At 43.0% G+C, this 514558-nt stretch overlaps 10 protein-coding genes and 2 pseudogenes across 25 annotated transcripts; 5 read left to right on the top strand and 7 right to left on the bottom strand.

Moving 5' to 3' along the window:
- Nucleotides 1-7183: 7183 nt before the first annotated feature.
- On the bottom strand, nucleotides 7184-12384 carry LOC129814040 (cytochrome c oxidase assembly factor 1 homolog). The gene is made up of 5 exons (XM_055866799.1): nucleotides 12296-12384; nucleotides 9084-9237; nucleotides 8793-8944; nucleotides 8605-8681; nucleotides 7184-8476 (listed from the first exon to the last, which is right to left on the bottom strand). The coding sequence occupies exons 2-5, from the start codon at nucleotides 9175-9177 to the stop codon at nucleotides 8359-8361; spliced, it is 441 nt and encodes a 146-aa protein (XP_055722774.1). The 5' UTR covers nucleotides 9178-9237; nucleotides 12296-12384; the 3' UTR covers nucleotides 7184-8358.
- LOC129814039 (biliverdin reductase A-like) lies at nucleotides 12093-22645 on the top strand. Of its 2 annotated transcripts, none has more exons than XM_055866797.1 (7): nucleotides 12093-12533; nucleotides 14989-15109; nucleotides 17803-17922; nucleotides 19138-19235; nucleotides 19401-19508; nucleotides 20492-20660; nucleotides 20850-22645. In XM_055866797.1, exons 2-7 carry the CDS (start codon nucleotides 14991-14993, stop codon nucleotides 21127-21129), a joined length of 894 nt encoding a protein of 297 aa, XP_055722772.1. In that variant the 5' UTR covers nucleotides 12093-12533; nucleotides 14989-14990; the 3' UTR covers nucleotides 21130-22645. The 2 variants fall into 2 exon arrangements, with proteins under 2 accessions (XP_055722772.1, XP_055722771.1); XM_055866796.1 differs by having other exon boundaries at nucleotides 12097-12537.
- Nucleotides 22646-30265: 7620 nt separating this feature from the next.
- Nucleotides 30266-50197, top strand: LOC129814038 (vesicular, overexpressed in cancer, prosurvival protein 1-like). Of its 2 annotated transcripts, XM_055866795.1 has the most exons (6): nucleotides 30680-30696; nucleotides 33640-33698; nucleotides 33907-33971; nucleotides 37515-37592; nucleotides 47870-48000; nucleotides 48969-50197. In XM_055866795.1, the coding sequence occupies exons 3-6, from the start codon at nucleotides 33943-33945 to the stop codon at nucleotides 49166-49168; spliced, it is 438 nt and encodes a 145-aa protein (XP_055722770.1). In that variant the 5' UTR covers nucleotides 30680-30696; nucleotides 33640-33698; nucleotides 33907-33942; the 3' UTR covers nucleotides 49169-50197. The 2 variants fall into 2 exon arrangements, with proteins under 2 accessions (XP_055722769.1, XP_055722770.1); XM_055866794.1 differs by lacking the exon at nucleotides 33907-33971 and having other exon boundaries at nucleotides 30266-30696.
- Nucleotides 50198-58686: 8489 nt separating this feature from the next.
- On the bottom strand, nucleotides 58687-124548 carry LOC129814036 (TGF-beta receptor type-1-like). Of its 2 annotated transcripts, XR_008753225.1 has the most exons (10): nucleotides 124388-124548; nucleotides 82695-82949; nucleotides 81047-81283; nucleotides 79269-79499; nucleotides 78677-78844; nucleotides 78332-78488; nucleotides 74826-74950; nucleotides 74384-74514; nucleotides 63768-64009; nucleotides 58687-61906 (listed from the first exon to the last, which is right to left on the bottom strand). XR_008753225.1 is itself a non-coding variant. In XM_055866792.1 (9 exons), the coding sequence occupies exons 1-9, from the start codon at nucleotides 124461-124463 to the stop codon at nucleotides 63884-63886; spliced, it is 1506 nt and encodes a 501-aa protein (XP_055722767.1). In that variant the 5' UTR covers nucleotides 124464-124548; the 3' UTR covers nucleotides 58687-63883. The 2 variants fall into 2 exon arrangements, 1 of the variants encoding a protein (XP_055722767.1); XM_055866792.1 differs by having other exon boundaries at nucleotides 58687-64009.
- Nucleotides 124549-134467: 9919 nt separating this feature from the next.
- Nucleotides 134468-257529, bottom strand: LOC129814035 (collagen alpha-1(XVIII) chain-like). 6 transcript variants are annotated; one of them, XM_055866791.1, is made up of 44 exons: nucleotides 257359-257529; nucleotides 257194-257267; nucleotides 159452-160005; nucleotides 156599-156673; nucleotides 155629-155724; nucleotides 154738-154861; nucleotides 154198-154238; nucleotides 153881-154069; nucleotides 153724-153750; nucleotides 153561-153623; nucleotides 153371-153448; nucleotides 153218-153277; nucleotides 147474-147623; nucleotides 147167-147250; nucleotides 146343-146396; nucleotides 146184-146219; nucleotides 145875-146003; nucleotides 145708-145767; nucleotides 145561-145596; nucleotides 145424-145465; nucleotides 145272-145334; nucleotides 145107-145142; nucleotides 144816-144899; nucleotides 144486-144551; nucleotides 143870-143905; nucleotides 142661-142723; nucleotides 142423-142512; nucleotides 142291-142326; nucleotides 142084-142137; nucleotides 141925-141981; nucleotides 141745-141804; nucleotides 141285-141326; nucleotides 140388-140415; nucleotides 138588-138662; nucleotides 138401-138426; nucleotides 138155-138253; nucleotides 137841-137985; nucleotides 137625-137689; nucleotides 137311-137439; nucleotides 137068-137172; nucleotides 136893-136961; nucleotides 136579-136776; nucleotides 135953-136068; nucleotides 134468-135785 (listed from the first exon to the last, which is right to left on the bottom strand). In XM_055866791.1, exons 1-44 carry the CDS (start codon nucleotides 257367-257369, stop codon nucleotides 135569-135571), a joined length of 3942 nt encoding a protein of 1313 aa, XP_055722766.1. In that variant the 5' UTR covers nucleotides 257370-257529; the 3' UTR covers nucleotides 134468-135568. The 6 variants fall into 6 exon arrangements, with proteins under 6 accessions (XP_055722766.1, XP_055722761.1, XP_055722762.1 ...); XM_055866786.1 differs by lacking the exons at nucleotides 257194-257267; nucleotides 257359-257529 and adding an exon at nucleotides 166047-166483; XM_055866787.1 differs by lacking the exons at nucleotides 257194-257267; nucleotides 257359-257529 and adding an exon at nucleotides 166047-166482 and having other exon boundaries at nucleotides 154747-154861.
- Nucleotides 257530-267202: 9673 nt separating this feature from the next.
- LOC129814034 (solute carrier family 12 member 7-like) lies at nucleotides 267203-307583 on the bottom strand. Of its 4 annotated transcripts, none has more exons than XM_055866782.1 (26): nucleotides 307346-307583; nucleotides 286276-286370; nucleotides 285931-286062; nucleotides 282766-282912; nucleotides 282464-282518; nucleotides 282164-282294; nucleotides 281701-281942; nucleotides 281231-281442; nucleotides 280438-280605; nucleotides 280092-280190; nucleotides 279875-279932; nucleotides 278383-278557; nucleotides 278133-278251; nucleotides 277856-277954; nucleotides 276478-276597; nucleotides 274915-275019; nucleotides 274394-274562; nucleotides 273226-273421; nucleotides 271528-271697; nucleotides 271105-271236; nucleotides 270870-270977; nucleotides 270413-270547; nucleotides 269401-269576; nucleotides 269021-269035; nucleotides 268008-268141; nucleotides 267203-267708 (listed from the first exon to the last, which is right to left on the bottom strand). In XM_055866782.1, the coding sequence occupies exons 1-26, from the start codon at nucleotides 307461-307463 to the stop codon at nucleotides 267617-267619; spliced, it is 3402 nt and encodes a 1133-aa protein (XP_055722757.1). In that variant the 5' UTR covers nucleotides 307464-307583; the 3' UTR covers nucleotides 267203-267616. The 4 variants fall into 4 exon arrangements, with proteins under 4 accessions (XP_055722757.1, XP_055722758.1, XP_055722759.1 ...); XM_055866783.1 differs by having other exon boundaries at nucleotides 286276-286367; XM_055866784.1 differs by lacking the exon at nucleotides 307346-307583 and adding an exon at nucleotides 291063-291371.
- Nucleotides 307584-312705: 5122 nt separating this feature from the next.
- LOC129814033 (potassium voltage-gated channel subfamily H member 6-like) lies at nucleotides 312706-382214 on the top strand. The gene is made up of 16 exons (XM_055866781.1): nucleotides 312706-313227; nucleotides 316372-316602; nucleotides 336017-336175; nucleotides 337553-337774; nucleotides 337926-338183; nucleotides 338478-338689; nucleotides 374591-375010; nucleotides 375251-375647; nucleotides 375972-376171; nucleotides 376341-376593; nucleotides 377219-377412; nucleotides 377575-377680; nucleotides 377931-378212; nucleotides 378925-379123; nucleotides 379443-379638; nucleotides 380493-382214. The coding sequence occupies exons 1-16, from the start codon at nucleotides 313152-313154 to the stop codon at nucleotides 380865-380867; spliced, it is 3780 nt and encodes a 1259-aa protein (XP_055722756.1). The 5' UTR covers nucleotides 312706-313151; the 3' UTR covers nucleotides 380868-382214.
- Nucleotides 382215-383112: 898 nt separating this feature from the next.
- Nucleotides 383113-454627, top strand: LOC129814032 (microtubule-associated protein 4-like). 5 transcript variants are annotated; one of them, XM_055866778.1, is made up of 17 exons: nucleotides 383113-383522; nucleotides 398097-398275; nucleotides 411177-411296; nucleotides 411955-412047; nucleotides 412181-412405; nucleotides 414647-415936; nucleotides 440314-440717; nucleotides 442213-442422; nucleotides 442883-443030; nucleotides 443183-443245; nucleotides 443779-444023; nucleotides 445709-445753; nucleotides 448156-448248; nucleotides 448751-448832; nucleotides 449031-449134; nucleotides 449526-449712; nucleotides 450044-454627. In XM_055866778.1, the coding sequence occupies exons 2-17, from the start codon at nucleotides 398101-398103 to the stop codon at nucleotides 450049-450051; spliced, it is 3492 nt and encodes a 1163-aa protein (XP_055722753.1). In that variant the 5' UTR covers nucleotides 383113-383522; nucleotides 398097-398100; the 3' UTR covers nucleotides 450052-454627. The 5 variants fall into 5 exon arrangements, with proteins under 5 accessions (XP_055722753.1, XP_055722752.1, XP_055722751.1 ...); XM_055866777.1 differs by having other exon boundaries at nucleotides 449016-449134; nucleotides 450047-454627; XM_055866776.1 differs by having other exon boundaries at nucleotides 449016-449134.
- A 4960-nt stretch (nucleotides 454628-459587) lies between these two features.
- On the bottom strand, nucleotides 459588-476574 carry LOC129813482 (myosin-7-like; annotated as a pseudogene).
- A 12558-nt stretch (nucleotides 476575-489132) lies between these two features.
- On the bottom strand, nucleotides 489133-498132 carry LOC129814031 (tRNA selenocysteine 1-associated protein 1-like). The gene is made up of 9 exons (XM_055866775.1): nucleotides 497930-498132; nucleotides 496472-496569; nucleotides 495482-495581; nucleotides 494969-495021; nucleotides 494629-494760; nucleotides 494038-494157; nucleotides 493639-493876; nucleotides 493447-493492; nucleotides 489133-490313 (listed from the first exon to the last, which is right to left on the bottom strand). The coding sequence occupies exons 1-9, from the start codon at nucleotides 497963-497965 to the stop codon at nucleotides 490171-490173; spliced, it is 966 nt and encodes a 321-aa protein (XP_055722750.1). The 5' UTR covers nucleotides 497966-498132; the 3' UTR covers nucleotides 489133-490170.
- Nucleotides 498133-506658: 8526 nt separating this feature from the next.
- On the top strand, nucleotides 506659-510343 carry LOC129814030 (cell division cycle protein 20 homolog; annotated as a pseudogene).
- A 36-nt stretch (nucleotides 510344-510379) lies between these two features.
- Nucleotides 510380-513095, bottom strand: LOC129814029 (elongation of very long chain fatty acids protein 1-like). The gene is made up of 7 exons (XM_055866774.1): nucleotides 512971-513095; nucleotides 512658-512848; nucleotides 512443-512523; nucleotides 512256-512312; nucleotides 511967-512072; nucleotides 511580-511719; nucleotides 510380-511422 (listed from the first exon to the last, which is right to left on the bottom strand). Exons 1-7 carry the CDS (start codon nucleotides 513029-513031, stop codon nucleotides 511105-511107), a joined length of 954 nt encoding a protein of 317 aa, XP_055722749.1. The 5' UTR covers nucleotides 513032-513095; the 3' UTR covers nucleotides 510380-511104.
- Nucleotides 513096-514558: the final 1463 nt, after the last annotated feature.

The raw sequence follows: 514558 nt of genomic DNA, 5'->3' as shown, positions 1-514558 counted from the left end.
TCTATCAAATAGGCTATACATTAGGCTACCATTTTTGTAGTTTTCCTTGGGAAGGCAGGTAAAGCGATATACGTTTTAATAAAAAGCAAACCCTTATGCATGTGAAAACAGTGAATATTAACTCATTACTCCATGTGCTTGACATACCTCACTTTTGTTTTCAGCCGACTTCACCGTCTTTGACAGGGGCACCCGGCTCACTTGCGGGAGGCAGCCCTGTTTCAAAATGAATACAATCAATGCTAACCCCGTTCACAAGGGGCATGCCTGGGACATCGAATTCCTTCAATTTCAAGACCCCGCTCTGCCCTTTAACTCGGAAATGTTTCGTTTTCCAAGATTGCCCAAGGTGGGTGGAGATTTTATTTTACGACCAATGGAATGGTCTAAAATGAGCAAGCCCCGTCCAACCGGGGCACCGGGCGATGCAAAAATTATTCGCCCATTGTGCGTTCTGGTGAGCTATTATCAGCCACTGCCTCAGAGCTATAGTGACTTTTGTCAAGGGGGTTATCAGAGCAGCCTGTCAAACTGTTTCTCTGCCTGACTGCTTTAGAACTGCGGATAACATGTGGGTATGTTCTTATAGACAGGGTGATTGGCTAGAATTACATTTGTAAATTTGGTGCCCTAACTGGAAAACTTCTCCAAAACGCAGTAAAAGAAAGGACACGTTGTTACGCTCACAGCAGCGCGCATTTCTGTTGACAGAGTATTCATCAAGTTAACCAAGAATGATTCCACCAGCCAGTCCACGGATCATCAACGAGAGAAGCCGCCCTCAGGTCGAGACGAACCGGGGAGCCACTGCGCTTCTTCTGGATAGCATCAAAACCCCAATCAGGACAGAGCCATTTCAGGACGTGTACAACGTTATACCTGGCAAAGAGGTTCCTAACTTGGGATGCTTTCAATCATAGTGCATGGTTGTCCTTTTCAATCAATGTTCAATGTGGTAACAACTTCAGGCACCATCCATTGGATGTATGTCCATCTAATAATTTAGTATAGATCAAGGACTATTTTGTTTTTAACATAGATTCAGGTATTTGACATTGCACCAGACAGCAAACCAAATTCTCAGCTGTAGTCCCTGGTTTCAATTGAAAGATTTCAGGATGACAAAGAAATACAATTATAGATCCCCATTGACTAGTCACTTTCCCCAGCTGTGAGTGCAAGACTGGCAAGTGAATCTAGCCATTGACATACCAAAAATAAAGAGAACTGAAGTCACAGGAGATTTGTCATGCAAAAGCATGGACAAAAGCATGTAATCTATTCCAAAACCATGGACACTCTTTGATTAGCACTGTTATCGATTTATCTTTTTTCATGGTTTATCTGGACAGCTGAGACAAGTTACAGTATTACAATATTTTCCAGTGCATAACTTTTTGAATTGTAAACTAAAGTTGGCCAGGTTCAGTACTAGTGTGAGTTAATTCCCTTAAATAATGTAATTAGTCAGCATGGTATCACTAACAGAGAGCCATCACTAACACAGAGAGGCTGCTTCCTACATACAGACTCAAATCATTGGCCACTTTAATAAATGGATCACTAGTCACTTTAAATAATGCCACTTTAACAATGTTTACATATCTTACATTACTCAACTCATATGCAAATACTGTATTTTATACCATCTATTGCATCTTGCCTATGCTGCTCGGTCATCGCTCATCGTGTGTGTGTGTGTGTGGGAGTGACCATGTATGTGTGTGTGTCTGTGTGTATGAGTGGCCATGTGTGTATGAGTGGCCATGTGTAAAATAGCTTGTGGGAGTTTCATTTTTATAAGTTACAAGTCACACAGGCTTTATAACATGAGTTTGAGTGCTGAAATCAGGCCTCTTCGGAATGAGCTGAATTTAGTCCCTCATGGAACTTTCTGCCTGGGCCAATTTTGTCCAGGTAGTCGTGTAAACACTTAGTCAGGTAAATATATATTAAGTTATTGTTTTTTTTCAAGATCATTAATTTGTGGTGAGAGTGATCCTGTTTGGGCTGAGTATCTTCTCACCTTAACCCACTTACCCTGTGCTTTATAATCACTTTCTCATATGCACACAGCAGAGAGCCCATGCACCTGGTCCTCAGTGTGACTGAGGACATGAATGGGTTTATCAGCGTCAGGGTTTACAACGTCAGCCAGGGCTAAAGGCTAGAGACATACCTCTGTGAATAACTGGATCGAGACATGGATGGCACTACTCGGAACCTACTACTACTAACACACTTATTTACAACAGTTGGAAAACATCTTGTAATTAAGTTAAAGTATGGGGCATGGCCTTATGCTAGATAGTTTAGATAAATGTTATAGTCCTTATGTATGAAGACTTGATTTGCTGACTCCTGAATCTCACTGCACGTGATAAACTCTGAGGGTAGAGACAGTCTTTGGAGCCTTAAGCCGGGAGCCACAATGTGACAGCTAGCTAGCCAATAATACTGCATGAGGTCATAGATGAACCCAGGCTCTCTTTCTGGGCATTAAAGTGGGTAATTAAAATGAATGGTTGAGTGAGCTTGAAGGTTGCATTGGTTTAATAATGATTTAATCAAGAAGGAATGCAGGAAGACAAAGACCTATTCAGTGACCATGACAACAATTGATGGTCTGTGCCACCTTATTGTCCATTTCCCAATCATTCAATTTCACTATACATTTCAAATCAAGGGAAGACAGACCAGTTGGATGTAAATTACAATCTTGATTATCCACCAAAATGCATAATCATCATCAACAATCACTATCATCACTATAGTTAGCCTTCTCTAAGACCTATTAATAAATTGTAACGGCATCCTTCCCTCTCTTTACTAGAAGAGGGGGTGTAACAGGGATCAGACCAACACGCAGCGTAGCCAGTGCTCAACATGTTTAATTAAACGAATGAACAGTGAACACTACAAATACAAAATAACAAAATGTGGCAAACCGATACAGTCCTAGCTGGTGCATAGAAAACACAAAGACAGGAAACAACCATCCACAATCCCCAACACAAAACAAGCCACCTATATATGATTCCCAATCAGAGACAACACAAAACATCTGCCTCTGATTGAGAACCATATTAGGCCAAACATAGAAACGGACAAACAAGACACACAACATAGAATGCCCACCCAGCTCACGTTCTGACCAACACTAAAACAAGCAAAACACATAAGAACTATGGTCAGAACGTGACAGTACCCCCCTCCTGAGGTGCGGACTCCGAACGCACCCCCTAAAACTCAAGGGGAGGGTCTGGGTGGGTATCTGTCCGCGGTGGCGGCTCCGGCACAGGACGAGGCCACCACTCCACCATTGTATTTGTCCCCCTCCTTAGCGTCCTTTGAGTGGCGAACCTCGCCCCCGACCTTGGCCTAGGAACCTTCACAAAGGTCCCCCCTAGATTGAGGAGACAGCTCAGGACAGAGAGCTAGCTCAGGACAGAGAGGTAGCTCAGGACAGAGAGGTAGCTCAGGACAGAGAGGTAGCTCAGGTCAGAGAGGTAGCTCCGGACAGAGGGGCAACTCCGGACTGAAGGGCAGCTCCGGACTAATGGCAGCTCATGACTGGAGGGCAGCTCATGACTGGAGGGCAACGTGGAACTACCTTTTATCACATGCGCCAAATACAACAGTTGTATACTTTCACTGTGAAATGCTTACTTACGAGCTGTTTCCCAACAATGCAGTTATTGACACAATTGATATCAATAACAAGGCTATATACAAGCCGTACCGGTACCGAGTCAATGTACAGTGTAAAAGTGTGTGTGTGTTTTTGTTTCATTATCCTTGTGGGTACCAGAAGTCCTCAAAGGAAAATTCTGAGAAGTAGGGTCATTTCGCCAGTCCCCATGAGGAAAAATTATATTTTAGGCTCAGGTTCGTAAAACAAATGTGACCAATAAATTTGATTTGATTTAGGGTTACAATTAGGGTTAATGTTGGGGTTAGGTTTAGAAGTTAGGGTTAGGTATAGTGTTAGGCTTAGGGAAAATAGGATTTTGAAAGGGAATACATTTTTTGGTCGCCACAAGGATAGAAAAACAAAACTGTGTGTGAGTGGCGTCAATATGCATGTGTGTGTGTTGGAGAGTCAGTGTAAGTATTGTGAGTGTGTGGGTTGCAATAATCATTTAGACAGGTTACCTTGGCGTCCTTGGGCACAGGGACTATGGTGGTCTGCTTGAAACATGTAGGTATTACAGACTGGGTCAGGGAGAGGTTGAAAATGTCAGTGAAGACACTTGCCAGTTGGTCAGCGCATGCTCCGAGTACGTGTCCTGGTAATCCGTCTGGCCCACAGCCTTGTGAAGGTTAACCTGTTTGAAGCTCTTACTGACATCGGCTACTGAGAGCGAGATCACAGTCATCCGGGACAGCTGGTGCTCTCATGCATGGTTCATAGGTGCATGCCTCGAAGCGGGAATAGAAGGTATTTATCTTGTCTGGGCAGCTTTGTAATCCGTGATAGTTTGCAGCGCTGCCAAATCCGACGAGTGTCAGAGCCGGCGTAGTAGGATTCAATCTTAGTCTTATATCGACGCTTTGCCCGTTCGATGGCTCGTCGGAGATCGTAGCGGAATTTCTAATAAGCATCCAAATTAGTGTCCCGCTCCTTGAAAGCGGCAGCTCTAGCCTTTAGATCAGTGCGGATATTGCCTGTAATCCATGGCTTCTGGATGGGATACAGTGCATTCGGAAAGTATTCAGACCCCTTCCCCTTTTCCACATTTTGTTACATTACAGCCTTATTCTAAAATTGATTAAATAAATGTTTCCCTCAATCTACACATAATACCCCATAACGACAAAGCGAAAACAGGAGTTTGCAAATGTAGTACATTTAAAAAAATTGAAATGCCTTATTTACATAAGTATTCAGGCCCTTTGCTATGGGACTCGAAATTGAGCCCAGGTGCATCCTTTTTCCATTGATCATCTTTGAGTTGTTTCTACAACTTGATTGGAGTCCACTTGTGGTAAATTCAATTGATTAGACATTATTTGGAAAGGCACACACTTGTCAGTAAAAGGTACATGAAAGGCCGCTTAGAATTTGACAAAAGGTACCTAAAGGACTCTCAGACCTCTCAGACCAGTCTCCCGGGTGGCGCAGTGGTCTAGGGCACTGCATCGCAGTGCTAGCTGCGCCACCAGAGTCTCTGGGTTCACGCCCAGGCTCTGTCGCAGCCGGCCGCAAACGGGAGGTCCGTGGGGCGACGCACAATTGGCATAGCGTCGTCCGGGTTAGGGGTTAGGGAGGGATTGGCCGGTAGGGATATGTAAAAAATGTAATAAAATGTATGCACTCTACTGTAAGTCGCTCTGGATAAGAGCGTCTGCTAAATGACTAAAATGTCAAATGTAATGAGAAAATATATTCTATGGTCTGATGAAACCAAGATTGAACTCTTTGGCCTGAATGCCAACCATCACGTCTGGAGGAAACCTGGCACCATCCCTACGGTGAAGCATGGTGGTGGCAGCATCATGCTATGGAGATGTTTTTCAGCGGCAGGGACTGGGAGACTAGTCAGGATTGAGAGAAAAATGAACAGAGCAAAGTACAGAGAGATCCTTGATGAAAACCTGCTCCAGAGCACTCAGGACCTCAGACTGGGGTGAAGGTTCACCTTCCAATAGGACAACGACCCTAAGCACACAGCCAAGACAATGCAGGAGAGGCTTCAGGACAAGTCTCTGAATGTCCTTGAGTGGCCCAGCCAGAGCCCAGACTTGAACCCGATTGAACATCTCTGGAGACCTGAAAATAGCTGTGCAGATACGCTCCCCATCCAACCTGACAGAGCTTGAGAGAATCTGCAGTGAAGAATGGGAGAAACTCCCCAAATACAGGTGTGCCACGCTTGTAGCATCATACCCAAGAAGACTCAAGGCTGTAAACGCTGCCAAAGGTGCTTCAACAAAGTATTGAGTATATGGTCTGAATACTTATGTAAATGTGATATTCCATTCTTCCATTCTTTTATTCCATTATTCCATATTCCATTCTTTTATACACTTGCAAAAATGTCTAAACTGTTTTTGCTTTGTCATTATGGGGTATTGTGTGTAGATTCAGGCTGTAACGTAAAAAATGTGGAAAAAGTCAACGGGTCTGAATACTTTCCGAATGCACTGTATATGTACGTTCACTGTGGGAATGACGTCATTGATGCAGTTATTAATGAAGCCGGTAACTGATGTGGTAAAGTGCTCAATGTTATCGGATGAATTTGGAACATATTCAAGTCTTTTCTAGCAAAACAGTCCGGTAGCTTAGCATCTGCTTTATCGGACCACTTCTGTACCACACGGGTACTTCCTGCTTGTTGGAGTTTTTGCTTGTAAGCAGGAATCAGGAGGATAGAGTTATGGTCAGAAGGAAGGGCAGGGGAGAGCTTTGTATGCATTTCTGTGGCTGGAGTAAAACTGGTCCAGAGTTTTGTCGCCTCTGGTTGCACAGGTGACATGCTGGTAGAAATGGGGTAAAACTGATTTCAGTTTCCCTTCATTAAAATTAATGGCCACTAGGAACACAGCCTCTGGATGTGCATTTTCTTGTTTGTTTATGAGTTGATAGTAGTGGCTGCCTACACCATAGGATAATGCAAAACGACGATGCCCGACCCCGAGACTGTCTCAGGATGCGAAGGCCGTCTCCAAGCGGTTCAGGTTCCCTTCTGATAGATGGGTATGAGCACTCCTATTGTAGATGGACTCTTTACTGATTGTATATTGTTTACCACATGTAACGGATGTGAAATGGCTAGCTAGTTAGCGGGTGCGCGCTAGTAGCATTTCAATCAGTTACGTCACTTGCTCTGAGACATTAAGTAGGGTTGCCCCTTGCACTGCAAGGGCCGCGGCTTTTGTGGAGCGATGGGTAACGACCGTGCTTCGTGGGTGACTGTTGTCGATGTGTGCAGAGGGTCCCTGGTTCGCGCCCGTGTCGGGGCGAGGGGACGGTTTAAAGTTATACTGTTACACACACACCACACTGTTTCTACTCTACAAGCCAAACTATATCTCTGTTTGCCTGCATTGCCTTTTAATGCATTAAACTCCTGACGTTGTTTGTTTGGTGCCATTCTTTCACTTTCTGTTTAATATTGTGGTTCATGTTTAGCTTGTTTGCCATTCTTTTCCTAATGTTCATACAGTATGTTCAGAATTCACAAGTACAATTTATTTTGCTATCATAACTTGTATAAAGCCATATGACTGTTTATTTCCAGTTTATTTTCCATGTTTTACAGATCTCATTTTCACTGTAAAATGTCACATCCAAATAAATAAATCTGAAAACATAGAACAATACCTCCTTTTGAGAGTTGGGAGACAACATTTCTGGTTGTTCAGATACTGTACAGTACAACTGGAACCATTACCTAAATGTTTCTCAAGTGCTGGATATTATGATATGGCTTTGGACTAAGCAATTACCAGTGTTGGGGTGTACTGAACTAAATGTGGTTCAGTTAGTAATTAAACTACATTTTGCACATTGTGGTAGTTCAACTAAATTCAAATAGTTGTAGTGTTTTCAGTAGTTAATTACTTTATTGCCACCTAGTGGTGTAGGTAACTAATAGAACGAAACACTACATTTTTTGCAAAAATAAAATATGGGTGAAGTAGGCAAGAATTTCCTTAATTTTCAGACCTGGCTAATTCTCACCTGAAACAACATTTTCTTTGTGATTAATAGGACAAATTGCACGTTCTGTTAACATCTTATTACAGAGTTATCTGTTCTTGCTATTTGTATTCTGTGACATTGCAGATTGAGTAATATAGTTTACTTAACATCTTCCAGTGTGAAGTAATTGGTGGCTGGTAAACTCTTTTCAGAGTAGCTTCCCCAACACTGCCAATTTACATTGTTAATCTGGAGAAATGTTTATAAGATGCATTGTATTATACTAGGAATTTGTTTTTGTTTTTTACCACTGCATATGACACAATTGCTGCGCTGTTATTGTCCTTTCATTCTCCCAAGTAGGATGAACATTTTGCTCAGGACAGCACTGAGCAAAATGAATATGCATGATATTATGGACATAGCACTTTTTTCATTTTCCCTGTATGTAAATGTTATGTACACAGTAGCATCAATAAACATTGGTCAAATCATCAACATTACTGTGGTTATTCCAAACCAAGAGGCAGCTTGTGTATGCCCTTTTGCCTAAATAAGTGTCCAGCACTGCACTCTGGTGCTTTTTTCAAATATGACTATCTACACTTCAATTCATAAAGCTATGGCGACACCATGCCTGATGACATGGGGACAATTGCAGGAGTTCTACCTTCATCACACTGTAGTTTTGGTGACTGGTGAGTAGATCAGGAGGACCAGTTGCCTGTCTCAAGTCCTTCTGTCTTATTTGGTGGTGGTGTGAAGGTGAGAAGGTCAATACGCTGACCCTCTCTAAGCTGCAGCACTGCCTGCGTTAAATTCCACCTAGTGGCGCCAGGGAAAGAGAAAAGGGTACTGTATGAAGAACAACAGCATTCAATTGCATTATATAGATCAATCCATTTCCTCTAAGAGTGTATTTATATAGAATAATATTGATGAAGAGTACCTACCCAAGTGTTTGGGGGTCTCTTACTGAAGATGTGTAGAGGTAGCCACCATCTTTAGATCCTGTCACTGGGATTTTGATCTGAAACATAAAAAGTAATATTAATATCTTGCAAACAGTGATGGATAATGGTACTGCTGGTGATGCTTCTAGTTGGTTCCCATACAGGAGGAATGACCCCCAGAGAGCTACCTCAGCAGTGTAAGGTTCCACCCGGTTGTGTCGGTCAGACAGGTGGATGTTGTGGACCTTCAGGGGTGGTGCTCCCAGACTGTCCATGGCTGTCTGGTTGGCTTTCAGCTGCTCCAGGGCTAGACGGTGGTAGTCCGACCGCGAGAAGTTCTCTAGCAAAGAAAACAAAGAGTGGCAGGCAGAAATACTTACATGAGCACATTTTGCTTTCATTCACTTTCTTACATTCACTCTCTAACATTAAAGAACAATGAATGATCCATGGCAACACCTACACTGAGTGATACTTACTTTGCAGAAGGTAATACATTGTGCCGCAGCCAGCACCAGTCAACAAGGTGGTGTAGATGGCCATCTGCTGAAGTTTGCTTGTGGAGACCCTCATGATTGTTGCTTAGAGTAGCAAACTCACAGTACCAGTGACAAGAATACCCTGGGGAGTGGACTGTTTAATGACAGATATACAAGTTATAAAGACGTTCTCCAAAATTTACAAATTCCACAAAACACATATATTTTTTAACCAAAAACCATCTCACATTTCATCTGAATCTTTGAGTCAAAAGGAGCATACATTCAGATAATTTGCACAATTGATCATCCAACTCATAAAATAATCATATTTCTATTGGATCTGTTACTCTTTATTGTCGTCGTTATTAAATCTGTTTTGTTAAAGGGATAGTTCACCCAAATTACATTGGTTTCCTTACCTTGTAAGCTGTCTACGGACAGCAGTCCATGCTTTGGTTTTGTTTACTTGGCCACTGTTTACTTGGCCGCTTTTTAGCATTTTTTTTGGCATCAATATCACCTATATTAACATTTCCGTGCTTCATGTCCACATCAACTGTAAGTAACTTCATTGAGTTACACAATACATTTTTGTTGATACTTTAGGATGATTTTGACACGAAGCACAGATTAAATCAAAGCATGGATTTGTGTCCTACCTTGTCCATAGACTGCTTACAGGGCAAGGAAACAAATATATATCTTTCTAATTAGGGTGAACTATCCCTTTAAAGCTAAGATCTTTAGTTGAAACAATAACAAAGGGTCGCCCCGCCTGTGTTTTAGTAAAAAGCTGAGTGATGGGCCTGGAGAAATGTAACCACTCTCAAATGTATAGACATAGCTATGGATGCAAAGACTGACAATCCATGATAAACATAATTATAGATTTAACAATGTTTTGAAGCTATACAGTGTTGACATTTACATTGTTTACAATCATTTGGCCTAAAACAAGCTTATATTTTGAGTTCTGATGGGGTACGACCATTGAACTAAGCTCATGAGGTATTTATAAGTCATATTCCTCAATAATCAATAGCCTTATTAACTGATAAGTCCAAAAATGGATGTAGCAACTAAGGATTCTAATTTTAAGGGTAGGTCAGACATTAAAATGACAATTTCCTCTTTTACTGACCACATTCTGTGTGACTGGGTGCAGTAGGCCTATAATTGTACAATGAAAGAATGAGGTTTGGGTAGGGCATTATTTATATATATTTTAAAAAGTAGACAGGGAGAGAGTAACATTCCAGTGTCTAGGAGCAGAGAAAGACAAGACTACTTAAAACACAAGACTACCCTGAGAACCCACTTAAGACCTCACACAGGTACAAATTTGCACATTACAGGGCCTATAGAAAGTCTACACCCCATTGAACTGTTTTCACATTTTTCTGCCTTTAATGAAATCTAAAAAGGGATTACATTAGATCTTTTTCCTACAGGTCTACACAACCTGCTCCACATTTTCAAAGTAAAAGAAAGTTATGAAAAATGTTCCCCAGTTCCTGCCTGTGACAAGCATACCCACAACAATACTTAAAAATACATAGGGATCAACAACTTTGCATTATCTCCATATTACTGGCCTGTATGACAAAATGAAAAGAAAGACGCCTGTGCATCTTACATTATTATTGGCTTTCCAATAGGTGTTGAGTGTTCCTGGGTGGTCTAGTCTCAGTACTGACTTAAATTTGCTTGAAAATAAAGAACAAGGTTTGAATATCGCCGTCCATCAATGATTCCCCAAAAAATTGAATGAGCTTCAGCAATTTTGACAAAAACAATGGATATATGTCGCCCTGTTGTGCAAAGTTGGTGGAATTTTTATAAAAATGATTCACAGCTGCAACAGCTACCAAAGGTGCTTCCACCAAGTACTAAGTTAGGGGGGTAGAGACTTATCCAATTTGGAAAATGTTCTATGACTTTCTATCACTTTGAAAATGTGGAGTAGAGTAGGTTGTGTAGATCTGTATGAAAACAAATGTAATGTAATCCTTTTTAGATGTAATTTTCGGACAGCAAAACGTAAACAGTTCAAGGGAGTGTCGACTTTCTATAGGCACTGTATTTCTTAAAATGATCCCCTACAGTATATTCATATTAGTGTCAATCTATACTGATCAAAAATAGAAATGCAACTTATAAAGTGTTGGTTCCATGTTTCATGAGTTTACATCCTGTTAGTGAGCATTTCTCCTTTGCCAAGATAATCCATCCACCTGACAGGTGTGGCATATCAAGAAGCTTATTGAAACATGATTATTACACAGGCTCACCTTGTGCTGGAGACCATAAAAGGCCACTCAACACAATGCCACAGATGTCTCAAGTTTTGAGGGAGTGTGCAATTGGCATGCTGACTGCATGAATGTCCACCAGAGCTGTTGCCAGACAATTTCATGTTAATTACTCTACCAAACGTCATTTTAGAGAATATGGCAGTACGCCCAACCGGGCCTCATAACCGCAGACCACGTGTAAGCAGGCCAGCCCAGGACCTCCACATCCAGCGATCACCTAACGCCTACGGGATTGTCTGAGAACAGCCACCTGGACAGCTGATGAAACTGATGAGTATTTCTGTAATAAAGCCCTTTTGTGTGGAAAAACTCATTCTGATTGGATGGGCCTGGCTCCCAAGTGGGTGGGCCTATGCCCTCCCATGGCTGCGCCCCTACCATGGATTAGGGCATAATGCATTTCAATTGATTGATTTCCTTATATGAACTGTAACTCGGTAAAATCTTTGAAATTGTTGCGTTACAATTTTTTGTTCAGTAACGTTATAGGTTAGGCTTCTTGTGACATCGCCATCTAGGGTATTCAAAGTGCAATTAGTATTTTGGGGGTAAGCGCAACCAAGGATTGCACAGTAGCGCAGCCTTGGAAATTAATTCAAGCAAAACGTTCTTGTAGTCTGGTGTAGGAATTTCGTTCGAAGACTTTTACAACCAAATTAAATTTAGAGGAAAATGCAATACTCTAAAAATATATTTCAGACTGTCATCTACAACAACAGTTCAAGAAGAGACTGAACTGAGGACATTAATGCTGTATTTATGGGAGTCGCCATATTGCTACCTAAATCTAACCTAAAGCTGGCTTGGGCTGAAACCAGTCATTGGCTGAAACACATCCATACATTTTAAAATACATATAAACGTTATGTAAATGAACGAAAATATAATAATTACCTAGTGTCGTAATTTGTTTTTATAACAAAAAATGCAACCACATAAGAGGCGAGACGTCCATATCACGTGATGAGACTTCACGTTCTATGTACACGTCACACGCAAGCTGTCTAGAAAAAAAAACTGTTATGAAAGTTGTTACACAGTTATATCACCGAGACAAGAGCTCGACAGAAGCATTTTATTCACATAACCGAGTCATCTGCGTCAACTGTCGTCGAGGACAATACATAAAAGAGTAGGTAAGGACATCAAGCTTGTATGTAAACCAGTTTTAATTAGTGCTGATTGCGGAACTAATTCAACAAGGACAGCATTGCTGCCAGGAAATTCGTGAAGTTGTACGTGTGTTCCTGTATTTGTGCTTGATGTCATGCAGAACATAGACTTACCATTTATGTCAATTATGAAATTCCTTGTCTAGTTTAAGTTACTTGTGTAAATCAATGGATACCTCGAATGTTCCTATTATTTGTAATGGTTTGCATTTGTAATGATCAGCACCCCACTCTAGTTCTAGTTTATATCGCGGGGTTGAATTTACTAAGCTACACCTTATCCATAACAGTGCATCCCACCATGATAGCTAACGTTAGTGGACTCATTATTACACTGCACCATTTTAGGTCTGATAGGAAGGAAGCCTTTATCAACTGTGCACATTGCACAAAGACCCAAGATAAATCCTGGACATACAGTGCATTCGGAAAGTTTTCGGCCCCTTGACTTTTTCTACATTTTGTTAAATTACATCCTTATTCTAAAATGGATTAAATACTTTCCCCCCTCATCAATCTACACACAATACCCCATACTGACAAAGTGAAAACAGGTTTTTAGAAATGTTTGCAAATGTATTCACACTAAAAAACATACCTTATTTACATAGGTATTTAGACCGTTTGCTATGAGACTCAATTGAGCTCAGGTGCATCCCTTTACATTGATCATCCTTGAGATGTTTCTACAACTTGATTGGAGTCCACCTGTGGTAAATTCATTTGATTGGACATGATTTCGAAAGGCACACACCTGTCTATATAAGGTCCCACAGTTGACCGTGCATGCCAGAGAAAAACCCAAGCCATGAGGTTAAAGGAATTGTCCGTAGAGCTCTGAGACAGGATTGTGTCGAGATACAGATCTAGGGAACGGTACCAAAACATGTATTCCGCATTGAAGAACACAGTGGCCTCCATCATTCTTAAAGGGAAGAAGTTTGGAACCACCAAGACTTCCTAGAGCTGAACAAACTGAGCAATTGGCGACGAAGGACCTTGGTCAAGGAGATGACCAAGAACCCGATAGTCACTCTGACAGAGCTCCAGAGTTCCTCTGTGGCGATGGGAGAACCTTCCAGGAGGACAACCATCTCTGCTGCACTCTACCAATCAGGCCTTTATGGTAGAGTGGCCAGACGGAAGCCACTCCTCAGTAAAAGGCACATGACAGTGCACTTGGAGTTTGCCAAAAGGCACCTAAAGGACTCTCGTACCATGAGAAACAAGATTCTCTGGTCTCATGAAACCAAGATTGAACTATTTGGCCTGAATGCCAAGCGTCATGTCTGGAGGAAACCTGGCACCATCCCTATGGTGAAGCATGGTGGTGGCAGCATCATGCTCTGGGAATGGTTTTCAGCGGCAGGCACTGGGAGACTAGTCTGGATCAAGCGAAAGATGAACGGCGCAAAGTACAGAGAGATCCTTGATCCCTGCTCCAGAGTGCTCAGGACCTCAGACTGGGACGAAGATTCATCTTCCAACAGGACAATGACCCTAAGCACACGGCCAAGACAACGCAGGAGCGGATTCGGGACAAGTCCCTGACTTGAACCAGATTGAACATCTCTGGAGAACCTGAAAATAGCTGTGCAGTGATGCTCCCCATCCAACCTGACAGCTTGAGAGGATCTGCAGAGAAGATGGGGAGAAACTCCCCAAATACAGGTGTGCCAAGTTTGTAGCGTCATACGCAAGAAGACTCGAGGCTGTAATCGCTGCCAAAGGTGCTTTAACATAATACTGCGTACAGGGTCTGAATACTTATGTAAATGTGATATTTCAGTTTTGTATTTAATACATTTGCTGAAATTTCTAAACATGTTTTCACTTTATCATTATGGGGCCACTGTGTTCTTGGGGACCTTCAATGCTGCAGAAATGTTTTGACATTACACAATCCTGCCTCAGGGTTCTACGGACAATTCCTTCGACCTCATGGCTTGGTTTTTACACATACGTGCACTGTCAACTGTGGGACTTTATATAGACAGGTGTGTGCCTTTCCAAAGGTGGCCTTCGTCTGCACTGAAACCGCTGCGCATGAGGAAATCAGGTAAAACTCTCTCACTGACCCCATGTCTCTGACAGTCCTCCAATCAATAGAATTTACCACAGGTGGACTCCAAGTTCTAGAAACATCTCAAGGATGATCAATGGAAACAGGATTGAGCTCAATTTCGAGTCTCATAGCAAAGGGTCTGAATACTTATGTAAATAAGGTATCTTTTTACATTTTTAATACATTTGCAAACATTTCTAAACACCTGTAATGTAACAAAATTAGGAAAAAGTAAAGGGGTCTGAATTCCGAATGCATTGTAAGTTGGATTTGACAGAATTGAAAGGAGCAAAACACCGGTTTCTTTCTCACCATTTCCTTCACAACTCCCTGTTCCTCTCTGCTGTCAGACATGTTTGGTTCAGTAGTGGTGGGCATCGGGACGGCAGGGTTTGTGAGGATCAGGGACATGCTAGCCCCTCTGCCTTCCAGTGCAGCTGAGAAGCTCAGTGTCAAAGGATTCATTTCCAGGTGAGGCACCAAGACATCTCATTGTTTGCTGACAGTAAAAAAAAAAAAACGAAAATAACAATGGTTGCAATATACGAAATAAATAGAAACCTTGTGCACAGCAGTGTGTCCAGTTGCTGGTTTTGGCAGGAACAACTAGTATTAAAAACAATAGTAAAAAGCGCACGCTGAAAAAAAGAGATGGCCGACCTTGATTTTAGTGCTTATTTATTTTATACACTGAGTGTACAAAACATGAACAACATCTTCCTAATATTGAGTTGCACCCCCTCCTTTTGCCCTCAGAACAGCCTCAATTCATCTGTGCATGGACTCTACAAGGTGTCAAGTGTTCCACAGGGATGCTGGCCCATGTTGACTCCAATGCTTCCCATAGTTGTCAAGTTGGCTGGATGTCCTTTGGGAGGTGGAACACTCTGATACACACACAAACCTGTTCGGTGTGAAAAATCCAGCAGTGTTGCAGTTCTTGACACAAACCAGTGCGCCTGGCACCTACTACCATACCCTGTTCAAAGGCACTTAAGTATTATGTCTAGCCCATTCACCCTCTGATTGTCACACATACACAATCCATGTCTCAAGGCTTAAAAATCCTTATTTAACGGGTCTTCCCCCACTTTCATCTAAACTGATTGAAGTGGTATTAACAAGTGACATGAATAAGGGATCATAGCTAGCTTTCTCCTGCATTCATCTGGTCAGTCTGTCATGGAAAGAGCAGGGGTTCTTAATGTTTTGTACACTCAGTGTATATTTGCAGTGCAATGACCTTTTGTTGCACTGAAAATAGGAAATAGATAAGCACTAAAGTCAAGGTCAGTCGCCTGTCATTTTTCACTGGGCGCTTTTTAACTTCTGTAATACTTCAATATTGTAGAGTGAAGCTCCAGACGATCATATTACGTGATCTTGTTTAATGGTGACATATACACTGCTCAAAAAAATAAAGGGAACACTTAGACAACACAATGTAACTCCAAGTCAATCACACTTCTGTGAAATCAAACTGTCTAATTAGGAAGCAACACTGATTGACAATAAATTTCACATGCTGTTGTGCAAATGGAATAGACAAAAGGTGGAAATTATAGGCAAGTAGCAAGACACCCCCAATAAAGGAGTGATTCTGCAGGTGGTGACCACAGACCACTTCTCAGTTCCTATGCTTCCTGGCTGATGTTTTGGTCACTTTTGAATGCTGGCGGTGCTCTCACTCTAGTGGTAGCATGAGACGGAGTCTACAACCCACACAAGTGGCTCAGGTAGTGCAGTTCATCCAGGATGGCACATCAATGCGAGCTGTGGCAAAAAGGTTTGCTGTGTCTGTCAGCGTAGTGTCCAGAGCATGGAGGCGCTACCAGGAGACAGGCCAGTACATCAGGAGACGTGGAGGAGGCCGTAGGAGGGCAACAACCCAGCAGCAGGACCGCTACCTCCGCCTTTGTGCAAGGAGGTGCACTGCCAGCGCCCTGCAAAATGACCTCCAGCAGGCCACAAATGTGCATGTTTCTGCTCAAACGGTCAGAAACAGACTCCATGAGGGTGGTATGAGGGCCCGACGTCCACAGGTGGGGGTTGTGCTTACAGCCCAACACCGTGCAGGACGTTTGGCATTTGCCAGAGAACACCAAGATTGGCAAATTCGTCACTGGCGCCCTGTGTTCTTCACAGATGAAAGCAGGTTCACACTGAGCACATGTGACAGACGTGACAGAGTCTGGAGACGCCGTGGAGAACGTTCTGCTGCCTGCAACATCCTCCAGCATGACCGGTTTGGCGATGGGTCAGTCATGGTGTGGGGTGGCATTTCTTTGGGGGGCTGCACAGCCCTCCATGTGCTCGCGAGAGGTAGCCTGTCTGCCATTAGGGACCGAGATGAGATCCTCAGACCCCTTGTGAGACCATATGCTGACACATGCACATTTGTGGCCTGCTGGAGGTCATTTTGCAGGGCTCTGGCAGTGCTCCTCCTTGCACAAAGGCGGAGGTAGCGGTCCTGCTGCTGGGTTGTTGCCCTCCTACGGCCTCCTCCACGTCTCCTGATGTACTGGCCTGTCTCCTGGTAGCGCCTCCATGCTCTGGACACTACGCTGACAGACACAGCAAACCTTTTTGCCACAGCTCGCATTGATGCGCTATCCTGGATGAACTGCACTACCTGAGCCACTTGTGTGGGTTGTAGACTCCGTCTCATGCTACCACTAGAGTGAGAGCACCGCCAGCATTCAAAAGTGACCAAAACATCAGCCAGGAAGCATAGGAACTGAGAAGTGGTCTGTGGTCACCACCTGCAGAATCACTCCTTTTTTGGGGGTGTCTTGCTAATTGCCTATAATTTCCACCTTTTGTCTATTCCATTTGCACAACAGCATGTGAAATTTATTGTCAATCAGTGTTGCTTCCTAAGTGGACAGTTTGATTTCACAGAAGTGTGATTGACTTGGAGTTACATTGTGTTGTTTAAGTGTTCCCTTTATTTTTTTGAGCAGTGTATAATCACTGACCTGTCCTGTACTCGATCACAGAGGCAGCAGCTGGGATGTGTGGATGACTTTGTTGCGTGCACACTGTAGCAAACCTTTACGCAACGGGAACAATTCAACTGTGCTCTTGACAAGTTCATGTAGTCTGTGTTTCACTCCATTTCAAATCAATTTTCCGCTACTGAATACAACTCTGTCTTCCCATAGGAGGATCCTAGAGGAGCAGCAGGGAGTGAAACAGATCACTATCGAGGATGCCCTGAGGAGAGATGACATAAAGGTGGCCTTCGTCTGCACTGAAAACGCTGCGCATGAGGAAAACATCAGGTAAAACTCTCTCACTGACCCCATGTCTCTGACGGTCCTCTGTGGTAGTTGTTTAGTTATCCCTTCATCAGTTTTGTTTCTGTCTGAAGTGCTCTTACACAACAGAGCTATAGTTTCACCATGTTACAAATCACCACTAGGAGTCAGCACTGGAACACGTGTCAAGCTTCAGTACACTGTTGCTTTTCTTTCTCAGTCCACTGAGGCTCAGTCTGTCGGTTAATTAACCATTCATTGACCCTGGCCCATTTACCAGGCCCTCAGACAAACTGTCTAACAGTTGTAGTTCATAAGCTATGTATTATACAACGTTGGGACACTGAGCCACACAGTAACACAACAGTTTAGCAAGTTGTTCAAGATATCGTCCATGACCCTCATAGGTGCTTCTTTGTAAATCGATCAGGTAACATCTGAGGAGGTTCTGGAGCTGTATCAACAAATGTTGCCCGGGGGGCTCCTCTGGCATTCACATTATCCTGAGCAGTCTCCTCCCTCTCCCACAGCTGATTACAATATGTGTAGCTGTTTGATGTCCACCTCTCAAACCCTGGAGAGCATGACCAAGGCTACTGCTCTCTAATGGCCCTCATTATGACTGCAAACTGTAGTGAAAACACACTCTTAAATTATGCTTTCTACTCTCCCTCTCACTGCTAAATGTTAGGAGTGTACAGAGAGGCATAGACAGGCTGTTAAATAATGGAGACTTATTTTAGGCTGGTTAATGAGGGGTATTGAGAACATAGTCATCATGTTTCACTGCTAGACAGTTCCAGGCTAACTGTCTAAATGGAACAGCAGGTACTGCCCTTCATACTATAAAGGAAATGAAAAGTAAAGGGGGAAAAAAGGCCTGAAATGTTCTTGAACTACTTTTTCATATAGGATACTTCATTATCTTCTTTTGTTGTCAATTTAATTGGAAGCAATGTTTTTGAGAAAGTTACAAGGAGTTTAAGAGTGGTCAATGTGAAGTTTTCCAAACTCTGAACACCCTGGGTTATTGAAACATTGACCGACGGCTCTTACTGAGAAGTTTGGGATATTAAGTTACATTTGAGTTGTGCATCTCCCTAGTACAGAAGTCTTTTTAAATCTTCTTCATAATTTCTACTAGTGTTCTGTTGAAGCAAGATCTCTTTGACACCCTTCTTGGCTACTCAAACAAACTAAATTACCCTATACTATTTTGCATGTTCTAACGGAGCACAGGGCATTTCTGGAAGCTGGGAAGCATGTCTGTGTGGAATATCCTATGGCCATGACACACAAGACTGCCGTGGACCTCTGGGACCTGGCTCAGGAAAAAGGTGAGCTGGACATAATCATTGGGAGAGATGTATTTTGGTTAATTCAAAGTGTAGAGAAGACATGGTGAAGTATTGATGACATTATGGGGATGATGTAGTAGACGCGTATCTTAACTAGTACTGATCACCTATGTATTTAATGTTCTATGTCTACTATGTACCTAGGAGTGGTCCTGCATGAGGAGCACATAGAACTCTTGACAGCTGACTTTAAGCAGCTGAAGAAGGACATAGCAGGGAAAAAGCTGGAGGAAGGATCCCTTCACTTCACAGGTGAGAGACAGACTGGAACAGGGAGTAAAGCACAAATACACAAATATCCCAGCACCACTGATGCATCACCTCAAATACAACACTGATACATCACCTAAAATACAATACTTGCTACAGAAAATAACTGCATAACATGTATCAATTTGATGTACATCGTCCAGGTCACAGGGTTCGGAATGAATATTTCATTCCAGAGCTTTTGATATAGTATAGCTCCCATCAAAGTGACTTGTAAAATGTTTTCTCAGTCTCCACAGTACACCCATTGGGGTTGATGTGAAAGAGAGCCAGCCTGTGGAGAGAGGCAGGCAGACAGGTCTCTGGTGTGAAATACAGCAGGGTGTTATTGATGAAGTCTAGAGGTGCATGTCAAACAGCACCCTATTCCCTACATGGTGCACTATTGTCATTGGTAGTGTACTACATAGTGAATGGGGTGCCATTTGGGATGCGGAATAGCTCTGTTCTATTTCATCAGAGCACTGCTGGGGAACAAGTTAGTTAATGCATATGAATGGGCTTCTCCTAAAGCAGCCGTGACTGAATAATAAATCATAGTTATCAACTTGAAACGCTCCACACAACCTCAGATGACAGACAATATTTTATAGCGGCTGACTTTTGACTAAGAATCGTAGCGGAGAGCGAGTGGAGGAGCCAGAGGGAGTAGTTTCTGACATTTGAGTCAGGGCAGTTTTAGGAGTTAGACTGTAGGAGGCAGCAAGCACCAAATGAAATATAACTGTATCTGTTGGGAAATTCACTTCAATGGTTCATATTCATTTTATGCTTTATGGTGTGATATAACAGCACCACAACAGTGTATGTACTGTAATGTGATGAGTACAAAATCAATACAAAAGGCAAAATGTGTGCTAACCAGTCCTAAACATGACCAGATGATGATTGACAATGAGCCATTGGATTACATGTCCCTTTACAACTACTTCTGACTGTAGTTTTCCTATGTGTCGTCTTGATAGGAGGTCCTCTGAAGCCGGGCTTTGGGTTTCCAGCTTTCAGTGGCATCGCCCGGCTTACCTGGCTGGTGGATCTGTTTGGAGAGCTGTCTGTCACCGCTGCCAGCATGGAGGAAGACCAGGAGAACAAGTACATGAAGATGACCACTCAACTCATGACTAAAGAGCAGAAGTATGTACTGTACATTAGAATCAAGTAATAATATCAGATAACGTGTCCTTCACAACACCTCAAACCTAGCTATTCGGCCAGCACCAAACATAATTGCCTTTATTACATCTAAAGAAAATACTGGTAGTCCAGCCCTGAAACTTTGGGTTAACTATAACCTCCTTGTAACATCTTATGGTTTTAATACAGGCCTCTCATGTGGATTGAGGAAAGGGGTCCTGGCCTGCCCAGAGTGAAGAATATCAACTTCCGCTTTGACTCATGCACCATGACCCAGCTTCCCCCGGGTACCAGGGAGCCGGTGGGTCTCTTCATGCAGGACCTGGTGCTCTTCAGTCAGAAGCTGCTGGGCCAGGTGCCCCGTGACCAGCTCCATGCCGAGCGCCACAGGGTCCTCCACTGTCTGGAGCTGGCCGACCGCATCCAGCAGCTGAGCCAGCAAGGCCAGGGATCAGCCCAGAACGCCTAGAGACACAGTGGGATCCCAGCCTACCGGGGGGCCCCAGCAAAATTACAGTAACTTTTCCAAAATTCCCAGGTTTTCCCAAACCTAAGCAACCCTAAGCCTACTGGTAGATGTCCAAGCGCACAAGATCCGGACATAAATAAGCCTTCTACAGTACAGCTACTGTAACCTGCTGTACTACTGACAGACGCACTCGCAACGTCTTTGAAATGTTAAGGGATTTTATTCATAAATGAGGGAAAGGAGATGTGCAATGCCTTTCAGAAACACATAGGTCTCTAAGGCATGTCACCTTTATTATATTAGGGTTAGGCTGTTACTCACAACCAACCTCATATGTACAACATCTTCACATTGATGAAAGGTCTGTTAATAGTTTGATGTTTGCATTGTGTTACTTATTCAAGTTAATCTACATTACATGTACTATAACTTTCTGGTGGTTGAACACAGCTCATGATGCTTTAGCTGGTGGTGCTTTTATGTTAATTATTTCTTAAATGACATTTATTGACTTATGTTGTTTAGCTACCGTGCACTCAGAAGTGGAAAGCAAAACAGTGTCATACTGATCCTTGCATGTTCAAATCATTCACTCTCTACAATAGGTGTTTGCCTGATACCTCAGGTAAATATTGCACTGATGAATATTTAGATAGCTCTGGCAGGTGAAAGTGTGTCATTTACACTGCAACTTCAAAGTTGTCAAAATGTTGTTAGACTGCAATTGGCACATCTGTTTTAAAGTATTATTTGATTAATGTTCATTCCTTGGAGAGGGAGTGTATTATCATGTGTTGACAAATTGACAGTGTTGCTTTATTCTATTTATTCAACCATAAAGCGCCGTTTTTATTTACAAAGACGTGAAGGCACGGCTGAAACCACTGCCCTGGTGTTAGCACTAAATAAATCACTCTTGTGATTGTTCTTGCAACGCACTTCCCTTCCCCTCTGTTTCAAAACTACTTCTACATGGCTGATGGTGATGAAACTTAAAAGACAAAATATTCTTTGTGTATGTGAACTTTGAACTGTACACTCCAAAAAGGTTGCAATTCGATGGTAGAACAAGTCCTCCTTTTCTTTGTCTCCCCAGTGACTATCCCTCTGAATGGGGCCACAACAGAAACCAGTATTTCAATGGTCTCCAAATTAGTGTTGCATTTAATTCCGGGATGCTGACAGACTAAATTTGTGCCTTATTGGCCTGCTCAGTTCCCTCCATCGTTAACATCCATGTCAGTCCCATCTAATGATGTCTATGGTTCCATCCCGTGTCACACAAGTACACACTACCCAGTGCGGTTTGGACACTTAACTGGGTGTCACTGTAGTGTTATTAGCAATTTATAGGGAGATAAAATTTCTTCATCAGTTGAAGAAGGAGAATTGTACTGTTATATTGGATTATAATGCCTGAATGTTTACATGTTGAGTGTATTGTAACTGTATAGTTTGCTATAAGATTCATAATTTGCTGGTATCCATATTAATAAAGTGTGCCTGATTGATCATCTTCCTGTATGGTTCTGGATTTTCATCCTTGATGAAATAGTCACAGGGTGTCATAATAGTACATGGTACTTATAGAGCACTTTTTCAAGGACCCAAAGTCACTACAAAAACAAACAAATAAACAGGAGTCAAAACATCAGACTAAACAAGAACATGAGTAAAGAGAGGGATGGGCTCAAGGAAGGGAAAGAGTGTGGTGTGGGGTTGGGATTTGGATACGAACACGGTTTGGGGTAAGGCTTTGGGTTAGGTGCTGCTCAGTATGGTGAAGAGAGGAGTGTTTTTGTAGTGTATTTCTTTGTATGGGGGGGGGGGGGGATTATGGGTAGGCTTTGTCAAAGCGGTGGGGCTTCGGGATGGACTGAAAGATGGTGATGGACTTAGAGCCACAGATTGCTGGAGGGAGGAGCAACCCTGGAGAAGGCCCTGCCGCCCAAGCTCTGGAGCTTTGCCCTGGGGATGACAAGGTGGCCTGCTGTAATTCACACAGGAGTGCATGTGTAGGTTGGTAGGGGAGAATCAAATAAAATGTTATTTGTCACATGCAGATGTTAATGCGAGTGTAGCGAAATGCTTGTGCTTCTAGTTCTGACCATGCAGTAATATCTAACAAGTAATCTAACCTAACAATTTCACAACTACCTTATACACTTAAAGGAATGAATACGAATATCTACATAAAAATATATGAATAATTGATGGCCGAACGGCAAAGGCAAGATGCAGTAAATGGTATAGAGTACAGTATATACATATGAGATGAGTAATGTAGAGTATGAAAACCAGTAAAGTGGCATTGTTTAAAGTGGCTAGTGATACATTTAAATACATCAAGATGGCAAGATGCAGTAGATGGTATAGCGTACAGTATATACATATGAGATGAGTAATGTAGGGTATGTAAACATTAAAGTGGCATTGTTTGAAGTGGCTAGTGCTAAATTTATTACATCAATTTTTCCATTATTAAAGTGGCTAGAGTTGAATCAGTATGTTGGCAGCAGCCACTCAATGTTAGTGATGGCTGTTTAACATTCTGATGGCCTTGAGATAAAACAGCTTCTTCAGTCTCTCGGTCCCTGCTTTGATGCACCTGTACTGACCTCGCCTTCTGGATGATAGCGGGGTGAACAGGCAGTGGCTCGGTTGGTTGTTGTCCTTGATGATCTTTTTGGCCTTCCTGTGACATCGGGTGGTGTAGGTGTCCTGGAGGGCAGGTAGTTTGCACCCGGTGATGCGTTGTGCAGACCTCACTACCCTCTGGAGAGCCTTACGGTTGTAGGCGGAGCAGCTGCCTGTACCAGGCGGTGATACAGCCCGACAGGATGCTCTCGATTGTGCATCTGTAAAGGTTTGTGAGTGTTTTTGGTGACAAGCCGAATTTCTTCAGCCTCCTGAGGTTGAAGAGGCGCTGCTGCGCCTTCTTCACCACGCTATCTGTGTGGGTGGACCATTTCAGTTTGTCCGTGATGTATACACCTAGGAACATAAAACTTTCCACCCTCTCCACTACTGTCCTGTCGATGTGGATAGGGGGCTGCTCCCTCTGCTGTTTCCTAAAGTCCACAATCATCTCCTTTGTTTTGTTGACATTGAGTGTGAGTTTTTTTTTTCCTGACACCACACTCCGAGGGCCCTCACCTCCTCCCTGTAGGCCGTCTCATCGTTGTTGGTAATCAAGCCTACCACTGTAGTGTCGTCTGCAAACTTGATGATTGAGTTGGAGGCGTGCATGACCACGCAGTTGTGGGTGAACAGGGAGTACAGGAGAGGGCTGAGAACGCACCCTTGTGGGGCCCCAGTGTTGAGTATCAGCGGGGTGGAGATGTTACCTACCCTCACCACCTGGGGGCGGCCCATCAGGAAGTCTAGGAACCAGTTGCACAGGGCGGGGTCGAGACCCAGGGTCTCGAGCTTAATGACGAGTTTGGAGGGTACTATGGTGTTAAATGCTGAGCTGTAATCGATGAACAATATTCTTACATAGGTATTCCTCTTGTTCAGATGGGTTAGGGCAGTGTGCAGTGTGATGGCGAATGCATCGTCAGTAGACCTGTTGGGGCGGTAAGCAAATTGGAGTGGGTCTAGGGTGTCAGGTAGGGTGGAGGTGATATGGTCCTTGACTAGTCTCTCAGCACTTCATGATGACGGAAGTGAGTGCTACAGGGCGGTAGTCATTTAGCTCAGTTACCTTAGCTTTCTTGGGAACATGAACAATGGTGGCCCTCTTGAGGCATGTGGGAACAGCAGACTGGGATAAGGATTGATTGAATATGTCCGTAAACACACCAGCCAGCTGGTCTGCGCACGGTCTGAGGACGCGGCCGGGGATGCCGTCTGGGCCTGCAGCCTTGCGAGGGTTAGAAGGTCTGAGAAGGTTTTGTATTTATTATGGATCTCCATTAGCCATGGCAGCAGCTATTCCTGGGGTCCAGCAAAATGAAGGCAGTTATATACTACTCTACTACCACATATCTTCAACACAAAATCCATGTGTATGTGTGTGTATAGTGCGTATGTTCTGTTGTGTGTCTCTTCACAGTCCCTGCTGTTCATATAAGGTGTCTTTTTATGTTTTTTAAATCTGATTTTGCTGCTTGCATTAGTTACTTGATTTGGAATAGAGTTCCAAGTGGTCATAGCTCTATGTAGTACTGTGCACCTCACATAGTCTGTTCTGGACTTGGAGATTGTGAAGAGACCTCTGGTGGCATGTCTTGTGGGGTATGGGTGTCTGAGCTGTGTGCTAGTAGTTTAAACAGACAGTTCGGTGCATTCAACATGTCAATACTTCCCACAACAAAAAATGGTGATGAAGTCAATCTCTCCTCTATTTTGAGTCAGGAGAGATTGACATATATATTATTCATGTTAGCTCTCCATGTACATTTAAGGGCCAGCCGTGCTGCCCTGTTCTGGGCCATTTGTAATTTTCCTAAATACCTCTTTGTGGCACCTGACCACACGACTGGACAATAGTCCAGTTGCAACAAAACTAGGGCCTGTAGGACCTGCCTTGTGGATAGCGTTGATTAGAAGGCAGAGCTGCGCTTTATTATGGACAGACCTGTCCCCGTCTTAGCTACTGTTGCATCAATATGTTTTGACCATGACCGTTTACAATCCAGGGTTCAGTCTCAACTTGCTCAATTTACACATTATTCATTACAAGATTTTGTTGAAGTTTAGGGTTTAGTGAATGATTTGTCCCAAATATAATGCTTTTAGTTTTTGAAACTAACATATTTCTAACTTATTTCTTTCCACCCATTCTGAAACTGACTGCAGCTTGAGTGTTGCAGTGATTTCACTTGGTGTGGATTACAACAGCGTGTTCCAGTTCCCACCAATATTCAGCAACTTCTCACAGCCACTGAAGAAGAGTAGGACAACTTCTACAGGCCAGAATCAACAGTCTGATCAACTCTACGTGAAGGAGATGTGTCACGCTGCATGAGGCAAATGGTGGTCACACCAGATACTGACTGGTTTTCTGATCCACAACCCTATTGTACCTTTTTTAATTTTTTTCCCCAATTTTGTGATTACGATCTTGTCTCATCGCTGCAACTCCTCACTGGGCTCAGAAGATGCGAGGGTCAAGACTTGACAAGATCGCAATTGGATATCACAAAATTTGGGAGACTGTCAGCTTTAATTTGAGGGTATCCATATCGGGTGAATCGTTTAGCAATTACAGCACTTTTGTACATAGTCTCCCCATTTTAAGGCAGCAAAAGTATTGGGACAAATTCACTTATATGTGTATTAAAGTAGTAAAAAGTTAAGTATTTGGTCCTATATTCATAGCATGCAATGACTATACAAATTTGTTGGATTAATTTGCTGTTTGTCTTAGTTGTGTTTCAGATTAGTTTGTGCCCAATAGAAATTAATGGTAAATCATGTATTGTGTCATTTTAGAGTCACTTTTATTGTAAATAAGAAAATAAAAAAATCCAAACACTTCCACATTAATGTGAATGCTACCATGATTACAGAAAGCCCTGACTGAATCATGAATAATGATGAGTGAGAAAGTTAGACGCACAAATATCATACCCCCCAAAAATGCTAACTTCCCCTGTTATTGTAATGGTGAGAGGTTAGCATGTCTTGGGAGTGCGTCTAACTTTCTCACTCATTCCCAATTAATTCAGGATTATCCGTAATCATGATAGCATCCACATTAGTGAAGAAATATTTAGAAACATATTCTTATATACAATAAAAATGGACTCCAAAATGACAGGTGAGACTCAAGAACACGTACGTGTTTGTTGTTTTGCTGTAGGATGCTCACAGGCCTCACAAGACTGGTCTGAAGGGCCCACAGTACCGGTTGAAAACATGAATGGAAGTATATATATATATATATATATATATATATATATATATATAGAGAGAGAGAGAGAGAGAGAGAGAGAGAGAGAGAGAGAGAGAGAGAGAGAGAGAGAGAGAGAGAGAGAGAGAGAGAGAGAGAGAGAGAGAGAGAGAGAGAGAGAGAGAGAGAGAGAGAGAGAGAGAGAGAGAGAGAGAGAGAGAGAGAGAGAGAGAGAGAGAGAGAGAGAGAGAGAGAGAGAGAGAGAGAGAGAGAGAGAGACTGTTTAGTGCCAAAAATAAGGGGTTAAATACATGTAAAAAAATGTGTTTCCTGATCTTTCTTATTTCTCTCAGATATAGAACAGACTCTTCCAAACAAACTTCCTTTCGATTTTTGGGGGGAACTATCTGTTGTTCCATGTAGTGAATCTCCTATTCAATGCGTTGGCATGGGCTAATAGAAGGCCAAAAATAATTTGGAATCAAACTTTTTTTTTTATACAGTACATATATATTTCTTAAAACAATTCCATATAGCTATGTAGTACCACCCACCCATCCTTACAAACTCTTGCTCCTACAAGCCAAGATTATCACCACCTCCCATCCTTGCCCTCTCTTACCCACCCAGGCCTAGTTTATCCCAACCTCCGTCTCAGAAACATTTACACCCCTCTATACATTTACTTACTGATCCATTCCCTTTCAATCACACACAACATACACCCTATACCTCAGCACACCCATTCTCTCCCGCCCGCCCTCCTACACATATTCATATTTACTCTCCTTCTCTCCCATTCATATGCACATACACCACCTACACATACACCCACTCACACACTCACACACACAACCATAGGACAATTATTTACAATTATTGACTTCCTCTTTTATATTGTCTTTTCGTGTCCATGTATCTCATTGGCAACGGCTAATTCTATCATTACCTCCTAGAGAAGAATAGTTACTTGGGGTGTAGATTGTATTGTCTCAATTTATGATAAACTGGTCTTGGGCATCACTGTATGCAGCCTAGTATACATATCGCTTTTTATGTGTTCCCTTTCATACCCATAGTACTGTCGTGAATCGGAGTTGAGACTTGATACCTTTTTTTCCTCCAGTGACTGTCTGATCGGAATGAATCTCTTGTGTTTTTTCCTCAGCTTGGCAGACAGGTCCTGGAAGAATCTAATGGACTGACCATGGATTTTGACTTCCTTTCCACCCTGTGCCTTCAGAATGTTGACTTTGGTCTTATAGTTCCACAGCTTAAAGATGACCATGCAAGGATTTTTAGCGTTCTTCTGTTTCACGCTGATCCGATGGCATCACTCCAGATCCTACGTTGATATATCGATGTCAAGCTCCTCCGATATCAGCATGATCACGTAGATGGAAAGGTCTCATTTTTCCTCATCTTCCAGTAGGAGCAATATTCTCATATTATTTTGTATCATTCTGGTTTTAGAGAATTTGAAGTTAGGATAACCTGAACGTGTCACGGTTTACTAGGAGTGGTGGTAGGAGTCAGGCGCAAAGAGCAGAGGGTTCAGTGATTTGTAGATGTATTTCTCCGGCACAAAACGGTCACGCCAAATACAGGGCGCATAAACACTGACCAGCCCAAACACAGGGCAAACGATCCGGAGAACAATGAAACCACATCCACATCCACATCCACATCCACATCCACATCCACATCCACATCCACATCCACATCCACATCCACAACCGACAGAGAACACAAATAATCCCGCACAAACCTAAACGGGCCTAACAGGCTTAAATAGCCCAAAAATCAAGAAACAAACAGGGACTGGTGCAACTAATAAGACTAAACTAACAGAAAAGGAAAAAGGGATCGGTGGCGGCTAGTAGACCGGCGACGACGACCGCCTAGCACCGCCCGAACAGGCAGGGGAACCATCTTCGGTGGGAGTCGTGACAGAACGTTTTAAAGTTGGCCCTGTAGCTTGTAGGGGCAGGGCCATTTAGAATAGCAACCACTGTATTCCTATGGTTCTCATTCGAACCCATGTTAATTTATGCAAATTAAAAATTTATAGTTCCAAAGGTATACATAGTATCATATATCCTTTGACAAGAAATCTAAGTTGGGCCAGTCTGAACATCTCAATGTTGGTTTGTTGTTGATAGCTTAAACGTGTATGAGAAAGGTCTAGAATTGTAGCTTTTTTTTGACCATTCAAGTCTATAGGCCTTTTTTTTTGCCATTAAAATGCATTGGGAGATAATTTAAATATTGTTATAGTTCAAAAAGTATAAATTTGGGGCAGTCTTAAATCTTTAAACTCCAGAGATTTAAGCTCTAGAGCTGGCTAAAGAAATCTAATAATAATATGACTATGTAAGAAATATAGAGTTGTGCTTTGCCTTCAGCAAGCACATCTAAATATGACTTTGTAAGAAATCAAGAGTTGTGCTTTGTGTTCAACAAGCACACCTAATGAGTAAATACTGTTACTAAACAGATACCAGGGAGAAGTGTCAGTCAAGCATGATGCCAGCAGACACTCTTGCCCGGAAAGGACTTTGCGCTAATTGCCAGTGACAATCTCAACTGTGAAGAACAGATCAGCTCCAATAGCTTGACTGTCTGAAGCCGCACCGATTGACAGCATATGACTTTAAGCAGGCAACCACCAATAATAAAGCATTGTAGAGGCCTGCATGAGGACTATTCTGTATTGATGTTTCACAAGCACACAAGCTGTTGCAACCCGGACCCAGGGGCATGATACTGGTCTGATCTGAAGGATATATGGTTGCCAGGCGATGGACATGAGTGTTGCTCCTGCCTGTGCCATCTACTTCTGTTGTGAGACTCACAGAGAGTAACTGATGGTGATCAGAGAGAACACTATGGGTTACTCATGAAACATTTAGACAAGGTAGATACACACCCACACCAATAAGATCAGAAAATATATTAATGTATTAAATCCTTCATTCATTACTCATTACTCTTACAAATGACAAAACCTCTATAGCAGGGGTATTCAACTCTTACCCTACAAGGTCCCGAGCCTGCTGGTTTTCTGTCCCAGGTCTAAATCAGTCCCTGATAAGAAGGGAACAAAGAAAAAGCCCAGTGGAACTGGCTTTGAGGTCCAGAGTTGATTTTGAGGGCTCTATAGCATTGCGTTGCATACTGCATATGATTTGTGTGATCTAAATGTTGTGACACAGAAGTTGTGACAGTGTGGAGTCATAACCTGTCATGGGTTAAAAAAAAAAAATCTGAACGATGGTCTGCGAGCGCTTTCGAGCAGTGCTTCTGCGTCCTTGAGTGCAGTGTTCCTAGGGATACTGTAGGGGCGTGTCGTGTGGATCATGATCATCGCGTATGTGTACAGAGGGAAAACACGTACGTTTGTAAAAATAATATGTACAATAAGATTTGATGCTAAAGCTAATTGCCAGTGACAAACTCAACTGTGAAGAACAGATCAGCTCAGATTGCTTGACTGTTTGAAGCCGCACCAACCAATGGCACCGATTGACAGCGCGAAATAAACAGTCGTGGCCCGTGGCTCGCCAAACTGCAAACGCACTATGCGACGAGATGGACAAAGAATGATTTCTGATGAATTTTGGATTGTCACGGTGTTTAGGTGAACAAGGCTACTGTCCGGTGTTGACATCTCGACAATTATGGCAGTTCTGTGTGGAATCATATTTCTGTTTTGGTTAGTGGATGAGGTGAGTATCTGATATTTATAGTCATAAATTCAACCAATGTGAAAGTGAAGAATTATTGCCCTCTTTTTGCTTCTGACTCGTTGGTCTCTCAAATATGAATTAAAGCCCTGGGGTTTATTGAATGTCAAGATAACAATGTGCCTTGCTGCTGCAGAAATGGTAGGCTATTGAAAACTATTAAGGCCTATGAAAGTTAGGCAGTTATGTAAGGTTACATAAGTCAGTGGTATATCGAAGGCTATTCTGTAGTAATGTATTAAGATCTATTTTATGTTCTTGACATGAAACATTCTTTTGAAAAATTCAGCATTTGTAACAATCTTACTGGGCTCATATTTACATCAGCCTGGATCATATCTTACCACAATATGAATTAGTTTGGCCTTGTCTTGCAGCTGATCATTTAGTTCCATCAAATAAGAGACAACATACACCAGTGGTGGTTGGTGACGTTTAAGATGAGGAAGGTTGATTTTTGTTTTATGAACATGTCTTATTACAGCACATTGGATGACTGTCATTCATATTCCATTCACCCAGCTCAATGTAACATCGATAGGTTTAGGCTACTACATGATATTCAAATTTTCATGAGGTTGCTACAACCTAGCCTATGAATAAAGGTTTACAGCGTAGGTGATTCGGGTCGAGAGAATTTTGAGTAATCAAGGTGATAGACAGTGCCACATTCAATACCGCCTTGCACACTCTTGCGTGCATCTAGCTGATCTAGTGTGTAATCAATAGTCCAACATCTGCAAACAAGAGTTTTGAGTGGAAAAATTCAGATATGGTTATACATGTTTCGTTCCGTTTGCTTCCGTTTAAGAAAGGTTTTTCAACAGAAAAGGCACAATGAAAACACCCCTGATCACGCACAAATGCAATTAATTTTCATAGCAACCACATACAAACAGCTTCTTGTATATATAATTCCATCTATCTAGGTGAAAAAACCTTCCCAAGCCAAACCTTCATATCATGACCACTAACCGCTACACACAGCCTACATCATTGTCACGTCATAGTCAACATAGCTACTAGAACTAACACTTTAGTAAACCACTACAATCATGCAGTACAGTGTACAGTCAGCAGCAAGCACTTTAGCAGTTACACCGGTGGGCCCCGGTGGTAATAAATTAATACAACAAAACGTACCTTAACTTGGAAGAGTTTCAGTGTTGGATACCCATAGCCAGCTAGCTAACATAGCATCTGACCCTGTTTGAGCCGGGTGTTTGAGTAGGCTAAATTAGCTAGCTGCATTCCACGCTAGCTAAGTAAGTGAAAGTGAAAAAAATATAAACTGTGAAATATAGTTAACTCTCTTTCTCTCTCTTGCATCTCCTTAATTTTGAAATTAATTAATTTGTTCAAAACTGTTCAACTATTGTCTTTCTCTCTCTTTGAGTCAACAACAATTTACCACATTTTATACACTGCAGTGCTATCTAGCTGTAGCTTATGCTTTCAGAACTAGATTAATTCTCTGATCCTTTGATTGGGTGGACATGTCAGCTCATGCTGCAAGAGCTCTGATAGGTTGGAGGACGCCCTCCGGAAGTTGTCATAATGACTGTGTAAGTCTATGGAAGGGGTTGAGAACCATGAGCCTCCTAGGTTGTATTGAAGTCAATGTACCCAGAGGAGAACAGAAGCTAGCTGTCCCCTGGCTACACCATTGTGCTAGCCTAAAGAGTGCTGCTGAGACTACTGTAGACCGTTATTGCAAAACAGTGTGTTTTAATCAATTATTTGGTGATGTAAATATATTTTGTATAGTTTTATCTAAAAAGGATCACCTTTTTTAATGTTTCACTATTTTTATTTTTATGAAATTTGCTGAGTAGGATGGTCTTCCCTTTCCTCCTCTGAGGAGCCTCCACACACACACACACACACACACACACACACACACACACACACACACACACACACACACACACACACACACACACACACACACACACACACACACACACACACACACACACACACACACACACACACACACACACACACACACACACGAGGCAGCTCTTCCTCTGCTAACCATTGTTAATTGTCACTGAGCTGAAGCAGTGACAAACAGCTCTTTGTGGTCCTTTCCGTGCCCACAAAGGCAGGCTCCAGTCCTGCTCAGGGGCTGCCTTTGTGTCCCCCTGCCTTGACTGTATTTGGAAGGGACACCCTGCTAGCTGCAATTGACCGTGGACACAAACATCCACCTGGCAGGCTGGTGTGGAAAAAAAGGCTGGAGTGTTTCCCACAATTACTCCCATTAAACAAGGGCCAATGCTAGCTGGCTTGCCTCACAGGTCACACATGCCTTAAATGGTGATGGAAGGACATCAAACAAAGTGGACGTCTTATCGTCATACAAACCAGAGCCTCAGAAAAGAACACAGTGGAATAGTTTGTGATTATGCCCAGTGAGGGCAGTAATAGTGAGTCCACAGCCTGTTTTTCTCCAGTACTTCATTTAGAGGCTTGTTATACACAAAGCCCTGGGCCTGGTCTGACAGAGGCTGCATTGTATGTGTGCAGAGTGGGTTCTGGTCTCGTCTGGACTTTGCAGTCAGCGGTTCACAATCATCTTGAGTTGGCCTCTGAACATAGAGCATGAAATAGAAGTTTGGTTCATGAAATATGAACTTTACTTACAGTAAGTGATATTTATAATACCAATGTTAATGACAAGACAACCAAGTCCTGTTTGGTGGTCACATTTGGCACATCACAGAGAAATTTAACTACAAGGAATTCACATGGGTGACATGTTTACATGCCCAACACAATGCCATTCAACATGTTCTCTCATTTCTTATCTGCCTTTCAAGATGATTTTATAATGATGCTTCATTTTCCCTCTGAGATTGCTCTTTGATTTCATACCAGCAACTATAAATCAATGACCAGTTTTCCTCTTCTCATATACAGTGCACAGCTTCCAAGAAGTACTGCTGGTATTTTGAAGGAGGCTACCCGATCTATTTCATGTAAGTATACTGTACATACACATGGGTAACATAATTCATCTGGACACAGACACAATTACATTGCAGCATACTGTATATTATTTGTTAATAGTAAGACATTAATATTTTACAAGACATATTTATTAGTTTTCAACCTTCTGCCATTCGGATTAAACTGTTTGTGAATTTAAAGAGTGCAGTCTATTGATTCCCTCTGGCTTGTTTAAAGGCCGGGTGGTGTTTGGTTAAAGAAAATGGTCCCTGGATGTGGATGAATACAGAGAAATCACCCAGGTTGGTAACGTTATTATGAGTCAATACCAGCCTTTGACTCACTCCACTATCACAGCAGACTCATTTTGGCAGTCATTCAAAAAGCATGCCGTCGAAGCGGCGAGGGGAAATAATGAATAAGCTGTAGCTTTTCCAAATCCAAACACCAAATCCAACACAGCATCTAGTCTCGAGGACCAGACCCTAGGCATCACAGTGATTAGGGTCTGGTTTCTATGATGGACTCTTTTGTCATAGAATAACTACGTCACTGCCTACATTGATAAGGTGAAAAGAATCTGGGGACTCCCAACAAATCACGAGGCAGACATGCCAGAAGGTCGGGATTCAGAACCAAAGTTTGCAGGCAAAACCTTTGCAGTGGTTTTAGTTAAGGTAGTTGATGCAAACTAGCCACTTGCGAAATGCAATCATTAAAAATAACCTCTGATCTCCATCTTGCTAGCTACTATTTAGTATTTTATTTAAGTGGAAAGGTAGTGACGTAGGCTGTGACGTAGTTCCTCTATGCCCAAAAACTCCATCAATGAAACCAGACCATAGTCACTGTGTTGCCGAGGGTCGGGTTTTTGAGACTACACAGCATCCACTGGGTTGAGAAATCACATTGGAGAAGCTCTTTGACTTCTATCTAAATCATTGAACTAATGGGCAAATAATTAGTCTTCAGACCGAGTCTTTGCAATTCTAAAAACATGTTAGCCACTAGGCTGGCTGCAGAATTCTACCACTTGCTTTTAGAAAGGCCTCATTTTCAATGTATGAGGAGCTTTTAAAAATGCACTACAGTGGTGGTGTATCAGTACGAGTTATAAAAAATGTAAAGCCTAAGGATGGAGTTGGAGTTATGGTAGGAGAGAGAGGAGAGCATTACTGGGAGTTAGCATGCTGCAGTGACTGGGGGATTTGGATCGAATTGCCTCTGTAAAATAGTGCACACACAGATCTAATGAAATACAGTATATTGCAGGGCGACTGTGGAATTGAAAGAGTGCACTATTAAGAGAATGCTGGCTCAGCTCTATGCCCTCTCCTAGCGTTGTGCTGCTAATAACTTCTGTAATGGATGGCCTTAATGCTGAAAGCCGGAAATGCAGCTCTCACACTTATAGTACTGCTGGTGTTAAAATACAGTATAAAATACTGACAGAAGGAGAGGGAGTATTTCAAATGCTGAGGAGGATTTGTCATGGAAGTGGATTGCCGTCTATTTAGCCAGAGGATTTGTCATGGAAGTGGATTGCCGTCTATTTAGCCAGAGGATTTGGATGTTCAGTGCAGATCAGTGGATGGTGAACATTTCTCTGAAATCTGTAATGATGCCATAGATCATCTCTCTTCTATGTTTAAAACTGAAGCTGCTATCTGCCCTTGAAAACATCAGATACCGCAGCTCTCTGTGCATTGCAGATCTGAAGCCTGGAACTGCCAAATCACATCTCTGCCTCACACAATAAGCACTGCCCCATCGACATAGAAAAAAACTATTAAAGTAATTTGTTAAAATGAATGAGTTTCTACTTACTTCAATGACTAAGTATGATTCATTCTTACCTAAAAGTTCCTATATTTGACATATAAAACAGTGTGTGTGTGTGTGTGTGTGTGTGTGTGTGTGTGTGTGTGTGTGTGTGTGTGTGTGTGTGTGTGTGTGTGTGTGTGTGTGTGTGTGTGTGCGCGCACAGAGTAGTCAAGTCACAATGAGAGCCTATAGGGAAAAAAAGGAAGGGAAGTGCTGCTAGGGTTAACAATAGTAGGTCTTTGTAGATAGGTGTTATTTGGTAAAAGGGGTAAAAAATCATCAAAAAGAAAGGAGGACCAAGGCACTCTTCATATCATTAATTCAAATGCCTTTATTTACATGGCATGTTCAATGGAAACAAGACTTGAAAACTCTTGGTTCCGTTGAACCTACCATACAATTAAAGGCATTTGTATGCCTCCTTGCTCGCACAAGCTTTTTCAGTTCTGCCCACAAATCTTCTATGGGATTGAGGTCAGGGCTTTGTGATGGCCACTCCAATACCTTGACTTTGTTGTCCTTAAGCCATTTTGCCACAACTTTGGAAGTATGCTTGGGGTCATTGTCAGTTTGGAAGACCCATTTGCGACCAAGCTTTAACTTCCTGACTGATGTCTTGAGATGTTGCTTCAATATATCCATGTAATTTTCCTGCCTCATGATGCCATCTAATTTGTGAATTGCACCAGTCCCACCTGCAGCAAAGCACCCCCACAACATGATGCTGCCACCCTCGTGCTTCACGGTTGGGATGGTGTTCTTCGGCTTGCAAGCTTCCCCCTTTTTCCTCCAAACATAACGATGGTCAATCTGGCCAAACAGTTATATTTTTGTTTCATCAGACCAGAGGACATTTCTCCAAAAGTACGATATTTGTCTCCATGTGCAGTTGCATACCATAGTCTGGCTTTTTTTTTATGGCGGATGAACCAGACTTGTGGAGGTCTACAATTTTTTTTCTGAGGTCTTGACTGATTTCTTTTGATTTTTCCATGATGTCAAGCAAAGAGGCACTGAGTTTGAAGGTAGGCCTTGAAATACATCCACAGGTACACCTCCGATTGACTCAAATGATGTCAAATAGCCTATCAGAAGCTTCTAAAGCCATGACATCTTCTCTGGAATTTTCCAAGCTGTTTAAAGGTACAGTCAACTTAGTGTATGTAGACACTAAGAATTGTGATACAGTGGAATTGTGATACAGTGAATTATAAATAAAAAAATCTGCCTGTAAACAATTGTTGGAAAATTACTTGTGTCATGCACAAAGTAGATGTCCTAACCGACTTGCCAAAACTATAGTTTGTTAACAAGGAATTTGTGGAGTGGTTGAAAAACTAGTTTTAATGACTCCAACCTAAGTGTATGTAAACTTCCGACTTCAACTGTAAATATCCAACTTCAGCTCAGGGACTCAAGACAAACTGAAATTAAAATGGAACTAATCCTAGTGCTCCCTCAATAGTTTACTTAATATTCATCTTAGACTGCAGAGCGTTTGTCATCTGCTTCATATGTCTATTCTCCTGGGCCTCTTGGTATTTGTCTCAGACTTTTATCTCAGTACTGTGCATATGAGAACTTCCATTTTCTGAATGTGTTTTGAGAGGGTTATTGGAGGACTGTACTGTTTGTACAAAAGCCTTCTCTCTCAGTATTCTAGATGCTGGTGATTGTAATTAAAGCTCTCTCTCTCTCTCTCTCTCTCTCTCTCTCTCTCTCTCTCTCTCCTCTCTCTCTCTCTCTCTCTCTCTCTCTCTCTCTCTCTCTCTCTCTCTCTCTCTCTCTCTCTCTCTCTCTCTCTCTCTCTCTCTCTCTCTCTCTCCTCTCTCTCTCTCTCTCTCTCTCTCTCTCTCTCTCTCTCTCTCTCTCTCTCTCTCTCTCTCTCTCTCTCTCTCTCTCTCTCTCTCTCTCTCTCTCTCTCTCTCTCTCTCTCTCTCTCTCTCTCTCTCCTCTCTCTCTCTCTCTCTCTCTCTCTCTCTCTCTCTCTCTCTCTCTGTGTGTTTGTTTGTTTGTTGTAGATGCCGGTCGTATGAGGACTGTTGTGGGACGCGGTGCTGTGTCCGAGCTCTCTCCATCCAGAGACTATGGTACTTCTGGTGAGTTCCCCCAAGACTAGCCTGCCAGTCTAGCTTCTCATCCTACTCTATTTAATATACTCCCTCCTTCCTCATACTCCCCTCCATGCTCTATCTCTCTCTTTTCTCTTTGTCTCTCTCGCTTTCTCTCTCTTACTCTCTCACTCGCACTCTCTCTCTCGCCCCTCTTCTCTCTCTGTCTCTACCCAACTTAGCCCCTGTATGTACTTGTGTGCATTTATGCATAAGCCACTGGTTTGTTCATGGAGTTTATGGTCCTATGGGAGCACCTTTGTTTTTGCTTAGACCATGCCCCTCACGTGAGGGTTTCTTGCTTCAGCTTAGAATAGCTACGCTGGCTCACAGTGAAATGCTTCCCACTGGGCACAGACGTCAATTCAACATCGTTGGGTCAATGTAATTTCATTGTGGAAACAACATTGATTGATCAGCGTGTGCCAAGTGGGTTGATTGTTATGACATGATCTTAATATGCAATTCAGTCATTGTAGAAACTGCTCTGTGCATGCATTAGGGCTGTCCCGACTAAAACAAAGCTTGGTCGACCAAGAATCGTCTGTTCTTTCACCAATCGATTGGTCGACATTTTAAACGTATATTTTCCATATATTGACACATCCTATGTGTTTTAATCAAATCAACAATATTCACTGCGCTTGTCTGATGATTTAAGCACACAGTTTGATTAAATAATGAAGACACACAAATGACTAGCAATTGATTTGATAGTGCTGGGCCAGGCTAAGACTTGCTGCGCTGTGTTAAAAAAAAAAACATGGAGTGACTCTGACTAGCATCCAGTTGTCTCTTTCTCCTCCCTCCTGCAGCGAACACCACAGAACATCAAAGTGTTTATTGCCCTGTCCATGTTGCTGAAGGTGCAACATAATTAAAGCTATTTCTGAGTGAAAAGTTATGTTTCCGAAATCCCTAATTTGTTTAGGAAAAACATTCCCTATTCCCTCAACCCTTGCTCTCTTTAGACCAAAGACCTATTCGCACAGAACTAGTATTACTAGAGAACGTTGGTTATATAATTATTAATCCAGAATGTCAGTTATTCCAGAGGATGATTCAGACAGGATTCGTTTTTTTCAAACTGCTCCCTGTAATTCTTTATTTTTTCCCAATAAATTGGCAGTTAGGACGCAAGCCTGGAGGTTTTTATTCTAGGCGTGAATATATAGTATTTCAACGTGAAGGGTGAAAGGTATTTTCTGTATGTTCAAATGTATATTTTCTAGGATGCTGAAAAGGCATCTTTTCCAGACGTTGAGGGGGGGGGGGGGGGGGGGGGTTGAAATCAGGCTCATATTTGGTTCTGAATGAAAGTTGAAAATATGTAATTTATAGATGTCAAAAACCAATGTCAGTGGATGTGGAAATCAAGGCCGGTCTGGAACTGCACCAAGAAAAGATGTCCAAAAGGCGTCGGTGTTGGTCCATGTTTACTGAGGCGTAGCCTACAGTGTTGCCTGAAATTGAATTTCATGAATGCCCATCTATGTGGTAAGCCTACCATTTGTAAAACACCAAAAAACTAAAACTGGGCAATACCAAAAAAAAACATCCAAAAGATGTCTGCTTGTGCTTACTAGGTTGTAGCCTACCATGTCGGCCCAAGGGCATTTTATGGATGCCCATCCATGTGGTAGGCCCACCGTTTGTAAAACAGGCCATTGCGCTGGCTTTATTTGTCCTGATTCCTGTGACTAATCAATTTTACTGTTTATGCACTGAGTATCAGTTACCCAACTTTATCAGGATTTATCGTGAGCCTATTCGCAATGTCTTTACACAGGGGGTAATGCAGAAGCAAATTCTTCTCGCTGTAATCAGCTTGTCAAAAAAATGTACAGAAACAAACTTGAAACCACTGATCATGACAATAGGGTGAAACACCTAGACAACAGTGATTGTCCATTCCATAATGTCCATTTTACTTTGGCCTGTTCTGATTTTAGGATATGTTGTTTGTTAACATGACAGTTCACATTTTATTTGATTATGCCCACATAGGTTAGGCTGTTTGATCTGAGAAACCTGCATGATGTAAAAAGTGTCCCTTCTCATTACATTGTCATACATTTTATCTCCAGCCTGTAGGCTTCAGAAAAGACCACACTCTTTATACCATATCCAATATCTGATACATTTTTTAAATATTTTTTTTTCACCTTTATTTAACCAGGTATGCCAGTTGAGAACAAGTTCTCATTTACAACTGCGACTTGGCCAAGATAAACCAAAGCAGTGCGACAAAAACAAAAACACAGACTTACACATGGGATAAACAAACATACAGTCACAACACAATAGAAAAATCCGTATACAGTGTGTGCAAATTAAGTAAGGAGGTAAGGCAATAAATAAGTAATTACAATTGAGCAATTAACACTGGAGTGATAGATGTGCAGATAAGGATGTGCAAGTAGAAATACCGGTGTGCAAAAGAACAGAAAAACAAAATCAAATAAGGGGATGAGGTAGGTAGTTGGATGGGCTATTTACAGATTGTCTGTGTACAGCTGCAGCGATCAGTAAGATGCTCTGACAGCTGACGCTTAAAGTTAGTGATGGAGATATAAGTCTCCAACTTCAGCGATTTTTGCAATTCGTTGCAGTCATTGGCAGCAGAGAACTGGAAGGAAAGGCGGCCAAATGAGGTGTTTACTTTGGGGGTGACCAGTGAAATATACCTGCTGGAGCGCTTGCTACGGGTGGGTGTTGCTATGGTGACCAGTGAGCTGATATAAGGCGGAGCTTTACCTAGCAAAGACTTATAGATGACCTGGATACAGTGGGTGTGGCTACGAATATGTAGCGAGGACCAGCCAACGAGAGCATACAGGTCGCAGTGGTGGGTAGTATATGGAGATTTGGTGACAAAACGGATGGCACTGTGAGAGACTGCATCCAATTTACTGAGTAGAGTGTTGGAGGATATTTTGTAAATGACATCCCCGAAGTCAAGGATCGGTAGCATAGTCAGTTTTACGGGGGTATGTTTGGCAGCATGAGTGAAGGAGGCTTTGTTGCGAAATAGGAAGCCGATTCTAGATTTAATTGTGCATCGGAGATGCTTAATATGAGTCTGAAAGGAGAGTTTACAGTCTAGCCAGACACCTAGGTATTTGTAGTTGTCCACATATTCTAAGTCCGAGCCGTCCAGAGTAGTGATGCTAGTTGGGCGGGCGGGTGTGGGCAGTGATCGGTTGAAGAGCATGCATTTCGTTTTTACTAGCATTTAAGAGCAGTTGGTGGCCACGGAAGTAGTGTTAGTAGTCTCATCGCGCACTAGTGACTCCTGTGGCGGGCCGGGCACAGTGCATGCTGACACGGTCGCCAGGTGTACGGTGTTTCCTCTGACACATTGGTGCGGCTGGCTTCCGGGTTGGATGGGCAATGTGTCAAGAAGCAGTGTGGCTTGGTTGGGTTGTGTTTCGGAGGACGCATGGCTCTCGACCTTCGTCTCTCCCGAGTCCGTACAGGAGTTGCAGCGATGAGACAAGACTGTAACTACTACCAATTGGATTCCACGAAATTGGGGAGAAAAAAAGGGTAAAAAAAAAAAGAAATTCACAATTATCGTGGATTTATCGTTTCCTAGCCTCAGTGCAGTGGGCAGCTGGGAGGAGGTGCTCTCATTCTCCATGGGCTTTACAGTGTCCCAAAACTTTTTGGAATTAGTGCTGCAGGATGCAAATTTCTGTTTGAAAAGCTAGCCTTTGCTTTTCTAAGCGACTGTGTATATTGGTTCCTGACTTTCCTGAAAAGTTGCATATCACGGGGACTATTCGATGCTAGTGCAGTCCGCCACAGGATGTTTTTGTGCTGGTCAAGGGCAGTCAAGTCTGGAGTGAACCAAGGGCTATATCTGTTAAAAAAATTTAAAGGGGCATGCTTATTTAAGATGGTGAGGAAAGCATTTTTAAAGAACAACCAGGCATCCTCTACAGACGGGATGAGATCAATATCCTTCCAGGATATCTGGGCCAGGTTGTTTGACCATGGACCCATAACGGACGCAGGCAATGAGGCAGTGATCACTGAGATCCTGGTTGAAAACAGCAGAGGTGTATTTAGAGGGCAAGTTGGTCAGGGTCTAAAACAAGCGGAAACAGTGAGAGACTTATTTCTGGAGAGATGGATTTTTAAAAGTAGAAGCTCGAACTGTTTGGGCATATACCTGGATAGTATGACAGAACTCTGCAGGCTATCTCTGCAGTAGATTGCAACTCCGCCCTCTTTAGCAGTTCTATCTTCAAACCGGTCAAACTGATGTCAGTTGGACATTTTGCACAGAAAATCGTTCCATTTTTTTTGGTAGAGTTATTGCATTCTCTCCCCGGTCCCTAAACGTCTTTGCTCCGCGAAAGTAGAGATTAGAGAGAAAAACTTTACTGATGTCAACTATATATCCTGAACAAAAATATAAACGCAACATGTAAAGTGTTGATCCCATGTTTCATGAGCAGAAATTAAAGATCCCAGAAATGTGAGCATTTTTAATTGGCAAACATAATCCATCCACCGGTGTAGCATATCAAGGTGTAGCATATCAAGGTGTAGCATATCAAGGTGTAGCATATCAAGGTGTAGCATATCAAGAAGCTGATTAAACAGCATGATCATTATACAAGTGCTCTTATGTTGGGGACAATAAAAGGCCACTCTAAAATGTGCAGTTTTGTCACGGAACACAATTCCACAGATGTCTCAAGTTTTGAGGGAGTAGGCAATTGGCATACTGACTGCAGGAATGTCCACCAGAGCTGTTGCCAGAGAATTTATGTTAATTTCTCTACCATAAACCGCCTCCAACGTCGTCTAAGAGAATTTGGCAGTACGTCCAACCGGACAAAAATTCACAGACCACGTGTAACCAGGCCAGGCCAGGACCTCCAAACCGGCTTCTTCACCTGCGGGATCGTCTGAGACCAGCCGCCCGAACAGCTGATGAAACTGAGGATTATTTCTATATGTAAAAAAGCCCATTAGTGTGGAAAAACACATTCTGATTAGCTGGACCTGGCTCCCCTCACAGGCCCACCCATGGCTTCCCTCCTGCCCAGCCATTTGAAATCCATAGATAACCATGGATTAGGGCCTAATGAATTTATTGCAATTGACTGATTTCTTTATATGAACTGTAATGAGTTACAGTAAAATGAGTTACAGTAAAATCTTGAAATGTTTGCATGTTTCGTTTATATTTTTGTTCATCCTAGATTGAAGCATTCATTCTATTGATTTATGATATTTGTAATGAACACGAGGGGAGACAGACAGCTGGTGTTTTATTTGTAAAGGACCACAGGAGGAGGCAGGTAGCTGGGTCCAGGGGCAGACAGATGGTCATACACAGGGGGTCCAAAAAGGCAACAGTACAGGCAGGGAAAAGGCTAGTAACGTCATCCGGGAGATCAGGCAATAGGTTGATAACAGGAAATCCAATAAGCTAAGGTACAGGCAGGGAATAGGCAAAAGGCATCATTAGTGATGTATGCAAAAACTATCATACACGGGAGGTTTGAATTACAGGAAAAACAGAGCGCCAACTAGAAGTGTGTCACAAAACAAACAATACCTCACAATGATGCATACAGGTGTGTGAACAGGTGATCAGAATTCAGGTTATTGGGATCTGGAGTGAGCTGCGTTCAGGGGATCTATGTGTTTGAGAGTGTGAGCTGGAGAGTGAGCTGCGTTCAGGGGATCTACGTGTTTGAGATTGTTAGTGGGAAGCAGACGTACCAATATTCTGGTGAGCTAGGGTTTATTTAGTCTTCTATGGAAACATATAATGACAAGAGAAGCTACATGTATCTAATTATAGACAAGTTGACTAAGAAATAGCCTACCAAAATGTCTGATTTTATAAACAGAGACTTATACTGATTGTACAAAACATTAGGAACATCTTCCTAATATTGAGTTGCACCCCCTTTTGCCCTCAGAACAGTCTCAATTTTTGGGCCATGGACTACAAGGTGTTGAAAGCATGCTGGCTCATGTTGACTCTAATGCTTCCCACAGTTGTGTCAAGTTCGCTGGATGTCCTTTGGGTGGTGGACCATTCTTAATACACACGGGAAACTGTTGAGCATGAAAAACCCAGCAGAATTGTAGTTCTTGACATACTCAAACTGGTGCGCCTGGCACCTACTACCATACCCCGTTCAAAGGCACTTAAATCTATTGTCTTGCCCATTCATGGAGGGGTTATTAGCAATTACAAGCGGGTGCGGGTGAACAAACTAGTGCATGACTGTTCATGCTTCAGCGTAGAGGTTCATATTGACTTTAGTTTGTTCTTTAGTTCAGTACACCTGTTTGAGAGGAAGGTCCTTATACTATATTTTTAACATCAAATCCTTCACCTCAAATCAAATGTTGTTATCACATGCTTTGTAAAACAACAGGTGTAAACTAACAATGAAATGCTTACTTATGTTACCTTCCCAACAATGCAGAGAGAAATAATAGAACAATTATAGCATGAGAACTAAATACACAATGAGTGGGCTAACGATGACTTGTCTTTATACACTGAGGACCAGTACCGAGTCGATGTGCAGGGGTATGAGGTAATTGAGGTAGATATAGTACCTTTAGAAAGTATTCACACATTTTGTTGTTACAAATTGGGATTAAAATGGATTGACTTGTCATTTTTGATCAACCAAAAATACTATAACGTCAAAGTTGAAGAGATTTCTAACATTTATATGGGGTAGTCATTAAAAAATCATGTTAACCAATATTATTGAACACAGAATGAGTTCATGCAACTTATGGGATTTTTTTAAGCACATTTATTCCCCTGAACTTGTTTAGGCTTGCCATAACAAAGGGTTTGAATACTTATAATAATAATACTTAAGACATTTCATATTTAAATTTTTTATGAATTTCCCTAAAATTCTACAAACAAAATTCCACTTTGACATTATGGGGTATTGTGTGTAGATAAGTGACACAAAATCTAAATGTAATCCATTTTAAATTCAGGCTGTACCCCAACAAAATCTGGAAAAGTAAAGGGGTGTGAATACTTTCTGAAGGCACTGTATGTACATATATAGTGGATACAGAAAGTCACCACCCCCTTTCAAAATGTTCACCTTTTGTTGCCTTACAGCCTGAAATGAAACACATCAAATCTTTATTTACACACAGTAACCCACAATATCCTGGTAAATATTTTTTTATATTTTTTTATCTGAAAATTAATTAAAATTAAAACAACAAAATACCCTATTTGGATAAGTGAACACGACCCTGAGATAATACTTGGTCGAACCACATTTTGCTTGAATACCAGCCATGAGTCTCTTTGTATACGTCTCTACTAACTTTGCACACATAGACTGTGCAATATTTGTCCATTCTTCCTTGCAGAATTGTTCAAGCTCAGTCAAATTGCATGGTGACTGCTCATGGACTGCACTCTTTAAGTCATTTATGTCGGGGCTCTGACTAGGCCACTCAAGGACATTCAAGGCTGCAGGTTCTCCTCAAGAATCTGTCGGTATTTTGCACTGTTCATTTTCCTTTCTATCCTGACAAGTGCTCCAGCCCCTGCTGAAGAGAAACAACCCCACAACAGGATGCTGCCACCGCTTTGCCTTTACTGTAGGCATGGTGTTCTTTGGGTGTAAAGATGTATTGGGTTTTCATCAGACATATCGTTTCGCGTTCAGGCCAAAAAGTTACATTTTGGTCTCATCTGACAACAGCACCTTTTGCCACTTGGCCTTGGAATCTACAAAGTGCTTTTTGGCAAAGCTCAAACAAGACCTAATGTGACTTTTTTTGAGTAGTGTTTTTTTTCTTGCCACCCTCTCATAGAAGCCAGATTTGTGGAGCGCTTGTGATATTGTGGTCATATGCACACATTGACCAGTCTTTGCCAAATAGGCCTGAAGCTCCTTCAAAGTCGCCATTGGCTTCTTGGCAGCCTCTCTGATCAGTCTCCTCCTTGCCCGGTCATCCAGTTTGTAGGGACGGACTGAAAAAGTCAAATTTGATGTGTTTTCATTTCAGGCTGTAAGGCAACAAAAGGTGAACATTTTGAAAGGGGGTGGTGACTTTCTATACCCACTGTAGGTAGGGGTAAAGTGACTAGGCAATAGGATAGATAATAAGCAGTAGCAGCAGCGTATGTGATGACTTAAAGTTGGTTCAAAAGAGGATCAATGCAGATAGTCCGGGTAGCTATTTGGGATTGTATGGTTGTAGTGTGCTCGGCCCTACATTTCCTGTAGTCAACGATCAGCTCCTTTGTCTTGCTGACGTTGAGGGAAAGGTTGTTGTCCTGGCACCACACTGCCAGGTCACTAACCTCCTCCCTATAGGTTGTCTCATCGTTGTCGGTGATCAGGCCTACCACCGTCTTGTCGTCAGCAAACTTAATGATGGTGTTGGAGTTGTGCGCGACCACGCAGTCATGGGTGAACAGGGAGTACAGGAAGGGACTAAGCACACACCCGAGGGGCCACCGTGTTGATGACCAGCGTAGCGGATGTGTTGTTGCCCACCTTCACCACCTGGAGGAGGCGGTCAGGAAGTCCAAGATTCAGTTGCAGAGGGAGGTGTTCAGTCCCAGGGTCCTGAGCTTATTGATGAGCTTGGAGGGCACTATGGTGTTGAACGCTGAGCTGTAGTCAATCAACAGCAATCTCACATAGGTGTTCCTCTTATCCAGGTGGGAGAGGGCGGTCTGGAGTGCAATAGAGATTGCGTCATCTGTGGATCTGTTTGGGCAGTATGCGAATTTGAGTGTGTTCGGGGTGTCTGGGATAATGGTGTTGATGTGAGCCTTGACCAGCCTTTCAAAGAATTTCATGGCTACAGATGTTAGTACTCTGTGGCAATAATCATTTAGACAAGTTACCTTGGTGTTCTTGGGCACACCACAGGGACTATGGTGGTCTGCTTGAAACATGTAGGTATTACAGACTGGGTCCAGATTAGTGTTCCATTCCTTGAAAGTGGCAGCTCTAGCCTTTAGCTCAGTGCGGATGTTGCCTGTAATCCATGGCTTTGGGTTGAGACATGTACGATCACTGTGGGGACAATGTCGTTAATGCACTTATTAATGAAACCGGTGACTGATGTAGTAAACTCCTCAATGTTATCGGATGAATCCCGGACTATATTCCAGTCTGCTTGCGAAACAGTCCTACGGCTTAGCATCCGCTTCATCGGACCACTTCTGTATTGAGCTGGTAATTCCTGTTTGAGTTTTTGCTTGTCAGCAGGAATCAGGAGGATAGAGTTATGGTCAGATTTGACATATGGAGGGCGAGGGAGATAGTTGTACGCATTTTGTTTGTGGTGTAATGGTGATCTAGAGTTTTGTCGCCTCTAGTTGCACAAGTTACATGCTGGTAAAAATGAGGTCAAATGGATTTCAGTTTCCCTGCGTTAAAATCACCAGTCACAAGAAGCTGCATATGCATTTTCAAGTTTGCTTATGGCACGTTGAGTATGGACTTACTGCCAGCATCAGTTTGTGGTGGTAAATAGACAGCTCCGAAAGATATAGATTAAAACTCTCTTGGTAAATACTATGGTCTGCAGCTTATAAGGAGGTATTCTCAGGTGAGCAAAAACTTGAGACTTCCTTAACATTAGAGATCATGAATCAGCTGTTGTTAACAAAGAGACACACACCTCCTCCCTTCGCTTTACCCAAAGCTGCCGTCCGGTCTAGACGATGCGTAGAAAAGCCAGCAAGATGTATATTATCCATGTCCCGTCTTTTCAATAGATTCAATAACACTATTCAATAACACTATTATAAGGACGTTTTGGAGACACAGAGCTGCTTTGAAATATACAGTACCAGTCAAAAGTTTGGACACACCTACTCATTCAAGGGTTTTTCTTTATTTTGACTATTTTCTACATTTAAGAATAATAGTGAAGACATCAAAAAAGACTGGTACTGTACACGATTGTCCAATTTATATCGATACTGGGCTATTGGGATATTATTTTACTTGTGTAATAAGAGTCCAGACTGTCAAGGATGAACTCTCTAACGCCATTAAATTGAGCATATAAGGTCTTTCAAAGACTACCATTGATGTCAGAGGACTCGATGCATGGAGGTCTCTTTTCCTCGTAAGGTCAGAAAATCTTCCAGCTCTCTCTTTCTTTCATATATCTCATTCTGGCTGTAAGGCTATGTACATATTGCATTGGAGTTGACGGAGCTCGTATAAAGTTCTGAATAAACGTTCAAGTTTTGCTGTCTGTGTTTGCAGGCTACTGCTGATGATGGGCGTGTTGTTCTGCTGTGGGGCAGGATTTTTCATCCGCAGACGCCTGAACCCCTCCCCACTTCCTGAGGACACCTTCAATGTGTCATTCACCAGACACCCAATGACAGCTTCAGGTGAGTCACAGTCACACCAACCGCCTTGTGTCATGTTCTCTTCCTCCACTTCATCCTCTTCATATCATACTTATACATCCAATCCCTCTCCCATTCTCCCTGCCCTCACTATATATCCTATTTCTTTCCAAGTACACCTCCTTCATTTTCTCGTTCAACTCCCCACTCCCACATCCTCTCTCCAAATCTCCTTCAATTTATCTCCCACTCCCCCCCCCCATCTACTCATGTCCTTGTCTCCTTCTCATTTAATTGCTAACTATTCCACAGTAATTTATACACAGCAGTACAAAGGAACTTTTCTCAGTTTGCTCCAGTCCTCAGTAACTTCTGATATCGTAACAGATGGGACCTGTGTCTCTGATCTCATACAGTACAGTGATTGACTCTACTATTGATTCTGGATCTGCGTTCCAAATGGCACCCTATTCCCTTCTCCTCTTTCTCTCATACACACACACTCTCCTCCAAGCCCCTGCAGTCACTGACCTGGAAATATTGGCATTAATATTTAATGTTCTGGCTCTGGAGGGAATTGGAGTGAAACATAATAGTGCTAATATTCCATATGTTATGTGTTGAGGTGTAAAATGTAATATGTTCTAGTTCAGTGCTGCACCATGGTCCATCCTTGTCCCTGAGTGGACCAATGGAGACTGAGCTGTTGGAGAGAAATGCTGCTTATTCATATTCATGCCTGTAACACATACTCTCTAAACCCAAACAGCACTCATCATCACTCAAACATCACTCATGAACATCATCAGTTCAGCTTTCACAATAGCAGTCAGGAAATGTAGCAGTCACAATGCAGAAGTCTATAGGATAGTGGTATTGTGTGTGTTGTGATCTGCCCTGTATTGCTGGCCCCGTTATTTACGTCAACATTACGAAACAAAATATGACAATACACCGTGCATAGATGGTGACCATGGTAAATTCCATTAATTTCTCTCTTTGTCCTCTAGGACTGCAGCAGCCCGGCATGCAAAACTATGGAGCCTCAGGAGGGATGATCCTCACCCCTACATACCCCATACAGGCCCATCCCCACCCGGTCCACCCCTCCCACATGGCAGCACCCTACCCACACCCTCCCCCTCCCGCCTACTGCAACCTCCCTCCTCCACCCTACGAACAGGTGCTGCAGGCCTCAGAAAAGAGGTAACCAGGAGGGAAAAGACATTGGAATTAATTAAATGATTTCAAACCCTTTAGAGTTCTCAACCCTGCCACAACTGACAGCAGAGATGGGTCACTGGCCCACGTTCGAGTAGAAAGCGAGTCTGGTATGGTAATGGAATAGCATCTCGATGGTAAAAACATCCATGCTCATTAAGGGCTGGTTTCCTGGACACAGATTAATCCTGATCCTGGACTAAAACGCATGCATTGAAACATGTATTATAATAGCTTTTAGTCCGGGACTAGGCTTAATCTGTGTCTGAGAGCAGCCTCAGTTTGAATCACAATGGATCGGTCTCAGTGTTTGTTTTCATGTCACCTCTCTAAGATGTCAACCAGAGGTGAGACCCAATGGTATAAAACAGACATGGATCCAGACAGTTTGTCTATTAACAACTAGCATGTCTGCCTGCATGGTGCTCTGTCAACAACACTGGGTCAGCTGGAAGAGCAGCATCTATCTGAGCATAACTCAGATCACCCACTCAGGATATAGGTATTATTGCCCACTATCTGTTATGTTTTTAATATCACTGCTGTCGGAGCATTTAGTATCACTAGTACAGATCAGCAGCCTAGTACAGATCAGTAGATTAGATCAGATCAGTAACCTGTAATACTGTGGACATACTGTAGAAATACCAACTCTGTCTCCCTTTGTGGCCCTCAAAATGCATTTTGTGTATGTCTTCCAGTGGAGGCTGCGGAGGGGAGAACGGAGCAAATGGAATGGCATCAAACACATGGAAACCATGTTTGATGTATTTGATACCATTCCACTCAAGTCATTACCACGAGCCCGTTCTCCCCCGTTCGCCACCAACCTCCTGTGATATCTTCTATATTTTATTAAAGTAGTGTAGCCAATAATCTATGCAATTTGCTAATGAATTCAGATGTAGATTGTGGTTGTTGTTTCTCACAATGTTTTCACGGTATCCTGAATTAGCATAGTACACAGTTAACATGTATCACCAGCTTGCCTAATAAAGTTTGGCTCTGGGGGAAGTGATTCATCTGGAAATGTATTGTGTTCCTTCCAAATGGTTCAAGATGATGTCACTACAATGCTCTGTACACAGATTCCAAATCTAATATTTCTCATCACAAGTTTCTAGTGTTCACTTTTCTCATTCAACAATAATACTAATACATTACTTTAAACCATCAGGTGTCAGTCAACATCTGTGTAACATGTCTGATTTTCAAGCATGATCCAGCTCTTTTATTCTGTACTCTGGAGGCAAGCTGTTGGGCTGTACCGATATAGAACACAAACCATTGATTTCAGTATCACATTAGTCCACTCTTTTCCAATGGATTTTCAATTTAAGTGGATGCCACACATCAAATCCTATAAATGGGTGTTTTGTACGCATCCTGCAGAGCTTTTTTAATAAATTATTTAAAAAGCTTAAAACATGTTAAATTAACCCTTTGTTTATTTCCAACAACTGTTAATACAGAACTAAATTAAATTACTGTAAGCCACACTCTTTACTGAAAACGGTTCTCTGAATGGAGAACTACAGTGAGTGTACACTATAGACATTGCAAGCACTGACAGGCTGACTTTCTAGAGATGTATTTTCCTAGTGTGCAGCAGCAGCACAGCAACAGTCAGTGGCTCACAGGATTACTCTCTTCCCTGAATACAAAACCCTGAGGATATTAGCATAATGCCACCAATTGCTTAATGACGTGATTACATGCTATTTATCCAACATCCTGAATGTAATCCACCGACTCAAAATATTTGTTCACAGTAAGAGCTCTCTGTATCACAAGACACTGTTACACAATGATGCTCAGTAGTCCATACAACTTGTGTGTGTGTGTGCGCACTACATGATTCACCTCATCCACTTTTAAACCTTACCTGAAAAATGTACTCTGACTGAGGCACCTTCAATCTAGATATACTGGTTTGATGCGAGTGCAATTTGCTCCGGGTCAATTCTCAGTTTTCTGAGAAAGCTATCGCTTCTGTATAATACAGACTAGAGTATAAAACGTGTATTTACTCATGCCTCAGGACAGCTGGCAGTGCAGTTGTGGGATGGCTATGTGTTTATTCACGTGTCGTCCTGCATCCTCCAGTACGCATAATATTGCCCAGGTTAAAAAGGGAGTGATAATATTTTACATGGCTTATATTTTTCACTCTTGATGTACTCATGCCTTTTGGTGAGTTGATCCACTGTTACATGATTGAACAGAGATGGGCAGTATTTCTGTTACCGTACATGTTTTTGAAATACAAAATACTCAAGAGCAATTGAAATGTGTATTTCACTGGCCTGAACTACAGTGCAATGTATTTTGTAATTAGTTACAATTTAAATAAAACATACATTACTTTTCTATAATTTTTTTTATAGCGTCTCACAATTTTGTGGCCCCCTATCACCCCAAATTTACTGCATTGGTATCGGAAGTGTGATGCCACTATAGTGTGATAAAAATATCTGCTAAATGACAAATGTTGTGTGAAAATGAACATTTGCAAAGCACACTGGGTATTGTTCTAATGATCTCCATCCCCAAAACAATATAACTGATACTGAACAAAAATATTAACACAACATGCAACAATTAATGATTTTACTGGAGTTACAATTCATATAAGCAAATAGTAAATTGAAATAAATAAATTAGGCCCTAATCTATGGATTTCACATGACTGGGCAGGGGCTCAGCCATGGGTGGGCCTGGGAGGGCATAGGCCCACCCACTGTGGAGCTAGGCCCAGCCAATCAGAAGGGCTTTATTACAGACAGAAATACTCATCTGTGGCATTGTCTTGTGACAAAACTGAACATTTTAGAGTAGCCTTTTATCATGCAGTTTAATCAGCTTCTTGATATGTCAGGTGGATATATTATCTTGGCAAAGAAGAAATGCGAACTTACAGGGATGTAAACAAATGTGTACAACATTTGAGAAATAAGCTTTTTGTGCATGTGGAAAATTTCAGGGATCTTTTATTTCAGCTCATGAAACATGGGAGCAACATTTTACATGTTGCGTTGATATTTTTGTTTTTTGTGCCAATTTTGATTGAAATTGGTTCAGTGGGGACTGAGGGAGCATAGGGCCCAGGGAACATAGGGTGGACCTCGCTGAGGAAGAGCACATGATGTGACAGAATTGACTTGCAGTCGATCAATTTGTCAAGGAGAACAGTTTGGCTTTTTTTTTTTTAAACAAGGAATCTTGTCGCACAAAGTCTTATGAAAATTAATTACATTTGTGGTATACAGTGCCGGAAAGTATTCAGACCCCTTGACTTTTTCCACTTTGTTACGTTACAGCCTTATTCTAAAATTGATTAAATAAAAAAATCCTCAGCAATCTATACACAATACCCAATAATGACAAAGCGAAAACAGGTTGAGATGTAGTACAAATAAAAAACAGATACCTTATTTACATAAGTATTCAGACCCTTGAGCTCAGGTGCATCCCGTTTTCATTGATCATCCTTGAGATGTTTTTACAACTTGGAGTCCACCTATGGTAAATTCAATTGATTGGACATGATTTGGAAAGGCACACACCTGTCTATATAAAATGTCCCACAGTTGGCAGTGCATGTCAGAGCAAAAACCAAGCCATGAGGTCGAGGGAATTGTCCGTAGAGCTCCGAGACAGGATTGTTTTGAGACACAGGTCTGGGGAAGGGTACCAAAACATGTCTGCAGCATTGAAGGTCCTAAAGAACACAGTGGCCTCCATCATTCTTAAATGGAACCACCAAGACTCTTCCTAGAGCTTGACACCAGGCCAAATTGAGCAATGAGAGATGTCAGAGATGTGACCAAGAACCCAATGATCCCACTGACAGAGATCCAGAGTTCCTCTGTGATGGGAGAAACCTCCAGAAGGACAACCATCTCTGCAGCACTCCACCAATCAGGCATTTATGGTCGAGTGACCAGATGGATGATGGATGGATGCTCCTTGTTAAAAGGCACACGGCAGCCCGCTTGGAGTTTGCCAAAAGGTACCTAAAGAATCTCAGACCATGAGAAACAAGATTCTCTGGTCTGATGAAACCAAGACTGAACTCTTTGGCCTGAATGCCAAGCATCATGTCTGGAGGAAATGGTGGTGGCAGCATCATGCTAAAAACCTGCATGAAAACCTGCTCCAGAGTGCTCAGGACCTCAGACTGGGGTGATGGTTCACCTGCCAACAGGACAATGACCCTAAATAAACAGCCAAGGCAACACAGCCGTGGCTTTGGGACGAGTCTCTGAATGTCCTTGAGAGCCCAGCCAGCAGTGGTGGAAAAAGTACCCAATTGTCATACTTGAGTAAAAGTATAGATACCCTGATAGAAAGTTACTCAAGTAAAAGTGAAAGTCACTCAGTAAAATAGAAGTAAAAGTCTCAAATGATTTGGTTTTAAATATACTTAAGTATCAAAAGTAAATGTACTTGCTAAAATATACTTGAGTATCAAAAGTAGAAGTAAAAGTGTAAATCATTTCAAATTCCTTATATTAAGAAAAGCAGACAGCAACATTTTCTTGTTTTTTTTAAATTTACAGATAGCCAGGGGCACACCAACACAGACACTATTTACAAAAGCAAATGCATGTGTGTTAAGTGAGTCTACCAGACCATAGGTAGTAGGGATGACCACGTGTTCTCTTGATAAGTGGTCTAGGCTGTATCACAACTGGCTGTGATTGGGAGTCCCATAGAGCGGAGCACAATTGGCCCAGCGTAGTCCGGGTTTGGCCGGTGTAGGCCGTCATTGTAAATAAGAATTTGTTCTTAACTGACTTGCCTAGTTAAATAAAGGTTAAATAAAAAAATAAAAGATATATATAAAGATATATATATATAATAAGTGCGTCAATTTCACAATTTCCCTGTCCTGCTAAGCATTCAAAATGTAATGAGTACTTTGGGTTGTCAGGGAAAATGAAAAGTGAAAGTGAAAAGTACAATATTTTCTTTAGGAATGTGGTAAGGTAAAAGTTGTCAAAAATATAAATTGTAAAGTACAGATACCCCCAAAAACTGCTTAAATAGTAGTACTTTATTTTTGACTTAAGTACTTTACACCACTGTCAGCCAGAGCCCGGACTTGAACCTGATCGAACATCTCTGTAGAGACCTGAAAATATTTGTGCAGCGACGCTCCCCATCCAACCTGACAGAGCTTGAGAGGATCTGCAGAGAAGAATGGGAGAAACTCCTCAAATACAGGTGTGCCAAACTTGTAGCATCATACCCAAGAAGAATCAAACGTGTAATCGCTGCCAAAGGTGCTTCAACAAAGTACTGAGTAAAAGGGTCTGAATTAGAGGTCGACCGATTATGATTTTTCAACGCCGATACCGATTATTGGAGGACCAAAAAAAGCCGATACAGATTAATCAGCCGATTTTTTTATTTTTATTTGTAATAATGACAGTTACAACAATACTGAATGAACACTTATTTTAACTTAATATAATACATCAATAAAATCAATTTAGCCTCAAATAAATAATGAAACCTATTCAATTTGGTTTAAATAATGCAAAAACAAAGTGTTAGAGAAGAAAGTAAAAGTGCAATATGTGCCATGTAAGAAAGCTAACGTTTAAGTTCCTTGCTCAGAACATGAGAACACATGAAATCTGGTGGTTCTTTTTAACATGAGTCTTCAATATTCCCAGGTAAGAAGTTTTAGGTTGTAGTTATTATGGGAATTATAGGACTATTTCTCTCTATACCATTTGTATTTCATATACCTTTGACTATTGGATGTTCTTATAGGCACTTTAGTTTTGCCAGTGTAACAGTTTAGCTTCCGTCCCTCTCCTCGCCGCTACCTGGGCTCGAACCAGGAACACATCGACAACAGCCACCCTCGAAGTAGCGTTACCCATGCAGAGCAAGGAGAACAACTACTCCAAGTCCCAGAGCAAGTGACGTTTGAAACGCTATTAGCGCGCACCCCGCTAACTAGCTAGCCATTTCACATCGGTTACACCAGCCTAATCTCGGGAGTTGATAGGCTTGAAGTCATAAACAGCGCAATGCTTGAAACATTGCTGGAAAACGCACGAAAGTGCTGTTTGAATGAATGCTTACGAGCCTGCTGGTGCCTAGCATCGCTCAGTCAGACTGCTCTATCAAATCATAGACTTAATTATAAAATAATAACACACAGAAATACGATCCTTAGGTCATTAATATGGTCGAATCCGGAAACTATCATCTCGAAAACAAAACATTTATTATTTCCGTGAAATACTGAACCGTTCTGTATTTTATCTAACGGGTGGCATCCATACGTCTAAATATTCCTGTTACATTGCACAACCTTCAATGTTATGTCATAATTACGTAAAATTCTGGCAAATTAGTTCGCAATGAGCCAGGCGGCCCAAACTGTTGCATATACCCTGACTCTGCGTGCAATGAACGCAAGAGAAGTGACACAATTTCACCTGGTTAATATTGCCTGCTAACCTGGATTTCTTTTAGCTAAATATGCAGGTATAAAAATATATACTTCTGTGTATTGATTTTAAGAAAGGCATTGATGTTTATGGTTAGGTACACGTTGGAGCAACGACAGTCCTTTTTCGCGAATGCGCACTGCATCGATTATATGCAACGCAGGACACGCTAGATAAACTAGTAACTAGTAATATCATCAACCATGTGTAGTTATAACTAGTGATTATGATTGATTGATTGTTTTTTATAAGATAAGTTTAATGCTAGCTAGCAACTTACCTTGGCTTCTTAATGCATTCGCGTAAAAGGCGGGCTCCTCGTGAGGCAGGTGGTTAGAGCGTTGGACTAGTTGACCGTAAGGTTGCAAGATTGAATCCTTGAGCTGACAAGGTAAAAATCTGCCTTTCTGCCCCTGAACAAGGCAGTTAACCCACCGTTCCTAGGCCGTCATTGAAAATAAGAATGTGTTCTTAACTGACTTGCCTAGTTAAAGGTGTAAAAAAAACAACTTGAAATCGGCCCTAATTCCGATTAATCGCCATTCCGATTAATCGGTCAACCTCTAGTCTGAATACTTATGTAAATATGATATTTCAGTTTTTTTTTTCTCATAAATTTGCTAACATTTTCTAAAATTGTTTTTTTGCTTTGTCATAAAGGGTTATTGTGTGTACATATATTTCTTTTCATTTTTCCCTTATCAATTTCAGAATATGGCTGTAACATGACTTTTTCCAAATGTTAAGGGGTCTAAAAACTTCCCGAATGCACTGTATGTTGTTATAAAATCAGCGGAAGCAGGCCAAGCCAAGGCATGGAGAACTAGAACAAACCGGAAGGGAAATCAGACCAACTGTCAGAACATAACTTTCCGCAGAATGGAAATAAAGCAGAAAATTGAATCCCAGAAGTGAATTACCTCTGAGAACGATCATATCACCAGAGCGTGTATCAGCACACATTTTTCAGATGGTAAATGGGTCTCCCTGCTCTCACTGTATTCCCACTGACAACCATTATCAAGCTTTCTAGAAATATAGCAATGTGGAAATGATGAAGTCAGGACAGAAGAGGGATAAAGAGATTAACTTGCCCAAATCCAGAAGGGTGATTTTATTTCATTCCAGACTTGATTTATTCTCTCCCGGTTATGAAAATGTTCTTCCCTTTCAAATAGCATGCAGTCATTGTTAAATCTAACTGTTACAATTAAAATATTCAGCACCTATAGAAACACATCATGCTCATGTCTTCCCCCTTCAAGAGTCCAATTACTGATTTTTCAAGTTTCACACTATAGAATTCCAGAACTCACCACCTTGGAACCCTCAAATTGGATTTGACAAATTAAGGAACTTGATGTCTGGATGAATTGTCAAGAGGTAAGAGATGGCTTGATGTTCTCAGTCTGGCTACAATGGGTCAGAACAGAGGGATCTGCTACAGCCAGACAGGGTCTGCAGGGAATGTCTAGACTCTATAGACAGTCAGACCCTTCCTTATTTCCCCCTGAACACATTACTTATTTACATCCCAGACGTCATAAAAGTTTGAACACCTGATGGGTCACATTGAGAAATAAAGAAACCCAACTCCTAATGGCATGGAAACTCAAATCCCTAATGGCATGGAAACCCAACCCCCAATGGCATGGAAACCCAACCCCCTAATGGCATGGAAACCCAACCCCCCAATGGCATGGAAACCCAACCCCCAATGGCATGGAAACCCAACCCCCAATGGCATGGAAACCCAACCCCAATGGCATGGAAACCCAAACCCCTAATGGCATGGAAACCCAACCCCAATGGCATGGAAACCCAAACCCCTAATGGCATGGAAACCCAAACCCCTAATGGCATGGAAACCCAACCCCAATGGCATGGAAACCCAAACCCCTAATGGCATGGAAACCCAACCCCAATGGCATGGAAACCCAAACCCCTAATGGCATGGAAACCCAACCCCAATGGCATGGAAACCCAACCCCAATGGCATGGAAACCCAAACCCCTAATGGCATGGAAACCCAACCATAATGGCATGGAAACCCAACCCCCTAATGGCATGGAAACCCAACCCCAATGGCATGGAAACCCAAACCCCTAATGGCATGGAAACCCAACCCCCAATGGCATGGAAACCCAAACCCCTAATGACATGGAAACCCAACCCCAATGGCATGGAAACCCAACCCCAATGGCATGGAAACCCAACCCCCAATGGCATGGAAACCCAAACCCCTAATGACATGGAAACCCAACCCCAATGGCATGGAAACCCAAACCCCTAATGGCATGGAAACCCAACCCCCAATGGCATGGAAACCCAACCCCAATGGCATGGAAACCCAAACCCCTAATGGCATGGAAACCCAAACCCCTAATAGCATACCAAATGTTAGGAAATCAAAGTCAAATGGATGCATTTACAGTACTAGAATCTTTGAATGTGGAAACCGGTATGGAAGTAGTGTAAAGCTGGCAACTCATCACACTAGATGCAATAATCCCTGTGGCCATGTACTTTTAGGTAACACCACCATCTGTTGGTGGGAGGAGCATGGAAGGGGCAAATGTGGTCGACGTTACAATAATTTCATAACACACCCCACTTATATTAAAGCATGTATATTCAAAGTGCCTTATGAATTCACCAACAATAGAGCACCTTTGAAAGAGAGGGGGGAAAGTCAGTAGGTAATAAAATGTGTATATATTTATTCACAAAACATCTTACTTCACTATACATGAACTTGAACTAATAGTCAATGTCCTCTGAATTCCTATGTCAAGCGCTCATTCTTTTAAACAATTTGTAAATGGTAAATACAACATACTGTATCTTGAGGAGAGAATGCCGACCTCAGAAGTGGTGCAACATAACCCTCCTTCACACAACTGGCACAATTCATAGATACTGACTTTCTATACAACTCTGCAGAATACTAAAGAGAAAACATTCTCAGATTCTGGTTCAGTCAATAGGATTACTTCTTACACATATGGGACAAACAGAACACCGACTACCACTGTCAAATAAAGAAATATACTTTTTATTAGACATTTCATAAAAAATAAAATGTAAAACGTGGTAGATAAAGTATTATGTACATTGAGGTAAATTATAATAAAAAAAAAACATTGGTCTGTTGAGGAGGTATAGTTAACATCTTTAGATTGTGTTTTTACTTTTTAGTCAAACGTCACATTGTTTCATTTCCTCCCTTTTCAGCAGAATCATGGGAGCACATATGGTAGACTTTGAATATGGTTCCATATAATATTCTTGAGAAGTCAAAAGTAGGCATTGGGAGAAATAAGAAGGCTCTTTTGTACTGGAGCCACATACTGCAGCTACTTGACACTGAAAAGCTACTGTAGAACATGTGATAAAGATGTCAAGGGAACTGTAGTGGAAATTCTAACCATAAGGGACGAGAGACTAAATTCTTCAAACAACAATTTTATTATGAGATTTGCAAAAATGGAGCGGTCAACAATCCACTCAACAGTGCAGTTAAAAGCCCAACGAACAGTGGCTCTCAGCTTTTAGAGAAAAGTCCATCCACTTTGTCTATGTGGCAGTTAGCAGATGTGTGCAAACAGGGGTGGGGAACATGGTGTATAAGAGGCGTTTAGCTTGTCTGTGCAGATTAAGATAGCTGACGTCGCCACCATTGTCTGTTACTTCCTGCAAGTTTACACACAGAGGAGTTCCTGCAGATAGTACAAACGGGATGTCACATACTGCGGTTGCACCCAGCTCTTATCTGTACGCCCAGACTTATGACTAAGTCAGACAAGACGAGGCTACATCAGCAAGAAAAACAATAGCATATAACACATGGACAATTCTCCAAGTAAAACACAGGATAGCATGACTGATTTTGTAATTTTCCACGACAGAACTTTCAGGTTGGATCCCAATTATCAAACACTGTACGTTTCACAATGGTTTGCTTACCAGAAACATTTTTTAAATTCTGTTTCACAATCTGTACTACACAGCAGAGCTTAAATATCAATTCCAATTTTGCGGTTGCATCAGAAGCCCACTACTAAATATGAATGCCTTGCTGCCTGCCTCACTGGTCTTTTTCCCCTTCTGCTAATCAGAGCATCTCATTCAGTACACAACTGCAGGCCACTTCCTCGTTTAGTGCTTGAGTTCAGGTCAGTGACAGCAGTAATCATGCCTGTATAATGATGGCTACATACTGTATCACTGGCAGAATGGGGAATTCAGTTACACACACTAGTTAAACTAAACGGGGAATGGTACAGTATACAGCTATAAAGCACCATACATGACATACAGAACACACCACATTTGTAGATTATAGAACAATTGGGAAAGGAAATATCGTAAAACATTGACATTGGAGGGGGTAAATACAAGGTTCCTGGTGAAGACTAGACTAGCAGATAGTGAGCATAGTTAGTGGAGTCCTGCTGATAGGGACTCAGAGGCTGTTGATGTTGCTGAGAGGAATACCTGGATGTTTCTAGCTTCAGAAAGTGAAAGGCTGCTGGTGATTTGAGACAGAAGAATGTGGTAGAAAGTAACATGTTTGGATGAGTAAATGACAACGGTTGCATCTTGTGTTCCACTGTAAAATAATACTTTTTTGGTTCAACATAAACAGTATATTATAGCAGCAATATTCTTCACCTCAAGTCTGATGAATGTGACCAAAAAACACAATCTATTGTTTTTCATCCACATGATGACTGGTTGACCAATTCTGCATTCTATGTATGGCACAACATTTAAAGGGTGTTTTGGTTGGTTAAAGCAGGTTATGCTGTAAACCTGCTGAAAGACAAAAGCCAAACCAGTAGCAGATCTGAATACATGTGCCTTTGTCAAAAAATATATATAAAAAAATAACACTACTCGTCAAACAAAATGCCATGGCACTTATTGACGACATCCATCTGAACTCTCCTCATCGTACTGTAGTCATCGTACTGTACTCCTATTATTTGGGATTAGGATTTTTTTATTTATTATCATGTAAGGCAACAATGCCCTAAAGTGCATTCCTTACTGCTGAAGCGATACGAAACAATGTCTACAGAATTTCCTTTACTCACTTAAATTCATGTTTACTGTGTTTTGTCCTATTGGAAAATAAGAAGTGAGGTCACATGATCAAATCTATAAGTTTAAAAGCATAAGGATATTACCAACTAATAAAGTAACATTTCGTTTTTTCTTTCATGCCAACAATGAAAGATCAACTACAGGACCTGAATAGGTCTCAATGGGCTTTCTCACTGTCAAGGTAGAGCTGTACACATCTCTAAGATATACAAATGTACATTCTTGTTTGAAATGTTATGCCCGTAGATATGTGAAAACTCATTGACATAAAACCAATACAAGTATACAGGAAATAAAAAAGCCTACATAATGTAGCTCCATCAATGCTTTCCCTTAAAACTGTACAGGATGCATTACTGCTGAGAAGAGTGACCGGTAAACTGGTATCATGGTGTTGCTTAGGCCTAATGGCAACCCTGGGTTGTATTCATTAGTGCACACCTTAGCAAAATGTTTAAAAACATGTATCTTATTAGATACATGTATCTTATTAGATACATTTAGTCCAGGTAGACCCACCCTGTTTCAGTCTATTTTCTTCCGTTTGATGCCTAATGAATATGACCCTGATCTCCACTGCATCATTCCCTATGGCAGTGGGAGGAGCCATTTGTTCAGAGAACCTCCTACTACTACATTAACATATGATTGGATGACTGATTCAGAGAACTTCCTGGTTATGGTTGAAATAACAAAAGAGCAGTTTGTATAAAATAGAGGTACATGTATATCTATCAGCGTAGATGTACTGCATGTACACATACATACAGAATGTACACTTGTATACACACACACACACACACACCAAATGCATTGGAATAGAGTACACCCATATTCAACCACTCATATAAAGTGCATTCAGCATTCAGACCCCTTGACTTTTCCCACATCTTGTTACGTTACAGCCTTATTCTAAAATGGATTAAATACATTTTCCACTAATCAATCTACACATAATACCCTATAACAACAAAGCGAACACAGCTTTTTCGAACGTTTTGCACATTTATTAAAAATAAAAAACAGAAAAACCTTACTTACATAAGTATTCAGACCCTTTGCTATGAGAGTCGAAATTGAGCTCCGGTGCATCCTGGTTCCATTGATCATCCTTGAGATGTTTCTACAACTTGAACGGAGTCCACCTGCGGTAAATTAAATGGATTGGAAATTTTATGGAAAGACACACACCTGTCTATATAAGATGACAGTGCACGTCAGAGCAAAAATGAGGTTGAAGAAATTGTCCCTAGAGCTCTGAGACAGGATTGTGTAGAGGCACAGATCTGGGGAAGGGTAAAAAAAAGAATGTCTGCAGCATTGAAGGTCTTCATCATTCTTATAATGAAAGAAGTTTGGAACCAACAATACTCTTCCTAGAGCTGGCCACCCGGCTAAACTGAGCAATCGGGAGAGAAGGGCCTTGGTCATGGATGTGGCCAAGAACCCAATGGTCACTCTGACAGAGCTCCCAAGTGGTGCAGTGGTCTAAGGCTAGCTGTGCCACTAGAGATCCTGGTTCGAGTCCAGGCTCTGTCGCAGCCGGCCGCGACCGGGAGACCCATGGGGTGGCGCACAATTTGCCCAGCGTCGTCAGGGTTAGGGAAGGGTTTGACTGGCAGGGATGTTCTTGTCCCATGAGCCCTCTAGTGACTCCTGTGGCGGTCCGGGCGCATTGCACGCTGACACGGTCGCCAGGTGTATGGTGTTTCCTCCGACACATTGGTGTGGCTGGCTTCCGGGTTACGTGGGCATTGTGTCAAGAAGAAGGGCGGCTTGGCTGGGTTGTGTTTCGGAGGACGCACGGCTCTCAACCTTCACCTCTCCCGAGTCTGTATGGGAATTGCAGCGATGAGACAAGACTAACTACCAATTAGATACCATGAAAATTGGGGAGAAAAAGGTTGTAAACTTTTAAATTATAAAAAAATATATATATCTTTGCAGGACTCCACCAAATCAGGCCTTTATGGTAGAGTGGCCAGATGAAACCAAGATTGCGTCACATCTGGCGGAAACCTGGCGCCATCCCTACGGTGAAGCATGGTGGTGGCAGTATCATGCTCTGGGGATGTTTTTCAGTGGCAAGGACTGGGAGACTTGTCACGATCGAGGTAAAGATGAACAGAGCAAAGTACAGACAGATCCTTGATGAAAACCTGCTCCAGAGTGCTCAGGACCTCAGACCTCAGTTGGGGTGAAGGTTCACCTTCCAACCGAACAAGGACCTTAAGCACACAGCCAAGACAATGCAGGAGTGGCTTCGCGAAAAGTCTGTGAATGTCCTTGAGTGGCCCAGCCAGAGCCCGGACTTGAACCCGATCGAACAATTCTGGAGAGACCTGAAAATAGCTGTCCAGCAACATTCCTCATCCAACCTGATAGAGGTTGAGTATTTTTTATACATTTGCAAACATTTATACAAAAAAATTGCTTCGTCATTATGGGTAGTGTGTAGATTGATCAGTGGGGAAAAAAACAATTTAATCAAATTTAGAATAAGGCTGTAACGTAACAAATGTGAAATAAGTCAATGGGTCTGATTACTTTTTGAATGCACTGTATACACTTTAAGGAACATATATACATAGCAATGAACAAGATATTGCATATTTCACTGCATATTTGACAAAGCTTAATGAGGTCATGTCCTGTTTGCTTGACAAAACACATACAAAAATATGGATCTGGCATCTGTAAAATAAACGTTTTAAGGTGAAAGATATTAAGTGAAATGAAGAAATTCATATAAGTAACACTTAATCATGTTTAAACAAAACACTTAAATAGACACCGACCTTGGTACTTTGAGAAATTAAAAGAGAGAGGTATATCAAAATTTTGAATTTCTTTCAATGCATATTTTCTTTGATTCAGAATATTTGCAATGGAATTCCTACAGGAGGTCCCAATAAAGTCCAGCGTCAGTTCTTCAGAGAAGAACAGAGAAGCAATCTCTCCAATCAGCCTTGAAGGAATGAGACATTGAAAGGTACACACACCCACCTGAATTGTACTATTCCCTCCCTCCCTCTTCAGAGAAAGAGATGTCGAAGAGAACAGCACATAGCGATGGGGACAGAAAGAAAGTCCAGACAGGCAGGCAGTCTTGACCCTCTAGTCTACATCTTGATGCCCTCTTGCTGGCTGAGCTGGGACAGGGACTTCTTGATGCGCAGCGCGGTGAGGCGGGCCGCCCCGTTGGAGTACCAGCACTCCCTCATGATCTTAGCCATCACCCGCAGCACCTGGGGAGGGGACAGAGGCAGGGGCGACAGTGGGTCAACATCACAGGCAGCAATTCATTTTTTTATTTCACCTTTATTTAACCAGGTAGGCTAGTTGAGAACAAGTTCTCATTTGCAACTGCGACCTGGCCAAGATGAAGCATAGCAATTCGACACATACAACAACACAGAGTTACACATGGAATAAACAAAACATACAGTCAATAATACAGTAGAGAAATAAGTCTATATACAATGTGAGCAAATGAGGTGAGATAAGGGAGGTAAAGGCAAAAAAAAAGGCCATGGTGGCGAGGTAAATACACTGCTCAAAAAAATAAAGGGAACACTAAAATAACACATCCTAGATCTGAATGAATTAAATATTCTTATTAAATACTTTTTTCTTTACATAGTTGAATGTGCTGACAACAAAATCACACAAAAATTATCAATGGAAATCAAATGTATTAACCCATGGAGGTCTGGATTTGGAATCACACTCAAAATTAAAGTGGAAAACCACACTACAGGCTGATCCAACTTTGATGTAATGTCCTTAAAACAAGTCAAAATGAGGCTCAGTAGTGTGTGTGGCCTCCACGTGCCTGTATGACCTCCCTACAACGCCTGGGCATGCTCCTGATGAGGTGGCGGATGGTCTCCTGAGGGATCTCCTCCCAGACCTGGACTAAAGCATCCGCCAACTCCTGGACAGTCTGTGGTTTAACGTGGCGTTGGTGGATGGAGCGAGACATGTCCCAGATGTGCTCAATTGGATTCAGGTCTGGGGAACGGGCGGGCCAGTCCATAGCATCAATGCCTTCCTCTTGCAGGAACTGCTGACACACTCCAGCCACATGAGGTCTAGCATTGTCTTGCATTAGGAGGAAACCAGGGCAAACCGCACCAGCATATGGTCTCACAAGGGGTCTGAGGATCTCATCTCGGTACCTAATGGCAGATAGGCTACCTCTGGTGAGCACATGGAGGGCTGTGCGGCCCCCCAAAGAAATGCCACCCCACACCATGACTGACCCACCGCCAAACCGGTGATGCTGGAGGATGTTTCAGGCAGCAGAACGTTCTCCACGGCATCTCCAGACTGTCACGTCTGTCACATGTGCTCAGTGTGAACCTGCTTTCATCTGTGAAGAGCACAGGGCGCCAGTGGCGAATTTGCCAATCTTGGTGTTCTCTGGCAAATGCCAAACGTCCTGCACGGTGTTGGGCTGTAAGCACAACCCCCACCTGTGGACGTCGGGCCCTCATACCACCCTCATGGAGTCTGTTTCTGACCGTTTGAGCAGACACATGCACATTTGTGGCCTACTGGAGGTCATTTTGCAGGTCTCTGGCAGTGCTCCTCCTGCTCCTCCTTGCACAAAGGCGGAGGTAGCGGTCCTGCTGCTGGGTTGTTGCCCTCCTACGACCTCCTCCACGTCTCCTGATGTACTGGCCTGTCTCCTGGTAGCGCTTCCATGCTCTGGACACTACGCTGACAGACACAGCAAACCTTCTTGCCACAGCTCGCATTGATGTGCCATCCTGGATGAGCTGCACTACCTGAGCCACTTGTGTGGGTTGTAGACTCCGTCTCATGCTACCACTAGAGTGAAAGCACCGCCAGCATTCAAAAGTGACCAAAACATCAGCCAGGAAGCATAGGAACTGAGAAGTGGTCTGTGGTCACCACCTGCAGAACCACTCCTTTATTGGGGGTGTCTTGCTAATTGCCTATAATTTCCACCTGTTGTCTATTCCATTTGCACAACAGCATGTGAAATTTATTGTCAATCAGTGTTGCTTCCTAAGTGGACAGTTTGATTTCACAGAAGTGTGATTGACTTGGAGTTACATTGTGTTGTTTAAGTGTTCCCTTTATTTTTTTGAGCAGTGTACAATATAGCAAGTAACACACTGGAATGGTAGATTTGCAGTGGAAGAATGTGCAAAATAGAAATAATGGGGTGCAAAGGAGCAAAATAAATAAATAAATACAGTAGGGGAAGAGGGTAGTTGTTTGGGCTAAATTATAGATAGGCTATGTACAGGTGCAGTAATATGTGAGCTGCTCTGACAGCTGGTGCTTAAAGCTAGTGAGGGAGATAAGTGTTTCCAGCTTTAGATATTTTTGCAGTTTGTTCCAGTCATTGGCAGCAGAGAACTGTAAGGAAAGACGACCAAAGGAGGAATTGGATTTGGAGGTGACCAGTGAGATATACCTGCTGGAGCGTGTGCTGCTATGGTGACCAGTGAGCTGAGATAAGGTGGGGCTTTACCTAGCAGAGACTTGTAGATAACCTGTAGCCAGTGGGTTTGGCGACGAGTATGAAGCGAGGGCCAACCAACGAGAGCGTACAGGTCGCAATGGTCGTACAGGTCGTGTATGGGGCTTTGGTGACAAAACGGATGGCACTGTGATAGACCTCATCCAGTTTGCCGAGTAGAGTGTTGGAGGCTATTTTATAGATGACATCACCGAAGTCAAGGATCGGTAGGATGGTCAGTTTTACGAGGGTATGTTTGGCAGCATGAGTGAAGGATGCTTTGTTGCGATATAGGAAGCCGATTCTAGATTTAATTTTGGATTGGAGATGCTTAATGTGAGTCTGGAAGGAGAGTTTACAGTCTAACCAGACACCTAGGTATTTGTAGTTGTCAACGTATTCTAAGTCAGAGCCGTCCAGAGTAGTGATGCTGGACGGGCGAGTGGGTGCGGGCAATGATCGGTTGAATAGCATGCATTTGGTTTTAGTTGTGGGATGCTGTGCAATAACACACCCATATTTTGTTTTGTAAGTTGTTGAGCACTGAGATAGTAGCTGCCCCCACCAATCGTTGAGTATACACCATGTCTGTAGCAATGTCACAATTAGAGTTGCAAAGCTACTGGTAATTTACCACAATCTTCAGTATTTTTGGTAATTAACAGAAGTTCTATGGCAATCTATCATAACTTTGGTAATTTGTAATTGAATAATAAAAATAAAAATATATATATATATATATATATATTCATATTTGGTGTTCATTTTTTATATCTGTGTCCACATCGACCATGAATTTCTAGTAGATAGCCCATATGATTCCATAGAAAATAGCCTAATTAATGAAGAAAAAAACATCTAATTATAAATGGGATTATTTTCAATTACCTCTGAAACTTGTCCAACTATTTTATTTTTTCATAACTGCCACCAGTTTGAAACCAAAACATTGACAAATACATAGACAACGTCAAATTAATAAGTGTCTAAAAATATTAAGCATATTTCATGCGGAATCTATCATATTAAACATAAATGGTATTCACTAAATTTATAGTTTTACAGCTTTTCAATTTTAATCATCTTATTTAATTATTTCATATATTTTACCTGTGATAAAGCCACAGAGGGCCAGATATAATTACCTGTGATAATCTAAAAGTACAACAAACGACCACTAGATGTCTTGTGATAGATTACATAAAATCCTTGGAAGATACCAAAATGCTGGTAGTTTACTGGTAAACTTCTGAATATATACCCAGTAATATACCCTCCCTTTGCAACCCAAGTCACAATGTCATTCTTTGAAGTAGAATGACTGTTGTTGTGAAAGAACTCATGAGCGTGAGAGAGAAACAGTGAGAGACTCAGAGGCATGGTGTTGAACCTGCAGCAGAAGTCTGAACTAAGACTTCAACCCATAGTTCGAAACGTCTCAGCAAAGACAACGTTACCCTGTAAGCAATGGAGACACAATGGAGCTCTGACGTGAAGAGGCTGGTCAGACTTCCAGGCCACAGCCACAAGCCTGAATACCAATCCACAGCATCCCTATTTATCAATCCCCCATCGCAGCCAAAGGTCCTGGCGGTCCTGTTGATGTGTCAGTGATTCTACGGTTTTGAATGCAGGGCTGTAATCAGCAGTATGAACACTGAACGCCTACTGTGAAGCATGAGCCGAGGCAGCGGATCGGACAGTGACGACAGTGCAGGACAAATTGGCCAATAGACTTTTGTGCAAAAAATAACAGACAGGACGTTGACATAACGACTTGGATAAATCAAAGATATTCTCAGTAGCTAATAGACAGAGTTGATGCCTGAAAAGTTTATAACAAAACTTCGGTATGGCTCTACTATTGCCAACCTGGTACCTGCCCAACCTGCTCTCTCTCGGGAAAAGGCCAAATAAGCACCTAGGTAGGCCTAAGCAATAGCCCAAAATACATTTCAACCATAAACACATAATTTTCCATGGAAATATCAATGCATCATAAACCACACTCCCATCAACCAATACATATTCATTGAAGACTCGCACATGACGCAAATTATTCTGCAACGGCACGTCAACAGGGATACAGTGCAGAGTTTCAAACAAACACATCTTTAGGTTAAATAAATGCTATAATTATTCTTCACCCAACACTTTGATTGTTCTTCTAATAACATATTTCACATTGCTAGAGCATGTACTATTAAATGGGCAGCTTTAAACACAGTAGAAACATGGTTTAATTACTGCCCTGTGCAACAAACAACTTTGGCGAGTTTATGTCAAAGCATTTTCGGCACAGGGAATGCACAACTAACCAGAATGTTCTCTTTTGTTTCAGGATTCTTGAAGATACGTGGCCGCATAGATGCGGTAAAGAAGTCAATGGAACTCATCCCAAAAACTTCCATGGAAACGTGAGGGGGAAAGATCCAGAAACTCCTCATTGTCCCACAGAAAAATGTGCCTACATTTAGGCTGTTTATTTCACACCGTTGTGGTTAAAATCAGAGTACACCGCTTGTATGGATGTCAACCGCAATACATGTTCATGTCATCGTCATCAATCAACTGCATTGCAGTTAAAACGAATGACCACCACCGGGGTCCACCCAATGTTTCCCGGGCCCCATGTTCCCACTGAAATTATTTCAATCAATCAAAATTGGCACAAATGCTTATGTCCAAATTATTTGTATTGTAATAAAATGTGGCCTTGTTTGGGACAGAGATCATTAGAATAATACCCAGTGTGGTTTGCAAGTGTTCATTTTCACCTAACATTTTGTTAATTTAGCAGAAGCTTTTATCACATCATAGTGCCATCACACTTCTGACACCAAAGCAGTAAATTTGGGGTGAGGGGGGGCCACAAAATTGTGAGCCACTATATAAAAAAAAAAGGTATAGAAAAGCATTTTGTATTTTGAAAGTGCGCAAAGATTTTCTGAATATATTATATTGTAGTTCAGGCCAGTAAAATACAAATGACAAAATACTCAGAAGTAACTGAAAAACACATTTCAAAAACGTAATGGAAATACTGCCCATCTCTGTTCAATCATGCAACAGTGGATCAAAATCACCAAAATACACGTTTACATCAAGGGTATGAAAGATAAGCTATGTAAAATATTTGTTATCACATTTGCTCTCTACGCTAGCTATGCTACCAGCTTACAGTGCCTTCAGGAAGTATTCAGACCCCTTGACTTTATCCACATTTTGTTTTGCTACAGCCTTATTCTAAAAATGTATTAAATCGTCCCCCCCCCCCCATCAATCTACACAAAATACCCCATAATGACAAAGCAAAAACAGGTTTAGAAATGTTTGCAAACACAATTGAAATATTACATTTACATATTACATTTTTACATTATTACAGTATTACATTTACAAGTATTCATACCCTTTACTCTGTACTTTGTTGAAGCAACTTTGGCAGTGATTACAGCATCGAGTCGTCTTTGGTATGACGCTACCAGCTTGGCGACCTGAATTTGGAGATTTTCTACCATTCTTCTCTGTAGAACCTCTCAAGCTCTGTCAGGTTGGGTAGGGAACATTGCTGCACAGCTATTTTCAGGTCTCTCCAGAGATGTTTGATCGGGTTCAAGTCCGGGCTCTGGCTGGGCCACTCAAGGACATTCAGAGACTTGTCCCGAAGCCGCTCCTGCGTTGTCTTGGCTCTGTGCTTAGGGTTATTGTCCTGTTGGAAGGTGAACCGTCACCCCAGTTTGAGGTCTTGAGCACTCTGGAGCAGGTTTTTAATCAAGGATATCTCTGTACTTTGCTCCCTTCATCTTTGCCTCAATCCTGACTAGTCTCCCTGCCGCTGAAAAACATCCCCAGAGCATGATGTTGCCACCACCATGCTTCACTGAGGGATGGTGACATGTTTCCTCCAGACATGACGCTAGGCATTCAGGCCAAAGAGTTCAATCTTGGTTTCAACAGACCAGAGAATCTTGTTTATCATGGTCTGTGAGTCTTTCAGCGCCTTTTGGCAAACTCCAAGCCGGCTGTTGTGTGCCTTTTACTGAGGAGAGGCGTCCGTCTGGCCACTACCATAAAGGCCTGATTGGTGGAGTGCGGCAGAGATGGTTATCCTTCTGCAAGGTTCTCCTATCTAAACAGAAGAACTACCGAGCTCTGTCAGAGTGTGACAGTCAGGTTCTTGGTCACCTCCCTGACCAAGGCCCTTCTCCCCCGCTTGCTCAGTTTAGCTGGGAGGCCAGCTCTTGGAAGAGTCTTGGTGGTTCCAAACTTCTTCCCTTTAAGAATGATGGGAGTGTTCTTGGGGACCTTCAATGCTGCAGAATATTTTTGGTTCCCTTTCCCAGATCTGTGTCTTGACACAATCCTGACTCGGAGCTCTACAGAGAATTCCTTCGATCTCATGGCTTGGTTTTTGCTCTGACATGCACTGTCAACTGTGGGACCTTATAGAAGGTGTGTGGCTTTCCAAATCATGTCCAATCAATTGAATTTACCACAGATGGACTCCAATCAAGTTGTAGAAACATCTTAAGGATGATCAATGGAAACAGGATGCACCGAAGCTCAATTTCGAGTCTCATAGCAAAGGGTCTGAATACTTATGTTAATAAGGTATCTGTTTTCTATTTTTAATACACTGCTCAAAAAAATAAAGGGAACACTTAAACAACACAATGTAACTCCAAGTCAATCACACTTCTGTGAAATCAAACTGTCCACTTAGGAAGCAACCCTGATTGACAATAAATTGCACATGCTGTTGTGCAAATGGAATAGACAAAAGGTGGAAATTATAGGCAATTAGCAAGACACCCCCAAAAAACGAGTGATTCTGCAGGTGGTGACCACAGACCACTTCTCACTTCCTATGCTTCCTGGCTGATGTTTTGGTCACTTTTGAATGCTGGCGGTGCTTTCACTCTAGTGGTAGCATGAGCCGGAGTCTACAACCCACACAAGTGGCTCAGGTAGTGCAGTTCATCCAGGATGGCACATCAATGCGAGCTGTGGCAAAAAGGTTTGCTGTGTCTGTCAGCGTAGTGACCAGAGCATGGAGGCGCTACCAGGAGACAGGCCAGTACATCAGGAGACGTGGAGGAGGCCGTAGGAGGGCAACAACCCAGCAGCAGGACCGCTACCTCCGCCTTTGTGCAAGGAGAAGCACTGCCAGAGCCCTGCAAAATGACCTCAAGCAGGCCACAAATGTGCATGTGTCAGCATATGGTCTCACAAGGGGTCTGAGGATCTCATCTCGGTACCTATTGGCAGTCAGGCTACCTCTGGCGAGCACATGGAGGGCTGTGCGGCCCCACAAAGAAATGCCACCCCACACCATGACTGACCCATCGCCAAACCGGTCATGCTGGAGGATGTTGCAGGCAGCAGAACGTTCTCCACGGCGTCTCCAGACTCTGTTACGTCTGTCACATGTGCTCATGTGCTCAGTGTGAACCTGCTTTCATCTGTGAAGAGCACAGGGCGCCAGTGGCAAATTTGCCAATCTTGGTGTTCTCTGGCAAATGCCAAACGTCCTGCACGGTGTTGGGCTGTAAGCACAACCCCCACCTGTGGACGTCGGGCCCTCATACCACCCTCATGGAGTCTGTTTCTGACCGTTTGAGCAGACACATGCACATTTGTGGCCTGCTGGAGGTCATTTTGCAGGGTGCTGGCAGTGCACCTCCTTGCACAAAGGCGGAGGTAGCGGTCCTGCTGCTGGGTTGTTGCCCTCCTACGGCCTCCTCCACGTCTCCTGATGAACTGGCCTGTCTCCTGGTAGCGCCTCCATGCTCTGGACACTACGCTGACAGACACAGCAAACCTTTTTGCCACAGCTCGCATTGATGTGCCGTCCTGGATGAACTGCACTACCTGAGCCACTTGTGTGGGTTGTAGACTCCGTCTCATGCTACCACTAGAGTGAGAGCACCGCCAGCATTCAAAAGTGACCAAAACATCAGTCAGGAAGCATAGGAACTGAGAAGTGGTCTGTGATCACCACCTGCAGAATCAGTCCTTTTTTGGGGGTGTCTTGCTAATTGCCTATCATTTCCACCTTTTGTCTATTCCATTTGCACAACAGCATGTGCAATTTATTGTCAATCAGTGTTGCTTCCTAAGTGGACAGTTTGATTTCACAGAAGTGTGATTGACTTGGACTTACATTGTGTTGTTTAAGTGTTCCCTTTATTTTTTTGAGCAGTGTACATTTGCAAAAATGTCATAAAAAGTCTGTTTTGGCTTTGTCATATTGTGTCTAGATTGCTGTGGAAAAACATTTATTCAAATCAACTTTATAACGTAACAAAATGTGGAAGAAGTGAAAGTGTCTGAATATTTTCCGAAGCCACTGTTTATGAACGGGAGCCAGCATTTAGCATTCAGCTTCTTCTAAAACTTGAAAAGGGACTACTTCTAAATGTTATGTAGCAAAAACAGCCAAATATCAAAATCTAACATTAGTAACCACATTATGGTCCTGTTACAATACATCAACGATGATGGATGACCAATATCCAGTGGTGTAAAGTACTTCAGTAAAAATACTTTAAAGTACTACTTAAGTCGTTTTTTGGGGTATCTGTACTTTACTATTTATAAATTATTGACAACTTTTACTTCACTACATTCCTAAAGAAAATAATGTACTTTTTACTACATACATTTTCCTTGACACCCAATGGTACTCGTTACATTTTAAATGCTTAGCAGGACAGGAAAATCGTCCATTCACACACTTATCAAGAGAACATGTGGTCATCCCTACTGCCTCTGATCTGGCGACTCACTAAACACACATGATTCGTTTGTAAATGATGGCTGAGTGTTCGAGTGTGCCGCTGGCTATCCGTACATTATAAAAACCAAGAAAATGGTTCCGTCTAGTTTGCTTAATATAAGGAATTTGAAATTATTAATACTTTTACTTTTGACACTTAAATATATTTTAGCAATTACATTAACTTTTGATATTTAAGTATATTTTACTCAAGTAGTATTTTACTGGGTGACTTTCACTTGAATCATTTTCTATTAAGGTATCTTTACTTTGTACTCAAGTATGAAAATTGGACACTTTTTCCACCACTGCCAATGTCCCATTTGTTGAATGTGCACCAATCTGGCGTCTTTCTATCCACCACGGTCTGCGTTCCATTGACGTCTTTACCGCATCTTATAATATACATAGTTCCTGAACCAACACTGCATTTTGTCGAGAAGTCACGGACATGCGCTCCGCTTCAGAACCAGCTGACTGTGTGAATGCTTTGCTTATTGGAGGAGACAGCTAAACAACATGACCCTGGCTGGAACAGACCTGTCTAGACATCCAGATAAACTCATTCTCTTAACTAAAGGCTGCTGCTACGTGTATGTATGTATGCCGGCGGCTCACACCCACGCAGCCGAGCTGTGGAAATGTTTATGACTTTTAACATTGGCAACATTATAGAGACAGAGAGAGAAAGCTCAGCACTGCTGAAATAACACCAGCCCATCTCCAGATTTAAAGTGAGGAGCAGCATAGACAAGGGCAGAGAGATGAGTCTTCTATTCATCTCTTTGAATGTGTCCCTGATGTGCTCTTCAGGTCAATTTAGCATATCAGCTTTGAGGGATTTAAAACCGCTAATTTCTGCCTTGTTTCTCCAACCGCAGACAGAGTGAACAGAACAGACTGATGGGCCAGTTAGACTGATGGGCCATTTAATATTCACAAGCTTGGCCATCAATCCAGTGGTTTGCTTTACAGCTGACCTGGAATGCTGATGCTCTGGCAGCAGCCATTGTAACCTTGCAGGGGATGATGATTCGATTAGGAAGCTTTATTACTGCAAATTGGATGTCATCTAATTGTCTGTCCTCCAGCAATACAAAGTGCATCAATAAAAACAGAGGAGAGGGAGAGTGGATCGAGTGATGATGAAGTGGGAAGGCTGTTTGCAGGAGACCGAAAGGAGAGTAGAGACAAAACAATGGAGAAAGATAGAGAGGGGGAGAAAGCAAGAGACGGAGGCAGAGGTAGACAGACCAACCGAGAAACAGAGAGAAGGAGCGAGAAACAAAATGGATGATATTCCTAAGGGCAGTGCCCAAAGGCAAGAAGTGCATGGTGTCATACCTCGCAGCTCTGCCACCTGTTGGGGATGTTGGCCCGTAGTTTCTGGTCACACACCACCCTCCTCATCTCCTCCACCGAGGGGTCTGGCTGGACCAGGTCATAGTAGGGCAGCTGGTAGTCCTCGTGGATACCTGGGGGCAACAGACACAGGATTGGATTAGACAAACGATTACACAGAATAAAGGCCAATGCCAATCTAAGAACACAGGCCAATGGCAATCTACGATACATTTCTGACAGAAAGTGTTGAAAATATCAGAGAATGACAAATATGATGACAACAAGCCTTAAAGGGACAGATGAGAGAAGAGTCAGAGTCCCACAGATCCAAAGCCTTGTGTCAGTGGCTGGCTGCACTGTGTAATGGACTTGATGCTTCAGAATCAGCCAACGTCCTTGGCTAAAACAACTCAGAGCTAAAAGGAGCATAGTGTTAGCTCACCTCCTATTGAGCATCTCCGTGCGATCTCCCAAAACACCAGGCCCATGGCGTAGATATCTGCCCGCTTGAATGACTCAAAATGCTTCATGTTTATGGAATCATCCAGGACTTCAGGGGCCATGTACCTGAGGAGACATTCACCAGACAGTTCCCGTTAGCCTCTCAGACAGAGTGACAACATGATCTCTTTATTCTCAGAGTATCTTGAGTGACCCTGTACACTCTCAAGGCTATTGTCCAATCCTTCACTACGTGATGATCTGATCAAGGTGAGCCTTGCATTGTTGTCAGGAGTGGGGAAGCGGGAGAGAGAGAGCGGGAGAGCAAAGAAGAGCACGAGAGAGATAGAGCGCGCGCGAGCAAGACCGAGCGAGAGAGGGGCTGTAGTAGGTTAGAGTTCACGGTCCATCACAGTGTACATGAACGGACAGGAAGGGCAGAGTGTGGCAAGAATACAAAGCCAGGCGACACATTAGCACACTGTCACAGACTGCAGCGCCGCCTGGTGGGGGGAACATGTCGTTGGAGGCCCCAGGGGACAGTGGTGGTGAGATGGGGGGTGAAGGGACAGTGTGTCTGTGTGTGGGTTGGTTCTTCCTTGTTTTACTATCCTTGTGGGGACGTTTGAGGATTTTAGGTCCCCACAAGGATAGTAAAACAAGGAACATTTCCATGTCCCCATGAGGACAAAGGCTATTTTAAGCTAAGAGGTTAGGTTTAGATTATGGGTTGTTAGGGTTAGGTTTGGGGTTCATTTTGGGGTTAGGGGAAATAGGATTTTGAACGGAAATTTAATTTTAGGTCTCCACAAGGACAGAAGAACATGTCAGTGTGAGTGTGCATGTGTGTGTGTGTGTGTGTGTGTGTGTGTGTGTGTGTGTGTGTGCGTGTGTGTGTTGAAGTGGGGTTGACAGCACACACAGAAAGACTGCATCAGTGAAACAGATTAGCTGGTGCCTGCTGGTGACTGCTGTGACCAGCCAAGCCCCCCAGCACTGCTCTACATGCCCCGCGCTGCAACACTTCAGCTTCAACCTTCCTCCCTCTCCTTCACACAACAGTCTTCCTTTCACACTTCCCCTCACACCCCCTTCCATCCCTCTGTATAGCATTAGCCTGATACATTGTTGTACACGTAACCATTTTCACATCCTCATCTACTCTTTTACACATCCTTGTCCATTCCTTATATCATTGTGGGAACGACACTGGACACTGCCCTCTTAATTAGGATACCTACAGTTGAAGTCGGAGGTTTACATGCACCTTACACAAATACAGTTAAACTCAGTTTCACAATTCCTGACATTTACTCCCAGTAACAAATTCCTCTTTCATCACATTCCCAGTGGGTCAGAAGTTTACATACACTCAATTAGTATTTGGTAGCGTTGCCTTTAAATTGTTTAACTTGGGTCAAACGTGTCGGGTAGCCTTCCACAAGCTTCCCAAACCTTACACAAGCTTCCCAAAATAAGTTGGGTGAATTTTGCCCATTCCTCCTGACAGAGCTGGTGTAACTGAGTCAGGTTTGTAGGCCTCCTTGCTCGCACAAGCTTTTTCAGTTCTGCCATCAAATTTTCTATGGGATTGAGGTCAGGGCTTTGTGATGGCCAATCCAATACCTTGACTTTGTTGTCCTTAAGCCATTTTGCCACAACTTTGGAAGTATGCTTGGGGTCATTGTCCATTTCGAAGACCCATTTGTGACCAAGCTTTAACTTCCTGATTGATGTCTTGAGATGTTGCTTCAATAAATCCACATCATTTTCCTCTCGCATGATGCCATCTATTTTGTGAAGTGCACCAAAACACTGGGGGTCCAGCAAAGGACCCCCAAAACATGATGCTGCCACCCCCGTACTTCACGGTTGGGATGGTGTTCTTCGGCTTGCAAGCTTCCCCATTTTTCCTCCTAACATAACAATGGTCATTATGGCCAAACAGTTCTATTTTTGTTTCATCAGACCAGAGAAAATTTTTCCAAAAAGTATGATCTTTGTCCCCATGTGCAGTTGCAAACCGTAGTCTGGCTTTTTTTTATGGCGGTTTTGAAGCAGTGGCTTCTTGCTTGTTGAGCGGTAGTTCAGGTTGTGTCGATATAGGACTCGTTTTACTGTGGATATAGATACTTTTGTACCTGTTTCCTCCAGCATCTTCACAGGGTCATTTGCTGTTGTTCTGGGATTGATTTGCACTTTTCGCATCAAAGTACATTCATTTCTAGGAGACAGAACGCGTGTCCTTCCCGAGCGGTATGACGGCTGCTTGGTCCCATGGTGTTTATACTTGCATACTATTTTTTGTACAGATGAACGTGGTACCTTCAGGCATTTGGAAATTGCTCCCAAGGAAAACCAGACTTATGGAGGTCTACAATTTGTTTTCTGAGGTCTTGGTTGATTTCTTTTGATTTTCCCATGATGTCACACAGAGGCACTGGGTTTGAAGGTAGGCCTTGAAATACACCCACAGGTACACCTCCAATTGACTCAAATGATGTCAGAAGCTTGTAAAGCCATGACATCATTTTGTGGAATTTTCCAAGCTGTTTAAAGGCGCACAGTCAACTTAGTGTATACAAACTTCTGACTCACTGGATTTGTGATACAGTGAATTATAAGTTAAATAACCTGTCTTAACAATTGTTGAAAAAATGACTTTTGTCATGCACAAAGTAGATGTCCTAACTGACTTGCCAAAACTATAGTTTGTTAACAATAAATTTGTGGAGTGGTTGAAAAACGTGTTTTAATGACTCCAACCTAAGTGTATGTAAACTTCCGACTTAAACTGTAAACAATGAACATTAGTGATAAATGGCGTTACTAACGCAAATAAAAGTAATGCCGGCAATACCTTAAAGCGGTAAACAGCAGTAGAAACAATAACAAAGGGTCCGTCTCACCCCTGGTTCAGTAAACAGCTGAGGGATGGGGCTGGAGAAATTGAATCACTCTCAAATTCATAGACCGAGCTATGGATGCAAGAATTCACCATTCATGATATCAAAATGATCGTTTTAACCATGTTTTACACTGTTACCCGAGAAGTGTAATGGACCAATCGGATCAGATAGCGATGCTTTGCCAACACGCTCCTTCCACTGAGCGGTTTAAGATTTCAGAGATAACGCTGTATCCACTCAGCAATCTCTCTCGTCATCACTCCTCTATCACTCACAGGCATCCAATGTCAACAGGCCCAATGACTCAGATGTCATTTTCCCTGAGCCTCAGCCCAAGACAGACTCAATACTGACAGCACACCAATGAGGGCATACACAGCCGTGTGGATTAAGGGACCCGAGCAAAATAATGTAACCTAATTGAGTTCTACCTAATCATAAGTAGTTGTCACATTAAGTAGTTGTCGCATTACGTGAGGTTTCTCTCTTTATCTGTCTGTGTGTGTATGTGTCCATTTCTGTGTGTTTTCAGTGTATGTGTGTTTCTCCCTCTGTGTGTATCGCAGACACTTGTTTCTCTGGCCGTGCAGGCAGTCACCTCTTGGTTCCAACTCTGTGATTGGGGGCGATGTCGATGGTGTCAGTGGCAGAGTCATGGCGGACAGCCAATCCCAGGTCAGCGATGCAGCAAGTACCATTCTTCTTCACCAGGATGTTCTTAGACTTCAGGTCGCGGTGGGCGATGGCAGGTTTACCTGTGGGGAGGAGAACAGGGGGAAGTGGGTAAATGGAGAGAGAGAAGAGGAAAAGGAAGAGAGATGCAGAGAAATAAATATCTGAGTGCAGAGTAAAACCACTACATTTCATAACTATGTACATGTTATGTGGATACACATGCTATACGAAGTACATTAAGAGCCACATTTTGATTGGTCCTCCTCACCTTGCGTGCCAACAATCTCCATGTGCAGGTGAGCCAAGCCGCTGGAGGTGGACAGGGACAGCTTGATCATGCCCTCCACTGTCACCGTGTACCTGTTCAGGTAGTCAAAAAGGGAGCCGTGCTCATGGTAATCTGATACCAGCCACAATTGGGTCCACGTGCCGTTATCTGAGAGGAAAGGAGAGAGAGAACAGTGAGGGAGAGAACAGTGAGAGAGAGAACAGTGTGTGAGTGAGTGAGTGAGTGAGTGAGTGAGTGAGTGAGTGAGAGAGAGAGAGCAGTTAGGTGAGCTACACTTTACACAATGCCTGCATTTACAACAGATCATCAGAGAAACTCAATGAAACGCTGCCTGCTAGCATCCTGACTATACTATCTTGGTCCCAAATACACAGTTCCAACTGCTTGTCAAATTAAGAGCATCATAGGTCATAGAAAATAGGATCAATACAGAGTCATGTTCAGTACGGCACACTATCAAAACATTTTCCTACAGAAAATGAAAATCTGGGCTCTTATTGAACAAGTACCTCCCTGTCTCAAAAATGTTTCTCCCTACTGAACACTAGCCTGTTCCAATATTCCCTCGGACCTTTGTTGTCAGCGGCAATGAAGCCCAGGATGTTTTCGTGGCGAAGCATGACTGTCTGGTAGATCTCGGCCTCACGGAACCACGAGCGCTCCTCCCGGGATGAGAAGATCTTGACGGCCACCTCCTCTCCTCGCCAGCGGCCCCGCCACACCTCGCCGAACCTCCCCTTTCCGATGCTCTCCTGCAGGATGATGGTCCTGGCTATGGTCCTCTGCACCAATAGGGGCAGACCTGTAGGGGGAGGGGTGTATGGAGAGGGAGTCCAGTTATTATGAGGCCAGGGTTTTAGGAGAAGTTTGAAAGCAGTTCTATACAGCAAGGTGAGAGGAACTTGCAACTGTGATAGTGGTTGTGTGCAAGAGACACTGAACACACGGATTAAAAGCAGGCCATTGGATCCAAAAATGGAATGACTCTTTCTGTTGACAAATCCAATGTGTGCACAAGGCCAGAAGAACACTGAGGGAGACAGAGGTACAGTAGGAAGACATCAACAGTCAGACCTGCAGCTACTCTCTGTTTCAAAGATGTCAAACAAAATATCTTCTGAAAATAGAACAAATTAAACACTGTCTGTTTTGACAGCATCCTCTCATTCTGTACCTTGGAGGTCCTCTGTGTCTGGTTTCACCTGGTATACTGTACATGTACATAAAACAGTCTAGAGCCCTCAAACTCAACTCTGCTGTGAAGCCAGGACAGTTTGGGTTTTCCCCCTAGTATTACACAGATTATTTAAATAACCAACTCATCATCAAGCTTTGATTATTTGAATCAACAGTGTATTGCTAAGGCAAAAAAACAAAAGGTGCACCTGGGGGAAAGGCATGAGAGGTGTTTGGGAAACCCTGTTCTAGAGCGTGCTTCTGCCCACGTTCCAGCTGCATGGGTGGTCTGCATTATTTTACCTTCTCTTCAACCTGGACATTAAACTCAATGAGCAGAGAGAATAACCAGTAAGTTGGTGCCAGGGCAGAGAAAAACAAATACTGTCACAACCTCGCTATCAATAGAAGGCTGATATCAAGTTTCTGAATAACTTTATCTCCAGTTCTATGGACAGTTCATGTTAAAGCCATTATGGAATGATGGCCACAATTCTATTTTTCTGATTGAATTAGATTCATACGATTCTGTTTCCATGATTGAACGATGGTCCTTGGCTGGTAGCTGTACGTCACAGTCTCACCGGCTGCTAAACGGATGTATTACTGATGAAACACTCAGGTCTCTTAATCATTCGCTGAAACATTCATAGCCAAGAACATTTCCAGCAGCTTATTGGCTCTCATTTACATCTTGCGGACCGCTCCATAGAAAACCACAGTATTGAAGAACTTCTTTAATACAACCCATTTAGTATGAGAAACTGTAAGCGTTCCCAAGGTCAGTATTGCAGCTCTATAGAAACAACTTCTAGGCATTTTCAGAACAACTTACATAACCCTGTCAGTAAATGCCATTTGAAAGTGCCTACAGTCAGACTGTGCATTGGGCTGATATAGCATCCCACCTTAAAATAGATGGAATACGTAAATCTATCCTAAGGGAGATTCTAGCACCCCGAGGTGCGAAAACTGCATTGGTAGGGAGATGGGACACCATTATGTGAACTTTAGGAACATATTTACGAAGATTAAACCGGACATATTGTACAAAGCTTTATAGGTACCATAGTAGAGCATGCTACACCTCCTCCATTAAACTCAATCTGTTTAAAACGTATCTCCCAAAGGGTGTGATGAATGTACAGTAGTACATAGAACTACAAAACCCACCTGATCCGGAGCCTGAGGTGGTCATGTCGTAGATGAGGTTTTTGAGGGTGTGTCCGTCGGCCAGGAAGGGGTGGTCCATGGCAGGGTCTTCCTCATTGGGCACGCGGTGGTGGATGATCGAGCGGCTGTGGCACACATAGAACACCAGCAGCAGCACGAAACACAGCACACACACCGGCCCTGCGATGACGGCCGCCAGGGTCACTGGGCTCAGTGGAGGGGTACGGGCTGTGGGGACTGGAGGGGGGCGGAGACTGGGGTTAGTGTTGTGCCATACTAACACACATGCATGGGACAGTGATTAAAAAAAGCAGGACCTGATAGAGTTCCTTTGAAAACATTGCAACGCCCCGGTTTAAAATCAAATGCATTTCCTGATACTGGCTAGACTTTCTCTAATTGACTTGCTGAGAATCAGAGGAGTGTGATCTGAGACGTGAGGGTGATCAAATATTAATGGAACTTTAAGTCAGAGACTTTCAGCTCTCAGAATAAGAGCTGTCGTGGGATTCCATTATGAAGCATCAAAAGTTGCTTCTGGAGCTTTTCAATCATCCAACTGCCTGGCGACTGCAGCCTGTCAAATCTTTCCAATAGTCACAGCTACACACAGAGGAAGGCTTACGAACGGCCCTGCTATTACTGAATGACAGTATGGTGAGAGAGGATATCTGCTGACTATCATACTGAGAAGTACAGCATGGAGGCAGTTTCAGACCCATGATCAAGAATAGGAGCAGTGAGGTGCTTCTTTCTGACCACAAGAGCAGAACCCGACAGCGTGTCCAAGCAGAGACATTGCTTCAGATATATTCAGTGACATATAGTGCCAGTTTCCTGAACACAGATTAAGACGGTCTTAAACTAAAAAGCTTGTTCAATGGAATGTGCGTCCGTGTCCAGGATACTGAGTTTAAAAATTGTAATTGTGACTCTCCCGCATGAGTGAGAGTGCTATAAAAAAAAAACAGGTAGAGCCTTGCGGGGAGAAAGCAAATAACTCATGAAGAAACATGGGTTGTTGCTGGGAGAATAGTATCACTAACAATCACCTCCTGTTCTTATAAAAAATGACCTAACATCCAATAAATCAGAGCTGGAAAATGACTTGGGCCTGTGGCCTGTACGTATGGGTCCATATTTCACAAAGCAGGCGACAGAAACTGAAAGAGGAGCAGAATAGGGGAAAGATTCAATTGTACTTATGCAGAGCGCGAACACACACAGTAACACAGACAATTCTGCAACATATTTTCAAGGTCCATGGCACAAAAAAGTACAGGGAATGCTTCGTGCAGGAGACATACCCTTATTCTATTGTAGAATAGTGAATGGAGGATCAAACATGCTTTAGAAATATATTGTCTCGCCATCAGTTCTCTGCTTCACTGTTTAGATTGAGTCACCCAATACCACATACATAACTAGCACCTACCACCAAAACATTTTTTGTACATCTGAAATGATTAGGAAAGTGGTAATATGATGGGCAACATTTTCATATTATGACTTCCTCCTTTCAGATCAACACAGATCCACTGCACATTAGGTAGTTGCCTATGAGCTAGTAGCCAATTTAGGACATGGCATGCATGTGAAAGATGGCATGTGAAAGATGATAGAGACCCGAGACATATCAGACACTTACATGTCTCTGAGTAGTCTTCTGGGTTGAGGTCTTTGTTACACATGTCTCTGTTGCAGCAGACAGGGACAACACCGGTGTTCTCCTTCTTGGAAGGGGCGCAGAAGAACGGCCTGTCTTTAGGGATGAGGTCTGCCTCCAGTAAACACCTGCTCCCCTGTGCCACCATCTTACTGCCCGACTTGACGAAGGACACAAAGCACAGGCCATCCGTGTAGCAGGTACTGTTACTACACCACTGGCAGTCGCACTGCAACGCTGAGAGAGGACAAAGGGGATGGGTTTTAGTGAATATACAGAATATAGAAACAGAATCTGGTAAAAAGAAAGAAGCGCTTATTCTGATAAAAGGAAGAAGTACATCTGGTAAAAAAGAAACGCATAGCCAAGTCAACACCTTAACATGTTTCAATATGTCTGGAATATACACCAGTTCTGTAATATGAAAATTGTCACTGTATAACAGAACTCATATGGCAGGCAAAAACCTGACAAAAACCTGAGAAAAAATCCAACCAGGAAGTGGGAAATCTGAGGTTGGTCGTTTTTCAACTCATTCCCTATTGAAGACACAGTGGGATATGGGTCATGTTGCACTTCCCAAGGCTTCCACTAGATGTCAACAGTCTTTAGAACCTTGTCTGATGCTTCTACTGTGAAGTGGGGCCGAATGAGAGGGGAATGAGTCAGAGGTCTGACAGAATGCTTTGAGCTTGTGACGCTCGTTCACGTGAGAGCGAGCTCTGTTCCATTTGCTTTCCTGAAGACAAAGGAATTCTCCAGGTTGGAACATTATTGAAGATTTATGTTAAAAACATCCTAAAGATTGCTTCTATACTTCGTTTGACATGTTTCTACGGACTGTAATATGACTTTTCGTCTGAACTTTTGCCTGGACCTGCCCGCGAGTCTAGATTGTGTACTGAACGCGCGAAAAAAACTGAGTTATTTGGACATAAATGATGGACATTATCAAACAAAACAAACATTTATTGTGGAACTGGGATTCCTGGGAGTGCATTCTGATGAAGATCATCAAAGGTAAGTGAATGTTTATAATGTTATTTCTAACTTCTGTTGACTGCACAATATGGCGGATATCTTTTTGTCTTGATTGGGCTCTGAGCGCCGTACTCAGATTATTGCATGGTTTTGCTTTTTCCGTAAAGCTTTTTTGAATTCTGACACAGCGGTTGCATTAAGGAGAAGTATATCTTTAAATCTGTGAATAACACTTGTATCGTTTATCAATGTTTATTATGAGTATTTCTGTGATTTGATGTGGAAATTCACGGGATGTTTTGGAGGCAAAGCCAAATGTAAACTGAGGTTTTTGGATATAAATATGAACTTGATCGAACAAAACATACATGTATTGTGTAACATGTTGTCCCGGGAGTGTCATCTGATGAAGAATATCAAAGGTTAGTGATTCATTTGATCTCTATTTCTGCTTTTTGTGACTCCTCTCTTTGGTTGGAAAATGGCTGTATGCTTTCTGTGACTAGTTGCTGACCTAACATAATGATATGTTCTGCTTTCGCCGAAAAGCCTTTTTGAAATCGGACACTGTGGTTGGATTAATGAGAAGTTTATCTTTAAAATGGTGTTTAATACTTGTATGTTTGAGAAATTTGAATTATGAGATTTCTGTTGATTGAATTTGGCACCCTGCAATTTCATTGGCTGTTGGCGAGGGGTTCCAGCTAGCAGATCCCCGTTCCCAGACAGGTTAAGTAGAAGGAAAGACTTGCTAATGCCTTCACAGCAACAGGAGAATCCAGACTAGAGAGTTGTTATTGGTCAGCCTTTGGCCCCATAGCTCAGGTTACACAGGGATGGCTGGGGGGAGGGGTGTGTATATCATGCAGAGCTGCAGCCAACACAAGCCAGATGTAGTGGGCCTTGCACTACACCCAGCCTGCAGCAAGTGACTCAGCTCCTGTGATCTTACATACACAGCAAATTTGAGATCAGGATCTTAACACCCACAGTGTTAAAATGTAATACTTTCTTAGAAATGATTTATGAACCACCAAAATAGTGTTAAACTAACACTTTACAAAGTGTTGACAAACTAACAACCCTACTATAGTGTTGGTCCCTAACACCATGGCTATTAAAGTTGATGCTGGTACACTTGTTACACAGTGTTAGGCAATAACACATTTAGTGTTAGTTTCTTTTTTGTGGAGGGTAAAGCCTTATTTGCATATTTCCCAGCATGCCTTTTGAATGAATGTGAGTGATACCCACCCATAACTATGTTTGTTAGTGACAGAGACATGGTGGTGGTTGTATTCAATACATTTTGCCCAAGTTAATGTGTTTGAATGGGCCACAGACCTGCAAGTCACAATACGCTGGCTATAATTAAAGGTCTTTTCAAATGTATAATATATATAGTCAAAGAGTTAACGGTAATGAACTCAACACAGTTGAGTAACACCACCACGCAGAGGTGATTCCACTGGGATTCAAATAACGTGTCAATTCAATCTCACTGGTGTTAACCCCACTAGAATCACTCAGAACACTTACTGTATCTCAAAACCAAGACTGACACTTGCAAATTTACTGTGTAGGCTAGACACACACCGCAAAGGCACGCACAAAATACACAGAGACACACACACACTGGATACCCAACCGAAAACGGCCTCTCACCAAACCACAGGCTACAATTAAAGCAGTGTGGGACAGCAGGCCGTCTAGACGGACCTCTAGACCTCTGGCTTGAAAATAGCCCAGGGAGGGAGAGAGAGGGCGGCCATTAAAGGAATACTATCCGTAAATGAACTCTGCTGCATTCCTAGAGAGAGAATCTGGGGTAGGGACTTGAGAGGGAGTTGTAATGGCAGCAGTACTGCAGAGAGAGTCAGGAGAGGAGAGTTGTTTTGTGAGAGAAAATTGGCAGGGGCAGAGTGGCAGTCTGATAATTTATCCTGTAGCACTGACTGAAGCATCCATCTATCTACCGCTCTCTCCATCTGCTTGGCAGAGACTGCTGAAAACATAAAAACAGAAGTGACCTAAATCTCCAAGCTCAAAAGAGAAAAGTTAGGATAAGTATTTTTTTTCTTCAAAATTGCTTTTTTAGAACCATTCATCAAATGCTTAACATTGTGTCATTATATGAAAGAGATTCACAGGGGAGGTGGGTTTCAATAAATATTGGATTCTGTACTAGACCTTCAACTATTTAACAAAGGAGCTTTCTGAGGATCACGCATAGCCTTCAACATCTAATTGAAACACAGGCCTAGACCATGCAACAGAATTGATCCAGCACAGCCAACTCCGCTTGATTTGGCCTGCATGCATGTCCTACACATGCCATGTAGCCTCTAAATTGGTATGATCATCATCACACATCCAGGGCGGTGTGAGGAATGAGGATGAACCCTGCATGGCTCGCTGAGTCCCACTTCATCCTAAAATGGCACGATATTCCCTCATACGGGCCCTGGTCAAAAGTAGTGGACTATGGAGAAATATGGTACCATTTGGGATGCAACCAGCCCACTGGAACAGGCAGGCACCCAGGAGACCGATAAGAGGTGGCAGGTACTCCGAGTCGCTCAAAGTATCGCTGCCTAGAGTGCTTGCCTAATTCGTTCGTGAATGGCCTGGCCTGGCCTCTCCACATACCATAATTTACTGTAATCACCAGCCAGCTTCTCCTCCCTTCCTCGGACTCCTTCCTTCCACTCTGCACTGCTTGCCTTGGTTCTTTCACTCCCCCACACCCATCTTACTTACCCAATCTCTAGGGGTTATTAGACAAATCAGTCAAAAACTCCTTATTCTCTCCCACAGTTTGTCCTCTATCTGTATTTCTGGCCAATCAATTCTCTATCGGCAGTGACAGGAGCTTAAACCTGGCTGGCCAATCAATAGATGGAAAGGCACCGCTAATGTTTTGATACCCCTGATGTCAGCACTGATCAAAACGAGTTACACTTCAAAGCAAGCAGCTGAAAAGCACCAAAGGATCTGAAAAAGGTGACTAGCATCAAAATATCTTTACGTAGCTGCTTTCTAGCTTCAAAGTAGCCCATCTTTCCTACTGTTTCCGAAAAGGTAGCTGGTATTGGAGATTCACATATGTAACAGTCAGCCAGTGGGCTTGACAGACAGAGTGAGTTGCTCCACATAACCGAATGGGATAGAACTGAAGCCCCCACTGTGCCATCCAATCATCATAGAAACCATAGAATAAGAACACCCTATTTATATCTCAATGGTGGAATGAAAAGAAACCCAAGGTAGAACTAGACTTTTACAATCTAGAGACCAGCAGACAGAGAGAAAACATCTACTGGACACACTGTACATGGGGCTGTGTACAGGTTACAGGGGAGGCTACAGCAGAATAGAGCCAGGACAACAAATAAAGAACAGGAGGACAAAGAAGCAACAGTTCTCTAGGAGGTGTTCTCATAGGACTCAGAGCATTGGAAAAGCTCATCAGTATGGTCACTGTAATACTGTGACCATCAGAAGAAACCGGAGAGAGATCAGAGCTAAAGGGAATGAGAGGAGTGGATGATTGCCTGTTCCTTTCCCCTCAGGCACCTGCAGCCTTGATGGTCTTACATCGCTCTCCTGCTCCCCTCATATTCTGGAGGCATACCTGAGGCTGTGGGTGGCGTGACATGGCTTGGGAGCAGGATGACAGACAGACAGACAGCCATAAGCCCTAACAGTATCAGACTGTCAGCACCACTGGAAACGCCCGGCACCCACTACCCTGCCCCAAGCCAGAGAGAGCAAGGCCTGCCAGGAGGCGGGAACAGAATCTTCCAAAATCTATAGAGAAGGATGATTGACAGCCCCACTGGAACAGGATAATCACTACAACCCAGTTACAGCAGTACTAAAAATACTTTAACTCCAAAACACACAATGAACAAAACCTAGTACCAGCAGGATTCCTCAAAAAATGACAACCCAATTCATCCACTGCCTGCTTTTATACCAGGGTCAAAAGTCTGGCACTCACTAAAGAGTAATTCCATACAAAACCAGGACACTTTTTTCCCCCACAAAATTGGATCCATAGAATGGTCCTTAGGAGGAAGAATTGTTGACATACCTAAAATCATAATAGAGAAATAATTCATCAAAGATGGCATATTTATGACACTTTGGCCTTACCCAGGCCTCCTGTAAGACTCCATAATGCTTCATCTGCAGGTGCTAAAAAGCTCAAATGTGTCATATGAAGCTTTACTGCATGCTCCGTTTGATATCAGTAGAACAAAATACTTTACATTAAATGATATATATATATGCACATTATCGAACAAAACATAAATGTATTGTGTAACATGATGTCATATGACTCATCTGATGAACATGTGCAAAGGTTAGTGATTAATTTTATCTCTATTTGTGGGTTTTGTGAAAGCTATCTTTGCTGTGAAAAAATGTCTGGATTTGGTGGTGAGCTAACATAAATATATGTTGTGTTTTCGCTGTAAAACAGTTTTTTAAAATCGGACATGTTGGCTGGATTCACAAGATTTTTATATTTCATTTGCTGTATTGGACTTGTTAATGTATGAAAGATAAATATTTCTGAACATCCCGCGCTGCCTTTTCAGTGGAATGTTGGGGGGGGGGGGGGTTCCGCTAGCGTAACGTCTGTCCTAGACTTAATATACCTCCACAGTCATATCAAAGTTCCAGGTTGAAATATCTGCAATTTTTTTTGTTACATCCCATTTTATACATAAACAATGTGTGTATGTGTGCAGAAATCGCTCTGCCATTTCCTTGTTGCTAAAATTCTAACAGTTTGCTTAATTTCAGTTTGTGACAAAACAAGCAAGTATAGTGTAAAGAACAATTGTAAAACACATTTTCCATAAGCGAAAATATTGAGCTTTCAGCTGTTTTTTTATTTTTTATTTTTTTTTAGGGGAGGATCAGCTTAGTATTGCGGAAAGAATGTTGCTTCCAATGTAATTGTCTGCATCATTTCCATTCCCCCATATTTTTTTGGGTAAATATATATATCCATACACGTATGCATACATATACACATATATACATACACATACCTATATAGACATACATACTTTTTTAAAGAATATGCCTTTATTATTATTCCCCGCGACCCTACCACCAATCCCCCAATTGGAGTAAACTTATAAACACTTCTGCTTTTACCTTCAATTTCTACATCTTATACCTATCTTACAGACACAGTCCACTTTACAATAGTTCTCTCTTATTTGTTCTTAGTCCTTCCTCTATTTCTGTTGTCCATCCAATTTTATTTCCACTTGTAACTGTGCTATTTCACAAAAGCTCCGCACCTATACACATTTCACAGATCCCGTATGCCCTATATTGTTTATCTTGTTATTAGTCCCACCCTTCAGGTCCACCCAACCCCTCCCATCTATCTTCCAACATCATCCATTTCGGATTTCTATTTGCCATACATTTCTCAACTGTGCTGTGATGCTTCACAAAAGACCTGAACCTTCCTATTCTCATAGCTTCTACAGATTGTAAATTAAAAATAAACATCTTTGCCAAAATAATTATTATATTATTGATTGATTGACTATGGCTTTTCAAATCCCCCAGTATTGCTATCTGTAGCGTTAGTTTTAGGCAAATGTTGCAATTCTTCAGCCATTCCTGGACCTGTGACCAAAAACGAGCTACATATGGACAATACCAAAATAAATGATCTAATGACTCTGCCTCCTCACAACAGAATCTGCAGAGCTGGGAAGATTGTATACCCCATATATATAACATTCTATTAGTTGCAAGAATTTTGTACAGTAATTTATATTGAAAAATTCGAAGTTTTGAATCCGGCGTTGTTTTGCGTATCAATTCATAAACCATGTGCCATGGAATGGGTACATCGAAAATCTCTTCCCAACTATTTTGCAATTTGTATGGCACAGCTGTTAGTTTTTTGGTCCTTAAATGAAATTGGTATATGTTTTTATTTATCACACTTTTCTTTAACCATTTTTGTTCTTTAATACAGGGCCGACATACAAGTTCCTTACTTTTTTCCCCTTCTACTTGCCTCTTCCATTTTTGTGGTAATGCTGCAATTAATTGGTTGTAATTTTGGGTAGAGCAGACTTTTCCATATGTCTGTGTTAGCTGCATGTGTGACATAACTCCACCAGTCCTATTTATGATATCATTCACAAAAATTATACCTTTTTTAAACATTTCTTCGATAAATACAGTTTTTTTATCAATTATTATATTTGAATTTAACCACAATATTTGTTGTACTATTTGTTCCGTCCCTTCAGGTGGATTAAACTGAAATTGCAACCAACTTTCTAAGGCTTGTTTAAAGAATAAGGATATTTTGGAGATCATTTCCTTTTCAAACAACCGAAAATGAGCAGGTGTAATCTGAATAAAGGGAAAAAGGCCCTTCTTGAACATAGGATGAGACATTCGTACCAGTTTACTAGAGAACCAGTTTGGATTTAAGTATAACTTTTGTATGACCGATGCCTTTAGTGAGAGGTCTAATGCTTTAATATTTAATAATTTCTGCCCTCCGAATTCATATTCGTTATATAAATAGGCCCTTTTAATTTTATCTGGCTTGCCGTTCCAAATAAAATTGAATATTTTTTGTTCATATAATTTAAAAAACAGGTCACTAGGAGTAGGCAAAACCATAAGCAAATAGGTAAACTGTGATATGACTAAAGAGTTAATTAGGGTGATTTTTCCACAAATAGACAGGTATTTTCCTTTCCATGGTAGCAAGATCTTATCTATTTTTGCTAACTTTCTATAAAAATTTATTGGAGTGAGATCATTTCTTTCTTTTGGGATTTTTATACCGAGTATGTCCACATCTCCGTCAGACCATTTAATTGGTAAACTACATGGCAATATAAAATGTGTATTTTTTAGTGATCCAATACGTAATATGGTACATTTATCATAATTTGGTTTTAATCCAGAGAGGATAGCAAAGGTATCTAGATCCTCTATGAGGCCCTGGAGAGACTCTAGTTGTGGTTTTAAAATAAAACATGAATCATCAGCGTACAATGACACCTTAGTTTTTAAGCCATGGATTTCTAATCCTTTAATATTAATGTTTGATCTAGTTTTAACAGCTAACATTTCGATGGCAATAATAAATAGATATGCCGATAGTGGACAACCTTGTTTTACTCCTCTAGATAGTTTAAAACTTTCTGAGATGTAGCCATTATTTACTATTTTACACCTAGGGTTACTATACATAATTTTAACCCATTTTATAAGAGATTCCCCAAAATTGAAATATTCTAGGCATTTATATATAAACTCCAGTCGTACTTTATCAAAAGCCTTTTCAAAATCAGCTATGAAAACCAGGCCTGGTGTCCCCGATATCTCATAGTGTTCTATTGTTTCCAGTACTTGCCTTATATTATCTCCAATGTATCGTCCATGTAAAAAACCTGTCTGATTAGGATGAATAATATCTGACAAAACTTTTTTTATTCTATGCGCCAAGCATTTTGCTAGGATTTTTGCATCACAACACTGAAGTGTAAGAGGTCTCCAATTTTTTAATTGGACTGGATCTTTATATATACCACTTGGGTCCTGTTTCAGTAATAACGATATCAGACCTTCTTGTTGTGTGTCTGATAATCTACCATTTATATAGGAGTGGTTAAAACAAGTTAATAATGGTCCTTTGAGTATATCAAAAAACGTTTTGTATACTTCCACTGGTATGCCATCCAGCCCTGGAGTTTTCCCATCTTTAAAGGCCCCAATTGCAACAAGCAGTTCCTCCTCTGTAATTTGGCCTTCACATGAGTCTTTCTGTTCAGATGTTAATTTTACATTATTAATAGGAAAAAAATCCATACAATTAGTTTCAGTTAGTGGAGATGGAGGAGCCTGAAACGAAAACATATTCTTAAAGTACTTTACTTCCTCTTTCAAAATATCATTTGGTGAATCATGCGTGACTCCATCATTTGTCACAAGTTTTAATACATTTTTTTTGGTAGCATTTCTATATTGAAGATTGAAAAAGAATTTGGTGCATTTTTCCCCATATTCCATCCAGTTCGCTTTATTTTTATAATATATTACACTGGATCTTTCTTGAATAAGTTCCTCCATTTCTTTTTGTTTTTCCTCTAAATTATTCTGTGCCTCTATGGTACCGTTTTTATTGCTATCTAACTGTACTGTTAGTCCTTCAATTTCCTTTGTTAATATGGACTCTTTTGATCTAAATTGCTTTTGTTTTATAGATGAGTACTGAATTGCATGGCCTCTAAAGGCACACTTAAAAGTGTCCCATACAATAAGGGGATCTGCTGTACCTATGTTATGTCTGAAAAAGTCAGTTATAAAATCTTCTGTCCTAGTTCTAAACAATTTATCATCTAGTAGACTTTGATTAAATTTCCAATATCCTCGCCCACGTGGAAATTCTGTAAGAGAAATATATATGCCAATTATGTGATGATCCGACCGCATTCTATCCCCTATCAACACTTTTTTAACTTTTGGTGCCAGAGAGAATGGAATAAGAAAGTAGTCAAGACGACTAGCTTGATTCAGCCTCCGCCATGTATATCTCACTAAATCAGGGTATTTAAGTCTCCATATATCCACTAATTCCAATATATCCATGACATTCATTATTTCCTTAAGTGCCCGAGGGTGATAATTTGTAGTGTGATTTCCTTTCCGGTCTATAGAGCTATTTAAGACCGTATTAAAATCTCCCATTATAATAATAGAGTCTAGTGTTGCTTGTAGAGTTGATAAGTTCTTATATATATTTTCAAAGAAGCTTGGATCATCATTATTCGGACCGTATAGGTTAACAAGCCATATTTGTTTATTGTCCAATAACATATTTAAAATAATCCATCTACCTTGAGGATCTGTTTGGACAATTTGCACATTTGGATCAAAATTATTGTTAATTAAGATCATCACCCCTTTTGAATTTCTTTGCCCATGGGAGAAATATATTTTGCCCACCCAGTTCTTTTTCCACAAAACTTCATCTAAAACTGTTGAATGGGTTTCCTGTAAACAATAAATATTATAATCCTTCTCTTTTAGCCAGGTAAATACTGATCGTCTTTTCTTATTATCTGCTAAGCCATTACAATTGTAACTGGCTATACTTATTTCACCACTTACCATGAGACACACCTTTCATTCTTTTAATCAGAATATATTTTTGTAAACGTACTATTAAAAAGTAACATAATGATTGAGTGTCTATATAGGTGTACCATGATATTTGCATTTCTACTAAGTAAACCTCCAATTGGTCCCTACTATTCCACCCGCTAAAAGGCCTCATCTCGAGATGGCTTGTCATCCCAATGCCCGGCAGACCACCCTCGACCCCCTGTATCCCATAGCCCTGAACCGACTGGGATCCATTCTTTGAAAAGAGCATACAGTTCCATTTACCGAATTGAAGTAAATCAATTGCCATATGCATTTCCATTGCCGTCACCTCGATTTGTATTATATATAGCTGTGGATCATCCTCTATTGTACCTTACATCTTTTACTTCTTCTTTCGCAACAGTTGTGGGATACACACATACACACTCAGCCCTTACCCCCACACAACCATAAGCTCACTTTCTCAACAGTTGCACCATCCCAGAGCCCAACTCAAGATGGGTCATGATTTCCAAATGCCATTGCAGTTGCAGCTGCATGAGAAGGCCTGCAAGACCGCGCAAAAAAATAAGCAAAAATTGAAATGTATTTACCATTGTCATATCCTAGATAATGGCCATCAAATGTACACCCTATTCCTGAAAGAAACACCCACAATACGGCCACCAGTCATGACCATGTCCCCACGCATCTCCATGCAGTCCGACCTTGATTCTGTGCCACCAGGGCCACAATAATATACCCCCTCTCTGAATGTCCGAGTGTGACCCCCTCCCCATGGGTTACTGCAGCTAGTGTTGCCAGCACTGCCACTGCCTGGGTGGGGGTACCCCACCGGAATCCCCACCGGCTAGGTACAAGGTCGTCAAGGTTCTCATTAGCAGCTTTGAGAAATTCCTTGTATATTTTCCTCTCCCTTTAGGGGGCTTTGGCTTTGCAGGACCAACCCTGCCAAGCAGGCTCAGAATCTTGAGGGGGCAGTGCTGCTCTTGGTCTCTGACCTCATTTTAGCTGCATATAGACCGCTTACAGCGAGCACATAAAACAGTTAGGGACTTCTCCTTAATATCTGGGTCATTCAGGTGGGTGTCTAGGGTATAGGGCCATAGACAGTACCATTAAAATAGGATAATAATTAGATATAATTTATTAAGATAAAAAAAATGTAGTTTTCCATGATAGGACAATAAATAAATAAGACGTATAATTCATTATAAAAGTATATCCATCATCTGAACAACATTGAAAGCCCTCTCATACCCGGCTCACAGCAATACATTGGCTCTGGGATATGCAACCATTTCATTACTCACTCACTCAACTTTCCAAACATAACAAATAAGATAAAAAATAAAATAAACACAAACCATACCATCCACACATACTGTGCCTTCTGTTTACTTAGTTTTTATCTTCACTGTGTAAAAATAGTGCTTGTGTGTTCAATTAGTTATATGTGAAGATTTATAAAAAAGCTATATTTTTTTGTTGTATTGTTACAATCAGTAACCGGGCTTGAATTGTGTTTATTTTCCTCGTCTATGAGAATTTTGTAAATTTTAAAATAACCATGGAGTAGTCTTTGTGTCTCTGAACAACTGGTTATCAATATATAGTTTATCAACGACGAGAGCTACTCGTTTCGCTTTTAATCTGTTTTCTTTGAAAATTGGATACAGAACTTTGCGCCGTTCTGCAATTTCTTTCGGAAACTGATCATTCATGCCAATTTTGGTCCCAGCAAGTCTTTTACCTAGGCTTTTAACCATTATTTAGCTTTCAGCTGTTTTAAGCTGGTGTACAAAACAGAAAGTAAAAGATGCAAAAACTAAAATTCAGCAATGTAAGTGTAGAAATAAATATTGCACTTAGAACAGATCTACAACTTCTTAGAGTTGCTTTCAATGAGAATGACAGATCTATAATTAACATTTCTAAGCGAATTTGGTCAGGTCACCCTAAAAGTTATATATTGCAGCTTTAAAAATGAAGCCTGGGTAAGGCCAAAAATATAAATATGCCAAATATAAATATGCCAAATTTGATAACTATTTCCATCCTATGGATACAATTTTGTGAAAATTCTCAAAATCATAGTATTGTTTTTGTCCTAGTTTCATATGGAATCACTAAAAGGCTTTAAGAGAGAAAATAACATTGATTGCGAGCAGCAGCAGGTTGGAGCACAGACAGACAGATGGAAATGCCTGGGTCTAAGCACACAGCCAGAGGAAATGATGGAGTGGGGCGCGGTAGAGAGCGGGAGTGAAAGGAAAGGTATGCGAGACGTCTCCACCACTGGCTCCAGGTCATCTATAAGTCTATGCTAGGTGAAGCTCCACCTTATCTCAGTTCACTGGTCACGATAACAACACCCACCCGTAGCACGCGCTCCAGCAGGTATATCTCACTGGTCATCCCCAACACCTCCTTTTGCCGCCTTTCCTTCCAGTTCTCTGCTGCCGATGACTGGAACAAATTGCAAAAATCGCTGAAGCTGGAGACTTATATTTCCCTCACTAACTTTAAACATCAGCTATCTGAGCAGCTAATCGATCGCTGCAGCTGTACATAGCCCATCTGTAAATAGCCCATCCAATCTACCTACCTCGTCCACATATTGTTTTTATTTACTTTTATGCTCTTTTGCACGCCAGTATTTCTACTTGCACATCATCATCTGCACATCTATCACTCCAGTGTTAATTTGCTAAATTGTAATTACTTTGCTACTATGGCCTATTTATTGCCTTAGCTCCTCACGCCATTTGCACACACTGTATATAGACTTTCTTTTGTGTTATTGACTGTACGCTTGTTTATTCCATGTGTAACTCTGTGTTGTTTGTGTCGCACTGCTTTGCTTTATCTTGGCCAGGTTGCAGTTGTAAATGAGAACTTGTTCTCAACTGGCCTACCTGGTTAAATAAAGGTGGAAAAAATAAAAATTAATTGGGGGTGGGAATGTTGTGGTGAATTCCATGTGTGGCAGAGAAATAACAGGTAGGCCAACGACTGACAGCTGTCAGTGTAACTAGCAGGCATGCTAACCTTAGCCAGCTAATGAAAGTTATGGGAGCACCAATTCAGTTAAAAAAACTTGTTAGGGCTAGGGTCCTTTTTTCTCAATTTCCGCCTGACTGACGTACCCAAAGTAAACTGCCTGTTGCGCAGGCCCTGAAGCGAGAATATGCATATAATTGGTACCATTGGAAAGAAGACACTTTCAAGTTTGTAGAAATATTAAAATAATGTAGGAGACTATAACACAAGATATGGTAGGAGAAATTCCAAAGAAAAACCAACCAGATTTTTTTTTGAGAGAGAGCCCATGCTCTTACAATGGAAAGTATAAGGGCATTCTGAAATCTAGCTCTCAGGATGCAATTCCTATGGCTTACACTGGGTGTCAGTACTCAATGTTCAAGGTTTCAGGCTACTTTCTTCCAAAGGAGGAAGAATATTGAGTTATAGTACAGGGACACAGACTTGGAAATTTGTGTATGAGCGCACGAGGACACGCACCTGCTAATATCGTTTTCCTATTGAACATACTTCTTTCCGTATAAAATATTATAGTTTAATTACATTTTAGAGTATCTGAGGATTTAATAGAAAGGTATTTTGACTTGTTGAAACAAAGTTTAGGGGAAGATTTTCAGATTCCTATCTTGGCATGTTGAACGAGTGGATTACTCAAATCGATTGCGCCACCTAAAACAGACTTTTTGGGATGTAAAATGGATTTTATCAAACAAAATGACACTACATGGTATAGCTGGTACCCTTTGGATGACAAATCGGAGGAAGATTTTCAAAAAGTAAGTGAATATCTAATCGCTATTTGTAAATTTATGAAACCTGTGCCGGTGGAATAATATTTTGAAGTTGGGTAGCCGTCCTCAAACAATCGCATGGCATGCTTTCGCTGTAAATTGGAGAGTGCAGTTAGATTAACAATAATTTAATCTTTTAATCTATATAAGACACTTGTATCTTCCTAAATGTTTAATATCCATAATTGTAATGATTATTTATTTGAATTGCGCGCCCTCCAGTTTCACCGGAAGTTGTCCCGCTAGCGGGACGCCTAGCCTAAACTTTTAGAGTGTACAATAGCGTGCCCAGAGTGAACTGCCTCCTACTCAGTCCCAGATGTTAATATATGCATATTATTATTAGTATTGGATAGAAAACACTCTGAAGTCTAAAACTGTTTGAATGATGTCTGTGAGTATAACAGAACTCATATGACAGGCAAAAACCTGAGAAGAAATCCAAACAGGAAGTGGGAAATCTGAGGTTTGTAGTTTTTGAACACCCCTATCGAATACACAGTGAGATATGGGTTATTTTTCACTTCCTAAGGCTTCCACTAGATGTCAACCGTCTTTAGAACGTGGTTTCAGGCTTCTCATGTGAAGGGGGGCCGGATGGGAGTTGTTTTACTAAGGGGTCTGCCTACAGCCTCGTTCTCAGTCACGCGCTTTCACTTGAGGTTGCTCTCGTTCCAGTGCATTTCTACAGACAATGGAATTCTCCGGTTGGAACATTATTGAACTTTTATGATAAAAACATCCTAAAGATTGATTCTATACTTAGTTTGACAAGTTTCTTCGACCTGTAATATAACTTTTTGAACGTTTTGTCCGAATGGACCAGATCGCGCTTTTGGATTATTTACCAAACGCCCTAATAAAAGAAGCTATTGGACATAAATGGACATAAATGATGGACATTATCGAACAAAACAAGCATTTATTGCGGAACTGCGATTCCTGGGAGTGCATTCTGATGAAGATCATCAAAGGTAAGTGAACATTTCTAATGCTATTTTTGAATAATGTTGACGACCCATAATGGCGGAGATTTCTCTGGCTGGTTTGGGCTCTGAGCGCCGTTCTCAGATTATGCTTTTTTCCGTAAAGTTTTTTTGAAATCTGACACAGCGGTTGCATTAAGGAGAAGTGTATCTAAAGTTTCATGTATAATAGCTGTATTTTCATCAACATTTATTATGAGTATTTCGGTGAATTCATGTGGCTCTTTGCAATATAACTGCATGTTTTGGAACTACTGAATCTAACACGCCAATGTAAAATAAGATTTTTGGATATAAATATGAACTTTACTGAACAAAATATACATGTATTGTGTAACATGAAGTCCTATGAATGTCATCTGATGAAGATCAAAGGTTAGTGATTAATTTGATCTCTATTTGTGCTTTTTGTGACTCCTCTCTTTGGCAGGAAAAATGGCTGGGGTTTTCTGTGACTTGGTGGTGACCTAACATAATCGTTTGTGGAGCTTTCGCTGTAAAGCATTTTTGAAATCAGACACTGTGGCTGGGTTAACGAGAATTTTATCTTTAAAATGGTGCCTAATACTTGTATGTTTGGGAAATTAGATTTTTGAGATTTGTTGATTTGTATTTGGCGCCCTGCAATTTTATTGGCTGTTGGCGAGGGGTTCCGCACTTTTTTGGTTACTATATGAATCCATATGTGTTATTTCATAGTTTATGTCTTCACTATTATTCTACAATGTAGAAAATAGTAAAAATAAGGAAATATTAATGGATTATCAAAATTGCGCAGCTAAATTTCTTTGCATTATCAAAATTGTGGCCGCAAATCTGCCATAGAAATAAAAATAATATAAGCTCCGGTAATATGGATAGTATAACCACTGAACGGTTTGGAGCATGTATTGAAATAATGGGCGAGTTCGTTTTGCATGGACCGGTTCCCCGGATGGGTGGAGATTTTTCTTTAAGATCAATGGATTGAGCCGGCCATGCAAAGGGAATTTGCCTAAAACATTATTGGTCAAAACCATTCATCTTGGGGCGACAGGGGGAGCGGAGTTCTAAAATGCAGTCAGATCACGCAATTTTACCATTTATAAAAATAAAAATATGCAGACTAACTAAAAACAAATAAGTGAAATTTGATGGATCATGAATTATGATAATTTGCATGTAAAAAAGGAGAGGTGCCAAAAGTTTGCACACCCTATTTTAATTGGCTCCATGGGAAGGCGACCAAGTGTAGGGTCGTCACTACTTAACACAGCCACAAAGTAATACAACTTCGAATCCAAGATGGCGTAGCAGTCAGATGTCCTTTGTCCTCGTCTTGTCCCGTGTATATATATTATATATTATATATTTTTCTATATTTTTCTTTTTATATATATTTTTTTTCTTCTTAAAAACTCAACTTCAAAACACTCTCCTGCAAGCCACCTCACCAAATGTGGTGCGGATCTGTTTTTTTCCCTCAAAAGTATTATTCACCTCGTATCCGAAATCTACAACAGAAGCTAGCCAGAAGTTAGCCAGCTCACAAGCTAACATTAGTAGTTCAGCTAACCACAGCTAGCGCTCATCAGCTATCCTTTAGCTCGGAAAACTATTGCCAGTTTTGTACAACGCGACTCAGACCAGAGCATACCAGACCTATTTTCTCTCCATATCCCCGGATTTTTACCGCAAGCTCTGGACATTTACACCTGGATCTTGCAGCTAACTAGCTGCTATCCGAGTGACTATCGGCTAACATCAATTCCGGAGCAAACACCAATTATCCCGGAGCTAGCCAGCTGAAGAGTTCCATCAGCCACTCCTGGGCTACAATCACCTATCCGGACCCGTTTTACTGCCGATGCGGAGCCCCACCGGGCCTTCACGACTGGGATACCGACGTTATCTGCCCGAGGGAGTATTTCAACTGGCCCCTCCATCGCGACGTAACCTGAACGTCCATATGCTAACTGCGGCCCGCTAATCGTTAGCTGTCTTGAGCATATCGGCTGCTATCTGAACAGGTCTATCGAACAATCTTCTTAGGCCACTATAACTATTTTGACAATTGGATTGGTCCCCTCTACCACACGGAACCCCACTAATCTACCGACGGAATTGCACGGCGTGGCTAAAAACAGACCTCCATCTTCTGCTAGCTTGCTACCCATGACTAGCTGTCTGAATCACGAAGCTAGCACCAGTTAGCAAACACAATTCTACAACTCACAACCTCTCTTTCGCCACCGCCATCCGGCTTGGATTCTCTGTCGACACGACCACGTCTGGTCTGCAGACAAATACCCCATCCGCTGTGCCCTCAACCGGCCTCCGTCTGAGCAGACCCCCTCCGTCTGAGCAGACCACCCCCCCGGGCTACTAACTTTAAACGCCGCGGGCTAGCTTAGTGGAGGCCTCACTGCTCCATCTACGGCTGCCCCCTGGACACTATGATCACTCGGCTACATAGCTGATGCCTGCTTGACTGTCCATTAATTCACGGTACTCCATTCCGTTTATTTGTGTTTTATCTGTCGGCTCTGTCTTTAACGCAGGATCTGTGTGTAGTTAATCCGACCCTGTCTGCCTGGTCGTCGCCATTTTTACCTGCTGTTGCTGTGTTAACAGCAGCTAGTCAGCTATCTCACCTGTTTTAGCTAGCTCTCCCAATCAAGACCTGCAATCACTTTATGCCTTATTGTATGTCTCTCTCAAATATCAATATGCCTTGCATACTGTTGTTCAGGCTAGTTATCATTGTTTTGGTTTGCAATGGACCCCGTAGTTCCACTCTCCGTACCTCTGATACCTCCTTTGTCCCACCCCCCACACATGCGGTGACCTCACCCATTGAGACCAGCATGTCCAGAGATACAACCTCTCTTATCATCACCCAGTGCCTGGGCTTGCCTCCGCTGTACCCGTGCCCCACCATACCCTGGTCTGCACATTATGCCCAGAATCTATTCTACCACGCCCATAAATCTGCTCCTTTTATTCCTTGTCCCCAACGCTCTAGGCGACCAGTTTTGATAGCCTTTAGCCGCACCCTCATCCTACTGCTCCTCTGTTCCTCGGGTGATGTGGAGGTAAACCCAGGCCCTGCATGTCCCCAGTCACCCTCATTTGTTGACTTCTGTGATCGAAAAAGCCTTGGCCTTATGCATGTCAACATCAGAAGCCTCCTCCCTAAGTTTGCCTTACTCACCGCTTTAGCACACTCTGCCAACCCTGATGTCCTTGCCGTTTCCGAATCCTGGCTTAGGAAGGCCACCAAAATTTCTGAGATTTCCATACCCAACTATAACACTTTCCGTCAAGATAGAACTGCCAAAGGGGGAGGAGTTGAAATCTACTGCAGAGATAGCCTGCAAAGTTCTGTCATACTTTCCAGGTCTATGCCCAAACAGTTCGAACTTCTAATTTAAAAAATTAATCTCTCCAGAAATATGTCTCTCACTGTTGCCGCCTGCTACCGACCCCCCTCAGCTCCCAGCTGTGCCCTGGACACCATCTGTGAATTGATCGCTCCCCACCTAGCTTCAGAGTTTGTTCTGTTAGGTGACCTAAACTGGGATATGCTTAACACCCCGGCAGTCCTACAATCTAAGCTTGATGCCCTCAATCTCACTCAAATCATCAAGGAACCCACCAGGTACAACCCTAAATCCGTAAACATGGGCACCCTAATAGACATTATCCTGACCAACTTGTCCTCCAAATACACCTCTGCTGTCTTCAATCAAGATCTCAGCGATCACTGCCTCATTGCCTGTATCCGCCACGGGTCTGCGGCCAAACGACCACCCCTCATCACTGTCAAACGCTCCCTAAAACACTTCTGCGAGCAGGCCTTTCTAATCGACCTGGCCCGGATACCCTGGAAGGATATTGACCTCATCCCGTCAGTTGAGGATGCCTGGTCATTCTTTAAAAGTTACTTCCTCACCATATTAGACAAGCATGCTCCGTTCAAAAAATGCAGAACCAAGAACAGATATAGCCCTTGGTTCACTCCAGACCTGACTGCCCTCGACCAGCACAAAAACATCCTGTGGCGAACTGCAATAGCATCGAAGAGCCCCCGCGATATGCAACTGTTCAGGGAAGTCAGGAACCAATACACGCAGTCAGTCAGGAAAGCAAAGGCCAGCTTTTTCAAGCAGAAATTTGCATCCTGTAGCTCTAACTCCAAAAAGTTCTGGGATACTGTAAAGTCCATGGAAAACAAGAGCACCTCCTCCCAGCTGCCCACTTCACTGAGGCTAGGTAACACGGTCACCACTGATAAGTCCGTGATAATCGAAAACTTCAACAAACATTTCTCAGTGGCTGGCCATGCCTTCCTCCTGGCGACTCCAACCTTGGCCAACAGCCCCGCCCCCCCCGCTGCTACTCGCCCAAGCCTCCCCAGCTTCTCCTTTACCCATATCCAGATAGCAGATGTTCTGAAAGAGCTGGAAAACCTGGACCCATACAAATCAGCTGGGCTTGACAATCTGGACCCCCTATTTCTGAAACTGTCCGCCGCCATTGTCGCACCCCCTATTACCAGCATGTTCAACCTCTCCTTCGTATCATCTGAGATCCCCAAGGATTGGAAAGCTGCCGCGTTCATCCCCCTCTTCAAAGGGGGAGACACCCTGGACCCAAACTGTTACAGACCTATATCCATCCTGCCCTGCCTATCTAAGGTCTTCGAAAGCCAAGTCAACAAACAGATCACTGACCATCTCGAATCCCACCGTACCTTCTCCGCTGTGCAATCCGGTTTCCGAGCCGGTCACGGGTGCACCTCAGCCACGCTCAAGGTACTAAACGATGTCATAACCGCCATCGATAAAAGACATTACTGTGCAGCAGTCTTCATCGACCTGGCCAAGGCTTTCGACTCTGTCAATCACCATATTCTTATCGGCAGACTCAGTAGCCTCGGTTTTTCTAATGACTGCCTTGCCTGGTTCACCAACTACTTTGCAGACAGAGTTCAGTGTGTCAAATCGGAGGGCATGTTGTCCGGTCCTCTGGCAGTCTCTATGGGGGTACCACAGGGTTCAATTCTCGGGCCGACTCTTTTCTCTGTATACATCAATGATGTTGCTCTTGCTGCGGGCGATTCCCTGATCCCCCTCTATGCAGACGACACCATTCTGTATACTTCCGGCCCTTCCTTGGACACTGTGCTATCTAACCTCCAAACGAGCTTCAATGCCATACAACACTCCTTCCGTGGCCTCCAACTGCTCTTAAACACTAGTAAAACCAAATGCATGCTTTTCAACCGTTCGCTGCCTGCACCCGCACGCCCGACTAGCATCACCACCCTGGACGGTTCCACCTAGAATATGTGGACATCTATAAGTACCTAGGTGTCTGGCTAGACTGCAAACTCTCCTTCCAGACTCATATCAAACATCTCCAATCCAAAATCAAATCTAGAGTCGGCTTTCTATTCCGCAACAAAGCCTCCTTCACTCACGCCGCCAAACTTACCCTAGTAAAACTGACTATCCTACCGATCCTCGACTTCGGCGATGTCATCTACAAAATAGCTTCAAAAACTCTACTCAGCAAACTGGATGCAGTTTATCACAGTGCCATCCGTTTTGTTACTAAAGCACCTTATACGACCCACCACTGCGACCTGTATGCCCTAGTCGGCTGGCCCTCGCTACATGTTCGTCGTCAGACCCACTGGCTCCAGGTCATCTACAAGGCTATGCTAGGTAAAGTGCCGCCTTATCTCAGTTCACTGGTCACGATGGCTACACCCACCCGTAGCACGCGCTCCAGCAGGTGTATCTCACTGATCATCCCTAAAGCCAAAACCTCATTTAGACGCCTTTCCTTCCAGTTCTCTGCTGCCTGCGACTGGAACGAATTGCAAAAATCTCTGAAGTTGGAGACTTTTATCTCCCTCAACAACTTTAAAAATCTGCTATCCGAGCAGCTAACCGATCGCTGCAGCTGTACATAGTCCATCTGTAAACTACCCACCCAATTTACCTACCTCACCCCCCATACTGCTTTTATTTATTTACTTTTCTGCTCTTTTGCACACCAGTATCTCTTCTTGCACATGATCATCTGATGATTTATCACTCCAGTGTTAATCTGCTAAATTGTAATTACTCGATTTATTGCCTACCTCATGCCTTTTGCACACATTGTATATAGATTCTCTTTTTTTTTCTACCATGTTATTGACTTGTTTATTGTTTACTCCATGTGTAACTCTGTGTTGTTGTCTGTTCACACTGCTATGCTTTATCTTGGCCAGGTCGCAGTTGCAAATGAGAACTTGTTCTCAACTAGCCTACCTGGTTAAATAAAGGTGAAAAAAAAAAAATAATAATAATAAAAAAAAAAAATACATTTCTATATTTCTTTTAAAAATTGGATTTTAAACCTAACTCAACCGCACTGCTAACCTTAGAATAACCTTTTTATTTTCATAAAATTTGTATGATATAGCAAATTTTGACTTTGTGGTTGTTTTAGCTAGTGTGAACTAAGGCTACAGATGACTTGCGAATAGGAAGAACTTTGCAGCAGGTGTATCTGATTAATATATAAAACCCATCCCTGAAAAGTAGGCTGAAAATAATTTGCACATCTCATAGAAAAAGACAGGCAAGACTCCCGGAAACATCCGAAGTCACACATTTGGATTTGGGACTTCAAGCCTGAATATATCACACTTTTACTAAAACTATGACTTACTGAATTACATCGTTGTGCAACATTATGGGTAAGCTCTGGCCATCGTCTTTCAGCTCGAAAAAGTTGATTTCTACTGGTGTGGACATTTAAAATGTAATTGAGAACGTTTTTGGGAAAGCCTTTCCATCTACCAGAAGGTAGAGCATCGCAATAGCATGACTCTGCCACCACTATGCTTTACGGTAGAGATGGTGTTAGGACAGGTGATGAGCTGTGCCTGCTTCTCCAAACATAGCACTTTGCATTTAGGCCAGATCTCAATTTGTCTTAGACCACAGAATCTTTTGCCTTATGCTCAGAGGCTTTCATCTGCCTTTTTGTAAACTCCAGGCGTGCTATCATGTGCCTTTTTCCCCAGGAGTGGCTTCCGTCTGGTCACTCTCCCATAAAGCCCAGATTGGTGAAGTGCTGTAGAGACTGTTGTCCTTCTGGCAGGTTCTCCCATCTCAGCCAAGGAACTCTGTAGTTCTGTCAGTGGTTATTGGGTGCTTGGACACCTCCCTGACTAAGGTGCTTCTTGCCCAGTTTGGTCGGACAGCCAACTCTTGGCAGTCTGGGCAGTTCCATATTTTTTTCCATTTTCCAATGGAGACCACTGTGCTCTTGGAAACTTTCAACACTAGAAATTGTTTTATAGCCTTCCCCAAATATACGCCTCATCCTGATTTTATCTCTGAGATCGACGGAGAGTTCCTTGGACTTCGGGGTATAGTTTCTCCTTTGACATGCACTGTCAACTGTGGAACCTTATCTAGACAGGTGCTTATTTTAGGACTGTCCCTGAACATTTTTTTTTATTGTTTAACCAAAAGTCACCTGCTCTTTCGACCAATTGTTTGGTAGAAAAAAATGGTGTGTGTATTTTTTCATATATTGACACACCTTATGTGTTTTAATAAAATCAACTATATGCATTGAGCTTATCTGATGCCGTAGGCTTACTGTTTGATGAAATAAGATGAGCCAGAGATCTATATAACCAGAAGAAAAAGAAGACAAAAAACTTCACTTGACCATAACAAACATTCTCCTCCCTCTCTTGCTGGCTTTCGCAGATTCTGTAACTACTCTCCTGAAGTTGCCGGTAATAGGATACACGAGGAGTCTGCAAGCTTTCTCATGTGGGAATGGCAATTTATGTTACCATTTCTACCGATCTGCGTGCCAGATATGGTTTTCATATGCACATTTTCCGTGGAACAGTTTAATTTCATTTATAATAGTCTTCATATCTCAAAATCATTGTCATGTGGTTAATCAAAATTCTATCTAAATTAAAATGATAAACCTAAAAAGTAACTTCTATTGCCAAATGTGTAAAAATAGCCTACATAAAGCCAACAAATAAAAACAGCAGCCTGCAGGTATCCTATAAATCACATTGGCTTTGCATGGCCTGAACTTGAAACATTGTATCAACTATTAACTTGAGTCCCTGTATCTTGCAAGAATTTGCAACATTGTATAAAATATTGCTGAACTTGCAACATTGTATAAAATATTCTGGGCCCTCAGTTTCCCACACCAGTGAGCTTGGGACAGACACAGCTGTAGGCTATTTGCGCAAGGGATAAGAAGCAGTGCTTGACTTGGACAGGAGCTCACCGGAGCAGAGTACCAACACCTCAAATGTTCTACTGTTTGAACTCCAGTTCCTCTTATACAATATTAGCTTAAAAGTATTGTGGAGTTCCTGCACCTAAATACAAACTTTACCAGCACCCAAAATGAGTACCAGAACCTATTTCTCTCCAAGTTAAGCACTAATAAGAAATAATCAGGTAGGCTTATTTTATTAAATTTCCACTGGATCAGAGCATGACATTTTTCCCTTTCACACTGAGTGGTTATCGAAAGGGAGAGAGCTGGAAAGATTTTACAACTACATTGAGGAACTATTGTCAATCTCAATGGATGTAAAAACAGACTTAGTTTGTTTGCCGTTTGAGATGAAGAAAACATTTCCTTGAGAAGCTCCACAGGTCATTAGTGGTGGTGTGTTAATCAGAAATATTATCAGATCCCCAAATGGGCACACTTATATGCCTACAATGGCATGCATGCCAGGTAGCCTATAGGCCTAGACAAACAAAGGAAAATGACTAAATTGACAAAACTCGTAAAATGAAATGAAATAAACCAAACCTGTGTTGTATAGGTTGTGTCGCTCTGCAAACAATGTGTCCACTCTGATAATGAGAACAGTTAAAGGAATAATAATATATATTGAATGCATTAACAGAAATTACCATAACCAAACTCCATTACCTTTGATTCACAGAAGTGACAATCAAGAATACCTATCCACACTGATGCTTCTGGCATCTCATGGACAATAGACATTGAGGTAATTGTGACACACGAGAGGGAGTGCGTGAAGGGAGTGTGTGATGAGTGAGGCAGGAGCCACCACTGCAACTAGTCCCTTCAAATTTAAACGGCGAGGACTTGGACGAAATAACAGGATTTTATTGCACTTATTATTATTTTGAAATGTACAGTAGTACATTAATCTTAATCTGACGCTGTTGTTGTGTTGGTCACACTGATCAGCTGCTGCTCCCTCCCTGTGTCTGACTCTGCTGAGCTGACAGCTCTAAATTCATTTCCATAGTCAGGTCACAGCCCTGCTGCTCTGCTCCTGATTGAAGCTCTTTTGTCCTCACCAGTGTGTGTGTGTGTGTGTGTGTCAAGGCCTGATTTCAGCAGATGTCTGGTCGTGGCCTGTTCCTTGGCCATTCATGACTTTAGGGACCTCAGAGTAATTCAGTAAGTGTTGAGCCTATTCAGACTAGCTGATGCTAGTACACTGAAATTACCTAATTTAAACACAAACCTAGATAGATTTTAGAGCTGGAACACAAAGCCAAGTGTATATCTTTTGACTTGATGTACTTTAATGGAATCTGTTGGGCTTCTGCTGAATGTGTTTTCTGCTGAAGCATTATTCAATACGCCTGCTCTGTCTGTAGAGGAAGTGACAGACAGCAAAGTCTGGAGAAAAAAAAAAGTCAGCCTAGTACAGACACTGGTCTTCTCCAAATCCACCCTGTGAGTCACACTGAACTGGAAGACAGCCACACATATGGAGAAGCCACTCCAAAACAAGATTTCAAAAACACATGTTCCTCCATACGCCCTCTAGACAGTGGTTTGGGGAGAAAACATCGTCTTTATAAGTATTATTGGGTGTTTGTCAATATGCATACTACCATGCTCCGAGTGCATTCATCGAGGATGTTCTCGAGTATGTTCTTGTGAGGACAAGAGTGTGGAGAACGCATAAAACATTACATTTGAGAACAGTGGAGGCTGCTGAGGGGAGCACGCCTCATAGTAATGGCTGAAATGGAGTTAATGAAATGGTATCAACCACATGGAAACCACATCTTTGATACCATTCCATTGACGCCATTCCAGCCATTACTATGAGCCGTCCTCCACTCAGCAGCCTCCACTGTTTGAGCAGCACCTACTATATTACCTCACACTGCACCTCCCCATTTACTGAACCTTCTTCTAGCCAAGACAATGGCAACAATAGAGATGAAACAAGATATATGCAAAACAAAAGTTATACTTCATAATTATCAGCTAGCTATATGTGAATCATAATCTAGCTATCTAAAACGACCTAAAGCTAAGGTTATGCAAGGTAGATGTACATTGTTCGTAGGTAGCTAGCTAACCAGCTAGTTAGCACTGTTGACTTACTACGGACTTATTCATTCACTGAACCTTCTTCCAGCCAGGAAAATAGCAATAAAGACTAAACATGATATACAGTACACAAAGCAAACATTTTACTTCATAACTATCAGTTAGCTACAATATTACGATTAAAATATAGCTAACCAGATAGTTCAACACGCAAAAATGACCTAAAACTAATGTTATGCAAGTTAGGCTTGTCAAATCTTTGTGGGTAGCTAGCTAAGAATTATTCATGGTCATCTGGCTAGCTAACAGTAGGAGCTAGCCAGTTAGCCCTATAGACTTACTATGATTTGGACTCATACTCCGACCCTGCTATACTCCAATTTGCGTGCTCGGAACGGTAGTATGCATTTCGACAATGTTTTGCCTTTAGCTTAGTGACTTTGTGTTGTTAGTCTCTAAAGAGCAGTCTTTGCTCCTCTATAATTATTTTATATGAATCGATAATTCATATAAAATTGCTTTGCTCAAGGGTAAAAGGATATTTGAATACTGCAGAATCCTACAATGCTAACAATGTACTTCTGAGATCACATTTGTGTTTCCACTTTCCCCTGTCCTGGCAAACCATATTGTCCTTATAGCACACCAACCAACACAACCAATTTCAGAGGAAACATTATTTCCCGAGTTGGTCCAAGTACAATAAAAACCCTAACCTGCTTAGTTTAATTCATTTTTTTGCGAGTGGAGAAATGCTGAGCTGTAAGGCACTTGTACACTTGTTTGGAAATGTGAAACTAAATAACATTTGTCAGTTTAACTTGTTATAGTTGTTGGCAGTGCACAGACGGACGGTCTCGATTCACAGGCACCACTTATGAATAAATCTGGAATAACATGATTAAATATTTATCCAGCTGACAAACTATGGCTACATCCCACGCCCAAATGGCACCATATTTCCTATCAGGAATAGGGTGCAATTTGGGATCTGCCTGCACACAGGTGAGCATTTCAACTGAGAACAAGAACAGGTCTTTGTAGATCAAAACACTATTACTGAGCTCAACGTAGTTCTACACACAGAGAATTACCCTGAATATGGAATGTCCTGACAGCTTGTCTTCTTCCTCAACAGACAAAAGCTATTGAACAGAGAGAAACTAGATGAAAAGTAACACCAGGCTGGGAGCAGTGTCAAACGCTCCTGTCCTTCTCTCTATTTGAATATTTAGAGACAGGGAGAGTAAATGTAAAGTTTTATCCAGAACAGGGATAGAGTATTAAAATTTCATGATGTGGAAAGCGAATGTTGAGTTGTGAACACAAGAGTTCTTCTCAGCCCACCGTTCTCTCCCCCGCTTTCTCATTTGCTTAACAATAAACATTCCTGGCAGCTCAGTTCTCCATGACCTGCGTCATGTTTGAAAACACAATTCTTGAAAACAAAAAGCAAGTGAGAAAATCTAACTTGAGAATCACAATTCTGTGTCTAAAGCCATATACGGCAGTGACTGGATCACTTAGCGATGGATATGTGAATGGTGGCTTCAAGAAACAGCGCATTGTATCCATTGTCATACCAAATTACCCTGGGCAATCAATCACGCTCAACTTCTGTAGTCTTTGCGTTGAGGAAAAAAGAAAAAAATTGTCAGATTGGCCAACAACACAAATATACCCCACCCACATGGAACACCCCTAACCGCTCAGTCATACCCAACCCCTTCTCACTCACACTGGGTGTGTTCAAGCGGGCTGATTGTAGTTGAAAGTCGGTTAATATAGTCAGGGGAAGGGCATCTGCGACAGCCGAAAGTGAGACACTGTAGTGGTTTTCCAACAGCAAGGCTCAGATCAACATATACTACATGATCAAAAGTATGTGAAAACCTGCTTGTTTAACATCTCATTCCAAAATCATGGGCATTAATATAGAGTTGGTCCCCCCTTTGCAGCCATAAAAGCCTCCACTCTTCTGGGAAGGTTTTCCACTAGATGTTGGAACATTGCAGGGGAGACTTCCTTCCATTCAGCCACAAGAAAATTAGTAAGGTCGGGCACTGATGTTGGGCGATTAGGCCTGGCTCACAGTCCGTGTTCCAATTCATCCCAAAAAGTGTTCAAGTTCTTACACACTGATCTCGACAAACTATTTCTGTCTGGACCTCGCTTTGTGCACGGGGACATTGCCATGCTGAAACAGGAAAGGGCCTTCCCCAAACTTTTGCCACAAAGTTGGAAACACAGAATCTTCTAGAATGTCACTGCATGCTGTAGCGTTAAGATTTCCCTTCAATGAAACTAAGGGTTTAACCCAATCCATGAAAAACAGCCCCAGACCATTATTCCTCCTCGTCCACCAAACTTTACAGTTGGCATTATGCATTGGGGTGGATAGCGTTCTCCTGGCATCCGCCAAACTCAGATTCTTCCTTCAAGATGGTGAAGCGTGATTCATCACATTTCCACTGGTCCAGAGTCCAATGGCAGCGAGCATTACACTACTCCAGCCGACTCTTGGCATTGTGCATGGTGATCTTAGGCTTGTGTGCGACTGCTCGGCCACAGAAACCCATTTTATGAAGCGCCTGACGAACAGTTATTGTGCTAACGTTGCTTCCAGAAGCAGTTTGGAACTTGGTAGTGAGTGTTGCAACCGAGGACAGAAGATTTTCAGCACTTGTCCTGTTCTGTGAGCGTGTGTGGCCTACCACTTCGCTGCTGAGCTGTTATTGCTCCTAGACGTTTCCACTTCACAATAACAACACTTACAGTTGACCGGGGCAGCTTAGCAGGGCAGAAATATGACAAACTGAAAGGTGGCATCCTATGACGTTGCCACTTTAAAAGTCTCTGAGCTCTTCAGTAAGGCCATTCTACTGCCAATGTTTGTCTACGAAGATTGCATGGCCGTGTGCTCGATTTTATACACCCGTCAGCAACGGTGTGGCTGAAATAGCCGAATTGCCGAACACACTGTAGTGTATCTAGCAACAATGACAAGAAGCTGCCACCTGGGGAATGTAGGTGGCTCTTTTCAGCTAGTTTCATCTTGTTCTTGTCCATATCTTGTTTTGACTGATGTCACATCTATGGTAATATGGCTCAAATTCGCTGGCCAGCGAACCAAAAACTAACAATGTATTTGAGAGACAAGTGCTCATTGTGCAAATGTATTTATGTTTTCAAGAAACATTAGAGACTAAATATTGTCTACATGTTGTCAACACTAAGCCAACCCAGTCAGTTTTGCCCCATAGTTGAGCATGCGTCTGTTTTGTTGCTAAACAAACAACCCGTCTATAGCCTGTCATGAAAATGATAAGCACTACAGAGTAATCCAAACCTAGCCATGAACACACCCAACAGAAACCAAGGCTTCAAGTGTTTCTGCCAACAGTTAGACCCAACAACCTAATTCTGTCAGATAGTGGGATATGCTTTTTATGTGGTCTGTCTGCATATGCCTAGTGCCTGTGCAGAATCCGAAGGCTTTACCCAGTCATATAGAATATCCATCTAGCCTATGGCTCTTGCTTTACCCATTGCCTGTCACCAAGGACATTGAACACTTACATAATGAATGTAGAGGTTAGCAGCACTCACAAATATAGTGCAGTGGCTATTTCTTATTTTTAGGCTATTTCATAACAGCAGTGTCAAGGATAGAACAGCCCAGACAATTCACAAAAAAAGTATGGTAAATGCTTTGTTGGCTGAAATATTCTAGCTTTGTGGACAGCTAACAAAGCCTTTGTGAGACCAAAATATGTGTCCTTGAGGCTGATGTTACGAAATAAAAATGTAAGAAATTCTATCAATTTGAAATGGCCCGACCAGCTTTATTCAATATGTGGAGCAGAAGCATTCACTAACAAAGCCTTTGTTGATGAGAAATATTGGTTGACAAAGTACCTAAACGATGGTTGTGTCAATTGATGTGAAATCTGTGTCGTTTCATCTGAAAAAACACAAGAAACGATTGACACCCACCATCTCATAGTTTATTATTTTGTAGACATTTACTGTATTGATTGAAAATAAGCATTTCGCTGCACCCGCCACAAAACCTGCTAAATTGTGTACACAACCAATACAATTGTATTTGGGCTCAGATTGTCCTGAAATAATTTCTGCAAGAAACATAAGACTAGCATTTTTGCAACATTATTTTGTTGAAATAGAATTTTCTCTGGTAAATTAAGCTAAATGATTGCACCCAAATTGGCCATTTTAAATTAAAGGATTCATATAATATTCAATAAATATTAAAGTACATAATATCTGATTTGGATCAACAAAAATGTCTAACAATAGATATGTTTCCATCCAGTTGACGACAGATTTATGTGAAAATTCGAAATCCGTATAAAAGAAAATTTGCACATTTTCCTACCAGTGGTGCATTTCCACCAAACGCGCTTGTTCTGGATAAAAAACAGTGCGTGATGACATGGTGTACACAATGTACTTTTCACTTAGATTCATGTACCTAATAAAAGTTAAGTGTTTCCATTGTATTTTCAACTCTAATGTTTGTGTTAAATACTGTAGCAGGTGCTCTCTAGCCAACAGCTTGCATATACAGCAAGTAGGCTAGTTTACATGGATGAGATTACTATGGATAAGAGCAAGAATATTTTTGTCATACGGCATTCAAGCATCGATCATCATGTCTCCAGAATAAGACCCTCAATATTTATAGGAAAGGAGTTTTAAGCTCATCACCGTGCACTTTCACCACCCTGTGAAGTTCATCATAACTTATTTCATCTGTAGCCTAATAAACAGCACGCTTTCCCGAGTCGTAGTGGGAGGACCACACACCATATCACGTGACTCCAAAGTTACTTCCATATGATGGTTATTATATGGCGTTTCCACCGTCATTTTACTGACACAAAAATATCTCACCATGTAGAATCTGTCTACATTACCGAAAATTCCTGTTTCCATCACAGCTGTTGTGATTTTATTAATACAGTATGATGTGGATGGAAACGTGGTTAATCAAATCAAACTTTGTCACATGCGCAAAATACAACAAGCATGGACCTAACCGTGAAATGCTTACTTACAAGCCCTTTACCAATAGTGCAGTTCAAGAAGAGTTAATAAAATATTTACCAAATAAAGCAAAAAAATATAAAACACAATAACATAACAATAACGAGGCTATATACAGGGGGTACCGGTACCGAGTCAGTGTACAGGTACAGGTTAGAGGTAATTTGTACATGTAAGTAGGGGTGAAGTGACTATGTACAAAACAAATGGAAGGGGGGAGGTGTCAATGTAATAGTCCGATGGCCATTTGATTAGTTGTTCAGCAGTCTTATGGCTTGGGGGTAGAAGCTGTTAAGGAGCCTTTTGGTCCTAGACTTGGCGCTCCGGTACCGCTTGCCGTGCGGGTGACTGGACTTTTATGGGCTTTCCTCTGACACCGCCTATTATATAGGTCCTGGATTACTGGAAGCTTGGCCCCAGTGATGTACTGGGCCGTATGTACTACCCTGGCATGGATCTGTTGATCCATGCCAAATCTTTTGTCTCCTGAGTGGGAAAAAGTTTTGTCGTGCCCTCTTCACGACTGTCTTGATGTGTTTGGACCATGATAGATCATTGGTGATGTGGACACCAAGGAACTTGAAACTCTCGACCAGCTCACTCGACCAGCTCACTACAGCCCGTTGATGTTAATGGGGGCCTGTTCGGACCACCTTTTCCTGTAGTCCACGATTAGTTTCTTTGTCTTGTTCACATTGAGGGAGAGGTTGTTGTCCTGGCACCACACTGCCAGTTCTCTGACCTCATCCTTATAGGATGTCTCGTCGTTGTTGGTGATCAGGCCTACCACTGTTGTGTCGTCAGCAAACTTAATGGTGTTGGAGTCATGTTTGGTCGTGGGAGAACAGAGAGTACAGAAGTGAACTAAGTACACACCCCTGAGGTGTTGAGTAATGAGTAAGACATGAGGATTCCAAAGAAATGGATTCCCCAATCCCAACAAGTATACAGAATCAGTTCTGTTTGCGTGCTAATATAAGTACCATTGACTTTTGGGCTGCCCCCCTCCAACATTTTTTTAAAGCTTGGTCGGCCAAGAGTGGTCTATTTTTTTTCGACCAATTGATTGGTAAAAAATGGAAACCGTGGATTTGTCAATATATAGACAAACCCTATGTTTGAATAAAATGTAGGCTACTTTATCTGATGCTGTAAGCGCAGCAATTAAAAAAGACACAAATTACTGAAGAGGGAGTCAGAGATTTATTTTTATTTAATTAGGCAAGCCAGTTAAGAACAAATTCTTATTTACAATGATGGCCTACCCCGGCCAAACCCTAAAGACGCTGGGCCAATTGTGCGCCGCCCTATGGGACTCCCAATCATGGCCGGCTGAAAAGAAATCAGTTCCCGACCCCACGGTACTCCTCCTCCTCCCCCTGCGGCTGGCCTTCGCAAATTCAGCCATTACGCTTTTGGAGTGCCAAGTTATCACGATTCAAATCTAAAAGTAACTTCTAGTGCCATTGCCAAGAAGTACAAGTAGCCTACATAAAGCCAACAAATAAAAACATTGCAGCCCCCAAGTAAAAAAAATCCTGGTAAAAATAAATATCCTATAAATCGCATTGGCTAGGATTGGCCAGTCTGCAAGGAACTTGAAATGTTGTATCAACTATTAACTTGTGCCTGGCCTGAAGCTTGCACGAGCAAACTTGCAACATTGTATAAAGTATTCTGGGCCCTCAGTTTCCCATGCCAGTGAGCTCCTGACAAACAGACACAGTTTTAGGTTATTTGCGCAAGTGATAAGAAGTAATCAGGTAGGCCTTTTTTATTACATTTCCACTGGATCGGAGCATGACATTTTTCCCCCTTTCATGCTGAGTGGTTATCGAAAGGGAGAGAGCTGGAAAGATTTTTCAAATTGACAATAATTCCTCAGCCTTTTATAATGGATTTACTTGCTTTTTGAAGCAAATAAAAAATTACTTGGTCTTAACTCACCATCACTGTGGAGCTTCTCAATCAGAAATAGTGTCAGATACCCAAATGGGCACATTTATGAGCCTACATTTGCATGCAAGCCAGGTAGCCACGCTCTAGTTCTAAGTGTAATCAGAGGTGAGTGTCCTTACTCAAGATTGACAGGAGTGCTCCAAACAAAAGACAATGAATAAATGGAATGAAATAATACCAAAACTTTTTCCTCACAAGTGTAGCCTAGTTTGTGCCCTCTGCTTCACAACGTGTCCACTCCTACAAGAGTGGAGAGTGTAGTAATAATAATAATAATACATTTAATGGATTAAAAGAAGTTACAGGAAACAAACAAACATTGTAGATTAGAAATTATGTACTACTGCTGATACTGGTGTGCCACCCTCATGGCCTCCGCAATGGATTAGTCCACTCAGAAAGGTGGAATTCAAACAGGTGTCTCGTGTGCCATCATTTTTTTTACATATATATTTGCCACTGCTCTACAAAACAAAATTATCCTGGTCGACCAACAGCCTATCGATCAAACAATCGACCAGTGGACTAAATCGGGTAAGCCTTAATTGACCTGCATTGGATGTGTGACAAATGCTAAAAAGTTAGCATTTGAAACAATGGCCAGGTAAACAATACCAAAGCATGGGTTGCTGTTGTACCTTGTCCATAGACTACTTACAGGGTAAGAAAACCAATGTCATTTTGTAATTTACATCTCCCCGCAAACCCCCCCCACCTAATAACAGGAACACCACCATCTAGTGGTCAGAACCTGGTAATATCAGGAACTAGGATGGAACATAAACCTACCTTCATTGACTAATTTCTCTGAACATGGGGAAAAAAACATCAAATTCCCTAAGAATGCATTACATAGGATGAATAGAAACAATACTACGAGCCGCAGCTCCATACTACTTGTCAGACAGAGAGCTGATACTGTATGCTCGTTGATGGGCTGATACGGTATACAAATCAGATGTGTACTAGATTGATATTATTTTTTTATTTAACCTTTATTTTATCTGGGAATCTTACTGAGACCAAGGTCTAACAGATGAGCCCTGAATTACATAAATTGCAGAAAATACCCAAATCAAAATAATACACACAAAACACATTCCTTGGTAATAAGGTCCTCAATCAGCTTTCTGAACTGCCCTAGAAACACCAAAACATTGTTTGTGGAACAAACCAAAAGCTGATTTACCTAATTCAGTAGACGTGTGGTAACTCATATGTCTAAAGCAGGGTTCCCCAACTGGCGGCCTGTGGGCCAAATTGTGGTTTTATTTGGCCTCCTAAGTTTTCTGGGCAATGAAAAACACACCACACACAGTGCATTCGGAAAGTATTCAGACCCCTTCCCTTTTTCCACATTTTGTTATGTTACAGCCTTATTTGAAGAATGGCGCCGGAGGGGATGGCTGCCATTTTACGTGCTCCTAACCAACTGTGCTATTTTGTTAATTTTTCTGCATTGTGTGTAACTAATTTTGTACATATTGTTGCTGCTACTGTCACTTATGACCAAAAATAACTTCTGGACATGAGAACAGCGATTACCCACCTCAAACTGGACAAATACGATTTTTTTCTTTAACGAGTCCGACGCAAATTATATACTTATTTCTTAGGAACGGGCCCAAATCCCCGTAATTTGGAGAAAAAGGGAGTGGAGTTCGGGCTGAGAATTCGGAGGCGAGTGATTGAACCCCCTCTACCAACAGTCCTATTAGCCAACGTGCAATCATTGGATAACAAAATGGATGAGCTCCGATCAAGGACATCCTACCAATGGGACAACTCTAATATCTTATGTTTTACTGAGTCGTGGCTGAATAACGACATGGATAACATACAGATGGCAGGGTTTTCGGTCCATCGGCAAGACAGAACAGCTGCCTTTGGTAAGACAAGGGTTGGTGGTGTGTGTCTATTTGTAAATAACAGCTGGTGCACAAAATCTCGAGGTTTTGCTCACCTGAAGTAGAGTATACCATGATAGGCTGTGAAGCACACTATATACCAAGAGTTTATCTACAGTTGAAGTCGGAAGTTTACATACACTTAGGTTGGAGTCATTAAAACTCGTTTTTCAACCACTCCACCAATTTCTTGTTAACAAACTATAGTTTTGTTGGTTCAGTTGGTTAGGACATATACTTTGTGCATGACAAGTCATTTTCCAACAATTGCTTACAGACAGATTATTTCACTGTATCACAATTCCACTGGGTCAAAAGTTTACATACACTAAGTTGACTGTGCCAGCTTGGAAATTCCAGAAAATAATGTCATGGCTTTATAAGCTTCTGATAGGCTAATTGACATAATTTAAGTAAATTGGAGGTGTACCTGTGGATGTATTTCAAGGTCTACCTTCAAACTCAGTGCCTCTTTTCTTGACATCATGGAAAAATCTAAAGAAATCAGCCAAGACCTTGGAAATCAAAATTGTAGACCTCCACAAGTCTGGTTCATGCTTGGGAGCAATTTCCAAACGCTTGAAGGTACCACGTTCATCTGTACAAACAATAGTACGCAAGTATAAACACCATGGGACCGCGCAGCCGTCATACCGCTCAGGAAGGAGACTGCCTCCTAGAGATGAACGTACTTTTGTGTGAAAAGTGCAAATCAATCCCAGAACAACAGCAAAAGGACCTTGTTTCCTCCAGCATCTTCACAGATACAAAAGTATCTATATCCACAGTAAAACGAGTCCTATATCGACATAACCTGAAAGGCCGCTCAGGAAGGAAGAAGCCACTGCTCCAAAACCACCAAGACTGACTACGGTTTGCAACTGCACATGGGGACAAAGATCGTACTTTTTGGAGAAATGTCCTCTGGTCTGATGAATGAAATAGAACTGTTTGGCCATAATGACCATCATTATGTTTGTAGGAAAAGGGGGGACGCTTGCAAGCCGAAGAACACCATCCCAACCGTGAAGCACGGGGGTGGCAGCATCATGTTGTGGGGGTGCTTTGCTGCAGGAGGGACTGGTGCACTTCACTAAAATAGATGGCATCATGAGATAGGAAAATTATGTGGCTATATTGAAGCAACATCTCAAGACATCAGTCAGGAAGTTAAAGCTTGGTAGCAAATGGGTCTTCCAAATTGACAATGACCCCAAGCATACTTCCAAAGTTGTGGCAAAATGGCTTAAGGACAACAAAGTCCAGGTATTGGAGTTGCCATCACAAAGCCCTGACCTCAATCCCATAAAAAAAATGTGTGGGCAAAACTGAAAAAGCATGTGCGAGCAAGGAGGCCTACAAACCTGACTCAGTTACCCCAGCTCTGTCAGGAGGAATGGGCCAAAATTCACCCAACTTATTGTAGAAAGCTTGTGGAAGGCTACCCGACACGTTTGACCCAAGTTAAAGAATTTAAAGGCAATGCTACCAAATACTAATTGAGTGTATGTAAACTTCTGACCCACTGGGAATGTGATGAAAGAAATAAAAGCTGAAAAAAATTATTCCCTCTACTATTATTCTGACATTTCACATTCTTAAAATAAAGTGGTGATTCTAACTGACCTAAGACAGGGCATTTTTACTAGGATTAAATGTCAGGAATTGTGAAAAACTGAGTTTAAATGTATTTGGCTAAGGTGTACGTAAGACTTCTGACTTCAACAGAATATTTTTCGTAGCTGTCTATATACCACCACAAACCAATGCTGGCACTAAGACAGCACTCAACGAGCTGTATAGGGCCCTAAGAAATCAGAAAAATTATCACCCAGAGGCGGCGCTCCTAGAAGCCGAGGACTTTAATGCAGGGAAACTGAAATCTATTTCACCTCATTTCTGCCAGCATGTATAATGTGCAACCAGAGGGGGAAAAAACAAAACTGGACCACCTTTACTCCACACACAGACAGCTACAAAGCTCTACCTCGCCCTCCATTTGGCAAATCTGACCAGAACAAATCTGATTCCTGCTTATGGGGCGGCAGGTAGCCTAGTGGTTAGAGCGTTGGACTAGTAACCGTAAAGGTTGCGAGATCAAATCCCCGAGCTGACAAGGTAAAAATCTGTCGTTCTGCCCCCGAACAAGGCAGTTAACAAACTATTTCTAGGCCATCATTGAAAATAAGAATGTGTTCTTAACTGACTTGCCTAGTTAAATAAAGGTAAAATTACAAGCAAAAACTAAAGCAGGAAGTACCAGTGATTCACTCAATAAGGAAGTGGTCAGAGGACACAGATGCTCAGCTAAAAGACTGTTTTGTTAGCACAGACTGGAATATGTTCTGGGGTTCTTCCAATGGCATTGGAGTACATAAGTCCCTGGCTTCATCAATAAGTGCATCGATGACGTCGTCCCCACAGTGACCGTACGTACATACTCCAACCAGAAGCTATGGATTACAGGCAACATCCTCACTGAGCTAAAGGGTAGAGCTGCCGGTTTCAAGGAGCGGGACACTAACCAGGACACTTATAAGAAATCCCGCTATACCCTCCAACGAACCGTCAAAGCATCAATACAGGACTAAGATTGAATCGTACTACACCGGCTCCGACGCTTGTCAGATGCGGCAGGGCTGTTGGGCGGTATGATCCACAGATGATGCAATCTCTATTGCACTCCACACTGCCCTTTCCCACCTGGACAAAAGGAACACCTACATGAGAATGCTATTTATTGACTACAGCTCAGCGTTCAAAACCATAGTGCCCTCAAAGCTTATCACTAAGCTAAGGATCCTGGGACTAAACACCTCCCTCTGCAACTGGATCCTGGACCTGGACTTCCAGACAGGACCGCCCATGGGTGGTAAGGGTAGGTAACAACACATCTGCCATGCTGATCCTCAACACAGGAACCCCTCAGGGGTGCGTGCTCTGTACCCTCCTGTACTCCCTGTTCACCCAGGACTGCATGGCCAAGTACGACTCCAACACAATCATTAATTAAGCTTGCTGACGACACAACAGTGGTAGGCCTGATCACTGACAATGATGAGACTGACCTCCTCCCTATAGGCTGAGACCTGGCAGTGTGGTGCCAGGATAACAACCTCTCCCTCAACGTGATCAAGACAAAGGAGATGATTGTGGACTACAGAAAAAGGAGGGCCGAGCACACCCCCATTCTCATTGACAGGGCTGTGGTGGAGTAGGTTGAGAGATTCAAGTTCCTTGGTGTCCACATCACCAACAAACCATCATGGTCCAAACACACCAAGATAGTTGTGAAGAGGGCACGATAACGCCTATTCCCCCTTCCGAAGACTGAAAAGACTTGGCACAGGTCCTCACATGCTCAAAAAGTTCTACAGCTGCACCATCGAGAGCATCCTGACTGGTTGCATCACCGCCTGGTACTGCAACTGCTCGGCCTCTGACCGAAAGGCACTACAGAGGGTAGTGTGTACGGCCCAGTACACCAAGCTTCCTGCCATCCAGGACCTCTATACCAGTCGGTGTCATAGGAAAGCCCAAAAAATTGCCAAGGACTCCAGCCACCCTAGTCATAGATTGTTCTCTCTACTACTGCACGGCAAGCGGTACCGGAGCGCCTAGTTTAGGTCAAAAAGTCTTCTTAACCTCTCTGGGATATTCGGGACGCTAGCGTCCCACCTCAACAGCCAGTGAAATTGCAGGTCGCCAAATTCAAAACAGAAATCCCATAATTAAAATTCCTCAAACATACAAGTATTTTACACCATTTTAAAAGATAAACTTGTTGTAAATCCAGCCACAGTGTCCAATTTCAAAAAGGCTTTACAACGAAAGCACACCAAATGATTATGTTAGGTCAGCACCTAGTCACAGAAAAACACAGCCATTTTTCCAGCCAAAGAGAGGAGTCACAAAAAGCAGAAATAGAGATAAAATTAATCACTAACCTTTGATGATCTTCCTTAGATGACACTCATAGGACTTCCTGTTACACAATACATGCATGTTTTGTTCGATAAAGTTCATATTTATATCCAAAAATCTTAGTTTACATTGGCGCGATGTTCAGTAATGTTTTGCCTCCAAAACATCTGGTGACTTTGCAGAGAGCCACATCAATTTACAGAAATACTCATAATAAACATTGCTAAGAGAGACAGTTGTTATGCATGGAATTATAGATAAACTTCTCCTTCATGCAACCGCTGTGTCAGATTTTTTATTTTATTTTTTTTTAAATCGGAAAAAGCACACCATGCAATAATCTGAGTACGGCGCTCAGACACAAAAACAAAGCATACAGGTACCCGCCATGTTGTGGAGTCAACAGAAGTCAGAAATATCATTATAAATATTCCCTTACCTTTGATGATCTTCATCAGAATGCACTCCCAGGAATCCCAGTTCAACAATAAATGTTTGTTTTGTTCGATAAAGTCCATAATTTATGTCCAAATACCTCCTTTTTGTTCGCGCGTTTAGTACACAAATCCAAACTCAGGAGGCGCGGGCAAGTCCAGGCGAAAGTTCAGACGAAAAGTCATATTACAGTTCGTAGAAACATGTCAAACGAAGTATAGAATCAATCTTTAGGATGTTTTTATCATAAATCTTCAATAATGTTTCAACTGGAGAATTCCTTTGTCTGTAGAAATGCAATGGAACGCAGCTAACGCTCACGGGAGCGCACGAGACTGAGCTCGTGGCACTCTGCCAGACCCCTGACTCAATCAGCTCTTATTCCCCCATCCTTCACAGTAGAAGTATCAAACAAGGTTCTAAAGACTGTTGACATGTTGTGGAAGCCTTAGGGAGTGCAATATGACCCCATAGACACTGTATATTCGATAGGCAAAGACTTGAAAAACTACAAACCTCAGATTTCCCACTTCCTGGTTGAAGTTTTTCTCAGGTTTTTGCCTGCCATATGAGTTCTGTTATACCCACAGACATCATTCAAACAGTTTTAGAAACTTCAGAGTGTTTCCTATCCAAATCTACTAATTATATGCATATTCTAGCTTTTAGGACTGAGTAGCAGGCAGTTTACTCTGGGCACCTTTTTATCCAAGCTACTCAACACTGCCCCCCAGTCCCAAAGAAGTTAACAGCTTCAACCCCCAAGCCATAAGACTCTTGAACAGTTAATCAAATGGCTACCCTGACTATTTGCATTGTCCCCACACCCCATTTTTACGCTGCTGCTACTCTGTTTATTATCCATGCATAGTCACTTTACCTCTACCTACATGTACATATTATCTCAATTACCTCAACTAACCCGTGCCCCTACACATTGACTCTGTACCGGTACTCCCTGTATATTAGCCTCGCTACTGTTAGTTTATTGTTGCTCATTAATTATTTGTTATATTTCTATTTTTCTTAACTGCATTGTTGGTTAAGAGTTTGTAAGTAAGCATTTCACTGTAAGGTCCACACCTGCTGTATTTGGCGCATGTGACATCAAATTGATTTATTCTAAAGTGGATTAAATATTAGGTCTGGTCTGGGCCAATTGAGGAAAGTCTCTGAATTAGCATATGAATCCTATAATTAAAAAATGGCCAATTTGTGTGGAATCAATTACCCTAATTTATCAGAGATCAAATTATATTTCAACAAAATTTTGCAGGAATGCTAATCTTGTCTCTTTCTAACTACAGATACAATCTGAGATGGTGGGCGTCGTGGATGGCTGAAATGACATGGAAAACCCATCTTCAATTGGTTCACAGAACTCCATCCCTCTGTGCACATTGTGGAATGGCTCTGAGGAGGGTTTATCCCTATGGTAGACTATAGGTTTGTAAGTGACATTATGGAAATTACGTATAGACCTATTCACATCTCAGCACAGTACACTGATAGGCATGGACCAGATGAGATCTACCCATGCAAAATAACATTACTCATTTATGAACCTATGACATATTACAGCAGAAAACGAGATCCTGTTTCTGATCATGTCCCTGCTTTCCTCTCCTCTAGTCATCCATTACAAGACACCCTACACAGGGATGCTTGTGCTGGAGAATTTGTGCTCTCTGTACATTGAAGGTATGTGTGGATGAGCCGTTCTCAGGTCTGCCCATCAGTGGACAAATGGAGCCCATCACCATTCCTCATACAGATGGGATGCTTTGTTTCCACGAGCCTACTCCGTAAATTGGATCGCGATTAAGATTAAACACGTTATGGCTTCATTAACTATAACCTTCTCATCTCTAGACTACATCTCCTATCCATCCGTTATAAAAAAAAACTCCCTGCACAATTTTAGATTTGGAAATCGAGATAATGACTATACTGTAACAAGGTAATTTTGCTGTTGCAAAGCTTCAATTGAGAAGCTGAAAAATATATAAAATGATGCCTCGGGCAACAACTCGTGGGTTACAATAGGCTACATGCGCCTCCAGCATCCATGGATGCATCAGCAGGCACGTAGAGTATGTTTGGTAGGCTAAGTAATCATTCCTTGTTAGTCAATTATCAGAAACACCACGTCTTGAATCGATACGTCTCCAATATTCTGTATCAAAGCATACAATTTGTATCTGGTAAACGGGTCACTCTGTAGTCAGTTATTTGCAACAGTGTATCTAACGTTAAATAGCCTAAATGGGCTTAGCCTAGGCTACATATTGATCTACCTACGTGAGTCCTTATCAATAATCGACTATTTCGACATTTTAGATGATAATGTGCTCTTTGGACTAATGTCTTCAGATAACTTATTTCGTTGTATTCGACAAGTGCTATGACGAGCTTTTTAGATCTCTATAGAGACACTACACATCCTCAGCAAATAAGCGGATGCATTGTATGATCCAATAGACTACAATGTCGCCTATCACGCTTCCATGATAATTATCTGGAAATTGTATCACATTGTATCAAGTATAAAACTGTCACGTTTTCAACAGCTCACATGTGCCGATCCTATTCATTCGGTTCGCTTTGCTCGTCCTATGACTCAAACAACTATGTTGACAAAAAATATATACTGGACAAATCGACTTCACCGCGCGCGATGTCACAAATGGACCAAGTACCGAAAGAGAGCAATTGTCGAGTCTCTCTTTGGCTAGACAACATATCAGCCACTACAACATAACTGGATATAAATATCTGGCCATGGCACCCCCTAGTCCTAAACTATAGGCAACTGAGGCCATTTTCGTGCAAGTGACTTTTTATTCGTTCTCTCACTCGCTTTCTCGCCTGGTCATTTGCTTAACAATAAACATTCCTGGCAGCTCGGTTCCCATGACCTGCGCCATGTTTGAAAACACAATTCTTGAAAACAAAAACCAAGTGTGAAAATCTAACTTGAGAATCATCATTCTGTGTCTAAAGCCATATACGGCTGTGTCTGCATCACTTACCGATGGACAAGTGAATTCCTGCTCCAAGAAACATGACCAAAAATATGAAATAATAGCGTATTGTATCCATTGTCATAACAAATTACCCTGGGCAATTCCTCACCAACTTCTGTATTCTTTGCTTGGAGGAAAAAATGGTCTGATTGCCAACAACGCGAAAATACCCCGCCCACATGGAACACCCCCAACCGCCCTTAACCCCTCTCTCATACCCAACCCCTTCTCACACTGGGCGTGTTCAAACTTGCAGACGGTAGTCGAAAATCGGTGAATGAAGTCAGGGAAGGTGCATCTGCGACAGCCGAAAGTCGGACACTGTAGTGGTTTCCCAACAGCAAGGCTCAGATTAACATGGCAGTGTCAACATACGCTACATGACCAAAAGTATGTGGACACCTGCTCATCTAACATATCATTCCAAAATCATGGGCATTAATATGGAGTTGGTCCCCCCTTTGCTGCTATAATATAATACACTATTCTGGGAAGGCTTTCCACTAGAATGTTCCACTGGAACAGTGTGGGGATTTGCCTCCATTCAGCCACAAGAGCATTAGTGAGGTCGGGCACTGATGTTGGGCGATTAGGCCTGGCTCGCAGTCGGTGTTCCAATTCATCCCAAAGGTGTTCGATGGAGTTGAGGTCAGGGCTCTATGCAGGCCAGTCAAGTTCTTCCACACCGATCTCGACTAAAGCATTTCTGTATGGCTCTCGCTTTGTGTACAGGCACCACTTCTAAATTAATCATCTGGAAATAACATGATGAAATATTTATCCAGCTGACAAAATATGGCTGCATCCCACTCCTAAATGAAACCCTATTTCCTATATAGTGCAAGTCCTTTGACCAGGGCCCATAGGGCTCAGGCAGTAAATCTGCCTGCACACCCAGGTGAGCAATTCAGCTGAGAACAAGAATAGAAGGTCTTTGTAAATCAAAACACTATTACTGAGCTCAATGTAGTTCTACACACAGAGAATAAAACTTGAATATGGAATGTCCTGACAGCTTGTCTTTTTCCTCAAGAGACAAAAAATTTTGAACAGAGAGAAACTAGAGTACAGAGCCTGATGAAAAGTAACACCAGGCAGGGAGCAGTCAAACTATTCTGTCCTTCACTCTATTTTAATATTTAGAGACAAGGAAAGTTATTCTCAGCCCACCATTGAAGTGAAGGGGGAGAAGGCCAGATACATTACATAACCAGAGGTATGTGGACACCAGCTTGTCGTGTTCAATGGGGTTCAGGTCAGGGCTCTTTGCAGGCCAGTCAAGTTATTCCTCACCGATCTTGACAAACCATTTCTGTATGGAGCTCGCGTGGTGCACGGGGGCAGTGTAATGCTGAAACAGGAAAGGGCTTCCCAAACTGTTGCCACAAAGTTGGAAGCACAGAATCGTCTAGAATGTCATTGTATGCTGTAGTGTTAAGATTTCCTTTAAATGGAACTAAGGGTTTTAGCCCAAACCATGAAAAACAGCCCCAGACAATTATTAGTCATCCACCAAACTTTACAGCTGGCACTATGCCTTGGGACAGGTAATGTCATCCTGGCATCCGCCAAACCCAGATTTGTCCGTTGGACTGCCAGATGGTGAAGCGTGATTCATGCCTCCAGAGAACACATTTCCACTGCTCCAGAGTCCAATGGCGGCGAGCTTTACTCCCCTCCAGCCAACACTTGGCATTGCGCACAGCTCTAAAGAAATTTGAAGACCTGACTTGTTGGAAGTCACTGAGAAAGTCACGGAGCTCTTCAGTAAGGCCATTCTACTGCCAATGTTTGTCTATGGAGGTTGAATGGCGTGTGCTCGATTTTATACACCTGTAAGCAACGAGTTTGGCTGAAATAGCTGAATCCACTAGTTCAAAGGGGTGTCCAAATACTTTTGTATATCAAGTTTATTTTATATAGCCCTTCGTACATCAGCTAATATCTCGAAGTGCTGTACAGAAACCCAGCCTAAAACCCCAAACAGCAAGCAATGCAGGTGTAGAAGCACAGGCTAGGAAAAACTCCCTAGAAAGGCCAAAACCTAGGAAGAAACCTAGAGAGGAACCAGGCTATGAGGGGTGGCCAGTCCTCTTCTGGCTGTGCCGGGTGGAGATTATAACAGAACATGGCCAAGATGTTCAAAATGTTCATAAGTGACAAGCATGGTCAAATAATAATCAGGAATAAATGTCAGTTGGCTTTTCATAGCTGATCATTAAGAGTTGAAAACAGCAGGTCTGGGGCAGGTAGGGGTTCCATAACCGCAGGCAGATAGTGTAGCTGCTATTGTTTGTAAAAGTTTCTGTATAAATGTCTAAATAAACTTTTCTATACCCCATATCACAAACTAACAAACCGACAACATAATATGTGCACAATTAATTGGTTAGAGAGAGGTCTCAAATATAATTTTCAATTCTATCCCAATCATGTTGGTTCCTGTTTCAGTCCCGTTTATGTTCATGTTCGAGTGGGTCAAACAAAAACACCCTAATGATTGGTTGACAAATATTGCCTCCAACAATGCAAGTGAGGGCTGCATTCATGGTGCAGTTAGTGAGAATAGAGAGGAAGAGGTGAAGCGAGAGGGATAACTGGGCCCAAAATCTGTCTTCTCCAGCAGGTGGCGATTTTCCATATTTTTTTTATGGAGGTCAACGAGAGAGTGTCTAATTTGGTTAAAGGGGAATTTCAATCTGGGGGAATCTGGGATTGTTTTCATCATGTCTGAGGCGTATCTACGTCATTGAGATAGATGTGTTTCACACATAATTGCCCAGAAGAAATTAAGTTCTGGGCTTCGCGCGCTGAATGATACACCCTATGACGGCTTCTAGTCTATTGATATGGGGGTGTGATCTGAAAATAAATGTAGTCCTGCTTTGTGGCATTGCGCAAAGCCTGAGACAACCAAGTGTGGGTAGGTCAAATCAAATTTTATTGGTCACATACACATATTTTGCAGATGCTAGTGTGGGTGTAGCAAAATTAATGACTAATTAGTGACCTTAAGTCATCAATCAAGGACAAGGGAGGAGTGAAAACCGCAGACACACTGCCCTCCGTAGAATGAATTTGACACCTGTGCTCTATGTGATATTGATAAACTATACGTTTTAGTGTGAGTAGATAGGTTGTCCTAGTTCAGTAGAGCCATTGGACGTCTTTCAGCGATGTTCCTATCCGTGAATTCATTGCTAAATATACAAGCTGACACATTATTTCTAGTCTCTGAAAGACTACAACTCGTGTGGGGCGGTGCTTGGTGCTCTGGCCACATCCTCCCCCAAGGCAGGCTTTTTAAAAAGGGAGGCGGACACTAACAACACAATCCTTTGGCCATAACTGGAAGAACTGACCAGACAGCAATGGCGTCAAGTGATTCCACTCAACGAATTTGGCGTTCGACCATTTTTTGATATTCTATTAGCTACATGGTGACATTCAACCATTGATGTTTCAACCGGAATATAGGAAAGAGGATTAGAAAGAAATACTTGAATTTAGCTATATCCGATGCCAGCACCAAGAGGGCAGATGACAAATACGGAGGCTAAGTAAGTTATTTGTACTGCAAGCCACCTAGCTACTTAGTTCACTTTAGTTTTTCTACTGAAACCTATTTTGTGTATAGCTGGCTAACATACTGTGTTTCAGTGGAGAAAAAAAGTGTTTGCTAACTTAGATAGCTAGCTAGGTAGCTTGCTAGTCAAGCTAGCTAAGTTAGCTAAACAACTACAGGTAACTATATCTATAACTAAAAATAGAAGAGGTTGTACAATCTGAGCTCTATTGTATTTCGATAGTAAACTTATTTTTAGCCGTAGATATGGCTATTAAACAGCAAGCTACAACGTTACAACCAGCTACCTAAAGCTAGGTTTACCAACAAACATTAGCTCATGACTGGAGTTGGCTGGTTAGTTAGCCTGGCGCCTGCTAACTTCTGTGCCATGCCTCACGTTTAACTTGTTAGCAATCGTTTAACATCAGCAACTGTAAATCTACTAGCTAGTTATGTAACATAATTGCCGAGTTTTGTTAATATTGTTCTAAATTAAATCCCTGTGCCTGTTTAACTTGTCTACTCTAATGTTGAGGGTTATGCTGGTACAGTTCAACGGTTGTTCAAACTGAACACTTGAGTATTCTATCTTTTTGGTGGTGGCAGCATCATGCAGTGGGGATGTTTTTCAGTGGTAGGGACTGGGAGACTAGTCAGGATTGAGGGAAAAGATGAACGGAGCAAGGTACTGAGAGATACTTGAAGAAAACCTACTCCAGAGCGCTCAGGACATCAAACTGTGGCGAAGGTTCACCTTCCAACAGGACAATGACCCTAAGCACACAGCCAAGACAACGCAGGAGTGGCTTCGGGACAAGTCTCTGAATATCCCTGAGTGGCCCAGCCAGAACCAGATTGAACATCTCTGGAGAGACCTGAAAATAGCTGTGCAATGACGCTCTCCATCCAACCTTAGCGCTTGAGAGGATCTGCCCGATGAGAAAAGTTTGGTGGGGTGGGGGGGGCTTTGGATCACTACTGGCTGTATGCGAATGATTGATGCGCTTTTGGAGCAATACTGGCTGTATCCAAGGCTCAGCCAATCGTTCGCATAACAGAATGCAGCACTCGACTGGAGAGAGAAGAGACAACCAATGTGCTAGTTACAGCAACAGCGCGCACTGAGAGAGCAGAGAGTTGAATGGCAGTTTACCAGCTACAGCAACGTGTCCCCAGAACGATAACGATGAGGTAGGTGAGAAGCCTAACCACAGAGACAGGGGTGATGAAGCGTACTTCATGAGCTGTAACGGAAAAACAACTGCCATTTGGGAAGGTTGAGGTGCGGGAGAAAGTGTGGTGGAACAAGTATTGTTAGCATTGTTAAGTATTGTAACGACCCTGGGTTTATAAGTGCGGCTATCGACTCTGCCGCTCAAGCATGCTTTTGGGGCACATTCGATAGCGCACTGGACTTCGGGCTAGAAGGTTGAGGGTTCGAGACCTGCTCCCTGCCTGTTTCATTACAGTGTCTTGCTACAATAGCTGGATCGAATTCTCCGTTAGCTAGCCAGAGAAATGTAGAGCAACATTAGCCAATTTAACTGATCAAATACTTGACTTTATGGTGTGAAAATCAGCTGGCTCAGTCAGCTAAGGTCAGATGGCTAACGTTACAACATCAGGTTAACTAACATTAGTAACCTAACCATTTGCTATAGTATTAACTGTTATACGACTCCTTGCCATTCCTCAAGTTATAACGCGTTAGTTGATTACAGGACCCTTGCAATCTGTGTGAAATGTTAACTAGAGTACTATCTGTGAACTGATGTTTTCCCTCTACAGTATGTGGTTAATTTTTTGAATTAAAGAATTAGGTGAAAATTAGGCGTTGCTTGTTAAACAAGTGGATTCAGGGATCAAGTGTAGTTGGAGCTGTGCCTGGCTTAAACTGGAAGCCACTATAGAGTTGGAAGGAATACCACACTTTCCTGCTCTCACTTTTTCATTAGTGGATAAAAAGGGGTATGCCAGGTGTACTCTGCCTGAAAGAGATCAATCATGCCAACAAAGGGTATCATGCTGTGCTGGCACATTGTAGAATAGATGTCCACAGGCAGAAAGTGTACGATGTAATAATGTGCAGTGGAGCCCAAATATATTGTTTTTGGTGTGTTGAACTTGACAGTAACACGTGAGTGAGAAGGGATTATTACATTTTTATTAATGTTATTTTTGCACACATGTAGCCTTGTGCACTTGATCGACGTCTACTATAGTGGCCACTATAATAGAGCAAAAATAGAATGCCTGTTTGTTTCATTCTATTTCTACTTTAAGATGTGAAAAAAACAAGTGCAATATTTAGATGTGTGTGTTCACACGCGTTCTATTATAAACTTTATAGCAGAGTTGTGCATGCTACATCTACCAATGCTAAAGTCATAAACCCCCACAATTTCTCTTCATAAAATGTGATTTTAAACCTAACCTAAAGCACACTGCTTATGCCTAACCCTAACCTTAAATTAAGTCCATAAAACACATTCTTGTTTTCATGAGTTTTTACGATATAGCCAATTTTAACCTTGTGTCTGTGGTAACTAGTGACAACCAGGAAAGGGTTAATTGAAAAATACTGTTGGCTGTTAAACCCGGTTAAAAACAATGTACTGTAAGTGTATATTTTGCATTAGTGAAATTATTTTATGTAATATGAAAGTAAAGGGCTTTATGTTTCTAGAACCGTATTCCACTTGATTATCAATTAACTTTTTAGATGGAGTATTTGGCTGCTTTGGCTGCCAAGGCCAGTCCTCAGACAATGGTAGGCTTGCCTAGACTCCGTAACAGTAGGCTACATTCTTGGGCTAATGTAGCCTATTTAAAGGACATCACGCTGCTTGCTAAGCAAGTACCACTTCTTCCTGATTCAGCTCACCCAAAGGCTCAAACCCAGGACCTCTGCCTTGCTAGCACACGTGACCGCCCTCCTGAAGCGTCTTCGCAGTCATCGCCACCACTTCAGGCTGAGGAGTAAGTGTCACACATCCCCATGTGCTACACCTATGTGGCATACATATTGTAGCGAGATGCAGGGAAGCGAACCCGGGTCGCTGGTGTGAAATGCAAAAACCCTATTCATCGCACCAATCGGGTTAACCCATTTGGTGGGAATTGTAAAGTGGGTCAAATAGCAGGATCGCTACACTGCCCCCTCCGAACCCCGTGCTTTGACTACTCAGCTCCCTTACACGACGGGTCATGCGTTCTGATGGCCATTCCATTTCTGACACCAGTGTATCAAACGACAGGGCAGGGAAGCAAACCCAGGTTGGTGGCGTGAAATGCAAACACCGTATGCATGGCACCAATAGGGTTAACACACTTGCTGGGAATTGTAATGTGGATATTGTGAGTATTGCTACAATATAATCAATATTAAGACTTCAACATTGAATTATGATTTGTCCCACCTACCACTGGGTGTATGGGTCCACATACAAAGATAGATAGCTAGCAATCTGACGTTCAGTCCCCCTCAACCCTTCCCTGTGGCAGAATAGATTGATGACAGGACATTCTCTCTGGTCTATTTGTCAACAGGCCTTGTCCTTGCTGTCTAGCCTAGCCTGTGTGTTGTAGTGGATTGGACGCACTACACCAAATTCCCCCCTGGCCCTGCCGCCCCAAAAACGGGGATCAATTTGGAATGCTGCCCTTTTGAGTTGGGCTACACGGGTTCCTGTTTATTTGACTGCTGAGTAGACTGAGCCTTTAGAGAGGTGACAAACTCATTCCATGGAGGGCCAAGTGTCTGCAGGTTTTCGCTCCTCCATTGTACTTGATTTATTACTTAAGGTCACTGATTGGAACTCCCCTCACCTGGTTGTTTAGGTCTTAATTGAAAGGAAAACCCCAAAAAACAGCAGACACTACCCACTGGGCACAGACGTCAATTCAACATCTATTCTACAGTAATTTCATTAAATGATGGAGAAAACACACACTGCCGCATGAGAAACTGGCCTCCTCTGTCACAGGTGAAATAAGGTAAGCTGCCCCTGACTCCCAAGTCAATGCACTTCTTGAACCGGATATGACTACTATGGATGCTATTGATTTTATGAGGGATGAAAGATCCAATTTGAGAAACACGGCATCGGGTCTAACGGTTGTCTCGCGCCGAACTGCGCATGTGCAAAATAAAGGCACTCCTTTGATATAAAGTTGTTTTTGACATGAAAACGTTTCAGTTTGCCACTTTCACAAGGTTGGAGTATAACATGTTCAACTACTTAAGACATTGGCTGAAATCTAAGTTGTGCCTTTACATTTACAGAAGATTAACAACCTATGGAGGAACTTCTCATTGCCTTCTCAAACCCCAGCTTGGTCTGTTTCGCAAGTGTTCCCGGAAGTCTCGCGATGTTTCGCCTCTGCGTTTAATCCGTGTTGAAGTTGACATTTAAAATGGGTAAGGGTTAAGATTTGGCGTTAAGGTTAGGGTTTAGGGTATGGATGTCCCAAGGATCACAGGGAGCACTGACCCTCTGTGTTTAGAAACGTTACAGTAAGTGTTAAATTGTCCTTAACTCTGTGTGTATAACTTATTTACATTGAATATATTGTAATTGAAAATGAATTTTAAATGAAAAAGGTCAATTCAAAAGTGCATCCTGTTCTTCATAAAGAGAGAAAGGCTCTCACAGAAATCCAGCTTTGTCGAGAGCAGTGGACAATAACTGGTCGATTGCGATCGACTTCTGTAAAAAAGTCAAACCTTGTGTTCCTATTTCTTTTATTTATTTGTCTTTCATTGTTGGCGGTAGGTGCACTCGATTCAGCTCTCTCGCATGGCGGGTAGGCGGTGTGCTCTCATTTTGAGCCATTTCATATGTCCTCAGCTACAAACTGACTTCCCAGCGGCCCGGGGGAGTAAATCAAGTACACTATAGGTCTACCACTGGCCAATCGGTTGGCTCAGATTATCGTGTCTGCAGTAATGTTGCAGTCATAAAAGAACGCTACAGCAAAATTGCTACTGTGAGATTTGAAAACTTTTAAAACCATGACTAGAAAGAGACTGTCAACGGATAAAAGAGCTGCAGTTTGTATAAGTTAGGTCATGTTTAAGTTTACTCAGTACTGTCAACATTCTATTAAACACTTTTATATACCGTAAAATGGGCGACCTCCGTACTTCCATTTGCACTTACACTACAACCAGCATTACAGCTGCAATGAATAAATAGGAAAGTATATCGATAGGCTTGCGTCGTTATTATAAGAAGGGTCTTTTAATATTGAAGAATATTTTACTTTCTCTGGTCATAGAAGTAACATTAATTTGTGCATGAGGCAGAAATAATGTGGTGCGACTTGAGTTAACACCATCAGCTGGAAGACGGTGTCCCTTTTTGGTCAGCGGAGGAAGGGAAGGAAGGGAGGCTGAGACTAACCATCAGATGCACGCTCCAACAGCCCAGTAAAATAAAAAAGCAAATCACTCAGCTGTACTTCACAAGTAATACAACAACTGATCTATTACCGGTGTGATCACATAGCCTACCTCAAATGTTGACATAGAAAAAAAATAATATGGTGTGATAAGAACAATGCATTGGCAGGGCAATTCAAGCAAAGCCGACATGCGGTGATAATGTTTTGGACCTATAGCCTACTGCACAAACCTCATTACTACAGTACTGTTTTTAAATTGGTTAATGTTGCATACGCTTTTTTTTTTTTTTACATGAAAAAAGTAAAAGTAGATCTCGGCTTGCATTTTGACTCAAAGTGTTCGACTCAAAAAAGGTTGGGGACCACTGGTCTAGAGGACAATAATGTACAAAGCAGCGCTGTGTGTGCCACAACCATCAAGGCTATAAGGGCACAGGGCGAGACCCAGATGCAGATGGTTCGAGTCTCTGTAGCCCCGAATCCATCTGAACATTCCCTTTAGCGATGATGTATCCCAGAAAGGAGATAGTGGAACTCACTTCTCAGCTTTTACAAACAACTGATTTTCCAGGAGGAACTGAAGGACCTGTCAAACATGGAGAGTGTTCCTGGGCAGAACGAGAGAGAACCAGGATGTCAGAGGTAGACAAAAACAAAATGATTCAACGTGTCCCGGAGTACATCGTTGACCAGGGCCTGGAAGACACCGGGCGCGTTGGTGACTCCAAACGGCATGACCAGGTACTCAGTGTCCACTGGCAGTGTTGCAAGCCGTCTTCCAATCATCTGCTTCGTGTATCTTCACAAGGTGGTAGGCATTCTGAAGGTCCAGTTTAGAAAAGATGGTAGCCCCCTGGAGAGGTTCGAAAGCCAAGGAGAGGAGTGGTAGAGGATACCAACTTTTTCATTGTAATGTCATTGAGACCCTGGTAATCAATGCATGGACGCAGGGTCTTGAACTTCTTCCCCACAAAGAAGAATCCTGCACCAGCAAGAGAGGCAGAAGGACGAACACTCCCAACAGCTAGAGAGTCATCTAGTGCACATTTGGTGTAAATGCATTTTTTGACCAACATTAAATTAAGCTCCACATTTAAATTAATAGCCAAGTCTTAAAAAAAAAACATTTATTCACTGAGCACCAGTCAATGAGTACATAGTATTTCTCTGAATCACTGTAACAGCCATTCAAATATCTAGTTCTCAATCATAGATTTGTTGAAAGTACATCTACAGTAAGTCAATTAGCAGAATACTGTACAAAAACAACTATTTCATGGTGATAGCGCAGGCAGATTGAACAACAGCATATATTTATATATACACACACATTGTTCAATTTCATTTAATTTTCAAAGTGAAACTATGTGCTGACACATTTTAAGATTGTGCTGTTACAGTATAAATAAAATACGAAACATAGAATTCAACTTAAATACTAAGACAAAGTCGCTCGCAACAGAAAAACCCTTAATTTTCAGACAAAAAGCCTTCATGGATATGGAAACCCCAAACTATTCAAATAAACTCAAAGTGCATCTAAATGACTTCAAGGCTTGAGAGAGCAACACATGGTTCCCTTGTCTGAATAGATCCTGGTATTTCATTATTCTTTTTTTATCACGGGAAACAGAAAAGACCAGTCGTCCTAATTTCATCATATTGTTTTGGGGTCTGATACAGTAAACCACAACAGGTTAGAATGGTTGCTGTCTCTATGCAAACTACTCTACTCGGCACTTAAGAATAAGACTCGAATGAGCAAACCAACAAAAATAAACTGTGTTAAAGGCTACTCCTGCAGAAACAATGTGGGTTAGTCGGTTGGTTGCTGATCACCAGTTCTTTGGCATTCCTTCTTCAGACAAATTGAAACACAATGAATTGGAGTGATGCAGTGCTATTGACAGGAAGCAATTTACATTATATTTACACCTTTCTTAAAGAAACAGTAGACATACATTAGTGACCAGTGCAATGCAGTGATGATGTGTTGATGGGAGTTTAATAATGAGAGGTGAATGAACAGGGGGAGTTTCATCTGTGGTCAGTATGAAGCTGCTCTGTCTTTTTGTGGTAGCGAGGTGAGTGCTGTGGTGTGTGATAGCTCCTCATGTAGTCCAGCACATAGCTGCTCTATGTTAATAGGAGACGTATGTGTGTGTGTGTGTGTTTGTGAGAGAGAGTGTATACTAGATGTATGTGTGTTGAGGTTAATTAGACCTCCTGTGGTCAATGTAGCTGTTCTCGATACACAGCACTATGAAATGGTTGGAGCAGCTGCGGGTGTGTTGGCCCAGAAGTCTGCCTGTCTGGAGGAGCGAGGCCTGGCCCGTCACCGCCATGTCACCCGCCCGCCACGCCTCACAGTAGTTAGTGGTCATACGGATGCCCACCGTACTGGAGCCATGCCACAGCAGCTTCTGAGGCCTGCATTCACAGAAAACACACACCGAGAGTTAAACACAGACCTATGCCATTCTACATTTCCAGACACTCCTATCCAGAGTGACTTGCATCAATGTTCACCTAAATATCCCAATCTGTAATTGTTCTCTGTATGTGTTTTAAGGGGTCAGCCAAAGCTGGTCACTCACCAAGTAGGGTCCGTCATGACGTTCCGTCCTTCAAAGGAGTAGATGGGGATGGATGGGTCAAACACGCCTCCGTTCCCAGAGAAGATGTTCATCCAGCTGCTATAGATCACCTCTCCCTGTGGAAAAGATCTGGTTAAAGCCACATTTACAGTCACAGACTTCCTGTAGTTCAGAAAGGAAACACCACGTAGAAATATATTTAACTATTTATTAAAGAAGGAATAATGCAAATCTTGGTAATATAGGCTCTGCTCCTTCAGGGTAGCTCACTGTCCAAGCAAAGTATCAATATATAAAATGACCTACAAGCAGGTAGTGCGTATGGCTATACCAATTCCCTAGCAGGAAAACAGAACCTAACATGTGGGAGCAAAAGAAGCATACTAGCAGCAGCAGGATGTGTGAGCAGAACCGGTCAGATGAAATAGACCGCCAAATAAGGTAAGCGTGATTGCACCAATTAGATGCTAGTAACAATCTCAGCTGACGCATCAGCTAGCCGGTTTTCGGGTTCCATTTCTGAACTGGCTTCACTTTATTTTCAACAACCGCATCATAACCAAAAAACTCAGGACCTATCAGTCCATTCCTTATGTTTTAGTTGTCATAAGAGACAACAACTGTACCTTGAGGTTGATGACGGGCATGTTGTAGCGGTCTCCCTTCTTGACGATGGTGGCCAGGTCCTGGAGGTGTGAGGACAAGAAGGCTCTGTAGGTGGCAGTGAGACCCATGGCTCGGGCCTGCTGGTAGCACTGGAAGTCTGCCCCCCGGATGCCACGCATGTCCCCAGAGAACGGAGCATTCAGGGCCACCAGGTGCAGCTGAGGGGGGCAAAAGTCAATGGAAGTAACCATAGACAACACAGCTCAAGCTAGTCCAAGGTGACTGTGCAACTGAGAGGTATAAATGTGCAACAGAGGTATAAATTCCACTTTACCGCTGGTACTGAGTGTACTGTATGAGGTAGGACATTATAGTTGGGCACGTAGCTAGTTCCAACTAGTTCCTAAAAAAAACACAAGCGCAGATTGACACTGAATAATGAAATCATAAATTAAACATTCATAACAAACTGAAGAGAGCAGATATAATGCGCAGTGTAACCACAGTACCTGGCTCTGTGGCCTGTGGGGTCTGGTGCGATCTCCTGGTCTGCTCAGGGCTTGGGACACTGCAGAGGATGGGCTCTCTGCTGGGACGAGGATGAGCTCTCCAAGCTGGGGAGACAGGACACACCTCACTGAATAAGCACAGGCAGCATCACATTTTCTAGATTTTTTTTTGCCACATTTAGCCATATCAAAGGCTTTAATTAACTGGAGACATCACTGTGGGACTGTAAAGGCATGCAGTACCTGAACCTTGCGCCAGCCATCTCTAGTTCTAATGTAGAGTTCTCCCTTGTCTGAGACGTAGGCCATCGAGCCCTCTGCAGCACGGTGTTTCTCCCTCATCAAACTGTTGGTGTTCCTGTATGTGGACACCTGGTGCGAGAAGAGAGGAAGTTCACACTGAATCCTCTGGACAAAGACAACGCTGCTCAAGCCAATCCATGGTGACAATGTGTGAACTAGTGCACACGCAAACCCACAAGTCGGTAAACACCTACACACATTTCTCTATGTTGACTTTGTGAGTATATAAGGAAGTACCCTACTGGTTACCTTACCGGGTTTTCATAGCCAGTAATCCCAGGAGAACCGGGAGGCCCAGGTGGGCCGGGAATACTCACAGCTGAAAAATAGAACAGTCATACAAAGGTATCACAGTGTACTGTAGATCTACTAAACATACATTTGTGCTTTTCAAATGCATACATATGGAACTTGACAGCAACGCTAAGTTTAAGATGTTGTATTTTAGCGAGCACGCCGTGCACAGTTACCTGAACCATAAACAGGGGGTGGTCCAGGGGGTCCGGCAGGGCCAGGGGGCCCCCGAGAGCCTGGTCGTCCAATGCCAGGAACCCCTGGTTCACCAGGAGCTCCAGGATGACCAACGGTTCCAACGACGGACTCACCTTTTGGTCCCTACATAAGCATATACAAAATGCACATTTGACAGTGTCTCTGACCATTACACAAATGTCTAAGTAATAGGTTTATCATGTATGCAAATTAGTCTTTGCTATTTACATTGACTATAGTTTGTCAAATGTATACTGTACTTGTTGAGTATTTTGAGCCTGGAATTACTCACCACAAGGCCTGATCTCCCAGGAAGACCTGGAGGGCCAGGCAACCCAGGTTCACCCTGGTCTCCTTTCATTCCTTCATAGCCTCCGTCTCCTTTTTCTCCCTGAGGAACAAACAGTTTGGTTGAATCAGACTGTTAATATATTATCACATGCATACGTTTTACATAACATACATTTCCACTACTTATACAGTATTTGAGTTTTGAACTGGTAAATGTTCCTTAAAGAAGTTAAGGTAAAATACTCACTACAAAGCCTTCTGGTAGAATATCATCTGATGAGGGAGAACACACATCTTATATGTCATCTTGTATGTCGGTTGCAAACACGTCTGAGGACGCTCATGGATACAGTTTCGGTTCTAATCAAGTGCGATTATTGGCAATAAACAAGTTAAATGGAGGAGAAACTGCACCCCTGGCTGCACATGCATACCTGATTCTCCAGGCATTCCAGGAAGTCCAACCTCTCCCTTTTCCCCTTTAGCACCTCCGTTTCCTCTCCTGCCACCTTCACAGAAATACAGTACAGGTGTATGAGACCACTGAGCTCATCTGTATGTATATGTTGAAAATACACTGCTCAAAAAAATAAAGGGAACACTTAAACAACACAATGTAACTCCAAGTCAATCACACTTTTGTGAAATCAAACTGTCCACTTAGGAAGCAACACTGATTGACAATAAATTGCACATGCTGTTGTGCAAATGGAATAGACAAAAGGTGGAAATTATAGGCAATTAGCAAGACACCCCCAATAAAGGAGTGATTCTGCAGGTGGTGACCACTTCTCAGTTCCTATGCTTCCTGGCTGATGTTTTGGTCACTTTTGAATGCTGGCGGTGCCCTCACTCTAGTGGTAGCATGAGACGGAGTCTACAACCCACACAAGTGGCTCAGGTAGTGCAGCTCATCCAGGATGGCACATCAATGCGAGCTGTGGCAAGAAGGTTTGCTGTGTCTGTCAGCGTAGTGTCCAGAGCATGGAGGCGCTACCAGGAGACAGGCCAGTACATCAGGAGACGTGGAGGAGGCCGTAGGAGGGCAACAACCCAGCAGCAGGACCGCTACCTCCGCCTTTGTGCAAGGAGTAGCACTGCCAGAGCCCTGCAAAATGACCTCCAGCAGGCCACAAATGTGCATGTGTCAGCATATGGTCTCACAAGGGCTCTGAGTATCTCATCTCGGTACCTAATGGCAGTCAGGCTACCTCTGGCGAGCACATGGAGGGCTGTGCGGCCACACAAAGAAATGCCACCCCACACCATGACTGACCCACCGCCAAACCGGTCATGCTGGAGGATGTTGCAGGCAGCAGAACGTTCTCCACGGCGTCTCCAGACTCTGTCACATGTGCTCAGTGTGAACCTGCTTTCATCTGTGAAGAGCACAGGGCGCCAGTGGCGAATTTGCCAATAATGGTGTTCTCTGGCAAATTCCAAACGTCCTGCACGGTGTTGGGCTGTAAGCACAACCCCCACCTGTGGACGTCGGGCCCTCATACCACCCTCATGGAGTCTGTTTCTGACCGTTTGAGCAGACACATGCACATTTTTGGCCTGCTGGAGGTCATTTTGCAGGGCTCTGGCAGTGCTACTCCTTGCACAAAGGCGGAGGTAGCGACCCTGCTGCTGGGTTGTTGCCCTCCTACGGTCTCCTCCACGTCTCCTGATGTACTGGCCTGTCTCCTGGTAGCGCCTCCATGCTCTGGACACTACGCTGACAGACACAGCAAACCTTTTTGCCACAGCTCGCATTGATGTGCCATCCTGGATGAGCTGCACTACCTGAGCCACTTGTGTGGGTTGTAGACTCTGTCTCATGCTACCACTAGAGTGAGAGCTCCGCCAGCATTCAAAAGTGACCAAAACATCAGCCAGGAAGCATAGGAACTGAGTAGCGGTCTGTGGTCACCACCTGCAGAATCACTCCTTTATTGAGGGTGTCTTGCTAATTGCCTATAATTTCCACCTTTTGTCTATTCCATTTGCACAACAGCATGTGCAATTTATTGTCAATCAGTGTTGCTTCCTAAGTGGACAGTTTGATTTCACAGAAGTGTGATTGACTTGGAGTTACATTGTGTTGTTTAAGTGTTCCCTTTATTTTTTTGAGCAGTGTAGTTGTCCATAGACTAGTGATCATACTGTTATTATGATCACCCTGTATGATCAGATTCATTCACAAGAGTATAATGTATGTCTTGCGTACAATGGAATATCTGATGACTTACCTTGTGACGACCCTTTGCTGCCATTAACCTACAAGTCAAAATGGTATGGTTATTGTGCTGTTATTGTGGAAGGATTTCACAAACTACATGGTTAAAATATGAAATTATACCCACAACCAGATCCACCACCAAAACCACCAAATAATCAACAATAAAACAGCTTTACATCCTATACACACACACAACAGGTTTAGTTGTTTTGTTTCAGTCAAGATGGCCATTCAAAAATGTCTGAAAATCAAAAGAGACATGTTATAGGAGAGAGATTTGTAATTCATTTGGATTTTAAAACATTCATGCCAGCCTTGCACACAAAAGTTAAACATAAAATGAGGACAAGGATGGCAAGAGGTAGTAAGGAACTCGGTTTAATGTTCTTATTTTGGTTGGTCATCTTGAATCACAGGAGTTAGCCTTAACATTTTAGCACTGTAAAGCTAAAGAACAACAACAGATAAAACCACATGCAACAGCAACATGCCGGGGGTAGAGACGTTCCACCACGCCAAACCAGGGCTCAGAGTTAAAGGAACAGGAACACTCAAGGGGAATCTTTACACCGTCAGCATAAAGCAGGCAGAAAATATATAAATATTTTTTTAAATCATAGATTCTGAAATTGATGTATTGAATTCAATATGACTAGTCAGTGTGGTTGAGATAGATAAATATATGTAAAGTGACTGTATGATGTCACATGACCTTCTGACCTGCGGAGAAGCAGGAGCCAGCTTTATGCTTATGTGAGGACCACCACAAACCCAGGAAACACAAAGGGAGACAGCACGGCTGCAGACAGGAGGGAAGGGAGGGGCTGCCTGTTAGGGGTAAGAGCCCATGGACTTACATGTGCCGCCACACCCAAAGAGCCTTAAAGGGGCTCAAACACTAACTTACTTGTGTTTTGCAGAACGGTCTGGGACGGACCGGAAAAACCGTCTTTAAGATTCAGAGGAAAATTATGACATCAGCATTGATATTGACGTCATGGACGACATCTGGATATCCAATGGAAGCGAGTTCTTCATGTGTTGACATTAGATCATTACTGGAGACAAACTACCATTTTGTTGTTCTGTTTTGTTTGTCTCCAGTGTGTCTTGTTGCGTCTATATGAACATTTCTACTAAATCAAAGGACCAATCCCTTCCATAGCGCATACTAATTATGGTAGAGTAACAGCAATGACATCAATCTGTACTTATACAGCAATGATATCAATGTGTACTTATACAGCAATGATATCAATTTGTACTTTTGCAGCAATGACATCAATGCACTTATACAGCAATGACATCAATGTGTACTTATACAGCAATAACATCAATGTGTACTCATACAGGCATACTGTACTTACTCCGTTGAGTCCTGTTACTGGACCTGGGGGTCCGGGAGGGCCAGGAGGACCAGGAAGTCCCTACAAACACAATCACACAGATCAATCAATCACAGTCAATGACACCTCACTTTTCTGTCACTTAGTTAGTTGATTGTACTGTAATCGCATAAAATCATTTTTCAAGATGGCGATTCTTACTGGTTGACCAATGGCATCTCCCTGGTCTCCCTTCTTCCCTGCCATTCCAGGTCGCCCCTGCGGAGGTAAGAATGCCAACACTTACACGGGGAAAATTACAGGGACTCATCTTTTACTCAACCAAATTAAAACAGCAGAGGGTTGACAAAAAGCACTGACCGGTCGACCAGGGAACCCGTATTCTCCCTTTTGTCCAGTTGGTCCAATTGGTCCCTGAAAAAGAACATGGTTTTCTATCATTTCATGTTCACCCACTACTAGACAGTAGATGTTTACAGTTGTTACAGATACCAATATGTATAGCAAATACAGTGTACATTTTTATAGAGCATTATTTTATGCTTTCACAAGGCATCATTGGCTTACCATGACACCATAAGCTCCAGGGAAGCCACGCTCACCCTGTGAAAAGCACACCGACATGGTCAGAGCACTGAATCATCAGAAAACAACTACCATACAGTGACCTTTAACCCTAGAGGTAGAGAGAGGAGTCACCTTGATTCCTTTTGGCCCCCGAGGGCCCCTGACACTTGTCAACACAGTTCCATCGGCAGCGATAGTGACACCAGCTTCCCCTTTCGCACCCTATGAGGAGAAAAGACATAGTAGACACATAGACATGATCATCAGGTCTTGGTTAGGTTGTTAAAGTCCTATCTGATGTAAGATCCATGAAGTAGTACTTATCTGGCATGGAGGGGCAGTAAACATTAACAGAGCTTCTGACCCTTACCTTCATTCCTGGTGGACCTTGAAAACCAGGAAGCCCACTGTCACCCTTTGGTCCTCTTGGGCCCTGGGCAAAGACCACAATAATAATTATGGACAGAGAAGATATAAGCATATTAGAGCATATTTACTTATAGTAGTGAGTCAAAATATGTTATATTCAGAACTACAGACTCTTATCATTATGATAAGGAACCTACCCAATTCCTTCCCATGGCAGCAAAGACAAAATGAAATCAGCATGGTATTTACAGTAGTACATAAATATACAATCCATCCTGAATGTTATATATGGGGTTGGGTCGTTCCACCAATTCGGTGCCTTTTGAGAAGTGTACCTTGGTCAATTTTTGTTGTTGTTGATTTCGCCTAATTTGAACATTCTGTCATAAAGACCACATGTCTATCTTCATAAAAAACATGTTGTTTTCCCATCTTAGGAGGAAAGAAATATATATACTATAGTAAGTGCCTATTGAGTGCTAAATAAATTAACAGGGTTGACCGCTGACGATTTCTTCTTAAATCAGCCATAAATCACGTTGTGACAGGGGGAATGGTAGCTTGTTGTGTGCAACAGGGAGTGGCAATTGAATGCAAGCCTCACCCAAAAAATCTAATTGTTAAATCATTTCTGGCCTGTCTATCTATAGGTAACAGGGTTGACATGTTATGCTCGACCCGCTCAGTTTTCCACCACAAAACACCAGAAAATGGCCAAAAATAGTAGAACCAGCTCACCTGCTTTTACTCTATGATTTGAATATTAGATGTTCATTGTTTCTTATGGGGGAAAAAAAGAGTTTCACCATATTACGAGTTCAGTTCACGTAACAGCTTTGACCTTGAGGGACAGACGTACTGTAAATGAATCACATCAAATAAATAATCATCTTTAGAAATGACTTTAGAAGCAACAAAATAACTAGGGTTTTACAATGAGGGTGAAACTTGGAGACATTTTGGGATGAAGTGGGTTATAATCTTCCTAGAAGTGACACAGGGTTGTCAAAATGCTGAATATTGGCACTTCAGCCAGACTTTATTCATATAAAAAACCTGATTTATTGAATTCTCCATGTGGTCTATATTAAACAGCACAGAGTTTAAAACTCAATATTAGTGCACAATTTCTACTTAAAATATCAAAGAAAGGGCACTCTTTTCGTGGAACAACCCAGTAATCACATATTAAGTATGGAGTTGCTCTTACAGGGAATCCTGCTCTGCCAGGCTCGCCTTCAGGGCCCTGTGACATGCAACAAAACACACACAGGCAGGTAGCAGGACTGGGTCAGCATAGCTGTCAATCACATGCAATAATAAAGTAGCATGCAGCGTCTTTGCAGAATATACTAGCATGATAGCATCCATCTCACAAAATACAGCACAAACATTTCCAAGGTTGTAATGTAAGAACAAGCTTTTAAACCTGATAACATCATAGATTAAGTGTATGCAGTATGTAAGTAGGCGAAGCATATGCATTGTATAAGTAACCTGTATTATGGATCAAGTATGCATTATGGTTGCATTAATGGTTGTTTGGGTGGTTAGGTTGACCCTTAGCGGAGCCTACGAGTATCTCTAGTAAATAGGCATTGCAAATGAAAACAGGCCATTCTGGCGTCACACATGACAGGTGTGAATGAATAATTAGCATCATTGCTCATGCATGAAATAGCAATAAATGCAAACTGCCCTGAGGCATATTGATATGTGCCATGCTCCAGCATCCACACTATTTAATGTAAAGCATAATGGATATTGCAATTTAAATATAATGGGCTAGTTTCAGAAATACATCAAATTAACATTGTGCTACTCACCATTGGGCCAGGGGGGCCACGTATCTCAGTGATGTTAAACATGCCCTCTGTATTGTTCAGGAGGAGCTGAGGATAAACATATGACATATTGATTACAGTAGCAAATCTACTGTAGCTATACTAGTTATAAACTTTACATACTGTACAAACTATGAATATATGAAAACCATGTGGATGGTGACAGACAACTCAAGTTACTTCCTGTTATGAATGCTCATGAAGTTAATAACCCTTAATAAACCACAACAGCTCTATTCCTGTTCAAGGTGTGTGTGTAATTTGTGAAACAGCACTCAGACAGGGGATGAGAGGTGTGTGGGGTGGACGTACATCCTGCAGATTGATGATTGGTCCTGGAGGGCCGGGAGGACCAGGAGGACCAGGTACATTGTGTCCATCAGGACCACACTCCCCCTGTAAGACACCGCACACAGGAGAGTTAGGACAAAGAACCCCCATGAACTCAACAAGCCATTTGAATGACACAACCAAAGATGGTCTATAATGTTGTAACAGGCTTTGATACAACCACAAGTATTATATGATGAACATATGATGAACAGAAGAACAGCCCACATCAGGGTTAGTTTGGAGTCGTTCTGCTGTCTAACACTAACATACCTTTGATCCTGGATCACCTTTGTCTCCTTTCAATCCCTGCAGAAACAAGCACACACACAACACAGTTAAAAATAGTAGCCAGGTAGTAGTTGAGGTTTAGCTAGCTACAAACTTTAAATTCATGGTTACTGCAGATGATGCTATACTTTCTGGTTCAATACTGACCCTGGCGCCTGGTAACCCAGCTAGCCCTTGGAGTCCCTCAGGTCCAGAAGCACCAGGCTCACCCTGAAAAGAGACAGAACAAAGGTGAAGACACATCCACCAATGTCCACTAATAATATTGTAGAAGGTGGTGTAAGAGAGATGCAACAAACCTTCACTGACAACCCAGGAGCCCCATCCTTCCCATCTTCACCCTGTAGAAAACAGACAGGATATACAACTGATCAGATTTCAAAAGTGAACCTAGTTTTTTCTACAGCATAGTTATTTTCCTAATTTGTACTCCTACCTTTGGTCCTGCAGGGCCAGGGAGACCAGGAGGTCCCTACAGAAGAGAGTAGATAACGACAGTTATTCCCATAGATCTCAAGGTGAAATACAATGTAAAAGGACTTCAAAACTACAGGAGACACACACATATACCAATCTCAATCACCTGAGGGCCTTTGAGTTCTGTGCCAAGGACCATGTCATTCTTCCCAGACCCCTCCACGTCCTGCAAGCACCAACACACAACATTATTGCATTCAGAATCAATAGAGACAAAACAAGACAACAGTATGATGGGAAACTGACTCAACAGTAAAATCAACAAAACAGCACCTCGACAAAGAATCCTCCTCCTGGGGGTCCGGGGGGGCCAGGCAGCCCCCGAGGTCCAGGGTCGCCCTTCTTCCCCTCTGGTCCCCTTGGTCCTGTAACTCCTGTCAGCCCTGGGTCACCTGATTCACCCTGCGAGGAAGAATAGACCCATTTAACTGACTATGAAGAACAAAGTATAGTTTTGACTTAAAATGACCATGCCTAAAGTAGATGCTTCTGCATGTCAACAGCATGATTAGGAACATAGCTCTCATTGTTCGGTTTATGCATTTTATAATTGATAACTGATTTGTCAGATGGTTAAAATACCGTTGGTCCGTTTGGTCCAGCTAGTCCTGGTTCACCCTATGTGAGGAAAATAGATAGGTTAGAGTAAGCATTTGCAATGGACATGGTAATATTGGATCTAGCCAGCTAATTTCCCTTGTAAAATACAAACAATAGCCTCCTGAGTTACTGTCATCTTACCCTCAGACCTTTAAGCCCTGTCAGCCCAGCATCCCCATCCAGACCAGTAGGACCCTGAAATCAACAGCAGAGAGATGTGATGTCACAACCGTCGCTCTCTGAATCTCCTACACATAAAGGTCACACAAGTGACTAGTCAACCATGACCAAGACTGTCTTGCTTTTCTTAGTCATAGTAGCTACCATATATACCATTGCAAAGATAACTTCCAAGTCATTTAAAAGGTTTCTCATAATTATTCATGATGAGATTATTTTTTAAATTACTTTAATCCCACAGAATGAGTTACTTTTCATCATAAAATATGATATTCTACTTTCTAAATAGGTTTAACAAAAATGTTAATAAATCTTAGCCAGCCGGTGCGACCATTTTCCCTTTGCCATTCCCGAAGGAACAACATGGCTCATCGACTGTAAAAAATAAAGTGCAAGCTCCATCAATGCAGTTAGTGAAAGCACGCACGCAACAGACTTATATAAAAAGGAAGGTTCTCTCCAATGTAGCTGGACCATGTTTGATGTATGAAACACATACTGTAGCTCAAGCTCAATGTCCATCAAGGCAGTTAAAGTCAAACCTGGGTTGTTTCTCATTTAATGAGAGGACGGGGGATGAGCATAGAGCCCCGATGGTTTCATAGATGGGTAAACAACTATAAGCAGAAGCCAATAAGCGCGCGTGCACACACACACACACACACACACACACACACACACACACACACACTAAGTTAAATTGGCCAGGCTGTTAGTAAACATGGTTGGAGAGTACAGTCTTCCTTTTCAAGCCTACTGGTTCAGTGACGGAACCAGGGCAATACCTCGCCAGAACCAAGCCCAGAGCCGAACAACCCTGAGCCAAACGCAGAGCCCGAGCCAGAACCACTAAACCAATCCTCAATCACCTGAAACAATAAAGGCCAGGGACAGCCAGGTCAATAACAACAGAGAGTAGAGAGGAAACCACTGTCAGCTACAATGCATGCATACACATATAGACTATAAAATAACATTTACAATACAAAACAAAAGTGGGAACATCAATAACAGTTGGTAACCGGTGGAAACAGGGGGAAACATCCATAATGGATCTTAATAAGGAGAACGTGGGACAAAGAGAGATCTCACCGGTGGTCCAGGTTTCCCAACAAGGCCGTCTCTGCCAGGTGGCCCTGGAGGACCTGGTTGTCCAGGGAATAAGCCCTCGGAGGCTTCGAAGAAACGGGTGGGACCAGGCGGGCCAGGTTGACCTGGAGGGCCGGGAGGACCAGGGGAACCCTATGAGAGAGAGGACACCTCACTGTAAAATCATCACATCACTATAGTGGAGTGGTCTCAACTCTATGTGATCAGATGAAACACCACTACCTGCTGTATATGGGATGCCATAACACACATTTAACACAGAGGTGAATATGCTTAGCCTCTTACTACCAGCCTGATATCGCAAGCTTACATAAATATGTGATTCCATGTAGTGAAACATATTTATGAGAGCTTGCGAGATCAGGCTGGTAATACGAGGCTAAAATACTCATCCTATATATGTTTTATTAGAGGGAAAAAAACATAACAGATTGTGGAAGGACCACCAGAGGGCAGGCTGGGCTCACGGATAGTAGCCCAACAAGGCATGTGAGACAAGGTAACCAGAGGCAATTAAGCACAGCTGACGGTACTAATGATATATTCTCTTTCCCCTATAAGATAGACGAGGGAACCAGCAGGAAAGGGGAAGAAGATAAAATATCTCTGTAGAATGGCTACAAAGAGAAGGGAGCTATCCAAGAAGATCCATTAAGACAGTGACAAATCTGTGATTGTTGTTATAGTTTAAAGAAAATCGTCTCTTGTGTTCCTGTGTCATCTAAAGGAGAATATGTATGTTGTTCCTTGGAAGATTCTCATTGATTGTGTTCGAGTGTTTGTATTGACAGAAATCTCTCAATAGAGAACTGTGTTCAATCAAGAAAACCTACTCCTGACTCGTTTATTCCACCTTTCCGCTTTAGAGTGACACCAAATTACTTGGTCCGCTCACATTGGTGGAGAATCCGGGCATTAGGTGGACGAGTGACACAAGGATAAGTGAGTAAATCAAAATTCTTCCAGTAGACACAGAGGAACCATTCAAGAACGATGGACAACGCCCTACTACAACAGTGGAACACGGCACAGCAGACAACCATAGAACTCCTGCAACAACAGCTGAGCCGGCGAGAAGAACCTAGAGTGAAGCCAAGAGCGGCTGCTCACGCCATCTGACCTCGTCTCTCCAAGGAGGATGATCGAGGCCTTCCTCATGACCTTCGAAAGGAGGGCCACCTTGGAAGAGTGGCCGCCCACAGAATGGGCGAGCGCATTAGCCCCTCTTTTGACCGGGGTGGCCCAGGAAGCCGATTTTGACGTGGATTCCCGCGATGCTGCGGACTATGGGCGACTAAAAACCGAGATCCTGTCCCGGTACCAGCTGACTGCCCGAGATAGAGCCGTAAAGTTCCATCAATGGACCTATATTGCTGACCAACCCGTCCGTGCCCAGATCTTCACACTAATACGACTGACGAAACAGTGGCTGGAACCCGGAAAGGGCGTAGGACATGTAATAGAGACCCTCGTAGTGGACAAGATATTAAGGGAATTACCCAGTGACCTAGAAAGGGTCGTGGGGCAAGCCAACCCGTTGTCAGCCGACGACATAGCCCAGGCGGTGGAAACATACCGAACTACAGGGGAGTTGTTTAAAGGTGACAAGGAGGAACGGAAGGATTCTGCAAATCCCGTATCCCGACTCACCCTGGGGCGTCCGCCACCGAAACATCCAAACCCCCTCCGGAGGTGGGAGAAGTCATCCCACACACAGCAGGGTCAGTGTTATAAATGTCAGTCTCCAGACCATTATGCCCCACAATGTCCCAGTAGGAACGAGTCCATGGTCACGGATTCATCGCTGCCCATCCCCACGCATCCCGGGTCGAGAGGGCAGGACCAACACTGTTGGTTAGCAGAAATAGCCCCAGCCCCAGAGATTCCGGTTCGAATAGAAGGACAAGATGTGGTAGCCATTCTCGACTCGGGACGTATGGTAATGTTAGTAGAGGAGCTGATGGTGACCTCCGCAACACTGCTACCAGACAAAGTAGCCATGTCCTGTATCCATGGAGACACCCACTATTACCCCACCATGAATCTGTCTATTCTCACTCTGAACGGAAGATGTAGAGTCAGGGCAGGGAAAGTACCCCAGCTGAAGGTGCCATTATTGATCGGGAGAGACTGTCCCCTAATTAAATAGCTTCGGCAGATGATGTTATGCACGGGAAGAAGGGGGGCAGGAAAGAAGAAAAAAAACTAATCCAAGCCCGAGGTAGTAGTCCTACAAGGAAACATAGCCTCGACCTCGTACTCTGGAGCAGAGCAAGAAATAGTGACCCAACGTTTACGACAGATATTCCAGGAAACCACCGAGGAAAAGACACCTGCAAAGGGTTATACACGATGGAGGAAGGAAGGAGCAACCAGGCGCTAAGGGAAATATTTGAAGCCCCATCCGAGGAGGGAACCTGGAAGGGATTCTCCTCGCTCACCCCTGGCGGGGATGGGGAACAACCTCCACACCCCTCTACCGAGGTCGACCTGCCCCAGGAATTAAAGGGACAGTTCGGCACCTCGCAGCATAGAGACCCAGACCTAAGGGAGGCCATGAGGAAGGTGAAGGTGATCAACGGGAGGAACGTAGATGGATCAGGTGAGCCCCCTCTTCCTTACTATGCAATCAGGCGGGGTCTCTTATATTGGGTCGTGCAACGAAGGGGGAAAACCAGGTATTACTAATGGTGCCTAGACCATACAGGGATACAGTCCTACAGTTAGCCCATTCCCACGTCCTAGGAGGACACCTGGCACGGGACAAAACTATCGACAGAATCATGCAGAGATTCTATTGGCCGCGTGTAACCCGGGATGTGGCCAGGTATTGTAGGACGTGTGATCAATGTCAGCGTACAGCCCCACGGCCACACCTACCACACCTTGAACGCATAGCTATGGAACTCGTGGGACCCCTCCCAAAATCCGCCAGAGGACACGAGTACATCCTAGTAGTCGTAGATTACGCTACCAAGTTCCCAGAGGCCATACCCCTGCGTAACATGTCGTCAAAGGGAATTGCCAAGGAATTGTTCATGATGTTCTCTTGGGTGGGCCTTCCCAAGACAATCCTAACCGATCAGGGAACCCTGTTCATGTCGCGGTTGATGAAGGACTTGTGTCGGTTATATCAGGTTCAAAAGATATGTACAAACATATTCCACCCTCAAACAGACGGGTTGTGCGAACGCTTGAACAAAATGATTAAAAGCATGTTGAGAAGAGTGGTCCAGAGACGGGAAAAACTGGGACATGCTTCTCCCACACTTAATGTTTGCCCTGAGAGAAGTACCCCAGGCGTCCACTGGATTCTCCCTGTTTGAATTGCCCTACGGCAAACCCTGTCGAGGGATCCTCGACTTAGCCAAGGAGACCTGGGAGACCCAACCATGCCCCTTTCGATCCACAATAGAACATGTTACCCTGATGAGAGACCACCTGTCGGCAGTGTGGACCATAGTAAAGGAGCATATGGAGAATGCGCAAAGGACCCAAGGCCGGGCCTACGATAAGTCCGCGACACCCCGTGAGTTCACCGTGGGAGAGAAAGTGATGGTGCTCGTGCCCACGGCTGAACACCGCTTGCTGGCGCAGTGGAGGGGACCCTACGAGGTAATGAAAAGGGTCTCACCGGTCAATTACCTCATCAAGCAACCTGACAGGAGGAAGAAGGTCCAACTCTATCATATAAACCTGTTGAAGAAGTACCATGGAAGAGAGGAGGAGGTGGCTTTGATGGCCCTGGAGGGCAAAGGAAAAGAGGAGGTGCGCCGTAGCCAAACACGTGCGCCGTAGCCAAACTCTCCTGCCGGAGCAGTCGAGACTGCTAGACAAGCTGATTATGAACTGCGGCCGGGTATTCTCTCCATTCCCAAGACAAACAGATGTCCTGTTCCACCATATCCACACTGAACCCGGCAAGAAGGTGCATATACGGCCTTACAGGATTCCTGAAGCTTGCCGAGTCATCGCTAAGAACGAGGTAAGGGAGATGCTGAGGATGGGTGTGATCGAGCCATCTACGAGTGAGTGGTCCAGTCCCATAGTCCTGGTCCCCAAACCCGATGGTAGTATGAGACTCTGCAAAGACTTTAGGAGCGTGAACGACCTCTCTACATTTGACGCGTATCCCATGCCCCGCGTGGATGAACTCTTGGAGCGCTTAGGAAAGGCCAAGTTCATCACCACCCTGGATTTGACGAAGTGATATTAGCAAGTGCCGGTGGCTCCGGAGGATCGCCCAAATACTGCCTTTGCCACACCGGAGTGGCTTTTTCAGTATGTGAGGATGCCCTTCGGACTGCATGGTGCCGCTGCAACTTTTCAACGCTTCATGGATGCCATTCTACGGCCCCGTCAAGAGTATGCAGCGGCATACAAAGACGATGTGGTCATCCACAGCGAGGACTGGGATAGTTACCTCCTGCGACTATGGGCGGTGCTCATGAGCCTGGAAGCCACAGGGTTGAAGGCCAATCCCAAAAAATGCTGCCTGGGTCTGCCCGAAGCGGAATACCTGGGGTACACCGTGGGGAATGGGAAAATACGCCCACAGGCAGAGAAGACCAGGGCAATTCGGGACTGGCCTCGACCCCGGACCAAGCGGGACGTTCGGGCCTTCTTAGGGATAACGGGATATTATCGCCGTTTCATCCCTGGATATGCAACCATTGCCAACCCCCTCACAAACCTCATCAAGAAAAACTTGCCAAACTGGGTAGAGTGTGAGGACGAGACGGAAGATGCCTTTCAATTGCTAAAAGATGGCCTATGTTCTGATCCCGTCCTACAGGCTCCGGACTTCTCACAAGAGTTCATTGTGCAGGTCGACGCCTCGGATACGGGGCTCGGGGCCGTACTAGCTCAGGGTGAAGGAGAATCAGAGAGGCCGATTCTCTTCATAAGTAGGAAGCTCAGCGATCAGGAACAGAGATATGCTACCGTAGAGAAAGAGGCCCTAGCCATTAAGTGGGCTCTCGATTATCTCCGGTACTACCTACTGGGTCGTAGGTTTACATTAGCTACTGACCATGCTCCCCTCACGTGGATGGCTGGTAAGAGAAACAATAACAACAGAATAGCCAGATGGTTTCTTGCTTTACAACCGTTCTCTTTCCATGTCATCCACAGGGCCGGATCGAGGAACGGGAATACAGACGCGCTGTCCCGACGCGACCAAGACAGTGCATCTGGCGCCCGACCCTCCGGTCCGGTCCTGAGGGGGAGGTATGTGGAAGGACCACCAGAGGGCAGGCTGGGCTCACGGATAGTAGCCCAACAAGTCATGTGAGACAAGGTAACCAGAGGCAATTAAGCACAGCTGACGGTACTAATGATATATTCTCTTTCCCCTATAAGAGAGAGGAGGGAACCAGCAGGAAAGGGGAAGAAGATAAACTATCTCGGTAGAATGACTACCAAGAGAGGGGAGCTATCGAAGAAGATCCATTAAGATGGTGACAAATCTGTGATTGTTGTTATAGTTTAAAGATAATCGTCTCTTGTGTTCCTGTGTCATCTAAAGGAGAATATGTATGTTGTTCCTTGGGAGATTCTCATTGATTGTGTTGGTGTTTGTATTGACAGAAATCTCTCAATAGAGAACTGTGTTCAATCTCCTGACTCGTTTATTCCACCTTTCCGCTTTAGAGTGACACCAAATTACTTGGTCCGCTCACAAGATAGACTGACAGCAGAATGACAGATTAGAAGAATGTTCTTACTCTGATAAATTCTGTATCGTCAAGGTCACCAAAGCCAGAGCCAAGTGCATCCTCTCCATACTGCAATTCAAATGAAAACAGGCAATTAAACACAAATCCCCATTTGATCCCCTGTTTAATCCGATGTTTCCAGGATGTTACACTGACACCCACCGGTACACTGTGAGATTTGAGTGGTCCGGGAGGTCCGGGTGGGCCTGGAGGCCCTGGTAAGCCTACTCCTGTGTCCCCCTGTACAGAAGAGAACACATGGTAAGACTAACTGCCTATCTCATACACATTGAATGAATATATATATATATATATATATATATATTTTTTTTTAAACTTGTAATTATTGTACCTTTTCTCCCTTGACTCCAACCTCTCCTGCCAACCCTGGGAATCCATGAGGTCCTCTTTGTCCCTGTGGGGATTAACATAGGTCATATTTAAAGACATACAGTATATTTCTATATTAACATAACAAAACCGTACACATTTGACACAAGACCAGATGTACTCACTGGGTCTCCATCTTCACCCTTGCTTCCCTGAAAAATGAGAACAGTCCTTAGATGTATGTGTTCAATCTTGTCAAGTGAAGTGAAGATAATAGAAAACATAATCAAACATGTACTAGTATCACAGAGTAATGGGAGATTATAATGAGGTAAAGCTCACCGGCTGTCCGTCCTTCCCTGGCACCCCAGGGGCCCCTGAAGGCCCCTGAGGGCCCCTTGGTCCTGGCTGGCCGTGTCCAGACCTATCCTCAGAGGGAGTGGAAGGGCCAGCGGGGCCACGGGGGCCAGCAGGACCCATAGGCCCAGGCTCTCCTCGCTCTCCTTTCTGTCCGTGGCTAAGAGGCCTGCCCTGAGGATCAGCAGGAGAACATTGTGTAAAATCTATTAAATACTGAAGAACTTAAGCTGAATAACTTAAGCATTTAAAGCACATCAGGTTGAGGCACGTTACGTGTAATAATCTTAGCTATTACTTACATCCCCTGACCTCTCCCCTGGCTCCTCTGTTTGGTGGGATCCTGAGAGGAAAAAGCGACACCAATATGATTCACCAATGAGGCTTCAATAATGCTAACCATTGAGGGATATTTGATGTATTCAAACAACAACCACAACAACCGCTCTAACCACTAGACTACCTGGGGTGGCAGGTAGCCTAGTGGTTAGAGCGTTGGACTAGTAACTGAAAGGTTGCAAGATCGAATCCTGAGCTGACAAGGTAAAAAATCTGCCGTTCTGCCCCACCTGAGTTAACCACAGTTAACCCACTGTTCCTAGGCCGCCATTGAAAATAAGAATTTGTTCTTAACTGACTTGTCTAGTTAAATAAAGGTAAAATTAAAAAAAAACTAGATTAGCCAGTGAGAGACAGATAAGATTGATCAATGCAAAGGGAAAATCAAATAATAATTTACACAGTCACCAGGTGAGTTAAATCAAGCTTGCCTATCAAGTTATTTGAAAGTGCCCTGTAATGCCATGACATGATTGGTTAAGATAAAAGTATGGTGAACCTGCCTTCCCCACCTTCGAGCAGCATCTCCTGATGTGCCTTGTTTGTGGGGGTCAGGTGAACATCTAGCTCCAACTCTGGAGACTTTGTGGGCGGGGCTCGCACGGGCACGCTTAGCATGTCCTCTGGCTGGAGGGAAAGACAATTAGGGAGGAAGATAGATCATGTAAAAAGAGGGAGGGAAGCAGGAATGAACAGTAAGTAAACTGATAAAACAATGTCCAATTTATTTGAAATATTGAGGAGTAACACAGGAAATATCTAGCTAATTAAAACATCTGGACAAGATTCAAATAAGAACAGACAGCTTATGTAATATATTTATTTGTAGTAATTGGGGTCAGGGCGGATTGTGCGTTTATTTAGGGGCAGAGTGAGATGACAAGTACAGTATGTTACACGGCTAGTGATAGGAGGATGAAAGTGAATGTAGCGTACACACAGACAGAATCTGGAGCAATCCAGCAAAGGAAGAGAAACGGACAAAAACAAAGGGGTGTTCACTAGCTACATAAACAACCACTGCTACCCATAGCCATAACAGACACATGAAAGGCCAGTGTAGAGACTTATCTTTGGGTAGAGATAGAGAGATAGAGGTACTGAATCTCCCTACTGGAATATATCCCCGTGTTCACTTTTACATACTTGTGTTTTGTACCAGGACAAATTTCAACTGATGAAACAGAAAAGATGTTCTGCTACATGTAAGAGACGTTCAATGAAGTCTGTCAGGGAGTGTTGCTCAGACAACAATGTGCCTTGTGCCCAAGCCAATCTTAGCTGTGCGGACGTTCCTTGTCTCACCAACGCTCACCCAGCGTCCGCTGACATTCCGTTTCACCGAACACATTCCTCTCTTACACCCCATGCTCACACCTCCCACTTTTACTCACCCGTGCTGTTTCCTTTTTTCGTTCCATGTTCTTCATCGACTTGTCATCTGTTTCACGGTCAACCAACGTGTCATCACCACTCCCATCCCCAGAAGCCTGGAATACAGGAGACATTACCACACATCTCTATTCAAAGAAGCAGGTATATCTCACTGGTCACCCCCAAAGCCAATTCCTCCTTTGGCCGCCTCTCCTTCCAGTTCTTTACTGCCAATGACTGGAACGAACTGCTTCCATCCAACTACCTCATTTGCATACTGTTATTTATCTTGCTCCTTTGCACCCCATTATCTCCACTTGCACATTCATCTTCTGAACATCTACCATTCCAGTGTCTAATTGCTATATTGTAATTACTTCGCCACCATGGCCTATTTATTGCCTTACCTCCCTTATCTTACCTCATTGTCACTCACTGTATATAGATTTTTCTTTTTGTCTACTATATGTTTGTTTATTCCATGTGTAACTCTGTGTTGTTGTATGTATCGAACTGCTGTGCTTTATCTTGGCCAGGTCGCAGTTGTAAATGGGAACTTGTTCTCAACTAGCCTACCTGGTTAAATAAAGGTGAAATAAAAAAATGTATAAAAAAAAAGATTGACACCAGTGACCTAGAAGTAGCATTTCTCTCACTAATCACTAGAGGAAATTAACTCTTCATTCCATAATTTAGGCACAGAAGGCCAGAGTAGTGGCAGCTTTGTACATTCAAATGTTGTTACATAGTGAGTGATATGAGTGAGAGCCAGTGAAGCAATCAACTAGTAAACAGTATTTCATATTTTAAACACAAGAGGGAGCCACCAGTATGCTCTATGCAGAGTCAAGTCATGTATAAATTAGTCTTGAGAGCCAGACGCTTAACACGTATTAAAGAATCTGTGCTGGCACGGCCTTTAAAATATCAGGAGCTCAAGGCTATGGATAAATACATATCTATGGAACAGGCTGTGGTGTAGCCACTCACATAGGGATCATCCTCTTCACACTGCTCCTCTGCAGCCCTAGGGTCCGGCTTGATCACCAGCTGCTGGATAGAGCCCTGTACAGAGGGAGAGAAGGAGAGATATGTGATAATGCGTTGGTGATGTATAATAGGGAGTTATTGTGCTGATATAGCTAATTGAATTGGCTAAATTGAGAGAGAGACGAGAGCGAGAGAGAGTGAGAAGCAAAAAGAGTCACACAGCAGGAATGTTTATTTTGAAGGCTTTCCTATACAGGTAGAAAATGCTGACTGAGGCAAGAGGCCCTTTCTACAAGCAACACATGGTTACACACATTTTAATCTGTGAGCAGTATTTGATAGGGACGGGCCTGACACACACTCATTAACTGTCATTGTCACAAGCATTCCTTCCACGTTATTAACCTAAAGCGTGTAATGTGCAACACGATGACGTGATTGGAGGACATTATAGAGAATACCACTGATCTTGAAAGAGTGTGGCAATAAAAACATTGGCTAAGGCCCCTGGACTAGAAGCCAACAGGATGAGTAGATTAACATCACGTACAGTAGCAGATTATGATCAGTAAAATACAGAATACAGAACACAGCAAACTACTGACTGAAACACATTTACTGTGAAATCCTAAAATCAAGCCCAAAGATACAAAGACAGACAGAGGGAGCGAGTGAAACTAATGAAGGCTGCATCAGAACAAAACCCAGACCTTTGTCCAGGCTGGTTTTGAAGGGTGAGAGCCATCTCTTGGCACGGCATTTGGCCCATCAGTATTGTATCTCCCAGCATTACAGTCCACTGTGTTCTGTTGGCTGTGGGATCTCTTCCCCCCTTTCACTCACCCCTCTACCCATCTCCCTCCACCTCCCTGCCTCTCTCCTCTTCCACCTCCACCTCCCTCCCCCTTCTCCTCCCTCCCTCTCTGGCCCCTCTGCTCTGACTGACAGACACTGTCTTTACCCCTCCTGGCCCCCTCAGGCCCCTGGTAGGCACCAAAGTGCCTCACAACAACAAAAGGAAAAGCTACCCACTTTGCTGCCATCGCCATGGAAACCACTTTCCCAAACACACACCACTACCACCACCGTCAGCACCACTCTTAAAGTGCAGCAGCATGCTAATAAAGAACATTGCAGGACTGTCACGTTCGCTAGAATAAATGTCGGACCAAGGCGCAGCGGATGTTGAGTTCCACATAATTTCACGAATAACGTGACAAAAACAATAAACTAACAACGAACCGTGACTACAGCAATGCTACGTGCACTAACTCAAAACAATATCCCATAAACACAGGTGGAAAAAAGCTACCTAAATATGATCCCCAATTAGAGACAACGATACCAGCTGCCTCTAATTGGGAATAATACACAATCACCAACATAGAAAAACAAACCTAGAACCCCACATAGAAATAATAAACTAGACTAACCCCCCAGTCACGCCCTGACCTACTCTACCATAGAAAATAAGGACTCTCTATGGTCAGGACGTGACAAGGACGGTTCATTTGGAGAATAAAGTCCCATTCACATTCACTCCATCATCAGTGTTTGTTGGACCATATTGAAGTGGCCAGGCTTTAAGGGAAGTTTTGCTCTTATTGGGCTTGAAGTATGATATTAATATTTTAATAGACTATATTGAAACAGCTGTACAGTTGTCTCCATAGATAATCTATATGAAATATCTCAATGGTCTCACTCTCTGTAACGTCACTGGAAGACAGTCAATGTGGGGTAGAAGGGGAAGACACCGTTTAATAAATGGATCACTAGTCACTTTAATAATGCCACTTTAATAATGTTTACATATCTTAAATTACTCATCTCATATGTATACACTGTATTTTATATAATATAATATAATATCTATTGCATCTTGCCTATGCCGCTCTGCCATCGGTCATCCATATATTTATATGTATATATTCTTATTCCATCCCTTTACTTATATTTGTGTGTATTATGGAGTTGTTGTGGAATTGTTAGATTACTATTAGATATTACTGCACTGTCGGAACTGGAAGCACGAGCATTTCCCTGCACTCGCAATAACACCTGCTAAGCATGTGTATATGACCAATAAAATTTTATTTGATTTGAGTGAACCTCAGAGTCTCTCCTCTCAGAGAAGACTGGAACAGAGATCACAGGATACATTAACGCGAGGCCTTGAGCTGAGCTGAGTTGACCATGCAGAGGTGGTTCTGTTTATTAAACAAGGCTTACTGATATCTCTCCCTTCCTCTCTGAGAGACCGCCAAGACCTCCCGTTAGCCTTGAATCAGGTCTGTGTCCTATCGATGGCTGTCAAATACCAGAATGTTTTGAGCTGAGTTATACAACCTTATATGAGCTGATTCTGAAAAACTGTGATCAACTGACTATAATCCATGACTGAGCATATTCATACAGTAATCACTATACATGGTATAGCTAAACATTCTTCTTAGAATAGAATATTGTATGTTAGACAAGTGGTGCACAGCCAGCTGGAAGAAGTCCCAGCTGTGGAGCTTTTAGTGCAGTTGTTAAGAATAATTCTACACAGACGATCTTTGAGTCTTTTATCATGTTATTGGAGTAATGTTCATGCTAACACAGACTGGGCAAACAGTAGGACTCACACTACACAGCGCAGGGAATGTGATCACACACACACACACACACACACACACACACACACACACACACACACACACACACACACACACACACACACACACACACACACACACACACACACACACACACACACACACACACACACACACACACACACACACACACACACACACTGCAACATGGTCAAATGAAACAGAAGACCAATAAGTGGTAGACATTACTTACCACAAACTTCTCCAAGCCAGTTCCTCCAGCATTGCCCACGAAGATGCCCGAGCTGGGTTCAAAGCTGAGCTGGCGGCTGCTCCTGTGGAAGGTCTCTGCTTGGAAGTCATCACAGTCCATATAGAGGCGTACCTCCTGGTCCTGCACCGACAGAGTGAAGCGCGTCCACTTATTCCTCATATCAGGCAACTTGAAGGACGCCACCTGTTGGCTATGTGAGGACTCCTCGCCCCCCTCGGTGTAGTACAGCTGAATCCTCTGGGTCTCGTCCTCCACGGGCGTCAGTGCCAACCCCAGCTGCACCACCTTCTGCTGGGCATCAGTGATGGCGAACAGCACCCCTCCCTGTTTGCTGCTGGGCCTGATGGTGACGATGATGGCAAAGTCCCTGAAGAAAGGATCGGGCATGAAGGTCTTGGTGAGACGTCCGATGTTGGCGTCAGGCCCAAAGCCGTAGGCCGGGAAGCCCTCATAGCCGGTGATGAAAGAGACAGAGGGAGGGAGTGGCACTCCGATCAACTCGGTCAGGTCTAGGTGTCCCGTAGAGCCACGCTCTGTAAGGAGGAGGAAACAACAGATTCATGAGATCTAAACAAAATGAACAGAATCACATGTATGAGCCTAAAGCTGTATAGAAAACTCTGGGTATTTTTTATTTTATTTTATTTCACCTTTATTTAACCAGGTAGGCTAGTTGAGAACAAGTTCTCATTTGCAACTGCAACCTGGCCAAGATAAAGCAAAGCAGTTCGACACGTACAACAACACAGAGTTACACATGGAATAAACAAACATACAATCAATAATACAGTAGAAAAAAAATATATACAGCATGTGCAAATGAGGTAGGATAAGAGAGGTAAGGCAATAAATAGGCCATGGTGGCAAAGTAATTACAATATAGCAATTAAACACTGGAATGGTAGGATGTGTAGAAGATGAATGTGCAAGTTGAGATACTGGGGTGCAAAGGAGCAAGACAATAAATAAATACATACAGTATGGTGATGAGGTAGATTGGATGGGCTATTTACAGATGAGCTATGTACAGGTGCAGTGATCTGTGAGCTGCTCTGACAGCTGGTGCTTAAAGCTAGTGAGGGAGGTAAGAGTCTCCAGCTTCAAAGATTTTTGCAGTTCGTTCCAGTCATTGGCAGCAGAGAACTGGAAGGAGAGGCGGCCAAAGGAAGAATTGGCTTTGGGGGTGACCAGTGAGATAAACCTGCTGGTGTGCGTGCTACGGGTGGGTGCTGCTATGGTGACCAGTGAGCTAAGATGAGGCGGGGCTTTACCTAGCAGAGACTTATAGATGACATAGAGCCAGTGGGTTTGGCATGAGTATGAAGCGAGGGCCAGCCAACGAGATCATACAGGTCGCAGTGGTGGGTAGTATATGGGGCCTTGGTGACAAAACGGATGGCACTGTGATAGACTGCATCCAATTTGTTGAGTAGAGTGTTGGAGGCTATTTTGTAAATGACATTGCCGAAGTCGAGGATCGGTAGGATGGTCAGTTTTACGAGGGTATGTTTGGCAGCATGAGTGAAAGATGCTTTGTTGCGAAATAGGAAGCCGATTCTAGATTTAATTTTGGATTGGAGATGTTTAATGTGAGTCTGGAAGGAGAGTTTACAGTCTAACCAGACACCTAGGTATTTGTAGTTGTCCACATATTCTAAGTCAGAGCCGTCCAGAGTAGTGATGCTGGACGGGCGGGCAGGTGCGGGCAGCGATCAGCACGAACAGAGATTGAAGGGAGCAGGTTTCTGGGCACGATAGCATAGATTCAAGGCATAATGTACAGACAAAGGTATGGTAGGAAGAGAGTACATTGGAGGTAAACCCGGGCATTGAGTAATGAAGAGAGCGATATAGTCTCTAGAGACGTTTAAACCAGGTGATGTCATCGCATATGTGGGAGGTGGAACAACATGGTTGGTTAAGGCATATTGAGCAGGGCTAGAGGCTCTACAGTGAAATAAGACAGTAATCACTAACCAGGACAGTAATGGACAAGTTATATTGATGTTAGGGTGAGGCATGCGTAGCCAAGTGATCGTATGGGTCCGGTGAGTGGTTGGGCTGGCTGGGGACAGGGTGATTCAGACAGTTAGCAGGCCGGGGCTAGCAAGCTAGCATAAGGGTCTTAGAGGGATGTTGCGATGGTGGAAAAGTCTGTTTTTGCCTCCTCGTGCGGTGACGTCGATAGACCAGTCGTGGAATTAGTAGGGTTCAAAGTAGCAGAGGGGTCCAAGTCCAATTGGCAAAATGGGTATAGTGGTCCAAGAAACTGTCCGATGGATCAGCTAACAGTCCAATATGCTATAGATAGCTAGCTGGCCGCGGTTAGCAGAATGGGCCTTCAGGGGACGTCGCGCCGGAGTGGCCTGTTGGGATCCTCGGGCAGATTTTGTCGGTATTCGGGGTCGTGAAGGATCGGCGGGGTTCCGTGCCCCGTACCGGCAGTAGAAGGGTTCCGGATATTGTAGCCGAGGAGTGGGCTTCAGGAGTAGCCCAGGAGCCCTAGCCGGGAGATGGGTCTAGCTTGGGCTAGCCCCAGGCTAGTTGGTGCTTGCTCCAGCACGGAAACGTTAGCCAGGAGTAGTCAACCCGGGTTGTGGTTAGCTAGCTGCCATGATCCAGATGAAAGGGTTCAGAGTTTGCGGTAGGAATTGGGGGATATGGAGAGGAAAATAGGTCCGGTATGCTCTGGTTTGAAACGCGTTGTACGAACTGGCGAGAGCTTTTCGAGCTAAAGGTTAGCTGACTGATAGCTGATAGCTAGTTAGCTAGCTACAGTTGAGGTAAATATAAATACTTTGGGGAAAAAACAGATCCAAACCACATTGGTTGAGGCGTGTTGCAGGAGAGTATTTTGAAGTTGAGCTTTAGGAAAAAATATAAAAAAGAATGCGAATAAAAAGATATAAAAAGATATGTACATGGGTCTAGACAAGACAAGACAAAGACGTCTGACTGCTACGCCATCTTGGATATATATGTAAGGATATAAAGGGTACAGTACTACTATAGATATCAGCAACATTTCTAATTTCAGCATTGCATAACTGTACAACGATAACATCCAATGCTCTCGTCAAGATATGTCACCATACGTCAAAGATATGTATGCCATTTCACCACTGAACATTTATGGATCTCCTCCAATGTAACTAATCAGTTAGCAGATGTACTTCTGTGCTATCACCTGACTATCATCAGAATCACTATTACATCATTGTTTGCATGAGAACACACAAAGCATAAGCACAGATGTAGAGAATATCTCATCTTGCGGTAACTGATGTGTCCATGGTCTATAGTTTTTCATCTATCCTCATCACTGACAGTAACAAACCCCTAATGAGTTAGACATTCACCTATGGATCATTGCTCTCCCTCTTCTTCCCCTTCCCCTCTTCAGACGCTAATTCCCCCCAAATAACTCCAGACACTAGGTGAAAAGCCTTTCATTGGCGTCGGGGGGCTTATCTTCGTGGCGTAGGGAGAGTTCTTAGTGGAGAAAGATCGATCACATTCTCTCCCACATGGAGCTCATCTCCCGTGACGACCACTCTCACCCCAACATTCCACTGAGGTAACCTCTTGGCCGTTAGTTTCACCTCAGTCTTGTCAAGTATTAACCCTCCTCTACACATCAGTGGGCCTCTGATCTCTGCCACTAGGCTAGACAGGGTCTCTGATTGGGTCTGTAATTCATCAAATTAGCGAAGTGGAAAAAGACATGACAATTAGGGAGGAGGGTGGTAGTGTTTGAACATCCTCCACTCGGAACGAATGCCTCCCACAACATGCAGCCTCACACCAACACTGACTGAGTCGCACAACCCACACTCCCACAGACAAGCCAATCTATAAGTGCGATCAGAGAGAGAGAGAGAGAGATCCATTAAAATTTCATGTAAAGCAGTTTGGTGGAAATATATCGAAACATGCACATCCAATGAGGACCCTGCCTTAGTATATCAACACAGTAATGCTAATAAAGTTCTTTAAGTAGCTTGTCATACTAAGTGAGCGGACATCTGGGTGCAGAGCTACTGTTTATGGAGGCTGGAGCGACAGACAGCTGTTGTACATTACCATGGTGGAGAAAAGCTGTCAGGGCATCACACCTACAGTACAGCTCAGACAGAGGAATAGACAGGAGAGGCTTCATCATGAAGCTTATGTTTTTACTATAAATGCTAACAACACATTTTGTTCTGAGAGAGCTTGTCCTCTTTGACTTGTGATTTTCTGAAGAGTCTACTGGATGATCATTTAGCGCCCAATTCTTCTAGTCAGTTAAGACTTCAGACATATAAACTCAGCAAAAAACTAATGTCCCTTTTTCAGGACCCTGTCTTTCAAAGATAATTCGTAAAAATCAAAATAACTTCACAGATATTCATTGTAAAGGGTTTAAACACAGTTTCCCATGCTTGTTCAATGAACCATAAACAATTAATGAACATGCACCTGTGGACCGGTTATTAAGACACTAACAGCTTACAGACGGTAGGCAATTAAGGTCACAGTTATGAAAACTTAGGACACTAAAGAGGTCTTTCTAAAAATACCAAAAGAAAGATGCCCAGTGTCCCTGCTCATCTGCGTGAACGTGCCTTAGGCATACTGCAAGGAGGCATGAGGACTGCAGATGTGGCCAGGGCAATAAATTGCAATGTCCGCATTGTGAGATGCATAAGACAGCGCTAGAGGGAGACAAGACAGACAGTTGATCGTCCTCGCAGTGGCAGACCACGTGTAACAACACCTGCACAAGATCGGTACATCGGAAATTCACACTTGCGGGACAAGTACAGGATGGCAACAACAACTGCCCAAGTTATACCAGGAACGCACAATCTCTCCATCATTGCTCAGACTTTCCACAATAGGCTGAGAGAGGCTGGACTGAGGGCTTGTAGGCCTGTTGTAAGGCAGGTCCTCACCAGACATCACCGGCAACAACGTCGCCTATGGTCACAAACCCACCGTCGCTGGACCAGACAGGACTGGCAAAAAGTGCTCTTCACTGACGAGTTGCGGTTTTGTCTCACCAGGGGTGATGGTCGGATTTGCGTTTATCGTCGAAGGACTATCGTCTGTACTCTGGAGCGGGATTGATTTGGAGGTGGAGGGTCCGTCGTGGTCTGGGGCGGTGCGTCACAGCATCATCTGACTGAGCTTGTTGTCATCCTCCTCCCTCATGTGGTACCCTTCTTGCAGGCTCATCCTGACAAGACCCTCCAGCCTGACAATGCCACCAGCCATACTGCTCGTTCTGTGTGTGATTTCCTGCAAGACAGGAATGTCAGTGTTCTGCCATGGCCAGCGAAGAGCCCGGATCTCAATCCTATTGAGCACGCCTGGGACCTGTTGGATGGGCGGGTGAAGCCTAGGGCCATTCCCCCCAGAAATGTCTGGGAACTTGCAGGTGCCTTGGTGGAAGAGTGGGGTAACTTCTCACAGCAAGAACTGGCAAATATGGTGCAGTCCATGAGGAGGAGATGCACTGCGGTACTTCATGCAGCTGGTGGCCACACCAGATACTGACTGTAACTTTGATTTTGACCCCCCTTTGTTCAGGGACACATTATTAAATTTCTGTTAGTCACATGTCTGTGGAACTTGTTCAGTTTATGTCTCAGTTGTTGAAACTTGTTATGTTCATATAAATATTTACACATGTTAAGTTTGGTGGAAATAAACACAGTTTATTGTGAGAGGACGTTTCTTTTTTTGCTGAGTTTAGTATGTTGGTAACTGATTTCCCTAGAACTGGTGCACCATCCATCTCAATGATAAACATGTTGTATCTCTCCTCTCCTATCATCTCCAGCCTCTTGATCTCAGTCCTCCCTCCCATCCCTCACCCATTCGTCCCTGATTCCCCCTCTCTCTCTGACCCCACAACCCAGCGGGACCATCATCCTGTGGTACACATAATAACTCTGGACCCCGTATCCCATCCCTCCCATCCATCAACCATCTGTCCCCCACTTCCCTCTTTCTCTCACCCCACAACCCAGCCCAGCCCAGCGGGAGGCTCTGAAACAATGCTCACGCTCAGACCCCAATTTCTCCAGGTTCCAGGAAGGCTCCTGGCCCTAATCCTATTATTATAATATCATGTGATAGGGATTAACATTGGAAACCAAGGGGCTAGCAGGAAACCACAAGCCTACTCCCCTCGACAACGCACAGCCTCAATTAGACAAGTTAAAAAAGCGTAGCCGCACTCAAGCTGTGGGGGAACACACTAACTAATCCCTGTCATGATCCCACTACAAGTATCAGCTTGAGACTACTTTAACAAAAAATAATGAACCACCATGAGTCCACAGCTCCACAGCTGCCACATGTCAGTGTCTTCAGATTCCTTCAGGAAAGAGTTTTCATAGCATTATGCTAAATCATTACTGCATTGGTTCTCTTTCATTGAAAGTGCAAACAATTAATGTGCAGAACCAGTAACAGAACGGATTGTTATTTAACCACAAAATAAAGACAACTTTTTGGACAGAATCCCCCCACGGAAATAAAACTGAAACAACTACATCACCCAACATACTCCAGACTAACTCACCACGACTCTTCCACATTTTCAGAGATATTTTCTTAGCCTTGGGCTTGATCTCTGTGGTTCCATCACCAGCAGGCTCCTGTATGCTCTGTAGCGGAGTACTCTGAACAGGTGCAGTGGTGAAGACCTCCGTCTGAGTCCCCACCTGGCCCACCTCTGTCCCTTCTGTGGTCCACAATACCTGGGTGGTTGTGGGGACGGTGGTGGGGGGCTGTGTGGTCATCTCCTGTGCTTTCCCCAGGAAAGCACTCCACCACTGGCCATGAACAGGAGCCATGAGCAGCAGCAGACTATAAAGACGCAGGAGAGCCATCCTGTCCTGATGCTCCAAGTACTGACTAAAAACTTCAACAAGATGTATGTTCTCAGCAGAACAGTTCAGCTCTCAGCCTTCCCTCTCTTCCCTGCTTCTATCTATGTTAACTCTCTCACTTTATGCTCTCGCTCTCTCTTGCTCTCTCACTTTATGCTCTTGCTCTCTCTCTTTCTCTCTCTCTCTTTCTCTTTGTGTGTGTGTTTGCGAGCCACTCTCTCCTCTCGCTCTCTCTCTCTCTCCTATCTCTCTCCTCTCTCTCTCCCTTCCTGGTCCTCCTCTGCTCTGCTCAGTGTCTATCAGTGACCCATGCTCCAGACCCCCTCAGCACCATGCAGACTTAGGTATTTCACAGTCGGCACAGCAGCAGCAGCAGCAGCTCTACTATACGTGCGGCACAGCAGCAGCTGTACACTATGTCCGGCCAGCATCACGGTGGGTCTGTTAAGAGCATGTAAGCCACAGCCCTCTTGAGTAATGCAATCTACCTCCATATACCACTATCACTAACTCTACTACAGCTTACTGAACATGAAGGAACTGTCTATCACTGGTCTTTGCTTACAAAACAAATTGTGGTCAGTTGGAAGAATGTTCAATAATGGGCACTGCGACATTGGCTAGGCTCCTGGATGAGATATTTCCTGCTTATAAGGACATAGTGAGCACTGCACACATTTTTCAATCCCCCAGGGACAGAAATCAGGACTACAAGATCTCAAAAGAATTCTGTAAAAAAGGCACCACAAACGAACAAATAATTAAATGTAACATTAACGGTTTCTCCAACATTTGGCATTTAACATATTACCTATCCTCAGTCAGTTGCATTCATGTCCATTAATAAACTCAATAGAAGTACAGGTGTAGAGGTACATCTCCACAGTTTTTAAAATTATTGACATAAATGCTCAACTCGGGCAAATAGTACAGGGCCAGGAATCTGCCAATCAGTGGCTGTCTGACTTTGATGGGCCATGGACACTGATTTGACATGGGAGAGTGAAAAGCTGGACTGTGACACAAGAGGGGAGGAGAAACAAGGCACGGAGGAGAGGAGATGGGTTTCTGCCAAGCCTGCACAGTTCAGTGATCAGAGGGGCTGGGCAGAGACACAGGCAGGCAGGCGTAGTGACAAAGAGAAGCCTCTTCCGCTACTCAGTACTCATGGCTCTGGTGTTGTGTGTTGAGGGGATGAGGATGGGGCCTATGGACAGGTCCTGACAGCCCTGCCAGCAGCACACACACACACACACATACACACACACACACAGAGGAGGATGAGCCCACTCCGGACCAATCATTTATAAGTAACAGAGAACACACTGTTCAGATATTGCGTCATTAACAGTAACGGTACCCATTAAAATGCACAGTAAGATTACCTATACACAATCGTCCATTGAACACTAACTGTTACTGTGATGTGCATGTTTGGATATTTCGACCAGGACTTAGAATTGACAGTGCATTATCATTTCCCAGCAATCCACAGTGTTGCTATGGATGGACTCCATACTAAAGAGACTGGACACTGGTGCTACAGTGGTCCTAATGAGGGACTGGATGTTTGCTAAATGGACCAGATGATGGATTTACTGTAATCTGGAGAAAAGCAGAGAGGAAGAAAGGAAGCCCTGGTTAGCCTGCCCCCTGGTGGTAGTGTATTATGTACGGGTGTTCTGGGGATCCATGTTGCACCCCTCTCTAATCCCAGTCTTATCCAGGGGGACTAGAGGCCAGAGGGGCAAGGGGCTAGGAGGCCAGGGAAGGTAACCACTAACCTCAGTCTCACTTCAATGCCCCCACGACATCCATGAATTGGTTTATTGTCACAAGCCATCAGCTGAAGCATGTTGTGAATCTATTCACACAGAGATGAGACTGTAATTTTCCAAAGGGAAACAGCACACAAGACCTTTGACAACATAGTAATATAGTAACACCTGCAACTTCATCACATGTATAGAAGAGCTTTGGGCCAAAGTGATTTAAATGCCCATTGCAATGAACAATGAGGACTGATGCTATAAATATTGAGCACATATAAAGCCTAACTATAAAAAAATGGGTTTGAATACCCATTAAAATCTGTGATAAATTCCTGTCAATTTCACTATGGTGATGGAACCTCTTTGAAGCAGAAAATGTCTCCGTGTTTAATCTAAGAATTCAGATTTTTGGTAACTGTGTAATTTGTAACAGGTGTAAATGCAATCTCCATCACCATAGACCCAGCATTAGATAGAACGTCCGACCCTGTCTGCCTGTGGGGAAAACAACCTGTGGATTCCTAGGTTACCCCATTGGCTCATAGCAAAAACGTGCCTGTTGTCTGCTTGTTTTAGTAAATTACAAAACAACAATTAAGAAGAGTACAACATGTCTAAAGATGACTTTTCAACCTTGCCTGCTCCCTAACGTTCTCCCTACTGAGAGAAAGTTATATTGTTGGGCTTCCCTTATGCCCCTTTTCCTCTCCAACACCGAATAGCCTGAAGCCACAGGGCTCTTCTTGCAGGCTCTATTTCTCTACGTTGGAGCATTTCGAACCGTAGGTCGGGATTTTTTACCTGTCTACATGTACATTGAACAACATCATAGCTGTGTTTTCTACATGTTTTGTTATTTCTGTATAACAAAAAATCAACAACGATGTTGCCTATTTTACAATGGGGGTCAATAGGAAAGAATGTTGGTTTTCCCCAATTTGTGGGCATGGTCAAGGGGAATTCCTTAATATTACATGAACACCGACTGGGACTGTCTATAGTCGTAAATTCAGTGTTTACGCTGAGAAGTCTAAAACAACTACACACACAGTGGTCCTCTAGCTCCACCATGTGGTCACATCTAGAATCACAGACAGAACTTCATTCCCTTAAGAAAACAGCCTTGTATACACAGTCTGCGTCCCTTGCATCCCACATGGCACACTATTCCCTCTATAGTACACTACTTTTAACCAAAGCCCTGGTCAACAGTATGCACTACACAAGGAATAGAGTGGAATTTGGGATACAGAGATACAACCCACAGCCAATCACAGCAGTCTCTGTCACTTTAGATTGACCAATGTGATGTCAGTAGGGGTCAGGTCTCACTAAAGAGAAGAGCCAACCTGACAGCCAACCTTGACAGAGGTCAGTTCTCACTAATCATTTAGCAAAGCAAAGGACGCTTCACGGGTGAACAAAAACAGAGCTTCGCCACATTAAATCACCATCACTGGGAAGCTCTCTCATCAAGAGCCCCTCAAATATTGTATCATTATTATGGGCAGCAGATCAAAAGCAGTCTGAATTTATTGGGGTGATTTAATCAGACACGTGGGCCCACCGGCCTCTAGTTCAGTCTGGTCTAAGTTTCTTTCTCAAAAAAAGATTTGTCCCATCATGTAGCAAGACAAACATTTGGATGTTCTATTGTTCTTTGAATATTATTTTCCTTGCTAAATAATACATTTTTAGTATGCCACCAGACATTAGGATATTCAGGAGATCCCTTCTCCAGTAACTATCCTCACCAGTTGTTTACAGTAAGGAAAGTATTCAGACCTCTGGACTTTTCCACATTTTGTTACGTTACAGCCTTATCCTAAAATGGATTTAATAAAAACATGTCCTCATCAATCTGCACACAATACCCCATAATGAGAAAGTGAAAACAGGTCTTTAGAATTCTTTACAAATGTATCACAAATAAAAAACAGAAATACCTTATTTTAAATACTAAGGTAGCCACTCCTCAGTAAGGCTCGACAGCCCGCTTGAAGTTTGCCAAAAGGCACCTAAAGGACTCTCGTACCATGAGAAACAAGATTATCTGGTCTGATGAAACCAAGATTGAACTCTTTGGCCTGAATGCCAAGCGTCAAGTCCGGAGGAAACCTGGCACCATCCCTACAGTGAAGCATGGTGGTGGCAGCATCATGCTTTTGGGAATGTTTTCCAGCGGCAGGGACTGGGAGACTAGTCAGGATTGAGGGACAGATGAAAGTACAGAGATATCCTTGATGAAAACCTGCTCCAGAGCACTCAGGTCCTCAGACTGGGGAAAAGGTTCACCTTCCATCAGAACAACGACCCTAAGCACACAGCCAAGACAACACATGAGTGGCTTCAGGACAGATTGAATTGTACTACAACTATTACAGACTACAAAGGGAAGCACAGTGGAATAAAGTAACAAAATGTGGAAAAAGTCAAAGGGACTGAATACTTTCCGAATGCACTGTATACATTCAGTTCAGCCTAAATTTTATCTGAGGGCTGGCCAATGTCTTTAATAAAACTACATAACATCTCAACGGCATAAAACTGCCACATGACATTCAAATAAAAGGGCGTTACTATGGACAAAATGCCAACTTGACATAAAAAGCATAAAATATTCCTTGGAATTTACAGTTGGACCAATCCACTTTGAGGACAGAGTATGTAGGATGTCCATACGGTAGCCAATGTATTTATTGTGTCAGAGGAACATAAAATCCAAATCCTTGTCTAGACATAAGAGCTAGAGGTGGAGACCAGTGGAGATGTAGACAGTGTGTGACTGTTCTCCAGTCTGGGACAGGTAATAATATAACATTTAACTTTTAAACTCTCCCTCCACACATAAATACATAAGTTCACTCTCCCATCTAGCGATACAACTCAATGCAGCCTCGATTGCAGGTCTGTTTTCCTATTGCTAGGAAAACAGCAATAGGAAAAAATCCCCAAATCCTAGATGCCAAAGTCCTGCCCTTGAGCAAAACGCTTAACCCCTACAACAGCTCCCAGTGTGGCAGTTCACCTCGCCAAAACCTATGTATGTGGGGTTGGATTAAAAGTGGAAGTAGAGCAATTTACATGGTTAACTGCTTTGCTCAAGGGTACCTCGACAGATTTTTTCCCCAGTTGGCTCAGGGATTCGAACCAGTGATGTTTCATTTACTGGCCCAACGCTCTTAAGCACTAGGCTACCTGCCACCCCATGTGTGTGAACCAGCCCTAAGGGGTTTTGACATAGGCTTTGTTTGTGATTAGGTAGGGCTAAGGCCAGTCCTGCCCATCCTTATTGTGATGCAGACTGCCTCCCTCAGGGAAGGTGAAATCCAGAGAATGTAAAGAATGCTAGAGCTGAAGACACCTCCTGTCTCCCCAACACCCAGCTAAAGACACAGTGACCACTTGCAGGTCAGAGCTGAAAAGGGGGGGAGAAGAGAGTGAATGCATTTTTTTCAATCAATTATTTTAGAACTAGGGAGCTCCTCTATTGTCACTCAGGGATCAATCACAGTTAACCTGGGCTGGGAAGAGAGGAGGGGTCCCAGGAGACAGAGAGAAGCCCCAAAACAGAGAGAAGATAGAGCCTATGAGTGGGTGTGTTGTTACCTAACCTGGGGGTGGCCAGAAAGCTGACCTCACAATAAGAATGCCTGTTCTAGAATGTCCTCAGAGAAAGAATGAAAAGCCAAAAAGCCAACAAAGGATTATTAAGGCACAGCAATATCTGACTCTTGTGAGACCTCAACCTATGAGGTTGAGATACAAAACTGTATTTCCAAAATACTCTTCATCACCTAAGCCTGGGTAGTGACCCTCCTATTTTGTGTTAACCACAGAGTGCAGATTGAGTGTAGCATTAGACTAAACCTGATGTTGAGGGTGTCTTCTAAGTACTTGTTTGTTACTTATAGACAATCAATGTCCTTGAGTGAGTATGTTCGCTAATCGAACTGTTTACTTACAGGTCTTTAGTTGACAGTGGGTAACTTATACAGAAAAGTACTTTGCACTTCGGCTTACCGACTGTCACAACTGTGAAGAGCAGTAACGTGGCTCAGCAGCAAATTAAAATATCCCAAAGGCGCCTTGTATTTGAGGATATGCCTCTATGCCATAAATCCAGAGTTTGGCTTTGGCTCTAGATAACCTTGAGAGAATTTAGTGTATAAAGCGACACAGCTCTCCACAGAGTGAGTACAGAGAGGGTCTCTTTTGAGCAAAGTGGTTGTGATGTCCAGGGCAGGTCATCCAACCAATTCTATTAGCTTTAAAGGAAGTCATGAGAGGAGAATTATCCAACCTCAGACATTCTCCTCTCCTCAGATACAGACAGTGGCCTAAAGCGTGTGGCTGTGTGCTGTGGCAGCCATGTAGGGATGGTGGACAGCAGTTGCCTGCAGCCATTGGTAATTGAGTAAAGAAGATATACAGTGTCTGGCATTGGTTCATTGAGTGGAATGACTTGTACTATGCATTACAGTGAGGTCAATAATATAAACCGATGTTAAATGCAAGTTATTTTGGAAGTTATCAGAGCACATAACACATGAACACCTCCACCTCAATCATCAAGTTTGCAGACGACACTACAGTGGTGGGCTTGATTACCAACAGCGACTAGACAACACTACAGTGGTAGGATGATTACCAACAACGACTAGACGACACTACAGTGGTAGGCTTGATTACCAACAACGACTAGACGACACTACAGTGGTAGGCTTGATTACCAACAGCGACTAGACAACACTACAGTGGTAGGATGATTACCAACAACGACTAGACGACACTACAGTGGTAGGCTTGATTACCAACAACGACTAGACGACACTACAGTGGTAGGCTTGATTACCAACAGCGACTAGACAACACTACAGTGGTAGGATGATTACCAACAACGACTAGACGACACTACAGTGGTGGGCTTGATTACCAACAACAACTAGACGACACCACAGTGGTAGGATGATTACCAACAACGACTAGACGACACTACAGTGGTGGGCTTGATTACCAACAACGACTAGACGACACTACAGTGGTAGGATGATTACCAACAACGACTAGACGACACTACAGTGGTAGGCTTGATTACCAACAACGACTAGACGACACTACAGTGGTAGGCTTGATTACCAACAACAACTAGACGACACTACAGTGGTAGGATGATTACCAACAACGACTAGACGACACTACAGTGGTGGGCTTGATTACCAACAACGACTAGACGACACTACAGTGGTAGGATGATTACCAACAACGACTAGACGACACTACAGTGGTAGGCTTGATTACCAACAACGACTAGACGACACTACAGTGGTAGGATGATTACCAACAACGACTAGACGACACTACAGTGGTGGGCTTGATTACCAACAACGACTAGACGACACTACAGTAGTAGGCTTGATTACCAACAACGACTAGACGACACTACAGTAGTAGGCTTGATTACTAACAACGACTAGACGACACTACAGTGGTAGGCTTGATTACCAACAACGACTAGACGACACTACAGTAGTAGGCTTGATTACCAACAACGACTAGACGACACTACAGTAGTAGGCTTGATTACTAACAACGACTAGACGACACTACAGTGGTAGGCTTGATTACCAACAACGACTAGACGACACTACAGTAGTAGGCTTGATTACCAACAACGACTAGACGACACTACAGTGGTAGGCTTGATTACCAACAATAACTAGACGACACTACAGTGGTAGGCTTGATTACCAACAACGACTAGACGACACTACAGTGGTAGGCTTGATTACCAACAACGACTAGACAACACTACAGTGGTAGGATGATTACCAACAACGACTAGACGACACTACAGTGGTGGGCTTGATTACCAACAACGACTAGACGACACTACAGTGGTAGGCTTGATTACCAACAACGACTAGACGACACTACAGTGGTGGGCTTGATTACCAACAATGACTAGACGACACTACAGTGGTAGGATGATTACCAACAACGACTAGACGACACTACAGTGGTGGGCTTGATTACCAACAACGACTAGACGACACTACAGTGGTAGGCTTGATTACCAACAACGACTAGACGACACTACAGTAGTAGACTTGATTACCAACAACGACTAGACGACACTACAGTGGTAGACTTGATTACCAACAATAACTAGACGACACTACAGTGGTAGGATGATTACCAACAACGACTAGACGACACTACAGTGGTAGACTTGATTACCAACAATAACTAGACGACACTACAGTGGTAGGCTTGATTACCAACAACGACTAGACGACACTACAGTGGTAGGCTTGATTACCAACAACGACTACACGACACTACAGTGGTAGGCTTGATTACCAACAACGACTAGACGACACTACAGTGGTAGGATGATTACCAACAGCGACTAGACGACACTACAGTGGTAGACTTGATTACCAACAACGACTAGACGACACTACAGTGGTGGGCTTGATTACCAACAACGACTAGACGACACTACAGTGGTAGGATGATTACCAACAACGACTAGACGACACTACAGTGGTAGGCTTGATTACCAACAACGACTAGACGACACTACAGTGGTAGGATGATTACCAACAACGACTAGACGACACTACAGTGGTGGGCTTGATTACCAACAACGACTAGACGACACTACAGTAGTAGGCTTGATTACCAACAACGACTAGACGACACTACAGTAGTAGGCTTGATTACTAACAACGACTAGACGACACTACAGTGGTAGGCTTGATTACCAACAACGACTAGACGACACTACAGTAGTAGGCTTGATTACCAACAACGACTAGACGACACTACAGTAGTAGGCTTGATTACCAACAACAACTAGACGACACTACAGTAGTAGGCTTGATTACCAACAACGACTAGACAACACTACAGTGGTAGGATGATTACCAACAACGACTAGACGACACTACAGTGGTAGGATGATTACCAACAACGACTAGACAACACTACAGTGGTGGGCTTGATTACCAACAACGACTAGACGACACTACAGTGGTGGGCTTGATTACCAACAACGACTAGACGACACTACAGTGGTAGGCTTGATTACCAACAACAACTAGACGACACTACAGTGGTGGGCTTGATTACCAACAACGACTAGACGACACTACAGTGGTAGGCTTGATTACCAACAACAACTAGACGACACTACAGTGGTGGGCTTGATTACCAACAGCGACTAGACGACACTACAGTGGTGGGCTTGATTACCAACAGCGACTAGACGACACTACAGTGGTGGGCTTGATTACTAACAACGACTAGACAACACTACAGTGGTAGGCTTGATTACCAACAACGACTAGACGACACTACAGTGGTGGGCTTGATTACTAACAACGACTAGACAACACTACAGTGGTAGGCTTGATTACCAACAACGACTAGACGACACTACAGTGGTAGGCTTGATTACTAACAACGACTAGACGACACTACAGTGGTAGGCTTGATTACCAACAATAACTAGACGACACTACAGTGGTAGGCTTGATTACCAACAACGACTAGACGACACTACAGTGGTAGGCTTGATTACCAACAACGACTAGACAACACTACAGTGGTAGGATGATTACCAACAACGACTAGACGACACTACAGTGGTGGGCTTGATTACCAACAACGACTAGACGACACTACAGTGGTAGGCTTGATTACCAACAACGACTAGACGACACTACAGTGGTAGGATGATTACCAACAACGACTAGACGACACTACAGTGGTGGGCTTGATTACCAACAACGACTAGACGACACTACAGTGGTAGACTTGATTACCAACAACGACTAGACGACACTACAGTAGTAGACTTGATTACCAACAACGACTAGACGACACTACAGTGGTAGACTTGATTACCAACAATAACTAGACGACACTACAGTGGTAGGATGATTACCAACAACGACTAGACGACACTACAGTGGTAGACTTGATTACCAACAATAACTAGACGACACTACAGTGGTAGGCTTGATTACCAACAACGACTAGACGACACTACAGTGGTAGGCTTGATTACCAACAACGACTACACGACACTACAGTGGTAGGCTTGATTACCAACAACGACTAGACGACACTACAGTGGTAGGATGATTACCAACAGCGACTAGACGACACTACAGTGGTAGACTTGATTACCAACAACGACTAGACGACACTACAGTGGTAGGCTTGATTACCAACAACGACTAGACAACACTACAGTGGTGGGCTTGATTACCAACAATAACTAGACAACACTACAGTGGTAGGATGATTACCAACAACGACTAGACGACACTACAGTGGTAGGATGATTACCAACAACGACTAGACGACACTACAGTGGTAGGATGATTACCAACAACGACTAGACGACACTACAGTGGTGGGCTTGATTACCAACAACGACTAGACGACACTACAGTGGTAGGATGATTACCAACAATGACTAGACGACACTACAGTGGTAGGCTTGATTACCAACAACGACTAGACGACACTACAGTGGTAGGCTTGATTACCAACAACGACTAGACGACACTACAGTGGTGGGCTTGATTACTAACAACGACTAGACAACACTACAGTGGTAGGCTTGATTACCAACAACGACTAGACGACACTACAGTGGTGGGCTTGATTACTAACAACAACTAGACAACACTACAGTGGTAGGCTTGATTACCAACAATAACTAGACGACACTACAGTGGTAGGCTTGATTACCAACAACGACTAGACGACACTACAGTGGTAGGCTTGATTACCAACAACGACTAGACAACACTACAGTGGTAGGATGATTACCAACAACGACTAGACGACACTACAGTGGTGGGCTTGATTACCAACAACGACTAGTCGACACTACAGTGGTAGGCTTGATTACCAACAACGACTAGACGACACTACAGTGGTAGGATGATTACCAACAACGACTAGACGACACTACAGTGGTGGGCTTGATTACCAACAACGACTAGACGACACTACAGTGGTAGGCTTGATTACCAACAACGACTAGACGACACTACAGTAGTAGACTTGATTACCAACAACGACTAGACGACACTACAGTGGTAGACTTGATTACCAACAATAACTAGACGACACTACAGTGGTAGGATGATTACCAACAACGACTAGACGACACTACAGTGGTAGACTTGATTACCAACAATAACTAGACGACACTACAGTGGTAGGCTTGATTACCAACAACGACTAGACGACACTACAGTGGTAGGCTTGATTACCAACAACGACTACACGACACTACAGTGGTAGGCTTGATTACCAACAACGACTAGACGACACTACAGTGGTAGGATGATTACCAACAGCGACTAGACGACACTACAGTGGTAGACTTGATTACCAACAATAACTAGACGACACTACAGTGGTAGGCTTGATTACCAACAACGACTAGACGACACTACAGTGGTAGGCTTGATTACCAACAAGGACTAGACGACACTACAGTGGTAGGCTTGATTACCAACAACGACTAGACGACACTACAGTGGTAGGCTTGATTACCAACAACGACTAGACGACACTACAGTGGTAGGCTTGATTAACAACAACGACTAGACGACACTACAGTGGTAGGCTTGACTACCAACAACGACTAGACGACACTACAGTGGTAGGCTTGATTACCAACAACAACTAGACGACACTACAGTGGTGGGCTTGATTACCAACAGCGACTAGACGACACTACAGTGGTAGACTTGATTACCAACAACGACTAGACGACACTACAGTGGTGGGCTTGATTACCAACAACGACTAGACGACACTACAGTGGTAGGCTTGATTACCAACAACAACTAGACGACACTACAGTGGTGGGCTTGATTACCAACAGCGACTAGACGACACTACAGTGGTAGACTTGATTACCAACAACGACTAGACGACACTACAGTGGTGGGCTTGATTACCAACAACGACTAGACGACACTACAGTGGTAGACTTGATTACCAACAATAACTAGACGACACTACAGTGGTAGGCTTGATTACCAACAACGACTAGACGACACTACAGTGGTAGACTTGATTACCAACAATAACTAGACGACACTACAGTGGTAGGCTTGATTACCAACAACGACTAGACGACACTACAGTGGTAGACTTGATTACCAACAATAACTAGACGACACTACAGTGGTAGGCTTGATTACCAACAATGACTAGACGACACTACAGTGGTGGGCTTGATTACCAACAATGACTAGACGACACTACAGTGGTAGGCTTGATTACCAACAATGACTAGACGACACTACAGTGGTAGGCTTGATTACCAACAACGACTAGACGACACTACAGTGGTGGGCTTGATTACCAACAACGACTAGACGACACTACAGTGGTAGGCTTGATTACCAACAACGACTAGACGACACTACGGTGGTAGGCTTGATTACCAACAACGACTAGACGACACTACAGTGGTAGGATGATTACCAACAATGACTAGACGACACTACAGTGGTAGGCTTGATTACCAACAATGACTAGACGACACTACAGTGGTAGGCTTGATTACCAACAACGACTAGACGACACTACAGTGGTAGGATGATTACCAACAATGACTAGACGACACTACAGTGGTAGGCTTGATTACCAACAACGACTAGACGACACTACAGTGGTAGGATGATTACCAACAACGACTAGACGACACTACAGTGGTGGGCTTGATTACCAACAACGACTAGACGACACTACAGTGGTAGGCTTGATTACCAACAACGACTAGACGACACTACAGTAGTAGACTTGTTTACCAACAACGACTAGACGACACTACAGTGGTAGACTTGATTACCAACAATAACTAGACGACACTACAGTGGTAGGATGATTACCAACAACGACTAGACGACACTACAGTGGTAGACTTGATTACCAACAATAACTAGACGACACTACAGTGGTAGGCTTGATTACCAACAACGACTAGACGACACTACAGTGGTAGGCTTGATTACCAACAACGACTACACGACACTACAGTGGTAGGCTTGATTACCAACAACGACTACACGACACTACAGTGGTAGGATGATTACCAACAGCGACTAGACGACACTACAGTGGTAGACTTGATTACCAACAATAACTAGACGACACTACAGTGGTAGGCTTGATTACCAACAACGACTAGACGACACTACAGTGGTAGGCTTGATTACCAACAACGACTAGACGACACTACAGTGGTAGGCTTGATTACCAACAACGACTAGACGACACTACAGTGGTAGGCTTGATTACCAACAACGACTAGACGACACTACAGTGGTAGGATTGATTACCAACAACGACTAGACGACACTACAGTGGTAGGCTTGATTACCAACAACGACTAGACGACACTACAGTGGTAGGCTTGATTACCAACAACAACTAGACGACACTACAGTGGTGGGCTTGATTACCAACAGCGACTAGACGACACTACAGTGGTAGGCTTGATTACCAACAACGACTAGACGACACTACAGTGGTGGGCTTGATTACCAACAACGACTAGACGACACTACAGTGGTAGACTTGATTACCAACAATAACTAGACGACACTACAGTGGTAGGCTTGATTACCAACAACGACTAGACGACACTACAGTGGTAGACTTGATTACCAACAATAACTAGACGACACTACAGTGGTAGGCTTGATTACCAACAACGACTAGACGACACTACAGTGGTAGACTTGATTACCAACAATAACTAGACGACACTACAGTGGTAGGCTTGATTACCAACAACGACTAGACGACACTACAGTGGTAGGCTTGATTACCAACAATGACTAGACGACACTACAGTGGTGGGCTTGATTACCAACAATGACTAGACGACACTACAGTGGTAGGCTTGATTACCAACAATGACTAGACGACACTACAGTGGTAGGCTTGATTACCAACAACGACTAGACGACACTACAGTGGTGGGCTTGATTACCAACAACGACTAGACGACACTACAGTGGTAGGCTTGATTACCAACAACGACTAGACGACACTACAGTGGTAGGCTTGATTACCAACAACGACTAGACGACACTACAGTGGTAGGATGATTACCAACAATGACTAGACGACACTACAGTGGTAGGCTTGATTACCAACAATGACTAGACGACACTACAGTGGTGGGCTTGATTACCAACAACGACTAGACGACACTACAGTGGTAGGATGATTACCAACAATGACTAGACGACACTACAGTGGTAGGATGATTACCAACAACGAATAGACGACACTACAGTGGTAGACTTGATTACCAACAATAACTAGACGACACTACAGTGGTAGGATGATTACCAACAACGACTAGACGACACTACAGTGGTAGACTTGATTACCAACAATAACTAGACGACACTACAGTGGTAGGCTTGATTACCAACAATGACTAGACGACACTACAGTGGTGGGCTTGATTACCAATAACGACTAGACGACACTACAGTGGTAGGCTTGATTACCAACAATGACTAGACAACACTACAGTGGTGGGCTTGATTACCAATAACGACTAGACGACACTACAGTGGTAGGCTTGATTACCAACAATGACTAGACGACACTACAGTGGTAGGATGATTACCAACAGCGACTAGACGACACTACAGTGGTAGGCTTGATTACCAACAACGACTAGACGACACTACAGTGGTGGGCTTGATTACTAACAACGACTAGACAACACTACAGTGGTAGGCTTGATTACCAACAATAACTAGACGACACTACAGTGGTAGGCTTGATTACCAACAACGACTAGACGACACTACAGTGGTAGGCTTGATTACCAACAACGACTAGACAACACTACAGTGGTAGGATGATTACCAACAACGACTAGACGACACTACAGTGGTGGGCTTGATTACCAACAACGACTAGACGACACTACAGTGGTAGGCTTGATTACCAACAACGACTAGACGACACTACAGTGGTGGGCTTGATTACCAACAATGACTAGACGACACTACAGTGGTAGGATGATTACCAACAACGACTAGACGACACTACAGTGGTGGGCTTGATTACCAACAACGACTAGACGACACTACAGTGGTAGGCTTGATTACCAACAACGACTAGACGACACTACAGTAGTAGACTTGATTACCAACAACGACTAGACGACACTACAGTGGTAGACTTGATTACCAACAATAACTAGACGACACTACAGTGGTAGGATGATTACCAACAACGACTAGACGACACTAGTGGTAGACTTGATTACCAACAATAACTAGACGACACTACAGTGGTAGGCTTGATTACCAACAACGACTAGACGACACTACAGTGGTAGGCTTGATTACCAACAACGACTACACGACACTACAGTGGTAGGCTTGATTACCAACAACGACTAGAAGACACTACAGTGGTAGGATGATTACCAACAGCGACTAGACGACACTACAGTGGTAGACTTGATTACCAACAACGACTAGACGACACTACAGTGGTGGGCTTGATTACCAACAACGACTAGACGACACTACAGTGGTAGGATGATTACCAACAACGACTAGACAACACTACAGTGGTAGGCTTGATTACCAACAACGACTAGACGACACTACAGTGGTAGGATGATTACCAACAACGACTAGACGACACTACAGTGGTGGGCTTGATTACCAACAACGACTAGACGACACTACAGTAGTAGGCTTGATTACCAACAACGACTAGACGACACTACAGTAGTAGGCTTGATTACTAACAACGACTAGACGACACTACAGTGGTAGGCTTGATTACCAACAACGACTAGACGACACTACAGTAGTAGGCTTGATTACCAACAACGACTAGACGACACTACAGTAGTAGGCTTGATTACCAACAACAACTAGACGACACTACAGTAGTAGGCTTGATTACCAACAACGACTAGACAACACTACAGTGGTAGGATGATTACCAACAACGACTAGACGACACTACAGTGGTAGGATGATTACCAACAACGACTAGACAACACTACAGTGGTGGGCTTGATTACCAACAACGACTAGACGACACTACAGTGGTGGGCTTGATTACCAACAACGACTAGACGACACTACAGTGGTAGGCTTGATTACCAACAACAACTAGACGACACTACAGTGGTGGGCTTGATTACCAACAACGACTAGACGACACTACAGTGGTAGGCTTGATTACCAACAACAACTAGACGACACTACAGTGGTGGGCTTGATTACCAACAGCGACTAGACGACACTACAGTGGTGGGCTTGATTACCAACAGCGACTAGACGACACTACAGTGGTGGGCTTGATTACTAACAACGACTAGACAACACTACAGTGGTAGGCTTGATTACCAACAACGACTAGACGACACTACAGTGGTGGGCTTGATTACTAACAACGACTAGACAACACTACAGTGGTAGGCTTGATTACCAACAACGACTAGACGACACTACAGTGGTAGGCTTGATTACTAACAACGACTAGACAACACTACAGTGGTAGGCTTGATTACCAACAATAACTAGACGACACTACAGTGGTAGGCTTGATTACCAACAACGACTAGACGACACTACAGTGGTAGGCTTGATTACCAACAACGACTAGACAACACTACAGTGGTAGGATGATTACCAACAACGACTAGACGACACTACAGTGGTGGGCTTGATTACCAACAACGACTAGACGACACTACAGTGGTAGGCTTGATTACCAACAACGACTAGACGACACTACAGTGGTAGGATGATTACCAACAACGACTAGACGACACTAAAGTGGTGGGCTTGATTACCAACAACAACTAGACGACACTACAGTGGTAGGCTTGATTACCAACAACGACTAGACGACACTACAGTAGTAGACTTGATTACCAACAACGACTAGACGACACTACAGTGGTAGACTTGATTACCAACAAGAACTAGACGACACTACAGTGGTAGGATGATTACCAACAACGACTAGACGACACTACAGTGGTAGACTTGATTACCAACAATAACTAGACGACACTACAGTGGTAGGCTTGATTACCAACAACGACTAGACGACACTACAGTGGTAGGCTTGATTACCAACAACGACTACACGACACTACAGTGGTAGGCTTGATTACCAACAACGACTAGACGACACTACAGTGGTAGGATGATTACCAACAGCGACTAGACGACACTACAGTGGTAGACTTGATTACCAACAACGACTAGACGACACTACAGTGGTAGGCTTGATTACCAACAACGACTAGACAACACTACAGTGGTGGGCTTGATTACCAACAATAACTAGACAACACTACAGTGGTAGGATGATTACCAACAACGACTAGACGACACTACAGTGGTAGGATGATTACCAACAACGACTAGACGACACTACAGTGGTAGGATGATTACCAACAACGACTAGACGACACTACAGTGGTGGGCTTGATTACCAACAACGACTAGACGACACTACAGTGGTAGGACGATTACCAACAACGACTAGACGACACTACAGTGGTAGGCTTGATTACCAACAACGACTAGACGACACTACAGTGGTAGGCTTGATTACCAACAACGACTAGACGACACTACAGTGGTGGGCTTGATTACTAACAACGACTAGACAACACTACAGTGGTAGGCTTGATTACCAACAACGACTAGACGACACTACAGTGGTGGGCTTGATTACTAACAACGACTAGACAACACTACAGTGGTAGGCTTGATTACCAACAATAACTAGACGACACTACAGTGGTAGGCTTGATTACCAACAACGACTAGACGACACTACAGTGGTAGGCTTGATTACCAACAACGACTAGACAACACTACAGTGGTAGGATGATTACCAACAACGACTAGACGACACTACAGTGGTAGGCTTGATTACCAACAACGACTAGACGACACTACAGTGGTAGGCTTGATTACCAACAACAACTAGACGACACTACAGTGGTGGGCTTGATTACCAACAGCGACTAGACGACACTACAGTGGTAGGCTTGATTACCAACAACGACTAGACGACACTACAGTGGTGGGCTTGATTACCAACAACGACTAGACGACACTACAGTGGTAGACTTGATTACCAACAATAACTAGACGACACTACAGTGGTAGGCTTGATTACCAACAACGACTAGACGACACTACAGTGGTAGACTTGATTACCAACAATAACTAGACGACACTACAGTGGTAGGCTTGATTACCAACAACGACTAGACGACACTACAGTGGTAGACTTGATTACCAACAATAACTAGACGACACTACAGTGGTAGGCTTGATTACCAACAACGACTAGACGACACTACAGTGGTAGGCTTGATTACCAACAATGACTAGACGACACTACAGTGGTGGGCTTGATTACCAACAATGACTAGACGACACTACAGTGGTAGGCTTGATTACCAACAATGACTAGACGACACTACAGTGGTAGGCTTGATTACCAACAACGACTAGACGACACTACAGTGGTGGGCTTGATTACCAACAACGACTAGACGACACTACAGTGGTAGGCTTGATTACCAACAACGACTAGACGACACTACAGTGGTAGGCTTGATTACCAACAACGACTAGACGACACTACAGTGGTAGGATGATTACCAACAATGACTAGACGACACTACAGTGGTAGGCTTGATTACCAACAATGACTAGACGACACTACAGTGGTGGGCTTGATTACCAACAACGACTAGACGACACTACAGTGGTAGGATGATTACCAACAATGACTAGACGACACTACAGTGGTAGGATGATTACCAACAACGAATAGACGACACTACAGTGGTAGACTTGATTACCAACAATAACTAGACGACACTACAGTGGTAGGATGATTACCAACAACGACTAGACGACACTACAGTGGTAGACTTGATTACCAACAATAACTAGACGACACTACAGTGGTAGGCTTGATTACCAACAATGACTAGACGACACTACAGTGGTGGGCTTGATTACCAATAACGACTAGACGACACTACAGTGGTAGGCTTGATTACCAACAATGACTAGACAACACTACAGTGGTGGGCTTGATTACCAATAACGACTAGACGACACTACAGTGGTAGGCTTGATTACCAACAATGACTAGACGACACTACAGTGGTAGGATGATTACCAACAGCGACTAGACGACACTACAGTGGTAGGCTTGATTACCAACAACGACTAGACGACACTACAGTGGTGGGCTTGATTACTAACAACGACTAGACAACACTACAGTGGTAGGCTTGATTACCAACAATAACTAGACGACACTACAGTGGTAGGCTTGATTACCAACAACGACTAGACGACACTACAGTGGTAGGCTTGATTACCAACAACGACTAGACAACACTACAGTGGTAGGATGATTACCAACAACGACTAGACGACACTACAGTGGTGGGCTTGATTACCAACAACGACTAGACGACACTACAGTGGTAGGCTTGATTACCAACAACGACTAGACGACACTACAGTGGTGGGCTTGATTACCAACAATGACTAGACGACACTACAGTGGTAGGATGATTACCAACAACGACTAGACGACACTACAGTGGTGGGCTTGATTACCAACAACGACTAGACGACACTACAGTGGTAGGCTTGATTACCAACAACGACTAGACGACACTACAGTAGTAGACTTGATTACCAACAACGACTAGACGACACTACAGTGGTAGACTTGATTACCAACAATAACTAGACGACACTACAGTGGTAGGATGATTACCAACAACGACTAGACGACACTAGTGGTAGACTTGATTACCAACAATAACTAGACGACACTACAGTGGTAGGCTTGATTACCAACAACGACTAGACGACACTACAGTGGTAGGCTTGATTACCAACAACGACTACACGACACTACAGTGGTAGGCTTGATTACCAACAACGACTAGAAGACACTACAGTGGTAGGATGATTACCAACAGCGACTAGACGACACTACAGTGGTAGACTTGATTACCAACAACGACTAGACGACACTACAGTGGTGGGCTTGATTACCAACAACGACTAGACGACACTACAGTGGTAGGATGATTACCAACAACGACTAGACAACACTACAGTGGTAGGCTTGATTACCAACAACGACTAGACGACACTACAGTGGTAGGATGATTACCAACAACGACTAGACGACACTACAGTGGTGGGCTTGATTACCAACAACGACTAGACGACACTACAGTAGTAGGCTTGATTACCAACAACGACTAGACGACACTACAGTAGTAGGCTTGATTACTAACAACGACTAGACGACACTACAGTGGTAGGCTTGATTACCAACAACGACTAGACGACACTACAGTAGTAGGCTTGATTACCAACAACGACTAGACGACACTACAGTAGTAGGCTTGATTACCAACAACAACTAGACGACACTACAGTAGTAGGCTTGATTACCAACAACGACTAGACAACACTACAGTGGTAGGATGATTACCAACAACGACTAGACGACACTACAGTGGTAGGATGATTACCAACAACGACTAGACAACACTACAGTGGTGGGCTTGATTACCAACAACGACTAGACGACACTACAGTGGTGGGCTTGATTACCAACAACGACTAGACGACACTACAGTGGTAGGCTTGATTACCAACAACAACTAGACGACACTACAGTGGTGGGCTTGATTACCAACAACGACTAGACGACACTACAGTGGTAGGCTTGATTACCAACAACAACTAGACGACACTACAGTGGTGGGCTTGATTACCAACAGCGACTAGACGACACTACAGTGGTGGGCTTGATTACCAACAGCGACTAGACGACACTACAGTGGTGGGCTTGATTACTAACAACGACTAGACAACACTACAGTGGTAGGCTTGATTACCAACAACGACTAGACGACACTACAGTGGTGGGCTTGATTACTAACAACGACTAGACAACACTACAGTGGTAGGCTTGATTACCAACAACGACTAGACGACACTACAGTGGTAGGCTTGATTACTAACAACGACTAGACAACACTACAGTGGTAGGCTTGATTACCAACAATAACTAGACGACACTACAGTGGTAGGCTTGATTACCAACAACGACTAGACGACACTACAGTGGTAGGCTTGATTACCAACAACGACTAGACAACACTACAGTGGTAGGATGATTACCAACAACGACTAGACGACACTACAGTGGTGGGCTTGATTACCAACAACGACTAGACGACACTACAGTGGTAGGCTTGATTACCAACAACGACTAGACGACACTACAGTGGTAGGATGATTACCAACAACGACTAGACGACACTAAAGTGGTGGGCTTGATTACCAACAACAACTAGACGACACTACAGTGGTAGGCTTGATTACCAACAACGACTAGACGACACTACAGTAGTAGACTTGATTACCAACAACGACTAGACGACACTACAGTGGTAGACTTGATTACCAACAAGAACTAGACGACACTACAGTGGTAGGATGATTACCAACAACGACTAGACGACACTACAGTGGTAGACTTGATTACCAACAATAACTAGACGACACTACAGTGGTAGGCTTGATTACCAACAACGACTAGACGACACTACAGTGGTAGGCTTGATTACCAACAACGACTACACGACACTACAGTGGTAGGCTTGATTACCAACAACGACTAGACGACACTACAGTGGTAGGATGATTACCAACAGCGACTAGACGACACTACAGTGGTAGACTTGATTACCAACAACGACTAGACGACACTACAGTGGTAGGCTTGATTACCAACAACGACTAGACAACACTACAGTGGTGGGCTTGATTACCAACAATAACTAGACAACACTACAGTGGTAGGATGATTACCAACAACGACTAGACGACACTACAGTGGTAGGATGATTACCAACAACGACTAGACGACACTACAGTGGTAGGATGATTACCAACAACGACTAGACGACACTACAGTGGTGGGCTTGATTACCAACAACGACTAGACGACACTACAGTGGTAGGACGATTACCAACAACGACTAGACGACACTACAGTGGTAGGCTTGATTACCAACAACGACTAGACGACACTACAGTGGTAGGCTTGATTACCAACAACGACTAGACGACACTACAGTGGTGGGCTTGATTACTAACAACGACTAGACAACACTACAGTGGTAGGCTTGATTACCAACAACGACTAGACGACACTACAGTGGTGGGCTTGATTACTAACAACGACTAGACAACACTACAGTGGTAGGCTTGATTACCAACAATAACTAGACGACACTACAGTGGTAGGCTTGATTACCAACAACGACTAGACGACACTACAGTGGTAGGCTTGATTACCAACAACGACTAGACAACACTACAGTGGTAGGATGATTACCAACAACGACTAGACGACACTACAGTGGTGGGCTTGATTACCAACAACGACTAGACGACACTACAGTGGTAGGCTTGATTACCAACAACGACTAGACGACACTACAGTGGTGGGCTTGATTACCAACAACGACTAGACGACACTACAGTGGTAGGCTTGATTACCAACAACAACTAGACGACACTACAGTGGTGGGCTTGATTACCAACAACGACTAGACGACACTACAGTGGTAGGCTTGATTACCAACAACAACTAGACGACACTACAGTGGTGGGCTTGATTACCAACAGCGACTAGACGACACTACAGTGGTGGGCTTGATTACCAACAGCGACTAGACGACACTACAGTGGTGGGCTTGATTACTAACAACGAATAGACAACACTACAGTGGTAGGCTTGATTACCAACAACGACTAGACGACACTACAGTGGTGGGCTTGATTACTAACAACGACTAGACAACACTACAGTGGTAGGCTTGATTACCAACAACGACTAGACGACACTACAGTGGTAGGCTTGATTACTAACAACGACTAGACAACACTACAGTGGTAGGCTTGATTACCAACAATAACTAGACGACACTACAGTGGTAGGCTTGATTACCAACAACGACTAGACGACACTACAGTGGTAGGCTTGATTACCAACAACGACTAGACAACACTACAGTGGTAGGATGATTACCAACAACGACTAGACGACACTACAGTGGTGGGCTTGATTACCAACAACGACTAGACGACACTACAGTGGTAGGCTTGATTACCAACAACGACTAGACGACACTACAGTGGTAGGATGATTACCAACAACGACTAGACGACACTAAAGTGGTGGGCTTGATTACCAACAACAACTAGACGACACTACAGTGGTAGGCTTGATTACCAACAACGACTAGACGACACTACAGTAGTAGACTTGATTACCAACAACGACTAGACGACACTACAGTGGTAGACTTGATTACCAACAAGAACTAGACGACACTACAGTGGTAGGATGATTACCAACAACGACTAGACGACACTACAGTGGTAGACTTGATTACCAACAATAACTAGACGACACTACAGTGGTAGGCTTGATTACCAACAACGACTAGACGACACTACAGTGGTAGGCTTGATTACCAACAACGACTACACGACACTACAGTGGTAGGCTTGATTACCAACAACGACTAGACGACACTACAGTGGTAGGATGATTACCAACAGCGACTAGACGACACTACAGTGGTAGACTTGATTACCAACAACGACTAGACGACACTACAGTGGTAGGCTTGATTACCAACAACGACTAGACAACACTACAGTGGTGGGCTTGATTACCAACAATAACTAGACAACACTACAGTGGTAGGATGATTACCAACAACGACTAGACGACACTACAGTGGTAGGATGATTACCAACAACGACTAGACGACACTACAGTGGTAGGATGATTACCAACAACGACTAGACGACACTACAGTGGTGGGCTTGATTACCAACAACGACTAGACGACACTACAGTGGTAGGACGATTACCAACAACGACTAGACGACACTACAGTGGTAGGCTTGATTACCAACAACGACTAGACGACACTACAGTGGTAGGGTTGATTACCAACAACGACTAGACGACACTACAGTGGTGGGCTTGATTACTAACAACGACTAGACAACACTACAGTGGTAGGCTTGATTACCAACAACGACTAGACGACACTACAGTGGTGGGCTTGATTACTAACAACGACTAGACAACACTACAGTGGTAGGCTTGATTACCAACAATAACTAGACGACACTACAGTGGTAGGCTTGATTACCAACAACGACTAGACGACACTACAGTGGTAGGCTTGATTACCAACAACGACTAGACAACACTACAGTGGTAGGATGATTACCAACAACGACTAGACGACACTACAGTGGTGGGCTTGATTACCAACAACGACTAGACGACACTACAGTGGTAGGCTTGATTACCAACAACGACTAGACGACACTACAGTGGTAGGATGATTACCAACAACGACTAGACAACACTACAGTGGTGGGCTTGATTACCAACAATTACTAGACGACACTACAGTGGTAGGCTTGATTACCAACAACGACTAGACGACACTACAGTGGTAGGCTTGATTACCAACAACGACTAGACGACACTACAGTGGTAGGATGATTACCAACAACGACTAGACGACACTACAGTGGTGGGCTTGATTACCAACAACGACTAGACGACACTACAGTGGTAGGCTTGATTACCAACAACGACTAGACGACACTACAGTAGTAGACTTGATTACCAACAACGACTAGACGACACTACAGTGGTAGACTTGATTACCAACAACAACTAGACGACACTACAGTGGTAGGATGATTACCAACAACGACTAGACGACACTACAGTGGTAGACTTGATTACCAACAATAACTAGACGACACTACAGTGGTAGGCTTGATTACCAACAACGACTAGACGACACTACAGTGGTAGGCTTGATTACCAACAACGACTACACGACACTACAGTGGTAGGCTTGATTACCAACAACGACTAGACGACACTACAGTGGTAGGATGATTACCAACAGCGACTAGACGACACTACAGTGGTAGACTTGATTACCAACAATAACTAGACGACACTACAGTGGTAGGCTTGATTACCAACAACGACTAGACGACACTACAGTGGTAGGCTTGATTACCAACAAGGACTAGACAACACTACAGTGGTAGGCTTGATTACCAACAACGACTAGACGACACTACAGTGGTAGGCTTGATTACCAACAACGACTAGACGACACTACAGTGGTAGGCTTGATTAACAACAACGACTAGACGACACTACAGTGGTAGGCTTGACTACCAACAACGACTAGACGACACTACAGTGGTAGGCTTGATTACCAACAACAACTAGACGACACTACAGTGGTGGGCTTGATTACCAACAGCGACTAGACGACACTACAGTGGTAGACTTGATTACCAACAACGACTAGACGACACTTCAGTGGTGGGCTTGATTACCAACAACGACTAGACGACACTACAGTGGTAGGCTTGATTACCAACAACAACTAGACGACACTACAGTGGTGGGCTTGATTACCAACAGCGACTAGACGACACTACAGTGGTAGACTTGATTACCAACAACGACTAGACGACACTACAGTGGTGGGCTTGATTACCAACAACGACTAGACGACACTACAGTGGTAGACTTGATTACCAACAATAACTAGACGACACTACAGTGGTAGGCTTGATTACCAACAACGACTAGACGACACTACAGTGGTGGGCTTGATTACCAACAACGACTAGACGACACTACAGTGGTAGGCTTGATTACCAACAACGACTAGACGACACTACAGTGGTAGGCTTGATTACCAACAACGACTAGACGACACTACAGTGGTAGGATGATTACCAACAATGACTAGACGACACTACAGTGGTAGGCTTGATTACCAACAATGACTAGACGACACTACAGTGGTAGGCTTGATTACCAACAACGACTAGACGACACTACAGTGGTAGGATGATTACCAACAATGACTAGACGACACTACAGTGGTAGGCTTGATTACCAACAACGACTAGACGACACTACAGTGGTAGGATGATTACCAACAACGACTAGACGACACTACAGTGGTGGGCTTGATTACCAACAACGACTAGACGACACTACAGTGGTAGGCTTGATTACCAACAACGACTAGACGACACTACAGTAGTAGACTTGATTACCAACAACGACTAGACGACACTACAGTGGTAGACTTGATTACCAACAATAACTAGACGACACTACAGTGGTAGGATGATTACCAACAACGACTAGACGACACTACAGTGGTAGACTTGATTACCAACAATAACTAGACGACACTACAGTGGTAGGCTTGATTACCAACAACGACTAGACGACACTACAGTGGTAGGCTTGATTACCAACAACGACTACACGACACTACAGTGGTAGGCTTGATTACCAACAACGACTAGACGACACTACAGTGGTAGGATGATTACCAACAGCGACTAGACGACACTACAGTGGTAGACTTGATTACCAACAATAACTAGACGACACTACAGTGGTAGGCTTGATTACCAACAACGACTAGACGACACTACAGTGGTAGGCTTGATTACCAACAACGACTAGACGACACTACAGTGGTAGGCTTGATTACCAACAACGACTAGACGACACTACAGTGGTAGGCTTGATTACCAACAACGACTAGACGACACTACAGTGGTAGGATTGATTACCAACAACGACTAGACGACACTACAGTGGTAGGCTTGATTACCAACAACGACTAGACGACACTACAGTGGTAGGCTTGATTACCAACAACAACTAGACGACACTACAGTGGTGGGCTTGATTACCAACAGCGACTAGACGACACTACAGTGGTAGGCTTGATTACCAACAACGACTAGACGACACTACAGTGGTGGGCTTGATTACCAACAACGACTAGACGACACTACAGTGGTAGACTTGATTACCAACAATAACTAGACGACACTACAGTGGTAGGCTTGATTACCAACAACGACTAGACGACACTACAGTGGTAGACTTGATTACCAACAATAACTAGACGACACTACAGTGGTAGGCTTGATTACCAACAACGACTAGACGACACTACAGTGGTAGACTTGATTACCAACAATAACTAGACGACACTACAGTGGTAGGCTTGATTACCAACAACGACTAGACGACACTACAGTGGTAGGCTTGATTACCAACAATGACTAGACGACACTACAGTGGTGGGCTTGATTACCAACAATGACTAGACGACACTACAGTGGTAGGCTTGATTACCAACAATGACTAGACGACACTACAGTGGTAGGCTTGATTACCAACAACGACTAGACGACACTACAGTGGTGGGCTTGATTACCAACAACGACTAGACGACACTACAGTGGTAGGCTTGATTACCAACAACGACTAGACGACACTACAGTGGTAGGCTTGATTACCAACAACGACTAGACGACACTACAGTGGTAGGATGATTACCAACAATGACTAGACGACACTACAGTGGTAGGCTTGATTACCAACAATGACTAGACGACACTACAGTGGTGGGCTTGATTACCAACAACGACTAGACGACACTACAGTGGTAGGATGATTACCAACAATGACTAGACGACACTACAGTGGTAGGATGATTACCAACAACGAATAGACGACACTACAGTGGTAGACTTGATTACCAACAATAACTAGACGACACTACAGTGGTAGGATGATTACCAACAACGACTAGACGACACTACAGTGGTAGACTTGATTACCAACAATAACTAGACGACACTACAGTGGTAGGCTTGATTACCAACAATGACTAGACGACACTACAGTGGTGGGCTTGATTACCAATAACGACTAGACGACACTACAGTGGTAGGCTTGATTACCAACAATGACTAGACAACACTACAGTGATGGGCTTGATTACCAATAACGACTAGACGACACTACAGTGGTAGGCTTGATTACCAACAATGACTAGACGACACTACAGTGGTAGGATGATTACCAACAGCGACTAGACGACACTACAGTGGTAGGCTTGATTACCAACAACGACTAGACGACACTACAGTGGTGGGCTTGATTACTAACAACGACTAGACAACACTACAGTGGTAGGCTTGATTACCAACAATAACTAGACGACACTACAGTGGTAGGCTTGATTACCAACAACGACTAGACGACACTACAGTGGTAGGCTTGATTACCAACAACGACTAGACAACACTACAGTGGTAGGATGATTACCAACAACGACTAGACGACACTACAGTGGTGGGCTTGATTACCAACAACGACTAGACGACACTACAGTGGTAGGCTTGATTACCAACAACGACTAGACGACACTACAGTGGTGGGCTTGATTACCAACAATGACTAGACGACACTACAGTGGTAGGATGATTACCAACAACGACTAGACGACACTACAGTGGTGGGCTTGATTACCAACAACGACTAGACGACACTACAGTGGTAGGCTTGATTACCAACAACGACTAGACGACACTACAGTAGTAGACTTGATTACCAACAACGACTAGACGACACTACAGTGGTAGACTTGATTACCAACAATAACTAGACGACACTACAGTGGTAGGATGATTACCAACAACGACTAGACGACACTAGTGGTAGACTTGATTACCAACAATAACTAGACGACACTACAGTGGTAGGCTTGATTACCAACAACGACTAGACGACACTACAGTGGTAGGCTTGATTACCAACAACGACTACACGACACTACAGTGGTAGGCTTGATTACCAACAACGACTAGAAGACACTACAGTGGTAGGATGATTACCAACAGCGACTAGACGACACTACAGTGGTAGACTTGATTACCAACAACGACTAGACGACACTACAGTGGTGGGCTTGATTACCAACAACGACTAGACGACACTACAGTGGTAGGATGATTACCAACAACGACTAGACAACACTACAGTGGTAGGCTTGATTACCAACAACGACTAGACGACACTACAGTGGTAGGATGATTACCAACAACGACTAGACGACACTACAGTGGTGGGCTTGATTACCAACAACGACTAGACGACACTACAGTAGTAGGCTTGATTACCAACAACGACTAGACGACACTACAGTAGTAGGCTTGATTACTAACAACGACTAGACGACACTACAGTGGTAGGCTTGATTACCAACAACGACTAGACGACACTACAGTAGTAGGCTTGATTACCAACAACGACTAGACGACACTACAGTAGTAGGCTTGATTACCAACAACAACTAGACGACACTACAGTAGTAGGCTTGATTACCAACAACGACTAGACAACACTACAGTGGTAGGATGATTACCAACAACGACTAGACGACACTACAGTGGTAGGATGATTACCAACAACGACTAGACAACACTACAGTGGTAGGCTTGATTACCAACAACGACTAGACGACACTACAGTGGTAGGCTTGATTACTAACAACGACTAGACAACACTACAGTGGTAGGCTTGATTACCAACAATAACTAGACGACACTACAGTGGTAGGCTTGATTACCAACAACGACTAGACGACACTACAGTGGTAGGCTTGATTACCAACAACGACTAGACAACACTACAGTGGTAGGATGATTACCAACAACGACTAGACGACACTACAGTGGTGGGCTTGATTACCAACAACGACTAGACGACACTACAGTGGTAGGCTTGATTACCAACAACGACTAGACGACACTACAGTGGTAGGATGATTACCAACAACGACTAGACGACACTAAAGTGGTGGGCTTGATTACCAACAACAACTAGACGACACTACAGTGGTAGGCTTGATTACCAACAACGACTAGACGACACTACAGTAGTAGACTTGATTACCAACAACGACTAGACGACACTACAGTGGTAGACTTGATTACCAACAAGAACTAGACGACACTACAGTGGTAGGATGATTACCAACAACGACTAGACGACACTACAGTGGTAGACTTGATTACCAACAATAACTAGACGACACTACAGTGGTAGGCTTGATTACCAACAACGACTAGACGACACTACAGTGGTAGGCTTGATTACCAACAACGACTACACGACACTACAGTGGTAGGCTTGATTACCAACAACGACTAGACGACACTACAGTGGTAGGATGATTACCAACAGCGACTAGACGACACTACAGTGGTAGACTTGATTACCAACAACGACTAGACGACACTACAGTGGTAGGCTTGATTACCAACAACGACTAGACAACACTACAGTGGTGGGCTTGATTACCAACAATAACTAGACAACACTACAGTGGTAGGATGATTACCAACAACGACTAGACGACACTACAGTGGTAGGATGATTACCAACAACGACTAGACGACACTACAGTGGTAGGATGATTACCAACAACGACTAGACGACACTACAGTGGTGGGCTTGATTACCAACAACGACTAGACGACACTACAGTGGTAGGACGATTACCAACAACGACTAGACGACACTACAGTGGTAGGCTTGATTACCAACAACGACTAGACGACACTACAGTGGTAGGGTTGATTACCAACAACGACTAGACGACACTACAGTGGTGGGCTTGATTACTAACAACGACTAGACAACACTACAGTGGTAGGCTTGATTACCAACAACGACTAGACGACACTACAGTGGTGGGCTTGATTACTAACAACGACTAGACAACACTACAGTGGTAGGCTTGATTACCAACAATAACTAGACGACACTACAGTGGTAGGCTTGATTACCAACAACGACTAGACGACACTACAGTGGTAGGCTTGATTACCAACAACGACTAGACAACACTACAGTGGTAGGATGATTACCAACAACGACTAGACGACACTACAGTGGTGGGCTTGATTACCAACAACGACTAGACGACACTACAGTGGTAGGCTTGATTACCAACAACGACTAGACGACACTACAGTGGTAGGATGATTACCAACAACGACTAGACAACACTACAGTGGTGGGCTTGATTACCAACAATTACTAGACGACACTACAGTGGTAGGCTTGATTACCAACAACGACTAGACGACACTACAGTGGTAGGCTTGATTACCAACAACGACTAGACGACACTACAGTGGTAGGATGATTACCAACAACGACTAGACGACACTACAGTGGTGGGCTTGATTACCAACAACGACTAGACGACACTACAGTGGTAGGCTTGATTACCAACAACGACTAGACGACACTACAGTAGTAGACTTGATTACCAACAACGACTAGACGACACTACAGTGGTAGACTTGATTACCAACAACAACTAGACGACACTACAGTGGTAGGATGATTACCAACAACGACTAGACGACACTACAGTGGTAGACTTGATTACCAACAATAACTAGACGACACTACAGTGGTAGGCTTGATTACCAACAACGACTAGACGACACTACAGTGGTAGGCTTGATTACCAACAACGACTACACGACACTACAGTGGTAGGCTTGATTACCAACAACGACTAGACGACACTACAGTGGTAGGATGATTACCAACAGCGACTAGACGACACTACAGTGGTAGACTTGATTACCAACAATAACTAGACGACACTACAGTGGTAGGCTTGATTACCAACAACGACTAGACGACACTACAGTGGTAGGCTTGATTACCAACAAGGACTAGACAACACTACAGTGGTAGGCTTGATTACCAACAACGACTAGACGACACTACAGTGGTAGGCTTGATTACCAACAACGACTAGACGACACTACAGTGGTAGGCTTGATTAACAACAACGACTAGACGACACTACAGTGGTAGGCTTGACTACCAACAACGACTAGACGACACTACAGTGGTAGGCTTGATTACCAACAACAACTAGACGACACTACAGTGGTGGGCTTGATTACCAACAGCGACTAGACGACACTACAGTGGTAGACTTGATTACCAACAACGACTAGACGACACTTCAGTGGTGGGCTTGATTACCAACAACGACTAGACGACACTACAGTGGTAGGCTTGATTACCAACAACAACTAGACGACACTACAGTGGTGGGCTTGATTACCAACAGCGACTAGACGACACTACAGTGGTAGACTTGATTACCAACAACGACTAGACGACACTACAGTGGTGGGCTTGATTACCAACAACGACTAGACGACACTACAGTGGTAGACTTGATTACCAACAATAACTAGACGACACTACAGTGGTAGGCTTGATTACCAACAACGACTAGACGACACTACAGTGGTGGGCTTGATTACCAACAACGACTAGACGACACTACAGTGGTAGGCTTGATTACCAACAACGACTAGACGACACTACAGTGGTAGGCTTGATTACCAACAACGACTAGACGACACTACAGTGGTAGGATGATTACCAACAATGACTAGACGACACTACAGTGGTAGGCTTGATTACCAACAATGACTAGACGACACTACAGTGGTAGGCTTGATTACCAACAACGACTAGACGACACTACAGTGGTAGGATGATTACCAACAATGACTAGACGACACTACAGTGGTAGGCTTGATTACCAACAACGACTAGACGACACTACAGTGGTAGGATGATTACCAACAACGACTAGACGACACTACAGTGGTGGGCTTGATTACCAACAACGACTAGACGACACTACAGTGGTAGGCTTGATTACCAACAACGACTAGACGACACTACAGTAGTAGACTTGATTACCAACAACGACTAGACGACACTACAGTGGTAGACTTGATTACCAACAATAACTAGACGACACTACAGTGGTAGGATGATTACCAACAACGACTAGACGACACTACAGTGGTAGACTTGATTACCAACAATAACTAGACGACACTACAGTGGTAGGCTTGATTACCAACAACGACTAGACGACACTACAGTGGTAGGCTTGATTACCAACAACGACTACACGACACTACAGTGGTAGGCTTGATTACCAACAACGACTAGACGACACTACAGTGGTAGGATGATTACCAACAGCGACTAGACGACACTACAGTGGTAGACTTGATTACCAACAATAACTAGACGACACTACAGTGGTAGGCTTGATTACCAACAACGACTAGACGACACTACAGTGGTAGGCTTGATTACCAACAACGACTAGACGACACTACAGTGGTAGGCTTGATTACCAACAACGACTAGACGACACTACAGTGGTAGGCTTGATTACCAACAACGACTAGACGACACTACAGTGGTAGGATTGATTACCAACAACGACTAGACGACACTACAGTGGTAGGCTTGATTACCAACAACGACTAGACGACACTACAGTGGTAGGCTTGATTACCAACAACAACTAGACGACACTACAGTGGTGGGCTTGATTACCAACAGCGACTAGACGACACTACAGTGGTAGGCTTGATTACCAACAACGACTAGACGACACTACAGTGGTGGGCTTGATTACCAACAACGACTAGACGACACTACAGTGGTAGACTTGATTACCAACAATAACTAGACGACACTACAGTGGTAGGCTTGATTACCAACAACGACTAGACGACACTACAGTGGTAGACTTGATTACCAACAATAACTAGACGACACTACAGTGGTAGGCTTGATTACCAACAACGACTAGACGACACTACAGTGGTAGACTTGATTACCAACAATAACTAGACGACACTACAGTGGTAGGCTTGATTACCAACAACGACTAGACGACACTACAGTGGTAGGCTTGATTACCAACAATGACTAGACGACACTACAGTGGTGGGCTTGATTACCAACAATGACTAGACGACACTACAGTGGTAGGCTTGATTACCAACAATGACTAGACGACACTACAGTGGTAGGCTTGATTACCAACAACGACTAGACGACACTACAGTGGTGGGCTTGATTACCAACAACGACTAGACGACACTACAGTGGTAGGCTTGATTACCAACAACGACTAGACGACACTACAGTGGTAGGCTTGATTACCAACAACGACTAGACGACACTACAGTGGTAGGATGATTACCAACAATGACTAGACGACACTACAGTGGTAGGCTTGATTACCAACAATGACTAGACGACACTACAGTGGTGGGCTTGATTACCAACAACGACTAGACGACACTACAGTGGTAGGATGATTACCAACAATGACTAGACGACACTACAGTGGTAGGATGATTACCAACAACGAATAGACGACACTACAGTGGTAGACTTGATTACCAACAATAACTAAACGACACTACAGTGGTAGGATGATTACCAACAACGACTAGACGACACTACAGTGGTAGACTTGATTACCAACAATAACTAGACGACACTACAGTGGTAGGCTTGATTACCAACAATGACTAGACGACACTACAGTGGTGGGCTTGATTACCAATAACGACTAGACGACACTACAGTGGTAGGCTTGATTACCAACAATGACTAGACAACACTACAGTGATGGGCTTGATTACCAATAACGACTAGACGACACTACAGTGGTAGGCTTGATTACCAACAATGACTAGACGACACTACAGTGGTAGGATGATTACCAACAGCGACTAGACGACACTACAGTGGTAGGCTTGATTACCAACAACGACTAGACGACACTACAGTGGTGGGCTTGATTACTAACAACGACTAGACAACACTACAGTGGTAGGCTTGATTACCAACAATAACTAGACGACACTACAGTGGTAGGCTTGATTACCAACAACGACTAGACGACACTACAGTGGTAGGCTTGATTACCAACAACGACTAGACAACACTACAGTGGTAGGATGATTACCAACAACGACTAGACGACACTACAGTGGTGGGCTTGATTACCAACAACGACTAGACGACACTACAGTGGTAGGCTTGATTACCAACAACGACTAGACGACACTACAGTGGTGGGCTTGATTACCAACAATGACTAGACGACACTACAGTGGTAGGATGATTACCAACAACGACTAGACGACACTACAGTGGTGGGCTTGATTACCAACAACGACTAGACGACACTACAGTGGTAGGCTTGATTACCAACAACGACTAGACGACACTACAGTAGTAGACTTGATTACCAACAACGACTAGACGACACTACAGTGGTAGACTTGATTACCAACAATAACTAGACGACACTACAGTGGTAGGATGATTACCAACAACGACTAGACGACACTAGTGGTAGACTTGATTACCAACAATAACTAGACGACACTACAGTGGTAGGCTTGATTACCAACAACGACTAGACGACACTACAGTGGTAGGCTTGATTACCAACAACGACTACACGACACTACAGTGGTAGGCTTGATTACCAACAACGACTAGAAGACACTACAGTGGTAGGATGATTACCAACAGCGACTAGACGACACTACAGTGGTAGACTTGATTACCAACAACGACTAGACGACACTACAGTGGTGGGCTTGATTACCAACAACGACTAGACGACACTACAGTGGTAGGATGATTACCAACAACGACTAGACAACACTACAGTGGTAGGCTTGATTACCAACAACGACTAGACGACACTACAGTGGTAGGATGATTACCAACAACGACTAGACGACACTACAGTGGTGGGCTTGATTACCAACAACGACTAGACGACACTACAGTAGTAGGCTTGATTACCAACAACGACTAGACGACACTACAGTAGTAGGCTTGATTACTAACAACGACTAGACGACACTACAGTGGTAGGCTTGATTACCAACAACGACTAGACGACACTACAGTAGTAGGCTTGATTACCAACAACGACTAGACGACACTACAGTAGTAGGCTTGATTACCAACAACAACTAGACGACACTACAGTAGTAGGCTTGATTACCAACAACGACTAGACAACACTACAGTGGTAGGATGATTACCAACAACGACTAGACGACACTACAGTGGTAGGATGATTACCAACAACGACTAGACAACACTACAGTGGTGGGCTTGATTACCAACAACGACTAGACGACACTACAGTGGTGGGCTTGATTACCAACAACGACTAGACGACACTACAGTGGTAGGCTTGATTACCAACAACAACTAGACGACACTACAGTGGTGGGCTTGATTACCAACAACGACTAGACGACACTACAGTGGTAGGCTTGATTACCAACAACAACTAGACGACACTACAGTGGTGGGCTTGATTACCAACAGCGACTAGACGACACTACAGTGGTGGGCTTGATTACCAACAGCGACTAGACGACACTACAGTGGTGGGCTTGATTACTAACAACGACTAGACAACACTACAGTGGTAGGCTTGATTACCAACAACGACTAGACGACACTACAGTGGTGGGCTTGATTACTAACAACGACTAGACAACACTACAGTGGTAGGCTTGATTACCAACAACGACTAGACGACACTACAGTGGTAGGCTTGATTACTAACAACGACTAGACAACACTACAGTGGTAGGCTTGATTACCAACAATAACTAGACGACACTACAGTGGTAGGCTTGATTACCAACAACGACTAGACGACACTACAGTGGTAGGCTTGATTACCAACAACGACTAGACAACACTACAGTGGTAGGATGATTACCAACAACGACTAGACGACACTACAGTGGTGGGCTTGATTACCAACAACGACTAGACGACACTACAGTGGTAGGCTTGATTACCAACAACGACTAGACGACACTACAGTGGTAGGATGATTACCAACAACGACTAGACGACACTAAAGTGGTGGGCTTGATTACCAACAACAACTAGACGACACTACAGTGGTAGGCTTGATTACCAACAACGACTAGACGACACTACAGTAGTAGACTTGATTACCAACAACGACTAGACGACACTACAGTGGTAGACTTGATTACCAACAAGAACTAGACGACACTACAGTGGTAGGATGATTACCAACAACGACTAGACGACACTACAGTGGTAGACTTGATTACCAACAATAACTAGACGACACTACAGTGGTAGGCTTGATTACCAACAACGACTAGACGACACTACAGTGGTAGGCTTGATTACCAACAACGACTACACGACACTACAGTGGTAGGCTTGATTACCAACAACGACTAGACGACACTACAGTGGTAGGATGATTACCAACAGCGACTAGACGACACTACAGTGGTAGACTTGATTACCAACAACGACTAGACGACACTACAGTGGTAGGCTTGATTACCAACAACGACTAGACAACACTACAGTGGTGGGCTTGATTACCAACAATAACTAGACAACACTACAGTGGTAGGATGATTACCAACAACGACTAGACGACACTACAGTGGTAGGATGATTACCAACAACGACTAGACGACACTACAGTGGTAGGATGATTACCAACAACGACTAGACGACACTACAGTGGTGGGCTTGATTACCAACAACGACTAGACGACACTACAGTGGTAGGACGATTACCAACAACGACTAGACGACACTACAGTGGTAGGCTTGATTACCAACAACGACTAGACGACACTACAGTGGTAGGCTTGATTACCAACAACGACTAGACGACACTACAGTGGTGGGCTTGATTACTAACAACGACTAGACAACACTACAGTGGTAGGCTTGATTACCAACAACGACTAGACGACACTACAGTGGTGGGCTTGATTACTAACAACGACTAGACAACACTACAGTGGTAGGCTTGATTACCAACAATAACTAGACGACACTACAGTGGTAGGCTTGATTACCAACAACGACTAGACGACACTACAGTGGTAGGCTTGATTACCAACAACGACTAGACAACACTACAGTGGTAGGATGATTACCAACAACGACTAGACGACACTACAGTGGTGGGCTTGATTACCAACAACGACTAGACGACACTACAGTGGTAGGCTTGATTACCAACAACGACTAGACGACACTACAGTGGTAGGATGATTACCAACAACGACTAGACAACACTACAGTGGTGGGCTTGATTACCAACAACGACTAGACGACACTACAGTGGTGGGCTTGATTACCAACAACGACTAGACGACACTACAGTGGTAGGCTTGATTACCAACAACAACTAGACGACACTACAGTGGTGGGCTTGATTACCAACAACGACTAGACGACACTACAGTGGTAGGCTTGATTACCAACAACAACTAGACGACACTACAGTGGTGGGCTTGATTACCAACAGCGACTAGACGACACTACAGTGGTGGGCTTGATTACCAACAGCGACTAGACGACACTACAGTGGTGGGCTTGATTACTAACAACGACTAGACAACACTACAGTGGTAGGCTTGATTACCAACAACGACTAGACGACACTACAGTGGTGGGCTTGATTACTAACAACGACTAGACAACACTACAGTGGTAGGCTTGATTACCAACAACGACTAGACGACACTACAGTGGTAGGCTTGATTACTAACAACGACTAGACAACACTACAGTGGTAGGCTTGATTACCAACAATAACTAGACGACACTACAGTGGTAGGCTTGATTACCAACAACGACTAGACGACACTACAGTGGTAGGCTTGATTACCAACAACGACTAGACGACACTACAGTGGTAGGCTTGATTACCAACAACGACTAGACAACACTACAGTGGTAGGATGATTACCAACAACGACTAGACGACACTACAGTGGTGGGCTTGATTACCAACAACGACTAGACGACACTACAGTGGTAGGCTTGATTACCAACAACGACTAGACGACACTACAGTGGTAGGATGATTACCAACAACGACTAGACGACACTAAAGTGGTGGGCTTGATTACCAACAACAACTAGACGACACTACAGTGGTAGGCTTGATTACCAACAACGACTAGACGACACTACAGTAGTAGACTTGATTACCAACAACGACTAGACGACACTACAGTGGTAGACTTGATTACCAACAAGAACTAGACGACACTACAGTGGTAGGATGATTACCAACAACGACTAGACGACACTACAGTGGTAGACTTGATTACCAACAATAACTAGACGACACTACAGTGGTAGGCTTGATTACCAACAACGACTAGACGACACTACAGTGGTAGGCTTGATTACCAACAACGACTACACGACACTACAGTGGTAGGCTTGATTACCAACAACGACTAGACGACACTACAGTGGTAGGATGATTACCAACAGCGACTAGACGACACTACAGTGGTAGACTTGATTACCAACAACGACTAGACGACACTACAGTGGTAGGCTTGATTACCAACAACGACTAGACAACACTACAGTGGTGGGCTTGATTACCAACAATAACTAGACAACACTACAGTGGTAGGATGATTACCAACAACGACTAGACGACACTACAGTGGTAGGATGATTACCAACAACGACTAGACGACACTACAGTGGTAGGATGATTACCAACAACGACTAGACGACACTACAGTGGTGGGCTTGATTACCAACAACGACTAGACGACACTACAGTGGTAGGACGATTACCAACAACGACTAGACGACACTACAGTGGTAGGCTTGATTACCAACAACGACTAGACGACACTACAGTGGTAGGCTTGATTACCAACAACGACTAGACGACACTACAGTGGTGGGCTTGATTACTAACAACGACTAGACAACACTACAGTGGTAGGCTTGATTACCAACAACGACTAGACGACACTACAGTGGTGGGCTTGATTACTAACAACGACTAGACAACACTACAGTGGTAGGCTTGATTACCAACAATAACTAGACGACACTACAGTGGTAGGCTTGATTACCAACAACGACTAGACGACACTACAGTGGTAGGCTTGATTACCAACAACGACTAGACAACACTACAGTGGTAGGATGATTACCAACAACGACTAGACGACACTACAGTGGTGGGCTTGATTACCAACAACGACTAGACGACACTACAGTGGTAGGCTTGATTACCAACAACGACTAGACGACACTACAGTGGTAGGATGATTACCAACAACGACTAGACGACACTACAGTGGTGGGCTTGATTACCAACAACGACTAGACGACACTACAGTGGTAGGCTTGATTACCAACAACGACTAGACGACACTACAGTAGTAGACTTGATTACCAACAACGACTAGACGACACTACAGTGGTAGACTTGATTACCAACAATAACTAGACGACACTACAGTGGTAGGATGATTACCAACAACGACTAGACGACACTACAGTGGTAGACTTGATTACCAACAATAACTAGACAACACTACAGTGGTAGGCTTGATTACCAACAACGACTAGACGACACTACAGTGGTAGGCTTGATTACCAACAACGACTAGACAACACTACAGTGTTAGGATGATTACCAACAACGACTAGACGACACTACAGTGGTGGGCTTGATTACCAACAACGACTAGACGACACTACAGTGGTAGGCTTGATTACCAACAACGACTAGACGACACTACAGTGGTAGGATGATTACCAACAACGACTAGACGACACTACAGTGGTGGGCTTGATTACCAACAACGACTAGACGACACTACAGTGGTAGGCTTGATTACCAACAACGACTAGACGACACTACAGTAGTAGACTTGATTACCAACAACGACTAGACGACACTACAGTGGTAGACTTGATTACCAACAATAACTAGACGACACTACAGTGGTAGGATGATTACCAACAACGACTAGACGACACTACAGTGGTAGACTTGATTACCAACAATAACCAGACAACACTACAGTGGTAGGCTTGATTACCAACAACGACTAGACGACACTACAGTGGTAGGCTTGATTACCAACAACGACTACACGACACTACAGTGGTAGGCTTGATTACCAACAACGACTAGACGACACTACAGTGGTAGGATGATTACCAACAGCGACTAGACGACACTACAGTGGTAGACTTGATTACCAACAATAACTAGACGACACTACAGTGGTAGGCTTGATTACCAACAACGACTAGACGACACTACAGTGGTAGGCTTGATTACCAACAACGACTAGACGACACTACAGTGGTAGGCTTGATTACCAACAACGACTAGACGACACTACAGTGGTAGGCTTGATTACCAACAACGACTAGACGACACTACAGTGGTAGGCTTGATTAACAACAACGACTAGACGACACTACAGTGGTAGGCTTGATTACCAACAACGACTAGACGACACTACAGTGGTAGGCTTGATTACCAACAACAACTAGACGACACTACAGTGGTGGGCTTGATTACCAACAGCGACTAGACAACACTACAGTGGTAGACTTGATTACCAACAACGACTAGACGACACTACAGTGGTGGGCTTGATTACCAACAACGACTAGACGACACTACAGTGGTAGGCTTGATTACCAACAACAACTAGACGACACTACAGTGGTGGGCTTGATTACCAACAGCGACTAGACGACACTACAGTGGTAGGATGATTACCAACAACGACTAGACGACACTACAGTGGTGGGCTTGATTACCAACAACGACTAGACGACACTACAGTGGTAGACTTGATTACCAACAATAACTAGACGACACTACAGTGGTAGGCTTGATTACCAACAACGACTAGACGACACTACAGTGGTAGACTTGATTACCAACAATAACTAGACGACACTACAGTGGTAGGCTTGATTACCAACAACGACTAGACGACACTACAGTGGTAGACTTGATTACCAACAATAACTAGACGACACTACAGTGGTAGGCTTGATTACCAACAATGACTAGACGACACCACAGTGGTGGGCTTGATTACCAACAATGACTAGACGACACTACAGTGGTAGGCTTGATTACCAACAATGACTAGACGACACTACAGTGGTAGGCTTGATTACCAACAACGACTAGACGACACTACAGTGGTGGGCTTGATTACCAACAACGACTAGACGACACTACAGTGGTAGGCTTGATTACCAACAACGACTAGACGACACTACAGTGGTAGGCTTGATTACCAACAACGACTAGACGACACTACAGTGGTAGGATGATTACCAACAATGACTAGACGACACTACAGTGGTAGGCTTGATTACCAACAATGACTAGACGACACTACAGTGGTAGGCTTGATTACCAACAACGACTAGACGACACTACAGTGGTAGGATGATTACCAACAATGACTAGACGACACTACAGTGGTAGGCTTGATTACCAACAACGACTAGACGACACTACAGTGGTAGGATGATTACCAACAACGACTAGACGACACTACAGTGGTGGGCTTGATTACCAACAACGACTAGACGACACTACAGTGGTAGGCTTGATTACCAACAACGACTAGACGACACTACAGTAGTAGACTTGATTACCAACAACGACTAGACGACACTACAGTGGTAGACTTGATTACCAACAATAACTAGACGACACTACAGTGGTAGGATGATTACCAACAACGACTAGACGGCACTACAGTGGTAGACTTGATTACCAACAATAACTAGACGACACTACAGTGGTAGGCTTGATTACCAACAACGACTAGACGACACTACAGTGGTAGGCTTGATTACCAACAACGACTACACGACACTACAGTGGTAGGCTTGATTACCAACAACGACTAGACGACACTACAGTGGTAGGATGATTACCAACAGCGACTAGACGACACTACAGTGGTAGACTTGATTACCAACAATAACTAGACGACACTACAGTGGTAGGCTTGATTACCAACAACGACTAGACGACACTACAGTGGTAGGCTTGATTACCAACAACGACTAGACGACACTACAGTGATAGGCTTGATTACCAACAACGACTAGACGACACTACAGTGGTAGGCTTGATTACCAACAACGACTAGACGACACTACAGTGGTAGGCTTGATTACCAACAACAACTAGACGACACTACAGTGGTGGGCTTGATTACCAACAGCGACTAGACGACACTACAGTGGTAGGCTTGATTACCAACAACGACTAGACGACACTACAGTGGTGGGCTTGATTACCAACAACGACTAGACGACACTACAGTGGTAGACTTGATTACCAACAATAACTAGACGACACTACAGTGGTAGGCTTGATTACCAACAACGACTAGACGACACTACAGTGGTAGACTTGATTACCAACAATAACTAGACGACACTACAGTGGTAGGCTTGATTACCAACAACGACTAGACTACACTACAGTGGTAGACTTGATTACCAACAATAACTAGACGACACTACAGTGGTAGGCTTGATTACCAACAACGACTAGACGACACTACAGTGGTAGGCTTGATTACCAACAATGACTAGACGACACTACAGTGGTGGGCTTGATTACCAACAATGACTAGACGACACTACAGTGGTAGGCTTGATTACCAACAATGACTAGACGACATTACAGTGGTAGGCTTGATTACCAACAACGACTAGACGACACTACAGTGGTGGGCTTGATTACCAACAACGACTAGACGACACTACAGTGGTAGGCTTGATTACCAACAACGACTAGACGACACTACAGTGGTAGGCTTGATTACCAACAACGACTAGACGACACTACAGTGGTAGGATGATTACCAACAATGACTAGACGACACTACAGTGGTAGGCTTGATTACCAACAATGACTAGACGACACTACAGTGGTAGGCTTGATTACCAACAACGACTAGACGACACTACAGTGGTAGGATGATTACCAACAATGACTAGACGACACTACAGTGGTAGGATGATTACCAACAACGAATAGACGAAACTACAGTGGTAGACTTGATTACCAACAATAACTAGACGACACTACAGAGGTAGGATGATTACCAACAACGACTAGACGACACTACAGTGGTAGACTTGATTACCAACAATAACTAGACGACACTGCAGTGGTAGGCTTGATTACCAACAATGACTAGACGACACTACAGTGGTGGGCTTGATTACCAATAACGACTAGACGACACTACAGTGGTAGGCTTGATTACCAACAATGACTAGACGACACTACAGTGGTGGGCTTGATTACCAATAACGACTAGACGACACTACAGTGGTAGGCTTGATTACCAACAATGACTAGACGACACTACAGTGGTAGGATGATTACCAACAGCGACTAGACGACACTACAGTGGTAGGCTTGATTACCAACAATGACTAGACGACACTACAGTGGTGGGCTTGATTACCAACAATGACTAGACGACACTACAGTGGTGGGCTTGATTACCAACAATGACTAGACGACACTACAGTGGTAGGCTTGATTACCAACAACGACTAGACGACACTACAGTGGTAGGCTTGATTACCAACAACGACTAGACGACACTACAGTGGTAGGATGATTACCAAGAGCGACTAGACGACACTACAGTGGTAGGCTTGATTACCAACAACGACTAGACAACACTACAGTGGTAGGCTTGATTACCAACAACGACTACACGACACTACAGTGGTGGGCTTGATTACCAACAACGACTAGACGACACTACAGTGGTGGGCTTGATTACCAACAACGACTAGACGACACCACAGTGGTGGGCTTGATTACCAACAACGACTAGACAACACTACAGTGGTAGGCTTGATTACCAACAACGACTAGACAACACTACAGTGGTGGGCTTGATTACCAACAACGACTAGACAACACTACAGTGGTAGGCTTGATTACCAACAACGACTAGACAACACTACAGTGGTAGACTTGATTACCAACAACGACTAGACGACACTACAGTGGTAGGCTTGATTGCCAACAACGACTAGACAACACTACAGTGGTAGGCTTGATTACCAACAACGACTACACGACACTACAGTGGTAGGCTTGATTACCAACAACGACTAGACGACACTACAGTGGTAGGATGATTACCAACAGCGACTAGACGACACTACAGTGGTAGACTTGATTACCAACAACGACTAGACGACACTACAGTGGTAGGCTTGATTACCAACAACGACTAGACAACACTACAGTGGTGGGCTTGATTACCAACAATAACTAGACGACACTACAGTGGTAGGATGATTACCAACAACGACTAGACGACACTACAGTGGTAGGATGATTACCAACAACGACTAGACGACACTACAGTGGTAGGATGATTACCAACAACGACTAGACGACACTACAGTGGTGGGCTTGATTACCAACAACGACTAGACGACACTACAGTGGTAGGATGATTACCAACAACGACTAGACGACACTACAGTGGTAGGCTTGATTACCAACAACGACTAGACGACACTACAGTGGTAGGCTTGATTACCAACAACGACTAGACGACACTACAGTGGTGGGCTTGATTACTAACAACGACTAGACAACACTACAGTGGTAGGCTTGATTACCAACAACGACTAGACGACACTACAGTGGTGGGCTTGATTACTAACAACGACTAGACAACACTACAGTGGTGGGCTTGATTACCAACAACGACTAGACGACACTACAGTGGTAGGCTTGATTACCAACAACGACTAGACGACAATTCAGTGGTAGGATGATTACCAACAACGACTAGACGACACTACAGTGGTGGGCTTGATTACCAACAACGACTAGACGACACTACAGTGGTAGGCTTGATTACCAACAACGACTACACGACACTACAGTGGTGGGCTTGATTACCAACAACGACTAGACGACACTACAGTGGTGGGCTTGATTACCAACAACGACTAGACGACACCACAGTGGTGGGCTTGATTACCAACAACGACTAGACAACACTACAGTGGTAGGCTTGATTACCAACAACGACTAGACAACACTACAGTGGTGGGCTTGATTACCAACAACGACTAGACAACACTACAGTGGTAGGCTTGATTACCAACAACGACTAGACAACACTACAGTGGTGGACTTGATTACCAACAACGACTAGACGACACTACAGTGGTAGGCTTGATTGCCAACAACGACTAGACAACACTACAGTGGTAGGCTTGATTACCAACAACGACTAGACGACACTACAGTGGTGGGCTTGATTACCAACAATGACTAGACGACACTACAGTGGTAGGATGATTACCAACAGCGACTAGACGACACTACAGTGGTAGGCTTGATTACCAACAATAACTAGACGACACTACAGTGGTAGGCTTGATTACCAACAACGACTAGACGACACTAGTGGTAGGCTTGATTACCAACAACGACTACACGACACTACAGTGGTAGGCTTGATTACCAACAACGACTAGACGACACTACAGTGGTAGGATGATTACCAACAGCGACTAGACGACACTACAGTGGTAGACTTGATTACCAACAACGACTAGACGACACTACAGTGGTAGGCTTGATTACCAACAACGACTAGACAACACTACAGTGGTGGGCTTGATTACCAACAATAACTAGACGACACTACAGTGGTAGGATGATTACCAACAACGACTAGACGACACTACAGTGGTAGGATGATTACCAACAACGACTAGACGACACTACAGTGGTAGGATGATTACCAACAACGACTAGACGACACTACAGTGGTGGGCTTGATTACCAACAACGACTAGACGACACTACAGTGGTAGGATGATTACCAACAACGACTAGACGACACTACAGTGGTAGGCTTGATTACCAACAACGACTAGACGACACTACAGTGGTAGGCTTGATTACCAACAACGACTAGACGACACTACAGTGGTGGGCTTGATTACTAACAACGACTAGACAACACTACAGTGGTAGGCTTGATTACCAACAACGACTAGACGACACTACAGTGGTGGGCTTGATTACTAACAACGACTAGACAACACTACAGTGGTGGGCTTGATTACCAACAACGACTAGACGACACTACAGTGGTAGGCTTGATTACCAACAACGACTAGACGACACTACAGTGGTAGGATGATTACCAACAACGACTAGACGACACTACAGTGGTGGGCTTGATTACCAACAACGACTAGACGACACTACAGTGGTAGGCTTGATTACCAACAACGACTAGACGACACTACAGTAGTAGACTTGATTACCAACAACGACTAGACGACACTACAGTGGTAGACTTGATTACCAACAATAACTAGACGACACTACAGTGGTAGGATGATTACCAACAACGACTAGACGACACTACAGTGGTAGACTTGATTACCAACAATAACTAGACGACACTACAGTGGTAGGCTTGATTACCAACAACGACTAGACGACACTACAGTGGTAGGCTTGATTACCAACAACGACTAGACGACACTACAGTGGTGGGCTTGATTACCAACAACGACTAGACGACACTACAGTGGTAGGATGATTACCAACAGCGACTAGACGACACTACAGTGGTAGACTTGATTACCAACAATAACTAGACGACACTACAGTGGTAGGCTTGATTACCAACAACGACTAGACGACACTACAGTGGTAGGCTTGATTACCAACAACGACTAGACGACACTACAGTGGTAGGCTTGATTACCAACAACGACTAGACGACACTACAGTGGTAGGCTTGATTACCAACAACGACTAGACGACACTACAGTGGTAGGCTTGATTACCAACAACGACTAGACGACACTACAGTGGTAGGCTTGATTACCAACAACGACTAGACGACACTACAGTGGTAGGCTTGATTACCAACAACAACTAGACGACACTACAGTGGTGGGCTTGATTACCAACAGCGACTAGACGACACTACAGTGGTAGACTTGATTACCAACAACGACTAGACGACACTACAGTGGTGGGCTTGACTACCAACAACGACTAGACGACACTACAGTGGTAGGCTTGATTACCAACAACAACTAGACGACACTACAGTGGTGGGCTTGATTACCAACAGCGACTAGACGACACTACAGTGGTAGACTTGATTACCAACAACGACTAGACGACACTACAGTGGTGGGCTTGATTACCAACAACGACTAGACGACACTACAGTGGTAGACTTGATTACCAACAATAACTAGACGACACTACAGTGGTAGGCTTGATTACCAACAACGACTAGACGACACTACAGTGGTAGACTTGATTACCAACAATAACTAGACGACACTACAGTGGTAGGCTTGATTACCAACAACGACTAGACGACACTACAGTGGTAGACTTGATTACCAACAATAACTAGACGACACTACAGTGGTAGGCTTGATTACCAACAATGACTAGACGACACTACAGTGGTGGGCTTGATTACCAACAATGACTAGACGACACTACAGTGGTAGGCTTGATTACCAACAATGACTAGACGACACTACAGTGGTAGGCTTGATTACCAACAACGACTAGACGACACTACAGTGGTGGGCTTGATTACCAACAACGACTAGACGACACTACAGTGGTAGGCTTGATTACCAACAACGACTAGACGACACTACAGTGGTAGGCTTGATTACCAACAACGACTAGAAGACACTACAGTGGTAGGATGATTACCAACAATGACTAGACGACACTACAGTGGTAGGCTTGATTACCAACAATGACTAGACGACACTACAGTGGTAGGCTTGATTACCAACAACGACTAGACGACACTACAGTGGTAGGATGATTACCAACAATGACTAGACGACACTACAGTGGTAGGCTTGATTACCAACAACGACTAGACGACACTACAGTGGTAGGATGATTACCAACAACGACTAGACGACACTACAGTGGTGGGCTTGATTACCAACAACGACTAGACGACACTACAGTGGTAGGCTTGATTACCAACAACGACTAGACGACACTACAGTAGTAGACTTGATTACCAACAACGACTAGACGACACTACAGTGGTAGACTTGATTACCAACAATAACTAGACGACACTACAGTGGTAGGATGATTAACAACAACGACTAGACGACACTACAGTGGTAGACTTGATTACCAACAATAACTAGACGACACTACAGTGGTAGGCTTGATTACCAACAACGACTAGACGACACTACAGTGGTAGGCTTGATTACCAACAACGACTACACGACACTACAGTGGTAGGCTTGATTACCAACAACGACTAGACGACACTACAGTGGTAGGATGATTACCAACAGCGACTAGACGACACTACAGTGGTAGACTTGATTACCAACAATAACTAGACGACACTACAGTGGTAGGCTTGATTACCAACAACGACTAGACGACACTACAGTGGTAGGCTTGATTACCAACAACGACTAGACGACACTACAGTGGTAGGCTTGATTACCAACAACGACTAGACGACACTACAGTGGTAGGCTTGATTACCAACAACGACTAGACGACACTACAGTGGTAGGCTTGATTACCAACAACGACTAGACGACACTACAGTGGTAGGCTTGATTACCAACAACGACTAGACGACACTACAGTGGTAGGCTTGATTACCAACAACAACTAGACGACACTACAGTGGTGGGCTTGATTACCAACAGCGACTAGACGACACTACAGTGGTAGGCTTGATTACCAACAACGACTAGACGACACTACAGCGGTGGGCTTGATTACCAACAACGACTAGACGACACTACAGTGGTAGACTTGATTACCAACAATAACTAGACGACACTACAGTGGTAGGCTTGATTACCAACAACGACTAGACGACACTACAGTGGTAGACTTGATTACCAACAATAACTAGACGACACTACAGTGGTAGGCTTGATTACCAACAACGACTAGACGACACTACAGTGGTAGACTTGATTACCAACAATAACTAGACGACACTACAGTGGTAGGCTTGATTACCAACAACGACTAGACGACACTACAGTGGTAGGCTTGATTACCAACAATGACTAGACGACACTACAGTGGTGGGCTTGATTACCAACAATGACTAGACGACACTACAGTGGTAGGCTTGATTACTAACAACGACTAGACAACACTACAGTGGTAGGCTTGATTACCAACAACGACTAGACGACACTACAGTGGTGGGCTTGATTACTAACAACGACTAGACAACACTACAGTGGTAGGCTTGATTACCAACAATAACTAGACGACACTACAGTGGTAGGCTTGATTACCAACAACGACTAGACGACACTACAGTGGTAGGCTTGATTACCAACAACGACTAGACAACACTACAGTGGTAGGATGATTACCAACAACGACTAGACGACACTACAGTGGTGGGCTTGATTACCAACAACGACTAGACGACACTACAGTGGTAGGCTTGATTACCAACAACGACTAGACGACACTACAGTGGTAGGCTTGATTACCAACAACGACTAGACGACACTACAGTGGTGGGCTTGATTACCAACAACGACTAGACGACACTACAGTGGTAGGCTTGATTACCAACAACGACTAGACGACACTACAGTAGTAGACTTGATTACCAACAACGACTAGACGACACTACAGTGGTAGACTTGATTACCAACAATAACTAGACGACACTACAGTGGTAGGATGATTACCAACAACGACTAGACGACACTACAGTGGTAGACTTGATAACCAACAATAACTAGACGACACTACAGTGGTAGGCTTGATTACCAACAACGACTAGACGACACTACAGTGGTAGGCTTGATTACCAACAACGACTACACGACACTACAGTGGTAGGCTTGATTACCAACAACGACTAGACGACACTACAGTGGTAGGATGATTACCAACAGCGACTAGACGACACTACAGTGGTAGACTTGATTACCAACAATAACTAGACGACACTACAGTGGTAGGCTTGATTACCAACAACGACTAGACGACACTACAGTGGTAGGCTTGATTACCAACAACGACTAGACGACACTACAGTGGTAGGCTTGATTACCAACAACGACTAGACGACACTACAGTGGTAGGCTTGATTACCAACAACAACTAGACGACACTACAGTGGTAGGCTTGATTACCAACAACGACTAGACGACACTACAGTGGTAGGCTTGATTACCAACAACAACTAGACGACACTACAGTGGTGGGCTTGATTACCAACAGCGACTAGACGACACTACAGTGGTAGACTTGATTACCAACAACGACTAGACGACACTACAGTGGTGGGCTTGATTACCAACAACGACTAGACGACACTACAGTGGTAGGCTTGATTACCAACAACAACTAGACGACACTACAGTGGTGGGCTTGATTACCAACAGCGACTAGACGACACTACAGTGGTAGACTTGATTACCAACAACGACTAGACGACACTACAGTGGTGGGCTTGATTACCAACAACGACTAGACGACACTACAGTGGTAGACTTGATTACCAACAATAACTAGACGACACTACAGTGGTAGGCTTGATTACCAACAACGACTAGACGACACTACAGTGGTAGACTTGATTACCAACAATAACTAGACGACACTACAGTGGTAGGCTTGATTACCAACAACGACTAGACGACACTACAGTGGTAGACTTGATTACCAACAATAACTAGACGACACTACAGTGGTAGGCTTGATTACCAACAATGACTAGACGACACTACAGTGGTGGGCTTGATTACCAACAATGACTAGACGACACTACAGTGGTAGGCTTGATTACCAACAATGACTAGACGACACTACAGTGGTAGGCTTGATTACCAACAACGACTAGACGACACTACAGTGGTGGGCTTGATTACCAACAACGACTAGACGACACTACAGTGGTAGGCTTGATTACCAACAACGACTAGACGACACTACAGTGGTAGGCTTGATTACCAACAACGACTAGACGACACTACAGTGGTAGGATGATTACCAACAATGACTAGACGACACTACAGTGGTAGGCTTGATTACCAACAATGACTAGACGACACTACAGTGGTAGGCTTGATTACCAACAACGACTAGACGACACTACAGTGGTAGGATGATTACCAACAATGACTAGACGACACTACAGTGGTAGGCTTGATTACCAACAACGACTAGACGACACTACAGTGGTAGGATGATTACCAACAACGACTAGATGACACTACAGTGGTGGGCTTGATTACCAACAACGACTAGACGACACTACAGTGGTAGGCTTGATTACCAACAACGACTAGACGACACTACAGTAGTAGACTTGATTACCAACAACGACTAGACGACACTACAGTGGTAGACTTGATTACCAACAATAACTAGACGACACTACAGTGGTAGGATGATTACCAACAACGACTAGACGACACTACAGTGGTAGACTTGATTACCAACAATAACTAGACGACACTACAGTGGTAGGCTTGATTACCAACAACGACTAGACGACACTACAGTGGTAGGCTTGATTACCAACAACGACTACACGACACTACAGTGGTAGGCTTGATTACCAACAACGACTAGACGACACTACAGTGGTAGGATGATTACCAACAGCGACTAGACGACACTACAGTGGTAGACTTGATTACCAACAATAACTAGACGACACTACAGTGGTAGGCTTGATTACCAACAACGACTAGACGACACTACAGTGGTAGGCTTGATTACCAACAACGACTAGACGACACTACAGTGGTAGGCTTGATTACCAACAACGACTAGACGACACTACAGTGGTAGGCTTGATTACCAACAACGACTAGACGACACTACAGTGGTAGGCTTGATTACCAACAACGACTAGACGACACTACAGTGGTAGGCTTGATTACCAACAACAACTAGACGACACTACAGTGGTGGGCTTGATTACCAACAGCGACTAGACGACACTACAGTGGTAGGCTTGATTACCAACAACGACTAGACGACACTACAGTGGTGGGCTTGATTACCAACAACGACTAGACGACACTACAGTGGTAGACTTGATTACCAACAATAACTAGACGACACTACAGTGGTAGGCTTGATTACCAACAACGACTAGACGACACTACAGTGGTAGACTTGATTACCAACAATAACTAGACGACACTACAGTGGTAGGCTTGATTACCAACAACGACTAGACGACACTACAGTGGTAGACTTGATTACCAACAATAACTAGACGACACTACAGTGGTAGGCTTGATTACCAACAACGACTAGACGACACTACAGTGGTAGGCTTGATTACCAACAATGACTAGACGACACTACAATGGTGGGCTTGATTACCAACAATGACTAGACGACACTACAGTGGTAGGCTTGATTACCAACAATGACTAGACGACACTACAGTGGTAGGCTTGATTACCAACAACGACTAGACGACACTACAGTGGTGGGCTTGATTACCAACAACGACTAGACGACACTACAGTGGTAGGCTTGATTACCAACAACGACTAGACGACACTACAGTGGTAGGCTTGATTACCAACAACGACTAGACGACACTACAGTGGTAGGCTTGATTACCAACAACGACTAGACAACACTACAGTGGTAGGATGATTACCAACAACGACTAGACGACACTACAGTGGTGGGCTTGATTACCAACAACGACTAGACGACACTACAGTGGTAGGCTTGATTACCAACAACGACTAGACGACACAACAGTGGTAGGATGATTACCAACAACGACTAGACGACACTACAGTGGTGGGCTTGATTACCAACAACGACTAGACGACACTACAGTGGTAGGCTTGATTACCAACAACGACTAGACGACACTACAGTAGTAGACTTGATTACCAACAACGACTAGACGACACTACAGTGGTAGACTTGATTACCAACAATAACTAGACGACACTACAGTGGTAGGATGATTACCAACAACGACTAGACGACACTACAGTGGTAGACTTGATAACCAACAATAACTAGACGACACTACAGTGGTAGGCTTGATTACCAACAACGACTAGACGACACTACAGTGGTAGGCTTGATTACCAACAACGACTACACGACACTACAGTGGTAGGCTTGATTACCAACAACGACTAGACGACACTACAGTGGTAGGATGATTACCAACAGCGACTAGACGACACTACAGTGGTAGACTTGATTACCAACAATAACTAGACGACACTACAGTGGTAGGCTTGATTATCAACAACAACGACTAGACGACACTACAGTGGTAGGCTTGATTACCAACAACGACTAGACGACACTACAGTGGTAGGCTTGATTACCAACAACGACTAGACGACACTACAGTGGTAGGCTTGATTACCAACAACAACTAGACGACACTACAGTGGTAGGCTTGATTACCAACAACGACTAGACGACACTACAGTGGTAGGCTTGATTACCAACAACAACTAGACGACACTACAGTGGTGGGCTTGATTACCAACAGCGACTAGACGACACTACAGTGGTAGACTTGATTACCAACAACGACTAGACGACACTACAGTGGTGGGCTTGATTACCAACAACGACTAGACGACACTACAGTGGTAGGCTTGATTACCAACAACAACTAGACGACACTACAGTGGTGGGCTTGATTACCAACAGCGACTAGACGACACTACAGTGGTAGACTTGATTACCAACAACGACTAGACGACACTACAGTGGTGGGCTTGATTACCAACAACGACTAGACGACACTACAGTGGTAGACTTGATTACCAACAATAACTAGACGACACTACAGTGGTAGGCTTGATTACCAACAACGACTAGACGACACTACAGTGGTAGACTTGATTACCAACAATAACTAGACGACACTACAGTGGTAGGCTTGATTACCAACAACGACTAGACGACACTACAGTGGTAGACTTGATTACCAACAATAACTAGACGACACTACAGTGGTAGGCTTGATTACCAACAATGACTAGACGACACTACAGTGGTGGGCTTGATTACCAACAATGACTAGACGACACTACAGTGGTAGGCTTGATTACCAACAATGACTAGACGACACTACAGTGGTAGGCTTGATTACCAACAACGACTAGACGACACTACAGTGGTGGGCTTGATTACCAACAACGACTAGACGACACTACAGTGGTAGGCTTGATTACCAACAACGACTAGACGACACTACAGTGGTAGGCTTGATTACCAACAACGACTAGACGACACTACAGTGGTAGGATGATTACCAACAATGACTAGACGACACTACAGTGGTAGGCTTGATTACCAACAATGACTAGACGACACTACAGTGGTAGGCTTGATTACCAACAACGACTAGACGACACTACAGTGGTGGGCTTGATTACCAACAACGACTAGACGACACTACAGTGGTAGGCTTGATTACCAACAACGACTAGACGACACTACAGTGGTAGGCTTGATTACCAACAACGACTAGACGACACTACAGTGGTAGGATGATTACCAACAATGACTAGACGACACTACAGTGGTAGGCTTGATTACCAACAATGACTAGACGACACTACAGTGGTAGGCTTGATTACCAACAACGACTAGACGACACTACAGTGGTAGGATGATTACCAACAATGACTAGACGACACTACAGTGGTAGGCTTGATTACCAACAACGACTAGACGACACTACAGTGGTAGGATGATTACCAACAACGACTAGACGACACTACAGTGGTGGGCTTGATTACCAACAACGACTAGACGACACTACAGTGGTAGGCTTGATTACCAACAACGACTAGACGACACTACAGTAGTAGACTTGATTACCAACAACGACTAGACGACACTACAGTGGTAGACTTGATTACCAACAATAACTAGACGACACTACAGTGGTAGGATGATTACCAACAACGACTAGACGACACTACAGTGGTAGACTTGATTACCAACAATAACTAGACGACACTACAGTGGTAGGCTTGATTACCAACAACGACTAGACGACACTACAGTGGTAGGCTTGATTACCAACAACGACTACACGACACTACAGTGGTAGGCTTGATTACCAACAGCGACTAGACGACACTACAGTGGTAGGATGATTACCAACAGCGACTAGACGACACTACAGTGGTAGACTTGATTACCAACAATAACTAGACGACACTACAGTGGTAGGCTTGATTACCAACAACGACTAGACGACACTACAGTGGTAGGCTTGATTACCAACAACGACTAGACGACACTACAGTGGTAGGCTTGATTACCAACAACGACTAGACGACACTACAGTGGTAGGCTTGATTACCAACAACGACTAGACGACACTACAGTGGTAGGCTTGATTACCAACAACGACTAGACGACACTACAGTGGTAGGCTTGATTACCAACAACAACTAGACGACACTACAGTGGTGGGCTTGATTACCAACAGCGACTAGACGACACTACAGTGGTAGGCTTGATTACCAACAACGACTAGACGACACTACAGTGGTGGGCTTGATTACCAACAACGACTAGACGACACTACAGTGGTAGACTTGATTACCAACAATAACTAGACGACACTACAGTGGTAGGCTTGATTACCAACAACGACTAGACGACACTACAGTGGTAGACTTGATTACCAACAATAACTAGACGACACTACAGTGGTAGGCTTGATTACCAACAACGACTAGACGACACTACAGTGGTAGACTTGATTACCAACAATAACTAGACGACACTACAGTGGTAGGCTTGATTACCAACAACGACTAGACGACACTACAGTGGTAGGCTTGATTACCAACAATGACTAGACGACACTACAGTGGTGGGCTTGATTACCAACAATGACTAGACGACACTACAGTGGTAGGCTTGATTACCAACAATGACTAGACGACACTACAGTGGTAGGCTTGATTACCAACAACGACTAGACGACACTACAGTGGTGGGCTTGATTACCAACAACGACTAGACGACACTACAGTGGTAGGCTTGATTACCAACAACGACTAGACGACACTACAGTGGTAGGCTTGATTACCAACAACGACTACACGACACTACAGTGGTAGGCTTGATTACCAACAGCGACTAGACGACACTACAGTGGTAGGATGATTACCAACAGCGACTAGACGACACTACAGTGGTAGACTTGATTACCAACAATAACTAGACGACACTACAGTGGTAGGCTTGATTACCAACAACGACTAGACGACACTACAGTGGTAGGCTTGATTACCAACAACGACTAGACGACACTACAGTGGTAGGCTTGATTACCAACAACGACTAGACGACACTACAGTGGTAGGCTTGATTACCAACAACGACTAGACGACACTACAGTGGTAGGCTTGATTACCAACAACGACTAGACGACACTACAGTGGTAGGCTTGATTACCAACAACAACTAGACGACACTACAGTGGTGGGCTTGATTACCAACAGCGACTAGACGACACTACAGTGGTAGGCTTGATTACCAACAACGACTAGACGACACTACAGTGGTGGGCTTGATTACCAACAACGACTAGACGACACTACAGTGGTAGACTTGATTACCAACAATAACTAGACGACACTACAGTGGTAGGCTTGATTACCAACAACGACTAGACGACACTACAGTGGTAGACTTGATTACCAACAATAACTAGACGACACTACAGTGGTAGGCTTGATTACCAACAACGACTAGACGACACTACAGTGGTAGACTTGATTACCAACAATAACTAGACGACACTACAGTGGTAGGCTTGATTACCAACAACGACTAGACGACACTACAGTGGTAGGCTTGATTACCAACAATGACTAGACGACACTACAGTGGTGGGCTTGATTACCAACAATGACTAGACGACACTACAGTGGTAGGCTTGATTACCAACAATGACTAGACGACACTACAGTGGTAGGCTTGATTACCAACAACGACTAGACGACACTACAGTGGTGGGCTTGATTACCAACAACGACTAGACGACACTACAGTGGTAGGCTTGATTACCAACAACGACTAGACGACACTACAGTGGTAGGCTTGATTACCAACAACGACTAGACGACACTACAGTGGTAGGCTTGATTACCAACAACGACTAGACAACACTACAGTGGTAGGATGATTACCAACAACGACTAGACGACACTACAGTGGTGGGCTTGATTACCAACAACGACTAGACGACACTACAGTGGTAGGCTTGATTACCAACAACGACTAGACGACACTACAGTGGTAGGATGATTACCAACAACGACTAGACGACACTACAGTGGTGGGCTTGATTACCAACAACGACTAGACGACACTACAGTGGTAGGCTTGATTACCAACAACGACTAGACGACACTACAGTAGTAGACTTGATTACCAACAACGACTAGACGACACTACAGTGGTAGACTTGATTACCAACAATAACTAGACGACACTACAGTGGTAGGATGATTACCAACAACGACTAGACGACACTACAGTGGTAGACTTGATAACCAACAATAACTAGACGACACTACAGTGGTAGGCTTGATTACCAACAACGACTAGACGACACTACAGTGGTAGGCTTGATTACCAACAACGACTACACGACACTACAGTGGTAGGCTTGATTACCAACAACGACTAGACGACACTACAGTGGTAGGATGATTACCAACAGCGACTAGACGACACTACAGTGGTAGACTTGATTACCAACAATAACTAGACGACACTACAGTGGTAGGCTTGATTATCAACAACAACGACTAGACGACACTACAGTGGTAGGCTTGATTACCAACAACGACTAGACGACACTACAGTGGTAGGCTTGATTACCAACAACGACTAGACGACACTACAGTGGTAGGCTTGATTACCAACAACAACTAGACGACACTACAGTGGTAGGCTTGATTACCAACAACGACTAGACGACACTACAGTGGTAGGCTTGATTACCAACAACAACTAGACGACACTACAGTGGTGGGCTTGATTACCAACAGCGACTAGACGACACTACAGTGGTAGACTTGATTACCAACAACGACTAGACGACACTACAGTGGTGGGCTTGATTACCAACAACGACTAGACGACACTACAGTGGTAGGCTTGATTACCAACAACAACTAGACGACACTACAGTGGTGGGCTTGATTACCAACAGCGACTAGACGACACTACAGTGGTAGACTTGATTACCAACAACGACTAGACGACACTACAGTGGTGGGCTTGATTACCAACAACGACTAGACGACACTACAGTGGTAGACTTGATTACCAACAATAACTAGACGACACTACAGTGGTAGGCTTGATTACCAACAACGACTAGACGACACTACAGTGGTAGACTTGATTACCAACAATAACTAGACGACACTACAGTGGTAGGCTTGATTACCAACAACGACTAGACGACACTACAGTGGTAGACTTGATTACCAACAATAACTAGACGACACTACAGTGGTAGGATGATTACCAACAATGACTAGACGACACTACAGTGGTAGGCTTGATTACCAACAATGACTAGACGACACTACAGTGGTAGGCTTGATTACCAACAACGACTAGACGACACTACAGTGGTGGGCTTGATTACCAACAACGACTAGACGACACTACAGTGGTAGGCTTGATTACCAACAACGACTAGACGACACTACAGTGGTAGGCTTGATTACCAACAACGACTAGACGACACTACAGTGGTAGGATGATTACCAACAATGACTAGACGACACTACAGTGGTAGGCTTGATTACCAACAATGACTAGACGACACTACAGTGGTAGGCTTGATTACCAACAACGACTAGACGACACTACAGTGGTAGGATGATTACCAACAATGACTAGACGACACTACAGTGGTAGGCTTGATTACCAACAACGACTAGACGACACTACAGTGGTAGGATGATTACCAACAACGACTAGACGACACTACAGTGGTGGGCTTGATTACCAACAACGACTAGACGACACTACAGTGGTAGGCTTGATTACCAACAACGACTAGACGACACTACAGTAGTAGACTTGATTACCAACAACGACTAGACGACACTACAGTGGTAGACTTGATTACCAACAATAACTAGACGACACTACAGTGGTAGGATGATTACCAACAACGACTAGACGACACTACAGTGGTAGACTTGATTACCAACAATAACTAGACGACACTACAGTGGTAGGCTTGATTACCAACAACGACTAGACGACACTACAGTGGTAGGCTTGATTACCAACAACGACTACACGACACTACAGTGGTAGGCTTGATTACCAACAGCGACTAGACGACACTACAGTGGTAGGATGATTACCAACAGCGACTAGACGACACTACAGTGGTAGACTTGATTACCAACAATAACTAGACGACACTACAGTGGTAGGCTTGATTACCAACAACGACTAGACGACACTACAGTGGTAGGCTTGATTACCAACAACGACTAGACGACACTACAGTGGTAGGCTTGATTACCAACAACGACTAGACGACACTACAGTGGTAGGCTTGATTACCAACAACGACTAGACGACACTACAGTGGTAGGCTTGATTACCAACAACGACTAGACGACACTACAGTGGTAGGCTTGATTACCAACAACAACTAGACGACACTACAGTGGTGGGCTTGATTACCAACAGCGACTAGACGACACTACAGTGGTAGGCTTGATTACCAACAACGACTAGACGACACTACAGTGGTGGGCTTGATTACCAACAACGACTAGACGACACTACAGTGGTAGACTTGATTACCAACAATAACTAGACGACACTACAGTGGTAGGCTTGATTACCAACAACGACTAGACGACACTACAGTGGTAGACTTGATTACCAACAATAACTAGACGACACTACAGTGGTAGGCTTGATTACCAACAACGACTAGACGACACTACAGTGGTAGACTTGATTACCAACAATAACTAGACGACACTACAGTGGTAGGCTTGATTACCAACAACGACTAGACGACACTACAGTGGTAGGCTTGATTACCAACAATGACTAGACGACACTACAGTGGTGGGCTTGATTACCAACAATGACTAGACGACACTACAGTGGTAGGCTTGATTACCAACAATGACTAGACGACACTACAGTGGTAGGCTTGATTACCAACAACGACTAGACGACACTACAGTGGTGGGCTTGATTACCAACAACGACTAGACGACACTACAGTGGTAGGCTTGATTACCAACAACGACTAGACGACACTACAGTGGTAGGCTTGATTACCAACAACGACTAGACGACACTACAGTGGTAGGCTTGATTACCAACAACGACTAGACAACACTACAGTGGTAGGATGATTACCAACAACGACTAGACGACACTACAGTGGTGGGCTTGATTACCAACAACGACTAGACGACACTACAGTGGTAGGCTTGATTACCAACAACGACTAGACGACACTACAGTGGTAGGATGATTACCAACAACGACTAGACGACACTACAGTGGTGGGCTTGATTACCAACAACGACTAGACGACACTACAGTGGTAGGCTTGATTACCAACAACGACTAGACGACACTACAGTAGTAGACTTGATTACCAACAACGACTAGACGACACTACAGTGGTAGACTTGATTACCAACAATAACTAGACGACACTACAGTGGTAGGATGATTACCAACAACGACTAGACGACACTACAGTGGTAGACTTGATAACCAACAATAACTAGACGACACTACAGTGGTAGGCTTGATTACCAACAACGACTAGACGACACTACAGTGGTAGGCTTGATTACCAACAACGACTACACGACACTACAGTGGTAGGCTTGATTACCAACAACGACTAGACGACACTACAGTGGTAGGATGATTACCAACAGCGACTAGACGACACTACAGTGGTAGACTTGATTACCAACAATAACTAGACGACACTACAGTGGTAGGCTTGATTATCAACAACAACGACTAGACGACACTACAGTGGTAGGCTTGATTACCAACAACGACTAGACGACACTACAGTGGTAGGCTTGATTACCAACAACGACTAGACGACACTACAGTGGTAGGCTTGATTACCAACAACAACTAGACGACACTACAGTGGTAGGCTTGATTACCAACAACGACTAGACGACACTACAGTGGTAGGCTTGATTACCAACAACAACTAGACGACACTACAGTGGTGGGCTTGATTACCAACAGCGACTAGACGACACTACAGTGGTAGACTTGATTACCAACAACGACTAGACGACACTACAGTGGTGGGCTTGATTACCAACAACGACTAGACGACACTACAGTGGTAGGCTTGATTACCAACAACAACTAGACGACACTACAGTGGTGGGCTTGATTACCAACAGCGACTAGACGACACTACAGTGGTAGACTTGATTACCAACAACGACTAGACGACACTACAGTGGTGGGCTTGATTACCAACAACGACTAGACGACACTACAGTGGTAGACTTGATTACCAACAATAACTAGACGACACTACAGTGGTAGGCTTGATTACCAACAACGACTAGACGACACTACAGTGGTAGACTTGATTACCAACAATAACTAGACGACACTACAGTGGTAGGCTTGATTACCAACAACGACTAGACGACACTACAGTGGTAGACTTGATTACCAACAATAACTAGACGACACTACAGTGGTAGGCTTGATTACCAACAATGACTAGACGACACTACAGTGGTGGGCTTGATTACCAACAATGACTAGACGACACTACAGTGGTAGGCTTGATTACCAACAATGACTAGACGACACTACAGTGGTAGGCTTGATTACCAACAACGACTAGACGACACTACAGTGGTGGGCTTGATTACCAACAACGACTAGACGACACTACAGTGGTAGGCTTGATTACCAACAACGACTAGACGACACTACAGTGGTAGGCTTGATTACCAACAACGACTAGACGACACTACAGTGGTAGGATGATTACCAACAATGACTAGACGACACTACAGTGGTAGGCTTGATTACCAACAATGACTAGACGACACTACAGTGGTAGGCTTGATTACCAACAACGACTAGACGACACTACAGTGGTAGGATGATTACCAACAATGACTAGACGACACTACAGTGGTAGGCTTGATTACCAACAACGACTAGACGACACTACAGTGGTAGGATGATTACCAACAACGACTAGACGACACTACAGTGGTGGGCTTGATTACCAACAACGACTAGACGACACTACAGTGGTAGGCTTGATTACCAACAACGACTAGACGACACTACAGTAGTAGACTTGATTACCAACAACGACTAGACGACACTACAGTGGTAGACTTGATTACCAACAATAACTAGACGACACTACAGTGGTAGGATGATTACCAACAACGACTAGACGACACTACAGTGGTAGACTTGATTACCAACAATAACTAGACGACACTACAGTGGTAGGCTTGATTACCAACAACGACTAGACGACACTACAGTGGTAGGCTTGATTACCAACAACGACTACACGACACTACAGTGGTAGGCTTGATTACCAACAACGACTAGACGACACTACAGTGGTAGGATGATTACCAACAGCGACTAGACGACACTACAGTGGTAGACTTGATTACCAACAATAACTAGACGACACTACAGTGGTAGGCTTGATTACCAACAACGACTAGACGACACTACAGTGGTAGGCTTGATTACCAACAACGACTAGACGACACTACAGTGGTAGGCTTGATTACCAACAACGACTAGACGACACTACAGTGGTAGGCTTGATTACCAACAACGACTAGACGACACTACAGTGGTAGGCTTGATTACCAACAACGACTAGACGACACTACAGTGGTAGGCTTGATTACCAACAACAACTAGACGACACTACAGTGGTGGGCTTGATTACCAACAGCGACTAGACGACACTACAGTGGTAGGCTTGATTACCAACAACGACTAGACGACACTACAGTGGTGGGCTTGATTACCAACAACGACTAGACGACACTACAGTGGTAGACTTGATTACCAACAATAACTAGACGACACTACAGTGGTAGGCTTGATTACCAACAACGACTAGACGACACTACAGTGGTAGACTTGATTACCAACAATAACTAGACGACACTACAGTGGTAGGCTTGATTACCAACAACGACTAGACGACACTACAGTGGTATACTTGATTACCAACAATAACTAGACGACACTACAGTGGTAGGCTTGATTACCAACAACGACTAGACGACACTACAGTGGTAGGCTTGATTACCAACAATGACTAGACGACACTACAGTGGTGGGCTTGATTACCAACAATGACTAGACGACACTACAGTGGTGAGCTTGATTACCAACAATGACTAGACGACACTACAGTGGTAGGCTTGATTACCAACAACGACTAGACGACACTACAGTGGTGGGCTTGATTACCAACAAAGACTAGACGACACTACAGTGGTAGGCTTGATTACCAACAACGACTAGACGACACTACAGTGGTAGGCTTGATTACCAACAACGACTAGACGACACTACAGTGGTAGGATGATTACCAACAATGACTAGACGACACTACAGTGGTAGGCTTGATTACCAACAATGACTAGACGACACTACAGTGGTAGGCTTGATTACCAACAACGACTAGACGACACTACAGTGGTAGGATGATTACCAACAATGACTAGACGACACTACAGTGGTAGGATGATTACCAACAACGAATAGACGACACTACAGTGGTAGACTTGATTACCAACAATAACTAGACGACACTACAGTGGTAGGATGATTACCAACAACGACTAGACGACACTACAGTGGTAGACTTGATTACCAACAATAACTAGACGACACTACAGTGGTAGGCTTGATTACCAACAATGACTAGACGACACTACAGTGGTGGGCTTGATTACCAATAACGACTAGACGACACTACAGTGGTAGGCTTGATTACCAACAATGACTAGACGACACTACAGTGGTAGGATGATTACCAACAGCGACTAGACGACACTACAGTGGTAGGCTTGATTACCAACAATGACTAGACGACACTACAGTGGTGGGCTTGATTACCAACAATGACTAGACGACACTACAGTGGTGGGCTTGATTACCAACAATGACTAGACGACACTACAGTGGTAGGCTTGATTACCAACAACGACTAGACGACACTACAGTGGTAGGCTTGATTACCAACAACGACTAGACGACACTACAGTGGTAGGATGATTACCAACAGCGACTAGACGACACTACAGTGGTAGGCTTGATTACCAACAACGACTAGACAACACTACAGTGGTAGGCTTGATTACCAACAACGACTACACGACACTACAGTGGTGGGCTTGATTACCAACAACGACTAGACGACACTACAGTGGTGGGCTTGATTACCAACAACGACTAGACGACACCACAGTGGTGGGCTTGATTACCAACAACGACTAGACAACACTACAGTGGTAGGCTTGATTACCAACAACGACTAGACAACACTACAGTGGTGGGCTTGATTACCAACAACGACTAGACAACACTACAGTGGTAGGCTTGATTACCAACAACGACTAGACAACACTACAGTGGTAGGCTTGATTACCAACAACGACTAGACGACACTACAGTGGTAGGCTTGATTGCCAACAACGACTAGACAACACTACAGTGGTAGGCTTGATTACCAACAACGACTAGACGACACTACAGTGGTGGGCTTGATTACCAACAATGACTAGACGACACTACAGTGGTAGGATGATTACCAACAGCGACTAGACGACACTACAGTGGTAGGCTTGATTACCAACAACGACTAGACGACACTACAGTGGTGGGCTTGATTACCAACAATGACTAGACGACACTACAGTGGTAGGCTTGATTACCAACAACGACTAGACGACACTACAGTGGTAGACTTGATTACCAACAATGACTAGATGACACTACAGTGGTGGGCTTGATTACCAACAACGACTAGACGACACTACAGTGGTAGGCTTGATTACCAACAACGACTAGACGACACTACAGTGGTGGGCTTGATTACCAACAATGACTAGACGACACTACAGTGGTGGGCTTGATTACCAACAACGACTAGACGACACTACAGTGGTAGGCTTGATTACCAACAACGACTAGACGACACTACAGTGGTAGGCTTGATTACCAACAACAACTAGACGACACTACAGTGGTGGGCTTGATTACCAACAGCGACTAGACGACACTACAGTGGTAGGCTTGATTACCAACAACGACTAGACGACACTACAGTGGTGGGCTTGATTACCAACAATGACTAGACGACACTACAGTGGTGAGCTTGATTACCAACAATGACTAGACGACACTACAGTGGTAGGCTTGATTACCAACAACGACTAGACGACACTACAGTGGTGGGCTTGATTACCAACAAAGACTAGACGACACTACAGTGGTAGGCTTGATTACCAACAACGACTAGACGACACTACAGTGGTAGGCTTGATTACCAACAACGACTAGACGACACTACAGTGGTAGGATGATTACCAACAATGACTAGACGACACTACAGTGGTAGGCTTGATTACCAACAATGACTAGACGACACTACAGTGGTAGGCTTGATTACCAACAACGACTAGACGACACTACAGTGGTAGGATGATTACCAACAATGACTAGACGACACTACAGTGGTAGGATGATTACCAACAACGAATAGACGACACTACAGTGGTAGACTTGATTACCAACAATAACTAGACGACACTACAGTGGTAGGATGATTACCAACAACGACTAGACGACACTACAGTGGTAGACTTGATTACCAACAATAACTAGACGACACTACAGTGGTAGGCTTGATTACCAACAATGACTAGACGACACTACAGTGGTGGGCTTGATTACCAATAACGACTAGACGACACTACAGTGGTAGGCTTGATTACCAACAATGACTAGACGACACTACAGTGGTAGGATGATTACCAACAGCGACTAGACGACACTACAGTGGTAGGCTTGATTACCAACAATGACTAGACGACACTACAGTGGTGGGCTTGATTACCAACAATGACTAGACGACACTACAGTGGTGGGCTTGATTACCAACAATGACTAGACGACACTACAGTGGTAGGCTTGATTACCAACAACGACTAGACGACACTACAGTGGTAGGCTTGATTACCAACAACGACTAGACGACACTACAGTGGTAGGATGATTACCAACAGCGACTAGACGACACTACAGTGGTAGGCTTGATTACCAACAACGACTAGACAACACTACAGTGGTAGGCTTGATTACCAACAACGACTACACGACACTACAGTGGTGGGCTTGATTACCAACAACGACTAGACGACACTACAGTGGTGGGCTTGATTACCAACAACGACTAGACGACACTACAGTGGTAGGCTTGATTACCAACAACGACTAGACAACACTACAGTGGTAGGCTTGATTACCAACAACGACTAGACGACACTACAGTGGTAGGCTTGATTGCCAACAACGACTAGACAACACTACAGTGGTAGGCTTGATTACCAACAACGACTAGACGACACTACAGTGGTGGGCTTGATTACCAACAATGACTAGACGACACTACAGTGGTAGGATGATTACCAACAGCGACTAGACGACACTACAGTGGTAGGCTTGATTACCAACAACGACTAGACGACACTACAGTGGTGGGCTTGATTACCAACAATGACTAGACGACACTACAGTGGTAGGCTTGATTACCAACAACGACTAGACGACACTACAGTGGTAGACTTGATTACCAACAATGACTAGATGACACTACAGTGGTGGGCTTGATTACCAACAACGACTAGACGACACTACAGTGGTAGGCTTGATTACCAACAACGACTAGACGACACTACAGTGGTGGGCTTGATTACCAACAATGACTAGACGACACTACAGTGGTGGGCTTGATTACCAACAACGACTAGACGACACTACAGTGGTAGGCTTGATTACCAACAACGACTAGACGACACTACAGTGGTAGGCTTGATTACCAACAACAACTAGACGACACTACAGTGGTGGGCTTGATTACCAACAGCGACTAGACGACACTACAGTGGTAGGCTTGATTACCAACAACGACTAGACGACACTACAGTGGTGGGCTTGATTACCAACAACGACTAGACGACACTACAGTGGTAGACTTGATTACCAACAATAACTAGACGACACTACAGTGGTAGGCTTGATTACCAACAACGACTAGACGACACTACAGTGGTAGACTTGATTACCAACAATAACTAGACGACACTACAGTGGTAGGCTTGATTACCAACAACGACTAGACGACACTACAGTGGTAGACTTGATTACCAACAATAACTAGACGACACTACAGTGGTAGGCTTGATTACCAACAACGACTAGACGACACTACAGTGGTAGGCTTGATTACCAACAATGACTAGACGACACTACAGTGGTGGGCTTGATTACCAACAATGACTAGACGACACTACAGTGGTAGGCTTGATTACCAACAATGACTAGACGACACTACAGTGGTAGGCTTGATTACCAACAACGACTAGACGACACTACAGTGGTGGGCTTGATTACCAACAACGACTAGACGACACTACAGTGGTGGGCTTGATTACCAACAACGACTAGACGACACTACAGTGGTAGGATGATTACCAACAGCGACTAGACGACACTACAGTGGTAGGCTTGATTACCAACAATGACTAGACGACACTACAGTGGTAGGCTTGATTACCAACAACGACTAGACGACACTACAGTGGTAGACTTGATTACCAACAATGACTAGATGACACTACAGTGGTGGGCTTGATTACCAACAACGACTAGACGACACTACAGTGGTAGGCTTGATTACCAACAACGACTAGACGACACTACAGTGGTAGGCTTGATTACCAACAATGACTAGACGACACTACAGTGGTGGGCTTGATTACCAACAACGACTAGACAACACTACAGTGGTAGGCTTGATTACCAACAATGACTAGACGACACTACAGTGGTAGGCTTAATTACCAACAACGACTAGACGACACTACAGTGGTAGACTTGATTACCAACAATGACTAGATGACACTACAGTGGTGGGCTTGATTACCAACAACGACTAGACGACACTACAGTGGTAGGCTTGATTACCAACAACGACTAGACGACACTACAGTGGTAGGCTTGATTACCAACAATGACTAGACGACACTACAGTGGTAGGCTTGATTACCAACAACGACTAGACGACACTACAGTGGTGGGCTTGATTACCAACAATGACTAGACGACACTACAGTGGTGGGCTTGATTACCAACAACGACTAGACGACACTACAGTGGTAGGCTTGATTACCAACAACGACTAGACGACACTACAGTGGTAGGCTTGATTACCAACAACAACTAGACGACACTACAGTGGTGGGCTTGATTACCAACAGCGACTAGACGACACTACAGTGGTAGGCTTGATTACCAACAACGACTAGACGACACTACAGTGGTGGGCTTGATTACCAACAACGACTAGACGACACTACAGTGGTAGACTTGATTACCAACAATAACTAGACGACACTACAGTGGTAGGCTTGATTACCAACAACGACTAGACGACACTACAGTGGTAGACTTGATTACCAACAATAACTAGACGACACTACAGTGGTAGGCTTGATTACCAACAACGACTAGACGACACTACAGTGGTAGACTTGATTACCAACAATAACTAGACGACACTACAGTGGTAGGCTTGATTACCAACAACGACTAGACGACACTACAGTGGTAGGCTTGATTACCAACAATGACTAGACGACACTACAGTGGTGGGCTTGATTACCAACAATGACTAGACGACACTACAGTGGTAGGCTTGATTACCAACAATGACTAGACGACACTACAGTGGTAGGCTTGATTACCAACAACGACTAGACGACACTACAGTGGTGGGCTTGATTACCAACAACGACTAGACGACACTACAGTGGTAGGCTTGATTACCAACAACGACTAGACGACACTACAGTGGTAGGCTTGATTACCAACAACGACTAGACGACACTACAGTGGTAGGATGATTACCAACAATGACTAGACGACACTACAGTGGTAGGCTTGATTACCAACAATGACTAGACGACACTACAGTGGTAGGCTTGATTACCAACAACGACTAGACGACACTACAGTGGTAGGATGATTACCAACAATGACTAGACGACACTACAGTGGTAGGATGATTACCAACAATGACTAGACGACACTACAGTGGTAGGCTTGATTACCAACAATGACTAGACGACACTACAGTGGTAGGCTTGATTACCAACAACGACTAGACGACACTACAGTGGTAGGATGATTACCAACAATGACTAGACGACACTACAGTGGTAGGATGATTACCAACAACGAATAGACGACACTACAGTGGTAGACTTGATTACCAACAATAACTAGACGACACTACAGTGGTAGGATGATTACCAACAACGACTAGACGACACTACAGTGGTAGACTTGATTACCAACAATAACTAGACGACACTACAGTGGTAGGCTTGATTACCAACAATGACTAGACGACACTACAGTGGTGGGCTTGATTACCAATAACGACTAGACGACACTACAGTGGTAGGCTTGATTACCAACAATGACTAGACGACACTACAGTGGTGGGCTTGATTACCAATAACGACTAGACGACACTACAGTGGTAGGCTTGATTACCAACAATGACTAGACGACACTACAGTGGTAGGATGATTACCAACAGCGACTAGACGACACTACAGTGGTAGGCTTGATTACCAACAATGACTAGACGACACTACAGTGGTGGGCTTGATTACCAACAATGACTAGACGACACTACAGTGGTGGGCTTGATTACCAACAATGACTAGACGACACTACAGTGGTAGGCTTGATTACCAACAACGACTAGACGACACTACAGTGGTAGGCTTGATTACCAACAACGACTAGACGACACTACAGTGGTAGGATGATTACCAACAGCGACTAGACGACACTACAGTGGTAGGCTTGATTACCAACAACGACTAGACAACACTACAGTGGTAGGCTTGATTACCAACAACGACTACACGACACTACAGTGGTGGGCTTGATTACCAACAACGACTAGACGACACTACAGTGGTGGGCTTGATTACCAACAACGACTAGACGACACCACAGTGGTGGGCTTGATTACCAACAACGACTAGACAACACTACAGTGGTAGGCTTGATTACCAACAACGACTAGACAACACTACAGTGGTGGGCTTGATTACCAACAACGACTAGACAACACTACAGTGGTAGGCTTGATTACCAACAACGACTAGACAACACTACAGTGGTAGGCTTGATTACCAACAACGACTAGACGACACTACAGTGGTAGGCTTGATTGCCAACAACGACTAGACAACACTACAGTGGTAGGCTTGATTACCAACAACGACTAGACGACACTACAGTGGTGGGCTTGATTACCAACAATGACTAGACGACACTACAGTGGTAGGATGATTACCAACAGCGACTAGACGACACTACAGTGGTAGGCTTGATTACCAACAACGACTAGACGACACTACAGTGGTGGGCTTGATTACCAACAACGACTAGACGACACTACAGTGGTAGGCTTGATTACCAACAGCGACTAGACGACACTACAGTGGTGGGCTTGATTACCAACAACGACTAGACAACACTACAGTGGTAGGCTTGATTACCAACAACGACTAGACGACACTACAGTGGTGGGCTTGATTACCAACAATGACTAGACGACACTACAGTGGTAGGATGATTACCAACAGCGACTAGACGACACTACAGTGGTAGGCTTGATTACCAACAACGACTAGACAACACTACAGTGGTAGGCTTGATTACCAACAATGACTAGACGACACTACAGTGGTAGGCTTGATTACCAACAACGACTAGACGACACTACAGTGGTAGACTTGATTACCAACAATGACTAGATGACACTACAGTGGTGGGCTTGATTACCAACAACGACTAGACGACACTACAGTGGTAGGCTTGATTACCAACAACGACTAGACGACACTACAGTGGTAGGCTTGATTACCAACAATGACTAGACGACACTACAGTGGTAGGCTTGATTACCAACAACGACTAGACGACACTACAGTGGTGGGCTTGATTACCAACAATGACTAGACGACACTACAGTGGTGGGCTTGATTACCAACAACGACTAGACGACACTACAGTGGTAGGCTTGATTACCAACAACGACTAGACGACACTACAGTGGTAGGCTTGATTACCAACAACGACTAGACGACACTACAGTGGTAGGCTTGATTACCAACAACAACTAGACGACACTACAGTGGTGGGCTTGATTACCAACAGCGACTAGACGACACTACAGTGGTAGGCTTGATTACCAACAACGACTAGACGACACTACAGTGGTGGGCTTGATTACCAACAACGACTAGACGACACTACAGTGGTAGACTTGATTACCAACAATAACTAGACGACACTACAGTGGTAGGCTTGATTACCAACAACGACTAGACGACACTACAGTGGTAGACTTGATTACCAACAATAACTAGACGACACTACAGTGGTAGGCTTGATTACCAACAACGACTAGACGACACTACAGTGGTAGACTTGATTACCAACAATAACTAGACGACACTACAGTGGTAGGCTTGATTACCAACAACGACTAGACGACACTACAGTGGTAGGCTTGATTACCAACAATGACTAGACGACACTACAGTGGTGGGCTTGATTACCAACAATGACTAGACGACACTACAGTGGTAGGCTTGATTACCAACAATGACTAGACGACACTACAGTGGTAGGCTTGATTACCAACAACGACTAGACGACACTACAGTGGTGGGCTTGATTACCAACAACGACTAGACGACACTACAGTGGTAGGCTTGATTACCAACAACGACTAGACGACACTACAGTGGTAGGCTTGATTACCAACAACGACTAGACGACACTACAGTGGTAGGATGATTACCAACAATGACTAGACGACACTACAGTGGTAGGCTTGATTACCAACAATGACTAGACGACACTACAGTGGTAGGCTTGATTACCAACAACGACTAGACGACACTACAATGGTAGGATGATTACCAACAATGACTAGACGACACTACAGTGGTAGGATGATTACCAACAACGAATAGACGACACTACAGTGGTAGACTTGATTACCAACAATAACTAGACGACACTACAGTGGTAGGATGATTACCAACAACGACTAGACGACACTACAGTGGTAGACTTGATTACCAACAATAACTAGACGACACTACAGTGGTAGGCTTGATTACCAACAATGACTAGACGACACTACAGTGGTGGGCTTGATTACCAACAACGACTAGACGACACTACAGTGGTAGGCTTGATTACCAACAATGACTAGACGACACTACAGTGGTGGGCTTGATTACCAATAACGACTAGACGACACTACAGTGGTAGGCTTGATTACCAACAATGACTAGACGACACTACAGTGGTAGGATGATTACCAACAGCGACTAGACGACACTACAGTGGTAGGCTTGATTACCAACAATGACTAGACGACACTACAGTGGTGGGCTTGATTACCAACAATGACTAGACGACACTACAGTGGTGGGCTTGATTACCAACAATGACTAGACGACACTACAGTGGTAGGCTTGATTACCAACAACGACTAGACGACACTACAGTGGTAGGCTTGATTACCAACAACGACTAGACGACACTACAGTGGTAGGATGATTACCAACAGCGACTAGACGACACTACAGTGGTAGGCTTGATTACCAACAACGACTAGACAACACTACAGTGGTAGGCTTGATTACCAACAACGACTACACGACACTACAGTGGTGGGCTTGATTACCAACAACGACTAGACGACACTACAGTGGTGGGCTTGATTACCAACAACGACTAGACGACACCACAGTGGTGGGCTTGATTACCAACAACGACTAGACAACACTACAGTGGTAGGCTTGATTACCAACAACGACTAGACAACACTACAGTGGTGGGCTTGATTACCAACAACGACTAGACAACACTACAGTTGTAGGCTTGATTACCAACAACGACTAGACAACACTACAGTCGTAGGCTTGATTACCAACAACGACTAGACGACACTACAGTGGTAGGCTTGATTGCCAACAACGACTAGACAACACTACAGTGGTAGGCTTGATTACCAACAATGACTAGACGACACTACAGTGGTAGGCTTGATTACCAACAACGACTAGACGACACTACAGTGGTAGACTTGATTACCAACAATGACTAGATGACACTACAGTGGTGGGCTTGATTACCAACAACGACTAGACGACACTACAGTGGTAGGCTTGATTACCAACAACGACTAGACGACACTACAGTGGTAGGCTTGATTACCAACAATGACTAGACGACACTACAGTGGTAGGCTTGATTACCAACAACGACTAGACGACACTACAGTGGTGGGCTTGATTACCAACAATGACTAGACGACACTACAGTGGTGGGCTTGATTACCAACAACGACTAGACGACACTACAGTGGTAGGCTTGATTACCAACAACGACTAGACGACACTACAGTGGTAGGCTTGATTACCAACAACGACTAGACGACACTACAGTGGTAGGCTTGATTACCAACAACAACTAGACGACACTACAGTGGTGGGCTTGATTACCAACAGCGACTAGACGACACTACAGTGGTAGGCTTGATTACCAACAACGACTAGACGACACTACAGTGGTGGGCTTGATTACCAACAACGACTAGACGACACTACAGTGGTAGACTTGATTACCAACAATAACTAGACGACACTACAGTGGTAGGCTTGATTACCAACAACGACTAGACGACACTACAGTGGTAGACTTGATTACCAACAATAACTAGACGACACTACAGTGGTAGGCTTGATTACCAACAACGACTAGACGACACTACAGTGGTAGACTTGATTACCAACAATAACTAGACGACACTACAGTGGTAGGCTTGATTACCAACAACGACTAGACGACACTACAGTGGTAGGCTTGATTACCAACAATGACTAGACGACACTACAGTGGTGGGCTTGATTACCAACAATGACTAGACGACACTACAGTGGTAGGCTTGATTACCAACAATGACTAGACGACACTACAGTGGTAGGCTTGATTACCAACAACGACTAGACGACACTACAGTGGTGGGCTTGATTACCAACAACGACTAGACGACACTACAGTGGTAGGCTTGATTACCAACAACGACTAGACGACACTACAGTGGTAGGCTTGATTACCAACAACGACTAGACGACACTACAGTGGTAGGATGATTACCAACAATGACTAGACGACACTACAGTGGTAGGCTTGATTACCAACAATGACTAGACGACACTACAGTGGTAGGCTTGATTACCAACAACGACTAGACGACACTACAATGGTAGGATGATTACCAACAATGACTAGACGACACTACAGTGGTAGGATGATTACCAACAACGAATAGACGACACTACAGTGGTAGACTTGATTACCAACAATAACTAGACGACACTACAGTGGTAGGATGATTACCAACAACGACTAGACGACACTACAGTGGTAGACTTGATTACCAACAATAACTAGACGACACTACAGTGGTAGGCTTGATTACCAACAATGACTAGACGACACTACAGTGGTGGGCTTGATTACCAACAACGACTAGACGACACTACAGTGGTAGGCTTGATTACCAACAATGACTAGACGACACTACAGTGGTGGGCTTGATTACCAATAACGACTAGACGACACTACAGTGGTAGGCTTGATTACCAACAATGACTAGACGACACTACAGTGGTAGGATGATTACCAACAGCGACTAGACGACACTACAGTGGTAGGCTTGATTACCAACAATGACTAGACGACACTACAGTGGTGGGCTTGATTACCAACAATGACTAGACGACACTACAGTGGTAGGCTTGATTACCAACAACGACTAGACGACACTACAGTGGTAGGCTTGATTACCAACAACGACTAGACGACACTACAGTGGTAGGATGATTACCAACAGCGACTAGACGACACTACAGTGGTAGGCTTGATTACCAACAACGACTAGACAACACTACAGTGGTAGGCTTGATTACCAACAACGACTACACGACACTACAGTGGTGGGCTTGATTACCAACAACGACTAGACGACACTACAGTGGTGGGCTTGATTACCAACAACGACTAGACGACACCACAGTGGTGGGCTTGATTACCAACAACGACTAGACAACACTACAGTGGTAGGCTTGATTACCAACAACGACTAGACAACACTACAGTGGTGGGCTTGATTACCAACAACGACTAGACAACACTACAGTTGTAGGCTTGATTACCAACAACGACTAGACAACACTACAGTCGTAGGCTTGATTACCAACAACGACTAGACGACACTACAGTGGTAGGCTTGATTGCCAACAACGACTAGACAACACTACAGTGGTAGGCTTGATTACCAACAACGACTAGACGACACTACAGTGGTGGGCTTGATTACCAACAATGACTAGACGACACTACAGTTGTAGGATGATTACCAACAGCGACTAGACGACACTACAGTGGTAGGCTTGATTACCAACAACGACTAGACGACACTACAGTGGTGGGCTTGATTACCAACAACGACTAGACGACACTACAGTGGTAGGCTTGATTACCAACAGCGACTAGACGACACTACAGTGGTGGGCTTGATTACCAACAACGACTAGACAACACTACAGTGGTAGGCTTGATTACCAACAACGACTAGACGACACTACAGTGGTGGGCTTGATTACCAACAATGACTAGACGACACTACAGTGGTAGGATGATTACCAACAGCGACTAGACGACACTACAGTGGTAGGCTTGATTACCAACAACGACTAGACGACACTACAGTGGTAGGCTTGATTACCAACAACGACTAGACGACACTACAGTGGTGGGCTTGATTACCAACAACGACTAGACGACACTACAGTGGTGGGCTTGATTACCAACAACGACTAGACAACACTACAGTGGTAGGCTTGATTACCAACAATGACTAGACGACACTACAGTGGTAGGCTTGATTACCAACAACGACTAGACGACACTACAGTGGTAGACTTGATTACCAACAATGACTAGATGACACTACAGTGGTGGGCTTGATTACCAACAACGACTAGACGACACTACAGTGGTAGGCTTGATTACCAACAACGACTAGACGACACTACAGTGGTAGGCTTGATTACCAACAATGACTAGACGACACTACAGTGGTAGGCTTGATTACCAACAACGACTAGACGACACTACAGTGGTGGGCTTGATTACCAACAATGACTAGACGACACTACAGTGGTGGGCTTGATTACCAACAACGACTAGACGACACTACAGTGGTAGGCTTGATTACCAACAACGACTAGACAACACTACAGTGGTGGGCTTGATTACCAACAATAACTAGACGACACTACAGTGGTAGGCTTGATTACCAACAATAACTAGACGACACTACAGTGGTAGGCTTGATTACCAACAATAACTAGACGACACTACAGTGGTGGGCTTGATTACCAACAATAACTAGACGACACTACAGTAGTGGACTTGATTACTAACAACGACTAGACGACACTACAGTGGTGGGCTTGATTACCAACAACGACTAGACGACACTACAGTAGTAGACTTGATTACCAACAACGACTAGACGACACTACAGTAGTAGACTTGATTACCAACGACGACTAGACGACACTACAGTGGTAGGCTTGATTACCAACAACGACTAGACGACACTACAGTGGTAGGCTTGATTACCAACAACGACTAGACGACACTACAGTAGTAGACTTGATTACCAACAATAACTAGACGACACTACAGTAGTAGACTTGATTACCAACAACGACTAGACAACACTACAGTGGTAGACTTGATTACCAACAACGACTAGACGACACTACAGTGGTGGGCTTGATTACCAACAACGACTAGACGACACTACAGTGGTAGGCTTGATTACCAACAACGACTAGACGACACTACAGTGGTGGGCTTGATTACCAACAACGACTAGACAACACTACAGTGGTAGGCTTGATTACCAACAACGACTAGACAACACTACAGTGGTGGGCTTGATTACCAACAATAACTAGACGACACTACAGTGGTAGGCTTGATTACCAACAACGACTAGACGACACTACAGTGGTGGGCTTGATTACCAACAACGACTAGACGACACTACAGTGGTAGGCTTGATTACCAACAACGACTAGACGACACTACAGTGGTGGGCTTGATTACCAACAATGACTAGACGACACTACAGTGGTAGGATGATTACCAACAATAACTAGACGACACTACAGTGGTGGGCTTGATTACCAACAATGACTAGACAACACTACAGTGGTAGGCTTGATTACCAACAATAACTAGACGACACTACAGTGGTGGGCTTGATTACCAACAATGACTAGACGACACTACAGTGGTAGGCTTGATTACCAACAACGACTAGACGACACTACAGTGGTGGGCTTGATTACCAACAACGACTAGACAACACTACAGTGGTGGGCTTGATTACCAACAACGACTAGACGGCCTACAGGGAGGAGGTGAGGGCCCTCGGAGTGTGGTGTCAGGAAAAAAAACTCACATTCAACGTCAACAAAATAAAGGAGATGATCGTGGACTTCAGGAAACCGCAGAGGGAGCACCCCCCTATCCACATCGACGGGACAGCAGTGGAGAAGGTGGAAAGTTTTAAGTTCCTCGGCATACACATCACGGACAAACTGAAATGGTCCACCCACACAGACAGCGTGGTGAAGAAGGTGTAACAGCGCCTCTTCAACCTCAGGAGGCTGAAGAAATTTGGTCACTGAAAACCCTCACAAACTTTTACAGATGCACAATCGAGAGCATCCTGTCGGGCTGTATCACCTCCTGGTACAGCAACTGCTCCACCCTCAACCGTAAGGCTCTCCAGAGGGTAGTGAGGTCTGCACAATGCATCACCGTGGGCAAACTACCTGCCCTCCAGGACACCTACACCACCCGATGTCACAGGAAGACCAAAAAGATCATCAAGGACAACAACAACCCAAGCCACTGCCTATTCACCCTGCTAGCATCCAGAAGGCGAGTTACAGCTGCATCAAAGCTGGGACCGAGAAACTGAAAAACAGCTTCTATCTCAAGGCCATCAGACTGTTAAACAGCCATCACTAACATTGAGTGGCTGCTGCCAACATACCGGCTCAAATCTCTAGCCACTTTAATAATTAAAAATGAGATGTAATAAATGTTTCACTGGTCACTTTAAACAATCCACTTTATATAATGTTTACATACCCTACATTACTCATCTCATATGTATATACTGTACTCTATACCATCTACTTCATCTTGCCTATGCCGCATGGCAATTGCTTATCCATATATTTATATGTACATATTCTTATTCATTTCTTTACACTTGTGTATATAAGGTAGTTTTTGTGAAATTGTTACATTACTTGTTAGATATTACTAAACGGTCGGAACTAGAAGCACAAGCATTTCGCTACACTCGCATTAACATCTGCTAACCATGTGTATGTGACCAATAAAATTTGATTTTGATCAGGAATCATTCAGTTGTACGATGTGTACACTAATGTCCACAGATTGAATAATACAAGGCATGAAACATTTGAGCAACCTTTTAGTATTAACTTCAATTAACTCTTGAATGTCAAAGTCTCTTTCAACAGCTGTGTGTCCTCTGACCATACTAAGCCTGCCATGCGGGGCTAAGCCTTGGTCAATCTTGACATCTGGCCCACTGAAATACAGTAGACTCAGTTTTTATTGTTTCAAGTGGCCCCCGACCTTACCCCAACCCCCACCCTTATCCTCACCCCCACCCTTACCCCAAGCCCACCATCGCCTGAAGACAAGCGCAGTAGGGGACATTGATGTGGTTTTTCCATTGGGTAATGCGTGCCCCAGATAATTGGGAGAGCTGAATAGGCGAGTCAATGTGGTAAGTCCTATAGACAAGTGGTCTCTCATGGTTGATCTACCCTTTATGAGCTCATTTGGCCCGTGGTGGCCTTGTAGGTTCACTCCCATTGTCAATTGTGTAATTGTTTGACCTAGCTCCAACGCCCCAAAAATGTGGGATTTTACACGAGTTTGAATGGGAGAATTCTATTGAATCTCCAATCAACATATTGTATTATATGAATATCACGAGGTTTCTTGTCTATGGACATTTGTGGAGGTTGGCTAGGAGACACTTCTGTGGCCAGCCCTCTTGTTTGCCCAGCTGTAAGCCACTATCTAAACACAACTTCTCAGCCTGAAAAATCTTGAAACTTTTAATCTCTTGAGCACAAGTGTAAATCCTCAGATCCCATTCTCACTGGAGGGGGGTGGTGATGGAGGGTGGGTCATGTGCTAGTAGCTGACATTTTCTTGGTTTCAGGATGTTCACAGAGTACTGTTAGTACAGAAATTATGAAATGTTTCATGCCACTTTCAACTGTAAATAGTGTCACTTTTTGGTCTCCGAGCATAACATAACATATAATCTATCCTTTCCTGTTTACAATCTAAGTGATTGCATTTAAATTCCCCCCATTCCTATTCACCTCTTAAACACCTCTACATCATGTTTCAGTTGAGAATAGTTCATTCATGGCCATGTCTTCCTGTGCTTGGGTGTAACTATTTACATTTGGCTGTATAGAGAGGCTGGGCTGACCTGAACACAGCTCTACAATACAGTAGCACTACAAGGGCTAACACGGACATATTTCAATTTGTTTCCTCATTGGAAGCAATAACAAACAGTTCAGGGTCAGCCTTAAGGGCACACCTTTAAAGATCAGTGTAATTAACAGGAACGTTTTCTGAAACATCACCTGTCTTGCTGGGTAATCAGATGAGTTTATTTACCTAATTCTAAATGAATACCTTCTGGGAGGTCAGGTCAGCTAAAGTATTACAGTACCATTAATGCAATACATTGTTTAAGAACATACATTTCTTATATTGTATGATGCCATGCCAAAATAACACAGTCCTTGATCATTAAGTGCTTAAAGTGGCCTAATGTCCAAATCCACTAAAAAAGGAAAGGTAGCTGATAAAGTGTCTGATAGAGTCACTAGATTCCTAATAACATCTGGGAGTACAGTACAGTTCACTAGGGACGTTTCTGCTGCAACGCTGTTCCCACAATTAGTAGTAATGGCTGGGCAGAGAGACCTGTTGAGATGCATTGTGTGGTCTGCCACTCATGCTTATTTGGGTCAGACAGAGGAGGGCCTGGGCCGTCTCTCTGGGTCTGCCAAGGGTCCCTTCACAACACAACAGGACAGAAGAGTTAGCAGGGTATCAGGGTTCAGACAAGCAAGCCCCTTCCAAAAACAACAAGTACACAAATGCATGCGCGCACACAGACACACACACACACACACACACGTACTTTGGCAGGTAAGGAAAACACAATGCCTCTGTGTCTGGTTTTGTCTTTCAGTCCGCTCTATAAAGACTATCTAGCCATTTCACTGGCTCACTCAACCAACCAGAAATCATACAGCACTGGTGGCATCACGTCATAACAGAATGTGGCAACATTATGTCCACACAGGAAAACAGTCCAGTAAAACAAACCTCTATTGATTGTTTTTCAGGCTGAGACAGATGTGTTACAGTGACTGAGCAGTGATTCAGCACCAGCAGAGTTCATTCATAAATCTCCCTTTGTAGGGAGTGAAAGAGGTCAAATGTACAGGTGAGATAACTTAGTAGTGTGCCCTCAAACTATGAACTGTCACTGTGATGATCACTGTCTAGTGTCGACTGGTATCTCAATGATTTGTAGCCCCACAGTCACACTCTCCTCTAATTATGGTCTCACAGGAGAAGACTGGAGTCATTTTGTGTAAATTCACCCATATGCCAGCAGGATTTATGATCTTACAAGTTCATTTTGAGCTCATGTTAACCTCTAACTAGCCTCTGTAGAGTCCCCAACAACCGGATGTTCAAGTTTTCAGGAGAAATGGACACGACTTCTGCTTTTTAACATTAACCAGGCGACATCTTAACTCCTGCTCCTGGATTGGTTGAACAGTGCAGAAGAGAACCTCCCCTGACAGTTTTTATTTTATTTTACACATGCTACGTTTGGTTAACCTCTTCCTAACAACGAGAACAGTGTAGAGTTTGAACACACCTGGGATGTTAAATGTGTCACCTGGTCTAGTTCATTCAATGGTTCTCATGAGACAGCACTCTGACCCTTTGATGAGGTGGTGAGATGCTGCTATAATCTAACAATAGACAATAGGTCATCTGTGCAGTACAAACACAAACACAAGCAGACCAATCAGAGCAAGAGTTCACAGATGAGAGAGAAGACACCATCCAGCAGGAATAACACTCTCCTAGTCAAAAGTAGTGCACTATAAAGTGAATAGGGTGCCATTTGGGATATAACCTAAATGTGAGGTGTTGACAGGAGGTACATCTAGTCATTCATTCTCCATGCCAGTGTAATCTCTCTATGAATCTGTGTCAGGTCGTCCCCAACACAGCTGCATAATGGCCAGGGCTTCCCTTTCACTGGGTGTGTTTCCACAACTTTATAGGATGGAGCAGCAGCCAAGAGAGAGAGAGAGAGAAAAGAGAGAGAGAGTTTTCTAAGGCAGACACAAGATTGCCTTCACATTCAAATGTGGATAATCTTTAGATGAGGGTTGTACTTACTAGCCTTTTCAACAGATGTAACCAAGGAGGAAACCTCACGTCTACAAAATAACACATTTTGAGCACATGGGAAATATGATATTCACGTCAACGTCCCAAAAAGTAAAATAACTTTCCATTGAGTGGCTTTTCTCCTCAAAACTAAAGCTAACCGTTACATTATAGCTCAGTGACAACTTTTACAGTTGGTCTTTAAACACAATTCTGTTCTTCATGGCAATATACTGGAAATGGAGCTTACTGGGACCCTTTCCAAGAAGTGGAGGGAATTTCTTAGCCCATAAATCTGTGAATAAGGTTAATATTGTGAATTGTTCAACATATTAACTGGGCTTCGAAAGAAAACACCCACTGGCCATAGAGAGGCTTTTACTCTCTATTTTGGTTAGGCCAGGGTGTGACTAGGGTGTGAATTCTAGTTTCTTTATTTCTAAGTTTTTCTATTTCTTTGTGTTTGGCCGGGTGTGGTTCTCAATCAGAGGCAGCTGTCTATCTTTGTCTCTGATTGGGAATCATACTTAGGCAGCCTTTTCCCACCTGTGTTTTGTGGGTAGTTGTTTTCTGTATAGTTTAGTATCCTTACAGAACTGTTCGTTTTTCTCTTTGTTATTTTTGTTCTAGTGTTCTGATTTAATAAAATATCATGAACACATACCACGCTGCACCTTGGTCCACTCCTTCTTCATCAGACGAGCGTTACAGGGGGTCACCTCACTGTACTTTATTGGCCAAACATGAGTTCCTTCATGAGGAACTGAACTAAACTAAAATCAAATGTGAAAGGCAGTAATATTCGGCCCCAATAAAATAAAATAAAATCTGTGAAATAGACTTGACTGTAAAATGATGAAGTCCTCGGTCATATTTTTTTTTTACCTCAGTTAGCAGTGGATTTTGTGGGAAGACGACACAATCCCTGTTGCCTTTCACATCTTAATTACCAGATGTTTTGGCAATCGAGTGATGATTATATTTAGAATTACGACATTCCTACACATACACCATGTTTTAACGCAGACATCTCAAAACTGCACATTGCGAATCGGAATTATGTTATTATACAGGCATTTGGTATTTTTATTCTAATTTGATCCGAAGCATAGTTAACATGATATTCTCCAGAGCCACTCCATTAGACAGCAGATTGAAAAGGAAATATGTATTTCTGAATAGTCCTTCAGAGATTAACACAAGTCTGTGTTCAACAGATGGTACTGTGCAGAGTCAGGTTAATGATAAAGTAACAACCTTAAATAACAGCACAGTTATATCTCTATGGTAATAACAATGTCCTAGTGAACCTTACTTCATAAGGTGCCACAATAGTGCACTTGTCTGAGATGACAAGCTGAAGCATAAATGGATAATATCTGCTCACCAACTCAATCAACATTAGTCTGTAGCCAGAGGGGATGTTTTTGGCTTTCTTGGTTGGACTTAAACCCAGTGAAGGTGCAGCTCTGTAAACACAGAGACCGTATTAAACCCTGTCACACAGGGTGGGAGAAACACCCCAATATCATCCCTCCCTCTCACGTCCCTGTCTAAAACCCATAGAGAGAATGGGATGGGAGTGTTTTCCTCCTCTCCCACTTCAAAGTCACTTTTCCACACGGCTTGGTCAGCATTACAAGCATGTGGACAAGAGGGAAGTCCTAATTTACATAAGAAGTGACCACACCAGTTCACACCCAGGTGCTGTGTTTAACCAGACCACTGCTTCCAGGTCCACTGTGCACACATGAGGATGGGGAGGAAACCATGTCCCATCAAACAAACAATAGATCCACATCCTATAGCACAGTATATGAGGTCCTATTGAAACAAATTCAATAAATTAGACATGCTAAATTGGGAGGGGGGGGGGGATATCTATACACTCTAAAAAGTGTTCACTTACACGTATTGTACTGTATGTGACTCACAAATTATTTTGAATACATATGCAAAAAATACAGGTCCACATAAGGACGTCATATGATCATATAACTCAAGACTAGCTCTGAATCTGTTTATCATATGCTACTGTATGCACATGATAATCTACGTGATGGAATAAAACATGCCTTCACTATTCATACAATAAAATAGTTGCATTCAACTTTCAGTGTGGAGGTAAAATTTTCAGCTGACAGGTCATTTGAAAAGCATCTGCAGCCTGGGTGGTCCAATGTAATGTACACTAAATTAAAACTACATAGGCTTACATCTCACACCTTAAAGCCAGAGTCCTTAAAGGCCCAATGCAGCCATTTTTATATCAACATCAAATCATTTCATTTCTGGGTAACGATTAAGTACCATACTGTAATATAATTCCATTAAAATCGGCAAAAGTAGGTTTTTAGCAAATGTCTGGGAGTGGTCTGAGTGGGGAGGGAAAAACAGAGAAATCGCTGTTATTGGTATCGAGATTTGGTACTCTCTTTATTATTGGTCTATTAACCAATTTACAGCATGGTGATGACACCATGCAAACCTAAAACTCCCGCCCATGTAAACCTGCTGATTAGAAGGTCCTGTGTAGATTGTATTTTTAACCAGCAAGTACAGTGCCTTCAGAAAGTATTCATACCCCTTGACTTATTCCACATTTGTTGTGTTACAGACTGAATAAAAAAATTATTAAACTGATTTATTTTCTCACCAGTCTGCACTCAATTACCCATAATGACAAAGTGAAAACATGTTTGTAGAAATGTTTGCACATTTATTGAAAATTAAATACAGAAATATCTAATTTACATAAGTATCCACACCAATGAGTCAATACTTTTTAGAAGCACCTTTATCAGTGATTACAGCTGTGAGTCTTTCTGGGTAAGTCTCTAGAGCTTTCCACACCTGGATTGTGCAACATTTGCCCATTATTCTTTTCTAAATTCTTTCAAATTGGTTGTTGATCATTGTTAGACAACCATTTTCAGGTCTTGCCATAGATTTTCAAGTAGATTTATGTCAAAACTGTAACTCTGAAACTCAGGAACATGCACTGTCTTCTTGGTAAGAAACTCCAGTGTATATTTGGCCTTGTGTTTTAGGTTATTGTCCTGCTGGAAGGTGAATTCATCTCCCATTGTCTGGTGGAAAACAGACTGAAACAGTTTTTCTCTAGGATTTTGCCTGTGCTAAGCTCCCTTCCATGTATTTTATATCTTGAAAAACTCCCCAGTCCTTAGCGATTACAAGCATACCCATAACATGAGGCAGCCACTATGCTTGAAAATATGGAGTGGTACTCAGTAATGTGTTTTAATGGGTTTTCCCCAAACATAACACTTTTTATTCAGGACAAAAAGTAAATTGATGTGCCATGTTTTTTGCAGTATTACTTTAGTGCCTTGTTGCAAACAGGATGTATGTTTTGGAATATTTGTACTCTGAACAGGCTTCCTTAATTTCACTCTGTCAATTAGGTTAGTATTGTGGAGTAACTACAATGTTGTTGATCCATCCTTAGTTCTCCTATCACAGCCATTCAACTCTATAACTGTTTTAAAGTCACCATTGGTGTCACGCCCTGGCCTTAATATTCTTTGTTTTCTTTATTATTTTAGTTAGGTCAGGGGGTGACATGGGGAATGTTTATGTTTTGTTGGTTTTGGGTGTTGTTTATGGTAAAGGGGTTGTGTATAGTATATGGGTTTGTGTGGAGTACATGTTTCTAGTGTTGTCTATGTAAGTTTAGTTGTCTAGGAGAGTCTATGGTTACCTGAATGAGTTCCCAATTAGAGACAGCTGATTTCGGTTGTCTCTGATTGGGAGCCTTATTTAGGGTAGCCATAGGCTCTCATTGGTTGTGGGTAATTGTCTATGTAGAACGTTTGTAGCATGTATGTATGTGCACAACGTTTGTAGCTTCACGGTCGTTTTGTTGTTTTTGTTAGTTTGTATAGAGTTTTGTGTCGTGTTCATCTTCGTGGTGTTAATAAAGAAGATGGCTTATTTTCCAACTGCTGCATTTTGGTCCGTCAATCCGCCACACGATCGTGACAGAATTACCCACCATAGGACCAAGCGGCATGACCAGCGGCAACAGGAGCAATACAAGGATTTATGGACATGGGAGGAAATTTTAGACCGGGAGGTACCAGGAGAATATAACCGCCCCAAAGCTGAGCTGGAGGCAGCGAAAGCAGAGAGGCGGCGATATGAGGAGCTAGCTCGGAGGCAGGAAAAGGAACCTACAAAGGATCTGGGTTACACTACGTGGGAGGAGATCGACAGGTGGGCGATCAACCCAGGGAGAGTGCCGGAGCCCGCCTGGGATTCTCTGGCGCAGTGCGAGGAGGGATACCGGCGAATGGAGGCAGCACGACGAAGCGGTAGGAAGCCTGTGGGAAAACCCCAAAAATTTCTTTGGGGGGGGCTTAAAGGGAGAGTGGCGAAGTCAGGTAGGAAACCTGCGCCTACTCCCTGTAATTACCGTGGAGAGCGAGAGTACGGGCAGACACCGTGTTACGCAGTAGAGCGCACGGTGTCTCCTGTACGTGTGCATAGCCCGGTGCGGGTTATTCCACCTCCCCGCACTGGCAGGGCTAGATTGAGTATTGAGCCGGATGTCATGAAGCCGGCCCTACATATCTGGCCACCAGTGAGTCTCCTCGGGCCGGTTTACATGGCACCAGCCTTACGCATGGTGTCCCCGGTTCGCCTACATAGCCCGGTGCGGGTTATTCCACCTCCCCGCACTGGTCGGGCAACGGGGAGCATTCAACCAGGTAAGGTTGGTCAGGCTCAATGCTCAAGGGAGCCAATACGCCTGCACGGTCCGGTATTTCCGGCGCCACCTCCCCGCCCCAGTTCAGTGCCACCAGTGCCTACACCACGTAACAGGCTTCCAGTGTGTCTCCAGAGCCCTGTTCCTCCTCCACGCACTCGTCCTATGGTGCGTGTCTCCAGCCCGGTATCACCAATTCCGGCACCACGCACTAAGCCTCTTGTGCGTCTCCAGAGTCCTGTGCATCCTGTTGCTGCTCCCCGCATTAGCCCTGAGATGCGTGTCCCCAGTCCGGTACCACCAGTTCCGGCCCCACGCACTAGGCCTAATGTGCGTCCCCAGGGTCCAGTATGCCCTGTTCCTGCTCCCCGCACTAGCCCTGAGATGCGTGTCCCCAGCCCGGTGCCACCAGTCCCGGCACCACGCACCAGGCCTACAGTGCGTCTCAGCCGGCAGGAGTCTGCCGTCTGCACAGCGATGACTGAACTGCCCGTCTCCCCAGCGCCATCTGAGCCATCCGTCTCCCCAGCGCCATCTGAGCCATCCGTCTCCCCAGCGCCATCTGAGCCATCCGTCTGCCATGAGCCTGCAAAGCCGCCCGTCTGCCATGAGCCTGCAAAGCCGCCCGTCTGCCATGAGCCTACTGAGCCGTCCGCCAGACAGGAGCCGCTAGAGCCGCCAGCCAGACAGGAGCCGCTAGAGCCGTCCGTCAGACAGGATCTGCCAGAGCCGCCAACCAGACAGGATCTGCCAGAGCCGCCAACCAGACAGGATCTGCCAGAGCCGCCAACCAGACAGGAGCAGCCAGATCCGTCAGCTAGCCATGAGCAGCCAGATCCGTCAGCTAGCCATGAGCAGCCAGATCCGTCAGCTAGCCATGAGCAGCCAGATCCGTCAGCTAGCCATGAGCAGCCAGATCCGTCAGCTAGCCATGAGCAGCCAGATCCGTCAGCTAGCCATGAGCAGCCAGATCCGTCAGCCAGCCATGGGCCATCCCTCAGTCCGGAGCTGCAGTCCCTCAGTCCGGAGCTGCAGTCCCTCAGTCCGGAGCTGCCATTCTTCAGTCCGGAGCTGCCCCTTATCCTGGTGCTGCCCCTTACCCTGGTGCTGCCCCTTACCCTGGTACTGCCCCTTACCCTGGTACTGCCCCTGACCCTGGTACTGCCCCTTACCCTGGTACTGCCCCTTACCCTGGTACTGCCCCTTAGTCCGGAGCTGCCCCTTAGTCCAGAACTGCCCCTTAATGCAATGGGGTTAATGTGGAGAGGGGTCATTTTGAAGAAGCTAAGGAGGTGGTTAGGGACTGTGGTGAAGTGGGGACCACGACCAGAGCCGGAGCCGCCACCGTGGAGGGAAGCCCACCCAGACCCTCCCCTAGACTGTGTATGGTGCGCCCGGAGTTCGCGCCTCAAGGGGGGGGTTATGTCACGCCCTGGCCTTAATATTCTTTGTTTTCTTTATTATTTTAGTTAGGTCAGGGGGTGACATGGGGAATGTTTATGTTTTGTTGGTTTTGGGTGTTGTTTATGGTAAAGGGGTTGTGTATAGTATATGGGTTTGTGTGGAGTACATGTTTCTAGTGTTGTCTATGTATGTTTAGTTGTCTAGGAGAGTCTATGGTTACCTGAATGAGTTCCCAATTAGAGACAGCTGATTTCGGTTGTCTCTGATTGGGAGCCTTATTTAGGGTAGCCATAGGCTCTCATTGGTTGTGGGTAATTGTCTATGTAGAACGTTTGTAGCATGTATGTATGTGCACAACGTTTGTAGCTTCACGGTCGTTTTGTTGTTTTTGTTAGTTTGTATAGAGTTTTGTGTCGTGTTCATCTTCGTGGTGTTAATAAAGAAGATGGCTTATTTTCCAACTGCTGCATTTTGGTCCGTCAATCCGCCACACGATCGTGACAATTGGCTTCATAGTGAAGTCCCTGAATGGTTTCCTTCCCTTTGGCAACTGAGTTAGGAAGGACGTATGTAGCTTTGTAGTGTCTGGGTGTTTTGATACACCATCTAAAGTGTAATAATAACTACACCATGCTCAAAGGGATATTCAACGTCAGATTTTTTTTACTCATCTACCAATAAGAGCCCTTCATGGCGAGGCATTGGAAAACCTCCCTGATCTTTGTGGTTGAATCTGTGTTTGAAATTCACTGATTGACTGAGGGACCTCATAGATAATTGGGTGTGTGGAGTATAGAGATGAGATAGTCATCAAAAAATCATGCTAAACACTATTATTGCACACAGTCCATGCAACTTATAGACTTGTTAAGGGGGGGGGGGGGGTGTACAGACTCACATAGACTTGTTAAGCACATATTTCATCCTGAACTTATTTAAACTTGCCACAACAGAGGGCTTGAATACTTATTGACTCAAGACATTTCAGCTTTTCATTTTTAATTAATTTGGATGAACATATTCCACTTTGACATTTTGGGGTATTGTGTGTAGGCCAGTGAAAAATAATCGAAACTGTATCCACATTTAATACAGGCTGTAACACAACAACATGTGGAAAAATCAAGGGGTGTGAATACTTTCGGAATGCATGTATCAGGAAATAACACTGATTACATTTTTTTCACACTTTTGCAGTTAGTTTCATCACCTGTTGTACAATATGATATAAAACACAGGAATAACAGAATTTTGACCGCACTGTGGCTTTAATTGAAACAATAACAAAGCAGTTGCCCAGCCTCTGTTTTAGTAAAAAGCTAAGGGATGGCCTGGAGAAATGTAACCACTCTCAACTTCATAGACAGAGCTATGGATGCAAGGACTGGCCATCCAAATTAGAGTTTTAATCATGTTTTGAGGCTATACAGTGTGTGTTTACATTTACATAGTTTACAAACATTGGAGTAAAACAAGCTTATATGATTGGTTCTGATGGGGTAGAACAGTTGAACTAAGCTCATGAGGCATTTATACGTTATCTTCTTCAATAATCAATGGGTATAGAGTATAACATTAATTTATAGGTACAAAAATCGATTTAGCAACTAAGGATTCATGCTTTAAATCAACCTCCTCGCAAAGTGATCATGTAGCCTTTATCAATTTGACATAATGTATGTAACCAATTTCACATAAAGAAGGCTATTTGAAAAGAAGCTACTTTGTCTTTCAATTAGCCAATGTTCAATACATTCTTTACCGCGGTACACGTAGCAGGTCAATAGCCTAGGCTTTGAGAATCACATACAGCACTTCCAAGTAGCCTATCTCCCAGAAAAAAATACATCAAATAGACATATATTAATTATGAATACTTACATTTCAAAATGTCTTACCTTCAATGACCTGAACCGCAGTAGAAAAGTGATACAGCAGGACGAGATGAATAACCAGAGACCACCTGGACAGGCTGGAGATAAGCAAATTATGTTAGGTGAGTTAGCCCGAATCTTTTTTGGTCTTCAAAATTAAGCACAAAACATTAAAATAAACACCCTTACCGAATAATCATTTTGGGCTCGATTTGCAAAATCCAAGAATTCAAAATGGTCCTTAACGTGCTTAGAGTTGGAATCTGCTCTCTCACGCGCTCTGTCTCCTGCGGACCTTTGCATCTCCTGCGGCTGAGTGCACTCTCAAGCTCTCTCCCTCTCTCTCTCTCTCCGACAGCCTGGAGTAAACCCACCAATCGAACAAAGACATTCTCAGTTCTTCAGTGAGTCACTGGCCCATGGACATGGAAATCTGACTCCTTAAAATCCCTCACTGAACCGCTGCGTTAAACTTCTTATCCTCGCCATTTTTATGGCGACTAGCTGAACTGCCATAGACTTTTCCAGCAGCACTATTTATTTTTATTTTTATTAGAGCTACTGAATATGATGGCATGACAGCTATATTGCAATCATTTTATCAAGCTGGCTGGGGATAGCTCCTCAACATACTGTAAAAAAATAAAATAGAGGTGGCCTAACTGAAAAAAATGATAACCATTTCCACAAGTGTTTCATTTGGAGTGTTGCAATAAATTCACATTTTGGAGTTGGCCAAAACTTTGTTCTGACTCAATGAGACAAGATGGGGGGAAATTGAAAAAAAAATCGAATAATGTGTTAAGGAAATTGTTCTGATTCATGAGACTTGAAGTTGCTCAACAATGGAAATAATTTTATCACAAAATATTGGGTGGCAGGTAGCCTAGTGGTTAGAGCATTGGTCTTGTAACCGAATGGTTACAAGATCAAATCCCTGAGTTGTTCTGCCTTGTTCAGGGGCAGTTGTTCTGCCCCTGAACAAGGCAGTTAACCCACTGTTCCTCAGTGTCATTAAAAATAAGAATTTGTTCTTAACTGACTTGCCTAGTTAAATAAATATTTGTCAAATATTGCAAAACGAATGGTAAACATCCTTTCATGGCTGATACCTAACAACAGGTAGTGGCACTGTGACAGTGAAGTTTAGTAAAAAGGTCATAGACCTTGCAAGTCTGTTTGATGTTTAGCTGTCATCAACCACTGGGGTCTGTTAAGGCCTTTCCATAGACCCTGTATCACATTACTCTCAGCACCCTGTCTAGATGCTAATCTGTGGCAGACTTCATGAACTGGACCTGCTGGAGACAAGGGTAGCGTTAGCAAGGTGTACCCTGTTGGCATGTTGACCATGCCATGCATCCCCACAAATACCTGACACATATGCTATTATGAGCTGATATCAGTTGATATGCAACTGCACCAGATTCCTCCAGAACAGAGTTTGAAATTGGATGGGCTCTCTTTAAAGGATCATGGAGAAGTTAACATCAATCTTGGATGGTCATTGGTCAATCTAACATGATATTAATAATTGTTTATCAACTGATTTATTACATTAAAGTTTATGACATGATGTTTCCAAGAAAACTGGGAGAGGGAAAGAAAGCTCTAATGAAAGCAATCCTGATGAAGATTTATGTTGCTAATTTACTTGCACCGACTTGAAAACAATTTACTCAGACAATTTGCCTAATTGTAATTTTAGCTGAAGTCCTCTAATCAGTCAGCCACACTTTCCTCTGTCTCACAAAACACATCATGACAAAACCATTACATACCCAAAACCAAATGATTACATACCCGAACCAACATGATTACATACCCAAACCAAAACCATTACATACCCAAAACAAAATGATTACATACCCGAACCAACATGATTACATACCCAAACCAAAACCATTACATACCCAAACCAACATGATTACACACCCAAACCAACATGATTACATACCCACACCAAAACCATTACATACCCAAACCAACATGATTACACACCCAAACCAACATGATTACATACCCACACCAAAACCATTACTTTCCCAAACCAAAGCCATTACATACCCAAACCAACATGATTACATACCCAAACCAAAACATACCCAAACCAAAACCATTACATTCCCAAACCAAAACCATTACATTCCCAAACCAAAACCATTACATTCCCAAACCATTACATTCCCAAACCAAAATCATTACATTCCCAAACCAAAACCATTACATTCCCAAACCAAAATCATGACATTCCCAAACCAAAACCATTACATTCCCAAACCAAAACCATTACATTCCCAAACCAAAACCATTACATTCCCAAACCAAAACCATTACATTCCCAAACCAAAACCATTACATTCCCAAACCAAAATCATGACATTCCCAAACCAAAATCATGACATTCCCAAACCAAAACCATTACATTCCCAAACCAAAATCATTACATTCCCAAACCAAAACCATTACATTCCCAAACCAAAATCATGACATTCCCAAACCAAAACCATTACATTCCCAAACCAAAACCATTACATTCCCAAACCAAAACCATTACATTCCCAAACCAAAACCATTACATTCCGAAACCAAAACCATTACATACCCAAACCAAAACCATTTAATTCTGTAATAAAGGAACTAGTGGCATAGTCACGCACTGACAAAGTGAGCCGTGTTATGGCAAACCATTGCACTATAACAGAATAACATTGTAAGAACAGCTATCTGCATGTAACAACCTTTCCCTCACCAAGAACACAGAAGAGGCTGGTTTCAGTGAAAATAGTTGGTTTGGGATGTTAACACCTACAGTTAGTAGGTGTCAGAATGATAATGGTTTTCTGGTAAAGGTTCCCTACTCTACATTTAAACTGTGGAGAATGCAGACATGATTGTTTCTCCCTGATGATTGGAGTTTACATGCTCTTCTAATCTCCCAAGGACAATACGCTACAGGGTCAGATCTTATCTATCTTAGATAACTGATTTGTTGTTGTCATGTCAATGAAGATGTTCTGCTGAAACTTGCAAAGAGCATTTGTTTCACTATAGAGACGGCATTGTTCCATCATATAATTCGGTGCCATGTAATTTTTACAATATGTTTAAAAATGTGTAACTCATCTGATTTCTAGTATTTAATTCAAGGCCTAGATTCATTAACAGATATTACTCAGAGTTTAGCCTTCTTATTTCTGGAACCACAAATACCCCCCCCCCCCCCATTGTTTTTTGGTTGTTCTCTCCATTGTTTCTCTCATTAGGCTTTAAGGCTTATGAGTAGTGACACCTGCATGAGGTATTTTTTTCTAGCAGGAGCACCTGTCTCCTCAACCTCTTTATCCCCCCCTGCAATTTAATGATCATTTGGCTGTTCTGTACCATGCTTTAACAAGCCAGGTCACAGAGCCTTTTCTTAATGAAGCCACTCAACAGAAATAATTTGTTATCAACAAGGTCTGGTGTCAGCCGACCTCCGACCCCTGGGGTTAAGTGTAGCGCCTAGGGCCTTAAGTTGAGACAAGACACAGCTAGCTAATGACACAGCAGTGTTATTGCCCTTGGTCAGCTATTGGCTGTCTCTCACAAGTTACAAACCCTGACCTGTAGAGTTAACCCATTACTCCGTTGGCAGATTATGAATGAATTGTTGGCAATTAATGTTATCGCCAGTAGAGTAATCTGATAGAAAGATTGCAGTCACAGCATGCTTCTTTATCTTTTTGCTCCAAACTATCCCAGTTTGAATCTAGTAACCCCAACGGAATCTAAAGTAACACCCATTCCTCAGTCTGCACTGAGTGTACATTCTTCACATCACTTGCACCTTCGACAAGCATTCTGATGATAACTAAGCACTGAGAACATTACTTTACATCCCAGGGCTTAGTTGAATTCCACTCTCAGCAAGATGCAGCTGATACGTTATTAAAGCCTAAGTAATTTTGTTTTCCATTGAAACCTAGCGAACAACAACCTCTCTTTATTCATACAACAAAAATGTTCACATTCTTGATCTGAGATTCAGTATTCTGTCCTAGACACCAATAGAGATGTTACAAAGAGGCACTCAACTAGTTTAGTTAGATTGGCTAAATTTAGATCGAGGGTCAAATCAACTTTAATGTTAATGTCCCACAAATGACTTAAAGTGATTTGGCTAGGGCACGCATGGCTCATGTGGCTGGTGGTGGAAGAGGCTCTGTGGAAGGGCAGGGGATTTTCTTGTGCGATGTCATATTGTGCGATGTCAGGCTGCAGGTCTGCATCCTCTTGAACAATTCACATGATTCCAAATCTAACGGTTCGAGGCAGTGGAAAGGAATGGGAGTTTCAATGGGCAAGCAGAACACTGTCCGTTCATTCAATCTCCAGGGTGAAGGATTCCATTCACAGTGTACTCTTAATCGCCAAACTGCCCATGATGACAAACCTGTATGTTGTGGTTAAATTAAACTGTGACTAAGGAAGGCACAAACCATGGCCATCAAAAGCATCAATATCTGTATATGAGACCACTATCATCCTTCTCAGAGGTAGATAAAAAACGCCTTTCCTTTTTATGTTGTAAGCCTATTCAACTCACAGCTTTATCATACTCGTTACAGTAGAATGAGTTTGAATTGGTAATTTTATGTTTAAAAGTGGAGAGTGGATTAATATTTTCCCAATGCCTGCTTTGTTTCTGAGTCGTTCTACATGGTGAGTTTAGATCTGAGAAGTGAGACTTGCTTTCTTTTACATGATGGGAGGCCAGATCCCCTGCTGTGTCCCTATGGTTGTTATAGGTTGTTGACTGATTGCTTTGGTAACCGCGGTAATGGCTTACGTACTGAAAGTGGATTTTCCCCAAGAACAGCCTTAGTATTCAGTGCTTGAAAAAAATTGAAATGTGACTTGTGTGGAATGCCATTTGTGGGATGTGACTGGGTTAGCCAACAGCTTACAGAGGAGGGCTAAATCAGGACAGTGCATGTAATTCGGATCTTTCAAACCATGGGTCAGCAATTGCCATTACCAATCTTAATAAATTTAATTAGTTCAATTCTGATTGAGCACAAGATGATTTCAAAGAAGCTTTCAAATATGTAGAAAATGAAGCCACAAAATGTACATTTGCCATGAACATTCCGCACACACACAGCCCCCCACAAATACACACTTTAGACCGCAGTATTTGATACAATCTCTGGTAGTATCACAGTTTGTGATAAACATATTTCAGTTGTAATTCATTTATTAGGTGTGATCTACTGTATGGTAAACAGCTAAACTCCATTTTCATTTCAGTCATTTAGCAGACTCTCTTATCCAGAGTGACATACAGGAGCAATTAGGGTTAAGTGCCTTGCTCAAGGGCCTCACAGATTTTTCACCAAGTCATAGTCAGCCTGGGGATTCGAACTAGCAACTTTACAGTTTCTGGCCAAACACTCTTAACCACTAGGCTACTCCACACTGTCTTAAGTGTCCTCCTGCATACAATAATGCCTATAGGGAAATGTCTATAATGTGAGTGAGAAAAACAATTTCCATAGAGGGTTGCCTCCTCCACCCCCATGTCTCTGAAGCAACCTCTTATAGACTGGGCTCTGGGATTGGGGTGTGTACAATGGTTAAAAATGGGACCCATTATTTTAGAATTCTGTCAGGCTTTGAACAGGTTGATATCTGTGGGGTACCCAGGGTGACACTGAGCTGAAAGGGCCACAGTCTGCTCTCTTTAGTCACAGACCATCAAACATCCAGGAGAGGAGAGGTGGGGCATGGATCTGGGATGGGGGCTTCCTACATTAAATGTTTCAAGATAACAACAGTGAAACTACGTCTTGGCAAAGTACATACAAAAGCTGAGAAGTTTGATAACTGGGTAACTGTTTTGAGTGTGACATAAAGCTCTCCAATGTAACTGTATAATCCCAAAACCCATGTCACCCTTCTGTACCCCCAATACTAAATCAGTTTGTTCAGTTCAGTTCTCATAGCAGTATTTCTCTAAGGATGCTAGACGCAGTTTAAACGTCTTCCCAGTCAGACTGTAAAAAGAGAACAAGATATGCAGTGCAAGGCTCTAGTAGTCCCAGGGAAATCTGGCTAATATGGTACAGTATGGTACAACACCCCCATCATGACATTTATAAGTGGGCCAAGTAAGTGGAAAATAATTGAATAATATCCTGTGATAATTGTTAACCCATAAAGGGAAACAAAACATCATGGAGGTCTTCGTTTTTCTGGAAGTTCCTGGCCGATCCTCATTTCCTAATTTGTCTGGTTTGCTCACGCATCACGGCACAGCTCTATTTGGGAGGAAAGTTTTAGTGAGGGCTTCTCTGATAAGTAATGGGTGGCTGTACTGTCCTAAATGGGAAAACACTAATCACAAACAACATTAACATCAATAAACATGGCTCACTTGAATTAAATTCTCATGTGCTTTGGGATACAAATGCATTTTGTTAGAGGCATTATGCTTATTTCTAGAACATTAGTTAGCATTGTGTCTGTGACCCTTTAGTCTGGAAGGACTTACATAAGTTGGTTTAACACAGTAGCTGTTTGTGCTGGGCTGTTGGGACAGTTTCAGAGGTTGCTAGGCGTTGATTCCCAGCCACATGATAATAATCCTTGCCAGTGGAAAGTGCCCAAGCAGCATAATAAGACAATATCATGGGAAATGTCATAGGATATGCTTCAACAGTTACATGTTGGAAAGTGTTTTCAAATGTATATCATGATGTTTTTATGGTAGGTTATGACAGTGGATGTTGGATAAAAGTAACAACTTTGAGTGCAGTACAGTTTTCCAGTCCCAATTTAATGAAAGCCTTTCATTTGCTACTGATAACTGACTGGTCCAGTTCAGTTCTCACTGTCACGAGTGCTAAACCTTTGCAAGTTATTGACAGTGGGAAGTTTTCACATTATTCTTATTGCCAACAAGACCTCTCCAGTAAAATGTTTTGAGCCATTTTTCTATTGTAAGCAATGTCCTCTGCTGGACAAACCGGGAAGCATAAAAACAAGAACTTGGTACAACTTCTATATGGCCCCAGTTGTTATTCAGATTATATTCACATTATTCACACAGTCTCTTAAACATGTAGGCTATAGCTTGTTTATTCCTAAGCAGTTATGGTCACTTATAGATACAATGACAGCGTGGAATCACACGTTATGAAATGGTAAGGACAACTTCCAGCAAATTCATTCATTTTCTCAAACTCCAACAGTCAAGTTTCAGCAAATTCATACATTTTCTCAAACTCCAACAGTCAAGTTTTCTCAAACAGTCTATTTACTCAATACAATTTACAAAAAAGGGAGAAAAAAAATCGAAAGAGTTACAGAAGATGAAAGGAAACCGTAACTATTATGCTACCTACCAATTGTTGATGTAGAGGGAAAACCATACTTACATTTCTCATTTTAGTTTTCAATAAACACTTACTATGGACGAGTAAATGAGTCTTAAGAGTTTACTTAGAGATATCAGATATTACGTACTCTATACTATTATGATATGCTGTTAACTTTAAATTGAAATACATTAACTCAGTCATTCATTAATTCTAAATATCTTTGGCACATCTGAACCTATAGGGCTCGTATCAGTACATATCATATGAGGAGAATCAGCTGACATGTTTGTACTTCATCTCCCACTGTATTTCTATAAGGGGGATTACAGAATACAATAGGACAGTAATATGCAATACTGTCAAATAAATCTATAGTTTAATACAAAACAGTGCAAACCAATCTTTGCATTCATCTACCATCTGTCTTAAATGATGGATTTAGACACCATGTCATAGAGCAGGTCATAGTCGTATAGTTCTTGCATATTCAGCTAACACTTATTGTTAAAAACAACATCAGCTAAATCTTAGTGACAAATAACATACATCATTTCATATGGTGCAGACCGCAGACACATACAGGCTCCCTCAAAACACACTATAACCTCACGAGATTGGATTCAAACAAACATATAGGTAGGTACTGTAGACAGCATAAGCATTGGTGGAGAGTACAACAATGTTGACCCCATAGTCCTATGTTTACCCGCAATACTCAATGGGGACATAAATAAACGTTTACAGTATCCCACGGGAAACACATGAATTCACATCCAACATCTGTTGACAGAGTGCAGACAGTCACAGTACATTAAATAAATCAATACAAGAAACATGAATGATCTCAATATCGACACACAATGGCTGCTTTCCTATTTAAGTGTACATGTACTGTTGGAATCTGACGTTGTGCTGCTACACAGTTGGTGAGCACAGTACAGAGCAACACAGACAATTAAATAAGGTACTATGTTTCCTAATACACTGTGATATGTAAACAGCCGAAGTAGTCAGTCACCTGATTTAGTGAATTGAAAAAGGAATCAATAATGGCATACAGTGCAGTAGGTCTAATGTTGCACTAGACAACACAAACATGTCATGCTGTGCAGCAAAATGTGACATGACATGGATACTATGTCACTCGGTTATACACTATTCAATATAACCCAATGTACTGTACAGTTCATTCCCCATATAACACCTAAATGATAGGCTGCCTCCCAAATTGCACTCTATTTCATATATAGTGCCTTACTTTTGACCAGAGCTGATACAGATGTAGGATCTTAATTTGATGACTCTGTTGCAGGAGAACTTTCCTGCAATGCAGGAAATGTAAAATGTGTAGTGTATTTAAGGTTTAAAAATGCTTCTAAAGTTTGTAATTTACACTTTGAAATTTCAGACTTGATTTTCCCTTCTGAAAAATGTATCAGCCCCTACAAAAATGTCCATTAATTATAAGCCACATAATAATTCACATTTCCTGTTGCTGCAGGACTATTTTCCTGCTGTTGCAAACTGTCTCAAATTAAGATCCCTCATCTGTAGGGCTCTGGTCAAAAGTAGTGCACTAAATAGGGAATAGGGTGCCATTTGGGACGCACCCATAGACAGTCGAGGATCAGAATGTACAGTTTGACTTCTGTTCTGCCTCATCTCTGACACAGAATCCAAACCATAAAGGCTTGTCATTTGATTAGATCAAATAAAGCCTGGTAATTATCTTAATGTACAGTATATTAAGTTTGGTCACCACAATGGACCACAAAAATCTCAAGAGCTTTGCTTTGGTGAGAACTATTTCAAATACAAAACTATTGTGTATAGCATATCCATATCTCCTGGCTATGGCTTTATTTGAAAGCTGTTTTATCAGGTATTTACACAGACATTCTATGGGAAAAAATGTAATTACATAACAGTTACGTAATAATTACCTTAAATAGTACTGTAAAATAAAACATAACCAATCTAATTTAGTGTAACAAAACTACATATTTGTATTGTGGCCTCCCTATGCCATTGTGTATTTCATCAAATTGAGATGAAAATACTGTATTCCTATAATAGAAAATTGTGCTCAAACAAATCTCAATAAGTGAAATTTGTGAGGACATTTAATATTTTCATAATTCATTATGTTTTGCGCAAATGGCTCATATACACACCTGGATACTGAGGCGATTCACGGAAAATGGCTCGCTCAAGGGCACAACTGCAGTAGGCTGCCCAACCTGGGATTTAAACACTTGTCTACCATCTGAACTTACAAGCTACATCCCATATCAGCTAGACCAGGGGTTCCCAAACCTTTTCATTCCGGCATTGGGGAACATCCTGCACGCGTGCCAAGTCTATTTCTATGGGTAAAAGCTAAAAACCATTAGCTGCCATGGGCTAGTTGATCTGGACATTTATGACAAGTTATAAATAGCTCACTAAGGTATGCAATTACAAGAGGAAAACTAACCAATGCATTACTACCCAATGAAATTGTAACTTGGGCATTCTACTATTACAACTTTCAAGAGTAAGTTGAAAGCCGGACAGAGTTTCTTTTTTGGGGGGGAGGGGCTATGTCAACAGAGACATCCTCTGATGACATAGTTTAGGGCAGTAATGCAGTATAGTTTACTGCACCCCCCCCCCCCCCCCCCCCCCGACTCCTTGTTCGCCCCACAATTTGGGAATCACTGGACTAGACCATACTGCATTAGTGCCCTGAGCTATGTCATCAGAGGATGTCTCTATCTAATCTAATATCATTACTCATGCACTTTGTTCTACTGAAACAACTCCTATTCATAACGACTGACATGGAAAACCTGAAAGGAATATGACAAGAAATAAAAAGGGAGGATGATCCAGAGTGCCCTCTGATGTCCTCCACCAGTCAGCAGCGGTGTGTGCTCAGCCTGCTCTAAGAGTGGAGTTAGCCCCCTACTGTCCTCCCATACTGTAGGGGGCGCCCAGCTCCTCTCCTGGCACTGTGGCAGAGGCTGAGGCCCAGCCACTTGGCTGGCCGGCCACACCGAAGGCTCTGAGGCTGCACCATGCCCGCCCTGTGTCTGCTGGCGCTAAGAATAGATGGTGATCACCTCCCTGCCTCCGCCACGCACCAGCAGCACCCGGTCCAGCCCATCCATAAGAACCTCCAGGAACTCCATGTCTATAGGCCATGGTGTAAAGGAGAAACAACTGCATTCTGGATATAAACATTGATGTGGAAGAGTACTAATGGCACCTATGGTACAGTCATTTGAAATGTCAAAAGTAAAAATAATGAGGGCAATAACCTAAAATTGTCTGGAATTTCTTTCAGCTGGAGATGCCCCAAACTACTTGATGGTGTCCAAAACAGCATATAGCTTCCATCCATGTCAGTCTATATTACTGTAAGATGATACTGACTAAGTGGACACTCAGTTGGCCAGTTCAGAGTATACTAGTGGTTTAAAAAAAGGATACAATTCTCATCTCCTCCCTTGTTTTTGGGCGGCCCAGGCATGTTCAGCAGCACCAGCTGAGCACCTTGGGACTTGTTGACCACAACCTCATTCAACTTGACCGCGGTGTGCATCCTCCGCACGTTAGACTGGTTCCTATGAGAGTACAGGTTGAACTCAGCAAGAACAATTCTTACACGTCTTCTACTTGGGCTGTGTCCCAAATGGCACCCTATTCCTTTTATAATGCATTACTGTTGGCCAGAGCCGTATGAGCCCAATGGGCCCTGTCAAATGTAGTGTACTATATAGGGAATTGTTTGCCATCTGAGACACAACCTTAGACTATGCCTTATATCCTACTACAGGATGCTATTATAAACATGATATCACACCTGTCATAAGCATTCATTATAAGTGACTTGACGGCGTCATGACTCATGACTCAAATTTAATCACACGCTTACCAAGAATTGACAGTAAGCCAATTAGCTACCCTAAGTCATTGTATATTGAATGCCTCAATAGACATGCTACGGTATAGACATACCATATATTATATTGTTCTGACAGTGTTCATGATTGACCTTGTCAGGAGTTATGTCATGTTGATACTACAGAAGCATAGAGATGGTTATAGTAGCATTGTATCAGTAGGCTTAAAAAACATCTAATTAATGAATATTGTAGGTAGAAGTAATTGCATGATAGAAGAACTTTGATGATTTGTCTTTAGTAATAATATCACGCCTCACTAACCGATACATCAAGGCATATATGTTATATATAATATGCTTATGATTATAGCAAACAGTCTCGGCAAGTTAGGCAAGGTCATGCATGCAGTGAGAACGTTATCCTTTCCATGCAGGTCAACTGCGAGGGGGAGGAGGAGAGGAGTGAAGAAAGACTTCACACAACCCTCGCTTCTCCAATAAAAACTGTTTGGTCATGCCATGGAAAAGGAAGGATCACACACACATGCAGGCACACACACACCATCACACAGTTGAGACAAAGGGAAACTTGACTTACAGACTCTCCCACTCGCTAGAAGGAAGGAAACAAAACATATATAAAGGTTAATCACATTCTTTCATATACAAATAGGGACAACTGGGCATCAATGATGGATTACAAACTGATGCCAGGTTACTCACTATATAACGTCCTAAGAACAAAGACTAGTTCAAGTAATGGTACAGGACACACTCTCTATTTCAAATAACAGTAGCTATTGTTGCTATGATTCAGTATCTGTGCAGTAGACAGGTGCATCTATGGAATTCCCAGTACCAATACAAGGCCAGTACAGAACAGCACGGCTTGGCTAGACTGAGTAGCGTGAAAGGGATACTTCTGGTCCAACAGCATGCTGCAGTGTGAGCCTGGAGCCTCTAGGGGGAGATACCTACGGTTTCATATTAAACAGGTCCTTCACGCCCACGTTGGGTTCGCTGCGGTTACGGTTCCTCTCGGTGATCAGCTTGTCTTTGGTCCAGGTCATGTGGACGCGGTGGTCGGGCGTGGCGGGAGCGTTGTCGTTGAGGTTGCCATGCGACTTAGTGCCCAGCTTAGTGATCAGCTGAGCCTGGGGAATAACAACACTGGTTTTACTACAGACCCAGGCAGCACGCTAAACAAAGTGGTGCCTCCCATCAGACAGGATCAGCAGGCCGGCACAACTGTAGAATGGAGATTATCCTTGTTTTGCATTACCGACAAGAATGATAATGTTACTCCTAACAAAAGATCCACAATGTATTAGCGATGATATTCTCATTGTTGCATTACTTAATTTTTCTCCTCCACGGAAAAGTAATGAAATACATTTCAATGCCTCAACATGAAAATAACAAAGTGACATAAAACAATGCATTACATAGGAACAAAATGAAGTGTACTACAGCAAACAATAATAAAAACATATTGCAAATAAATTGTAGTGAAGTTGAAAATTGGGACTACATTTCTAGTTGAAGGGTTGGGGTTGGGAGTTTTCTAAAACACTCTAAGTTCTTAGTTCTAAAAAGATCTATGTCTAATAGCTGCTACAAAGCCAATAACTCTCAGGTAAGTTAATCGAGGAGTGTGGTGACAATGACGCGGAGAGGGCCACAGCAATAGAGATCCTATAATTCAGTTCCATTTAATTATTTTTCCACAGACATATTCACTCAGAGAAATGCTTCCCAGCACTGCTTCCAGAAACACATACAGCATTTGAGTACGCTGCTACTGGAACATCTCTGTCATTCCTTAAGAGTTCCTCAAGAATTCACAATCACAGAAATTTTGGGGGTATTTAATAGCTGTGGCTCTGTCTATGTCAGATACAGGTATGAGGATAGGCTAGAGGGTGGCGAGGGAGAGGGGAGGGAGATGCTTATGGGATGTTTATGGGACATCACATGGCTGCTTCGCTACCTCCTCATCCTCCCGCATGTCCCTGGATATGGACAGGCTTGGGACCTGTAGTGTGTTTGGGGCCTTTAGTGTCTCCACCACTGATGACTTCTTCCTCTTGATGGAGATACGCGACTCGTCTGTGATGCTCTGAATCTGAAGCCCAACCCAATGCGAGCCCAGAACATCCAACACAGCAGCAGGAAATCAGGACAGGCCAAAATGTCACAACAGTCGGCCAATATTACGAGCCGCACACGACAAGGAAGTAAATAACTACTGTAACAGGAAGGACCACAGATAAAATCTGTCCCATGCGTGAAGTGCAATCGCTGTCTTCGTTTTAAACACTTTGCATAGGCCTACAGTTAACATTCAAAGCAGTGATCATGTGTTTGCATGTCAATATAAATGATGCTTTATTCACTATTGAACCACCTGGTTAAACAGAGGCAGACAGAGTAGAACACCACGTTACCTCTCTTTCCCTCTCGTTCCTGGACAGCTGCATCTGTTTCAGCATCTGAGAGCGCTGCTCCATCACCAGGGTCTTCTCATAGGTGAAGGCTGCAATGTCACTATCGTGCTGAGGACAGAATTACAAAGCGATATGAAGAATTTGGCACAATATTTTGGGTAAAACCCTGACAAATGGTTTCTTATTGATCCTATATAACACGTATGATTGAGTGAGTGTGAGTGCAGCTACTTACCATCTCCACCACCTCCACTACAGCATTGAGACGGAGGTGGTAAAGGAACATCTGCAGGTCCTTCTTCATCTGAATACTGTTGTCATCCATCTGAGCCACGGTGAAGATACGCATCTTACACTTCCTCCACACCTGGGACGGAGAAGGAAATTGTTTAATGGCCAAATACACCATGACAGCGCAACACACAAGGGGTGGAACAGTGGCAAAGGTACTCACAGGACAAACAGAATAATATTAGTCTGAGGAGAGATTAAATAGCATTAATACAACAAAAATAATTCTAAACACACCTTTAGTTTACACCAAAGTTAAACAGATGCAATTCATTTTATGAAAATCTGGCCTCCATTTGAAAGCAGTTTATTTAATTTTTTACAAAGCAACAGTACCCATGGGTATATAGTGCCCCTGTCACAGTACCTTGTGTTGGCGCAGTAAGAAAGGCAGCAGCATGAGAAGGCCTCCATCATGGACGATCCACCACACATCTATGGTGCCCTCCCCCAGACGGTCCTCAGAGCTGGGGAACTTGTCAATGTTCTTAGCAACCAGCAGGGCCTGATGGGCTGACGTTGTCTCTCTCACCGTCTCTGTGGGATAAGGAACCCATATAACAAGAAACCCATATAATTAGGTCCCACAGTTTTGACAGACTCTGGTCAGGTCATTTGGTCAGGAAAAACACTTGACTCGACCATAAGACATTCACTTGCTTGACATTCTCGGAACCCAAAACCAAATCTCACTCAAGGTACAATATATGGCCAAAAGTATGTGGAGTTTTGTGGACACCTGCTCATCGACCATCTCATTCCAAAATCATAGGCATTAATATGGAGTTGGTCGCCACATTGCTTCTATCACAACCTTCACTCTTCTGGAAAGGCTTTCCACCAGATTTTGGAACATCGCTGCGGGGACTTGTTTACATTCAGCCACAAGAGCATTAGTGAGGTCGGGCACTGATGTTGGGCGATTAGGCCTGGCTCGCAGTCGGCGTTCCAATTCATCCCAAAGGTGTTTGATGGGGTTGAGGTGGGGTTGAGGACTCTGTGTAGGCCAGTTAAGTTCTTCCACACCGATCTCGACAAACTGTTTCTGTATGGACCTTGCTTTGTGCATGGTGGCATTGTCATGCTGAAACAGAAAGGGGCCTTCCCGAAACTGTTGCCACAAAGTTGGAAGCACAGAATCGTCTAGAATGTCATTGTATGCTGTAGCGTTAAGATATCAATTCAGTTGAACAAAGTGGCCTGAACCATGAAAAACAGCCCCAGACCATTATTCCTCCTCAACCAAACTTTACAGTTGGCACTATGCATTCGGGCAGGTAGCGTTCTCCTGGCATCCTACAAACCCAGATTCATCCATCGGACTGCCAGATGGTGCAGCGTGATTCATCACTCCAGAGAACCCGTTTCCACTGCTCCAGGGTATAATGGCGATGAGCTTTACACCACTCCAGCCGACACTTGGCATTGCGCATTGTGATCTTAGGCTTGTGTGCGGCTGCTCGGCCATGAAAACCCATTTCATGAAGCTCCCGACGAACAGTTCTTGTGATGACGTTGCTTCCAAAGGCAGTTTGGAACTCGGTAGTGAGTGTTGCAACCAAGGACAGATGATTGCTACGGCCTTCAGCAATCGGCGGTCCTGTTCTGTGAGCTTGTGTGGCCTACCACTTCGCGGCTGAGCCGTTGTTGCTCCTAGATGTTTCCACTTCACAAAAACAGCACTTACAGTTGACCGGGAAAGCTTTAGCAGGGCAGAAATTTGACGAACTGACTTGATGATGCAGCGTTGAAAGTCACTGAGCTCTTCAGTACGGGCCATTCTAATGCCAATGTTTGTCTATGAAAATTGCATTGTTGTGTGCCCGATTTTATACACCTGTCAGCAACGGTTGTGCCTGAAATAGACGAATCCACTAATTTGAAGGGGTGTCCACATACCTATGGCCCTGTTGTGTAACTAGCTAGGTTAATTTTTCAAATGTTTGTGAATGTCTTCTGGAGAAACTACTTTAGTCAGACATACTTGATGATGCTACTTAAAGGTACTGTAGACTATTCTTGTAAAGTATGGTAGAGTACAGTAGAGTATGAAATTACTGCTGACCAATGAAGTTCTTCCAGGGGTAGGAGTCCTCAGCCTGTTTCCAGCCCCCTGGCCAGGCCATGAGGACGGCGTTGTGTTTCATGCCCCCCAGCCCTGCCGACTGGATCAGGTGGGAGAAACCATCCCTCAGGTTAGAGGACACCACCACGTGGCAGAAACCTTTGGTACGTTCTGCGTGCATGGCCGACTTGACGTTCTGCACCAAGTGAAGAGGAACAGCCAGGAGGAAAGAGAATGAAAGAGGAAAATGGATTAATGGATGACAGAGTGAATATAAACAGTTTCCATAAATACTATTTTTACACTTGCAAGACACTCATAGTAGATGAAACATTTTGATGCAAGTATACTACAGAAAGTATGCAGAAAGTATGAAGGAGGCTTTTTTGGAGTTGTAAGCTTTATGAATGCTTTCTAAACTTGGACATGAAGTCAAGAGTGAGTGACCAAAATCATGTTTTAACATGTGCGGCAAATAAATGGAAACATCTATATAGCTGACTGCAGGGATTTCTACAGAGCCATTGGCGTTTGGCCTCGCATAGCGTTTTATTGACCTCTTTGTGCTTGAATTAGACCAGTCAGAATGTATCATTGACCATGGCTGGAGGGTAGCATGACAGAGCAAAAACGGAAAGGCAGCTTTCACCAGACTGTAATCTGGGATGAGGAAGAGGACAGAGAGTGAGGTAAACAGAGATAATAATGTATTTCTCTTCACCAGTTTGAATGTAAATTAATATGGTAACTTACTGAGTATATTATTCATCTCTAACAGTTTGACTCTATGATATTTTAGCACACCCATCTAACCTCCCAGCAGGTGGCAGAATTCTCTTTTATGGGATAATGAATTGAGAACTCCATACCCCCCAATGTGGTGACTGCAAAGGAGTAAGAATCTCAGAGTCAGGGATAATATTACTTACACTAGCACTTGGCTTTATAAACTGCAAGTCTCTTTACTATTTGAGTGGGTGTCTAAATTACACCTGCTTCCAGCGAGCACAAAACACTAGTAATGCAGTTCTATTTATCATATTGGACGGGTCTGAGAATCAGTAGCCAAGGGTGAATCTGTTCCAACTGCGGCTGTTCTGCACATCTTACCTTGTCTGAACACTGATTCTCTGCCACCCTGGTCATGTGATATTAGTGTCTCTCTCACCTGCTCTGCGCTCTTGGCCTCAGCCCCCAGGGTCATGTAGGTGCCCTCCAACACAGAGCTGACGATGGTCAGACCTTTCCCTGCCTTCAGCTGGGTGGTAAAGGACAGCAGACGAGGGTGTTTCACCCCCAAGTCTGAATCCAGCTTCAGTAGCACTAGTAACTGAGGCCTGGGGGGAGAGATACAGTACAGTCAGTGTATGTTCAGATAAATAGACACCAAGGCAAGCCACTAAACTAGGTCATCAGGCAGGACAGCAAGACAACCAAATGTCAGTCATTATCCATCGGTTTTTAGAGTGACAGCTCTACATTGCAAACCTAAAGTACAGAAACATTAAACCAAGGAAGGAGATATCATTCATGTGCGCACATAATGGGTCTCAAACGTCAAATAAATGTTATTCGTATTTAAAAAGTTAATGTACAATGTGTCTAAGTGGGAAATGACATAACTGAGTATGACTCTGGCCCTCAGGAGTCATCCTCACCCTATGCTCTACACTGCTCTCAGCCTCTCACCTCCAGTTCTTAGTGTGTGGCTGCACTTCCTCCAGGCGGATCAGAGCATAGCGGGCAGCGTTCAGGGAGAGACCTCTGATCCCGTCTCCCCACTCCTTCTCTGCCCTGAGAAGAAAGAGATCAGAGAGAGGGTTAAAAAAGGCAGGAGCACTACACAAAACCTGTTAGGATTACAGAAATCTCACACATTTAGATACCAATGCCAATACACCAAACTGTAACCAAACTGTATAATTACAAAACACTGTCCAGAAAATGGGTTAAAGAAAGGCATGGACTCTACATAGAGATATAATACTGTGTTATATTTAATTCCGTGGGGACATCTCCCTTAGGAAACAACATCTCCACGCCGCTGATACTCAACACTGGGGCTCACAAGGGTGCATTCTCAGCCCTCTCCTGTACTCCCTGTTCACCCATGACTGCGTGGCCATGCACGCCTCCAACTCAATCACCAAGTTTTCTGACGACACTACAGTGGTAGGCCTGATTACCAACAATGATGAGACAGCCTACAGGAAGGAGGTGAGGGCCCTCAGAGTGTGTTGTCAGGAAAATAACCTCTCACTCAACGTCAACAAAATGAAGGAGATGATCATGGACTTCAGGAAACAGCAGAGGGAGCACCAACTATCCACATCGATGGGACAGTAGTGGAGAAGGTGGAACGTTTTAAGTTCCTCGGTGTACACATCACGGACATACTGAAATGCTCCACCCACACTGACAGCGTGGTGAAGAAAGCGCAACAGCACCTCTTCAACCTCAGGAGGCTGAAGAAATTTGGCTTGTCACCTAAAACCCTCACAAACTTTTACAGATGCACAATCGAAAGCATCCTGTCGGGCTGTATCACCACCCTCAACCGCAAGGCTCTCCAGAGGGTGGTGCGGTCTGCACAACGCATCACCGGGGGCACACTACCTGCCCTCCAGCACACCTACTGAACCCGATGTCACAGGAAGGCCAAAAAGATCCTCAAGGACATCAACCACCCGAGCCACTGCCTGTTCACCCCGCTATCATCCAGAAGATGAGGTCAGTACAGGTGCATCAAAGCTGGGACCAAAAGACTGAAAAACAGCTTCTATCTCAAGGCCATCAGACTGTTAAACAGCCATCACTAACATAGAGAGGCTGCCGCCAACATACAGACTCAAATCACTGGCCACTTTAATAAATTGATTTAATAAAGGTATCACTAGTCACTTTAAATAATGCCACTTTAATAATGTTTACAAATCCTATATTACTCATCTCATATGTACGTATATACTGTATTTTATACCATCTACTGCATCTTGCCTATGCCGCTCTGCCATCGCGCATCCATATATTTATATGTACATTTTCTTACTCCATCCCCTTACATTACTTGTTAAATATTACTGCACTGTCTGAACTAGAAGCACAAGCATTTCTCTACACTCGAATTAACATCTGCTAATCATGTGTACATGACCAATAAAATTTGATTTGATTTGAGTGGGGACATTACCAATGTAATTACAGTAGTTTAATTAATGTTATTGAGCTGTTATTGGAAAACCAGAATCTTACCCTCTGTACTCAATGTACTTATAGATGCATCCAGCGATGGACATGGCTACCAGAGCGTAGTACCATGAGGAGATGAACATGAGGGAGACACACAGACTCATCCCCAGGAATGACAGCGTCCTGCAGGGACCAGAGAACAGGACAACAGCTTATTGAATGGGCTTATTGTTTGGATAGGCATTAGGTCAGTGTTACTACATCCTGATCTTGGGCACGTTTGAGCAGTGCAGGCTTTTGTTCTAGCCCAGCACTGACACACCTGATTTAACTAATCAAGAGTGTGATGATGTGAATTTATGCCCACTTGTCACGAACACGCACACTGTCTAATCTGCCATTGGACTCTATATCCAAATAGCACTTTCTTTTTCCCATGTGCATTTTGCCATTTATTTCAAGAAGCATTATACTCAACATTGCACATGACTATATAAGTATTTAGCTCCTTTGTTAGCAATAAGCTACTGTTTATAGTTCATTCCCAGTTCTGTAGGAAAATGTTTGTATGGAAAGGTATTTTCGTATAATCGGTTCCAAACATAAATGCGGTGATTTACTTGTCTCTAGCCTATGAGAGTGAAACGTTGTTTCATTGCACAGAATCATTGCAACACTCACGAGTTAGAGACTCTGTTTCATTCTGTTAATGCTATCCTTTGTTCAGACTTCCCACGTTGTGTCGGAGCACGGTGAGTCATGTCTTGTCTGTGTCATTTGAGTTGTGCGCCTTTGCGCACCACTATACTGCATGTTACTGAGTTGCAGCCATTCGCCGGCTCTATTCATGTAAGAATTCATGATTAATGTTTAATGTGTGCCCAATTTAAAGTGCACATGGAAGTGGTCACATCTGTTTTAGACAGAATGTATGGATTTGGGTAATTATGAGGAAGCCAGTTACATTTGTATACCAATTATGTGGTTACTTGTCATTGGACATGGGTATGTACCAGAGAGGGGCTTAGAGGGTATAAGCACCTGTTTTGGGTTTCTAGGTAGATTGGGATGGGTGATAGAGGGGAGGCTGCTTGAGCCATGTACATTTGTAAGAGCTATGGAAGCTACAGGGTGAATCTGTTTTAGGCTTAGTGCAGTTCGGTATTTTGTGTGAGAAGTAAATTCATTGTCTACCCATTTGTCTTGTAAATATTTATTTGCAGGCTATCACTGTTAAGAAATATGGACGCCTTTGCACCAGAACCTTCTGCCTCCTTCGGAATATCTGCTCTTAAGACTGCATATGTACATGACCTATTTCACAAAGTGCTTCATGATTAGTTGATTGGATGTGTGTGTTAGTGCTGGGCTGTAACTTAATATTGGTCCAGAGTCTAAGATCCCTGAATTGACACTTTTGGCATGGAAAATATTAACTCACCAATGGTAGAACTTAAACCTGGGCCTCCAGTTGGGAGTGCGGAGCAGTGTCTGGACAGCACAGGCCAGGTTGACAAACAGGTAGCACATCAGGAAAAACCTGCAACCCAGCCCCACAGAGAAGATGAATAGAAGTGACTTATAGGCTTCCAAAAGACAATGAGCTAATACTGTACACAACTGACAGGATAAAACACTCCCATCCCATTACTATAGAGAGAAAGACACAAGCTCACATTTGCAGTATCGCCTTCTACACACATACTGAACACACTCACATTGAGAGAATGGGGGCAACAGCATCCAGTGATGCAATGAGGATTCCAATCTCACAGATCCCAGCGGTCATCAAGAGGGCCCAGGTAGGTTCTCCATTGGCTTTACCATGACCAAACACCTGGAGGAGGGGAGAGAGAGAGAAATGGAGAAGGAGAGAGAAAAATAAAGAGATAGAGAAACTAGCTGAAGTGTTTATGTTATTGAGATGCAATAGCAAGGGGCATAGCACAGTCTTTAGGACCTTCTTACCTGCAGAAAGGGGACAATCCCGTCACGTGCTATGGCCTGCAGCAGACGAGGGGCACCAGTAAGACTCTGCAGCCCTGCCCCACAGCAAGAGAAGAAGGAGCCAATCACGATCACCCATGGAGAAGGCCATGCCAGAGTTCCAATCACCAAGTTCTTCTTGACAGAGTCCCCAAATCTGTAGCGGAAACAAACACAGTTGAATGTCATACAAACACAGTTACTGTAACCCATAATGACAAAGTGGAAACATGTTTTTAGAAAGTTTTGCAAATTGATTGAAAATGAAATCTAATAACATAAGTATTCACATCCCTGAGTCAATATTTTATAGAAGCACCTTTGGCGGCGACTACAGCTGTCAGTCCTTTTGAGTAAGTCTCTAAGAGCTTTTCACACCTAGATTGTACAATATTTGCTCATTATTATTTAAAACATTCTTCAAGCTCTGTCAAGTTGATTGTTGATCATTTCTAGACAGCAATTTTCACGTCTTGACATAGATTTTCAAGTAAATTTTTAAGTCAAAACTGTAACTACATTAGCATACCCATAACATGGCCTCATGGGGAAATCCCTGAACAGTTTCCTTCCTCTCAGGAAACTGAGTTAGGTATCTTTGTGTAACAGGTATCTTTGTGTAACAGTTTTAACTTTAGTCCGTCCCCTCGCCCCGACCCGGGCGCGAAGCAGGGACCCTCTGCACACATCAACAACAGTCACCCACGAAGCATCGTTACCCATCGCTCCACAAAAGCGGCGGGCCTTGCAGAGCAAGGGGAACCACTACTTCAAGGTCTCAAAGCGAGTGACATCACCGATTGAAACGCTATTAGCGCGCACCACCGCTAACTAGCTAGCCATTTCACATCGGTTACATTTGTAGTGACTGGGTATATTGATACACCATTGAAAGCCTAATTAATAACTTCACCATGCTCAAAGGCATATTCAGCGTCTGCTTTTTTCTTTTTACACATCTACTAATCGATGCCCTTCTTGGCATTGCAAAACATCCCTGATCTTTGTGGTTGAAACTGGGCTTGAAATCCACTACTCGATTGAGAGACATTACAGATAATTCTATATATGTGGTACAGAGATGGTCCATTCAACTTATTATGCAATTTGTTAAGCACATTTTTACTCCTGAACTTATTTAGGCTTGCCATAACAAAGGGGTTGAATACTTATTGACTAAAGACATTTCAGCTTTTCATTTTTTATTGATTTAAAAAAACATTCTACAAACAAAATTCCACTTTGAGAGTATGGGGTATCGTGTGTAGATCAGTGACAAAAATGTGGCTGTATCGCAACAAAATGTGGAAAATGTCAAAAGGTGTAAATACTTTCTGAAGGCACTGTTTGAATGACACAAAGGTCTTTAATATACAAGTTATACACAGCAGGGATGGCTTCTGCATCAATTCTACTGTACATAATGTCATAACAGCTATTGCCATGTAAATAATAATTGTGGAATAGTAGTTACTTGTCTCTCAAAACGACACCCTCGATACAGGCCCCAAATAGCACAACACAGGTCATGTCTGGGAGTTGGGGTTAAGAAGGAAATAGTGTTGTCAAAGTTAACAAATGCACAACACATACCGTATCTCTCCCACACTAAAACACACATGCCAGCACTCCATGCATGCACACTACTCCACACATGGATGTCATCATCTCCATGGTTTCTCCAAGGATACAAATGAAAGAAGTGGTTGCTATGGCCAGGATGGTGCCGAAAGGAATAGACCTCTGGGCATCTCGGAGGTCTCCAGATCTGTTGGAGCCCGCCATGATTCCTGTGATGGAACACACATAGATTCTTCAGAAGCTGAAATTCAGGAAATCACCAACATACTTAAATGTTGTCTCCGCAGCAGAAAACAACACCAAAACTAAAAACACAAAAGCGTACAGTAACTCTTCCAAAGCACAAGTTACATTAACACCCTTACAATCAGCGTGAGGATGACAAACAATACATTATGTCATATGGTGGTAGCTACACGATGATATCTATGGTGACAATATGGCTACTATACCAACCTGTGACGGAGGGGAAGTAGATTCCCACCAGCAGAGTGAAGAAGGTGGAGATGTCGTTGAAGACGTAAGGCATGTAGATATCTCTGGAGTTATCCTGGGCTGGAACAGACGACTGATTCTTCTTCTCTACCAACATCCCACTGGGCCCGTAGTCCCCCCACATGTTGTCTAACAGGGGACACAGAGACTATAATCTGAGTGTACTATAATCTGAGTGTACAAAACATTAAGGACACCTGCTCTTTCCATGACAGGTGAATCCAGGTGAAAGCTATGATCCTTTATTGATGTCACGTGTTAAATCCACTTCAACCAGTGTAGATGAAGGGGAGGAGACATGTTAAAGAAGGATTTTTAAGCCTTGAAAGAATTGAGACATGGATTGTGTATATGTGCCATTCAAGAGAAAATATTTCAGTCCCTTCGAATGAGGTATGGTAGTAGGTGCCATGCGCACCAGTTTGTATCAATAATGGTCCACCAATCAAAGGACATCCAGCCAACTTGACCCAACTGTGAGAAGCATTGCACTCAAAATGGGCCAGTATCCCTGAGGAACACTTTGACACCTTGTAGAGTCCATGCCCCGACTAGTTTGACTTCCTTTGAGCCCCAGGTTGATCAAACCAGATGATACGGCTTTGATAAAATATGCCAATAATCATTTGGTAAGTGAGTAAGTAGTAAGCAAGTAGTAGTAGTGCCAATAAATGTCCTCTGACACAGAATCAGATAACTTTATTACCACACAACAATGTTGTTTTTGAGGAATTTGTCTTGTTGCTCCACTGACCTTTGATGACCCCACTGAGCAGGCCTGGGATGCCCTGAATCTCAGTGACGTTGTTCAGGGTGAAGTACTCATCACAGGTGGCGTTGAGGTGGCGGCTGTCACAGAACAGCTCCCACAGCTTAGTGGTGTACGTCACGTTCTTGATCACCTCTGTCTTCACACACTTCTCAAAGTTGTGGTTCTGCAAGGAACGGTTCCCCAGGAGACAGATTCTGTGGGAAATATATACATATATTCATCAGGATATTTTCTTGTATAAAGAACTAAGAATCTTTTCCCTTTGGCCACTGTAACCGCTGTAAAGAGTCTATAAATATCTGTCTCACTGATATCAATGTGTGGTCACGTTAGTATTCAGCCCTATAAGATCAGATGACTGATGATGGTACTTTACAGTGTGAATATGAATCTGACCAGACAAACATAGACACAAGCATCTCCTGTGTCTATAGATGAACTATCTAACTCACGGGAAGTCTGGTGGTTCTATGACCGTCTTGATGACTCCGGCGTAGATGGCCATGATGGAGAGCACCACACAGGCCAGGAAGACCAGGGCCAGCTTGTTGACATATTTGACTCCCACAAACACCACCAGAGCCATGAGAGCCAGGCAGCAAGTCCCGTACACACGCATGTTATTCAGCATGGCCTCCGCCTCGCCCTCCTTCTTCTCCGCCACAAACACTGCAGCGTTTGGCACGATGTACGTCTGGAACAAGAATAGGAGAAAGCTCAGACACTACCTTCATGAAACATTGTTTGGGCCAAGAGTTTTCCTGGCCCATGTGACATGTCAAGGAAAAGTCTAAGCCATTGTTATAGGCTGTTACAAGGTACCAATTCCTAGAAGAGTCATGTGGTAATGAAAAACTCCTGCCTCTAAACATTGTGTATTTTCTATAACACGACCAGGCATTGTTTTATCCTTACCAGAAGGATTTCAATGGTACCCAGGATGTACATGGAGCCAGCGAATGTGGTTCCAAGGTAAAAACACAAGCCCACAGCCCCACCAAACTCTGGTCCCAAAGACCTGGAGATCATGTAGTAGGAGCCTCCGGCTGCATGGGGCAAGAGAACAGATACGGGTAAAAGGACTGGAAAGGAAAAGAAGTCAGCCACAGACTATAGCTCCAATGCAATAGTGATATAGTGCTAAATAACCATAAAAGCAGAGTTTGAGGTTTCTTATTCAAGGTGGAAAATAAGTTGAAGTTGAACTGACATTACCTGGCACTACCCCATTTGTTGCAATAGCACTCATGGATATCGCTGTCAGCATGGTCTGTAAGAGAGTAAAAAAAATACAAAAGACTAGCATTGGTGGGTGTATGGTTACAATGTCCTCAGGGAGCAAAATGAGACCGCTTCATTCATGGCAGAGAGAACTAAGATTGGCAGAGAATACCACAGTTTAGTACCTGAACTCCCCAAAACAGAGGAGTGTTTGTAGATAAGTAGTTAAGCTCAATAGTACTCACACCTAGTACTCACACCTTAGTACTCCATTTGTGTTATTACATAGTACTCACACAGGTGCAACACATGACGACGATGGCGAAAGACTCCAAAATGCCGGCGGTGCCAACGATCCAGGTGAGACGCAGGAAGAGGATGACTCCCAGGATGTTCTGCATGCAGGGCAGGTACACGCCGATGAATGTGCCCATCTGAGGACTCTGGAGGTGCCAACGTAGAGGGCCAGGGAAGAAGAGAGGTACAGTAGGATTACCATGAGTCAGCTTATGGTACAGCAGGGCTTTGTAAGATGTACTGTAATGCCACAATACAGCATACAATACAATATTGTATAATCTTGTAAAATACACCTGAGAATACAAGGTCAATTGTCCGTAATAAAGAGATGCTTTGCTTTTTTGACACTACAATCCACAAAGCAAGTCCTCCATGCTCTAGTTTTCTCTTATCTTGATTATTGTCCAGTCATATGGTCAAGTGCTGTGAGAGAAAGACCTAGTTAAGCTGCAGCTGGCCCAGAACAGAGCGGCATGTCTTGCTCTTCATTGTAGTGAGGGCTAATATTAATACTATGCATGCCTGTCTCTCTTGGCTTGGCTACAAGTTGAGGAAAGACTGACTACATCACTTCTTGTTTTTATAAAAGAAACATTAATGTGTTGGAAATTCCATATTGTTTGCATAGTCAACTTACACACAGCACTGACACATACACTTAGTCCATGGAACTCCCTTCCATCTTATATAGTGCAAGTGAACAGCAAGCCTGGTTTCAAAAAACAAATAAAGCAACACCTCACGGCACAACACCCCTCCCCCATGTGACCTACTTGTTGTGTGTACACTACATGACCAAAAGTATGTGGACACCTGCTCGTCAAACATCTCATTCCAAAATCATGGGCATTAATGTGGAGTCGGTCCCCACTTTGCTGCCAATAGAGCCTCCACTCTTCTGGAAGGCTTTCCACTAGATGCTGGAACATTGCTGCGGAGACTTGCTTCCATTCAGCCACAATAGCATTAGTGAGGTCGGGTACTGATGTTGGGCGATTAGGCCTGGCTCGCAATCGGCATTCCAATTCATCCCAAAGGTGTTCGATGGGGTTGAGGTCAGGGTTCTGTGCAGGCCAGTCAAGTTCTTCCACTCCGATCTCGACAAACTATTTCTGTATGGACCTCGCTTTGTGCAAGGGGGCATTGTCATACTGAAACAGGAAAGGGCCTTCCCCAAACTGTTGCCACAAAGTTGGAAGCACGGAATCCTCCTCCACCAAACTTTACAGTTGGCACTACTCATTGGGGCAAGTAGCGTTCTCCTTGCATCCTCCAAACCCCGATTTGTCAGTCACACTACTAGATGGTGAAGCAGGATTCATGACTCACCAATGCAAACTGTATTAGGATACAGTTTGCATTGGCTTTTCAGACAACGAGTAGTCAAATGTATTGCTAAAAGACATTGCAATGTCCTTCAAACAAAACATCAGTAACAAATCATCAGTAACAAGACATCAGTAACAAAACATCAGTAACAAGACATCAGTAACAAATCATCAGTAACAAATCATCAGTAACAAAACATCAGAAACAAGACATCAGTAACATGACATCAGTAACAAAACATCAGTAACAAAACATCAGTAACAAAACATCAGTAACAAATCATCAGTAACAAAACATCAGTAACAAGACATCAGTAACAAAACATCAGTAACAAGACATCAGTAACAAAGCATCAGAAACAAGACATCAGTAACAAGACATCAGTAACAAGACATCAGTAACAAGACATCAGTAACAAAACATCAGTAACAAGACATCAGTAACAAATCATCAGAAACAAGACATCAGTAACAAGACATCAGAAACAAGACATCAGTAACAAGACATCAGTAACAAAACATCAGTAACAAATCATCAGTAACAAGACATCAGTAACAAAGCATCAGAAACAAGACATCAGTAACAAGACATCAGTAACAAAGCATCAGAAACAAGACATCAGTAACAAGACATCAGTAACAAATCATCAGTAACAAGACATCAGTAACAAATCATCAGTAACAAGACATCAGTAACAAGACATCAGTAACAAATCATCAGAAACAAGACATCAGTAACAAAACATCAGAAACAAATCATCAGAAACAAGACATCAGTAACAAAGCATCAGTAGAGAATCTTTCCTCAGTGCCCAGCCTATTTTCCGCATGCCCAACTCATGCTCATATGTCATAACAGTAAAGTATTTGAAGTCCTTCGCAGTTCTCCAGAGAAATTAACAACAGAACTATTCAGTGAAATTATACTATATTTGCTCTGTGTGCCTGTACAGTTTGGAAAGCATGAATAGCCAAATATAACAGTCAAACATAATGCTACACAGTGTGCAGTAACAGGCTACCTTAACAATGATCTGCAGGACTTCATTTCAGCCATACAATCCATTACCCGATCACCACAGGATAAATGAACAACTCCAATGTGTCATCCACCGCCTGATGACATAAGCACCCCCTGTTATACTCCAAAGGTGCAACGGCCCCCACTCTTTCACGATCAGACAACCCCCCCCCCCCCCCCTCACACACACCCCACATCGACAGCCCCCCCCCCCCCCCCCCCACTCACACACAAATACACTGCATGAATACAGTACATACCATATGTCCCATAACACAACACAGCCCTCTCTCAATACGGCTGTTGGTTCTCCTATACGCCTTTTTACCAGGGTCAATGTGGCCCTTGTTCATAGACCGTTCACAACCTGGAGTGGCATCCTCACTATCCACTCTGTCTCCACAACCTCCCCCCCCTGAGCCAATCAGATCTCCAGCAGGGAGAGGTACTGGGGTAATTGTCAGGGGACAGAGGCATGGTTGGTTTCTGTGGCCTCGTGTTGGTGCTGTGACGCTGAATAGCAACAGTAGGAGTATTTCTTTGGTTGGTTGGTCAGAAGAATGCGGCTTTATATTCTCACACGCGCTCTGCTCTCAGAGGTGCTGTTGCATAGCTACCACACTAACCTAGTCAACTCATGTTGGTATGCACAATAATATAGATGTTATTGTGATCCAACAACAATGTCCTTGTCAAGTGGATTGACAGTTAATAGAATGTCTGTCTACCTCTGTACCTCTTTAGCGAGGTCTCCCACAAAGTACCCGCCAGGAGAACTTCTCAATAATACACAACGGTCATGTGGTCCGTACCTTGACTCTAATCTTTGTAACCCCCTCCTCATTTTCATACTCCTCATGCTCAGTGACCCCCTGGGTGAGGTTGGTGTAGTTAGCCAGCTTGTTGAGGAGGGAGGACACCATGGGGTTGCTCTCAATCTCTTCCTGTCAATAAGGATACAACGACATTGAATCGGGACGTCATGGCATTGAAGACATCCAAGTACAGAACAAACAAAAGCAACAAATGTTTGGATGATATGTACTCTACAATATAATCCATGTAAACACGTAGCTCTCACTTTACATTAAAGTGGCATGAAACCTATGTGGTAATGAATTACATTATGATATCAAAAGCCTTGACATGTGGATTACCTCAAAGAGAGCCATGTTCTTGCCATCGTAGTAGTTCTCTTGGTCGTGGTCAGTGTTGTTGATGAAAGGGCTGCTCTCTCTGGGAGTGACATCTCCTGGGAGACAACAGAAAAGGAGAAAGAAAACATCTCTACTTAACTTTTCTGTCCAATCACTATTGATTTCATGGTATCTTATTGATTTCATGGTACCTTATTGATTTCATGGTATCTTATTGATTTCATGGTATCTTATTGATTTCATTGTATCTTATTGATTTCATGGTACCTTATTGATTTCATGGTACCTTACTGATTTCATGGTATCTTATTGATTTCATGGTATCTTATTGATTTCATGGTACCAAAATATTGCACTTTTTTTTAAACTACATCTCTTATGAAACAACACAAACACCACTTTCCTCTGCAACCGATAAAGAAAACCTCTACAGTCCAGACAAAGTCATGTTGATTGTCATTTCCATAGTAATGTCCTATGGGGTTATGCTGTGAAGAGAGAAATCAATGCTACCGTGTGCAGCTAATGACACTGGTCAATGAGAATGACACTGGAGATCTCCTGTACAGTATAATGAATAAGGACAAACTACCCTGAACAAAACTTTCTCTTTTTGTGATACTGTATTACAATGTTATTTTCCCATGATTGCTCCCCACCTGGTGTAAAATAAGAGGTGAGATGCAGTGATAAGGAACATTTCAATGTTGTCATCTCATTATGAAGTGTAGTATTCAGGCCTATAACAGCAGACAGAGTTCCATAAAAGGAGTTTCGCCAATCTGCTATTAATCATCACAACATATCAACCATTTCCATTACAGAGACTTCCTTGTAAATGAGATGGGACGTTACTTCCCAAGTGGGTTTCAATGAAAAGTGCACAATTTCTCAAGCATTGGATTTCTTTGCAACACATATTTAGTTTGTCCTACAGTACACAATGGACACACCACGTAATTCCAACATGGAAATTGGGTAATATTTGATTGAGACGTTGATCAATGAGATTTCAATGTCACTTCCTGACCTGACCATAGTAAGCTGTTTTTTCTCTGTGTTGGTTGGGGCGTGATAGGGACTTTGGTGGGTCATCTAGGTGTTTTTGTATTTCTATGGTGACCTGATATGGTTCCCAATCACAGGCAGCTGTTTATCTGTCACCTTCCTGACCTGTTTTCCTTTGTTATGTATTTGTTTTAGTTGGTCAGGGCGTGAGTTGGGTGGGTTGGTCTAGGTTTGTTTTTCTATGTTGGGATTTTGTGTTTGGCCTGGTATGATTCTCAATCAGAGACAGGTGTGTATCGTTTGTCCCTGATTGAGAGTCATACTAAGGCAGCCAGGGTTTCACTGGTGTTTTGTGGGTGTTTGTTTCCTGTGTCAGTGTTTGGGCCACACAGGACTGTTTTCAGGTTAGTCACGTTTGTAGAGTTTCGTAATTTGTAGTGTTTGTTGTTTGTTCATTAAAACATGAATACCTACTACTCCGCATCTTGGTCCGATCCATGCTCCTCCTCGTCTGAGGAGGAGAACGACTACGACAACCTTAACATTATCGTTGTCTCTGATTGGCGTTCATATTTAGGTAGCCATTTCCTCATTTGTGTTTGTGGGATCTTGTCTATGTTTAGTTGCCTGTCAGCACTATTTGTATAGCTTCACGTTTCATTCGTTGATTTTGTTGTTTTTTTGTTCGGTGTTTATTTATTAAAAGGAATATGTACGCCTACCACACTGCACCTTGGTCTCATCCTTACGACGATCGTGACATTCAACCTTTATTCATCCACTCAAAAACAGCCAGAAGTTTGTTGAATTCTCAAATATGTTATCACTGTGCTTTCAACCATTTAAAAACACAAGTTCAAATGGAATACAATTTCAGATATTTATACAACAACTTAAATGCAGTGTTTCCCAAACCCCGAGGGGTGCACATCTTTGTTTTTGCCCTAACACTACACAGCTGATTCAAAGCTTGATGATTAGTTGATTATTTGAATCAGCTGTGTAGTGATAGGGCAAAAACCAAAACGTCCACTCCTTGGGGCCCCGCAGACTGAGCTTGGGAAACCCTGACTTAATGTTTGATCACTGTGCTTCTTCTAATAGCACAACTGTCACGCCTACTCCTGCGCTAGACGTCGCCAGTCTACTAACCACCAGTCCTGGCAACTATCATCACGCACACCTGCTCCCCATCGTTATGCACACCTGGATCTCATCACCTTGATTACTCTCCCTTTAGTTAACCCTCAGTAGCCTCAGTCATTAGGCCGTGTTGGTTTTGGTCAGTATGCGTCTCCTGTTTTGTTTATCTGCCGTCTCTCATCATTAAACTCACCTTCGGCACTTTCTTCCTGACTCCAAGCGTATACGTTACAACAACCAAATGACCTGGATTGCAGTTGAGATTATATAAAAATTACATAGCGCAAGTGATCAATGCTGTTCGAGATTCTGCACAGATTATTATAGCAATTGTGAAGATCTCCACAGACATGCACGGTTTCTATGATTGCATAAGAAGACATTTATAGTTACAGTAGGAAACCCTTCAAATTAGTGGATTCGGCTATTTCAGCCACATCCATTGCTGACACGTGTATAAAATCGAGCACACAGCCATGCAATCTTCACAGTGAAACATTGGCAGTAGAACCGCCTTACCAAAGAACTCCGTGACTTTCAACGTGGCACCATCATAGGATACCACCTTTCCAACAAGTCAGTTTGTAAAATTTTGGCCCCACTCAACTGTAAGTGCTGTTATTGTGATGTGGAAATATCTAGGAGCAACAAAGGCTCAGCCGCAAAGTGGTCAGCCACACAAGCTCATAAAACGGGACCGCAGAGTGCTGAAGAGCATAAAAATCATCTGTCCTCGGTAGCAACACTCACTAGGAGTCAGCGCAATAATTGATCGTCGGCAGCTTCATGAAATGGGTTTCCATGGCTGAGCAGCCGCACACAAGCCTAAGATCACCATGCGTAATGACAAGTGTCGGTTGGAGTGGTGTAAAGCTCGCCGCCATAGGACTCTGGAGCAGAGGAAACGCGTTCTCTGGAGTGATGAATCACACTTCACCATCTGGCAGGCCGACGGACGAATTTGGGTTTGGCGGATGCCAGGAGAACGCTACCTGCCCGAATGCATTATTCCAACTGTAAAGTTTTGTGGAGGAGGAATAATGGTCTGGGCTGTTTTTTATGATTCAGGCTAGGGCCCTTAGTTCCAGTAAAGGGAAATGTCAATACTGCAACATACAATGACATTCTAGACGATTATGTTCTTCCAACTTTGTGGTAACAGTTTGGGGAAGGCCCTTTCCAATGTTCCGTCATCGAGTGGAAAGCCTTCCCAGAAGAGTGGAGGTTGTTATAGCAGCAAAGGGGAAACCAATTCCATATTAATGCCCATGATGTTGTCCACATACTTTTGATTATACCATGTATAATGCTTGGATAATTTTATCTGAGCCAATGGCTTAATCCTATTCTTTCACTTTTAATTTGTTAACGTGACGACAAGTTAATAGGCTATTTACTGTATAGCAAAAGTGACGATATACATATAGTGGATATAATGTTGAAGATCTGACATTGTTTCAAAGGTTAAAATTCAACATATTTTACAAGGTTTGTCTATGCTAAAGATTGGTTACAATGATGACATAATCCTGTGGTTCGAATCCAATATATTTTTTTCCAGGTAGAGATTCCACATCACAATACGTTGACAATTTACGTTGAAACAATGTTGATTCAAACAGTTTGTTTCCAGTGGGTAGTCTCTTTCCACAGTCGCTGTTTCTAACGACAGGAGTTTGGCAAAGCAAAACTAGCACACTAAATACAATTGACAGACAGCCAGGACATTTTACAGTAGGCTGAGGAAAGCAAGCCAGTCTTCCGAAGAGAAGACGAGGGCAGTGGTAGAACCATCCATCACCATCTGCTCTGTTCATTCCACACACAGGGAAGGCATAGGTACCAGTTATATCAGGCTACATCGATAAATTAGACAAAGGAGAGCTGACACTGTGTCAATCTAGGGAGGTGGACAGGTTCAGGTTTATGCATTAATTCTGGGAGATAATCCTATTGATTTACAGTATGTTTGTTCTATTGACAGAGATGAACAGCGCTGAACAGTACAGTAGAAGTACTTGCCAAATTGTATGATAAGACATTTTGCCGTTGGCTTAAGTGAATAACTTCAAGGTAAGAATCTCAGACACTAGGAATATCTTAATTTAACTCCAATGTAGACAAAATCTTTCTCTCTCAAATATTAACCATTTGGCTGATTTAACAGACATTTTCACTATTTAAAGCTACCCAAATGTTGAAAAATCTGTCCACACAACCTCATCAGGTAGTGTGAAGTGAAGTGTTGCGGCCTCTATGATAATAAATGACAATGAGAGCTGTTTATAACTCGTTAAGCCTCCACAGAGGCAGATTCATAAGCTGCCTAGCCTAGCACACCTGAGCCTGAAGGTAAGACGCACAGACACAGAGAGATATCAAATCCCTATATTTAACCCTCGGTCCCCCTCAGCACTAATGTAAACACAGATATACGTACCACAGACTAACAACTACAGTACAATACACAAGGACACATCTAACAAACACATACATGATGATGGCTTAACCAAAGCTTCCACAACAAGACAAACAGCTGTGGTCATGAGCAAAATTCTTACTACAGACCAGATTATGAATATGCAAATATGATTAGCCTGATTATTTCATAGGGTTTATCACACAGATGAGCTCACCTGATCGTCGTGAACCCTCCCCAAGCTCCATACCAGGGGGGAGGTGCAGCTGGGGTCCACAACACTCTTCCAGTATGCTACTGTAAACCTCAGTAGTTACAGACTTCAGTCTGCTCTGCCTAGCCCCCCTTCAACTGAGTTGACTTGAATCTGTGTAACACAGTTCTCTATGAATGTCTGTCTGTTCTGCGCTAGGTAGCTTTCTGTAGCAGATTTGGTTGTGTCTTTGGTGCCCTGGGAATCAGCTGCTCCAGAGTTGTGGACATCCTTTCTCTGTCCTGTCTGGAGGCAGTGGAGCAGCATCAGCCCTTGCGCTCCTGACCCCTCATCCATTCACTGGAGGGAGGGAGGGGTAGAGGAGGGAGAGGGGTAGAGAGGGGAAGGGAGGGGGTGGGTGCAGCTTTAGCTACTTTAATTCTGTGCCCTGAAACACAGCTCAATGAGCTTACAGAGCATGACCCTACACACACACACACACACGCGCGCGCGCGCACACAATTGAGAGAATCCTTGTCGTGTTGTATCACAGCTTGGTACGGCAACTGCACCACTCGCAACCAGAGGTGTGGTGTGGCTCTCCAGAGGTGTGGTCTGCCCATGCATCACCGGGGGCACACTACCTGCCCTCCAGGACACCTCCAGCCCCCAATGTCACAGGAAGGCCAAAAAGATCATCAAGGACAACAACCTCCTGAGCTACGGCCTGGTCAACCCGCTATCATCCACAAGACGAGGTCAGGACAGGTGCATCAAAACTGGAACCGAGAGACAGAAAAACAGCTTCTATCTCAAGGTCATCAGACTGTTAAATTCTGTTAAATAGCCATCACTAGCACATTAGAGGCTGCTGCCCTATATACATAGACTTGGAATCACTGGCCACATTAATAATGGAACACTAGTCACTTTAATAATGTTTACATATTTTGCATTACTTATCTCATATGTATATACTGTATTCTATCCTATTCTACTGTATCTTAGTCTATGCCACTCTGACATTGCTCGCCCAATATTTAAATATTCTTAATTCCATTCCTTTACTTTAGATGTGTGTATTGTTGTGAAATTGTTAGACATTAATGTTAGGTATTACTGCACTGTTAGAGCTAGAGACAAGAATTTTGCTACATCCGCAATAACATCTGCTAAACACGTGATTGTGACATATACAATTTGATTTGACACATTTATTCCACTCAGCTATTAGCTTAGCATAAAAAGTGTGTACTCAGTATACAGGCCGCAAAAATCCTCAAACGTAATCCGAGTCTTCTGTACTTTTTACATTTAACAGCTCAAATGGAAATCATTATGGAGTAGCTAAGATAGAGGACGTGAAGAAATAATCCATCCATGTACACCCAATCCTCTGGGAAGTGAAAAGTGCAAGCCACACCAAAGTCAATAGACTGCTGAGTTGTTGTCTGGCATATAAATAACATGGACCTGAAGGGCCTCTGACAGTGACATTGAAAGGTCTGTCCTGGTGATGACTAGCACATCTGATGCCACATTTCTAAGGACACTGCACACTATTAGATGAGGTACTACTTATGTTTCAATGAAAAGCTCTATCCAACATGCCACGCTTTGAAAAGCCTTGCCAACAGAGGTCCCCGTTTCACAAGAGTTCTGATTCAAGCGTTCAGAATTAAAGCTTATTGACACTCTTTGCAGCTACAGTAACTTGATCAGACACACTTTTATTAGCAACAGAACTTGGACTAAAGGGCAATTCCACAGTAACGGAAATACGCTGAGTCTCAGATATTTCACTTTAAAATGTATGCCACAACAAAACCAGTGATTGTAAAGTTAAACCAACCATACAACTATATGCATGAGGACTACTTTTAACAATTTCCACACACACACAAGAAAAAAACATTTACTGAAAGAACAGTGCAGATGCTAAATTAGGAAACAGAATTACGGGTAAAGTTTAAAAAAAATTAACAGTGGGTGAAAAAGTCACAGAGAGAACGTGTGACGATGTGGACTGCAGCCCGTGTAATTCTCCTCTAGGCCTATATCCACCAGTAAGATTGTTAAATAAAGGTCATAAATACATATTGAAACCACTCATATTAGCCAACAATGTCCTTTCTAATTCCGTTTCATTCACGCATATTAATCAATGGACCTTACATTTGAATACATGTTATTCCCACCTGTGTGGTCTTGTTGTGACATTGACTGCCATTGCCTTGCATGCTGAAGAAGGGTTCATACCTGAAACGTTTGGGCGGCAATAAAAATATGTCAATTTAAGTTTATTTACTGGAGTGCTGTCCTATTTCGGTCACACCCTGATCTGTTTCACCTGTCTTTGTGCTTGTCTCCACCCCCCCCAGGTGTCGCCCATCTTCCCCAGTGTATTTATACCTGAGTTCTCTGTTGCCAGTTCGTCTCGTCAAGCATACCAGCATGTTTTTGCCGTGCTCTTGTTTTTCCTAGTCTCTCCGACCTTTTCTGCCTGTCCTGACACTTAGCCAGGCTGCCTGACCATTCGTCCTGCCCTGACCTTGAGCCTGCCGCCCTGTACCTTTCGGACTCTGAACTGGTTAATGAACTTCTAGAAGCCTGTCCTCGACCTGCCTATTGCCTGCCCCTTGTATTTTCATAAATATCAGAGACTCGAACCATCTGTCTCCTGTGTGTCACGTATGCTCTCTCGTCATGCTCCCGCCCTTAGCCGGATAGGCAGGATCCCGGCGCCTTTGCAGAGGTGACCGGTCCGCTCCTGATCCCCGGGATCATCATCTTGGTCGGCATCCTGCAGCTGAAGCTGCACGTTGGGGTACTGTCATGTGCTCCTTCTCCGGCCTCTAGGTCACCAGGCTGCTCGTTTATGACGCACACCTGTCACCATTGTTACGCGCATTTCCGCATAATGACACCCACCTGGACTCCATCACCTCCTTGATTACCTGCCCTGTATATGTCACTTCCTTTGGTTTCTTCCCCAGTCGTCATTGTTTCTGTTCCTGTTTCATGTCAAGGGCGCTGTTTGTGTTTCTTGTTTTGTTCATTTATTTATTAAAAGTATTCACTCCCTGAACTTGCTTCCCGACTCTCAGCGTACATCGTTACACTGTGTCTGCATCTGGGTCTCGCCCTGTGTCGTTATAATTGATGCTTTTTGGAATACACGTTAAGGCCTCATGACCAAAGTCTTTGACAAAGTCCAATTGATAAATGGAAAAAAGGGATGACTGTCTCTTGACACTGAGTGTGTTTTTCCTGAATGAAAGAACAATGTGGGAAACACTGTACTTTTAATAGAGAGCTTTCAAGCATCACACACAAACATCCTTTTCCTGAAAGGAGGACTATTTCCACATTAAAAGGGCTCCCAACAGTCCACTTGCGTCATAACCTTTTGACATCCTGTACGCCACTAAATATCTGGGATAGGAACCTGGAGGGGAAGGGGATTATAAGGGGATTGTGGGAAATGGAACACTAGGGCCTAGGAAACAAAACAGTAGGTAGGCAACAACTGTCGTCTCAATTTACTCTCATTCTCTCTGGTTCCTCTCTCAGAGTAACCTAGATAAATGAATAATAACTATGTTGTTATCTGCTCCGATCACATGACATACAGCTATTAGGTACAGCTGAGTAGACCATGTCTACAGTAAAGACAGATATTCTCTTATCTGACATATGACAACAATATCATGTAACACCATGCAGAACACCATAAGACTATATGATAACAACTACCAGTATGTTCAATTACTGTAAACAAGATATCCAACATAATGTAGGTTCACTGAGAACAAAATACTGTATATCTTCAACCCAGAACGACAGAGACAAAACAGAGTGAGAGCGCCATTGTTATGAATGGTGATGCAAATGACAGTAGCTACAAGTAACAGGTCAAAGTTGAATGCCATCACACATGCATACAGACGACATGGCAGAGGACTTGTGTTTGTAGAGCTCTGTATTGGGCTCTTATTGTGACAGGCAGTAACACAACAGTTGAATGCCCCAAGGGTATAGACAAATTATTGAGTGTTAAACTCAATTCACACACTACAGAGACGGGGGGCACGGAGCGTAGCACAGCATTGCAATGTCGTTTTTCATCACAAAAGGGGCGGCTCCTTGTTTTTTTACAGACAGAAATACTCCTGAGCATCCCCACTCCATTCGTTCTCGAGTGAGACTGAGCACCCTACTGTCACGCCCTGACCATAGAGAGCTGTTTATTCTCTATGTTGGTTGGGGCGTGATAGTGACTAGGGTGGGTTATCTAGGTGATTAATGGTTTATGTTGGCCTGGTATGCTTCCCAATCAGAGACAGCTGTTTATCGTTGTCTCTGATTGGGGATCATATTTAGGTAGCCATTTTCCTCATTGTGTTTGAGGGATCACCCAAGCCTCCCGGGTGGCTCAGTGGTCTAGGGCACTGCATCGCAGTGCTAGCTGCGCCACCAGAGTCTCTGGGTTCGCGCCCAGGCTGGGCTGGGTCTCAGTATGTAAAGAAAAAAAAATGTAATAAAATGTATGCACTCTACTGTAAGTCGCTCTGGATAAGAGCGTCTGCTAAATGACTAAAATGTAAATCTTGTCTACAGTTAGTTGCCTGTGTGCACACCAGTAGCGTGTGGTTTTGTTTGGTGAGTTTCTGTTTATTAAAAGATGTGGAACTCTACGCACGCTGCGCCTTGGTCCGATTACTATGATGAATGTGACAGAAGATCCCACCACCAAAGGACCAAGCAGCGTGGCCAGGAGGAGTGGACATGGGAAGAAATCCTGGATGGAGAAGGACCCTGGACAAGGGCCGGAGAGTATCGCCGTCCAAGGGAGCAGATGGCGGCAGCGAGAGCGGAACGGCGACGATACGAGGAGTTATATCAACAACGGAAGCCCGAGAGGCAGCTCCAAAAATTGTTTGGGGGGCACACGAGGAGATTGGCAGGGTCAGGGTTTAGACCTGAGCCAACTCCCCGTGCTTACCGTGGGGAGCGTGTGACCGGTCAGGCACCTTGTTATGCTGTGATGTGCACTGTGTCTCCAGTGCGCATTCACAGCCCGGTGCGTTCTGTGCCAGCTCCTCGCACTTGCCGTGTGAAAGGGAGCATCCAGCCAGGGCGGGTTGTGCCGGCTCAGCACTCCTGGTCTGCAGTACGTCCCCTAGGTCCAGGATATCCTGCGCCGGCTCTACGCACTGTATCGCCAGTGCGCCTTCACAGCCCAGTGCGTCATGTGCCAGCGCCTCGCACTTGCCGGGCTAAAGTGAGCATCCAGCCAGGACACGTTGTGACAGCTCTACGCTCCAGACCTCCAGTGCGCCTCCACGTCCCAGTATATCCTGCGCCGGCCATGTGTACTGTGTCTCCAGTGCGCCTCCACAGTCCAGTACATCCTGTGCCTCTTGCCCGCACTCGCCCTGAGGTGCGTGTCATCAGCCCGGTGCCACCTGTACCGGTCCCACGCATCAGGTCTCCAGTTCGCCTCCACAGTCCAGTACGTCCTGTGCCTCTTCCCGCACTCGCCCTGAGGTGCGTGTCATCAGCTCGGTACCACCAGTGCCGGCCCCACGCACCAAGCTTCTGGTGACAGTTCCCAGTCCAGAGCTTCTGGCGACGGTTCCCGGTCCGGCGTCTCCAGCGACGGTCCGGCGTCTCCAGCGACGGTCCGCGGTCCGGCGTCTCCAGCGACGGTCCGCGGTCCGGCGTCTCCAGCGACGGTCGGTCGGCAGTCGGGAGCCTCCAGCGACGGTCGGCGGTCCGGAGCTTCCAGCTACGGTCGGCGGTCTGGAGCCTTCAGCAGGGGTTCTCAGTCCAGAGCCTCCTGTGACGATCTACGGTCCGGTTCCTCCTGCCACGATCCATGGCCTGGAGCTTCCGTCGACGATCCCCGCATCAGAGCCGCCATGGAGGATGAAGTATCTGCGAGCGGAGTGGGTACTTCGCCCCGCACCGGAGCCGCACCCGACGTCCTGTGTCATTCATCGTAGATGCCCACCTGGATCCTCCCCTATTGAGTCAGGTTTTGCGGTCGGAGTCCGCACCTTTGGGGGGGGGGGGGGGGGGTACTGTCACGCCCTGACCATAGAGAGCTGTTTATTCTCCATGTTGGTTGGGGCATGATAGTGACTAGGGTGGGTCATCTAGGTGATTAATGGTTTATGTTGGCCTGGTATGCTTCCCAATCAGAGACAACTGTTTATCGTTGTCTCTGATTGGGGATCATATTTAGGTAGCCATTTTCCCTATTGTGTTTGTGGGATCTTGTCTACAGTTAGTTGCCTGTGTGCACACCAGTAGCTTCACGTTTCGTTTGTTGTTTTGTTTGGTGAGTTTCTGTTTATTAAAAGATGTGGAACCCTACGCACGCTTCGCCTTGGTCCGATAACTATGACGAACGTTACACCTACCACTCAAACTTCTGTTATGTGCTTTTTTCTTATTTACACTTTGGGTAATGGGTAATTTACTGGGGTTATTTTGCATGTTTTTTTAATATTTACTTATTTTTCCATTCACATGTTAAGGTGGTAGGTAATTTACTGCTGTTTACTTTGTGTTTTTTCTCTTATTCCCCCTTTCATCACACTTTTCACCTGTGTTTTACATTGTGTTTTATATTGGACCATTTTCCTTCTGATATTTCCGCTTACGATCGTAAAATAAATATCTAAAAGGTCTGCAAATGTCTTTGTCTGGTTATTTGTACTTGTTGCAGAACATATTACTGTTCTGAATCAGTCACTCAGTAAACTTGTTCTGCTTTGTACATGACCTATGTACAGTTGAAGTCAGAAGTTTACATACACTTAGGTTGGAGTTATTAAAACTCGTTTTTCAACCACTCCACAAATTTCTTTTTAACAAACTATAGTTTTGGCAAGTCGGTTAGAACATCTACTTTGTGCATCACACAAGTAATTTTCCAACAATTGTTTCAGACAGATTATTTCACTTATAATTCACTGTATCACAATTCCAGTGGGTCAGAAGTTTACATACACTAAGTTGACTTTGCCTTTAACTTCTCTAGGATAGGGGGCAGCATTTTCACGTTTGGATGAAAAGTGTGCCCAGAGTAAACTGCCTCCTACTTAGTCCCAGATGCTAATATATGCATATTATTATTGGTATTGGATATAAACACTCTGACGTTTCTAAAACTGTTTGAATCATGTCTGTAACTATAACAGAACTTATTTGGCAGGCAAAATCCCGAGGACAAGCCATTCAGATGAAATTTTTTTTGAGGTCACTCTCTTTTCAATGAGTTTTCATTGGGAATCCAGATTTCTAAGGGACCTTCCTGCAGTTCCTATCGCTTCCACTGGATGTCAACAGTCTTTAGAAATTGGTTGAGGTTTTTCCTTTGAGAAATGAAAAAGTAGCCATGTTCAGAATGAGGCTCCAGTGAAGTGTACTGTTTGTTATAGGCACGTGACCAGAAAGCATGCTACACATTGTTTTCCTCCGGTATTGAACACAGATCATCCCGTCTTCAATTTCATCTATTATTTACGATAGACAGGGAATTTTTACTGGGATTAAATGTCAGGAATTGTGAAAAACGGAGTTTACATGTATTTGGCTAAGGTGTATGTAAACTTCCGACTTCAACTGTAGATTAGGTTCATGTCTTGGGGGTCTGTCCTTAATTTCTACAGCTGGACAGCCATTCTCACCCATGTACCATAGCAGGAAGGTCTCCATTAAAAGGTCACTTCACATGACTATGTACAACCTTGTATTATGTTAATTAGGTAAATGGCTCCAGGGTCTAGCCTTATTGTCTACAGCTGAACAGCCATTAATTGAAAGGCCACTACACATAACACAAGGTTAGGTCAATTTCATAAGGGTCTAGCTTCCCAAAATATATTACAAACTAAAACACAAGGTTAAAGTAACTGTCATTATGGTAGACTATGTGATTTGTAAAGTGTGAATAAGTTAAAGAGCCAAATCCAACTGCAAAACAAAGTGTGGAGCTCACAACATGACATATAAAACAGTAATCAACCAGAGGAAGAGAACATATGTGCACATGTTTTGCAAACCACACTCCAACATTTACTGTAGGGTGCCACCCGTGATCGCAGCATCCTGGAACGACACTTGACCAGCTGGTGTGAGGAAGTAGTTCTCTAGGTTGTTGTGCACGTCTATAGCAACACTGGTTGCCCTGTCTGCCGACATGTTTCTTGAGTCCAGGTAGCTGGTGTCCCCTTCTACCACCTGTCTCCACTCTCCTGGACGCAGGTCCCTAGTCGTTGTGGAGTGGTCAATAAACGTGGGATGGATGTACCGTGTTGTCAGTGTCTGTAGTGTCTGTGGTGCAAAGGTAGTTGTGGAGGGCCATGCAGGCCTTCACAATGGTCTCAGCTTTCTCTGAGGCAACCTCAAGAGCTCGTCCCAGGACCCTCCATATTCCAGCAAGGATCCCAAAATATTTATCTGGTTGTTGAGTGGCGGTAGTTGTCAATCTTCTTGGCGTCATCAAGGCTTGAAGAACCTTTGAATAAAAGAAGCGTACTCCATTAGTATTGAACAGGAACATGAAAGCTATCAAATGTGTACTGTAACAACTGTGTAGCCTATGCTTTGGACATACTGTAGGCCTCCATCCTCTTACTCTTTTCACATCATATGTATAGTCACATGTATTTAGCGTATCTTACCTGAATATGGTCGCATCAGGTTTGCCCTCAGAGGGAATGCCTCATCTCCCACAAAGACATGGGCTCTGTGTTTGGGTCCCCAGCAAGCACTCTGGTCTTGGTAGCGGCAGCTGGAATGCAATGAGTTGGGAGCCGAACTTTCTTTGTGAGAAGATTCCCACATCTCCCTTCTGACCATGTCGATCATGGTGAAGCGGTACCTTGCTTTGCAGACTGCCATCAGGACTATTGAGGAAAAGCCCTTGTAGCTGTAGTACTCGCTGCCCGAGTTCGCTGGAGCTCGCATCCGAAAATATGTTTTCCGTTGACAGCTCCTGCACAAAACGGATAATTCCAACGATCCCCAAACTCCAAACGATTTCTGCCCATTTTGCCACGGAAGGATAAGCAACAAAATCCTCCTTCAGGACATGCCAGATAGCCTGGCACACTTCTGTGACAATGGTACAACCTGTACAGATTCCTAGCTTATAACTTGCAGCAAGACACAGACAGCCATTCTGCAGCACTTACGGGCAAGCTGTAAATTTCTCTTGTGTGAGATAAGGGGCAAGCGACATCCAAAAGTATTGAAAAGGTCTTTCCTCGTCAATGTTTCACATAGGTTGGACAAGAGACATGTATTCTCCATCGTCCTCTCTTAGTAAGAGCAGTTCAACTCGCTGTTCAAGCTCTAGCAATTGCAATTCTTAGAGAGACATGATTGCATCTGCTTCTGTGGCTAACAAGTAGCGTCGTAATGCATAGAACACCAGCACTAGCCAGACATGTAGCTAGCTAAATAGTATTCGTCAACAAAAAGGCATATAACACTGGATCCGGAAGTTTAAATGTTGTTGCTAGCTACAGTTAGAGTGCCTCGGACCCTCTTGCTTGGTAAGCTACTCTGTCTCTCCCTAGTGGATATACATTACACAAGGACCCTCTTGCTTCATAAGCTACTCTGGCTAACCCCTAGTGGGCATACACCACACAAGGACCCTCTTGCTTGGTAAACTACTCTGGCTCCCCAACCCCCTAGTAGATATGTACTACACAAGACAGACTTCCTCTCTGGGTGGAACGCAACGACGATGTGGACAGAAGTGAGCGCTGCCCCCAAAAACCTGGCTCCGCCCTTACACATGCATGCACGTCTATCGACAGAGTGGAGCTTGTAGCCACCTTTAAGGAGCTTCAGAATGACTGTGTGTTGGCCCGCAGTGTCCTGTGAACAGGATTTCAACAGTTATTTCTGTCTCTATGTACAGTCGTGGCCAAAAGTTTTGAGAATGACACAAATATTAATTTCCAAAGTTTGCTGCCTCAGTCTCTTTAGATATTTTTGACAGATGTTACTATGGAATACTGAAGTATAATTACAAGCATTTCATAAGTGTCAAAGGCTTTTATTGACAATTACATGAAGTTGATGCAAAGAGTCAATATTTGCAGTGTTGACCCTTCTTTTTCAAGACCTCTGCAATCCGCCCTGGCATGCTGTCAATTAACTTCTGGGCCACGCAGTGCGCGCTAACCATGGGGGCCAGGTGCACGGTGTTTCCTCTGACACATTAGTGCGGCTGGCTTCCGGGTTGGAGGCGCGCTGTGTTAAGAAGCAGTGCGGCTTGGTTGGGTTGTGCTTCGGAGGACGCTTGGCTTTCGACCTTCGTCTCTCCCGAGCCCGTACGGGAGTTGTAGCGATGAGACAAGATAGTAATTACTAGCGATTGGATACCACGAAAATTGGGGAGAAAAGGGGGCAACATTTTTAATAAAAAAAAAAAAAAAAAAAAAAAAAAAAAAAAAAAAAAAAAAAAAAAATTCTGGGCCACATCCTGACTGATGGCAGCCCATTCTTGCATAATCAATGCTTGGAGTTTGTCAGAATTTGTGGGTTTTTGCTTGTCCACCTGCCTCTTGAGGATTGACCACAAGTTCTCAATGGGATTAAGGTCTTTTGCCTTATGGCAAGGTGCTCCATCATGCTGGAAAAGGCAATGTTCGTCACCAAACTGTGAGAAGTTGCTCTCGGAGGATGTGTTGGTACCAATCTTTATTCATGGCTGTGTTCTTAAGGCAAAATTGTGAGTGAGCCCACTCCCTTGGCTGAGAAGCAACACCACACATGAATAGTCTCAGGATGCTTTACTGTTGGCATGACACAGGACTGATGGTAGCACTCACCTTGTCTTCTCCGGACAAGCTTTTTCCGGATGCCCCAAACAATCGGAGAAAGGTGATTCATCAGAGAAAATGACTTTACCCCAGTCCTCAGCAGTCCAATCCCTGTACCTTTTGTAGAATATCAGTTTGTCCCTGATGTTTTTCCTGGAGAGAAGGTCCAGCTTCTTTGCTGCCCTTCTTGACCCCAGGCCATCCTCCAAAAGTCTTCGCCTCACTGTGCGTGCAGATGCACTCACACCTGCCTGCTGCCATTCCTGAGCCAATTCTGTATTTGGCGATGCCCCGATCCCGGAGCTGAATCAACTTTAGGAGACGGTCCTGGCGCTTGCTGGACTTTTTTTGGCGCCATGAAGCCTTCTTCACAACAATTGAACCGCTCTCCTTGAAGTTCTTGATGATCCGATAAATGGTTGATTTAGGTGCAATCTTACTGGCAGCAATATCCTTGCCTGTGAAGCCCTTTTTGGGCAAAGCAATGATGACGGCATGTGTTTCCTTGCAGGTAACCATGGTTGACAGAGGAAGAACAATGATTCCAAGCACCACCCTCCTTTTGAAGCTTCCAGTCTGTTATTCGAACTCAACCTGTGTTAACGAGAGAATCATTGACATGATGTCAGCTGGTCCTTTTGTGGCAGGGCTGAAATGCAGTGGAAATGTTTTGGGGGGATTCAGTTCATTTGCATGTGTAACGGATGTGAAATGGCTAGCTAGTTAGCGGGTACGCGCTAGTAGCATTTCAATCAGTTACGTCACTTGCTCTGAGACTTTAAGTAGGGTTGCCCCTTGCTTTGCAAGGGCCGCGGCCTTTGTGGAGCGATGGGTAACGACCGTGCTTCGTGGGCGACCGTTGTTGATGTGTGCAGAGGGTCCCTGGTTCGCGCCTGTGTCGGGGCGAGGGGACGGTTTAAAGTTATACTGTTACCATGATGCTGTTGACCCGGATCACTGGTTGCTGCGGAAAAGGAGGAGGTTGAAAGGGGGGTGAGTGTAACGGATGTGAAATGGCTAGCTAGTTAGCGGGTACGCGCTAGTAGCATTTCAATCAGTTACGTCACTTGCTCTGAGACTTTAAGTAGGGTTGCCCCTTGCTTTGCAAGGGCCGCGGCTTTTGTGGAGCGATGGGTAACGACGCTTCGTGGTTGACTGTTGTTGATGTGTGCAGAGGGTCCCTGGTTCGCGCACGTGTCGGGGCGAGGGGACGACGTAAAGTTATACTGTTACACATGGCAAAGAGGGAAATTGCAATTAATTGCAATTCATCTGATCACTCTTCATAATATTCTGGAGTATATGCAAATTGCCATCATACAACCTAAGGCAGCAGACTTTGTGAAAATTAATATTTGTGTCATTCTCAAAACTTTTGGCCACGACTGTAGGATGAGAACCTACAGTAACTCAGTGCAGAGACAACATTTGTCACAGAATTGATTGGAAGATCACATTTTAAACAAACAGTGTGGTTAGCCTGACTGTAACCACAGAGCCCCTCTGTCTTCTCTCTCTCTCTATAGGAACACAGACACAGAAAAAAAGATATGCCCAACAGATGGTAATTTCATCCTCATCTCAAGTCCGAAATTGTCTGAAGTTTATTTGGCATGTCAATGGAGGTAGTTTTCAGAACAGGAAGCAAAGTTAAGTCAAAAATAATTAGCATGTAGCCTACCATGGTTCTGTAGCTCAATTGGCATCCTAAATTTCCAAAAAGGAAGTAGGCCAGACTCTTCCTCAATGATAAACACAATTATGAATGACAGGGATAACTGTCCTGTCTTGTCCAGACAAGCCACTCACACTGCCTCAGACTCAGGCTCACTGAATTAACATAGACTCAAATATGTTCGGCAATCCACATACTGGATTAGAAAGACAGGCTCGATTGCAACCTGCAGGGTAAACTAAGCATGATTGCAACTAGAAACACACAAGGACAAACCAGCAGATCAGTTGATCTCTCATTGTTGTTACCGTGTCAAGTGTTTATGATACCAGACAGCTGGTCTAGATTCTCTACTCCCGCTCCCATTGAAATATCAACCCATTAGGAGCATCGGAAACCGTAAGGCTGATGAATGTAAAAATACTTAAGTAAGTATAAAAATATAGAAGCAGTAGGTCTATATATTTTTTAAAGTTTTACTTTAAATGGCAAAATAATATAATATATGCCATTCAAAATAACTTTATAGACTACGTTTTAATTTGATAAAAAATATTGATTACTTAACTCAATCATGATTTAGTTGATATAGTTACACATTTCAAGTATGAACTGACCCTCGATCTTGATAAGAAATGACCATATCAGACTATTTTATTTTAAAGACAGTTATATTTAATGGATGACATAACTTGGAAACAAATAAAATAATAAGAGTAGAACAGTTTTCTATTCATACAATGTATTTGGTAAATTGCTTCAGTTGATTTGCTGTGGTACATGAGGAAATACTTAATTTCAGTTGAATGGGATGATTGTCAAATATATAAATCACCCTTAGAATGCTCATAAAGTAGGACTAAATTGTTCTGATGATAATACTAACCAGAGGGCGAAATAGTGAGAGAAAAAATTTGGGCTGCAATCAAGACTAAGACATTCTCGACTTCCGCGTTAGGAATGGTAAATTCCTGGCTAATGTTGGTTGAATTGAGATCAGCTTTGCGGGTGATTTTAGAGTGTATTGATGGTTTAAGTAGAGATCAGGTGGCGATAATCTGGTGGCATTCAATGGTTGCAATTGGCCCACAGGTTTTATGACTTTGGTGAAGTAAAGTTTTATGACAAAACAAAAAAGCATTTATGGACAGTATACAGTATTTAGTGCATTTCAGGGAGAGACCCATAATGTCAGTTAAAGAAAAACAATTCTGTGAAGCCTTACCCTGAGGCAGCCCATTTGGAAAAAAGTTGTTTATACTGGATGTTTTTTGTGGAGACAGCACTGTGTACAGGTACTGCTGGCGTGAGAACATAGAGGAGAGCACATGATGTAACACAGATAGAGCTGGTAATCTGGGACTGAGTTGAGCATTCCTAATGCTGACTACAGCCCAAAAGTGACCACAGCGCATAGCCTTCCCTTACATGTATCCTGTGTGACTCATACTGTACTGCCTTTACAAACAGCAGCCAGAAAGGTTAAGAGCTCCACTCTCAGTGACACTGGGAATGTTAATCTGCTGCTAGATTTAAATGAAGGCACCATTTCTTAGTTTTAAAGAAAGGTTTGTGTTTGACTTTACTCAATTGGGCACTACAATTGCCAAAAACAAAGTACTGTAAATCCCATAGAATTTTACTCCAAAAATGATCATACACAAGCACTAGTTCTACCTTCCTCAGTGACCTTTTGTACTGCTCCTGACCTCTCTGACCCCTCCTTACCACTTTGTGAGGACAATATTGTATTCCAATATCTCATATCCCCACTCAGGCAGCAGTGGTGGCACCTGGAAGCTAAACTCACTTAACTGAACTGGCCAGAGGGAAAGTAACAAATCACTGCTTGCTCAATCATAAAGTAGGATGGCCCTCTTTGACGTTGCGTAAAATGAAACACTGCCTTTAATTAATTTATATAGCCCATAGAAGTGCGAGTTACCATACCCGATCACAGGGATGGCTAACTCTGAAAATTCCATCTGTTGCTACAGACTTTTAGTTTCTTCCCACCCAATGTACGGAACAATCTTCAGAGTTCCCTACAACTGGATGTTCTGGTGCCTTTCGGGAAGTTCAGTGTTGATTGAGGACCTCTTTGTTGATGAATGTGATTGTTTTTCTTGAGGGTGTTTTGTATTTTTCATTATAATTTATATATTTACATAATTTTATAACGTAATGTAAAATACTATATTAAATACTACAACGTTATCCGCAAAAAAAACACTGTAGTAAATACTACAGTATTGTCTGCAAAAACACTACAGTTTCCACAAAAACACTACAGCTTTTTAACTATGGTAATACCACAGTATTTACTTTGAATATACCCCACCCATTCCCATCCCCCATACCCTAATTTGTGCCACCCATGAGTGGGAAACCTACATGCCAAGTATAGACCATATATTGTGTTCCTTACAGTTTTTTAAAATTATTTTTGTGCTCTTTTACTATTGTCCAGTAGGTTTCCTCAAGGAGAAAGTCCCCACTTCTATGTCAAAGATGATAAAATAAAACACTATAGTAAATACTACAGTTATGTCCACAAAAACATAAAAAACTATAGTATATACTATAGTAATTATTTATAGTAATACTAGAGTATTTATACTATAGTAGTCATGTACGCAAAACACTACAGTAAATACTACAGTATACTAGACATGTACGCAAAACACTACAGTAAATACTACAGTCATGTCCCAAACACGACAGTAAATACTAAACACTACAGTAAATACTACAGTCATGTCCCAAACACGACAGTAAATACTAAACACTACAGTAAATACTACAGTCATGTCCCAAACACGACAGTAAATACTAAACACTACAGTAAATACTACAGTTTTTTTAATGGAGGAAGAGTTTTTTAGGAAAAACACAGGCAGACACCCACGCAAGCACAAACACATCCACACACTCCAAAAAACAAACATCTGGGGTATATAATCCCCCCCCGTGAATAGATATCCCTTCCATACAAAGTCAGTGAGGGCTGACAGCAGACAATCAAAAAGGCCTCTTTCCTCAATAAATATATTTTTAAAAGCTACACAAGTGAAAAAAACACCTCGGAATCTGAGATTACTACGCTTTTACAAGAATGCCATGTGCAAATACTAAAATAGTATAGTTATAGTAGTAAAGAGCAGTCAGCCTGTGACATTTCAAAAACTAACCCTAACCCACTCTCCCTTCCAACAGGAAGAGAACAGTGGAGCTCTACTGGTTTACAGCAAGTTAATACTTGACAGACAAGTGGCATTTTGGCAGTGACTTCAACTGTGGAATGCAAGGCTGAGAAACCTTGGAAGATAACAGACTACTATCCATATTGATTTTACATTAAGAGGAAGAAAGATGTGTGAATGAATTGAGTGAGTGAAAGAGTGAGAGGTGGAAAGAGAAAGAGAGAGCGAAAAGCAAGGAAGATCTCAGAAAGCCCTCACTTGTTTCTGTTACATCTCAGGAATTGATTTGTCAAAAGGACAAAAAGTTCAAAAGTTCACTCGTCATAAAAAGTATGTTCGTCTCCTTAGGCAAGAGAAAGATAAACAAACAAACAAAACCATATATCATATCAGAATTCTGTAAGTCAAGGGCCAGTTAGCTTTGGGACACAACATTGTGAGTCTGTGTATTGGTTGGACTCCCTGAGGAATATTGTGTTCCAAAGCTAAGTTAAAGTCAACATGTTCAGCTGTTCTACAGATTCTACTCTGCTTGTCTGAGCCTGTCCTGAAAACGTCAACATAGTGTGCCCTCACCTGAGTAGGGCCGTCGTGGAGAAATATCTTCTTCATCTTCCTCACTAAACACACCTTCGAGAGTTGACTTCCCGGCCCCGCCATCCTCTACAGGAACCACAGTGAAGTTGGTGGGCATTTTATCCCCTCACCGCATTGGCTCTATTCTGAGAAAGTAAACTACTCTAGTCCCTCTCACCTTTTCAAGGCACAGTTCGAAGTGCTCTCTACTTCTGTCTCTCTCACCTCTATTGCTTAGATTCTGTCCCCATGTGACCAGGCTCTCTCCAAATACGTAGTGTTCTACAACTCCTCCCCCAGAGAAAGTCCTCCTTCTTTACTACACTCAACCTCATCCCCAAACTAGGCTATAGCACCTACAATAGACAAGACTCCTAATGTCACAGGGGGCACCTCTTCCTGAACAACTCTCCCTTTACTGAAAAGAGCCCTTTATTTGTAACTTACTTTGTAGAACTATGGTACAGTGACAAAGGATTTTGTCTTCCTTCCTATATTTTACCCCCATTTGTAGGCCAGTCGACTACTACATATTGGCACTGGTAAAGAAAGTGGTGTTTCCTTTCCCACAGAGAAAAGCCTGCTGGGTCATTCAGAGGTGTTGAATGCTAAACTGACCCTGCCAGTCGAGAGAGAGGGAGAGTGGCCCCCTGGGGTAAATGGCAATCAACACAAAAGGCCCTATGGGCAAGGCATGGGAATCACATAGCCTGAGTGTGCCCCAGAGAAAACATGTGGAACAATTGAAAAAGATAAGTATTTAAAAGACAAAAGGCTATTAATGACAAGGAAGATTCTGGAAAAACCATACGAATAACGTTAAACACAACAAAATAGTAATAATCTCAAATCTACTAATGGGCGATTTAACTGACATTTTAAAATACATCTTCCAGTAATCATTGCTGAGCCATTTTTTTGTTGAGACAATTTTTACATTCAGCATTACTCCATCAAGGGAAATATAGTATTCTCTCTATGAAAGATATCTATATATATTTCAGGGTGTTGTGCATCCCTGGAAATAATCAGAATTCATTTCAACATTAGTTCTGAAAACATAGCTTGTCCCAAAAAAGTGTCCTCTTGGCACACATTACCCCAGGGCTAAGTTGAGCCACAGGACTGGGTAAGTTAAGCACCTACAATTTTTTTTTTTACCAGGTAAGTTGACTGCAAACACATTCTCATTTACAGCAACAACCTGGGGAATAATTACAGGGAAGAGGAGGGGGATGAATGAGATAAATGTAAGCTGGGGATGATCAGGTGATCATGATAGCTTGGGAATTTAGCCAGGACACCAGGGTTAACAACCCTACTCTTACAATAAGTGGATCTTTAGTGACCACGGAGAGTCAGGACACCCATTTAACATCCCATCCAAAAGAAGGAACCCTACACAGGGTAGTGTCCCCAATCACTGCCCTGGGGTATTGGGATACCTTTTTTTTTACCTGAGAAAAGAGTGCCTCCTACTGGCCCTCCAAGACCACTTCCAGCAGCATCTGGTCTCCCATCTAGGGACCAACCCTGCTTAGCTTCAGAAGCAAGCCACTAGTGGGATGCAGGGTTATATGCTGCTGAATGAAATGGTACCACTATCTTTTTAAAACCATGTCTGTCTTTATTTCCCAAACACAATCACAAACACCTCCCTCTGCAACTAGATCCTGGACTTCCTGACAGGCCGCCCCCAGGTGGTGAGGGTAGGTAGCAACACATCTCCCACACTGATCCTCAACACTGGAGCTCCCCAGGGGTGCGTGCTCAGTCCTCTCCTGTACTCCCTGTTCACCCACGACTGCATGGCCAGGCACGACTCCAACACCATCATTAAGTTTGCTGATGACACAACAATGGTAGGCCTGATCACCGACAACGACGAGACAGCCTATAGGGAGGTCAGAGACCTGGCCGGGTGGTGCCAGAATAACAACCTATCCCTCAACGTAACCAAGACTAAGGAGATGATTGTGGACTACAGGAAAAGGAGCACCGAGCACGTCCCCATTCTCATTGACGGGGCTGTAGTGGAGCAGGTTGAGAGCTTCAAATTCCTTGGTGTCCACATCACCAACAAACTAGAATGGTCCAAACACACCAAGATAGTCGTGAAGAGGGCACGACAAAGCCTATTCCCCCTCAGGAAACTAAAAAGATTTGGCATGGGTCCTGAGATCCTCAAAAGGTTCTACAGCTGCAACATCGAGAGCATCCTGACCGGTTGCATCACTGCCTGGTACGGCAATTGCTCGGCCTCCGACCGCAAGGCACTTCAGAGGGTAGTGCGTACGGCCAGTACATCACTGGGGCAAAGCTGCCTGCCATCCAGGACCTCTAACCCAGGCGGTGTCAGAGGAAGGCCCTAAGAATTGTCAAAGACCCCAGCCACAGACTGTTCTCTCTACTACCGCATGGCAAGCGGTACCGGAGTGCCAATTCTAGGACAAAAAGGCTTCTCAACAGTTTTGACCCCCAAGCCATAAGACTGCTGAACAGGTAACCAAATGGTTACTCGGACTATTTGCATTGTGTTCCCCCCCCCAACCCCTCTTTTACGCTGCTACTACTCTCTGTTTATCTTATATGCATAGTCACTTTAACTATACATTAATGTGCATACTACCTAAATGGTCCGACCAACCAGTGCTCCCGCACATTGGCTAACCGGGCTATCTGCATTGTGTCCCACCACCCGCCAACCCCTCGTTTCACGCTTCTGCTACTCTCTGTTCATCATATATGCATAGTCACTTTAACAATACCTACATGTATATACTACCTCAATAAGCCTGACTAATAGGTGTCTGTATACAGCCTTGCTACTCTTTTTTCAAATGTCTTTTTACTGTTGTTTTATTTATTTACTTATCTACACACACACACACCTTTTCCCCCCGCACCATTGGTTAGAGCCTGTAAGTAAGCATTTCACTGTAAGGTACACCTGTTGTATTCGGCGCACGTGACAAATAAACTTTGATTTGATTTTTGTCGTTTAATCATTTTAAGCATCTTTTAACTCAGTCTTAACACCTTAGAAACACTTTGTACTTTTTTAAAGACGGGCCAGGCCCTGTTGTTTCCTCATACCTCAGCGACAATGCCTTGCATTATGCCTGTTAAGAAAACACTTTAATAGCGGAGGTGCATAAAGATGGTGTCCCCCATGCACTTACCACAAATTCCTCGTTTTTCTAACTTCACCGTATTGTACATTGCTCTCCGCTACTTTTTTTTGGTATGGTCATTAGCAGAGTATACATTATCCCAATTTTAGCTTCAAGACTGAACAAAAAAAAGTAGATTGTGCTGATTTATTGGCACATTAAACCATATTGCGTGATGTAGTTTAAAACTCAGTGGATAGTGCTAATGATAGTATGAATAGTATGAATGATAGTATGAATTCTGCCAACTTTATGCACATTCGCCATTTGCTCAACTTGCCATTGGCTCAACTTACCCTAAATCTGTAAATCACACTGTGTTCTGGGTATGTGCTAGAAGCCATAAACTTTGTCATGGGAAGATAAGATAAGAGGTTAAATGCCTTGTAAGACTGTGAGGGTCATTAAATGCTCCTTTGGCAGTTCATATAGGTAGTTTATTGTCAAAGCTCATACAGTATTGACAAAAACAACTGTGCTTCAGTTGAAAAGCAAATGTCAACAAGACAGATAAACTATTTGGAAAATGCTGTGGTATAGTCCAATTTGTCATGTTGTCAATCATCTGTAGTCTTACCAGCTGGATAATTTTATAGTTTGGATAGAACAAAGTAGCATTGGAATACATAAAAACCTTTGGTTAAATTTGACTGGCTTGTCAATGGGCAATGTTTTGACATAGAAACATTTCCTTCACAATTTAGTTCGGGACTAGGCCTACAGTCAGAAAGGAACAGGCAAAGCATTTGGAAATCTTTGCTAAGAGCACATTATACCAAATGTTCCAAGACAGCGGAGAACCCATCCTTGCGGACATAACAAGGGCTATAAAGGAAATATGAACTTCAACCTGGGTGCAAGCTTAAGCTTGTCTCCCGGGCCTAAGTTCGAGAGACAAGCTTGCACACAGGTAGAGTTTCATATTTCCGTTATAGCCATTGTTAAGCGTAATGAATATAATGACTGAATCAAATGCCAAAGTAGAACCTGTAGACAGTGGAGCATAAACAGACGAGGTCAATTGCACATGAGAGCAAAACCCTAAGATGTTTAGCATTCAAACCTGGCCAATTATAACCTGCTGTTGCCACCTGCTGGTCATAGGGTCATACTGTAACCTACCACACACCCTCTAGTAATGTGCTTTCTGTGTCTCTAGATGGCAATCACACCCTTCATTATTCAGTCTGGAATGATGGCACATGGTCCAATGTGAATGAGCATAGTCCAGGTGGTGAGTAAATTATGCTATAAAATGGTAGGCTATTTAATAGCATATATTTTATATAATTAACAAAGCATGAATCTCTGATCTAGGCCTATAATGTAGAAGTTTTACCCTTTGCAATATCACAATCCATTTTTAACACACAGAAAGGAAATCTCCTGTTCAATAAAGTCATTTCTGAAATTGTCAACCTCAGTCTGACTGTATAACATCAACAAGAAAAAAACACTCCTTGGACATCTTACAGAGACAAAAATCCTATGGGGCACAAAGTACATTCAATTAGGGGGAGAACAATGTACATGACTTTGGCCAGTGTGGAGGTCAGGAGGGGAGCGAGGTGAAAGTTGGAGAATTTTGCCTTTTCCAAACACCTGAAACAGCTGTTTCCTGCAACCTAGAGCCATAGTCAGTATGCTTAATTCTATGCAAAACATTTTTTATATTTTTCTACATATCTAAGCATACCACTTGAGCTGTCTGTTTCCTGCCTTGTTATAAAAAGAAAATATGCTTCTCTGCATCTCTGCAAAAACAATTGTGTAAATGTTTGAAAATAATTTGAGTATTATTCAGGACTTTTAGTTATTGCTTTCTTTTCTAAAATCAACCAACCTTGTCAGCAGGCATGCCAGCTAAAATAGTTAGACAAGCTAGCTGAAATGGCTTCTTGGTAGCTAGTTATGAGGTTGAGAATTTGGGAACCTATCTTGGCTAGCTGAAGCAAACTTCATGGCTAGTAGCCAACTAGGTGGCTAGTAGTATTACAGAGAAATAACACAAATAAACATTTTTATGGGCATGACGCATCTGCCAGAGATGCAGGGGGTACTTATATTTGTCATGTTACACTAACGGAAATTAGTTTCTTGCATATCCCAACTCCCCCTCTACCAAATTATTATTATTATATACCTGAAAACTCCATCCATTACTTGATAGACCGTCTTCATTTCAAAAGCAGAGGTTGCAGCCACGGTCTGACAGTGAAACAGGATAATAGAGCAGTAATGTCAAAGATGTTATAATAATCGGTAGCAACAGTTCTGTAGGCACCTGTGATTTGGAATTGCATATTTCACTGAAGAGGCGGTGCTACTTCCAAGCAGGGAAGTAACGGATGGATACATCATCCGTAAACATCAGAGCAGGTCGGTTGATACACGGCCAAATATACTATTTGTTTGGGTAATGTATAAATACAATCGTCGGAGTGTCTGCTTTAGAAAGTGATTAAAAAAGTAGTTGGTACGTCACGCCGCAGGACTTGGTGGTGGCTGTGACATGTTTTCAGCTACTTTCGGATTTTTATAGGGGTTACATAGGCTACAGCGGTGCAGAGTTCTAGATCTAGACAAGAGCCTGCGGTCCAACTTTCCAAACCGAGGGAAATACCGCCCAAAAGATGCCTGTTCGGCGGGGACACATGGCTCCTCAGAACACTTTTCTGGATACAATCATCCGAAAATTCGAAGGACAGAGTAAGAACTTTTTTACCTCGATATTGAGTCATTTTGGGGAACCATGCTGTGGTTTGGAATGTAATGCAAACCGTGTCTTTCGATTTGCAAAATGCTTCTTAAATGCAATAGGTTTCATGAGATGTGACCACTTTCTATTATATAGTTTTATGATTGTCCTGTAAAAAGCGTATTGTCTCTGCAAAATTTAGCCTTGATATGACTTTGCAAATATTGAACCAAATAATATAGATGAAGATTAAAGATGTACAGTATGCCGCACATTTGAATGTATAGTCTCAGGGGTAATTACATGTTTACCCTCTTGGTATTGGAATTTTACACACATAGTCTAATGATAAAGGCATGGCTACATTTCTACCTGACATTTACTGGGAGACTAATATTTCAAGTGGATATAAATAGGGCAGCAGTGTCTGTCAGAGCATAAATATGGCTTATATCACAGCAGGACCTGAAGAACCCGAGCTGCATTTCTAAGCAGGATGGGAGAGAGTAAAGCAACTACATTTCAATAACTAAAATCCATCACTGAATGTTTCCTTCTGGGGACATATTTTGATACCAAAACGTCATCTACTTGTTTTTCTAAGGCTCTAAACAGTTTATAGTTTTGATATAAACAGCAAGTCTAGTAGTTGAATGTGAAAACATACTTCTCCCATCTTAGTTCTCATGCATGGTTTACATGCCTTGGTGTCACTGATATGGCATGTTTGGTCAAGTAGAATAACCAATTTAATTTATATTTTAGTTTACGAAAGGTTCAATCAGTAAGGCTGGAATGAATGCTTGCTTTAAATGTATCCAGTAAGCATAGGGTAAGGTGGGGTAACTAGCACCCCCCTAAGAACAGTGTCCAATTGCTGACACAAAAAAAAGGAAAGTTTGGTAAAAATGAGGTATATGGATGGTCATGCTTAGGCAAGCAAACTATGACGGGAAATACAGTGCATTCAGAAAGTATTCAGACCCCTTGACTTCTTCCACATTTTGTTACGTTACAGACTTATTCTAAAATAGAGTAAATAAAACATTTTCCTCAACAATCTACACACAATACCCACAATGACAAAGCAAAAACATGTTTTTAGAAATGTTAGCAAATGTATAAAAAAAAATTTAAACAGAAGTATTCAGACCCTTTGCTATGAGACTCGGAATTGAGCTCAGGTGCATTCTGTTTCCATTGATTATCCTTGAGATGTTTCTACAACTTGGTTGGAGTCCACATGTGGTAAATTAAATTGATTGGACATGATTTGGAAAGGCACACACCTGTCTATATAAAGTCCCACAGTTGACAGTGCATGTCAGAGCAAAAACCAAGCCATGAGGTCAAAGGAATTGTCCATAGAGCTTCGAAACAGGATTGTGTCGAGGCACAGATCTGGGGAAGGGTACCAACACATTTCTGAACATTTGAAGGTCCCGAAGAACACAGTGGTCTCCTTCATTCTTAAATGGAAGATGTTTCGAACCACCAAGACTCTTCCTAGAGCTGGCCTCCTGGCCAAACTGAGCAATCAGGGGAGAAGGGCCTTGGTCAGGGAGGTGACCAAGAACCTGATTGTCACTCTGACAAAGCTCCAGAGTACCTCTCTGGAGATGGGAGAAGCTTCCAGAAGGACAACCATCTCTGCAGCACTCCACCAATCAGGCCTCCACCAAGCCACCTCAGCAAAAGGCATATGACGGCCCACTTGGAGTTTGCCAAAAGGCACTTAAAAGACTCTCAAACCATGAGAAACAAGATTTTCTGGTCTGATGAAACGAAGATTGAACTCTTTGGCCTGAACGCCAAGTGCCACGTCTGGAGGAAACCTGGCACAATCCCTACGGTGAAGCATGGTCAAATCAAATCCAATTTTATTTGTCACATACACATGGTTAGCAGATGTTAATGCGAGTGTAGCGAAATGCTTGTGCTTCTAGTTCCGACCATGCAGTAATATCTAACAAGTAAGTAGCAGCATCATGATATGGGGATGTTTTTCAGCAGCAGGGACTGGGAGACTAGTCAGGATCGAGGGAAAGATGAACAGAGCAAAGTACAGAGAGATCCTTGATGAAAACCTCTTCCAGAGCGCTCAGGACTTCCGACTGGAGCGAAGGTTCACCTTCCATCAGGACATCGACCCTAAGCACACAGCCAAGCCCACGCAGGAGTGGCTTCGGGACAAGTCTCTGAATTTACTTGAGTGGCCCAGCCGGAGCCCTTGAACCCGATCGAACATCTCTGGAGCGACCTGAAAATAGCTGTGCAGCGACAGTCCCCATCCAACCTGACAGAGCTTGAGAGGATGTGCAGAGAAGAATGGGAGAAGCTCCCCAAATACAGGTGTGCCAAGCTTGTAGTGTCATACCCAAGAAGACTCTAGGCTGCCAAAGGTGCTTCAACAAAGTACTGAGTAGGGGTCTGAATACTTATGTGATTTTTATTTTGTTTTGTATTTTTAATACATTTGCAAACATTTCTAAAAGCCTGTTTTAGCTTTGTCATTATAGGGTATTGTATGTAGATTGATGAATAAGGATGTAATATAACAAAATGTAGAAAAAGTCAAGGGGTCTGAATACTTTCCGAATGCACTGTAAGTGGCTACAGTTGACAATTTTTTAGTTATTTAATGAAATCTTAGTTTTACAAAAGTTTTTCCCAAGTACTGTGGGTAACTGCCCCCCTGAAGATATTTTATAAATGTATAATTAACTCTTAAAGGCTAAAGTCTATGTGTCTTATTTTAATTAAATAAATCAAATATTTAAACAAAATGGTATTGCACATCTCACTATTAATAATTTTCGCACCAACTCATGTCCAAATCATCCTAAAGTATCTGAAAAAATGACTTTGTAATTCAATGATGTTACTTGAAAATGATTTGGACATAATTTGGAAAATGCTAATTTAGGTTCCATTAATTTACATTAGATTGCCAGGGGGGCAATTTTCCCCATCCCTATCTGATGATCATTCCTCAAACTATTTAATAAAATGTCTGATTGTATTCTGACTCATTCACTGAAGCCTGTACTAGATTGAACTGTAGTAGACTGTACAATCAGACTGTAATGTGATGACAAATTGCAATGACTCTTTAGATTAAAACAATATTGATCTATTACTCCCTCCCTCCTCAGATCGCAAGTTCATCATCGCCAATGCTCGCGTGGAGAACTGTGCCATCATCTTCTGTAACGACGCCTTCTGTGGCATGTGCGGGTACACGCGTGCTGAGGTCATGCAGAAGCCGTGCACCTGCAGTTTCCTGTACGGGCCGCACACCAAGAGGCCTGCCGTGGCCCAAATGGCCAAGGCTCTGCTGGGTTCCGAGGAGAGGAAGGTGGAGATGTCCCTCTACGCCAAAGATGGTACGACCCGACCCGGCACAGCCCGCCAGGGCTTCAGCATGGCTCACATTTTATTTTTAAACATAAAATACACATAGGAATAGTGGTTATAAAGTATTTCATTCATCAGTGTTTAATCTTTCATTTTAGGTAATTTTTTTAGGTAATGCCAGAGGCTTTTATTGAGATAATGAGATCCTTATAAAGGCTTTGAGTATTGGTTAATCCTAGTTTGATGACACTTTACTTGAATGCTCTGTCATAAGGACCACATAACACTGTCTTGATGATGGTACAGAAATGGATGATGTTTTTTGGACCATATAGCTGGAGAATGAGATGTGCATATTGAACACTCCATTTCCCCTCTCAATGTCCAAATGGTCCATGTGTTTATGTGACACTATTATTCCTCTCATAGGTTCCAGCACACAGCTGTGCCAATTACAAGAAGAGATAGGAAAGCAATGAACTATAGATAGTGTTTTTATGACATCTTGATTGCTCTCTTCAGTGCCTGCCTCATGCCTCTCCAATGTACTCTAAATGGACATGATGTTTCCTACACCCAGAAAAACAGCCCCCTACACACACACACACACACACACACACACACACACACACACACACACACACACACACACCACACACAACACACACACACACACACACACACACACACACACACACACACACACACACACACACACTAAACACACACACACACACACACACACACACACACACCCTACACAGGGCAGGTGGGAATAGCGGAATCAAAACAATAGTAACAAAAGACAATGAGTTGTGACCCAGCTCACTCATAACATTCAGTGAACCATATGTTTCTTAGAGCTTGGTGGGAGCGTGGTTGTCTTATGGTGCAGGATAGTTGCTTGTCTTTGGGACATTCTCAGCACATTTAAGGAACTTGACAAAATAATGTTTTTTTACTTTAAACAGAACGTTTCCTAAAAATTCAAACATGGTTACATTTTGTGTAATGTTCTAGGAACGTTCTCCAAATGGTTTGACATGGGGAATGTTCTACAATAGCTCAGAGAACGTTATGAAACAACTTTCTTCTGTGGGAATTTCAATACTTTAGCATAACATTTCCTACAGCTTTATTCATGGTTCTATTTAAAGTAATGTTCTCATTGTTCTGACAATGTTATGAAAAAACGTTCTTCTGTGAGAATATCAGTACTTCAGCATAATGTTTCCCACAGTTTTCCTCATGGTTCTTCAATTTAAAGCAATGTTTATATTTACAGTACATTTTAGTCATTTAGCAGCCGCTCTTATCCAGAGCGACTTACAGGAGCAATTAGGGTTAAGTGCCTTGCTCAAGGGCACATCGACCAATTTTTCACCTAGTCTGCTCGGGGATTCAAACCAGCGCTCTTAACCGCTAGGGTACCATAAAAAAAACACAAGAAAACATTAGTAACATTTAAATAACTTTCTAAGAATGTTATTTAAAAATATACATTCCGTTCTCAGAGTCAACAAAACTCTCTCTATCCTCTATCTTAAGTGTGTTCAGGTGTGTTGGCCACGCCCACTAATTGGCCACACCTGATCTTAATTAGTGCTTGTTCTCTTTAAAATGGGGTCAGTTTGAATAGACAAAAATTAACAGCTTTGTGTGAGTTTAAAAAACATGGCATGCTAGCTCCGTCCTGGTGGCGCAGTGGACTAATTCCATGAATAGAGAACAGAAGATCATAGCTTTAAATTTCAGTGATGCTGTGACACAATAAAATAAATGTGTTTGCATGCCTAATGCCAAGTGGACACTACACAACTTTTAAAATCCTAACATTGCTGAGCCTCTCACATTAAACAACCACCTTTCCTGTAGTTTTTTGTCTTGCCAACGTAGTGGCACAGACGGGGCATCAGACACTAGAAGATTCTTCACTTGGTCGTGATGATTCTCGATACGACCCTGTCTCACTACAACAAGGATGTGATGTGATTAGATAGCTAGAACAAGCTTTGGCTCAAAGCAGCCTCATAAACATTTTCAGTCAGACCTTCACGCTTGCCATAATGAGTTGAAATATCTAGCAAATACATTTTGAGTTGAATAACATTGTGTGTAAAGAGCTTGTCAGAGCTGTAACGATTTGACACTATGGCAAGTACAAACGCATACTAGTACTGGTCAATGCTCCTGCTCGAGAGTACACATTCTCGGTGCTGTGATAAAATGTCATCTCACTAGCTCCTCCTCTGGAGAGCTCTAATTGGCTGTTGCTGATCATCGTTCTCAAATCTTGTCGTTGCATATCTCACACTACAAGAGCATTGCAGATTTAGTGCCGATAAAATCAACTGTTTGAAAATATCGGGACGTCTGGGACTGCTCAAAGACCGGATCGGTAGCCCTCAGATTGCGTCTCTGATCCGCTCACATTAAAACCTGTTGAGGACAGAGGGCGCTGTTTTCACTTTGGGGGGAAATCGTGCCCAATTTAAACGGCCTCGTACTCAATTCTTGCTCGTACAATATGCATATTATTATTACTATTGGATAGAAAACACTCTCTAGTTTCTAAAACCGTTTGAATTATATCTGTGAGTAAAACAGAACTCCTTTTGCAGCAAACTTCCTGACAGGAAGTAGAAAATCTGAAATCGATGCACTGTTCTAGGGCCTGCCTATTAAAGTCCTTGATATTTATTAGTTTAGATGCACTTCATACGTCTTCCACTAGATGTCGACAGGCAGTGAGTGTGTAACTTGATCTGGTGTCGAATAATAGCTCTCGGCATGACGTGTCACCAGTTTTCTGTTTTCTGGAGAGCGCGTGAAGGGACCTGGATTTGCCTTCTGATAAGCTGTCGTTATGGACGACTAATATCTCCGGCTTTGATTTTATTTGATACATGTGACAATATCATCGTAAAGTATGTTTTTTCAATATAGTTTAATCAGATTATTGAAATTTTTTCGGGAGTTTTGCCGTGTTCCGTTCTCTGAGTTTGTTGCCGATGGAGAAATTCGCGCCACTTGGCAAGTGTGCTTGCTAAATCGAGAGGGAAAAAGGCCGTTCTAAAACCAAACAATGATTGTTCTGGACAAAGGACCCCTTGTACAACATTCTGATGGAAGATCATCAAAAGTAGGACCCATTTTATGATGTTATTTCATATATCTGTCGTACATGTGAACTAGTAGTTTGCGGCCAGGTTTTGGGCACGCTCTAGCCATAACATAAACTGCATATCGTAATGAAGTTATTTTTAGAATTCTAACACAGCGATTGCATTAAGAACTAGTGTATCTATCATTTCCTATGCAACATGTATTTTTTAGTTATGTTTATGAATAGTTATTTGGTCAGAATATGTGTGTCAGAAAAAGTGTCAGAAAAATATCCGGACGTTGTGGGAAAAAGATGCTACGTTAGCACAATGTATAACCACTGATTTCAGCTTTAAATATGCACATTTTCGAACAAAACATAAGTGTATGTATAACCTGATGTTATAGGACTGTCATCTGATGAAGCTTATCAAGGTTAGTCAAAAATTACATATCTTGCTGGTTTATTCGCTATCGCTAACGTGCCTATTGCTATCGCTAACGTGCCTTGATGAATGAATGCGGTAGTGTGGTAGGCTATTGTAGTAAGCTAATATAATGATATATTGTGTTTTCGCTGTAAAACACTTAAAAAATGGGAAATATTGGCTGGATTCACAAGATGTTTGTCTTTAATTTGCTGTACACCATCGATTTTTCAGAAATGTTTTATGATGAGTATTTAGGTATTTGACGTTGGTGTCTGTAATTACTCTGGCTGCTTCGGTTCTATTTCTGACGGTAGCTGCAATGTTAATCTGATTTATACCTCAAATATGCACATTTTTCGAACAAAACATAGATTTATTGTATAACATGTTATAAGACTGTCATCTGATGAAGTTGTTTCTTGGTTAGTTTGGTTGGTTCTTGGTTAGTTAGGTTGGCTTTGTGCATGTGCTGTGAAAAATGTCTGTCCTTTTTTGTATTTGGTGGTGAGCTAAGATAAATATATGTGGTGTTTTCGCTGTAAAACATTTTAAAAATCGGACATGTTGACTGGATTCACAAGATGTGTATCTTTCATTTGCTGTATTGGACTTGTTAATGTGTGAAAGTTAAATATTTCTAAAAAATATCTTTTGAATTTCGCGCTCTGCCTTTTCAGTGGAATGTGGGAGGAGTTCCGCTAGCGGAACGCCAGAGCCAGACAGGTTAAACAAGCGTTGAGAACGGCCGCTTACCCCGAGTAGGCAACGACATGGGGATTTTGTTTCTGTTCTCCAAAACCTGTCTGGCATTGCTAAATCGGGGCCAAACTCATGTACACCCAGCTTAAGCAAATTCATTTCCATGTGTCCTATCTGTGCTTGGAGTTCAAAAAAAGTTAACCCAAACTAAGCTAGCAGTGTTATTAAAAGTCTTATTGAAACATTCAGTGAAAGTTTTAAGGAAGTTATTCAACAACCTCCAAATAATCTTTACATTTTATTCACAACATTCAGAATGTTCTCAGAACATTATTTAATTACCATCAAATAACCTATCATTTCCGTTCTCAGAACGTTAATTAAACCTTCCAGGAAAACTTTCAGGGAACCATAGTAAAACATTATCAGAACCTCACTGCAACCTAAAAATGTATGTTCGCGGAACAGGCAATATTTTCACTTCTGTTGTCAGAACGTTTAAAAAACATTCACTTTTACTGGTCAAGAAACAAATGGCTTTGTTCCCAGACCAATGTGAAACCAAAAACCTCCAATGAACCAAATGTGCTAGCTGGGGATGGCTTGAAGGACGATTACTCACTATGGCGCTCAAATCCCAAAGGTAACCCCTGGATTTTTGAATGGTTGCATAAGAGTCTAAAACACACAATGCCCTCTGTCTGTTTCAAGGCTAGGAGGAGCAGAGCAGGGGGCGGGAGACAGTATTGTATCATGTAAATCAAATCAAATTTTATTTGTCATATACACATGGTTAGCAGATGTTAATACGAGTGTAGCAAAATGCTTGTGCTTCTAGTTCCGACAATGCAGTAGTAACCAACGAGTAATCTAACCTAACAATTTCACAACAACTACCTTATAGACACAAGTGTAAAGGGATGAAGAATATGTACATAAAAATATATGAATGAGTGATGGTACAGAACGGCATAGGCAAGATGCAGTAGATGATATAGAGTACAGTATATACATATGAGATGAGTAATGTAGGTATGTAAACATATAAAAGTGGCATTGTTTAAAGTGGCTAGTGATACATGTATTACATAAAGATGGCAAGATGCAGTAGATGGTATAGAGTACAATATATACATATGAAATGAGTAATGTAGGGTATGTAAACATTATATTAAGTGGCATTGTTTGAAGTGGCTAGTGATACAGGGCAGATGTAACTTTTTGTGTGCTGGAGACTTATACCGTACGTAGGTGTTAATTTTTTACGAGAGATTAATACATTCATAATTATAAATCCTTTTGCATAACAGTCTGTATCAAAGTAGACTGAGGTAAATTTAATAACAGTGGCACAGCATGCATAGGCATTGGATTCAGTCATTCGTTAGTTAAGATCAGGGAGTTCACAGCCAGCCAAGCTCTCATGCAGGCAGCTGAATCGATGATCTCATCATATACACAGTGAGAGACCCTACTAATATAACTAAACTCCCAGTAGATTGAAATGGTCTTTGTAAACAAGAACAAATTTGGCACAGTGTGTCTCAGTCCTCACAGTTCATCTCTCATGAGAGGTCATTAAAGCACAGGTGAATTGCTCACCAGAGTATTCATTCATTCCAGGAACTCAAATATACTGACGACAAACATTTTTATTTAACTAGGCAAGTCAGTTAAGAACAAATGCTTATTTACAATGATGGCCTGGGAACAGTGGGTTAACTGCCTTGTACAAGGGCAGAACAACAGATTTTTACCTTGTCAGCTCAGGGATTCAATCAAGCAACCTTTAAGTTACTGGCCCAATGCTCTAACCACTAGGCTACCTGCCGCAAATCAGTAAACATATTCTCAGAAATGAGCAGCAATCCCCGGAAATCAGTGTCAAACCTGGTAACGCTGCAATGTGTTTGCATATAAAAGTTGCAGGCAACTGATGTATTTTACACCTTTGAGCCATATAATGTTGAGTATCAGAATACAGTGCCCATTTAGTGAGTTCCTAAGTGACTGAGATCTCCTTGAGGGCATTGGAGTAATGACCTCGCTAAAGGTGTAGATAATACTGTAGAATATAGCTGGAATAACCTAATGGCTATGGAGATAACCTTGGTGTTCACTACATCCTCAGTTTAATCCTAGTTAAAACCCCTTGAGAGTATGCTCCGTAAATGATAAGTGTACCGGGTGTTTTTTTGTTGGGGGGGGGGGGGGGGGGGGGCTAATTGGATCGTTTTTTTCTGGAAAGACTGTCGCAGCAGCTTACTGTTGAGTTTCTTGTGAATTACATTGCGGAGGAGTAACAGGGGAATTATTCCAAAATGTATCTGGATTTTGTGAATGCTGTCTTCTGGGCCCAGTCCAAGCACAACAAAGCTCAGGTTAGCATCTCCCTGCTGCCTAAATCTCTTTGGATCGTAGAACAAGCCCAATTTAATCTGCTTTGAAGTATGATAGTGTAAAGCTACAGCACGGTAAAGCTTTCTTCCAGGGTGATTGAGGCTCAAGGTAACTTTGGATATGATGACATCTCATCTCGCTGTACTGGGATGAGTATTTTTAAGCAAGCAATCTGCATTTAGATTACTACTAGCAGTTTGAAGTAGTAGCAATCAATTAAATACATGCTCATTGTTGTGCTTCTAGTAAATTATTGGATGTATTGTCCTTTCAAACTGGGCTCAAAGACATAACAGCTGTGTATAGTATATTATGTACAGTTGAAGTCGGAAGTTTACATACACTTAGGTTGGAGTCATTAAAACTCGTTTTTCAACCACTCCACAAATTTCTTGTTAACAAACTATAGTTTTGGCAAGTCAGTTAGGACATCTACTTTGTGCATGACACAAGTCATTTTTCCAACAATTGTTTCAGACAGATTATTTCACTTATAATTCACTGAATCACAATTCCAGTGGGTCACAAGTTTACATACACTATGTTGACTGTGCCTTTAAACAGCTTGCAAAATAACAGAAATTATGTCATGGGTTTAGAAGCTTCTGATAGGCTAATTGACATCATTTGAGTCAATTGGAGGTGTGCCTGTGGATGTATTTCAAGGCCTATCTTCAAACTCAGTGCCTCTTTGCTTGACATCATGGGAAACTCAAGAAATCAACTCAAGAAATCAGCTAAGACCGCAGGGGAAAAAATTCTGGTTCATCCTTGGGAGCAATTTCCAAACGCCTGAAGGTACCACGTTCATCTGTACAAACAATAGTACGCAAGTATAAACACCATGGGACCATGCAGCCGTCATACCACTCAGGAAGGAGACGTGTTCTGTCTCCTAGAGATGAATGTACTTTGGTGTAAAAAGTGCAAATCAATCCCAGAACAACAGCAAATGACCCTGTGAAGATGCTGGAGGAAACAGGTACAAAAGTATCTATATCCATAGTAAAACGAGTCCTATATCGCCATAACCTGAACTGCTTCTCAGCAAGGAAGAAGCCACTGCTCCAAAACCGCCATAAAATGTGATGAAAGAAATAAACGCTGAAATAAATCATTCTCTCTACTATTATTCTGACATTTCACATTCTTAAAATAAAGTGGTGATCCTAACTGACCTAAAACAGGAATTTTTACTGGGATTAAATGTCAGGAATTGTGAAAACGGAGTTTAAATGTATTTGGCTAAGGTGTATGCAAACTTCTGACTTCAACTGTACATAGAGAGAGGATAAATCATTTCCGTTGACATCCTATGTTGAGTCAATATTTAGTGTCTAGTTAGCTGTACTGAAGTGTAACTATAGTTGGGTTTCAGTGCCTACACTAACCCCCCAGCTAAAGCACATTGATATGGTGGTAATCCCTCCCTAGTTGCTTCTCTGTGTGAGGCACCACATGAAGCCCAAGGACACACTGGCACATTACACTGGTCGTCTATCTCTCCTGTGGTTTGTGTGTAATTGGCTTTTCAATTTGGGCGCAGCGTGTTTTCGCGCCATGTCTTTTGGCTGCCTTCCATTCACGAGACAGAGATTTGGGACTGGAACTCCTGAAGATTCCATCCTCTCATTATTAGCCTTAGAGCAGAAGACTTGGAAGAGAGTAATGATTTCTATTTGGGTCATTATTATGGCACCTTAATCTGGTTAAGGAGTGGAGGATAAATGCTAAATCTTGTTAAAGGGGGACAGGGCCAAGCAAAGCTGGTAATTATTACAGGAAATTAGTTACTGTGGCTCTTTCACTCTTTTCCTCTAGAATCACCATAGTCAATAATCCATATTTAAAGTCTTGGTTATCATGATGTCCTGTACTACAACCAGAGCATTCCACCCATGAAGTAATTTATAATTTTTATAAGGATCCCCATTAGCCGACGACAATGGCGACAGCTAGTCTTCCTGGGGTCCGTGACATAATGAAAAAGACCACAGACAAAAATACAGTACAATTTATATCTAAAACATTAGCATGGACATTAGAGACACATAATCTTAATCTTAAAATTAAAACTATAGTTATGCTAAGAGTAGCACACTTGTCTTGGAAAAGTCTATTGGCTATACAGTGCAGAGAGAGCATTTGCCTGAATTGATATTATGTGTGTTGAGATATATGATATACTGGATTGTCTTCATGAGTATTTTCTTTAGAAACATTCCTATCACCCTCCTTCACATCAGACTGTAAATATTTCTGTCATATACAGTAATATTAAAACTGTTCTGCATTAATATCTTATAAAAAAAAATTGCCCTTCGATCACTTTTGTTATAGTTTTTTCCTACATATATTGTTTCAGCTGACCAATTCAGTGGCCTTGTGGCTGGAGTGTCAGTGACAGGTAGCCTAGCGGTTAAGAGTGTTAGGCCAGTAACTGGAAGGTTTCTGGTTCAAACCCCAAAGCTGACTAGGTGAAAAGTCTATTCATGTTCCCTTGAGGCACTTAACCCCTGCTTGCTCTGGATAAGAGCATCTGATGCATGACAAAACATATGTTTTTTTGAAGGTTGTGAGTTCAATCCCTCGACGAGTCATATGAAAGACATAAAAAATGGGACCTGATGCGTATCCGCTTGGCACAGCATTAAGGAGATAGATTTTGGGGTAAGGCCCTGCGATAGACTAGGGTCCTGTCCAGGGGGTGTACTTGTACGTCAAACTGCCTCATGCTACAGAAACAGGAGATAGGCTCCTGCCCTATTGGCCGTTCTGGCTCGCACAAGATAAGGCTACTTACTTACCATTTCTTTAGGTACTGTATGAGATGTAAGCCCCCATGAGGATAATAACGTGTGTCATATAGACTTATGACCACAACTGAACAGAACTTAATGAGATCCTGTTTCGGGTCTAAACACGCTATCCTGTGAATTGGTGTATGCCACTATTCATTTTATCAGTTTAAAATATTTTTAAGTTTCCAGACATACTGTAGCCTACAGCCTTCCTGCAGTTCTCCTTCAAAACAAGTCACGATTCAGGGATATTTCTCTCATACGTTGACAGATGCATACAGTAGGAGCAGAACAGGATATATTATAAATCTGCAGTGCAATTTCTGCCACAGGCCGCAGTTTAAGTCATTTATTACTACGTCTGGGCATGGGGTAATGAAATTGTCCCGCTGTAATGGGTAGAACAGTATCTGCTCTAAACTGGGGTTCTATTATACTGGCTTGTCACTGAAAAAAACTATCTCGGAAGTCCGATTTGGGAAACGACTGTTTTTTAGTACTATGGCTAATGTCACAGTTCAACGTACTGTAATACCAAAACTACTTGTAGTGTTAAGTGTACAGTTATTTTCTTCTTGAAAAGAGTGTAGTTTGAATGACTGTCTCTTCTTAACTCTAAGGTTAGCTATTAGAAAGCCCATTATTTTGTAACGATCAGAGGGGCTCTTACTATGGTTGAATACCGGTGACTGGGATACCGAGTTGACACAGGAGTGAAATTTCATTCCTGTCTTGTCCTGTCAAAATTTTCCCGTGCTGTCTTGATCCTGCAACAGTTCTATAACCCCAGAACTTTCCTGTCCCGGCCTGATTAAAATCAGTCCTGTCCCATGCCCATGTGTACTTGTAGTAATCTGAAATCATTTCCTCTGTTAACTGCTCGTCTGTTTGTCCCCTGTGTAACTGACAGTTAGACTTGCAGGTTATGTCGTTGTTTTTTGTTTGAATTGTTTACGTGTTCGCTGTGTGGGGGAAATGATAAGACAAGCGGAACTACGTAGCTAATAACTGTTGTAACGGGGATCCTTATTGTAGCAACACACTTTTGGAGGGAAGGCAATCCCGCGCTATGTTAACTAAATTTTCATGTCATCGGGTGTAGTTCGTAAAGGTTGAAGCATGTATGTTAGGATGGTAAAGTTATAATAATTAAGAATGAAGTGTGAATTCATGCCAGGAATAATAAGTGTGAAGTTTGATTTCCTCCCTTCTGTAATAAGCAGCCAATGAGGTATTTGTCCTTTATTCATGTGTTTAATCTGATACTGTTATAGCGCCGGCAAAACTGTTTATGTATGTAAGCGCTTCAGAGTTATACCAAGCTAATAAGTCACTCGTAAGATAAGGAGTTTGTAAGAGTGTGCTTAACTGTATTTTCATTTACTTTATAGTTCTCACGGAAGGTGAGAATTCTGACTAAATTTACAGAATAAAGCCGCCAGTTAAAATCAAGGAACGGTTGTGCTCGTGGTTACTGGAGGGAGCTACACCCTGCTCTGGGGGTTTCCACTAGCCCAACCGGCTGGCAGGTGGCACTATTATTCCTATTATGTCATCTGTGTCCAACTGGACTGTATTTTGAAATGTTTTATTTAACCTTTATTTAACTAGGCAAGTCAGTTAAGAACAAATTCTTATTTACAATGGCGGCATACCAAAAGACCTGCAGGGACAGGGGCTGGGATTAAAAATAAATAAAATCACTGGTTGCTGCAGAAAAGGAGGAGGTCAAAAGGGGGATGAGTGTAACCGATGTGAAATGGCTAGCTAGTTAGCGGGGTGCGCGCTAATAGCGTTTCAATTGGTAACGTCACTCGCTCTGAGACCTTGAAGTAATTCTTCCCCTTGTTCTTCAAGGGCCACGGCTTTTGTGTCGCGATGGGTATCGATCTTTCAAGGGTGGCTGTTGTCGATGTGTGCAGAGGGTCCCTGGTTTGAGCCCAGGTAGGGGCGAGGAGAGGGACTGAAGCTATACTGTTACATATGGAAATCGTCTGGTAAAAACTGCAGTAAAAAGACTGCTGCAAACTGATTGGCTCAAGTAGCATTAGCCACTCTAGCGTGGTGGAAATGGTGTTTTATTAAAGGTGCAATATGCAGAAATTTTATGAAGTAAACTATATTAGGCCTACACACATTTTTTTTTCCTTCTAACCCCTCCCCCAGTTTATAACTATTCCTATGCTGCCCATTCCTGTGGACTGTCGATTTTGTCTCATCCTGTCCCAAACTTGATTCTAGAACCTCACTCCCATTCCAAGACCTGCGGGAGGGAGGGAGAGAGAGAGAGATGCCTGGGAGACCTTTTTAGATTTAGGTCTGATGATGCGCTGAGCTCCCCAGTCTCTCCCCTTAATTACTCTCTTTGGTTCACTTGACCGTTTTGACATTCAGCTTCATAATAAACACGTTGAGGGTGTTTTTAAACTTTTGAGAGCATTTTGTGTAAAACAAAATAAAGTTGCACAGACATATAGGGATGAATATTTTCCTGAAAATCCACCAAGTTTCAATACCGAAAATAATTCATATTTATCTCGATAGTCCCAGGAAAGACAGCAAAAAACGGAAGTGCCCATTTAAAACCAATATGGTCACTATGCCAGGGTTCTCCCCAAATCACGGCTCTGCTACACTACAGCCAGGGGGACGTCCGGCATTGCCATCAGACAGGGAGGGAATGCTTCCTTTTAAATCAGTGAAAGCTGCAATACCACCCGTGTTGCGGTTGTGTTGAGTCATGTCCAATGGCAGCGTCGAAGCTCAAAAAATGCAGAGGTTCAATTCTCGATGGCTATAAAGACACACGCCCAAATCTATATTTAATTTCAGAATTTATAAAAATTAGGGTCAGGGTTGAGGGTTTGGTTAAGGTAAGGGTCCGTTTTAGGTTTTTACTAGTCGTTTAAGTGTCGGCTCTCTACCGAGATGGGTGCTGTGCCATCTTGTCGGCTTGGCCGCGCCACTATGTAAGGATTTCAGAGCAAATTCAACTGATATTTAGTAATGATAGAGTAAATATCTTTTCTCACCAATGACATTGTTGTGAATTGCGAGACAGGCCGTTCATAAATTCAGAGCGGTATCATATTCCTCTATTAATTCAGCGCATTCCAGCAGTAGGTTATCTCGACACAGAGCATGATCAGGACGCACAAAGCGCACCCCAAGACAGAATATCTCCTATATTTGGCAAAATCTAGCTGATGATTATACAGATACTGTAGATGAAGATGAAGAGTGGAAATAGTTTAAATATCAACCCACTGGGCACACACTGGTGTAAACAACGATGTTTACACGGCATTCCAATGAAATTACATTGAACCGATGTGGAATAAACGTTGAACTGACGTCTGTGCCCAGTGGGAAGGTATCTTATTCTTAACGAGGACCAACTCTGTTTTAAACATATCCATATCTACTCTCAAACTGTTTGATGCCTATGAAGTGAATTGTGCAGTGTCTTATAAAATGTGTGACTGTCTGAAGAGTCACAATAACAGCTCAAAGAGGTACATGTTATTTTATAGGCTATACTGTAGAGCAGGGGTGTCAAACTCATTCCACGGAGGGCCTTGTGTCTGCAGGTTTTTGGTCTTTCCTTTCAATAAAGCCCTAGACAACCAGGTGTGGGGAGTTCCTAACTAATTAGTGATGTTAATTCATCAATCAAGTACAAGGGTGGAGCGAAAACCCGCAGACACTCGGCCCTCCATGGAATGAGTTTGACACCTGTGCTGTAGAGGTTTCCTGTGGAGTTTATTAACTGCATTCGGATTGTGTGTGCAGTCCGGCAGTGTCAATTATGCACATGCTCTGAAGTTATTGTGACTTTGTGTGAAGTAAATACTAGGCTAAAGCTTCTATGTGACAACCTGTTTGGATAATGTGCTATTACATTTTTTGCTAATCTGCTGCTATGCATGTTGTATGTTTTGTGGAATTGCAATAGTGCGAAATTGGGGAAAATATGTGGAAGGACCACTCGGCTGTCCTGTACTGTGAGCTTGTGTTGCCTACATCCTCGCGGCTGAGCAGTTGTTGCTCCTAGACATTTCCCCTTCACAATAACAACACTTACAGGTGACTGGGGCAGTTCTAGCAGGGACGACATTTGAAGGAAAGTGGCATCCTATGACGGTGCCACGTTGAAAATCACTGAGATCTTCAGTAATGCCATTCTATGGACAATGTTTGTGTATGGAGATTGCATCGCTTGGCGCTCAATTTTATACATTAGGAAAGAATTCACCTTTTCCACATTTTGTTATGTTACTGCCTTATTCTAAAATGTATTAAATAGTTTTTTCCCCTCATCAATCTTCACACAATACCCCATAATGGCAAAGCAAAAACAGTTTTTTTGAATTTTTTGCAAAAGAAAACTAAAACTGAAACATTATATTTACATAAGTTTTCAGACCCTTTACTCAGTACTTTGTTGAAGCACCTTTGGCAGCGATTACAGCCGTGAGTCTTCTTGGGTATAACGCTACAAGCTTGGCACACCTGTATTTGGGGAGTTTCTCCCATTCTTCTCTGCAGATCCTCTCAAGCTCTGTCAGGTTGTAGGGAGAGCGTCGCTGCACAGCTATTCTCAGGTCTCTCTAGAGATGTTCAATCGGGTTCAAGTCCGGGCTCTGGCTGGGCCACTCAAGGACATTCAGAGACTTGTCCCAAAGCCGCTCCTGCGTTGTCTTGGCTGTGTGCTTAGAGTCTCTGTCCCGTTGAAAGGTGAACCTTCGCTCCAGTCGGAGGTCCTAACCGCTCTGGAGCAGGGATCAAGGATCTCTGTACTTTTATCCGTTCATCTTTCCCTTGATCCCATCTAGTCTCCCAGTCCCTGCCGCTGAAAAAAATTCCCACAGCATGATGCTGCCACCACCGTGCTTCACCGTAGGGATGGTATTGGCCAGGTGATGAACGGTGCCTGGTTTCCTCCAGATGTGACGCTTGGCATTCAGGCCAAAGAGTTCAATCTTGGTTTCATTAGAGAATCTTGTTTTCATGGTCTGAGAGTCCTTTAGGTGCCTTTTGGCAAACTCCAAGCGGGCTGTCATGTGCCTTTTATTGAGGACTGGCTTCCCACCGTAAAGGCCTGATTGGTGGAGTGCAGCAGAGATGGTTGTCCTTCTGGAAGGTTCTCCCATCTCCACAGTGGAACTCTGGAGCTCTGTCAGAGTGACCATCGAGTTCTTGGTCACCTCCCTGACCAAGGCCCTTCTCACTCGATTGCGCAGTTTGGCCCTAAGAAGAGTCTTGGTGGCTGTAAAGTAAAAAAAAAAAATGTAAAAAGTCAAGGGGTCTGAATACTTTCCGAATGCACTATAGCTACTAGAACTAACGCGTTAGTAAATCGCTACAGTCATGCAGTACGGTGTACAGTCAGCAGCAAGCAATTTGGCAGTTACACCAGCGGGCCCCGGTGGCAATAAATTAATAATTTTGACTTGGAAGAGTGTTGGATAGCCATCGCCAGCTAGCTAACATAGAATGATTCTATGTTTGAGCCAGGTGTTTGAATAGGCTAAACTAGCTAGCTGCATTCGACGCTAGCCAAGTAAGTGAAAGTAAAAAAATATATACTATTAAATCTCTCTTGCTTCTCTTTCATTTTGAAATAAATAAATTAGTTCAAAACTATTGTCTTTCGCTCTCTTTGAGTCAACTACTCACCACATTTTATACACTGCAGTGTTAGCTAGCTGTAGTTTATGCTTTCATGACTAGATTCATTCTCTGATCGTTTGATTAGGTGGACAACATGTCAATTGATGCTGCAAGAGCTCTGATAGGTTGGAGGACATCCTACGGAAGTTGTCATAATTACTGTGTAAGTCTATGGAAAGGGGGTGACAACCATGAGCCTCCTAGGTTTTGTATTGAAGTCAATGTGCCCAGAGGAGGACAGAAGCTAGCTGTCCTCCGGTTACACTATGGTGCTACCTTACAGAGTGATTCTGAGGCTACTGTAGACCTTAATTGCAAAACAGTGTGTTTTAATATTTAATAAATATTTGGTGACGTGAATATATTTGGTATAGTTTTATCTAAAAAGGATCACTTTTTTTATGTTTTACAATTTTTATTTTTCTGAAATTCACTGAGTAGGATGGTTCTCCCCTCCCTCCTCTGAGGAGCCTCCACTGATTTAAACGGTTATGACAGTTATTTTATTTTTATGACGGTCTTCATCCATAACCGTTGGTTACATGGTTATCCGGTAATTCTACCATCCCCAGCCCTGAATTGATGTTGTGTGTAGTAAAATATAATGCAGATCAATAACATCAGAGATGTGGAAAGTGTGATGTTAGAAAGATACTGTGGAAGGCTAAATGTAAGACACTCACACCAACCAGATTAATATTCTATGGGTGAGGAATGACCCCACACAGTGTAAATCTCACTGATCTATTATTGGCTGACTCCTAAGGTTATTATTAGGTAGAGTGATGATGACTTACAGGGCGTTGTGAATGGGTATTATGAGTGTACATTAGTCATGTCAAACTTTTCATAGATGTGTGTTCACAAGTAAAGCCACATTTAGATGGTGGGATTATTGTTTTGGCTCTAAAATAACTGTATATTTCTGAATGAAGGATTGGCTCAGTGGTCATTGGTGCTTTATTTTTAGCAGGTCAAATGTATCCTCGGAATCCAAACTAAATCAAACTGTTTGACTATTGTTGAAGTGAAACAGTGTTTCAGTGGGATTTTGTGGATGGGCCAAAGGTGCATCTGTCTTAAAATCTGTTTTAGAGGAATTCTTGTTTTCCTTTTCTTAGGTATTCAATACAGAACCTCACACAAAGTAGTTGTTGTTTTAGGGGCTTCACGTTGATGAGGACTTCTTATTTCCAATAGGGCCCAGGTCCTAGTCTCTATCTCTAATTCTCCTCAGTTAGAACAATGATGACTTCCTTCCACAGATAATAAGGTGATTCTCCCCTGAGAGCAGAATCAGTGTTTTATTAGCATTAATTGTCCAATTATCCCCAAGGCTCATTAACTCTAGTAGATAGCCTACATCCCAAATGGCACCCTATTCCCAAGATAGTGCATTACTTTTGACCAGGACCACAGCCAGCTCTATTCTGGCAAATCCTTAAAGTCCTACTCTCATTTTCACCTCATTTAACACTTGTGTACTTAACAAAAGGCACAAGTGGCATTTCAATAGGTGGTCCAGATGGCTCATGACATGTGGGGGGTTCCTCTTTTGCTCTCTATTGTTCCTCTAGTGTTCCTCAAGCAAGGCCGGAGGCCGATGACATCAGCGGGCACCAACAGCCCACCTCCTTGAATGCTCTACTCCTTGAAGTTTGCAGTTGTCTAAAAAACATTATTTTTCTCAAAACAAATTTTTGATACCCTTTAGTGTGTGTGTGCTTTACTGTATTTATACTTGGTTTATCGCTTTTCAACATGAAAAGTTCAAATATCACTGGGGGTCTTTAAGTGTCATCTTCATGAACAGTATCCATACCTAGTATCAATCATTAGTACCCAGTCAATGATCCAATCCAGTGTCCACATTTATGATGAATTTGGTTTTGTGAATATTTAATATATTATTTTTCTTTGCAACTCTGGCTAGAAGGCTAGCATCCCGGAGTCGCCTCTTCACTGCTGACGTTGAGACTGGTGTTTTGCGGGTACCATTTAATGAAGCTGCCAGTTGAGGACCTGTGAGGCGTCTGTTTCCAAACTAGACACTCTAATGTACTTGTCCACTTGCTCAGTAATGCACCGAGGCCTTCCACTCCTCTTTCTGTTCTGGTTAGAGCCAGTTTGCGCTGTTCTGTGAAGATACACAACGTTGTACGAGATCTTCAGTTTCTTGGTAGTTTCTCACATTAGAATAACCTTCATTTCTCAGAACAAGAAAAGACTGACGAGTTTCAGTAGAAAGTATTTGTTTCTGGCCATTTTGAGCCTGTAATCGAACCCACAAATGCTGATGCTCCAGATACTCAACTAGTCTAAAGAAGGCCAGTTTTATTGCTTCTTTAATCAGAACAACAGTTTTCAGCTGTGCAAACATAATTGCAAAAGGGTTTTCTAATGATCAATTAGCCTTTTAAAATTATAAACTTGGATTAGCTAACACAACGTGCCATTGGAACACAGGAGTGATGGTTGCTGATAGTGGGCCTCTGTTTGCCTATGTAGATATTCCATTAAAAATCTGCTGTTTCCAGCTACAATAGTCACTTACAACATTAACAATGTCTACACTATTTCTGATCAATTTACTGTTATTTTAATGGACCAAAAATGTGCTTTTCTTTAAAAAACAAGGGAATTTCTAAGTGACCACAAACTTTTGAACGGTAGTGTATATCAGACGGACTCATTCTCAGCTGCTTATCTGAGTTGGGCACTGCTGGAATGCAAGAGCTGTCTGTCATTGATTTGTCATTGTTCCTCCATCACTTAATGATATGCATTCATGCAGGCTAGATGAGCAGTATTATTGGCTGAGTCTAACATGTATATCCATAATTTGTGTCAGGCATCTCTCATCTCTGGTCTTGGCAAAGTTTTAAACGGTTTGAACAACTCTGCTGTCCCCTGCCTGCCTGTGTTATTGCAGACAGAGATGAAATAGTGGAGGAACAGACAGATCAATAGTTCAGCTCTCTCCTCAGGCTAATATGTAAATATTTCATGAAGAGAAAGAGAGAGAAATCTCCAATGAGTAATTCAGAGTTTCTGATGATGAGGGAGAGGTAGGGTGGAAAGAAGAAAGATAAGGGGGAGACTGACAGGGAGAAAAAAAACTGAGATGGAGAGAGAAAAAGAGAGATGGGGAGGGGGGATATAATCATATAATTTATTTTGGTTTATATGGTGCTTGTGGTCTTCATGAGAAGTATGATCCAGTTTCCATATTGCCCCTGATAATTGTCCTTGGCTCTTTGTAATACAGTCTACTGATTCCCTGCAGGTGCAGAAAATATGATATACATTATGCTAATGTTTATTTAAAAATGTTTTACCAGTAGTCTTAAAAATGTATTTAGGTCATTTTTTCCATTTGGACACTTATAATTCCAACCAATGATTTCAGTAAAGTCCTTCACTCCGTTATGGATAGGGCCACCATTGTTATTATATCTAGCAATCGAAGTGTTCTCAGGTGTGCTCCACATGTAAAAGGTGACTAAACCAATGTGCATATAAATCTGTATAGATTTAGGATGTGGTGCGTCCCGGAACAAAGTGTTCAGTAGCAGATGGTTTTGCAGTACAGTAGATGACTGTGTGATTTCAATGAGATGAATTAGGCAGAATAAGGGGCCATGTTAGAGCTCTAATCCGGGAGGGGATGATGATACAGTATATTCCTACTGTCCCTGTCAGGCCTGTCCTATGTGTCCTTCCTGCTAACCCGTTATCTGACTACCTCCTCTCCATCCCTCCACAGTCAGTCAGTGACCTCTCTTTCTCTCTCTCTCTCCCATTCTGCCAGGGGAAGCCAGATTGTTTTGGCTCCTGGCATAGCTGTAGCTCTCTGCCAGGTGGACGATGTGGAGGAGTCAGTGCCTCTCTCTCAGAAAATTACATCAAAAGACATTGTTTACGTTATTATGGAGCCTATTACAATACTATCCTAAATATTGAATGATAACAGCAGATCATTCATTTTTGTTGAATTCAATGTGAAATCAACAAAATATATAATCATCTCATTGAATTTAGGTTAAAAATTGTAGGACAAAAATAAGAAATGCCCTTAAGTTGACGACTTTTTGCAAATCCAATCAGTTTCCCAAGTTGATTCAACGCCATCACTTTGATCGTTTTTTTTATGACGTGGAAACAACATTGATTCAACCAGTTTTTGCCCAGTTGGCCACTCCCTGGCTGATCTCTGCAGCTTTCATCTGCTGTTGTGTGTCTCTCTCTAGAGGAGAACTTTGGTATGCATTCATGTGCTTTAAAATACAGGTGTTTTCTTACTTTGGTGGTGATGTGTGTGTCTCTGTGTTCAGGTATGTGTTTCTCCTGTAAAATTGATGTGGTGCCAGTGAAGAATGAGGATGGCTTGGTGATCATGTTCATCCTCAACTTTGAGCTGCCCACTGATCCACCTATTCCCAGCTCCCCGACCAGAGACCTCAACAAGCTGCCTATCCCCTGGCTTCCCCTAGGTAAACAAAGAAGATCCTCTATGTGTAAAACCTTAAAAAATCTAGTTCTAATAATTCAGGAAGAGATTGAGGTAATGAGTGGGGTCCAGAGTTTTTAGGGTACAGTATTTTTCTCTTGGGTACAAGAAGATAGAAATACATATCATGCACCTTCAGAGGTACACATATGATCTCACATGGTACTGTTCGGTACTATTTCCGGTATGTGTGGATAATGTACTGTATTAGAATGGTATATTTTTGTACAATCATTGGAGGCGTGGCTTATTTTGTTGGAGGCGTGGCTTAGTTTGGCTTAGTTTCAGTTTGTTCTTTTTGGCCACCTGTGAGTGGAAGTGTTTAAGTGGTCTCTGTTTATGTTATTTAAAAGTTGAGCTTTTTGGCATTCAGTTCTGAAGTCTTTATAAAGGCTTACATAAGAGACAACAAAGAGCTCTAATTAATATTGTAGTAACCTTAAAACCTCCTCAAAGATCTGACCCCTTTTTTCCCCGATTTTCACCTAAAATGACATACCCAAATCTAACTGTCTGTAGCTCAGGACCTGAAGCAAGGATATGCATATTCTTGATACCTTTTGAAAGGAAACACTTTGACGTTTGTGGAGATGTGAAATTAATGTAGGAGAATATAACACATTATATCTGGTAAAAGATAATATAAAGAAAAAAGCATGCGTTTATTATTATTTGAAATGCAAGAGAAAGGCCATAATGTATTATTCCAGCCCAAGGACAATTTATATTTTGGCCACTAGATGGCAGCAGTGTATGTTTTTGACTGATCCAATGAACCATTGTATATCTGTTCAAAATGTTGTACACGACTGCCCAAATGTATTTGGTTTATTAATACAATTTCAAGTTCATAATTGTGCACTCTCCTCAAACAATAGCACGGTATTATTTCACTGTAATAGCTCCTGTAAATTGGACAGTGTAGTTAGATTAACATGAATTTAAGCTTTCTGCCTGTTTCAGATATGTCTATGTCCTGGGAATTATTTTGTTACTTACAACCTCATGCTAATCACATTAGCCTACGTTAGCTCAACCGTCCCATGGGGGGGGGGACACCGATCCCATAGAGGAAAGAGAAATCCACAAAAAATATATATTTAGTTCTTATTTTTTTTTAAAATAAAGGAACAAACTTTTAACCTCAAACTGGGTACAATTATGTACCTATAACTAATGGCACAATGGACACAGGGTACCACTACAGTCACATGCGTTTGTACCCCTTTAAGTACAATTCAGTACCTTTTTTTCTAAGAGTGTAGTAATTAAGTCATTGTTTTACTAATGATGTTGGTGCGGTGTGTAATGTCAGAAACCTATCTCCTTTTCCCTCTGACCTTTCCCCTCTGACCTGCAGCACGTCGGCATAGGTTCCGCCTGCCCTCCGCCCTGCTTCGCTCCCTCAGCAGCAGTAAACATTCCCTGGAGGATGACACCGAGCTGGGCCACCAGCGGGACCTCTCTGCCCTGGGGCATGAGTCTGTAGCCCTGGACAAGCTGCTGTCCCTGCCAGAGCGCCGGCGGCTGGGGGGCACCGGGGTACTACTCTGGGACGAGGACCAGCGGGCCTTGCTGGGAGGTGAGTAGTCCTGTGTGGCTCATTTGGTAAAAGCATCATGCTAGCAACAACATGCTTGTGGGCTTGATTCTCACTGCGGTCACATACAAAATATATGCACTCATTGTAATTTGCTTTGGATAAAAGTGTCTGCTAAATGGCATGTTTATAGGTGACCCAGTTTCTCCCACTGGGGACCCCTCGGATGCCCCTCAAGCCCTGTCCCTGGCCATGGGCTTCTCCCAGTCTTCCCCCAGGCTGCACTGCCTCTGGGTGGACGAGGAGTGTGGCTCCAACTGCAGCGTGATGCCCAGCCGCTCCTATGAGAGTCTCTGCAGCCCACTGCACGCCTCATCTGTGGACAGCATCAAGACTCGCAGGGGACAGTCCAGCTGGCACGGGAAGCTCCAGACGCGGCCCAGCAGCACAGGTAGAGGGCAAGATGGGGACAGGGGATAGGGGTCATGGGCAGGAGACAGAGATACGGATGTGGATGGTGGCAAGGACAGGGACAGGGGCAGGTAGAGGACATGTATTGGACACACGAAGGAGGTTTAGGGCGCGGGTGGCATAACGAAATTTGAGGATCAAAGAACATGTAATTGATTAATGCTTGTCTTACATTTATGTTCCATCTGTTCAATATCTCCTTATACTGTATCTTGCACTCAGCACATTCAACTCACAGGCAATGAAATATCCATCTATATTTATTCCTTCTCAGGCGGAATGAAGTCCAGTCTGCGTAATGTTACATCTGACTCCACGTCTGACCCCAACCTCACCCGCTTCCGGACCTTAAGTCACGTGACCCAGCTCAACCCACTGGACAACAGGCCAGACCCCCTGGTGGCCCTCCCGTCTGCGGAGATTGACATCATCGCCCCCTGTAAACTAATGGACCGCACACACGGGGTCACTGAGAAAGTCACTCAGGTTAGTCACTGCTCTTCTCTTACCAGTGGATGTGTATGGATGGGATGACACTATTTCATGACAAACTGCAGTATCGATAGGCTTTCACAGACACCTTGCTCCTTATGTAGTCTGCCATTGCAGTATCTGTCCTGAGGGTGGCAGCACTATCCAGATAGTTTTGCTCTAAATTCAGTCGCTGCTGGTGAACTTGTCACTCACTGTAGAGTACAGAGGTTGACGGAAATGACTGCATGGTTATATTGCAAAACATTGAGTCAGTTGCTTTTGTATTGTGCCTCAATCAGCTCATCAACTAATTTAAGTGATTTTGTTGAACAAAGTCACCTCACAAAGTGCTCAGGCCTAAATCAAAAGGCCTGAAAACTCTCATAGACACTATACACCAGCATCACTCTAGGACTAGGAGTGAAGATGCAGCTCAGAGCATCTTCAATTTGAAATGTAAGCATTTCCGTTTCTTTCAACACTAATGTTTCTTGTTCAAACACTTCAGGCGGTTGGACAGAGCTGAAGCGATATTAAACACAGTGTAGCAGCCCAGTAACACACTGTAGCAGGCTTGCAGCCCACCACGCTACCTGGGAGGAGTTTGATTAATCCTGCCTAATGGAGTGGACAGCTGTGAAGAGGGAGATATGATGAGGTTCACTAGTCATGGGGCCTTTTCTCATTTGGGCTAAAGTCTCCACCGTTCTCTCTCCAATGTGACCCGGAAACCAATAAGTGGTTGAGTGGTTGAGGAGATGTCAATTCGTTAGTAGGCAAACTGAAGAGTGTCCATGACCTTTTCTCAATTAGTTTGCTTAACACTTGCGTCCTCTCTCTTCCGTTCTCTGGCCTCCTTTTGGAAAAGGTCAAAGGTAATCGAGGAGAGGTGGCGAGGAGAGGGAAAGTGCTCAAAAATGCACTTTTATGAAATGAGACTCTTATTGATGTTTACAGGGTGGAATCCTAAAAGAAATGTCTAAAGTGATAAAAACATTACTTAGCTAGTTGTGCAAGACATTTTATAAATAAAAGGGTAAGTAGAATTTTGTTTTTTTATGTTTACATGCTTTTCTCCTTTGAGAAAACAGTATTTGATTCAAAGAGAGTGTGGCAGATTTCCAAACTTTTCCGCGAAGGACTCAGGTAGCATACACTAGCAGTGGTGTAAATGTAACTGTATAACTTTAGACCGTCCCCTCGCGCGAACCAGGGACCCTCTGTACACATCAACAACAGTCACCCACGAAGCGTCGTTACCCATCGCTCCACAAAGTATTGGTTCCACAAAGTTACCCAATGCTCCACAAAGCAAGGGGAACCACTACTTAAGGGTCTCACAGCGAGTGACGTAACCGATTGAAAAGCTATTAGCGCGGACCACCGCTAACTAGCTAGCTATTTCACATCCGTTACATAAAGTACTTAAGTAAAAATACTTGAACTTCTTATGGCTGGGGGCAGTATTGAATAGCTTGGATGAAGAAGGTGCCCAGAGTAAACTGCCTGCTACTCAGGCCCAGAAGCTAAGATGTGCATAGTATTAGTAGATTTGGATAGAAAACACTCAGAAATTTCTAAAACTGTTTGAATGATGTCTGTGAATATAACAGAACTCATATGGCAGGCAAAAACCAGAGAAAAAATCCAACCCGGAAGTGGGAAATCTGAGGTTTGTAGGTTTGCCTATCCAATATACAGTGTCATATTGCACTTCCTAGGGCTTCCACTAGATGTCAACAGTCTTTAGAACCTTGTTTCAGGCTTCTACTGTGAAGGAGGGGGGAATGAGAGCTGTTTGAGTCAGGGGTCTGGCAGAGTGCCATGAGCTCACTCAGGCGCGCCCCTGTGAGAGGTAGCTGCGTTCCTTTTCGTTTCTAAAGACAAAGGAATTCTCCGGTTTAAACATTATTGAAGATTTATGTTAAAACATCCTAAAGATTGATTCTATACATCGTTTGACATGTTTCTACGAACTGTAATGGAATTTTTTTACTTTTCGTCTGGCCTGCGCATCATGAATTTGGATTTTTGAACTAAACTTACGAACAAAAAGGAGGTATTTGGACATAAATTATGGACTTTATCGAACAAAACAAACATTTATTGTGGAACTGGGATTCCTGGGAGTACATTCTGATGAAGATCATCAAAGGTAAGTGCATATTTATAATGCTATTTCTGACTTCTGTTGACTCCACAACATGGCGGGTACCTGTATGGCTTGTTTTTGTGTCTGAGCGCCGTACTCAGATTATTGCATGGTGTGCTTTTTCCGTAAAGTTTTTTTTAAATCTGACACAGCGGTTGCATTAATGAGAAGTTTATCTAAAGTTCCATGTATAATACTTGTATCTTTTATCAATGTTTATTATGAGTATTTCTGTAAATTGATGTGGCTCTCTGCAAAATCACTGGATGTTTTGGAGGCAAAACATTACTGAACATAACGCGCCAATGTAAACTAAGATTTTGGGATATAAATATGAACTTTATCGAACAAAACATACATGTATTGTGTAACATGAAGTCCTATGAGTGTCATCTGATGAAGATCATCAAAGGTTATTGATTCATTTTATCTATATTTTTGCTTTTTGTGACTCCTCTCTTTGGCTGGAAAAAATGGCTGTGTTTTTCTGTGACTAGGTACTGACCTAACATAATCAGATGGTGTGCTTTCGTCGTAAAGCCTTTTTGAAATGAGACACTGTGGTGGGATTAACAACAAGTTTATCTTTAAAATGGTGTAAAATACTTGTATGTTTGAGGGAATTTTAATTATGAGATTTCTGTTTGAATTTGGCGCCCTGCACTTTCACTGGCTGTTGTCAAGTGTATCCCGTTAACGGGATTTCAGCCGTAAGAAGTTAAAGTACTACTTATGTCATTTTTTGGGGTATCTGTACTTTACTATTTATATCTTTGACTACTTTTACTTTTACTTCACTACATTCCTTAAGAAAATATTGTGCTTTTTACTCCATACATTTTTCTCGGACACCCAAAAGTACTTTTTGAATGCTTGGCAGGACAGGAAAATAGTCAAATTCACTCACTGATCAACCGAACTGGTCATCCCTATTGCCTCTGATCTGGCGGACTCACTAAACACAAATGCTTTGTTTGTAAATGATGTCTGAGTTTTGGAGTGTGCACCTGGCTTTCCGTAAATTAAAAAACAAGAAAATGGTGCAATCTGGTTTGCTTAATATAAGGAATTTGAAATTATTTATACTTTTACTTTTGATACTTAAGTATATTTTAAACCAAATAATTTTTGACTTTTACTCAAGTAGAATTTTACTGGGTTGACTTTTACTTTTACTTGAGTCATTTTCTATTAAGGTATCTTTACTTTTACTCAAGTATGACAGTTGAGTATATTTTCCACCACTGTACAATTGTACTTCCTCGCCAAAAGGAGGCTACCGATGAGGGGAGGACCGTCAACCGTTTGCCTACTAACGAATTAACACTATCCTCGACCACTTGACCACTTATGGTTTTCCTGGTCACAGAGGAGAAAGACTTGTCCAAATGAGAAAAGGCCCTCTGCTCCTCGAAAGCCACTTTTCATCAAGGACGGTCATGTATACCCTACCTGAGTCCTTCGGAAGTGTTTTGAAATCTGCCACACCCCCTTTGATTCAGCTTTTGTTTTGTCGGAGGAGAAAGCATGCACACGTTTAAAACGATAAGTAGCATATTGTTTTTATCTATAAAGTGTTGTGCACAACTAACTTAATTTGTTTTAAGCACTTTACACATTTATTTTGGGATCCACACCTATAAACGGCATTTGCCTGATGACGTGCGAGTGGAGAAGCAGAATCTCATTTCATACAAGCTCATTTTCATCCATGTTCCCTCTCCTCGCCGCTGATTACCCTTGACCGTTTTCAAAAGGATGCGAGAGAGGACGGAGGAGAGAGGATAGAGGAGTTGAGCAAATCTAATTGAGAATAGGCCCTGTGTGTATCGCTTAATACATCAGAGTGTTACAATGGTTGCCCCATGGATATTAATTCAAGTCACGCTCACCTCTCACCATTATGACCCTCTAACTTTCATCATTATTCACGATTAATTCAGGATTATCCATAATCGTGGTAGCATCGACATTAATGTAGAAGTGCATAGAAACATATTCTATTATTATTTACAATAGAAGTGTCTCCAAAATTACACAATATATTATTTACCATTAATTTCTATTGGGCACAAAATAATCTGAAAACACAACCAAAACAAACTGCAAATGCATCCAACAAGTTTGTAGAGTCACAAGCTTGATGTAATCATTGGGTTCCAGGAATATGGGACCAAATACTACGCTTTTGACTATTTCATTTATAAGAATCGTTAGGGGTGTCAATGATTTTCACCCCTACTCTTTTGAGAAAAATGTTCCTTGTTGATCAAAATCTCTTTCTCTGAGCAATTGTATTAGTATAAAATAATATAATTTTCTCCCCAGAAAATTGCGTAAAATATTGCCCAGTATTTGAATTATTTACATTGTATATACAAAAGTATGTGGACAAGCATTCAAATGAGTGGATTTGGCTATTTCAGCCTCACCCGTTGCTGACAGGTGTATGAAGTCGAGCACACTGCAGTGCAATCTCCATAGGCAAATATTGCAGTAGAATGGCCTTAGTGAAGAGCGCAGTAACTTCTAAGGTGGCATCTTCTTAGGATGCCATCTTTCCAACAAGTCAGTTTGTCAAATTTCTGCCCTGGTAGAGCTGCACCGGTCAACTGTACGTGCTGTTATTGTGAAGTGGAAACGTCTAGGAGCAACACCGGCTTAGCCGTGAAGTGGTAGGCCACACAAGCTCACAGAATGGGACCGCTGAAGCACGTAGTGAGTAAAAACCTTCTGTCCTCGGTTGCAACACTAACTACCGAGCAGTGGAAACGCGTTTTCTGTAGTGATGAATCACGCTTCACTATCTGGCAGTCCGATGGATGAATCTGGGTTTGGCGGATGCCGGGAGATTGCTACCTGCCCAAATTCATAGTGCCAACTAAAGTTTGGTAGAGGAGGAATAATGGTCTGGCCACACAGACCATTATTTTTTGTTTTTCATGGTTCAGGCTAGGCCCCTTAGTTCTAGTGAAGGAAAGTCTTAACGCTACAGCATACAACGATATTGTAGACTATTCCGTGCTTCCAACTTTGTGGCAACAGTTTGGGGAAGGCCCCTTCCTGTTTCAGCATGACAATGCCCCCGTGGCCAAAGCGAGGTCCATACAGAAATGGTTTATCGAGATCGGTGTGGAAGAACTTGACTGGCCTGCACAGAGCCCTGACATCAATCCCATCGAACACCTTTGGGATGAATTGGAACGCCGACTGCGAGCCAGGCCTAATCGCCCAACATCAGTGCCCCACCTCACTAATGCTCTTGAGACTGAATGGAAGCAAGTCCCCGCAGCAATGTTCCAGCATCTAGTGGAATGCATTCCCAGAAGACTGTAGGCTGTTATAGCAGCAAAGGAGAGACCAACTCCATATTAATACCCATGATTTTGGAATGAGGTGTGCGACGAGCAGGTTTCCACATACCTTTGGTCATGTAATGTATTTCATACAGTCATTATTGCTGATCTTTATCAAGTGTGTCAATAATTCCAGATCCTTCTGTACATTTACAGTTGAAGTCGGAAGTTTACATACACCTTAGCCTAATACATTTAAACTCCGTTTTTCACAATTTCTGACATTTAATCATAGTAAATATTCCCTGTCTTAGGTCAGTTATGATCACCACTTTATTTTCAGAATGTGAAATGTCAGAATAATAATAGAGTGATTTAGCATTGCCTTTAAATTGTTTAACTTGGGTGAAATGTTTCGGGTAGCTTTCCACAAGATTAACACAATAAATTGGGTGAATTTTGGCCCATTCCTCCTGACAGAGCTGGTGTAACTGAGTCAGGTTTCTGGGCCTCCTTGCTCGCACACGCTTTTTCAGTTCTTCCCACAAATGTTCTATAGGTTTGAGGTCAGGGCTTTGTGATGGCCACTCCAATACCTTGACTTTGTTGTCCTTAAGCCATTTTTCCACAACTTTGGGAGTATGCTTGGGGTCATTGTCCATTTGGAAGACCCATTTGCGACCAAGCTTTAACTTCCTGACTGATGTCTTGAGATGTTGCTTCAATATATCCAGATAATGTTCCTACCTCATGATGCCATCTATGTTGTGAAGTGCACCAGTCCCTCCTGCAGCAAAGCACCCCAACAACATGATGCTGCCACCCCCGTGCTTCACGGTTGGGATGGTGTTCTTTGGCTTGCAAGCCTCCCCCTTTTTCCTCCAAACATAACAATGGTCATTATGGCCAAACAGTTCTATTTTTGTTTCATCAGACCAGAGAACATTTCTCCAAAAAGTACGCCCTTTGTCCCTGTGTGCAGTTGCAAACCGTAGTCTGGGTTTTTATGGCGGTTTTGGAGCAGTGGCTTCTTCCTTGCTGAGCGGCCTTTCAGGTTGAGTTGATATAGGACTCGTTTTACTGTGGAAATAGATAATTTTGTACCTGTTTCCTTCAGCATCTTCACAGGATCCTTTGCTGTTTTTCTGGGATTGATTTGCACTTTTTACACCAAAGTATGTTCATCTCTAGGAGACAGAACATGTCTCCTTCCTGAGCGGTATGACGGCTGTGTGGTCCCATGGTGTTTATACTTGCGTACTATTGTTTGTACAGATGAACGTGGTACCTTCAGGCGTTTGGAAATTGCTCCCAAGGATGAACCAGAACCAATTTTTTTTCTGAGGTCTTTTCTTTTGATTTTCCCATGATGTCAAGCAAAGAGGCACTGAGTTTGAAGGTAGGCCTTGAAATACATCCCAAGGTACACCTCCAATTGACCCAAATGATGTCAATTAGCCTATCAGAAGCTTCTAAAGCCATGACATCATTTTCTGGAATTTTCCAAGCTGTTTAAAGGCACAGTCAACTTGGTGTATGTAAACTTCTGACCCACTGGAATTGTGATACAGTGAATCATAAGTGAAATATCTGTCTGTAAAAAATTGTTGGAAAAATGACTTGTGTCATGCACAAAGTAGATGTCCTAACCGACTTGCCAAAACTAAAGTTTGTTAACAAGAAATTTGTGGAGTGGTTGAAGAACGAGTTTTAATGACTCCAACTTCAGTGTATGTAAACGTCCGACTTCAACTTTAAGATGCTTCTAGCCCCTTCTTATTAATGGTTTCTGTTGCTTTTATACATGTCTTACTACTCGAAAGTCGTCTTAATTTTTACTCCAAAAACTACCTTGGCGTATTTTTCAAATTGGCATGTTTTGTTTCTAAATGTCTGCACAAGAGTGAAGGTATCATCGTGTTGTGAGATCGTACTTTTGCACATATAACACGCTGTGGATGAGGAAAAGCACCACTACCAATATAAGTGAACCCCAAATCAATGTTGTTCTCATCGTATTTGCGCCTCTTCGATGGTCCAACGTCCCTGTCTGTTGTTCGGTACTTTCCCGGGTAAGGAGGCAGTAGCTCTTCGACTGCATCAAATTCACAAATTTCAGTATCCATTATAGCTGCGCTAACAACACATTTAGAATTACTGATGCTGGCACTAGATGTGCTCGTGGAAGCAGAACAACTTCTGTCGTCGACAGGTGCAGGTGTAGTACTGCTGGTAGTAGCAGTACCACCAGTAGAGCTGTTATGTGTCTCTTTGGACGCTGGGCTTACTTTTTAAAATCATTTTCCCATTTTCGAGCAAACGGAATGAGCAGCAGCTACGTTTGGCTACATACTGACCGTTAGTGGAATTCCCGCGAAAGAGTAACGGTTAATGAGATTGGATGTTCATTATTTGGTTAGGCTACCTGTATTTGACATTGTGTTGTTATTTCGTTGAACACTAGATGGATTAATTTTATTTTTGGCAGTGAAAAGAGGCTACTCAGGCGAGGGAAAAAAACTCACCCAAATGTATAGCCCCGTTGGAAAATATGGACTGTTTGACAATGTGAAGAAAAAAAAATCCAAACATTTTTAAATGTCAATCTCATTTTTATTTGGCCTACCCCAAACGGCATTGCGTGTACCCCAGTTTGGGAATACCTGGCCTAGTAAAAGTCCAGACTTAATTCGAATTGAGATGTGCCAGGATTTGAAATGAGCAGTTCATGCTAGAAAACCCACAAATGTCGCTGAGTTAAAGCAGTTCTGCATGCAAGAGTGGCCCAACATTACTCCACAATGATGATGTGAGAGACGGATCAACAACAACAAGCGTTTGTTTGCAGTCATTGCAGCTAAAGGTGGCACAACCAGTTATTGAGTGTAAGGGGGCAATTTGTTTTTCACACAGGGAAATTGGTTGTTGTGTAACTGTGTTAATAAAATAATATCATTTTTTTGGTTCTTTGCAAACTCAGGTTCCCTTTACCTGATGATCTGTTAACATTCAGTGTCAAAAATATTATAACTTAAGAGAAAATTAGAAAGGGGGCAAATACTGTAAGTATCTTAGCTTGTTCCTTTGGTCTTAAGATTGTCTCTTGTGACAACCGAGCAGCTGATTTGGTTCTGGGTTCTAATTTGAGTCTGTAGGAAATGTTATAGAACCAAGCTGGAGCTTGTTATTTTTCACACAGTGTCCTCGGCCCTGGGAGCAGTGTTCTGGGATGTATGAGTAACTGAGGTGTTAGGACACCCGGGACACACAAATACAACCTCCAATCACACAGCTCTCCAATCAAAGTCACTGTGAGTCACCTATCTGTCTGGAGTTCACTGATTGTTCTGCCCACCTCAGTCTGAACTACAGCTTTGAAATGGTTGAAAGAAATGTAAAAGGACTTTGCAAACTAAAATGGAAACCTCCAGGTGTTCAGGGATGTTTAGCAGGGCTTCAGCAGGACAGTAGTTCACGTTTACCTCAAGCTCATGAATCTTCTTTTTTTTTTTTACTGTACTAAATAAAAGACACCAATAACAGTGTTGACTGGAGTAGAATACGCTTAATCTCAACATATAGCAAATCTATTAAAGGCAGTGAACACTGCCAGTAAAACTTAGCTGCTGACACTACTGTTGCATAGACACAGAAACACAGGGAATCCCTCCCTATAGCCCCAGAGTCTCATTTACTATAACAGCTCCCATTACATCAACAGTGAGCTAGATCTAGCATACCTATGCAGGCCATCCTCAATTAATTGTTATCATCATTTACTAACCCAGCCCTCACCTATCCTCAATTAATCGTTAGCATCATACGCTTACCCAGTTCTCCTCTCCCATCCATATTCAGAGTGGGGCTTATTATCCCAGTGAGGCAGAACAGAACAGCCTGGCTGGAGTTATAAGTCAGTGAGACAGTCCATGGTCATACAGATGAGTTATACTGTACTGCAGGAGGAACCGGGCAGTCAAATCAATCTGTGTGCTGGGAGCTTGTTTACTACAGCAAACTTTAATTAGGTCTGAGACATATGCATGCATAGAATATATTTACATCCTGTACAGTGCACTGCAATGCTCTGGTGTGTTACTGTGGATGGATAGATTTACTGTACATGGCATGGACATGTGAGGTGATTTGTAATTCAGTGTGCTCTAAGAGACATTATAACTCTGCAAATATTTGTTTTACTTGATGAAAACTCAAGGCAATGATCAATATATACATTTTAAGTTGGAAGTTTACATACACTTAGGTTGGAGTCATTAAAACTCGTTTTTCAACCACTTTCAACCACAGTGTGACTGTTTGAGGTTGTGGACAGGTGTCTTTTATACTGATAACAAGTTCAAACAGGTGCCATTAATACAGGTAACGAGTGGAGGACAGAGGAGCCTCTTAAAGAAGAAGTTACAGGTCTGTGAGAGACAGAAATCTTGCTTGTTTATAGGTGACCAAATACTTATTTTCCACCATAATTTGCAAATAAATTCATAAAAAATCCTACAATGTGATTTTCTGGATTTTCTTTCTCATTTTGTCAGTCATAGTTGAAGTGTACCTATGATGAAAATTACAGGCCTCTCATCTTTTTAAGTGGGAGAACTTGCACAATTGGTGGCTGACTAAATACTTTTTTGCCCCACTGTATATCCACAGTAAAATTAGTCCTATATCGACATAACCTGAAAGGCCGCTCAGCAAGGAAGAAGCCACTGCTCCAAAACCGCCATAAAAAATTCAGATTATGGTTTGCAACTGCACATGGGGACAAATATCGTACTTTTTGGAGAAATGTCCACTGGTCTGATGAAAGAAAAATAGAACTGTTTGGCCATAATGACCATCGTTATGTTTGGAGGAAAAAGGGGGATGCTTGCAAGCCGAAGAACACCATCCCAACCATGAAGCACGGGGGTGGCAGCATCATGTTGTGGGGGTGCTTTGCTGCAGGAGGGACTGGTGCACTTCACACCATAGATGGTATCATGACGAGGGGAAATTATGTGGCTATATTGAAGCAACATCTCAAGACATCAGTCAGGAAGTTAAAGCTTGGTCGAAAATGGGTCTTCCAAATGGACAATGACCCCAAGCATACTTCCAAAGTTGTGGCAAAATGGCTTAAGCACAACAAAGTCAAGGTATTGGAGTGGCCATCACAAAGCCCTGACCTCAATCGTATATCAAATTTGTGGGCAGAACTGAAAAAGCGTGTGCGAGCAAGGAGGCCTACAAACCTGACTCAGTTACACCAGCTCTGTCAGGAGGAATGGGCCAAAATTCACCCAACTTATTGTGGGAAGCTTGTTGAAGGCTACTCGGAACGTTTGACCCAAGTTAAACAATTTAAAGGCAATGCTACCAAATTCTAATTGAGTGTATGTAAACTTCTGACCCACTGGGAATGTGATGAAAGAAATGAAAGCTGAAATAAATCATTCTCTCTACTATTATTCTTACATTTCACATTCTTAAAATAAAGTGGTGATCGTAGCTGACCTAAGACAGGCAATTTGTATTAGTATTAAATGTCAGGAATTGTGAAAAACTGAGTTTAAATGTACTTGGCTAAGGTGTATGTAAACTTCCGACTTCAACTGTATATTTTTTGTTTGTTTGCGGGAGATGTTTATGGATACTATATAATGTACACTAAAGGACAACCTTGCCGTCTCTTCCAGTGTGCCCCAAATTTGCAATATTTTTCTTATTGCTAATGGTCAGACACATTTGAATACAGGTAATGGATGGAGGACGCACATATACAGTGGGGTCCATAATTATTGGGACCCTTAATACGGATGAGCAAAAATTACTGTATAAAATAAATAATGCAAATACTGAGCTATATTGTGTTTTTAAAAATGGAATGGGGTTTAAGTCCAGAGACTGAGATGGCCATTGCAAAATGTTGATTTTGTGCACAATTAACTATTTCTTTGTGGATCTTGATGTTCTTTGTGGATCTTGATGTGTGCTTGGGGTTATTGTTTTGCTGGAAGATCCACTTGCCGCCAAGTTTCAGCTTCCTGGCACATCCAACCAGGTTTTGGCTAAAATGTCCTGGTACTTGATAACGTTCATGATGCAATTGACCTTAAGAAGGGCCACCAGACTGGTCTCCTAGACTAGACGTAACATAGTAAATGAAAATCAGGGACACTCAGCAAGACAATAACCGCAAGAACACATTAAAATGCACAAAGAAATTGCTAATACATTTTTTGGAGCATGCAAAATAGCTCTGTATTTTAATTATTTATTTTATACTGTCATTTTTCCTCATCTGTATCAAGGCTGTCGATCATTTTAGACCCCACTGTATCTGTTTTACCTTTTAGAAATGACACAACTTTATGTACAGTGACGTGTCTTTGGCTATGCCGGATTAAGTGATATGACATGCTATTCTATAAAATTACGTCATAAAGGAAAACGTCCCTCGTGGATGGAACAGATATGACAGCTGGTTACACAAAAGAAAAGGGGGCTGGGTTTGAGTGAAAGAGCGGGAAGACTTGAGGAACAAAGGTACCAGCCATGCTATCGTAAATACAATATCTTATGCATTCTAAATTACCGGCCATTTGGAAAAGGAAAATGCAATAAACATTTACTCTGAGCTGCGCTTCGGTAGGTTGGTGGTAGATGGAAGGCCGTGTTGCCCAACCGAGTCCTTTGTTCTTTGAAGAATGTCTCTGGTGGTAAATTGGATACGTTGTAGTAACGTCGTTGTGTGGTAGACAGGGTACTCTGTCTGTCCTTTCCTAGCCCACGTTTGCAGCTGCTGTTGCTAATTCAACGGCTAGGGGGTATCACTTCTGTAGTGAATAAGAGTTGAAAGTTCATACCATTCGCTACCAAAGCTCACGCTGAGGTTGGCTTAGTTCTGTAGTTGACATGTTAGTCCTTTTAACGCAGAGGCTGCAGACCTCACATACTTGGAACAGGAGGTTATATTGTCGTCAAGGCTTTATATAGGAAGGGAGAGGAGGGCATGTTTGAAAAGCTTTATAACCCATGTTTCTTCACAGGGGCGGGCCACTGATTGAGCAGAGCCCGATCCATATGAAAACCCAAATCTCTCATTTGGAAGCTAAAATTACATTTAATCTCTTCACCAATAATTTTATATTCAAACATTTAAATTGAACAACAATTCCATGTGACTCCGATAACTACAATGTGCAGACTTTCCACTGTAGAGTTTGTCATTCTATCATTGATCAAAATGTCTCAGATGACAACCAAACTGACATCATATTCATTAAGTACCACCGCATATGTTCAATTGGTCGGATTACCAGAATATAGTTCATTTCCCCCCACCTTCTGATGTTCCCAGAATTTCTATGTTAACCAAAGGATTTTCAAATGTCACATCAGTAGGGTAGAGAGAGGAAAAAGGGGGGGAGAGGTATTTATGACTGTCATAAACCTACCCCCAGGCCAACGTCATGACAACAGTATGACTTCCTCAAATGGGTGACTAGATACTGTACCTTCAGAAAATATTCACTCCTTTTTCCACATGTTGTGTTACGAAGTGGGATTAAAATGGATTTAAATGTTATTTTTTGTCAACGATCTACACAAAATACTCAGTCCCTATTGGGCAAAACATAACCCAAAACAAACTTCAAATCCATCCAATGAGTTTGTAAAATCACAAGCTTGATGTAGTCATTGTGTGCAAGGAATTATGGGATCAAATACAAACTTTTGACTACTTTAATACACTATAAGTGAATTTGTCCAAATAATTATGACTTCCTCAAATGGGGGGACTAGGTACATAAAGTGTTTACATAAAACAGATACACTATCTGGCCAAAAGTATGTGGACACCTGCTCGTCGAACATCTCATTCCAAAATCAGGTGCATTAATATGGAGTTGGTCCCCCCTTTGCTGCTATAACAGACTCCATTCTTCTGGGAAGACTTTCCACTAGACTTGCTTCCATTCAGCCACAACGAATAATAATGAGATCGGGCTATGATGTTGGGCGATTAGGCTTGGCTCGCAGTCTGCGTTCCAAATCATCCCAAAGGTGTTCGATGGGATTGAGGTCAGGGCTCTGTGCAGGACAGTCAAGTTCTTCCACACTGATCTCGACAAACCATTTCTGTATGGACCTCGCTTTGTGCACGGGGGTATTGTCATGCTGAAACATGAAGGGGCCTTCCCCAAATTGTTGCCACAAAGTTGGAAGTACAGAATTGTCTAGAATGTCATTGTATGCTGTAGCATTACGATTTCCCTTCACTGTAACTAAGGGGCCTAGCCCGAATCATGAAAAACAGCCCCAGATCATTATTACTCCTCCACTTTACAGTTGGCACTATGCATTGGGGCAGGTAGCAATCTCCTGGTATCCGCCAAACTAAGATTCGTCCCTCAGACTTGCCAGATGGTGAAGTGTGATTCATCACTCCAGAGAACGTGTTTCCACTGCTCCAGAGTCCAATGGAAGAGAGCTTTACACCACTCCAGCCGATGCTTGGCATTGCACATGGTGACATCTTAGGCTTGTGTGCGGCTGCGGCTTATCATGTTTATACTCGAGTGAATCACTCACATAATAGTTCCAGTTTTAGCAAGCAGAAGCAAGATTGAGAGCACTGTGTGTGTACTGCAGACTCAATGCTTAACACGCTGATATTTTACTATAATACATTTGGCATATAGGTCATAGCTTATGTTTTGTCTGTGAAAGTGACTAACAACTTTTGAGTCATTTAGCAGACACTTTTATCCAGAGCGATTTAAAGGAGCAATTAGGGTTAATTGCCTTGCTCAAGGGCACATCAATATATTTTTCCTCTAGTCAACTCGGGGATTCAAACCAGTGATCTTTTCCCAACACTCTTAACTGCTAGGCTACCTGCCGCATGTCAGCTATTTAATGTGGGTGTATTTTGGGGGGCTTTTATTGTGATTCATAGACAATAGTCGGTTTGTTCATGAACATTTCATTTCCATTTCCTGACAGTAATAGTACTTTTATTGGTTACTCAGCACAATAGTTGACCAATAGTTCAAATATCCAGTACTTATGAGCAAAAGTTGAGTAATTTTTATAAAGATATTAGAGCTTACAACACTGTTGGAATGCTGGCATATTAGTTTAAACCGCTCTCTTAAAAGCTTTGCCTTTGAATGCGGAGGCTCAGCTTAAACTGTTGATTTTTAACGCCTACTGACTGTGTAGCCTTTTAGAGAATCCTGGCTTATTATCAGTTATGCTCAAATAACTTAACTCCCCTGGGCAAGGTAATAAATTACATTGCTCCCAGTTACTCTCTGGTAGACCATAGAGTTTTCTTCACATCGATAGTGCCCTTGGGTAAGGCTGAATTGACTGGTGGTAATACAAATGCAAGGTGAGCTCCTGGCTTATGGAAGGTTATACATTGGATGGAAAGATAACGAAGCATGGGTTCTCCTTACACACCCACTGGATCTTCTTTCACATTATCAACTGGATTGATTGTTTAATCCCAATACTATACTTCCCAGTTGAGATTAGGTTGAAATAAATGCCCCACGGACTGACTGCCATCTATACTTTGGCGAGCTGCTATTCTTCACACAAGTGTGTTATAACATTTATGAGAATTGGAGGGCGAAGATGTGACAAAGTTATGGTGATTGATTATCTCTGTGTTGATAATCTATATTCCTATTCAAAGTGGTTGAAATGGAATGTATTTTCTCAGCCCAATAATGTTTTGTCAGCATCAATAAAAGATGAGATTAGTTTAGAGTAACAATGTATGCCCCAAGGTCATGCCTAAGTTAGCCAAGATGTGAAAACAGTACTCGTTTAAATACTAGAGGAGAATCAGTCTGTAGTCATTGACCTGTTGAGAAGGTCTCTATTGACTACACTACAGTGTCTGGTGTATCGGAGTCAAAAATAATAAAACATTATTTAACATACAACATCAGCTTAGATTTAACACACGTTAGCAGCTGTAGGGTCAGTGCAGTGAAAAGATAGCTACTACCTGGTGTCAGTGGGGGAATTATCCTTGCTGCTGTTGCTGCTTCAAACGCAGCAATCTTCAAAGATTTTTATTTTATTTTTTAAGAGCATTAACATACAGTATGTGGCTTGTGTGTGACTAAGGGAGACAACGAAGGAGAGAGGGATGGAGAGATGGTTTATGGATGCCTGTTGGTGTTCATTTGAGGAAATCAATCAAGTCCTGCAGCTGGCCTGAGGATGGAGTGGAGAGGAGGAGGAGAGGAGGATCAGAGAGCCAGCTGCAATTACAGCTGATCCTTAGTGGTCCAGTGCTTCTACAGAGGCGGGAAAGAGAAAGGGGGAGAGAGAATTTGGGAATGAAGAGGGAAAAAGAGAGAGGGGGAGAGAAGGGTATGTGGGACCTCACAGATACAGCGAAGCATCTAAAAAGTAGAGTGGGGACTACTCTGAGAGAGAGACCTCTGGCTCTGAACATTACATAACTGATACTCTGAACCTGAATAAGGCAGAGAAGGGAGTGGAGGAGGCGTTATAGAAGAAAATGATGGGAAAGGACCATGAAGATCACAACGATGCGCATTAGGTGGAAACACACTGGTGCACCTCTTGTCCCGTGACCTGTCAGATTGTTAAGAGAAGGAACATTAGCATTTTGCTTCTAGACCTAAACTGAAATGAGTGACAGGACTCACCCACAAAAGAATAACATAGATAGACAAAACTAATGGTCCATCTCTCTTTGTAGTTAGACAGAATCCTAAACAGTCCTGTGTGGATTCACAACACAGAGAATCACAGGGAGAGCCTGTGAGTGTGAGCTCTCCCAGGGGGAGGTGCCGGGGGTGTGGGGTTGGGGAGATGAGTCTGGGAAGATAGGAGGCAGTCGCGTGGAGGAGAAGGAGATAGAGGGAAGAGGAGGGCACTGCCATCATGTCCCTCGGGGGAAGGGGTAGTATATCCCAGTACGGGGTACCAGTGGTCAGTGACGAGCGCAGGAACACGCGGGTGAAGAGGGCTGTCCACATCTCCAGCATTGTGGCTCAGGAGGTGAGTAGTGGGACTGAGACCTTATCTGTTACACTTTACGGGACCCACTGGCACTCTTGGTATAGACGAAGGACATCCAAATAAATCCTTACTTTTAGGATTTTTTAAATTTTAACATTTGGTCTGTCAAGGATTATTGTTCAGTTAAACAGAGGCTAATTAATTGCTGTTGAAGGAGTTTCACAACTGTTATTTTGCTATGTGCATTTGCCTACATTATCTGTGTATTACCTTAATAGCGTATAGAGCCCATTACCTTTTTTTTGTTACAGTTGTTTGGGTCATTGGTTCTCTTAACTCACCTGCGCAAGGTGCTTGAACAGTTTGTGTCATATCTGAGACTTATTCAAAGAAGATTCATATGGTTCCAGACAGTGTCAGTATGAAGCCTATTCAGTTTGCTTCAGTCTGTAGAGGTTAGTTTAAAACCAGACAAGTTGTGGTTCCTTGGTGTATTGTACTGTAATTAAGGCCCTTTTGTGTTAATTTGATCCATGAAAGTTTATTTTATGCTAACTCCAGTCAGTGTTGCTCCAACTCGAGGTGTCATAAAACAATGGACCCCCTCCCCAACGTAAAAACAGGGTTGGGGAGTAACGGATTACATGTAATTACTTTTAAATTCAGAAAAAAAATCTTTGACACTTCTCTGTTTTCTCAATGACATTCAAATCAGCATTGTTAAAAGGCGCAAGTTTAAGTTTGTTCCACCTGAGCGAGTCTGACCACAAGTCAGAGACCACTATGATGACACACCAAATGTGTTTGATGGATCGCAGGAAAAGAGCAGGAATAGGCTTTTGTAGACAACAGTCCAAGCTATGTTTTCCAATGGTGCGACTGCTGTCGGCATCCAAAGATTATTCAACTTGAATACACGCTTGGAGGTGAGGATGACAGTAGTGGTGTAGTCTACGGGGATACGGATATCACTTATTATTGATACCTACATACAGTAGCGCATTGATGTGAATCACACTGCTGCTCTCTCATTTAGCTATTTGAGTCTTACAGATTGTGGTTGTTGTGGATGGCTGTTCACAAATCTAAATGTGTATTTGAACCCAATAATGGTTGAAATCGAGAAGTTTAAGATGCCTATCAATCATTGCTTTTGAAACCAGTGGACAGCCAGTGAAAAATGCGCTCTTGCAACAGCTGCATAGGACGGATTCAAGCCTATGGAATAAAAGTGTGGCTTTTATTGCTCAATCTAATTCATGCTGTTAAAAAACAACCCATAGGCCTAATGGACACATGCTCAAACCTGCACACTTTTGATAGACTTAAAGGGGCAAACTGTAGTTGCTACATACATTTTTTGACTTATAAATGATATATACAATACCAGTCAAAAGTTTGGACACATCTACTCATTCAAGGGTTTTTCTTTATTTGTACTATTTTATACATTGTAGAATAATAGTGAAGACATCAGAACTATGAAATAACACATATGGAATCATGTAGTAACCAAAAACAAATCAAAATATATTTTTGATTCTTCAGAGTAGCCACCCTTTGCCTTGATGCACACTCTTGGCAAAGCATGCCATTCCATGAGCGCAGCATTTATTTTTCAACTTGAATCAATGAGCCCAATCAATCTTCCATAAACAACACAGTAGGACTGGCTAATAAGTCCTTGGTTTTGGGGTTTCTTTTAGCTCACTTTAATCCATTATGCACGATGCAAACGGGTGACTGAAGTTTCGACGTCAAGCTGACGTCTTCCTCAGAGTGGTTTGGAACTCTCTTTCTTTTTGGTCTATTAACTCATTTTCCGCCTGGTGAAACTCCATCCCACCAAAACAGGCAGATATTTCAGGTGGCCTTTTCAAACAGCGCTTACACTAAAAGGGCATTATCAGCATTTTCACAATTGCACATTATTATTCCAACCTCATAGTGTGGAAATATATATGTATAAAACACATGGAAATCATATTTTTGACTGCACTGGGCTTTTAAGGTAATAATTGGGGAGGGGAAGCTGATCCTATATCTGTATCTAGAGGAAATTTCACCCCTGAGCAGCCCTTAGAAATTGGGAGGAATCTGATGTGGTTAACAGATACTGCTATCATTACATGCTGGTATTGAGTGTCGTAAGTCTGCGAGAGTCAGTGTTTAGTTGTATCTTCTGCATGCCATTAATCTATCCATAGTGGTAACAGAAAGAATACAAGCCTCTTGCTGCAAAGCTTGGTGAATTTAAAACAAATCCAGCAATGTTTCGCAAAGGTGAAAAAATATAAATGTTTGCCTGCTGTCCAAAAAAGAGCAAAATGGGTCTCATGAGATTAGTTATAGTAATGGTTCATCATAGTAAGCTCCATACTTTGAGACACAGATAGGTTATGGTGTTGATAACCAAAGAGCTCATCTAACTAAGTTTATGTAGCACATAGTGCACTGAAGGGGAGTTTCCCCGGTCAAGGCACCAACATCCATCTTGGCAAAACAGTGCCCTTGGCTTGAACACTGTATTCCATCAGGCAAATGTCAAATGGTAATTTGGTAATTATATTGTCTTGCGGACAGATGTAGGGTCTTAATTTGAGCCAGTTTGCAACAGCAGGAAAATGATCCTGCAGCAACAGGACATGTGGGTTATAATTAATGGACATTTTTGTAGAGGTTGATACATTTTACTGTAAGGGAAAATCAAGTGAGAAATTGCTAAAGTGGAAATTACAAACTTCAGAGACCTTTTTAATCCTAAAATACACTACAAATGTATGTAAGATCCTATATCTGTACTGTCGTTAATGAGCAGATTTTAGTGTCTATGGTATGTATTTTTTTATGTTTCAGCTGGTATCCAACATTGGTCCATTAATGTCGCCGCAGGAGATGGCTGCCGTTTTACGGGCTCCTAACCAATTGTTGTAACGATAGTCATTTTCTTCCTTCTCCTCAGACGAGGAGAGGCGAGACGCATCGGACCAATACGCAGAGTGGTTAGTTTCCATAGTGATTTAATAATTAACAAAAACAATATGCGATACAAAATAACTACCGTGACAGTCCTGTGTGGCGGAACACTGACACAAGAACAAACACCCACAAAACACACGTGAAACCCCGGCTGCCTAAGTATGATTCTCAATCAGGGACAATGATTGACAGCTGCCTCTGATTGAGAATCATACCAGGCCGAACACACAAAATCCCAACATAAAAATCACACATCGACAACCCACCCAACTCACGCCCTGACCATACTAAATAAATACAAAAACAAGGGAAAACAGGTCAGGAACGTGACAATTGTGCTATTGTGTGTGTGTTTTAGTGTTATTTGTAATTTATTTTGTTTCTGCCACCGTCTCTTATGACCGAAAAGAGCTTCTGGATATCAGGACAGAGATTTCTCACCTCGTACTGGACAAAGATTTTTTATTTTACTAGTCGGACGCGAAGAATTGACTTCAGACACCCGACAAGGCCCAAATGCCTGTCATTCGTATGAAGAAGAGACAGAGATATCGGGGACGTAGGTCGCGATGCCTTGTAAGGATCTGACGGTGAGTGAGTAATCCGCCTTTACCATCAGTCCTATTAGCCAACGTGCAATCATTGGATAATTAAATGGATGAACTCCGATCAAGACTATCCTACCAACGGGACATTAATAATTGTAATATCTTATGTTTTACCGAGTCGTGGCTAAACGATGACATGAATAACATATAGCTGGCTGGGTTTCTCATGGCTGGGTATCTCATGATAAGCTGTTGACCACACTATTTACCAAGAGAGTTTTCATCTATATTTTTCATAGCTGTCTATTTACCACCACAAACCGATGCTGGCACAAAGACAGCACTCAACAAGCTGTATAAGGCCATAAGCAAACAAGAAAATGCTCATCCAGAGGTGGCACTCCTAGTGGCCGGGGACTTTAATGCAGGGAAACGTAAATCTGTTTTACCTAATTTCTACCTGTTACATGTGCAACCAGAAGAAAACAACTCTAGACCACCTTTACTCCACACACGTCTACAAAGCTCTCCCTCACCCTCCATTTGGCAAATCTGACCATAACTCTATCCTCCTGATTCCTGCTTACAAGCAAAAACTAAAGCAGGAAGTACCAGTGACTCGCTCAATAAGGAAGTGGTCAGATGATGCAGATGCTAAGCTACAGGACTGTTTTGCTTGCACAGACTAGAACATGTTCCGGGATTCTTCCGATGGCATTGAGGAGTACACCACGTCAGTCACTGATTTCATCAATAAGTGCATCTATGACGTCGTCCCCACAGTGACCGTACGTACATATCCCAACCAGAAGCCATGGATTACAGCCAACATCCGCACTCAGCAAAAGGGTAAAGCTGCCGCTTTCAAAAAGCGGGGCTCTAACCCGGATGCTTATAAGAAATCCCGCTATGCCCTCAGACAAACCATCAAACAGGCAAAGCGTCAATACAAGACTAAGATTGAATCGTATTACACTGGCTCCGACACTCGTTGGATGTGGCAGGGCTTGCAAACTATTACGGACTGCAAAGGGAAGCATAGCCGTGAGCTGGCCAGTGACACAAGCCTACCAGATGAGCTAAATAACTTCTATGCTTGCTTCGAAGCAAGCAACACTGAAGCATCCATGAGAGCATCAGCTGTTCCGGACGACTGTGTGATCACGCTCTCAGTAGCCAACGTGAGTAAGACCTTTAAACAGGTCAACATTCACAAGGCCGCGGGGCCTGACGGATTACCAGGACGTGTACTGACAAGTGTCTTCACTGACATTTTCAACCTGTCCTTGACCGAGTCTGTAATACCAACATGTTTCAAGCAGAACACCATAGTCCCTGTCTGTGCCCAAGAACACCAAGGGAACCTGCCTAAATCTGACCCGTAGCACTCACGTCTGTAGCCATGAAGTGCTTTGAAAGGCTGGTCATGGCTCACATCAACACCATCATCCCAGAAACCCTAGACCCACTCCAATTTGCATACCACCCCAACAGATCCACAGATGATGCCATTTCTATTGCACTCCACACTGCCCTTCCCACCTGGACAAAAGGAACACCTACGTGAGAATGCTATTCATTGACTACAGCTCAGCGTTCAACACCATAGTGCCCTTAAAGCTCATCACTAAGCTAAGGACCCTTGGACTAGACACCTCCCTTTGCAAATGGATCCTGTACATCCTGACGGGCTGCCCCCAGGTGGTAAGGGTAGGTAACAACACATCTGCCACTCTGTTCCTCAAAATGGGGACCTTCAGGGGTGCGTGCTCAGTCTCCTCCTGTACTCCCTGTTCACCCATGACTGCATGGCCAAGCACGACTCCAAAACCATCATTAAGTTTGCCGACGACACAACAATGGTAGGCCTGATCACTGACAACGAAGAAACAGCCTATGGAGAGGAGGTCAGAGACCTGGCAGTGTGGTGTCAGGATAACATTCTCTCTCTCAATGTGATCAAGACAAAGGAGCTGATTGTGGACTACAGGAAAAGGCGGGCCGAACAGGCCCCTATTAACATTGACGGGGCTGTAGTGGAGCGGGTTGAGAGTTTCAAGTTCCTTGGTGTCCATATCACCAACAAACTATCATAGTCCAAACACACCAAGGCAGTCTTGAAGAGGACACGACAATGCCTATTCCCCCTCAGGAGACTGAAAAGATTTGGCATGTGTCCCCAGATCCTCAAAAAGTTCTACAGCTGCGCTATTCAGAGCATCCTGACCGGTTGCATCACAGCCTGGTATGGCAACTGCTCGGCCTCCGACCGCAAGGCACTACAGAGGGTAGTGCATACGGCAAAGTACATCACGGGGCCATGCTTCCTGCCATCCAGGACCACTATATCAGGCGGTGTCAGAGGAAGGCCCTAAAAATTGCCAAAGACTCCAACCAGCCTAGTTATTGACTGTTCTCTCTGCTACCGCATGGCAAGCGGTACCGGAGTGCCAAGTCTAGGTCCAAAAGGGTTCTTACCAGCTTCTACCCCAATGCTATAAGACTCCTGAACAGCTAATCAAATGGCTACCTGGACTATTTGCATTGTCACCCCCCCCCCATTTTTACGTTGCCTCCACCCTCTGTTTATTATCCATGAACATACTCAGTCACTTTACATGTACCTATTACCTCAACTAACCTGTGCCCCCCGCACATTGACTCTGTACCAGTACCCCTGTATGTAGCCTCTCTACTGTTATTTTGTTGTTGCTCCTTAATTATTATTTATTTCTCAGTTATTTATTATTATTAAAAAAAAAATTACTTGAGTTGATTTTATTAAGTACTTTCTTGACACTTATTTTTCTTAAAACTGCATTGTTGGTTAAGGGCTTGTAAGTTGGCATTTCACTGTAAAATCTACACCTGTTGTATTTGGCGCATGTGACAAATACAATTTGATTTGTTTATCAGAAACCTAGAGTGCAGATACTGAACATTTATAGAACAGAATAGAATAACACTTCAGTCTCCCACATCTGAAGTCACTCATAAAATCTGCCCAATAACAGAGTGGCTAAAGCTAACTTGTTGTATTACTGTTATTGCTCTGTGAGTCTGAATAAACCCAGTCCACTGTTGCCTCCCTCTGATGACTCATAATGATATGGCACTTTGTAAAGGAGAATGGGAGAAGATATTTTCACAAGGGTAGCGCTGTTCACGAGAACCCAAGTCAGGTCTTTGCTGGCATAGAATGTTGAAGTAGAATGGGGGATCATTTGTTTCAGGGTGCATCCCAAATGTCACCCTACGCCTTTAGTGCACTACTTTTGACCAGGGCCCATAAGGTTGTGGTCAAAAGTAGTGCACTACACTGAGTGTACCACACATTAGGAACTCAACAGTTTCCCCTGTGAATCATGAATGATCCACCACCCAATGGACATCCAGCCAACTTGACACAACTGTGGGAAGCATTGGAGTCAACATGGGCCAGCATGCCTGTGGAACGCTTTCAACACCTTGTAGTCCATGTCCTGACAAATTGAGGCTGTTCTGAGGGCAAAACAGGGTGCAGCTCAATATTAGGAAAGTGTTCTTAATGTTTTGTTACACTCGGTGTATATAGGGAATAGGATTGGCATTTGGGACACAGACATTGGGTGCACTTTAGGTCATGCACTGTTACAGCTGGTTGGACTAATCTAGAGTGTTGATGAGGTTGGAGGCAGATGAAGGCCCCATCCCTCTTGCTATTGGATGGCTGCCAAGGACTCTGACCTGCTTCAAGGGGAGAGTCAGGGTTTGACTCATCTGGCCTGGAGATGCTTAAGGACCGAGAGAGGAGGTGTCGAGCTGTGATTAATAAGGCATGGTGGCATGAATCCGGTTGACTGGTGGTTCCATTCTCGGAACCATCAGTCAGAATGACAAATCTCTGTAGAGATGCTGATTGAATCCATCTCCCAAACCCCCAAAGTCCCCAAATCACTTATTTTCAATTTAGGATGAAATCAACAGAGAGCAAAAGAATCCATCAATATCTACTGTAGGAAGAGCACTGGAGAGGTATAGCAAGATGCAGTCTGAACTGAAATGTTCATTTTCAGTTTGCAATTGAGGGTAGGAAACAGATACTGACAACATATCCACTTGTTACTCATTTGTGAAGTGCGCAAACAAACATATGAGAAGAGGAGACTCAGTGGTACAAGATAGTCAAGCATCCAGCATTTAAGGCTGCTGTACTTTGCTGCAGGGAACTTTACACATGGTTTCCTCTAATAGTGTGATGTGGTGTTTTTCTAGACTCAACAAAGTTAAGAGAACTCTGCTCTGAAGACATGTCTAATTATGAGTAATTACTGAAGAATAACACAAACATTACCATCAACAACACAATAAGTACTAGTAGTAAAAGATGGTGCCGAAGAACATGGCTGACATTTTACATTCTCCCAACCAATTGTGCAATTTATTACATTTTTTTGCGTTTTGTGTAACTTATTTTTTTTCTTATTGTGTACATAATGTTGCTGCTACCGTCTCTTATGACCGAAAATAACTTCTGGACATCAGAAAAGCGATTACTCACCGTGGACTGGAAGAAGCTTTTTCCTTTAACGAGTCTGACGAGAAGGACATCCTGCTTTCACTGGAACAGGCCCAGATCCACGCCTTTCGCGTGAAGAAAAAACGCCAGAAAAGGGGACGCAGATCGGGGATTCATCTGAGAATCCGGAGGCGAGCGAGTAAACTCCCAATGCCTTCCATTCTCCTTGCTAACGTACATACTATTAAGATTATCTTACCAACGGGACATTAAAAAGTGTAACATCTTATGTTTCACCGAGACGTGGCTGAACGAAGAAACGGACAATATAGAGCTGGCGGGATTTTCCATGCACCGGCAGAACAGAGACGCTACCTCTGGTAAGACGAGGGGTGGGGGTGTGTGTCTTTCTGTCAATAACAGCTGGTGTGCGATGTCTAATATTAAAGAAATCTCGAGGTATTGCTCGCCTGAGGTAGAGTACCTTATGATAAGCTGTCGACCACACTATCTACCAAGAGAGTTCTCATCTGTATTATTCATGGCCGTCTATTTACCACCACAAAGCGAAGCTGGCACTAAGACCGCTCTCAACCAACTCTTTAAGGCCATAAGCAAAGAAGAAAAGGCTCACCCAGAAGCGGCGCTCCTAGTGGCCGGGGACTTTAATGCAGGAAAACTTAAATCAGTTTTACCAAATTTTTACCAGCATGTGCAACCAGGGAAAATAAAATCCTAGACCACCTTTACTCCACATACAGAGATGCATACAAAGCTCTCCTCCACCCTCCATTTGGCAAATCTGACCACAATTCTATCCTCCTGATTCCTGCTTACAAGCAAAAACTAAAGCAGGAAGTACCAGTGACTTGCTCAATACGGAAGTGGTCAGATGACGCGGATGCGACACTACAGGACTGTTTTGCTAGCGCAGACTGGAATATGTTCCGGGATTCATCCAATGGCATTGAGGAACACACCACCTCAGTCATCAGCTACATATCCCAACTAGAAGCCATGGATTACAGGCAACATCCGCATCGAGCTAAAGGCTAGAGCTGCTTTCAAGGAGCGGAAAACTCATCCGGACGCTTATAAGAAATCCCGCTATTGTCACGTCCTGACCATAGTGCTTATGTGTTTTGCTTGTTTTAGTGTTGGTCAGGACGTGAGCTGGGTGGGCATTCTATGTTGTGTGTCTAGTTTGTCTGTTTCTATGTTCAGCCTAATATGGTTCTCAATCAGAGACAGCTGTCAATCGTTGTCCCTGATTGAGAATCATATATAGGTGGCTTGTTTTGTGTTGGGGATTTGTGGGTGGTTGTTTCCTGTGTCAGTGTTTGTGCCACACGGGACTGTGACCGTTGGTTCGTTCATTGTTTTGTATTTTGTCTAGTTTTCGTGTATATTAAATCATGGAAACTTACCACGCTGTACATTGGTCCTCCGATCCTTCTCGCCTCTCCTCGTCCGATGAGGAGGACGACTTAGACTGCCGTTACAGCTATGCCCTCAGACAAACCATCAAACAAGCAAAGCGTCAATACAGGATTAAGATTGAATTCTACTACCCCAGCTCTGACGCTCGTCGGATGTGGCAGGGCTTGAAAACTATTACCGGACTACAAAGGGAAACCCAGACGCGAGCTGACCAGTGACGCGAGCCTACCAGATGAGCTAAATGCCTTTTTATGCTCGCTTCGAAGCAAGCAACACTGAAGCATGCACAAGAGCACCAGCTGTTCTGGATGACTGTATGATAACGCTCTCGGTAGCCAATGTGAACAAAACCTTTAAACAGGTCAACATTCACAAAGCCGCTGGGCCAGGTGGATTACTAGAACGCGTACTCAAAGCATGTGCGGACCAACTGGCAAGTGTCTTCACTGAGATTTTCAACCTCTCGCTGACCGAGTCTGTAATACCTACATGTTTCAAGCAGACCACCATAGTCCCTGTGCCCAAGGAAGCGAAGGTCACCTGCGTAAATGATTACCGCCCCGTGGCACTCACGTCGGTAGCCATGAAGTACTTTGAAAGGCTGGTCATGGTTCACATCAACAGCATCCTCCCGGACACCCTAGACCAACTCCAATTTGCATACCGCAAAAACACCTCCCTCTGAAACTGGATCCTGGACTTCCTGAAGGGCCGCACCCCGGGTGGTAAGAGTAGGCAATGACACATCTGCCACGCTGACCCTTAACACTGGGGCCCCTCAAGGGTGTGTACTTAGTCCCCTCCTGTATTCCCTGTTCACCCACGACTACGTGGCCAAACACGACTCCAACACTATCATTAAGTTTGCTGACGACACAACAGTGGTAGGTCTGATCACCAACAATAGAGAGGAGGTCAGAGAACTGGCAGTGTGGTGCCAGGACAACAACCTCTCTCTCAATGTGAGAAAGACAAAGGAGCTGATCGTGGACTACAGGAAAAGGCTGAAAAGGCCCCCATTAACATCGTCGGGGCTGTAGTGGAGCAGGTCGAGGGTTTTTCAAGTTCCTTGGTGTCCACATCACCAATGAACTATCATGGTCCAAACATACCAAGACAGTTGTGAAGAGGGCACGACAAAACCTTTTCCCCCTCAGGAGACTGAAAATATTTGTCATGGGTCCCCAGATCCTCAAAAGGTTCTACATCTGCACCATCGAGAGCATCCTGACCGGTTGCATCACAGCCTGGTATGGTAACTGCTCGGCATCTGACCGTAAGGCGCTACAGAGGGTAGTGCGAACGGCCCAGTACATCACTGGGGCCAAGCTTTCTGCCATCCAGGACCTATATAATAGGCAGTGTCAGAGGACAGCCCATAAAATTGTCAGAGACTCCAGTCCCCCAAGTTATAGACTTTTTTTCTCTGCTAGCGCACAGCAAGCGGTACTGGAGCATAAACTAGTGCTGCTTGGTGTTTGTTTGTTACCTATGCATAGTCACTTCACCCCCACCTACATGTACAGATGACCTCAACTAGCCTGTACCTCTGCACACTGACTCGGTACCGGTGCCCCCTGTATATAGCCTCGTTATTCTTATTGTGTTACTTTTTATTATTACTTTTTATTTTAGCCTACTTGGTAAATAATTTCTTCTTCTCGAACTGCATTGTTAGTTAAGGGCTTGTAAGTAAGCATTTTACGGTAAAGTCTACACTTGTTGTATTCGGCGCATGTAGCAAATAAAGTTTGATTTGATTAGTAAGACAACAGCAAGAAGTACAGGTGTAGTTTACAACTGTCATTGCAGTAGTATTTGTAGTTAAGTTAGGCAGGGTGGCCCTCTGTTTCTGCTCTCTTGCCAACTGCTTATGGAATTGTATTTGGCTCGACGATGACAGCAATGGAGTTGACAAAAGCACAAACAGATCTGGGACCAGGCTAATAATAATATAATAGGCTGTAGTAACAATACTTCAATACTCCAATGCTGTAGCACAGTACCAGTGGTTAGTAATACAGTAGTAGCAGTAGCCTTAGTAACAGGCTTATTTGGGTCCCATGTCATTTGCCTGACAGTATAACTTGTACCCACATTAGTTCCAGCTGTGCAGAGTACTTAGCAGTATCCCTGGACAGATGTAATGAGCTGAGGGATAATAGTTTCTGCCTCAATAAATACCCAGCAATAAGAGTATGTTATTTGCTCCTCTGCTGCATCAAAGTTGGAATCGAGAGACAGCATCAATCTCCAGGCCATCAGACTGTTAAATAGCCATAACTAGCCGGCTACCACCCGGTTACTGCCCTATATACTTAGACATGGAATCACTGGTCACTTTAATAATGGAGCACTAGTCACTTTAATAATGTTCACATACTGATTTACTCATTTCATATGTATATACTGTATTATATTCTAATGTATTTTAGTCAATGCCACTCCGACATTGCACGTCCTAATATGAATATATTTCTTAATTCCATTATTTTACTTTTTGATTTGTGTGTATTGTTGTGAATTGTTAGATACTACTGCACTGTTGGAGCTGGGAACACCAGCATTTCACTACACCTGCAATAGCATCTGCTAAATATGTGTATGTGACCAATAAAACGTGATTTGATTTGCTCTGACATCATGCTCTACTTCTCCTCAATTCTCTTTCTCTTAGTCCCTCCTTCCTTTTCCACATGACACTTATAGTGTCACTTGCGGCTGTGTTCCATTCCTCTGTATCATATCATGTTCACCTCAGCCTGTTGTTTTTCTTTTAGAAGGTGAGCCCTGGCACACTCTCTCTTGATCGCTCTTTTTTGACCCCTCTCTCTCCACGGTTCTCTTTTAGAGGCAGAAGGGGTCATACCTTTTCCATTCTGCATCAGACCGTATCTAGACCTAACGTAAGAAACACACCTGTGCACTTACTGGGCGTCCTGTAGTCTACTAATACCACGTGTTCACTAGCAAGCAGTGCTGCGCGGTGAAACACTGCTTCCCATTCAGTTTCAATGGAAGGAAAGAGGTGAGAAGCGGAGAGGGCAGGGGACCTTTGGGCGGCGCGAAGATGGCGTGGGAGACAGTGAAAAAGTTACACTTTTCTCAACTTTATGCAAATCACCAGTAGCGACAGGTTACCATTATGAATTTGACACTATGCGACCCAAGGCTGGATACTTTCTTCAGCAAAAATGGCTGACAAAAATACTAGGATGAAAGCAAATGTAAGTGATTATAACATCATAGCGAGTCATGCAAAAAATATACAGTTGAGAGTAGAGGTTGACCGATTATGATTTTTCAATGCCGATACCGATACCGATTATTGGACGATTTATTTAAAAAAAAAATATATATATATATATATATATATATCATACACACACACACATTTTTGTAATAATGACAATTGCAACAATACTGAATGAACAATGAACACTTTTATTTTAACTTAATATAATACATAAATACACACACACAACAAGCACAGAATACCATTTTTAAAATAAAAGACCCCAAAACAAAAAAGATCACATGCAAATTAGATGAAATACAGAATGCATTTGAATCATATTACACAAATCTGTACAAGCAACCAGAGAAGGCAGATGCACAGACAATAGAGCACTTTTTGATCTCACTTGATCTCCCCTCAATTGGGACAGAGCAAAATGATAGGCTAACTTTAGAAATATCCACCGAAGAAATTAATAAAGCAATATCTCAACAAAAAGTCTCCAGGCACTGATGGCTTCCCTTCAGAATGGTTCAAGACCTTCAGAGAACAATTAGCACCTCTACTTAAGGCCTGTTTTAACTGGACTCTGAGGGAGGGTGGTCTCCCACCGTCATGGAGAGAGGCCATCATATCTGTAATCCCAAAAGAGGGTAAAGATAAGAAAGAATGCAGTTCATATAGACCTATCGCAATTCTTAACACAGATTATAAACTATATGCATCAATAATAGCCAAAAGAATGGAGAACATAATCCCAGAATTGATTGACGGAGATCAAACTGGTTTCATACAAAATAGACAAGGACACAAGGACAATTACACAGGACAATATAAGGAGAACACTACATGTCATGGACCACATTACTCAGAATATAGATGCAGAAAAAGCATTTGATTCAGTGGGATGGGATTACCTATACCAAGTTATGGAAAGATTTGGTTTCAACAAAGAAGTGATACAGTGCATCAAAACACTGTATTCATGTCCGACCGCTAGAATAAAGATGAATGGACATTTGACACGAACGATAAAATTAGAGCGAGGGGCAAGACAAGGCTGTAATCTTTCACCCACGCTATTCTCCTTGTACCTCGAACCATTAGCACAGGCAATAAGACAGGACCCAATCTTAGAGGGAATAACAATAAGAGACAGTGAACATAAGATATGCATGTATGCTGATGACGTTCTGTTATTCCTTAAAGACCCAGGCTCAAGCGTACCTAGATTGATGGATGTTCTACAAACATTTGGAACATATTCAGGGTATGTGCTTAACGTACTCAAGACCCAAGCCCTGGTATATAATTATACCCCACAGGAAGAGCTGAAGAGTAGGTATAACATCACCTGGACCTCTTCATCCATTAAATATCTTGGAGTATACCTACCAAAAGATACACCCAAACTTTATGACATGAATTACGATCACATCAACAAGGAAATATATGATGACCTAGACAGGTGGAACTCACTTCCCTTAGATCTTAGTAGTAGAATTGAAACAATCAAAATGAACATCCTGCCGAGGTTACTGTATTTGTTCCAATCACTGCCCATAGAAATCCTACCTAAACAGTTTAGGGAATGGGATAAACGGATATCAAGGTTTATCTGGAACAGTAAGAGACCAAGAACTAGATATACAACATTACAATTACCAAAAAACTGTGGGGGTATGGCCTTACCAAACCTAAAAGATTATTATGTGTCAGCCCAATTGAGACCCCTGGTTTGTTTGTGCAATTCAGAATACGAATCCAAATGGAAAGACATCGAGACTACTTTGACAGAGATACCCATACAGTCAGTTTTGGGAAATAAGGACATGGTAAAAGAAATATACAATAGACAAAATCAGTGGATTAATTTCTCTCTGAAGACATGGTTTAGGGTAGTTAAGCAAAATAATTTAGACAGAGAAATCAAACTGCTGAGTTGGCCCGCATACGTCCCCAGCTTCATCCCTGCAACTCAGGACAGCAGATTTAAACAATGGACGCAGAAAGGCATCACATCATTCAGTACAATTATAAGGAATGGCAACCTAGATAACTTCCAGGACTTAAGTAAAAAAACATGGCTTGGATAAACAAGATTTTTACAGATACCAACAAGTCCGACACTATTTCTTAAGGGAGATAAAAGTGACTGACCCTCGAGCACCTCCAAAATTAATCCAAGTATTCACTAACGCATACAACTTGGGGAGTAACAAAAAAACGATTTCAAATCTCTACTTGGGTATTCAATCCTCAAAGAAACATTCTACAAACTATTGTTAAAATGAAATGGGAGGAGGAACTTAACATTGAAATAACTGATGAAACATGGTTGAACATATTAGAGACTCAACAAAGCTCCACCAACTCAAGATCATGGAGAGAATTCTGCTGGAAGAATGTTATACATTTCTTCATAACACCTAAACTGAAATCAAAACAGACTGGCTCACCACACCCTTGTTGGAGAGAATGCGGTCTATTGAGGGCGGACCACTCTCATATCTTTTGGTCCTGCCCCGCAATCGAAACTTACTGGGGAGAAATAAGATCTGACATTGGAAAAATAATGGGATTTGACATAGAACAAACATTCATTTCTTTGTACTTGGGTGAAATACCTGATAACTTACACAATAGAGAAAAGTACCTCTTGAAGGTCCTACTGGCAGCCAGTAAAAAGGCTATCACTAGGAAATGGCTACAAAAAACCATCCCACAGTGACACAATGGATAGACATTGTAGAAGAAATACACCACATGGAGCGTATGACCTTTGCTTTAAGAACTCAACAGGAGAGAGGTAAAGAATACTGGGAAAAATGGATTTTGTACTTGGAAAAGGTCTAATTCAAAGATGCCAATGTAACTAATATGGTGATATGATGATGAAGGTATGACGTGCACTGTAACTGCCAGATCTTTTTTGTTATTTTATTTTACTTTATTTGTACTTTCTTTGTGTTCCTACAATAAAAACAAAGTATAAAAAAATACATTTTAAAAAAAGCGCTGTCATGCGTTCTTGGAGGAAGTTGTTGATCCTGATTGCCAGCATTATAAGGGACTCGCGGTCCTCTCCCAGTTCATCCTTTATGGAGTTACACAAACTCTGGTGGAAAGCGGCGAGAGTGCGGAACTCAATGGCGAAGTCAGCCACTGGTCTGGCCCCTTGGAGGATATTGAACAGTCGGCTGGCCACTTCTCGTCCGCCGCCTGGGTGGTCGAAGACTCGTCGCAGCTTGTCAGTGAAGGCTAATAATGAGCTGCAGGATGGTGGCTACTGTTCCCACACCGCCGTTGCCCGCGCCAGGGCCTTGCCCAAGGGTAGAGAGATGATGTAGGCGATCATGGCCCGATCGGTTTGGAATGAGGACTGTAGCTCGAACACCAGAGAACACGAAGTGAGGAACCCCTTGCAACCTCCCAGGTGGCTGTCATACCGCTTGGGGGCTGGGATCTTGGGTTCCTGATGCAGGTTCCCTGGAGGAACTAAGGAGACACCTGTAGCACTGGGCGATGAGACTTGGGTATTTACTCCTCCTGGCTTGAGGTTGGACTGTGGTTGTAGGGAGTCTGTAAGTGCCCAGAGGATCTCTGATATTTGGGAGAGTTGTTCTTGCTGCTTGGTGGGTTACAACATTCTTGATCTGGGTGATCTCTGCTGGGTCCATGTTAAGGCAAAAGCTTGCTGTGACGTGATGAGGTTGGACCCAGGCGCAGAGAAGAGACCAGACGAGGAATCAGTGGTTAAGGTTAAACACTTTACTGAGAAACCGTTGCTGCAGGATCACAGTACACTAGACCAACAACAACCATTAAGTCTGGAAACCTCACTCAGGAAACGACCACACACACAGTAACCAATTCAAGCTCCTGCAAAGGACAAAAGAAAAGACTCCTTTTTTTACGGAAATCATAATGAGTAAATAGGACACACCTGAGTGGCGTTAATATCTCTAGGACGATCTCTGCCGCACTTTGGTGACAGGTGGAACCATGACAATTACTCTTTACCCTTCTAATAACCAGACCTTCATACAAACATGTTATGCTGTATTCTTGACGCACAATCAAACGGGCTGCTATATGCTACCATATGCTGCCAGCACGCCCACAAGCGAGCCACTCTGGGTAGCCTAAGCGGCACGCTGCAATTTACCATGTGCTAGTGAACACGACCCGTAACAAATCAATTGTCCCAGTTGCAACGCATTTAGTACATGTCCCAGTTGCAAAATTCCCTGGAGGATCCCAGGAGCGATTGTCCTCCTTGGAGTACGAAGTAGAATATTCAAACTATCCAAGAGGAGGGAGAGCTGATTTCAGCTGAACACCAAGACATCAGAGAGTAACCAGAGATCTGAAGAAAGCTGATGGTGGTGGAACTAAAGAAAACATCTCAGGGAGACCTGCCACCAGGTACCTGGGTATTTGTTAACGGTGACACTTCTGGAAGAGAGGATCACATCAGTGTCCTTGGCATGATGTCTATGACAATGTTTGCTGGTGTGAGGGGTTCCTTTGAGGGGAACGAGGGGACATGACTGCCTACTCTGGGTTTGAAGCTGCTGAACAAGTTTCTTTGCTTTACTTTTCGTCCTGCTGGTTCTCCCACACCTGGCCTATTGGACGGAAATAGTCCGTGACTCTCAGAAAGGGCAGATAGGTGGGGAGGAGGTTAGAGAGAGGGAGTTTGTGGCAGGTTGGGAGGCTGTGAAATGAGGGAGACAGGGTAAGCCCTATGGTTTAGGCTAGGGGGACACGAGTGAAAATATAAATGATCAAATATCAGTATATTAACATGTCAATGTTTTTTGAAAATCCTGTGGAATTAGCTTTTTCTCACAACTGATAATTAACATGGAAATCACTTTGGTGACCGAAAAAGTTGCCCATATTCCAGTAAATCACACTCCCAGTCATGAAAGGATACGTCATAGCCCAGATACAGGAATAGAAACATGAATAATAAATGGTCTTACTTCTCAACTGGGTTGTCGATAGCAAGAGCCTTAGTGCTGCAGTTATGTTCATTACTGGGTGGGGAAAGTTTGATGTTCTCTGTTCAAGCTAAAACGTAATTAATTTGCTAGCTAGCTATTTGCTGCCTGTTCCGGATGTGCTGTAATTTCTCATTCCGACTGATACGTAATGAGCAGGAGAAATATCGAATGATAATGTAAGTTAATCATGTTTGCGTGTTTCTGGTTTTCAGAGTCTTTGCATGTGTACACTATGTGTGAAGCAGTCTGTCGGCCTACAGTGGATTAATAGACTTTAAAGGAATGATTGAAATCACTTTCTATCATGGAGAATAATACACTTGGCAGTTAGGTACTTGACGGATTTACAGTTCTGTAATAGACAGTGGAATCATTAGTTTTGGCCAGCAGTTTCCCAGACAGGGCCAACCATCAGATATACTTGAGTGAGTTCTGATTGGGTGTTGATGGGTGATTGATGTTGGCCTGATACCAGGCCAACATAAACCATTAATCACCTAGATGACCCACCCTAGTCACTATCACACCCCAACCAACATAGAGAATAAACAGCTCTCTATGGTCAGGGCGTGACAGACATCACACAAGGAGACGAGCCACAAATCATAGGGCTAATGCCGGTCACGTGATTCAAGATGCTTTAGCTGAAGATACAATAACAAAAACAATGTGAAAGTAAGAACACATGAAGTAGCAGAGGATGTATGTTATATCTTCGTCATTAATTTCCATTCATATTTTGGTGCAAGGAGGAGGTTTGATATTTATAAGAAGCTGTCAACTTGTGTGTACAGTTCTTAGATTTCGTCTGTCATATTCTCTTTGGTGAAGCGGCCTAAAGGCTGGAGCCACCTGCTCCTCTTCACCAGTCACTGCTTACACACTGACTAGGGCCCTCACTGTCACGCCTGCTCCCGCTCTTCCCCCCTGGCGCTCGAGGGTGCCAGGTTGCCCTGCATTACACACACCTCTTTCCCTCGTCACGTGCATCAGTGATCATATGGACTCACCTGGACTCAATCACCTGTGTTATTTCCTTCCCTATATCTGTCTGTTCCCCAGCTCTATTCCCCGCTTCCTCATTAATGTTCGTATGTCATTTTGTTACCTGTTTCTGACGCTGGTCCTGTCCGGTTCCATGTCTGTGCTATATTAAATGTTCCACTCCCCGTACCTGCTTCTCATCTCCAGCGTCGGTTCTTACACTCACAGGTCGGACACTCTCTCATCTTGATTTCAATATGTAACAAGAGTGATTTATAAACCATACTACACAAGAAACTGACTTTTCCCAGTCCCACATACACAACATGCTATATTCCTACTCAAACACATTCAGGAAGTTTAGTCTAAAATGGCCATAATCAATCATATGAAAATTAGATCCTACCAGACCATGACCAAATTGTTGGAATTTAGTTTTCATACAGTTTTTCATGAGCTCCATTACCGTTTCAAGCACTATAATGAACAAGTGGTTTGTGATTGTGTTGAAGCCTAATGGCTACTGTCAATCATCTACTGTTTATGTATGGGGGCTCCCATCCTATTCGTATGACATAAATCTCATGTGGGCCTTAAGTTAAAAAAAAAAAAAGATAAAAATGTCCAAAATGAAACAAATAATGACATTCACACCCTGTTTAGAAGACAGGTTCCTCTCTTGGTCATCAAATTCGACAGAATTTCACCTTTCGATCTTCAGTTTCATTACACATCTCCTCTCTTCTTCCCAAGGTCCTCTCACTAGGCCCAGATGTCCTACCAGAGTACAAGCTCCAGACCCCCCGCATCCATAAATGGACCATCCTGCACTACAGCTCCTTCAAGGCAGTGTGGGACTGGGTCATCCTGCTCCTGGTGATCTACACAGCCATCTTCACACCCTACTCCGCGACCTTTCTCCTCAGTGACCAGGAGGAGGCAGCCATGCAGACCTGCGGTTACTGCTCTCCACTGAACGTGGTGGACCTCATCGTGGACATCATGTTCATCGTTGACATCGTCATCAACTTCAGGACGACATACGTCAACACCAACGACGAGGTGGTCAGCCAGTCGCAGCGGATTGCCGTGCACTACTTCAAAGGCTGGTTCCTCATAGACATGGTGGCGGCTATTCCCTTTGACCTGCTCATATACCGCTCTGGAGAAGAGGTGAGGAGACCTTGGTGGAGTGGTTTTTAATGCCCTAATAGTATCATTGTTGTACCTAAATGCTGCTACGAGCTACTGTTTTAAGAGCCTGTGCAAGATTTTCCTGTAAAAAATATTTCTTTCTTCTTTCCTAAGTAAACTGACACAGTATTATAATCAAAAGAGCTTGGTTGTATGGCTGGGTGTTCTGCATGTGCGAATGACCTGTGTTGGACATATTTCTTACCTGTACCCTTTAAGACAACAACCCTGATTGGCCTGTTGAAGACTGCTCGGCTTCTGCGATTGGTGCGTGTAGCTCGGAAGCTGGACAGATACTCTGAGTACGGAGCGGCCGTCCTCTTCCTCCTCATGTGCACCTTTGCCCTCATCGCTCATTGGCTGGCCTGCATCTGGTACGCAATTGGTAACGTGGAGCGTGCAGGAGCAGCCCGGATTGGCTGGTTGGACTCTCTGGGGGACCAGCTCGGAAAGCCCTACAATCAGACTATACCAGGGTCAGGTCCCTCCATCAGGGACAAATATGTCACAGCACTCTACTTTACCTTCAGTAGTCTGACCAGCGTGGGCTTCGGGAACGTCTCACCTAATACCAACTCTGAGAAGATCTTCTCTATCTGTGTAATGCTCATTGGCTGTAAGTCCCAATTATAAACCCTCAATACACAAATAAATATTGCTTAATACACAGGTGATGTTACTGTTAACACATGACATGGATGGGGAATGTAAGTATTATGTGTATTGGACGTATTGGACAGCCACATCTCGTGTCCACTGTCCAAGGCAATTCTTCCCCAGGGAAGATTATGTTCATTTTATTGTATCTTATTTAATAATATAAAACACTACATTTTGATTACAGGCACAAAATCTTCATGTTTTTCTAGCATTATAATTTTACATGCTTATTTTTTGGGTAATATGCTCAGTCCCCTCTATTCTCTCTGTGTGTCTACAGCTCTCATGTATGCCAGCATTTTTGGTAACGTGTCAGCCATCATCCAGCGGCTGTACTCCGGCACAGCTCGCTACCACACCCAGATGCTGCGGGTCCGAGAGTTCATCCGCTTCCACCAGATCCCCAACCCACTGAGGCAGCGGCTGGAGGAGTACTTCCAACATGCCTGGTCCTACACTAACGGCATTGATATGAATGCTGTGAGTCATAAACACACTTGTGCGAACACACATGCACACACACACCGCTACTTGTTTTGGTCATGTAAGTGTGGCGAAATGGACACATTTATGTAGTAAAAAGGCAACACACAGTGGTGGACACAAAGACAAACCAGCTGATGTGTCTCCGCTCCTCTATGTTGTCCAGGTGCTGAAGGGCTTCCCAGAGTGCTTACAGGCTGATATCTGCCTGCACCTCAACCGCACCCTGCTGCAGAACTGTAAGGCCTTCAAAGGCTCCACTAAGGGCTGCCTGCGGGCCCTGGCCATGAGGTTTAAGACCACCCATGCCCCGCCAGGCGACACCCTGGTCCATGTCGGTGACGTCATCTCAGCCCTCTACTTCATTTCCCGTGGCTCCATAGAGATCCTGAGAGGGGATGTGGTGGTGGCCATCCTGGGTAGGATATCATCTAAACTGCATTTCCATATGGCACAATAAAGATTTACTTGACTTGACTTGCAGTGGATTTCAACCTGTACTGTATATATATACTTGTACATATTGCTATTGTTATTTTACTATTGCTGTTTAATTATTTGTTACTTACATGATTTATTTTCAATTTTTTACTTAACACTTATTTTTCTTAACTTCTAAAAGCATTGTTGGTTAAGGGCATGTAAGTAAGCATTTCACTGTAAGGTCTACACCTGTTGTATTCGGCGCATGTGACAAATACATTTTTATTTGATTTGATATATTGTTGCAGAGGCTTTTAACAGTCTCTCTCATCTCCTCCACTCCTTGAGATATGCCCTCATAGCCCTCCACAATGTTTAGTCGAACAGCCTCACCTGGTGGTTGCTATGGGTTAGTCACAAGAATATGAGAGAGCGCATTCACTCAGAAACCTTGTAAATCGCTATAAATGAACATAGAACAAGTAAATTAGATATGAATTATTAACACATTGTCTCTGAATATCCACAATATCAGAAGCACATAATGTATCCATAGATATGCTATCATCAATGTATCTTCTCCTGTGCATCCAGTAAACAGTCTCTCATTTCCCCCTGCAGGTAAGAATGACATCTTCGGAGAGCCCATTAACCTGTATGCCTGTCCAGGGAAGTCCAATGCAGACGTGAGGGCTCTGACCTACTGTGACCTCCATAAGATCCACAGGGAGGACATGCTGGAGGTGCTAGATATGTATCCCGAGTTCTCTGACTACTTCTGGGGTAACCTGGAGATCACGTTCAACCTCCGGGATGTGAGTTGGCTTTTTGTTACAGAATTTTGTTTTGAATGCCTTGCTAGAAACATGTCATCCAGGGGAATTTACTGTCTCTTATCTTAGAGTTTGATTGTTTGAATTTAAGTTATTTGACTACATAAATCATTCTATAACTTCTCACTTTAATATTTTTTTCAGGCTGCCACGGTAGCTGGTTCAATGAGCAGTGAGGACTCTGATCATTGTGGAGTCAGCTGTCGTATTCACAGACAAAAACGGTCCCTCAGTTGCAGCTCGGACAGAGGTGTGGTACCCTGTTAGTCAAGTATTCTGGGTAGCACACGGCTAGATTAGATAATTTTGTGTATTTCAGTTTGATTTTAGTAAACCCATTCAATTTGCATTAATCACACTTGCTTCAATTAGACAAGTCTGTTCTATCCACTCTATAGGTGCGTCCCAATGTGCACCCTATTCCCTGTATAGTGTATTACCCTATGGGCCCTGGTCAGAAGGACAAACCCTATTTCTGCATTCTATGCCTCTCCTCACAGAGGCAGAGGAAACCAATCCATCCCAGAGACATGTCCGCAGGGCCAGAGGCCAGAGCTCCAGAGCACAGGGAGATGGGCAGAACACAGAGTCTCAGGGCCTGATGAGCTCAGCCTATTCTCCTTTTTACTCCAGTGAAGATGAGGAGTCAGTGTTAACCAGCCCTGTACAACCAACTTCACTAGTAGGGATCCCCCATAGTCAGACCACCATCCTCAACATCAGTAGTGCGGTGGAGGATGAGATGAACCAGAAGACTGGCAATACCTGCAATCCTCTCTCAGGTAGACCGTGTCTCCATCAGCACTATTTAAAAAAATAAAAATAAAAAAAAAGCTTTGTCTTTGTGTTAGATCTGAGTGGTGTTATTTTTCTCAATTTGTTGCACCACAATAATAGCAGAGCATGCTGCTATTCATGTCAGTGCTTTTACAGGCTTTGGTTTTTCCATGTAATATTTCAAGGTAGGACGTTAGAATGTGGGGCGCATCGATTGGTGTCACCTCGTTAGTCAGTCTGTATTACACGTGTGCTGGTTGGTCATCTCGTTAGAGGGATGCTATTTAAGAGTGGCTGGCCCAGTGCTCCAGTTGTCTTGCGAGACAACACATTTAGTTGGCACTACCTATTTGAGGTCTAGACAAACAAACTTTTTGGTTTGTTTCCTGTCTTTAATTTTGGGGTGGGTTTTTATTTTGTTTGCCTCCTCTTGGGCAAATTTAGTGGCCGCTCATGGTGGGTGTCTTTTAGGTTCCAGTTGTTGTTGCTAGTCACCTTTCAGTGGACACCCCCATGAGTGTTTTTCAGAACCCCTCCTAGAACCCCACCTGTTTCATTTTGGTTGTTAAAGTGATTTTTCTTTGTTAGTTCCCTTTGTTGTGAGCGACTGAGTTTCTTGTGGGAACGTAACAGTATAGTATACTGTATGTTTGTGATAGATGCTATATGAGCTGGACTAGCTGTCTGTCTAACCTCCCTTGTTCTCCCCTGTATCAGGGGCTTTCTCAGGCGTCTCCAACATCTTCAGTTTCTGGGGGGAGAGCCGAGAACAGCAGCAGTATCAGGAGGTGACCTGCCACTGCCTGCCCTCCACTCCCCCTCCTCCCCCTCTCCACGCTGTCCTGAGCAACATCAGCCGACGGCAGCGCAGCGAGCTGGAGAACAGGCTGGAACTGCTGCAGAGACAGCTCAACAGGTCGGAGAATGTTCGGTCAATGTTGAGTGAACCCTTGGGTTGTGTATTCTTGGGTGTATCCCAAATGGCACACTACTCCATATATAGTTTACTACTTTTTACCAGGGCCCATAGTGCAGTGATTTGACCAAAGCCCTACAGTATGTAGGGAATAGGGTTCCATTTGGGTTGCAACCAATGACTTGCCGAACCTTTGGTGTTGGGAGGCTGTCTCCCTTTAACTGCGGGATAATGAGATGACCCAAATAACCATTTACTGTTGTGGCCTATGCTACTTTAGCTGTGGTTGTAGTCTGACTATTCTACTGTGATCACTCAGGATGGAGTCACGGATGTCCACTGACATTGGGGCCATAATGCAGCTGCTCCAGAGACAGATGGTGCTGGTGCCCCCGGCCTACAGCACAGTGTCCTCTCCCCCTGAACCGTCCCCCTCCCTCAACCTGAGGCCTGCAGAGAGGCTGGTGCAGCCGGTCTCACCGCTGGACTCGGAGACCCTGGCCTCCCTCTCACAGGTACTGTATGTATACCACATATTGCAACGGGGCACACCATCCAAGCAAAGGTGCTTCTTGACTGATGGACACATCTTCCAAATGTTTGTGTTTATGCTGAACAAAAATATAAACGCAACATGTGTTGGTCCCTTGTTTCATGAGTTGAAATAAAAACTCCCAAATATTTTCCATATGCACAAAAAGCGTATTTCTCTCAAAGGGTGTATTTCTGTTTGTAATAAAGGCCTTTTGTGAGGAAAAACTTGTTCTAATTGGCTGGGCCTGGCTCCCCAGTGTGCGGGCCTGGCTGCCAAGTGGGTGGGCCTGGGCCTATGCCCACCCATAGCTCCAGCAATGCCCAGTCGTGTACTCCATAGATTTGGGCCTAATTTTATTTCAATTGACTGATTTACTTATGAACTGTAACTCAGTAAAATCTTTGAAATTGTTGCATTTATATTTTTGTTCAGTGTAGATTTAACCTGGTTAATGATTTAGGGCAGTTGATTCACTGACAGTTGAGGTCGTGTCATCAGTGTGATAGCAGCACCTTGGTTGGACAGAAAAATGTTTTCTTGTGAAAGCATTGGGTTAAAGACGCCAATACTGTAGCATTTGAATGTTGAGTGGAAATCCACTAAGCCCAAGGGATTGTCTGGTCTAACCCTACTGGATGTAGGTGATCAGTTTGTTAGGACCATCATCACTAGTCTGGATCCATAGGAAACAACTGCTCAGTGTGTCTTCTCTAGCCTACCGTATATCAACCAATAATCCCACTTTGACGTTTACATGTTCAATCTGAGAAGTTATTCTGTAGTTGTGTACTGTAGATCTGATTCTTCTCACCTCTCTCTTGTTCTCTACCTCAGTTCTTGATCAAAACAGATTTTGACTACAGCCTTTCCAAGTCCTGTGAGTCTCTCCACAGTGCAGTGGAGCTGTGTCTTCTGGAGCCAACCCGAGTCCTGGAGCCAACCCCAGTCTTAGACCCTCTCCCCAAGATTCCGCCTCTTGGCAACAGCATCCACCCAGAGCATCGCGCCCTGGGCTTGTCCATCCATACAGATACTGAGCCCTTAAGCCTAGTCAACCATGGGAACTTCTCAGCGCCAGGGACAGGATTGGCCCAGTCAGACCCCTCAGAGGGCCGACGGAGGCTCTCGTTGCCAGGGAAATGCACAGCTCTGGACCTGGAGAGCCCCTGGACTACTGCACACAGATACAGCTCTAACCCTGGGAGTTAGGGGCCAAACAGTGTGTGTGTAACACTATCTCCCTGCTTCTGGACATGGAGTCATAAGAGGTACTCAAACAAAAACATATCCAAACTGTTTCCCTCTCTGCCCGTGAAATAAAATGTCCTGTGCATGGATACAATTATTTTCTGGTCATAGAAGTCCTCAAAGCATCACTTTTCACAGATGTATGCTACCATTTGCAGTATTGTATATGGAAACATATTTGTCCTTGTTAGTCAATATCTGTCTCTGCTGTATATGTCCTTGTTGTCACCGTGTATGGGTTAAGTGTTAGCTGACTAACAACTCTGTTCTGTCTCGTGGAGTTGTGATGGGAGAGCTGCTGCTAATTTTCATTAGTCTACTGATTTTGCTCTAACATCTGTCTGGCTCAATGGGTAACAGAAATGAATTCTGGCATCCATATCTAATTCTTAAATTACTGAACTGAATTAGCAAGCAGTATGCAAACTGTAAAACATTTCTGTTCTGTTATCATTGTGTGGTATCCTCTCGCCTTTGTCTTTGAGTTAGTCTAGATGTTGAATGAGATGGCGTGCGCGCTGATCAACATAATATCCAATCCTAGGCCAGCAGAGGATCCCAGAATTATGACCTAATCTACTGAATGTAGTCTCTGTCAGACCACAGCAATATTCCATGATGCAAGCGTGCCACCTGGGCCTCAATTCTCCTCCTTCTCTCTCTGACTGCAGAAGACAGACTACTCAGTTACTGTAACAAGCAACTCCAAGTGTAATGACAATGTTTACACATCATTGAAGAGCAGGACCTGTATGTGTTAGAACATTTTAGTTTAGGTTGTATCTCTTGTTTGATAAAAATATTTAGATTGAATGATTTCTTGGAAATATATTTAAAGAACATATCATTATGGATTATTGCTTAATTGTCATTCTGAATAGTACCATTAACCCTACCTATACTGTTATAGTGTGTTACTGTCCAGTTCTGGGAAATAGATTACTGCAGGAAAAGTAGCTTGTTATGTAGGGATATATTGTAAAAAATCTGAACTATTATTGTTTGGAGGTTTGGGTCAGGGTACAGTATTTATTGATTCATTTGAATAGAGTTACTGTGTAGCTTGATGTATATTTGATAATGAACAGTTGGATACTACTCATGAAAAAAAAGATGAACAATAAATGCATTGTTTTGTGTATGGTCATACCTTGAAACCATTCAAACATGGTCAATTGAACAGGCCAATGCACATGTCTTATTGCATGTTTGTTCACGTGCATTTTACTAAACATGAGTAATCTCACTTTTAGTGGGAAGATATGAATTCATGACATGTATATACTTCAAATAAAAGCACAATACTGATCTGGATCTTAGGCCTCTGCAAATCTACAATACCTCATAAAACGTCTGGTCACTATCATGTCCTGAGATTCCCTTTTGAAATTGCAGAGTTAATATATATTTATCATTCCATTCCAGCTATTACAATGTCCCTGTCTTCATTTATCGCTGACCACCAGCCTCATTTGATGAAACGATTTATAGACAGAGATATTAAATCATAGTGCATGGATCATATAGTCCTAACCCTAAAACCAGTCAGAGGGTGACCAGCATAGGCCTATGAATAAACAGCAACAGTTTGCCTATAGATGAAAGGTCCTTTAGATTTGACTGGTCCAACACTGGGTTAATTTGTTTATCCCATGTGTAACTCTGTTGTTTGTGTCACACTGCTTTGCTTTATCTTGGCCAGGTCGCAGTTGTAAATGAGAACTTGTTCTCAACTGGCCTACCTGGTTAAATAAAGGTGAAATAAAAAAATCTGCTAGGGATTATATATTTACCAAATCAAATGAGACCGTAATCTCTTAATTTTATAGAAAGCACTACATTACAGGACAGCAAGTGAATCTGAATGGATGGCGGTAGTCATGGTCTTAGATCTAACACCTGGTTGGTCTGACTTTGTTTACCTCAACTGGGAGAGACAGGTTTTTATTAGTGTCATTGAGGTCAGGGCACTATGCCCAAGGATAAAGCAGCAGACCATTAATCCCTGAGTAGAGTAGGCTAAAGTTACACATGAGCCTGTAACACCAATTAGATGTCATAATAATGAGTTGAGTGAGACAGGCCAGGCTGTGTTTCCATTGTGAGGATGAACAGAGAAGCTACAGAATGTAAAATATCCCTGCATAGATTTGAAAGCGAGACTAGCTGCAAAGTGCCACGCCCCCGTTGCGCGTGTGTGTCCGGCATTGAGAACTGCCTCCATATTGCCAATCAGTGCGTATTGTGCCCATACAGTATATAGAACTGTTGTCTACTGTAAATGATTGACCAAATCTCGTCTCAAGAATGGAGAAATGGATGATAGTTAATTTTGTACAATCACATCGGCTGAGTTGTCCTTCAACAGATGTGGGCGGCATCTACACAGAAACGGTTTGGGAATTATGTGCTGCTCTGACAATCTCTGCGTCAAAAACAGAGAATCAAACGAAACACGGCAGCATTTCTCGACTGTAATAGGCTGAGCGTGGTGAAGTAGGCGGGCTGATTTTCAGCTGTCAGTGAAGTGCTCTGTACGAGAAGGTAGAACAGACTTCGATCAGCGACATTCACGACAACAATTAACAAACGGATAAAAAAAGAGAAAAACATAGGGTAAGTAAAATCATGAATAATTACAATTGACGGGAACACTGCAGCTCAGGTGATTATCTGGGTGGAGGTATTTGTGTATTTTTCTATGCCTCAGAGATGTAGTAATTATTGATGAATGGTTACACGTTTTTTACGGAGCAAGAAGCTCACAATATGCAGAATAGACGCAGTCCTAGTCTGGTTGACCACGAATGTAATGCGCGATATTTATTGTTCATACACTATCACACTCTGTTCCCAAATTGATGTTGTTTACATATCCACAGTGGGCGTGTTTGATTCACTCCCACCACGACCAATGCAGAACATTTTCTTTGTTATGTTGCCGCAGTTGAGTTAAGGGATGCTGACTGTAGACAGGTGTCCACCGCATCGCAGATGGGTCCACTCCAACAGAACAAACATTGATCGTCGTTACATAAATGTGATATTATACAGCTTCGACATTATAAATCATCAAGATAACACCGATAGATGCATAAAGAGTGCAATGCTACATCCCAGTGTGCACCGTCCGACTCCGAAGTCCATGGACATTGAAAAGACGTTGAAATTTGGTCCGTCTGCCTTGGCCCTGATTTTGGACGCGAACATAGACGTATATGATTGGTTCAGATTTGGTCCTGTCTGGACCTACCTTGGTCCACACAGCGGTCTTGATTTGGCCCAAACATTGGTTCAGATTTGGTCCGGTCCTGCCCAAGTTTAGTCTTGTTTGGGGACGGAGCTCATTAGAATAATACCCAGCATGCTTTGCACGTGCGTTGTGTATTTGTATTTATTAGGGATCCCCATTAGCTGATGCCAAGGCAGCAGCTACTCTCCCTGGGGTCCAAAAACATTACATATAAAACAAAATATAAAATAACACATCCTCTAACATTATTACACCACTACATATCTACATTACAAAATGTATAATACCACCATACAACAATATTACAATGTATGTGTAGAATGTGTGTACGAGTGCTTGTGTGCTTATTCGTGCTCCTTTTGACATTTACATTTTGGGCTTTTAGCAGTTGCTCTTGTTCAGAGCGACTTACAGTCAGTGCATTCAACTATGGTACATAAACAACCATATACTATACCACAGCCATAGCAAGAAAACTTTTCTGTAATTGTTACTGATAATGTTATTGTAGTTGAAGTGTTCTGTTGTTTTTTCTGTTGGTCTGGACTTAGATCAGTGCCTAAGCTTTTGAAAAAGCTAACATAAGTGCTTGTGATGTCTTTGCTAGGAATAATACATATTCCATGGCCTACTGCAATCTTCAGTTTGCTCCATTTTTGTATATTAATTATAATACTAATTATTATTATTATTATTAATATAATACTTACTTCATTGACATGTGGATATCAGTGAATGTATGCACGTTTGAAATCTGGCCATAGAACAATTACAAAAAAACTATGTCCATAAAATATGTATTTTCAACGTCTGAAAAATATGTATTTTTAACATCCGGAAAATATGCGTTTTCAACGTCTGGAAAATATGCGTTTTCAACGTCTTCAAAATATGCGTTTTCAACGTCTGGAAAATATGCGTTTTCAACGTCTGGAAAATATGCGTTTTCAACGTCTGGAAAATATGTGTTTTCAACGTCTTCAAAATATGCGTTTCAACATCTTCAAAATATGCGTTTTCAACATCTTCAAAATATGCGTTTTCAACGTCTGGAAAATATGCGTTTTCAACGTCTGGAAAATATGTATTTTTAACATCCGGAAAATATGCGTTTTCAACGTCTGGAAAATATGCGTTTTCAACGTCTTCAAAATATGCGTTTTCAACGTCTTCAAAATATGCGTTTTCAACGTCTTCAAAATATGCGTTTTCAACGTCTTCAAAATCTGCGTTTTCAACGTCTTCAAAATCTGCGTTTTCAACGTCTTCAAAATATGCGTTTTCAACGTCTGGAAAATATGCGTTTTCAACGTCTGGAAAATATGCGTTTTCAACGTCTGGAAAATATGTGTTTTCAACGTCTTCAAAATATGCGTTTCAACGTCTTCAAAATATGCGTTTTCAACGTCTGGAAAATATGCGTTTTCAACGTCTGGAAAATATGCGTTTTCAACGTCTGGAAAATATGCGTTTTCAACGTCTTCAAAATATGCGTTTTCAACGTCTTCAAAATATGCGTTTTCAACGTCTTCAAAATATGCGTTTTCAACGTCTTCAAAATATGCGTTTTCAACGTCTTCAAAATATGCGTTTTCAACGTCTTCAAAATATGCGTTTTCAACGTCTTCAAAATATGCATTTTCAACGTCTTCAAAATATGCGTTTTCAACGTCTGGAAAATATGCGTTTTCAACGTCTTCAAAATATGTGTTTTCAACGTCTTCAAAATATGTGTTTTCAACGTCTTCAAAATATGCATTTTCAACGCCTGGAAAATAAGCATTTTAAACGTCCGGAAAATACGTATTTTCAAAATATGTATTTTCAACTTCCATAAAATATGTGTTTTCAACATCCGGAAAATACGTATTTTCAATGTCTGGAAAAGACGTCTTTTCAACTTTCCTTCAGAACCGATGTCAACGTCATTTTGCTCACTGGAAGGCTCATCTCTACAGAGAAGACAAATAACACACAATGCCCCCCCCCCACCCCCCTCTATGTGACTGCAGCCATACCATGCATGTATTGTGTGTTTTGCAAGCATGGTTCTGTATCCATTGTGAATTATGCCCTCTGTACTGTCCTGCAAAAAAAGTCAGCTTTAGCCCATACACTTTGTTTTGATTTTTAGTCCCAGGTTTATTGATTCTGGCAGGGGAGGTATTTTATACTCTCTCCTCTAGCTTGCCTATTGTTAGTGAGGAGGATTCACCATCTTTATGGAATGTTTTCATTATTTATCTGCAGATCATTTCCAAAAAGCCTACCAATATGCAAATTAGGGAGCCAAATGAACGGCTCTCTTACCACTGTGGTTTGGTAAGCTACTGACAAGTCACTCACTTTAAAGGGATACTACTGGAAGCCCGTTATCTACTTCCCCGGTGTCAGATGAACTTGTGGATACCATTTTTATGTCTGCGTGCAGTTTGAAGGAAGTTTCTGATTAGCATTAGCGCAGTTGCTAACTAGCATTAGCGCAATGACTGGAAGTCTTTGGTAACTGCTATCATGCTAGTAAAACTACCTCTAACTTCATTAGTACTTGTTGCAGAGACATACAAATTGTATCCATGAGTTCATCTGACTCTAGGGAAGTAGATTGCCAAAATCCCGAAGTAACAATTCAATGTCACTGTCTGGCGTATTTGTTATCCTCACATTATCCTGATAGGTATCAGTCTGGTGTTTTCTGTAATGACCTTAGTGATCACTGTTTAACAGCCTGTGTTCGTAATGGCTGCTCAGTAAAACGACCTGTCCTGATTTGTCATAGACGCTTGCTAAAAAACTTTAATGAGAACGCCTTCCTTCATGAACTGTTCTCTGTAAAATGGTATAGAATCAGCTTGATCCCCTCTGTCGAAGATGCTTGGACTTTTTTTTCCCGCAGGAGGCCTTTTGCCTTTTGGTAGGCCGTTATTGTAAATAAGAATTTGTTCTTAAAACTGACTTGCCTAGTTAAATAAAGGTTAAACAAATATAAAAAAGACAAAAGAGATCTTTAGTTTACTTGATGCGATACTATGGACATATAACTACATTGTATGTTTATGAATGACAAGGATATACAGTACAAGTCAAACGTTTGTACCGACTCATTCAAGGGTTTTTCTTTATTTTTACTATTTTCTACATTGTAGAATAATAGGGAAGACGTCAAAACTATGAAATAACACATATGGAATCATGTAGTAACCCAAAAAGTGTTAAACAAATCAATATAGATTTTAGATTTTAGGCCCTTCAAAGTAGCCACCCTTTGCCTTGATGACAAATTTGCACACTTTTGTACCGAGAGGTGGGACAGTCAGCAGACTGTCAAACCAGCAGTGTTTCCCTGTCATCGCTCAGTTTGTGATTGACAGCTGCTGGCCCTATCAGTAGATCTCTAGAAGATGCATGTTGTTTATTCTATTGGGAGAGGGCTCGGCAGACTTTTTTCTGACTAGCAAATTTAAAAGTGGCCTAGTTAATTGAAATGGAAAATTGAAATGGAAAAAGTACCCAGTCTGTAATCAGCTGTATAGCCGACAGCCAGCGCTAGTGGTAAACACTGGTCTTGTCACACAACAAGGATTATTTAGACTGACAGACAGACAAATACACATTGTTAGATAGATACTGTAGATAAATAGGCCTTGATAGACAGACAATAAGGACTTTTTTTGTGCAATTATAAACATTTTGCCATGGGGCAGAGAGAAGATTTAGCAATTTTATAATACATTTCATGCAATTCTACTCATTTTTGCTATGGGTTGGAGAGGAAATGTTGCTATTTTACAGCAGATTTCTTGCAATTCTAGACATTTTCCCATAGGCTGGAGAGAAATGTTTGTAGTTTTTAATATGAGATCTCATTGAGACTACCTAACAAAATCAATGGGGGCCCCCTGGCCAAGATAACAAGTTTATATAGCTGGCTACTAAATTAATTTAGAGATATATAACTTTTTAGCTGACATGGGTAATTGACTGACAATCAGTGACTGACATAACAAGAGTAAAACTGCTGAAACACAACCACATTTTTGTGGGGGAAATTAATCCGAGGGCCTTCAAAAGGGGGGCCATGTGGCCCGCGGGCCGCCAGTTGCCCATCCCTGGCCTAATGTATGCCATACAAGAAAATCTCTCTTTCTCAGTCCCCTGGAATGGTGGGATTATAGTGCAATCCTCCACAGATTACGGGAGACAGAGTCAGAGGGACTTGGACAGCACAGCAGTGTCTGTCCATCAAGGTTCACAAGCAATGCAGAGGCAAATAACTGCCAGTCAGTCACTCTTTACAGATTGCTATGGTACTATGAGTGGAGATGTGTAGTACAGCCAGTCAGTCATTCTTTACAGATTGCTATGGTACTATGAGTGGAGATGTGTGGTACAGCTAGTCAGTCATTCTTTACAGATTGCTATGGTACTATGAGCGGAGATGTGTGGTACAGCCAGTCAGTCATTCTTTACAGATTGCTATGGTACTATGTGTGGAGATGTGTGGTACTGCCAGTCAGTCATTCTTTACAGATTGCTATGGTACTATGAGTGGAGATGTGTGGTACAGGGAAAATCACTCAAGTGATATTGAAGTTGGCTTTGCATGAAAGGGATGGAACTTTCTATTTTCAGTAAAACGATCCCCCATTGTGAGAGCACAGTGAGGTAAATCCCAAGTGACACTATATGTTTGTTGTGGGGGGAAGCTCAGTATGCCATGGCGTGCGGTTTCCTTGTCCGCTGCATGGTCTTGGTGTCAGGTCAAGATCTGCTGATCTGTTGTGATGTCTAGCTTTCCTGTCATAAACCATCCTCATCATCTCCACTGTGAGATGCTGTCCACTGTGATCCACGAGAACACCAGCCCTCCTCTTTCACAGTGGCCTTGGCCTCCCAACACCAGAGAGCTTAACAATAGAGGCAATGTGAGGGTGCAGAATGAGGAGGGCTGGGAGCCAGGGCCTTTGAGAAGAATCCAAATGAGTAGAATGTGATGTCATCCCCATTGGATGTCACTATGGCTCAGTCTGAAAATGGGTTCTTTGGAGAAATATTTCCGAGATGACTAATGTCGAGGACTTGTTTAGTTAGGTGGTTTACACACTTGCTACTCAAATCAAATCAAATGTTATTTGTCACATGCACATGGTTAGCAGATGTTAATGCGAGTGTAGCGAAACGCTTGTGCTTCTAGTTCCGAACATGCAGTAATATCTAACAAGTAATCGAACAATTTCACAACAACTACCTAATACACACAAGTGTAAAGGAATAAATAAGTACATAACAATATATGGATGAGCGATGACAGAACGGCATAGGCAAGATGCAGTAGATGGTATAGAGTACAGTATATACATATGAGATGAGTAGTGTAGGGTATGTAAACATTATATAAAGTGGCATAGTTTAAAGTGACTAGTGATACATTTATTACATCCAATTTTTTATTATTAAAGTGGCTAGAGATTGAGTCAGTATGTTGGTAGCAGCCACTCAATGTTAGTGATGGCTGTTTAACAGTCATTGCTAGTGTCACCGTGAATAATAGAGGAGTTGTAACATTGCAATACATTTTGAAATACTGTACCTTCTTGTCATGATGAGTGTTATGAATCTAACATGATTGTGAGTTTTTAACGTGAAAGCTAGACTAGGAATGGTAATTGCCAAGAGGAACATGTGTGTGAATGAGAAAGTCAAATCCATCACTATGCATAAAGGACCAGGTCAGTAACCACAGGGTCAGGGACAATGCACAGTCAGGTGGTTGTCACACACACTCCTCACAACCAGTGCTCGCGCGTGTCGATTTAGATGAGTGTTCACAAACTGGTGGTAAATACAGACCTCACCACTGTGCTCTGACTGAGTGACTGTTTTCAGGGACTGTGTGTGTCTCCCCTGAGAGGACGAGACAGGGTGACAAAGCATTATATCAGCAGTAACCAGAGCTGGTGCCCATCATGCATGAGAGAGACATAAAAATGCAGACTCATGACGAACACTAAGAGACCTGGCAACACTTTTAACACATTAAGGCATGGTTTCCCAAACTCGGTTATGGGGCCACCCTGGGTGCACATTTTGTTTTTTGCCCTAGCACAACACAGCTGATTAAAGTAATACAATATTGATGATGAGTTGGTTATTTGAATCAGCTGTGTAGTGCTAGGGCAAAAAACAAAAACGTGCACCCAGAGTGGGCCCCAGGACCAAGTTTGGGAAACCCTGCTGATTTAAGGATAATCTCTTGAGATTAACCCTCACAAAAGAAGAGATTGATTAACCATAACTGGCTGACTGGCTGACTACTGTTTATGCCCTGACATTAAACTGCATGTTGGGTCAGAGAGCTAGCCCCCTCACTTAAAGATGCACAATGCGGAAATTGCTCCACCATTTCCTGGTTGCTAAAATGTCAGTTTATGTGACAATACAAGCAAGTATAGTGTAGAGAACCATTGTACTATCTAAACCGCTGTTGTCACGCCCTGACCCTAGAGAGCTTTTTATGTCTCTATTTTGGTTTGGTCAGGGTGTGATTTGGGTGGGCATTCTATGTTCATTTTTCTATGTTTTGTATTTCTTTGTTTTGGCCGGGTATGGTTCTCAATCAGGGACAGCTGTCTATCGTTGTCTCTGATTGGGAACCATACTTAGGTAGCTTTTTCCCACCTATGTTTTGTCGGTAGTTATTTTCTGTTTAGTGTTTTCCGCACCTGACAGGACTGTTTCAGTTTCGTTATTCACTTTGTTATTTTTGTTTCAGTGTTCAGTTCAATAAAAGTCATGAACACTTACCACGCTGCGCTTTGGTCTGATTCTTCCTCATCACACGACGACACCGTGACAGCTGTGATATATATTTTCCAGAACCAAAGATATTGAATTTTCAGCTGTTTGAAGCCGGTGTACAAAACCGAGAGTAAAAGACGCAAAAACTAAATTTAGGAACAGGAACCATAGAAATAGCGCACATAGCAAATATCTACTGCTTCTTAGACTTGCTTTCAACAAGAATGACAGATCCATAATTCACATTTCTATGTGAATTTGGTCAGGTTCCTCAAAAGTGACATATTGCAGTTTTAAAATAACAGCACAGCAATTATAGAGATTAACTGCTGTTTAAATAACCCACAAGGTAAAACAAAAAGTGGAAACTTATATTAAAAAGGCCATTTGGCCAGAGAGATAGTGACCTGTGAACCCGTGCTGATCTTTTACTCTGTGCTCTGTCACTGATGATATACACTGCTCAAAAAAAATAAAAAATAATAATAATAATTTATTTTTTTGAGCAGTGTATATCACTGTTATGGTCCACTATGATGATCCACTGTTATGGTCCACTGAGTCTGCAGTGTTTCCCCTATATAAATCGTGGCCACCACTTAGTACTGAGTGATTAGTGCGGTTTCGGTTCAGTTTCGGTTTTCATAATGTAGATGTATAGATGTAGACCATTGGAGGCTGCTGAGGGGAGGACAGCTCATATTAATGGCTGGAACGGAGCGAATGGAATGGCTTGGAATGAATTGATACCATTCCACTAATACCTCTACAGCCATAACCACACGCCTGTCCTCCCCAATTAAGGTGCCACCAACCTCCTGTGATGTAGACATAACTAATGCTGAATGGCCAATAGTACTGTAATCAGGTGACTCAAACTACTGTAATAACTTCTTCAAATCAGTGTGGAAACACCTGTGAATGAACCTAGTGCAGCGGATCAAAGGTCTGTAAGTGGGTGTAGTTATGTTAGTCATCTAGTGTTGGCAGTTAGAGGTTAGCTGACACGTACAGTATCTGTCAATATAGTGACTGAAAGTGGGTGAGTACAGTACTTCAATTGCTGTGTGAACTATTGGATCAATATGCATTTTACGGTTATATGGGGGAAATACAATATGGCGATGTGAGGGGGTGAAAGAGGCTTACTGAGAGCATTTTATGTAAACAGAACCCCCCCCCCCCCCCCCCCCCGAACAATGCTGTTGTTTTGGATGGTAGGATAAAAGCCAGGGATCCACTGCCAAGCTGCTGGCCTAGGCCCACTTTGTGTGTTACTCTGTTAAGCAATGCTGTGTGTTACAGTACGGAGGCCTGCTGTGGTTTTTGGGATGATTGCGTGACAGACAGAGGGGGGATTTAGTGAATATAATATAACAGGGCCTGGCTGCATGTGGAAGTGGGGACTAGGGTTGACTCTAGCTAGCACTAATCCCCATGCAGCAGAACCAGCTGGGTCTCTCAGGCTTTTACACTCAATCTGAGCATAAAGCAGAATTATGCTCCTTTATGTTAAATAGGAAATTGAAGTCAAAGTTGCACTCAACTGGGGAGCTCTACATCAAATCTAATCAAAGTTTATTTGTCACGAGCGGCAAATACAACAGGTGTAGTAGACCTTACTGTGAAACGCTTACTTACAAGCCCTAACCAACAGTGCAATTTTTAAGTAGAAAATAGGTATTAGGTAAACAAGATAAGTAAAGAAATATAAAAGAAAAAGAAAAGAAAAGAGTAAAATGACAGTGAAAATAACAGTAGCGAGGCTATATACAGGTGGTACCGTTACAAAGTCAATGTGCGGGGGCACCGGTTAGTCGGGCTAATTGAGGTAATATGTACATGTAGTTATAGTTAAAGTGACTATGCATAGACAATAAACAGAAAGTAGCAGGGGTTGGTGGGTGGGAGGTGTCGGGACACAATGCAAATAGTCCGGGTAGCCATTTGATTACCTGTTCAGGACTCTTATGGCTTGGGGGTAAAATCTGTTGAGAAGCCTTTTGGTCCTAGACTTGGCGCTCCGGTACCGCTTGCCATGCGGTAGCAGAAAGAACAGTCTATTACTGGAGTGGCTGTGGTCTTTGACAATTTTTTTGGGCCTTCCTCTGACACCGCCTGGTGTAGAGGTCCTGGATGGCAGGCATCTTAGCCCCAGTAATGCACTGGGCCGTACGCACTACCCTCTGTAGTGCATTGCCGTCGGAGGCCGAGCAGTTGCCGTACCAGGCAGTGATGCAACCAGTCAGGATGCTCTCGATGTTGCAGCTATAGAACCTTTTGAGGATCTGAGGACCCATGCCAAATCTTTTCAGTCTCCTGAGGGGGAATAGGTTTTGTCGTGCCCTCTTCACGACTGTCTTTGTGTGTTTGGACCATTCTAGTTTGTTGGTGATGTGGAACTTGAAGCTCTCAACTTGCTCCACTACAGCCCAGTCGATGAGAATGGGGGCGTGCTCTGTCTTCCTTTTCCTGTAGTCCACAATCATCTCCTTTGTCTTAATTACGTTGAGGGATAGGTTGTTATTCTGGCACCACCCGGCCAGGTCTCTGACCTCCTCCATATAGGCTGTCTCGTCTTTTTCAGTGATCAGGCCTACCGCCGTTGTGTCATCTGCAAACTTAATGATAGTGTTGGAGTCGTGCCTGGCCATGCAGTCGTGGGTGAACAGGGAGTACAGGAGGGGACTGAACACGCACCCCTGAGGGGCTCCAGTGTTGAGGATCAGCGTGGCAGATGTGTTGCTACCTACCCTCACTGGGGGCAGCCTGTCAGGAAGTCCAGAATACAGTTTCAGAGGGAGGTGTTTAGTCCCAGGATCCTTAGCTTAGTGATGAGCTTTGAGGGCACTATGGTGTCGAACGCTGAGCTGTAGTCAATTAATAGCATTCTCATGTAGGTGTTCCTTTTGTCCAGGTGGGAAAGGGCAGTGTGGAGTGCAATAGAGATTGCATGATCTGTTTGAGCGGTATGCAAATTGGAGTGTGTCTAGGGTAGCAGTCAGACGGGGGGATGTAGCAGTCCAGAACCTAATCATGTGATGAGGTAAGACAATGGTGTGTGGCAGATAGAATGTTGTACCACTAAATGTATACTACAAAATGTACTGTCACAACCTATTTAATACTAATGCTTGAATAATTGTATTTCTCCTTTTTCTGTGTGCTTTTATTTTTCTGTGTTTTATTTTTGTGTAACGGGTGTCGTCGGAAGGATGAGACCAAGGCGCAGCTTTCTTTGAGTTCCACATAATTTATTAACGAAGTGAAACTTTAGAAAAGACAAAACAATAAAGAATACAACGACCGAACATCTTTGTTGTGCAAACTACCTGCACACAAACAAAGAACAAGATCCCACACAGAAAGAGGGAAAAGGGCAGCCTAAGTATGATCCCCAATCAGAGACAACGATAGACAGCTGCCTCTGATTGGCAACCACACTCGGCCAGAAACAAAGAAATATAGAACATAGAATGCCCACCCAAATCACACCCTGAAAAAAACCAAAATAGAGACATAAAAAGCTCTCTAAGGTTAGGGCGTGACATTTTGTGTTATTTTTATTCATGTTTATGTTAAAATTTGTCCGCTCTTCTCCCAACCATAGGGAAGAGATGGGTGGGTGGGGTAGTAGGTGGGTGGATGGGCATGAAAATATTGTTTCTGTATTATGAATTACTGTTACTAAATATTGTTATTGTGCTGGAATAATTGGAATGCATGGAGTTACCTTCAAAGATGTAGAGAGAACTCTCTTTGAATGGAAAAAAAATGTATATAGAAGGGAAAAGGCTTCTGAAACGGATAAAGAAAGACTGATATGGTAAGCAGAACTTTTAAAGGAAGAGGGGTATAAAATGAAAAACAGCAGAGGTGATTAAGATTTGGAGGTGGAGATTGAGTTCAGAAAGAGGGGGGTCGTTCTATGAAAAGAGTACCCCTTTGATATTTTAGGTATAAATTGTGCACCAATATAGAATAAATGAAATTAACTTTTAATATAGACCACATGCAAAATTCAATAAATCTAGTGATTAATTCATCTGTCCCTCATTTTATGGTCAACCCTGTTACGTGAACTGAACTGAACTTTTAATATGATGAAACTATTCCTTTTCAAAAGTTATTTTCAAAAGAAACATTGAACATCTAATAGGCAAATCATAGTATAAAAGCAGGTGAGCTGGGTCTACCTTTTTTGTAAAATTTCTGGTGTTTTGTGGTGTAAAACTGAGAGGGTTGAGCATAACATGTCAACTCTGTTACCCATAGATAGACAGGCTGGAAATGTTTTAACAATTGAATTTGTTTTGTGAAGCCCCTCCCTGTTGCAGACAACTAGTTTCCATTCTTCCTCTCTCAAGGGAATGTATGGCTGATTTAAGATGAAATCGTCAACGCTGTTACTGTCAACCCCGTTACTGTCAACCCTGTTATATTATTTGGCACTTAGTAGGCACTTACTGAACTCTTTATTTAACCTCTTTATTACAGAATGTTAAAATTATGAAACATTTTATTTTTCAGTTACACTACCCAAAAAGTACTCAGTTGGTGGAGCGACCCACGGACACGAATCTGATGTTTGTATGCGTCTTTCCTACATTGGATGGATGCACAAAGCTGAGCTGTGATTTAGCAATTTTATTAACTGCTGTGGTCCTGCCTGAATGCGTGCTTGTTTGCCGCTTTTTGACAGTGAATTTGGATGAGTTTTATGTGTGTCACGCAGTATTTTCTCTCTCCTAGGAGTTGCTACAAAGTGTGTCAATGTAGTGATCTGACTATTCCTACTGTACTTAGTGTGGCTGCTCCCAAAACAATGGGGCACAGTTCCAACCATGGCCAACAAACACTGTACATACTCAAATCTGCAGGCTGGTGCACAATAGCAGCATGGAGATATTTGTTTGAGTGTGTTTGTGTGTGCCTGTGTGTTTGTGGATGTGTGTGTTTGTGTAGTGTCCGGACAATGATCGCTTGTTCATGTGTGAAGGAAGAGAGCGTGATGAGTGGAGGGGACGGAGGGAAAAAGGATGAAGATGTGGGTGTGCGTGTGAGGAGTTCTACTGATAGACCATTTGTGTAGAGCAGCTCTCAACGTATGTATTAGTTTCGCTGTCTTTCTCACAAAGATAAACTCATTATGAGGAGTAAATGGTGCACTGTGAAGAGAGGAGAATGTCCTCCCTCTTACTAAAGCTTGGATGCTTCTATCCCCTACTGCACTGTAGCACGCAGGGCTGGATCACTTAAGGCAAACAAAAGCATGCTGTTTTGCAACAAAGTAGCAATAGCTAGCCTCTTTTACAATATTTTGAAATTATAATCCAGGGTAATTCATTAGATGAATAACTTCCATGGTTTAGACAGTGACCCTTCAGGTTCTTTGCATAGGCGTAGTGAGTACTCTCCATTCATTGGTTACTGTACTGAATGTGTTCAGTACACCCGAATGGCTTCTCTGCCTTTTGGGACACAGTGGTGGGGTTCCAGGTCGTCTTTATTGCACTGCTCAGGCTATCAGATCTATCAGCAGCTGGAAACCACTTTCATATGATAGCCTATTGCAGTCTTCTGCACAGCGCCAAAAAAGATGACCTGGAACGTGGCCAGTAACTGGCTTTGATTACACAGCTGCTGGTCGGAACCACCTCTCTCAATGGGAAGCGCTATGGAACAACACCTGACACCTCACCTGGTGCAGGTTAACGACTGAACATGTCGTTTGTCTCAGGTATGTGTCTGCTCTTACCTCAGAGAGCATCTCACTCTCACAACTCCACCTCAACCACGCTGATTTCATATCAATTACAACACTCTCATCCAGGAAGTCTAATTTCCAGGTTCATCGGAACACTGACACCCTTTTATATCAAACTAGGAACACTCTTCCATGTTCAGGAAGCAGTGGTTCACACAGAGTTTTGACGCTGTTACTCACCTGAAGTGTTTATAATTGACCCTCTAACTACAGTGTGGTGACCCAGGGAGAAATTAGTAATCAATGAATTATGTTATATGCTGTAAAACCAGTGGAAATATGACTACCCAATTTATGTCAACATCAAGTAATATTTGTGTGATTTCTTTGCAGCTATGCAATAATGCAACACAAATGACACAACACTTTTAGTGTTGCATAATTGTTGTTACTGTACCAAAAATAAGATAGAATATGTCTCAAACCATGAAAAGGACAAATATTGTGGTGGTTTATTGGTAGGACCAGATGGCCGACGATAAAACACACACAGACACACATATAGCAGAGAGGAGCAGTGATATCTTATGAAAATAACTAAAGAAGCCAAACTGAGCTTGGCCCCACTAAGTGAGCTGCATGGCACTGCAGCAAACTTTCATAATAGTGGCACATGAAGGAGGCAATGCTAGCTGTGAGAGGAGAGAGCAGAGTATGACTCTGTCAGAAGCTGATCACTACGGGGGTCTTTACTTAACAGGCAGATAGTGCCCTGCGAGAAATTAGAGCAATGCAAAAACCACAGCATGACAACTTGTCTGTTGGCCTGAATAGGCCTAGTTTATAATGTGTTCTGCAGTGGTGGTGGGTACTAATGTAGGGTGAGGACAGGACAGCTAGCTGCAGTGGGAGAAAGAGGATGTGGGAGAGACTGCAGGAGGAGACTTGCCCCGATTATGGTGACATCGTTCATTAATATCTTTTACGGTTCCAGACTTTTTTAGATTTTACATGGACTCTGTTCTGGTCTCTTCCCAGAGCCACTGTGTCTAGTTTAACGACACGATGTAGACCCATGAGTTTTGGCCAGCAATAACCCAGTCTTTTGTCAAACCCTGTTCTTATTGTGGGCTGGGGGATGGTGTCTGTCAGCTAGGCTATATCCCCCACTGGGAGATGACCTTTTGGCCTAAATACCCCCCCATGATAAAGAGGCAGTGGTTTGTCTGCTGCTGGATTTAGTAGGGTGCACATATGGTGACAACCATTAGCCAAGCTCAGCCATCAATATGAGCTTTGACTGGTGGGCCTGAAAACCAGTATGCAGTTGTGGAGGAATGCAGTATTGGTTTAGCACCAAATCTTGTACTGATGGATGATGATAATAATGTGTATGGTGATGATGCTAACCTCTGTGGTCTCTCCCTTTCAGGATAATGGACCTGAGCTTGCATGACGCTTTCACGGACAAGGCGCCTAAGTCAGGACCGGACAGCCTGGCGAGGAGGGACTTCATGGCCTCCCTTGAGAAAGAAACCTTTGATGACAAAGTGGGCGAGACTGTAGGAAAGACTGACTACCGCCCTCTGCTGGACGGGAAGGATGGGAAAGGTAAGCTGGGATGCAGGATGCAGACTTTGTGGTATTGGGAAAACCCATAGAGAATTGGGGCAGCAGAGACAATCCAGTGAGAGGATTTTGCTGGTTGTTTTACTCAGTAAAGGCAAACATTGTGATGTATAGCTGGATGGCAGCTGCATGCCTTACAGCTGAAATCCCTTCCCCCAATGTAATCCTTTGTATCTATGCAAATTACCCATATCTCATGTATGCATACAAAATAACATACACATGTGCTATTTTTATATAGCATATACACTACTCTGTGTGTACAGTATAGTATGTGTATTGTGTAAGTGAATGTGTTGAATCATGGAGACTAAGGGACAGAGGAACCAGGCCAGACAATGTTCAGGAACAGAACCACTCCCATCCAGCGCCTGCTATTTACTCTGCTCTCTTCCTGCCACAGCTCAGGCTGCATGACTACAGTCTGATTTTAAACAAGTATGTGTGGGTGTGTGTGTTTGTGTGTGTGTGGGGGTGGGTGCACACACGGGGGTGTGTGTGTGCATATGCTTTTTGTTTTGGTTTGTTACTGCCATCCTACCATCCTAGTTGGTGTGTCAACCTGAACCAAAAAGCAGAGTCAAATAGGGTCAATGTCTATATACAGTGCATTCGGGAAGTATTCAGACCCCTTGACTTTTCCCACATTTTGTTACGTTACAGCTTTATTCTAAAATGGATTAAATAAAATCAATCTACACACAATTCCCCATAATAACAATGCAAAAACGTTTTTTTTTAAATTATTGCAAGTTTATTAAAACTAAAAACAGAAATACCTTATTTACATAAGTATTCAGACAATTTGGCTATGAGACTCCAAATTGAGCTCAGGTGCAACCTGTTTCCATTGATCATCCTTGAGCTTTTTCTACAACTTGATTCGAGTCCACCTGTGGTAAATTCTATTGATTCGACATACTTTGGAAAGGCACACACCTGTCTATTTAAGGTTTCATAGTTGACAGTGCATGTCAGAGCAAAATCCAAGCCATGAGGTCGAAAGAATTGTCCGTAGAGCTCCGAGACAGGATTATGTCGAGGCACAGATCTGGAGAAGGGTACCAAAACATTTATTTGGCATTAAAGGTCGCCAAGAACACAGTGGCCTCCATCATTCTTAAATGGAAGAAGTTTTTACTGACTCTAAAGGGTCTGAATACTTATCTAAATTTGATATTTCAGTTCTTTGTTTTTAATACATTTCTGTACCTGTTTTTTCTTTGTAATCATTGTGATATTTTGTGTAGATTGATAAGGGAAAAAACATTTAATTCATTTTAGAATAAGGCTGTAACTTTACAAAATGTGGAAAATGTCAAGGGGTCTGAATACTTTCCGAATGCATTGTAAAAACGAGTCATTGCAGTCATTGGGATCTCTGTGATTCAGTGGTAATGTGCACTGATGTTATTATGATTGGGTTTTTCCTGAACTTCTTGGGTGGCAACTTCCCCCTGACTCATTGAGAGAAGAAAAATGGCTACTGGAAAACTCCTGTGTTTGTTTCCCTCTGCCAAGAAAGTACTTCACAGTTCATGAGAACTGTCATGACCATGAGGGGAAATTCACTCCTTTGGGCCATACAGTCACTATTGTTCACCCTCAAATGTAGTTGTTTATTGTGAAGCATGGGGACAGCTGAATTATCTGCTTTTGGCAATGTTGGATGGCAATTGGTCTTTTAGCTCCAGAGTAAAATAGCTAATTTGCACAGAAATAACAACAGAGAAACTGAGAGAAAAAAATGTAAGAACAAAAGGTTCAGTGAATGAAGATTCTGTTTTATAGCTATACCATTGGACAACGCTGCTTCGCACAGTAACAGTAGAAGAACCAAATATGGCATAATATGATAAAGCTCATATGTACAGTGATTAGTGGTGTTGGAGGGCCAGTAGGAGGCACTTTCCTCTGGTCTAAAAAATATCCCAATGCCACAGGGCAGTGATTGGGGACACTGCCCTGTGTAGGGTGTCGTCTTTCGGATGTGACGTTAAACGGGTGTCCTGACTCTCTGAGGTCATTAAAGATCCCATGGCACTTATCGTAAGAGTAGGGGTGTTAACCCCGGTGTCCTGGCTACATTCCCAATCCGGCCCTCAAACCATCACGGTCACCTAATAATCCCCAGTTTACAATTGGCTCATTCATCCCCCACCTCTCCCATGTAACTATTCCCCAGGTCGTTAATGTAAATGAGAACGTGTTCTCAGTCAACTTACCTGGTAAAATAACGGATAAATAAAATAAAATAAATGAGTCTCCTCCACTCCAGATAGTATCCTTTCTCCCAGGCAGTTCCTTCAGATCCAGCCCTCTAACCACAGACATGGTCTCATTATACCGCAGATTGACAGCACTCCCAGCACCAAAAGCACTCTCACTCTCTACCTCTCTGTAATGGGTCCTATGTGTAGCTGGTGTGGAGAGTCAGGCGCAGGACAGCAGATATGAGTACTCACAAAAAAACATAGGGGAACAGAGGGTTAAATAATGAACAAGTAATTGTGGGATTGAAATCAAGTGTGTAAAACAAAGACAAAACAAATGGAAAATGAAAAATGGATCGGCGGTGGCTAGAAGGCCGGTGATGTCGACTGCTGAACGCCGCCCGAACAAGGAGAGGGACTGACTTCGGCGGAAGTCGTGACAGTACCCCCCCCCCCCTTGACGCGCGGCTCCAGCAGCGCTCCGACACCAACCTCGGGGACGACCCGGAGGACGAGGCGCAGGGCGATCCGGATGGAGACGGTGGAAATCCCGCAGCAACGAAGGGTCCAGGACGTCCTCTACCGGCACCCAGCATCTCTCCTCCGGACCGTACCTCTCCCACTCCACGAGGTACTGAAGGCCCCTCGCCCGACGCCTCGAGTCCAGGATAGCTCGAACAGCATACGCCGGGGCTCCCTCGATGTCCAGAGGGGGCGGAGGAACCTCCCGCACCTCAGCTTCCTGGAGTGGACCAGCCTCCATCGGCCTGAGGAGAAACACATGGAACGAGGGATTAATACGATAATAAAAGCGTCTATGGGCAGGGCGTGACAGTGACACTCTCTTTTTCTCTACCTCTCTCTGTCTCCCCCTCTCTCTGTTTCTCCCTCTTCCCATCTAGCTGTCTATCCCAGTCTTTGTCCATCTCTCCCACACTCCCTCTCTCTCACTTCCTCTCTCTCTTTAACTCCCCTCGCGTCCTGTCACTTCCAGAAGTGTCAGCCTGGAGACAGGGCAGCGTTAGCATAGCCCTGACTGGAGCAACATTATAGACTCAGCCATGAACAAGTCGGGACACCACAACGTCAATTAACACCCAGACCATTAACACACAGGCTTCTCCTCTGACATCTTGGCAACAACGGTTGCATGTTAATTATCCTGCTCTAAAACGATCAACATGTACATGTATATTCAGTCAAAACAAAGGATTAAGATTATGGATGGATTAGGGATGGATTAGAGAAGGTATTCTTTGACCTCTGAGGCTTTATGAGCTTTATGTCAATCTGAAGTCATAGACTGTTCTCCCAAGTCTTAGACTGTTCTCTCTGCTACCGCACGGCAAGCAGTACCGGAGCGCCAAGTCTAGGACCAAAAGGCTCCTTAACAGCTTCTAACCCCAAGCCATAAGACTGCTGAACAACTAATCAAATGGCCATCTGGACTATTTACATTGACCCCCCCTCCCCTTTGTTTTTACACTGCTGCTACTCGCTGTTTATTATCTATGCATAGTCACTTTACAAATTACCTCGACTAACCTGTACCCCCGCACTTTGACTCAGTACCGGTACCAGCTGTATACAACATCGTTATTGTTATGTAAATGTATTGTGTTACTTTTTTAATGATTAGTTTTGATTTACTTTTTGTATATGTAGTAAATATTTTATTAACTCTATTTCTTGAACTGCATTGTTGGTTAAGGGCTTGTAAGTAAGCAGTTCACGGTAAGGTCTACACCTGTTGTATTCGGTGCATGTGACAAATAAAATGAGATTTTATTGGAAATGGACACATTGATTTATTTGATAAAATGTTGTTGATTGACACAGATGTCATTTTTCCCCACACAACTGCTTGATTTAATGATGTCTAATTAAGACCAACCAACATCATTAGGCTACGCTACAGTATGTGGTTTATTTCAGGAGGGCATGCAGAACACTGTGTACAGTGTAGCATGTTGACTAGTGCCAGCAGTGTGCTGCATGATAGGGGCTCAGGGCAGAGCATGTGACTACAGTACGCTGGAACATCAATAGCAGAAGGAGGAAACAGTGCGGGTGAGCTCATCAAAAAGACTCGTACACACAACACCGGTGTTGGCAGTGCAGATCCGTGTGGGTGTGCTGATGTCAGCATCTCCGCTGTACTGTATGTTGTGATTGATGCTTTTAGAGCAAGACCTCTGGACAACCACTGTGTAGATCAAGGTTTGCTCAAGGAGATATGAGAGCTTTTGCTGCTTATCAGTCACGTACTGTACACTATTCTTCTTGTTTAATACTCCACGTTCGTTCAATACTGTACTTTATCTAACTGATTTAGCTTCTGTTTGATGTAGTCACAATTCTTAGGTTGTCTGATTTGTGGAGTGACAATTCAACATGCCTTGTTCCTTGAACTGAAGCCACGCTACCTTGACATTGAAGTAGGAAAACGTATATTTGTACGTAAAATGTCAGTGGAAAATACACACAGTAATAGACTGATGTACTAACTCCTATCATCCTATCATGTCAGGATGTGCACTGCTACTCCATCGTGTCTGCAGTGTTCAGAATTATACTGCTGGATATGGCCGTGGAGACTCTTACAGCACCTGTGCTCCTTTTTCCTGTCATTGCATGAGATTCAACCCATGTTTTTATTATGCAGTGCTATCACATGTATCTTATACTGAACTCTCCTTGACCTACACAAAGGCATTGCTATATTCATCAATCATTAAAAGCCTTCCCAGAATCTTCCCCACGCCCACTTCTCCCATCCCCCAATGTCCTTCAATCCCAAAGTCATTGGTTGGTTACTTTAGAGATTGTCATAGAATTGGATACTTTGATTTGGCTATCCCCTTCGTCTGTTTGTAGTAAAGAATAAAGGATTATTGACGCTAATCATGTCGAACAGCAACCCAAAATGAGAGAAACCCATACATGTACAGAGGAGGGAATTCAGAACAGCTCATCTCACTGTACAGTATTTATATTTTCTTTCTGGGAAATTATGCTGTTTTCTCTTTTAGCTACATAAATAATCCCATACGCGGTGAACAGATTTTTATGCAGCTGAAAGACGCCTATCATGGTGAGGAGGCTGAAGCTGGGTAGGCCTGCCAAATGGTGGTGTGGTACTGGAGAGGTTTGGCATGGTACTGGACAAGCTGAGTGCATATCAACCCCAAAGGGACCGGCTGAGGCTGAGGCTGATTCTCTGTCAGGCGATAGAGGATGATGAACTTTATCAGCTCTCTGGCCTCTTAGAAATAGCCCTCAAACAATGTCTTAGAAATGAGAAATAGCCCTCGAACAATGTCTTAGAAATGAGAAATAGTTCTCGAACAATGTCTTAGGTCTTAAGCTAATTTCTATGTGTTATTTACCTACAGCCTATACCATAACAACTAGTATTAGCTAATTACTTGTGCATTCAATGTGAGTGTTAACTCATTAGTCACAGAACGGGCAGTAGGTAGCCTAGTTGTTAGAGCATTGGGCCAGTAATCGAAAGGTTGCTGGTTCGAATACCTGAGCTGAGCAAGGCACTTAACCCTAATTTGCTCTAGGGGTGCCGTACTACTATGGCTGACCCCGTAAAACAAGACATCTGCGCCTATCTGGTGTATGTGACAATAAAACATTGTGTGTTTACACATACCATATCAGTGGTCCATTAGCCGTCCATGGAGTGTGATCCTTCCCTCTTAAGCACACCCACTACATCCTTGTAAAGCCCATTCATTTACCATGCTCACACATTTCAGTCACGTACAATGTATTTTATACTTTACTTCTCACAACCACAGGCTTATTTATTTACTTTTTAAACACAGAAATCATCAAACCCTTGCTTCACCATTCTGCAGCTTAACCCCCACCACCCCTTTTTTTCGGGGGGGAGGGGTGGTCCTTACGTAAGTGCCTGCCTAGCAGACAGGCTGCTATGCTGAATGAGTGAGAGGGAAGAAAGGTCATTGTGACTCCTCCGGCAGAGTACAGAGGGAGCCATTGCACCCAGCATGACTCTGCAGTCTGTCTGGTCTGGACACTAACTGCCGCACGGCGTGTCTGCTTTTATGATTTTGTTCTTCCTTTATTGTTATTATTGCTCCTGGGTACATGTGTCACAACAATATCTGTTTTTATTTTATCTCCCTTTCCCTCAGTTTGGGTTCCCCCACTTTCAGAGATATGCATATTCGAGACAAGTAGCCTGTGGTGGTTGGCTCCTTCAGGGATGTCACATCTGAAACCGGAGAATTAAAACGCCCCAAACACATCATTTAGGTGTCCCTTTAAATTCATTTTGAAAATAGCCTGAGAGGGGGAGCTGACAGGGGGTGCTGACAGGGGGTGCTGTTTTGAGGCCACCACGCCTCCATCTTGGCACTCCCACACCTGTGTAAAAATATTTTGGAAGCTATAGAAATGCATTTATTAGTGTCTACATTTGTTTTTGCCACATTTATTCTATTTTATACAACGGGTGGGTCTAATCTTGAATGCTGATTGGTTAAAAGCGCAATTCCCCACGTTACCACCGGCTACATCTATGACTTCAAAATGCCTATTTACTTTGTTCCATCTGACTACACAATCCACTGTCTCATCAGCTCAGCCAAGCAATTTATAGACATTATCTCACATTTATTTTAGGCTAACATTTAGTTTTCAACAGCGGAGGTTTGTATAAACCTTTCTGTCCGTTTGCAACATTGTTTCAGGATTCAAATTCGATCTCCAACTGTCCATAGTAATGAACGTGTCGGGAGTTGGTACGAGACAGAGGCAGGCAGCGTTTCTCAACCAGTCGAAATCATGAATCAGCTGGCATAATTTTTATGGATATATACAGTACCAGTCAAAAGTTTGGACACTTATTCCAGGGTTTTTCTTTACCACAGGCTACTTGTCTTGAATATGCATATCTCTGAAAGTGGGGGAACCCAAACTGCAGGCAGGGAGATAAAATAAAAACAGATATTGTTGTGACACAAGGACCCACTTTCCAGGGTTTTTCTTTATTTTTTACTATTTTCTGCATTGTAGAATAATAGTGAAGGGGCGGCAGGTAGCCTAGTGGTTAGAGTTTTGGGCCAGTAACCGAAAGGTTGCTGGTTCGAATCCCCGAGCTGACAAGGTAAAAATCTGTCGTTCTGCCCCTGAACAAGGCACTGTTCCCCGGTAGGCTGTCATTGTAAATAAGAATTTGTTCTTATCTGACTTGCCTAGTTAAATAAAGTTTAACTGAAATAACTTATTATTATTTTAAACTATGAAATAACACATATGGAATTATGTAGTAACGAAAAAAGTGTTAAACAAATCTAAATATATTTTAGATTTTAGATTCTTCAAAGTAGCCACCCTTTGCCGTGATGACAGCTTTGCACACTCTTGGTCTTGGCATTCTCTCAACCAGCTTCATGGGGTAGTCACTTGGAATGCATTTCAATTAACAGGTGTGCCTTGTTAATTTGTGATATTTTTTTCTTAATGCGTTTTAGCCAATTAGTTGTGTTGTGACAAGTTAAGGGTGGTATACAGAAGAGAGCCCTATTTGGTAAAAGACCAAGTCCATATTATGTCAAGAACAGCTCAAATAAGCAAAGAGAAACGACAGTCCAATATTACTTTAAGACATGAAGGTGAGTCAGTCTGGAACATTTCAAGAACTTTGAAAGTTTCTTCAAGTGCAGTTGCAAAAACCATAAAGCGCTATGATAAAACAATCTCATGAGGACCGCCACGGGAATGGAAGACCCAGACTTACCTCTGCTGCAGAGGATAAGTTCATTAGAGTTATCAGCCTCAGAAATTGCAACCCAAATAAATGCTTCACAGAGATCAAGTAACAGACACATCTCAACATCAATTGTTCAGAGGAGACTGCTTGAAACCTCTACTAAAGGACACCAATAAGGAGAAAAGACTTGCTTGGACCTAGAAACACAAGCAATGGACATTAGACCAGTGGAAATCTGTCCTTTGGTCTGATGAGTCCAAATTTGAGATTTTTGGTTCCAATCACTGTGTCTTTGTGAGATGCAGAGTAGGTGAACGAATGATCTCCGCGTAGGTAGGTGAACGAATGATCTCTGTGTGGTTCCCACCGTGAAGCATGGAGGAGGAGGTGTGATGGTGTGGGGGTGCTTTGCTTGTGACACTGTCTGTGATTTATTTAGAATTCAAGGCACACTTAACCAGCATGGCTACCATAGCATTTTGCAGCGATACGCCATCCCACCTGGTTTGCGCTTAGTGGGACTATCATTTGTTTTTCAACAGGACAATGACCCAACACACCTCCGGGCTGTGTCAGGGCTATTTGACCAAGAAGAAGAGTGATGGTGTGAGAGTGCTGCATCAGATGACCTGGCCTCCACAATCACCCGATCTCAACCCAATTGCGATGGTTTGGGATGAGTATGACCACAGAGTGAAGGAAAAGTAGCCAACAAGGGCTCAGCATATGTGGGAACTCCTTCAAGACTGTTGGAAAAGCATTCCAGGTGAAGCAGGTTGAGAGAATGCCAAGAGTGTGCAAAGCTGTCATCAAGGCAATGGGTGGTTACTCTGACGAATCTAAAATACATTTTGATTTGTTGAACACTTTTTTGGTTACTACGTGATTACATATGTGTTATTTCATAGTTTTGATGTCTTCACTATTATTCTACAATGTAGAAAATAGTAAAAATAAAGAAAAACCCTTGAAGTGATAGCTGTGTTGTTGGCTAGCTCCTCTGAACAACAGTCTCCTGACGAATAAGCATATTTTCTATGCCAGGCGAAATCGCGCCTCATTAGCTCATTGTTATGGATGTATCCAAATAAATGTCACTAGAAAAGAGCTTAAACTAATGCAAATGCATCTACTTTGCTGTTATTTGGGCTGCACTTTTTGACGTGACTGTAAGTTAGCCTTAGTTGGTTAGCTAGCAAGCAATGGTTAAGAACGTTGCCAGTCAGTATGGCAATGGAACATTTAGAACGAATGACTGGGTCGCGTCCATACATACAGATCGAAAAGAATGAACGACTGGGTCGCGTCTCTAGCAACCGAACAGATCGAACGAAAGACCAGCCAGCTTGGGTAGCAACCCGAGATTTGTGTCTGGACTATATCTTGTGGAAGGATGACATAGTATAAATTAATTAATCAAAACGTTTTTAATGAATATGTGTCAATCATTATTTGAATATATTGGTAACCCGTTGTATAAAATTGATAATACTCTTGAAGCCGGTGTTTGATATATTGGCACGGTTTGCCGGCCCGAGACGCACCCATGCCAATATATTTTCCAAACACCGGCTTCTTGGGCATTATCACTTAAACAGACACCTGCAAACTTTTATGTGCTCTAAACATAATATATATATATATATATATATATATATATATATATATATACATATATGTAAAAAAATCCTTGAAGTATACTTTTTTGAAAATGTGTATGTTATTGTAACCACTACAACAACAAAAATACTTAAATACATGTAATTCTGTCCTTGAAACATTTGAATTTAAATAGTGTAGAATTCCGTTCATTTCTATGGAGGAATTGCTTCTTCTGGGCAGTGCCAATATTGCCGACGGGAGGCTTTAACGCCTCTCATTGCCCAATACATAGCATCACCAATCCAGGGTTTATATACATCATTGCCTACAACTCATGTAAAGCAAAACAATTTCTAGTTAGCTGTGAATGAGCTCTGACTGCAGTCTACTGTATCTGTTGTCTGATCAAATGTGTTGGTGTATTCTAAGACCAGTGTGTTATTGTTAGCCCAGGTTCAATTGGTTCCATGCCATCCTCTGGGGAATAGGAAACTCTGGGCTCCTATGCCAGGGAAGTCTCTGCCATGTTTTGCGTTACAGGGTGGGGTGATGCTAGGGCGGTGGGGATGTGGGTGTGGTTTTTGGACTGTGTTGGCACTTAAAGGGTTCTGAGGAGAGGCGGCAGTGCTGCGTGGAACGTATCAAGAGGACCAATACCTTGATGGTCCCCAGAGGCTGCTGTTGCTGAGCAACCCAATGCACTGGGACTTTCATCTTAATTCCCTGACTCTTTCGAATATGCTTATGTTATCATGAAAGTTGTGTACATATTTGATATTAGGACTAGTGTGTGTATTTCTAAATGTTGGTATGTCTCATTTCAGGACAGTATCTGACCCTACACACTGATATTATGGATAGGGTTGCGAAGGGAGGGTATATTACTTGAAACATTCAAAGTTTACCAGTAAACTACCACAATATTGGTATCTTTAAAGGATTTTATGTAATCTATCGAAAAACCCTTTGTGTACTTCAGATTATCACAGGTGTCTGTAATTATCTCTGACCCTCTGTGTGGCCTTATCATATGTTAAATATATGAAATAATAAAATGGTTTTAAAATGTAAAAAAATTGTGACAAAGCTGTAAAATATTAACCTAAATATAAACCATCCACTTAGTGAATACCATTAGTGTTTAATATGAGGGTTTCAGTAGTAAATATACTTTTATTTATTTAACTGTCAGGTATTTGTTGTTAATATTTTGGTGTCAAACTGGTGGCAGTTGTGAAGAAAAGTCAATAGTTGCAGAGTTAATAGAACATTTTCATTCATTAGGCTATTTTCTCTTTAATCATATGGCCTATCTACTAGACAATATGGACACATATAAAACATTTATGTGATATATGAATACATTTTCACAATTTATTCAAGTATAAATTACCAAAGTTACGATAGATTGCCATATTTTCTGTTAAATACCAAAATTACTGAAGATTCACGTAACTTTGGTAAATTACTGGTAGCTTTGCAACCCTGGTTATGGATGACTTTGGGACTTGTAGGAGATATGACTATTTTTGTAATACCTGCTAAGTTGTGTCAATTCAAGCAGAAGAGGTCAGATTGATGTGCAATGATTTCTCTGGGGTTGAGTGTGTGAATGTATGGGGGGGGCTGAATGATTGGATCTAGCTGGTAAAGCAGCAGAGCCCTACAGGACTAAACACCAGAGAGTATAGTGAGTTCCCCCTAGGGTTTGAGCTGAGGATGTCAATCATTTATGACACAAACAGGCTGCCGCCCGGAACCTCAGATTCTCTCATCTGGTTGGTCGGTTGCGTAGCCGTAGTAACGGCCCATGGTCCTGTATTGTCCCCTTTCGTCACTGTCACCCCTCTGCTATGTTCTAGAGAGGGCTGTTTTTAGGGACAGCACCCTGAGAGACATTCGAGTATAGCCTAGTCTAGGCCAGACATCAACTGACACTTTATACCAGGTGCGCTGTATTCAATGTGTTTGTCAGGTGTTGGAGGTGGAGTCCATAACTAAACGTTTCTGGAGTAGCCTATAGCTAAAATAACAACTTTGATCTTACTGCTTCATGAAAAAATACTACAGTTTACTATAGAATACAACAGTACTGTAGTATACTGTAGAATACTATATTACATACTGTATTATCCATCGATCATGTGTAGTACTTACTATAGAATGTTGTTGCATAATGTTGAATACTATACCTAATGCTACAGTATTAACCACAAAAAAACACTCTAGTAAATACTACAGTAATGTCTGTAAAAACACTACAGTCCACAAAACCTCAACCCATTTATTTTAATATAGTAAACACTACAGTATTTACTTTGCATATACCCTGCCCATTCCCATCCCCATATCACCATTTGTGTCACCCATGTGAGAAACCTACATGCTAGGTATATTGTGTTCCTTACAGGTTATAGAAAATAGCAGAAATGCTGAACTATCTGTGTAGTCCTACCTGAAAGTTATGGAAAATTTGCTATTTAAGTATTTCTCCAATAGGTTTCCTGAAGGCGAAGGACTCCACTTCTATGTAAAAGATAATAAAACACAAACACTGTTATGTCTGCAAAAACACTACAGTATAGTACCGTCCCCCAAAACACTACAGTAAATACTACAGTATAGTACAGTCCCCCAAAACATTACATTAATTACTATAGTATATACTACAGTTTTCTTTTACTACAGTATTTATACTATAGTTAACTTTAAAGTCCACAAAAACACTACACTGAATTCTATGGTATTTATATCATAGTATACTATGGTATTTTTTATGTGGGTGTGTTCAAATACTTATTATGGAGGGCACTGTAGCCTACATTGAAACCAGGAGGGTAATTATCTTGTCAAGCTTTGCCAGTGTGGTCAGTCACCAATTTAGCAATACAAGGGTAGTTAGCTAACTAATGAAGTAGGCTAGGCAGATTAGCTGTATGTACTGTAGGCCTGGCTGTATTTTTCATTTACGTTGTCAATACCAATTGTTTCCAGTAATGAAATGCTTGTTTTCACTTCACAACTGTCTCTTATGTAACCACCAGATAGCTAACTGGCTTTGGTGGATACTTGTGAAACTGTATCCACCAAAGATAGTACATCATACCTGTGAAACGTTTGAAACTTTCTTTCCACTTTAATTTCCAGACAGGGTGCAAAGGCCCCAAAGCACCATCGACTTTGATCAAATTTGTCACTAACTTTAAGGCAGGGGGCAACAGAGCTAGGTGCTTTAAGCTAACATGGTCACATGACATGGTCATATGGTCTTGTGTCTAACATTTGATGTTCAGTTTTTTGCCTGTCTTCAATACAGGATCCAGTATGATGCCAGGAGGACAAATGGGGACGAGGATGCAGTGGCAAGAACCAATGGGAGAAAAGCATCCCTGTCCAACTGGACAACAGTCTGCCGTCAATTCTGACTACCTTTCAGGTGAGTCCTTTCCCCCCGTTTCTATTCCTCTAGTGTTTTATGCATGCTCAATAAGTAAAAAAGGCAGTGAAAATGCATTTTGTGGAAGGACAGGTTTCCACTGTTTCTATATCTTATCATATTTTACTGCCATTAAGCTTTTTCAATTTGGTCATCATCAATAGCCTAAGATGCTAAAGATCCCTCTGTGGCATAGCCTAGTAAGCTTTCCAGGCACCTAGAGCTCCCTTAATTCAGAGGGGTTGGGTTAAATGTGGAAGATACATTTCAGTTGAATGCATTCAGTTGTACAACTGACTAGGTATCCCCCTTTTCAAGTATCCCTGGCACAGCCTGGGCACTCTTAACAGTGTAAACTGGGCATTACGGTGTTGCAGGACACCTAGTTAAACACATGACTGTATTTAAGTGAGGCTGTTGTTGTTGTCTTGTTTTTGTCTTCTCAGACCATCTGGACATTAATATTTCATGGCTGACTGAGAGTTAACTGAATTATGTGATTGTGAATGTGATTACAATCTCCTTTGGTTTTAGTCTGGCTATTGATTTGTGTCTGTGGTGTACTCATCTCTCATTGGTAACTGACATCTGATATCCCCAATATATATTCTCTCATTCCCCCCTCTCTTTCTCTCTCTCCCCCCTATTTAATCTCTAGGTCCAGTGTCTAGTATGATGGGGATACCTGGTGATCAGTGGGGGAACCAGAACAAAGGAATGAAGGACAGCAACATACCAGATTCTCTCATGGGTACTGCTTAACAATTCTGTACAGTGTTTATGTAACACCAGCATGTAGTGCTTATCACTGTGTCTTGTAGCGAAATAGAGTAGTAATAACATGAAGTATAGTATTAACCTGGGTGTCTTAATTCCACTCCCAGGTTTCTCCCAGCCAGGGATGATGAATATGAACATGGGTTCAGGAGGTATGGGGGGCATGGCTCCATTCCAGACAGACATGCCTCCTATGGGCAACTCACAGAAAGCCTCTCCTCTGTTTGCCTCTGAGCCCCACAAACAGTCCCAGTCCCAGGCCCCCTTTAAGCCCAACGACTCATACCCCTCTGCCCCGGGTCACAACACCCAGTCCCAGGACAACTCTGCAGGTAAGAGGTTGTCTCACACAGAGCAGCTAGATGGGGGGCCTGGGGTGGGATTTCCAGGGGTCCAGTCACCAGTTAAAAAAGGGTATCAAATGTTAGGAAATCAAATACGTTTGGATGATGTTAGATCTTAAATTTGACCGTGAACAGGGTAAACTGTAACCGTTACTTTTTCTAGAGGGTTCCTCAAAGTGCCAGACTTCAGTCATCTTCATCCAAAGGGAAGGTATGCTGGGATACTGTATAAGACCTCTGTTTTATTTACAAACTAAATGCAGAGCTTATAGTTAAAAGCCAGATAGTGGTACAGTATTAGTTGTTTCTTAGTGGGGCGGCCATCGGAGCAGAAATCGCGTGTTGCTCCGGCTTAAATTATGATGTTTCACTCTCAGACAACCAGGGTATAACCTTCTAGACATTTCCAGCCCTCGGCCATATATTTGGTTTATTATGCAATACCTCAGACCTTTCTGAGACTTTATATCAATGTTGTTTGAGAAGAAAGAATAATTCTGTGATGAGATACCTAACCTTCTTTATTACAAATATTTCCTTAGATCATTTCCCAGAGGCCTAATTTGGAATAGAGGATTTTTCTTAAAATATTTATCATGGCCTCCTTCCCCAACTTTGATACTGCTCTCTGAGTGAGGCAACCACGTGGACTAGGAGTAATGTGTCTTCTGGCAGGAGGCCAGGCTGAGGCTCTGGACTACGATGTACTCTTGGCTTTTTAAATACCAATATTGCATGAAACATAGATGATAATGCTGCCTGCACAAATTTGTTTTTTATGGCAACATAATCAATAAAGGACATTGAGGAAAATAGCACTTCATTCAATTAGAGAGGAGGGCAAGGATACACAATTTCGAGAAAGCCATTATCATTAACGATTGGGTTGAAAGTGGGGAGGGTATTATTCTTTTTCATTTCTCTCTGCCCTGTCATGTGAAGTATTGGGGTGGTACTACCATCAGTATTAACTGAAAAACATGGATGGAGAGACGATTTCCCACTGTAATGTCTTTGTCACAAAATATAAAAAGCACATGTGCTGTATGTTTTTGTGTGTATAGTATCTTTCGTTTGTTCACGTATGTATGTTTTTTTAAGTGCGCTATGATTTAATGATTTAGATTTTCTTGTGTTAATATGGTCTACTACTAACATTGTCCTCTTCAGTGTGTTTGTACTAGGTTCCCCATGTCACATGGCCCCTTCCTCTGGGTTCATTGTTTATCTGTGTTTGTCCATGTGACCTGCCTCTGTTGTTGTTCTGCAGAATGTCAGTTACTTATACATTCATTCATATGCTCATCTCGAGTATACAGCACACACCACACTGCTCAGTGTCAGCACAATCTCCATTCTTCCCTTGCCCTGCCAGAGAGAATCACACCCAATCAGCTGCAATCTCGGAACATTGCAAACAAAAAAACTGTCTCTCTGGCTAACATGTAATCCAGAAGCCTAAAAGTCACATTCTATAAGCCTACTGGCCAGGCCGTAAAGAAATTCTAGTGGTGGTTGTGTCAATATTATTTAAGTTTTATTAAGATGCTTACTTGCAGGTTCTTTCTCGACAATGCAATAACAATAATAAATATAAGAATACGAACATAAAGTAAATGGCTCAGTAGAAAATAAACATTTAGCATAAATATAATACAGGAAGGTATGATTTATAGTACAATATTTATACATGTATTAGAGAAAGGGGGAATTGGGGGCAAGTGTTTAAATTGTGCAGTATTAGCAATAGTAAATAAGAGTGGTAGCAGCAATTGTGGTATGCGTGTGTGCGTGCTCGAAGGTGTGGATAGTCAGTGCAGGTGGTCAGTCCAGTTCAAGTATTCCGCTGTCTGATGGCTTGTAGATAGAAACTGTTTCTTGTTATCAGACCTCATTCTGTGATACCTTCTCCCCAACAGTAAAAGAGAGAACAGCTCGTAGCTGGGGTGTGTTGGGTCCTTGATGATGCTGTGGTCCTTCCTCAGGCACCATTTCATGTAGCTTACAGAAATTCAAAACTCAAGTCACAATTTGATTTATTGAATCGTTTTTATTTGTAGTTTAATAAGATCATTTTCTACTCAGTTGTTGAGTTTCATAAATGTAGGTCTGAATTTCTATGAGCAGATAAGATATACCCAGATTCTTCTGGAGATGATTGGCAATTGTTTTATGGTCTTCTTTGTTATGGGTAGTGACATTCCTTCCTCCTCTCTGCTCATCAAAAAGTTTGGACAAACCCAAACCCCTGGGCAGGTGGTGAGTCCGGGCTGCAAGCCTCAGAGGGTCTCAGCCTTTCCCCCAGCGACTCAGTGGAGGAGAGCCCCAACTCCGACCGCCTCAGCCCCCACGGCCAGGAGACTGGCTCTGGGGACGAGAGGGGGACCGGGGGGGTCAACAGCAGCAGCAAGCAGCAGAAGAGGAAGAAGAAGAAAAGGAGGCCCAGAGAGGAGGTGTATGACTTCATGGACAGGCAAGAGGCTCCGGACTCTTCGAAGGAGGAGGAGGGTGAGACAGAGAGCAGAGCCTCGGACTGCCCTCTGAGTCTGTCCTCCCCGAGCAAGGAGGAGAGCTGGGAGTGTGAGATGCGAGGGAGGGGAGGGGGTAGGGTCAGGGGCAGGAAGAATAAGAGCAGGATGAAGCTGCCAGAGGAGTGGGGGCCAACACCCCAGGAGCCCACGACACCCCATGCCACCCCAGCCTCGGTGTCTGCAATGGTGATGGCCTCCGGTCCGTTAAGTTCAACCCTAGAGAACATCTCCTCCCTCATAGCCGACCCACAGACTAACCCCTTTAGCAGTTTTATAGAGGACACCAAACCCTCTCACACCTCCACTGCCCCACCACTCACTGAGAACCCCAAACCAAGTCACATCCTCAACAAGGACCCTGCCCTAACAGACACTTCCACTAGTAACTTGAACATGTTTGAGCAACCTTCGCCAGCCAAGGTAAACATGGAGTGGGAGGCTGAGGCTCCTGTTAAAAACACTGCCTCTGCTCCCCTCCATTATGAACCCATGTGTATTGATGACTTTAAAATGCCCCCTCCCTTAGCCACAAAAGATGTCCTACCCCCCAAGAAGGAGGAGGCAGCTTTGTCCTTCACTGACAAAGTCTCCTCTGATCATTGTCGTCGTGAGGCCAACGCATCTATTACTGACCAGAGGCAACTGGGTCCTCAGAGCTCCCCAGGCTTCAGCCCCCAGGTCTCACAGACCTCTTTCCTAGACTCTGTCCTGCAGACCCCCTCAGCCAGCACCCCTGCTTCACAGCCACAGGCCCAGTCTCAGACCACCACACCCCAGGGCCTTCCTCCAAACACCACCACCTCCTCCTCTTTCCAGTGCACTTCTCCTCCACTGTTTAGCCACTCCTCCCAGCCTGATCATGACACTCCCAGTCCCCGCCCTGCAGTGGGCTCAGGCCTCAACCCTGCAGCCCCACCCTTTATCCCCACTACACTGCCACTCACAGAGCACCAGGAGCCACCGCTGCCAGAGCCCCCCCTGCTGGAAGGTTGGTGACACTGAAGAGGGGACATATCTATCAGTTTGGGGGTGAATGATGACATTATAGTGCATGGCTCTCTCTGTGGACTGGGCCTGCTGTTGCTCGGCCATTATGTGTTTAATAGCACTGTTAGTAACATGCTAACTAATTACCACTATTCTTTAATCTTACTGCGTCTGACTGAGTCCCTACTGGCTGGGCCTTGAGTCCCTTTATCCTGACTGACTGTCTGGCCAGTCTCTGTGTAGTGCTGTTATGATGATGATGATCATGATAATAACACATTCATTGCTATGTGGCTGTCTACCTACCTGATTGTGTCAGCTGCCCAGCTCGTTTTACCTCACATCTCTCTCCTTTCTAACACTGTAATCATATACTACTTACTCTACTGTCTCTGTAGATTACTATGTGTGTGACTCCTGAGTGACTCCACTCTCCTTGGGATAGAATTAGCTAGCTTTCTCCCCCCTGAATGCCATTATCCTAAATTGCAATGAGTAATTCTACACCCTAACTCTTTGACATTGACTCAACCTTTCTTCTCTAATCAAAGGGATGTTGGTTTTACAGTGTGATTCTCTCTCTTTCTCTCAAGAGATTGCTTTTTCCCTGACTAAATGATGCTTTTAATTCCTCAAATAGCCATGAGCTGACTGAGGAGTCACTAACTGCTATTCTTTCACATCCTCTTTCTACTTGTGTGTGTGGATTCACTTTCAGAACCATTTTGAATATCTCAGTGTTCCTATCTGGAATTCTTAGTTATGCAATTTGACAATTTTAAAACACACACACATTTTACTTTCAGCCAATTTTTGATTGAAGATCAAAAATACAATAAAAAATTGCTCGATGTGCAAGTTGTCATGTAAATGTTTGCATGATTAATAGGCAAACTGAAATGACTGACAGCTATGTTTTGTCTTTTCTCTCACCCACATGTACTGTGTCTCCTGATGATGGCTCTGATGATGATGATGATGATGATGATGCTAAATAGGTGAGTCATATTTCCATTATTGCCTTTGAGAATATTTAGATTTCTCATCAGTGGAATAATATGACGTCAAATTCAGTGATTATTTATTTCCTTATTTGGTACAAATGTTTGCCACAGGTTTTTGTTCTGTTCAAGATTTCTTGGACTTTGCCTCTCTCACTGTTGTTGAGATATTGTCCATGTCAGGAAAAAGCTGGCACGGTTCCTGGCTAGTTTGCTTTGAGCGTTAGTTTGGCCTAGTTCAGAGACTGTACTGTTCTGTGTTGGTTCTTCTTACTTTGGTTTCTGGGTTGGAGATTCTAAGGACTGATAGCTAAGTTAACACTGCTACCCTGATAGCAAGTTTCTACCCTGCAGTGTAAGGTTGTTGTAGAGATGCTGTTCCTCCTTCCTTGATGACACAGGTGTTTTTGGTTGACAAATGGTGGAAGTCGTTAGCATACTGCTTGTCTGCACCCCTCACATTCCCTTACTCAACTCAACCATCCCCATTCAGCAGTCTGTTAATGGGTTATTTACAGATGACCGGGCAGGCGGGTTGGTGTGTGGAGGGACAGTACAGTGAGGGACTGGCCTCTACTGCCCTGTGTATCCTCATCCCACAACTTTCTCCCTCAATCACCATCTTTGTTTTTCATACCTCCCTCATCTCCCCTATCTCGCTCTCCCTTCCTCCCTCTCCATCCTCCTCACCCTAATGCAATATTAATGGCTGGGACTTTTTTGCAGTTACATAAGGCATGCAGCCCTTGTCTTTTTATAGCCGGTGATCTGGGTGTGAACAGTAGGCACCAGCTGTCAGAGCAGCTCACAGATCGCTGCACCTGTACATAGCCCATCTGTAAATAGCCCATCCAACTCCCTCATCCCCATACTGTTATTTATTTGATTTATTTTGCTCCTTTGCACCCCAGTATCTCTACTTGCACACTCATCTTCTGCACATCTATCACTCCAGTGTTTAATTGTAATTATTTCGCCACTATGGCCTATTTATTGCTTTACATCCCTTATCCTACCTCATTTGCACACACTGTATATAAACTTTTTCGATCGCACTGCTTTGCTTTATCTTGGCCAGGTTGCAGTTGTAAATGAGAACTTGTTCTCAACTAGCCTACCTGGTTAAATAAAGGTGAAATAAATCAAATAAAAAGGCAGAGGGAGACAGAGGCTTAGAGGCTGTGAGGTGCTGCAGACAGGGTTATCCCACCATGCCACCACCGGTTTGTGAACTGGTACTGCTCTGCTCTGCTCTACTCTGCCCTACTCTGCCCTACTCTGCTCTACTCTGCCCTACTCTGCTCTACTCTGCTCTACTCTGCCATACTCTGCTCTACTCTGCTCTACTCTGCTCTACGCTGCCCTACTCTGCCCTACTCTGCCCTACTCTGCTCTACTCTGCCCTACTCTGCTCTACTCTACTCTGCCCTACTCTGCTCTACTCTGCCCTACTCTGCTCTACTCTGCTCTACTCTGCTCTGCTCTACTCTGCTTTACTCTGCCCTACTCTGCTCTACTCTGTCCTACTCTGCTCTACTTTGCCCTACTCTGCCCTACTCTGCTCTACTCTACCCTACTCTGCCTTGCTCTGCTCTTCCCTACCCTACTCTGCTCTACTCTACTCTGCCTAACTCTGCTCTACTCTGACCTATGCTAATCTGCTCTACTCTGCCTTACTCTACTCTGCCCTACTCTGCTCTGCTCTGCTGCATAGTAATTTTTCTGGTCAGCCGATCACAGACCGCCCAGCCTGGCAAAGATACCATCCATAAGAGCCAGCCCAGCCTGGCAAAGATACCATCCATAAGAGCCAGCCCAGTCTGGCAAAGATACCATCCATAAGAGCCAGCCCAGTCTGGCAAAGATACCATCCATAAGAGCCAACCCAGTCTGGCAAAGATACCATCCATTAGAGCCAGCCCAGTCTGGCAAAGATACCATCCATAAGAGCCAGCCCAGTCTGGCAAAGATACCATCCATAAGAGCCAGCCCAGTCTGGCAAAGATACCATCCATAAGAGCCAGCCCAGTCTGGCAAAGATACCATCCATAAGAGCCAGTCCAGTCTGGCAAAGATACCATCCATAAGAGCCAGCCCAGTCTGGCAAAGATATCATCCATAAAAGCCAGCCCAGTCTGGCAAAGATACCATCCATAAGTCCCAGCCCAGTCTGGCAAAGATATCATCCATAAGAGCCAGCCCAGTCTGGCAAAGATACCATCCATAAGAGCCAGCCCAGTCTGGCAAAGATACCATCCATAAGAGCCAGCCCAGTCTGGCAAAGATACCATCCATAAGAGCCAGCCCAGTCTGGCAAAGATACCATCCATAAGAGCCAGCCCAGTCTGGCAAAGATACCATCCATAAGAGCCAGCCCAGTCTGGCAAAGATACCATCCATAAGAGCCAGCCCAGTCTGGCAAAGATACCATCCATAAGAGCCAGCCCAGTGTGGCAAAGATACCATCCATACGAGCCAGCCCAGTCTGGCAAAGATACCATCCATAAGAGCCAGCCCAGTCTGGCAAAGATACCATCCATTAGAGCCAGCCCAGTCTGGCAAAGATACCATCCATAAGAGCCAGCCCAGTCTGGCAAAGATACCATCCATTAGAGCCAGCCCAGTCTGGCAGAGATACCATCCATAAGAGCCAGCCCAGTCTAGCAAAGATATCATCCATAAAAGCCAGCCCAGTCTGGCAAAGCATCACCACTATAGTACTGATTGAGATGGGCAGTGCTGTGCAGTCTTTCCGTTTTTAAGGTATAGCTACCTTTCAGTAAATACTTAATCATCATGCTGCTGGCTTTAAGTGGATTTCTGTATGTCACAGTGCATATCATCACACTGGACCGTATGTGTTGAAGTCAAGTAAAAGGACGGGTGCTATTTAAGTGTTGTTTATATATGGATTAGTATCGAAAATCCATGCAATGTTTCATGATGTATTAATTGACCAAAGAGGCCATCATCTGGTGGTTCAATAAATGACTGGTGCTTATATAATAGTTCTTGCTGTAGCTTTGAATGTGGCTTAGCTGGTTGAAGCTAACCTCATACAACCATCCAGAAGTCTCACAAGCTTACATTTTGTTTCCCTACATGGATTCCATCTGGCTAGGAGCAGAAGACAGGAGCTTGGTGCCCTCACCATTTCATTGTTCCAATCACTGTCCTCTGATGAACTACTGCCTAAGGTAGCAGGCGTAGAAAGACGCCTAAGCGGTGTCTCCACTCAGGTTGAAAATACTGTATCCCTGAAAACTAGAAACATCCACTTGCCAACACTGCTAAGGGTGTGGGGTGGTTTAGTTGATGATGAACGCAAAGCGCCGCAGTTCACAGCCACTGTATGGCGTCAGTTCAGTTGGCATCTCTTTGCTCAAGCCAAGGTTGGTCATGGGTGCATGAGCAACCTCAGCCACGCTCAAGGTCCTAAACGATATCTTAACCACCATCGATAACAAACAATACTGTGCAGCCGTATTCACTGACCTGGCCAAGGCTTTCGACTCTGTCAATCACCACACCCTCATCGGCAGACTCAATAGCCTTGGTTTCTCAAATGATTGCCTCGCCTGGTTCACCAACTACTTCTCTGATAGAGTGCAGTGTGTCAAATCGGAGGACCTGTTGTCCGGGCCTCTGGCAGTCTCTATGGGAGTGCCACAGGGTTCAATTCTTGGGCCGACTCTCTTCTCTGTATACATCAATGATGTCACTCTTGCTGCTGGTGAGTCTCTGATCCACCTCTATGCAGACGACACCATTCTGTATACTTCTGGCCCTTCTTTGGACACTGTGTTAACAACCTTCCAGACGAACTTCAATGCCATACAACTCTCCTTCCGTGGCCTCCAACTGATCTTAAATACAAGTAAAACTAAATGCATGCTCTTCAACCGATCGCTGCCTGCACCTGCCCGCACGTCCAGCATCACTACTCTGGACGGTTCTGACCTAGAATATGTGAACAACTACAAATACCTAGGTGTCTGGTTAGACTGTAAACTCTCCTTCCAGACTCACATCAAACATCTCCAATCCAAAGTTAAATCTAGAATTATCTTCCTATTTTGCAACAAAGCATCCTTCACTCATGCTGCCAAACATACCCTCGTAAAACTGACCATCCTACCGATCCTCGACTTCGGCGATGTCATTTACAAAATAGCCTCCAATACCCTACTCAATCAATTGGATGCAGTCTATCACAGTGCCATCCGTTTTGTCACCAAAGCCCCATATACTACCCACCACTGCGACCTGTACGCTCTCGTTGGCTGGCCCTCGCTTCATACTCGTCGCCAAACCCACTGGCTCCAGGTCATCTACAAGACCCTGCTAGCTAAAGTCCCCCCTTATCTCAGCTCGCTGGTCACCATAGCAGCACCAACCTGTAGCACGCACTCCAGGAGGTATATCTCTCTGGTCACCCCCAAAGCCAATTCCTCCTTTGGCCGCCTCTCCTTCCAGTTCTCTGCTGCCAATGACTGGAACGAACTACAAAAATCTCTGAAACTGGAAACACTTATCTCCCACACTAGCTTTAAGCACCAGCTGTCAGAGCAGCTCACAGATTACTGCACCTGTACATAGCCTATCTATAATTTAGCCCAAATAACTATCTCTTCCCCTACTGAATTTATTTATTTATTTATTTTGTTCCTTTGCACCCCATTATTTCTATTTCTACTTTGCACATTCTTCCACTGCAAATCTACCATTCCAGTGTCACCATGGCCTTTTTTGCCTTTACCTCCCCTTTCTCACCTCATTTGCTCACATTGTATATAAACTTATTTTTCTACTGTATTATTGACTGTATGTTTGTTTTACTCCATGTGTAACTCTGTATTGTTGTATGTGTCGAACTGCTTTGCTTTATCTTGACCAGGTCGCAATTGTAAATGAGAACTTGTTCTCAACTTGCCTCCCTGGTTAAATAAAGGTGAATAATATATATATTTTTAAAAGGTAGTTAGTAGTAAGGAGCTACGTTAGCTGACATGTTTTTGTCCTGGTGCTCGATATAACTTTCTCTAGAAAGAAGCCCAGTGTTGTTTTACTTCCTAAAAATGTGGCGCTGTGGCTTCTGCTTTCTGACTGGTTGAAGATGCTCCAATCGCTTTTGAATATATTTTGTGCAACACCTCTCGGGAAAAACAGCTTCAATGGTATCCTTTCAGGACTGATAGCGCTGCGATAATAAGAGGACACACCTGTGAAGATTCTGTTTGAGATAGCATCACTGGCGACCACAGTCCCACTTTTAGCCACTCATTACCTTTAGTTACTGAATGGCATTTCATTATAATTATAACTGGATAAGTTGTCATTATAATAATCTGAATAGAAAGAGACTCTCTTGATGACTTGATTTTAAGCTTCAATCCAGAGAATATTAATGTAATCACTTTTCACTTGTGGAAACAAGTTCTTGGATCTTGGATTGAGAATAAGATTTCATGTTGGTAGTACAATAGTTTGTGAACAAACTTGACAAACTCAGAGCGAGCATCTACTTTCAGATTCTGCAACATACTTTGTTTTTCTGAGACTTGGCTTTCCTTCGACATCCAAATGGATTATATACAACCAGTGGGTTTTACAGTTCATAGAGTGGACAGGAAGCAAGCTCTCTCTGGCAAGAAGAAAGGTGGTGTTGTCTGCTTCATGACCAATAACAAGTGGTGCGATGGGGAAACGTACAGGAACTTCCAAGCTTCTGCTCTCCCGATTTGGAAATAATTGGTCATCAAATGTCGCCTTTTTTACCTTCCAAGAGAGTTCTCATGGATTATTGCCCCGGCTGTGTACATCCCACCCCATGCCGACACCAAAAATGCTCTCAAAGATCTTAATTGGACCTAGAACAAACTGGGGACCTCGTACCCGGAGGCAGTGTTCATTGAGGCGGGGGACTTTATCAAAAGAAGTTTGTGCTCCCGAATTACTATCAACACATTGACTGTCCAACTCGCAGAAATTCCACTCTTGACCACTGCTGTACGCCTTTTCGACATGGGTATAAGGTCCTCTCCCGTCCTCCTTTTGGCAAATCTGACCATGACTCCATTTTGCTCCTCTCAACCTACAAATCAAGACTCAAGAGGGAAGTTGCGATGGTCAGGTCTGTACAACGTTGGTCTGAATCCGTGCTTCAAGACTGTTTTGATCACGTGGACTAGAATATGTTCCGGGCGCCTCTGGGGATATCGTCAATGAATGTGCCAACTCATTCACCGGATTCATAAAATAAATGCATAGATGTGATACTGATGGTATCAATAAATTTGATTTGATTTGATCTTTTAAAACTTACTGGAATCAAAAAACAGGGAATGATGGCAGCCTTGTAGGGAAACTGAAGAAGAGAGATGCTGCTTATTAACACGGCAAGGTGACAAATACGACCTACGCAGATTGATCAAGATGGCGAGACACAAGTATAGGGACAAGGTGGAGGCGCAATTCAGTGGGTCGAACACAAGGCGTATGTGGCAGGGGCTTTTAATGATCACGGATTATACTGCACACTGCACTGTACACTGCACTGCCTTCACCCACCTGGACAAAATTAATGCATATGTGAGGATGCTATTCATTGACTACAGTGCATTCTTCAATACCATAGTACCCTCTAAGCTCACCACAAAGCTAATGGCACTGGGACTGAACTCCTCCCTATGCAACTGGTGCCTGGACTTCCTGACGGGCCGCCCCCAGGTGGTGAGGGTAGGCAACAAAATGTCTGCCACGCTGATCCTCAACACTGGGGTCCCTCAGTGGTGTGTACTTAGTCTCTGCTGTGTTCTTGTTCACCCACGACTATGTGGCCAAACACGAATCCAACACCATCATTACGTTTGCTGACGACACAACAGTGGTAGGCCTGATCCGCGACAACGATGAGACAGCCTATATGGAGGAGGTCAGAGAACTGGCAGTGTGGTGCCAGGACAACAACCTCTCCATCAATGTGAGCAAGACAAAGGAGCTGATTGTGGACTACAGGAAAAGGTGGGACGAACGAGTTTCAAGTTCTATCATGATCCAAACTCACCAAGACAGTCGTGAAGAGGGCACAACAAAACCTTTTCCCCCTCAGGAGACTGAAAATATTTGGCATAGGTCCCCAGATCCTCAAAAAGGTCTGCAGCTGCACCAAAGAGAGCATCCTGACCGGTTGCATCACCGCCTGGTATGGCAACTGCTCGGCATCTGACCGTAAGGCGCTACAGAGGGTCGTGCGTAAGGCCCAGTACATCACTGAGGCCAATATTCCTGCTATCCAGCACCTATATACCAGGCGGTGTTAGAGGAATGCCCATAAAATTGTCAGAGACTCCAGTCACCCAAATCATAGACTGTTTTCTCTGCTACAGCACGGCAAGCAGTGCTGGAGCGTCTAGGACCAAAAGGCTCCTTAACAGCTTCTATCCCCAAGCCATAAGTCTACTGAACATTAATCAAATGACCACCGGACTATTTACATTGACCCCCCCTGCTGCTACTCGCTGTTTATTATCTATGCATTGTCACTTCACCCCTACCTACATGTACAAATTACCTTCACTAACCTGTACCCCTGCACACTGACTCCGTACCCCCTGTATATAGCCTCATTATTGTTATTTTATTGGGTTACTTTTTATTATTTCTTACTTTAGTTTATTTGGTAAATATTTTCTTAACTTTTCTTGAACTGCGCTGTTGGTTAAGGCTTGTAAGTAAGCATTTCACGGTAAAGTCTACACTTGTTGTATTCGGCGCATGTGAGAAATAAAGTTTGATTTGATTTGAAGATAATAAGGGACATCAGCCACCTGAGCCCCACTTCCATCACGCATTATAGGAGCATCATGGCAAAAACATTTTTATTATTGTTTCATTCACTTCTTACTTCCCCTCCTGCTGCTCCCCCTATAGACATTGCCTCAGACATTGTAAAAAAGTCACCTAATCTACAAATAGGCCTGAAGCTGGACATAAATATTGAATGATAGCAGGACCAGAACTAGGGCACTTGATAAACAATAGCATTAATCTGAAATGCAACTATTTGTATGAGCTTTTTCCCTTACAAAGGGTTCAGCCACTTTACCAGGTCACTATGCCCATATGGACCGCATTGTTGTTGTTGACACTAGACATTGCTCTACATTACGTTGCTCCCACAGTGAGGTAACATACTGTGGTATGATCAAAACATACAATATGTACTGCAAATATGAGGCTATTCACCGTTCATTTTGATTAGACAACATCTTCCTCAAATGTCTGCTAGCACTCATTGGCTATTAGAGGAATCAATTGAAAGACATCTAATTGTATTTCTTCTGATTTCTCAGCCAGACACATTATGTTTACAAAGCCAAGATAAACCCTTCACAGCCACTGTGGTCTTTTTCCATGTCTCAAGCGTTTCCCTTTTTTACACTATTTTTGTTTGGGAACATAATTTGGCAGAATGATTGGATTTTGTTTAATTAGTGTGTGCTCTTCAGTCCACTGGACCATCAGATGTGTGTATTGATGACTCTGCGGCTTCATTAGATGTGACACTGCATTTGGCTTACTCTAACCCAATTTTGTTGCTATTCCACAAGATAGATTGTAAGCTACCAATGAAGACATGGGATGGGATGAGTGTAGTGAGATGAGTCTCCGTCTTTTCTATTGTCCTTTCTCTCCATCATTTTGCCTCCTCTTCCCATCCCTACCTCTGCTTATTCTTTTTCCTTCTTCATTATTTGTGTTCATCAATCTTCCTCCTCTCAATCTCTCCATACTTCCTTTGCCCTTTATCTCTCATCCTCCGACGTTACAATCCAACCCCTTTTCTCAGACTCCCTGGGTCGCTGAGACGACACGTACCATAATCATAGCAGCCTATTTCTGACTGGGAGCTTGTTGCCATGGATATGGGAGGTGGTTTCCGTGGAGATAGAACTACTCAGGACTGCCAAGGAAAAAATGGGGTGTGACAGTCAGGAGGTTGGATGCCAGAAATAGAATTCTCTGACAGACTTCCTCCCTGCTCTATCCCCCGCAAGACCATGGACTGTAAGCTGTATATTGTCACTCTCCCCCTCCTTTTCTGAGTTCTGAGGCCTCCCAAAACATCCATGGCATATTGTAGATGGCTGAGGATTGCTACTCCACATGGCCCACAACCCTCTTCATTTCCTTTTCTCAAACAATGACTTTCTGTTGGTTTTGAATGTTCACCTTGTAAAAAGTCTTATCACACCAAAGGCTGTTATGGTATGAGGTGATTCAGCCTGGTCTCATAGATTAGATGTAACATAGTAAACGTAAATCCAGGACACTCAAATTAGAATGATATGTTACGTTTGGTATGGTTACATAGGACATATGTTTACTTAAGGCAAAAACAAAAGTAGGGTGGTTGGTCAGTCAAAGGTCTAGCAACCAAAGGTGGCGCATTCGAATCTCATCATGGACAACTATAGCGTTTTAGGTTATTAGCAACTACGTACTAACTACAACTACTTACAATTTTTGTTGCTACTTTGGAACTACTTAGCATGTTAGCTAACCCTTCACCTAACCCTAAACCTTTCAGCTAACCCTTCACCCAACCCTAACTTTAACTCTTTAACGTAGCTCCTAAACTTAACCCTGACCCTAACCCACAGCCTAGCTAAAGTTAGCCAGCTAACCACCTAGCTAGAATTCGTAACATATCATACGTTTTGCTAATTTGTAAACATATTGTACATTTTAGCAAATTCGTAACATATAATACAAATTGTAATTTATAACATATCATTCAAAACTGGGTGATGAACATCCACAAATTAATACATACCATACAAAATGTAATATATCATACTAAGTGTCCCGGATTTACATCACGAACAACTACGAAATGCTCTGAGACTGTAACGGCTGTCTAATGCCTCCTCCTCGGATGAGGAAGAGGAGTAAGGGTCGGACCAAAACGCAGCGTTGAATGAAGACATAATGAATTTATTTACAGACAGACGAAGACGGTAAAACTCTTAAACAAACTACAAAACAACAAACGACGTAGACAGACCTGAACTTGAGAACTTACATATACACGAAGAACGCACGAACAGGTACAAACTACACAAACGAACGAAAACACGAAACAGTCCCGTGTGGTGCATACAGACACAGGAACAATCACCCACAAACAAACAGTGAGAACAGCCTACCTTAATATGGTTCTCAATCAGAGGAAACGTCAAACACCTGCCTCTAATTGAGAACCATATCAGGCAACACATTTAACCCAACATAGAAACACATAACATAGAATGCCCATCCCAACTCACGCCCTGACCAACTAAACACATACAAAAACAATGGAAAACAGGTCAGGAACGTGACAGAACCCCCCTCAAGGTGCGAACTCCGGGCGCACCACCTAAAGTCTAGGGGAGGGTCTGGGTGGGCATCTGTCCACGGTGGCGGCTCTGGCTCCGGACGTGGTCCCCACCCCACCATAGTCAATCCCCGCTTCCGTAGCCTCCTCCAAATGGCCACCCTCCAAATTAACCCCACTGGATTAAGGGGCAGCACCGGAATGAGGGGCAACACCGGAATGAGGGGCAACACCGGAATGAGGGGCAGCTCCGGACTGAGGGGCAGCACCGGACTGGCTGGCGGATCCTGGCTGGCTGGCTCTGGCGGATGCTGGCTGGCTCTGGCGGATCCTGGCTGGCTGGCTCTGGCGGATCCTGGCTGGCTGGCTCTGGCGGATCCTGGCTGGCTATCTCTGGTGGATCCTGGCTGGCTAGCTCTGGCGGATCCTGGCTGGCTAGCTCTGGCGGATCCTGGCTGGCTAGTTCTGGCGGATTCTGGCTGGCTGGCTCTGGCTGGCTGGCGGCTCTGGCTGCTCATGGCTGGCTGGCGGCTCTGGCTGCTCATGGCTGGCTGGCGGCTCTGGCTGCTCATGGCTGGCTGGCGGCTCTGGCTGCTCATGGCTGGCTGGCGGCTCTGGTTGCTCATGGCTGGCGGAAGGCTCTGACTGCTCCTGTCTGGCGGAAGGCTCTGGCTGCTCCTGTCTGGCGGAAGGCTCTGGCTGCTCCTGTCTGGCGGAAAGGCTCTGGCTGCCCCTGTCTGGCGGAAGGCTCTGGCTGCTCCTGTCTGGCGGAAGGCTCTGGCTGCTCCTGTCTGGCGGAAAGGCTCTGGCTGCCCCTGTCTGGCGGAAGGCTCTGGCTGCTCCTGTCTGGCGGAAGGCTCTGGCTGCTCCTGTCTGGCGGACGGCTCTAGCGGCTCCTGTCTGGCAGATGGCTCTGAAGGCTCATGACAGACGGGCGGCTTTGAAGGCTCAGTACAGACGGGCGGCTTTGCAGGCTCAGTACAGACAGGTTCATTCGGGTTCACGGGTTCATGTTCAGTTCATGCGGCGCTTGGCAGACGGACAGCTCAGACGGCGTTGGGTAGACGGCGTTGGGTAGACGGGCAGTTCAGGCGCCGTTGGGCAGACGGGCAGTTCAGGCGCCGTTGGGCAGACGGGCAGTTCAGGCGCCGCTGGGCAGACGGCAGACTCTGACCGGCTGAGGCGCACTGTAGGCCTGGTGCGTGGTGCCGGAACTGGAGGTACCGGGCTAAGGACACGCACCTTCAGGCTAGTGCAGGGAGCAGCAACAGGACGCACAGGACTCTGGAGGTGCACAAGAGGCTTAGTGCGTGGTGTAGGCACTGGTGGTAATGGGCAGGAGACACGCACCATAGGGCTAGTGCGTGGAGGAGGAACAGGGCTCTGGAGACGCACAGGAGGCTTGGTGCGTGGTGCCGGCACTGGTGGTACTGGGCTGGGGCGGGGACATGGCGCCGGATATACCGGACCATGCAGGCGTACTGGCTCCCTTGAGCACTGAGCCTGCCCAACCTTACCTGGTTGTAGGCTCCCCGTCGCCCGACCAGTGCGGGGAGGTGGAATAACCCGCACTGGGCTGTGTATGCGAACCGGGGACACCATGCGTAAGGCTGGTGCCATGTATGCCGGCCCGAGGAGACGCACTGGTGGCCAGATGCGTTGGGCCGGCTTCATGACATCCGGCTCAATACTCAATCTAGCCCTGCCAGTGCGGGGAGGTGGAATAACCCGCACCCGAGCCGCCGCCATAGGAAGGCCCACCCCGGACCCTCCCCTTCTGTGTTAGGTTTTGCGGCCGGAGTCCGCACCTTTGGGGGGGGGGGGGGGGGAATACTGTCACGCCCTGGCCTTAGTATTCTTTGTGTTCTTTATTATTTTAGTTAGGTCAGGGTGTGACATGGGGAATGTTTGTGTTTTTGTCTCGTCTTGGGTGGTTATATGGTAAAAGGGTGTGTTGGGTTTCGTGCATGGGGTTGTGTTTAGTGAATGTGTCTAGGTATGTCTATGGTTGCCTGAGTGGTTCTCAATCAGAGACAGCTGTCTTTCATTTGTCTCTGATTGGGAGCCATATTTAAGGCAGCCATAGGCATTGGGCTGTTGTGGGTAATTGTCTATGTCATTGTGTAGTGTTTAGTGTCAGCACGATTTGTTTAAATAGCTTCACGATCGTCAGTTTGTTGTTCTTGTTTCGTCGTTATAATTAAAAAGAATGTATTTTTCACACGCTGCGTTTTGGTCCTCTCTCCCACGTCAAGACGATCGTGACAGAGACGAGGTTGGGTGATTGTGCTCAGTATAATTGTTTCTTATACTGGTATGCTAACATTCAACAAAGCAATATTCATTCACACTGGACACAGACATATAACATAGAGAGTGGTACACTGGAACATGCTATTATAATTGGGGTCCATTTCCCGCAAGACCATTTTTCGTTCCCTGCAATGAAGCATTGTATGATATATTGTATGATATATTACATATTGCTTTGAACTGAAATGATTTGTGCAATGTTTGTTTGGACAGACCTTTGTATGTGTCTGTATGATTAGGAGAAGAAAACAACATGGATTATGAGTGTCGTTAAAGCTAGAGTAATATTTCTGTGAGAGATGTAAACATAAACAGACAGAATATGTTGGACATGGGTCTTGCATAACAATGTCCATTCATGAGAAGCAGTCCTATTACCATGGTCTAATGAACAGAGAGAAAAACTCTGTTTTTGGGATGTGGCTGACAGTGGCTGACAGTGGCTGACTGTGGCTGTTGTTGACCGTTGCATTGTGTTGTGTGAGTTTTCCCTAACTGGGTCTGTATCGGGCTGTAGAAAACACTGCTGTTTGGTAACTACAGTATATACAATACCAGTAAAAAATTTAGACACACCTACTCATTCAAGGGTTTTTCTTTATTTTTACTATTTTCTACATTGTAGAATGATAGCGAAGACATGAAATAACACGTATTAAACAAATCTAAATATATTTTAGATCTTTGCTTTGATGACCTGCTTTGCACAATCTCATCAACATCAACCTCACTGTACTCATTCCCCTTGTTATCCCCTCCTACAGTAAATAGGGGACTGTTTTGGGGGCATTACCTAATCTTCATTCATTTATATTTAATGATGTTTTATTTGGCCCCCGTCCTCATGGGGCTGGAGGTGGGATGGGGGCAAGGGGGTGTCATCAAGGGTTGAATAATCACTGCCTGCCTTCCACCATAATTGCCCAGAGGGAGGGGTTCTAGTATCTAGTCCAGGACTGAATCAGTGAGCTTGGAGTGAACGTTTCGACGCGGTGTTTGTGTGAAGAACGTGGGTGGGTGTGAATTCAGTTCAGAGATGAGGTGGATGTTTGTGGATTTGAAGGGTAAAGATAAAATATGTTTTTTATTGTCACATACACCGCATAGGTGAAATGTGTTGTTTTACAAGGTCATCCAGAGTAGTGCGGCACCCCTGGAGCAAATTAGGGTTAAGTGACTTGCTCAAGGGCACATTGACAGATTTTTAACCTTGTCGGTAAAGGGTATTCAAATCAGCGTCCTTTCAGTTACTGGCCCAATGCACTAACCGGTATGTCAATGGAGAGTTATCACACACTCTTTTTCGAGGTCAGTCATTCAATACCTTCCTAACAGAGTAGCCCATCGCATGTGGCTACAACAGAGGGGAGGAACACAGTGTCCGCAACCAAGAGCACAAACAAAACACAATAAACAAAAGAGCCAAAGGGTCCAGGGCCAGGAGCCAGAGATGTACAACCAGGGCCCCTGATGGGGGCAGGAAGGCAGGGTGGAGGAGATGGGCAGTGGGTACAGTAGTGGGCATGGAGCAGGGTGATAAGGGGAGGAATTGGAGATGACAGAACAGCATGGAAAAGCACATTATACCACCAGAACCGTGGAGAGATGTGTAGCAGTAATGGATGCTGTTACAGAGAGGACAGATTCATTCAAGTAGAATGGCTGTGGAAACTGAGGCACTGTATCCCCCAAAGCTACTCTGTCTGTTTTCTAAGTTTCTACTGTAATGCCAAGCTGCCTGTAAATGACGAGTCAGAACTGCGGTTTATAGGACACCAAGGGAGGGTGTGTGTATTAGCATTTGTGTGTTAGTGACGTACATTTCTGTGTACGTGACGTTCATTTGTGTGTGTGTGGGTGCGTGTGGGTGGGTGGGTGGGTGTGTGTGTTTGACTGAGCTTACTGGTGGGAGGCATGAGTCGAGAATCTGCTCTCGCAAATAGGGATATGTTCCGTGGAGTCATGTGACCAAAGCTCTGTTAGGGCTGTGATGTCAGAGAGAGGGAGAAATGGAGAGAGAGAAGGAGAGGGAGAGAGAGGGAGCAGCATTCAGTTCATCCTCAGAGACTCATCTGATCAGTTCAGAGCACAGACACAGAGAGAAACACACAATTACTTCCCTCGCACACATAGACTGCGCTTCACAGACACACCATATAACACAGATATAGTACATTACCAGCCTTCCTTACCGCCAAGGGAAGATTCATTTATTTAGCTGTCTAGAAGAATAAAGAGTATCCATCAAAAGGAAGCAGCAGAGAGAGAGATCGAGAGAGAGAGAGGTGAGGATGTCTTCTCTCTCCAATCAGCAGCAAGGTGGTGGTGGACAGCGCTGTGAGTACACTGAGCTGGGCAAGGTGCCCTCTGTCTCTATGGCGTCTCCTCAGCAGGCCCTTCAGGGCTGGGACCGGCAGCGAGACCAGATGGGCCCACTTGGTTTCGGTGGCAGTCCAGGAGCACCCAGGCTAACCGACGAGGACATGCTCTCAAGCCTTTTTGATGGACCATCTGGATCAGGGTTCAAGGTGGAGTCGTCTGACCTCAAGGTGCCAGGGAGGATGGGTGTTGGACTCGGGCCGTCTTTTGGTCTGGGCAGCGCCGGGGAGAGCCCCACAAGTCCCCTCTCCTCCTCGTCCTCTCCAGCCTCACCCGGGATACTCCTCTCCACCCCAGGACAAAAACACAGGGTCAATGGAGCCGCAGCCCCGCTAGGGTCCCCTGCTATGCAGCAGGATGCCTCACCATTCCCTAACACACAGAAGGTGGACAATTGCGTAAGGAATCCCTCCTTCTCTGGGCTGCCCCAAACAGGCCTCAAGCCTGCTGTTCAGACTGTTCCTGCTGCACCTGCACCTGTAGCCAACTACTGTGTCATTGGTGTTGTCAACGACAACTACTCTAAGGGTGGAGACTGCACTGTGTCAGGATTCTCAGAGGACAGTGACGAGGACATGGGGCCTACTCTACCTCGAGGAGGAGGTACCGAGCAACAACACAAAGCCGTGAGGCGCGCTATGTCTGACTGCTCCCACCTGTCTGTGCCAGGTAGCTTGGACTTTTCCCAGTACCCAGGGCAGCCTGGTGGACTGGTGGACCTGCCCTCACCTGGAAGTAACGTTATGGGGTCCAAGTCTCCACATTCAGCGGTCCAACGCTCTCTGACAGTGGGGGAGGAGAGAAAGACTGTGTCACCCACACTCTCTCCTCTGTCCCCACTGAGCCCTGTCAGGGCCCCCAACTCCCCTCCACCCAGGAGGGGTACTGGTAATGGGATGTCACAGAGCCAGAGTGAGAGTGTGCTACTGCCGGTTCTCCTCACTGGAAAAACCTTCAACATCAATACTAAAAGCTCCATGGATGGTAGGTGACTATGATTTGAGGCCTATTCCTCTGTGTTTGGAACAGCTCTCATTAATTTGTTATAACATGTTGCTCATCATTGACTTAGTTCCCCTATCTCTCATTGGTCATGTATCTACTGGTCTACAGTCATTTAAGTATATAGATTTGGGAGTTCAGGTTTATTTGTGATCAGTGGGCAGTGGAATTTCTCTAGGCTGGAATAGTTGTTTGTTTCATCGACAGTGATTGAGTGCTGAAAGACAAAATGGAGGAAGCCAAAAGAAGAATGGATGTAAAAAAAAAATATATATATATATATATATATATATATATATATATATATATATATTCACCAGCTTGAAATAGTTTTTTTGGGGTATATTTACACTAGGATGATTTGCTTCTCAAAAAGCGTTGGTTTGAAGATAGCAGCACAATTAAAAATTCTGAAAGAATAATATAAAGGGAATATTTACATCTATTGTTTTGTCTACCTTTTGTTTTGACAAAATGTCAAAGGCACCTGAATACCATCATTGAAGAGTCAAGTTCCTCTAAATATATGAGTGTCTATTGAAATACTGAGGTTCGTTTACCTTCTCAAACCCCCATCTTCAAATGACTGTGTTGTTTAGTGATGCATCACATCAAGTGGCACTCCATCGATTGGCTAGCACTAAGGGAAGGGTGTGTAGTTGATTTGAAATCGAGTCCGGGTATTCATTTAAACAGAGAGTAGTCATTTCTAGTGGTGCTATGTGGGGACTCCTGGGGATGCTTTCAGATTGCATGACTACTCCGTGTTATTCATAGACACACTTAGATTCAGTAACACCAGACAGGCAAGGCAGTCTGGAGCCTGAGGCCATTTTGCTTGCAGTATATAAAGATGTCGGATCTTAATATGAACCATTTCATCGCATGAGGAAAATAATCCCGCAGCAGGAGGATTTTAATGAATATTGAATATTTACAATCGCCGCCAGGGGGCAGCTGGAAACGGTGTTTGTAGGCTATAAAATGCAGTACCATACCTAGGGGCGATGGTTTGGGGAAGGATCTGCAAACTAACTGACCTCATACCATCAAGTATCATCAAGTATTCTCACGGCTTGCTTAAGCATTGTGAACTGCTGTAGCGCAGTGGTCTGAGCAGCACGCTTCGGCTCGGAGCATCATGAGTTTTGATATGGAAACTAATGTTGGTGTAGCTTACTGTGATTATTTAACGAATCTAAAGGCAGCTGCCTACCTGCCTTCAAAGGCATCTACCTTAGTAGGGAGCACTTCTCCAGTTGGCACAAGATTTGAAGGCAGCATCACATGATAACGCATTGACATTCGCCCAGCGCCATACGTTTGTAGCCACTGTAGCACCGTGAGCAACTAGTGCTAGCAATTCGGTGACCTATCCCAAAATGGAGATATCTGGCACAAATAAGAAGTAAACAAGTAACAGAATCGATCTCCTCATTACCTGTTAATGAATGAAGTTGACACCGACCAGAATAATTATCCTACGGTATAGGGTCCTCCTCTAGCACATTTTTTGGTCTGCTGCTCCATCATTGTGAACATGACAGGTAAGCTTGCATGCATAATAATATACAGTCTATGACTTTTTTGACATAGCTAAATAAGCTATTTTACTGACGGTTTAAGAATGATTAATAGCCAGAATAGTAGTGTTTCACTGTGAAGCTAATATTGCATTAAATATGTTTTTCTTCTTCTAATGAGTAGGCCTGCATTGTGATTCATTGATACAACTATCACACCAGTGCATATTATACATTTACACCAATGTTCAAGATAAAATGGTTTTATATTATTGATTACTAATATTCAAAGGTGATATGATTCAATCTAACTAGATTAGAAGGCCATGTCTACACTCCCTTACATAAGCTAAGTGCATTGGATACAAAACAAATACTGGCATGTGATGAAGGATAACATGGCCAATCTATACTGAATAAAAATGTAAATGCAACATGTAAAGTGTTGGTCCCATGTTTCATGAGCTGAAATAGAAGATCCCAGAAATGTTCCATATGCACAACAAGTTTATTTCTCTCACATTTTGTGCACAAATATGTTTACATCTGTTAGTGAGCATTTCTCCTTTGCCAAGATAATCCATCCACCTGACAGGTGTGGCATATCAAGAAGCAGCATGAACATTATAAAGGCCACTCTAAAATGTGCAGTTTTTTCCACACAACAATATGCTACAGATGTCTCAAGTTTTGAGGGAGTGAACAAATGGCATGCTCACTGCATGAATGTCCCCCAGAGCTGTTGCCAGAGAATTTAATGTTTATTTCTCTACCATAAGCCTTCTCCAACGTCATTTTAGAGAATTTGGCAGTACGTCCAATCGGCCTCACAACCGCAGACCACGTGTAACCACGCCAGCCCAGGACCTCCACATCCGACTTCTTCACCTGCGGGATCATCTGAGACCAATCAACTGGTCAGCTGATGAAACTGAGGAGTATTCCTGTCTGTAATATAGCCTTTTGTGGGGGCAAAACACATTTTAATTGGCTGGGCTTGGCTCCCCAGTGGGTGGGCCTATGCCCAGTGATGTGAAATCCATAGATTAGGGCACAGGTGTCAAACTCATTCCACGGGGGGCCGAGTGTCTGCGGGTTTTCGCTCCTCCCTTATACTTGATTGATGAATTAACATCACTAATTAGTTAGGAACTCCCCACACCTGGTTGTCTAGGGCTTTATTGAAAGGAAAAACCAAAAACCTGCAGACACTAGGCCCTCCGTGGAATGAGTTTGACACCCCTGGATTAGGGCCTAATGATTTAAAAAAAAAATTGGCTAATCTCCTTATATGAACTGTAACTCAGTAAAATCATTGAAATTATTGCATGTTGTGTTTATATTTTTGTTCACTATAATTATATGAATGCATATCAAACAGGAATATATCAATGAAATGAATACAGCTTTGTAATGTTATTGATTCCTTTCTCTTCTTGCAGGGGATTAGACAGATGAACTGCAGTCACCAGATGCCCAAGCCTCAAAACCAGAAACATGTGGAGACATCAACACTTGTAATTTTGAATAAATGTTTATTGGTTTTCCTGTATCTGTGCATGGGTCCTTAAAACACAGTCCATTTTACAAAGTAAGTCATTCCCAAGTGAGGGACATTTCAAGGAGATTAACCTCCCAACATTCATAAGCTTGTTCAGTACATGAGAGCAAATTTTGTCATTAAGTACTTTGGTTGCAAGGAGGACACCGCTACCTATATAAACCAAGTCAATCGGGAGATGTAGTTATTTGTGCCAGAAGGGCATGAGGCAGAATCCAACTGGCACCGACACGGTAGGCCTATATGTGCCCACGATTGAACTCAAATTTGACAGTTCATTCGTAACTTTAGGATATACTTGTATGTCGTAGCCTGCTGGAGACTAATATCTATCTTGTGCTATTAAGCTATATAAAATGACGGTTGTTGATGTCTATAACTGCATTTTTTTATAAGGTTTTGTACATTGGAATATAGCAGTAATAGGACCTAGCAAGTGAGAGAACATTATTTTGATATCAAATCCTGATCCCAATGAATGCACTGCCCCCTCATGGAGAGAAAGAGAACTGCTCATTTTCAGCCACTCATGAGGTTCAGTTGAATTTCCTTATGCATCAGGAAAATTCTTTGTGACAAAAGAGTAATCAAGTTAATAGCCCACATCTCGAACACTGTATTAGAGCTCTCTTTCACCTACAGCTAGCCTATCACTATGTATCGCATAAATACACCATCATGAAAAGGCTCTATATATCTGCATCCTTCAATTAACAACAGTAGGGAGCAAGCAGAAATACACTATATAAACAAAAGTATGTGGACACCCGTTCAAATTAGTGGATTCGGCTATTTCAATCGCACCCGTTGCTGACAGGTGTATAAAATCGAGCACACAGCCATGCAATATCCATAGACAAACATTGGCAGTAGAATGGCTTTACTGAAGAGCTCAGTGACTTTCAACATGGCACCGTCATAGGATGCCACCTTTCCAACATGTCAGTTTGTCAAATTTCGGACCCTGTCACCTGTAAGTGCTGTTATTGTGAAGTGGAAAAGTCTAGAATCTACAACGGCTAAGCCTCGAAGTGGTAGGCCACACAAGCTCACAGAACGGGACCGCCGAGTGCTGAAGCGCATAGTGCGTAAGAATCGTCTGTCCTCGGTTGCAACACTCACTACCGAGTTCCAAACTGCCGCTAGAAGCAACTTTAACATAAGAACTGTTTGTCGGGAGCGTCATGAAATGGGTTTCCATGGCCGAGCAGCCGCACACAAGCCTAAGATCACCATGCGCAATGCCAAGCATTGGCTGGAGTGGTGTAAAGCTCGCTACCATTGGAGCAGTAGAAACGTGTTCCCAAGAGTGATGAATCACGCTTCACCATCTGGCAGTCCGACGGACAAATCTGGATTTGGCAGATGCCAAGAGAACACTACCTGCCCCAATGCATAGTGCCAACTGTAAAGTTTGGTGGAGGAGGAATAATGGTCTGGGGCAGTTTTTCATGGTTCGGCCGAGTCCACTTAGTTCCAGTGAAGGGAAATCTTAACGCTACAGCATACAATGACATTCTAGATGATTCTGTGCTTATAACTTTGTGGCAACAGTTTGTTGAGATCGGTGTGGAAGAACTTAACTGGCCTGCACAGAGCCCTGACCTCAACCCCATCGAAAACCTTTGAGATGAATTGGAACACCAACTGTGAGCCAGGCCTAATCACCCAACATAAGTGCTCGACCTCACTAATGCTCTTGTGGCTGACTGGAAACAAGTCTCCGCAGCAATGTTCCAACATCTAGTGGAAAGCCTTCCCAGAAAACTGGAGGCTGTTATAGCAGCAAAGTGACGACCAACTCCATATTAACAATGTCCATGATTTTGGAATGAGATGTTTGGCGAGCACTGCATTACTTTTGGTCATGTAGTGTAGCTGCCTGGCAGTATCATCCTGCTGTAACATTTCTACCTCATGAATGAAGGTCATCGGAAAATAATCCCTCTGCTTGCGTGCCTTTCTCCAATGCATGGTCATTAAAAGACAAACTGTACAGTTCCACATTTGACTAATTCTGGCGACAGATACGCATCATCACTTCATATAACGTGTGTGTGGGTGTGGGTGGGTGGGTGCGTATGCTTGTATTTTCATGTGGGTGTCTGGTGTGTGATGCTGGTCGCCTGCAGTGAAATATCATGAGCACCTGCTCCATCATGTCCCTTTGTGTTAGTCATTCTCTAACTTATGTGACACTGTGTTTACGCCACTGGCCAGGCATATAGAACAGCTCTATACTAGAGTCTATAGTATATGTTTACACCACTGGTCTATAGTGTTTACACCACTGGTCTTTAGTGTTTACACCACTGGTCTTTAGTGTATGTTTACACCACTGGTCTATAGTGTTTACACCACTGGTCTATAGTGTATGTTTACACCACTGGTCTATAGTGTATGTTTACACCACTGGCCAGGCATACAGAACAGTTCTATACTAGAGTCTATAGTGTATGTTTACACCACTGGCCAGACATACAGAACAGTTCTATACTAGAGTCTATAGTGTATGTTTACACCACTGGTCAGACATACAGAACAGTTCTATACTAGAGTCTATAGTGTATGTTTACACCACTGGCCAGGCATACAGAACAGCTCTATACTAGAGTCTATAGTGTATGTTTACACCACTGGTCTATAGTGTATGTTTACACCACTGGTCTATAGTGTATGTTTACACCACTGGCCAGGCATACAGAACAGCTCTATATTAGAGTCTATAGTGTATGTTTACACCACTGGCCAGAAATACAGGACAGCTCTATACTAGATTCTATAGTGTATGACAGTTGCTGGAACCAGGGCTCCTAAAGCCAGCCATTAGAACAACAAGGCCATTCTAGTTTAGTCTTAATGATTTGATAGATTTTGTGATTGGCTCATGTTTCTGTACCGTTGTGACAAATATGATCCGGTTTGACAAGTTCAAATGGTATTTATCTGTCAAAAATGTAAAATCCATTTGCCATCACTCTCTTTTGAAAAATGGATGCTCTCGTCAACTAATTGGTCAGAATTTTCATTGAAAAGCAGATTCTTTCATTGCGGCAGTGGGTCTTCTTTTGACCCAGCTTAATTTGTGCCACATTTCCTCATCTCTTTGGCACATTGGTTTTCCTCTCTCATGATGTATTCCAAATAGCACCCTATTCTCTAAGTAGGGCAATGCTCTGACTTGGTCAAACGTAGTGCCCTCCATAGGGAATAGAGTGCCATTTAGGATGAACACTCTCTCTCTGTAGAGGTCACTGAAGCTGGGTTACATAAGGAGCCCATGCCAACAATGTGCTGTTCTGTCTGTCCAGCTCGACCCTGGGCTCTGTGACTTTCTGTGGCCCTGCCCAGACTCCACACCACCATGCCATGGTCACTGTAGTCTACTAACTCTCATTTCCTCACCAGCGACGGTGTTCTGCTGTGATTAAGATCTATCAAAGAATTTTAGAGGATTGACATTTAGCTGCCTGTTTGAATAGCAGCAATATATACAGATGCACTTCTTCATTTGACCCTGCTTTTCACAGTAGAAAAATAATCCGGCAGGAACAGGAAATGGGAATTATTATGTGGATTATTATTAATGGACATTTTTGTAGGCGTTGTTACATTTTTCACCAGGGCAAATCAAATCTGACATTTTAAAGATAAAATTAGAAGCCTTTTTAAACCTTGAATACACTAGAATTGTGCATTTCCTGCTGTGCAGGAAAGCTCTCTGCATCAGCAAAGTAATCAACTTAAGATAGCAGATCTGTACTGAGTGCTGTTGTCCATGTACAGTGGTGGCATTCTTTGGATGTATTGTTGAAGCTAGATTTTGAAGCTAAAGCCAGTCTGAATCTGTGGTTCGGTTAATAACACAATGCTGTTTGTCAGTGGAACATAAAGTGAACTGATATGTCAGATCATTGACGGTTTCATGCCCTTCATCCCCTCCTCAACGACAACGCTGGTTTTTAGTAACTGGGTGTCGCAAATGTCAAGGAACATATGGTATTTTAATGTTGTGGATAGTTGAAAGCCATGAACCATGTTGTCAGCGTCCATCTGAGCACAGTTTCCCATGATTGAAACAGATATGCTCTCACTCATGGCTGAAAGCAGCACTGGCACTATAAAGTTTCTCTACCTGTATTTGATCCTCAGATAAATTCTGGTCTTTTTTCACGGTTTTCTCAATATATCAATATATGTCTATTTTTGTCTCTACAGTGAAAGCAGAAAATAAGGACAAACAAGAGAAGGCTGATTTCTTCCCCAAGATGGATAACTTGAACATGTTTGATAAGACCGAGAAGTCGGACAAGATGGAGAAGATGGAGAATAAAGAGAAAGAAGATCAATCTAAGAAAGTCAATGCTGACAAGACAAACAAATCTGAGATCCTCAAAGATGAAGAGAAGATTGATAAGACAGAGAAAAATGTTAAAAATGAAAAAGTGGACAAGCCAGAGAAGACCAACAAAGATGAGAAGATGGAGAAGAAAGAAAATGGAGAGAAAACGGACAAGATGGTTAAAGTTGAGAAGAATGAAAAGGCTGGGAAAGGTACTGCAAAGTCCCCAACAACCATCAGAAGCAAGCAGGACCTCACCAGCCCAGACAGTAAGGCCAAGGTAGGTCAGGGAAAGGCTGGCACAATGTTACCATTCATATCAGTGCAAGCTGCTTCTGCAACTGTCACTGCCATCTCTAGTGTGTGTGTGTGTGTGTGTGCATGCGCTTATGTGCTATTTCAAATGTAAAAGGGTTATCTAGCCTGCTGCTAGAACTTGCTCTGCTGATGCTCCTGGTTTGAGGTTTATAGTGAATGCATCCTCTGCTGCTTTTGTTTAACTAGTCAAGTCAGTTAAGAACAAATTCTTATTTTTAATGACAGCCTAGGAACAGTGGGTTAATTTAAAACTGCCTTGTTCAGGGGCAGAACGACAGATTTTTTACTTGTCGGCTCGGGGATTCGGTCTTGCAACCTTTCGGTTACTAGTCCAACGCTCTAACCACTTGGCTACCTGCCGCCCCCTGCCTGTCCTCTGCTGCTTTACCATGCTGCCTCTGCTGCTTTACCATGGTGACTGTCCTCTGCTACTTTACCATGCTGCTTTACCATGCTGCCTGTCCTCTGCTGCTTGACCATGCTGCCTGTCCTCTGCTGCTTGACCATGCTGCCTGTCCTCTGTTACTTTACCATGCTGCCTGTCTTCTGTTGCTTTACCATGCTGCCTGTCCTCTGCTGCTTTACCATGTTGCCTGTCCTCTGCTGCTTGACCATGCTGCCTGTCCTCTGTTACTTTACCATGCTGCCTGTCTTCTGTTGCTTTACCATGCTGCCTGTCCTCTGCTGCTTTACCATGCTGCCTGTCCTCTGCTGCCTGTCCTCTGCTGCTTTACCATGCTGCCTGTCCTCTGCTGTTTTACCCTGCTGCCTGTCCTCTGTTGCTTTACCATGCTGCCTGTGCTGCTTTACTATGCTGCCTGTCCTCTGCTGTTTTACCATGCTGCCTGACCTCTGTTTCTTTACCATGCTGCCTGTGCTGCTTTACCATGCTGCCTGTCCTCTGCTGCTTTACCATGCTGCCTGTCCTCTGTTGTTTTACCATGCTGCCTGTCCTCTGTTTCTTTACCATGCTGCCTGTGCTGCTTTACCATGCTGCCTGTCCTCTGTTGCTTTACCATGCTGCCTGTCCTTTGTTTCTTTACCATGCTGCCTGTGCTGCTTTACCATGCTGCCTGTCCTCTGTTGCTTTACCATGCTGCCTGTCCTCTGCTGCTTTACCATGCTGCCTGTCCTCTGTTTCTTTACCATGCTGCCTGTCCTCTGTTGCTTTACCATGCTGCCTGTCCTCTGTTTCTTTACCATGCTGCCTGTCCTCTGTTTCTTTACCATGCTGCCTGTCCTCTGTTGCTTTACCATGCTGCCTGTGCTGCTTTACCATGCTGCCTGTCCTCTGCTGCTTTACCATGCTGCCTGTCCTCTGTTTCTTTACCATGCTGCCTGTCCTCTGTTGCTTTACCATGCTGCCTGTCCTCTGTTTCTTTACCATACTGCCTGTCCTCTGTTGTATGCTTTTGGTTTTCTTATTTTTTCCTTCATCGTGTGACGTTGTTGTACAGCCTGCTGTTGGGTCAACCAAACCAAACTCTGTCAAAACACGGCCCACCTCTCTGTCCACTGGGGATGCAGCTGCCCCCCTAAAACGTTCCGCCCCCACCTCCAGCTCTGCCAATAAAAAAATTCCTCTTACCAAGGCAACCACTCCCACTGCTGGCACCAAGCGGCCAACTGCCGCTCCCAGTCAAACCCCTACAGCCACTAAGTCCAAGGTGAGTCCCCTCCCACTTCCCTCACTCCTGTCTGTGCTCACTGGCCTTCCCTCTTGTGGTTGGCACCTTGTCCCTCTTCAACTTTGTTTGGCTCTGCTATATAACTGTCCAGTGTCCACCTTCTGACTCTCACTCACAGTTTGTGGACCATCAACTCCCTGCACTATAACCTCTGTCCGGTCTCTTCACCATTTAGTCCTACCAGCTGAATATTTTCTAGAACCTCCCTGAAGATCCCAGCATGCATTTCCAATATCTCCTTTCTGTTTCCAATCTTTACTCCCCTAATTGCTTAATCAACCTCCATTTGGTGTGTTTTTTATCACACACCTATCTGTCTTTTACCGCAGCCTTCTCCATCTCCCTTACACCTCTTGTTGCCTCTCCCAACCAACCCTCTCTATGTCCAGCGATCTCTTCCACACCACACCCTTCTCTGATTTCCTGTTTGCCTACTCAGACTCCGGAAAATGGCACTTCTGACAGACGTCCTCCTGTGCCAAAGGCCAATGGCACGGCCAATAAGAACAGTTCCTCTACTACCGCCACTACTAAACCTGCTGGGCCACGCCCCTCTGCTAATGCCCCCTCTCTGCGCCGCAACACAGGTGACACCAACTCTTAACTGTATAGTGCAAGCTGACATGCTTTAAGGTACTTTATTCTTGATGATGGTGACGTCAGATTTCCTTGGTCATCCCTAAATGTCCACTAGTCTCAATCATGTAAGGGGAGCTTGGTTATGTTCTCTACCCTACAGTTCCCAAGACTGATATCAAGCCAAGTGACGTGAAGAAGCCTACTACGCTGAAGACAACACCAGGTAACAACGAACCAACATGCACAATCTAACCCGAGTATCTCATTATACAACTAAAATACCCTAGAGTTGAATGTGTTCTTTGAAATTGTAAGGACAGACACGTGTCGTCTGTTATAATCTCTCTTGACAGTGTCATTATGACTACACAGAGAGAGACAAGTGCAGTGGGTAGGTGATGCTAGGAGACAGACAGGGACGCAGAGGGAGACAGACACTTAGTCTCAACAGTAGCTCCAGTTCCTGAAAACACTGACTGACGCCTCAGGCCTGTCACGTCCTCCTCTGATATTCATTAGTCATCGAATCAGAGGCTGCTGACACAGCCTTGGAAAACGCACTACCAGAGACCACAGTATATACTGCGTGTAGGTAGTAGTAGTGTTGTTCCTTATCCTCTCCCCTGGGGACTAGTTAGCTTCCAGCCCATTGTTTCCTAGTGAATCATTGTTGTTATTGTTTGTGTGTGTGCTCAGCTCCAGCCCTTAGAGGGTATGGTTCCTCATGCCCTTTGTCTATTTCTATCACCGCCCCAGCCAAGCCCAGGGTACCTCACACTTCTGCTACTGCTCCAAGCACTCCTGTAACCAACGGGGAGCAGCCTCGCAGACGCATCACCAAACCCCCGGTGCCCAAGCAGACGCCTATGGAGAGGAAGCCAGCTGTACCCAGAGCTCCTAGGACTCCCAGGCCCATTAACGCACCCCTGCCAGACCTGAAGAATGTGCGTTCCAAGATCGGCTCCACAGACAACATGAAGTATCAGTCTACTGGTGGCAAGGTGCGGTAACGTGGGATAGAGATGTACTGTACATGAAAGCTTTGGGAAAGAGGCCTATTTAAGTGGACTGACATCAGACGTAGACATTTGTGTATTGACAGATATATCATGCCTTCAGTGCTGTCAAATGCCATTCAAGGCATGGGTTTTGTCACAAGCAAATTCTCATTCAACATCATACAAATTCCACATTATCAAAAACCTCACCTCTCCACTGCTACCATATAACAAGGTCTTATACCGCCCTCTCATTAGTCATTACCAACATTTATGGCTTTCTCAACTAAATAGTGGCACAATGCATGCTAGTCCTGGAGAAAATATGTTATGCAAACTACACTATAAATACAAAAGTATGTGGACACCCCTTCAAATTAGTGAATTTGGCTATTCAGCCACACCCGTTGCTGACAGGTGTATAAAATCGAGCACATATCCATGCAATCTCCATAGACAAACATTGGCAGTAGAATGGCCTTACTGAAGAGCTCAGTGTCTTTCAACGTGACACCGTCATAGGATGCCACCTTTCCAACAAGTCAGTTGGTAAAATTTCTGCCCTGCTAGAGCTGGCATGGTATACTGTAAGTGCCGCACAAGCTCACAGAACGGGACTGCCGAGTGCTGGAGCACGTAGCGCGTACAAATTGTCTGTCCTCGGTTGCAGCACTCACTACAGACTTCCAAAACGTCTCTGGAAGCAATGTCAGCACAAGAACTGTTCACCATGAAATGGGTTTCCATGGTCGAGCAGCCGCACACAAGCCTAAGATCACCATGTGCATTGCCAAGCGTCGGCTGGAGTGATGTAAAGCTCACCTTTGGTGGAGGACAATTAATGGTCTGGGTCTGTTTTTCATGGTTTGGGCTAGGCCCCTTAGTTCCAATGAAGGGAAATCTTAACGCTACACCATACAATGACATTATAGACTATTCTGTGCCTCCAACTTTGTGGCAACAGTTTGGGAAGGCCCTTTCCTGTTTCAACATGACAATGCCACTGACCTCAACCCCATCAAACAGCTTTGAGATGAATTGGAACGTCGACAGCGAGCCAGGCCTAATCACCCAACATCAGTGCCCGACCTCACTAATGCTCTTGTGGCTGAATGGAAGCAAGTCTCCGCAGCAATGTTCCAACTTCTAGTGGAACGCCTTCCAGAAGAGTGGAGGCTGTTATAGCAGAAACTCCATATTAATGCCCATGGTTTTGTAATGAGATGTTCGACGAGCAGGTGTCCACTTCATTTTGGTCATGTAGTGTATCTGTCTGTCTACTTATGCCTTTCTGTTTCTCTCTCTGTTCTCTCCCCTTTATTTCTCTCTTATCCTCTCTGTAACTTTTTATTTTCTCTCTAATCTCTCTACATTACAACTGACAGCTCCCTTCACTCATAGGTTGTGACAGTGTCCATCCACAAAAGGTTACCTGTCACAGTGATGTATGCAAAAGGAAGTCTCCATAGAAACAAATGCTCAACACATTGTTTTGAGCCAATGCACTCTTCTGGCATGCAGGAGACCTGGGTTTGAAACCTGTCAGTCACACAGACCTTAAAGCAGAGCACTTCCCTCCATCCGTACACCACACCACATTCTCCTGAGCCCTGACTGGTGGTACTGACCCAGGGCCCAGGGCAGCCTTGTCTCCTGATATTGACCCAGGGGTGGTTGTCTCCCCTCAGGTCTCCTCGGCGGGGGGTTCCCAATCCAAAGACGGCCAGGGCAAGGTGAGTCCCTACCATCGCCATCATCACACACCCCTTGCTCATTCTCACCCATGTGCTCAACCACTCTCTCTCCTTCAATATCACACTGAAGGAAATGACTTAAGTGGACCTTTTTTGTCCACTGACTATTTGAACCTATCTGTACATACACAAACACATACAGACACATCGCACACTCCCACTCTAACATACTCCCACTCTAACATACTACCAGTCTAACATACTCCCAGTCTAACATACTACCAGTCTAACATACTCCCACTCTAACATACTCCCAGTCTAACATACTCCCAGTCTAACATACTACCAGTCTAACATACTCCCACTCTAACATACTCCCAGTCTAACATACTACCAGTCTAACATACTCCCACTCTAGCATACTCCCAGTCTAACATACTCCCAGTCTAACATACTCCCACTCTAACATACTACCAGTCTAACATACTCCCAGTCTAACATACTCCCACTCTAACATACTCCCAGTCTAACATACTCCCACTCTAACATACTACCAGTCTAACATACTCCCACTCTAACATACTCCCAGTCTAACATACTCCCAGTCTAACATACTCCCACTCTAACATACTACCAGTCTAACATACTCCCAGTCTAACATACTCCCAGTCTAACATACTCCCAGTCTAACATACTCCCACTCTAACATACTCCCACTCTAACATACTACCAGTCTAACATACTCCCAGTCTAACATACTCCCACTCTAACATACTCCCAGTCTAACATACTACCAGTCATGCATATCCTCACCTTTTCTTCCTCTTCATGATAGGCAGTTGCTTTCCGGTATAAAATGTGAATAGTTGTGGACAGTGTACTCCAAGTCTCTGTCTCCCCTGAAATGCACAGCTTAACTGACAGACAGCAAAAAAAGACAGACAGGAATTGACCTTGCCGTCATCCATCTGACCTCTACAATCATGGCACTACCCATCCCAGTTATTTGGCACAGAAACCTAATGAACATCCTTGTGAAGTAACACCACAGTGACTATTGTCCTGCACTGGTCCTCACACCTGGTACATTTCGAAGGTCCCTGAGCTTGAGTATTTCAGAGGCCCTGGAAGGCTTTTGGGTTCATAGTGTAACCAATATCACTGCTCTTATTCATCTGGGTTTACTTTTACGTAATTTACCCTAAACCATTTTTACAGTCCTATCAGTATGATTTAATGAAGGATTATAATGGTAAAATAAGCAATTCAGAAACAACTAACTGGGCACAGACATACTTTCACCGTCTAGTTTTGATTTAAATTGAGATGTCAACTAACGTGAATTTCAATGTGAAATCAACAAAAAATGTCATTGGATTTAGGTTAACAACAACTTTTTGCGAATTCAGTCAGTTTTCCACATTGATTCAACATCATCAGATGTAATTTTGGGGGGAAATGTGGGAAGCACTTGCTGCTGTCTTCTCATCCGCTGAGTGATATAGCAGAGAAGCCTCTGGTTGCCCAACACCTGTGAGTTGAGTTCAGTAAGATATGAGCTTGAGGCAGTGTGAGCAAGCAGTTGGAAATAGCAGACCTTGGCTGTAGGCTAGTGTTTTACAGGGTGACTCAGCCCGTCTGCAATGTTACCTGCGTCACAGAGCCTCAAACTAATTTAAACACCAGGCATCTCAGTATACCAAGCAAAAGATGAATTGTGAAAACAGATTAGTGCTTTTCATTCAAGGTTTTTGAACTGCAGGTGTGTTCCTTCGCAAAGTGACTGTGTTTTGAAATCAGCAATTGATATCAGGGAAGAGATGGCTAGTGTGTGTGTGTGTGTGTGTGTGTGTGTGTGTGTGTGTGTGTGTGTGTGTGTGCGTGTGTGCGTGCGTGCGTGCGTGCGTGCGTGCGTGCGTGCGTGCGTGCGTGCGTGCGTGCGTGCGTGCGTGCGTGCGTGCGTGCGTGCGTGCGTGCGTGCGTGCGTGCGTGCGTGCGTGCGTGCGTGCGTGCGTGCGTGCGTGCGTGCGTGCGTGCGTGCGTGCGTGCGTGCGTGCGTGCGTGCGTGCGTGCGTGCGTGCGTGCGTGCGTGCGTGCGTGCGTGCGTGCGTGCGTGCGTGCGTGCGTGCGTGCGTGCGTGCGTGCGTGTGTGTGTTTTTTTTTTGTTCATAAACACTGCAATAGTTATCTACTTTGATCAGCCACATCTAGAATTGGATGATATTTGCGCTAATTTGCATGTAAATACTGACATCTGACCAGCCAGCATTCTGACTGTTGTGTGACTGGTTTTACTTACTATGTGTAAGAATGAGTTAACAACATACTGTATGCTCTTTAGATTGCTTTCACTTTTCATCCTGGCTGCTTCTCCACCACCCTCCACTAATTCTAGACTCACCGTAGTGAACCGTTCCCACTGCTACTGTGCTTCTTTGTAGGTTATGATAGTCCACAAAAAACTGGACTTCAGCCATATCACCTCCCGCTGTGGCTCCAAGGATAATATCAAGCATGTCCCTGGTGGAGGGAATGTAAGTACAACACATGGGGCTCCCATGTGGCTGCTGCCTCGTTCTCCATATCCTACTAACATGCTCGATTGGACTAAAAGGAAGTCAGCCCCATTTGTAATAGAGTAATGTCCTAACGTTCTAGTCATTCTAATTCTATGGTCAGCCCCATTGGCTAGCCTAGTTATAATGTGAGGTCTGAATGCTGTGCTGTTTGTGCAAGCTGTCTTCCCCAGCTAACCAGCTGAAGAGATACTAGCTTTCTATCTGCCTCTGTCTCTTTCACTCTCTTTTACATTGCAACAAGTATTACATTTCCTTATTTAGTGACAACAAAATCAAATTAAATGGTTATTAAAATGCCCACTTCTCCACTTACAGTAGAGTACTCAAATTTCATAATCAGTGTTACACTGATGGGTGAAAGTGATTCAAGGCAGTGTGTGAGAATTTCAGAGTGGGTGTTGTTTCATCTTTGCCATTCATACTTCAACATTTGTGTTGTTTGTTTGGGTGCATTCAGGTCCAGATTCAGCATAAGAAGGTGGACTTGAGCAAAGTGACCTCCAAGTGTGGCTCTAAGGACAACATCAAGCACAAGCCAGGTAGACATCTGATGATTTTGGAAATGATGTCTGCTTCCCAAATGGCACCATATCCCCTACATAGTACAATACTTTTGACCAGAGTCTCATTGGTCCTGCTCAAAAAGAGTGGACTATATAGGTAATAGGGTTCCATTTGGGAAGCCTCCTATATCAAATTAATTACCTTCTTACGCCACTAAGGTGTGTCCACTACAGGGGGTGGAGATGTGAAGATTGAGGCTAAGGCCAATGGTAATGGCAAGCCCAAGGTGGGGTCAATGGACAATATTGGCCTTGAGGCAGAGGATGGACAAAACAAGGTAAGGTCACCATTCTCTTGTAGTCACGTAGTTATTTACATGTTTTACCTAACCAGGATTTGGTCTTGAAGGTTTTATTCAAATACATTTCAGAAAGCTTAAAGTTCCAAAGTAATTGTTTATTGCACAACACACAAAGACAGGATGTTTGAGGTTGTGGTGGTGGAAACGTTTCATTTGAACATGCTGGTTGACTACATACAGAGAGCAATTTCATCCTTTTAAAACAAGTTGCGTCATTGTGCTTTAACTTGTTTGTCCACTAGATGGCATTAATGATTACCCAGTCTTTCATTAGCAACAGGAATTCATACACACTTTTTAATTAACATATTATTATGGTAATTTACCTCATTCTCATGTCTAAACCCTGCTGCTCACATGTTTCCAGGCTGGGGGGATGCAGGAGAAAGCTGAGGGGAAAACATCTCCCCCTGGTGGAGCTCCAGCCACAGGTGCAAGAAGTATGGCTAAGGAGAACGGACATAAGGAGGCCACACCTCAGCCTAATCCCTTTGGGGGTGATGGGCTGCGAGACCCGATAGGCATGGGCATGGACAAACGCATCCCTGAGACAAGTAGGTGCCTCTTGCCTCAACAAACACCCTGTGGTCTTTCTCAAATCTCACTTTCTCTGTCATGCACCAGAGCATTAACGTTGAGATTACCTCTGTTGCATGTCTCACATTACATATTGGGCCTCATGTCACTGCTGAGTGCTCAGATTATAGATAACTGATTGTTGTGAAGTAGGCAAGTTTTTTTGCCTCCTGCAAATACTGTATTCAAAAAATGTGCATGTTATTTTATGCCATTAGTCTAACCAGTTAACTCCCTCTACTCTTTCTCCTCTTCTTTTGCTCCCCTTTTCTCCATTGCTTCCTGTATCCTACTCTGTTTATCTGCCAGCAGATTGAGTCTTACAAGCTGAGCTTTCGCAAGTGTGCACGGGCTCGCACGAACCACGGCGCCGACATCATCTCCCGGCCCACCCCGATTGGCAGCCACCCCTCACCCTCATCGCAGCACCTCTCTCAGTGTTTCTCTGGGGTCCGCCAGCTTTCTCCACCACACCCTCCAGCTCCAACCCAGACCCGCGTCACCCAGACATGAGGCAGGGGAACAACTACTGAATGCTAGCAGGACAGGGACTTCTTTAGCACATTCCAACTTCCTTCAGCACCTTCATTTGACCTTTTACCTCTCCTTTTACCATACTGTATCTCATCACTACTCTCTGTCCTTGTGGAATATCTTTCCTAGTCCTCTGGTCTTAGAGGAGCCAGTATTAAAGTATAGAGAGCAGAGTTCAGATAGATAGACAAGCTCTTATTGTACAGTGGGGTTTGGTCTCTTCTGAATTGCCCTGGCTTAACTTGCTGTGATATAAGGAGAGTAGTATGACCTCAGAGTGAACCTTCTAGAATCTAGTCCCTCTGTGTTCTGTTATAGTTATGTCAGCGCAGAGTGAAACGTATTATACTGCCTGATTCTTTTGTTCCAGCCTATAATTTCTGTTCTTATACGTAGTGGCACCTCGATGAAAATCACAAACACCTTCAGTGTCACACTGTACATTAGTAGCTATTTTACGTCAGACCATCACAATGAGCCAATGCTATCTATGTTTTATTTATTTAACCTTTATTTAACCAGGTAGGCAAATTGAGAACACGTTCTCATTTACAATTGTGTGACAGGCCTTACCCTAGACGTAACACCTTCCTTACTGTACCTATCTCTCTGGATGAGCATAACTCCCCTTGTACTGTTGGAACCCCAGATTTCACTTGAGTTGTATACAGTGCATTATACAAGGGCGATTAGTGAAGCACCCCTTATTGTGAGCATGTGGGATTGTCATGTCATCCCAATGAACAGGGGCTAATATGCCACTCCCTCTCTTAACCAATACAGTATGTCTAGATAACCCTTTGTAAACTTGTGATTCCCCCACAGCACTCTCAACAACAAGAAACTAGTAGGCTGTTACAAACAGTAGGATATTTAACATCTCTTAAAAAAAACTCTGTATTGTGTTTTCGTAAATTATTGTAACAATGAGCTGATGTGTTGTTATGTGGTTTCATCATAATATACCCTTTTTCCTTTTACTGTTACATCTCTCTGAAAGCAATACAGTGAGTGGTCTTTGCTGAGGATACAACTTCCTCATACACACACATCTCCGCACATGTGTACTACAGTACGGGACAGTCAGAGGGAGAGAGAGACAAACCCCTGCAGGGTCTGTGCACAGAGACTGGATGCCTGGGACAGGACAAAATAGTAAGCAGGAGGCAGCAAACAGAGTGAGGAAAGGCCTATGACTGCACCAGGAGAGTGAAGATACTCCAATGCTGTTTGTGTTGTCCCCCAGTGATCAAGTCTCTGTAGTGTTGGCCAAATCGTTGGGACAGGGAACACGAATAGAAAGACATTTTGAAGGAAAGCAAGATTTAGATAGATACATTTAACAATATAATCACAATTTTAAGTCAATATCAAGAGAAGTTTGTGACGAACAAAGACAGTCATAAATTGATCTCCAATGTAACAATTGTATATTTTCAGTCTTCTCAACTACTCCATTGTTAAATATGAATTCATTTGAATGGCTGCTTATGCTATTGGTTCCACTGTGAAAAGTGACATTATTGTGTAACAATAGCGCACAATTGCTTATTGGAGCAGTTCTCTTATTTTTTTAACAAAGAAGCTAATTACTCAGATTAACTTGCTGTCGGTAAAGAGGTTGGCGGAATTGTATAACATTACATGACTATAAATTAGGATTCAGTGTGTGTGTGTGTGTGTGTGTGTGTGTGTGTAGTATGTTGTGATCAACATTTAGGCATGTCTGTGGAGTTTGTCAGATTAGTGGTATGTTGCTGGATCAAGGTTGAGGGCACCCCATTGCCTTTAAAATACTGGTAGTTTGGCTCTTGGAGGTGCCATTTTTGTACTCTAACAGGAGGGATAAGGGCCCCAGATATTAATGTGTAATTGTGCCTTGTAGATTCTCAAGGCTGAACCACAGATAGAACCAGATCTCTCACAGGATGTATAAATCTGAAGCATCCCTTTATAGCTTCTTCTCACCACCAAATATTGTGATGAGAGGAAGTCCAGTGGCGGGAAGTGGGAGAATATGGAGCTAGATGAAACCTGCTAATTTTCTCATAGATGAAACATTCAATCTCAGTACAGTTTTCTGTTCCCAAAACGAACATCTGTTAAAAACAGAGTAGACAGTTTTTTAGACTTCACCCTTTCTAAAAAAAAATGGCATTGTTTAGAAGGATTACAAGGGCAAATTGAGTAATTGCACAATCGCAACTTCACAGAGTAGGAGTTCTCTAACGGAAATATGCAAATACATGCTAGAACGCGCCAATAGGATCTCGCTAGTTCGTGCTTAGCTCTGCCCAGCTCTTTGCTTGTTCTGCTCAATATGCTTAATTTGCTCCCATTGCAAACAACATCGGTGGTGTATCTTGGGTTAGTAAAAATCTGTGGCTGAACTGTAACAGGTGTATAGTTCCCAAAAAAATGATCTTTATGTCCCACCCTAAAACCCTTTTATTTTGAGTTATGTACTGTAATGATATGATGCTGCTTGATGTCGGTAAGGTGTCATTTGAATTTATTTGAGTGTGTGCACTGCAGTGGAAGAAATAATAGGGATCGTCAATGGCAGAGATAATCAACGAGCAAGTTATCAAAATATCGAGAATGAAAGAAAAAGCACCTTATGATATTTACAAGTATTCTTTCCCCCTAAGATTCCCATGGTTAGTTAAAAAACTGGAATGAATTGAATTCTTCCTGAAGCATAAGTCTTACACTGATGAAAGTACTTTGAATGCACAGTGGTATGTACATGTTATGTTTGAGCTCTACGGTATGTTACAACTGTTGGCATGATTGGATGAACAGATTTGTCTTTTAGTCTCCTTGGTGGTAACCTTGCGTCCTGGTCACGTTAGTGGAGTTTGGTGTCGTGCTTTGGGACGATGGTCACTCACTCTGTCTGTTCTCCTTGTGCCTGTTAGACGTCACGTTTATTAACACTCACCTTTCCAACGCTTAACCACTGCTTGCAACACCATCCTTTCACCAGTCTTCACACAGTCGTTTGTAAATAGACATCCACATGTTTTTATCACCACAGGAAAACAAATAGGTATTGATATTAGGGTCTTTATGGTTGTTGACAAATGTATGTCACATCCATGAACCCATTTTCAGAGAGTGTTTTCTTTCTGGAGTCTGCCTTTTTCAGAAAGGGCTGAAGTACAAGAATGTTTTTAAAATGTAATGTATTAAAGATGCAAGACAGGAATATCAAATGTATGAACTTTTTGTTTTGTTTTAAAAATCACAATAGGACACATACCAAGACCTAGATTCAATCAGATCAAGCGTTAACCAGCGATAGCAGACACCTGCATAGCGAATGTTTTGGTGGTGTTGGAGAAGGAAACTGCGTTGGAGCTGTCAAGTTATTAAGCAGCTGCTCTTGCAATCATCAGGAAGCCACACCCGCCCCCCCCAACTCGCATTAGAAGTTCAGAGTGAGAACATGTACACTATATATATAAATAATTACACTCAAATAAAAAACTCATTCAACAAAATGAGGATTTCCATCATCCTAATCGAGGTGTAGATTACATCACATTCCAGTGTTTGAAGTTGTAAACAAGGCTGCATGGGATTTCTGTTAATAATTTGACTGCAGCCAATGGCAATGTCCTCCTTAGGTATAAGAGAGCCACTTGTGGATCTGACAGCTCTAACACAGTTCCACCTCCGACACTATGCGGATGTCGGCTAAAGCGCCTCTGATTGAATAGAGCCCTAAATCTACATTTGACTTGACAGTAGGAATGGTGGTTAGCATCTCAATGGTTGGTCAAGGTGTGCTATTACCAACTCCAACTCTGTAGAAGAATAAATTAACACTTTTATCTGCCTCTTACACTTAGGCCTGTACTCACTATATGTTAGAAATCTACATGGAACAAAGAATAATCCGGTTTCATGCATATTCTTCCAAATGTTTTGTGTCACTGGTGAGCTGACCAAGTGCCCAACTGTAATTGTGAGGATAGGTTGAAGGTCATGCTCCCAAATGCAGCACCTGACACACACAGCCCTTGAATGTCATCCAGACATCCCTCCCACACCCCCCATGTGAGACTAACAGTAACAGTCCTTTGGCATGTGTTATGTAGTGTGCTTCTGTAAAGCATCAAGGAGCTCATAGCTGTGCTTCATCTTAGAGCACACCTGTAGTGTGTATTATTCTCCATAGTGCACACCATAAGAGCATGCAGAAGACAATGGATTGTAGACATCTGTCATAGATAGGAGTTCATTGTTTCCCCTTCGATTTGAGATGTAATTTGGTATGAAAGAGATGTTCATTGTGATTAATTGTTATCTAGTGATGTGAATATTAATCATGAAATAAAAGACAAGCAAACATTTGAGTGTATGTTTCTTTTTCTGCTTAATTGTCTTTTGTGTATAACTGTACAAACATTGTCTTTTTTTATTACAGTACGTCTTTTCCATAAAGAACTATGTTGTCTGAGTCCACAAGAACACAACGTATAGTACTGTATACTGAACAAAAAATTTAACGCAACATGCAACAATTTCAACGATTTTACTGAGTTACAGTTCATTTAAGGAAATCAGTTCATTTAAATAAATTCTTTGGGCCCAAATCTATGGATTTCACATGACTAGGAATACAGATATGCCACTGTTGTTCACAGATACCTTTAAATACAGGTTGGGGAGTCGATCAGAAAACTAGTCAGTATCTGGTGTGACCAGCATTGCTTCATGCAGCACGACATCTCCTTCACATAGAGTTGATCAGGCTGTTAATTGTGGCCTGTGGAATGTTGTCCCATTTCTCTTCAATGGCTGTGCGAAGTTGCTGGATATTGTTTGGAACTTGAACACGCTGTCGTACACGTCAATCCAGAGCATCCCAAACATGCTCAATGGTTGACATGTCTGGTGAGTATGTAGGCCATATAAGAACTGGGATATTTTCAGCTTCCAGGAATTGTGTACAGAGCCTTGCATCATGGTGCTGTTGTGGTGGAAGAATCAGAATTAGTTAGGTAACATAGATAGTTAAGATGTCTTATCTGCACAATATGCTTGTATGATATGCTTGTTATTAAAATGTATCCCTTCGGACTCTGGTGTTGGCAGTTGCACTTCCTCCCTTATATCAGAGAGGGGAGAAGTCAGGCTTGTCTTTCACATGTCCCTGGTGCTATACAGAATATCAGAAAGAGAAGAGGTCAGGAGGGAACATTGTCTTCATATGTGAATGTGTCTTTACCTATTTACCTTTACCTTTACCTATTAAACCATGTGAAGGGATGGCGTAATTAATGGGGAACCAATTACTTGTCTACACAATGTCTGTGCACCAGTCACTCCTTCCTTTGGTCTTGGGGGAGATAAGGTCTGAGACAAGATGTGTGGGGTAGTGTCTGGAACCATTGTATGTCATCTCTGATGTTGCACCTATCCCGGGATAGTGTATGACCTAGAGGCTCACTCCCCTCAGTGAGCTGGTCCAAGAGTGTGGTCAGAAGGGGTTTTACTTGAGATGGGAGTGTCTGGAGTTGACAATTGATTTATGCCATAGAATGAGTTGGTGTTTCTGTGCTATGAAGTACCAGGAACGAGATCGGAGCCTCGTCTTAGGGGCCAAACTGAACAATAAGAACAGTCTTCATAGCAAATGCTATCTGGCTGCGGGATACTCCTTTCTCATATATCAAGTTTCACCTTGTGACCCATTCCATACTTCTGTTGTTTGTCATGTAGACTAAAGGGCATATCTTTGCTATAAAATATATTTGTATTCTTCATGTCAGAGCTACTCATCACAACACTTGGGAGTGTTGACCCCACCAGCCTCATCATTATAGAAGCAATTACTCTATGCTTCCTTATTAATAAGTTTTGAAAAAAGTAATATCCTGATTAGTGATTGACCTTGTCTCTCCTCATTGATTAGAATTTCCACGACCCTGCATTATCATGCTAAAACATGAGGTGATGGCGGTGGATGAACGGCACGACAATGGGCCTCAGGATCTCGTCACTGTATCTCTGTGCATTCATATTTCCATCGCTAAAATGAAATTGTGTTCGTTGTCTGTAGCTTATGCCTGCCCATACCAAAACCCCACCGCCACCATGGGGCACTCGCCCACATGACGCCATACACGTGGTCTGCAGTTGTGAGGCTGGTTGGACGTACTGCCAAATTCTCTAAAATGACGTTGGTAGAAAATGAACATTAAATTCTCTGGCAACAGCTCTGGGGGACATTCATGCAGTGAGCATGCCAATTGCACGCTCCCTCAACTTGAGACATCTGTAGCATTGTGTTGTGTGAAAAAACTGCACATTTTAGAGTGGCCTTTATAATGATCATGCTGTTTAATCAGCTTCTTGATATGCCACAACTGTCAGGTGGATGGATTATCTTGGCAAAGGAGAAATGCTCACTAACAGGGATGTAAACAAATTTGTGCACAAAATTTGAGAGAAATAAACTTTTTGTGCGTATGGAAAATATCTGGGGTCTTATTTCAGCTCATAAAACATAGGACCAACACTTTACATGTTGCGTTTATATTTTTGTTCAGTGTCCATAAAGGATCAGCAAGGTGCAAAGTGAAATGGTAGTAACTAGCCTACCTTGCCTTTAATGTACAGAGAGAAGATAACATGTATGTAGAGGGAGGATGCATCTAGGCAGGCAGCAGCGAAGGAAAGTCAGCCGTTCCATTACAACCCATCGTGCCAGCCACTGTATAGTCTTGTAATTCCAAGTTGGATGACCGTTCAAAAAGTGTGTTCCCAGTTGTCTTGAACTCACTGAAGTCTGAGATTTCCCAGATCTGAGTTTCCAGTTGTTTCGAACGCGGCAGAAATCATGCATGAACAATGCTGAATGTTTTCCTTTTAAGCTTGGAAAAGAGACCCTTAAACCCAGACTTGGACGACACAACCACTACACTAAATAGCAGGCTAGTGATTTATTTGCAATGCTTGCAGTTAGCCACTGATTCCTTCCAAACCACTCATTATTGAATTTGCGATTTCCAGGACATGCTACTGCAGACAATAGCAGGTAATTTTGGTTTTTGCCCTAGCACTACACAGCTGATTCAAATAATCAAAGCATGATGATGAGTTTCTTATTTGAATGAGCTGTGTAGTACTAGGGCAAAAAACAAAATTACCTGGAGTACACCAAAGCAGAAGGTTACAGAGATCCATCTGAGAGCTTCACTCTTCATCATGCTCTTTCTGTGATGGGAAAGAATAGCGAAAGACATCAGGGAGAGAAGACATTGGTAAGCACTGGTCAAGCTTTAGTAATGTTGTGGCTTTGGCATCATTAAAGGTGCAGACTGTTATTTTAGCAAATTAATTCTGTGAATATTATTACTTGATTAAACTAATCATGTACATTTAATTAACTAGGAAGTTGGGGCACCTCGGAAAATATTCAGATTTCAAAGTTATACTTTTCCGAATATAACTCTTCATATATTTTAATATCTGATCAATTAGTCTTCTATTAATGAATTACTCTTTACCTCACGTCAGTCTCATCTGAACGTCGTAAATTGTTGGTTATCTACACAAACCAAGCCTTTACTATAAATCATCCATACACCAATTGGCTTAATAATTTATTACTAACTAATCACAGAAATGCATAACAAACAAACAGTAGATATACAGTATATCACAAAAGTGAGTACACCCCTCACATTTCTGTAAATATTTGAGTATATCTTTTCATGTGACAACACTGAAGAAATGACACTTTGCTACAATGTAAAGTAGTGAGTGTACAGCTTGTTTAACAGTGTAAATTTGCTGTCCCCTCAAAATAACTCACACAGCCATTAAGGTCTAAACCGCTGGCAACAAAAGTGAGTACACCCCTAAGTGAAAATGTCCAAATTGGGCCCAAAGTGTCAATATTTTGTGTGGCCACCATCATTTTCCAGCACTGCCTTAACAGTCTTGGGCATGGAGTTCACCAGAGCTTCACAGGTTGCCACTGGAGTCCTCTTCCACTCCTCCATGATGACATCACGGAGCTGGTGGATGTTAGAGACCTTGCACTCCTCCACCTTCCGTTTAAGGATGCCCCACAGATGCTCAATAGGGGTTAGGTCTGGAGACATGCTTGGCCAGTCCATCACCTTTAACCTCAGCTTCTTTAGCAAGGCAGTGGTCGTCTTGGAGGTGTGTTTGGGGTCATTATCATGTTGGAATACTGCCCTGCGGCCCAGTCTCTGAAGGGAGGGGATCATGCTCTGCTTCAGTATGTCACAGTACATGTTGGCATTCATGGTTCCCTCAATGAACTGTAGCTCCCCAGTGCCGGCAGCACTCATGTAGCCCCAGACCATGACACTCCCACCACCATGCTTGACTGTAGGCAAGACACACTTGTCTTTGTACTCCTCACCTGGTTGCTGCCACACACGCTTGACACCATCTGAACCAAATAAGTTTATCTTGGTCTCATCAGACCACAGGACATGGTTCCAGTAATCCATGTCCTTAGTCTGCTTGTCTTCAGCAAACTATTTGCGGGCTTTCTTGTGCATCATCTTTAGAAGAGGCTTCCTTCTGGGACGATAGCCATGCAGACCAATTTGATGCAGTGTACGGCGTATGGTCTGAGCACTGACAAGCTGACCCCCCACCCCTTCAACCTCTGCAGCAATGCTGGCAGCACTCATACGTCTAATTTCCAAAGACAACCTCTGGATATGACGCTGAGCATGTGCACTCAACTTCTTTGGTCGACCATGGCGAGGCCTGTTCTGAGTGGAACCTGTCCAGTTCAACCGCTGTATGGTCTTGGCCACCGTGCTGCAGCTCAGTTTCAGGGTCTTGGCAATCTTCATATAGCCCAGGCCATCTTTATGTAGAGCAACAATTCTTTTTTTCAGATCCTCAGAGAGTTCTTTGCCATGAGGTGCCATGTTGATCTTCCAGTGACCAGTCAGTATGAGGGAGTGAGAGAGCGATGACACCAAATTTAACACACCTGCTCCCCATTCACACCTGAGACCTTGTAACACTAACCAGTCACATGACACCGGGGAGGAAAAATGGCTAATTGGGACCAATTTGGACATTTTCACTTAGGGGTGTACTCACTTTTGTTGCCAGCGGTTTAGACATTAATGGCTGTGTGTTGAGTTATTTTGAGGGGACAGCAAATGTACACTGTTATACAAGCTGTACACTCACTACTTTACATTGTAGCAAAGTGTCATTTCTTCAGTGTTGTCACATGAAAAGATATACTCAAATATTTACAAAAATGTGAGGGGTGTACTCACTTTTGTGATATACTGTAGTTACTAACAATGATGGGGAAGATTCCCTAGTGGGCTAAACCGATATGACAGCTTGGTGGACAAAGGGAAAGGGGTGTGGACTGAGAAAGAGCGGGAAAGACAAATGGATTCATTACATAGTGAAATGCTAATCCTTCCCACATGAACGGCCGCTTATTCGAGAATAAGTGCAAGTACATATTTACGGTATATGTAATTGTTGTCTTCTCTGTTGGAATCCGGTTCGTCTGCTGGAGAGTTCATCCGAGTCTCTCTCTTTCTGTTTCCCTGAAGATCAAAGTCTTTCATGGTTACATCAGAGTACCATTCATAAGTGTACTCATAGAATAGATGTTTCGGCGGTTGTCGGTATTCGCATCCCAGCTTTACATCATTTCTAGCTGCAGACTAGTATTTAGTATCTAAGATTCTCTCTTATTCTGTAGGTATCGATAGTCTCAGAGGTTAACCATTTCCAGCTGTGTGGCCAATGCTCCATGTTGTATGGTTTTCTAGTCTTGGTACTCAAACCTGTGCCACCTCAGCTTACACCGAGGTATGCGTGGTCTGAAGAGCATTTCCTCAGGAGGGGTTTTTATTTGTAACAATAGAAAAGGCTGTTCCATGATAGATGGAAACGTTGTTTGGCATTTGCCAGGGTCAGAAACCATAGATCATATATTTTACAGAAATTCTAACCTTGGAACCAACATCACGGCTCTTGGCACGTAGCTTGTTGACCTGAGACTCAGCGATGTCGGCCCTTTCCTGGCCTCATCCAGGTCATGCTGTATCTTGCGGAACTTGGTCAGGTTAGTATTGGCCTGTCCCTCCTGTGGTACAGAAACAAAACAAACATTATGTAGCCTGAGCTAATACATGTGGACAGTACCTCAAAAATGAATGCATAAAGTACACTTACAGCTTCCTCTGCAGCTCTCTTGTAGGATTTTACTTTTAGCTGCAGCTTATCGGCAAGGCCTTGAAGATCATATTCTTACAGTGCTCCTCAGTCTGTAAATTTCAGAATAAAAAAAAGGTTAACCCCATTTGTTATCAGGTCAAAAGACTGGACAGCCAATGACGGAGTTACTGAAGATACCTGGTAGGTCAGCTCCTTGATACGCCTCTCATATTTACGAATTCCTTTGACCCTTCTTCTGCTCAGCTTCAATCTCCAGCTCCCTCATCTGTCACAACAAAGAAATAACATTCATGTTACAGGATGCAATATTACTTTTTTTGAGTCTTCTTATGTACAATATGTAAAGTTACGCTTACCCTGGCCTCCAGCTTCTGCACCTGCTTCTTGCCCCCCTTCATGGCAATTTGTTCAGCCTCCTCCAGGCGGTGCTGCAGGTCCTTAATGGTCTGCTCCATGTTCTTCTTCATACGCTCTAGGTGAGAACTGGTGTCCTGCTCTTTCTTCAGCTCCTCTGTCATCATGGCAGCATCAGTAATGGCCTTCTTTGCCTTTTCTTCAGCATTTCTGCACTGCCTCTGTCTGAAACTGGGCGGTGTCAACCTCAAGTTTCTTCTTCTGATTCAGCAGGCCAGTGTTCTATTCATAGATTTTAAGAAAATAACTTTGTTACAATGTTCAGCTACAGCAGGAAATCCATAATTAGTGATTATACTTTACCTGTGAGTGCAGCAGCTGCACCCTCTCATTGACATCCAGTAGTTCTTGCTTAGCCAGCTTGCGGCCTCTCTCAGTTTGTTCAAGGCAGGTTCTTAGCTCCTCCAGCTCTGCTTGCATCAGATTGCCATTGTAGAGAGACGTAACAATGTTCTCCTTCAGATCATCATTGGAACGGACAGAGTCATCCAACTGGATTTGGGCATCCTAGAGAGAAATATGCAAGGTTGGAGATACCTCATTTTGAGCAGTATCTATTAGGCACACCATCCCACTGGGCACACCACGTCATTTCAATGTGGATAATTGGGTAATATTCGGTTGAGATGTTGATCAGTGAGATTACAAACTATATTCACCCACTCAAAAAGACAGCCAAAAGTTAGTTGAATTTCCATGCTTTCAACCATCTAAAAGCACAACCAAATTCCAATGAAAAAAACAATGTCTTATTTTTGGTTTATGTCTATCATGCTTTCAACCATTTAAAAGCACAGCAAAGTTGGCCTCCCGGGTGGCGCAGTGGTCTAGGGCACTGCATCGCAGTGCTAACTGCGCCACCAGAGTCTCTGGGTTCGCGCCCAGGCTCTGTCGCAGCCGGCCGCGACCGGGAGGTCCGTGGGGCGACGCACAATTGGCATAGCGTCCTCAGGGGGTAGGGAGGGTTTGGCCGGTAGGGATATCCTTGTCATCGCGCTCCAGCGACTCCTGTGGCGGGCCGGGCGCAGTGCGCGCCAGCCAAGGGGGCCAGGTACACGGTGTTTCCTCCGACACATTGGTGCGGCTGGCTTCCGGGTTGGAGGTGCGCTGTGTTAAGAAGCAGTACGGCTGGTTGGGTTGTGCTTCGGAGGACGCATGGCTTTCGACCTTCGTCTCTCCCGAGCCCGTACGGGAGTTGTAGCGATGAGACAAGGTAGTAATTACTAGCGATTGGATACCATGAAAATTGGGGAGAATGGGATAAAATAAAAAAATAAAAATAAATAAAAAAGCACAGCAAAGTTCAAATGGGAATACAATGTCAGATAGTTTGCTTATTTATACAACAGATGTGTTTCATCTAATAGCAGAACAAGTGACCTGGATTGCAGTTGAGATCACTTTAAAAGTATATGGTGCAAGTGATCAATGCTGTTCAAGATTCTGCAGCAATTATGAAGATCTCCTCAGACCTGTGACGACCTATGCATGCTATCTTGGACATGCACGCCTTATATGATTACATAGGAAGAAATGTATAGCTACAGTAACCTCAATGTGGCCATGGATGTGCTTCTTATTTTAAGGTTGACTGTTACATTAGTATTTAAGATAACTTTAGGCTATTTACTTTATTACAAAAGTAATATTGAATTGTGTTTTGTTGTCAAAGCAACTAAATATCAACATTTGAAGGAGATGTCTTCTGCTTGGATAGTTCTATATGTGCCATTAATTAATTTGTAGACAAACTGGAATTAAAACTAGAATAATTGGCACAGATGGAACTATCCAAGCAGAATATATATATCCTTCAAATGATGACATTTGGTTGCATTGACAACCAGACACAATTCAATATTACTAAATATCATTACATTTGAAATGGAGCTTGAAACCCTAGGCCTATTGTATTGTCTATTTTTAGATGAATTATGGGTTGAATTGAAACAAAAGCTGTTGATGACTTTTCAAATGCTATATAGGCCTAAATAGCATCATTGATGATGAGTGATAAAGTACGGTCATATTTCATTTCCTGTGTTAAACTAACCATTGGAATGACTTCTATAGCAACAGTGAATATATTTCGTTTTTATGTGGAGAACTCTCAACAATCATTCTCAAGATAGCACATTAGTAATATTGTGACAAATATTATAGCTGGAATTGGTTAAAACCCTGGATGAGAGACCAAAGAGTAGCTGTAGATAAATCAATTCAAGTAGGAGGTGCTGCCCAGCCTTTAAAGAAAATAAAGTTATGGTGAATATAACGTTGACGATCTGACATTGTTTGAAAGGTACAAATTCAACATATTTTATATGTTTGTTTATGTTGAAATATGGTTACCATGACATAATTCTGTGGTTGAAATTTCACCCTCAAAACAACTGTTTATGTTGATTACTTTTTAAAATCTAATGTATTTTCCACATAGATTCCACATCATAATATGTTGACAAATTATGTTGAAACAATGTTGATTCCACCAGTTTGTGCCCAGTCAGATAATAGGTTTTAATTTACCTTCAGAAGAGCATGAACGCTCTTCATCTGTTTTTGGGCCTCAGCTGCCTGCCTGCAGGCTTGACTAAGCTGGATCTCCATCTCATTGAGGTCTCACTCCATCTTCTTCTTCAGCCTGAGGGCCTCATTCATGCTTCTGCACTCTGCCTCAAGAGAGCTCTGCCTCAAGAGAGCTCTGCCTCAAGAGAGCTCTGCAGGGTATCAATGTTCCTCTGCAGGTTTCTCTTGGAATGCTCCATCTCCTCATCCTTCTCAGCTAACTTGCGATCAATGTCAGCCTTGACCTGATTTAACTCAAGCTGAATTTCTGAGGATCTTTCCCTCCTCGTGCTCCAGGGAGGCCTAGAATACACATCAGAAGATTCAAACTGAAAATGACAGTTGTTGATGTAAAATGGCTAATCCAGACAGAACCAGGGGAGATTTGAAATTGCACTCTTACCTCAGCTTCCTCCAGAGCAGCCTGGATCTCTACCTTCTCTTGCTCCAACTGTTTACGGACCTTCTCCAACTCATAAATTGTCTTTCCTCCCGCACCCAGATGCTCGCTCAGATCAGTTATCTCCTCTGAGAAAAAGGTGTTGCAATGAAGAAATATGAAAACTATATTGGGCACTTGCAGAACCTTGTTTCATAAAAGAGCTGTTTGCTCTTCAGTGCATGGATGTGAACATTGGCAGAGCTGAAAACATTTCAAACAAAGAGCTCTTTACTCACCTTGAAGGTTCTTGTTCTCCCTCTTCATTGTCTCCAGCTGATCCAAAGATTCTTCATAGGAGTTCTTTAGCTTGAAGAGTTCAGTGCTCAGATACCTGGCCTCCTTTTGGGAGCTCTCCAGCTCACACTGAGACTCCTCATACTTCTGCTTCCATCCAGCCAGGACCTACATTATATAATACAGCAGCCATTTGACTTCAATCATGACTCTTTATAAGTGTTGTAGTAAGCCTATTATTTTGTTTCTGCTGTGTAGAATTCAGGAATTCAGATACACGTGTAAATTGAAGAACTGCATTGCATACTTTGTCAAAGTTTCTTTGCTTCTTGTCCAGGGCGGCAGCAGCAGCATTAGACCTCTCCACATCCACCATGAGATCTTCAATCTCATTCTGCAGTCTGTGTTTGGTCTTCTCCAGGGAGGAACACTTAGCGTTCACTGCCTCCACAGCTTCTTCAGCATCCTGCAGGCGCTGAGCCAACTTCTTCCTGAGTTGTAGATGAAGAGACAAAGTAGAAAATGTGGCATATAATTTCATAGCTTCTCCAAACTTCAGGCTCACACAAATACTCAATGGATCGAAATAGTAAATGTACTTAGAGTTGGTATTTATTATTTTGGACTCCATCCATTGACTATTTGTACATTGAGAAATGTTTCTTCTATTTAGCAGGTATTAGGATTCTAACAAATAGCACTCATTCCTTACTTGGCTTCCTCCGGTTTTCTAAATGGCATCAGTCTCATACTTAGTTCTCCACTGAGCCACCTCAGAGTTAGCCTTGGACATGCCACGCTGCAGGTCAGCCTTGGCCTCCTGCTCCTCCTCATACTGATCTCTAAGCAGGTCACAGTCATGGCGAGCAAACTGCACTGCATGGGATAGTGCATTCTTTGCCTGAAGGGAGCAAGGACAGATGGGATTCATTTTATGACGAAGGCATCATCATTTATCAATAAGAAAAGGAATGGTCTAAATTACCTTGACTTCCTCCTCCAGCTGTCTCTTTAGATCTTCAAGCTGTTGACCGTAGGAATTCTTTCCTTTGATCAGCTGAGAGACCAGAGATTCCTTATCTTCCAACTGTCTTCCAATCTCATCTAGAAAGTAAGAGGTTGAGGAATAGACTTTAGCTTGTTACCTCATTCAGAGTATTTATTGCAATATCCAGAGACAGACGTTATTCTACCTACCATTCTCGGCTTGAAGTCGGGCTTTCTGAGTTGTAATGTCATTGAGGGATCTCTGGGTTTCCTCATACTTGGTCCTGTATTCATTGGCTTGGTCCTCTAGAGTTCTACTCAACTTCTCCAAGTTATTCTTCAAGATGAAAGATAAGAACAAATAAATTCAAGAGGTTAACAGTGACCAAATGGAAAAAAGACGTTGTACTTTCACTTAGATGGACTTTTTACCTTTGCAACATGTTCCATGTTGGAGAGGACATCCAGCTCTAGCCTAAACTCGCTCTTTTCCTTCTCCAGTTTCTGCTTCACTCTCTGCAGGTTGTCTACCTGCTCCCCCAGGTCAGCCACACTGTCAGCTTGTTTCTTTCTGAGTGTGGCAGCTGTTGCCTCGTGCTGCAGAGTGGCCTCTTCAAGGTCTCTGCGAAGTTCCTGGAACTCCATCTCCCTCTTCTTGTTCATCTCAATCTAGACCACAGTGGCTCCACCAGCCTCCTCCAGCCTCTCACTGATCTCCTCCAGCTCTCTGGCCAAGTCTGCTCTTTGCTTCTCCACCTTGGCTCGGGCAGCTCTTTCTGCCTCAAGCTCCTCTTCCAGTTCCTCTACACGGGCCTAGCACAAAATGGCATCATCGTGGTTAAATATACAAATGGTTGAAGAGTTCAAATCGATTAAGGACTTCGGCTTTTTCATTACCTGATGCTCCTTCAACCTCTTTTGAAGTTGAATTATTATGCCCTGTTCATCTTCAATCCTACAGATCAGATTACTGATTTCAAAGTCCTTCCTGTGGAATCATTAATTGGTAGCTCGTTTATGCATTTGTTTGCAGTAGAATGTAATATTTTGTGATGATTTTAATCTTACTTCTTGAGGCGTTCCTCTAGCTGTTGTTTATCATTCTCCATTACGCTCTCCTGGGACAGCTTTAAATCACCCTCCAGCTTCCTTTTGGCTCTTTCAAGATCCATTCGCACCTTTGTCTCTTGCTCAAGGGACCTTTCAAGCTTCAGAGGATAAGAAGCAAATCAAAATTGCTAGCTGATTGTTAGCATTTTTTCCATTTAAAGACCATCTAATCTCTATATAGGATCTGACATCATCAACTTGTTGCTCTAGCTTAGCCTTGGCCTTGGTTAGATTGTTGACTTTGTCCTCCTCACTCTGTAGGTCGTCCAGTGTTTGCTGGTGAGCTTCTTGAAGAGCTTTCTTTTCCTTTGTCAGCTTGGCAATGATTTCATCCAGAGCTGCCAATTCCTCAATCAGGTTTTTCACCTGTGAACAGAAAACGTGCACTACCGGTCAAAAGTTTTAGAAAACCTACTCAAGGGTTTTTCTTTATGTTTACAACATTGTAGAATAATAGTTAAGACATCAAATCTATGGAATAACACATATGGCATCATGTAGTAACCAAAGAAGTGTTAAACAAATCAAAATATATGTTATATTTGAGATTCTTCAAAGTTGCCACACTTTGCCTTGATGACAGCTTTGCACACTCTTGACATGAATTCTAACTTCAAATTGGCCAACTCCTTCTCGGCATCAGCAGATTTCAGCAGAGGCTTGATCTTGAAGTACAGCTTCATCCAGGGCCAATTCTTGACCACCATTAATGCACAGATATTGGATGACAAGCAATGCCTCCCTTGAAGAAAACCATTGGTAACTTTAACATGTTCATGCATGGGACTATATTCCCACACCAGTGCTTTGTGTCTAAACTGAAAAACTACTTCAGATGGATACATTTTATAGCGTGTCAATATAAATACCTGTGGTCAAGGATCTTCTTATACTCCATTCGTGACAGAACACCACAGGCTCTGGCTTGAATACCAGTGATAATTTTAGACAGGCGCTCATCTCCTCTAATAGATCCAGAAGGCCAGCCTAGAAGAACACCTAACAAAACTGATATTTTAGTGAAATGTAATTTAAAAGTCAAGAGCAATGCGCTTCAGTACAACGCCCCTAGGATTTCATCCAAGCCTTGCTTTGAATCTTACCTTGGTATGTCCAAACTTGTACTGCTGGTGATCGATGTCGAGCGAACCCAACAGTTTCTCAGCTCCTTTCTTGCTGTCAATGAATGTTCCCTCAGGGACAGCAGCAGGATTCAATATGCGATATCTGTAAGAAGGAAACTGGAAAATAATTTGTGTTACATGATTAAAAGGAGAAAGAACTGTATTATATTTTACAATACCTTTGCCTGAAGTCTCCATACAGGATTCTATTGGGAAAGCCCTTTCTGCAGATCCCGATTCCTTCCAGCACACCGTTACAGCGCAGCTGGTGCATGACCAGAGGATTCTCCATGGCCCCAGGAGTCTTGGTCTAATTGGGGATGATGCAGCGCACAAAGTGAGGGTGAGTAGACCTCAAGTTGGTCATCAGCTTGTTCAGGTTTTCCTGTGGTAGAGAGTGAATTCCCACAGTTACCAATGTTTTACCAGGGGGGAAGATCAGCTTTAATATTGCAGATAGATTGTGACTTCCATCAATGTCATTTTCTGCATAATTTCCAATCCCCCATAGATTTTTAGGGGTAAATATAAATACAGTACCAGTCAAAAGTTTGAACACCTACTCATTCAAGGTTTTTAAAATGTTTACTGCTTTATACATTGTAGAATAACAGCGAATACATCAGAACTATGAAATAACACATATGGAACCATGTAGTAACCAAAGAAGTGTTAAACAAATCAAAATATATGTTATATTTGAGATTCTTCAAAGTAGCCACTCTTTGCCTTGATGACAGCTTTGCACACTCTTGGCATTCTCTCAAGTTTTGTGTATCAATTTATAAACCATGTGCCATGGAATCGGTAGATTGAAAATCTCTTCCTAACTATTTTGCAATCTATATGGCACAGCTGTCAATACTTTTTTATTTATCATACTTTTCTTTAAACAATTTTGGTCTTTAATTTTTGTCTGGTAGACAAGTTCCCTACTTTCTCCCCCTTCCACTTGCCTCTTCCATTTTTGTGGTAATGCTGCAATTAGTTTGTTTTAATTTTGGGTAGAGCAGACATTTAGATATATTTTTGTTAGCTTCGTGTGACACAACTCCACCAGTCCTATTTATGATATAATTTACAAAGATTGCACCTTTAAAAAAATATTTTTTTATCAATTAGGATATTTGAGTTTAACCATCATTTTTGTTGTAATATTTGTTCTGTCTTTCTGGTGAATTAAACTGAAATTGCAACAAACTTTCTATAGCTTGTTTTAAAAGTAGCAATATTTTGGAGATTATTTAATTTTCAAATAATATTTTGCTGTATAATACAATGCAACTACATACCTGTAACGGCTGTCAATGTCGTTCTCCTCCTCAGACGAGGAGGAGCATGGATCGGACCAAGATGCGGAGGGATAAGTGTTCATTATTTAATGACAAAACAACAAAGCACTTCAACATACAAAACAACAAACGTGACAAACCCGAAACAGTCCTGTGTGGCCCAAACGCTGACACAGGAACAAACACCCACAAAACACCAGTGAAACCCTGGCTGCCTTAGTATGACTCTCAATCAGAGACAAACGATACACACCTGTCTCTAATTGAGAATCATACCAGGCCGAACACAAAACCCCACATAGAAATAGAAAACATAGACTGCCCACCCAACACTCACGCCCTGACCAATAAAGACATATAAAACAAGAGAAAACAGGTCAGGAACGTGACAATACCGTGTGAAATGCTAAGACTGTTTGGAAAGATGATCCCTTTTTCTTTTTCTCCTTCTTCCCACTGTCGGCTGAAGTTAGAAAATAAAGAAATTAAGCCTACAGAAATCCTTCAGTCATTCAGGCACCCATGAAGAGTTTGTGCTTTACTCTTTATGAAGATCAGTCTTATTGAAGTGTGAATATCTGACCAAGTGTACAATACCTGAGTCTGCACTAGCATAATTGGCAAACAGGATAGCCATTGCAGACTTCTGGTACAGTCCTACAACAGTTTCCTTTAAGGGATCCTTGTTCTTCATCAGCCAGTTGCTGATGTTGTAGTCCACAGTATCAGCATAGTGAGCCAGGGCAAAATGGGCCTCTGGTTTCCCTTTGATAAGCCTGGGCTTCTATAAGTTGTTGGATTTTCCAAGATGGTTGTCGTAAAGCTTGGTTTTAAAGGTAGCATCGCTGGCCTTGGGGAACATGCACTCCTCTTCAAGGATGGACATGATACCCATTGGCTGAGCGGAAGAAGGTAGAGGTAAGATAGTTCACTTGACTCAACTGAGAGGTTGTTGTCTGATACTACTAAATATGATTGTATGTATCATATTATAGCTATATTTAATTTGGTCCATAGATGCAGTTAACGGCTCACTTGCCTTTACAGTATTTCAGTTACCTTCTCAATAAGGTCAATGCAAGCCTGCAAGTCCATGCCAAAGTCAATGGACTCCATTCAATTCCCTCTTTCTTGTACTCCTCTTGCTCCAGAACAAACATGTGGTGGTTGAAAAACTGTTGCAGCTTTTCATTGGTGAAGTTGATGCAGAGCTGCTCAAAGGTGTTGTACTGCAATTATAGATAGTTAGGTTTTCACAAAGGTTCCTATTGGGACTATTACTTGATAGTGTTCTTTGAGAGCATAAATTGATATTTGATAATAATTGTCTATTTATAAACTCACATCAAAGATCTCAAAACCAGCAATGTCCAGTTCACCAATGAAGTACTGGCGAGCCTGCTTGGTCTCCAATGACTGGTTGATTCGCACAACCATCCACATGAACATCTTTTCATACACAGCTTTGGAAAGGGCACCAATGGTATAGTTCACCTGTTGGACAGTTTGCCCCTTTGTGACCCACTCGTTCCCTACTTTGACCCTTGGGTGACAGAGACCCTTTATGAGGTCAGCAGAGTTCAAGCCCATGAGATATGAGACTTTGTCAGCACCTGGGAAAGAAAACCAGTGAGTTTACCCATGGATTCACAGAACTATTTCATCTCAATGCTTTTGGCTTTTAGCCAGGTCTCACCTTCAGTGCCATCAGCCTCTGCCTGCTCCTCACTCTGTTTCTGCTTGAACCTCATGTTGCCATAGTGCATGATGCCACCAGTCAGCTTATACACTGATTTTGTCTCCTCCTGAGTAAAGCCCAGCACATCAAAAGCATTCTGTGGAGGAAAAGAAAAGCAAAGCGATGTAGTAGTAAGAATTGGTCATTTATAACCCACCACCGACATTTCATGGTGTAATAACCGATCTACTATAGGGGATATTATTATTTCAAACCAAGAACAGGGTAGGCTACAATGTACAATGTACATACAGTGCCAGTCCAAATTTTGGACACACCTACTCACCCAATGATTTTTGTTTACTTAAACTTTTTTCTACTTTGTAGAATAATAGTGAAGACATCAAAACTATGAAAAAACACATATGGCATCATGTAGTAACCAAAAAAGTGTTAAACAAATCAAAATATATTTTATATTTGAGATTCTTCAAAGTAGCCACTCTTTGTATTGATGACAGTTTTCACACTCTTGGCATTCTCTCAACCAGCTTCATGAGGAATGCTTATCCAACAGTCTTGAAGGAGTTCCCCGCATATGGTGAGCACTTGTTGGCTTCTTTTCCTTCACTCTGCAGTCCAACTCATCCCAAAGTTGGGTGATTGGGTGATTGTGGAGGCCAGGTCATTTGATGTGCCACTCCATCACGCTCCTTGGTCAAACAGCCCTTACACAGCCTGGTGTGTTTTGGATCATTGTCCTGTTGAAAAACAAATGGTAGTCTCACTAAGCGCAAACCAGATGGGATGGCATATCGCTGCAGAATGCTGCGGTAGCCATGCTGGTTAAGTATGCCTTGAATTTGAAATAAATCACAGACAGTGTCACCAGCAAAGCACCCCCACACCATCACACCTCCTCTATTCTTCACGGTGGGAACCACACATGCGGAGATCATCCGTTCACCTACTCTGCATCTCACAAAGACACAGAGGTTGCAACCAAAAGTCTCCAATATGGAGACATCAGTGGGTGTGACAGTATTGCGTTTAGAGGTAGGTGAAGGAGTCAGGCGCAGGAGAGCAGAGATGTCCAAGATGCGTAATTTGAATGGGCAAGTCCATCAAATACAGGTAAGGCACAATACAAAAATCAAACGCCCTCGACAACAGAGAAACCCGTTACTCACGAAAGGAGGAACAAACAAAGCTCCTAAATTTATACACACTCAGTATAAATACGTGAAACAAAATGGGCACAACCTAACCGAGCAACATCACAATAAATAATCCTGCACAAACCTAGGCAGGCAACAGGGTAATGTATACACACAGAAATTAAGGCAAATGAAACCAGGTGTGAATGAACCAAAGACAAAACAAACAGAAAAGGAAAAAAGGATCGGTGATGGCTAGTAGGCCAGCGACGCCGACCGCTGAGCGCCGACCGCCGAGCGCCGCCCGAACAGGGAGAGGAACTACCTTCGGTGGAAGTCGTGACAGTGGAGGGTTTTAAAGGACAGATTTCCACCGGTCTAATGTCCATTGCTTGTGTTTCTTGGCCCAAGCAAGTCACTTCTTATTATTGGTGTTCTTTAGTAGTGGTTTCTTTGCAGCCATCGACCATGAAGGCCTGATTCACACAGTCTCCTCTGAACAGTTGATGTTGAGATGTGTCTGTTACTTGAACTCTGTGAAGCATTTATTTGGGCTGCAATCTGAGGTGCAGTTAACTCTAATAAACGTATCCTCTGCAGCAGAGGTAACTCTGGGTCTTCCATTCCAGTGGCGGTCCTCATGAGAGCCAGTTTCATCATAGCGCTTGATGGGTTTTGCGAATGCACTTTAAGAAACTTTCAAAGTTCTTGACATTTTCCGGATTGACTGACCTTCATGTCTTAAAGTAATGATGGACTGTTGTTTCTCTTTGCTTATTTCAGCTGTTCTTAGCATAATATGGACTTGGTCTTTTACCAAATAGGGCTATCTTCTGTATACCCCCCTACCTTGTCACAACACAACTGATTGGGTGAAAACTATTAATAAAGGAAAGAAATTCCACAAATGAACTTTTAAGAAAGCACACCTGTTAATTGAAATGCATTTCAGGTGACTACCTCATGAAGCTGGTTGAGAGAATTCCAAGAGTGTACAAAGCTGTCATCAAGGCAAAGGGTGGCTACTTTGAAGAATCTCAAATACAAAATACATTTTTGATTGTTTAGCACTTCTTTGGTTACTACATGATTCTATATGTGTTATTTCATAGTTTTGATGTCTTCACTATTATTCTACAATGTATAAAGCAGTAAAAAATAAAGTCAAGGGCCTCCCGGGTGGCGCAGTGGTCTAGGGCACTGCATCGCAGTGCTAACTGCGCCACCAGAGTCTCTGGGTTCGCGCCCAGGCTCTGTCGCAGCCGGCCGCGACCGGGAGGTCCGTGGGGCGACGCACAATTGGCATAGCGTCGTCCGGGGTAGGGAGGGTTTGGCCGGTAGGGATATCCTTGTCTCATCGCGCTCCAGCGACTCCTGTGGCGGGCCGGGCGCAGTGTGCGCCAGCCAAGGGGACCAGGTACACGGTGTTTCCTCCGACACATTGGTGCGGCTGGCTTCCGGGTTGGAGGCGCGCTGTGTTAAGAAGCAGTACGGCTGGTTGGGTTGTGCTTCGGAGGACGCATGGCTTTCGACCTTCGTCTCTCCCGAGCCCGTACGGGAGTTGTAGCGAAGAGACAAGGTAGTAATTACTAGCGATTGGATACCACGAAAATTGGGGAGAAAATGGGATTAAAAAAAAAAAATAAATAAAAAAAAAAAAATAATAATAAAAAATAATAATAAATAAAGTCAAACACTTGAGTAGGTTTGTCCAAATTTGCCTGGTGCTGTATGCAACATAACAAGCTGGCTTGAAATTCAACAAGACAACACTTTGTTTCCCAAATGAAAGAATACCAAAATTCAGGGGGAAGAGTGACGGTGAATAAGTAACTCACATCTGTTGCCATCAGTTCATCAGCGTCATTAATAAACAACACAGTTGTCTCCCCTGGGAGATGAAGGCGTAGTCATAGGAATTAGCTGTCACCAGCAACATCTCTGTATACCCATGAGGCTGGGGAGAGAGACATAGAAAGACAAATATAGACATGCTATTACTTATTATTACACTACACAAATGAATGCAGTCAATACACCATTGTTATCTAATTGTGGTACTGACCCAGTAATTCAGGTTTCTTGTTTGACAAGATCTGATAGAAGATGTGTTAGTCCCTCTCAGCCTTCAGCTGAAAAGTGACACGAGACTTCTCCAGAAGGTATGGAAAGAAGGTGATTTAGAACAATACAGGTGATTTAGAACAGTACATTTCTTACAGCCACTGTTGACAATTTCTCTCGGATTTTTCAAAGTCTGTTATCTTTGGATTTACATGTCTCAATATCAGCAGAAGCAAGCTTTCCTCGAGTGTCAAAATGAATCCTGATAAATTTACCCTAAATAGAATAGTTTTGTTAGTTTATTTTTGGGTGATTAATGCTGTATAAGAATATCCATCAGAAACTCACAAATATTGAGGAGTTGTCATTTCTGATGGTCTTGGCGTTACCAAAGGCCTCCAGGGCTGGGTTAGCCTGGATAATTTGATCCTCCAGAGTTCCCTTAGAATGGTATAGAAACACATGTTAGATGCTTAGCTTTACAAATAGCTACAGAACTGCTCAATCATGAAAGTATGCATGTCAAAGCTGTCGCAGATTGAATACCTTGTTTTGGGCGGCTGTATCTTTCTTCCCGCCACTAGCTGCACTGCTTGTGTAACAGTATAACTTTAAACCGTCCCCTCGCCCCGACCCGGGCGCGAACCAGGGACCCTCTGCACACATCGCCAACAGTCACCCACGAAGCAGCGTTACCCATCGCTCCACAAAAGCCACGGCCCTTGCAAAGCAAGGGGCAACACTACTTAAGTCTCAGAGCAAGTGACGTAACTGATTGAAATGCTACTAGCGCGCACCCGCTAACTAGCTAGCCATTTCACATCCGTTACACTCACCCCCCTTTCAACCTCCTCCTTTTTTCCGCAGCAACCAGTGATCCGGGTCAACAGCATCAATGTAACAGTATAACTTTAAACCGTCCCCTCGCCCCGACCCGGGCGCGAACCAGGGACCCTCTGCACACATCGCCAACAGTCACCCACGAAGCAGCGTTACCCATCGCTCCACAAAAGCCACGGCCCTTGCAAAGCAAGGGGCAACACTACTTAAGTCTCAGAGCAAGTGACGTAACTGATTGAAATGCTACTAGCGCGCACCCGCTAACTAGCTAGCCATTTCACATCCGTTACACTTGCAAAGTACTAGATGACTCTCTTGGTGTTCACAGTCTTTCCAGCACCAGATTCTCCACTGGAAACACACAGTAATCTTTAAAAATAGCACTTATCACACTATCTTATGTAACATGACAGATAACACACTTTTTAAAAGCATGTGAGTAGAATGGGTAGTGTATTACTTACGTGATCAGAATAGACTGGTTCTCACGGTCTATACAGGTTATAAAAATGCAATTTTATACAATTATCAGAATTAATTATCATTATGATTCCCTTACATATTTTCTAAAGTAGCTATTTTAGTTTACCTGTCAGCATGTTCTGATAGGCATTGTCAGAGATAGAGAAACTGTGGGGAGGAACTTCTTGCCTCTTCTTGCCTCTATAGGCTATGACCACAGATGGATCATACACTGGCAGCCACTTGTAGGGGTTGACAGTGGCGCAGAACAGCCCTGAGTAGGTCTGTAAAAGATATATTCAGTTGAAATTGCATAACATTTTAAGTGGAAGAATTAAGGCCTAACATTGGAAAGTATTACTATGGTTTTGGTGGGGATAATTTACATAGAAAAAAGTTGCTAATTTAAGATTCAAATTTCGAACTTAATGATAAAGCGACTCTCATGTGCTCACATAGATCATCCATGCTGCGTAACACTCTTTGAGGTTGTACAGAACAGCAGGCTCGTGGAGGAAGGTCAGCATGGCCATGTCCTCAATCTTGTCAAATTTGGGAGTATTCTGTTGCATAATCTGAGAGTCTTTGAAGGTGAGAGTCTGTGAGAAATTAGAGAGATTATGTAAAGACAGTTAAGCCTTGTTCACATTGGCAGTTTGAAGTGACTCATATTCGATTCAAATCTGTTATTTTTCTTGCAGTCTGAACAGCCAAAAATAATATGGAATAAAATGTTCCAAGCCGCATTTCAAACCACCTTCATAGGTGGTTTGAAATCAGATACAAATCTGATTCCTGTCCTGGAAAGCTAAACAGCTACCTAGCTAGTCGACTACTGAGGCTAGCCAAAAAGGACTACTTTTGAAAGTTGGATCATCTTATCCTTTTAGGCTTTAAAAGTGTTCTTACTCTATGATTTTGAACATTCAAAGCAACTGGGAAATGTCCATGGCAGGCATCGTTGTTACCTTAGCTTGCTACATAACTTAAATATTCTTAGAAATAAAAGGTACTATCTAGAACCAATTAGGGTTCTTTGGCTGTCCCCATAGGATAACCCTTTGAAGAACCCTTTTTGGTTCCAGGTATAACTCTTTTGTGTTCCATGTAGAACCCTTTCCACAGAGAGTTCTACATGGAATCCAAAATAGTTTTACCTGGAACCAAAAAGGGTTCTCCTATGGGGACAGCTGAAGAATCCTTTTGGAAGGTCATCCTACACTAATCAACCTACACCACTGCGCATACACCCGTCATTACTATGACAACTAGCGTAGCCATGTCAGCAAATGACTGCTGTCTGAACACACACATCTGATTTGGTCATTTGAAACTTTCTGTTTGGAAATTCAGTATTCCAAAACTGATTTGAAAAACAAAACGGATGTGAGCATTAAGGCCTGCAACATGAACAAGGATTTATTAATAACTTAATTCTGCATGATTTTACAACCTTGTTCTGGGGGGAAAAAGGGAAGCAGAATTCAACTTGGTCACTTGAAGTAAAGCACTGACCTTCCCATTCTGCGTCTGCACAGTGACCAAGTCTCCTTCGCGGCTGGTGACGGACGCCTTGACAAACTCCTCCACGGGGTCTGGTACATAGCATTCCTTCTTCATGTCGAAGGGACGAGTCTGGGCCTCCAGACGCTCCCGGTCAGATTTCCTCGGGTACTGGGCTGCCGGCCCAAACACCGCCATCTCAGCATCACCCATGGTTGCACTGTGAGAAAGAGAAAATGCCAAATTAGTTCAAAGTTACTTTATGTTACATTTTGCATTTCCACCATACATGTCATTACACCACTAATCATTTGTCAAAAGAACAGTACTAAATCCTACAATTAGATTTAGATGTATGTAATAATTATCACTCAATAATAGTTTACGGAGTGTTCATTTACCTTCAACACTGCTAAGAGGTGAAGATGAATGGAGGCTTCAGAACTGTATCCCTGAAATAGCAGAGATCGTATTTAACCCCTGTTGGCCCTGCCTTAAAAGGCCAAGAACACTGTAACCCCATGACCCCCCTCCCCACAACACACACACACACACACACACACACACACACACACACACACACACACACACACACACACACACACACACACACACACACACACACACACACACACACACACACACACACACACACACACACACACACACACACACACAGACACAATCCTCACTATCACTCACTGACTCACAAATTACTGTTGAGGGACATGCCACTTGCCTAGAGATGAGCATTGTTGTCTGGCTCCACTCCCTTGACCGGGCTTCCACAGCTCCATTGTGATTTTATGGGATAATGTCCAGGAATTTCACATTTCTATCCTGTGAGTCATACTTATGCAAGCATTCATTACTAAAGCCCCAACACTTCATCTACCACTGTGTTATCTCTGTTCAACTGGATGTAGGGTTTGTTATAATGCATCTCATTTTGGCCACTCCATTTTCCTAGATCTCCATCTGTCTCATCCACAGCACCACTCCCAATTCCCAAGGGGAACGGCAGAGATTGCCATGTTCACAGGTGAATGTGCATGTGACAGTGCTGATGTAAATCAACATTATCACACTCATCCAACCATTTTTTGTTGATAAGGTCACATTGACTGATTGAAACACCTAGCTGATCCAACACAAACATTTGCGTTGAATAGTGTTGCTACGATCTTGTTATAAGTCCATATTATTTATAGTCATAGGATTTGGCACATTCCTGTTCCTCTCTGAAATGTGAAATATGAAATATCATTTTGACTATTGCTCTCCCAATGATAGCAGAACTAAGTGGTTGAGCTATAACTTCAAAATAACACTCATTGTTATTACATCGTTAGCACACCAGGCATAAAATCTTCAAAATCCAATCATGCCGCCAACCTGTCGAAAGAGTGCCCTTTTGTAGGAACACTTCATAATCTGAAAGACATATCTTGAAAGGCTTATTATAAGTCGGTTAAAGTTTGCTTGGGTCCCATCCACCAGGGTCCGCCAGAGCCAATACTTCAGAGACACTTTTCATTGTCCTGCCAACAGCCTGTCACTGCCTCGTGAGTTCAATGTCAGTGACAGTTTCACCATTTACCAGCAGATTAAAACACCGTCTGCAGTCTGAAAGAGAGACTTAAGAGACTTTGAGAATAGCCAGAAGATGGGTCATGTACCCCTGTAGGTTCAATGTAGGTACATGATTTTGTATTTACAATATATGTTGTTGTTTTTTTAAACTTTTGTCTCTGTCATTATTGATATGTAAATAGCCGTCAAAGGTCTTTTCAGTCCACACTGCTCTTCAAAATAGCATATGAGCTCAACTACCATGGTCTGCATGCGCCCTGACTCGTGTGGGAATGTCATGCCACATATCTGCCTCATCATTCCGTCCTGTGTCCTCATTTGAGAGGGCTTATGGGACTTGGACAGGAGGACTGATCGTGTCCAGCAGTGCAGCTGTTTGCATTGTCAGTCAGAGCCTTACCGGGGGATTAGAGGTAAGTTCCAGTTCCACAGCTGAATGTTCCATACTCAAAGGCACACAGAGACTCATAAATAAATGTATTTGATTGGGCCATCACCAAGGACAGGAGAGTAGTTGGATGAGCAGAGTTATTATTTATTTGGAAGATAATACTGATCAGATTCATGCTTATACTTTAATAGTGATGGTGTGTTTCTCAAGGCATGTTTATGGTACAATTTATATATACAAAATTGAAATAAACATCACAAATACACCATACCTTTGATGAGATGTTCGTGTACCTGTGTTGTCTCAATTTCCTTAAAGACCTTTTAGGCATCCATTCCTCCTGTGAACATAAATAGAACAATTTGGTGATTTTCAGATGAAAACAAAGAGACAGGAATAATCATAGGCATCTTCCAGAAACAATAGCTTGGGATGAACGGTGCGAGACATCCAGTAAAGCCAAGGGAGCCATACGGGTGGAGCCCAGGGTAAATATTTAGGGATGCAGGAGCCGTTATAAAAAAGTGACATTCCACACATTCTAGATTGCTGACACAATGACAAATATACTAGGCTACATCCAGCACCTCTCTAGCTCTGCTTTCAAAACATACATACAGTACGTACACACTATGTTGTTGGGGATTCTCAATTTCTGTACAAAGTTCATGTGTAGTGCAGCTTTTAGCCACATGGTGGCAGTAACACCACATTAATATAGGCCCATAAACTGACCCAGTTATTCTAGGATTGGAAGGAGATAGGATGCATACATGTGGAGTGAGATAGAGCTAGAGCGATGGACTGACTACAATACAGTTTAGCCCAGAGGGTATCATCTGCTGCTACCATTCTTCACTCCTCCAGCTAAAATCTTTAAATGGCATGTATATTGTTGTTTCTTGAATAAACTATTTAGTCATCAAATATGAATATCAGCAAAGTGGGTTTCAAAAGACGGCTTGCTGTCTGCACACTGCAAAAATTAATCTTCGGACTCAAAACTTCATCAAAATAGTATATTTATTTTTCCAAGAGTGATACAGTTCCAAGGTGCATAGTGCCCAAAATGCAATGGAGCAAGTTAGAATAAACCTTTCAGCTACATGTTATCTTCAGTACGTGTACATAAAACCTGTTCTTTACTTGTTGGGAAACTACCAGCAGGTACACTCATTCACAGAATATTACAGGTGTTGCCAATAAGACGATGTGGGGAACATTCCCCTGGTAAAATGGGTATTTTGCTGTAGGCCTACATGGTGGCTTAAGGGTAATGTTACCACCCAGTGGAGGCTGGTGAGAAGGGCTATAGGAGGATTGGCTCATTGTAATGCCTGAAATGGAATAAATGGAACGGAGTAAAATGTGTGTTTTATATATGTTTGATGTGCTTGATACAGTACATTCCATTGATATCATTCCAGCATTTACAATGAGCCCGTCCTTCAATAGCTCCTCCCACCAGTCTTCTCTGTTACCACCGCCAACCTTTGAAGAGACTGCTCTTTTGCCTGTGGGTGGAAGAAAACTTCACTGGTGTTGATGTTGATTTAATTTGAATAGCCAGTGGACGAATAAATTGTTTCTACCATATATTTTCATTGGCCATTTACCATGATTAGGGTCATGCTAGTGATACTAATGATTCTTCACTATAACTACACTGCTCAAAAAAATAAAGGGAACACTTAAACAACACAATGTAACTCCAAGTCAATCACACTTCTGTGAAATCAAACTGTCCACTTAGGAAGCAACACTGATTGACAATACATTTCACATGCTGTTGTGCAAATGGAATAGACAAAAGGTGGAAATTATAGGCAATTAGCAAGTCACCCCCAAAAAAGGAGTGATTCTGCAGGTGGTGACCACAGACCACTTCTCAGTTCCTATGCTTCCTGGCTGATGTTTTGGTCACTTTTGAATGCTGGCGGTGCTCTCACTCTAGTGGTAGCATGAGACGGAGTCTACAACCCACACAAGTGGCTCAGGTAGTGCAGTTCATCCAGGATGGCACATCAATGCGAACTGTGGCAAAAAGGTTTGCTGTGTCTGTCAGCGTAGTGTCCAGAGCACGCAGGCGCTACCAGGAGACAGGCCAGTACATCAGGAGACGTGGAGGAGGCCGTAGGAGGACACATGACACATGCCACAGATGTGCATGTGTCTGCTCAAACGGTCAGAAACAGACTCCATGAGGGTGGTATGAGGGCCCGACGTCCACAGGTGGGGGTTAGGTACCGAGATGAGATCCTCAGAGCCCTTGTGAGACCATATGCTGACACATGCACATTTGTGGCCTGCTGGAGGTCATTTTGCAGGGCTCTGGCAGTGCTCCTCTTTGCATAAAGGTGGAGGTAGCGGTCCTGCTGCTGGGTTGTTGCCCTCCGTCTCATGCTAACACTAGAATGAGAGCACCGCCAGCATTCAAAAGTGACCAAAACATCAGCCAGGAAGCATAGGAACTGAGAAGTGGTCTGTGGTCACCACCTGCAGAATCACTCCTTTATTGGGGGTGACTTGCTAATTGCCTATAATTTCCACCTTTTGTCTATTCCGTTTGCACAACAGCATGTGAAATTTATTGTCAACCAGTGTTGCTTCCTAAGTGGACAGTTTGATTTCACAGAAGTGTGATTGACTTGGAGTTACATTGTGTTGTTTAAGTGTTCCCTTTATTTTTTTGAGCAGCGTATTACTCCAGTGCTAGCCAACTGGCTTCCAGATAAGGTTAGAGCTGTTATCAATGTTTTACTGCTAACCTACAAAGCATTACATGGACTTGTTCCTACTTATCTCTCCTATTTGGTCCGTACATACCTACATGTACGCTACGGTCACAATATGCAGGCCTCCTTATTGTCCATACAATTTCTAAGCAAACAGCTGGAGGCAGGGCTTTCTCCTATAGTTACATTTTTATGGAATGGTCTGCCTATCCATGTGAGAAATGTAGACTCTGTCTCAACGTTTAAGTCTTTACTGAAAACTCATCTCTTCAGTAGGTCCTACGATTGGCCCAGGAGTGCGAAGGTGAATGGTAAGGCACTGGAGTGATGAACCGCTCTTGCTGTCTCTGCCTGGCTGGCTCCCCTCTCTCCACTGGGATTATCTGCCTCTGACCCTATTACGGGGGCTAAGTCACTGGCTTACTAGTGCTCTTCCATGCCGTCCCTAGGAGGGGTGCGTTACATCGTGCCAAGCTTTTTTTGCTATATTCGACTTGAGCGGGTTGAGTCACTGACGTGATCTTCCTGTCCGGTCTTGCGCCACCACTGTAATTATTATTTAACCCTACTGGTCATCTATGAACGTTTGAACATCTTGAAGAACGATCTGGCTTTAATGGCCATGTACTGTTATAATCTCCACCGGTACAGCCAGAAGAGGACTGGACACCTCTCATAGCCTGGTTCCTCTCTAGGTTTCTGCCTTTCTAGGGAGTTTTTCCTAGTCACCATGCTTCTACAGCTGCATTGCTTGCTTTTGGGGTTTTAGGTTGGGTTTCTGTATAAGCACTTTGTGACATCTGCTGATGTAAAAAAAGGCTTTATAGGGCCTCCTGAATGGTACAGTGGTCTAAGGCACTGCATCACAGTGCTAGATGTGTCACTATAGACCCAGGTTTGATCCCAGGCTGTGTCACAACCGGCCGTGATCGGGAGTCCCATAGGACGGTGCACAATTGTCCGTGTTAGGGGAGGGTTTGGCTGGGGGGCTTTACTTGGCTCATTGCGCTCTCCTTGTGGCGGGCATGGCGCCTGAAGGCTGACTTTGGTCATCAGTTGACACATGGTGCGGATGGCTTCCAGGTTAAGCGGGCAGGTGTTAAGAAGTGTGGTTTGGTAGATCATGTTTCAGAGAACGCATGACTTTGCCTCCCAAGCCTGTTAGGGAGTTGCAGCAATGAGACAAGATTGAAATGGGGAGAAAAAATGTTTGTGTTAAAAAAGGCTTTATAAATCCATTTGATTTTAAGAGAGTCTGCTAAATCAGGGTTTCCCAAACTCGGTCCTGGGTGCATGTTTTGGTGTTAGCCCTAGCACTATACAGCTGATTCAAATAATTCAAGTATGATGTTTAGTTGGTTATTTGAATCAGCTGTGTAGGGCTAGAGCAAAAACCAAAACGTGCACCCAGGGAGGGGGGCACCAAGACCGAGTTTGGGAAACCCTGTTCTAAAATATAATGTATTTGATTATTATTGTTGTTGATTTATTAGGATCCCAATTAGCCAACATCAATGGCAACAGACAGTCTTACTGGGATCCAACACATAATGAAAAAGAGATTACAGATAAAATACTTTACAGTTTACAATACATACATTTAATGTAGTGTGTGTGTGTGTGTATCTATCAGTTACACATACATGTCAGTACAGACACACACAAGTACGTCACATGAAGGGAGAGGTGTTGCTTTATTTGTCTTTTGAAACAAAGTTTGCTGTTCACTTGTACTATAGAAGATGGAAGGTAGTTCCACGCACTCATGGCTATGTATAATACTGTACATTTCCTTGAATTTGTTCTTGACCTGGGGACTGTGAAAATACCCCTGGTGGCATGTCTGGTGGGGTAAGTGTGTGTCAGTTGACTATGCAAACAATTTTGAATTTCCAACACATTAATATTTCTTATAAAAACAAGCAGTCTTTCCTCAACTCTTAGCCAAGAGAGACTGGCATGCATAGTATTAATATTAGCCCTCTGATTACAATGAAGAGCAAGAAGTGGCACTCTGTTCTGGGTCAGCTGCAGCTTAACTAGGTCTTTCTTTGCAGCACTTGACCATATGACTGGACAATAATCAAGACAAGAATAAACTAGAGCCTGCAGGACTTGCTTTGTGGAGTGTGTTGTCAAAAAAGCAGAGGATCTCTTTATTAGGGACAGACCTTTCCCCATCTTTACAACCATAAATCTACAGTACCAGTCAAAAGTTTGGACACACTTACTCATTCATGGGTTTTTCTTTATTTTGTACTATTTTCTACATTGTAGAATAATAGTGAAGACATCAAAACTATGAAATAACACATATGGAATCATGTAGTACCAAAAAATATACCAATTCTACGATGTAGAAAATAGTAAAAATAAATTTACCTTGAATGAGTAGGTGTGTCCAAACTTTTGACTGGTACTGTATACATTTTGACCATGACAGTTTATAATCTAAGTTAACACACCAAGTAATTTAGTATCCTCAACTTGTTCAACAGCCACACCATTCATTACCACATTCAGCTGAGGTCTAGAATTTAGGGAATGATTTGTACCAAATACAATGCTCTTAGTTTTAGAGATGTTCAGGACCAGTTAATTACTGGCCACCCATTCCAAAACGGAGTGCAATTCTTTAAGGTTTTCAGTGACTTCATTAGCTGTGGTTGCTGATACAAATATGGTTGAATCATCAGCATACATGGACACAGATGCTTTGTCTAATGCCAGTGGCAGGTCATTGGTAAAACTAGAAAAGAGTAGAGGGCCTAGAGATCTGCCCTGCAGTACACCACACTTTACTGGTTTGAGATTAGAGAAGCTTCCATTAAAGAAAACCCTTTAAGTTGTATTAGATAGACAGCTCTGAATCCACGATATCTCCGAGGTTCAAAAGCCATAACACATATGTTTTCTCAACAACAGGTCATGGTCAATAATATCAAAGGCTGCACTGAAATCTAACAGCACAGCTCCCACAATTGTAAATACTCTGCTTCTGTGTCTGTAGTATTGAGATTGGAATGTGTGATTGTGGGACACAGAGAGAGACTTGGCCAAACTCCTAATTCCCAAAATTGGAGAATTAAACAATCTTTCTAGTTTTGAGAATGTGGGAATGGTCAATGGACACTTAAGAGACAGTCATGACGAGTGTGTTTCATTTGGTGATCTCATGAAGGACAGGAAACACAAAACTGTATCTCTTAGTGTACATTTCCCAGCTGTCAGGTTTACATCTAAATATTGCGAAACCTATGTGATTAAACATGAAACTATTTGTGAAAAGATGTAATGGGTAGCTGACTCTATAGCCACTCCTATCTATCATATATTTAATCTGAGCCTAGAGGAATGTCTTTGTCCTCAGGTCTGGAGGGAAGCCAAAGTTATTCCGCTACCCAAGATTGGTAAAGCTGCCTTTACTGGTTCTAACAGCAGATCTGTCAGCTTGCTGCCAGCTCTTAGCAAACTGTTGGAAAAAAGTGTTTGACCAAATACAATGCTATTTATCTGTAAACAAATTAACAACATACTTTCAGCATGCTTATAGTGAAGGGCACTCAACATGTACTGCACTGACACATTTTACTGATGATTGGTTGAAATAAATTGACAATAAGAGGTGTCGTGTCTGGACTATCATTAAATTTGACGACTGTATATTATTAAATAAATTCTCTATGTTTAATTATTACGTGATTAAACTGATCACATAAACATGAATTAACTAACTAGTCGGGGCATCACAGGAAAATGTTTAGAGTAATAAATAATAAATTGTTACCCGTCACATTCCAAACATTGTAAAATTCTTGGTTAACTGCACAAACCATAGTTTAAGTCATGAATCAGCGATATACAATTTGGCTTAATTATTTATTTACTAACTAACAATCATTTTAACACCTCTCCCACACTAACTTTACAAAATTCAAACTTACAATGCTTTTCTTTCATTATTAGTTTTTTTATGCATGAGTACGATGGCTCAATGTTCTTTGTTGGAATTTCCTGCCTAAATCTGCCCAATTTGCCAATGAAGTAATCATTAAAATAATTGGCAACATCAAATGGTTTAATGATGAATAAGCCATCTGATTCAATGAAAGATGGAGTTGAATTTGTCTTTCTGTCCATAATTCCATTTAATGTACTCAAGTTTTTTCCCCATCATTATTTATATCATTGATCTTGGCTTCAGTTTCTTCTTCTTTTTGTTGAGTCACATCATTTCTCAATTTGCAGTAAATCAGCCTGTCAGATTATTAGCCACTCCTTTTGCCCCATCTCTTTCAACCATACAGTTTTTCAATTCCTCATCAATCCATCGGACCTTAACAGTTCTAACAGTCCGTTTCTTAACAGGTGCATGTTTCTCAATAATTGGAAGAAGCAATTTCATAAATTCATCAAGTGCAGCATCTGGATGCTTCTCATTAATCCCATCAGACCAACAAATATTTTTTACATCATCCACATAAGAGTCATAGCAAAACCTTTTGTATAATCTATTACACTGTATACAGTATTAAGGCCCAGCTTTTGGAACTTTGGCTTTCCTGGATATAGCCACTATATTGTTTAAAGGTTAAATTAAAATAATATTTAAAATGGTGATCCCTGCATCCAATGGTTATGGATACAGTTTAAGAACAAAGTTCTACAGTATTAGTAAAAATGTGATCAATACATGTGGATGATCTTGTTCCTGTACTGTTTGTAAACACCCTGCTAAGTTGATTAATAACCTGAACCAGAGTATAGGCACTGGTTACATTGAGAAGCGTGCTCTTGAGCAGACAGCTTGATGAAAACCAGTCAAGATTCAGGTACACTATCAAGCATTTATTTAGATACTGACTGTTAGCACTTGGTGGCCTAGAGCAACACCCCAAAAGAAAAGGCTTTATATGTGTCAGGTGAACATGCAACCACAACACTTCAGTAACACTTGACATAAGATCTTCTCTCAGCATTACAGGGATATGGCTCTGAATATATACAGCAACACCTCACCCATAAGCATTTCTGTGTCATCTATAGATGTTATATTCTTGTATTGTTACTGATGTATAATTAAATGAATGATCTAAGTCAGTCTCAGAAATGGCAAATATGTGAATGTTATCTGATGCAGCAGTTATTGATTTCATTAACCTTATTTCTAAGACTACATATATTAATATGGGCTATTTTCAGACCTTCCCTGGGTGGCTTATCATAGATAGACATAATATGGAAAAGAGAAAACAAAGCTAGTGAAAAAAAAAATCATATTCAGCACTCCATTAATCAGTTGGTGTGTGTGTGTGTGTGTGTGTGGGGGGGGGGGGGGGGGGGGGGGGGGGTGAAGCTACGTACCCATAGGCTTGGTTCTCTCAATGTAATGTCTATACTAAAAGGGATATCATGAAAATACATCCTCTCATCACAAATGCCTACACCTCCTAGATTTCAAAGTGCAAAAGCATGCAGAGAGATGAGTGTCTTGTTACCAATAGATCAAGTTCTGTGGTAAATCATTGATGCTGAAAGAAGGATGTGCAATGATATAATGGGCAAGACAAGTCTACTACATTCATTGGCATAAATAAAATAAATCATGAGCCAGGGGGAATTTGCCCCCACAAGTTACATGTTAGATAGACTCTCTCTATATATAGGCATAAAGAGAAAATATACAGTGAGGGAAGTCAGTCAGGAATACTTGAGATAGAAATTTCAGAGTTGGTGAGTGAATGATTGAGAAAGATCGTGCTCAATGATTGACAGAGACAGGCTTCTAGGCCTACACCAACAGCTGAGTCTAAGAATGGAGAGAACATCCGTGGATGGGATGGTGTGGATACAGTACAGAGATTATATATATATAAATAGAAGACAAATGGAGACCTAGTTATTTAGAATTCTACTGACATTTACAGTAGAGGGTTAAAGAAAACAAAATGCACTGTCACAGAACTGTGGGCCAACCAATTCAACTAGGACAATCTTTAGCAGCTCTTGCGTTTACATTAATCAAATATTGTTGCACAACTTCACACTACTTGCTGATTCACTCAATGCATTCTGGAACCCCTGAACTTTGTAAAGGTAATGTGAAACCTGCAACGGGGGGACAGACCAAAGGTGTGAACATATGTCCCACTCTGTTGGTGTTGATGAAAGGGTGGTGAGATGGGAGCTGAAGGCGTGGGGGACAGGGAAACTAACTTCAGCTCTAACAGTTTGACTTCACGGTCTGCTGTATTGTGGATGAGCAAGTGTTTTAATGCTGCATGAGTAAAAGGTGACCTCAACAATAACAGAACGAACCATGGAAAAATTAAGGAAGTAAATCCAGAGTGGTAACTTACTCAAAGTCAGGATTAAAAGATTTTTAAACTGCAGAAAACAGCAATATTTGTGGATACTGCAACTGTGTTGGCTACAGGAGGTGAACAACTGGATTTTACAGTATACATTCAAATAAGTTTGTTTCTGAAATGTAGGACACCTGCCACTATATTCAACACATCTACACAAGAAGAGTTGAATGTCACAAACCTGCAGAGGATTGCATCTTGATTGAATTACCAAGCCTTTGGACTGATTCTATGGAAATTGATTTACATCAACTGCAGGTCTTGGTTTATAACATGCAGGAATGGTCACTCCCACTAGCATAGTAAACAATACCGAAACAATAACCTACAGGATCATTGGATACACAAATAAACTATAGGGGATTATTTTGTACCCAGTGGAAGAGATAGGCTTATTTCCTGTCTCAGTTGAGGCCAGATTGTAAATTGAGATGTTTCTCAATACCTTTCTGGTGGCCGTCGGGACTCATGAGAAGTTCCAATTTCACCTGTTGTCATGTCTGATCATGTTTGGACCCGCCCTGAGCATGTGGGTCTCCAAACACAGCATCTTCGCAAAAAGGACTAATTTTCTTCACAGGTGAGAATTAAGATGGGCTCAAACAATAATACATAATTGCCTTATTGATATTTTCAAGGCCTTTTCTCAGGTCTGTCCAGTCTGTTTGCATCCACATATTCTACACCAATCAGCATCTACAGCTGAATTAAAACCATGTTCAAATAATCTTGCTGTTTGTTCATAATTCAGAGCGTTCTTGCGCTTAGGCTGGGGATGGACCTGCATCTTTGTTGGCCTCCTCTCCTCAGTGCACAGAGCCCTCTTTCTGCGACACCTCTCAGCTGATGGTGGAAGCTCCTTAAGAATTCTATAGGGAGCTTCTACTAGCCCTTCAGTGCTGTAGGTGTCCAGCACTACTACTACGGGAGGCAGCAAGCAGTTGTGTGTGGGAAACGGCTGAGGTCTCTGATGACATCTTCTTGCTGTGTGTCTGCTGTCTACTGTTGGCCAAGGCCGCCATTTTCGGGCCCTACCTGACTATGGGTGGGACTTCGTGGATCCCACTGCAGCTGCTCTTCTTGTTCTGTGTCATCCTGCTGGGCCTCTGGGTGTTCTTGCTTCTCTGCGTTCCACACACAGATCCTAGCAGGGGCCCTGTGGTGCCTCAGCTGGAGGGCCCTATATCAGGACTGGTACCGCCTCAGACCCAGGTGGTATTGCCCTGGACTCTTAACCAAGAAAGAAGAGGGTTAAGCCCGAGTGAAAGAGGGGGAGAATTGGTTGGAGCCATACACACATCTCATAAAACATAAGTGTTGGCATAATGATTTTCCTTTGTCCTTTTCATGAAATAGTGAGAGGCGAATTAAACCATATTAACAGAATTTCAAGTCCTTTTTAAACTGTTAGTTATCCACTTATTGTACGAAAAGACATTTATGAACTTGTCTACAAGCAGTTTTATGATAAAGGAAAGGCTTCATAAAATTGGTTGGCTGTCTTTCAGACCTGAACATAGAGCACTGATTACACAATGCTGTTTATTTTTGAACATATCCATCTGACAGTGCAAGCAACGTAAGTAAGAAGTTAAATTGTGGTTCTGAAAACCAGACTAAATGAACTTGCGCTAAACTTTGCATAAGCACCAATGTTTTCAGTGTCACATAATTGAATAATACATTCCAAACATCCAGCTTTAATAGAATTATTCCAAAAGCTCCAGGCACAAAAAAGCTCAAATGAATTACAAATCTAAAACAAAATGAATATCATGAGAATGAAATGTATCTACTGCACTGTTAGTGCAGAAGTACCTGTTGGAGCTAGGAACACAAGCATTTCGCTATACCCACAATAACATCTGCTAAATATTTGCGTGACCAATAGCAATTGAATTAACTTTTTGGGTGTCCCGACCAAATTCACATAGAAATGTGAGTTAGAGCAGTCACTCATTTAAAGCAAGCCTAATGTGTAGATGCTTCACATTTAAATTTAGTTTTTACAACTTTTACTTTAATTTATTTAGGTACATTAGCTTCAAACAGCTGAAAATACAATTTTTTTGGTTATTGTAAATATATTTCACAGCGGTTTAGAGGGTACAATGATTCTCTACACTATACATAGTTTGCTTAATTTCAGTTTGATAAAATTCTAATTGCTTGTTTTAACAAACAGGAAATGGCAGACAAATTGCTGTATATTGCACCTTTAAAAAATAAACAGATTTCAAGCACAAGTAAAAGGTGTGATACAAACTGTTGACATACAAGCTTAAATTGAAGTTTTTAATCTGTGAAAAAAAAATGAATCACAACTAAAATGTTCTTTCTTCTTGAAGATAAGATGGTACTCAAAACAGTGTTAAATACAAAAATCATGTCTGGGAGATGATGACAATTGATTACTTCAGTTAATCAAATAAAAAAAAATGCAGTTTCTAAATCAAACAAACCAAAAACAAATGCACTGCCAGAAAGACTTAGCTATAATTTAGAAGGAAAGTTTAGTGCACAGCGAAAAATAACATTACTTCCATAAAATAAAAATACAAGATGGGAAGGATGTGGACAATATATACAAATGGCAAAGGCAATAGCGAAGAAACATGCTGTGTCGACTGGTGATAAATAAAATAAAGACATTTTCTGTGCGACTTTACCCTTTTATAGAAGATTAATTTCATACTAAACTCAGAGGACAAGTTGAAACGGATCAGGAACTGGAAAAAGGCGGGATTTCTGACGTGATGGTATCCAGTGGCTGCCAGTGACAGTTCATGAGTGAATCGTAGAGTTCCTCGCTCCTCTCCATGTATTCTGTGTTCAGTGCATCCACATCCAGCTGAGGGTTGGGGTCTGGCAGGGAAGAAAATAAAATAGTAAATAAGCCAACAAGCCATGGCATTGGTCACAGCAGTGATCTTCAAGGCATTCCTTGTCAATCACCAAACATTACTGTAAAAAATAAAATCTATACACTACCGTTCAAAAGTTTGGGCTCACTTAGAAATGTCCTTGATTTGACATAAGCTATTTTTTTGGTCCATTAAAATAACATCAAATTGATGAGAAATAGTGTAGACCTTGTTAACTGTTATGGATAGGGGGCAGCATTTTCACGTTTGGATGAAAAGCGTGCCCAGAGTAAACTGCCTGCTACTCAGTCCCAGTTGCTAATATATGCATATTATTAGTAGATTTGGATATAAAACACTGACGTTTCTAAAACTGATTTAATGATGTCTGTGAGTATAACAGAACTCATGATAGCCGAAAATCTGAGAAATCCAACCAGGAAGTGGGAAATCTGAGGTTTGTAGGTTTTCAACTCTTGGCCTATCGAATACACAGTGTCTATGGGTTCATTTTGCACTTCCTATGGCTTCCACTAGATGTCAACAGTCTTTAGAACCTTGTTTGATGCTTCTACTGTGAAGTGAGGCCAAATAAGAGGGGAATGAGTCAGAGGTCTGCCAGAATGCCTTGAGCTCGTGACGCTCGTTCACGTGAGCTCTGTTCCATTGCTTTTCTGAAGACAAAGGAATTCTCCAGTTGGAATATTATTGAAGATTTGTTAAAAACATCCTAAAGATTTATTCTATACTTCGTTTGACATGTTTCTACGGACTGTAATATGACTTTGTCTAAACTTTTGCCTGGACCTGCCCGAGTTTAGATTGTGTACTGAACGCGCGAACCAAAAGGAGTCATTTGGACATAAATGGACTTTATGGAACAAATCAAACATTTATTGCGGAACTGGGATTCCTGGGAGTGCATTCTGATGAAGATCATCAAAGGTAAGTGAATATTTATAATGCCATTTCTGACTTATGTTGACTCCAACATGGCGGATCTCTCTTTGGGTTGATTTGTCGTCTGAGCGCCGTACTCAGATTATTGCATGGTTTGCTTTTTCCGTAAAGTTTTTTTGAAATCTGACACAGCGGTTGCATTAAGGAGAAGTATATCTTTAATGGCAACCGATGCCTCAAGTCCTCAACTGGCAGCTTCATTAAATAGTACCCGCAAAACACCAGTCTCGACGTCAACAGTGAAGCGGCGACTCCGGGATGCTGGCCTTCTAGGCAGAGTTCCTCTGTCCAGTGTCTGTTATTTTGCACATCTTAATCTTTTATTTTTATTGGCCAGTCTGAGATATGGCTTTTTCTTTGCAACTACCTAAAAGGCCAGCATCCCGGAGTCGCCACTTCACTGATGTTGAGACGGGTGTTTTGCGGGTACTATTTAATGAAGCTGCCAGTTGAGGACTTGTGAGGTGTCTTTCTCAAACTAGACACTAATGTACTTGTCCTCTTGCTCAGTTGTGTACCGGGGCCTCCCACTCTTTCTGTTCTGGTTAGAGCCAGTTTGCTATGTTCTGTGAAGGGAGTAGTACACAGCGTTGTACAAGATCTTCACTTTCTTGGCAATTTCTCACATGGAATATCCTTAATTTCTCAGAACAAGAATAGGCTGACGAGTTTCAGAAGGAAGTTCTTTGTTTCTGGCCATTTTGAGCCTGTAAATCAAACCCACAAATGCTGATTCTCCAGATACTCAACTCGACAAAAGAAGGCCAGTTTCATTGCTTCTTTAATCTGCACAACAGTTTTCAGCTGTGCTAACATAATTGCAAAAGGGTTTTCTAATTATCAATTAGTCTATTAAAATGATAAACTTGGATTAGCTAACACAACGTGCCATTGGAACTCAGGAGTGATGGTTGTTGATTGACATAGTAGTCCATTTTAGCGATGCGGACAATTTATGTTTGAGGCTTTACTGAGCCAGATAAACTTCTCTCTTCGAGGAGAGCCCACCGCACTTCACTCATGTTAGCACAGATAAAGTATGCATATATTTGTGCAGTCCTGCAAGAATTGGAACACTTTCTTGCTGGCACTCGCTTTGCCTTCCTTGTTGTTTTCCTTATACATAATAACCTTGGACATGTGTGCATTCCTATCAAAGTATGTTCCTTATTTTCTGTACTTTGTGTTGTCGTTTCTACTGTAGGCGTATGTATGGAGCCTAATGTATTTACAGTTTTGTTCACATTTTCAATTACTGGTGAAAAATAATGTATTCCGATTATTGCATATATTGTAATGGACACCTATGATGTGTGTAAAATACTTTAAGGTTGTACTGATTATAATGAGCTGAGCTATTTGCCAGCTATGTGTTGCGCCATGTTTGTATACATTATATAAAGCTTTCTGGGTGTCACGTAATCGGTCAGACCAAAGGTGTTATAATGACTTGAAGGAATGGTTCACTCTTCTTTTAGGTAAACTTCCGTTAGTGAATGAAGGGAAGTGGATGATCGTAGACAACACACCCCCTTCAACATGCATAGTATAAATAGACCAAACTCATCTTGTCTCCTCTCTGGTTGATGGGGAAAAAACAAGCATGGCGCACAAACTACCCATCGTCGGATTACTTTCGATTTCTGTGTTTTACTCAATTATTTTGATCAATGGTGAGCTCACCTGTGATGTGATTAATTATAAATAGTAATTGCTATTAGCTAATTCATTTTGTAGTTTGTCAGCCGAGTTATAAAAATATGACAGCTTGTGTTATTTCAATCTTTCATCAGAAAGCGCTAGGACAAATGTAGCCAACATTTTTCCGGTTTGGATGATTGTGTTATGCTGTAGCTACTTCTGTGAATGTCTGAACACTGTATCCAAAACTAAACAGCTCACATTCTGGACATAACTTTGTAAGGACTGTGTTTGTGCAAAATGTTTCTGAAAAAAGTGGCCAGCTGAAACGCTGATTGATGCGTCATTTGAAACTGTACGTTCTAAATAAGCGTTCTAATCACACCAGTCTGATCGTACGCTACAGGGACCACTGTAGAACGATCACACCTGTGTGTTGAAACGTGTGAAACGGTTAAAAGAAACAACAAATAACTTATCTGCAGCACATTGCATTTTCCTTTAGTACATATAATAGGATAGTGAGGACTTACCTTCTGCTGCCTCTTCTTCAGGCTCATCTGTGGACTCCTGCGGTTGCTAATGGGAAAAGCAAGACAAATGAAATTAATCATTGTGAACCGTTGAGGATGACTGTTGGCAATCCTTTTTTGACATATCATTAAGGGATAAGGTACGGGGAATTATGAGGGGGAAGATCCCAGGAGCTTGTCAGGAAGCCTTACCTCGGAGGAAGTTTGCATGTCTGTGGGCATGCCAATGGGAGGTGGGGGTCCCATCATCCCATGGGGGCATGGAGCAGGGTACCCTCCATAGGGACCATAGCCACCGTAGTTGTAGCTGTTGTACTGGTCATAGCCCCAATGAGGGTAGTAGGTCTGGTTGGGTTGTTGATAGTACGGCTGTTGGTAATTGTTGTGGTAGGAGTTGTGGTTCTGGTTGTTATAGCTGTTCATTTTATGGCTAAAAACCAGGGAAACATGGGGTGGGAAATTATGTTAGGTTCAGCGGATGTCAAGTTAGGAGGACAATCATGCATATGAGATCAACTTTCAACAAAGAGTGACCGGCATGACACTAATCAAACCTAATACTGTATAATTTCCACAGTAATAGAACCATACCTCTTGTTCACAGCTATGCTGATCCTGATTGGTTTCGTCCCCAGGCCTGAGGCGTTCTGACACTCATCGATGGCTTTCTTCTGTTCGTTCTCGTCCCCAAACTTGATGAAACCATAACCTCTGCGAGACCAAGCACAACACTAAAACCCTGAGCACACATTCTCGCCGGGCTCAGCATATCATGCTTATCAAACACGTAATTAATTAGAAAACAAAAATGGTATGGTAGAACTGAAACTTGTTGTTTTACTTTTAATATGAAGTAGCATCACTTCAATTGTGAGTTGCTCTTGCTTACCCTATATGGGGAAAACAATAGTTTTAGCATAAATGTCAGAAACAAACCTTTTCCAGTATTTTGGGGAAAATATACCAGCGGTGAAGATATGCAAGACACAAATATGTCTACACACAATCCAATTAAACAAATATATTGTTAAAAATGTCATGCGATTTTCCAAGGAATTTAAATGTAATGAAATGTCAGATTAATCCATCTGAAGCAGAAATTAAATTCAAATTGTGTTCAAATCAGGTGGTGCATTACCAGCATCACCAAATAACATGACTATGTCTGTTCAGCGCTCATACCTGGAGTTACCATACTGATCAGAGACCACTTTCCCTCCTTTGCAGGAAGGGTATTTCTTCAGGAAGAACTGATGGAGTTGGTAGTCGTCCACCTCTGAAGACAGATCTCCGACAAAGACTGAAAATTCCAGGCTGAGCAGAGCCATGAGGGACAGAGAGCAAGAGATATAACCAAGGTGTCATAAGTTACCAACATCATAGCGTCTAGCGGTTTCTTTTTTTACAATCTATTTTTCTGTAGGTGGAAAATATCACAGAGCAGTGTACATAATAAACACGTTACTGCAGGTTCCAACAACAGAAGAATGCCTCAAAATGAGGAAGAAAGTTAACAGCTTACCCAGCTTCTGGCCGCTTCCCGTAAGTTGCATAGTTTAACTTAAACTTTCTGGGCTATACAGGAAGAAAGAACAAGCAATCAAGCACCTTCAAAGACAAATGCGTGTAGTAAGGACATATTGCTAGAAAATAAAGAGTATATTAGAAAAGGACATTTTATTTGGTTTACATACCTCCACCACCCAGTACAGGCTTTATCCCATTCGTCAGTTAGTTCCTAACAGAGTTTATTCACCAGCTTCAAACAAAGTAAATTTACAAACAGCCTCAACCACCACCATCAGGAAGAAAACGGAGCTCAGTAACTTGGCTGTCATGTAAATTTGAGATATTCTGTTCCATCAACCTCAAATTAAGGTGGGGGCCAATGATAGTGAAGCTCCGCTATACACAACACATTTTGAAAGAAGTATCAAACTAAAACGAGAGGGTGGTTGTCCACTAATACATCATCAGTAAGTTGTTTAAATGAACAATGACTATTAGAAATGTCAAGCATATAATGAGTGCTCACCGGATTTGATCCAGGAACAAGCTTCCCATTCAGTCTGTGAACGCATCGGTCAACGCTGGCTTCGTCTGCCATTTCCACAAAGCAATAGCCTGCCGATCCTCTGTAGCACAAGAGATTGTATTAGTGACAATATGATACACCCACATTTAGAAAAAGGACAGAAAAAAAACAATGTAGGGTAATAATATCCCACAAATACTGTATTATGGAATTTCAGTATCAATTCACAGCGCTGTGGTAAGTAAACTAACTACTTCACTGGAATTACACCAGGTGGTTCTATAACAAGTGATGTTTTAGGTTTGACATTGTAGCTGATGGGGTCCAATTAGATTGTATTTTGATCAGTGACAGATGCACATTTGGGCATGTAATGGCTTGATCTATATACAATGCCACAGTGTGTATTACAAACTGGTCAGTGGCCTACTTTCAAAGATGGAAACAAATGCTAAACACTAGCCCATTCATATATGCTAACTACGATTAGCGCCTACTGATGAAGGCATCTTCCCGGGGGACTTTCATTACACTTGCTCTAAATGTTAAAGAGTAGGAAGCCTGAGTTTTTAATCACCAAAGTAACAGTGTGGTCAAAGACTTAGTTGTGGTCCCAATCTGGTTATATTCATTAACTTATTTGAGGATATCTTCGGAACTACCCACATATACATTTTTCTCGACGTCATATGGAGGATCTACTCTGTGCTACCGAGGTCGTATGCTAGCTAGCTCAAGCTGGCAAATGTTACCTACAACTCATGCTCTTCACAGGCTTGTTATCTAGTGGGAACCTGATAGCATTGCAGGCTCTGGTGCCTTCTTGTGAAAATCATACCTGCTTGCTCTAATTGCGTAACAGTGGTACCTCGTCTATTCTCCTTTTTGTTTTGTCAACTTTTAGGCTGAAAACCCCATGGAGAGAAGGGTTTGAGAGCTAGCTAAACATGCTATCACTCACTACCTTAAACACGTCTGTGATTAACATACCCCGTTACTCTGTGGGTAATGATCTTAACACCATACGCCGTCTCGCCCATAGTGCTGAAGGCCTGTTTGATAAAATTCTCATCCATGTATGGGTCCAGCTATAAAGAAGATAAAAAAGATTATTGAGTAGTTGTCTGTAAAATATACACTTACGCAATAAGGCCAGAGGGGGGTGTAGCATTTGGCCAATATACCACGGCTAAGGGCTGTTCTTATGCGCAACGCAGAATACATGGACACAGTGCTTAGCAGTGGTGTATTGGCTATAGAGCACAAACCTCTGAGGTCACTTATTGCTATTATAAACTGGTTACCAACATAATAAGAGCAGTAAAATTAAATGTTTTGTCATACCCATTGCAATTATAAACTAGGTGGTTCGAGCCCTGATTAGCTGAAAGCCATGGTATATTTAAGCAATAAGGCCTGAGGAGGTGTGTGTATATGACCAATATGCCACAGCCAAGGGCTATTCTTAGTCACAATGCAACTCTGGAGTGCCTGGACAAAGCCCTTAGCCATGATATATTGTCCATATATCACAAACCCCTGGGGTGCCTTATTGCTATTATAAACTGGTTGCCAATGTAATTAGGGCAGTAAAATATCTTGTAATACCCATGGCACAAAGTCTGTTATAAACTTGGTGGTTCGAGCCATGAATGCTGATGGGTATATTAAGCCGTATACCACGGGTATGACAAAACAATGTAATTAGTAAAAATAAATGTTAACTTTTTAATAATAGCAATAAGGCACCTCATGGGTTTGTGATATATGGCCAATATATCACGGCTAGGGGCTTTGTCCAGACACTCCAGAGCTGCGTTGCGACTTAGAACAGCCCTTAGCAGTAGTAACGTTATATTGGCCAAATACCACACCTCCTCAGGTCTAATTGCTTAAAATATCCCATTCATATGCATGAAATGTACAAACTCAAGCCAGGAAATTGAGATCAATGTAGAGAGAATACTGATAGATTATAAGTGATAGACCTACCTAGCTAGCCAAATAGTGCTAATGTGGCCAAAGAATTACATACAAATGTTAACCCACATTTCTACCGCTCAGAAGTAGCAGTTATTAGGTGCTAGTAGTAACTTACTAACTACTAATAGAATATTACAAGCCGCTGCCATGGTTAGTAACGGCAGGCCCAGCCAGGGCAGCATCACCATAACGTTAGCAAGCAAACGTTAACCAAACTGTCGGGAACGTTAACGTTACTTTAGAGAAGTAAATACTGCGAATACACCATTGACTGTATTTCTTATCCTGTTTTTAAAATAACACCATAGACATTACCGTTACGTCTCCCAAAAAGTTGTTGTGAGGTATCTAACGTTAGTAGATTACGTTGCTAAAATAGCTAAGTTAGCTAACTAAAACAATTGTTTGCGCTAAAACGTTTACCAGTAACGTTAATGCAAAATGATTAAAACAGAGCAAACATACATCACCCATCCAAAGGCTTGTCATTCTGTTGAACATCTTGGTGGTTTATTGTCGGACGGTCTCCAATAAATGCGAATATGTAAGTTAGGTAGCTACGTTTACGAATGGCTGGCTAATGACTAACGTTAGCTAGCTCCTCCTCCCGAAACTGGCGTTGTTTCAAAGGGCTGCGTAGTGAAATTATGTGAGGTTTTACTTCTTCCTCGTCTTCTTCTACTTCTATCATATATCATGATATATGGCGGTCCGCAAACCAACTTTAAAAGTGCATGCCGCCATCTACTGTACTGGAGTGTGTGGTCAATCAAGGTTTACAACATTTCTAAATCCTCCTACCTAACTCAATACTTCTGAGAAAATAAAAAGAGCCCTACTAACTTCTAATAGACCCTCTCCCATCCCCACCGGCTCTGACACTCGCTGGATGTGGCAGGGCTTACAAACTATTACAGACTACAAAGGGAAGGTCAGCCTCGAGCTGCCCAGTGACACGAGCCTACCAGATGAGCTAAATAACGTCTATGCTCTCTTCGAAGCAAGTAACACTTAAACATGCATGAGAGTATCAGCTGTTCCGGACGACTGTGTGATCACACTCCGCAGCCGATGTGAGTAAGACCTTCAAACAGGTCAACATTCACAAGGCCGCAGAGCAAGACGGATTACCAGGACATGTGCTCCGAGCATGCGCTGACCAACTGACAAGTGTCTTCACTGACATTTTCAATCTCTCCCTGTCTGAGTCTGTAATACCAACATGTTTCAAGCAGACCACCATAGTCCATGTACCCAAGAACACTAAGGTAGCCTGCCTAAATGACTACCCGACCCGTTGCACTCAAGTCTGTAGCCATGAAATGCTTTAAAAGGCTGGTCATGGCTCACATCAACACCATTATCCCAGAAACCCTAGACCCACCCCAATTTGCATACCGCACCAGCAGATCCATAGATGATTCAATCTCAATTGCACTCCACATTGCCCTTTCACACCTGGACAAAAGGAAAATGCTATTAATTGACTACAGCTCAGCATTCAACACCATAGTGCCTTCAAAGCTCAAATCAAATTGCATTGGTCACATACACAAGGTTAGCAGATGTTAATACGAGTGTAGCGAAATGCTTGTGCTTCTAGTTCCGACAGTGCAGTAATATCTAACAAGTGATCTAACAATTCCCCAACAACTACCTAATACACACAAATCTAAAGGGGTGAATGAGAATATCTACATATAAATATATGGATGAGCGATGGCCGAGTGGCATAGGAAAGGTGCAATAGATGGTGTAAAATAGAGTACATACAGTTGAAGTCAGAAGTTTACATACACCTTAGCCACATACATTTAAACTCAGATTTTCACAATTCCTGACATTTAATCTTTGTAAAAATTCCCTGTTTTAGGTCAGTTAGGATCACCACTTTATTTTAAGAATGTGAAATGTCAGAATAATAGAAGCGAGAATGATTTATTTGAGCTTTTATTTTCAGCTCACATTCCCAGTGGTTCAGAAGTTTACATACACTCAATTAGTATTTGGTAGCATTGCCTTTAAATGGTTTAACTTGGGTCAAACGTTTCAGGTAGCCTTCCACAAGCTTCCCACAATAAGTTGGGTGAATTTTGGCCCATTCCTCCTGACAAAGCCGAGTCAGGTTTCTAGGCCTCCTTGCTCGCACATGCTTTTTCAGTTCTGCCCACAAATTTTCTATAGGATTGAGGTCAGTGCTTTGTGATGGCCACTCCAATACCTTGACTATGCTGTCTTTCAGCCATTTTGCCACAACTTTGGAAGAATGCTTGGGGTCATTGTCCATTTGGAAGACCCATTTGCGACCAAGCTTTAACTTTGGGGGTGCTTTGCTGCCTCCTGCAGGATGATGCTGCCACCGCCGTGCTTCATGGTTGGGATGGTGTTCTTCGACTTGCAAGCATCCTCCTTTTTCCTCCAACCGTAACGATGGTCATAATGGCCAAACAGTTCTATTTTTGTTTCATCAGACCAGAGGACATTTCTCCAAAAAGTACAATCTTTGTCCCCATGTGCAGTTGCAAACCGTAGTCTGGCTTATTTATTGCAGTTTTGGAGCACTTGCTTCTTCCTTGCTGAGCGGCCTGTCAGGTTATGTTGATATAGGCCTCGTTTGACTGTGGACATAGATACTTTTGTACCAGTTTCCTCCAGCATCTTCACAAGTACCTTTGCTGTTGTTCTGGGATTGATTTGCACTTTTCACACCAAAGTACGTTCATCTCTAGGAGACAGAACGCGTCTCCTTCCTGAGCGGTATGATGCCTACATGGTCCCATGGTGTTTATACTTGCGTACTATTGTTTGTACAGATGAGCGTGGTAACTTCAGGCGTTTGGAAATTGCTCCCAAGGATGAACCAGACTTGTGGAAGTCTACAATTTGTTTTCTGAGGTCTTGGCTGATTTCTTTAGATTTTCCCATGATGTCAAGCAAAGAGGCACTGAGTTTGAAGGTAGGCCATGAAATACATCCACAGGTACACCTCCAATTGACTCAAATTATGTCAATTGGCCTATCAGAAGCTTATAAAGCCATGACATCATTTCCAAGCTGTTTAAAGGCACAGTCAACTTAGTGTATGTAAACTTCTGACCCACTGGAAATGTGATACAGTGAATTATAAGGAAATAATCTGTCTGTGAACAATTGTTGGAAAAATGCACAAAGTAGATGTCCTAACCGACTTTCCAAAACTATAGTTTGTTAACAAGAAATTTGTGGAGTGGTTGAAAAACGAGTTTTAATGACTCCAACCTAAGTGTAAGTAAACTTACGACTTCAACTGTACATATATGAGTCATGTAAGATATGTAAACATTATTAAAGTGTCATTATTTTAAGTGGCATTGTTTAAAGTGACTAGTGATCCATTTATTAAAGTGGTCGGTGGGTCTCAATGTAGGCAGCAGCCTCTCTGAGTTAGTGATTGCTGTTTAGCAGTCTGATGGCCTTGAAATAGAAGCTGTTTTTCAGTCTCTCGGTCCCAGCTTTGATGCACCTGTACTGACCTCGCCTTCTGGATGGTAGCGGTGTGAACAGGCAGTGTCTCAGGTGGTTGTTGTCCTTGATGATCTTTTTAGCTTTCCTGTGATATCGGGTGCTGTAGGTGTCATGGAGGGCAGGTAGTTTGCCCCCGGTGATGATGTGATACAGCCCAACAGGATGCTCTCAATTGTGCATCTATAAAAGTTTGTCAGGGTTTTGGGTGACCAGCCAAATTTCTTCAGCCTCCTGAGGTTCTTCACCACAAAGTCTGTGTGGGTGGACCTTTTCAGTTTGTCTGTGACGTGTACGCCAAGGAACTTAAAACTTTCCACCTTCTCCACTGCTGTCCTTCGATGTGGATAGGGGGGTGCTCCCTCTGCTGTTTCCTAAAGTCCACGATCATCTCCTTTGTTTTGTTGATGTTGAGTGAGAGGTTGTTTTCCTGGCACCACACTCCGAGTGCCCTCACCGCCTCCCTGTAGGCTGTCTCGTCGTTGTTGGTAATCAAGCCCACTATTGTTTTGTCGTCTGCAAACTTGATGATTGAGTTGGAGGCGTGCATGGCTACGCAGCCGTGGGTGAACAGGGAGTACAGGAGGGGGCTGAGCACGCACCCTTGTGGGGCCCCAGTGTTGAGGGTCAGCGAAGTGGAGATGTTGTTTCCTACCTTCACCACCTGGGGGCAGCCCGTCAGAAAGTCCAGGACCCAATTGCACAGGGCATGGTTGAGACCCAGGGCCTCCAGCTTGATGATGAGCTTGGAGGGTACTATGGTGTTGAATGCTGAGCTTTAGTCAATGAACAGCATTCTTACATAGGTATTCCTATTGTTCAGATGGGATAGGGCAGTGTGCAGTGTGATGGCGATTGCATCGCCTGTGGACCTGTTGGGGCAGTATGCAAACTGAAGTGTGTCTAGGGTGGCCGGTAAGGTGGAGGTGATATGATCCTTGACTAGTCTCTCAAAGCACTTCATGATGACAGAAGTGAGTGCTACAGGGCGGTAGTCATTTAGTTCAGTTATCTTTGACTTCTTGAGTACAAGAACAATGGTGGCCATCTTAAAGCAAGTGGGGACAACAGACTGGGATAGGGAGCGATTGAATGCTCTGAGGACGTGGCTAGGGATGCCGTCTGGGCCAGCAGCCTTGCGAGGGTTAACATGTTTAAATATTTTACTCACGTCGTCCTCAAAGCGGGCAAAGAAGCTAAGGACCCTGGGACTAAACACCTCCCTCTGCAACTGGATCCTGGCCACCCCCAGGTGGTAAAGGTAGGTAACAACACATCCGCCATGCTGATCCTCAACACGGGGGCCCCTCAGGGGTGCGTGCTAAGCTCCCTCCTGTACTCCCTGTTCACTCATGAATGCACGGCCAGGCCCGACTCCAACACCATCATTAAGTTTGCTGATGACACAATATTTGTAGGCCTGATCACCGACAACAATGTGACAGCCTATAGGGAGGAGGTCAGAGACCTGACCGTGTGGTGCTAGGACAACAACCTCTCCCTCAACGTGATCAAGACAAAGGAGATGATTGTGGACTACAGGAAAATGAGGACCAATCACGCTCCCATTCTCATCGACGGGGCTGCAGTGGAGCAGGTTGAGAGCTTCAAGTTCCTTGGCGTCCACATCACCAACAAACTAACATGGTCCAAGCACACCAAGACAGTCGTGAAGAGGGTACGACAAAACCTATTCCCCCTCAGGAGACTGAAAAGATTTGGCATGGGTCCTCAGATCCTCAAAACGTTTTACAGCTGCACCACCGAGAGCATCCTGATTAGAGGTCGACAGATTTATCGGAATGGCCAATTAATTAGGGCCGATTTCAAGTTTTCATAACAATCTGAAATCGGTATTTTTGGGCGCCGATTTGCCAATTTTTTAAATATATACACTGCTCAAAAAAATAAAGGAAACACTTAAACAACACAATGTAACTCCAAGTCAATCACACTTCTGTGAAATCAAACTGTCCACTTAGGAAGCAACACTGATTGACAATAAATTTCACATGCTGTTGTGAAAATGGAATAGACAAAAGGTGGAAATTATAGGCAATTAGCAAGACACCCCCAAAAAAGGCGTGATTCTGCAGGTGGTGACCACAGACCACTTCTCAGTTCCTATGCTTCCTGGCTGATGTTTTGGTCACTTTTGAATGCTGGCGGTGCTCTCACTCTAGTGGTAGCATGAGACGGAGTCTACAACCCACACAAGTGGCTCAGATAGTGCAGTTCATCCATGATGGCACATCAATGCGAGCTGTGGCAAAAAGGGTTGCTGTGTCTGTCAGCGTAGTGTCCAGAGCATGGAGGCGCTACCAGGAGACAGGCCAGTACATCAGGAGACGTGGAGGAGGCCGTAGGAGGGCAACAACCCAGAAGCAGGACCGCTACCTCCGACACTACGCTGACAGATACAGCAAACCTTTTTGCCACAGCTCGCATTGATGTGCCATCCTGGATGAACTGCACTACCTGAGCCACTTGTGTGGGTTGTAGACTCCGTCTCATGCTACCACTAGAGTGAGAGCACCGCCAGCATTCAAAAGTGACCAAAACATCAGCCAGGAAGCATAGGAACTGAGAAGTGGTCTGTGGTCACCACCTGCAGAATCACTCCTTTTTTGGGGGTGTCTTGCTAATTGCCTATAATTTCCACCTTTTGTCTATTCCATTTGCACAACAGCATGTGAAATTTATTGTCAATAAATTAAGTGTTCCCTTTATTTTTTTGAGCAGTGTATATCACTCATTGAACCATTTCTAAGAACCACCCAAATATTTGTTCTTAGAAACCCTCCCCATAGGCTGTCCATACAGAAACAACTGTATATTATCAGCAACTTTATTCTTTGAGAATAACATACAAGACTTCACCACTGACAATTTAAAACCCCAGTCAATCGACCATCTTTCAACATCCACTATAGCTTGTTGAATAGATTTGATTACATGAGAGACATTCCTTCCCCTCTTCCAAATATCTCCATCATCAGCATATAGGGTAGCCCCAATAACCCTACCTACATTCGAAAACACATCGTTAATCATAATTTTGAACAAAATAGGACTGATAGCACTGCCTTGAGGTATACCATTGTCAACTCCATAGTCATCAGATAAAATGGATCCAATTTTAACTTGAAGAGAGCAATTAAATAAGAAAGCCAAAACCCAGTTATATAATCTCCCACCAATACCAAGTACTTCCATCTTAATCAATAGGCCTTCTCTCCACATAGTGTCATAGGCCTTTTCAATGTCAAAAAAGACAGTAGCCATTATTTCTTTCATGACCAGAGTTTTTTCAACTTCATTGCTCACCTTTACTAATGCATCCAAAGTAGATCTACCTTTACAGAATCCACTTTGAAATTGTCTCAATAAACCTCTATGTTCCAGGAAATATGACAATCTATTGTCATCTTTTCCATCAGTTTACACAAGTTTACACAAGTGCTATTGGTCTGTAACTATCAGCACATGAAGGGTCCTTTCCAGGCTTTACAAAAGGTATTACTGCACGTTTCCAACCGGAAGGTATAACCCCCAATTAAAGTGGACTTGCTTCTTCCAGTCATCTTCTTCAACATAGACCATACATCCCCCCAGCTCAGTACCCCTGCCTATTGTAGAGCAGAACTGTCTCCATGTATTTCTCTTCACAGACTTAATGACCCTATATCCTTAAGCTCTCTTCTTTTGGAAATCAACTAGACTCTCAGGAGTCATATTCCTATGCAACACCCTGTAAGCCCAATTTCTTTCTTAAATAGCTGCAGTGCACTCTTCAGTACACCAAGGAACCACCTTCCTTTTCTCACCCACTTCCCTCACTGGTACATATACAGTACAAGTCAAAGTTTGGACACACCTACTCATTCAAGGGTTTTTAAATGACACGCCCCCTCAGCTTAGCCGAAGCTCCGGGGACATGACTTGGGATTTGCTTCCCATTGAGAGTTTTCATGTTTAGAATCTTCCCTTGTTGAACATGGTCAGAACAAAATATTAACAGCCTACCATTACCAATGAACCGGGATCATGTGACTTTCCCTATCTCTTTCTTAATGGCATTGGTTAATCGAATAAGGTCTATATGAGACTCTGTGGTCACGTCAAACACGATTACAACTTTCCACTCTGACACATCATTACTTTTGTTTTTCACTACCTTCACCCTCTTCACGTTCTCAACACTAGAACTGCCAATGCTGTCAGCAGCGCTTATAGCAGGGACATTCTTTTTCCTTTTCACCACAGACCATCCAGGTCCATGACTTTCGTCATCCCCACCCATACCATCAGAACTATCATCCATGTCGACCACAGTCCAGCACAGCTTTTGCTAAAACCGCCTACCACAGTATAGAACAATGGATTATATATTTTTTGCTTCCTTGTTTGAAGTCGAACCTCGCTCATCCAAGTTTCTGCATCTCGAAAGGTCATGAAGTGATGTCGAAGACCACGCCTCCGGAAATTCCAATAAATTAACTTGCAAGAATGGACAAATCTTGCATTTATTTCCTCATCACTAGCTAGGTTTCCATCCAATTAGCGACATATTTTCATATGAATTCTCAAACATTCGCCTAAAGAAAATATGCACATTTACCCCACCAGTGTAGTTTCCACAAACTGACTTGTTTTGGATAAAAATCGTGATGACGTAGTGCACACAAATTGTAGTTTTTCGCTCAAGTTTTAATGTACGAAAAAATAATTCTAGAGTTCAATGTGTATTGCATTTTCAACACTACCGATATAGTTTTGTCATTGTAGTCACAAAAACTGTTGGGTAAAATAGCAAATGCACCTACTCTGTGCTTGGCACATGGGCCAACAGCTCACAGATACAGTTCAGGTAGGCAAGTGGCATGAGAGATTATATATTTATTTTACTAGTCAGTTAAGAACAAATTCTTATTTACAATAACGGCCCAAACTCTAACAACGCTGGGCCAATTGTGCACCACCCTTTGGGACTCCAGCCCAGGATTGAACCAGGGTCTGTTGTGACACTGAGATGAAGTGCCTTAGACCACTGCGCCACTCAGGAGCCAGAATACTTGTATTTTTCAAATGGTAGTCAAGCAAGGATTATCATGTCACCAGAATAAGACCCTAAATTTTCAGTGCACCACCCTGTTAAATTCATGATAATTGATTTAATCTGTAGCCTAATAGCATGGTTTCCCGAGTAATAGTGGGAGGCCAAACCACACACCATATCATCACGTGATTCCAAGTTTACTTCGATATGAAGGTTATTGTATCAATATGTGCGCATAAAGTAGTTTCCACCGGCTTTTGTCGCATAATTATTTTTACTGACATAAAAGATTCCACCATGTGAACGAACAAATTACCTATCTGCATTGATAAAATTTAACCGAAATTTCCTGTTTCTATCATAGCTGTCTTGTTTTTTTTACAAGGTTTGACTTTACTCGCATAAAAACGTAAATAAACTCTTTAAATACTCAGTGGTCTCCACCTTACCTTCGCTAGGCGGCGATGTTATTGATTCTATCCTGTCCTTCGAAAAAGTGTGACGAGTTTTCTTTTGTCGTTGATTATTCAGGAAGTCGACGTCTACCTTTTCCACCAATCAGACTAACGGATACTATTCCGCCACCATGATTACCTCCTAAATATTTTGAATAAACCAATCACGACAGCGTATTTAGTCATTTAAAGAAGTGTCGTCATGGTTGTTTTGAAATGTCGAATTTGACCTGCTGCAGAAAGAAACACGTATCGGTAAAGTTTGAGATGCTACAGTACATTTTCTCAATAACAACGTGGGGAATTAAGTCGGAGTAAGTTACGTAGCACACGTTTGTTAACACCTACATTTATTGTTTTGTTGCATGGAATGTAAATACTAAATGACGGCGAAAGGCAGCAAGTTTGCCAGGTCGCTAATGTTAGCTAGTTAACGTTATCCGTTTAATTTGATGTAACGTTATAACTAACGCAGTGAATTTAGTTGGCAATGATTAGTTACATGTACGTTTTTTTATTTAGCAAAGTAACTATACGTTTTTGTTAGTATAGTTTAAAGATGTGGATTTATTATTGTACCCTGCAGGGAGTCCCAAAGGCAGATTCGAACATGGCCCAATATGGATTCGAGAATGACATTCATAGCATTCTGAAGCTTGATATGCCAATCACAAACGCTCCAATGCGAGGTGGCAAAGAAAAGCAATTTCGTCAACGTCTACCGGCAGTGCCAACACCAGCGCTCTATCACCTGGTAAATTCGCAAATAGAGTTCTTAGTATGTCCAAGACATAGTAAAACAGCAGGTAGCTAACTATTATACTTTTCACCTTTGCATTTTGCTCTTGTTTACTGTCTTTCAGCTGTCTATGGGTGTGGCATTGTTGCAAGTCAGTGGTTTCACCAATGGTCCCACTAAGTTGCCCCTTCTCTCTTTCTTAGGTAAAAATGGTAAGTGCACAACTTCAAAGGCAGGTGGGGACCGTTTCATTCCCACTAGGAATAACAAACAGCTGGACTTGGGAAGCTTCCTGCTTTCAAAGGGAAATGAGCCTATGGCCACAAACCCCTCCACAGCAACATCAGTGAGGCTCTTTAACATTGCACATCAGCACATTTTGTTAATGCATTGTAAGTCAACAGCTGCACGTTTGTCTTTGTAGGTGAACCAGAAGGCTTGGTCTGTCACACTCAATGGATATGATATTGGTGAGGCAAAGATCTTGCATTTGGGATGAAAACCCTTGAATGCTCCAGAAGGTAGGCCTACCACTGGTAATGATGGTGTGACTTGTCAGTTGATTATTGATATCAAAATCTAATGTCCCATTCTCTTTTCTTTGCAGGTTACCAGAACAACCTGAAAGTCCTCTACAGTCAAGTTCCTACCCCAGTCTCTACCAAAAAGACCAGATGCATATCATCTGTCTGACAGTTTCTTAGAAGCTTCTGAACTCTGAAATGATTTCTGTGAGTCTCCTGCCAACACATCACCACAAATGTCTTAAAACCTGTCTGGTGAGAAGGTAGAGGGACTTATCCTATAGGTATATCTTAGATCCTCCTGCCAGCACAGTACATGTCCAGTAACCTACCTGGAGAGTAATCCTAGCTTTGAGTGAAACATGGGCCTGCTGTTTATGTAAATCACACATTGATTTCAGTGGGAAATTTGCAGAAAGTGATTAAAGCAACTATCTTGTTGGGATCTGGCCCTTTCTCTATTCTTATCAACTTAATTCAATTAGTGGTGGTGGCAGGAGTTCTTTAAATGACTTTTAACAATTTATTTACCTTTCTCTTCCCACAGATTTGAACCTACTGGACTGGAGCAGTCAGAACCTTTTTAGCGGTTGCCCTTCACAACAGTGTTTACCTGTGGGACGCAGCCCAGGGTGACATCGTCCTGCTGATGAAGATGGAGCGGGAGGACTATATCTGCTCCGTGTCCTGGATCACGGAGGGCAACCTCCTGGCTATTGGTACCAGTGACTGCAAAGTTCAGGTAAATGTCTGAAGTGAACAACCCAGTACTCATCTAAATATTTGGCTTCATTGCAATATTATGGTGTTGGGGAAAATAATCATTTGATGCTTTCTGTTTTTAATATTTCACCTACCGTAGATGTGGAGAACCAGAAGTATCTACGCAGCATGGCCAGCCACACTGCAAGAGTTGCCAGCCTGAGTTGGAACAATTATATTCTCCCCAGGTAAAGAATCATGTCTTGAATGTCAAATTTGGAATAGTCAAGTCTCTGTCCTGCCAGGATCTTTTGTGATACTTGTGGCCAAGATGTTCTATTCTGTCTAAACAGGCAGCCCAATTCTAATCTTTTTCCCAATTATTCATCTTTTGACTAATCTGATCACTTCATTTGTCAACTGAGCAAAAATAGCGTTAGTGTTTAACCATTTTATGATTTGTTTTTTCAAGTGGCTCCAGATCGGGTCACATCCACCATGACGTGAGGGTAGTCGACCACCACATCCTCACCCTGTCTGGGCACTCTCGATGTGTGTGGGCTGAAGTGGTCCCCTGATGGAAGATACCTGGCCAGTGGAGGCAATGACAACCTGGTGTATGTGTGTGCAGGATGGTAGTGGCCAAGGCAGCAGTTCTGTCCACTGCTTCAGTGAGCACCAAGGAGCAGTCAAGGTGAACACATTTTGAATTTAAAACTATTTTGCTGTGAAATTCTAAACTACAATGTTTTTATTGAAGGAAGGAGTTGGTTGTATTACATGAAACTTTGCTGCACACTGATTCTTACAAAAATGTTTTAGGCTTTGGCCTGGTGCCCATGGGAACCCAACATTCTTGCTTCTGGAGGTGGCACCAGAGACTGCCGCATCTGGAATGTCAACCGTGGCTCCTGCATCAATGGTCTGGACACTGTCTCAGGTAACTGCACCCACCTTGAACTCTAATGAGGTTGTGAAGTCTAACAAAATTTACCTTGTTATTACCTCCAGGGCCCTGCTCAGTCATAGCGGCATGTGTATTTGCATACCAGCCTTTTTTGAAGTGTTTACTTTCCATAACTGCTATGCCGTATGATCTGAAGTTAACTAGTGTTCTAATCTGCCTTACAGATCTCCTCTTTGATGTTTGCGCCAAACTACAAGGAATTGGTTTCCAGCCACGGATATTCCCACGACAATGTAGTTATCTGGAAGTACCCCTCCTTGACTAAAGTGGCAGAGCTCAATGGTAAGTGTCAAATCAAATTTGATTGGTCACATGCAGATGTTGTGGCAATGCTTGTCTGGTCTGAAACTGCTATTCATTATGTTTAAACTTAACGGCTCTGCAGTTGTCATTAATGTCCGTTGACAAAGAGCATTGTCTGACGCTCTAAGTCTAGCGTAGCCAACGGTCTAAAATTTGGACTGTCATACATCAAATTCTCAGTGCAGCTCAAGCAATTGCTCCAACTATCAACCCATTCAAATTGAGGACTTGTACCAGAGCTGCATTGGTTGGGAATTGTGGGGAGGTATGTGTTTGGGCTGTGAATCTCCTGCAGATGGTCTCGGAGCACACGTATAAAACTATCCTTGGATTTATTCTGGTGTCGAAAGGTCAAAACAAACTTTAAACTGTTTTTATTCACCCCAGGTCATGAGGACAGAATCTTGAACATTGCCATGAGTCCAGACTGCTCGATTATTGCCACTATAGCTGGTGATGAAACCGTCCGGTTCTGGAAGAGCTTTGAGCTGGATCCAGTCAAAAAGAAGCACATGAGATGAAGTCCACTAGCAGCATTATACACACAGCTATCCGATAAACAATACAGAAGTCCATTAAGTTAATTTATTAAGTACCTTTTTTTTTTATTCACTGAAATAAATATTGTCTTGCCACTTATGATTACTAACTGGTGTCATTTATTGCAAATACTGTTAGGGCACTCTAACTAAATGTTATTTTGTAACCTTAAACTATGCAAGTCAGTTGAGTACAAATTCTTAATGATGGCCAATTAGGGGCTGCACCTATGGGACACAGCCTGGATTCGAACCAGGTACTGTGTCCCACTCATTATTTTCTAGAGTGCATGTTGCTGACTCATCACACGGAGGTCCAGCGTCAAACAATGAATGCTATAGACATGTGCAGATGACCATGCATCCACTGATTTCCCTATGCTGGAAAGCCTGAATGTCCAAAAGCAACAGGTGAGTCCTGCCTTGGAGGACCCTTAATAAGAATGCTGCTGCAGACCGGATACAGTTGCTGTCTTGTGCCTGAAAGTAATGTCTTACTCAGCTTGATTTCAAAAAGTTAAATATGTGACAAACACCACCTCTTCGAAAGTAACTACACTATTTACAAGCGTTTCAGTCCAACCAGAAGAGTCCAATCATTGGCCATTTCAAGCCTGGGTTTGAGGTATTGGTGACTGACACCTTCATACAGGGTGATGTACAGTTAAATCACACTATGTTCCCACAATTTAAAGTGTGGACTAACTGCCATATCCATAATGCCATTCATATCCCACAAACTGCAGATAAATAAAAAAATACATTTGAGGAAAGTGAGTATAGTTTTTTGGGAATCTTTGGCATTTCAGGCTCCTTCAGACAGTTATGTTTCCCCTTCCAAAAGGACGAAACTAGACTTCCTTCACTTTGCCTAGTTGGTTATTGCCATTGACACGATGTCCTGTTGTCCCGTTGCTATTCTCCAGCGGCTTGCTGTTGATGACCACGGTAACGTCGCTGTTGATAACGCCATTCTGCTTTAGCTTCTCCATGGTTGCCATAGGCAGCCGTTTCCCCTTCACGTAGGCCTGAATCCAGAAGTTGGAGAAGAGTAGGAAGAAGAAGGTGCCATACATCCAGATAAGGTGAATGAACATGGGCACCTGAAAGTCACACTTCTCCATGAAGTAGTACTGAGAGATGTGAAGTGAGATCAGCACAAACTGGATCTAAAGAAGGAAGAAAGAAAGATGAGAACATTTTGATGTGGTGTGAAGTTTGCGCGGGAGTCACCAATTCACAACAGTAATACCGGCAGCTACCCACAAATGCTCCCCCTTTAACATATTTCTTAATGATGTACTATTGGAAGAAACTAACACCCACCAGCTGGATTGCGGTCATGTACTTCTTCCACCAGAGGTATTTTTGGAAGCGAGGTCCGGCAGCAGACAGGCCGTAGTAGGTGTACATGATGACGTGGACACAGGAGTTGACCATGGCATGGAACGAGCTCATTCCCCCTGCTGGAGGTTCACAAAGACAGTATTAAAGCACAAACATAATCCAAGATTAATTCTTAAGTCACAGGGGGATAACAAAATAAATGTTACTCAATAGATTTTGTTTAGTGTTCTTATTCCCTTGTAAAATTGCAGAAGATCCATTGTGGTGATAAAGTTTATTTAACAAACCCCAAAAGTTAATGTTAAACAGGTTACATAACCAGCTGTAAGCACACTGCATTGGGATGAGGTCAGAGGTCAAGCTTACCAGGAGCAATGGTAATTCCCCACCACCACGTGAAGGGCATGAAGGAGTGATGGAAGACATGTAGAAATGTGATCTGGCTGTGTTTCTTACGCAGCACAAAGAAAAACTGAAAAATCGGACCAGAACTCAAGTTACTTAAAGCAAACATTGTTCAGAAATCTCCATTTGTATTTTACTAAGGGTGTCGGAGAAAGATGCAGTCGGAATATGTACAAAATCTAAATGATTTAGGCTAGCATCAAACATTTTATTCACAAACATGATGTTCTGATAGAGAAATCATTCTTACGGTGTCCAGAAGCTCGGTGAATTTAGAGAACAGAAACCACCAGGCCACTTGAACCATCTGACAAAAGGAGAAAAAAGTACAGACAAATAGCACAGAATAAAAATCATCATATGCATCATATGCATATTTAAATGTAAATGTAAATTTCATGATGCAATACAGATTCTCTCAAAGAAAAAAAACATACCCTTAGAGCCTGTGGGTTGCTTGAGTAGTCACACAGGTCACATCTCCAGGTAAAAGTGGTTCCCCATCCTGACATCAGGAACTGCAAAAGCAAAGCACAGAACTCACTGTCACATCAATTCATAAACGCTGGGAAAAGTTTTACTACAGTATGTCTTCACAACAAGGCTCTTTGAAGAACTTCCATTCTCCTGAATAACTAAATGCTTTGCTCACCTCATAGACTAGGAAGGCGTTTAGGGACACCATGCTGAAGTTATAGATGATCATGGCTGTTTTGAGGTGATAGGGCTTGCGGTTGGCCATCAGCAGAGGCCCTGCGTACAGCGAGAAGAACACATAGCCCATCAGGATGCTGGTCATCTGGAAGGGGGTCCGCATCAACGGGTAGGGTAACAATCGGTGGTCTGAGGACAAGAAATCAAGCAATTCAATATTTGAGACAACAATACAGGTTAAACCAACAGCATAGTACAAACTGCAAATAACCAAATTGAATAAAAATATCAACTTATGCGAAAGCACTCACCCGTTCTCTGCAATACATACTCATAAAACACCATAATATTGGATCCCACTTCACGCAGCATCTTGATGGCCTCTTTTCTCCTTTATTCAGTCAATCAAAAAATCCTGAAATATACAGACAAAAATACAATTTGCTTGAAAAAAAAAAAAAAACAGTTGGTGGTGATGATGGCAGGTTATGTGGTAAAAATGTAATGCCAACAGGGGATGCAATAATGTGTACTGAGACCTACGATGATGAACAAAGCACTGCCCCACTGCCTCCCACACTAAACAGAGACAGCTGCACAGGCCCATCATATACCTGAACACGAGGCTCTGCTTTGATGACTGACTATCTGATAATAAAACAATACAACACTTGCTTTATTGGTCCATTTGCACGGATATACTTTATTATTGTTGTCACCGTAGTACCCAACATGACACATCACAGGCTGGAAGCAGCACGGGGGCTGCGGCAGAGCAGCTTCCCTTCAGCACTTAGGGATAAAGTGCCTTACTCCAGGGCACAATGTGGTAGGTAGTATAAGGGGATATTGATAGACAAACAAAACAAATGCTTCACAACAATAAAAAATAGCTGCAGAGGGCACTGTAGTCCGTTTGGCCATGTACTGTATGTCAGTCAATATCAAATAGATCCTAATGGGATTATTTATAGGTAGCCTTAGTAATATTAGTCACTTTTCTATAATAGCCAAGTGTTACATTCCACTATCAGCCATGGCTGTAAAAATCAGACTTGGGTTCAAATACCATTTCAAATATACTACCGTTCAAAAGTTTGGGGTCACTTAGAAATGTCCTAGTTTTTGAAAGAAAAATCAAATTTTTTCATTAAAATATCAATTTTTTTATTTTATTTATTTATTTTACCGTTATTTTACCAGGTAAGTTGACTGAGAACACGTTCTCATTTGCAGCAACGACCTGGGGAATAGTTACAGGGGAGAGGAGGGGGATGAATGAGCCAATTGTAAACTGGGGATTATTAGGTGACCATGATGGTTTGAGGGCCAGATTGGGAATTTAGCCAGGACACCGGGGTTAACACCCCTACTCTTACGATAAGTGCCATGGGATCTTTAATGACCTCAGAGAGTCAGGACACCCGTTTAACGTCCCATCCGAAAGACGGCACCCTACACAGGGCAGTGTCCCCAATCACTGCCCTGGGGCATTGGGATATTTTTTAGACCAGAGGAAAGAGTGCCTCCTACTGGCCCTCCAACACCACTTCCAGCAGCATCTGGTCTCCCATCCAGGGCCTGACCAGGACCAACCCTGCTTAGCTTCAGAAGCAAGCCAGTAGTGGTATGCAGGGTGGTATGCTGCTGGATTGGCCTCCCGGGTGGCGCAGTGGTCTAGGGCACTGCATCGCAGTGCTAGCTGCGCCACCAGAGTCTCTGGGTTCATGCCCAGGCTCTGTCGCAGCCGGCCGCGACCGGGAGGTCGTGGGGCGACGCACAATTGGGCTAGCGTCGTCCGGGTTAGGGAGGGTTTGGCCGGTAGGGAAATCCTTGTCTCATCGCGCTCCAGCGACTCCTGTGGCAGGCCGGGCGCAGTGCGCGCTAACCAAGTGGGCC

The sequence above is a fragment of the Salvelinus fontinalis genome, chromosome 17 (genome assembly GCF_029448725.1).
Source record: "Salvelinus fontinalis isolate EN_2023a chromosome 17, ASM2944872v1, whole genome shotgun sequence".
In the NCBI taxonomy this organism is placed as follows: Eukaryota; Metazoa; Chordata; class Actinopteri; order Salmoniformes; family Salmonidae; genus Salvelinus; species Salvelinus fontinalis.
This window is presented reverse-complemented; position numbering and strand designations above follow the sequence as displayed.

What these genes read in the sequence shown, in the direction of transcription:
- LOC129814038 (XM_055866794.1), top strand. Translation starts at nt 30,649, where the DNA reads ATGGCAGTTCTGTGTGGAATCATATTTCTGTTTTGGTTAGTGGATGAG. An exon ending in TGTTTTGGTTAGTGGATGAG is followed by an intron (nt 30,697 to 33,639) that starts GTGAGTATCTGA and finishes TCTCATATACAG; the next exon opens with TGCACAGCTTCCAAGAAGTA. An exon ending in GGCTACCCGATCTATTTCAT is followed by an intron (nt 33,699 to 37,514) that starts GTAAGTATACTG and finishes TGTTTGTTGTAG; the next exon opens with ATGCCGGTCGTATGAGGACT.
- LOC129814035 (XM_055866786.1), bottom strand. Translation starts at nt 166,356, where the DNA reads ATGGCTCTCCTGCGTCTTTATAGTCTGCTGCTGCTCATGGCTCCTGTT. An exon ending in GAAAAAAGGAAACAGCACGG is followed by an intron (nt 154,862 to 155,628) that starts GTGAGTAAAAGT and finishes CTTTCCCTCCAG; the next exon opens with CCAGAGGACATGCTAAGCGT. An exon ending in GAGATGCCATTGGTCAACCA is followed by an intron (nt 141,805 to 141,924) that starts GTAAGAATCGCC and finishes TTGTGTTTGTAG; the next exon opens with GGACTTCCTGGTCCTCCTGG.
- LOC129814036 (XM_055866792.1), bottom strand. Translation starts at nt 124,463, where the DNA reads ATGACAATGGATACAATACGCTATTATTTCATATTTTTGGTCATGTTT. An exon ending in CACCTCAGGCTCCGGATCAG is followed by an intron (nt 79,500 to 81,046) that starts GTGGGTTTTGTA and finishes CTCCCCCTACAG; the next exon opens with GTCTGCCCCTATTGGTGCAG. An exon ending in CATTGCCGCTGACAACAAAG is followed by an intron (nt 78,845 to 79,268) that starts GTCCGAGGGAAT and finishes CTTTCCTCTCAG; the next exon opens with ATAACGGCACGTGGACCCAA.
- LOC129814040 (XM_055866799.1), bottom strand. Translation starts at nt 9,177, where the DNA reads ATGAGGGTCTCCACAAGCAAACTTCAGCAGATGGCCATCTACACCACC. An exon ending in AATGTATTACCTTCTGCAAA is followed by an intron (nt 8,945 to 9,083) that starts GTAAGTATCACT and finishes TTTCTTTGCTAG; the next exon opens with AGAACTTCTCGCGGTCGGAC. An exon ending in TGGAACCTTACACTGCTGAG is followed by an intron (nt 8,682 to 8,792) that starts GTAGCTCTCTGG and finishes TTTATGTTTCAG; the next exon opens with ATCAAAATCCCAGTGACAGG.
- LOC129814033 (XM_055866781.1), top strand. Translation starts at nt 313,152, where the DNA reads ATGCCTGTTCGGCGGGGACACATGGCTCCTCAGAACACTTTTCTGGAT. An exon ending in CCAGCGGGCCTTGCTGGGAG is followed by an intron (nt 337,775 to 337,925) that starts GTGAGTAGTCCT and finishes GCATGTTTATAG; the next exon opens with GTGACCCAGTTTCTCCCACT. An exon ending in CAGTTGCAGCTCGGACAGAG is followed by an intron (nt 377,681 to 377,930) that starts GTGTGGTACCCT and finishes CTCTCCTCACAG; the next exon opens with AGGCAGAGGAAACCAATCCA.
- LOC129814031 (XM_055866775.1), bottom strand. Translation starts at nt 497,965, where the DNA reads ATGTTCAACAGAATGACAAGCCTTTGGATGGGTGAT. An exon ending in GATCAGTATGGTAACTCCAG is followed by an intron (nt 494,158 to 494,628) that starts GTATGAGCGCTG and finishes TTGGTCTCGCAG; the next exon opens with AGGTTATGGTTTCATCAAGT. An exon ending in ACATGCAAACTTCCTCCGAG is followed by an intron (nt 493,493 to 493,638) that starts GTAAGGCTTCCT and finishes TTTTCCCATTAG; the next exon opens with CAACCGCAGGAGTCCACAGA.
- LOC129814032 (XM_055866776.1), top strand. Translation starts at nt 398,101, where the DNA reads ATGGACCTGAGCTTGCATGACGCTTTCACGGACAAGGCGCCTAAGTCA. An exon ending in AGAGCCCCCCCTGCTGGAAG is followed by an intron (nt 415,937 to 440,313) that starts GTTGGTGACACT and finishes TTGTCTCTACAG; the next exon opens with TGAAAGCAGAAAATAAGGAC. An exon ending in GCCCAGACAGTAAGGCCAAG is followed by an intron (nt 440,718 to 442,212) that starts GTAGGTCAGGGA and finishes GTTGTTGTACAG; the next exon opens with CCTGCTGTTGGGTCAACCAA.
- LOC129814029 (XM_055866774.1), bottom strand. Translation starts at nt 513,031, where the DNA reads ATGCTGCGTGAAGTGGGATCCAATATTATGGTGTTTTATGAGTATGTA. An exon ending in GTATGTATTGCAGAGAACGG is followed by an intron (nt 512,849 to 512,970) that starts GTGAGTGCTTTC and finishes TCTTGTCCTCAG; the next exon opens with ACCACCGATTGTTACCCTAC. An exon ending in TCACCGAGCTTCTGGACACC is followed by an intron (nt 512,073 to 512,255) that starts GTAAGAATGATT and finishes CCGATTTTTCAG; the next exon opens with TTTTTCTTTGTGCTGCGTAA.
- LOC129814034 (XM_055866782.1), bottom strand. Translation starts at nt 307,463, where the DNA reads ATGCCCACCAACTTCACTGTGGTTCCTGTAGAGGATGGCGGGGCCGGG. An exon ending in TCCACGACGGCCCTACTCAG is followed by an intron (nt 286,371 to 307,345) that starts GTGAGGGCACAC and finishes GTTGTCTCCCAG; the next exon opens with GAGATGTCACTCCCAGAGAG. An exon ending in AAGTACATTGAGTACAGAGG is followed by an intron (nt 275,020 to 276,477) that starts GTAAGATTCTGG and finishes CTTTCTTCTCAG; the next exon opens with GGCAGAGAAGGAGTGGGGAG.
- LOC129814039 (XM_055866797.1), top strand. Translation starts at nt 14,991, where the DNA reads ATGTTTGGTTCAGTAGTGGTGGGCATCGGGACGGCAGGGTTTGTGAGG. An exon ending in GTCAAAGGATTCATTTCCAG is followed by an intron (nt 15,110 to 17,802) that starts GTGAGGCACCAA and finishes GTCTTCCCATAG; the next exon opens with GAGGATCCTAGAGGAGCAGC. An exon ending in GCGCATGAGGAAAACATCAG is followed by an intron (nt 17,923 to 19,137) that starts GTAAAACTCTCT and finishes AACGGAGCACAG; the next exon opens with GGCATTTCTGGAAGCTGGGA.